The sequence below is a fragment of the Ammospiza nelsoni genome, chromosome 15, assembly GCF_027579445.1.
Source record: "Ammospiza nelsoni isolate bAmmNel1 chromosome 15, bAmmNel1.pri, whole genome shotgun sequence".
NCBI lineage: Eukaryota > Metazoa > Chordata > Aves > Passeriformes > Passerellidae > Ammospiza > Ammospiza nelsoni.
Window position 1 is genome coordinate 18,150,118 of NC_080647.1, and position 566,846 is coordinate 18,716,963.

Genomic DNA, 566,846 nt, shown 5'->3' on the forward strand with positions numbered 1-566,846 from the left:
TGAGATGATGGGGAGAATCAAAGGGACACTGTCTCCCAAAACTAAAATGTCTGCAAATGAGCTCTCAGCCAGCACAGGGCCAAAAGAAATGTTTCTTCCATGGACTTATTTATTTTTGAGATCTGAAAGGAAGCAGTTGCTGAGGACAAGTGGACATTGTGCTGAAGGTTTGAGAAATGAGGCATGGTGGCACAAAGAGCCTGATAGTGGAGCAGCCATCACTGATCTGCATTGTCCTCTCCAAGAGGGACTGAATAAAAGCTTGAACTGGAGCCAGTGGGAGTGAATAGAAGGGAATGGGGAGATTCCCACTGCCCTTAATGAGTTTTGGCTCTGAACCTACATGAAGAAACATCACCAGCAGCGAATAAACTGGATTCTAAAAATCCTTTGACAGGACAGGCTGGAATTAGTGAAGTGCCAGAGGGAATCTGTTTATGGTGCAGTTTTCCCCAAAGGTGGCTGTGTCCCACTGCAATGGAAAGGCTGAGCTGGGAGTGCTGTCCTTGCAGGGGTCAGCAGCTGCAGCCACCAGGCTGGAACCTCAAAGCAGGAATCCCAAATGTGTCCTGGCTCCATCACCTTTGCCTTCTTTGTTCCCCTCCCACCAAGGCCAGCTCTCTAACCTGGAGTCAGGTGTCACATTGGGAAGAGCAGCTGTGAACAGCTCTGGATAGAAACATAAAGTGCTTCAGGAAAATCACTTCCAGGCTGTGGTGATTCCTCTTGCTGGAAGGACTTGGTGCAGCCCAAGACATTGACACAGTTAGTTGGAAAATTTAGGAGGAAATGCAAGGAGAGCTTAGAGGATGACAGCAGGGTTCATTTGTCTGTCCAGTTCCTGCTCACCCCAGGCTTTGGGTGTTGAAGGAAAGCAGAAGTATTCTATATTTGTTAATCATCCATGCTTTGAGTGGAATCCAATCTGAGGAGACCATGATGGCTTTTGCAGGCAGGCAGGGCTGGATTTGAGAGCCTTTCCCAGTAAGGTCAGCGATGAGTCAGTGCAGGGCCAGGAATAGTGCTCAGGAGCAGCCTGGTGTGGGGCTGGAGACAACAGGCCCTCCTTTGTCCCCTGGGGTCCCCAGCCCTGCTCAGGCCCTTGCTGCAGCCCATGAATTCCAGGGATAAAGCACACATTTCTTGGATGTTCTTTCCCAAGAAAAAAGCTGGTGAGACCATGCTGTTCTCAGCGAGTGCATTCTGCTGCTTGGGCTGTAAATAAATCAGATATGTTCTTCCCATTCCTTCTCCAGGTTTCTCCCTCAGCAGACTCAGACTCAGTGGGATGTCAGAGGGGGTGTCTTGGTTTGGAAAGCCAGGAGTCTGCTAAGGAAGGCAGGAGCCTCCCCTGGAATGGAAAATGTAAACCCCCTCCCTCCAAATTGCTATAAATTTTAAATTAAGGGGCTCTCAGGCAAAAAATATGGGAGCAGGAAATAACAGTTCTTTAATAGGGAAGAAAATAAAAGGATAAAATAAACAATGCAGTACACTAGAACAACACTGCCAGAGTCAGAACCCAACCTGACACCCTGTGGGTCAGGGTGTTGGTGGCAGTGCCATTGGAATTGTGGCTCAGCCCTCCTGCAGTGTCAGGGGTGGTTCTGCTGGAGCAGGATCCTGTAGAGAAGGATGGATTCTTCCTCTGAAGATCCAGTGGAAGGAGAGGCAGCTGCTGTTCCTCTGGGGAATCCAGTGGAGAAGCCGTGCTGGTGTCTCAAAACCTCTGGATTATATCTGGGTAGGAATGCTTGGCTCCTCCCTCTGGGCTCACATCTCCCAGTGGGATGCTGTAGTTCTTATCAGCCATGCAGTGACATTCAATAGCTGTTATCAGCAGATGTCTCCCTGAGGGAGGAGTAGGTGTGGGGGAGGTAAGGAAAACTGCCCACTGAACAGAAGACAACTTCCATACAGATGACAAGTAGATACAATTTGCTTGACAATCCAGGACAGGTGGGATGGGAGGAACCATCTCCCTTTCAGGGCATTCTGATTCAATGGTGGGACCCAAACTGCTCCACAGCTCACCTGTGTGCTCCTGGGGTCTCCATGTCCTGCTCCTCCTCTGCACATCTGGGTGAGGATTCACCCTCATTCCCACCAGAGCTGTGCTCCAGATCTGCAGTGACACAGGGGCTGAGATCATCCTGAACAAGGAGCCTCAGCCTGGCAGGTCCCACATTTGCCAGCAAGGAGGGAATGTTCTGGGAATGTGGGATGAAACAGGAGAAGGGTGGCACTGCAGCCTCCCCCCTGGCATGGGGCTGAGCCCTGGAGGCTGAACTGGAGCTGCAGCCCAGTAAAACCTGTGCCCATGGCTGGGAGTGCTGCTTCTTCCTAGCAGGTGAAGCTCACAGGTAAAAATAAAACATGCTGCTCCTCTTTCCTCAAAGCCCCCAGATTCTGTGTTCTCTGCAGGCCAGGCACCTGCCATCTCCCAGCCTTTAAGGAACAAACAGTGATTTTATAAAAGCCCTGGTGTCCCTAACAATGCCACAAGGCTCTTCTGCACAGAGGCTCTTTGTCTTCTGGGCACCAGGAAGAAGGAAAATACTGCAGGGATTTCCTACTCTGAATGACAGAGGTGGAATAACAAGGGCTTTCAGTAGGAAAACAAGGACTGAAAAATCAGCAAGGTGGGCTCAGAGGACTGGCTTGTGCATTTCTCCTCTCTGCTTCCTTCTCTTATCATCTCCATGTCCAAGAATTTGCCTCAGTCTCTGCTGCTGTGTTTGGCAGGCAGGGTTGAGATCCACCTTTTGAGCTTGTACTTTTTTCAGATAAGAGTTACATTCACAGCCTGGTTTAAAAATGAAACCACACCATGAAACTGCTGCTTCATCTTTTTTTCCCTGAGCTTTAGACTTGCTGCATTTCTCCAGGCAGTGCTGAGCCCACACTGGCTGCTGGAGGGATTTTCTGCAGCTAAAGGCACATTTCCTCGGGTGCTGTGTGTTACTCAGAGGTTTGTGGCAGCAATTAGTAGGTCACAGAAAGCTTTCTCTTATTCTCCAGAATCCAGGGGCATCCTCTGATTTATTGCCCCTTGCTCTGGCTTCATCCAAGGTGGGAGTGCTGGGTGTGGAAGTGCAGCCTCAGCCTTTCTTCAGGAGGGGCCCAGAGGGGATCTCCACTGGGACTGCTCTGGGTTTGCCTCAGTCCTCACTCAGATTTCAAAAAAAAAAAAAAAAAAAAAGGACCAAACCTCTGAAAAACAGTTGGGCAGGAGGGGAGGACTTGCACTTCTCTGTGTCCACACAGTGTGTCACCCTTACTCCACCCGCAGTGCTCTCCCCTGCCATCCCCACAGCATCAGGGGTGCCTTTCAGAGGAGCAAACTGCCCTGGTTTGCTCTCTGCCCATGGCACTGAGCAGGTGAGATTGCCCTGGGGACAGCCTCAGCCTGCAGAGGATGGAGCTGGCAGCTCCTCCTGAGGCTGCAGAGCCACCGAGAGTGGGATGAGGCTGTTCCAAGGCCAGGATCTGCCTCTTCCTTCCCAGCATTCTCCCAGAGCACTGAGGAAATCAGCTGCCCTTTGAGCCTTTCCTTCAGGAAAGTTTCCCATTTCCACCTGCTGGAGCCAACCCCAGCACTGCCAGAGCCTCTGCAGGAGATGGGACTGGTCTGTACTGGCAGCAGCATCCCTCCCTTTCCTTGGTGAGTGTGGAAAAGGCAAGGTGCAAGATCTGAAAATTGCCACAAGTCTCCTTTCCAAGGAGACAGATGACTGCTGGAGGTGTGCAATGCTGGGGTGCAATTTAGCTCATCTCTTAGCAATAAATCCAGCCCAGTTCCCCACCTGGGCTGGGTTTAGTGCTCCAGCTCTGCAGGGTTTGGTGCTCTGTCAGAGGCACACAGAAGTGCTCCCACCACTTTCATGGGACTGTTTCAGGAGTGAGGCACTCTTCAAAATGCAGAAGGTAGCAGATAATACCTCTTCAAGGTAGCAGAATCTGGCAGGCAGAGACTGACACTGAGATGTAATAAGGAGCATTTCACAAGGTAATTTCTGCCAATTTTATCTGCTGTATTAAAATTTAATAGGCATGAAAGCACCCAGGTGCTGTAGAAAAATCCAATGCTGTTCTACAAAAATGGTTTTAAAAATCGAGCATTTTCTGTGTTTTCCATTAGTGCAGATTGGCACAATCAGAAGTTGTTCTGCTGTACATGTCTGTGCCATAAAATTGAGAGACAGAGGAGTTGTCTGTCGTGGGCTGCTGGTGCCAAATTGTGGGCTAAAGTTATTCTCAGTGTTTTAGCACACTGAAGTTCTCAGTGTGATAAAACACTGAGAATTCTCCTAGAGGAGTTTTTCTGTTTGCTCCAGGAGCATCAAAGTGCTAGAGCTTCATGGCTGAATAATCACAGAATCAGAGATTCACTGAATGATTGTGGTTGGAAAAGCCCTCAGAGACTACAGAGTCCAACATTCCCCAGCACTTCCCCGTGTCCCCAGTGCCACATCCCTGTGACTCCAAATCCCTCCAGGGATGGGCACTCACCACTGCTCTGGGCAGCTGTGCCAGGCTGGACAGCCCTGTCCAGTCAGGAATTTCCCCAAATATCCAACCTGAGCCTCTTCTGGAACAATCTGAGGCCGTTCCCTCTCCTCCTGTCCCTGTTCCCTGGGATAAGATCCCAAATCCCCCCCGGCTGTCCCCTCCTGTCAGGAGCTGTGCAGAGCCACAAGGTCCCCCCTGAGCCTCCCTTGCTCCAGGCTGAGCCCCTTCCCAGCTCCCTCAGCCTCTCCTGGTGTGCTCCAGCCCCTTCCCAGCTCCATTCCCTTCCCTTCACTCCAGCCCCAAAATGCCATTCCTGAACTGCCCCCAGCACTGGATGTGTGCCATCAATCACTTCCCTGCTGCCCACACTGTTGCTGAGACAAATTCATGTAATAAAATGATATCATCCTTAACAAAACAATAGCATCCTTCAGACCTCTTCTCCTCACCCTGAAAACCCAGGCTGGATTTTAGAGGTCCCTTTGACAAGTGACATCATGGCATCCTCACATGGTATCAGCTCAGTTCTCTGTGATTTGTCTGCTCTTCATCCTCTTCCTTGAATCAAGAAAGCAATGCCTCTGGACGACAAGGGAAATATTCCAGAGTCAGCTGCTAATTTTTGCTTTTTGCCATCCAGTTTGGCAGTAGCTTATTACAAGTGTTGGCCTGCACAGCAATTGCAGAGATTCTGCAATGTTGTGGTGAGAAAGAATTATTTACTGCTTCAATCTCACAGCAGTGCTGATGTCACTCCTCCATCCCCACCAAACACAAAAACAAGGCAGGAAAAATGGTTTGAAGAAGGAGGGAAAGCCTGGATCTCACTTTAATAGTGACTGAACATTCCCTTGTGTGATGGAGTTCACAGGGGTCTGAGGATGAGGGAAGAGATGAGGATCTGACTCCATGTTTCAGAAGGCTGATTTATTATTTTATGATATATATTATATTAAAACTATACTAAAAGAATAGAAGAAAGTATTTCATCAGAAGGCTAGCTAAGAATAGAATGATAATAAAGGTTTGTGACTGACCAGAGAGTCCGAGCCAGCTGACTGTGATTGGCCATTAATTAGGAACAACCACCTGAGACCAATCCCAGATGCACCTGTTGCATTCCACAGCAGCAGATAACCATTGTTTACATTTTGTTCCTGAGGCCTCCCAGCTTCTCAGGAAGAAAAATCTTAAAGAAAAGATTTTTCATAAGAGATGTCTGTGACACCCTAGCCTGGATGAAACTCCTTTCCAAGGGCCACATCGCTCTGGCAGCTGTAGCAGATGAAAAGTCCTGTTATTCAGCTGCACTCCTACCTTATTTTAATGCAGTTTAACAGCTGGAAATCAGGAGGAGAGCCAGGAGCAGCCAGCTCCAGTGTGCCTGCACAGCCCTGGCTGCAGGGATGGAGCTGCTCCCAGCAGAAAGGCACCAAATCCTCCCTTTGGCTCCCACTGTCCTCCTGCTTTCTGCACAGGCAGGTTTAAAACTTTGCCTTTGGGTGCTTGTGGAGAAGCAGAAAATATCCAAGGATAGAAGGAAATATTTAAGGATAGAAGGAAACATCTAGGGATAGCAGGAAATATCTAAGGATAGTAGGGAATATTTAAGGATAGCAGGAAATAAAGGCTCAGCTGGGAAAGGAACTCAGGAATGGGAGAGGGAGAGGCAGCTTCCAGTGATGTCCCCACTCAGCATAGAAACATTTATCAACATAAGATCACCCACAGTGGCTCTTGTCAGAGATTCATCCACTCCACCACCCTTGTCCTGTATTCCAGGGGCTCAGGCTGGAGCCTTTGAGGGCACTGAGGAAATTGTCTTTTCCAGGGTTGGTTTCCCAGCCAAACTCCCAGAGAGGTGCTGTTTTTTGGCTTAATAATCCTGATTTCTTTGCTGTGACCTTCCCCATGCTCCTCTGGAGGGCATTTGATGCTTTTAGCACCCACAGCAATGTTTTCCAGAACAAGGTGCACACAGGAACCTCTCCTTTGCCTTCTTCCCAGCACATCACCTGCTGCTTCCATCTGCTGCTCCTCAAGGCTCTCAGTGCAGCTCTTGCTGCCTCTTCACCCTCCTTGAATTTAAAGACCTACATCATTCCCATCCAGTTTCCTTAGCCATTGCTGGTATTGAGGCTGTTCCAGCTCACCTTACTACTTTTTTTCTTTACTTTTTCCAATGGAGTTTCTAACTTGATGCTGATAAATGAAGCAATTACTTCCTCTGCACCCGTGGAACAAAAAGCCCAAGGAGTGGTGGAGCTGGCCAGGATGTTGATGTGGAAAAGGTTTTAACCCTCATAAACCCATAATATATTCTAAGAGAACTGCAGGGAGCTTCCCATCAGCCAAGAAAATGAGAGGCAGAGCAGAAAGGACTCTTGAAGCTGTCTGGGAGAGGTTCTGAGACAAATTTCCCACATGCCTGGGTCTGTTTATTCCTGTGCTGAGCTCTGTTTTCACCCAGGCTCACACTCGGTGCAGGACAGCCCCAGGCAGAGACCTGAACCCCTCATCCAGAAATTCCATCTACACAGCCCTGCAGAATTCCATTCTCTCTCCTTTCCCCTCCATCAGCTGAGCTGTGCAACTTCCCACCCCTGGCAGCAATTTTGGGGTCCCTCCATGCTCTGAAGCTCAGCCTGAGGTGCCTCAGAGATCAGTTAAATAGAAAGAACCTGTTTATCTCCTTCTCATTCTTTTAAACACTCCCAAGGTGAGCTCAGAGGTAAATCCCAGGCACAGGCTGTGGGATGAGCCCACAGTTCTGCATGGAAATCCCAATGGACACCTGATATAGCACCTGGCTGGGCTCTCACTCCCATCAGAGTGGAAAAGCCCCTCAGGTTTTATCCTGGCCATGTTCCCAAGGGCTGCCTTGCCCTCTGTTCCTGCATGCAGGACAGTGAAAAGCAGTGCTACACATGATTAGATCATTTCTCTCCTCAGCTGCCCGTGGTCTTTGGCCACATGCTGTCCCCAAGAGCCATTATATAGGAAACTCCAGGGAAAATGGGAAAGCTGCTTATTTTTCTTGGCATCTGAATGATTGTTCTGGCCAGGCTGAGTCCAGCTCTGTGTGTGTTTATGTCACACTTTATTATTTGCATGGCCAGCCCTGGTAAGGGTTTCAGGGCTGGTGGTTTTGTAATTTGTACAGCCCTTGCTCTCTCTGCCTTTGCTGCTCTCCACTGGAGCTGTGGCTGTTTCCTTTTTATGGCCACTTCCTCCTGAGGGAGCAGTAATTTATGGTCAGAGGTTAACCTCATTTGCTGAAGTATCCAGCTCCCATGCCAATAGATCTATAAAAATGGAGAGCAGGGATGAAAAGATGGGAAATAAATAAACCAGATCTTCTTCAAATGACACACAGAGCCCTTCTTGTGGAGACACAGAAACAAAGGAATTCTTGCAGGGGCTGAGATCAGGATCAAAGCCAGTGTTCTGCCTTTGTTGGAGCCCAGGGACACACAGGGGGCAGAAGGGATGTGATGGCCATCCCCAAGTGATGGACACCTTGAGGCAGAACACTCCCAGGTTTTTATGGAGTTCTGTGCAACCCTGGGCCCTCCCCTGCTGTGAGCAGCCCTGCCAAGCTCCTCACTGGGATGAGATTTTGGGGTAACATTGTTCCACAGATTGGCTGGCATTGAGGTTCTTCCTTTCCTTTCTCCTTTCTCCTTTCTCCTTTCTCCTTTCCTTTTTCCTTCCCTTCCCTTCCCTTCCCTTCCCTTCCCTTCCCTTCCCTTCCCTTCCCTTCCCTTCCCTTCCCTTCCCTTCCCTTCCCTTCCCTTCCCTTCCCTTCGTGCTGCTCCCCAGGATGAGGGGAAGGACAGGGCTGGGTTTGTGCTCCCAGAGCTGGAATCTCCCAGGTTTTTGTGGGGAGCTCCCACCAGGGTGTGAGATCTGAGCTGACTCCTCTGCTGGTGGCTCTGGCTCTTGGCATTCCATGGAGGTGCCAGGTGCTGGTGTCAGGCTTTGGGGTTTGTTTCAAGGTAGATTCCAGCTTTTGCATGTCTGTGTGTCTGGCTGAGCTGGGAAATGGGATCCCTTTTCCTTCCAAGATGTACCAGAACTTTATCACTACCATGGAAGAAGGAAACAGAATAAACACTGAATTCTTCAGGCTGGGACAGCAGCCACAGACCTTCTGGCCTTCCTCCAGTGAGGTTTTGGGCTGCTGTGCACAGGGCTCTGTCTCCTGGTTCCAGAGGGGCTTCTCCAAAGCCTGGCCCCTGTGCAGGGTCTGGAACTGGCTGAGACCCCTCAGGGCTGTACCAGCTTTAGGGCTGGGCCTGCAAACTGCAGAACATCTCTCGAGGCCTGGGATGCACTTTATCTATTTAATATTTAGTATTTTTGTATATTTCTGTGTCATGTTTCCATGACATTTCTGTAGTACATCCTCTTGTTTGTTTGTTTCTAGACAAGGATCGTGTCTGTAAAGCTCACAGGATTTCTAAGGCCTGTATTGAGCTAAAAACACCACAGTATTTATTTCCACTTACACGTTCCATCCTCCCCTTCCTGCCCCACAGTGGCTTTTCCTGGCATTCCACATTAACCATAAAGCAATTATCCAAGAGCTCATCCTGGTTCTAGGGCAGGATCTGCAGGTTCATTGACAGCTGTCAGGAATGGCCTGTTCTGGGGGATCCCCCACATCACAGCTCACCCACCAACCTCTGCTCTGTCTGATCCCTCATGGAGATATCTTTGATCCCTCATAGAGATCTCCTTAATCCCTCATGGAGATCTCTTGAATCCCTCATGGAGAACTGTCTGACCCCTCACAGAGAGCTGTGTGATCCCTCATGGAGATATCTTTAATCCCTCACAAAGATCTCTTTAATCCCTCATGGAGAGCTGTTTGATCCTCATGGGGATCTCTTTAACCCCTCACAGAGAGCTGTCTGGTCCCTCATGGAGATTTCATTAATCCCTCATGGAGAGCTGTGTGATCCCTCATGGAAATCTCCTTAATCCCTCATGAAGATCTCCTTAATCCTTCATGGAGAGCTGTGTGATCCCTCATGGAGAGCTCTTTGATCCTCATGGAGATGTCTTTAATCCCTCACAGAGAGCTGTCTGATCCCTCACAGAGAGCTCTTTCCTCCTGTCCATTGGCACTGTCTCTCCCCCAGTGTCCGCTGGTGGTTCCCCAGCAGCCCCAAGAGCAGGTGCTCACCATCCCTGGTGCTGTTTATTGATTAGTAGATCAATTCCTGGGATTAACCACGCCTCAGGTGCACTAAAGCACCAGAAGGCTGTTCAGACAGTGAGCAGAGCTGGAATAACCCAACTCCTTGCAGAGCTGTGGGACCTGGATCTCTCCCTTCCCTTTTCCCTGGGTGGGGGTTCCTGGCACAAGCTGGGTGTCCCTGTGTGTCAGCCAGGCCAGCCCTCAGCTCCTGGGGGTGATGAAGCCACTGCTGCTCCCTGGGTGCCTGATTTTGGCCTGGGGAGCAGATGATCCTGTTAGTCCTGAGCAGCTCCTCAGCCTTGGCTGGCTCTGCAGAGCAGAAATCACTCAGTGTTCCTCACTGTGTCCCCAGAAATGGGCTCCATGTGGCCAGGCAGTCACTTCAGGCTGCAGGAGTCACGTTTGGCTAAGATGAGCTGGCATCTTCCCCGACATGGAAAGAAAATATTGGAATGTAATAAGGAGCACTATAAAGCCAGGCATTAAATAAATATTAGGCTTTGACACCAACTGGAAGAAGCCAAATTTCCAGCTGCCCAGGAATGTCATCTGAGGTATTTGGCTCACTTCATCTCCACAATTTAAAAATCATTTGGGCTGAAAAAGCCCCAGAGTGCTGTCCATCAAAGTGATTTTGAGGATGGGTTAGGATTGTGCAGAACAATCCTCCAAGGCTGCAGCCCAGCCTGTTTTCTGTTCCTTGCTGTGGGATTCCCCCACCCCAGCACCTTCTCCCTCCTGCTCCAAACACTGCCCTGCCTCTGGGGGCTCTGCAGAACCTGTAACAGAGGGGTGACAGCAGAGCCTGGCCCCCAGCCCTGTGCACAATTCCCATGAAAAGCCTGGTTTGAGGTCACTCCTGGCTGTGGCTGCTTTTTGGCAGGCCCTGTTTGGTGAACTGCCCTGAGTTCTGTGTTTACTGATGGGAACAGGGTGGAGATGCTGCTGTGATTATAAATACATCCCACATCCTTCCAGCCACAGATAAAGCAACTCCCCTGCTCTGAACCAAGAGGCTCCAGGTCAGCTTTGGGAGCACCCAAGCTGTGTGATCCATGGGCTGCAAGATTCCCTGGTGGCAGACAGAACATCCTGGAAAAAACCCCAAAGCCTAAACAAAGCAGCCTCCAGCAAGCTAAACACAGGGATACACAGGAAAAGCTCTTAATCTTGGAGAGACAGTCATAATTGTCTTCCTCCCTCTGAGGAAAAACCAGAATCCCATAAAACATCTTCCTGCCCAAGATGCTGTCTGATAATGGGAGAGGGGACGTGAGAGAGGAGGCAGCATCTTGTGAAGAATGAAATCCTGGGCTGGGATGGAGGACATTAATACAGAGCACACCTCCTGCTCACAGAAAAACAGCCACAATCCCTCCAGGAGGATTGCAGATGAGCAGCATCGATGTTGCATTTAATTTTCTTTCCTCTGTCATGGGCAGTTATTTTCCTCAGGATCAATAAACACTTTAATGCTGGAAATCCCACCAGGAGAACAATGAACTGCATTAAAAATGTAAATCCCACTGAAATAAATTCACTGAGAAACACCAGGTCAGCTCTACAGAGATCAGAGGGGGAGATCTGGGGCTCGTGTCCATGTGGAAATTGTGCTCAGATTATCTCTGGGGCATTCAGAAGAGGTTGGGTTCTTTTTCCATATCTTATTATAATCTTTTCCCCTTGTTAAATGCCTCCAGAGCAGCTTCAGCAAGACTCTGTGCTGTCCTAGGACTTGCAATGGATGTCTGTGTGATTCTTGCTCTTGAGTGTCAGGGTCTTGATTTAACCATACAAGATTTCACTTCATTTCATTTCATTTCATTTCATTTCATTTCATTTCATTTCATTTCATTTCATTTCATACTGAGGTTAAAATCTGGATTTTGGGGTTGCTTCTCTCAGCCTCCTCCAGCTCTTCCAGCTTCCTCCAGTTAGGAATTCCAACCAGCTGTTCCAAGGGTGTTTTGTGCACACAAGTCAAGGTCTCATGCCCAGATCCTGACCTCAGCAGCACCCACACATCCCTAAATGAATTTCTAGCAGCAGCAGCAATGCCTTGTTCTAAGACAAATGCAGGCAGATGTGGCTGAGGCTGAAGGGGAGCATTAAATGTTCCTTTTCCAGCAAGGCTGGGCACGGTGGAGCAGCCAAGCACCCTGTGAAAGTTGTTCCTGTGAGCTCTGCTCCGGTGTCCAAGATCTGAATTCCACCCCCTGAGCCTCCGGACTCCATTCTCAGCATCACCCTTCCCTCCTGAACAGCTTTATGGTGGAATAATTTCAGCTGTACAAGGAAAAAGAGAAAGCAAAACAAAACCTTGAGTCAGACCCTCACCTGAGGCAGCCTTGAGAGGAACCAGAGCTGCCCCAGCCCTGTGTGTGCTTCTCACCAAGGCAGGAGCTGCTCTCAAGGTGTGAAATCCTCTCCCAGCAGAGACAGGCAGCTGCTGTTCTGTCAACTCCATTACTTCTTCATCCTAAATAGGTGTAGCATGTTCAGGACACTCCTCACACTGCAATCTGAAGGCAGAGCTTGAACCTTTCAAAGCTTCAGGAGAGATTTCAGCTTTCCCTTGGTTTCCTATTTTACCTCTTGTTATGTGTTCCAGCAGGAACAACGCATTGTCCTTCTGCAGGGCCTTTCATTTAATGACTTCAAAATGCTTTGAAACCATTTGACTTTATAATAAGAACTGGGTCAGTTCTGCCTTCCTCATTTTGGAGATGAGGACAAACAGGTAAAGAGGTTAAATGGTTTGCCCTGCAAAAAGGAAATGTATGTGTAGCACACTTTGGAGGAGGGCTTAAAACTTTTGGCTCTGTTGCCTCTGTACTCACCACAGGAATGAATTTCCTCCTTCTGTGACCATTCTTTCCTATGTGATTTCTGGCAGGGAGGCTGCCAGCCAGAAAATTGCAATTAAAGGGATCCCAAAGAAGATCAACACTGCAAAGCTGAGTCTATCTCTACAACACATGGGAAGGATGATTTAGGGGAGCTTTTGGAAGAGAATGGGGATCAATGGGGCTTCTTTTGGAAGAGAATGGGTTCACTGATAAACTGCAAAAGGTGTCAGGGCCCTCCAAAGCAGCCTTGTCCCTGCTGGCAACAGCACAGGGCAGAGCTGCAGCAAGATCCCAAACTAGAGGGGATTTACCCCATCTAAAGCTTGTAGGAAACTGCAGAGCCAGTGATGAACCTCATAGGGGTTTCTCCTCTCCATTTCTACTTTTTTTTCATGGCTGTCCTGGGCTGTAAGATATGGTTTGGGGCTGTGAGTTCTGTCCCCATCTGTCAGAGCTGGGGCAGTTCTCTGCTGTCCATGGGCAGTTTTTCCTTTCTCTCTCCCACACCAACCCTCCCTGCAGGAGATCTCTGCTGTCCATGGCCACTGAGTGTCCCTGCAGGGCTGATCCAATGCCAGCATCCCATGGGGAGCTGCTCCGCCCAGGGGAGGAGCCAAGCATTCCTACCTGGGCACAATCTGAGCCTGGCACAGCACAGCAGCCTTTGCCCCCTGCATTGCCAGAGGAGCAGCTTTCTGCTGCCCTGCATGGCCAGAGGGAGCCCAGGCCCATCTGCAGCAGCCCTGGAGCTGCAGAGGAAAACTCCCCCCTTGTGCAGGATCCCTGCTGCAGCAGAGCCACAGCTGGCACTGCAGGAGGGCTGAGCCCCCATGGCATGGGGCTGGGACACCGCCCTGGCACACAGGGGAGAGGGCATATTGTTGTTTTCTATTATTGCATTTTTAATTTTTTTTCCCTAATAAAGAGTGTTATTCCTACTCCCGTATCTTTGCCTGAGAGCCCCTTAATTTCAAAATTATAATAATTCAGAGGGAGAGGATTTACATTTCCCATTTAAGGAGAAGCTCCTGCCTTCCTCAGCAGACACCTGGCTGTTCAAACCAAGACAATGGCTCATCACACCCTGAGTGTGGCACTCATGGGAAGAACATTGCTTTGGGCATCTCTTAGTGCGGGGTCTCATGGTCATTCCTGTTTGCCTGGGGTGTGCCCTGCGCACAGGAGGGTGTGCCAGAGGCTCTCTTTCCATGGGACAGGGAAGTTTGCATCCATCCAAGCTGAGTGGGAATCCCAGGTGAGAGCTCCCAAATCCCCTGTGTTGGTTTTCCCTCACAAAGGAGTCACAGGAGGCTGCTCTGTGTGTCAGATTCACCCCCAGCTCCTGTGGCAGTGCAGTGACAGCAGGTCAGGTGTAACTCAACAACATTTCAATAAAGCCTCCACAAATCTCTCAGGAAGCTTAAAACAGAGAAAAACAAATCTGTGGGTTTGCTAAAAGATCTTAGAATTTAAAGAATAATCTGCATTGATTTACTTTCTTTCCAAAGCTGATGCAAACTACAATGCCCTTGACACCACAGGGCTGAGTCACAGAATACCGGAGGAGTTCCTGAGAAGAAAAGTTACTTATTAAAAATTACCCCATGACAGTTCCTTGACATCTGCCTGTATTTGGCCTTTACCTTGGGCTTGACTTCTGCTTCTGTTTATCTCCAGTTGGGCCTGCATCACATCTGCTCTCAATGATCAGGTCTTGAATTATAAAGGGAAATTCCCCAATCCAGTGGGATCCTCTCACTGCCACCCCAAGCAGCATGCAGTGCTTCTGACAGCAGTGCAAACCCTTGGAGGAGAATCCTCTGGCAGAAAGGGACTCTCAAACTGAGGATGGGCAAATCCACAGCCCAAATTTTGTTTTGGGTCTGTTCCTGCAGTTTTTCTTCTTGCATATCTGAGCAGTGGGATGATGCAGGCTGGGCTGGGTAAAGGAGAGATGAGCAGGAACAAAGGGCTCAGGCACCACTGCTGGTCCTGGAGACCCCAAACCTGGCCCAGGTGGGACCTCCAGTGAGGGGCTCTCCCTGCTGTGACTGCATCCCCACACCCCTGTGCAAATGAGTTTGCAGAAAAAGTTTAGAAAAGTTTTTTTATATATTTTAGGCTTAAAGTAATTTTTTAGTATTTGTTTAGCAATTGGTTAACTGTAAGGTACTTTTTTTTTTTTTTTAATATTTAATTTTTATAGATGATTAGCTTTAAGGCATTTGCAGTATATTATATCTATAGCAAAAGCTGATAGGCCAAGAAACACTTATAGTGTATTGTAATTAAGAAAGAACTAACTTATAATTGTAATAATGTAAATTATAACATCTGTAGTGCCTCACCCTTCACATGAGACTAAAATAAAATAAAAGTTTTTGAAACACCTCTCAGTTGTCTCATCTCTAATTCAGAAAAGGACTTAATATGACACAGCCCAGAGCCCCTGGTGCTGCTCAAATGCAGCCCCTGCTCCTCTGGTGGGGAACATGCACCAGATGATGGTCTGTGCTCTCCTGCAGGGCACAAAAACCTCTGCAGAGCCAGCTCCAGGCTCTTATCTGAAATTTGAAGAGCAACACTCACATGAGCAAACCCCAGTTTTATTATCCTAACAATTTCCCTGCCCTCTGGGTGGGTCCTGGCAGAATAAGGAAGAAGATGAGGGATCTAAAGACATGACAGGTTTTCCTTCCTTTGGAAAAAATCCATCTTTCCCAGCCAGGCACCCACAGCCAAAAGTGGGATTTCTCATCCTAAAATTGAGAATGTCCAATCCCAAAAGTGGGATTTCTCATCCTATAATTGAGAATGTCCAGTCCCAAAAGTGGGATTTCTCACCCTAAAATTGAAGTTGTCCAAGGAAGGACGTTCCATCCAGCAGGAACAGCAGCGTCTTCTTATCTGGACACTGGACAGGGAATGGTGGCAAATCCATCTGGGACTATTGTGGAGCAAATATTTAACAAATGTCACCATTTGCACGTTGTTTATTGCAGATTGTCCTCCTGCAGGCTGAAGGGCAAAAATAAAATAAAAAGAAGGATTCTTTCCCCTGTGACAGTTTACCTGCTGTCCCTGCTGTGGTACCAGGACAGGATCAGGGCCTGCCCAGCAGCTCCAGGCGGATTCAGTTCCCAAAATTCCCTAATTCCCAAATGTCCATTTAGGGAGTGGATTCACTCCCTAAATGCCTCCTGGAGCTTTGTCTAGTGCCAGATGATCATTTAAGGGCAATAACAGTGTTTATTTTGAACCACTGCATCTCAAACAGCAGCAAAAAAGAAAATAGATGATATCTTTAAAATCCAACCTGGACAAAATTATTGAATTTGAATTAGCTCAATATGTGTCAACAAGACAGAGCTCATTGATTCTTCCACACTTTTCCTGTTCCCAGACACGAGACAGAGGAGACAGAGGGGATTTTTAGGTGGGATGATTGAGCAGCAATTTAGGTCTGGAATGTTCAACCCCTCCTCAGGACCAGACCAGCTCCAGCTGAAAAATCATTGCTGTTATAGAAATTTGGCAATTACTCAAAATCTGTCCCTGCACATCACCCGTTATGTATTTTCTCCCTTCTATTTGTGAACAAACAAAAGATTTTTTTCCTGGTTCAAAATGTGGAGGGAGAGGAGGAGGAAAGCAGGAAATCTGCAGAGCAGAGAGAGAAGGGGGAAGGCCACCAGCATACAAGTTATTACCAGGGCTCAGGATGCGTTATTTTACTTGCAATAACCAAAGAAACCAGCTAATAAAGGAAAATTATGTTTTAAAGGCAGATGAAAGGTAGTCAAGGAAACACAATATCTTCCCTTCTCTCCTGTCTAGCCTCAGGAAAAACACATCTCTGATCCTGATGCCATCATGATAAAATCAGAGTTTAGGAATATCTCTGCCTGTGCTGCTGGTAGATTATTAAAAGGATGAGAGCTGTTCCCACTTGTGTGGCAATTTCCATCCCTGCCCACCAGGGCCAGCCTTGTCTCAGGGAATTGGGCGCTCAAGGGTTTCATTTACAGGGCAGAAAATTATCTGAAGAATGAGCTGGGGATAAATTGCCATGTCTGTGCTGCTTTCAGAGGGGAAAACTGCATTAAAACTGGTATGTGGCTGCAGCTGAGAGAGAGGAGGAGTAAGGGCACAAACAGGAGCCTGGTGTGGGCTTTCTGCAGCCCTGGTGCTCCTGCTCCTGGCAGGGATGGGGAATGGACCTGGCACTCCATGTGGGGATGGAATGGGGTGGGGATACAGCCAGGAGCTGCCAGCAAGGCACTGCCCTCCCCTCTGTGCACAGGATCTGGGCAGGGATTTAGGATCTAGGGATGGATTTGGGATCCAGGGATGGATTTAGGATCCAGGGATGGATTTGGGATCCAGGGATGGATTTGGGATCCAGGGATGATGTGTGGCAGCACTCTCTGGCCACAGACAGCAAACCACAACTTTCCCAGGCATTGTCCTGGGGAAGGCTGTGAGATCAGAGAAAAGCATGAGAAATTCTTATCTTGCTGCACCTGGTGTTGGGAACATGTGGAATGTGTAACAGAGATTTGTTCACCAAAGGGTGGTTTCTTAATTGGCCACCTAATTGGTGTTTAGATTCAAGGACCAATTGGGTCCACCTGTGTTATGACTGTCTGGAAGCAATGGGTTTCTCAATAAGTAAAATAAAATAAAATAAAATAAAATAAAATAAAATAAAATAAAATAAAATAAAATAAAATAAAATAAAATAAAATAAAATAAAATAAAATAAAATAAAATAAAATAAAATAATTGATCAGCCTCCTGAAAAGCATGTAGTCAATGCTAATTATTACCCAGCTGGGGGCCTGTGGCAACGGGGATGAATTTAGGATCTAGGGTTGAATTGAAGATCTAGGGATGAACTGAAGATGAAGGGATGAATTTAGGATTTAGGGATGAACTGAAGATCTAGGGCTGAATTTAGGATCTAGGGGTGAATTGAAGACCTAGCTCACTTTTGTTTCACCACCCAACATTCCCCCTGTTCCTTCCTGGCTGGATAAGTCTCTGGGCAGGGATTTTTTGTTATCCTTGTGCTTTTCACTCAGCTTTGCCTTGTTGTGGAAAATGCCCCTTTTTGGTGGCTGACAGTCCCAAAACACCTCGGGGCTGACTTGGAGGAGGAGAGGGTGGTCCCTGGTGTGGGAACTGCCTTGGGGTCACATTAGAAAGGAAACATTTCCAGGTTTGGGGCTGATAAAGCTCCATTGTGACGCTGCCAGTTTCCTTCCAGGGCTGCCAGCACGGCTCCAGCGTGACAGGAAATGGGGACAGGGTGGGGACTGCCCAAAACATCCATGGAATATTTGACAGATGAGCTGAGGAGAATCCACGGGGAAGCAGGGAGGGAAGGGCAGGGCTGGGGTAACTGGGCAGGGAGTGGGGGCTGAGATAGCTGTGAAGGAGTTTCTGACTCTTAAATAGGAGCAGAAAGGTGATCACTGCCCTCCCCTGAGGTGGCACTGCTCCTCCATGCCCTGCTGGCTGTGCCTGTCCATGCAGGGAGCCCCAGCCAGGGAAAAATGTGCTCTGGATCCATGATTCCAGCAGGCTGAACCAATGCTTTATTGAGCTATATCATATTACAGTAATACTATACTATATTAAAGAGATACTAAAGAAAAACCCATGGTTGTCCCAGACAGTCACAACACAGCTTTGACCTAATTGTCCCATCAATCCAAACAACCATCAGCAGAGTCCAATTAACAAATCCCTCTGGGTAGACAATCCCCATAACACATTCCACATGTGCCAAACAACAGGGGCAGCAAGCAGAGAGATAAGAATTGTTTTCCTTCTTCTTTCTCTGAGCTTCTCGCTGTCTTCCCCAGGAACAATCCTGGGAGAGAGAATGATGTCTGTCTCTGTTCAGAGAATGTGAATGGCACATGTGCCCTCCTGCCCAGCACCATCTCCTCCCCTGGCCAGAGCCACCAGTGGGGCTGAAGGGCACCAGAGGAGATCCTGAGGGCCAAGGACTGACAACACATTCACGTTTCCACTGCTAACACACTCAGGCAGCACCAGAGGCCTCCATGCAGCTTTGGCATTCTTTTCATTACATTTATTAATGATTTCCTCCCGTTTGAAGAGCACCCAGCATTTTCACCCAGACAATGGTGACAATAATGTGGGGGCTGGCAGTGAGACAGCCACAGTGAGTAATTCTCAGGGTAAATTGTTCACCCCAGTTCTCCAGCCAGAGTGGTTCCCAGCCCAGGTGGTTCCCTGCACTTGCAGGATCGCCCCTGTTTCTGTGGTGCCTTGCTGGGACTACCAAAAAACAGAGGCCAGACCAAATTAAGGATTAAAAAAGTGATTTTATTCATTGAAGGGCCTTCAGGTACATTTCAGACACATGAAGCCCCCAGGGGCTATACCCAAAATGGACAATGGGTCATGGGTTTCCACACGTTTTTTTGTCTGTTTGCATATTTGGGTTAATTTTCCAACTCCAGCTTCAGCTAATGAAGTTATTAACCCCCAGTTTGCTCCCCCATAACTCACTTTTGTTTCCATCTCTCAGGGTCTGTGACGGTGAGGTGTCCTTGACTCCCGGGCCTGGAGAGGAATTGTTGTGTCTGACCAAAATGAGAAGACAGCAGCTCACACTGTGTATGGAGTTTAGAGCTATACACTAAGGAATTTCAGGATTACAAATATGTGGAAGATATAAAAGCTCAAATCCTGAGGCATCAGTGCCAGGGATTGATCACTTCCCTGTAGCTGACACAGAAATTCTCTGCTGGGGAGGACACACATCATTGGCAAACTGCTCTGAGCTCCTCTTTTACTCCTCTGGCTTTTGCTCCTCACAGGCTGGAGAGGGGCTGGCAACACAAACCCTGAGAGGAGCCCCTGAGGGAGCTGGGGGTGCTCAGCCTGCAGAAAAGGAGACTCAGGGGTGCCCCCATCGCTCTGCACAGCTCCTGAAAGGTGCCTGTGCTCAGCTGGGGCTGGGCTCTGTCTGCAGGAACTGACACAGCCAGAGCACACAGCCCCGAGCTGTGCCAAGGGAAATGCAGGCTGGATAGCAGGAAAAGGTTTTTACAGAAAGGTGATAAAGTTGTGGAATGGCTGCCTGGGGAGGTGGTGGAGTCCCCATCCCTGGGTGTGTTTAACAAGGCCTGGATGTGGCACTGGGTGCCAGGGGTTGGGGCTGGGATGGACTCGATGGTCTCGAAGGTCTTTTCCAACCCAGTGATTCTGTGAATTCTGTGAATTTGTGAATTCTGTGATTCCTCAGCACCTTCCCTGCTTGCCCCTCACTGATGCTGGGACTGAGAGTCCATCAGGACGCCCCAGAAGTGCCCCAGCCAGCAGGACCAGGTGCATCCCAGCTATCCCAGCCAGCTGGGAGACCCCACAGGCCTGGAGCCTTCTGTGCCCCAGAACTGCCACCCCCAGGGCAGAACCCCTGGAAATGCTGCAGGGAATGAGAGCTTTGCAGAGCACCTGGAGCAGCTGCTGAGTAAATGCCAAAGCTCCCAGTGCCAGGTGGGTCCCCAGAGCAGCTGGTCCCACCTGCAGAGCTGAGAGGAGCCCAGCAGGCTGGGGAATCGCTCTCTCAGGGTGAGAAATGGGCACTGCTGGCCTGGCCCCCTGGCACTGCAGGAAAACCATCCCTCCTGAGCAGCACAGGGACAGGGGGAGGGAAAATTGCACTTTAAAAATGAGCTGCTGCAGGCAAGTCCCCAGCATTCTTCTTGGGTTCATTTTTCCAACTTAAACAAACATGTAAAAAATAGATTAATAGGGGAAACATTTGGTTTTGTTAAAATTCCATGTGCTTAGACGATTAATCAAATCAAGCTTGATCATGAGCCATGTGACACCGAATAAGTGACACAGAAATATCCCCAGTAACCAGGTGGGCAGGTTACAGTGAGGGTTTTAAATGACATAGGGATTTTAATATATAATTTACGTATTAATATATTAAATATTTGACCATATATTAATATACATACTTAATATATATTTATGTATATTAATATATGTTCATAAGATATCAGTAAATATTTAATTATTTAATTATTTAAATGAAAATAATTGCCATAATAATATTATATTATATTTAAACATTTGATTAATTGTGCTATTTAATATTATATTTAATATTTACTATTACATAAAATTATATATTTAATATCAATATACAATAGGAAAATATATTGTATAATTAATTTTATTGAATATATTTAATATATTTTGATATTTGTCCCATCCCTGGACGTGCTGTAGAGCAGGGTGGGCTCTGAGCAGCTCAGTCCAGGGAAGATGCCCTGGCCTTGGCAGAGTTTCCAGGAGGATCTGCTCCGTGCTCTTGCCAGGCACAGGTGAGCCTGACTGGCCTGGAGTTCCCAGCTCCTCCTCTTCTCCCCTCTTTAACCACGGCCTCCTGTTCCCCTTTTCCAGGCAGGGGGATTTCACTGCATTGCCACAAATTTCTGGCTGTGATGGGAGGTGGCTGAGCTGCCCCAGCTCCCTCAGAAGCCAGGGGTGCATCTCAGACTCCTCCTGGATTTGTGACCTTCAGCTTCCTTGGATGTTCCAACCTCAGATTTTCCTCCCTGTCCCCAGCCCTGATTGCCTGCAGGGTGTGCCTGGGGCACCGAGTGTCCCTCTGCTGGGATGTGCCACTCCTGGAGCAGCTGATCCTTGGAGACCATCCCAGCCCCTCTTCCCCGAGGGCTTTGTGCCAGCAGAGCCCCAGACGGGCCAGATCTGCTCTCCTGAAATCAGGATAAACTGCTCACTGCCCCAAGGATCCCAGCTCCACCATTTCCTGCACTGCAAACCAGAGTGGGAATAGAAAATTGATGTGATAAAAGGTTGGTGAGATGGACATTTCTGATGTGCCACGCAGAAATACTCTGCACTTCATTAAATTATTCCTTCACTTCAAGGAACAACATTTAAACTCAGTAAGATTAGGAATTTAAATGACTTCAAGAGAGCTTCATTTCTCAGAAAGCACATTCAGGCACACGGTGACATTTAATTTCTTAGCAGGCTGCAGAGCGAAGCTACAAAATTGGCCACAATTAACATTTCCTTAAAACCTGGCTCCAGCATTGCAGGGATTCAAACAATGGAACCTCAGTCAAAGGAATAGTTTCCTCACTGACTTTGCCTCTTCATTTCTGCTCACAAAAGTTTTCTGAGCAGCTCCCAAACAGCTGCCAGTTCTGTGCAACACCCCCATTCTTCCCTGGGAGGTACCAGGTAGGCATCAGATAAGTTTTATGAGTAATTCTCAGTCTTTCCTTGCTCAGCTCTATATTTAGAGTTTCTGCTGCAGTGGCTAATCTTGAGGGGAGGCTTAGGTCACCCATTGCTATTTCCATTCTCTGGCTGAGTGCAAACACACAATTCTGAGCTCAGACTCCAAACGCCCTCTAATTCCTGCTCATCTCCTCGTCCTCTTCAGCACTGGGCAGAAAGGAATTGAAAAGGAAAGTGTACAAATATTAATTGACCTCAGCACCATTCTGGGCTGCTGGGGCAGATATTTGATGTACTACATTCCCAGTGCTGATTTTAAAACCAGAGGATACAAAAAGCTAAAGTGACATTTAGAGGGGGTGGTTGGAAACTGCCTCTCAGCTTAGAACTTTGCTTTGCCTTTGGAGAGCAAGCTTAGATGTCCAGCTTAGATTGAAAATATTTTCTTTTTAGACATCCATATCTGCATGAAATGAGTCCTGTTTGAAGTAGAAGAAATCCCCCAAAAATCTCAGACAGCATTTTGTTGAAGGAAGTTTCCTATAAGAAAAAAATATAATTTTAGCAGACACATTTCAGCCTCTGGAATCTATTTTTGCATTGCTGCAAATACATCCAAACCCTCTATATTTTGCCTGGGCTCAGTTCTACAATTTTGCTTAGATTTGCTCCCATTCCTTCTCTCTCAGCACGGATCACACTGGCAGGCACAAAAATCCATTTACATCCCAATGGTCCCAGATTCCAGACCCTCTGTGGCTCCTGAAGAGCCCCACTGCAGCATCAGCCGGACTTTAGGGGATAAACTCCACCTGAAATGGAGACATTGCAGCTCAGGAGGTTTCCCTGCTGGTATTCAGGGCTCCTCATGGAATGCCAGCTCCATTCCCACTGCCTGGAAATGTCAGGGGCCGTGTGTCTCCACAGGGGCTCCCCAAATCCTCACTCCCTGTTCCCAAATCCTCGCTCCCTGTTCCCAAAATCCTCACTCCCTGTTCCCAAATCCTCGCTCCCTGCACCCCATTTTAGATGCCGAACATTTCAAGCTGCAGCACTTGACTCAAAAGTCAACAACTAACCAGCATTTAGGTGCTGCTCCACACAGCTTTAGGAGAGAAATTCTCCTTTGAGCTGTGAAAAACAAAGTGTTGGACAATTTTAGCTTGAATTCCACCCCTGAGGGGAGGTTTGGGAAGGAGCTGGGCTGGGCTGGGGCTGCTGAGGGGCTGGGACCTGAGAGGTCACAGCACATCTTGGAGGGGATCTGTGGGCCACACTGATGCCTTGGGAGCTCCTGGAGCAGAGGCTGGGCAGTTAAAGGAATCAAGTGGGGATTTATTAAAAGGCCTTCACAGGATTCACCTTGGGCAGCACAAGAGCCCAGCCAGGGCTACACCCAAGCTGGATGAGGGCCATGAGTTCTCACACTTTTATCAGTTTTGGTCCATTTCCATGTTGGGGTTTATTGTCCAATTCCAGCTCCAGGTGATGCAGTCCCATCCTCCCAGTTTGCTCTCCTCAGTTCTCTGCTGTTTGCACTTTCTGGGCCTGGAGCTGGTGTGGTGTCCTTGGTTCTGGGGCTGGAAAAGGAATGTTCTGTGTGACTGAGCTGTGAGGAGAGCTGCTAACACTTTATATGGAGTTCAGGGTTATACACCAATGCAGTACAGAATCTGGAAAACATGAAAAATAAAACTGAAGGCATCAAGAGGAAATGGGTTTGGAGGCCCATGGGAGGAACCACAGCCATCCTGAGGGACCCAAGGGTTCTCCTTCCAAGCCTCCCCTCCAGAACAGCCCCAGGCAGCCCCTTGGGGGGTGAGGGACTGGGGGATGTGTGTGACACTGGGGTGGACACAAATCCAGGCTGGGAATCCAAATAACTCCAGTGCTGGTGGTGATCTGTGCCCTGCCATGGGCCAGAGTGGTGCAGGGATGCTGCAATTCCTGCAGGAGCAGCTCCCAGAGCCTTTGGCTGTTTTCCTGCAATGGCTGTGAGCAGACACGTGGTTCTGGTTGTTTTAATGGGGGTCACATCCTCCCATGTTCACACAAAGCACTCAGGCACCTGAGGGAGCTGGGCCCGTGCAAATCATGATGGAATTCCTTGAGGGACGAGAGCTCTGCTGGCTGAGCCCCTCCTCAATGGCAGCTCAGGGTGCATTCATCCTTTATTGAGGGCTTTACTAACCTGCAGTAGCTGGTTTTGTCTGGGCTCTGACACATTTTTCTAAAAACTTGCAGGATTTGAGACTCATGGTCAGCTCCTTGCTGGGGCAGTTTGCCCTAGGCCCCTCTGGAGGGTTTGTGCTGAGCTCTTCAGCTACACTGCCCTTGCTGTCCCCCTGTCTGTCTGTCTGTCCTCTTTTTTCCATGGCTTCCTCCAGCAGATAAAATGAGACTTATGCAAAAACTGTTTAGAAATGGCTCAGCTGTGTCTAAGTAAAAAAACCCTGTGCAGGTGTCCCTGCAAAACAGTGGGTTCAGCTTGAGGGGCTGCCTGGCTGCTCAGTTTGGGCTTTAGGTGTTTTTTTTGGGGTTTTGTTTTTGTTTTTGTTTTGGTTTTTGGTTTTTTTCTTCATTTGTTTTTGGTGGTTTTGGGGTTTTTGGTTTTTTTGTTTTTGTTGTTTTTGTGGTTGTTGTTTGTTTGGTGGGTTTTTTGGGGCCTTTTTGGTTTTTTTGCTGTGTTCAAGGAAGTTTCTGGAATCCCTGCTAGAAAAAAAGACATGGAATTGCTAACCAATATCAGAGTCTAGTGCTCTGTAAGTTGAAATCCTCTGAACCATCTATTTTTATTGTGCTTATACGCTGGAAATTGCAGCCCAAACCATGGTGATGAGCTGGAGAATTTTTTCCAAGAAATCTCCTTTGGTAAAGATGGGGTGAGGTGAGTTCAGCACAGAGCCAGCAGCTCTCAGATTAATGGATTTGTTTAGAGGGTGAGGAGGAGGATGGGTGGCTGTGACTCACTGGCCAGGCCTGTTTGCAGAGAACTTCCGAAGCCAAGATGTGCAAAAGGGAAGGGGGTTGGTACCCAGCTCTGCCCAGTGCAGACAGGTCAGGATCCCACAGGATCCCACAGGGAGCTCAGCAGGAGCTGAACCTGGCTGCTGCTGCTGCTGCTCCCACCCTTCTGCACAACCCAGAGCCTGGCCCATCGTTGTTTCCAAGCTTTTTGGAAAAAAAATCAAGGGATGGTGACAAATTGAGCAGCACAGAGTGTGGTGCTGCTTCTCAAGGGTGGATCAGAGCAGAGGGCAGGGAGACAAAACCCCAAATCCTTTCTTTCCTCTGCCCTGCCTATCCTTAAACAGCAGAGGCAGGGCAGGTGGGGAAGCTGGGGTGGTTTGGAGGGAGGAAGCTGCAGCCCTGCCCTGAAACGCCCATTGCCCTGAAACGCCCATTTGTCACAGACCTGTTTCTGAAAAATCCTTTCCTTAGGATTTTTTCTCCTGAGAAGCTGGGAGGCCTCAGGAACAAAATGTAACCAATGGCTATCTGCTGCTGTGGAATGCAACAGGTGCATCTGGGATTGGTCTCATGTGGGTGTTTCTAATTAATGGCCAATCACAGTCAGCTGGCTCGGACAGAGAGTCCGAGCCACAAATCTTTATCATTCCTTCTTATTCTATTCTTAGCTAACCTTCTGATGAAAACCTTTCTTCTATTATTTTAGTATAGTTTTAATATAATATATATTATAAAATAATAAATCAGCCTTCTGAAATATAGAGTCAGATCCTCATCTCTTCCCTCATCCTGGGACCCCTGTGAACACCACCACACCCATTGCTCTGAAATGCCCATTGCCATGCAATGCCCATTTCCCTGCAATGCCCATGACCCTGAGATGCCCCTGCTCTGCAACGCCCGTTTTCCAGCAATGCCCATTGCCATGAATGCCCATTGCTCTGAATGCCTATTGCCTTGCAATGCTCATTTCCCTGAAATGTCAATTGCCATGAAATCCCATTTCCTTGAAATGCCCATTGCCATGAAATGCCAACTTTCTTGAATGCCCATTTCCCTGAATGCCCATTTCCCTGTAATGCCCACTGCCTTGCAATGCCCATTTCCCTGCAATGCCCATTGCCCTGAATGCCCATTTCCCTCAATGCCCTCTGCTCTGAATGCCCATTGCCCTGAATGCCCATTCTCTGCAATGCCCATTTTCCTGCAATGCCCGTTCTCTGCAATGCCCATTGCCCTGAATGCCCATTGCCCTGCAGATGGCACCAGGGCTGCCCCACTGATGCCAGGGCATGGATGGGTGAGGCCATCCCTGCTGATGCCAGTGCAGTGACTGTCACCCCTCCCTGAGCAAAACAACCAGCCTCTCCCACAGCATCAGGACAGCTTTGTCCCTGTTTTACAGGGAAAATTGAGAGGGGGAGGGAGGCCATGATGAAGATGGAAAGACCTGCCGTGATTCTGAGTCATATTTTAAGCTAATCCACAAAAGAGGGAAATATTAAAAAAAAATGGGGACAATGGTAAAAAAATTCAGTCTGTTGCTCTAAATAAAGTGCAGAGTGGACCTTGGATAAACATAGACAAGCAGCATGTGATCCAAGAATATTATTAATTAAAGGGGAGATTTCCTCACTCAGGTGTTCCCGGAAGAATGCAGCATTGCCATTTAAATCCACCAGTTTCTGCACATAATTAAAATACTGTAAGTCAGAAATCACCTTGCAGCACTGTGGGTGCTCTTGGCTTGCTTAGCTCAGCACAGAATTTCATGGAGGGACAGGAGGGAGCTCAGCTTTTTATCCTGCAAAATGACCACTGGCACACAAAATTCCAAGAGTTGCTTTCCACCAGCAGTGGTTTCAGATTTTCAGATCAGAGTTAAGAATTTCTTCCAGCAAACTGGGTGTTTATCAGTCAGTTTGGAAATAAAAGAAAAGTTATTCTGTTTACCAGTCCATGAGCGAGTTTCCCAAAGTCCTTGTGCCCTGTTCTGGGAAATAAAGTGAGATGAGAACTCAAGAATTCCCAAGGCAACAGGCAAGACATGCCTATGGAAAGGAAGGAATTGGAATAAGCTGAGGAAGCCTTTGTAAGCTGAGAGTGGATGTGGATAAAACAAAAGTGTTTAGGTGGAAAGAAAGGGTTTGTTAGGAGCACAATGATATGTTTCTCTTTGGGGCTGTTCCCTTTAGCAATTGTAGGGAAAACTGACCTTAGAACTTTGCAGAATAAAGAGCTTTGATTTTTCTTTTTTTCCCCTCTCACTGCTTTTGAGCCCTACATTTGTGTTTGCTGCAGGAGGTTCATTGTTTCCAGGGCTGATTTATACAATCAGCTGTTCTGGAGGGCAGCCAAGGATGAAGGAATAGTTAAAAGTGCAGTTTTAATGGAGAGTGGACTTTGATGGTGTGTGGCAGAGCCTGAGGATTTTGGGTTTTAATGCAGTGCTGTCCACCCAGAGCTTCCCCAGCCCAGCTGCTCACTGCTTGCTCCTCTCCAAAACAATGATAATAATTGATTTTAAAATTATTATAAAAAACACAGATCTCCTCACTGGCAGGGCAATGAGTGAGGGGCTGCCCCAAAACCTTCTCCACAGCCTTGTTCCTCCAGAACAGATCCCTGCAGGGCCAGGACAGGACAGGGGGCACCTGAGCCCCCTTTGCTGCCAGGCTAAGAGCGCTGCCCTTAGGGACCCACCAGGGCTGGCTCCCTGCCGCCACTGACAGCTGCTTTAGGAAACTCCATGGGCAGCTGCTTTAGAAATCTTCCTGCTCTGGCCCCCAGCCTGGGTTGTGCCCAGTGCTGCTTGCTGGATGAGTCCGGCCAGGTGCATTGTGGCTGCTCAGGCATTCTGTGTTCCAGAAGTTAGCTCAGCTTCCCTCAGAAACTCTCTGGGGCCAGTCTCCAGGCAAGGCTCAGCATTTCAGTCTAATTCAGAACCCTTTTGTCCTTTTCCCATCCTTCTTTATTTACTTCCCCCCCTCCTCCTCTTTTTGTTTTTTCCCTTTTCCTGCCTTTGGTAGTGATTGAATGATTTTCAGATTCAGTTGAATCAGTGATTGAATCTGACTTTCAGATTCAGTTGAATCAGTGATTGAACTTGATTTTCAGATTTGTGGCAGGTGGTGGAGAACCAACCAAATTGAAGCCCTGATCATTTTCCTCCTTTGCCACGAGAGCTTTTCAGTGCTTTACACAAGTGATCAAACTCTTGTCACCTCTTGCTTCCCTGTGTGTGACTCCTCTTGCAATCCCTGGGCTGCTCTCCACTTTGGCACAAACTGTGTGGCACAGCTCTCCTTTAAGGTTTGGAAGCTTTTTGGGGTGACTGGGGAGGATTGGAGCATCCTCATTGCCCTGGAAATCCACCCAGGCGGGTGGGGAACCTCCCAGGAGGGTTTTCCCAAAGAGGGGCACAGAGGTGGCTCAGGTGGCACCTGGCTGTCCCCAGAGCAAGGCTGGGGATGCCCTGGGTGATCCCTGTAGTTCCCATGCTCAGGGATCCCAGGGGATCACACACTGCTGCTCTCCCAGACACTTTTGGGAACCCCTTGGCCACTTCCATGGGTCAGGGCAGCGGTGGCCACAAATCCCTTCAGCCACATCTGCAGCTGCTCATTGTGCTGAAGGAAAAGTGAGCAAACTCTGCAATGCATTAACCTTTGTCCCAGTGATGGGAATCTCTTGAGCTGTCCCTGATTCCTGGAAAGCAGCTCTGGTACATTACAGAATTAATTCAGCATCTCCTGTTTTCATCACTGAGTGTCTTTTCCTTGTATGATGTTCTGCTTCTTTTCTCTAGTGCATACACTGCCTGGTTTTATATTTTCTCAGTACTTAAGAGTGGAAAAAATTGAAGATCTTTCTTCAGAGAAGTTCTGCTAGAGATGCTCTTGAGATCCATCCTGCTCTGTCTCATGGCTGACATGCACCAGGAGTAATTGAGGAAATTTTTCTGCATCAATGGCAGTAAATAATCAGTGTCTGTTTTCTCCCACAGAAAATGATTCCTGGGCTTGTTTCAGAAACTGAAGTGACTCTTGTTTCCTTGAAAGGAATTATATTAAATGGCTGATATATTTCCACCACTGCTGTTGTCAGAATCACATTCGAGGACAGGATATGGGGATTTAAAAAATAATTTAATAACACAGAATTGTTTGGCTTTGATCCTCAATAAGAATTGTGTGAACTGCTCTGCTGCACACTCGGTCCCAAATAAGATGGCTCAGGGAAACTCAATGGTCTTCAGCAAATTTATTTCATTTGCAGCCACTCCTGATCCTTCTCCCAGTCATTCCCATTTCCTTTGACTCACAGGCTCATCCTGTGTCAGGATGTGGTGTGGGCTCAGCCTCCATCCCACCTCCCCACTGCCCTGGGGATAAATAAAGATTTATTTCTTTATAAAAATAAATTTTTATTTAAGGGAAATCTCAGACCCAGGGCTGAGAGCTGCCTGGAGCAGCTGGGGACCCTGAGGTGCTGCTGGGGCTGGGTGGGACAGGGGGTCCTGCTCTGTCAGGAGCCCTGGCTCTGCACCCCTCATTTTCCAGGTATTTTGTTTCAGCATCTCCAAAGGACAGGGATGTGCAGCCTTTGCAAGCCTGGCTCTGGGGCTGCATCCTTCATTTTCCAGATATTTTGTTACAACATCTCCAAAATACAGGGGTGCAGTGCTCCAAGCCTGGGTCTGGGGCTGCACCCCTCACTTTCCAGATATTTTGTTACAGCATCTCCTAAGGACAGGGGTGCAGCCCCAGAGCCAGGCCTGGAGCACTGCACCCCTCGTTTCCCAGACATTCAGCTATGACATCTCCAAAGGACAGAGGTGCAGCCCTTCCATCTCCCTCTGATGGTGGGAACACTTCATCCCACAGAGGGCAGGAGGAGCACACAAACTGCTTGGAAACAGCATTCCAGAATCCCTGGTGTGACCATTACGGCAGAGCAGGAAAATCAGATGAATATAGAACAAGAACAGCATTCTGATGTTGGATTTTCTGACCCAGGGTTGGGGCAACTGAGAGGAGTTTTAAAAACTTCTATTCCATTTTCAGTGTCATGAGAAGGGTGAGACAATACAGATGTTATAAGTCACACCATCACAATCAAAAGCCAAGTATTTCCTAATTACAAAATACTATAAGTGTTTCTTGGCCTATCAGCTTTTGCCACACCATGCCGTAAATGCCTTAAAACTAAAAATCTAAAATGATGCCTCATGGGTCCCTACAATATACCTTTCATAGTTCTATTTCTCTGAAGTATCCAGTCTTATTTACAAAACCATCCTTTGAAACTGGTTTCCAGCTCCATTTCTCTCTCAGCAATGTCTGTCCTGTTCCATGGCATTTCTAAGTCAGCATTTCTTATCTCAAAGTTTGCAGATTCACACTATATGAGCCTTCGGCCAGGCTTTGAGAATCCCCTATAAATTCATTTCCCACATTCTGAAATAGCAAAAGATGGAGTTTTTAAGAAGTTTCTCTCCAGGTAACTGAGGGCTCTCAGGTTGGAAGGGGCCTCTGAAGCTTCACCTGCTCAAAGCAGGACCAACTTCAGCCATGGATTTGGGCACCAAGCCACTACCTGTCATGGTCCCCACTGCTCCCAGCTGCTTGGAGCAGATCCAGCTGGTGGGAAATTGTAGGTGGATGAGTCGAAGATGAATTGCATTTTTTGTGTCATAAATGCTTCTCCCACTTGGGTTCTTTGAGGAAATTCTTCTTGTGGGCACATTTTAAAGTGACAAAATTAAGGCATCTGCTACTTCTCCACTGTCTGTTATGCCTTTGTATTTTGAAATTCACTTCCTGTGGTCAGTCAAAATACCAGATTATTAGATTTTGGTTCAATTTCTTCCTGTCCATGTTCCCCATCAGACTCCTCAGTGGCTCCCTGCAAACTGTGAGGCTTTATCCCTGCCTGAGGGATCAATCACCTGGTTTTGGTGCTGCCATCAAAAGTTTGCGGTTTGCTTATGAAATCTTATGTGCTGCAATGCTCCTTTTTGGCCAAACCTTAAATATTCCCAGCATGCATAAAGGAATTTCCTCTGCATGGCAGCTCACCCCTTAAAGGCCTGGAAATTCCCAGGGGGGAGGTTGAGGGGTGGCTGTGGGTTCTTCCAACACAGTGATCCTTCCTCAGAGAGCTGCAAGGATCTGTGGAAATTCTGCATTTCAGAGGGTGCAAAGTCAAGTTTCTAAGAAGAAAGTGGGAGCCCAACTGAGCTTGAGGTGTGCAGAGCAGCACAGGGACAGCAGGGGTGCCGTGCCCAGACCTGTGTGTGCTCCAGGGCCAGAGGAGGATTTCCAGTGGCTGTGGGGTTTGATATCCCCAAATCTGAGCTCCCTGGTACTGCCCAGCAGGGTGTCTTGGTTTGGGAAGCCAGGAGTCTGCTAAGGAAGGCAGGAGCCTCCCCTGAAATGGAGAATGTAAACCCTCCCCACCCCTCCCAACTGCTATAAATTTTAAATTAAGGGGCTCTCAGGCAAAAAATATGGGAGCAGCAATAACAGTTCTTTAATAGGGAAGAAAAAAAAAAAAGGATAAAATAAACAATGCAGTACTAGAACAACACTGGCAGAGTCAGAACCCAACCTGACACCCTGTGGGTCAGGGTGTTGGTGGCAGTCCCATTGGAATTGTGGCTCAGCCCTCCTGCAGTGTCAGGGGTGGTTCTGCTGGAGCAGGATCCTGTAGAGAAGGATGGATTCTTCCTCTGAAGATCCAGTGGAAGGAGAGGCAGCTGCTGTTCCTCTGGGGAATCCCGTGGAGAAGCCGTGCTGGTGTCTCAAAACCTCTGGATTATATCTGGGTAGGAATGCTTGGCTCCTCCCTCTGGGCTCACATCTCCCAGTGGGATGCTGTAGTTCTTATCAGCCGTGCAGGGACATTCAATAGCTGTTATCAGCAATGTCCCCTCCCCAGGGAGGTGTGAATGTGGTCACTCAAAGAGAGAGATAAGGCAAACTGCCCACTTGACAAAAGATAATCTGCCATACAGATGGTAATAGAAAACATCTGGCAGTGCAATCTGGAACGCAGGGCTGGTGCTGAGGAGAGCAGCAGGAGATGAAGGAGGCAGAGCAGAGGAGCAGAGCAGCAGCTCCAGGGCTGGGTACATCTCTAAATGTTAAGGGAGAGGCTGGGCACACACAAAAGGTCAGCACTGCCCAGGCTGGCAGTGAAACAAAGGCCAACTATTTTTAACTTCAAGTGGGAAGCCTAGAGCCATGAGCTGGCCTGATTGCAGAAGGCCTTGGCTATGGTACTAATCAGAGCTGATGCATAATGAGATCCGTGGCTGCTGACCCAACCCCACAAACTGCATCCCAAACCTGCCCTGGCCCCAGGGTTGCCTCACACCTGGGGATGCTGCAGGTGGGGCCCAGCGTCCTGCGGTCCTGCAAGCACTGCCCAAAAATCCCTCCTTGTCTTGGAGGGTTGCAGTGAGAGACACTGAGTTTGTGACCCGAAGTGGGGGTTAAAGGACACAGATAATTTGCTTTACTTAGCAGTGCCCCCACCTGCAGCTGGGCACTGCCAGGGGGTGAAAACCCAAGAGGGATGGCTGGGAAAATGGGACAGGTGCCATAAGATCCACAGGAAAGGGATCTCCTGTTCTGCTTGCAGAATCCAGGATTCCTTGGATGTGTCCTCTGCAGGGCGCAAAGCTTTGACTCCAAGAATATTTTCAAAAATCAAAGTAGGTGTTTTCCTTTGCAGACAGATCTGCAGGGACCCTGTAATGGACCTGCCAGCAGGAATATCAGCACTGGCAGGACAAGGTCTGCACCAAGTTCTGGTCTGGGATCATTTCCTAACTTTTCTTGATGCTGCTTTAGAAACTGGGCTGCACTTGCAGGTCTCTGTTCATTTCTTGTTTCTGGTATTAACAAAATCTTCTGAGACTTCTTGGTGAACCCTCAGGGTCTGAACCTACTCTTGGAAGGGTAAGCAGTGCCGAAGCTGAACCACACTTCTGATAGTTCAGCTTTCCTGCTCTTGTGTCAAGAAGAAAAAAGGAAAAGGCAAGACTGGAGCAGCCTTATTCTCCCTGATCAGTACTTGCAGCAGGGCTTTTCTCAAACTGATAGTGGAAATATGGAATATTTGCCTGGTTTCTGATTTATCTGGCAGTGCTCAGCAAGGTTTCCCACTGCAGCAATAAGAGCCCACAGCTGATTTTCTGTGCAGCTGTGGAATGGGATCACTTCCTGATTTTGTCACTCCAGAGGAATGAGAAGATTTTCCTGAGAATCAGCTTGTAAAGCTCTGTTTGTTTCCTTGAGATTGCTGAGGGCTGGGGACACAGGGTGGCTCCGGAGATCCTGAGCCCATCCTTCCCCTGGGATTCAGCCTTTCCCTGGATGTGCCCTGTGTGGGTTGGAGTGCTCTGGGAGGTGCCTGCCTGCAGCAGGGCTGAGCTGGGAAGGGATTGTGGCCAAATCCATCAGTGTCCCCACAGCCCTGCTGGGATAGGAGGTGTCACAGTGAAGGGGTGGCAGCGCCCAAAGTGACCCCAGGGGATCCTGCAGCTCCCACCCTCAGCTGCTGAGCCAGCCCTGCCCCCTGCCATGCAGGTGATCCCATAACTCAGGTGACCCCACAGCTCAGGTGACCCCATGTCTCAGGTGAGCCCAAAGCTCAGCTCCAGGCCAGCCCATTCCAAGGGGAATTCTGGTGTTCCTGTGGTGGCTCCATTCAGATCTGTCCTGCAGGGAGCCTGCACAGCTGCTGCTGCTGTGTCCAGATATTGTGACACCCCCACCTGTTCCCCTTGTAAGAGCCTAAATGGGGGATGTGGGACTCCAGGGGCTCTCCAAAATGCAGTTTATTGCATCCAAGAGGGTCCAGCACCCAGGGTGGTGGGTGACAGAGCTGTGCCCACAGCTGTCAGCTCCAGCTGCAGGCAGGCCTGGAGACCCTTTGTTTTGGTTACACTGCATTATATACTTTTCTTTGCTGAGCATCTTAATACAGTAAAACCAATCTATACCTTAATTATTATCTATAGCCTATCATAATTACCAGAATTACCATATTCATGTTGCTATTCTCCAATCACTAAAAGTCAGTATATTACAGTTCAAGCTAGAAGGTGCTTTTCAGTTTTCTTGCAGTGGAAAATTCTGAGATCTTTTTTCTACTTGCCACATTGGCAGACTTGTTTGCCTGTGCTCTCTTCCTGCTTGGTAAAAACCTCTTCTTGTTTGGGGTGGGTTTATCCTTTGCTCTAAGTCATAAAAATCCCTTCTAACTAACACATCCTTTGCCTCCTTGGTTAGCCAGTAAGACTGGCTCAGCAATTCTTTTCTTCTGTATCAAAACTTGCTTCCATCTCTATTCCTTCATCAGACTCTACAATTAAAATCTTTCTGTTAAGCACACATATCTGTGAGACTTTCTTGTCAAACTTTCATCCTTCCCAACATCTTTTTCACAGAATGGTTTCCCAAAGCTCTGTGGCATCTTTGGGACCGAGCTCAGCCACCCCCATCCCTCAGGATCTAAGGAGTGCCCTGAGCTCCTGAACACTCCCAGCACAGCTCTCTCTCTCTCTAATTCTCTGCATTGCCACGTGTTTGTGAGGAAATCAGCCTGTTCCCAGGTTGTCAGAGCACACTGAGGGCATGGACACATCTTATTTGCAGGATTTCTCTGGCCCCAGCCATCTCACACACTCTGAGCACTTTGGGATCCCAAACTCCATCCCAATGGAGGTGCTGCCCTCATTTTCCCATCAGGGGCAGAGATGTTCTGTCATTTGTTGGGCTCATGGAATCACAGAATGTGCCCCCATCAGGATCACCCAGTCCAGCTCCTGGCCCTGCAATGGGGGAAATGAATTTGTAGGGAAATGAATTTGTAGGGAATTCTCCAAGCCTGGCAAAAGGCTCACATAGAGTGCACCTGTATGCAAACCTTGAGATAAGAAACGCTGACTTAGAAATGCCATGGAATAGGACAGACATTGTTGAGAGAGATATGGAGCTAGAAACAAGTTTCAAAGTGTCCTGGTTTGAAAAGCCAGGTGTCTGTTGAGGAAGGCAGGAGCCTCCCCAGAAATGGAAAATGGAAAATGGAAAACCCCTCCCTCTGAATTATTATAACTTTGAAATTAAGGGGCTCTCAGTCAAAGATATGGGAGTAGGAATAACAGTTCTTTATTAGGAAAATTAAAAAGTACAAATCACAGAATGATGAGGTTGGGAGAGACCTCTAAGATCATCAAGCCCAACCTGTGCTCTAACACCTCAACCAGACTATAGCACCCAGTGCCATGTCCAGTCTTTTTTAAAACACATCCACAGATGGTGATTCCACCACCTCCCTGGGAAGAGCATTCCAGTGCTTTATTATTCTTTTGGTGAAAAACTTCTTCCTAATATCCAACCTATAACTTCCTTGACATAGCTTGAGTACTAGCAATAGTACAAACCAAAAAAAAACCCCAAAAAACCACCCCACTGCCAGAGTGAGAGCAGTCCCTGCCCCCTGTGTGCCAGGGCGGTGTCCCAGCCCCATGCCATGGGGGCTCAGCCCTCCTGCAGTGCCAGCTGTGGCTCTGCTGCAGCAGGGATCCTGCACAAGGGGGGAGTTTTCCTCTGCAGCTCCAGGGCTGCTGCAGATGGGCCTGGGCTCCCTCTGGCCACGCAGGGCAGCAGAAAGCTGCTCCTCTGGCAATGCAGGGGGCAAAGGCTGCTGTGCTGTGCCAGGCTCAGATTGTGCCCAGGCAGGAATGCTTGGCTCCTCCCCTGGGCGGAGCAGCTCCCCATGGGATGCTGGCATTGGATCAGCCCTGCAGGGACACTCAGTGGCCATGGACAGCAGAGATCTCCTGCAGGGAGGGTTGGTGTGGGAGAGAGAAAGGAAAAACTGCCCATGGACAGCAGAGAACTGCCCCAGCTCTGACAGATGGCAATATAACACACACATTTTACTGTCCACGACACAAACAATGGCCTTACAAATAAGACTGGATACTTCAGAGAAATAGAACTATGAAAGGTGCATTGTAATAGGACCCACGAGGGGTAATTTTAGATTTTTGGCTTTAAGGCATTTACAGCAGGGTGTGGCTAAAGCTGATAGGCCAAGAAGCACTTATAGTGCTTGTAATTAGCAATTAATTGGATTCTGATTGTGTTGGTGTGAAGTATAACATCTGTATTGTTTCACCCTTCTCATGAGACTGAAAATGGAATAAAAGTTTCTAAAATCCTCTCAGCTGCCCCACCCTGGGTCAGAAAAGGGTTTCATCTGACACTGCACAAGCATCCCAAAAATCCCACCCTGTGCATCCCTGAGAGCTCTCAGCTTGGGATGTTCCTGATTTCACTCTTCCAGGTCTTACCCTGGCTCTGCCCTTGCGTGGAGCTTTCCTGTCCTTCAGAAATCCCCACACGTGGGGGTTGCACCTAAACCCCCCTGTGCTCTTGGGGAAGAGAACCTCCAAACCAGGTCCAAGCTGCATCTCCAGCGTGTCCTGCAGTGTCCCCTCACCCCTGGGCACCCCCAGTGCAATTAGCAGCAATTAAGAGCAGCAGGGGGAGGTGCCTGTCTCCATTTCTCTCCCAGCCCTCGCAGATTGCAGCTCCAGATCCCAGCAGGGAGGGGATGCCACGGGGAAGGAGCGCTGGTTAAAACAGCCCTGGCTGCTTCCCAGAGAGCTGAAGGATTAATTAGGGCCGTGGACAGCCTAATTCAGCCCTTAATGAGCCCTGGGAGATACCAAAAGCTGGGAAGGAGCAGCCCTGGAGCAACTGGGAGGGAATTGTGGAGCCTGTGGAGTCTGGGCTGTGGGGGCAGAGCCCCTTTAAATGCAGATTTCACCTGCTACAAAACAAGGTTTGAGGTGTCTGCAGTGGAAGCTGCAAAGCCAGGTTGTTGGGTTGGGGCTGGAAAGAGAAATTGAACCTCTCCAAAGGTGAGATCAGAGTGTTCATCTTGTTTGGGGGAATCTGGATTGGAGTTTAAATTTCTTCTCTGGGCAGTGATTTTGGGCCTGTGATCTGCCCTTGTTCCCCTGTGTGGGAGCTGGGCTGACACCCAACAAAGGAGCCTCTGAGAGAGAAAGGCAAAAAAAAAGAGAAAAAAATTAAAAACCCTTAGAGCTGATCCTGCAACCTTCTCCCAGAGAATCCCCTGCACCTTTTTGTCCCTTCAGTGAGCAGAGCCTGGGGCACCTGGAGCCCCTGGGGCCCTTTCCAGCACAGCCTCCCTCTCTGGGAGATTTGCTAACCGAATATTTAACTGAATATGCTAATTGAAGAATTATTATTATTATTATTATTATTATTTACTACATGCTAACTGAATATTTATTATTCTATGTAATAATATATATTATTACTATATGCTAACTGAATGCTTAACTGAATTATTCTGAACTCCAAGGTGAGATTTCCTTTTTGGGGGTGTCCTGGCAAAGCTGGGGCTGCTGAACCCAGGGGAACATTCCCAGCTGCTCCTGCTGTGCCTGTGTGGGGAAGGAATTCCTGCCCAATTCCTGCCCCATTCTCCTCCTGGCCCTGACTCACAGGCTGCAGAATCAATGGTCTGCTTTGAGCCTGATGGAAATTTGGTTTTCTCCTGGTTTTTTGGGTGAGAGCTGTGATGTCATGCAGATTTTCCAATCCAAACTCCCCCAAATTCCGAAATTTGGTTTTCTCCCTGTTATTTTGGGTGAGAGCTGTGATGTCATGCAGGTGTTCCAATCCAAATTCCCCCATGGCATTTCTTCTGAGCCAGCAATGTTTAGGAAGCAGCTCCTGCAGTCTCATCTCCCCCATTCCCAGCTTCCAAACCATTCCAAAGAAGTGCAGCCAAAACTGGGAGACTCCAAATCAGAGCTGAAGGAATGGAGCACCACTGACCTGCACTCACCCCACACATTTTTCTGCTCCAGCTCTCCCACAGCTCTTCAGCTCCTGGGCCTGGCACTGGGAAAAAGGGGAATCCTGGATGGAGAAGGGAATTCAGACCCTTCTCTGCCTGTGCCTATTCTGATCCTCAGCCCTGGGCTGGCAAGTTGCTGCACAGGTTGTGAAAAATGCGTTTTTTATGATTGGCTTTTCGCAAATATTCAAATGAATATTATATGTGTTGTGTTAGAAAGTTATGCTGTATTAATTCTCTTAGTAGTGTGGTAAATATAGTTTTAGGTTACAAAAATTGTTAAAATAGAAACTGTGCTATGTAGGATACTTTTTTTAAAGAAAGGACTTGCAGCGAGACAGCAGCCACAGGACACCTGAATCTTTCAGAGAAAGAGAATTTATTGCCCCATTATCAGAAGAAATGAACTTCTTCCCGCCTCAAAGGTGCTGTTTGGATTCAGAGGAAGAACTTGACCGTGACCAGACAGAATCCTGTGTTTGAATGGAATTTTTGCATCATTTATGAAGTGTATGAATATGCAACAGGCTGTTGTTTTTAAGGGTTAATCCTTTGTTTACTTGTGTCCTTTTTCAGGCTTGTGCTGCCCAGAGGCACCCGGACGTCCATAGCTCTTTGTCACTATTGTCTCATATTGTCCTAATTCAAATTGTCCAAATTATCATTACTCTAATTGTATTATTATTTTTAAAACCATTTTATTACTATTAAACTTTTAAAATTTTAAAAACAAGTGATTGGCGTTTTTCACACAGGTGTTTGTCCTCAACCAGTGACTCTTGGAATGGTCTCCTCCCAGCCAGTAGGGGATGATCCCTCTCTGTGCAATGAATGTGATGGGAGGGGATGATCCCTCTCTGTGTGATGTGTGTGTCCACTGAAAGGAAGATAATGCTGCCCTGTGAAATCCCTCTGGATCCTCTGCATCTTCCTTCCAGCTGAGTGACATTTGTGGATGCTCTGCTGGGTGGGTTTGATCAGGGCAGCAGGATGGAAACAACACTCTTCTAAGCTCTGGAAGAGTTTTTTATTCAATTATTTCAAATTAAAAACATGGGAAGGCAAATCCCCCTTCTCCCTCAGCAACCTCGAGCCCCCAGGTCTGTAAGAAGCACAAGGAAATATTTTATTTGTGAATTTGGCTCCCTGCTCCCCCCAGACAGGGAAATACCTGCGGAGAGGCTGTGGAGCCAGGAGGGAAAGGAAAGGAAAGGAAAGGAAAGGAAAGGAAAGGAAAGGAAAGGAAAGGAAAGGAAAGGAGAAAGGGAAAGGAAAAAGGAAGAAAAAGTTGCAGCTTTGTCATGAGAAAACTGAGAGCTGGGTTTGGGTCAGGAATTCCTGATGCCAATGATGTATTAGGGGATATTTTCCTTTTTCCTCCCCTCCTGCTCCTCCGCTGCTTTCTCCAGCACCTCTCTGCTCTCACATTTTGGGAGTACCAAGGCCCTGAAGGGCTGTGGTTTATTGATTTCCCTCTGGGATTCCTTTTCCCTGGATTTTCTCAAGTGTTTTTCCTGTGGGGAATAAACCCTGCCTGGTACTTTCCTCCTCACCAGGGTTTGATGGCATTTCCTGGGACAGAAATGCAGGAAAACATAATTAGCAAAGCTCCCAGCAATAACAAACTATGCAAATCTTTGCCCTCCAATTCCACTGTTTGGCATTATCAGGGAGAAGAAATGTGAAAGTGGTAACACTCTTTAATTCATTAACGTGCTAATTGATTTCACAAAATTAGTTTGCAGGCACTAAAAGCAGTTTTTCTTATCTGCTTTTCCTGAGCTGCCAGTACAAAGCAGAAGCAGAAGTAGGGAAGACACTTGCACAAATAAATGGAAATAGTGATACAAAAAACGTTGCCTGAAAGCAAAAATCAAATTCTTCCCTGTTCTGCTGAATTTGGCATGCATCAAAAATACAAATTTTCTGCATTTCCAGCACTCTGGAGAACAAAAGGGCCAATCTTTTAACCCCCATTAGCAACAAGCACCTAAGGGGCAGTCAGAACCCAGGGACAGGGAGCAGCCCAACTCCCTGGATTTATTTAATTGTCAGAAACCCCCTCACCGCTGTTTGTCAGAGATTCCAGCTAGGGAGAGAATGGGGACAGAGAAATGAAATGGAGTTGTTGTCTCCTCTTGCAGTGGTGTTGATTTTTGGTGTTGGTTTCCAGCTCAGGCCCTCTCTGGATGCTTCCTTGGGGAACTTTCTCCAGGTGTTTTTTTGGGCACAGATGGACAGTGGGGAAATCAAACCAGCAATGCAGCAGCAAGGGCAATGATTTCAGAGCTCCCCTGGAATGGTTGGGGTTTGCCATCACTTTCTCAGCAGCTTTGCTTGGATTCCTTAAGCCAAAGGCTCTGCTGCTCTTGGGGATAACAGACTTCTTCCCCTGCTCTCCCCCTGACCCACAGCCAGAGGGTAAAAATGGTGCCCTTGGAAAGAGGAAAATAAAAGTGCAGATTGCTCATTTGGAAAGAAAACATTTTATTTTTTTCTCCCGTTTTAAGTGAAGATGGGCTTTAGTAGAAAGGAAGGGAAGGGATTTGTCCTCCCATTGCTGATGGAAGCAGAGGTGGCTGGGCAGGCACTGCCAGGCAATGGGTGCTGCCCTCACTGAAATGAATCTCAATTTGCCTTTCATGGCTCTTCTCAGGTATTTTTTGCTGGACATTTTTCAACAATCCAACCAGTCTGGGTCATCTCCATGTCACCTTTGATTTTGGGAGGTACTTTGGGGCTGCCATGGGGCTGCATTGAGGGTTTCTGAGCTCACAGGAAAAGTCAATCCTGGCCCTTGCACCAGGAGGGTTTGCTCCTATGGTTTTCCAGCCTGGGAACAATCTGTCCTGCTGGGAATGTGGAGCTGAACCTTGGGATTGTGGCTACCATGGAGCTTCCAACTGTTTGGGGTTTAGGAGAAGTTCAACCATCTGAAAGTGCATCATCTGAACATTTGGCAGGATGAAAATCTGGAGGAGAGAGTATTGAAAATTTACTTTTCATTAACAGGAGCTAATTAAACCGTGCAGCCAGCACTCTCCGTACCCAGAGCAGGCAGCCACGTCTATTTTGAGCTTTCCCTTCTCCTGCCAAGCCCAAGTCTCCAGACCAGCTTTATTTTTCAGTGGGAACTGAGGACTTTGGGACAATGTCAAGCATCACGCTCTGGATCTGCTAATTTGTGGCTGGGTTGTGCAATTCTTGCCCAGCTAATTTTAGCTGTGCCTCGCAGGGTGAGAGTGGGACAGCCTTGGTAAAGAACAGGCCACAGGAGCAGCCCCCAGCTCCAAGATTAATTGTGCAAGAAGCAGCAGAACCATGGGTAAGGCTCATGTGATGGAGCCTTTCTTTAATTCTGCCTTGTTAATGTGAGCTCTGCTGCACTCCAGCTTTCCTGAGGATATCATTTATAACACACTTGCTGCCCAACAACATTTTCCTTCTCAGCAGCAGAACCAAACCCCTCCTGTGGTTTCAGCACAAAGTCTGGGGAAAGGGAAAAGGGAAAAGGGAAGAGGGAAAGGGAAAAGGGGAGAGGGAAAAGGGAAAGGGAAAAGGGAAGAGGGACAATGGAAGAGGGAAAAGGGAAGAGGGAAAGGGAGAAGGGAAAAGGGAAGAGGGAAAAGGGAAGAGGAAAAGGGAAGAGGGAAAAGGGAAAGAAAAAAGGAAAGAGGGAAAGGGAAAAGGCAAAAGGGAAAGGGAAAAGGGAGAAGGGAAGAGTGAAAACGGACTTTCTCCTGGCTTGTTGTGCCATCATCTCTTTGCCATCATCCCCTCTCATCTTTGTTGGATGTGGGCTTTGTTTTCCTTGAATAAATTTATTTTTAGCTCATCAAAGTGCCCTTGAGATCCCCTCCTTCCCTGGCAGCCTTGTTCCTCCTGCAGCATTTAGGGGAGGGGGGATTTGAAGCTGCACTGAAACCCTTGTGGTGCCTGGATTGGAGCTTTGTTTCCTGGGAAGGGCTGAAATCCTGGAAGCCCAGAGTGAAACCCTGAGAAGTGAGGATAAAGGGGGAGTAGCCAACAAAACCAGGATTGAAACTGGGGATCTGTGGGTGTCCAGCAGGAGCAAACCTGACCCAGCTCCTCAACCAAAGCCCCTCTGCTCCTGCTCCTGTCCCTCTGCTCAGCTGTGGATGGACCCAGGGGTGAGAGCTGCTCCAGCCCCTGCATGCCCAGGGTGCCTTTCCAGGGGCTGGAGAGCCTGTGGAGCCAGCTCTGTGTCCATTCCAGCTCTGTGTCCACCCCTGCTCTGTGTCCATTCCAGCTCTGTGTCCACCCCTGCTCTGTGTCCATTCCAGCTCTGTGTCCATTCCAGCTCTGTGTCCACCCCTGCTCTGTGTCCATTCCTGCTCTGTGTCCATTCCAGCTCTGTGTCCATTCCAGCTCTGTGTCCACCCCTGCTCTGTGTCCATTCCTGCTCTGTGTCCATCCCTGCTCTGTGTCCACCCCTGCTCTGTGTCCATCCCTGCAGGACCATGACACCAGAAATGCCTCAGAGGGGCTGTGCTGGCACAAATGCCCAGCTTGGGGCAGCCCTTGGTGACACTCAGCCAGGTGGGAAGGAGGCACCAAGGGGCTCTGAGCTGTGCTGTGTCCCCAGGTGTGCCCTGCACAGCACTGGGATCTCTGCCTTTGGTCACAGCTGGTTTGGGAGCCCCCAGCCCTCTGTGTCTGGCCCCAGCCCTGCAGTGATGTCCCTGAGGCCACCCCTGCCCAGCCCTCCCCAGCTCCAGCACTGCAGCCAAACAGAAATGAGGATTTTCCAGAGCAGCTTTAATTCATTACGAGCCACAAGTCAAGGGGAACATTTTTTAAAAAATTCCATATATTTTACCTAGACAAGTGTTCCCATGCCATTCATTCTGCCTTTGCTGCTGAGGCTTTTTCCAGCCCCTCACTCCAAGCACAGCTGGACAGAGCTGCTGGTGGCTCTGCTGGCAGCTTCTCCATGCTCAGTTCCACCTGAAGGATCCCTCCACAAGGTTTGGATAGAAACCCTCCCATGGTTATTTATTGGAACCATCTGTTTGCCCTGGCACAGGAGGAGCCCAGCACAGCATTTCTGTTGGTTTCCAGACTCTTTGCACCCCTGCAGACCCCAGTGAGCAGCCCCTGTGTTCACATGGTGTGGTTTGGTGCAGGGATGGATAATCCTGGCACTGAGGGCAGAGCCCTTTCCCTGCTGCCCTTTCGGAATTTCTCCTGGGAACGGGGTTATAATGGGGTGGGGCATGGAATTCAGACATTCAAACTGGCATTTCTGCAGCAGTTTGGATCAGCCTTTGTTTGTGTTTGCTGCAGGAAGAGTGTGGCCTTTACCCCCCTTCACCTGTCACCAATGTGCCTTTTTATGAAAAGCCAGGAGAATCACAGAGGCAGGACAAAGCCCAGTGCTGAGCAGGTTTCCCCCCTCTCAGAGCTGTTATCTCTGGATTTTTGGGCATTCCCTGAGTGCCACCCATCTGTTCCCTGTTTCCACCCCTCCCTCCCAGGGCTCTGTGTGGGGAGTGGGATGAGCTCTGGGGTCAATGTGGGCTCTGCTGGAGCAGCCTCTGTGAATGGGCTCTGATTTCTTCTGCAGGAGATGCCAGAGCTCAGCCCCTGCCAGCCCAGCCTGGCTTCCCTGGGCTGGGAATCCACAGTCAGCATGTCCCAGATGGAAATCCAAGCACCCATTTCTCTTTGCCAGGGAAGTGTTGTCACCCCCCTGCTCCACAAACCCAGCTGGGACCCCCACCCAGCCAGGGATGTGTTTGATGGAGCCCTGTGGAGGCTGAAAGCACTCAGCTGTGAGCAGGCAGCACAATCCAACTCTTTAATGGTGCATCCACACAGGAGGAACGGGGGAACACCAGCCTGGGCCAACATTTCTGCTTCTCTCCATCCTTCTCCCTCTGCCCCAGCTGGTCAGCAGGCTGGGCATGGCACAGCCAGGGAGGGGCTGGGTACAAACCTGGGGTGCCACAGTCACCAGGATCCAAACCTGGGGTGCCATAGTCACCAGGGCACAAACCGGGAGTGCCACAGTCACCAGGACACACATCTGGGGTGCCACAGTCACCTGTCCCAGCAGCAGCAGAAGGAGATGCAGCAGAGCTGGGGCTTGGGGAGCTGCTCAGTCTTTGGCAAGGGCAGCAATCCCTGCTGGGCACAGCCAGAGCCCGTGGCCCCCCTGGCTCCCAGCAGTTATGGGTATTTATTGTATGAGCTCCTATTCTCCTTTCCTGGTCCAAAGATTCGGGATTTCCTCTGAATTGCGTGAAACCACCGCAGCAGCAGGGCTGGCCAGGCACTCCTCTCGTGCTGCCCTGGATCTGTGGGGGAGTGAAACTTTGAGGAAAGCAGAGTGATGGTCACATACTCCCTGAAAAAGCTGTGGGACAAGGCTGGGTTAAGGCAGGAGGGCACAGCTCCCCTTGGACCTGTGGTCTTTACCCCCCTTTACCTGTCACCAGTGTGCCTTCTAATGAAAAGCCAGGAGAAACACAGAGTCGGGACACAGCCCAGTGCTGAGCAGGGAAAAACCAACAATCCCTCCCTGTTCCCTGTGCAGACGGCCCCACCCTGTCCCACCTGTGGGGATGGGAGGGCTCCTGGGCACTGTCCCAGGCGTTTGTGTCACCTGGGTGTCCCCAGAGCCCTCTGCAGCTGGCCATGGACACCAGCACAGCAGAGCTGGGCTCCAACCAGGCCAAAAAATAAATCACAAATTAACTAAAATAAATCACAGAACACAAACAGTCTGGTTTAGGACAGATAAGGCAGCAAGTGACAGAGATTTTGACAATTGCACTATCAGTGCAATTTGCTTGTCTTGTCCTTTGCTGATTTAGGGCCGTGTAAAAACCAGGCTCTGTAAAAAGCACCCACTTTCTGTCACCTGAGCTCTGTGCTGTCAGGCTGCTCTTTGTTTGGCACAGAAAAAGCACAGTTTGGCTGCTGAGGAGTTAAACCAGAGCAAATGGCCCTTTGCTCTATCCAACATCCAAACTGAGCACAGAGGACTTGTGTGATGGCTCAAATGTGTGGAAAGCAATTCCACTCCAAGACGTGCTGCCATTCCTCAGACTCAAATCTCCCTGCACAGGAGTGACTGATGAAGGAAAAGCCATCAAATGTCCAGGTCAGCAGCACCAGACTGAAATGAAACCAGGCTGGGCAGTGCAGCTCTGCCAGACCATTCATCTGGAGAGGCCAGGCTGCAGGAACAGCAGTGACAAAGGACTCTGTGACACAGCAGCAGGGACTGACTCCTGTAAATGACTTCTTTGTTCAAACCTGCTGCTCCCCTCACATTTCTGCAGTGCTCAGGGTGTCAACCCAGCCTCTGTCAAACCAGACTTAAAGACGGCTGCTGTCTTTGGGATGAGGCTCCTCTTAAGTCCCAAACCATTTCCACCCAGGGCAGACCACACTGTGGGCAAGGGCCAGCTGCTTTTTGATCTCCTGTGACCTTGCAGAGGTTTGAATGCACATCCACACCCTCTGAGGGTTTACTGAATAAAAGCTGAACAGCTTTTGTAAAGGTGAGCTAAGAAGAGAAGCAAATACACCAATAGATCCTGTAATTGCTTCTCCAGATGAAAAACAGAGAAGGAAACTTCTCTTCTGAAGTTAGCTCCACTGGCCATGAGGGCAGCCCTGAGTGTCTTGGAGATGATTCTCAGAGGTTATTTATAAGTGAATTTAGTGCCAGGATTTGTGGTGGAAAACCAGATCCTGGCAAAAATGTGTGTCTGTTCCAGCTGTGAAAGAGGAACAAGGCCAGAGGAGCTCTAGGTGTGTGTTATGGGTTTGGGTGTGTGCAGAGCTCTGTAGGTGTGAGCAGCATCTGCTTGTGAACAGAGCTCTGGGTGTGCAGAGCTTTGTGTGTCCAGAGCTCTGATTGTCCAGGACCTGTGTCCAGTCCTGTCTGTGTCCCCAGCTCTGTGTCCATCCTCTTGTGTGTCCCCAGCTGTGTCCAGCCCTGTGTGTGTTCCCAGCTGTGTGTTCCCCCTCCTGTCCCCCCAGTGTCATTCCCAGCTCCCCCCCAGCAGTGTCACATCTGACAGGTGCCCCAGACCAGGCACTGATGATTTCTTTATGAGACACATGTTCCTGCAAGGGTGGCACCTTTAACACGCTCTCCTGAATGGAAAATAAATCCTCCCCAGTGTTCCCTGTCTCATCTGGTTGGTATCAGGAGAAGAGGAAAGTGCTCTGTGTCCTCAGACAACACACAGGCCACCCTGGTATTGGACAGGGAGGGGCTGGAAGGAAATTTGGGGATGTGCCTTGAGGGGCTCCTGAAACAGGGAAAGCTTCTGAGCCATTTCCAGCCTGGGAAAGGGCTGAGCACAGAGATCTGTCAAACCTCCAAGAGGTGACAAACTCCTGTGGCTCTGACAGGAGAAGGTGCAAATCTTCACCAGGATGAATTTTGCCTGGAGAGAGCTGGAAGAAAAAAGGATGTGAACATTAAAAGCATTTCAGAAATACCTTCTGTCTCTTTCCCGTAGCAAAGGTGGGAGGTGCAGACAAATAAAGACAGTTTTACAATTTGTACCTGCAGCTTTGGGGATTATATTTGTATTTAACAGCTCCTGTCCTTCCTTAGCAGCTGACTGTGGAACCTGTGGTGGACAGAGCTTGGAAATACTCTGAAAATGCCAATTATTCCCATTCCATCTCCCAGCACATGCAATTTCAGTCATTCCTTATAAACCAGCACAGATGGTGCATTACATGCTTTGGGATGCTGCCCTGCTGCTGCACTTAGTGCAGAACCTGGTGCTGCTTCTTAGCTCCAGAGTAATAAGAAAATGGATTGTTTGGGGTGGATTGGGATGTGTAATCCCTGCAGCATCACTCAGACTGAAAATCTTATTCCTTAAAAAGCAAAAGCTGCTCTGTAACACCACGGACACACACAGGGATAACCCAGAGCTGGCTTTGCCATAGAGCCCTTCCCAAACACTGCTGCCTTTCACAAACACATCCCTCACTCCAGGAGGAGCCAGGCCCACCCTGCCCATGGCTGTTTCCAGCTCTACACGGGTTCCTGTGCTCCAGGTGAGGCACAGACACACCTGGGCTGTCACCCTGGAACACCCCCAGCCTCCCCACAAGAGAAGGGGGTTGAAGTGGGTTTCTTTGGTTTTGCTTTTTGTTTTATGCAAGCAAGGTTCGGAGTAGCTGAATGCCGGCTGGCTGGAAAAGCTGAAACCAAACAGATCTCACGGGAGGCAGAATTTGGCCATCGGCTACAGGCAGCAGCAGCGTTCCTGGCCATGGAGGGCTGGAAAAGCTGAGGGGGAAGCAAACAGGGCTAGGAAGGGCTGCAGGGCAGGGAAGGGCTCCTCTGGAGCCTCGGCGGTGCTGCTGTCCCAGAGCACACCCAGAGCTGGGTGCCTGCGCTCCTGCTCTGGGCCCATCCATCCCCAGCGGGTCCTGTGCTCTCCCGTCCTTCCCCACAGCTCCTTCTGCAAACCCAGGGAGAGCAGAACGTGGAAGGCTCTGCTGGCCTGCACAGACAGCGGGGTGGCAGCACAGGAGCTCTCCGAGGGCAGGCTGGAGCCGCAGTTCGGGTGTGCGGGCCCTGCTGTTCCCTGCTCCCCTCAGGGACACCCTGAGGGAAACAGCAGCGCTGGGAGAGGGGGCCCCAGCACAGCCCCAGCGGCCTCTCCACTGCAAGCAAGGCAAGCAAGAGATAAAGCTGGGCTGGGGGCGCTGCTGAAGCAGGAGGCAGATGGGAAGCTGCGATGTTTGAGGCTGCTCCTGAAGCTGCTCAAGGCGCGGCCCCGCAGGAGCCTTGGCGCCGCTTTGCCTCTCCTCCCTCATCCTCTCAGAGTTCCTTGGCCTTTGTGGGTTTTTACTGCCCTGACTGCTTCCCTCACCTGTGCAGGATGTGTCACAGAACCCTGGTCACTCCTCACCCCGACAGGAGCCCGGGGAAAAGAGGAAAGCCCTCCCTGAAGAAGGAGCAATCCTGCCGGGATTATTTCCATCACCCGGCTCCTGTGCCTGAAGGACATCGAGCACCGCTCCCAACCCCCTCCTCCTGGTCATAATGGCATTTTTAGGCTGTCTAGAAATACACAGCTCACCTGCCTTACCTGGGAAATGCCACTGGGGTTGGAGAGAGCACCTGGCTTTTCAGGGATAAACCCCTCTCTGCAGAAGGGCCGGGTGTGGCCGGGCTCCCTCCCCTCAGAACCCACCCTGCTCTGTTCTACAGGCTCCGAGCTGCTCCTGGGCTGCTCACAGCACACCAGGGATGCTCAGAGCACACCAGGGACGTTCACGGCACACCCGGGCTGCTCACAGCACACCTGGGATGCTCACAGCACACCTGGGATGCTCACAGCACACCTGGGATGCTCATGGCACACCTGGGATGCTCATGGCACACCTGGGATGCTCACAGCACACCTGGGCTGCTCACGGCACACCTGGGATGCTCACAGCACACCAGCACACGTGGGCTGCTGACAGCACTCCTGGGATGCTCACAGCACACCTGGGATGCTGAGAGCTGCTCACAGCACCCCTGAGATGGTCACAGCACCCCTGGGATGTCTGTCTGTCTGTCCCCTGGGGGCTGGGAGCCCGGCAAAGCAGGGACAGAACAAATTTAACCCCGTGTTTGATCCGAGCGGCACTCGGAGCAGCCCCTGCCAGGGGTTCTGTCCTCATCAATTCCTCAGTTCAGAGGAGGGCACACAGCAAGGGCAGGGGGATTTTGCCAGGACAATGCTACTTTTTGGTGACACAGACTGTCTCAGTGGCCATGGGAGCTCAGCCCACCCATGCTCAGCCTTGGGAGAAGGGTGACCCCGCTCTGAGGAAAATGATGTAAAATGCCTTCAGATGCCTTTTCACTTCTTTTTATTTAATTCCATAAATATTTTCATAAGGCTCAGTGTCTTTACAACACTTTTTTAAACACTTTTTTTGTTTTATACACACAACTTTGACACTTGTTTGACAGGGTCAAACAGTCCAATATAAACAAAATAATAAAACTGGCAAGTGCGGATCAGCTGGGTTACCAAAATCCTTTTTTTCTTTTTTTTTTTTTTTCTTTTTTTGCTCTTACTGTTAAAACCCCAAAAGCACTAAAATATCAGTATTTGGCTTCAAACTAGAATTTTAAAAACCTTTTTTTTTTTTTTTTAAATTCTCTGCTACAAGTCCCTGTCGTCATAGTGCCTTTAAGCTCCTACAGACTCTTCTTTTCTTCTTAAGGAAAAATAAGCTTGGTGATGCCATGCAGAACTTACAATAGCTACTAAATATACATGTTCCCTGAAATGTAGCTGCAATGAAAAGATGACAGAGCATAAAGAGAACAAAACCAGAAACCCAAAGCACCACAGTGTACTATCAATAACATTGCAATGGACGGCTGGTGCCCATCCAGAAACTGAAACAAATTTCAAATATATTTCTCTATGTAGTATTTTCTATTTACAACTGTTAGATGCACCTAGGTTGGTTCTTGTTTGACTTTTTGGAGAGGGTGGGGAGGCGAAAGTCTTGAATTTAGATCCTCTGTTCTAGTGTCTAGGTTAAGAGTAATGCATGTCATTTACCTAGGGAAGAGGGTTTCTTTTTATTTTATATATATATATATATATATATAGATTCAGCCAGAGAAATACCGTAAACAGTTAAGTTTGTTACAACTCTCTTGTTTCTGCATATGGAATGGGAAGTGGGTTCCTCCTGTCTGGCATTGGAATGAAAAGTCTGTACCAGATGCTCAGTCAAGTCACCCCCGTCTGCATGGGCGCTGCTCCCAGCGCTGTCACACTCACGCTCCAGCCCTGCTCCCTGCTGGGACAGCCACAGCAGGGGCTCAAGTGGGACCCAGCGCTGGTTCTTCTCTGTGCCAATGCTCCATCTCCTGCAGCACCTTGGCAATTTATGGAGGGGAAGAGCTTTCTTGAAGGCCCGAGAGCCAAGCCCCTCGTCCCTGCGGCCGCTGTGCCAGCGCCAGCGCGAGCGGCGCTGCCTGGGCAGGCTGCCCACTTAACAAAGAAGCTGCGAGTCCAACAAGTGGCCTTGTCAGATCTTGATTTATGATGCAAATAATGGTGTGGCGGTGGTGTTTCTTTTTTCCTAGTGCTGAATATTTAGGAAGCATCTTCTCATAAAAATTATGGATGTCTCATTCTCACTCTCTGAGGCACAAAACAGTAAATGAACAGGCTTAACTAATGTGCTTGTTACTTGGTTGTTTTTTTTTTTCCCTAAGCAATTAAAAAGGCAAAAGGAGTAAGTGAAATTTTCATCAAGTTGACAACATTTTGGAATCTCTCTCTTTCTCTCTCTCTCTCTCTGCCTCTCTCCAGCCATTCAGAAATAGCAAAACATTTCAGTTAACTGACGAGAACCCATCTCATGCACTGCTTTAAATACCCACTCTGTTAAAGAAACAAAACAATATTTGCTATGTATCCCACATTAAAATCTAGCCATAAAAATGCAAAGATACAAAAGAGCATAAAAATAATTTCAGATATAAAATGGGGTTGCTTCCTATTTGGGATTCCTGGTGTTCGCTTGCTGCCTGTCACAGAGGGGCCACTTCTCCTCTCCAAAACACTAATCTGGCTTTGCTGGATATTGATAGTTTCTAGATTATTCAAAAGTATAAGAGAGATTATTTTTGGATTTAAATAAAGTAATGCTGCCTTTGTGACATGCCCTGAAATAAAACAGGCTCCATGGAAACAATGAAATCACACTCTCTGATCTTCCCATTCACTTGGATTTCTTGGGGGCAAAAAAAATAAAGCCAACAAAACAAAAAAAAAGTATCTCCATGCTCTTTGTCCTGGGGTGCTTATGTGGTGGATCAGATTCCAAAGAAAATGGCAAATACCCTGATCAATCACTTCGTCCCATATTTTCAAAGGAGCTTGTAGAATAGCTCTGCAAAGATTTCAAGTTCATCTTCTAAATCTGGTTAAACAGTCTCATTTGCCCTAGGAAAAAAAAAATCCTCCTTCTGACAATGGTCTGTTTTACAAGCTTAACCATAAGCTCCTGCGCTTGCAAACAAATGTACTTAAGGCTGAAATTGTAGGAAGGGTCTTTAAAAATAGAGCTGTGAATCTCCAGAGGGAGAAAAAGAGAGAGAAAGAGACCTGGAGGGTTGGGCTGGTCCATCAGCCCAGGCCCACTGCCAGTGACACCTCCAGGGGACACAGAGGGGCCTGGACTGGACCAGCACCAGCTGGGACTGGGCACAGAAGCACAGCCACGCTGCCCAGTCACACCCACAGCTGCTGCCAGGAGCTCTCAGCTCCTCTGCAGCTCAGGTTCAACCTCAGGTGGGCTCTCCAGGGCTGGGGCGAGGATCCTTCCACTAATGGGGCAGAGCTTGGGGGAACCCAGCGTGGGGTGGGCACTGAGAGCAGCCACTTTGGGGCTCACTTTTGGGGCTCACTTTTGGGGTCACTGCTGCTGCAAATGGCAATGAGTGCTTCTTTAGGTGCTGCTGTGCAGGCTGAGTGTGGCCAAAGGATGGGACCTTAGTTCCTGAAGACAGAAAACTGGCCGCTTGTCGGAGCCCCGGAGCCAATTTTCCTCTCTGCAATGGAGGCATGAAGCCATTGGGTTTTAAGCTTTTATCTTTGCATGGAAAACAAAGATAGGAGTGGGCTTTTCAAGTGTCTCAGCTTGAAAAGAAAAGAAATCAAAGTTAAGCCCACAGAAACAAAGCAAAAAGAAGAAAAGCCCCTGATTCTCTTTTCTCCGTCTTACTCCGAGTGTGAACAAATCACACCGAATTGAGAAAAAGACAAATGCTTAAAAAAACGCAAAAGATGAACTGAGCAAAACCCATCCCTCACTTCCTAAATAGCTGCTTGCCCTTCTGCTGGGTTTCACCTGCCCACGAGAGAACAGTTAAAGCCAGAGAAATACTGCGCAGCGGAGCGGGAGCACAGGGAGCACATCCAGACAGGCACGAGTCAGACGGGGATGCAGGACGGGGACAGCACCCGGGCTGGGGACCAGGGACAGCCAGGGAGGGACAGAGAGGGAGGGACAGGGAGCAGAGACCTCCCAGCACTCCAAAAAACAAACAACACCCCCCATAAATAAAATCAAAGGAAATATACACCAACGTAGTCCATGAGGAAGTTCCATGACGGAGTCACACAAGCGAGAAAGCATTCTGGGATGCCAATGACGATTCGGATGGGAATGAAGGAAAACAGGAAAAAAAAAATCCCAACAAAAAGAGATGTCCAACCAATGGAGTAAAATAAAATAAAACAGGTCACATGGTTAGAAATCATTGGTGCTTCCTAGTATCTAGTAGCAGATTACTTCCCAAAAACAACAAAAAAAGTTTTTGGTCCTTCTATATATATACATATATGTATATATATTATTATTTTTAAAATGTTTGTATACATATATATATGTATATATATTTAGTTGCAACAGTGCTTCTCCGAAAAAAGGTCCATCTATAAATATAATTTTATTTATTTTTATTTTTTAAATTTTAGTTCTTTTAAGTTAAAATTCTCCATCTCTCTAGGTATTATTTTTTGAATGGTGTTAACCTGCTGAAGTTTTGCCAGAATGGTGCCTGGCTGCGTCTGGGTTCGGTGAACTCGAAGACCTGGGACTGGGATATGCCATCTGTCACCATGTATTGTCCCTGATTTAATGGATCCTGGGGTGGTGGGTAGGCTGGAGGAACCGACTTGGAGTAGCTCACACCTGCATCGATGATTGGGGGGAAAAAGAAACAGATCAGTCAAAGAGCAATCGGGTCAATAGTCGTTCTTCGTCATGCTACTGCTCCTTATCACTCCTTATCACTCCTTATTGCTCCTTATCACTCCTTAACCAGTCCCACACGCCAGGACATGCCAGACCTGGCCAATCTCCAATCTCAGTGCCTGCCTGACCTCTCGGCTCTGAGGCTGCCTCCCTAAGCCAAAGCTCCAAGGCTGGGACAGGATCCATTACTTTTGCTGGGCAGAGCTCTGCCCGCCCTCATGGAAAAGTCCTGTGTGAGGCAAGAGCGCCGGGACAGGCCCTGCCCCGCGAGGCCAACTCATCCTGCTCCCATTTAACAACTCCTGTTCCAAGCTCCTGCTCACCCTCCCTCCCAGCTCTCCCTGGAGAACGGCCTTGCCCCAGCATGCCCCACTGACCAGCCCCGAGCACGACCCCGAGCACCACCTGCTCCGGTTCCCGCACAGAACGGAGCAGAGCTGCTGTGGAGGAAGCCCTACCCTGCAGGGATGCGCCTACACAGAGGGCAGCTCATTCTTTAGAACAGTTTAGGACTTTTCCATAGGGTTTGTTCTCAATTCACCAGTCCGGTTTCAGCCCAAAAGCGGCCGCACACAATGCAGAAAAGGCTGAGTCTGCTCAATCCAAACTGGGAGCAATGGATGGACTGGCAAGGCTACGCTTTTAGGGCTGAGATGTTCAATTCCCACACAGGTGAGGCACAGCTCCTGTGCAGGAACTGGGAGAGGGGATGCTGCCCTTACAGCTTTCCCACGGAATGAGGGGGCTTCAGCATGCTGCTGTAGAGGATGGTGAGTAAAGGGTGACTGAAGTGGAACAGAAGGGATATGTGTCACCACCAAAGCGCAGCCTATGGGGCACAGTGACAGTCTGGATGTCCTTCCCCACAAAGACAACCCCTCCTTCAGCCTCGGGGCAGCGGGGGCCAGCTGGAAACCATGACTCCAGGAAGGAGAGAGGAGCAGGGCTGTGGAGCAGCTTGCTGTAAGCTCTGGCCATCTCTGGATCATGCAGAACTGCTCTTCCTTCTGCAGGAGGGGGCCGTCGCCTCCCCGGGCTTTAACCACAGCAGCGAGGCCACTGTCCCCAAGCAGCTCAGTGTCCTCATCTGGACAGCGGGATGGCATCCCCCACCTACCTCACAGGAGGGTTGTGAAGCTAAATTAATTAATGTTTGTAAAACACTTTGAGATCCTCGGCTGGGAAGGTGCTGGAGAAGGCAAAATACGGTGATTAGCGCCCAGGAACCAGAGCAAGGTGTGCACAGCAATGCGGCTCCTACCACACACAGACACACCAGCGCTGGCCGGGCAGGACGGCGGCACACGACGGGCACTGACACACAGGGAAAGCCTCACGAGGGCACCCACAGAGCTCACCCACCACACAGCTGGGCCAGGTGCTGCTGGGCAGGCAGGGCCTCTTTGGGGTAGGAGCTAAGGCGTGTCTTTGGGGAAGAGAATTGATTCGCTTCTCCCTGCTATGGAATTTACCAATGGAGAGTGAAAATGCTCAAAGGGTTCAGACCAGATAGAGATGTCTTGAGTACATCTAACTGATTTCTCCTTCTTTCCTGTATTTTGTGCAGCTCTCTGTCCACTGTAGAGAATAACCAAGATCATTCCTCACAGTGGGCAAAAACCGCTCTGTGATTCACACTCATTAACCTTTAATGAATTCATCGCAATTAGCAGTTCAAACTTGGAAAGACCAACCTGGAGATGTTCTGCATCTGTACTTGCATGCTGGAATAGTTACTCATGAAGGACTTCTCTACTCTGTCTCCCCAATTCCTGTCTGCCACCTGCAGAGCCGAGGGCAGCTCCAGAGCTGTGCTGGGGTCACACCTGGGCAGGGGCAGCTGCAGGAAACCTGACACAAATTCTGCACATTGAAATTCAAACTGTTCCTTGGAGTTCTGTATCCTTGGTACAGAACTCCAAGGAACAGTCTGAATTTCAATCACTATGTGACTGAAACCCACAAGGGCAAGGCACTGAGCTCCTCTCTGCCCACCTCTCCCATCCCATCTCCTGGCACTGTCCTGCTCTGAGCTGCCCATCTCCAGGCTGGCCAGTGTGTGACCAGTGAGACCAACTGCAGGGGACAAACTCCAGCCCTCAGGCCACCCAGGAGTGTCAACCTTCTCTTGGAGGCCAATTTTCCCAGCAGAGACTGGTGAGGGATTTTAGGATCTGTGGGACTGTTAGGATCTGTTAAAGGTCCCTCACACAGCTAGAGTTGGGAAATAAATCTGCTTTGGCTCTCAGACTGACCACAAATTACCTTAAAGGTAAACAGACCTTGTGCCACTAAAATTACTCATGTTCTGCAACAGCAGAGCTTTGAATCTAAAGCTGCTCCTGGGGGGGACACAGAAATTGTTTTTAGCTTTGGAAGTCCTTGAAGCCACCTTGCTTTAGTGACATGGTCCCATGGCTTTGGCATCCTGTGGCTGGGCTCTTTACTGCCTCTAAACCAGTTTGAGGATGGTGAACTAATGTATTTTAATGATGATACAAAATGCTAGGAAGTCTCCTGGATCAGCAAAATGCTGTGCACTTAGAAAGCTGAAGAAGTAGAGAAAGGACAGTCTGGCTGATCTCCACTGACAGTGATAGAGTTACTGCAAGGAATGGAACCCATAGTCTGTCTTCTCCAAAAGGGAAAAGGGCAGACTCCCCTGGCCAGATCACTTCTAAACCCCACTCAGTTCTTTCCCAAAATTCCTGAAAAATGTCTGTCCTTGCTGGAAACACACCCATGCACAGCCTTCCCCCTCCCTCAGGAAAGCAGCTTTTCCCACACGTGTGTGTGTGGCCCTGTGATCTGGGCCACTGGCATCAACATCTGGGCAACTGGCATCAACATCTGGGCTGGAGGAATGCCAAAAGCTCCTGGCTGGTTCTCCTGGCATAAGCAGCTGAAGGTTTCACATTTCTCTTGTTCCTCCAGTGGCCTGAAGGATCAAACGTGTGGATCTCAAGGACATGCACCCTCACCGGTGTGGGACATGCAAATACAACCACTGTGCTCTGGTCATTCCAGAATGCATTTCCTTGTGGAACTGTGGGACAGCACTTTACCATAGGCTCAGGTGCCCCAAGAATGACTTCTCTAGCTTTTTTGGACACACCAGAGATCTGGAGAACAGAAACTGGGAGGGCAAGATTCACCTAATCTGCACATCTTCCAATCCTGAGAAAGGGCAGTTCTGGGAAAGGTCTGGCAGGCAGGTATTTTCTGTTCTGCTCTGAAGTGGTTTGTTCCCTCATCAGAACTCGGGGCCATCGTGCAAAATTGTCTCTTGAGGGATATTTTTTTTAATATGCAAAGCCATAACTCCGCTGCAATTCACCAGAAAGAGATGGGCAAAGCTCTTTTCCAAGGCAATTTTGGGCAGCGTGGCGAGCGGAATTCAAAGCACAAAGGGAAGAATCAATGGGTAAGGAACGATTTCCAGGCACAGCAGCCAACTGCACCCCACGGGCAGAGCTGGAGCTCCTTCTGCTGGTTTGTGCCTCATTCTGCAGTCCGGCTGCAGCTGCACCGAGGGACCGCTCACAGGGCGGGGCTGCGAGAGCTGCTCACGACGAGAACAAGAAAATTCCCAGATTCGTAATTTGGCTAGACAAAACTGGTGAGAGATGCTGCGCTGTCACTTGAAATCATGTCTTTTTATAGCACCAGGCAACGTCACTTGGAGCCTTTTGGATTTCTCAGCTCAGAAGGAAACAATTAAAAAGATTTAAAACTGTCTCGGTTTTCCCTTCTAGTTTGGGGGGATTTTTTTGTGTTTTCGTTTTTTTTGAGTTTTTTCCAAAGTGTCTCTTCTCTTTGGGGTTCCAACACGATTTGAGCAGCACGTGAAGCATGCTGGTAACCCACAGGCAATCCACGGGGACTCGTGCAGACAGATCATCCAGCAGGACAATGCCCCTCCCCGGGCTCACACGACACAGACACGGAGAACACGCACATCTCCTCCACACAACCATGGAAACTGCCTTACAAGCTGCTTACTCAATCCTCCACCTAGGAGATTTTAGCTTGTCCTTTGATCAGCAGCTGTTTGCCAGGCTTTGCCCCCACCCTGCTGTGCAGTCCCTTGGTGCTCATGAGCCAGGGCTGGGGAGGGGACAGTGACATCGCCACCCCTGCTGGCAGTGCTGCCTAAGGACCCTTCCAGCTCCCTCAGAGCTCAACAGCAACTTGCATCTTTCAGGAAATGCTCAAAACCCCCACAAACTCAGTTTCCTCCTGCATACTGTACCCCACACGGGGAAGCCATGGACACACCTCCAGCACTAATTGTTCTATGGTTAATTACTCCTGTCACAGCAACGAGTTTAAGTTAAAGGAAAGAGCAGAACTGGCTGGGCCCTTTGCCCTCTTCAGCACATTTCAACAGAGGATCTCAAAGCACTGCCTGGGCCCCGTGCAGGGCTGGCAAAGCATGATGTGTCTGGGGCTGGCTGTCCCCAAGGTGAGGATGGAGCTGGGGACAGGAGCCCTCTGCCTCCCCAGGCACTCCTGACCAGCTGGATTTCCTCCTTTACACCTCCCTGCTCAATCACACAACTCTCTCTTTGCTGTACTTGCCCAGCTCCAGAGGAATTTCAGTGGTGCCTCAGGCACAGCTCTTCACACAGCCAGGATTTCTCTCCAGGCCCTGCTATTCCCAGGGATGGTGAACATGCCTTAGCTCCCTTTGCTAACGATGAACCTCCCTTCTCTGCTCAGGAGGGAGAGGGCTGGCTGCACTTTGAGAAATGCAGGAGGAAACAGTCATCTCATGTCCTGATGTTCCCCAGACAACCACAACATCTACCTACACACACTGAGCTAACCCGACCTTCTGGAGTCTATTTATCAAGTCTGCTGCTGCAGCCTGATGTCATTATAGCAGCCATTAAGATAATGATTCCTCGTGTGATAAGAAAAGCTAATCGAGGCAAGATGGAATAAATGATACTGGGGCTTTATCCATCAGAGCTGGGTGAAAAGCAATTCTTGCCATCCTGTGTTTGTACAGCCTGCCTCTCCTCCAGGCTGACCACACAGCTCACTCCCTGGGTTTCCTGACAGGAGAGGATCAGTTCACACCTGGAATGCTGTTGCAGCTTCTGGGGAGCAGCTCCTTCCTAAAACCCTCACCAAACTCAAGGTGCAGGAGGATCTGTGCTCACAGACTTATTTCAGTGGGAATTACAACATGTCATTGATGGCACCACCTTGGCTCTTCCCACGAGGGTCATTAACATCTCACCAAAAACTGCCCTGGGGGATTTGCTCAGCAAATGTCACCAGTACCATCCTCAGAGACCCCTGGATAAGGATTTATTCCTGATTTGCCTTAGCTGGTAGATCTGACTGGGTCCTGGGGGAGGCTGAGAATCCCAGGTGGATTCCAGATGCCATCAGTGGGATGATGATTGTGGACCCACTGGTAGGGTCTGGATTTTACAGGAAATAGGGTAAACTCTGAGATTGCCTTGAATCTGTGGGGAAATACCACTGACAACACGATCAGCTCCATTCCTTCACCTCCTGTGCTGCGAAAATAGGGAAGTGCCCCTGATTATCCAAAAATGCAAATGCCCCTCTTTGTTTTCAAGCACTTGGGCTGGGTTGCTCAGGCTCCTGCAATCCCCCGAGGCTGTGCCTACACGTGTGAATCGATGGGGAAGCAAGGCAGGGCCACGTCAATCTCCTCAGCAAGGGAGATGCAATAAAATGGGATTAAACAGCTGAGAGGAGCACGGGAGGGAGCCTGGTCAGCCCTGCCGGGGGAGCAGAAGTGCAGAAATGTGGGAAGTCAGAGAAGCTGTTGCATGTCTGGGTCAGGGTTTTTATGACAGAGTTGGCTGTGAGCTCTAGTGATCAGAAAGGAATAAATTAACAGGAAAATCCAGTGATTCAGAGGTGTTTGGTGACAGGCCAAGGCAGTTCATGCTGGCTGAGGATTTAACTCCTGCTGGGTCTGCAGGGCTGAGTGTTCACGGGCAGCTTTGGGGCAGCATCTCAGGTGATGCTGACTGAATCTCTGCTTCCCTCATCCCAAAGAGCTGTCAGGGCTGAAGGCATCTCCTGGGGGAAGGGAGAGGAGCTGGGTGTACTGTGGGGCTCAAGAGCTCTCCTGAGGTGGGAAACACCCCCAGCTCACATTAAGGTCACTTACTTAAATCTCAGCTGACATTTCCTTTTCCAGAGGTGGGCAATGGTGCTCTAAGAATGGAGTCTCCTTCCTGGAAGAATCTCTCATTCCCTGACATCACTGGCTGGAGGCTGCTAGGAATATGAACCATTATCTCTTCTGTGGACAGGCTGGCCTGAAAGGGGCCAGATGTGGACAGAGGTGAGGATTAGAGAGGGAACTGAGTGTTGCTGCAGGCTGCAAACACCAACCCTTGGAGGGAGGATCACAAGTGGCCAGGGAGCAGAGGCCCCTCATGGAGAGAGGCACTCCACGAGCTTCAAATGCTCAGAAATGGAAAAATGACCCTGGATTAACCTTTGTCTGCATTAGGAAAGGACTGGAGATCCACAAGGGATCCATTCTCCAGGCAGTGACAAGCACGGTGCTGGCACATAGGCCAGTGCCAGCCTTGTGCTGCCCTGTCCCTCAGTGGGAGCCAGGCTCTGCACAGGACCTGCCAAGGGCTGCAGGGAGGGACTTTGGTTGTTGTCTAAGAGAAAACAAATCAATTTCTCCCGTTACTTCACTATTTCTAGGAGACACCAGACTGAATTCTGTTCCCACACTGCCACTGAAGGGCAGAACCAAGAGGCAAAACCTTGAACAATCAATGCAAAAGGCAAACAGCAGCCACCAGCCCTTTTCTCTGTCACTGAGGTGCAGGGCCAGCACCACCCATCCCCTGGGTGTCTAATGGACTTCAAGAAGGCCAAAAATTGGTTTAATGCTGTCTTAAGGCACCTGGTCTAATATTGATTGTTATGTCCTGCCCAATCCAATAAGGAGTGCAAATCCTGGGATGCTGCCCACCATTAAGTGGGTCTGGCAGGGAGCCTGGCCCTGCACACATTGCTGGGAGCCACGAGGGGGCTGCTGCCCCCACAGCACCCTCAGCTGGGCACCAAACACTTCTGGAAATGCTCAGAGAGTGTTCTCACTTAATCACCTGGATAAAGGTCCTGGTAGTTTAAAAAGCAGAGTTTTAAGGTTTCCTCTCAGCTGCTCTCCCCCTCTCCTGCTGCAGCCAGCAGAGGTTTAAATGCCTCCTTCTCAAACACATGCCAGCCATCTCCAGAGCAATACTTCTGGGAGGTGTGGTACAACAGTGCATGAAATAAGCAGCAGTTTATACTATTTGAAAAATGTTTTTCTGCTTCACCTCTAACAAAGTTGATTGCATTTTCCATTTCACCTCCTTCACGGCTTTTCTCTCTTCCTTAAGTGTTCTGTGACAGGGGAATTACCATGGTTTCCCATTTAAGAGGTGCAGGGAACAAGTGAGATAATCTAGGAACAAGTCTGTAATAGTCATCCTGTGACACAGGAGCTGGGCTGGCAGCACCTCGAGCTGTCAAGCCCTGCTGCAGCCACTGAGACCATCCTGCATTTAAATAAATAAATACATCTACTGAATTCAGTGACCTATTCCTCCTTCTGAAAGGCTTCCCTGCTTTTCAGGTATATCTGATGCTCCAAAAGCAGCTCCAAGGCCCTGCAGGAGGGCAGAGACAGCAGCAGCAGCCCCTGGCACAGGCACACCTGCAGCCCCAAGTGCTGCCAAGGTCTTGGCACAATAAAACACTGTCAATATCTGTAAAATGCATAGAGCAAGATTTAAAAAATCAGTCACCAAAAGCCACCTCTCAGGGGTTTCCTCCTACCTCCCTCTTCTGAGCAGTGCCAGCAGCTTCCTGCTCTGGCAGCCTCATGATTTTTAGTTGGGTCTTGGGCACAGGACAAACCCCAGAGTAACAAAACTAAGAGTTCTCAGTGTCAATATTTAATTTAATCAACCTGGGACTGGGCTATGACCACCACAGTGTAGAGCAAAGCTTACAGAGCTACCGTTTTAATTACCCTATTTATTGTTTTTCAGATTTCACATCCTAAAACCAACCACGCTGTGCTTAACTCAGGGCTGGGGTGTGACTGAACTTCTGTCTGGCTCGAGGACTTAATCCCATAAAAAGAACTGCCAGTGCCACAGCCTAGGCTTGTTCTTCACTACAGAAATGCTGACTGCTGGTTTAGGAGCTAATGAATTTCATAGTCCGAGAAGCCCAAGATAACAACCCCTCCTTTTTCATCTCAGAGAGAAAGAGAGAGAAAGACAAAGAGAGCAGACAGAGAGCAATTGCTGTGTAAGACACCAGTCCTGTCAGGCAGATTGTATTTGTCAGGATGCAAGTCCAGTAATTTATGTGGGAATACTGGCAGGCATGCTCAGGCACCTCTCCACTGTGTCACTTACTGGCTGAACAGTACAATTATTAATTAATACCGCTATTAATTAATAATATAATGAACCGAACAGCAGCAATAATTGAACCTGGTTTTGTCATGGCAGTCATGCAAGTCAGGCTCTCTCATGGTGAAGCTCCACGAGCCCTGTGGATGCTCCCGTGCTGAGGGACAGACATGCAGGTGCTGAGGGGCTGTGACAGGGGACACTGTGAGGCACCTGGGCCTGCTCTGGGTGTGCACACTCTGAGCTTAGAACATCTGGCCAGGAGAGTTTTTAGAGAACATCTCAGGAGACAACAGAAGAAGTTAGTAGAGAGGAGAAGACTGATGACAATGGAGAGACACAGCAAACCAAGGAGTTCACAGCTGGCCTGGCAAACCACTCCTGGACCAGCAAAGCCAGTAGACAACACACAGGTGAGGCAGAAAGCAAAGAGCTCCTTCAGCTTCTGCAAACCCCCCAAAACATCTGCACAGAGCGGGGACCAACCTGCCTGCACCTGACCTGAGCCAAGCCTTGAGGAGCTCTCTCAAAACCCACTTGTAGGCCTACTTGTGCTATGGTACTTTGGTAACAAATCAATACATCCAAGACTGTGTGAAGCTTTGGAGAACTTGAGGAATGAGCTCTCTGACCTTCCCTCTGTGTTGAGTATTTCAAAACCTGTAGCTGCAAGAGTTATTGCAAGAGAGAATTAAGCTGGCTTTGGCCAGTTGAGGCTCTGCCTAACACCAGGCAGGGCACTGCTCAGCTGGCTGCAGCCTGCCTGGCTGGGGAAATGAATCTGACATTCCAGAGGTACAGTGTCTTTACTAAAATCCTTTATTTCCTACAGTTGATGCTACTGTGCTGTCTTAAAAAAGTTACAGGCAGCCCCAGGAAAGAAGAGTGTCCCTTTCCTTTCCAGCAGCAGGAAAGGGGTACTCCCTCCCCAGTTCCAGCATTTTAGCAATTTTTTTTCTTTTTTTTTTTTATTTTTTGCTAATGGGAGACTTTGGGAATTAGCAGAACCTCTACACACCTCCGCACTCACTCCCATTTCAGCCTGAGATAAACAACTGAGATAGATTTCTGCCCCAAGGGACAGCTTCTGGACATCAGACTGGAGACACGAGATCAAATTCATCTCTGGTGCAGTTCCACTGGCTTTCAACCACCTTCGACCAGAGATTAATTTGGCCCACAGATACATTAAGGAAGGATACAAAGCACAAACGGTATTTGATATAAAAAGAGAAGGGAGGGGAAGTTGAGGGGATGCTGGATCCCAGCCCAGCAGGATTCAGCCCAGCCCGCTCCACCCTCACATCACCAGGCACAGAGCGTGTTGCCGGTTACCTTTTTGCTTACTGACTTTCTTTACTGTCATTGCCGCTTGCCGCTTTTGATTCTCAGAAATTTCAAAGCCTGCAAAAGGGAACACGGCAAACACAATTCAGAAGGTTGCTCACAAAGCCTCACTTCCTTTTGGGGAGGGGGATGCTCTGCTCCCTTTGCAAACAAGGAATGCTCTGGGTGTTCTACTGAAAAGCAACTCTTGGATGCTCTGCCCTGTTTGCAAACACAGAATGCTCTGGGTGTTCTACTGAAAATCAACTCTTCCTTGGCCTCCTTCTAATCTCACTTGTGCAGGGGCTGGATGAAAAGTAAGATTAGAGCCATTTTTATTTATATAGTGTCATAAATATGCCCAGTGCTTTAGAGCTGAACAACAAACTGAGCTTGGACTGACACTGGTCACAGTCAGTTTAGGGGCTGGTGCAAGGGAAGGGCTGCCACTGACTCTGCTGCCTCCCTCTGCATGAAACATCCCTAACCAGAGCAGGAGGATGCAGCCAGGAGACCCTGAGGTGGATGGCCAAAGACTTCCCTCTCCCACACACCCACAGAGCTCCAGGCTTGAGCTATGGGGAGAATTTGTTTATTGAGGGCCAAAAAGAACAGTAACTGAGCTGGAAAGAGACCTATTTATGACTAGGAGAGCAACCAAGGACATTTCAACAAGGTTAAACTGTAATTCTACCACAAAGAAAATATGGGCTCCTCCACACATTGGGACTAAATGAAACACTACCAACAACCTCCTTCCAGATTCATTTCCACATTCCTCACCTATCTTTTCATCTTCTTTTACCATCTTCCTTTCTTCTCTGAAAGCTCTAAGCCATCGTAACTTCTCCTCCAGTTTCTTGGCAAAGAATAAGTGCATTTCCTCAGTCTCCTTGTTATGCAGTTTGAAGGCATTCTTCATGCTGACATTGAAGTCATCATCTCTCCCATCTTCTATATCCACCACTTCATATTTATCCATGTCTATGCGCCCTTTGTAATACAGGATATCCCTTCGGATCAGATCCTGCACAGGGAAAAGGAGACAGGGATGGGGGTGAGAAATCATGGAGAGCCTGGGCTCAGCAGGGAATTCCTGGGAGAGCTGAGGGAGAGAAAGGAGGGATGGTGAAACCTGGTCAGGTCCTGCAATTCCTGGAAAAGCTGAGGAAAATAAAGAAATTATGGTGAAACCTGGTCAGATCATTCAGTTCCTGGAAAAGCTGAGGGAGAGAAAGAAGTGATGGTGAAACCTGGTCAGGTCCTTCCAGCCTCACCTCTGTGAACACGCCTCTTTTTGGCCAAAGAGGACAGACCATAGGCAGAGAGGAACAAAACACAATCCCTGAGCTGCAAAATTCAGTTTGTAGGCACAAAGAAATGCCTCTGAGTAGGTGCCATGTTCCAGCATTTCCCCATGGGAGGTTCTGCTCCACAGGGTGAGCAATGTGAGGCCCAGGCCTGGCAGGGCCCAGCAGGCTGTGCACACACCTGGAGCCATCACTGCTCTGGCAGCACAGTCCAGATCTGTTTTTCACACACATTCCCACTCCCATTTGGGACTGTAAAACACTTTGAGATCCTCCTTCCTTTTGGAGCCCATCTCCCATTCACACACAGCTCACTGGTGAGAACCTACCCTGATTCCCAGCTCAAAGCACTCCCAACCTACCTCTGGTCTCATCCCACCCTGGATTTAACCTCTCGATCCAGCTTTTCTCTCCTTGGTAGTTATAACCTTTTCAACCAAACCTTTTCATGCTCACCTCCTTTCTCAGTTGGTTATTCCCTGTTTTTCAGCAATAGCTCATTTCTCTGCATTGGGAAGGGAAAAGTAAATTCCCCATTGGCCCCATAGCTCTGTCCCTGTTATCTCAGATAAGATGATCATCAGAAAACAGAATGTTAATTCTCTAGTCATGGCCACACAAGGTGATTCAATTTATTTAAAACCAAATTTAGCAAAACAATTAAGATTTACTTCCTCTAACCACTCTCAAAAGTATCTTAATATTTAGGTATATTAAATCAATTTAACCTAAACAGCTTTGGATTTTTCAAAGTGCCCTAAAGATAAATGCTATGTCAAAGGATTCATTTGAGAGGAAAAATGAAGGCAATATACAACATTTATTTATTGAAATAATATTTAGCAGTGAGGCTTTTTCAAGATAAGCAGTAGGTACTATTTTATACAAATTAATCTTGGAAAATAAACTCCACATCATAATGATTTAGCAAACTTGCTCATGAATCTGCCAGACAGTATTAACTATCACAAGACTGGCCAGAAGCTCACAGGCTTTAAATCCTGACTCCTTCCTCTGGAATGCTCTGGGCAGCAGGGGAGGAATTCCATTAACAAGTATCTTGTACAGAAACCTTCCTCTGGTGTAGCCTGAAATAGTGATAGTCCAAAACATAAGAAAAAGGTATTTCAGGCTGAATAGGCAACAGAAAACAATTTCAGTCTTGTCCTAACTTAGGCAATTGTTTCTTTCCCTCGGTGCTGTGGAAAGGCTGCAAGAGGCACACGGAGCTGATCAATCAGTCAATGCCACACACGGTGTCTAATGGAGGCTGGTGCTTGTTCTCACAGAGAACATTTATCTGCAGCACCTCCTCAAAAACACCTGATGGCAAAGCTCTCAGCAGCAAGGATGAGCTCCTTCCATCGCTGCACAGCAGCTGCTCCCCTTCCCACTGCTGCTGAGAACTCCAGAACCAGCCCCAACAGACCACACTCCAGTGAGGATGGATCCAGTGCCCCTTTCCAGGCAATCTTCATGATTGTGGAGAGATCTGTTCATAAAGTATTCAAGAATCAACAATCACAAGCTCTGAAAATCCCAGGCTCTGTGCACTGCTTGGGCAGGATAATAAACAGGACCAAAGGAACAGAGCCAGCCTGTGAACAAACCTGTGATCAAATCTCTAACCCTAGAGATTAATAATTTCTTCATTTCTCTCATTCTAATTCTCTCATTTATCCCTGGATAAATTGGAACTGTTGGAACCCTGGATGCTGAGAATTTTAGACTTTCTGTGCTGACAGGCACAGACCCCCAAGAGAATACTACATTTGACATGAGGAGAAGGGTTCCAAAATGGAATGATAGCACTCGGATTGTGGGTGTGGAGTTTGAATAGAAATGTGTGATATCACAGGGTGGAAAACTTGGAGTTTAAAGTTTTTGAATATAAATAATAAATAAATAAATAAACAAATAATTAAATAAATAATGTGCATTCTTTCCTTACACACGCTAAACACAATTTCCCCCTCCTATCTCCCCAGTTTTGACTCAGAAAACATTATGAGCTATTTTTAACAGCTACTGCCAAGGGAATGCTCTACCAGCCTTGTGCTTCCAGAGGACAATCCATGGGTTTGGACATTTCTGACTGAGCTGTGATTCTCCATTCATTTCTCCATTTCTCCTCCTGGGATGCAGCAGGAGCTGCCCTGTCTCCAGGGAGGCTCCTGAGCTGCTCAGCACTGGATGTGAAGATAAAGGTGCTGCCCAGGAGCTCCTGAAGGAGCAGTGAGGAGATAATGGAATCCTCCAAGTGCCTCTGGAGATGAGATGGCCCCAGAGGTTATTGCTGGGGAAATGCAGGAGGGGGGAAGCAGCAGCACAGGAGGAAACACCATGGTCTGGCCTTGAGCTGAGCAAGGGAAAGGCAACAGCACAAAGCTCCTGTCTGCCACTTCCACTGTCACTGGAGAAGGAATTCAATAATGACTCCAGAAGAAATGGATCATCTTTCTCCCAGTGCTTTCCTTCAAAAGAAGGACCATTCCTTACTTGTTGGCCACGAACTCCACACTGGTACTCTGAATTTATGAGAGACTTTATTCCCCTCACAAACATCTCATGAGCAGCACATGCCTGGACATGGAGGACTTTGTCCACAGCTGGTTCCAAAAAGTTCAGTCCCCAGATCAACAACTGTAACTGGATAATTTCATTTTTAATGGGCTCAGCATTTCCTATTATCATTCTCCCTTCTTCCTGCCAACATTCAGTGAATGGATATTATTTCTCAACTGACTAAATTTTAACACCCATAATATGGGAAGCACAATAATTATTTGATCCATGGCTATTTTATCACAGCTTTTAAACAATAAAAGACACTACTCAGCTCCTTAGTGAAGCATGGCCCTCTTCAAACACCTTGCAGTGTAACTGAGCTGAAAAAAATGCAGGTACTCATCAGGCAAACAGCAGACAGCAAACAAGGACAAACCCTTGTTTTAAGGAGCTTTTAATGCACATGGACAAGAGGAAATGGAGAGAGCACAGAGGCCATGAAGGGATGTTGCTGTGTGCTCTGCTAGGGGCAGGAGCAATGCTCAGACAGGAACCTGCTGCTCCTCACACCACTGTGTCCAGCATAGTTCTGTCCTTTTCCCAGCATCTCCGTGGAGCCAAGGAAAAGATGAGATTCAGGAAAGCACTGTGAGGCTGAGGAGGGAAATGGATTGTTCCACCAGCCTGGTGCAAGTACTGCATGGCAGGAGGACAAAGCAGATCCATGCACAAAAATGGAGATTTATCTGCTGTAGAAGGAATGCTGCTCCTGCTCCTGGTTATCTCTTAAGGTCCTCACTTCAATCTTCATACAGGGCACCACCAAATGTTGATTACTTAACTTCTTTTCTGCCTCTGTCAAGGTCGGTATTTGGTGTTCAGACTCAAATATTTATTATTTATCTGCATCACAGTCCTACAACTCATGAGTCCCAAACCATTCTACTAACAAGCTACAAAATGCTTAACTATCTTTCTCTACAAGGTTGGTTAAGGCTAAACTATCCAATTAAGAAATGACACCTAGATTATTTTCACTTTTAACCCAATAACCAATCACTCACGTCCTGCAGTGCAGACTTTTTGATTCAATTGCACAAAACCACCCAAACCCATGGAGAAGGTGAAGAACAACCATCTTGCCTTATATATATTGCTATATTCTAAACCCTTAAACTCTAAGTTTTCCACCCTGTGACATTACATGCTTCTATTCAAACTCCACACCCACAATCCCAGTGCTATCAATCAATTTTGGAAGCTTCTGCACACCCTCAGGTCAATGCAGTGTTCTCCTGGGGGTCTGTGCCTGTCAGCCCAGAAAGTTTGAAATTCTCAGCATCCAGGGTTTGAACAGTTATCCAGGGATAAATGAGAGAATTAGAATGTGAGAAATGTAGAAATTATTAATCTCTAGGATATAGCTTTGTTCACAGGCTGGCTCTGTTCCTTTGGTCCTGTTTATTATCCTGCCCATGGCTCAGCCAGGGTGACCATGGGCTGCTCTGCACTGGCCAGTTCTGAATGTCACACAAGATTATTTCTTGTAGTTAAATCAGGCAAGACCAAGAAAATATAGAACCCCCCCCAAAACCCTCTCAAAACCTTATCAGTGGGGAAAGGCCAAAGAAATGCAGCTGTTTAATGTAGAAAGGCCATAACTAAAGAGGAATGTGCTGTTGGTATTCCAGTATGTGAAAGCTGCTCCTCTTTTAAGGGGGCAGGTGATCAGTTATTCTCCATTTTGATTGTGGCTTGGCTTAATTTACCACAAGGGAGAACAGGGAGAACAAGGGAGAAACTTGGGGGAAAAAAAGTTTTTTATCTAGAAGAGTAGTTAAACCCTAGAACAGACAAAACAGGGAAGTCTTGGGACGGCATTCCTGGGGGATTTTCAAAAGGTTAGACAAACATCCATCAGAGATGATCTGAGTGTGCTTAATCCTGCACAGGGAATAGGGAATAGCTGCTCTCCCGGGCTCCTGCAGCTGGATGGAGTGAGAGGAGCTGCCAGATGGGGCAGGGCTGGGAGCAGTGGGATGAGCAGGACCTGGGGCAGAGTGGGGCCAGCAGCAGAGCAGCAGTGGCACAGACCTGCAGCCTCTGCAGAGCACCCAGCCTGCCTGCCTGCCTCTGAAGGAAATTGATGCATCTGGGTCATTTGCACTTATTTGTCTAAATATGATCTTTTTTTACCCTACAGCTTCTACGATTTCCTTTTCTTCCCCTCGCTGAGGTTAATTAAGCTCTTCTGAATAATGCTCTGCAGTCTGTTCACGTAATCTGTACTGAGGATTCACAGGGAGAAGATGAAGCCAAAAAAAGTGGTTTGACAGGAGCACAAAGCAAAGTTCTGACACGTTACATAAGCCCCCACAGCTCTGCTCTCGGGTGCTGGGTTTTGTGGCCATGCTTGGGGCTGGCCCTGCCTTGGGGCCTGCCTGGGCCACCCCCTCTGTCCCCACCCCACCACTGTCCCCTCCTGGAAGGGGGAAGGTAAATTCATGTAACTGTGCTTAGAAAGAAATAAATCTTTGTGGCCATCAAGAGGAAAGCAAGGCTGAGCTTTATTGGAAAATCTGGACACTGGAAAGGGCTCCCACTGGAGGTGAGGCCCCCCCAGCCCAGGGCAGAGCAGGACAACGGCCCAGGACAGGGATGTCCCTCATGGCTCCAATGCCCTCCCTGGCCCAGGACAGGGATGTTCCTCATGGCTCCAGGGCACTGCTGATGTTGTGTAAAGCTGCTGGGGATGGAGGGATGATCCCTCCAGCAGCACAGAGCACCCAAGGGGGAAATGAGCTCCTGAGGGGACCTGGCCTGGTCCCAGAGCTCCATCCCATGTGTGCAGCATTCCAGGAGTTCCACATTCCCCCATTACCTCCTGACTGTGGGGTGTACAGGGGTGCATGGGGAGGCCTCAGGCATGGGTTTGGATTTAGGATGGTGTCTTTTCTCAGGAGCTGTGGTTTACCCTGTGCTGGGTCACACTCCACTTCTCATGCATAGAACAAATCATCTGTGAAGCACAAATAGGGAAAGAGCCATTTCCAGCCTGAGTCATCAGATCCCTCTTAGGAGCTGACAGGACAGGAGATGCCAGCCCCAGAATCATCCATTACAAGCTCCTCACTGCATATGTGGGTTATTGGTGCTCCTGTTTATCAAACCCTGCATATTCCACTGCCAAAGGAGTCTCACAATGACTCGAGGAGGGATTATGTGCTCTGAGGGCATGGATGCAGCCAGGCTCTGGGAGGGCAGCCCCTGGGGCTCTAGGTGAAATGACATTTCTCCCTCAGCCCTTCCCCATCTCTACCACGGGATAATGATGTTTATTTATTGTACAGATCAATGGGGAGCTCTAAGTAACCAGTGAGACACACTGGAGGGCTCTGGTGGTGGATCTCTAACAGCTCAGAGCTGTGTGGGAACAGCTCAGCATTCCCCATGCCTTGGGATCAGAGCTGCCAGGGCCCAGGGAAGCAGGGGAGGCCTGTGGGCAGCACAGCACAGCCCCTCCAGCCTGAGGGGCACAGAGAGGAGGAGGAACAGGCAGCACGGTGGCTCTTCCAACAGGGATCATCCCTCCATCCTCAGCAGCTTTACACAACATCAGCAGTGCCCCGGAGCCATGAGGGACATCCCTGTCCTGGGCCAGGGAGGGCACTGGAGCCATGAGGGACATCCCTGTCCTGGGCCAGGAGGGGCATTGGAGCCATGAGGGACATCCCTGTCCTGGCCCAGGGAGGGCACTGGAGCCATGAGGGACATCCCTGTCCTGGGCCATTGTCCTGCTCTGCCCTGGCCTGGGGTGGCCTCACCTCCAGTGCTTGGGCAGTTTTGGGCACAACAATATAAAAAAGACATTTAGCCATTGGAGAGAACCCAGAGGAGGCCACGAGGATGGGAAAGGCTCTGGAGGGGCCTGGAGGAGCAGCTGAGGGCCCTTGGATTGTTCAGCTGGAGGAGACTGAGGGGAGACCTCAGTGATGTCTCTGCCATCCTCCCAAGGGGCAGCAGAGGGACAGCTCTGATCTCCTCACTGGTGACCAGGGACAGCACCCAGGGCATGGCCAGAGCTGGGCCAGGGCAGGGTTAGGCTGGAGGTCAGGAAAGGTTCTGTCCCCAGAGGGTGCTGGCACTGCCCAGGGAATGGGCACAGCCCTGAGGCTGCCAGAGCTACAGGAGGGTTTGGACAGCACTGCCAGGGATGCCCAGGGTGGGGCTGTTGGGGGTCTGGGCAGGGACGAAAAGCAGCAACCCCTGCAGATCACCTCAGCAGAGATGAGTGTCCCCTGTGCCCAGGGGACAACAGCCAGCCAAGGATGAGGCTGGCACAGCCCCACCCTGGCCAGCCCTGCCCTGGGAGCAGTTGCCATGGAATGGGTGATGACAGTGAACAGTTGGGGCTGGAATTAGGCAAGGACTAAGCCAGGGCTCCCAGCACCTGCACCCAAATGCCAGCTCAAGCTCTGGGAAAGGCAGAGGCTGGGAAGAGGATGAGTTGCTTTTTCACTGAGTTCAGGGTGGGTCTTAGACCCCTCTCTGTGATTTCCCACTGCTCTGCAGAGCAGAGGAGCAGAGTTATCCAGTGTACTCCTGCAATTTGTCCTGATTTCCCTGCTGGCCTGCTCTGTCTCTGCCCTGTGCCCAGGCTGCCGTGGGCAATGAGAGCATGGCATGCTGCCACTCTGCCATGTCCTGGGTAGCTTTAGTCATGAAGGCTTTCAACCTTCTTTGACTTTTAAAAAAAAGATTCTGAGCCTACATTTTTAAAGTCTAAGTTACCTTACAGAGAGCCTTTGACGAAAGCAGCCTAGCCTGCTCTCCATGAACACCAAGGGGATAATTTTCTGTAGCACTTGTACATTTAATTTAACCCTACAGTGGCTGAGTGCTCAGATGGGACAGTAACAGTGACACATGGTGGAGCTCAGTGCACCACATTGGGCCTTCAGTCCAAATGAGACCCTAAAGCTCAATGAACCCTTTGGAGTGTTTTTTGCCCTAAATATTCTTGATATCAGGAAATAAATCCAAGCTCTGCTAAGAGTCTGGATGCCAGAGCTTTGCTCTGAGCCCTTGGACACAGCATCTAATGGCATCACCAAAAGCCATCAGGGGTTTCAACAGCACAGGGCACCCATGGAGGAAATGAGCTCCTGAGGGGACCTGGCCTGGTCCCAGAGCTCCATCCTATGGGTGCAGCATTCATGAGGGCTCTGATGGTGGATCTCTAACAGCTCAAAGCCCTGTGGGCTGGGCTGAGGGAAATGGGTTCTGCTCAGCCCAGCCAGGAATGAGGTAAAGGATGGATCCTATCGGGGACAGGGGGATGCCACCACCACCTCCCCAAAACCCTCTCAGCCACTCACCTCCCACCCCAAACCTGCCTGGGGAGTTTGGGAGTGTCCCTGGGGAGCTGAGCTGCTGGATCTTGGTAACTCGTCCTGCACAAGGCAGGGGAGGGAGGTTGGCACATCCCTGACCAGCTCTTCAGCACATCCCTGCCCAGTTATTCAGCACTGTCTGGATCCTGAGCAGGAAGGAGACGTTGGACTCATCCTCAGCAGCTCCGTGGAGCTGCACTGTGGGATCCCAGAGTGTCAGTACTCAGGACATCCCTCTGGGTGTCCAGGATGGCCAGGACCCCTGCCAGGGGGCTCAGAGACCCTGGCACACAGCCCAGAACATTTGGGGGTTTGATTATGACCTGTGGAGCAAATTGCCAGCTTTGTATGAAGACCTGAAAGCCACAGAAGTTTAAGTAGTGTAATAATAAAATTATCACTAGGTGAAAAAGTAGATTTTGGGGTTTTTACAATAGGGGTTTTGGGGACAAGATTGAGCGACTTGGGCATGTCCAGCCTTTCTCCTTCTTCTCTACCTCCATCTTCTGCTGTGATGGTGGCACTCACAGATTGGTTTAGAGCAGAAGCTCACTGTCTAACACAGGTGATGGGTATTGGAAAGTAATTGTAAACATTGTACACGTAGTTTTTAGTATAAAGCCATAACACTGCCCTGGGGGCAGGCAGAGTGCCTGGAACTGTCCTGCTGGATGGACCTTGGCAGGACAGGAGAAAAATTTTTATAGATGAGATACAATAAACAACCTTGAGAGCGAGAAATGAAGAGCCCTGACTCCTTCTTCCTTCTTCGAACATGTGGGACAAAACAGAGACTGTTCATGTATCTCAGGGCTGCAATAAACTGCAGAACTGCCGAGACCAGAGGGGAGGGCTGGGGCTCACAGCGTTTGTGGCAATGCTGTTCTCACTCCATGGATTCAGTGGAGCAGCAATGGCATTCTGGTACCTTCTTCCACCCTTGTTCAATCCCTCTGGCTGCAGAGCAGCCCAGTGAGGGCCTTTCCAAAGGACTGATGGCAGGAGGAGATGTGGAGGGATGTGCCCCCTCTTGAAGGAGTGACCAAATTATCCTTTGTCTGCTTAAAAAGGAAAAAAGCCCAGAAGTTTCTCTCCTCAATTGGGTAAAAAGACACCTCATAGGACCTGGGGAACTTCACCTCAAACTTGAGGAGAGCCAATTGGACAAAAGCCAAAAAGCCCTGCCTGGTTAATTTTCTAGAAAAAGAAGAGAACAAAGGAACTAATGGCTTTTGTGAGGTGTTTTACCAGGAGCAAGAACCTCTTGAGCCTGGCTCAGTTTTTCTCTGTAAAGAGCTTTGTTATTTTGCCTTTTATTAAAACTTTTCTGTTTCCAACAGTACTACAGAAGCCATCCTGCTGATTTTATGCCATCTGAGCTATCTCAGGTGTGATACAGATCTCCAGGAGCTTATGAGACCTGGCTGGAGGAGACCATATATCAGAGCTGGGAAACCCTTGTGCAGCCAGGTCACTACTCTGCTGCTCCCAGGGGCTTCACATGGGGCTGATGAAAGGCCACAGCAGCAGCAGGGGTTTTCAGATCTGCAGGTTGGCCTGCGGGCCAAATTTACACCCACTGCCATTCCAGGAGGGGAAAATGAAGCACAGAGCGTTTTGCAGAACATCCTGCCAGTCTGTATGGTCACAGGGGGCTAAAACAAAGACTGGATCTGGCACTCAGTGCCATGGATTAGTGGAGGTGTTAGGGCATGAGTTGGACTAGATGATCTTTAAGGTCTCTTCCAATGCAGTCATTCTGAGAATTCTTTGAATTCTGTGAATTCTGTGAACCTGATCCCTGCCCAGACAACCACAGAGAGGTGGAGAACTCCAAATTCAGCCCTTTCTGGATTTTAGGACCCCTCCTGCTGGCTCCTCCAGTCCCTTTGGATCCTGCTCTTCCCCCTCTGCTCCCCTAGGCAGTGGAAGGGCAGCAGGTTCCAGGTCAGCACTGAGCTCCCTGTGACACTGTGGGACATTGTGTCATGGGCCCCTGTGGCACTGTGACCCAAGGCCATGGGACATTGTCATGGGCCCCTGTGGCACTGCTCAGGCCATGTCACCTGCACAGCCCTGCAAGGGCTCACCCAACAATTCCAGGCTGTGGGACCATTCACAGCAATGTTTTCTTCCCTCAGTATCCCTGCCTGAAAGCTGCAGTGCTGTTTCATATTTGGTTTTAAATGCTGGACTTGCCTTCCTTGGCTGTCTGCTGGCCAAGGGACTGGTGAAGCACCCAAAGTCCCTTCCATGGCCTGTGGTCCCACAGAAACCTCCTGCCTGCAGACAGCCCCAGATGGACAAGAGCACAGGGGTCTGTCAGCAGGGCTGGGGCAGCCCTGCTCTCTGAAAACTTCATTTCACACTTTGTGACCAAGCCACTGTGCGGTTCTCTTTGGTTGTCTCCATGCCCACCTGTCGCACACATTTCTCCACAGAAATCCTTCCTTTCATATTTCTGTGTCTTCGGGAGCCAGAGGCCCCCGAAGAGAAGGTAAACAATTATTATCAGCTGCTGTGGAATGCAATAGGATTCACCTTGATTGGCTCATTTTCTATGTTTATAATTAAGAGCCAATCACCAGTTCAAGCCAGGGGACTGAGTCCTTGGCCACAACTTTGTTGTGGGTTCTTTTCTATCTCTTCTCAGCTTAGCTAGCTGCTCTGCAAACCTCTCTCTATATTCTTTTTAGTATAATTATAATGTATTATATCATATATTAATAAATTCAGCCTTCTGATCAAGATACAAGATTCACCGTCTCTCTCTCACCAACTGCGACCCACACAGGTCGCGGTAATACCCACCCTATGGAATCATGGAATGTCCTGGGCTGGAAGGGACCCCCAAGGATCCTCAGAGCCCAGCTCCTGGCCTTGCACAGGACACCCAGGAATTCCCCCAGCTCCAGCAGCAGGCTCTGCCTGTCAGGTCAGCACTGAGTCTCTCCTGAGCTGCTGCAACCCACCCTGGCCCATTTCCCCACTGCTGCAGGCTGGACCCAGGCCTGCCCCAAAACCTGCATTTTGTGGAGATCTGTGTTACTGGGAGAAAAAGAGAAGAGCTGGGAGGTGCTGATGAAGTCAAAAACCCACTTAAAGTAATAAGAGCTGTCCCAGGGCTGCTGTGTGTTTGCAAACAAGGTTTTTGGCTGCTCCCACAGGCCCTCTTTAGCCTGTAATAAAAGCAGGGCCGTTGTTGTGGTGCAAAATTCACCTCAGAGTTTCCAGCAGCAGCTACATGGGAGCTAAACCCTCTTCCACTGAAAGCACTCAGAAATGTCTCTTTTATCTTCCCATTTGGAAACCTGGACTGCAATGGAGCCTGACAGGATTATTTTATTTACTCCATCTCCTGTAGCACCGCTATTTCTGGCTGCCTGTCTGGCTGCTGCTATTACACTGGTCTCATTTTGCTTCCATCCAACCTGCTCTGCTCAGGCAGCTCAAGGGAAGACAGCAACAGCAATAAACCACAAGCTGGAGCTTGCATTGCCTCCTGATTACAAGAGACACATAAAAAGCACAAATGAAAACTAAATGTGTTTCATGCAGTCACTGATCTTTCTGCACTGTCAGAAAACACTAAAGGGGCCCCATCGAGGACTGCTCAGCTATTGGTGAAAGAAAAGTGGAATTTAGAGCAGTAACTCTGTTAACCCTTCCTACTTCAAACTGCAATTCCCAGCCTCATGCCACGGTGCCCTGGAGCCCATTGGGGGAATTCAAATTATTACCCAGAACAGAAAAAAGAAGATCCTCATCTGCTAAGAACCTCAAGCATCCCCAAGTGATCATAATTAATGCTGTGTGGCACAGGCCTGGATGTTAAGTAGCATGATTTGCAAATCTAAAGCATCTCCATGTCAAACTCTCTCAACTTCAGGGTGATAAGGAAAGTGGACCCTGTGCCTTTAAGGCAACATCTTTTAGTGTTACCATCATCCAGGATTGCCTTCATTTCTTGGTAACTGCGGCCAGCATCCCAGAATAGGCATTTTTGTCCTGATTATGCACATATGGCAAGGCACACTGAGGCACTGCTTGTTCCTGCCCAGCCTATTCCCTTCTGCCTTCCCAAGAGGCAGCTCTGAATTAGGGTCTCCAACCAGAGAAAGGCACCACCTTGTCCTCATGCCCACAGCAGTGTCCCAGCCTCAGGAAACATCCATGGGAGAGTTCCACATTGGTCCAACAGCTAAAAGTTACCTGGCTTTGCAAGGAAAACCTGGATCCTGAGCTTTCCCAGTGCCTGTGGATCAGGACTGGTGTTTCAGCACTCAGTTTGTGGAACCCTGGAACAGCTGACAAGGCCATTTCACCTGATCAATCTCCTCACAGCCTGGCACCAGGACAGCATTCAGTGGTGATGTTAGGAAGTGACCAGTGGCAAAATCTAAGCCAAAGAGACTTATCTGTAAAGCTTGGAAACTATTTTTTTGTGAAAATGATCCCACACAAGTTGCTCTGCAAGGTGTTTGCCAGCAGGGAAAGGTGCCTGCCACACTGTCAGCTTCTCCCTGGAAACCTCAGTGCAGCTTTCCTGCTTGGAACAAAGACTTCAGTACACCCACAGTGGTGGAAATAACATCTGCCAAGCACATCTGAGTCCAGCCCTGGGTAATTCTCATTTCCCAAGCCAGGTCTCTGTCTGAAGGTGTGCTGGTCATGGAAATGCATCCAGGAATTCCCACTCTTGCAGCAGGTGGCAAAAGCAGGCAACAACCAGGTGATAATGTCAGGAATGATCACCCTGAGAGTTATTCCCCCTCACAGAAATGCCCTGGCCAGGCGTCCAGCAAAAAAAAAGCCCTGAAACCTTGAAATATTTCCAGACACCAAGAGAAAGGAGTGGCAAAGCCTCTGGAGAGCAAGGCCCGAGCAGAACAGATGGGATTTGTTGAACATGTGTTACCTGCAGCTGGACACTGGGAACACTGCACCAGCAGTGTCCCTTCCTCAGCCAGGGAACATGGATGGGCCAGCAGGGAGACCCCTCATCCCACCCTGCAGGAACTGTGAGCAGGAACCTGCAGGGTGAGCCCAGGGGGAAAAGGTCTGGGGACAATGGAGCTCACAGGGAGTGCCAGCAGCAGAATTGTCACAGATTGATATCAATTGTCACAGTTTGATATAAACTCTGTCCCAGCAGAACTCCTGTATCACCTCCCCACCCACAGGATCCATCTGAATCACCAGGGGATGCAAACAGGTGAGGAAGGAGATGAGGATGTGCAGGTAACTGCAATGGAGATCTGGAGGAGAGAGGGATCCTGTCTGAAATCTGTGTTTGCCTCCTAAAGCCACTCAGGATATCTCCCATGCCTTCATCAAACTGAAGTCTGTGGCATATTTAAATAAAGAATCAGATCCTTATTTCTATTAAAAATCTCTTTGGGCCAACAAAGAGATAAAAATCACCATAATAATTTTTTTAAAAGTATTTTTTATATAGACTGTGTCATGATGAGGGATATATCACACCTATTAATAATCTCCTTCACCTGAAGAAAACCCACAAATGGAGATTTTCAGAAGATTCACTGAAATGTGCCATCCTAAATGGTTCCAAAGCTGCTCTCAGGGGTGTGTGGATCATATTCCACCCCTCAGTTTTAGAGCAGAGGATAAGGAAGGCTGGCCCCAGGTTGCCAAACCTCGAGGTAAATGGTGCCTCCCTGAGGGGCCCAGCCCTGAAGCAGAGCTGATCCTTACTCTGTCAGGGGATCTGTCAGGGGGTCAAGACAGCACAGACTATACACCACTCACATTTACTTTATACATGGGATGTGTGGTCCCAAAATGGAGCTAAAACTCCTCTTAACTCCAGATTTGGACACTCATTCAGGATAAAGGGAAGCGTGATCAGGATGGAAGAGCCCAGCTGGAGCCTCATCTCCCCTCCCAGCCCAAGGCTGGAAAGCAGCAGCTGCAGTTTGATGCTGGGCACAGACACAGAGTGAGAACTGCAGTGGGGTCTGAGCCTGTGCCCAGGGGTCACCAGAGGAGCTGCCCTGTGCCCTGGCACCCCAGAGCTGGGCACACACAGCACAAGGCCCTGGCACATGGAGCCAGTGGTGTCAGGAAGGGCCAGAGCCCCGCACAACCCACAGGGGTTCCAGGCAGCACCTCCACACTCCCAAAATGCCTTTGCCATGCAGAAGGGAGGAGGACAGCGAACCACTGGCACTGGCTGGACTCTGATGAACCCCCCAGGCCCCCAGCAGCCTGCTGTGAACTGCTGACCACTCTCCACTCCTGCTGATGACCACGGGAATCCCAGCCTGATTTTCCCAGAGTTAAGGGAATGCTCAATACTTCTCTGCAACAGACCCAGTGCAAGGCAGAGCGGATGCTGCCATCTGAATGGGAATTCAGGGTCCCAGGCAAAGAGCAGGAGGGCAGCACTAGGAAGGGAAGCAGCTGTGCCCCCAGGCTCACTGCAGCTCTCCCTGCTGCTCTGTGCCTGTTCCTGCACAGGGCTGGGCCAGGAGGGAAAGGGACAGCAATGAGGGGGGAAACAAGCAGGCATTCCAGAAGGCAGAACTTCAGTCAGCCATGACTCAGGAGAAGCCAGTGCCACCCACTGCAGTGCCCGGGCTGTGGAGGGGCAGCGATGCTGTGCTGAGTCAGGAGCCACCCATGTGCCCACCCACGGTGCCAGGGCCTCCTGGGGGGTGCCAGGCTCAGCCTGCCCTGAGCCCAGGGGCTGGGACAGGAACACAGCCCTGTGCTGCCCCAGGGACACCCCCTGCACAGCTTTGTGTGGCTGCAGGAGTGACAGCACACCCTGACCTGTCACAGCCAGCCCTGAGGAGCTCTGTCCCTTCCTGTCACACAGGGGTGGTGGCAGTGAGCTGGGGTCACCTCAGTGGGACACCAGAGCTGCTGTTGGACAGTTTCTGTGGATCACAGCTCACCTGCTGCTACAAACACCACAGCACAGCATCCTGCATTGCCCTCCCTCCTCCCCCATGGGCTCCTGTAAAATCCCAGCACAGCACAGACAGGAGGATAAGGCTTGAAAAGCCTCTCCCCAAGCACCAGCACAGACACCCAGCACAGCCTGGCTGCTGCTCATTACCATCTCAATGCAGCAATTGGGCTGTCAGCCCCAGTGCCAGGTTTTGTAGTTCATACAGGAATTGCAGGGCTATCTAATCCCAGATCATACACTGCAGCCAAAACCTAAAACGAGAAGGGAGGCAGCGAGCCAAACCAGGGGCACATGAGATAAAGGCATGAAAAGAGCAAGTGGAGGCTGGATTTGCTATGAGCACAAAAATCCCTCTATCACAGAGTGCTCCCCACCCTGAGCATGCAGATTGTCCTTCCTCAGGGCTCTCCACATCCTCCTCTGCACGTGCAGCCAACAGCCACTCTGCACTGGCAAGCCTGCCCACAGCATGCCCTTAGCTGTGTCCTTACCTTCTTGCAGAGAACCATCTGGTGATCAAAGAGAAAGAAAACTCGCTGCTGGTTCCGTCCATAAGGCTGGTAAATCCAGGACATCTCTCCCGTGTAGATCAGCTCCGAGCTGCGGTCCAAGATATCGTCCCCCTGGAGGGCACAGGGAACCAGCCTGAGTAACTGCACTGACAAGTCTGGCTTTGTACAATGGGCAGAAGCAGCAATTTTGTAAGATTTTGGCCCTTCTGCAGCTCTCAAAGGCACCCCATCTGATTTCAGACCAGAAACTGGGATTGGGGATAATTCTGAAGGAAGGGGAATAAATGAAGGAGGTGTGGATGCTTGAAACGGGGTCACTACAGCTCCCACTGCAATGGGGAAAGAGCTGCCCCAGACACTGCCCCCACTCCCCTCTCCAGGTCCCCCCAGACCTTGGATCTTGCTGCAGGTGCTGGTGGCATCAGGAAAACAAAACCCTTTCCTCCTCAAAGCCCACCCCAGAAACACTTTGAATTCAGGACACCAAATTCCCTGCACGCCCTCCTTTAGAAGAGCATCCCAAAGCACTTCCCCTCCTGAAATCTCCAGCCAGCTACAAAAGCCTGGGACACACTGGGGCAGCAGTTCCCCACCTCTGAAGCTGCCAGAACTCAGCCCTCTGGATTGCTGCCTCTCTTCTCACTCATGCAGGCACTGCCAGTCCCTTCTCCCACAGCTCATTAGAGCTCCCCACCTCCAAAATCCTGTCAGGACCACCCTGGTTCCTGTGGCAGCCCCAGCCCCCTGGCTGGCCAGGCCTCCCTGCTGGCTGCCAGAGTGCCCTCACCCTTCCCTGCCTCCGGCTAATGCTTGTTTTCCTCTCCCGAGTTTTTTTTAAGGATTCATGAGCAGATGGTCTTGAAAACACAGTGCTCTCTCTCCCACTCTCTGAGAGAACAAATGCAGTCACCCTCCACTAATTGGAATGAGCTGGACTTTTTAAAAAGTTAATTAAAATCTATTTATTAAAAATGGGTGAATTCACCACCACCTGCCCTGTGGGCATCTCAGCAGAGCACTGTGGAAGGAGGTGGGACGGCTCCAGCTGAAAGGTGAGGCAGCACTCAGGAGCAGCACTCAGCAGCAGCACTCAGGAGCAAGACTGAGAAGAACTCTTTTTTTTTTTCTTTTTGGCTGCAAACTACTGCAGTTCTGGCTTTGATGCCAAGCTGGAACCGATTTCTGGGTCGAGAGCATCCCAAAAATCCCAGCAAACAGCTTGTGGAGGCTCAGCCAGCTATGGGGGGCACCTAGCTAGACACACACTTGTGGTGCTGCTCTCACTTGCAGGTGCCAAGGCAGCCAGGAGTGCCCCCCCTTCCTGGTTCCGTGGTGAGGATTTCAAACTGCTGCTCAGGTAAATGTGTAATTAACCTCTCAGCATTGATTGGGAGCGACCGCCTGTGTCCCCGGGCCCTGTGACAGCAGCAGCTTCATTAAGTCACTGCATCACCAAGCTGCAGCACAGACTCCAAATGGCCTTAGCCAGGGCTTTATGCACCTCCCTGCCTCCCTCCTGTGCCTGTGCTGCCCCAGGGGCTAAGGAGGGATGGACACAGAGGGTCAATGCCCCCAGGGATGGGCTGTGACCACCCAGAGCCTCAGCAGGGTCACACTTCAGCCTGGTCACAGCCTGGGCACCGAGTGCTGCTGCCACAGCTCAGGGGGACACGATCCCTAGAACTCCAGAAACCTCTGCAGGAAACACACCAGCCCCAGAAACTGTGAGATTTCCTGGCTACACATGAGCTTACATGAAGAAGATTCCCACAAGCCTATGGATGGGAGCTTTAGGAGAGGGGGTGAGCTTAGGAGAGGCTGGCTGCTAAAAATAGAAAGTCAGCTTTGTCTTTTACTCCTGTGGTAGCATCTGAAGCCTGAGGACACACAGAGGGCTCTGTAAACACTTCTACTTGATTAGCTGAATCCAAACTGTGTAGTCCCTGCAAGCAACATAACCCAAAAACATCCAGATCCAAAATGATGGGATTTGTATTGCATTTCTTATGTGGGGAAAACAATTTCTATACCCAGTCTCTAGGCCAGAAATAGCTGATTTCCCACTTGGGGTGAGCAAACTGGGAAATACAGATTGCACAGAGTTTGGGACTGGCACGTGGCTGTCAGGAGCAGCGTGTCCAAGGTCCTGCCCTGCTCCTCCAGCCTGGGCTGCTGTGCCAATTCCCACAGAGGAGCTTCAGGGCACGTCCTCTGAGCCTCCACAGGCTTTTCTTGTCCTGACACAGTTGTAGCTCTCTGAAGAGCACAAATTGTCTCCTCCTGGTCCCCACTGAGGGCTCAGGGGGCAGTTGCAGGGTGGGGACAAAGAGGGACACTGGCTGCCCCAGCACGCCTCGATCCCTGCTCCAGACAGACGTCCCCAAACGTCTGTCCCAGTCCCACGCCTCCAAATCTCTACAGAACCAGGAAAAAATTTCCTTTTTCTTCTCCATTTTTTTCCAACTCCTACAGAGGCTGGATCATCCTTCTGCAAGTTAAGACAAACCTGCTGAAAAAGGAAGAGGCTGAACTTTGAGTTGCTCTGAACTGGCATACATTCAGCAGAGCACAGCAGCAGAGTGGCAAAGAGAAGCCCTGACTCCCGACACCTTTTCCAACCTGACTTTTGTCCCATAAGCCTCCAAAAACCCCCTCAGCCCTCCCCAGACACATGCAGGGTTTTCAGAGCACATCCTGCAGCACCCAGAGGGCAGCCAAAGAAAGCTGACTCCCAGAGCCAGGCAGAGCCCCTGTGTGCAGCACTGGGAGCACAAGGCCCCAGCTCTGGGCGGGCTGTGAGCCCCCTGGAGCCCGCAGTGACACACTGAGTCCCCAGGCCACTCCTGGCTGTGACAGCTCAGGGTCAGCTCTGCTGCTGCTGCTGCCTGGAAAGATGTGGATGCTCCCCAGTGCTGCTGCCCTGGCCATGCCCTGTGATGGGCAGCTGGCAGGAACACAGAGCTTGGAGAGTGCCATGAAATAAATGGGAGCAGCAGGGCAGCAAGGCAGGGCTGGCTCTGAGAGCTGTCCCCCTTCCCAGACACCTCCTTGGGCTCAGGAATGCCCAGAGCCCCCCAAGCTGCCCCCTGCCCACCCCAGCCCTGCCCTGCTGGGCACCAGGAGGGATCTGTGCCCTCTCCAGCTCCCAGGGAGCCAGCAGGGCTCTCTCGTGCCTGACACTGCTGTTCTGCAATTAGAGACTGACAGGCTGATTAGCACCCGGGGCTGCACTGAGATCACACAAAGGAACGGCAGTGAAATGTTGTCCTTTTCAACAAGCTCAGTTCTGATACCTTCTGTTGCTGGGGGGAACGAAATAAAAGAAGGAGAAAAAAGAAGGCTCCATTTCAGTCCCTGCCATGGTGCTTTTTTCCCAGGAGGATTTCTCATCAGGCTGCCCTCACTTTGGTGTTCCAGGCAGCTTCTCTTCGTGGCACTCTTGGATCCACTGATGCAGTAGCAGGCTCAGGCCAGTGATTATAGATTACATAATTAAGGGCAGCAAATCTTGATTTAAAGGACCCGTAAATAACAGGAATGGGAAGAAATTTAAAAGGACAATGCTCATTAAATTTCTCAAATATATATATTTCTCCCTTCATGGAAATGTAATACTCTTGGTATATACTCTGCCCTATTGGCAAACCACGAGAATCTCTGGTAGAAGCATATAAATATCTACACAAACCAAAGTGATCTGTTTAAATAGCAAGTTCAAACCAGGCTGATGAGCAAGGCTTTGTCCTCTGCCAAACCTGGTTAACTGTCCCCTGTTGGATCAGGGACTTCCACAGATCTCCTCCCAGGGAATGGGAGCCAATTTTCCTCCCTCCTGTGAGAAAAAAACTGGGCTGAAAGGGAGGAAAATGCTGCTGGAGATCTGGAGATGGAGCCTGAACTGCTGCAGTGATTGCTGCTTCATTTTGTTTTGATGCAGTTCAAGAGCTGTGTGAAAAGGCATAAAATTGAGCAATTCCAGGTGTGCTGAGGCACAGACCTGTTTTCCATCCCCACACCATCCATACAGGGCACTCAGGGAGGCTGTGCTGGGCCCTGCCCATGGGAACAGAGCCCAGATCTGCCCAGGAGCAGTGGCACAGGTGGCACAGAGCTCCTCAGACTCACAGGGGAGCAGGAGAGAGGGACCAGGAGCAGAGGGAAAGGCAGGGATGTATCTCTGAGAGGTGTAAATACAGTCCTGGCTTTGTAGAAATCTCTTTTAATCCTGCTCCGTGTGTGTCTGGTCTTGTATTTGTGGGGTTTTCAGACAAAGGAAGGAATGATGTATTTGATTTTATGGTTTTGAAGGTTAATTTATTATTTTATGATACTATGTTATATTAAAGAATATTATACTAAACTATACTAAAGAATAGAGAAAGGATAATTATAGAAGGTTAGAAAGATAAGAATGAAAACTTGTGACTCTTCCAGAGTCCTGACACAGTTTGACTGTAATTGGTCATTAAGTTAAAACAATTTACATGAAATTAATGAAACAATTACTAGTCGGATAAACAATCTCCAAACACATTCCACATGTGAGCAAAACAAGGAGAAGCCAATGACATAAGAATTTGGTGTTTTTCTTCTCTGAGGCTTCTCAGCTTCCCAGGAGAAAATTCTGGCGAAGGGATTTTTCAGAAAACATGACAGTGACACGTGGAGCTATTCCCACCAAGCTCTGAGGGCTGGAGCTCCCTCAGAGGGCAGGGACAGGGAAGGGAGAGAGCAGCAAAGGCTGCCCAGGATGCTCTGGCTGCCCCCTTTGAAGGCAGCTCTGTGTGGAGATTTAAATGTCACCGCTCTGATCTGAGGGTGTGTCACCCTGAGCAGGGGGACAATGCTGAGCGGGGAAATGGAGCTGGAACATCAGGGAACACTTTCAGACCTGAAAGGCACTGAAAGGGCTCGGTGGGAGGTGGTGGAAGCCCCAAATTCTGAGCCATTACCAGCTCAAAGCACCGCAGGACTGGTGTGGGCAGCACCTCTCCGGGTCTGTTTGTATGCTGGGAATTCAGGTTACAAAATAAATGAGTCACACGTGGCAGCAGACCAAGGCAGGCTTCTCAGGCAAGCCCACATTGCCACAAATTACACAGGAACTCATCTCAGAGTGGGATTATTGCTGACTTACAGCAGCCAGGGAGATCAGAATCTTCCCTTACAATTCTGCTCAGTCATTTCTTGTCCAAAGATGCCAAAGCTGCCAATAATTCCTTAAGATTTCAGGCCTGGCTGTCCCCTGTGCCAGGTCACCCTTTCCTGGTTCCACTGGAAATTTAAACAATCAGATCCTGCTTGCAGGATTTCTTGGGGAGAACCTCTGGCTTTGCTTAACTCAAGGATATTTGTAATTTTCAAATACTCACCCTGAAATTCACCACCATGGGGCCACACATGTGAGAAATTTTTATCCCATGGAGGGATAAAAAGGATTCCTAAAAAATGGGATTTAGTAAACCCCTCTGTTTAAAGCAGCTTGAACACACCCTTACTTCTCCTATTTGTTTTAGGATCAGCATTCCCAACACCACCTCTCTTTGCAAGAAACTGTGCACACATTTTATATACCACAACATTTCAAATATTCCCTCACTAAGTATTTTTTGTTTGGTTGGGAATTTTTCCTTCTTCTTTAAAGAATCTTTTTCCACCATCTCCTGACAAAACATGGGTAAATTTAGAAATGAAAACTTCAGAGCAGAGAATCAGCATCATCAGTCTCAAGATGCTGAGGAAAAACAGACATTCCTCCAAATGAAATATCTCCACATGCTGCAACATTCAGCCACTGAAATCAGTTGTGAAGTGCCAACGTGGTGGGAATTTGGGATTAGCTCTATCTTGTGCCCTGCCTGCATTCTGGGTGGAAAAAGTCTGAACTGGTAATTTTTTATGGCTGGTTCCTCTTTTCTTGGGGTCAATGCTGTTTCCAGGGGGTCTCAGGAAGGCTGGGCTGTGCCTGTGCTCTGGAGCCACTGGGATGGACAGAACAAGTACAGAAAGGTCAGATTAGAGCAGGAGCAGGGCCAGGAAAGCTGGGAATTACAGCTGGGGATCCTATCTCTGCAAACACCAAGTGGGAGCTGATCTCCTCCTCAAAGCAGACCTGTCCCTTCCCCAGAGGCGGGAGAGGCTGGGGACACACACCAGGAGGTCCCTGCTGTACCCAGAACTGCACAGGAGACAAAGCTCTGAGCCTGCAGGGCTGGGTGAGGAGCCAACCCCACTGCTCCATGTCCTGGGAGCATCCCTGGGAGCAATCCCAATTACATCCCTGCAGCCTCCAAGTGGGGTTTGGGGTCTGCAGTGCCACAGGAACACCTGCACACATCTCAGCACATCCAAGCACTTCCCAAAGATCCAATCCTTTAATTTCTCCCACTCTCTTCCTGCATTACACTGTGGCTCACTCCTGGGTATTTTGGGTTTCTGTGCATCCTTCTGCCTGTTCCATGGACAGCTGTGCAGTGGGGGCTGGATCTGGTGATTCAGAGCTGCTTTAGAGGATAGAATCAAGCAGTAAAATCCTCTGCTGGGTCCAACCCTCATCCTGTACTTTCTCATCAAAACTCTGTGACTCTTCTTGATCCAAAATCCGGAATAAAAAGGGCAAGGAAGGTGTTTTTCTTTGACACCTTCCTTGCCCTTTTTATTCTGGATTTTGGCTGTGTTCCCTTGGGATTTCTGAGCAGAGCAGCAGCAGGCTGTGCTATGTTATGAGAAGCTGAAGGATGCTGCTGCAATAATGTGCTCAAAATCTGGAATAGCTGAAAAAAGCCTGGAAGAATAATTTGGCAAGTGCCTGAGGATGGGATGGAGATAAAGAATGGGTACTGCTAAGCAGGAATGAATTATCAAGGACAGGGCTAAATAAAAATGAATTATCAACTGAGCTAATGGAAGAGAAAAAGCAACTGCTATTCCACAGATCCTGTGTGGAGGTCACCTTGGCTTCCCTCTCACACATGAATATTCACTGGCTTGGAATGGATCTGTCCTTAATGGAGATTTATTTACAGTGAGGGGCTGGGAGCTCCTCACAAATGACCCCCATTAGCTCATCCCATGGCACACTCCAGGGCTGAGCACGGAGCTGATGGTGCTGTGCCTCCTGCAGAGCACTTTCCTCATTCTGGAAATGAGTCTGCCTGGCAGTGAGAGATGTTCCTGAGCAGTAAAACAATCAGACACATTGTCTGTGCTCTCTGCTCTCCCAGCCAGCCACAATCCCAGCTCTGATTGCTGCATTTATGTGTTTTATTGTGTGTTTTATCACCAGATCCAGGGTGATAAACCTCCATCCTCCATCACAGCAATGAAACTAGCTCAGCCAAGGAGGACACAGGTGATGCACCTGTATTTCTCTCCCTCTCCTCCCAGCCTTCACAGATCTTTGCCAGAAATAAATTAATTAAATGATGAATGCCTCTTTCCCACACACTCATTTCCACAGTATGATCCCCATGACTGGAATGTGGAGTTATTTCAGACTTCACAAGTGAGGAAGCAGAAAGGCTGCTCCATCACTCTGATTATCTCCTTGCTGAACACATGGGCTGATGACAACAGCGAGAGGATTTACAAAAACGTTTGTCCTCAATCTGCTGCAAAACCCTATTTATGGATTACTTCCATACAATGATTTTTAAAAATCAGGGACGAAAAGAAAGGGAGAACATAATTTTAGTATGGCTTTTCTTCCAAACACATGGCACAAATGTAGAGACTGAAGGCCTGCTGGTGAGGAATCCTTCTGCTGACTCTGCCTTCCCTGTGCCTCTCAGCTCCTTAATTACACCATCACTAGACACAGGGCTGCTTCAGAAATATCTTTAAGTGGGATGTCATTTATAAAATGCAAATAACATCTCTAACTGCAGTTTAACAGTTTGGCTTCCAGTCATAAAGCAACCACCAGAAGGATTTTCTTCATTTTCTTAACCTCTTGCAATTTCCAGAGCTTTTTGCTACATCTTTCCCTCCCTCCTCCCCAGTGACACAGCACAGAGGCAGAATGCACAGGGGGTTGGTTTGCTCCAAGTCTCACCTACTACCAGCACTGCAACCACAAAAGTCACTCCAGGTTGCTAGAGATGAAATTGGAGCAGGATTTTCTTTAGGGCACTGTTAATGTTTAAGCACCACCCCGAAGTCACGACTGCGCCTTCTCCACGCCAGGCTTCATCCCAACCCATGGGAAATGAACTTTAGGGTTTTAGATAACCCAAGAACAGCCTGGAGGTTGCCAGGCTGGCAGGGCAGGGTTACTGTACCTCCCAGTCCAGGACAGAGGCCTGCCACTGAGCAATCTTGTCGATGTTCTCCAGCCTCCGCTTGCGCTCGTTGATCTGCAGGGTGACGTTCCTCATGACGGCGAGGGCAGCGGCCACGTACCTGTAGTCACTGCACACACAGGGAAAGGCCATCAAAGGCACAGCAGGACATGCCCAGCAGTCTGTCACATCTGCCACAACCTCACAGCCCACAGGGACACGGGCAGGGGTGACCCCTCACTGCTACAATGGGATTTTTCCAACAGGATTGTCACGATAGAGCAGCTCAATGGAAAGTGGAGCTGGGAGCCCAGTCTGGCCTCTACCAACCCAGCCCTTTGGGTGAGCCCTCTGCAGCCTCATGGAGCCCAGTGAAGAACATTCTAAAGACAGGCTGAGCTCTTTTACAGCCTCTGTCTCTGGGCCTGGATTTTTCTGGTTTAAAATGAACATTTAGTGAAGGGTTCATTTAGGCAAAGGCCAGAGCACCTTCCAAGCCACTCCCAGAGAAGTCACCCCATGGAATTCAGTCTCACTGCAGATTTCAGGTGAGCAACTCAAGCAACTCTTTTTTCTTTAGCCTGCACAGCCCTGTGAGTGCAGTAACACAGAGTGAAAACAGGCTCCTGCCAGGGCCACTGAGGATGATGATCAGTCTTTTCAAAAAGTGATGCTGAAATCAATGCCATTGATTCCTGCCCTGTGCCTGCTCTTCCATTCCAAGGAGCTGCAACGTTCATTTCCACTGGGGAGACAGGCAAGGCCAGCTGCCACAACACCACCACAATGTATTATTAACTTAAGGGCTGCTATTGATTGCTGACTAATGAGAAAAACTGCCATCTCGGGCAGCTGCAGGGGGAATGGCTTTATTGATTATTGCTAAGGATTGTGCTGGTGACAGCTAAAAGAGGGGTGAATACTGGGAATTAGATCCCCCCTCCATGTGTTCCCAACAGGATAAATACTAAGAAACAAGCACACTGTGATATACAAAAAATATTATTTGCTCAAGGATAAATAAAATATTATTTTCCTTGCTCAGGTGAAATCTTGAGCTGAGTTTTCATATTTTCTTAAATTCTTATGTCAAAATTCTAGGTGTGGTTAAAAGCAATCTCACAAATTCCAGGACAGCAGAAAAGGGCCTTCAGCAAAATAAAGGAAAATAGAGGATGGGCTGCCTGATCTATCCTATCCATCACAGAGAGGTCTGGGTGAGGAAGGACCTTAAAGCCCATCCAGCTGCACCCCCTGCCATGGCAGGGACACCTTCCACTGTCCCAGGTGCTCCAAGCCCCATCCAACCCAGCCTTGGATACTGCCAGGGATGAAAGGGATCGTGCTACACAATGAAGAACTTTTTGTGCCTCCCTTTGTGTGAGCATCTGTGTGAAGGGAGTGTTGGTTGTGTGAGGCAGGAAAGGAGCTGCGCCAGGGGGACATCAGGGTGGCCTGGAGAACATCCATGAGCTCTTCAGGGAAACAGGGAGAATCTGGAGAGGCAGGGAGAGGTGCAGGGTTTGCAGACAGTCACCAATGATCTCCCAGCAGTGATGCTCATGCTCAGAAGGGAGGGCACTCCCTGGCAGAGTCTCCTCATGTAAAATGAGCTGAGTGAACTCATGTTCCTACATTCCCAACTCCAGCTCCCTTCTGCTCTGGGAATGCTCAAAATTCCAGCAAGCTGCACTGAGGACCTTCCTATATTTAATTAATATTAAGCTGGAGTGGATCTTTAAGAGGTGAACAGATGTGGCTTTGTGAAAAATTCAAAGGAACCAGGCTGCAGACAGGAGGGAGGCTCTGAGCTCAGCCCATCCTGCCTCCATGCAGAGTGGGACGGTGCCAGCAGCTCATCCTGGGAATGCTAATTCCCTAATTCCAGGGAGAAAACCCCAGCAATGTTTTCCTGTCATGCTGTAATGAAGAAAAGGCTCAGGACTGAACTTTTTGGGCTCCCAGCCCATGTCTGTGGCAGAGCTGGCAAAAACTTAGAAGAAAAAGACAACGGGAGCAGAGCATTTGGCCATGAGGCAATAATAGGAACCCATTAACCATGAGATGAAGGCAAATAAATGGTTTGTCAACTCTGTTGGGGCTGCAGTGGCCACTTCCCAGTGCTCCATCAGAATCCAAGCCTAGATCCTTGCCAAGCATCACGTGCCATCTCTGGGGAGCCTGCTCTGGATGTTGGATTCAGCATTGTCCTGACCTGCTGCAGGGAAAATCCACAGCTCTGCAGGTGTGGTGGCAGTGAAAAGGAAGGGACAAAAGAAAAAGACGACATGTTCCTCTGTTAGATGAAGCTCACATCCCTGCTTTCCCTGGGATCCTGTGTTTTCCCATGTTCTGTCTCACTCCAGGGCTGGGATATGGCACCACTGTGCAGCCATAGGTTTCCTCCCTGTGCTGTCAGAGCTTCAGGGGTTACTCCTCCCAATGCAAGGTGAGCAAACCTCTCCCTGCCCTCCCTTCCCAGAGCACAGAGGAACAGAGAAATGGAGTGTCCATGGCAATCCAGTGGCACAGAGCCCTCAGGCTGAGTCACTCAAGTGCTGCTCCCAGGGCTCCTCAGAACACAACTCTGTGTGACTCCTTAACAACATGGTGAGTTTAGAACACGCCTAAGGGAACAGGAATGTGCTCCCAAAATAACCCAACCCTGGTGTTATCACACTGCCCATATCCCCTTTGCTGTGGCTCCCAAATAACTCACAGAGGGTCATTTGAAACACCCTCCTGGTGGGAAGCCACATCTGAGCTCCCAGCCAGGGCTGTGGGTGCTCCTGTGGCTGCTGAAGGGGAAACCCAAAACCTGTGGGATCCCAGAGCTGCCTTCTGATACCCTGAGGTTCCCATGAGTCCATTCCAAGTTTGATTTTGTCTTTGGAAAAGCAGGAATTGGATCTGAAGCCAAAGGCTTGTGCAAACTGGTGATTTGGGGCTACCCTGAGTCACTCAGACTTGTGGGTCAGGTCAAAGCAGATCAATGCATCTCTGCTCCCATCACACTTCTGCTCCGGGCCTGGGAAAACAAGCCATCAAACACTTGAAGAAGTTTCTGAAACATCTCTGCTCTTTTCTGTTCTCACTTGCTTTTAAATGGGTTTTGGAAAAAGTAAGAAAATTGGCAGGGCAGGAACAAATCTGCTCTCACAGGGCCTGATTTTTCTTTCACCTTATTTTCACAGCAGTAAATCCCAAGTGGTATCACAGGCACTGCTCCTGATTCACACTGTCAGGCAGCCAGGCTGATTGTCCTCAGCAGCAGCAAAAGAGATGCTGGAAATTTTGGGAAGCAATCAAACTGCAGGTGCTCCTCTGAACCTAAACTCCACAGGAAAACCATGGATGGGACTGGGCTGAGAAGCTGAGCAGGTTTGGAGCTCTCCCCACATCAGGCTCCAGCTGCAGACCCTGGCCCTGTGCTCACTGTGTGCCCAGGGTCTCCCTGGGAGCAGGGAAGGAGCCTCTCAGACCACTGAATGCTAATTAGGTAATTTTTCCAGTGTAACTGGTAGCATCAGAAAGTACATCCAAGGGTAATTAGTTCACATGTCTGATTAGAACAGAGCTGAGTGTGTCTCCATGGAGAATTGCTGCTTGGAGAAGACTGAATTGTCTGCTAACCCTTTGTCCTGCTCCTGTTTATCCAGGATGTCACAGGGACAAGAGCTGGACAGAAAACCCCAAGCCCTGGGGGGACAGAGCACTGGACAGAAAACCCAAGCTCTGTTGGGAAGGAGCACTGGACAGAAACCCCAACCCCTCTGTAGGGAAGCAGCACTGGACAGAAAACCCCAAGCACTGGAGAGAAAACCCCAACTCCTGTGTAGGGAAGGAGCCCTGGGCAGAAAACTCCAAGCTCTGTGTAGGGAAGGAGCACTGGGCATAAAATCCCAAGCCCTGTGTAGGAAAGGAGCACTAGACAGAAAACTCCAACCCTTGGGTGGCAAGGAGCCTTGGACAGAAACCCCAATGCCGGTGTAGGGAAGGAGCCCTAGACAGAAAATGCCAACCCTTGGGTGAGAATGAGCACTAGACAGAAAATCCCAACCCTTGGGTGGTAAGGAGCACTGGAGAGAAAACCCCAAGCCCTGCTGGGAAGGAGCACTGGAGAGAAAACCCCAAGCCCTGTGTAGGAAAGCAGCACTGGAGAGAAAAATCTCAAGCTCTCTTGGGAAGGAGCCCTAGGAAGAAACCTTCAATCCCTTTGTAGGGAAGGAGCACTGGGCAGAAAACCCAAGCCCTGTGTAAGAAAGGAGCACTGGAGAGAAAACCCCAATCCTTGGGTGGGAAGGAGCACTGGACAAAAACTCCCAAGCTCTGTTGGGAAGAAGCACTGGACAGAAACCTCCAAGCCCTGTAGGGAAGAAGCACTGGAGAGAAAACCCCAAGCCCTGCTGGGAAGGAGCACTGGAGAGAAAACCCCAAGCCCTGTGTAAGGAAGGAGCCCTAGACAGCAACCCCCAAACCCTGTAGGGAAGAAGTACTGGACAGAAAAACCCAAGCCCTGGGTGGGAAGGAGCACTGGGCAGAAAACCCAAGCTCTGTGTAGGGATGGAGCCTTGGGCAGAAAACTTCAACCTGTGGGTGGAAAGGAGCACTGGACAGATCCCCCAGCCCTGCAGGACAGCAGCACTGGACAGAAACCCCAACCCTTGGGTGGGAAGGAACCCCGGACAGAAAAACCCAAGCCTTGGGTTGGAAGGAGCACTAGACAGAAACCCCCAGCTCTGCAGGGCACAGCCCTGGACAGATCCCCAGGCCTGGACAGCTCCCCCAGCCGTGCAGGGCACAGCCCTGGCCCCGTGCCCACAGGGTACCTGTGCTCCTGGGCCGTGTACTTGAGCAGCTCTGCCAGCTGCAGGGGGTACTTGCAGATCTTCTGCACGGGGGTGAGCAGGAAGCCGTCGATGGCGATGTCGATCATCTGCTGCAGCAGGCGGCACGCCTCGAAGAAGTGCTGGTACCTGCTGTCCTTCATCAGCTTGGAGAGCTCCATGCACGCGTCCAGGTGGTTGTTACAGTACTCAGAGTAGATCCAGAAGCCATCTTGCTGTGAGGGCAGGAGGAGGAGGACAGGTCAGGCAGAGACCTGGCTGATCCATGCTCCACCAGGGCTGGGAAGGGCAGGGTTCTGTGGGACATGTGGGGCTGGTGGGGCAACAGGGAAAGGAACCACAACTCTTCCCTGGAGGGAGAACCCTTCAGGCCACTCGGGTGAGAAAAAGGACATGCAGATTCAACGTATCCCATTGGCCCTGGTGTTCTGTCCTGCCTCTCAAGATCCCCATATAAACCCCTGCTTTCCCTGCCTCAGTGGCTCCTTTGACACTGAAACCTTCAAGGAAGAAGCTCAATAAAGGCTCTCCTTGGAACCCCACATGAAGTCCCCATCTCTCCTTCTGTGTCTGCTGCATCCCAGAAGAGCTGAAACCACCCAGCATGAGCACAGACATGCCTGTGCCCCCCAGGTGTCTTTTTCCAGACCCCTCTTCAGGGAGGTCACAGCACTCTGAACAACACCCATCACGACAGGGATACTGGGAGAAACTCCTCTGGGAGGTGGGGAGGCCCTGGGATGGAATTCCCAGAGAAGCTGTGGCTGCCCCATCCCTGGAAGTGTTCAAGGATGAGCTTGGAGTCTCATAAGTCTATAAAGGTGTCCTGCCCACAGCAGGGTGTGGAAAAAAATTATCTTCCCAACCCTTCCAACCCAAACCAGTCTGGATTTCCAAGAAAGCACAGACCAAACAGGAGGAAGGACAGATCCTACAGTGCTTCTCCTGTTTGGAAGAGGTGCTGGGAAGGGAGGGACTGCAGAGAGGGACCTGCACTCTGGCACAAGCTCGAGGTCTCTGCAGGTACAGGTGTGTTCATTGAGCCCTGCACAGAGCTGTGCTTGCTCTTAGCTTCAAATCCTGCAGGGAAGGTTTGAAAGGCACAACCCAGCAGAGCTCTGGCTTTTGGTAAGACAAGAGGACAACCTTGTTATTTCTAGAGCTCTTTCCCTGAGCCTGAAGCACCTGACAAGTGTTTGGGGGCTGGGGATGTTTGAAATTCCCTTTACCAATGGGGAACTCAAGGCACTGTGTGGATTTCCCCAGGAACAGCACCCCAGAAAACACTAAAAACAAACAAAAAAACCCACTGACACGTGTGCTCCTCCACCTTTTGGACTGGTCCAACAAGTTTTCTGGTGTCTATTTTGTTGGAATGTCCTTTTTCTGCCTTCACTGACCACAGACTGTCACCTTTAACTTGGGCTTGATTCATCTGGGCCATGCAGACAAGGCAATGAAAGGACAGAGGAAGATTTCCCTGGGCAGGAGAGGGGCACAGCCCAGCACCACAAATTAACTCTGAGACAGCCCAGGTCACAGGCAGGTGTTGCAAACCAGCCAGTTCCACCAAGCTGTGGTCAATGCCTTCTAATAAAAGGACAGATTCTATTTAGCCAAGACATGCCTGCCCAGCAATTGCTTCTCAATCCCTGAGGGTCCAAACAAGCTGCTTCTCTGGGAACAGGGATCCAGTGTCCTTCCCATCCCTACAGCTGACCCAGCCACACACTGACAGCTCTCTCTTCCTGAAGAAAATGAGGAACAAGATGCTTTGGAGATCTCTAAACAGGATCTAAACATCCTCACCCCTCGGTTTCCCAAATGGCTAAGCAGGGACAATTTATCAGGAGTTTATCAGCCAGCTCTCAGCCCCTGTCTGGTGACAGGCAAGTGTCAGATCTTCCTCCAAATCTCAGCAGCAATTCCTGCTATTGTCACTATCAATGAATTGACAGCACAGCCTCAAGTCATGACATCTGAGTTACTGATTCTCAGCAAGATTTCCTACATCTCCCTAGCACAGAGGTGGAATGTGATGCTGCTTTCTGCAGGCTCTGATAAGAACCAGCCATGTTAACACCTCATGCACCTTCTCAGAGGAAACCCCAATGAGAGACCCAGGGATGTTTAAAAGATGCTGTGAAACTCTTTAGGGATGTCCTGCTGAAGTTTCAGGAATGTTTGTCAGGAGTTTCCCTGATAAGCAGTGAACTGCTGCCCTGACACAGCACAGGAGCTGCTCCCCTCTCCCTCCAGGAAAGCCTCCAGCTCCAGGGCTGGCATTTGTTTGACATTTCCTGCCATATTTACAACATTGGCCAATTCATCAGCTCCTGCAGGAGGTGGTTTATGGAACAGTAGGATGGGCCAGGCCAGGTCCTCCAGTATCTTCCAATCCATGTGACTCAGGTGCACTGGGAGTTATCCAACTGCACATCCAAGCTCTCCCTCCTCTGTATCTCCCACAGTACATGGAGCAGCCCCTGATCTGTTACCAGAAGAGGTTCCTGCCTTTGGGGTTTCCCTCCCTCCCAGCCATCCTGGAGGGACAGTGGCAGTGCACTCACGTGTTCCAGGAAGCAGGGCCCAATCTCACTGAGATGGGGGTCCTCGTTGTTGTACTGCTTCTCCAGGTCCCGCACGAAGCCCATCTGAAATCTGTAGATGTCCTCAATGTTCCCAAAGATGATTTTCAGCTGCTCGTCACTGAACATGTCCCTCCTCTTCCGGCACTGCTTTAGGTAACCCTGGGAGAGTGAGAAAGGAGGATTTGCAGGGAGCAGCCACAGTCAGGGCACAGCCCCAAGGAGGGGAGCTCAGTGCCCCTGCAAACCCCACTGCCCCCAACACCTCCTGCTGTTCCAGATTGCAATGCAAGATGTTTTCCATTACCATGGCACATTACCTTTATCAAGTGGGCAGTTTGCCTTATCTCTCTCTTTGTGTGACCACATTCACACCTCCTTGGGAGGGGACATTGCTGATAACAGTTATTGAATGTCCCTGCATGGCTGATAAGAACTACAGCATCCCACTGGGAGATGGGAGCCCAGAGGGAGGAGCCAAGCATTCCTACCCAGATATAATCCAGAGGTTTTGAGACACCAGCACGGCTTCTCCACTGGATTCCCCAGAGGAACAGCAGCTGCCTCTTCTTCCCCTGGATCTTCAGAGGAAGAATCCATCCTTCTCTACAGGATCCCTGCTCCAGCAGAACCACCCCTGACACTGCAGGAGGGCTGAGCCACAATTCCAATGGGACTGCTGCCAACACCCTGACCCACAGGGTGTCAGGTTGGGTTCTGACTCTGCCAGTGTTGTTCTAGTACCGCATTGTTTATTTTATCCTTTTATTTTTTTTCTTTTCCCTATTAAAGAACTGTTATTGCTGCTCCTATATTGTTTGCCTGAGAGCCCCTTAATTTAAAATTTGTAGCAATTGGGAGGGGTGGGGAGGGTTTACATTCTCCATTTCAGGGGAGGCTCCTGCCTTCCTTAGCAGACTCCTGGCTTTCCAAACCAAGGCACCTACCCAGGTCTCCTACAAGCACTGCTGCCTCCCCATCGTTCCAGTGGCTCAGCCTCCACAGAAAGCTGTGAGGGGCTGCTTGAGCCTGCTCTGATTTCTCCTTTCAGCTCAGTAATCAGGATAAGGAAGCTGTTTAGTACCATCAGCAAGTTCTGTTTAGTATCTTTATCAACCACCTGGATAGCTGATGGAGTGCACCCCCAACAAGTTTGCAGCTGATGTGCTGGAGGGTGGGAAGGTTCTGAGCAAATCCCCTCATCCTCCCACACTTCACCTGTCAGGATAATCACCACTGAATCACAGAACTGTTAATGTTTACAAAGACCTTTAGGATCATCAAGTCCAACCAGAATGATTTAGACTAGAAACTTTGCAAGGCCAAATCTCAGATGTTGCAACTGGTCTGGTCTATTTTGCAGCATCCTGACTAGAAAGAAACAACACAGGGGTCATCAGGAGATGACTGTGCTTACTTTGCTTGCCTTTATTACATAGGAAGGGGAAAAAATGAAGGGAAGAAAGCGCCAGCAGCTCCAGTGGAATGGCTAAATTTGGGAACTCGGGATGCTTAGTCACACTGCCAGCTGGTGACATGCAGCTGCTGGGCCACAATGAACACTGGAACCCTGCAATGAACTGTCCTTCAGCTTCACCATGTGGTTCCTGGCAGGGACAACTTCAAACATGAATGGGAAATGCAACTCTGGCCGACCTGGCCTGGACCCAACCTCTGCCATGTGCAGCTCAGCTCGGAGGATGCCGTCACCCTGAATTTCCTGGCTTTTCAGCTGAGAAGTTTGGGTTATGGAACACCTTCTACACTTCCTAATCGAGGTCTCTCTTCCCCCTGGAGCTCCTTGATGACTCATTTCCCTGGGTTTCCCCCTCTGATTTTCCAAGGCCACGAGGAATGGGAGCAGGCTGCTTCCCACACTGCGGGATGGTCACAGGGCAAACCAAAATCCAGAGTGGGGAGAAATGACACTGAGCATCCCTCCAGGCAGATTTTTCTGTTTAACTGATGATCTCAGAACGCCTGGGAAAAAACCCAAGGAAAAAGACAGGAAAAAGCCAGGAAAAAGCCAGGAAAAATCCCTCCCTGTGCCCACGGGGCAGTGTCCCCTCCCTGTGCTCTGTGACATCCCTCCCCTCCTGAACACAGGAATGTCTCCCAGCCCTAGGGCTGCCATTGGCTGCAATTCCCATCCTCACTATTCCCACCCTCCCTGTGCTGCTTCATCATTTCTCTGGAATCACGTGTCTGGAGGAGCTGAAGCAGCACATTTCTGTGCAGGCACCTCTGAAAGCACAGGGAGAATAAAGCAATGTGAGGAGTTCTCAAGCCTCATCCTCTCTGTGTGTTTGAAGGTGGTTTCCAGCACAAGACAGGAAAAGGAGACTGAAGATTCACCCATAACACACAGCAGAGGAGGCTACTGCAGAGTTTTTCCAGTAAATTTACTTCTGTTACATAAAACAATGTCATCTTCCTTCTGCTCATCCCGTCAGGTTTGCTCAGAGAAGGGAGAGCTGACTGATGAGCAGATGTTGGTGAGTGTTTTGCTCAATGATACCTAAAAATAGCTGCCAAACTGTCTGGCTTTAAAGTACTTTTCCATGTAGTCCCTGAAGTATAGGCCAAAGTTGGGCAGGATTTGCAGGAGGTTAAGTGCTAAGTTTTCTTCACCCCACAGTGGGCTTAGAGACAGCCAGGAGAGGTGGTCAGTCCCTCCATCCATCCGTCCATCCATCCATCATCCATCCATCCATCCATCCATCCATCCATCCATCCATCCATCCATCATCCATCCATCCATCCATCATCCATCCATCCATCCATCCATCATCCATCCATCCATCCATCCATCCATCCATCCATCATCCATCCATCATCCATCCATCCATCCATCCATCCATCCATCCATCATCCATCCATCCATCCATCCATCCATCCATCCATCCATCATCCATCCATCCATCCATCCATCCATCCATCCATCCATCCATCCATCCATCCATCATCCATCCATCCATCATCCATCCATCCATCATCCATCCATCCATCCATCCATCCATCCATCCATCCATCCATCCATCCATCCATCCATCCCTCCTGGTGCTGGCCAGCTCCTGAGCTCCCTGCCTGGCCAGACTCATGCCATGGGTGTTGGGAATAGCCACAGGGTTGGCAGTGACACAGGAGCAGGGGCTGGAAATGCATCCTGAAGCAGAGGGGAGCAATGGGAGGGCTCTTCATCACAACCCCCCAGGAACAACCTCACATCCTCAGGTGCCTCCCTGGGGTCAGGATTTGTTATTTGTTATTCACTGCAGCTAAAGACAATAACCACACACAGCTAAACTCAGCACTAAACCAGGCTCAGCCCAGCCAGAGTTGCTCTGCCATCCCCTCTCACACCTCATCCTTCATCCTACACCTAAAACACCCTAAGACAAAGAGCCTGGGAAGAGGGGAATGTGCCACTGTCAGAGCAGCTCACCAGGGGCTGTCTGCTGCCTGCTCGTGCTGTGGCACAAACAGTAGCCCTGCCCACCCCGCCAGGGCATGGGTAGCCCAGTCCAGCCCAGCTCTCCCAGCTCAGCCCAGCTCTCCCAGTCCAGCCCAGCTCTCCCAGTCCAGCCCAGCTCTCCCAGCTCAGCCCAGCTCTCCCAGTCCAGCCCAGCTCCCACCCCGCTGTTCCAGCCCCAGCTGACAGAGCTCAGGGAGCCTTGCCCAGCAGAGGGATTGCTGGGATTTGACTGAGCATACTGAGCCTCTCTCCAGCAAGGCACAGCCCATCGTGGCACAGATGAGAATGCCCATTTTGGCCTCCTCCCTGCTTAGCTGAATCATTTCCTTGTGCTCTACCTGCAGGTAAGATTTATCCCCTCAATCCCAGTCTGCATCACACAGAGCAAGGATCTCTGGATCTCTCCTGTCTGGGACACATCATTAGGGGCAGTAAATCAGTGCTCCCCCACTGCAGCTGAACCTGTCTGCACCTCCTGAGAATCCCAATTGGCAGAAACATGGTGACATGGCTGGAGATGCAAGTCAAGGTTTATTTTTGTTTCTTTTGTTTTTGTTTCCAACAAAAAGTGCAAATGCAGGAAAAGAAACAAAATGTGGAGAAGTGTCTGCAGTCTTCCCTTCTCCAATGCAAAGCTCTCTGACTGAAATAGCACATTGAAATTAAGCTCATTTGTTCCCAAATTGAAATCCCAAGGCTCCTCCATATTTGAAAAGTGTCATAGATGCTTTTTGGATGGCTGCTCTGCCTTGCTGGGAGAAAAGCAGCAAGGATGAAGGGAGGAAGACATTCCTCTAAGCACCATCCCCAGGGGGCTTCACCACATTGACTGGGCACAGGCTCACTAAATCCTAAACATTGCGAGGGATGAGCTGAAAGCCATCCCCAGACTTTGATTTCAGGGCTCACAAACTTCTGCCTCTCAGTGATAAGGACATCTCCACACACAGTGCCCAACTCTGGCACAGCCACGTGTTCCTCTTCCCAAACACCCAGCACCACAGCCTCTGCACCTTGGGCTCAGCTCAAGGCACTAATCCTGAACCTAAGGGGTTGTAGGGGTTAATTGTACCCAAATGAACAAGAACCAGGTTGGGGACTTGTGGGGTCAGTCACTAAAGTCCATTGCTTGCTGGTTCCCCTCTTCATTTCCCAAGGTGGGAACGTTTTGCCCTCAGTCTCGCCATGAAAAAGGCAAATGGGGGCCATCCTGAGCCAGGGGAAATTGTGAACCCAACATGAAAGGCACAGATGACACGGGTAACTGATTGGCTTAATTACAACCTAATTTCCTCAATCACAAGTTCAAAAGTAGATGGCATTGGGTTTTAATTAAGAGGGCTGCTTGAAGGATCTCAACCTCATCATGTTTTAGTCAAAGAGCTATGGAATAAAGGTCAGGAAATTGCACTTTTGGTTAATACAAACTAAAGGAATTATCAGATCCAGCAGGAAATTCTCAGAACTATCAATACATATTGACAGATGCTGCTCCTCCATTAGACACAGTCCTCAGACACTTCAGCTTGTTTCCCAAATCACCCAGGGACAAACCCAAACCCAAATCACCCAGGGACAAACACTGGGCAAGTGTGCCCCAGCTCCAGGTACCTCACAGATGTCCCTGAGGGGTTTGATGTGATGGGGACAGATCCAGGTCAGCCCCCATGTCGTGTTCCCACCCTGGGTACCTCACAGGTGTCCCTGAGGGGTTTGATGTAGTGGGGACAGACCAAGGCTAGCCCTCAGGGGTGCCCCAGCCCAGGTACCTCACAGATGCCCTGAGGGGTTTGGTGTGGTGGGAACAGACCCAGGCCAACCCCCATGTCCTGTTCCCAGCCCCCAGGGGTTCCCCATCCCCAGGTACCTCACGGATGTCCTTGAGATGTTTCATGTAGTGGGGACAGAGCCAGGCCAGCCCCCATGTCCTGTTCCCATCCCAGGTACCTCACAGATGTCCCTGAGGTGTTTGGTGCAGTAGGAACAGCCCCAGGACAGGCCCCAGAGGTTCCCCAGCCCAGGTACCTCACAGATGTCCCTGAGGGATTTGATGCAGTGGGGACAGAGCCAGGGGAGCCTCCATGTCCTGTTCCCAGCCCCCATGTCCTGTTCCCAGCCCCAGGCCCTTCACAGATGTCCCTGAAGTGTTTGATGCACTGGGGACAGAGCCAGGCCCCACGTCCTGCTCCCACTCCAAGCACCTCACAGATGTCTCTGAGGTGTTTGATGCAGTAGGATCAGCTCCAGGCCAGGCCCCATGTCATGTTCCCAACCCCTATGTCCTGTTTCCAGTCCCCATGTCCTGTTCCCACTCCAGGTACCTCACAGATGTCCTGGAGGTGTTTGATGTAATGGGGACAGACCCAGGCCAGCCCCCAGGGGTGCCCCAGCCCCAGGTACCTCACAGATATTCCTGAGGTGTTTGATGCAGTGGGGACAGCCCCAGGCCAGCCCCCATGTCCTGTTCCCAGCCCCAGGTACCTCACAGATGTCCCTGAGGGGTTTTTTGCAGTAGGGACAGAGCCAGGCCCCATGTCCTGTTCCCAGCCCCCAGGGGTGCCCAAGCCCCAGGTACCTTACAGATGTTCCTGAGGTGTTTGATGCAGCAGGATCAGCCCCAGGCCAGCCCCCATGTCCTGTTCCCAGGCCCAAGGGTAGCCCCAGGTACCTTACAGATGTTCCTGAGGTGTTTGATGCAGTAGGAACAGCCCCAGACCAGCCCCCAGAGGTTCCCCAGCCCAGGTACCTCACAGATGTCCTTGAGGTGTTTGATGTAGTGGCGCTCGGTGCTCATGATCTCGTTGATGACGTTGGCTCTCATCTGGTCGCGGTTCTGCACGGTCCTGCCCAGGCACAGGCAGTCGGCGCTGGGGTCCAGGTGCCCATTCTGTACCTCGCTGGTTCCCTCCTCCACGCCATCCTCCTGGTTCACCCATAGCTGGGGACAGAGGCAGGCACAGGCATCACTGCCAGCAACAATAATGCCAGGGCTGCAGGGCCCTGGGAGATGTTGGATCCACCCATGGAGGGTGCACAGAGCTCCCAGCCCACCCTGCCCAGCTCCACACTGGTGCAACCAGCCCCAAACGCTCCCCACACACTCCCCATCTCCTGGGGGTGGCAGTGCTGGCTGCTCTGACCCCAAATGTGAAACCCCCCTGTGACAGGGTAAATAAATGAGTGAATGCTCCAAGAGCTCCCAACTGAGAGGGACATGAGTGAGACAGGGCAGCCTGAGGAAACGGCAGTGCTGGTGGCAAGCACACTGTCCCAGCTCCTGCCACCCCCAGCTGGGTCCCTCTGAACACAGGATCCTCTGGGAGTAGGGCTAAGCCCTTCCCAGGGGACTGATTCCAGGTGGAGATATATCCATATGGATTCCATGGCTATGGAGATATCTGGCTGTCCAGAGATCTGAAGGGCACATCAGCTCTGGGCTGTGTTTCTGGAGCTCTGTGACCTCCCAGGCTCTGAAGGAGCCCTGATTCCATTTCTCAGCAGCTTTCCCCATGAGCTCACAGGGACAGCCCTCCTGGCTCAGGCACATCTCAGCAGCCCAGCACTGGGATCCCCAAACCATGGCACCCCCAAAGAACACAGAATGGACACCCCTGAGCAAGGATCCTAAACCTGGGGGCTGAGGGCAGCTTGGGACAGGTGCACAGGGCACTGAAAATTACAAAAAGCAGTGAAAAATGATCTATGTGTTCTCAGCACACTGAAGCTGCCTTCCAATATCAAATAAAAAGCATCCATAGAAATTGCAAATTCCACCTCTCCCCTGTGTATCTGAACCAGCCTGTGCTCTGCACACACCATACGGATCAAGGGCTCCTTCTGTTACCTTTTCCCACAAAAGCTGCTTCAAATAACTGATTGACTCCAATTGGGCTCAGGGTAGTTTGTAAACAAACATTAAATAAAACTTAGAGCTGACAGAAATACCTCTGTCTTTCACAGACCACCTCAGCTGTGATGGAAATGAGGCAATTTCTCTCCTCAGTGTTTGAAGTCCCCAAATCCTGGGGACTTTCAAACTAAAAATACATTTTCCTGTGAGCAGTGGAACTGTCCACACACAGAGTACAAGCAAACCGGGCAGCATCATTAACCTGATCTTCAGGCTTCCTTTCAATGTTAATAGTGTTTCCTGCTTCCCCATTATTCAGTTTAAACTGGGCTTTGCACAGATTGTAAAGGGCAGTGTTCCTGTAAATGAGGAAAGTAAAAACCTCCAAACCTGCCCCTGCTCCTTCCCTGCATTCCCAACCAGCAGCTGTTCTGCTAAACCACCTCTTGCAGCTCCCACGTTCTGCCCTCCCACAGGGAGTTGTAAAGGACAAGAAAGAATAAAAAACAAACACCAAAAAACCCAAACCCATCTCTTCTTTAGCAGGATGTTAATGATGCTGCAAATCTGGGGGATCAAAAAGGGGTTTTGTAGGATTTCTATCAGCACTGGGAGGCCCTGGGTCACTGTGAGGGAGCTGATCATCCAATCCTACCAAATACAGTGGGATCCAGCATGGAAAACCTCTCCTGGCATGCTGAAACAAATGTCTTTTGTTCAGAAAAACAAAAAATTTCTAGCCCAAAATCTGGCTAGAAAAGTGTCTCTTTCAGCAAACCCACCCTCCTCTGGAAGAGGTTTGGGGTCCACTGAGGCAGAGCAACGCCCCATGAACATGAGCAATGGTTTATGCTGAAAATAAAATAATTAAAATAAAATTTAAATATATAAATGAAACATGTGTTCCTGCTGAGCAATGTCCCTGTTGGGGTAAGGGACAGCAGTGTCACCAATGTGCTGGGAAAACCTGGGGGCACCCTGAGAAGGGAAAATGGGTCCTGGCAAGGCCAGAATGGCACAGGGAGTCCTGCAAGGGACATGTCCTGGTGGCAGCTTCGCTGGCATTCCAACAGATGTGGAAAATCCGGCAGGAGCAGTGTGGGGATTAAACCCTGTTGGTTGAAGTTTAAAATACCTTCCCTCCCTGCTTTTCCTCTCCTACAGAAAGGGATTTTGCAGCCTTCCCAACCCAACAGGAACAGCCTGTTACCAAGTCTGATGACATTCCTGCCAGTTTGGCAGCAGAGCACATTTTTAAATGTGCTCCTCCTGGAGTCAGGTGATCCTGAGAAAAAATTTGATTTTCACTTAAAAAAGAAGCCAGAAAGATCTAATCATTACAAGGCATGTGTCTGTAAGCCTGAGTCATGAATCCTAAAGGCTTTGAAACTCCAAGGCAGATAGCAAACTTACAAACTTCCAGGATTCCTCAAATTCAGGCTGCCTTTTGTGCACAGCAGGAACACTCCCTCCTTCCTCATCTGCAAATCTCAGGAGTCCTGCTTTCTTCTTTAATGAAATTTTTGCTCCTTCCTGCTAGAATCCATGTTCCCAAAAGGAAAAAAAAATTACATTTCTAGTCTAGATGACTTCTGCCTTAGATTAAAAACAAATGCAACAATTTTATCAGCTCCAGAGGAAGCTGAAGGTGCTTCCACCCTGCCCCCTCCAGCCCCTGCTGCTGGGAGGACGAATCCCACAGGGCTGTTCAAACACTCCTGTTTCCATCTAAACCTCTGAAGTTCTCTGAAATTCCAGCAAGGATCCTTCTTCCAGGGCATCATTTGAAGCTGGGACAATGAGTAATAAAAGCTGAGGTACAGCTCAGGCAGCTCTGGCACTGACCTTGGGCCAGTCCCTGCAGCTGGAGGAGGTTTCCTCACCCAAACCCAGGGATAACCATGGAAAATGAAAATATTCCAGGGATAATCATGGAAAATGAAAATATTCCAGGGGTAATAATGGCAAATTATAATATTCCAGGGATAATAATGGAAAAACTGATGGAGGTGTTGAAATATGGGCTGAAATGCATCCCCAGACTCTTGCTCTCACCCAGGAGCAGCACCTGGTGAGACATCCTGGGGCTGGGTTTGCACATCCAGCTCTCAGCACTGGGGGGAACCTGGGCCATGCTGGGCCAAGGGGAGGTGGCACTCCAAGGGTTAACTGTGCCCCCTGTCCCAGTGCCACCAGCCCAGGCTGGATCCCTGGGCCTCAGTGATGGAGTGCAGTGACAGGGAGGTGGCACAGCCACGCTGGGGAGATGCTGGCCTTGCCCAAAACTTCTGCAATGTCACATTGAGTGATTTGGATAAAGCTGCAAATGCTCCTGCTTTAACCCAGCACCTCTGACAGGGTCATCCCTCTGTTCCACACACACGGGGCTACCAAAAATGCCTGAATTTCCCTCCCTCCTGTGGGGAACAGCTGAGTTCACACTCCTGGAAAAGGGTCTGTGTGCTCCCCATCTCTCCAAAGGGACACAAAGGCACAGCTGCCCCTCCCTCTCAGTGCAAGTATCTCCATTCTTAGAAAAGAAACTTCAGAACTCTTGTTTTTCCCAGTTTCATCCCACCTCAGGATGGGTGGCTGCCATCCCTGTGGGGATTTCTAGGGATAAATAATAAATAATAAACAACAATAAAATAAATACAAACAACAATAAATCCAGGGTCTCTTCAACACCTCTGCAATGGAAAACATCAGGGGCTGTAAAATAAAACAGCACTGGGAGGATGTTCCCCAGGCCATGAAAAACACCCAGCAACCAAACCACCAAGCCCTGAGAGCCATTTTGAGCACTTTCTATCAAGAATTAATTAAAAAATCAGTGAAAAAAAATCTAGTTGCTAAATGCTGGTCCTACGTGATGTTCCCATTGACTGGCCCCTCCATGTGGAGAGGAACAGACTTATCATGAGGCTCCAAGTCCTGTTCCAAAATTCAACCCTAATTGGGAAGTCATGACCAGCTCTTGTGTAATGCAAGAACTTGCAGAGGCAGATAAAAGTAAAATAATCACAGAAAAAAGGCCCTTTTCCCTAAGGAGCACTTCTGGGAGCCAGGGAGGGCTGATGGCTGCATTGTGCTAATTCATGCTCTCCATGAGTGACATCCTTTGGAAAGGAAACAAGGGAGAGCCAGGGAGCCCCAGGCCAGGCAGGCTCACCCCAGGGCCCAGCAAGGAGAAGATTCCTGGAAAATCTGTTCAGGCATGTGGAGGGCAAGGAGAGCCTTCCATGGGGAGAGCCACCAGAGCTGCCCTGAGGGCAGAGCGTGCCTGACACATCCAGTGACCTGGGACAGGGTGTGACAGAGCCCAGAGCCCTGCCAGGGCCTGAAGGGGCTCCAGGAGAGCTGCAGAGGGACTGGGGACAAGGATGGAGGGACAGGACACAGGGAATGGCTCCCACTGCCAGAGGGCAGGGATGGATGGGAGATTGGGAATTGGGAATTGTTCCCTGGCAGGGTGGGCAGGCCCTGGCACAGGTGCCCAGAGCAGCTGGGGCAGCCCCTGGATCCCTGGAAATGTCCAAGGTTGGTTGGAGCAGCCTGGGATGGTGGGAGGTGTCCCTGCCCAAGGAATCTTAAAATCCCTTCCTACCCAAACTTGGCTTTAAACTGAAAGGGAGTAGGTTTACATTTGGTATTGGGGAAAAACTGATCCCTGTGAGGGTGCTGAGGCACCCAGGGCAGCTGTGGCTGCCCCTGGATCCCTGGCAGTGCCCAAGGCCAGGCTGGACATTGGGACACCCTGGGACAGTGGGAGGTGTCCCTGCCATGGCAGGGGTGGCACTGGAGGGGATTTAAGGTCCCCCCCAGCCCAAACTAGTCTGTGATTCTATGATATAAAATTTCTATAAATACAATTTATCAGCTTGCAGCTTTACCCAAATGGCACTGGGCCAGCAGCACTGCCCTCAATCATTGCAGATTTACCCTGCTCAGTGCAGGCACTGGATGGAGAGGACTTTTCCCTTCAACAGGCACCAAGGCCTGATCACCTCATAATGAGCACAAACCACAACAAAGCAAACATGTTCGCAGCCAGCTGGATGATTAACCTGCTGCCACTGGATATTCACAAGGACACAACCAGAGATAATGTGCCATGCTGGATTCTCACTCCCAATTAGCTAATGTGGCAGATTAATGACACACACACGTCCTTCAGAGAGCTGCTGCCATCCCAGGGAATCTGGATTGTACAGGACAGGGGTTACAGTGCCAGAGGCTCCAATAACCTGAGAAATCCATGGAAGCACAGAGCCTCAGGACTCTCATCCAGCCTCCACCCTGCCCTGCAGCAGAGCAGCTCCATTCCCACAGGATCTGCTCCTTTTCCTGCCTCCCTGCCTGCTTCCAGGGCTGTGTCCTTGTCTGCAGTCTCGTGCAGTGTCACACCCTGTGCAGTGTCACACCCTATGCAGTGTCACATCCCTGTGCACTGTCACACCCTGTGCAGTGTCACACCCTGTGCAGTGTCACACCCTGTGCAGTGTCACACCCTATGCAGTGTCACATCCCTGTGCACTGTCACACCCTGTGCAGTGTCACACCCTGTGCAGTGTCACACCCTGTGCAGTGTCACACCCTATGCAGTGTCACATCCCTGTGCACTGTCACACCCTGTGCAGTGTCACACCCTGTGCAGTGTCACACCCTATGCAGTGTCACATCCCTGTGCACTGTCACACCCTGTGCAGTGTCACACCCTGTACACTGTCACACCCTGTGCACTGTCACACCCTGTGCAGTGTCACACCCTGTACACTGTCACACCCTGTGCAGTGTCACATCCCCAGCCCTGCTGTACTGCAATAAACAGTTTATTTAGTTGTCTCCCGGGCTGGGAATGTGGATGCAGTTTGCTGGGAAGCACAGAGCATCTTCTGTATCCTCTTCCAGGACAAGGAACAGAACATTTGGCAGCAGAAGGAAAGGCAGCTGAAGCAAGGTGCTTTCTCCTCCCGTGGCCCCACCACTCTTCTCTTCCCCAGCCTGAATTTCTCCCTCAGTAATCTGCCCCCAGCCTCAGTGCCCTCCACACCTTCCAGCCCATGGGCTCTCTTCTCTTTCCTCCCTCCAACTGCCCCCAGCTTTTAGCAAAGCCTCTTAGGTTCTTCCTCTCTAAAATTCTCATTCCCAGCCTCAGAAATTCCCTTTACCCACGGTGAGAAACACCCTTTAGTCATTTCTGGGAAAGGAGAAAGCAGGGGATCCTGTAGGGACAGCTTCAGGCTCTGTATTCCCAAGAGGTGAACAAGAACAGCCCAGAGACCAGGCCCCGTCCTCCCTCCATACTCCCTGTGCTCCCTCTGTGCTCCCTGCAATCCAAATGCACATCCCAGGGGCTGCAGCTCCAGCAGGGACCAAAAGCTGCTTGGACACTGCAGCAAACTGCATGTGCTCCATCAGAACCCCAGGAATCAGGGCTCAGCCCCCATTTCCCACAGCCCCAGCCCTGCTGGCACACAGGAGGGAAGAGCAGCAGCTCAGAGCTCCCTCAGAGCCCTGCCAGGCTGAGGAAGGGCAGGCCAAGGAAGGGGCTCTGCAGGTTTGTGCCTGGAGGGGCTGTGCAGATTCCTGCCTGCTTTGCCTGACTCAAAGAAAGGCCTCAAAACTCTGGGTTTGCCCCTCCAAACTCTGGTTTAGCCCCTCCAAACCAGCCTGTCCAGGGAAGGGCACAGTGTGTGACCCTCTGGGGCCCTGTGTGGGCTGCAGGTGGCACAGGGAGCCCTGGGGTGCTCCTAAGTTGCCTTTAGGAACCCCAAACTCTACAGCTCAGCCTGTCCCCAGCAGTGCTGCCTGTGTGGGCCCTGCCTCCAGCACAGCTATTTGTGAGCTGGATTTGCCACAGGAGAATCAAATCTCCTTTAGAAGGCTCCAACTGCAGCTCCATCCTCTTTCTTTGGGAAATCTGATGGCCCTGGCTCTGAGGGAATGCTAATGCAAGAGCTGCAGGGGGGGGAAAGCAGGTGAGTGATGAGCTCAGTAAGATACAATCAGATTTTACAGGCAAAAAGAAGCAGAAGGGGCAGCAAAATGGAGAATTACACCTGTAACACAGAGCAGGCACAGCTAAAAGCTAAACCCACCTGCCCAGTAAAGGCACTGGGACCAGGCTCTGGGTTCAGTCTCCTTCTCCACAGTGCCTTAAAAGTTCACTCCAATTTATCCAGCACTTCTCCTTTAGCAGCAGAAAATAAAGTGGGTCAAAGGCAGCTTTTCAGCAGGAAAATCAATCTAAAATTACAACACTTGGGGGAACCAAGGCAGTGGTGAGAGAGAACACGGAGCACTGCCACCCCTGCGCTTCTCCACCCCTGCACCTTCTCCTGGAAGAGGAGACCATGAGGGTTTTACAGCCCCTCCTTGCTCCTTGGCAGGACCATTTCTTCCCCTCTTCAGTCACCAGGCACCACAAGAAACTGCAGTAAAAGCTCCTCAGCCCCAGTTTTGCTCTTTACCTTGGCTTAGTAACATAAGGAAGGGAGACTCAGCATTGCTGAGGTGAGAAGAAATATATTCTGCAAGCTCAATCTGGTATCCAAAGAGACCAAGGAGAGCTTTACACAGGAATAAATCCCCCTCTCTGCCCAGGACTGGGGCACTCTGCAATGTCTCTGAGGAGAGATTCCACTGCACAGCATCCATAAGCTTTACTCTTTTTATTTCTCTTGCAGTGGAAATATGTCAGAGCCCAAACATTAAGCCATTTGATTTCTTGTGTTTGGAGTGTCTCACCTGGGCTATTTTGGAGCCTTGATGAGAGGCTCTGCAATCAAAACTTTGCTGTGCTTTCTGAAGGAGACCTCAAGGTACAACAATGGGTCCATGGGCAGCCCTGGACTGTAATTCTAGGCTGTAAATCCCTCCCAACACTGAGCCTGCTTTTCTGAGCCAGTGTCAATGTGCTGGTTATGCAAAAACTCATCTGGAGCCCATGATGTACAGACAGCCCAAGGCTCTGCCATCCACAGAGGGGGGAAAAGTGGCATTTCCACCACCAGAATGTGAAATCTTGTTTGAAACTCCTGCTGTTTTTTCTCAGCTGTACCTTCCAACCTGTCAGAGCACTGGAAGCTGACAGGATGTTCAAAGGCACCGTGCAGCCACCACAGCTGTGCCCTGTGGGTGTCCAGTGTGCTCAGAACAGGCACTAAAATACACCACAGACACCTTCACCTGTCTAAACCCAGCTTGTTGCTGGGTCTTAAATTTAGTTATGGAGTTCTCATCCACCTTTCTGACTTAGGGGTGTTCATGACCTTCTCCCTGGTTGCAGCAGCTCCCTGCAGAAACCCTTCACCATTCCCTGCTGGCTCCAAATTTTACTTCTCCTGTGCTGTGCTTTCTCTTCTCCCAGATAAACATTGCTTTATCCATTCAGTTTCTCCTTGAAAGTTCCTGAGCTCCCAACCCTCTGTGGTTTCCTCTCCCCACTTTCTTTCTACCCAAGCCCCAAGCTACTAAGAGGATTAGTGCAGGTGTGAGCAGGGAGACAACAATTGCTGTGTGTGCAGGGAATTCAGGAGCCTTTTGGTTTGCCACCCCTGGCTGTCATGTAAAGGAGGCCAAGGGAATCAGCAGGTTCCTGTTTTCCTCTCCACTTGCAAATGTGAAGTTCCCTGCTATGAGATTTTGTGAGTGCCAAATGCTTTGCCAAAGGTTTTCAGATGATCTGGCTGGAGAGCAAGAAGCGTCAGACAGCTCATTGCAAACTGGGTTCCCAGCCCAGTTTTGTCCTCAGAAGTGATTCAAAGGACTTTGAGAGGAGCCCAACTGTGCAGTGATCTTCTCCTGCACTCCTGTTAGTACTTACAAGAGGCCTGAAGTCTGAAATATCCTGAAATTAATCCTATTTGGCTTTATACCTGTCTGCTCTGTCTGACATCTCTCACTTGAATACTATTCATATTCTATGCAACATATTGTTCCCTTTTCCTTCTGTGCTTGCAGAAGAGAAATACAGATAGAAAGAAAGGCAATTATTTTGCAAGTAAAACTAGAACCACCCAGGCTAAATCAGGCAGTTTTCTGGCATCATCTTAAAAAAGCAGGGCTCAAAGTACAACAGAGAAAAACGCAGCCTGCTCATGATGTGAGTGATCATCTGCTCTTCTCGCAGTTCTTTCATTCCTTATTCAGCTGCTTTGGAAACCTGAGGGGCAAATCTTTCTCCCCAGCCTCCCTTCAAGACCTGCAGACAAAATGGGCCAGAACTGTTGTTTTTAAATATTAATTCTCACTAAGGCAGCAGAGGCAGGCACTGCTCCCCTCTGGGAGGGGAAAGGGCAGTGTCTGGTCCCTGCTGCCCTCAACAAGTGATTCCCAGATGGAAGAGCCAAGCCAGCCTCCTGCAGAGCTGATGGAGGATTGCTCTCATTGGGGTACTGGACAGAACAGGCAAGAATCCTGCCTGGTCAGGCTGTTCTGACCCTCAGCACCAAGGATGAGGATCCAGGATTTGTTCCAGACATTTGTCTGAAATTCACTGATTCCTCTCTCCTTTATTCCCCAGTGGTGGTTTCTAAAACCACCTTCCCAGGCTTTGGAAAGTGTAGGGAGAGATGGGGAGTTCAGCCAAGACCATGATCCATGGGTTGTGGCCCTAAAGACACTGGTTCATTTGTTTTTCTGGTGTGTTCTTAAAAAAAACAGAACAGTGTTTTCCAGACTATTCTTAAACCTCCTGCAGACTGTTTGTTTGTGACACCACACCAAAGAGCTGTTAAATCTTTTCCCCAGAATCACAATGAAATCAGCACTGGTCTGTGCACTGAGAGGTTAAACTGGCCCAGAATATTTCAGTGTTTAAATTAAGCAAACAAAATGAGATTGTTCTGTTCAGCCTTTCCAGCTGCAGCACGGTGTCAGTGACACAGGTGAGAGTGTTTCTGCAAGAAGGTTTTCACCTCAATCACACTTGACACAAATCCATTTTCCAGACTTGTTGCCACCATTGGCTCCAGGGTCAGACTTAAAATACCAAACACAATTTGTTATCCCAAAATCCCAAACACAATCTGTATACCCAAAATACCAAACACAATTTGTTATCCCGGGCCATAATAACAGCATGGACTTTTTTGGGCGGCCCAGCTCCAGTTCCAGTCATGGATCTCTCCCTCTTGGCACTGGCCATCAGAGGGGAAACAATTGTGTGCTGGGGAGGCAGCAGCAAGCAGAAACCTTCTTTGCTGCCCATGTTTTGGACAGAAAGCAGGCAAAGAAGTGGCAATCAGCATCAGCGAGAACAAACACCATAAAAACAGAGTGAGAGCTCAGTTCTTGATGTCCTGAGCATGGGCAGGGATTCCTTAGGGAGTAAAAAGCAGAAAATCACTCACCCTCACGAAGCTGGCGGGAAACCATCCTTCCTCATCGTCGATCTGACCCCACCACCAGTCCTTGTTGGAAGCATCCAGGACCTTGATGACGTCTCCTGCTTTAAACGCCAACTCCCGGTTGGCCATGGTGACGTGATCCCATACTGCCTCAGCACTGACAATGGAACCACCACTGATCAGCTTGGGGAGAGAAAGGCACAGTCAGGGAACGGCTGCAGCCCCAGCCCCTCACATGCACAGCAGCACAGCTCGCAGCCAAACCACATCTCCATGGCAGCCCCACCCTGCCCTGCCCTCATCCTGCTGCCAGCCATGCCAGGCAAGCTCCAGGTGCTGTGTCCGTGTCCCCCAAGCCTGGCACCTCCCCTCCCACTCCATACAGGCACATCTGTCAGGGACAATTCCACTGACACAATGTGCAATGCCCAAAAACAAGCAATGGTGTCCTGCAGAGGAATTTTCACTTTGGTTGAAATGTCAGAGGCTTTCCATGCAGATCCAAGCAAGGTTAGTGCACGTATTTAGAAGGGTTTGTTCAAAGTTAGTGCACATATTTAGAAGGGTTTTTTGAAAGTTAATGCACATATTTAAAAGGGTTTTTTGATAGTTAGTGCATGTATTTAGAGGGTTTTTTTTGAAACTGGAGGCTGCCTGTTTTAGTGCTGGTGATGTACTGACACCCCTCACTTGTGACACACTGCTGACCTGCCTCAGCCCAGCCGGCAGCACAGCCCAGGGCAACCCTGCTGCTCCTGGCTGTGGGGACAGGCTGCATGGAGCGGGTCATGGGCCCTGGACACTGGATGAGGCCAGCCTGGTGTGTGACAGGACCTCAGGAGCATCTCTGTGGAGCTCATGGAGCCTTAGAGGAGCACCAGCACAGCCCAGGTCCCCTCTGTGACAGCCATGGAACTCCTGCTCCGTGCTGGCAGGAGGGAACATCCCAGCACTGGTGCCTTCCACACCATCAGCCATGCCCAGGACGGCCCCTGTCCCTCTGAGTGACAGCTGTGTGCTTTTAACAGAGCAATAAATTGTGTTTATGTGTTGCCCACTGCAGGCACTCTGTGCTGAGCACAGAGGCTGCCCCAGCAAACACAGATTGTCCCCATGTGCTAATCAGAGCCATCCTGGGCTCATTAGCTCTGCCACTGAGACACCCTGACCATGGACTTGGGCTGCCTCCAGGTCCCAGCTTGAGCTGACAGGGGCAAAGCTCAACCCTGTGGCCATTCCAGACCTTGCTGTGGTGAGGCTCTGGAGTCCCCTCAGCTGGGGGAGGAACACAGACACACAGACAATAACCCCTCACTGTGGGTGTGCAAGTGGAGAAACTCCTAATGCAAGTCTGGCATCCCCAAACCCCTGATAATCACTGCCTGCACAGTGAGAGCCTCAAGGAAACCTTTCAGCATAGCTACAGGTCCTCAGCATCAACAGAGAACACTGAAGGCATCCAGACAATCCAGTCAACAGATTAAAGGGCCTGATTTACCATTTGCCTTGGGCTGGCTCTCCTTTACAACTCTGATCTTGGCTTTGGGACAGCTGGAGCTGCAGTCCCAGCCCTGCAGTTGTGGAGTCAGCAACACAAAGCAGCAAGACCTACAAGGCTTAACCTGGCAGTGCCTTTCATCCTCCAAACCCACACAGATCCAGTGGGCAGCAAAGCAAAGCTGTGTTCCTCCCACCTCCACTTTCACAAATTGTCCCTTCTAATTCAAAATCAGCTGCAGAAGAAATCTTTGTCCCCTTTGTGCGTCATACAGGGGATTGTCCACACCAGCCTCACAAGGTCCTGGACCAGGCACAGAAGAAGCCCTGAGGGGATGGCTGAACTCCTGGCTGAGGGCACCTCCTGCTTCACTGAGGGGCCATCCCACATCTGGGCTTTTGAGACACACTGGAGGCAGCTGGGCACCACAGGGTCCCCCCAAACCAGCAGCAGCTGCAGTCAGATGGTGATGGACGCCCAGATCAACCCAGAGCTGGCTCAGCAAAGCAGGGGAGCCACATCTGGAGAAGTTACAGAGACTGACTGTGACCCCAGAGCAACAGCTGGATGCTCAGAGGTGTTTCAGTGCCTCCTCCCAACCCCTTGCTCTGCTCCCAGTCAGGGTTCCTGGATGGTCTCATAAATAAAGATCAGTTTAAAGCACAGAGACCCCCAGGACAGATCTGGAGGGGATGAGACTTCAGAGCTGAAGAAACCCCACATTTGAGACCAGGTACCATTTATCTGTTCTTGTGCCTGGACTGAGCTCTTCTCCTTCCCCAGGCCTTCCCCTCTGCCATATTTATGGACACTGTCCAGGTGTGGTTTCCCAGGTAAGGAAGTTCTGCCCTTTTCCTTCCCCCAGGCACTTCACCAGCCCTTTCAGCCTTCCACATTCCCTGCCTGCATTTTTCTGGAACACAGATGACCAGAATTGCAAATACTATTCACAAAGGGACCTTACCAGAGATTTGTGGAACAGCATGAAATATTTATTGCATTGTCACAGTGATCTCCCAGTAATGCCTCACATGTCCCCCTTTCCCCACGGCCACCTCCCACCCGTGGCTCACAGGGATCCTGCACTCAGCTCCTCTCAGTAAATGCTGTAGAGTACGTTCTCTTTGGCTGGAAAATCAGTTTTCTTGTCAAAAAATGAACGGGGTTGGCCTGACACTTGTTCCTTTTGTTAATGCCATTGGGTATTTCAGTCCCTTCTGCACTGATGAGGAACCAGGAACAGAGCTATTACGCAGGAGCCGTGTTCCTGCTGCTTCTGCTTCAGCTGACAGAGGCTCTGCTGTCACTTCACACACAGCCAGTTCTGGGCACAAACTGCCACAGAAACGTCACTGAGCCCAAACTTCAGAGGGACTGTGCTTCAAACCCTCCCAGCCTACTTTGCAAAAATCCATTGCCGAGCCCGAGGCACACAAATCCCAGCTCTGAGGAGACACACAGGGACAGGGGGTCACACCTCAGACCTTTTGTGCTGAGGCCTGGAAGGTGCTTTCAGGGCATGTCAGGAGCTGGGGGGGCTTTGCAAGGTGTTCTTGATCTCAAGGAGAAAGGCTCCAAGTCCCTGGTTCCCACTGATCAGTGCCAGCAGGGCCCTGCCCAGCCCTGGCCCTTGCTCTCAGCTCAGGGAAGGGATCCACATCCCAGGAATCCTGCTAGCTAGCCTTGCCCTTTTGGAACACAAACCCAGCTCAGCCTGTACCAAAAGGACAGCGAGAACTGGAGCTCCAGCCATGCCACGTGCTGAGCCCATTGAGAGAATGTCAGGGCCTCAAATGAAAAGATCCAGTTTAATTTATCTCGCAAGACATCTTGCTGCATCCATGGAGCCATCCAGCCCTCTCAGGGCAGGGTTATGGAGACAGAACCTGACATCTGCAGCAGCAGGAGATGGCAAACTGGAGAAAGGTCAGCATGAAATATTATTTTTTCAGAGAATTCAACACAGGAGCTCTTCACTGCACAAAGTTCACGTCTCTTGGCTTCAAGGCTGAGCTTAGTGCTGTGGTCAGAGATATTCAGCCAAAGAAATCCTTGGAAAGAACTTCTCTGCCATAAAGTCAGGTTCTCCCACACTGCAGCTGAGGGAGTCATCTGGACTCCCTGATAGCCAGTGAAGAGAAAGAAACACATCTGGAGTGTGATTCATGCTGGCTATTTCAGCAACCTACCTTCCAGCCAGGTGAATCATGCCCTACAATTCACTCTGTGTTTAACTGGCTGAGGCAGAAGTTTGCATTTCCCACATCTTAATCTTCATCCCATCTACGATTTGGCCATTGCCAAAACCAAAGAATGGAATTAAAGAATAATGATCACTATAGGAATAGTGAAATATTAAAGCACGCTGTCCCAGACAGAACAAATTTCTGAAGGGTGAAGGTTGATGGAAATAGTTATGTTCTCTGAAGAATTCACAAAATCTTAGCCTTGTAAATTTACAAAAATTGGAACTTAGGTATTTGGGAAAGTGTCCTACCCACAGGAAAAGAGAAGCAGTGAGAAGAAATGCAGCAGGTGACAAGGACATTTAGTGTGACATCCCCTGAACACTGCCTGTCTGCCAGGTGGAAGTTCTACTTCCTCTTAAAATCAATTATTCTTGTCAGTTGCTTGTTCAAAGTAAAGAGCCCAAAGAGAAAATCCCTCAATGGTTTCACCTGCTAACACGAGTGCAGCAATGCCCAGGAGCATTTGGGAACTACAGAGCTGAGAATAATGATTGCTGCTGTGCAGGAGCCTGCAGAGCACTTTGTGGGGTGCAGGAAAAACCTTCTCAGTGGGGAGAAGATGAACTCCTGGGATGTTGTGTGGGGTGGGCACCAGGCACTGCCCAACAAACACAGGGCACAGAGAGGAGGAGCCACTTCTACAGCCCAATGAATTTAATGAGGAAAAGAAAAAGGGCAAAAAGACCAGGCTCTGTCTGACTCCATGCACAGCTTAAGCACCCTGAGAACAGGGGGGATGATCCCTGAACCAGCAGCACCAGCTCAGCCTTCCCAGGCATTTCCCCCAGAGGTTTCAGTGACAAACCCTCTCTCTAGAGATGCTCCTTCACTGCCAGCACCCCAGCACAACAGGTGAGAGCTTTACAACAGCAAAGCCAGAGGAAAGGAAGGAAACCATTGCTGCTGAAGGGCTGGGAGAGTTTTGCTTTCTCTTCCTGTCTGGTGGCATTTCCAGGATGGAATGTGGCCACTGAAAATCCAGAATTACATTAGAGGTGCTGCCAAAATAAAGTGACAACAACAACAAAGAGTAAAAAAGGTTTCAGGGGGCTCTGCAAGGCCCCAGCTCTGCCAGCTCGTGCCTGGGATGCTGAACTCAGTCCTTACCAAGGCTGGGAGAGCTCAGAAAGGTCCATCTGGCCAAAGATCCCCACTGCCTCACTCTCCCCTTGCACTTTGCAAAGCCAAAGGACTTTAAGGTGTCATTAATGCCACACAGGAGCTTTCAAGGAATAAAAAGGGGGTGCTCAAAAGTGGGAGTTTGACTCCAGATTTTACAACTTTCTCTTCTGGCCATGCCTTTGTGCCACCTTTATCAAGATAAGATAAATGTCCCCATCAAAGTAAGCAGGAAAATAAAGAATAAAAGGAGTAACAGGAGCAGGTCCCTGTTACAGGAGCTGGTGGGATCTGTCTGACCCTGCTACTGGAGCAAATCCACACGAGCCAAAGGAAAGGAAGGGAAGGGGAATGCCTCTCCCAGCTGTATCCACAGCACATCCTGATGAAAAAAGCCCAGGAACACCACCTAGGATGGCTTCCCAAAGCACGTTTACAGAGCCAGGGGTTACAACTCCTCCCAGGCCACTGCAAGGTTTAAATCCCTGAGCCATGACCCAGCTGTGCCCCTGCAGAGGGACTTTGCTCCTGCTCCACATGACAGAACCAACTGGAAAATGATTCTGGGGAATGGGTGAGCCTCTGCCTCCAATCTGGTGCATTTTCCCTGGCTCTGCTCACTTCCCAAGCCAGGATGCACAATTGGACAAGAACATCTGCTCCACCTCAGCCCCTGCCTTCAGTGAGGCAGTCGAGGATTAAACATCTTTGAGTGAAATCAGCCACTACTGCAACGTTTTGCTAAAAATTCTAAACACATCAACACTTGCTGGCTTCTTATGGGCCAGCCTGAAGAAGAAATTGGGGGCTTAGTGGTCCATGGAGACTGAAATGTGCACAAAAGGGCCATTCAAACCACTCTCACCTGTCCATTCCTCTTTCAGGGATAAATAATCACTGCAAGCCCACAAGATTCCAAGATCCTTTTCAGCAGAGAGCTTCTCAAGAATCCAAAATGCACTTTATGAAGAGCCACATTCACAAAAAAAAAAACCCTAAATAAATCTATCATCATTCACCATCTCCTTAGAAAACTTCAAGGACCTCAAAGTTTCCAGCACTGTGGTCTCTGGAATATGAATAATCTTTAAGGCAGGAAAGTGTTTCTCTATTAGATCATTTATTACTGCATCAGTAGAGTTGTAACAGTAAAAAATGAGAGCTCTGAGTAGTTCCCTTTCAAATCTGTGTTACATAAACTGTGTCCTCCTCCACGGGAGCAGGATGCAGGAATAGGAGCAGGCTGTGAGGGGAGGAGGCAGAAATGTGGTGAGTGGATGCCATTTGCTCAAATTGTTCTTGTACAGAGCTGCCCTTTGTCCAGACAACATCAAAGCCCTGTAAAACCACAATAGCATTTCCCACACTGTGCTCACCGGCCCTTCCACAGTGGAGGCAGCCAAAACAGCTTCAAAGAAGGATACTCAGAGGGTGTTCAGAGGAATCACTGCTGGGGGGAAGGACAGGGCCCAGCAGGGCTGCACAGAGCCCAAACAAGGGAGAGCAGGGTGATCCTGGAGGGGAGGCACTCACACTGTCAGTGCCACTAACACTGCACAGCCTGATGGGGCTGGGACATCCCAGTGCCATCCATTCCCAGCACAGCCATGCCCACCGAGTGAGGAGGGGAGCAGGGCATGCCCGGTGCCAGCCCCACACCCTGCAGCTCCTCCCTGCCAGGCCAGGGCTGCCCAGCTGACGGAGCAGAGCACAGGAGAACAGCCCCCAGCCCATCCTGCTGCACTCTGCTCTTGCATAATCTCCCCAGAGTCCCTTTGATGGTGTGTTTATTTTTAAACCTCTCGTCAGGAATTATACAAAGTGAATAATGCCCAATCTCGGTGAATGGCCCCACGGCTCATTCACAAACACAGGGGAGGGCAGCTCCACTTGATTTGCTCATTCTCTCAAGAGGTGCAATCACCCAAAGGTTAAGCACAAGTCAAAGAATTTCCCTTTCTGCTTTCAAACCCCTTGATGAATTTAACTAATGACTGGATTTCAGCTGAAAGAGGCTGATTGGAGTGAGAGTCTCCCATATCCCACATTCTGGGAAGGCAGCCACACTCAGTTGGAAGCTTTATCTATCTTTCATTTATCTGTATGTTATGTGAAGAGTCAGTACAGACAGAAAGGTTCCTAAGGACTGGCTTGTTCTGTTATTCATTGATTTCCATTTTCTTGAGAAGATCTCACCTGGCAGATAGGAAATCACCTGGCCTCAGCCAGGCTGCAGCAGCAGAGCCCAGGGGATGACATTAGTCTCATTTTCCACCTTATTGTGATTATTGCCCATGTCATTCCTATTAATAACAGCAGCCACAAGGCAGGGCCATGGATGGAGAGCTGAGTAAAAGCCTGGCAGCAGTGAGGAGGAGAATGGAAGGTGGTGAGGAGGCAGAGGGGCCCCACTGAAGCACAGCCCACGCAGGTGTGAGGTGTTGGGATGGAGCATATGTCACCCTAATTGCTCCCCAAGCCCTCCTGTGCATGGGGCACATCAACCTCCCCTTGCCTCATGACATATCTCTCCTGTAGAGTAATTACAAATAACCACTTGCCATCATCTTTTAACTCAGATAAATGATGGGACTGGGGCTGGAAGTCCAAGTTTGAACTGCTCCAGGGCAAGCAGCACCTTGAGCAAGCACAGCCAGGGCAGCTGCCAGGGCTGTGGGCAGGGGCTGTCAGCACAGATCCCTCACTGCAGCACTCAGCAGCAAACAATAAACACCCTCCAAGAGCCAAACCTACGATACTCCCACAAATCCCAGCCTCCTGCCCCCAGAAGGGACTCCTGACATTCCCAAGCCAAGGCCACAGCAGCCTCAAAGACCTGGAGACGTTCTGAAATCCCTCCTGAGCTGGGGGCTGGAGCTCTGATTTACACCCAGCCCAGCCTCAGTGGATGCTGCCTGGGGGTGGGGAGCAGTCAGGATTCAATCCCAAGGTGTGCTCCCAGTCCCACAAAGCCCTGTTGGAACTCAGGGCTTCCCTCTGGGTGCCCTGGAGGGCTCAAGCCCCTGGCTGGGGGCTCAGAGACCTTGGAACAGAGTCAAAAACACCTGAGCCTTTCATTTTAACCCATGGAGAAAATTATCAATTTTGTGTGAAGATTTACAAGGCAGAGAGTTTAAGTAGAATGATAGTTAGCTTGTCACAAGGTAGAAAAGTAGAATTTTGGGGATTTTAGAACAGGGGTTCAGAAGCCAACATGGAGGGATTTGGGTGTGCCTTGTCTTTCTTCTTTCTTCTCCGTAGCCTCCATCTTCTGGGTGAAGGTGGCACTTTTGGATTGGTTTAGAGTAGAGACAGACTGTCTAACATAGGTGATAGATATTGGAAAATTATTGTAAATAAAGTACATGGAGTTTTAAGTATAAAAAGATAACACCACCTCTGGGGCAGTCAGTGTGCCACAGACAGACCTCAGAGGGTCAGAAAAAGAATGTTATAGATAACAGAGAATAAACAACAGCCAAAGAATCCTGACTCCTTCTTCAATCTCAGGGCTGGGAAAAAGAGACTTTCCAACACTCGGGGTCGCCTCGAGCACAGAGACCCCAGGACCAGCCCAGCAAGGACTGGGCCCAGTAACACTGAGGCACCATGAACAACCAGGAGGGACCTGGCACTCTCTCTGTCACCCAAGGGGCAGAGTAAGGCAGATAAGCAAACAGAATATTATTAAATAAATATATTACTAAATAGCTCTAAATTCAGCTCTGGGAATGTACAGAGAAGGACAAGATGCTGCTGGGGAATGCTGAGCACAGGGCTGAGGGACACAGCATGGACAAATAGCACAGACACCATCCTGAGCACCCCTATGCCCGTGGTGCAGCCAATCCACAGACTCAAAACCCCTCCAGGGATGACCAAGACTTGACTGGAAGTGTCAGGAATGCCAAATCCAGGCTCATTTTACCCCAAAAGCCTGTACTCATTCAAACTGGAAAGCAAACAACTTCCCTGCCATGGAGCACACTGTGGGAAAACCGAGTTCATCTGACCAAATGGTGTTTGAAAGGAGAGGAGATAAAATTGTCATTGCTCTGAGGAAAGCAAGAGTAACCCTCCTTTGAAAGGATATTTAAGTTAAAATGAACATCACCTGTTACTCTGGACATGGAATTTTCCAAAGCAGAAAGGAACTAAGGAGAAAATCACACAAATGACTCCCAGGGGATTGAATTATTTAACACAGCTCCCCACAAAGGGAACAACACATGGATCTGCTCATCCCAGACGTGGGATCTGTGTCCCAGCTCCCAGGCAAAGCTGGTGACACACAGCTAAGCCAGGAGAGATGGCACAGAGACACCAGGGGCACCAGAGCAGCCACTTCCCTCACCCAGAGCCAGCAGCTCCCAGGGAAATAAAGGGGCAGGAGCAGAACCCACTAAACTCTGTGTGGATACTCTGTCCTCTAAAAGCTGACACAGCTGGCCAGGTTTAAAAATCATGGGAGGAGATGAATTCAAATGCAGGACTAGGAATACAAACCAGGAACATCTCTCCTGGATGGCCAGGAACAGGGAAGCAGCTGCAAGAGCCCCTTTGTGACTGAGTCACTGCCATGTGCTCTAAAACCCCATTTGATAATGAAGCAGAGGCCTGGACTGTGTCATTTGGACCACAATGTATGAAACACATCCCCAGGAATCCTCAATAATGCATATATTGGTATTGCAGTAAGAGGCCAACATGGTAATATTAAAAAAAAGGATATTTTTAGTACTGAGGACTTGGAACTTAAAAAGTAGTGGCTGTTATTAGTGCAAATCTATGCCCAGGCTGGATTAAAGTCCAGATGAATGTATTACACTGATTAAATTCACCACCTGGGCTCCTTATTTGCTGTTCTCATCTCCTGGCTTCTCAGGGTAAGTCCCAGCAGCTCCCATCTAACAAAGTCCAGGGGGGGATTGTTGGCAGAGGAGGGCAATGACATCTACAAACGTTTCACCAACCCTGAGCTCACAGAAATTTAATTAAAGGAAGCACAAAAGGAGCAATGGCTGGAGAAGCAACACCTGGCCCCAGGAATCAGTACTTTTGGGTGACTGCAGGGGCAGTGAGAGCCTTTCCTCCCAAGCCAGGGGGAAGCAGAGCCCATTCAGCAAACCAAAGCCACCCAGTGAAAAATCCCATTAATTCCTCTTCCAGTAGCAAAAGGAAAAACCAGGATGAGCACCCAGAATGAGAAATGGCCAGACAAAGCTTTTTGCCACCAAAATGATGATATTCATGAGAATTATTCCAACAAAACCACAAGTCATCCTCAGATTTCGAGGATTCCAGCACGTGGACCAAAAAGCAGCCATGGGCATCCTGAGGGAGCACAGGGATGAGCAGTAAGGGCACAGCAAACCCAGCCAGGCACAGCTCAGGTCCTCACACCAACATCTCTCCCTCCATCCCCAGCTCTGAGAGGGCAAACAGGCAGGACTTGAGCAAAGCAGCTTCTCCCTTGAGCCGCTTGTTGAGCCAAAGCCTGTGGCATCCTCTGGCTCTCCCAGGACACTCTGGCCCATGTCCTGCCTCACCCAGAGCTGGAGAGCCCTGAGCACTCCCAGAGCAAACCCTGCCCTCCTGCTGGGGCACCTGGGGCAATGGAGAGCACAGGGGTGGCACTGCAAGGCCATTGAAAACATGGAGCCAAATTTTCGTTTCTCACCTCGTCCTGGGGACCTCACACACCACAGTAATGACTGGGTGCTCATTACAGGCACGGGATTGTCCTGCAGATTGCCATGGGATCATCTGAGCCTCTTACAGGGACACCTGGGGCAATGGAGAGCACAGGGGTGGCACTGCAGGGCTCTGTCACACCCCACCTTTGTCCCTGGCTTCCAACAGTGACAATCCAGCTGACACCACGCTCTTATTCCCATCACTATTGCCTCCTCAAAGCTGAGGGGACAGTGCTGGCTGGGAAGGCTGTCGTTACAGGAAGGGAATTGTCACTGTGATATTTTATGAAAAATCCTTTTGCCAGGATTTCTACTCCTGGGAAGCTGGGAAGCTTCAGCTTCTCCCTGTTTTGTTGTTTTGGAATGTGATTTGGAGAAGTGTTTATCTAATGTGTGAGTTGTTTTAATTTAATTACTATCTCAGTCCAGCTGTGTCAGGACTCTGGTCAGTCACGGGTTTTTTATTATTTTTTCTTTTATAGCCTTCTAATGTATTTTTTTTCTTTAGAGTAGTTTTAGAATATAATATAGTATGATATTATATAATACAGTATGATATGATATAATAATATATCAGCCTTCTGAGAACATGGAGTCCAATTTTCATTTCTCTCCTCGTCCTGGGGATCTCACCACATCACAGTAATGACTGGGTGCTCGTTAGAGGCATGGGATTGTTCTGAGCCTCTTACAGGGACTGGCCAGATTAGCACAGGGATGGATGTGCAGCCTTCCACCTCTAAGCTGCTTTGCTCAGCTCAGCCTGGCCATGAATGGAATCATGGCTGATGGCTTCTCACTTTTCATGGACAACTGCCATGGCCAAGATGTCCCTTCAGTGGGAGTAACTCAAGGCAGCCACTGGCTACAGCCTCCTCCCTCAGCTGGGCTTGGATGGCACTGCCACAGGATGGAAAGCTCAGATCAGGGGTTTTTCCAAGCCATCACCACATTCTGACCCAGGAGTTCCCCCCCAGCCCCCTGGGCTGCTCAGGAGCCAGCAGCAATGCAGGCACAGTGAGAACAGCCACGAGCATTCCCATCTGACAGCCCCACAGCTGCTGCACAGCCCCACACCCTGAGAGAGGTTGGGATGGCCAGGGACTCCACCAGGACACATCAGTGTCACCTCATCCTGTAGGGGGACACAGTATGGGTGAATGAAGGTGGTATAGAATGTAATCTTATCCCCTAAAGAGTTGCAGCTGAACCAATTACTAAAGATTAGGAGCAGGCCTGATGTTAACAGGCCACACCTGCAGCCGATAAGAACAGTGTTATAAAAGAGTGGATTGGTGGCATCTGGAGTGAGATGGCTGTTGCAAGGACCAGGAAGAGTCAGTGCTTAGAGGAAGTACAAAACTCTGGTGTTATGGAATCCTTGCACTGTAATGATAATAGAACTCTTGAAATATAAGACAACATCATCCACTGTGTAATTGTCCCCTTCCCCTCTCTCCAGGTCATGCTGCACAGGACACAAGCAAGAGCTGTCCCTTCCCTGTCCCACTTCACCTCATCAGGGGCCACATTTGCTGCCTGCTGCACCTGGATGGTGCTGGAGAGATCAGCTCTGCACCAAGATAATTCTATTCAAAGTCTAGAGGGCAGAGCTGTCACAGATGAAGTATGTCTGTGTATTATCTGTTGGCAAACACGGGATGTAATGGCAGCCACTCAACTTAATGGCTCAAATTCCAGCTCCTCCAAAGGAGCCCATTGCCCTGCATGTAATCACAGAATGTATTTAAAAGTATAATTTTCATCCAAAAGGACCAGAGCTGGAGCAATATGACTCATGCAGCTCCCTGTGCATTGGGAAACATGTCAGGAAGCCTGGGAATTTGTGAGCCCATTGCCATCTGTGTAGAAACTGGGCTGTGGACACAATTCCTCAAACCATTCCTGTGGCATCCCTGGGAGCCTGGAGGCTGCTGGGCCCCCACACTGGGCCTTTGCCTCTGCACCCAAGGGAGCAGAAACACTCTGAAGCACAGGGATACAATTACTAAAGAGAAAGGCTATGGAATTATAAGGCATCTCTCCCCATGTACCTATTCCAGCACTCCAGAGCTCCACAGTTACAGCTGCAAACTCAGCTCCATTTCTGCCATAACAAAATCATCTCCACAGCATAATTAGTGTGCTCGTGTTAAAATGGTACAAATGCAGGGGAAGAGGCATCCAAATATGATTTGTTTTTCAAGACAACATGATGTTTTCCCTGGCTAATAGATTGGATTCATTAAGGAATAACAAGAGCCAAGCACCACTTGCAGCAAACCTTGCTGCTTTTAGCAGTGAATTATCCATCCCCAGATTGGTTTGCACACTATGCTTTTTTACCTGCTATGACTTGACAACCTTTTTTAGTCTAACCTGCCTACACATGGCTTGCAAAATATCTCTTCTGTAACTACTGCTTAAAATCCTGCTTTTTCCTAATTTCCTTAATGGCTCAATTAAGTCCCCAGCACTGTTCTGCTCTGGGACTGGATGACTTCCACATTCACAAGCAATTTTCAAGGTACTTGGACAATTTGTGTGAGCAGGTATTTGCACTAGGATTTGCAACACTCTCTCGGGGCAAACATCTGAGTTGTCTGAAGGGGTTTTGAATGAATAATTTCCTGTGTTATCCACCTTCCTCTAGAAATAACGCTCCATCTGTTCATGGAACAGTTCCCTTCTCTTACCCAGGCAGGAGGAAGGTCACGCAAGGGAAAGAAAAATTTGCTCATCCCCAACGCCCTCCAACAAAACACAAGGCACGTACCTGGCCAAGGTCATTAAGCAGTCAGGGGAAGAAATACAGCTGTCAGGTTAAGGGGAGTGAGTAATCACCCAGTGCATCATTGCTGCGACAAGCACCTCGGGACACGGGCTGGAGTCACAACATGTCCTGTGCAATTAATCACTAATCACAACCTGCTACAGAGAAGGCAAATGGCAACTCCAGAGGTGAACCAAAATGTTACCTTCAAAACACCTAAGCTTAAAAAAACCCCAAATCTGAAAAAACTCAACTGTCCAAGCTGAGGGAAAGGCAAATGGAGTGTGTATAAAATGCCCAGCAGCCTCTGGGTGGGAAGCAGCTCCTCTGGGCCGTGATTCACCCCAGAAGAACTGGCAGCAGCAGAGCCCATGTGGAGCTCATCCCTGGCTGTGCTGTTGTGGAAGATCTGTCCTTTCCCTGGCCTGTCCCACTGCCTGCTCTACAGAACCTGCACTGGTTTCCATGAGAACAGCAGGGCTCTGCTCATCCTCCCTGGCTCCCTGTGCAGAGCTCTGCCTGCCCTGGGCTCTCTCCTCCTGCATGTCTGGGATAACCACTGGCAGTAAACTGGTCACTCACAGCAGCTGGATAGCCCTGGACCCAGGAGCACTCAGTCACAGAGTTGCCAAATCATTAAGGCTGGAAAACAACTCCAAGGTCATCAAACCCAACCTTTGACCAGATGCCACCACACCATGGGGTGCCAGAAAGGAGCAGGGTAAATGCAAGTGCTGCTCTGGCTTCAGCTCAGAAATTATCCAGGAGCCTCAGGGACAGCTGGGCTCCTATTCTGAAGAAATGCAACCAACTTCCCTCTCAGTCACCTCCAAAGCCTCTGGTGGAAATGAGCCTCCAGGAGAAGCTCTTGGATGGAGGTGATGCATTCCTGGGCTGGAGCATCTGATCCATCCCCCAGACTGCCCAAATTGCAAGAGGTTCTTGCTGTTCCCTGCTTGGACAGGGCAGGGAGAGGCTGGGATTTCCCTCCTGCACCCAGATGAGCACAGCCAGCCTCGTGTGAGGCTTTGTCCTTACTGGGGAGTGACACCAAAGTCCATGGGAGCTCCTGGGAGCCCATGTCCATCAAACACCTCAGGCTCTTCCCTCAAGGAACACCCAACCCTGGTGGCTGATGGACAATTTCAGTCTGCTTTCCATTCCTACAGCAAAACTGGAGTAAAGCATGAATGGCAATCCAGGAGGTTGGCACACACAGGTACAGAGAGATGTGAGAGCACACAGAGCTTGGGTCTGCATTGAAACGTGCCCAAATGGAGCTGTCAAGGCTGAGTCCAAGGAATTCCCATCCAAGGATCCACTCAGGCTCAGCCTCAGCTGTTCCATATATTATCTGCCTGGCAAGCAGTCTACACTCAATTATATCCAGTCTATAATTATTATTCCTTTCAGACACCGGTTTTCCCACTGCAGAACATTGGGAAAGGATGCCTTAAAGGATTGGTACTTCTAGGACAGGAATACCCACAGAAGAGACCAAATAACAAAGGTGGGAGATTCTGACCTAATGGGAAATCTCCAGCTCTTCTCAGTGTGATTTTTTTTTTAAGTTAATAGCAGAAGCTGAGTGTGTGAGCTTCCCTCAGATGTTCCATGGGGTGTCCAGGTCATACCAATCACACCATGGACGGGACAAGCATGGCAAAGGGATCCACCCAGGGAATTCACAGGGATTTTGCAATGCAGTGCCACAGGAGATTACATTAACTGATAGTGAAATATACCCAGATCTCTGAAATAAAACTTTAGCTGGAGTTATTTTGACTAATTGCTGAAAATCAGAGCATGTACCCTCACTGCTCTGCAGCCCATTTCACTCCTCTCTCTATCACTGGAGCAATTTCCAAATATTCCCAAGGCTATGCCAAGTCCTGCCTCACTCTCAAATGTACCATCATTAAGAACTGATTCTGCTCTTTGAAAGCATCCAAGATGTTCTCTCCAGGAAAGTGCTTGCTAAGTACCCTCCTGAAGACATCTGTAAGGAATTTTTACTACTGGCCTAGATATTTACTTCACCTGGAAGAATTAAGTGGCTCTAAGGAGCTTTTAGTAGAAGTAAATCCTCATTTAAACAAGCCCCAGGAAAGTGGACAGGGAGTTCCAATTGCCTCATTTGCTTTTGTTTTATGACCCACTCAGAAGAAAAGAAACAGGGAAGATGGAATGTGATCTGTGTCTCCCAGGTTTCTGTTGCTATTCCACACCACACTCCTCAGTGCTCTTCTCTCCTCCAGCACTGCCATGGAAACAATAAATTCTCCTACTCTCACAAATTTGCACAATCATTTTTTATGGTCAGTGCTGCTCAAGAAAGGAGCTGCCTCCCTGGAACTGCACAGCTGGGGCAGCCAGGGTGTGCATCTGAAGGAAGAACTTTGGAAAAGAGAAACTGGAGATGTGGCCAGTGGCAACAGGGTGGGATGGGCAATGGGGCCAGTGCCTGCACTGGCGTGATGGACAAACCCCTTCTCCTTCCTGTTTCATCTGTAATAGCTGGAGTCAGGCAGAACCTGGACATCCCAAAAGCATGGAGAGGTTCTTCCTTGGGTTTATTTGGGTTGGTTTCCTGGCTCACATCCTGTGTTTCCTGGAGCTGGCACAGGTGGGAGAGGCTGTCCCAAGTCTGCTGTTACCCCACAGGAGATGGCATGGTTTCCACACCAACATGATGGAAAAAAAGGATAATTTCCCCTCCAGTTCAGCTGCAGTCTTTGATAACCTGGATCACAGCCTGAGTCTGCTGTCACACAGGTTTAGGATCCTGTGATGCAGCACAAAGCAATAAAAAACAAGTGCAGAAACCAAAGCCAACATTTGCTGTGGTCTTTGATAGCTTTCCATGTCCAGGGCAGTGTGGAAGAGGTGATGCTCTCCCTGACATTCTCTGCTGATATCAAACAGGCAAACCTTGGGAATGCATCTGAGAGCTGAGAAACAGCTGATAAACAGGAAGGAAACTCATTCCAACCCCAAATTCAATGGGAGAGATGCTCCCAGGGCCAGGAATCACAGGAGCAGCAGAGACAGGGAGTCAGAGAGGAGCTGGGAATGCACTGAAATGAGAGCAAGATCCATGGGAGGCTGCAACATTCCCTCCTCCATGGCTTGTTCTGCACCAAGCAACTCATTCCAGACAGATATCGACAGCGTGGGAGGCATTCAGAGAAAAAGCAACAAATTTTATCAGAGGTTCTGCAAGGATTAATACCCAGGAAAAGATTAAACCCGTTAAAAGCTCAGCTAAACTCCCATTTCAGAGCCTGCTAACAGAGCTTCAATGGTTCCAGAGAGGTATTAGTTATGTATAATGGGGAGAGCTGGGAGTCTGAAATGGAGAAAGGCTCCATTTTAACCATCTGAAAGGAAAACACCAACAAAGGATTTCAAACAGAGGATCATCAAGGTGAGAAATATAAAATCAATTAAGGAATTTTCCCAAAGCAGTCCAGGAGGGCTGGAGGGAGCAGAGCCAGGGGAGAGCCCCTCTCTGCATCAGGAACCAGAACTCTCTGAGCCATGAGAGCTCTGGATCCACCTACCCCAGCAGCCCCAGCCTCCCTCCTGGAAGGAGCACAGTGCTGCCAAAAACTTGTGGCAATTCCTTCAAATCCTCCCTTCTTTTTGTGCCTGTGGCTTTTTGGGTGTTCAACCTCACCTTTTCCCACCCTTCTTGGAATTCACTTGTCCCAAAAAGTACCCAAGTACTTGGACACATCCTCTTTGTCTCCTTAAAAAGGCAAAAATAATCCCATCCCTGTTATTTATTACACTCCTTGGAAATGTAGCTCCTCAAACAACTTTTAACTCAAATTACCAGCCAGTAAATCCAGAGGACATTTGTCAATGTTTCAAAGCACTTTCGTGCCCAAAATAGCCTTAATTAAGTAAGACTAGATATAAATACCAGAGGATATTGCAATAAAGGTGTCTACATTATCACCAGTGCCAGCTTAGAACACTGTTGCACTGGACAAAGCCCCTGGGGTCACTCAGAGGAAGAACTGGGAATAATTTTCGCACTTAGAGCTGGAGGAATTGAAATCCAGATTAGGTGCTGAATCTGCTGAATGAAGGCTTTGGCACAGGTGTGCTCAGGGAGCAGCAGCCACCCAGGGGAAAGGAAAGTTTTCCTGGATTCAGCATTCCTGTTTCACAAGGGGATGGAAAGAGAAAATAAAAGCACCTGCTTTTCTGTGAGCTCTGGACACTGGGAACACATTTTCCAGGAGCTCCTGAGTCCATCCAAAGCTGCTGTCTCAGGTGTGCACAGGCTGGGGGCACCTGTGGCTACCCAAGGGGACCTGTGCACGCTGTCACCTGGCACAGGACCTAAGGACACACTTCCCTGGGGGGCACAGGTCTGGCACAAGGAAAGGCACAAGCTTGCAGTGCCCAGAGACTAGGAGAGGATGAAGTCTCATGGGAGAACCTCCTTTACCTTCAGTCCTTTTCCTGTAAGTTCTGCTGCACATGCGGGGAAAGGAGGATTCCTCAGAGCTTCTGGGGATGGCAGCACTGTCCCCACTCAGTCCCCACTCTCCAGCCAAGGACATGCACCAGAGCAGCCAAACCCATAACCAATCAGCCAAAACCAAAGCTGTTCCTGCTGATGGCACCTTGAATTCTCCTGCAGCAGCCCCAGTGTAACCCACTCCATCCTGGAGCCACAGCCCCAGGGAAAAACCCTCAGTTCCCCACCTGCCAATGTCTGACCCCCTCCAAGTGCCAACAGCTGAGACTCCAAGACCTCTTGGTGCTGAAGGCAGCAGAGAGTTTGGAAATCTCATTAAGAGCCCTGAAGCACAGTCATTATTTCCCAGGGCTCCTTTTGGCTGCAGGTAATTGCTGCAGGCACACGGGACCAAGGCAGGCAGCTGTGGATCACAAGTCTCACCAAGGTTTGTCAGGTCGTGGCCATCACCACGCAGGAGCTGGTGAGCCACAGCTCCAGCTCATTAAAACTGCAGGAGCAGAGCATTCAGCAGGTCTGAGCACAATTACCCAAGGGAGAATTTTGCCAGGACACTGTGACTTAGCCCAGTGCTTTGTGCACAATGCACTGAAGGAGTTTAATTGTCACCGCTGATGGGAGCCCAGTCTGTGACTCATCCCCAGCACACAGGGGCTGCTTTCCCACTCCTGATTCACTTCCAAGGCCACCATTCTACCACCAGGACCATGCTGGGAAGGGGAAATGTCCTCTGCATCTCAGGACACCAGGCTGGATCCATGGTTTCCCTTTGGGTCCATCTCCAACAGCTACCAGGGCAACTGGAGCCAGAGCCAGCAGTGGGGGCTGGAATTTGGGAGGAGTCCTCAGGAATTGGAGGTTTTTTCCTGACATAAAATAATGTAGTCTTTATATGTGCATCTTCTGATTCTTTCAAGCATTTAACTTCTAAAATTGACTTGGGCTTTATTTAATCTTTTAAACACCAAAAAAACCCCGAGTTAAAAATGTCATAACAAGGGGAAAAAAAAGGAACAAAAAAGCGTAACTGCTTGAGTTATGCTCTTAGACATTTGTCAGCATAATTTTACTCCTTCCAAAACACAATCCCTTTCCAAATGGTGAGCAAGGTTTCAGTCTGAAAGCTGCAAGGTCAGAGTAACACAGGTTTGTGTTATGTGAATGAGCTCCCTCCCCACACACACCTTTGGAGTGGCCATTCCCAACTCTTCCCCCCAGATCAATCCTGTCAAATTAATTCATCAGCAAGGACAGATTTTTTTTTCCCTGGCTACTGTGCGTTAATTAGCGCAAGGGTTGCCATGGGAACCCAGCAACACTCGTTAGCACCACAGAGCTCCCCATGCTGGAGTGAACGTGGGCAAGAGCAGCAATAGCCAGAGCTGGGGACGTGCTGCAGCCAGATTGGCTCTGATGGAGGCTCTGACGTCCCTGTGCTCAGTGCAAGTTGGGAAAACTTCTAAAAACGTGGATATTGCAAGGATCTGTGGTGGTGGGACAAGGGGAAATGGCTTTAAGCTGAAGGAGAGTGGATTTAAAGGGAATATTGAGAAGAAATTCTTCCCTGTGAGAGTGGGCAGGTCCTGGCACAGGTGCCCAGAGCAGCTGTGGCTGCCCCTGGATCCCTGGCAGTGCCCAAGGCCAGGCTGGACACTGGGACTGGGAGCAGCCTGGGACAGTGGGAGGTGTCCCTGCTATGGCAGGGATGAGATGGGACGAGCTCTAAGGTCCCTTCCAACCCAAATCCTTCTGGGATTCTGTGACATCAGGACCAGTTACTGTGAGGGTCAGAGCCTGTGGAGCACAAGCTCCATTTTCCTGATGTTTTAACAAACACAATTTAGGACTCTGGCAGGAATCAAAGTGAAGCAAAACAGGTTAAGCTGAGAGTGTATGAAAAAAGCTCAGGCATGTGCCCAGCCCCAGGCACTCACTGCAAATAGTTATCAATAATTATCAATAAACCTTGCCCAGCTGAAAGCCTGTGGCACAAACTGCTGTCAGCAGCAGGCTGAGCCATGGCAGTGACCAGGCTGCTCTGGAGGGTCCCAAACACCCCCTCCCTGGAGGGATCCCCACTCCCAAGCCTCTGTTCCTCTGGACCAGACACTCCTCCTAAGAGCCTGGATGGTGCTGGGATCATCCCACAGCTGCTGGTTCCTTGCCCTGAAACAGTTCTGCTCAGCAGCTCTGTCCTCAGAGCACTCACAGAGCAGCTCCTGCTCCACCAGCACCCAGCCAAGGCTCTCTGTGCTCACCTGCACAGACACACCCTTCATTGCCCTGTCCTTGTCCCTGTGGAATTCCACTCCTGTGCAATGCTGCCCATCAGTCTGCCCAGTCCTGTCCCCATGACATTTTCTGAAAAATCCCTTTGCCAGGATTTTTTCTCCTGAGAAAGCCTCAGAAAAGAAATGTAAATGATATTATCTGATCACTTCTCTCTGTGTTTTGCTGCTTTGGAATGTGGCAGGTGCATCTTTGATTGGTTCCATGTGAATTGTTCTTAATTAATGACCAATTCCAGTCCAGCTGTGTTGGACTCTCTGGTCAGTCATGGGTTTTTATTATTCATTCCTGTTTTAGCCTTCTGATGGATCCTTTATCTTTCTTTAGTATAGTTTTAGAATATGATTGATATGATTAATATAATATAATATAATATAATATAATATAATATAATATAATATAATATAATATAATATAATATAATATAATATAATATAATATAATATAATATAATATAATATAATATAATATAATATAATATAATATATCAGCCTTCTGAGAACTTGGAGTCAATTCTCATCTCTCACCTCATCCTGGGGACCCTCACAAACACCACAACACAGTCCCACTGAGGCTGCCCCACTGTTTGCCACAGGGCATTCATCTCTCCTGGAAATCTGTTTCCTAATCCGTCCTTGAATCACACCTTGCTTTTTCCTGGCTCCTGCCAGCCTTTGACCCCCTGTAGGGGCCAGGCTGTGTCCTGGGCATGGCTGGAGCTGCAGCAGCCTCCCCCTGCTGCCCTGCGCTGCCAGGGACCTCCTCAGCCCTGCTGCCTGCTCAGCTGGAACCCTGGGAATGTTCCACATCCTCCTCTGCAGGAACGTTTAAGGCTTCAACCACCTCTCTAAATAGTCCACTTTCACCATCTGGGTAAAATTAAACCCAAATCTCAGCACAGTAATGAGGAAGGTATTTCAGAAGCAGAACAAGATCCCAGCTTCCTCCAGCCAACAAGACCTGAAATAAAGCAGGATTTGCCTGCACTTTGCTGAGCCAGCTCCTGAGGAAGGCAAGGCCAGGTGCTCACCAGGTCAAGGCACATTCTCCTCGCCTCCACTTACTGGGAGAGAAAGAATTTTGGCTTTTCCATCATGTGAAATAGCAGAGCCCACCCTGCTGAGGGCAACCACCTCCCCTGCACCTACAAACACTTCACTGGGAAGGAGGAGCCAGATATGACATTTTTAACCCTTTTCCTTTTCTCTGAATAAGGATGCACATGGCTTGTGTCAAATCCTGAAGAAGGGCCAGCCCTGAGCATGTCCCTGCAGAAGTGTGGTGGCTTCCCAAATAATCCCCCCTCCAAACACCTCCTCCCACTCCAGGACTGTTTCCCACTCTGCAGATCCTCCTCTCTCACAGCACAGCACAGCCATGCCACAGCTCAGCACAGCTGTGGAGGGAGAATCAACCCACACACCTCTGGATTCTAAGGGAAAGAAAGGGAGGTTCAGGTTCACCAGAGCAAGTTATGTGGGCAAGCTCATCTTCTCCAGGAGTATCCACATTAAGAAAATTGAATTTCATCAAGCCATTAAAGCAATCAAGCTGAAAAAGATCCCCATTGCCAAGTTTCTCCAGCCCTTCAGATAATTTTCTAGCAATCCACCCGCAGGAGTTTTTCTCATCTTGAATAAACAGTCATTTTTGCACCTAAGGGAAGATAAAAACATTTTCTATACTTTCAAACCTTCTCTGGCATCTCCATCAAGCTCAAATCCCTCCTTCAAAATACCCTCCAAACTCTGGAGAAAAACATTTGTGCCTTGTGCTAAAAGCTCCAGAAAGTTTCCTTCACAGGCTGATGTTTGTGCAGTGACTCGCTCTCCCCTTACATAAACCAAGGGCCCAAAAAAGACACAAACAGTGAGGAACAGAAATGCTAAACCAAGGCTGGTCTCCAAAGCCCAACTGAATGGGAAACCTACAACAAGAGAGACTCAGCCTCTGGAAAAACAGCTTTTTGACAGCACAGAGCATCTGCCATGCCCCCGTGCCCGCTGCTCCACCTCAGGTCGGAGGGACCCAGAGCTTTCATGTCACACAGTCCAAGTGCACAGAGCCCTCCTCAAACCAAGGGCACTAATTGTATTAATGAAGGCTTAAGGTCAGTACATCCCCATCAAGCCCAAATTGCTGTTGCCTGAATTAACAGTTCTCTGTCCAGTTTCAGGCAGATGGGAATCCAGAAAGCACCAGTGGAGCTGGGAAATCATTGCCAATATGTTACATGCAGTAGATTTAATTGTTGGGTTTTAGGAGAGTGAATGAGATCGGGATTGGGTCTTCTTGTGCCAGGGTAGGATTGGGTTACCTACTCCTGCAGGATGCCTGGTAAAGGGAAGAATAACAAGGGAGGTCAAGAATTAAGGGGAACGAAGAAAGTAGACATGTCATCCAAATTTGCAACAAGATATGACTATACTTGGATAATTCCCAGGCATTTTGTGAGTATCCAAGCCAAAAAAATTCCAGGAAATATAATAAACATGCACAGAGTCCCAAGGGCCAGAGCCATGCACTACCAGCCCTGTACATGCAGAGGTGCAGGTACAGCCCACACACAATGCCATGATCTGATTCCAGCTGCTTCAGGCCATAATTCCTTATACAAAGTGGGACTTATGGACTTTCTATGCCTTTATCACAGAGAGAACCCAAAAACTCCTGTGAACTGCTCAGTGGGTGTGGGTGTGCAGTTCTGCCTGCCAGAGCCAAGCCTGCATGAGCCCAGGGGCATTAGCACCCTGCTCTGGCCTCTCCCCTGCCACCCTTGGAGCCAGAGCCGTGTCTCACCCCCAGAGCTCTCAGCCCAGATGGAGCTGCTGCGAGCGAGGCCAGGAGCTGCCCAGGGAAGGCTGGGGCCAGGCAGGCAGAGGTTAAAGCAGAGGAACACCATGTGAGGAGCTGCAGGCGCCGTCAGTGGCCTCAGCAGCGCTCAGATCCAGTGACCTGACACAGCACAGCTGCTCTGGGTCCCCAGCACAGATCTGAGGATCTGCCTCCTGAGAGAATCCCTTCCCTCCTGGAACCCACTGGAGTGCTGCTGTGCCCAGGCTCCTGCAGCTCTGGAACACCTGGAAATATGGGAAGCTCTAGGCCTGCCAGTCTCCAGGAATGACTCTTGCTCTGGTGTCTAACCTGGGAACACTGAATGCCACCAAAACAGAGCTCAAGGAGACAAGGGACATGCTTGGGGAGAGAGCACTGAGAAGCAGCACAGCAAAACCAGCCACATGCCCACAGCCCTTCCCTGCAGCTCCTCAGCTCTGCCTCAACCATTACTGCTGCTCCAGTGCCTCTCAGAGCTACCAAACATGTCTGTCAGCCTCCACTGCAAACCTCCTGGGTAAGAGATGGAACACCCCCTGATCCTTCCCTCCAGGAGTTAATGCCTTTCATTTGGCCAGATTGGATGCTCTGCCCCCCTCTAAGCCCCCTGTGTTGGGCGGACACAGTGTGAGCCCCCCAAGCTGGGGCTGCAGCTCCGTGTGTGCTGCCAGCTCAGCTCTCCCCTCATCTCCCCTCACTGCTGTTCCTAGGTGCTCTCTCCAGCAGCTTTGATCTGAGCATTGTCCTGCACTGGGAGCTGCAGTGCTCTTGTGTCAGAGCTTTCCTGGCAAGGCAGATTTATCCTGGTGCATGCAAATGATGCCAGCATGCAGGAACTTGCTTCGGACAGAACCGGGAGTTTGCAGTGCGAGGCTGCTCTGGAAATGTCACTGTGCAGGATCCGAAGGGGCCTCCACCACCTCCTCATTGCCAAGGCCATCAAGGTGTGTGCAATGCTTCCTCCACCTGGGTGAAAACACTCACAGAGTCATCCATCCATCCATCCATCCATCCATCCATCCATCCATCCATCGGTCCACCCATCCATCCATCCATCATCCATCCATCCATCCATCCATCCATCCATCCATCCATCCATCATACATCCATCCATCCATCCATCCATCCATCCATCCATCCATCCACCATCCATCCATCCATCCATCCATCCATCCATCCATCCATCCATCCATTTATCCATCCATTTATCCATCCATTTATCCATCCATCCATCCATCCATCCATCCATCCATCCATCCATCCATCCATCCATCCATCCCTCCCTCAGATTTTCCAGGCTCACAGAGAACATCCCAGCCATGAGGCAGCAGCCTTGTGCCTGTGTCTGGCCTCCCTCAGGGCTGCAAAGCATCACTTGGCATTACTTAGCTACAATTCCATCCCCAAAATCCACCAAATTTCTCCAAAAGAAGAGACATACAGCACACAGTACTGTACAGAAGACAAGTACAGTACACAGCTCAGCAGGTCACAGATACATGAGCTGCTACCCACCCTGCATTTTCAGCTTCTGAGCACTTCACATCATCTCATCCTAAATTCCTTGCTTCAACCAGCACAGAAAGTCCTCCAGCACCTCGAATGTTTAACAGAAATTAAGCTCAACACAACACAACATTCTCCCATACCCTCCTAAACTTGTTTTTTTTCCCCACTGCAAACCCTGACAAGCACAGAGTGAGCCTAAGAATTCTAAAGAAAAATGAAACTGAGAACTGGGTTCCCCCAGCTGGACAACAAGGAAAGCACCTGGTGTCCATGGGAAAGCTGTCATGGCCCTGCAATTCCCTCCCTGCAGTGCCCCAGGCAGTACCAGGAGTTTTTAAATCACTGTTACCTCAACCATCCTCTTTTTATTTGGGCCTTGCAGAAGGGAGACTTCTCTCTGTTATTTTTAAACTGGAGCCCTTACAGATGCCAACCTTTGCAGCCCAGCTGGCAGCTGGGATGGTGCCCATGGGAAGGCACCGGAGCCATGCCTGGAGCTGTGGGGATGCTCAGCCTCCTGTGGCACAGCTCTGGATGAAAAGGAGCTTTCCCTGCTTTCCTCCACTCCCCATGCTCAGTGCTGGAAAGAATTCCAGACTCAGGACCCAAGGGACATTCTGCAGAGAAAACCGTGGGCAGCTGATACATCAGGGTAATTCTGGAACTGAAAGCTGGAGGGACTTTCCTTTATTTTGGCTTTTTTGAGTGTCTTTTTAATGTCCTGAGTAAAATTCTGTTTTTTTTCAGAGGTGCCTCTGGAAAATTAGCAACAGAGATTTGCTCTGAGCTTGTGAGCTCCTGTCTGCAGTAGTTTGCAAACACTGATAGAAGAATTTTTGTGTCTCTGTGTGTGCCTTGGTTCTGAAGGACAATGAGTGGGATGAAGGTCCCACAACAGCAATTCCTCACTCAGCCTCCATTCACTGCTTGAGAGTTTGGCACAGAATCCACTGAGGGCCCAAAGAAAGGGTGCACACACCTCCAAAAGCTCTGTGCCATCCAGACCTACCCTCTCAGAGCTGTGCTGCTGACACATTGCCTCTCCCTGCAGCAGCCACAGACATCAGCCACAAGCCTGGAGAGGAGCAGAGCAGCCTCACAAATTATTAAACTGAGAGGAAACCGTGCTCAAATCCAGCTGGGAGACAGAAGGCCAAGGAGATGTGCAGGTGGATGGTAAACCAGCCAAAATGTTGGTGTTGTGGTGAGCACCAGCCAGGCTTGGAGGGCACATCTTCCACCAGGGAGGAACAGCAGCCTGGCCAGGGCTCCCTGCAACCTTGGATTGATCTTTCCCATTTTCCATCATACAGGATCTCACAGGGTGCAGCATTCCACACAGTGGAAGAACATTTCACCCCAGAGCAGCTCACCATGCTCAGCCCCCTCTCCCCCACACAACCTGGTCACAGGTTTTCCTTGGCTGGTCAATTTGAATAGACACCATTCAATCAATCCCTGCTTCCAAACAAAGCTCAGCTCCCTGGGCCAAGCTGGGAGTGCCACCCCAGAGCATGTGGATGATCCCACAGCCCCCATGAGTTAACAATTGAAAAGGAAGATCCTGGGGTGTGCAGCAGCATCCATCCCTCCCCATGCTGGCAGAGCCCCTCCTCCCAGGAAAGCCTCTCTGCCCCCACGGGCTTCAGCCCAGGCACTCCTTTGATGCTTCCTCCCAAACCCTGACACCAGGATTGTGGATGTCAGGAGAGGATGGGATCTTAACTGAGAGATAAGGTGAGCACTTTCTGCATTTCCATTGCAGTTTCCATTGCATTTCCTACTTGTGTCCTTCTGTGGGCAGCCCTGTGGCATTCCTGGAACAGCTCTGGGATAACACAGCCAGACCTGAGTGAAATCACTCTCCCTTCTCACATCTTCCTCCTCATTTCTGTGTTCTAAACACACACCAGCCCTGAGCAGCCACTACTAGAGGGTGAAGGCTGCTCACTCTCTGCCTCTGCAAGGGACCAGCCTCAGGGATGGAGGGTTTGGAGTGATGCCTCAGGTTTTAACTTTTCTATTTTTCACATTCTGTGCTGCTTTAGTGTGTGGGTCTGGGCTTCATATGAGCGGATGGTGAGCTCTGTGCACAGAGCAGGAGACAAAACAATTCCTGCTCCAGCTGGGCACCAAGGACAAATGATCCAAATCTCAGCCCAAGAGCACAAACAAGAGAAAAACAAGAAGGATGGGACTTGATAACCTAAAGCTGGAATTGGACAATGAACTCCAACATGCAAATGGAGCAGAACTGATCAAAGTGAGAGATCCCATGACTGGTTGGGGATTTTGTGACCATTTTGGGTTGTGCTGCCCAAGCTGGATCTATTGAAGCCTCTTAATAAATCCCTACTTTATTCTTTAGCTCTGTCCAGCCTCAGCTCTAGGTCAAGCTTTGCAGGGCATCAGGAGGAAAAAAGTCTTGGAGCAAAAAATTCTCAGCTCAGACTCCTCACAAAGCAACACTGGAAAAGGGGAGGTGCTATGGGATCCCTAAAAAACCTCACATCTTCATGGAACAGCAACAAATTATTCATCAATCAGAGGAAGGTTAAAGACCCAAAGCTCCTGTGGCAATGTCCTGCAGCCTCTGAGAGCTCATGTGAGCTTCCTGCAGGAGAAATGCAGCCACATGCTTGTGCCACCTCAGGGAATTTGGTGTGTGAAGAAAACACAGGAATATTTATTCTGCCTGCTCTTCCCAAGGGCCACAGACAGCTACATAGAAGGGATGCTGCTCACCCTGTAAACACACAGAGATTTGGGAGCAGAATTCCAGGAAAGACTGCAGGGCACAGAGCATCCCACCTGCAGAGAGCACAGCACCAACATCCTCTGCCTGCTGCAGCAAGCTGGGCAAAGTTCATTCAGGAATGAAGAAAAAAGGAGATAAAAGACAAGCCTGGCATCCCAGAGGAAGAAACATCCCAGTGCCACAGAATTCTGATGTTTAAACCATTAGGGGTTTTGGATTTTCAGACACAGAGTAAAATTCCAGCTACAGAAAACCATCCCTGCTGCTGCATTTTGGGACTTCTCTCTAGGTCTGGTACAAATTCTGCCACCCCCCAGACATCAGGAAACATCAGCTGTAAACAGCTGCAGGTCTCCTCTTTATCCACAGAGGTTTGTATTCCCTCAAACTCCCAAATAACAATATATTTTGTTACACTGGCCAAAAATAACCTTGAAAATATGCAAAGAGTTTTGATTTCTGACCTTCAAAATATTGTACTTGTGACATTTCACTTTGTTATTCCAGCCACGGACAAATGGTTCTGCTAAAATATCTGTCACAAAGCAGTCCCCTATGCCCAGACCACAATAATCTTTTTAGCAACTAAAAAGGTTCTGCTAAACCATTATGAACTTAACTCCAGGCAGGAAAGAAATGGAAGAGCTGGAGCACCAAGGCAGCAGCAATTCTTGTTAAATTGGTCTCAATTTTTCAAGGATCCTGTTGAACATTATAGAGGTCACAGCCTGCACCACTGTGAAAACCTAAGAAGTCTCTAAAACCCACCGAGTTTAATAAGGAATGCCATATTCCCAAATTGCCTCAAATGTTTTACAGGGTATTATGACTTCCAGTTTTATAGGTCCAAAACACTAACCAGATAAAAAGTCTATTTCCTCCAGATTTTCAAGGTTCAATTTTTAAAAGGCCAGAGGCACAAACTGTTCCTGTGAGCCAGGGAAGCCTCAGCCATCAGCTTCCCTCACAGACCCAGCTGTCCTTCCCAGCTCCCAGGGCTTGTCCTCCCAGTGCCCAGGAGCTGGTTCCCATGCTATCCTGGTGCCATTTACATTTCCCAGTGCCCAGGAGCTGGTTGCCATGCTATCCTGGTGCTATTTGTTTTTCCCAGTGCCCAGAAGTTGGTTCCCAAGCTAACCTGGTGCCATTTACATTTCCCAGTGTCCAGGAGTTGGTTCCCATGCTATCCTGGTGCTATTTGTTTTTCCCAGTGCCCAGGAGCTGGTTCCCATGCTAACCTGGTGCCATTTACCTTTCCCAGTGCCCAGGAGTTGGTTCCCATGCTAACCTAGTGCCATTTGCTTTTCTCAGTGCCCAGGAGTTGGTTCCCATGCTAACCTGGTGCCCAGGAGTGGTTCCCATGCTAACCTGGTGCCATTTGCTTTTCCCAGTGCCCAGGAGTTGGTTCCCAAGCTAACCTGGTGCCATTTACCTTTCCCAGTGTCCAGGAGTTGGTTCCCATGCTAACCTGGTGCCATTTACCTTTCCCAGTTTTCCTCCTCACAGAATGATGGAATAGTGTGGCAGCACCCAGCTGGTCTGTGTCACCAAAGGAAGGAGGGTTGCAAAGAATGGTTTGGCTTGAAAGGGACCTTAATGCTCATCTTCCTCACGCCATGGGCAGGGACACTTTCCACAAGCACCCAGGGTGCTCCAACCTGGTCTTGGACATCCCCAGGGATCCAGGGACAGCCACAGCCTCTCTGGGCAACAATGTTCCCAATGTCTAAAGCTCTTTTTGTATTTTTGAGATAAAACTTCACCTAAAAATCTGGAATCACCTGCCATGGGACCCTTCAGGCTGAACAGCATCAGATGATGAACCTCAGGATCCCAGGGAATCATGGTGCCCACTTTCCTGGGCTGTACAGTTTCCCTAAATCTCCTCCATGGAGGTCCCTATTTCCCACGAATGGACTACAGTGGTTTATTGTTTTCTCCCTCCTGCTGCCCTCAGGCCACGCTGCTCTTCCCTGGCAGCCTGAAGCCCTGCCCAAGGCTGTGCCACCAATCTGCTGATGGATGCCACAGGCAATCCCTGGGCTGAAGGCAGCTCCATTGACAAGGATCCTTGACCAGGACCTGCACACAGGGTGGGACAGGAGCTGTGGCAGGGATGGTGCTGCTGGTGCCTGTCCAGCTGGACTGAAGCTGTGACATTCCCTGGGGTCAAACAGGGCCTTTCCAGGCACCACCAGTGGATTTACACTTTTCATCTGCTCAATGCCTAGGCTGTAAAATTTCATCTTTCTTCCTGTGCTGCCCTTCCCTCCCAGATTAATTTCATTAATAGCTTTTTTTATGGACACTGTAAAGCACCATTCCACATCTGGGCACTGTTTAAGGGAACAAATTTCTACAGGGACCTTCTGGGATCTGAGGGTGACTCTCCAAGCACATTCCTGGTTTTCCTCACTGGATCAGAGTCTCTTTGTCCCCTTCAAAGGAAGTCTGACCTGTGAAACAGCCATCAGGTACTGAAATATTGCAGCTGCTTTCTCTAGGGTGCAGATATTGAACATCATCACCCCCAAAGTGCACACAAGAATGCTCAGGACCCATGGCCTTCAGGTCAGCTCAAATCAGCTGCTGGAAAACCTCTGTAAATGCTGTTTCCTTGGGATTTCTACTTGACTTTCCCCCCTCAGGTTTCCCAAATAAAACCCAATGTCTCATTTCCCACTGACTGACAGCTCTGCGGTTCAGCAAATTAACAAACCCATGCACGACTGTGCCTTGATTACTCCCTCTCTTTTTTTATGAAAGAAAATGTCAAATCCTTTCATTTGACTCTTTGAGGAGCCTTGAGCAGTTTTGGAGCAGTTTCTCACCTCGAAAAGGAGCTCACAGGGGCTGCTCCACACAGCCCAGATGCCACAGCTGATCCCAGCAGAGCTCAATCCAAATCCTGCCAGGCTGACTCCCAGCTGGGAGGCCAAATCTCTGCTGCCTGGCACTGAAATTCTTATCAGATATGGAGACTTTAGGCCAGATTTTCATCTTGATGCTGAGCTGCAAGCAGGAGCTCTGGGTAAGCCGAGCTCTGCAGACACCCATCCAGCTCAGGGGCCATCACTGCCATCGTGCCCCTTCAGATTAAGATGTCACCACCCTAAGGCCAGCCCTAAGCACCTGCCTCCCACCAGGGTTACATCCCCTCACATTTTTCACTCTCTCTGATGTAGCCTCATCCACCCTGTCCCCGTGCTGGTGCTCCCAGCAGCCGTGTGGCTCCAGCTCAACATATTAATGAACTTTTGATGGAGCACTCAGCTCCTGCCAAGTCCCAGGGGATGTTTTGCAGGGAGCAAGTGAGCCCACGCTGGGGGCTGGGGGCAGCCCAGCCCTGATGCCCAGCCTGCCAAGAAAGCAGAGCCAGCAGCACAGTCCTGGAATATCACTGCTTCCATCCATCCCTCACCATGGAGAAACACCCTCTGTGATCCTTGCAGAGGATAAAATGCTGCTCCACTCACTTTCAGGGCTGTTGGGAATGCTGCAGGTTTGCTCCAACCACAGCCATGCTCACTGCTAAATGCTGAGTGTCTCGCTCCCTCCTCCTCTCCCTCGGAATTTTTCCTCCCCTGTTCCAGCCAATCATGCAGGAGAAAATTCCAGCCTGAGCTTCATTAGTGTAAGATATAAAAATAGAAGTGCATTATCTTCTGTAGTTCTCTCAGTTGATTCAGCAGCAGCGTGAAGGTAAAATAATTAAATGTTTGTCTGGTGATAAAAACAAGCCCAACAGGAGGGATTGGGCTGGGCTTTTCTGGAAGCTGAGCATGGAGATCTGGGGGCTCTTGTGCTCCACAGACTTTGCCCTCCCCACTCTCCATAGCTACCAAAAGGATGATGATGCCTCCCTCCCTCCTTCCCTCCTCCTCAGCTCCAAAATAAACACAGGATGGAGGCTTCAGGAGAAGCTGGCAAATGCCTCTGCTGCAAAGCACAGACCTCCTGCAAGAACTTCTGCTGCCATCTCCCCAGCCCCTGCCTGGCAATTCCCTCAGCGCCTCCAGAAGCTCTCCAGGAGCCAGGAGAGCTGCAGGAGTGGGGGGGTGTCTGTGTGGACCAAGGTCAACACAGGAGATGTTCAAAAAACATTAGTGAGTTGACTTGATCCTTCATCAAAATACTTTCTGCTCTTCCTTCCTAACACTTCACTGCCCACGACGTGGCAGGCTGAGCCGATGTGACAAACTGTCGAAACACATTTTTTTGAACAGAAAAAAAAAATTAAACCTAGACTTTAAAGGTAAAACTGGCCCCTTTGAGTCCCTCTATCATATGTGACATTCCTGCTGGAAAAAAAGGGCTCTGAGAGCAACTTGCTGGGAAAAGGCTCCAATGAGCTGGTAAGAGCTCCAGTCCACAGGGAGCTCCTGGGCCTCACCTTGTCTTTTAAGCTCCCATTAGTTAATAAAAGCAAGCAGAGAGGTAAAAAAGCACCTGAGCATTTGTCAATCCCCAGACACAAACCTACAATAAGATGCTGTTCATTGATTCCATAAAGTAACCAGCAAAAATTCCCTAAATCATTCTGCTGGCACCAGCAAAAATACCTGCTACCAAAGGGAAAGGACCATCATTTCTCTGTCTCCAAATTGCCCCTCTGTGCTTTATTCCTGCTGTTGTGTTGGTAATGACCTATTTACCACCAGGCTGTGGAGGGTGGCAAATCCCACCCACCTCCGAGTTCCCTGCTGGAGCTGAGATTGCTATTGATGAGCTCTGTGCTTTGATGGGAAGGAAATGAGTTGAGTTTAAGGGCTGCTGGCACTCTCTCTGGAGAAATGCCAGGGAATTTTTAGACAGTCTTCAACCCAACAATGAAATGCCATGGATGTGAGTCAGAGTGGATGTGAGCATCTCCCCGGGAATCTGGGAGCAGCCAGCTCAGTCTGGATGTGCAGCATCCCTGCCCAAAGGAGCCACCTGAGAGCCCAGGTGCCCAAATCCCCTGATTTGGGTCTCTGGAGCTGCACACAGCTCAACACTCCCTGCATGCCCAGAGGGTCACCTTTACTGCCCTGGCATCCCCAGCACCTGGGCAGGTCATTTCTGATGTGTGGGGCTGCAAATCAAATTTGCAATCAATGCAAATCAGCAAAAATCAATGTTGTGCTCACACAACATTGTGAGTGTCTGCAACATGTAACAGCCTATAGAATTTTTATATTCTTAGCTTATAAATATATCAGGTAGTAAAAATCAGCCTTTTCTTGGGGTGGATGGGTAGTGAGTGTGTGTAGAAAGCAGCTTACAAATGCCTGGCCATATTCATTAATACAGACTCTAAAGAAACTAAACCTTTATGTGTGTCTCCACAAACTGCTTACATATTTACTTTTATTTCAAAAGGATTCTCCTGGAAGTGGCATGGTTTAAATTATTTGTATGTTATGTCAATGCAGGACAGTGTGGGTCTGTTAATTTTAATTTTTTATTTTTAAAAAAATTAAAACCTGATAGCTGAAAAAAATCTTGTGACTTCCTAACACATTGGAAACCTCTGAAATTTAGCTAACCAAGAATCTGGTTCATGATTTTAAAGGTCTTGGGCTCATGGCCAAACTCCCAGAATGTCCCCTGTGTGCTCCACTTTTAGGTCCATCAGGATGAGCAAGATCCCTGGAGTTCCAGCTCACAGATTTAAAATGGCTGGAGCTACTGCAGGGAGAGAAAATGGGGGGAAAAATCTGTTCTGCATTTATGCACTAACACCAGGTGGGGAGAGGCTCTGGATAAGTAGCACAGGATACAACTGAATTATCTACAAATTAAGGCCTATTTTATGTTAGAAGAAGAGCCCAGTGCTCTTGGTAATAAATACATGAGGCATTTTAAAAATCAGACCTTGAAGCTGCTGGACACAGATAAGGCTCTGTGGCCTTGTCTCTGCAGCACCCCAGCTCCCCCAGCACTGCCTGTGCTTCCTAAGGTCATGCATAAATCCAGAGCCCTTCTGGCCACACCACAACACCAGCAAGGCTTGGGGCAGGCTGCTGAACTGCCAAGATAAATCCTGCTCCTGCAGCCAACCCACCTCCATCCATCTTCTCAAAAGCAATAATCCAAACACTCATTCGCAGGATCTCACTTACTTGTGTCTCCTTCTCTAGGACCAGTGCCAAATCCAAGACTTATGTGCAGCTCCTGGCACCTCTGACCATGGTCTGCACCAAACCACCACCAAAGCAAACCCTGAGCTTCCAGTAGAGCAGGTCCCCAAAGCACTGCTGAGACATGGGACACTGCAGCCAGGATGGATGGATGGATGGATGGATGGATGGATGGATGGATGGATGGATGATGGATGGATGATGGATGGATGGATGGATGATGGATGGATGGATGGATGGATGATGGATGGATGGATGGATGGATGGATGGATGGATGGATGATGGATGGATGGATGGATGGATGATGGATGGATGGATGGATGGATGGATGGATGATGGATGGATGGATGGATGGATGGATGGATGGATGGATGGATGGATGGATGGACGGATGGATGGATGGATGGATGGATGGATGGATGGATGGATGGATGGATGGATGGCTCCACTGCCAAGCTTTCCAGCACAGCCAAACTGGCAAATCCTCCCATCCATTAAAGGCTTGGATCCGGTCCAGGTAATAACAATAAAACACTGCCTTCCCCTGCCTGAGCTCACCCAGGGCCCATTTCCAGAACCCTTCTGCTCCTGGGGAAATTTGCTGCCCCTCTTCACAATTACCATCAGAATAAACTCTATTTTGAGCACATTCTGCTGCTGCTGCCCCTCCATGAAGCTGTGCTGCCAGAGATGTATGCAGGAAAAGCGGTGCCTCTCAGAATTCAAGGGGCTCTGGGCTCCAAAAACCAGACTTGAATCCTCTGTTCTGCTCACAGGCCAAAGGAAGACTGTCTCTTTGAGAACCTGTTCTGATATTTTCTCTAATCCCATGAGAACTGCCCCACGTGAAGGTACTTCAGTTATTTTCCAGAAGTACAAATCCATGGCCTAGTGGAGTACATTTTCTGCATGTTCTAATTTGTCCTGACCTCCAGCCCCAGATTTCCCTTTATAACACACTCCTCTATTCTTAGTTTTACCTCCGGCTTTGTATCCTTCCCCTCTTCCAGCTGCACTCTCTCAATTTGGAAAAGCCTGAATGTTCTATTTCCCTGCCTCCTTCCCAGACTGAGGATGGTTCCTTTGCATGCAATCTCTTCAGATTCATCCCTCAGACTCATCCTAATCTGCTGCAAACTCTGTTCCCATTTCTCTCTGCTGCTCCAAGCCAGTATTCTAAACACAAACACATTTAAGACCCTGCAGTGAGAGTGACACGGTGAGGGGGACACGCTTGGAAGCCAGGAGGGAGGTGAAGGTGAATTCCTTACCTGGAGCCCACTGGGTTTGGGCCATTCTGTGGGGAATGTGAGTGTCTGGCTGCCAGGAAGCCCAGCTGCTCTCTGGATTGCTGTCTCAGAGCCTCACCTGGCTGTGAAGCTGCTGTGGGATCTCTGAGGGGCCTGGCTGCCTCCTGGGGAGCTCTGTCCTTGCCTCACCGCCTGACTCCATCTCCAGATGGGACAAAGGGACACTCCAAAGGCCATGGCAGCACAGCCTCCCTCCCTCCAGGAGCACAGGCATCCTTCTGCTGCCCGAGCTCTGCCCAGACCCATCTCTGGGCAGCCTCCACAAGGCCCTTGCCAAAACTGGATTCAAAGCAAGGCACCCTCAGCAGCCCCCAACACTGAGGAGGGACCAGAAACAAGGCAAAACCTCCCTCACAAATGCCACCAAATCCAAGAGAAATGTCATGTTGGCCTTTCAGGAGACTGCTGGGAATGGCATGGATGACATCTGTGAAAATCAGGACTTAATTCTGCTGGATTACCAGAAGCCTTGAACACTGATGGACCTCCACCAGTCTCTTAAGCTGGGAAAATCCATTCAGTGAAAGGAACTTCCAGAGATGAGGCAGCTGCCATGCCTGTGCTACACCACCTCATCCCATGGATTTAAAGGAGCTGATCAGAGAGAAGAGCACAGGACAGCCCCAGCTCCACCACTCACACAGAATTCCTGCCCAGGGAAACTCCCTGTGAGGGAAAACAGCCTGGCCTGACCCCTCAGCCATGCCTGGGAGATCTGGGGTGATCCTACAGAAACCCCAGGGCTCCCACATTCCAACACCCCATACCCAGCACCGAAACCACTCCAGGGTGTTCCTCAAGACACAACAAGAGGCAAATTCAGAGCAGAAAGCCCCAGGACAGCCCCCACTGCCCACCTGCCACACATCAGGGGGACATCTTTCTCTGGCCATTGCCAGGAAGGAGGAACTCAAATTGTGGGAGGAAGCTGAAAATAAAACAATCCAGAAAGCTGCAAACATCTGTAATGCCAATGCTTTGCTCTACAATTCTGCATTGATTTCTTGCCTCAAATAGATTTCTAGATGGATTGCAATTAAAATGAGTTACACAATGCTGGAAAAACATCACTCATTTCCGATTCTGATTTTATTTTTGCATCTTTGCTTTCTAGATCCATTTGCGTTTCAACAGCCACTCCTTGGATCTTAACTTTTTTTTTCTTTCCACTCTTCTTCTGGCCAAATTGCTCTGCATCCATTTTTACCTTTTATTCCAGCAAGGATGCTGCTGGTGGTGGCTCACACAGCCCTGGAACAATTCCCTGGGCAGTGGTAAAAATCCCCACTGTGAGCCCTGACTGCAGCTGCTGAGCAAACCCACAGAAACCTCTGAGCATTTATCAGAGGCAATTCTTCTGTGAGCTGCCCTGAGCCCTCATGATCCCCTTGTCACATGCCTCCAGGACATCAATTTCCATCTATTGTCCTGATTCCTGCTCAGAAGCCACAGGGAGGGAGGAAAACGGTGAGGAAGGCTGGGCTGAAGGAAAAGAGATTTACTTTGCTGAAATCCTTGTAAAGGCAGCCCAGCTCCCCTGAAAAGGGCAGAGCTGCCACTACCCCTGCTCCAGCCCTTTGCTGGCCATTCCTGCACTGGGATGGACGAGGTGCAGAGCCCTTTTCTGGTTTTCTCTAATTTTCTCTTATTTTCAAACAAGATGACAGAATGTGGGATTTCCATCCAGGCAGCAGCAGCAGCAATGTCAGTCAGCAAGCCCAGCTCTCCTGAGTTTCACAGAGTAGCTGGGACAGATTAACTAGAGACCAATGAGAGAGAGCAGGTTTAGAGGGGATATTGAGGAGAAATCCTAAATCCTTCCCTGTGAGGGTGGGCAGGCCCTGGCACAGGATGCCCAGAGAAGCTGTGGCTGCCCCTGGATCCCTGGAACTGCTCCCTGGATGGGACTTGGAGCAACCTGGGATAGCAGGAGGTGTCCCTGCCCATGGCAGGGGTGGAATGAGATGAGCTTTAAAGTCCTTCCAACCCAAACAATTCCATAATTCCACTATTGCATCATTATGAGCACAGCAGTCCCTTTGCGCTTTGCCAACACAACCTCAGTCTGGAGCTGCTGTGAATAATATAGAGAGCTGCTGGTATTCCCAAGGCTTTGATCTTCATTTGACTTTTGAGGGTTTTCAGGCACCATTTTCATTTAAAAATAGAAGAAGTACTCAAGTATTTATACAGCACAAAGGCTTTAAAGGCTTTAAAACTTCAGAAAAGATTTTTAAGATGCTGGGATGAAGAATGTCAAGTATTATTATCGTTTGAATTTCAACCTGAGTTGGAAAAACCCTGCAAAGGTAAAACTGTCTGCAGGAGAAACAGAGGCAAAAAGGGCAGCAAAACCCACTGCAGTGATGGGGAGATGTTTCCAGCTGTGGGAGACCTGTTCAAAAGAGGAGCAGAAGTCTTCCTTGACCAGCTGAGAAAATCACTACGGACATGTCCTGCCTGTCCTGACAGAACAGGAGGGAACGTGCCCCAGGGAACAATCCTCCTTTTGGGGAGAGGATGGCCAAACACAGAAGCTCAAAAAGGAAACATTTGGGAATTAAGATGTGAGCTCATGCCACTCAGTCAGAGACAGCACATCCAGAGCATGGCTGGGCTGCCTTGGGTGCCTTTTGTGCCATTCCATTGTGCACCATGAGCCTCCCCTGGCTCTTTTTGCAGGCTTTGGGGTGGGAATTGTGGATACCCTGGGTGGTTCTGCCCCAGAGCTCAGGCCACAAGAGGCTCAACAGCTACTCCAAAGCTCCTGGTTTTACTGAGGTATTTCTACTTAATGCAGATTAATTTCTCGACAGCACAGAAATACTACAAAAGGCTTAGAGAAACAAAAAAGCCTCATTTAGATGAATTAATAACAGAGAGCAAGTGTATTATTATTGAAGGCTCTGAAGAGGTGCAGAGCTCTTCTCCAGCTGCAAAAACAGAAGGCTGAGCTCTGACGCTGCATATGCAAAATATCTGAGGCCAAATGAATCTTTGGTGGAGCCCTGCTGACATCACTGTTGGGATCTCGGGTGGAATTCAAGATGCTGCTTTAAATGAAATCAGGGAGCTCCTGGGTGGGAGCTCTGCTCTGCCAGGGGCCCCCGCAAAGCCCCAGAGGGTGAGAGGCATTTTTCATCCATCTGCTCCAATCCCACCTGCCTCCAACACAGCGCTTCTCATCCTCACTTGCCAAACCCTTGAACAGGAAAGGGCAATTTCCTTCTCTACATTTTACAGAAAGAGAAACAAAGATGTAGAAAGATGAAACAGCCCCTGCAGCATCACCCGGGCAGCAAGAGGTGGGGAAGGGGGGGCAGTTCCCCCAGACCCCGGCCCTTGGAGGGCCCCATCATTCCCCACTTGCTCCAAACACTGGGCAGACACAGCTCAAACCAGGCTTTTCAATAAAATATGGAGAGCCCTGACGGATGGTGGACAGAAAAGCCCATCCCCTCTGCTCAGCTCATTAGAATTTCTGGTTGTAACAGAGACTTTTGGATTTAAAAATATAGATTTAAATTCTCTTGTCTCCAAACACCAGAAACTCGAGAGCTAATGGAGGTGAAGACAGAGTGCTCCGGATAAACACGTTATCCTGTCACCACCGATTGTTGTGTCTCTCTCAGTGCGCTCTGCAGCCCTTGGCTCAGACACTGTCCCAGCCAGGGCACAGAGCTGCCTGCACTCCTGCTCTCAGCCAGCGAGGCAATTTCAGCCTCCTTGGGAAGGCTTTGATATTGGAAAAGCACAACTGAGCTTTCTCTGTGCTTGAAAGGCACCCACGGGCTCAGCCACTGCGAAAGCGTTTGCACTGCCCTGAGAGATCAAAGCTGCTCAAAACCTTTCGCTTTCATCGGGCAAATTAAAAACAAGCAAGGCCTTTCCTTCCTTTGCTTTCGCTCTGCTAACGCCCATTCCCCTCCTAGGCTTTCCAGGCGTCCTGCAGGATACAGGGATTCCATGAGCAGCCTGGAATTAAGGCTGGCGTTGGAGATGGAGGAGCAGAGCTGCAGCACCATGGAGAGCTGAGAGCACCCGCCCGCCGTGCAGGGCTCTGTGCCTCCTGCTCCCATCCCTGCCGTGCCAACGCTCACAAGTGTGCCCAGGATTCAAACCCCTGGCATCCCTGCTGTCTGACTCCTTTGGATTTTTGTTTGTGCTCCTCTGTGTGTCCATAATTCCTGCTGCTCCCCCCTCACTGCCCGGCCAGCACGGAGCAAACTGCGCATCCCTCGGATCCCTGATGCTCCAGCACAGATCCCAACGGGACCAGCCAAGTGCTCATCCAGCTGCAGGAGCCTTAAAACGGTGATGAAGCCCTTCTGAATCCTGTGTGGGCAGGGCACGCACGGCAAGAGAGAGGGGGAGAGCCGAGGAGCAGCAGCCCGGGGCTAAAAGCGGCTCTTGACTTCACTCTCCCATTTGGGAGTAGGTGGAGGAGGTGGGTGGCCGTGAGCAGAGGGGAGGCGGAGGGGGCAGCAGCTATTTCCAGCTGCACTCATGTGCCATTTCTCTCAGTGCTGAGATTTGAGAGAAAACAGCAGGAGGTGGGGAGTGGGGGGAACCAAAAAGGAAAATCACAGACTCTGTGCAGGAGAACATGTTAAGGAACAAGAGAGAAGTCGTTACCAACAGCACAGCCCTGAGATTCTACCAGTACTGGGGGGTTTAAAAATATAACAAAACCCAAGGCTGCTGGGACTGTTTCCCTGCACTGCACACAAGAGGATATGATGGAAATGAGGCCACTGACTGAGGGGCCCAGGCCAATGTGTGGCCCCAAAATGATGGTAAAAGCTGCTGCTTGCAGAAAGCCTCGCTCCTAATACACTGCGAGGTTTTCTTGGCTCCCAGAGATTATGTAATATGTTCTTGCCTGCTGCTGCTGCTGCTGCTGCTGACTCATATTTTCCAAAATATATTTGGGAAGGAAAACATAAGCACATGTGTTTTAATGCATAGGTTTCCCTGGCCATGTCCAGAGTGACCCACAGGGAGGTGCAGCACTGCCTGCACATGTGTGTACATGTGTGTGTCCTGGCATGTGTGGGGAGGAGGGACAGGGACAGCCTGGCAGCTGCTGGAAAACAGAGATTAAAGCAGCACTGCTTTCTGGGGCAAAGCACACAACTCTATCACAGTGCAGGAGGGAGCAGGGGACAGGGAAGCCAGGGAGGGAGACAGCAAAGGGAGAAGCAGGGAGCACACACTGCCAACAACCTCCAGACAAACCTGGTCTCTGGGGACCAGACACAGACTCGTACTGAGCTTCAAATCAGCTGGGAAAATGGGCTTTGTGGCAGCTGGGGCCACGGTGACAATCTGCAAATGGCACTGGGCTGAGAGGGACATCGGGGCTGGCCTCAGCACGTGGCTCAGCAGCACCCACCCCTGCAGAGGGGTGCTGGGGCAGCAGGGCCAGTGCTCCCTTAATTCCATAAATCTACAGTCTGCCTCCTGTTAATGCCTGGGAACACACTTCCCAGGCTCTGGGTGTGCACTGAAGAAGCCAGGCTTCTCCTGGATGAACATTTCTAGTTCTAAGGCAGCCCGTTAGTCTTAAGCAAATTTGTTCCCAGCCTGCAGGTTTGGGAGGTTTAGCTCCTCTGCTCCATGCCTGGGTGCACTTCTAATTCCTTAGAAAAGACTTTTTGACAATTCTGCAAAACTCTCAATATCCAGGAGCTTGGATCGATCTGCTGCTGGGCATTGGAACAGAAATCCATCTCCCCTGGACCAGAGGAGACTGAAAATCTATGCAGATGTCAGCCCCTGATCACCACATCACGGCAGAAGCCTCGCACCGATGACAGCCTGGTTTCTTGCACTGCCTGCTCCTTGTGCCTGTGTGCTTGGGCAAAATCAGGGGACAATTCCCCACACAGGGACAGGTGACAGTGCCCTGCCCCTTCTCACCTTACACACACCTCTGGAGAGGGAACAGGCCTTCTCCTTCAGCCCTGCATCATCCTCATGCCCATACAAGGCTCTGTTGATATTCCCTGCCTTACGCAGCCAGCGCCAGAGTTAAGACAATTCTATTTTAACACCTGAAACTTCATCAGAGCCAACTGCTCTTTCTTGTTCTAGAGCAACTTTAAAATATTTCATCTGGATTCAAAACTGTTTCTATAATTGCTACTTTTTAACTTAATTCTCCTAGAACTTCACAAAAGAGCAAACATCCAGCGTGCCTAAAAGGCTTTGGAATAAACCTTAAAAACAAACATTAAAGATTGATCACGCTTTCTCAAGATTATACTAAAACTGACTGAAGCTCAACTAGATAAGGAAAGAGAGTTGCATTAAATTAATCAGCACCTTATCAAGCCAGGAAGAAAGAACTGTAGATAACAAGCCTTCCCTAAATTTGGTATCAGAACAGAAACTTCAGTGCACGACGTACTGAGAGAACCTTGTCAGATTTACTGAGCACAATACAGGGGAGTGGAGCAGCAGAAATAGCAGGGGAATGAGGTCCACAGAAATGCTTTGAAAAAACCCTGTTTTCTGGTAATGCCAGCAAGAGCTGATGCTTTTGTCAAATGGAACAATTTAATTTGACAAAACTTTTCCCCAGATATGACCAGCAAATTAACCCGCTCCTATTGGGGTAGAAGACGGATCCTTAGGGGTTTGCTGTGCACTCCTGTTCGTGTAGCTGAGGCCAGACTGCATTTGCCCGATGACAAGGGAACAATTCGTACACAATTCTGTCCCTTTTGCTTTCCAGGCCCTCGGAGCTGGGCTGATTCCTCTCCCAGCATCTCCCGATGTGAGCTGCAGCCACTCTCACAGCTCTGAGCTCCCGTGCAGGGGCTCAGAACCCCCAAAACTGGCACCAGCGGCAGCTTAACCCTTTGGAAACTTTGGGGCAAACATCCCGAGTCCCGGGAGTGAACAAACCCAGCCAGCAGCACCCAGGGATTTTGCGGGATGCCTGGAGGGGCTGCGGGCTCTCTGCGGCACAGAGCAGGCAGGGCATCCCTGAAAACCAGACACTGTCCTCAGCATTCCAGGCGGGACAGGAGGGGAGCAGGGCTGGGGACAGAGCCCTGGCAGGGAGCAGGACAGCCAGGCTCGCTGCTTGCCCAAGCAGGAGCAGCGGGAAGGACATTCGAGCCTCAGCCCCCGGCACAGCGCAGAGCCCCGGGCGCGCCGGGCAGCGACAGCCTCGCTCCAGAAGGACAGGAGGACACCGGGGCACACACGGCTCATGTCACCACTGTGACCAGCCTAGAAATCCACTTGGGGCTTTAGCCAGGGACAAGCAACTGGGGCTTTATCCAGGGACAAAAAGGGGAAACAAAGAGCAGGGCTGCTTTAAGCGGGGTGAGCCTGCCCTGCCTCCCTGGCACCGAGGGCACGCTGCCGGCTGTCCCCAGCAGCCACGGGGGTCAGTGCCTGCCCTGCCCATCCCGGACAGGTCCTGGAGCAGGGCAAGGGGCAGGGAACAGCTCATCCCGGGAGAACAGGGATTCATCCATCCCTGGGAACAGCTCATCCCCGGAGACGGAGCCCAGCCCGGCGAGCAGGGCAGGCTCAGCGCGATGCAGCCGAAAATAGCCCCACGCCGGCTGCCAGCAGCCCATACGTTGTGTTATATATGTCTCAGCTGATGCAAAGGAAGGGGCAGGCGCTGAGCCACATGGCCCTTCACATGGGCACGGCCACACTCGGCTGCTCTCGGCTCCAAAATCCCCCAAACGCAGCCTCAGCCAAAATGCCCAGCACCAGCCTGGCCCTGACACTGCCCCACGGCAAGGGCTGCAGGAAAATTCACAAACCAGACCCCAAACACGGTGCCAAACAGCCTCCCCCACTGGTGAGCCCCGCATCCTGCTCCAGATGCCAGCCCCACTAACCCCATCCCAAAATGTGCCACTCTGCAAACACCCCGTGCCTCAGTTTCCCCAGTTCTGTGACAGCACAAGGGGTAGCTGCCCAAAGCAGCACACTCCTATGAAATTATATCCCCTTTGAGAGCCAGACCTAATTCTTTAAATCCCTGCATACACGCACTCCCTTCATCCCCCAAAATTCTCTTTAATTCGGGTGGTGAGGCTTTCAGGCTGGCCAGCACAGCTCTGGGGGCTCCCTGCCCACCATCAAGGTGGTGTTTCTGACAATGCCAGAGTAATTCCCAGGAAAAGCAGGAATAAGGAGCAGATGCCACATGGCCCTTTGCTGGTTAGAGCCACTCCAGCCGTCTGTCGTGCTCGCAGATTAAGGCTCATTTCCACCCAGGAAAGAAATTCAACCACAACTAATAAAATAAAGACAATAAATCACAGTTCCTCCAGCAGCTCTTCCTCCAGGAGCATCTATTTTTAGTGGGAAGCATCAATCACCACAGCTCCTGCTGTCTACAAGAGCTCCAACGGGCACAACCCAGGTAGGCAGAGCTGGGTCAACATGGGCACACACATGTTCCCCACCTGCACAGCCAGAAAGGGCACACAAAGGACAAGATCATGGCTACACCTCAGTGCTGTGTGATATTCCTCTATCCCAGATGGAAAAGAGAAGCCACAAGGCAACAAAGAACAAAGGAACGCGCCCAAGGCCATACAGTAAATCCGTGGCAAAGCCAGCAGCTGGCAGAACTATCCTCTGCCAGCCCTGGAACCCCTGCACAAGCACCCTCCTCAAACAGGACAATTCTTACACAATTATCAACATTTGGGAGTTCTCCTCGAGCTTCCCAACTTCTCCTCATTGGAGCCTCCACAGCTCCGAGACAAATCCTTGAGTTTTACCCAAATATCCCTCCCAAGGTTTCACTGGGAGAGACACACTGAGCACATTGTCACACCCAGCTGAGAAAATGCACAGAGGAATTGGAACACACAGGGAGAGATCACCATTCCAACACGGAGCACACGGACACACATGCAGGCAAGCACGGCACACAGACAAACCCAGCTGAACACACAAACCAAGCACCACAACAAAATGAAATGACAACACAGACAAGGGTTTCTAGTCACAAATTGAAACTAAAGCAACCAAAAAAACCAAAAAACCCAAAACCAACAAAACAACTAAAAAAAAAAAAAAAAAACCCCAACCAAAAAACTTACATGGATTTTTGGCAATTTTCCTTCAGACATTATACACAGCAGCTGGGCTGTGTACTGAATACCTGATCCAAAAAGAAATATAACCACATTATGCAAACAGATGGGGGCAGGAGTCAGGTGAACATGCAGCTCTTAATAACAGTCATCTACGGGCTGAGAAAGCACCTCTGCATTCCCACAGAAGGGCTGGCATCGGGGCAGATCTTCACTCCCTCCCCAGCAAACGCCAGGGCTGTGCTGCTGCCATCCCGGGGGAAAAGCCAAATGGCAGGACAGGGCAGAGCCACCGCGTCACCGAGCTCGGAGCTGTCCCATCCCCTCCAACTTGTCATGTGAGGTTTTAAACAGAGGTGGGAAATAGCCAGGGTGGGGGAGGAAGCCTTTCGAAACCCGAAGGGAAAGCACTTTATCTGCCTTAAAGACAGAGCATTAGGAGCGCCGTGCAGGCAGGACAAGCCGGGATCATCCCCACGCTTAAGCTCTCAGGGAAGCACCCGGAGAGGGGCACATCCCCCTTTCCCTGCCGAGGAGGTGCCTGAATCTTTAAGACGGCGGATTGCTGCTCGGGAGAAATGGACTTTTTATGGACTGTGGGAAACGGGGTTGCTATGATACAGGCAGAGGCATTTTCATGAATCCTGTGGCAAATAACATTGAATCCTGCTTAAGCAGACAACAGCAAGGCAGGTCTCCCATCACCCAGCCTCAGCAAACACAGCAGAAGCACGGAAAGAGATTATATGAATCACAAATACGCTTTCTGCAGACAAATTTGTATTTTTTTTTCCTTTGGGGCCATATTTTTCAGAGGGTCAGCATTTTGATTCCTTTAAAGGAATGATCCTTCTGCCTCATCCCTGGATCTGAGCATCCCCACAAAGGTGAAGAAACCTGGGGGAGTCACGGGGCCAAAGCATTCCCAAGGACCCGAGCGTGACCCCAATGGTCCCACAGAGCTCTGGGACACGTTTAGCTCCAATCCCAGGGAATTTCACAGCAGGCAAATGCCACCCAAAGCACTGCAGGCACAGTCCCTTGGGGGCACAGGGATCTAGTGGGGACTGGCAGCGCTGTCACCCCAGAGAGCTCCCAGTGCTCACCGTGGGCTGAGCCGCTGTGCCCAGCTGGGCAGAACACAGGGGCTCCTGCACCCTTGGAAATGCCAAACTGCAGCTGCCAAAATACAAAACTGGGGCTGGGGCAGGGCTGGACAGGTGGACACTGAGGCCTGGGCTGGGAGACGGAGACCAAGCTAAACAAGCAGCCAGCCCAGCCCTCGCTCACTCTTTCACCTCTCGCTTCCTCTCTTTTGCCCCAAAATTCCATCAGGAAGCCCGAGATAACGAGAACAGTGCTGCTACAATAACAAAGTTTGCTGCTGCCAACTTTCCTATTGCTCTACATTAACTTTCCTTCTTTAACTCTACCAGCCTTCAGGAGGAATAAAAGGCAAAAAGTTGTAATAAAATCACAGGAATTCTCCCAAGCAAGCACGTTCCGCGACGGGAAGAACTCGGCTCCCGGCGCTCCCTCCCAGCAGCTGAGCGTGCACAACCCCTCATCCTCCCCATGCAGCCCCAGCACAGCCCCAGCACAGCCCACAGGGATGGAACCACAGGGGAGAATGCAGAAGGACCATGGGGCATGGCAGGAACATCCAGCACCCAACACACACCATTCCCAAATATATCCCCAGGAGTACGAGCTCTGGATCAAGGAATGCGCCCAGGAAACCGCGGCAGGTGCTGGGCATTCCTTGTAGAAATCATATTGAAAGGTAAACCTTAGTGCCAGAGAGCCCTGAGAAAATAAACATTCAGGCACAGCCACGGCCCATTGTAACTCGCTGGTCAGTTTTGGGGTTGGGTTTTTGCTCATTTTTCCAGCCTTTCTCCTCCAAATCCCTTTGTCGCTCAAGGCTGTTCCCCTGAAAGGATGATTTTGGCTGCTGTTTGATCAATTCCCTCTCCATGGTGATCTCAGCTCATTTATTACCTTTCCAGGAGATTCTGCAACCTATAAAACTAATGACACAGAATGGCCAACAGGCAAATAGAGCAAATTTGAGCCGTTTAACAACCCAAACCATCGTCAGCATCAATTTTATTCACTCGGTTTTTTTAGGGAAGAAGATTGACTCAGTCTGCTGTGGAGTGAAGCAGGTACCTCCTGCAGATAGCTACAAGTGCAGAGGGTGAACGGAGCCAGCAGGCACCACAGCATCTTCCTGGGCTTGGATCCCTGGCTCTCCCTTTCCTCCCCACTAAAACAGGCTCCTGCCCCACAACACTTTTGGGGATCATTGTTCCTACCCTGGCACTCAGGAAAAAAAAAATTCTCTTTTATTTAGTGCTAAAAGCACTTTGAAAGTGCCAAATTTGCAGGATTTAACCCCGTTTCCAGTCATGCCACCATGGAAAAGCCATCGGCTCCCGAGCCCTGCTCAGCATTTAACTCCCAGCACACAAACCTCCATTGGGAAATAACTCCATGTCTCCATCTGTAACCTCCAGCTCTGTCTTTATCTATCAGTTACATTATTATTTTTTTCCCAGAGGACATCAAATAAATAATAGACAGCTGGAATAAGCATGAACTAATTAAATTATCAAGGCAATAAAATTCCAGTGACCATCAGCAATGATAAAAAACATTTTCAAACTGATACTTTTGTTTGTTTTAAGCAATTCTGATTTTTCTGGAGGGTGAAATAATATATTTTAAAAATCCTGAAGACCTCTAACAGAAGCACAGAACAGAGATATATTTTCCAGAGGAAAAGGCATTACTCTTTCCAGACATTCCCTTCGTATTCTCTCCAAACTTCTCGTGCTGCCACTGGAGCCCCCAGCCAGCCCTGCTCCCAAGCTGTAAACATTGCAATTTCGGGCTAAAAGCACCTCTAACCGCTGGACACCTTTCCAGCAAGCCCATAATGCACAACTTAGCACTTCATTTTCCAGAAAATCAATGTAAATAAAGTCACGCGAAGCAACCCATCTCAAAAGCTCGTTATCCTTGAGGTGAGCAAAGATTTTTCTTAGATACATTCCCCAAAATTTTATAAATACACACACACATGAAAAAAAGAAAAGCAAGCCAAAATCAGATCTCTAGAAAATCAAAGCAAAACCCAACCCCTCCGTATCTGTTGCTTTAGCAAAGAAAAACAAAGCTTGTATTTCCCTTTCTCCCTTTGATCTTTCCTTCCCAATTTGCAGAGACAGAAACCACGTACAACCAGAATAAAAACCCAGCAGGTTATGTTTTGGTGCCTCTCACATCTCTAAAGAAAGGAGCTGGGTTACATCAGTGTGGACATAGAATTTGGAGGCTTTTGGGGCTGAATCTTCAGAAATCAAATCAGATCATCAAAGCAACACAGATAAATACAGTAAGTAGAATTTTTCTCTTTTTTTTTCTTTTTTGTGGCTGAATGTTATTTTAGCAAAGATTTAATCCTTTAATAGGATTTCTCAAACACCACCCTCCCCCCCCCAAAAAATGCCCACAGCTCGATTCCGTTGCACACAGCAGCACCTCTCACCTGGCACCTACACGGTTACTCTCACAGACACTGCACATTAACTGCTTGCTAGAAATCGCACACAAAATGACTTATTATTAACTTGAGCCTCTATTTCAAAGGAAAGCAAAACAACACAGCCAGTGCTCACCACAGACAGACCATTTCCACTCTGCTGCTGCCTAAAGAAGCACAGCTCTGTCTCGCTAGCACAGAACCACGGAGCACTGGATCGCTATTATTATTATTTATCACATTTAAAACCCCGGCAAAAGCAGCTACACTTACAGGCATACTTAAAAGACAAGACATGACAAAAGATTTAGGGAGAGATAATAATACCAACGTCATACATATCACAGCGAGGCCATGTTGAAGCTCAACGCGTTTCCCCCCTCAGTAAGAAATCTCTCTCTCTCTTTCTCTCTCTCTCTCGCCTTTCTCTCTCTCTCTCTCCCGCTCGTGCTCTCTTGTTGAATTGCTAGTGGTAGTAGTAGCCCCCAACAGCTCAGGAGAAAAAATCCATTTAACGAGTGCCCAGGAAGAACATGAGTATGACATTCACAAGCAATAGCACCACAATCACTGCAAAAACGACCACCGTTTGAACATCCAAGGTCATGGTGCAATGCAGAACACTGTAGTGTTCGAGGTGTGGGGCTGGCAGATTTGGAGAAGTCAACCTCTGCTCTGTAAGACTGTCCATACATCCACCATGCTAGAATAGAGGAGAAAACTGTTCCTGGTTTTGGGTTGGTTCGTAATGCTTTGTGCTCTGCCTTTAGTTTCTCCCCTATCTGCTGTCTCTAGCTCATTCTGAGCCCGCTAAGTGAAGCATCATCACAACCAGTGAGCACTCGGGATGCAAAATCCTTCCTTTAGGAAAAGAGCGAGCGCTGTCTGCAAGCTTCTCTCTCTGTCTCGTCCCCCCTCTCTCTCCGGGTCTCTCTCGCTGGCTGGCTCGCTTTTTAATTCGTCAAGCCAGTGCAGATACGGAGCCCGTGTGAGTGTGACAGCTCTGCAAGCTGCTGCGGCTGCATCCCTCGGAGCGAGGCGGACCCTGGCGCATACTAATCAGCTCCAGTGACCAGGCAGCGACGGCATCCTGGCTGTCACTCAAACGCAGAAGGAAGCGCTGGCTCCATAAATACGCGAGGCTTCCGCCCGCCGTGACAGCGAGCGCCACGCAGCCGCGGCTCTGCCCCGCGCTCCCGGCGCGCCGCTCCCGGATGCTCCGGCCCGGCGGCTCCGAGGCGGCTCCGAGGCGGCTCCGAGGCGGCTCCGAGGCGGCTCCGAGGCGGCTCCGAGGCGGCTCCCAGCGCTCCGAGCGGCGCACATCCCGCTCCGCACCGCCCCGGGATGCGGCTGCCCTGGAAGCGCCCTGGAAAACGCAGCCCCGAGCCCGCTCGGAACGGGGAGGGGAGCGGCAGCAAAGCGGCCAAAATAACAAAAAGGCAACTCGTGGTAACCTGGGAATTGGCTGTGAGACTGAAATGTGGGAGTGGGGCAGGGGGAATCACAGGTTTAGCTCTGTGCAGTCGTTCTCACATCACGAGTCCTATAATATCTCCCCTCAGCACTGTGCTGGTTGTCTCCAGCTAAGAGTTAAACTGAATTCTGACTCTACAGACAGAGATCTATAAAAGGGGGGTAGGACAGATGGAGGACCTTTATTCCTTCTGCAGCAGCCAGAAATGCTCATTCCTACATTAAAATCACACACACACACTCAGGGTTTATGATCCAGGTGCCAGGTGCTATATCCCAAACCCCAATCTCAGCTCCCAGAACCAGCAGGTACCTCAGAGAGGCATCACAACGCACACAGACCAGATACGCTCAGCTGGAAAAAGCAAATGATTTTCCAGACAAAAACAAATATAGAAATGCTGCCAATGCATATGCATAATGCACTAAAATGTGCATCCGGGGGCTGAGCACGGCACCTTCCAGGAAAGCTGCGCCTCTGAACGCTCCCACACAGACACGAGGCCAACAGGCACCACACAGCACCTGGTCTGTTCTCCTGCAGCAAACGGGGAGAGCTGGGCAGCATTTCATGTCTAAACCTGGGCAGCCTCATGCTTTAACCCCACCACCAAGGGCAGCCTGTCCTGCAGCGTTCCCCCTGGGGAAGGGCAGGGCCAGGGGGTGATGCTCCTGCCCCATCCTCCAAAAATTGGAGAGATCCCAGGGGAATGCCCCATGACCTCTCCCTTTATTCCAATAAAGCCAGAATGGACTCCTCTGTCTCCTTTTTGGACATAAACCTCTGGTGTTTGTGGATTAATTTTTGTAACAACCCCACCACAAACCCAGCTGTTCAATGCAAGGCTTGCTTCATTTTCTTTCTTTGCCAAGAGAGCTCCCTCAAAAACAGGAGCGTCCTGTATCCACCCCAAACCATGTCAGGACTGTCCCCTCTTCACAAGGTCTCCCTCAATGGTCTCCACTCAGACCCACTGGTTTGTGCCAGACCAGCACTCAGCCAGCACCATCCTGCTCATTTCTGACCAGCTCTGGAGCATGTGCAGGCTGTGATGTGTTTGCAGATGCAGAGGCTGGGTGGTGTTGAGTAGCATTAGAAACAAGAGCAGTTTGGGTTCCTTATGAGGTTTATTTTGGGTGATAAGTGCCAGCCAGAGGCTCCCTCCTGCTCTGTCCAAGCAGGGAGCTTCTCATTCAGGAGGGCAGTGAAAAGCCCTTTTTCACCTGTAAAATCACAGGAGGCTCCTTTAAAGCTGCCCCAGGCTGCCCTGTTAGCACACAGGCCAGGCTGGATCCAGGTGATGGATCTGCCTCACCCTCAGCTTCCAAACCTGCATTTCTTATAAAGGATCCATTTTTAGGATAGCCAATCTGTCTGATGTAATTTTAGACTAATCAGAATAGCAAACATAGAATGATTTGGGTTGGAAGGGACCTCGGAGATCGTTTTGTTCCAACACGTAATAGATGTGGAATATTTATTATTATTGCTACCATCCTTTCCCAAAACAACACAGGCAAATTTCCAAACCATAAACCTGAACTTACAAAAACAGCCAGGAAATTCCAGTTTAAATCTCAGAAGCAGCAACGACTTCCCCACAACATACAACCAGCCTGAATTCAGAGGGGTTTTATGGCCACTTTATCTTTTCCTCTAAACTGCAGTGAGCACAGAGGGAGCCTGGGTGTGGAGCCCAGAGGAAATGTTAGAAGCAGCCCGGTGGGGATGTTCTGCTGGTCCCCACTTCCCCAGGGCCTGGGGACCTCAGCAGGCACAGCCCATCCCTGGCTCTGCCTCCTGGAGGTGCCAGCGAGGTTTCAAGGCAGAAGCCCTGCAGGGAGCCCGGGGAGCCAAAGCAGGGCAGGGGGAGCAGCAGAGGCTGGGAACCCTCCAGAACAAAGGTGCACACCTCACACATGCTCACTGAGCACTTCCGGAGCCCAACGGGAGGGTTCACTGCCAGCACCGAGCCTGGCAGCGCTGGGCTGGCATTCTGCGAGAGCCGAGCCACTCAGAGCGCGGGGGAGGGTACGGATCACAAACAGAGCCATAGAACCACAGAGCCAGCCCCGCCTGGGCTGCCGGCCCCAAACCCCACCACGGGAGGCTGTGGGGACCCCACTGCTGTGCTGCCTGCCCTGGGGAACCGGGGGGATGCTGCACCCGGGGGATGCTGCACCCGGGAGGCTCAGCCACAGCATCCCCTTCCCCAGGTCCAACACCCCCTAAAAGACCAGGCAGGAAAGCCCCGGGTGCCTCCCCTCACCCAGGGACAGTTTGGGGCTCCAAAGGAGGGTCTGTGTGTGCAACAAGAGCACAAACAGATTTACTGCAGAGAAGCTTCTATTTAAATGATATTCGCAGAATTCCCAACAGTACTTGCTGCTTTATATAATTTCCCATGCCTTCTCCGTGCACTAAATGTTAATTTTACTACGAAAATGGATGGTACCTTCTCTTAGAAGCCTTCCTGATAAAGTACACCTACACAGCAGGGGTTTATATAAAACCACGGTGAAGTTGAACTTCATAGAATTCTTTGTGGGAAGTTTGGTCTAAGGTTCTGTATAGAGCGAAAGAAGGAAGGGGAAGATTTGTATCAGTTACATAAACAACACATCCCTCAGTGCACAGAACACGCTACAGGAGCTTTGGGAACACGGTTTGTGATGCAGGACCAGCCAGGGCTTGTGCTGGACCAGAAGGGAGGGTGGAATTTCAGCACGTCTGCGAGGGACAGCAGCGGGGAAGGAGCCGGGGCTCGCTCACATCACACCCATCCCGCTTTGTACCCGCACCCAAAGGATGCACACGGGTACAGGGCAGGCAGTTCTGGACACCCGAGTAAAAACACAGGGGCCCTACACTGGCATTAATTACAATACAGAAATTCTGCAAGCCAAGGAAGCGGATGATGCCAAATCCTCCCGTGCGGAACGCGCTGGGCTCAGCCTTGTGACCACGTCTCCCTCCAATGGATGTCTCCAGTAATCAGCACATCCCTCTCCTTGCAGCTCGGCAAACACAGCAGCCAGGGTCTGGGGCTGCAGTGCTGACAGATCCTGCACTCCCCGAGCAAGGGCAGCCCCCAGGTCCCCACACCATGAGGGGCCAGGACAGTGCAGGGGCTGGGGCTGTGCACAGTGTCAGCCCCAATTCCCTGTCCTGATGTCAGCTCCAATTCCCTGTTCTGCTGTCAATCCCTGCACAGAGTAACACCCTCCACTCTGGGACAGGCCCAGTGGAGTAACTTATTTTAGATGCCTCACCTTGGAACAGGAAACTCAGGCTAAAGATTGTGTCATAATTACAAAGGAAGATCATGTTTTCATTATGTTGTTTCCTACTGTTAAAACTAACTGAAGCCTGACATGAAGAAATGTAAAACCACGCACACAAAATAAATCAGATGGACTCCTCAGAGGCAGTCTGGAGAGTTAGATGTTCCTGTGGCAGGGGCTTGTACCCTGCTGGGTTTCCTTTAGACTGGCTAGGGCTCTAGTCCATCATGAACAATTCCAATTGAATGTGAGGAGCAGAGTTCTGTCCCAACACATCAGCTCCACCTTCTATTAACTGAGAAAATGAGCTACTAAACTCTTAGCCTTAATTAACCACAGAATTCTGGCCATGCTAGTGTAGGAAGCAGTGTGGCAGGGCCCTGGGATGGTACAGGAGGAGCCCAAATCTGCTGCCCTTTGACCAAAGGAGCTAGGTCTCAGTGAACTGGGGGAAATTTCACACGAAACAGTGTGGCTCATGATTCTGAGCGGGAATAAAACTGGTCTGGATGGATGAAATCCATGGCCAAGGGGAAACCACTGCTGGTGACTGTCAGCCCCAAACTGCTTCAGCTCCTTTGTACTCCCACCTGGAGCACAAGCTCTGACCCAGAGCTTTGTGGCACCATGAGGGAAGTTTAAACTTCCCAGCTGAATTAATCCTGCCCCCGAGAAGAAACAGGAAGCTGTGGTACCCAGGGACACGGGAGTACCTTCTCCTCCATTCCCAGGGGTGTGGGAGCACCTGCTCCTCCATTCCCAGGGATGTGGAGCATGTTCTCCTCCATTCCCAGGGATGTGGAGCACCTTCTCCTCCATTCCCAGGGATGTGGAGCACCTGCTCCTCCATTCCCAGGGATGTGGGGGCACCTTCTCCTCCATTCCCAGGGATGTGGGGGCACCTTCTCCTCCATTCCCAGGGATGTGGAGCATGTTCTCCTCCATTCCCAGGGATGTGGAGCACCTGCTCCTCCATTCCCAGGGATGTGGGAGCACCTGGTCCTCCATTCCCAGGGATGTGGAGCACCTGCTCCTCCATTCCCAGGGATGTGGAGCACCTTCTCCTCCATTCCCCGTGTCCCACATGGGTGCTCCCAAACGCTGCTGTGACACTGGACACCAGGGGGTGACTCACAGACTCCAGCAGAGATTATAAGAAAACCATTAAATTTTTTTTTTTTCCTAAATCTAGGCAGGAATTAAGCTCAGGGTTTCAGAGATTAAAGGCCAGTGAGATTAGGATTTGCTGTTTCCAAAAAGGAGGATTTCCTTAAGCTGGGAGTTGCCTCTTTTTCCTTTCTCTTCCCAGAATGCCTGACAGAGCCCTCTTTCCATCCTGGGCCAGATGGGAGGCACCAGCCTGAGAGCTGCAGAGCTGCTGCAAAGGCAGATTTTTTTCCTCAGGAATCTCCATAATCTTTTATGCTTATGAAATAGCTTCATGGGAAGCTTTAAAAATCCTCAAACGCCTGAAAGTCCTTACCCAAACTGCAAAATGGAGGAATACTTGTAGAGACTTGGACTTGGGCCTGATTTTGGCTGTGAAAAATCAACTTTCCAATCACCCACAGTTCCTTGCCTGCCCACTCCATCCCTCAAATGGAAAATTTCCTCACTGTCCACATGAACTTGGCACTTTTTTCCAGTAATTTCCTCTTCCTAAAGGACTGCAGAAGTTGAGAGACAGCAAAGCAGCAAAGTGGGAGAGAAGGTGGATGTGGGAGAGAGCAGGGAAGGACCACATGAAGCAAGATGCCTGGAGTGCTGGAAAGAGAAGAAATTCAGTTCCTAAACCCACTTCTGCAATGTTTAGAGCACACAGGGCCCTGCTGGAGGTTGAATTCAGCTGCACCTGCATGACCACCTGGCCAAGAGCTGCACAAAGCTCAGAGGCAATGAGGAGGGAAATCACTGCTCGAAACATTCCATGGAAAAAAACCCACAAGAATTCCACCCAAAGATGGGCAGCAGCTGAGCCACAGCAGCAGTGGCCCCATGGAATCAGTGCCACAGCCTGGGACACTACCCAGACCATGCTGAAATGGCACAGAGAGCCTGTCAGGGGGGGCTGAGTCCATTGTGCTCCTCTGGATTGCACTGAGAACAACAAGTCTTCTATTTTTAAGTTGACTTGAACTTAAAGCATTGAGACAGGCTAAAATCTCCTGCCCCTGGCAATGGTGGTGGAGTGCTTTCTGCTCTCTTTGCATCTACTGCATACTCCAGCCTGCACTCCAGAAGCATCTTCACATTCCCAGTGGTGAAAAAGAAAATAAAACCCCCTCAAATCCTGCAGAAATCAGATGTGGTAACACCAATTACCCTGGTCACAGAGAAAGACTTCAGGGGCTGAGCAAGTTCTGTTTAAAAGGACCCATCTAATTCTGATGCTCAACCTTATGTAAGCTCTCCTTGTCTGAAAAAAACCTAAGTCTCTGGCCTAAAGGAACACAGAGACCTTTATTCCTTAATTTCATTTCTCAACTTTTGGGTTCACTGTTGAGCCTGGAAAAAGGTGAAGAAAGCAAAGCCCAAAGTGCAGAAAAATGCAAGCCAGGTCCTTTCCTTGGGGGAAGACAAGTGCTCCCTCCAGGCACTCTGACATTAAATTGCAGAATCTTCACATCAGCACCTGTCTGGGCAAAGTGCTGTGTGAAAAATAAATTATTACATGCTACAAACTAAATTCTGAATTCTGAATTAAGGGTCAGTATCACCCAGAGAAATTCAGCTGCAGAGGCACAGGGAAACTCTTTGGCATGAAAATCAAAGGGTGCATTTCAGCACCTGCAAGGGAACGAGGAGGAAAAGGAGTCGGCCAGAGCTCCCTGCAGCCTCCTCACCCCCCTCCTGTGACACTTGGCTCTGGCTTCCCTGGGCTTCTCCTCGTCAAGACACTGAGAAAAGGAAAAACCATCTCATTAAGAAGCTGACCCATGGGTCTCATGTTCTTCACACAAATTAACCCAGAGAATTGGATGTGTTTCATAGAAATCCTTTTCTCCCCCTCTCTCTGCCTCCCAAAAAAAGGAGAGGGAACAGCCTATTGAATCTGGCACTCTTTTAATGAAGAAAACACTGCAAGCCAACCTAATGAAGTAGGAATTCCAGATGGATGGCAGTAGGTGTATGAATAGAACATAGTGCACTCATTTTTATCAGCAATATCAGCATTAAAAAAGAACTTTAGAGCCTTTCTCTACTTTTTTTTTTCCTTTCTCCCAGCAAGGCAGGTGAATGCCAGGAGGCTCCATTCCCTCTCCCAGCTCAGTGGGATTCCTTGAAGTGACAGTGAGCACAGGCTGCTGCCTTCCAGGAACGGGCAGCACTGCCCTCCTGCAGTTTGTGACAATGTGTGACGGCCCAGGGGACAGTGGCTGTGCCAGAGGGACCCTGGCTGTGAGGGATCACAGGGACAATGCCCCTGTGTGGGACACAGGAAGGCACCTGGTGCTGTGCTGGCACAAGCAGCACACTGGCAGTTCTGTGTGGGGATCAGCAGCACCAAAAGGAAAATCCAGGGGGATGGAGCTGAGGTTTGTTTTCTGCCTGGAACAGGGCCCTGCAGGAGTGGTGAGTGCTTCAGGTGCTGCTGAAACAACCTGGCAGAGCAGGTGTGGTGCAATTCACTGCCCAGCGTTATCCTGGGTCACACCCAAGGAATTCTGCAGCATGGCAGAACGGGAGGAAGGGGCTGGGATCCCCTCTGAACACACTTCTGTACAAGAGCACTCCTTGGCTTCACTGGGAGTCACCTGAGCTCCAAACAAGGAATTCTTTGCTTCTCATCCACACTAAGCTGGAGATGGCCCAGCCTGAGCCTGCACTCCTGCCTTTCCCAGACACAGCACTCGGCCAGTCCCTACCAACACCTCTCCTCTCCCTGCCCATATTACATAATAAGCATCTTTATTTCTTTTTTCATAAGTTGTCTTTTCATAACAATAGAAACTATTGGAGCCCAAGATAACTTGATGAATTTTTCCTATTATCTAAGAGCTTAGTCACTCAGGGAATTAGTCATGTTCAAAATAACAGCCAGGCTCAAAGAGATTCAGAGCAACCATTCCAGAGCAGAAGCAGCTAATGTCATAAATACATTAAGATGTCAGCTTGAAGCATTTCAGAGATTTTTCAAGAAGTGTTCAAAAAAGAAAAACTCTTTGATGAGATACAAGGAAATCAGGTTCTCAGCAGTTAAAAACCGTTGTGGTTTGCAAAGGCTGCGGTGCTCAAACACAAACCCTGAGCAGGAGGGACAGATGGACATGGTGACCACATGGGGTGTGTGGCTTCCCAGCAAGCACAGCCTGCTCTGAGCTCCACAAAATCCTGCTTCCTATGCCTATGGCACCCTCCCAGGGTTTTCCAGACATCCCTGATGTATGTCAAGAGACACAGGAGTTACTGGTGTGTCCCTTATCCAGCAGGTGGGAACCCCGTGGAAATGGAGCCAGGCCTCCTCCCAGCCCCTCCTGGGACTGACACAAGGACAATCATCAGCATGGAGCAAGGATTTATCAAACATTTTTATTTACCACAGCATCAGCTCCTTCTTAACCTGGATATTTGGCAGAGCAGCACTAGCAGGAGGCTGGAACTGAAAGGTTAAAGCAGCCCCAAATTGGGAGAGAAATGGAAAAGCAAACAGCAACTATGTAAGAAAAATCCCACAAAGAAATGCATTGGGGGGATGGACCTGGGGCTTTGGGGGCTCCATGGCCCTGCAGCATCCACGGAATTCTCCACTGCATGCAGAGCTCAGGCAAGCCAAGCAGCAACCTCCAGTGACAGGAGACCTGCATGAACAGGAACAAACTTCCAAATGTCCCACTCTGCTGGAAAATCCCTCCCTGCTGAGGCCACAGGGCATGGAGAGCAGGCAGCATCCTCTGCAGGACACCCACAGCACTCAGGAGCTTGCTGGGACTGCTCCAGCAGCAGCCAGCCCTCCCTGCTCCCTTTGATCTCTGCAGGAAAACTGCTCTGGGCCTCTTCAGTCCCATTTTTCCCCAAGGCCTGGATATCACAAGCTCCTCTTTCCACCCGGCCCTGGCCTGGCAGCTCTCCACCAGCTGCTTTTGCTTATCCAAACTTTCAAAACTGAAAGTCAAACCCAAACTGCTTTTTTCTACTTCTCTTTTCCAGACTTCACATTGAGATTTTTAGGATTGTGGAGTGCAAGGAGTACTTTGTGCTTCCAACACCCTGTGATTTTCAGACTGATAAGTGAGGAAAAATGCTGCTGACCTGCCCCACTCAGGGGCATCTCCACCACTTGCAGCTTTTGGCCCTTTGATTCACTGAATTAATTTTCACCATATTTTAGGCTGTGATGATTTACAAGAGTTTACTTTTTTCTTATGAAAGAAATGGAAAATATTGACAGCAGCTTGATTTTAAGTATTTCAACAACAGGCAGTGTAAAAATATCACTATTTATGGCTGTGAAAGAAAAAAGCTGGGACTGCACCTATTGCAGGTGATGGCTGCACTCACCTGGACTGTCACAGGCACAACATTAAACCCAAAAGAGACCCTTTGTGAGGAAATACCATGGAAGATTCACACTTGTGTTACTTGCATTACAGTCAAAGACTAGGGAAAAACCTCTGCCCTTGTCAGGTAAAAAACTATTCCAGAAGAGGCTGAATTTTGTCCTGATTTAATCCAACTCATTTGATTACCATGCTGGATCAATACTCTCTGAAGAATGCCAGACCAAATAATCATTGCACTCACACACTGCTCAGATGTGCAGATTGATTCTCATCACTACCAATGACAATTAGCTGCATTTTTCTAGATTAGGAACAGATACTAGAGAGTTTAGCAACGTGGTACCAGTGAAGCATGGAAAACACCCCCGTGGGATGCCAGCATAATTGGCAAAAGATTAATTGTTTAAAAAATGGGAAGCAGCACATGCAAAGGAGGGAAAAAAGAAGCTCCAACAGCTTAATATTATGGAATAACAGCAAGGGTTTAGGGGCTGATTTAGAAAAAAAACACCTGCCACAAGAACAAAAGGTACTATCACTTGTAAAGCATGAGTGACATGCTTCTTAAAGATTAGTAACTCTGAGTCTTGAACCCAAGCTGAGAACAATAGAAAACAGCATTTTGAATAAATCAGTGCTGTGCAGAATTTGGGAGAAACTAGGCTAAAATCCAGATTTTGACCAATGTGCCTGAGCAGAACAAAGTCCAGGGGTGCTGCCAGAATAAATGTGTATCGCTGGTCTTCAGCAGCACAGTGAAAATAATACGGGAGTTAAAAAGACAGCTGGAAAACCATACCAGAGACTCAGTGCCCATGGAAATGGGTCCAGTGATGCTCAGGATGAAAGGTTGAGGTTCTGCACTGCATGGGAGGCTGTGTGAACAGAGCAGCCAACCTTCACTCAGGGGCAGAGCTGGCTGATAGTTCCACAGCACATTTTAGCCAGCAGACTGAGGTGATAATATTCCCACTGATTACTGAAATGCAGCTACTCCTGGTGTGGAGTAACTCACTTGTTTAGCACAGGCCACCAAATGATCAACATCTGAAGTACTAAAATTTCAAATAACTTACCAGTGGGGACAGCAAGGAAAATGTGCATTGGAGGGAATACTGCTATCCACACTAGCACTTGGCCAGGACATCTGGACTGACACACCTTGTCTTGCTAAAGGAGCAGAACTTGTAGGGTCCAAGTGTTGGCAGGACCTTGGCTTTAGGTGCTCCCAGCATCCCTGTGCCCCAAGGGCCGGAGCCCCTGACCCCTCGGGCCAGCCATGCCCAGGGACACAGACTCCTCACCACCAGGGACTGCAAACACCTTCACTGGATTTATCTTACTTGGTTCAGTTTCACTTTGCTGCTTTGAAATAATTTTTTATTTTCAGATATCTGGAGATATGTGGAGTATCTCCAAACACTGCTGAGGCTGCTGAACTGCTGTATGAAATACAGAAACCACAGCTCTCTCTTTTATTTCTCCCTTGTTAGAGGGAGCAATATTGGGGAATTCCTGCTACAAAATCAACTAATGGAGTTTTACTTTCCCAAAAAAATATCTTCTATTACACCCTACAGTAACCACTGTAATTTCTCTCGAAAAGAAAGCAAAGATTAGACTAATGAGAACAGAATAACACAGCCGGCAGCACGGAAGGGACCTGGGAAGATGAGAGGGCAATAAGGCGTCAAGTCCTGTGCTGGGGCAATTAGGAAAGCACTTTGTCCTGCAGCAAGCCAGTCCCTCCCCAGCGGAGCTCAGCAGCCACCGGGGAGAAGGGGGAAATGGAGGCGAGAGCCCCATCCGGCTTCACTTTTACCCCTGACACGGGGCGGGACAAGGAGGACATAGGAAAGATTCCCATCCCTCCGGGTGCTCCGAGGGTGGAAGGCGGCAGCAAACCCCCCGAGGTGCTGCTGGGTGCCAGACAAGCCTTAACCAGGACCCCAAACAAGCGCGTTGTGCTGCAGGCTGCTGCCTACACCGCACAGGGCACTGCCAGCACCGGCGGAGCCCTGAGGGAGCACAAACCCCCGGGCCGTGTGTGTGTGTGAGGAGCGGGAAGGGCATGGAAGGAACGGGCAGCGATCCCTCCCCAAGGCTCCCCGCAGGCAGCAGCATCTGCCCGTGCCCCCGGAGCCGGAACGCGGGGGCTGAGCCGGGTGACGCCAGCTTGGCCTGAGCCCTGAGCCCTGAGCCCTGAGCCCTGAGCCCTGTGCCCGAGCCGGACCAGCCCTCAGGGATGGCCGAGCGGGAGCAGCCCTCAGGGATGCGGGAGCCGGACCAGCCCTCAGGGATGCGGGAGCCGGACCAGCCCTCAGGGATGGCCGGAGCTGGGAGCAGCCCTCAGGGATGGCCGAGCGGGACCAGCCCTCAGGGATGGCCGAGGCGGGAGCAGCACCGAGAGAGCCGAGAAGGGCAAATCCAGCAGCACCTGCAAAGAGCCGTGCGGGAAATGCCAGTGCAAGGCGGGCTGGGGCGGGAGGAGCATCTCCAAACACCCGCATCGCTTCCCGGGGAAGTTTCTCACTGGGCTGGGGGAACTTCCCCGCTTTCCCCCGGCCATGCAGCCCTCGGAGCCGGCTGGGCTCGGCTGGGCTCGGCTGGCAGGGCGGCAGGAGATGCCTTGGCGGCTGTGCCGAGCCGGAGGAGTGTCTGTGTCTGCCAGGCTGCTGCAGGCGCGCCCAGGCTCGGCACGCCGGGCTCCCCCCGCACCGCAACTCATCATCGGGCGGAGGGGCACGGTGACAGGTCCCGGCTGCCCCGGGCACAGCCAGCCCTGTGCCGGCACTCCTCTCCTCCAGTGCTCTCCCACCGCACACCCCACACGCCGGGGAACCGGGCAAACCCTGTGCTCCCCCCCACGAACCCACCGGCTCGCCCTTCGGAACCCCCTCCCACGCCCCGAGGCATGCCCACCCTGCGTCCTTCCTTTCAATTCCTTCTTTTGCTCAGCAGTTTGGGAATGCAGAGTCTATAAAATGGCTACAGAGTGATCAATGGTTTCAAGGACAGGGAGTAAAGGAGGAGTCAGAAGATAGGACGGAGGTTCATTTCCCTGTCAAAGTACTGCAATAAGAGGAAAAGAGAAAGACATAGCTACCTGAACTCACCATTCCTGTTCCATCCCTTAGCCACTGCATCTTGCTTCTGATGATGTCCTTATTATCAGAGAGGGGAAGGAAAAAAAAATCCCTACTGCCTGGCGAGAGCTGGCAGGAAAAAAAAGAAGCCCCCCACCCCCACCCTAGCCTGGAGCTTTCAGTCAGCCATCCCTCAGCCCGGCAATCCCGTGCCTGTCAGGAGCACGTTATTAGCAGCCTCCTCACTACCTGGGATTTGTGCTTATTTATTTCAGTCACGGACCGAGGGATTTGAGGGGAGGGGGATGTCCTTTTTCTTTCTTTTTTTTTTTTTTTTTTTCCCCTGCCGTGCTTTGAAACTCTGCAGGAGGGGAGGGGAGTGGAAGGGAGGGGAGGGAGTGGGGAGCGATGCGAACTTGGGGAGGGTCCCCGCGGGCACCCCGTGCCCTCCTGCCGGGGCCGGTCACCCTCGCCCCCAGCGCTGCAGGACGCCGGCTCTGCAGAGCCAGCACATGCTCCACGCTCAGCAAGGGCTGGGGATTTTGCTGACGTTCGAAGGGCAGCAGGTTCTCATTCTGCTCTGCACATGAACAAGGATGAGTCCCCTTCCCACTGACAGCAAAGCTCCCGGCCCAGCCCAGCGCTGCACCTGCCCGGGGTGATCCTCCCCCAGCACCGGCGCCCTGCTCCCCTCTCCGCCTATTCATCCCCCGCCTGCTGCCCCGGATTTCCCCCACTTTCTGGCCACAGCTGCACACTTAAGAAAGCAAACACACTCGCTAAGCGTTGCTCATCGATCCGGCCACCCACCACGTCGAGGGAGAGGAGCTGGCGGTGTCTGGCGCTGGTTAGAAGAGGCGGCGGCAGCATATGGGATGTGTAGAGCCAACTGGGAACGGGGCTGAATCCTGGCGGATCCTCCAGCCGGGACACGCACGTCGACATGGTCCTGCCCATGCTGGGACAGCATACGGGGCTCCGGCACCTGGCCAAGGCCGCTCACGGCGCCGGCGGCGCAGCCCCCGCCGCCATCCCGGGGCTCGGTGCCCACAGGAAGGGGCAGCCCGCAGAAGGACTGACACACCCCTGAGGACAGGAAAATGCCCCACCAATATTCCCAAAATCCCCTCTTTGGCAGCTGAGTCCGCAGGGATAGGACAGGGCAGGTAGGAACCCTGGAGACAACGTGGGGAATGGCCGGCAGCGTGCTCTGGGCACAGGCAGGACACTGGGGACACTGGACAGGCTGGATCCACGCACAGGATATGCTGTAAAATCTGTGCAGGAGCTCCAATCTCCTCACTTACAGCTGCAGAGGATTTAGGGTTGTGTTTGTAAGGGTTTTTTTCTCCACGTGTCAAGGGCAGAAGGGCATTTGGATCTCCCGCTCCTGGCCTCTGGAGGAGTCAACATTTTTCCTGCAGCTGGAGATTTTGAGTCAGGGAACAACACGCAGCTCCTCGTGACTGCCACTTTCTGCTGGTCCTGTGCCACTCAGCAGGATCAGGGCTTAGGTGTCTTCACTTATTTATTGAAATGGGACAGACCAGAAGTGCAGGCAGGACTGAAGGATGCTGCCCAGCATCTCTGCACTGCTGAGACCCCACACAGCCTGCTCCAGTTCCATCAAGCCATATCCCATCACCTTTTGCACAGGCACTGACAGCCATCATTATTCCCAGAGATGGCTGACAAAAGAAGGAGTCAGGAGGCAAATGCTTATAGCTGTCCAAACTTTGGAATTCTGCCTAAGTTTCCAGTGACAGAAACACCAGGCAAGTCATTTACATCCACGGGAGGGCTCTGGTTGGAAAATCCCACCTCTGACAGCCACTCTGGAGTGTGTTGTGAATCCTCTCCTCTCTGGGGAGGGCCCCATCTCCTGCAGCAGGTGATGGCCACGGCTTTGTGCAGCCCTGGAATTCAGATCTCACAGGTACCTCACCTGTTCAGGGTGTCAGACACAGCCAGCACAGCCTCACCAACTGATTCAAAACCTGCAGGGCCTGGGAGAGCTGGGACAGCAGAACAGACAGACAGACATCCTGAGTGGACACTGCTTCCCTCAGAAACTTGCACTCAAAGCACAGCAATGATCAGGTTGTCTCTAAGTGAAAGGTAAATGTTTTTCTACCAGGAAATGTTAAATGAGATCTGCCCTGTTGTCACCACACACACAGAGAATACAACAGTGACCATCTTAAGCACAACATCAGCTTTAAACCATGCACTGCATCATCCCAGTAACTCCACTGACTTAGGCCAAAGTTGCACCTGGCAGTGCCAAGGGAAGGGGATCTGTCTGGCACATCCCACCCTGCTGCTCTGCCTGGGAGTGTGGATCTGGAGGAGGAGGAGGGCAATTTCTGTGGAGGATTGTTATACATGAACAGAATGATCCCAGTTTCTCTCCTCCTGCCAGCTGTTGACCAGGCCTGTTAATAAGGCTCATATTCCACTGTTTCACTGCCTATGCCTTGTTTACACCAAGCTGATTTGAGAAGCAAACCAAGAGTTGCCAGGTTAGTTCTTGCTCCCTGCAAAAGGCAAGAATCCCCCAAGATCAGCCAAATCTCTGAATGGGCAGCAGGCTGCACACAATCCCATCCTGCCCAGAGCGCTGGGGCAGCTGTTCTCCCTGGCACAGGGAACCTCAGAGAGAACCCAGCTGCATTTCCCTGCCAAGAAAATGCACCTCTGCTGCCTCATTGTCAATGCAAAGTGCTCTGCAGGCAGCCAGCGGGCAGGGGACCAAGCCCCGAGTCCCTGCCAGAGCAGGGGGAGCAGGGAAAGCCACTTGTGAGCTTCTTCTGGGTCCTGTGCAGGGCCAGGAGCTGGGCTCTGATGATCCCTGTGGGCTCCTTCCAGCCCAGAATATTCAGTGACTCTCTGTTTTTCCATTTCTCCACAATGGAATAAAGCATCTTCCAGGGAAGGGCAGCATGTGCTGGCTCCTGTGCCAGGTGTGCCAGGGGATGCTGCAGCCCAGCACAGCTGAGGGCACAGTGAGCTCTGTGCCCACCCAGCACACCCCAGACACAGAATATTAGCAGGCACACCCTGAGCTGGGTGTGAGTCACAGAGCAGTGTGGGATTGTGCCACGGGCACTGCTCTGCTAGGAAAACCCACAGTGCCCACAGGGAGACAGAGGCAGCTTTCAGTGTGTGCTGCTTGGGCACTGCAGGCTCCTGCCCTGGCATTTAGCCTGCAAACAAATGGGATTTCTACCACCTGTGTGAGCACATCCCACTGGGGAGGCAGGACCAGGCTTTGCTCAGGTGGTTTGTCTGGGGGATCACTCCAGAGGAAACCCCCAGGAAGAGCTCCAGGATTGCTCATCAATAACACAATGTCCCAGTCAGTCTCAGCAGAGCTGTGGTCTGGTCACAGCCTCCAAAAATTTCTCTCTCTCTCTCCAGAATAAGGACCAAAATCAGCTGGTGTGCCCCAGTCCAGTCTGGAGTCTCCTTGTGACTGCCAATGACACCAATAATGGGCAGGAACCTCCCAGGGGAGCAGAGGAGGGAAGGCAGGGAAGGAAGGGACAGTGAATACTTCTGCAGTAGGAGGGACAGCCTAAATTATCAGATTAATGCCACTTTTCCACATGGAATTTATTTTCTCCTCATTCCCTGCAGCTGGAGAGCCACTCAAAAGCCAAGCTGGGTATGAGCAGGAGGACACAGAATCACATTACAGTGAAACAGCAAAATAACCTCCTCCTTGTGCCTCATCCAGCACATCTAGAGTCATGGAAATGGCACACAGGGGACTTTACCAATATTCCCACTGCAATCCAATCTCCAATCCAATCCTTCCAGAAGCCACCCTGCTCTCCCACCATTTACAGTATTGCAGGGCAGTTCTGGGAGCAGAGCCCTGATTTGAGACACCCAGAACACAGCCCTGGGATCCCAAACATGAAGGTTCCTTTTCCTGCAGCCTGTGAGAGCAGCGCTGTAGGATTTCACCTGCCTCTCCTCTTTTCTTCCTGCTATTGTGTTACCACATCACCACTGAAATCTCCTTCAGATCTTCAAGGCCTCCCTTCCTTAATCCCACTGGAGGAGTTTTGCTCTAAACCACTCCCTGGATGTGGGAACTTTTCCCAAAATGTTTTTTCCTCCACCCTTCTGCTGTTTTCATGAGGGGATTTCCCTTCTTTTGCTTTTCACCCTCTGCCTTCCCTCCCCAGCTACAATGCTGAATGGGACAACATCCCCCAGCCAGCAGCTCCCCATTGAAATTTCAGCTGGAATTTCCTCTCTGAGACAGCAGAGGCTGGCAGTGCCCTTTGGAGAGCCCTGCCACACGCTGGTATTTCACTGCTGCAGAAGGCAGATGTTCTTCATTCCATATCAGAGAGCACAAATATGTTCCTGCAGTCATTGTCTCTATTGAACTGCAAAGAACAAGCACCAAATCCTACAGGTTAATTAATGAGAAAGGAGGGGAATTTGTCTAACCTCTACTAGGAATTATCCAGCCTGGCTTTATAAACCAATCAGCCACACTACAGAGCTATGAAACACATACCTTCCTGCAGGAAAAAAAGCCCAAACCCCATGGAATACTCTCATAATGGCCCAGTGCCTCCCTGATTAGCACAGCAATAACACAGTGCTTCGGGCTCTTGCAAAGTATTATTATTATTTATGGTACATTACAAGGGACTTTGTTTGTTCTTTAATAGGAGATGACATATTCAGAAGCCCAGATCCGAGTGTCCTCCTGAACTAACTCTGACACAAAGATAGTTTCAGTCATAAATTATAGAATCATAGAACCACAGGACTGGAACAAGTGCCTGGAATGCTTTGCTCTGATGGATGTGATTGGGATCTGGCTGTTTACCACAGCAAGGAGAGACAGCATTACCTGAGAGAGAACCAGGGGCTTCCCCTGCCCTGCCAGGGGGACACAGTGGCCACTGGCAGGGACAGACAGGGCAGCCCAAAGCTGCCTCCCCCTGCTCCAAACCCCTTCTCCAGTCTGATCAGCTGCATGCACACTCTGTATGCAGAGTACAAACTTGAGTTATTTCTAATTTAATGATGTGCATTGGGCATTATTAATTAATTGCAGTATTTATATTTAGCAGTCACAGTGCAAACAGCCCCCATCTGGCTGCAGGCAGAGGTGTGTGGCACACACAGCCTGCTCCATGGGGAAGGAGGGAGGGCATGGATTGGGCATGGCCACGCTCCCACAGACCCCTCTCCAAGGGCTTTTTGTGGGATTTTACCAACAATATGCCAGCTTCAGTTTTGGAGAGGATCAAAACAAACTGGAACTTTTACAAAAGCTCTAGTGGGAAACCACAGTTTGGAATCCTGTTTGTAAAAAACACATTTTTTATTAAGTAACCTCTTCAGTTCACTGCCCACAGCCTGCCAGACACACAGAGGTTCCTCCCAGCCCTCTCCAGTCCACTCAGCCCTTAGGAAGGCAGGAAAACAGGCAAATCCTGGATGTGCCTCCTTCCAAAACATCTCCTCCAACATGGGCTGCATGTTGTTTACTATTCCTTCTCCTGTCACCCCCGCCTGACTGACAAGACTCCTCATGCCTCAACCCATTTGATTTGCTAATATCTCTCAACTTTTTCCATTTGCAAACCTCCCACCTCTGCTTTAATGAACCCAAGGAGTCTGTTGCCAAGGGACGCTCTCTGTTGCCATGCCCTCTGCTTTAGAGGTGAAAATTAACAGCCTGCAGACAAATTAAACTCCTTGGGTGATGAGGAAAGCACCCCAGTTCAGATCCCCAAGCCCAGTAAAGTCTCTCCAATGCATCCAAGTCTTCTTTATATCCATCTGTCACTAGCACTGCCCTAGTTCTGCTTATTTAGGGAAAATCCTATGGAGATTAAAAAAAGGAATAAAACTAAATTTGAAACTGAAAGGGCTTTACAAGCAGCACAATGCTCATGTATAAATTCATTTCATTTGTCTACTAAGAGATCTGCAGCCAAAATATATATTTTTTTTTTTAAAGAAAACTAGAGCTTAGCATTGCTGTTGTGAGAAGATTGATGGGGAAACAATAAATGCTGCCCTGGGTCATGCATTTTGAGGTCACAAGGGACTGGGAAATCCATAAACCCTGAGGCTGTGCTCCTCCCTAGTGCCTGGAGGGACAGTCCATGCAGGAGCAGAGGATGGAGCTTCAGGGCCCTCAGCATGGCCCTGTCTCATGGCCTGGGGCTCTCAGAGCCCTGCCCTCTTCCAAAACCAACAGCCAGACTCACACTGAGCTCCTGCCTGTCCAAAACCAACAGCCAGACACACACTGAGCTCCTGCCTGTCCCAAACCAACAGCCAGACCCACACTGAGTTCCTGCCTGTCCCAAACCAACAGCCAGACCCACACTGAGCTCCTGCCTGTCCCAGACTCACACTGAGCTCCTGCCTGTCCCCTCTCCCCACCCACAGCCCATGGGGATCTCACTGGAGTTCAGTGCTTTGGAGGAGGCAGCCCAGCCTGGTCCTACACCCACACAAACACACAAAGCCCTGGACAGAACTGGTTTTCCTGCCATGGAAAGCACAGCAGTGAACTGGCACAGCCTGATCCAGGCATGGCACAGCTCCCCCTCAAACCCACGGGATTCCTGCCTCCAAACCAACTCTACAGCTTGGCTCTCCAGCAGCAAAGCACAAGGCAAGGAGGAGGTTGGTCCCCCAGGAACTCTCCTCTCCAGCAGGCAGGTGAGGGTTTAACAAGCAGCTGGGATTTGTGGCCACAGTTGATTGGAATGCACGGAGCCATCGGAGGAGCCTCTCACATTCACCCAGCCCTCCTCTTGCTCTGTTATTTAATTCAAGCTGTGACCCCTGCCCTGGATGCTGAGCTGCAGCAGCTCAGCTCCCAGCCCTGTTTTCATGGCCTCAGTCAGTCTGAGCTACCAGGACGTGTTGGGAGCCCCAGGGGTGCAGGGAGCAGCACACAGCAGAGCAGGGAGGGCTCCTGGAGCAGCCCAGCCTCAGCTCTCCAAGTGGGGGCTGTCCAGTGATGGACACCCAGGACAATGAGGACTGTTTTGACCAGGATGAGGTACATTCAGTCCCTACATGTCCATTTTTCCAGCGTGCCTGGGTCAGGTCAATCTCAAGGTTTCTCCTGCACATTTGTCTCCCTGCTCCCCTGTGCCTGCCCTCAGCTGTGCCAGCCAGGGTACATCTGGGCAAGACAAACAGGAGGGGAAAGGAGCAGCTGAGACCAGCCCCTGCCTCACCAGGAGAACTTCTTGAGCTGGGGCATCATCTGCATGGATGCTCCATCAGCCTAAGGAAACCTCTTTGCTGAGCCTCTCCATTAACTGGAACAATTCACTTTTAGGGCCAGGAACATTTCCCAAAGAAATGGTCTCTTTCAATACTTCAGGCTGCTAAAGCATTGAGAGGCTTCCCTTCTGAGAGCCTTGCCTTGAGTCACCCTCTGGAATCAAAAGCAAAGCAAAACAAAGAGATTTTCTCTTCCCCACTCACCACGTGAGGGATGTGAGTTCCCCTGATACACTGCAGACCCAGGGCTGTGGCTCTCCAAACCACTCAATGGGCTGCTTTCACTCCCAGCTACTTTTCCAGACCCCTCCAAATCCCACCACAGTCCCCTCCTCAGATTTCCACAGGTCCTCCCCACTGGGCTCAATCTGCAAAGGAAAGTTTCAGTCTTGCCTCCCTTTTAAAAGAGTATAAAATTCACTTTCTAACATTGCCTTCTTAAGCTCCCACCCCTCTCCCTCCCTTCAGCCCACAACTCCTTGCTGGTGTCCTTTGAAATTGGTACAACTCATCTGCCTACAACAATTACTGCCTGGATGTTTTCATTCCAAAGGAAACCAGCTGCCTCTTGGGCCTGTTGGATTCCAGCAGAGGTGTCATGGTTTGACATCTTGTATCTCCCAAAAAAACTCACTTCCTTTTCAAACCAGGACAAGAGAGAATAGGCCATGGGCTCCAGGAGTCAAGAGATTCCAGCAGAGGGAACAGGCCATGGGCTCCAGGAGTCAAGAGATTCCAGCAGAGGGAACAGGCCATGGGCTCCAGGAGTCAGGAGATTCCAGCAGAGGGAACAGGCCATGGGCTCCAGGAGTCAGGAGATTCCAGCAGAGGGAACAGGCCATGGGCTCCAGGAGTCAGGAGATTCCAGCAGAGGGAACAGGCCATGGGCTCCAGGAGTCAAGAGATTCCAGCAGGGGGAACAGGCCATGGGCTCCAGGAGTGTGGAGATTCCAGCAGAGGAAACAGGCCATGGGCTCCAGGAAACTGGAGATTCCAGCAGAGGGAACAGGCCATGGGCTCCAGGAGTGTGGAGATTCCAGCAGGGGGAACAGGCCATGGGCTCCAGGAGGCTGAGGCCTGCTGGCTGAGGGGAAGGGCTTTGGTGTGCTCAGTGTGCTGTGGCTAACTTGAGCAGACAGGCACACCCAGCAGCAGCCAAAGGTGTCCCCAGGAAGCCATCCCACAGCAGGGAAGCCATCCCACAGCAGGGATACTCGACACAAAGTACAGGGTGTAAAACACGGGCAGGGATCACCCAACAGGTTCCAGAGTGTTTCAATCTCAGGCTGTGCACCAGTTGAGGTCTCCAGATGTAAGAAAGGCATTTTGTGCTGTTCCTGTGAGCCAGTGAAGGCTTCCTAAAGATAAGGAAAACCCTATATATCTCTCGAGGAGGACACCCTATGACAACATGATGGAAGAGAGAAAGTTCAAAGGTACAGACTCTAGCTGGCTCACAGATGACATGGCTCCTTGTTTATCTATTGAGAACTTTGTTTCTTTCTTATAACCAATGGGCAGTGAATGTGTCTGTCAAGTAAATGTAAATCTCTTGAAAAACTATAAAGGCAACATGTTGCTATAATAAATCTGTCTTTTGCACCTTTTGATGGAGTCATGGTGCTCTGCACTGTGTCACACTCTATAGTGACATCCAGGAGCAGTCAGATCTCAGGAGCAGTTCTAAAACCACCCCGGAGACATGAAGGGGTTAAACCCAGCGTTGGGACTGCCTGGCAAGCCGTGGTGAACTCCTTCATTAAACACATCCCCAGCGCAAACGAAGCCATAAATATGTGGCATTCTCTCTCCCTCTAGTGGCTGGCGGCTTGGAAATGAGGGGGATGGAACCTGCCCCTGCAATCTGCGGGAACCAAGGGGGCTGTCCCGGGCTGCCTGTCCCCCAGGGCCAGCCCAGAAAAGGGGTCACACCCTCTGCCACTGTCACCCCCCAGCACTGCGAGGGGCTGAAGCTCCCCCTGCTATCAGCAGGCACCTGTGGGTGACTGCCCCAGCCACTGCCCTGCCTGTCTGCATTCCCTGCAGCGTCCCCACCTCACCAGGCGGCTCCTTGCTCATGCCCCACTGCCAGAACACACAAGAGCTACTCGGAATTACTGTCACCATGTCACTGTGTCACCCCACAGCAGCCAGGCTGCCAGCTCTGCTCACTCCTTACAACTCTGAGCTTGTAGGAAAGCATGAGACACAAAAAGGCACCCAGAGAGACACAGAGACATCAGTGAGACAAAGCAGGGAGTAACTCAGTATGACACACGAGGAACAGCTCCCCAGTAAACTGCTTCTGAAGGATTTTAAACAAACACCAAACTGCACCACACCTGAGGTTCCCAGATTTGGTGATGAGGTTACTCCAGTTATGGGAGAGCTGGGGCTTGTTCCCACATAAGCCTTCCTCTAAGGACAGCTAGCAGGGCCCAGGACCTTAATTTGCAATAATGAGTGCTGTTTTTAGGAGGACAGCATCCTTGCAAGGAAGAAAACAACATCAAAACTAGTTCAACATGGCTCTTTTCCACTAACTGCAATACAGTTCTACCATTTCATGTATTTTAGCTAAAAATCCCAAGGCTCTCTGTTAATAATGCACCATTACATCACCACAGAATTTGTGTGTGGGTATGAATGTGGATGAATATCCTCAACAACAGCAGAAACCTCACAAATGGCCAGGAAGAAGGGAAGAAAGAGGAGATGGATGCTATCCAAGCAAGGTGGTGGGTTTGATTCAAAGATAACATTTGCAAATATTCTCTGCAGCTTTTCCAGACTGGCATGGCAGACAGAAACACACCTGAGTGTTTTCAGCAGCCTCAGGAAAAGAGGGGGAGTTTGAAGTGGGAAGGCCTCAAGCTTGACACAAAGAGGAAAAAAATTCCAGAAGGAAAATACATCCAGAACGAAAAAAATCATCTAGAAGGAAAATCTGTTCTGATCTCACGTGGGAAAGGTTACCAGAGCTTCCCACAACCCCTGTGGTTCTCTGGCCATGGTTTCAGGCACTGCTCTCCCACTACCCCAGGGGAACGTGCTGGGACAAGCCTGCCAGGGGCCTCTCTGAAATCACATCCCCAGTTTGACCACAGGCACTCCAGTGTGACTTTTGAAGTGGATGCAAACCAGGATACATCCACCCAAACAGTGCCTGCACGAACCAGAGAGGCAGGCAGGCATTCAAAGCCACAATTACACCCAAATCCCATTAAACCACATTTAATCCAAATCCCATTAAACTGTGTCGGCCTTTCCTGCCTCTCCTTCCCTGCTACTCATCATCCATGAGTCAGGATGCCTCTGGTTTCTGCCTTCCAAAACTGTCCTTCACCATTTGGTGCTTGGATTGGCAGTGGAGCTTGTAATTAGGTCCCAAATGTGGCACCACATCAGTGCTGACTACAAGGGATTACACAGAGGTAAAGACTTTAAGAGCTCGTGTGATGTGAAGTCTGAACACCATCCATCGCCTTCTGGAGTGCTAAATATACCCATATTTTACTATTTACTTGTCTGCTTAGCTATCTCAGGAGCAGTCTGTGGCAGTCCCTAAAGAAGGCACTTTTCTATCTATATATAATGTGCTTAGCAATTTTTGCCACTGCAGTTGCACAGATATATTCCACACAGAGCTTTTCATCCTTAGAAACTTCATCATGGGAAAAATCCAGGCTGCACTAATCTTGCCAGGTTCTTAGAAAGGATGCTGGCAGGCAGGATGAGTGCCCTACCACCCCCAAGCCTGCAATTCCTGTCAACTGCCAGTTTGAACCATCTTAAGAAAAAATATGGCATGAGAAATAAGTGATGCAGGCAGCCATTGGAAATTTCCCTACCTTCCACCTACAAGAATAGATTTTGTGGTTTACCCCCAATTTGCACAAAATACCTTTAAAATAATATAAATATAATATAACATAAATATATAATACATACTACATATAATAAATATATAATATATATCATAAATATATATAATAAAATATAATATAATAACAAAATATCTCCTCTTTCTTCCATATAATATATATTATATATTATATATTATATATTATATATTATATATTATATATTATATATTATATATTATATATTATATATTATATATTATTATATATTATATAAACTAAATATATATAATAATATAATTATAATGTAATAACAAAATATCTCCTCTTTCTTCCCTTCTTCCTGGCCTTTTGTAAGAAGGTTTCTGCTGTTGTTGAGGATATTCAACCACATTCACACCCACACACAAATTCTGTGGTGATGTAATGGTGCATTATTGACAGAGAGCCTTGGGATTTTTAGCTAAAATACATGAAATGGTAGAGGGATGCACAGTCACTCAACAAAGAAATCAAGATTTTTTTGCATAAGCCAGGTAAGGCTGCAAGATCAGGTGTTGAGATTTTCCCCCAAAGCTCAAGCTGCTGGAAACACAAGCAGCTCACGTGGCTAAAGACAATCCCTGAGACTCCTTCAAGTCTCAGCTGTGAAAAACCAAGCCAGAATCCAAGAGGTGCTGAGATAAATGATGGCAGCGTGGCCCTTGCCTGCTTGCACTCTGCCAGATGGGCCCTGTAATGGCATTTGAAATCCATGAAAAGCACAACACGAGCTGTGCCCGAGGCTGGAAATGCAGCCAGCAAATTCCCCTGCCTGGTGCTGATCCAAGCACTCCACTGCCATCTCCCACCTGCATCTGCTGGGGTGGGGTTATTTTGGAAAGGAGTGGGTTTGAAATGTACAGAATTGTTGCTAAAACACCATTTTTCTTAACTAAGCTGTGTTGTAAGGAGATAAAAATAACCTGTTGGGGAGAGCAGACTATCTGTGGAGGCATCCCAAAAATATCCTGTGTGCAGGGAAAGGTGTGAATGCATGTTCTCAAAAAGGAATGTGTGGCTTATGCTTTACTCTGCTTCCACTACACAGCCATATGTTGGCTGCTGGGTTCTATTAATAACCTTGGTTATTTATATTAATATCCCACTTGGTGTCTGGCTGAGCACAACTCTGGGTTCAGCAATCCTTAATGTTGGTACCTCCAATTTATAGGAACGCTCAGGTGTCAGCTGTGCCAGAAAGGGAATTTGATGGAGTCTCCTGCATTAAGAACACACTGATCCTGATGCCTCAGGGTTTAGTTTTTCTATTTTTCACATTCTGTGCTGCTTTAGTGGGTGGGTCTGGGCTTCATATGAGGGGATTGTGAGCTCTGTGCACAGAGCAGGGAGACAACAATTCCTGCTCCAGCTGGGGACCAAGGACAAATGATCCAAATCTCAGCCCATGAGCACAAACACCGTGGGCTGGAGAGAGAAAAACAAACAGGATGGGATTGCATGGGCTAAAGCTGGAATGGGACAATGAACTGCAACATGGAAATGGAGAACTGATAGAAGTGAGAGACCCTGGGACCAGTCAGGGATTTTTGTGACCATTTTGGTTCATCTTGGGTGCAGCTCTGGCTGGGCTCTTGTGCTGCCCAAGGTGGATCCATTGAGGAGATTCTTTCAATAAATCTCTGCTTTATTCTGTAACTCCATCTAGTCTCTGTTCTAGGTCAGCCTTCACAAGGCATCAATCCCAATAAGTTCATGGAGAGGAAGGAGGGAGGGGTGTCCTCTGTGCCTCTAAATGACTCTAATCCCTCACTAATACACGGCCATTTTTGTCATAAAGGCAGAGAAAACTCATACAGACCCTCCAGCTGGCCCTGTACACCTCACATTCAGAACAGCAAGCTGGATTTGATGTTTAGGCTCAACGCTTGTGGCCTGCCAGTTGTTGTTCCATTCACAGCCACATTCTTTCATTCCTTACTGGATGCCCAGCCTCTGTTTCCTGCTGATACATAAACTTCCCAGAATATTTTGGACTTGATGGCTACAAAAGAAACCAAATGCATGGAGAGGGAAAATGGCTCACTATGAGCTCTCCCCCCAGAAGGAGTTTTTTCCTTTTTCTGTGCTCCCCTTCACTTTTCTTGTATTTCAGTGTTATTTTTAACTCCATTAACAGCTCTGCTCCCCCACCCCTGATGGGGCCAACCCCTGGGACACCCCAGGAGTTCTCTGCCCATTAACTCTGAGCCCACACAAACCAGCCCAGGCACAGGGGCTGAGATTTAATGCTCTTCAAGCATTCACTTCTTTGTAATAATTTTACTGTTCAATCCTGTAAGAGATTTTGCACTCCAGTCATTTTCCACTCATTTGTAGGAATTACAATATCCCCTTTCTCTTTCAGTGAAACAGAGCTGGCTGTTGAGGGCTGCCATTCATGGCAGCCCACAGAAAACCCTACAATAGATTAAGCCCCGAAGTAAAGAGCTCTCAAACATCCATTGTGCCCCAGCCAGCACAGAGCTGATCACTAAATTGTGGCTTTTGCACAAAACACTCACATACATTAAAGCTGCCTTTGTTTGTGGAGGGTTTATTTTGTTTATTTTTTTAAATGAGCTTTCTAAAGAAAATTTTCACCTGAAAGCAAAGTGTGGAGACTTGACACAGTTCAGAGACTTAAAACTTTCTGATTTTTCTATTTGAGCTTTCACTCTCAAAAAGAAGGGAGAAACTTCCAGATAGCAGAATGAAAACAAAAATTTGTTGTAAATCTGGCTTTCTGACTAGAAACTACAATGGAAAATCTCCAAACAGCCCTTAAGGAAACCATTCAGCAAAAGCCTGGATGACCATTGGTCTGTTCCTGCAGGGTAATGATGAATAAAGAGAAGAAAATGGGCAGATGTCCTGTTGGACACTGTGGTGCCACTGCCTCCAGCAGGAGTTTCACATTTGGATTTACTGCAAAGGCCCCAAATGCTGCATTCCTTGTCAAAGACATCTTTTCATGAAAAAGCCTTTCCTTTGGATTTTTCCTCCTGAGAAGCTGGGAGGCCTCAGGAACAAAATGATTATCTGCTGCTGTGGAATGCAACAGGTGCATCTGGGATTGGTCTCATGGGGTTGTTTCTAATTAATGGCCAATCACAGTCAGCTGATGTGGTTGTTTCTAATTAATGGCCAATCACAGTCAGCTGGATTGGACTCTCTATCCGAGCCACAAACCTTTGTTATCATTCCCTTTTTTTCTTAGCCAGCCTTCTAATGAAGTCCTTTCTTCTATTCTTTTAGTATAGTTTTAATGTAATATATATCATAAAATAATAAATCAGCCTTTTGAAACATGGAGTCAGATCTTTGTCTCTTCCCTCATTCCAAGAAACCCTGTGAGCACAGTCACAATTGCTCACCCAGTAGCTCTGGGTTCAGCAACCCAGGATGGGCAGTGGTGCCAGCAGGGACATTCCCCAGGGAATAGCTCCAGCAGGACTCCCAAATGCCTGGCAGTGCCAGTGCCAGAGGTTCATAGTTCTGACCCACCAAGGTGCCTGCACAGCTCCCTGAGGATCAGCTCTGGGACTGGAGCTGCTCTGAGCACTCTGGAAGTAACAACAGGGCCATTTATCCTTCAGAAAATTCCCATTTCTTTTTTTGCCCACCTGCTTTATCTGCTCCCTGAAGGAGGTTCGTGCTTTCTGGAGTTCAGGAGGATTACTGAACCCTGCAAACCCAGGCTATGTGAAGCTTGCTGGGAAAGCACCTCTGCGATATCCATACAGTCCACTGAAACATAGGCTGGCAGCACATTAAATTGCTTCTCCCACTGAGTCTGCTAATTGTCTGTGCTTTTAAAAGTTACCAGTGAATTCAGAGTTGGCTAGAGATGCTCATTTAATCAGCCCCAGCCTCCAAAGCAGATACTGGATAAGCAGCCCCAGCAGAAGTTTCCCGGCACTCTGCACTGATAAGGGCTGTGAGGGACCAACCCCCATGAGCAGCAAAGCCCGGCCAGGCCATCAGAACCCCTGACACTGCCCTCAGAGCCCCAGCCACCCCTCCTGAGGGCAAACCCCTCCTCAGGGACCCAGCCCAGCCCCTGCAGTGCTGCTGGACAGGCAGATGTGCCCTCAGAGCTCTCCAGCCCTACCTGGGCACAGAAATTGCCACTGGGGCATCTGCTCAGGAGGCACCAGCACTGCCATCACAGAGAGGCTGCCATCTGTACCCCTGTGCCACCCCCAGTGAGGTTCCCCACAATAAACCACTGCTTCTTCACCCTTTTAGCAGCATTTTTCCTTAGCACACCCCATTCCCCCTGCCCAGCCCAGAGGCACCAGCTGGGAGCTGCTGCTCCTGTTGTGTTGGGCAGAGGGAAGAGCTGACTGTGAATCCTCACCCAGAGCCTCTGCTCTGTCCCCAAGAGCTCAGCATTTAGTGTCAACCCTCAATGTTCAACTTCCAGGCTGAAAACACATCCCACAATCCAAACTCTGAATCCCAAAGCATCTCTGGGCTCTCTGTGCCTCTCCCACTCTGGTCTGTTCTTCTGGAGCTGCTCTTCCAGAGCTGAGGGATGCCTTTAACAAGGCACATCCTAACAAAGCAACAAATCCTTCTCCTTCCACAAGGCTTTTGCTCCTATTCCCAGATGTGCATTCATGTGCATCTCCTGCCTGCTTTGGAAATCCCAGCTGGAACTGCATGCCAGAACAGTTAGAAGATTCATAAACTGATATGGTGCGAGGGAAAAAAGCTTTATTTGTCCATGAAAGCTGCTTGAATGTCTCTGAGACAATGAAACAGCAGGGCAAATACCTCAAATGCAAGCATTTCTCCAGTTTCAAAAAACTGGAGTCTTCAAAAAACAGGTTGGACTGGATGACCTTAAAGGTCTTTCCAAGCTCTGCAGTTCTATAATTTTGTGATTCCACTGATTCTATCCACACCCTGTGCCCCCTCCACATTCCAACAAACTAAGGCACTGATACATCCTTGCACAGAAAGGAAAGCAGGTAAACAAAGGAATTTATGCAGCATTTCCCCCGCCAGTCATGTCTTTCATCTGCCCACCCTGAGCCAAGTTCAACACCTTCTTTTTTAATAGCAAATAATTAATCCAACCACACTGAGCAGAAATTAAAATGACACATAAAACATGAAAGCCATAAAATGCTTTCCAAATATCCTTTTGCCCTCTCATTTTGCATTTCATTTAGAGGCTGGTGTATTGACTGAGCCCATCTCTCTGTGCTCACTACTGAAATCACACTGGCAGCTCCTCACAGCAAGCACGGGGCATTTTGCAGCAGCCATTTAGCCAGCTGGCTCTGCTATTCACAGCAGTATGACCAATCCACTAAAGCAGACTTCAAAGTATTCAACACTTAAAATCAAACAGAGGCTTTAGGAGTGTTGGGTTTGGGGCCTGGGTGGTAAATGTAACACAAAAGCTGACAATTCACTTCAATTACTGCTATGTGATGCTAAATTGCCAACATCAAGAGAAGCAGTGCCAGCACAAGTGCAAGGAAATAATTAGCGTTTAATATTTCATCAAAACGTTGAATTTTTAAACATTGGAGTTGTCAGGGATTTTTTTTCCTTATTATTATTATTAGTTTTAATTATTTAGCTGGTTTTACAGAGTCCTTCAGAATGGATGCCAATGCCTCAGGTGGTCTGATGCCAACTGCTCACCAAGGGATGCCACACACGGTGCTTTTCAAGGTGCCAGCTCTCAGGGAGCTGTTTAATTAAAACCTCTGCTCCTGACTGCCTCTCATGAGGAGAAGCACCTTCCCTTGGCAGCCCACGCACCCCTGGGAGAAGCCCAAGCCCAGCCTTTCTTCAGGCAGCAAGGATGGCTCTGTCCCACACCTGCCTTGGGTTTGGTGCTCTCTGCTTGCAGGGGGTTCCATGAATATTCCCTGGGCATTCCAGCACTGCTGCCAGCACAGCCACATCCTGATGGAGCCCACAGCCAGCCCAGGGGCACAGACATGGCCAGGCTGTGCTGCTGCTGCAGTCCCAGCAGTCCCTCTGCACCCCCCAGTCACAACCCTTCAGCTCTGGGGAAGGGAAATCTCACATCAGCCCTCACTTTCCTTCCCTCACCCCAGGACAACACATCCCCCCTTCCACACGGAGTCCTTCCCACCTCCCAAGAGCCAGAGGGATGCAGAGGCACTGTACTGCTCACTGCCCTCTCTCCCCAGCAACATCACAGCTCTGGGAGCACAGAGAGAAAAACAAGGATGGAACTTCATGGGCTGGAGCTGTAATTGGACAGCAGAGTTCACCCTGACCTGGCTCTGCCTGACAAAAAGGCTTTTTATAACTGTGACGTGCACATGCAGCAGGAGCACACACACCTGCCAGGGCCAGTGAGCAGGGACAGGACCATCCCTTCCCTGCAATCAGAGCCTGGATTGCACTCAGGGAACAAACTCCAACCTCTGCAAGCCATTCCCACCCTCACTTCCCTGTCTCTGATCTGCCCTTTAGCATCCCAACACAACGGCACAGGAGCAACATGACAACACAAGCTAGCAAATCCTGCATAAATACCCTGCCAGAACTCTGACTTTTAGCACCAAGCCTTGGCTAAAAGCATCTCAGGACCTGCTTGTGTGCAGCAGAACAAAGCCAGCGTGTTCCATGACTCTCTGTACCTGGCTGGGGCTGGCATGAGATGTGGCTCCCAAACAGCATTGCCAGGATTAAACACAGTGCTCAATAATTTTAATCCTTCTCCTGCTGCCACTTCCACAAGCACAGATTTCAATGGCTCCCCACACCAAGAGCTTGTGAGGGTTTTCAGAGCCCACTGCACCAAGCAGTCAGCAGTTCACCTGGAAACCAGGACATGCAATCGGATTCTTGTTTTCCCAGCTTCTAAGAAATAGATGGGGGAGCTAATATTAGCTCTTCCAGGAATAGTTAGGTGGCTAAAAAGAGAACAAAGGTGATAAAACAGCCTGTCTGTGCAGCTGCAGGTTTTATTCCTCCAGCCTGTCTGTTGTTGGCTTCAAGAGCCTTTGGCTGGCCCTTGCTGGAGGGCCTGGGCAGAGCCTTTGGGTCAGCCTGTGACACCCACAGCAGTGATGCACATCAGCCAAAGCTGATACACTGCTAGCTTTGGGCCTTCTCCAAATTAGATGAGGAAGGAAGAACCTCTGGCCAGCTCCAGTGGCTCTTCCTAACTCACCTCCTTCCTGACCACACAGCACTGCAGGCCCAGGTGAGGGCAGTGGGGTGGAACTCTCTGTGTTCCCTCACTGCAAACCCTCAGAGGGTTCAGGAACTGAATGTGCATTTGCAGATTTTCTGCTGCCCAAGGAGACAAAGGTGGGTTTGAGCCAGAGCCCAGCAGCCCCCAGAGCTGCAGTGGGACCCTGAGCTCCAGGGTCATCTCTGGGCTACCAGGTGGGTTTGGCTCCTGCCATACCCTTTCCTCATTTCTGCTCCCACCACACAGTCCTGAACATGGGACCCCTGGGATGAAATTACTGCTACCCTTTCTGTACAGCCATTTCTTTAATTTTTAAACTATAAATCACCTGATGGTTCAGTGTTCACTCTTGGTTCACCTTGGCCAGGAGAGGGAAAGACCCAAACTCCACAACAAATGGAAATGAAGTGGGTCAACTCCTGCTATGCAAACCCCTGCTACAACTAGGTTAGAACATCAAAAACCACGAGTTGAATTTCCTCCTGGATGCTTCATTTTCAAGAAGCTGGATAACAGTAGGGAACTGCATAATTGCATAATTTGGTTCCATTTTCATGACTGCATTCTGCCTTTTTGGGCTGCCACCAGGCCTGGCTTTAATGCTTTGCAAATTACACAGAAATAGTCATAAAGTGTACTGAACTACTAAAGGACTTTATTTCCCTTTTTCTCAGAAACAAAAGTTGGACTTGATGAACCTGGAGGCTTTTTCTAACCTGAATGATTCCATGAAAGGCTTGACACATTGTGGCCCTATTAAGCCCATCTTGAATGTGCCTGCTTGGATGACTGTAATTACAGGAATTTAGGAGGGTGCTTTGTTTCACCAGCTAAAAAAAACAGGGAGCTAGAGGAAATGGAAAATGAAAGACCACTAGACACAAAGAAGTTTTCCAGGAACCACATGAGGGAGTGTGAGGAACTGCTGTTTGTGGAAAGGGATGATGTTAACAATGACAAAAACAGTCATTAACCAAAGGACATCCAAGGGGCACAAGGAAGATTTGGGGATCCCATTAGATGGGAGGTGTGCTCTTGGCTTGGCACCCAGGCAGGATCTGTCCCCTTGTCTGCAGAGCCCAGCTCTACCCTGTATCCATGGCCATATCCTATATCCATGACTATATCCTATATCCACAGCCATAACCTGTATCCATGGCCATATCCTGTATCCATAGCCATACCCTATATCCATGGCTATATCCTATATCCATAGCCATACCCTATATCCATGGCTATATCCTATACCCATGGTCACATGTTATATCCATGGCCCTGCTCCATCTTATACCCATGGCCATATCCTATATGCATGGCCATGCTCCATCCTATATCCATGGCCATATCCTATATCCATGGCCATATCCCATATCCATGGCCCTGCTCCATCCTATACCCATAGCCATACCCTATATCCATAGCTATATCCTATATCCATGGCCATATCCTGTATCCATGGCCACAGCCTATATCCATGACTATATCCTATATCCATGGCCATACCCTATATCCTTAGCCTATATCCTTAACCTATATCCTATAGCCATATTCTGTATCCATGGCCCTGCTCTATCCTATATCCATGGCCACATCCTGTATCCATGGCCATATCCTGTATCCATGGCCATATCCTATATCCATAGCCATACCCTATATCCATGGCTATATCCTATACCCATGGTCACATGTTATATCCATGGCCCTACTCCATCTTATACCCATGGCCATATCCTATATGCATGGCCATGCTCTGTCCTATATCCATGGCCATAACCTATATCCTATAGCCATATTCTGTATCCATGGCCCTGCTCTATCCTATATCCATGGCCACAGCCTATATCCATGGCCATATCCTATATCCATGGCCATGCTCCATCCTATATCCATGGCCATATGCTGTATTCATGGCCCTGCTCTATCCTATATCCATGGCCCTGCTCCATCCTATATCCATGGCCATACCCTATATCCATAGCCATATCCTATATCCATGGCAATATCCTATATCCATGGCCACGCACTATCCTATATCCATGCACAGGGAGCCAGGAGAGGAAGTTCTACCACACTGTGAGCAAGGTGGGCTCACTCCACAGCACATTCTGAATTTGTCAGTGCTGTGCCCCTCATTCTCCCAAAAGTGGCCAAGGAAGGCAACACCCTGGAGGAGAATGTGGATATCACCCCCCAAAACCCCCCCAGGAAGCACAGCAGCAGCTCCCAGTGCTTCAGGGTTTGTTTATGGAGAGTAACAGCACACCAGCTCTGGGATGCTGCCCTGAGCTCATCCCCAGGAACAGCAGAGGCTGCACAGGCAATGCTGGCATTTAGGGAAAAGCAGCACAAGCCTGGTTTCACTCATTTCTGTACCCTTGCAAACTGCACCATTCTGCAGTGGAAGGATGTGGATTTTCCCAGATGGGCCCCAAAACTCAAAATCCACCCCCTGGCCCAATTCCTGCATAACCCTCCCATGCAGACAGAGAGCATCTGCCTGCACAGGTCTGGGAGCTAATCACTATTACACAAGAAAGGAGCTTTTGGGGAGGATTTTTCCCTTGCTGATTTGGACAGCTGAGAGCAATAACAGCTTGTCACTGCTGCAGTCTGCCTGCAATGGGAGCAGGCCTGGGAATCCCACAAGAGATGCGTGGATGTGATCCTGTGATGAGTGTCTGATTTGGATCAGCAATCAGCGAGGTACCTCCGTGCCCTGGTGCACATCACTCCTCCCAACAACTCTCTGCATCTATCAGCAGCATCTGCTGCTAATAAATAAGGAGAAGCCAAGCTATCAGCTCGCTGCTATTTTTGGATGAGAAGCTTGTTTTGAAAGCAGAGGAAATTTCCAGCCTTCACAAAGGCCTTTCACCTTCTTTATGTGGGAAACTACCTGCTGCACATTCCCACCAGGCATGCACTCACATACAGAGTCTTTAAATTACCTGAAATGTTATTAGCTTCATTTCCAAATCAGAAGCTGCCAGAGAGAGAAAAGAGGTTCTAAATTAACATTAGCCACAAGTGGGACATAAACCCCACTCAGTGCTGCCAAGCTGGTGAGAGACAGATGAGCCATCAGCTGCTGGTGCAGAAGGGCACTGAGCAGGGAAGGAAAATCCCTTTTCCCATGCCACTGGAGCTGGGGGAGTGAAGCCACACACTCTGGGATGTGGGCAACAAGAGTCTGCCCACCCCCTGCCCTGCCAGTCCTGTGGAAACCCTGAGCTCAGATAACAAGCAGCACTAAGGGTCAAAAAATCTGATATCTGCTGTCTTTATGGACAGATTTGCAAGAAAATAGGGAGCTCTCTCACCCCTGCAAGGTGCTCCACAGCCCAATGCCAAACCAGCATTCTGCTACACTCCTTGGGGTTAAAAAATAATAGTGGCACACTTCTTGGGGTCCAAAAATAATAGTGGCTGCAGACTGGAGCTGAAGGCAGGCAGAGGGATCTCTCCTGTGATGAACACAGCACCTTGCCTTGTGGTACATCTAGTCCTGACACTTTTGTCTGACTAATCCATAAAAGATATCAAGGGCCTCAAGCAAACCCACAGATCTTCAGTAATTCTCTGCCTCGCAATCGAAATCTCAGTCTGGTTATTTGAGTCTTTCACCAGCACAGGGTGTTCCCAGCAGAGCTCTGCCAGCACCTGACTCTGCCTGGGGGTCTCAGGGTATGACAGGTTTTGAAGCCTGGCTCAAGTCATGGATCGCCCTAAAACTCCTGTATTTCCCAAGTGCTAATTTTTAATTCCTTTCTCCCAACTGCCACCAGCCTGCATGAACCAGATGTGAACAAACCCGAGGCAGGGAAGCACAGGACTGAGACACGTGAGCCAAACCAGCACAACAACTCCAGCCCAAAGGCCACTGTGGAGAAAGAACCCCAAACTAACATATTCCTTTTATTTCCACTCCAAACAAAGATGCAATTTTCCCCCTCAGTGTTATAATTTGGGGTAGGTGCTGAGGGCTGACTCAGGACTTGTGAATGCTCCAGGCTGGCAGTGCTGCAGGGATGGGGAAACCACCATGAAATGTCCTTTTCCTCAACTCTGCAGAGTATTCCAGCAACCAGAGAACTGCAGAGCAGCAAAGGACCACCCCACAGGGGTCTCCAGTGACATTTTGCTGCTCCCCCTCACCCAAACTCTCTCCCACCCACCCCAGTGTCCCCCTTTCCCTCCCTCCTGCTGCCTTTGCCGCAGGGAGCACAATCCGGAGCTGTGAATATCCACCCTGAATATCCACCCTGAATATTCACCCTATTGCAAAGCCGTGCAGGCTGTGATTAGGGACTGAAGCCTGCGTCACTGGATCTGCACATCAAAGCCCTGGCAGCAACAGCATCCGCGGGGATGGGGAGGGAAGGAGCACAGCAGAGGTGACACCGGCTCTGCTTTGGCGTAGGGGGAGCTCCCCACTGAGAATTTTGTCAGACTGTATTTAAAGATCTGGGATGCTGCAGTTCCTCCAAGCTTCCAGAATTCCTGCTCAGCACAAAACTGGCTCCAGCAGCCCTCCTCCCTCTCCCTGCTCAGTATCCAAAGTGTCAGCCTGAGACTGATGTCAGGCTGAAATCTGCTGGCAGAAGTGGCTGTTTTTGCAGTTTTGTTTTTCCACTTAAGTTTGTGTTATCCACAGCAACGTGAATATTCCAATAGCTCAGATAACAGGAAGGGATGCCTCCAGTCTGTGCTGAAAGGGGACTGTCAGAAAAGAGAAGCCCAGCTCTTTCAAATGCCCTGAGATACTCAGATCTTCTCTGGTTTTCCTCAACAGCCAAGTGACTTTTCCCCTGGCCCTGCTTGCCACTCCTTTGATATGATCACCAAAATAAATAAATAACTTGGTCTTTGGGTACTAATTTCACCAGCAGACACTCTCTGAACAACCCTTGCAGTCACTTTATGCAGAAAAGGTGCTGGAGTTGTCCCTTCCCTGATCCAGCTCCCATTGCCAGAGGTGTGCAGCTGTTAGTTTCATTTTCTCCAGATCTTTCCAGCTGCTGGACTGCTCCACAATGGCCATGGCTGAGCAGGCAGCTCAATTCCAGGTGCCTCACCTCATGCTATCCAGCCAAATTAGCTTGTAGAGCCCTAACAAATTTCCACGGAGAGAAGCACAGGGCAACAGATCACTCCAAGATGTATTTAAGCTGCCCATTATTTAGACTCAGTTCTCTTGGTTATTGTTTAGAGACCCCTCCAAGGCAGCACTGAGAGCACAGTTCATCAACCAGAGCCTGAAATGATTCACCTGAGGCACCAATTCCTGGAGCCTGGCAGATTTCCAGGGCTTGAAGGCTGCCCAGCAAACCTCAGCTTCAGGAGAGAGAGGGAGGGAATGCTGGGGTGACAGAGAAGGGTAAAGTTTTAGGCTGTGACCCCTCTTTGAGCCAATACCCCAAGTGCCAAGTCTGTTATCTTCTCATTGTCAGCTCGGTTATCCAGGAGTGCCCTGAATCCCTGGGTGAAGAACCCCCTATCCAGGTATCCATGAGGAGCCCATCTTCCTTCTGTGCAAATACTGAGGTGCTGCAACTGCATGCTGAACAACCCGTCCCACCTTCCTCAGAGCCCTGCAGGACCATCTCACCACCCATCCTGCTGGATTTGGTGCCATGTGGAGCTGCAGCAGCCCTGCAGAGGTGATGGGGCTGCCCTGCCCTGCCTGAGCTGCCAGGAGCACAATTCCAGCCCCCAAATTCCACTGAAAGCCTTCCCAGGGTGTGCTGACCATTGGATTCCTTACATAAGCAAGCAGCACAGTGTGAGCTGCAGTTAATGCTGCCTAAACCAAGGGCCAGATTTCCCTTTGGGAGAATCCTCCTGCTCCAGGGACTGAGATTTGTTCTTTAATGAACACACAACTCCAGGTATTCATGTGGACACAGAATCAGGGATCAGAGGAGGAGTGTGCACATACCTTAATCAGCACTTCAGTCTGTTTTTTTAATATTTTGTAGATTTTTCCAATCCTTTTCACAGCTCCAACAAAGAATAACCCATTAGCTGAACTCAAAAATAAATCCCAACAGCTTCAAGCTATAAATAACCAAGTCAGACATGCAGGATTTTGTAAACTCCTATTTTCACCCTCCAAGAAAACAGGAAAGGCAAGGAGAAAGGGTGGAGTTACAGCCTTTTTTTTTAACAGCATATTGCTGTAACAACAGATAAGAGATCTACACAAATCCTGTGCAGGGTCAGGATCCCAAACCCCACATTGGGAAAGCCTGGAATGGTGTCTGACACAGGAAGGTTGGAACTCCAGGCTGGCAGCAGGAAAGCCACAGCACACAGATTTCATCAAGCATCTTTTCCAGGCCTGGAAGGAGCTGTGGAAGTGCAGAGTGCTGTGAGTGGAGCAATGGCAGAGAGGGGAATAAAGAGAAGAAATTCAAGGAAATCCAGCACTGCAACACTGCCATGATCACCCGGCTCCCCACTTTGCCAAACCTGCAGAAATAGGGGATTATTTCCCCACCTGAACAATTCCCTCATTCCCACCACACTGGCACGGCCCAGCAGGCAGTGACTGAAGCCAGACCACTCCAGCCCCTCAGGAAGAGGCCATGGAGTCCCTGGAGGATGTTTGGGGACCCTCCTCACAGGAAAACATCTCCATGAACATCTCAGGTTGGAAATGGCTGTGTGTATCCTATTCCTATCTGATGGGGCAGTTTTTCCTTTCTCTCTCCCACACCAACCCTCCCTGCAGGAGATCTCTGCTGTCCATGGCCACTGAGTGTCCCTGCAGGGCTGAGCCAATGCCAGCATCCCATGGGGAGCTGCTCCGCCCAGGGGAGGAGCCAAGCATTCCTACCTGGGCACAATCTGAGCCTGGCACAGCACGGCAGCCTCTGCCCCCTGCATTGCCAGAGGAGCAGCTTTCTGCTGCCCTGCATGGCCAGAGGGAGCCCAGGCCCATCTGCAGCAGCCCTGGAGCTGCAGAGGAAAACTCCCCCCTTGTGCAGGATCCCTGCTGCAGCAGAGCCACAGCTGGCACTGCAGGAGGGCTGAGCCCCCATGGCATGGGGCTGGGACACCGCCCTGGCACACAGGGGGCAGGGACTGCTCTCACTCTGGCAGTGGGGTTTTGTATTACTGATTTTTATTTTCTTCCCTAATAAAGAATGTATCTTTATATCTTTGCCTGAGAGCCCCTTAATTTCAAAATTATAATAATTTGTAGGGAGAGGATTTACATTTTGCATTTCCGGGGAGGCTCCTGCCTTCCTGAGAAGACACCTGGCTTTTCAAACCAAGACAATGGACCCATCTGGAGGGCTGGAATTTGCTCATCCTCAGCTCCATGAGGCTGCAGGGGATGCTCACACCTCTCCTAACCAAAAAGGCTGCAGAATTCCTGGCCTGGCCCTATGCAGGTCTCCATGATCAGTATATTGTAGGATATCTTAAACACCTCAGCATCTTCCTCCCAATCCACTCCTATCCCTGTTTCTTAATTACAGCTTGCAAACCTAATTTTAAAAATTATGGTTCTCATCACATTCAGGCATAACAGTTTTTGTTTACAAATGGAGCAAAGAAATGGTATAAATTATGCTCAAGAAAACCCTTTGGCATTTTAACAGGCATTGGAAAGAACCAATTTCAGAACAGTGTCTCATAATGGGTGTCTCCATGGATACCTCTTTGTCAGTACCTCATTAGATAAGAGCTGAGATACCTAAGAGTTCTTCTCCTGCATTTCAGAAGGTACCTCAAAAACACTAATTATGCAAATCTCCATCCTCCTAACTGATGGATACTTGGAAGTTCAGCTGACAGAGTGGATCAGCTGAGTCCTGGCAGGAAAGGAAACACATTTCATTTAGACTCCTCTTCTTTATGATTGCTGAGGCTTCAACAATTACTGGGGCCACAAAACTGTGTCCCCCACGCTTCTCCTTTTCCTCTTAAAAGCAAGAAAAAAGAAAGGAGGAGACAAATGGAGATTCCAGGAGCAGCAAGAGGAACACCTGTGGTGTTTGAAGCGGGACAGGCTGTGTGGCAGACCCAGCAGGACTCCATGACTTTTGACTGAGCAGTGACTGCACTCACATTGAGTAAATCAAATATTTCTGCTTCATGTCAGCAAACACCAGTGGATTTAATTATACCAAAATTGGCTCCCTTGTGACCCATCTTTGTTATTAGTCCTTTACCTGAGGCTGTGTGAGCAGAAATATTTTGAGTTTTTCTAATGACAGTTCCTTGTGTTTCCATACTGGCATGCCAAAGAATCCCTCAGAACTGTGAAAAGCTTTATTTATTTATTTATTTATCCCTGAATTTATTTATTTATCCCTTTATTTATTTATCCCTGAACTGCAGCCACATCAGCAGTACAAGGTGCCAGCTCTAACACAACACAGTGACCTGGGCATGAGAGGAGGGAAGTTTTCCAATCAGTGATCAGAAGGCAAAAGAAAAAACTTCCTACAGCTTGTTTTAGCTTGTTTTTCATCCCTGAGACCTTCAGCACAGTTCCCCCCAGCCCAGGCAGTGCCTTTGGGACGCTGCCATGCAGACACAGGGGTGGCTCTTCACAATCACAGAAAACACAGAAGCTTTCGTGCTCTGAATGTGCTGAAAACAGATTTTTTTTTTTTTTTTTCGGACCTTGAGGCTGGAGCCACAGAGTCAGGGACCCTAAAGTAAACACTGATGTCCTGCAGCTTGGGGAATGCTCAGAGGAGGTGCAGGCACTGCTCAAACACAGGAAGGAAACACTGCAATTTTCAGAGAGCACTTGGGAGTCTCCAACACTGCTCATTCCTTAAAGGGCAGACTTATGCAAACCTTCAATTTCGAGCATTTTTTCTCCCAGAAAAAATAATTTTTTTCTGAGACCACAGCCTTGTTGTGCATGAGAAAGGAGATGCATCCACTCCTGAAAATCTTCAGCATGTAAGGAAGATTCTCTCAGAGATTGTGGGCTCCCAGCTGTGCTCCCCTCTGCCAAGAGCAGCAAACCAGGGCTCCCAGCTCAGCCAAGCACTGGACTGTGGCTCCCTGAAGGTTCAGTGGCACAATCACACTGTGGGAGCTGTTTGCAGCTGAGCAGCTCCCTCTCAGCAGGTGTGAGGGAGGTGAGTGGCTGGGGTTAACCAGAGCCAGGTTCTCCAGATTTGAATGTGACCTCAGAAATGCCAAGGCTTGAATAAAAAGGCTCATAACCTCCAGAGAGGGCAGGAGTGGAGAGCAGGTAATTCATTTCCTCCAATTCATTTCCACCATGACCTGGAGGAATCCATCAGGCTTTTCTGAGTTTCATTTGCCTCTTGAGCCTCCCAGGAAGGATGGCTCAGAGTCACTGGGGTGAAAGCTCTGTGAGAGCAGCCGTGCCAGGCCCCCTCTGTGGCTCCTTCTGGGAGGTGACATCCTTTCTGTCACAGCACTGCTTCTTATTCTCCATGAATTTCCTCAATGACTGCAGCTTTCAGAATATATTTCTTAAGACAAAGACCTGCTTGAATATTAATGCTATCAAAAAATAATGGCAGTTGAAAGGATGTCCTTGATCATGTCTAGACAGGACCAGCTATAATGGATTTCTAGGATCAGGGTAGTAGATATAAATAGATTAATATTACTCAAAGACCTGCAATGTCTCTATGCATTATCCAGAGAGGTGTGATCCTATAGCCCTTCATGAATATCCTCTGGCTTATGAAGAGTGAAGGAATTGTTCCCTGTGAAGGTGGAGAGGTGCTGGGACAGAACTCCCAGAGCAGCTGGGGCTGCCCCTGGATCCCTGAAGTGTCCCAGGCCAGGTTGGACATTGAAGCTTGGAGCACCTGGGACAGTGGGAGGTGTCCCTGCCCAGGGCACAGAGTGAAATCTTTAAGGTCCCTTCCAACCCAAACCATGCTGGGATTCTATGGAAATATCTGGGAGAAAAAACTCAGGGGGTGCTGGGAATTGCTCAGAGTCCACTCCTGCTCTGGTAAAAGCAGTGACAAACACCATGAGAACAAAAAGAACTGAAGCTCAGTAAACTTTAAAGATGAGGAAATGGCATCCAAAGAATGGAGTCAAAGAGCCCTTCCACCCTATGAGTCAGAGAGGAACCTCAGTGCTCAAGTCAAATCAGTGGCCAAGCAAACCAGATGTGAGGTCAGACCTGGGTGTGATGCCCATGGCTGTGCTACAGAACCCCCACAGGCAGCAGCAGGTGAATTCCTGACTCTGAACTCCAAAGAATTCTTCTTCCCATCGTGTGACAGCCCAGCCAAGGCATGAGCTGAGCTCCTCCAGCATCTCCCCCAGTGCCAGTGCAGGCTGCTGTGCCCAGAGCCCCTGGGAATGCCCACTGTAAGTCCATGGGCAGCACAGAGCCAAAGGGATTCAGCTCCAGCTGCATCCAAACTAGTGAGGGCAGGAACAGCATCCAAACTTTGTGTGATTGCTGTTCCTTGTGCTGTCTCCCAGGCAGATTTGACTGAGGGTCTCACACAGTGTGGCTGCAATGTTGTCCCTGCAGGCCAGCCCTCCTTCCCTTGGGAAGGGAGAATGTGACCCCCATGAATGGGCCCCAAACTTTCCTCACCAGTGCTCAGAGTGACCCCTGCATCAAGCTCAGAGTGCTAACTCTCCAAATTCCTCTTTCACTGACAAAAAGCCTCCATCAGGAACTGGCAGATCTTTTTGGGAAGGTTTAGCTGGCTTTGAGCCATGGGCCAAAGCAGCACTTGCTCCCTACCAAGGCTTGAGCATCCCAAATGTTCACTGAGCAGCACCAAAACCAGGGAATGTCACCCAGACCAGGCTGCTGAGCAATAAAACCAGGGAATCTCACCCAGATCTGTCTGCACAAAACCAGAGAAACTCACCCAGGCCTGGCTGCTGAGCACCAAAACCAGGGAATGTCACCCAGACCAGGCTGCTGAGCACCAAAACCAGGGAATCTCACCCAGATCTGGCTGCTGAGCAATAAAACCAGGGAATCTCACCCAGATCTGGCTGCTGAGCACCAAAAACAGGTAATGTCACCCAGACCTGGCTGCTGAGCACCAAAACCAGTGAATCTCACCCAGATCTGTCTGCACAAAACCAGGTAATGTCACCCAGACCTGGCTGCTGAGCAGCAAAACCACTCAGGAGCCCAGGATCCCTTCCTGTGCTTCAGGAGCCCCCATTCCCACCACTCACATCCACAGGTTTGTCTCCCCTAGAGCAGCACAGAAATGCCCATCTGGACCCAAGACTGGCCAGTAAAAGCAGCAGTGTTGGTTCAAGAAGCATTCCCACTTAGCCAGCATTCAGCAACATGAAGACCACAGCTGGCAAGAAAGAGGAAAAAATGAGAAAGGAAGGAAAAAAAAATGAAAGAACAGGAGCAGGTTCATCGATGAGTTAAGGCTGTTTTAGGTATAAGCCTGGGGGAATTAGTTTAACACTCCATTTCAGCTTCTTTTTCCCATTTTCTTTTGCACCAACTTGCATCTCTCTCCTGTCAGACTTTGATGGCTTTATGTAACTGTTTAAAAATTGAACAAGCTTCTTAACTTAGGTTTAGAAGAACACACTTTTCTGCTTCTCTGTCTCGAATGCACATTAAGAATAAAGATTTCTGGAGAAAACAAGACCTTTTCCATGCTCTGACATCAGCCACTGGAGTACACAAAGCCAAGTCCTTGAGGAGTGGATATTTTGTACATTCTGTTCCAGCACAAGCCTGTGCATCTGCAGCCCCAGTGGGTTTTAAAACTGGAGAGGAAAACTCATGCCAGAGAAAATGCACAGGTTCCCCATCCTAGCAGCACCCTGCAGTGGGGCAGAATCCTAGAAAGCAGGAAGGAGGGAATAAACCCAAAATCTTGGCAAGGAAGCACAGCAGCCACAGCCCTGAGTGGCACAAGGGCTTCGCCCCTTTGAGAAACTGATGCTATTGTGAGAATCATTTTTCTTTTTTTATTAATAACCTTAATACAAGTTGAAAATATTTCTGCTCTATGTGACTGATGTAAAAGCTTGAGAAGAACCTCCCTCAAGGGCCAAAAAGCAGAGGTAAATAGCCCCCACCCTTTTCTGTGTGTTTGCAGTTCCTAATTACAGTTATCTCTAAGCCAGAACTGTATTTGTTGATGCTTCAGCTTGGCAATGCTGATGGAAGAGGCTTTGAGGAAAGCCAGTAAAAATATTCAACATCAAGATTTGTAATTAAAACTCTTTTTTTTTCTCATGTTTTGTCTGTTAGAAAGTGTTTGTGTTTGCAGTGTGGGCTCTTGAGGGCAAATGCTGCTACTTGCTGTTTGCACAAGCTCAAAATTACTGAGTGGTGCCACAAGCTCTGCCCAAGCCAACACACAGCATGGACACCTCTGCAGCAAAACCATGGGCCAGGCCTGCAAAAGGCACCAGCATGGAACCAGCCCAGCTCCAGCTATGGGGACAATGGCAAAGTGCTCCTGGTTTGGGGATCTCAGTGTGGGTCAGGCTGGAGGGACCAGAGAGAGCTCTGATCCCACTCCCTGCTCCAGCAGGGCCATCCCAGAGCACAGCATTGCACTGGAATATCCCAGGGAGGGAAACTCCAGCAGGGTCATCCCAAACTCCAGCAGGGCTATCCTAGAGCACAGCACTGCACTGGAATATCCCAGGGAGGGAAACTCCAGCAGGGCCATCCCAGAGCCTCTGGAATATCCCCATCAGGGCCATCCCAGAGCACAGCACAGCTCAGGAACGTCCCAGGGAGGGAAACTCCAGCAGGGTCATCCCAAACTCCAGCAGGGCCATCCCAGAGCCTCTGGAATATCCCCATCAGGGCCATCCCTGAGCACAGCACTGCTCTGGAACATCCCCAGGGAGGGAAACTCTCTGTGCAATCAGGCTCTGCACAGGGATGAATTTCTTCCTCATGTCCAGGTGGAACTCGCTGGGATCAGTCCCTGCCCATTCCTCTGGTGCCATTGCTGGGCCTTGCTCTGAGCCCTCCCTGCACACAGGGACAGACTGACAAAATCCCCTTCTCTTGCCTCTTCCCGACGCCAGTTCTGCTCCTGGCCATCCTCTGCTCCCAGAGCATCCTGCAGCAGCCTCTTCCTGCTCCTGGAGCATTCCTGGGCTGGGTGATCCCAGCCAGCAGGGCCAGAGTTCACCTCCCAGCAGTGCTGGGCTTCCCTCAAGTCACCCAAAATTCCCCAAAACCAAAACCATCTTGTACCCAGCAACTCTCAGTGAGAGGACCTGGGATGGGTGGAGACCGTGCTGTGCTGCCCCTGCCAGAGATGGCAATGCCCAAGTGCAGCCAAAGTTGGAGTTTTCCTGTGTGCCACAGTGAGTCAGCAAAATGACATTAAAAACCAGCCCCATTTGCTGTGACCGTGCTGTTTGTGGGGCTCCAACCCAGCCCTGCCCACACCCAGCCTGCTGCAGGGTGGGCTGGCAAACACCAGAAATGAGCAGCTGAAGAGTGACAGAGTCTGTCAGACACCAGCATTGTGCTGCTTCCCCTCTGCTGCTTTCCTGCCACCTCCCACACCAAGCTCCCACATCCCCTCAAGGATGCTCGGCCCTGACAGGACCCTGCTCCCCTGGGCAAACCCCTGACAGGACCCCAGTTCCTCTGGGTTCATCCCTACCAGGACCCTGCTTCCCTGGGCTAATCTCTGACAGGACTCTGTTCCCCAGGGCTCACCCCTGCCAGGACCCTGCTTTCCTGGGCCCATCCCAACAGGACCCCCAGGGTTTACCCCTGACAGGACCCTGCTTCTCTGGGCTCATTACTAACAAGACCCTGCTTCCCTGAGCTCATTCCTGACAGGACCGTGCTCCTCAAGGCTGATCCCTGCCAGGACCCTGCTTCCCTGGGCTCATCCCTGCCAGGATTCTGCTCCCATGGGCTCATTATTAACAAGACCCTGCTCCCCAGGACTCATCCCTGCCAGGACCCTGCTCCCCACCTGGGCACAGGCAGCTGCAAACTGGAGCAAAACATTCCCCATTCCAGATCAGAGTTGAAAACTGCAAAATTCTGCCCCCAGCTCCCACTCCTTACCCATCCCACACATCCCCTGAGGGATCAGCACCCTGGCAGAGCTGCCCACACCTGCAGGACACTCCAGAGCCATTGGGGCAGCTCCTGTGGCACCCCAGCACTCCCTGGGCACCCCATGAGCAGCAGCCTCCAGCAGCTCTGCTCTCTGCTCCGTGCCAAGGCAGAGTTACCCAACTTCTGACCTACTTCTGCCTTGTGCTTCTCCCCTCCCCGCTCCTGCCCTCAGTCCCCAATTAAATCTGTGTGAGATTTCCTCAATTATCCCCTTCCTGCTAATAGATGTGGAAAGAGGATGCCATAACAATGTATTCCCCTGGCACTGGTTCAAAATACATCTCTGAATTAATGTTGAGGAGTGCAGGATGCAGGAGCACTTTAATTAAACAGAAGTGTATAGGAACCAGCAGCTAGGTTGAAGAAAGCTGATCTTTTGCTGCCACCACAACACTTCATGCAGTGAGAATCCTTGTGCTCCTCTTTAATTGACAGGCCAATAAATCAGCACTAATCTCCCCTCTCTGTGTAGCTGTGCATGCTGATGTTCAGCTATTTTGGAATTCACTGGCACAACCTAAGCAGTAACATGCACAGGAACCCTGCATGGAAAACACTCCAGGCAAACCTTGAAACCTGTAACAAAACTTGGAGGGGGACCTGAGCAATAAAAACCTGTGTTTGGGAATTGTGGCAGGTGTAAAGCTGTATATACACCTTTGGAAAGAGGAGGAGCAGGAACAGAGAATCCCAGCTGAAGCCATTCAGATGTTCTGATAGGCATTTACAGTTCTGAATGAATACAGAGATAATTTGAACACCATTTCTAATTGAGACAAAAACTGTGTGTGAAGAATAGGGAATGAGCCTGGGAATCACTCTGCCCATTACAGAAGGCATCAAGCCTCTGCTCAACTTTACAGCCCCCTTCTGCCTCATCCCACAAAAGTATTGGGAGATAAGAAATTGCAAGTCTTCATAAAAAGGAGGCTTTAATCCAATGGAAGCTACATCTGCACACCTCCAGCTGCATTTTCCATAGCCAAGTTCCTGCTTTATCTCCTCTCCTGGCCCAAAACCATCTCCTAACAGCTTGATAACAAACTGCAATTAACCACATCACTGCAAAGGGAGCTGGGGGTACAGAAGGAAAACACAAGGTTATTTTAAGCCTGGTGGAGAGGAACTTGCAGCACTTTAAAGGAAGCCAGACCCCAGCCCTGCTGCAAACACCCAGAAAACTCCCAGACAGCAAATCCCTGTACACAGCAAACAGCCACTGGGGTGATCTCGGAATTATTTAGGGCACTGCAGTGCTGGAAGAGGCTGAAATGAGAGGAGATGAAGACTCAAGCCCAGGCAGCATCTCTGCATGAGATGTGAAGCAGCCCCCAGAGCTCTCTCAGAATCCCAGGGGAACACAGCAGGGACCAGGTTTTCCTCATGCTGGAGATGCTGAACATAGGAAGGAAACATTTTTTAACTTTCAGTATTTCTTCATGCTGTGCCTGGGACCTGGATGTTAAAATTACCAACACCTCTGGGACCAGAGTGCCATCTCTCAAATCCTCAGTCCCCTTCATCTGTAAGAAGGAAATAACTCCCATCCCACTGGCATTACAAGCAGCAACACTCTGGAAAACACACTTTGCTCTAAACATGAGAGGCTCTGAACAAAAAGCTGCAGCTTCCCCTCTTGGCTCCCTCCCTGTTTGCTCTGTGTACACCAAAGGCCTTCATTTCCACCTTACTGCACATGTACTGAAGCTATTTTTGGTCAAGAGTGACGTGGCTTTGTTTGCATAACTGGGTTCCCACCTCATGATCTGCCGCTCTAATAGTTTGCAAAATAATAGCTGGAAAATGTCTGACTCCAAATAAGTGCCTGCAAAGTTCAGTTTGCCTTTATCTTAAGTCCAAAATAAAGGAAAATAAACAAAAAACCAAAAAAAACACAAAAACACAAAACAGGAAACAAGCCTTCCTGCAGCATCACTTATAAAATGCTTCAGCAAGATGTAATACAAATTATTTAGTGATGACCAGCTGGGATGTGGGGATTTAATTCTGCTCCTGATTTGGATGAGGGTAGGAAACCAGAAAAGACAAGCCCAAAGTTACACAGGAAGAAAACCATTTTACACAGTGGGGCCTTAACAATTCACGTCAACCCAAAATATCATCTGCAGGAAATGCAAACTTATCACTGATGGCTAAAAACAAAAGCACAGCTGAAAATAGCAGCATTTCAGATGAGGCAAGTACGTTGGTTGGACTATTCTCAACTGTCAGAACTGAGCTGCAATCACACATCTCTCTTGAGGAATATTTGGTATTTGTCCAGTATTAAAAATAAAATGTGAGATATCTTAGAAAAGAAAGAGATGGCTCCAATAAAGAATGGATAGAAATAAATCCTGCATACAGAAGGATCCAACTGCTGGTTCTTCTTGTCCAAGTCCCAACTCCTGGCAAAAGAGGGACAAAATCCATTTCTACAAGAACTTTGTCACTGCAAAACACTGTGAAGTTGGGATGAACACTGTCCTAGTTTGCAGAGCCAACTGAGCCAGGGGAATTGGCCATTTTTGTTTTAGCACAGGATGTTTTGGATGTACCAGGTTCTTCCTTCACTGCCAGAATGGTGCTGCCCAAGCAAGAACTCCACATTTGGACAGGATTATTGCTCAGGTCCACTTGGGACATCTCCCTTCACTGTCCCCCCCTCATCCCTCAGCCTCAGCCACCCTCCATCCAGCATGAACAGGGCTTGAGGCATTTCCCTTCCCACTTCCCAAACTCCAGGCATTTCCCTTCCCACTTCCCCTCCAGGGAAGCCCCAGAGCAATGAAGGTGTGGAGTCCCAAGTGTGGTTATTAATTATTGTGGTGTTGTGAAGGTCTCAGGATGAGGTGATAGCTGAGAATTGACTCTAAGTTCTTAGAAGGCTGATATATATATTATATTATATTATATTATATTATATTATATTATATTATATTATATTATATTATATTATATTATATTATATTATATTATATTATATTATATTATATTATATTATATTATATCTAGTATATTATAGTATGTTATATTATAATTATATACTAAAATTACACTAAAGAAAGAGAAAGGAGACATCAGAAGGCTTGAAAAGAAAGATTAATAAAAAACTCGTGACTGACCAGTCTTGACACAGCTGGACTGGGATTGGTCATTAAGTAAAAACAATTCACATGGTGGGCTAACAATTTTTCAAATCACATTCTAGAGTAGCAAAACATGGAGAAGCTTAAGCTTCTCAGCTTTTCAGGAGAAACAATCCTGGCAAAGGGATTTGTCAGACAATATGTCAGTGACATCCAAGGTCATGGTTCATGAGGGAAGTCACAGGAGCAGCTGAGCCCCTGCAGAGCCCAGCCACAGTGAAGTGCAGGGACAGAGGCTGTGAGCTCTCCCTCCTCATTTCCAGGCAGGAATTTCTCACCTGCACAAACCCCTGAGCTGCCAGGGATGGGAGGAGAGTCCAGGAACATCTTTCTTAGCCTGCTCTGGAAGGACAGCATTGTGCTGTGCTGTATTCCAGCAGGAATCACAGCGCAAGCACCAGGCAAACACCTGACAGCGCACGGTGCAGCAGCTCTGATGGCAACAAAATGCCAAACAAATGTGCACAGAGCTCTGCTTTGGTGTCTCAGCCTTCCATGGGGTCAGTGTGGGGTGGAAGCCCCCAGTGCCAAGCCCAGGGCTGTCATGGGCGATCCCCAGAGCTGCTGGAGCCGGCAGTGGCACACACAGCTCCTGCTCCCAAGGCAAAGGCAATCCCAGCACAGCTGCTGCCAGCACTGCCTGGGCCACTGATGCCTCAGGTTTCACCTTTTCTATTTTTCAGCGTCTGTGCTGCTTTAGTGTGTGGGTCTGGCCTTCACATTAGGGGATGGAGAGCTCTGTGCACCGAGCAGGGAGACAAAACAATTCCTGCTCTAACTAGAGACCCAAAGACAGCCAATCCAAATCTCAAGCCCAAAACCACAAACAGTAGACCAAAGAAAGAAAAACAAGATAAAACTTTATGAGCTAGAGTTGTAATTAGACAATTACCTCCAATATACTCATGGACCAAAACTCATCCATGTGAGAGACCCCGTGTTTGGTTGTCCATTTTGTGACCATTTTGGGTTCACCTGGAGTGTAGCCCTGGCTGGGCTCTTGTGCTACCCAAAGTAGATCTATTGAAGCCTCCTGATAAATCCCTACTTTATTCTTTAACTCTGTCTAGTCTCTGTTCTAGGTCAGTCCTCAGAAGCCATAACCAGTCCAGAGCAAACAACATGGCCAGGGCATCCCATGGCATCACAGCCACCAGAAGGCTCCAAACAATTCCATTTACCTTTGTCTCGTTGTTTTCCTGCTTGCTGGAGGATTTCTCCTGCCTGCAGCCTGTTCAGGTGCCTGGCAGACACCTGCAGCAAGGCAGGCCTGGCCCTGCTTGCACTGTGCTGCTCACTGCTCAACTCAGTCCCCTCCCAGCACCGTGGTGAACTGGTTTGACACAGCCACTGCCACACCTGAGCAGCTCAGACACAGCCAGTGCCCCCACAGCACAGCAAGTCCCCTCTAAAAGACAGCCAAATCCCTTCCTGACTGCAGTGGGATTCTCCAGGCAAGGTTAAACCCACCTCAAAATTTGTGTCAAAAGGTAGAGCTAAGGAGCAGCCATCATACACAGCACTGGAGTTACTCCTGCTTGTAGTGAAGTCCTTGCACAAGGAGGGGTGGAAAGGGACTCATCCCTCCTGGAGCTGCTCCCTGGGCATCCCACTCCAGCTGCAGCTTGCAGCAATTGTTCTGCTTCCCTGTCTCCCCCAGCTGACACACAGCACCACTGGGGACAGCCCTGCAGGGGACACCAGCACAAGGAGTGCCAGCAAGGTGGGACAAACACAGCACTGGCTGAGCTCAGAGATGTGCAGCAAAAACAGCTTCACCTGGGAAGCAACCTGTGCCCAAGCAGCTCCACACACTCAGAGGTTAAACCCATTGCTGAGGGCAAGAGTGCTCCAACGCCAGTGATAAAAGCCCCCAAAAGTCCCCACTGGCCACAACCTCTGTGCTGTGACCCTGCTGCTGCTGCTTCCCAGAGCTGCAATCCCTGCAGCCTTCCCTCCCCAGAGGACGTTCCCTGCAGGAGCTGCTGCACAGCCTGGCTTGGTCCTGGGTGGGAAATGGGATTTCACACTGGGAACAGCAGCACTGGGTGGGAAATGGGATTTCACACTAGGAACAGCAGCACTGGGTGGGAAATGGGATTTCCCACTGGGAACAGCAGCACTGGGTGGGAAATGGGATTTCCCACTGGGAACAGCAGCAGTGCAGCCAGCTGGTATTGCCTGTCCTTTCCAGTGCAATCCCTGAACCTAGCACAGCAGAGCTGCCATGAAATGTCTGCTCTTGTGCAGAAAAGACTGATCTCTCAAGGTTTTTGGACAACCCTAGATATTAGAGACTGAAAGAGATTTATTAGGGGAATAATTCTGTGGATTCTGTGCAGTCCATGAGGAGATGAAGCTTTCCCTGCCCCACTGAGGAGCTCACTGCAGGCCAGGTGACTGCACTGATATAATACCCAAGTCCCCTCTGCAGCCTCTCATCCTGCTCATTTCATACTCCTCCAAGTACAAGCACAGTGTTGGGTCAATATCCCAGTTCAATTCACGTGTGAAGCCCTCCATAAATCTGCAGGACAAAACCAGCGACAAAATTAGACCCTTTATTCCTACCTTTGGTACTAGGGACAGCTTGTTACCAAATCCACTTCAGCTTCTTGAATGCCAAGGGCAGAGCAAAAGTCAGAGCAGCTGCAGTTTCCCTGTGAGCCCAAATTTTCAGGTGCCAGCACCTCAGCAGTGCGTGCAGGTGCCCTGGATTGGGGGTTTATGAACACACCCCCTCCAAAGTGCATGAGCAGCTGGGGTGAACAGCAAAGGGGACAGTCCCAGATGTTCCTTCCAGGTCATCAACAGAGCCAAACCAGTGCTCTGGACACTGTGGGATCACAGAGCTGCTCACAGGAGCAGGATGGTGCTCCTGCCTCTCCAGGATCCCAAGGGAATTGCCCTGGGCCATGCCAGGCTGTGAAGCACCCAGAGCTCACCTCAGAGTCCAGAGAGCCACACACAACCACTCCCACCATCCCCTGGTGACCTTCTGGGTGTACCCACCCACCCTGCAGCTTCAGCAGCACTTCTGGGATGCATCTCAAACCAAATGCAGTAGCTCAGAAGACATTTTGGAGCTCTGACCTGTGCTTTTACCTGTCCTTCCCAAATTTAGCTCCTTTTCAGCTACACACAGGTGACACTAGGGTGGCCTGGAATCAGGAGCACAGCCAGGGCTTAGGAAGCACTACAAAAGCATTTGTTCCAATATTTACTCAGGGATTTTTCATGCTACACCTACCACAGCCTTTAGTTTATTGGGAACACAGTGCACAGGGGAAGGGCAAACCACAGAGTCTATATTGCTGCCAAGCAAAATGTCATTAAGGTTTTAGCAATGCAACACAAATTGAGTTTACATTAAAGCTTCTTTTGTATAAACCATATCCCAGAGTGAAACACGGTGACAGAGCTGAGTAATGACTTGGAGCAGAGCAATCAAGGTGGAACTACAGAGCAATAGGAAAAAGGAGCCGTTCCAAAGTGCTATTTAAAGTTAGGCTGAGAGCTCCATTTGAAGTACAGAAGTGATTATGTACAGTCACCACTGCACACAGCTAATGCCATGTAGGATGCAGTACCTATCACCTGCAGCTGCACAGAGACACCCTGAGGTTCAATGGCACTATAAAAACCATCACCAAGGAGGCTGAGATTCTTCTTAATATAGACCTATACATAACTGCTGAAGGGCTGAGCAGTCTGGAACTTCAAATCTCTCTTGTGCTGCCCAGCACATAAACCCACAACTCAAAGGTGACCATTTGCCATTTCAAACCTCTCCTTCCTGCAGGATTCAGAGTCCCTGAAGGCCCCCAGCCCGGCTCTGCACAAAACCACAGCACTGCTGAACGATTTTCTAAATCCCCAGCAGGCCTGCCTATTATTAGTATAGAGATAATACTAATATTATACTATATTATAGTATTTTATATATATATATAAATATACATATTATAGTGTATATAATATTATAGTGTATATTATAATATAGTATATATTATATTGTATTATATATATTATAATATTATACTATATATATTAGTATGTCAAAGAAGCTCCTCTCATGCAAAGTTTCCAGTCTAGCTAATTAACAGTGGCTTCCTCCAGCATAGAAATTTGGGCTTTAGTCCCTTGTACACAAGTGTGGTGGTGTTCACAGGGGTCCCAGGATGAGGGAAGGGATGAGAATCTTGACTCCAGCCTCCTTCAGAAGGATGATTTATTATTTTATTATATACATTATATTAAAAGAAAATTATATATTAACACTATACTAAAAGAATAGAGAGAAAAGGATTTAATCAGGAGGCTAGAAAAGAAAGGAATGGAATGATAATAAAATTTTGTGACTGCTCACAGCCTCGACACAGGTGGCTGTCACTGGTCATCAAGTAAAAACAATTCCACATGCTGGGTAATAATCCTCCAAACCACATTCCAAAGCAGCAAAACATGGAGAAATTGAAACTTCCCAGCTTGTCAGGAGAAAAGATTGTGGCAAAAGGATTTTTCAGAAAATATGTGTGTGACACGCAAGTACACAGGGCAGGAAGGGAGGGAAGGAGCAGAGGACAGCAATGGCTGCAGTCATCTTTAAAGGCTGCAAATTAAAGACAGAATGAACACACATGGAGAGGAGGCTTGCAGGGCATGGCAAGGTTGGAAACAGCTCTCATTTCCAGTTGCTGCTGTGTGCTTTGCACTGCCCCCCGTGCATCCCTGGGGAGGGGCCCAGGGCAGGCCCGTTCAGGCGAGAGGATGCCAATGGGCTCGGGGCTGACCTGCAGCTCACACTCAGCTCTGCCTGCCCGGCCCAGCGGCCAGACCCAGCACATCACACACAGCTCAGGTGCTGAAAAGGCTGCACTGCTGCAGCCAGGGGGGCAGGGACCCTGCCTGGGCACTCCTCATGCACACAGATGGGGCTGGACCACAGCACTGCAATACTCTGAAGCTCAATCCCTGTTTCCCCCTCAAAAGAGCAAGCCAATTTTGATTTGAGTTTTTCAGAACTTGCAAAAAATTTATAAATGGCTAAATGTATTTAAAAAAAAAACTCCATAAAGACTTCAGAGCACTGCTAAGTAGAGCAGCTGAATAGGTTTATCAAGATATAAAGCAGCCCTCCCCAAAATATATGGCTCAGACATACCCTGCCAGCAGAAATACTCTGTTTAAGATGAGGGCAGAGAGATTCAATGAGGATTTGTTTCCCTGGCAGCCCTCCATACGTGCACATAAACCTCTTGTAGCACCACACTGATATTTAAACTAATTAGCACCAGGAAAGCCTCAGGACTGTGCTTTTCTCCCAGCCTGTTCCCAGGGACACAGGGGCTCCAAAATCTGGCTGTGATCACATCCCACTCACAGCCCAGGAGCCCCAGCACAGCCGCCTTCCTGCCCAAGTACACAGGAACACAGGGCAGGACACTTGGCAAAGGGAAAAAAATCCCCCCTCTGCCCAAAGTGCCCACTCAGCACTATGTGAGAGGATAAAAATAGCAGGCAGGAGAGCTGGCCCTGAATAGCAAGCAGCATTCCTACCCAAATCAACTTCCCCTTCACTCTGTTCTCCTGCAGGCTGCACGTTGCCTGAATTTCCTATTCCTCATAAACACAGCCATGGGGATTTAGCTCTGGGGAGCTGCAGACTGGCACATCCACCATCATTGCTCTGGCAACCCCCCTCCAGGCTCAGGAAAGAGCTCCTGACTTCCAGAGGAGAAGGGACAGGCTGGGGGGTGGGTTTTGTGAATATTCAACACCTCTGCACAGCAGGCCTGCCTATTATTAGTGTAGGGGATGTCAAAGAAGCTCCTCTCATGCAAAGTTTCCAGTCTAGCTAATTAACAGTGGCTTCCTCCAGCATATAAATTTGGGCTTTAGTCCCTTGTACACAAGTACACAGGGCAGGAAGGGAGGGAAGGAGCAGAGGACAGGAATGGCTGCAGTCATCTTTAAAGGCTGCAAATTAAAACTCTCAGGTAAGAGAGGGAATTAATACACAGCCTCCTGAGAGGAGGCTTCCTGTTTCAGGAAGGGCTGAATATCTCTTCTTTCAAAAAAAAAAAAAACTGGATGTGGCACTCAGTGCCATGGTTTAGTTGAGGTGGGGTTCGGGCACGGGTTGGACTCAATGATCTTAAAGGATTTTCCAACCTGGAGGTTCTGTGATTCCTCCTGGAGCACATCCCCAGCGCACCATTTGGAAAAGGCTGGGATGATTTTGACTGGGCAGCAAACAAGAAGCAAAGATTCCCTCACAAGGGCAGCAGAGGCAGAGATTTGGGTCAGGATGGGACTGTCACCCTCTGCCATCCAGACCATCACACATCTCCCAGCACTGCTCTGGGGCTGCAGAAGGGAACTCACTGCTGCCCTTGCTCCAAGGATCAGCCCCATCCCAGGTGGCAGAACCTGCCTGAGGGTAAATCAGAGGCAGGAGAGATGCATGGGTCCTGTCAGGGCAGCCTTTCAGGGCACTGTCATCTCTGCTGCAGCAAAGCCTGCACTTCAGGGCACCTTCAGTCTCCTGCAAGTTGGTCCTGACTGTGCCAAACAAAGGCTCTAAGGAACCTAAGTGCTAAACCAAAATGCTCTGCACATAAACTGCTTCAATACAGAGTTTTCTCCAGGCTGAAGAGTGTATTCTGGAAAAAATAAAGACTGAAAACTTTTGGAAGTCTGACCTTATTTATTTTTACCTGCTTCCTAAATTAGGAGAGAAATAAAAAAAAAATATTGTATGGCTCCACATGTACCACCCTCCAGTGGTTCAGTTTCTTACTCCCACCTCCAAAGTGGAACAATAACCTTATCTACTCCATAAAAAACTTCTCCAGCTTGTGCCCAGATTTCAGACACACTTTCTTGGAAGGATAAATCCCTGCTTTCTGCACTGCTCTGCCACCTCACTGGGGTCAGCTGTCAATGACAGCACCTCACCAGAGACACCCAGGCCCACAAATCTCACTCCAAATTTATACATTTGCCAGAGCAGAACTTCTTTCTGGCCAAGAGGTGATGAGCAGCCCTGTGGATCTTCATTGAGCTTGGGGCAGAGGTGACAGCTGAGTTTTCCAGCACTGCTGTTGTGAGCCACATTTGTGTATTCTGCTCCTGCAGCACCTGCACAGCACCTCTGATTTATAAACCAAAGTTTTCAGAGCTTCCTGCTTGCCATGATTTAAAAACAAGCTGAACAGACCTCCCCAAAGCCAATTTTCTGCCTCAGGGGGGCACATGGCATGGCCATGTCTGAGCCAAACAGCACCCACAGATCTCTGGGGCCATGAGGTGCTCACTTCCCTTTCCAGCTCCACATCCCTCCCACCACCACCACAGGAGAAGCAGTTTCTTTGCCAACCTTTCCCAAACTTCAGCAGAGTGTTTGTTTGCTGAGGTTTCAGTTTTCCACAGCTTCTCTAAGGGCCTCTGATGAAATCTGGACTCTGTTTGCAATCTGAAACAGGCCTGGCTTTAGGATGCTCAAGGCACAGATAATTCAGGAACAATTTTGTGTCAAAACAGCACCTTGGCTTCTAGGAGGGCCTCCAGGACAGCCATGAAAGCTGTAAGGCTCCTCTTAAAGGATTAATAAAATGATTAATTAAGGTGCAATGAAGTGATTAATTAAGGACCAAATCCATCCATGCACTGGTCAGTACCAGACCCTGAACAGGGACACAGCTCATGGGTAACACACCTGAGACACTCCAAGACAGGGCTTGCACACTGCACAACAGGATACTGCACTGCTCTGCAGCCACCTGCCTTTATCCTGGCCCCAAGGACAAACAGCTTTATTGGACAGGGATCATTTCATCTTCCAGGAAAACTTTGTTCAAAGCTTTAGATGTTCAGCTTGTCTGAAAGCAGAACAGCTTTCCTGAGTTGAAAGGAGCAGTTCATGTCTCGGCAGCGAGGTAGGACCCAAAGGGAAGGAAGAGAAAAAGAAGAGATGAACTCCTTGTCTGTCTCTCCTCTGCCTTTGTACCTCAGCCCACAAAAACTCAGCAAAGAAAACAGAAGTGATGCAAGATGGAATTCCAGAAAGTCACAAGTGACAAAAAATCCAGCAGTTCATCCCTGCACGTGTTCCCTGGAAAGCAACACCCAACACAAGGAGGGTGGAGAAGTCAGCATCACTCACTGCCAACTTCCTGTGATGGAAAAGCACACACAGAGGCCAAGGACCCCTGGCAATCACATTTCAGGAAGGCAGCTCATCAAATATCAAAGGGGAAAGGAATACAAGAAAGGTCTGGTAAGGAAGGACAGCAGTAGGGAGGGAAAGAGCCACAGAGACACAACAGAAGGTCAGTTCCCCTTTCCACTCCAGCAGGGAAATTCCTGGCTCCCAGTCCATCCTTTGTTCCTGTGCCCTAGAGGAACAACAAGGGCTGAACCTCTTCTGCCATAGTCAGTAGAAAACTCTGCCTGCATCACAGGGCAGGCTGGGAAATCTGCTGGGTTTGGGACAATGTGGATCTGTTGGGTACCAGTGAACCCAGACTCATGAGCACTGCAAATCCAAAACAAGACCATGAAATAACCAAAGCCTCCAGACTTCAAACACAGGGCACAAAAAAAAAAAAAAAAAAAAAAAACAAACAAAAAAAAAAAAAAAAAAAAAAAAAAAACAAAAAAAAAAAAAACCAAAAACACAAAACCCCTGCCCAAGCAAGGAAACAGATCAGACAAATTATACCATTTTTGCCATCTTTTCTGAATTTTTCCCAGAGAAAAACATGAACGTCCTCGGGCCCACAACAGCTTCTACTTCCCCCACCAGAAGCATCATTCACAAAAAAAGAACCAAGTGGATGGATTGTGCCTATATTTGCAAAACACTTTGGGAAAGAAGCAGTGACATGAATTTGTCACCGAGATGGTGCTGGGAGCAGCACCAAACCCAAAGGACACAGGGCTAAAAAAGGAAGGAGAAAAAATAAACCCATCAAAACCAGGGAGCACATCTGAAGGCGATGGGAAACGTCACAGTTCCCTCCACCTGCAAGGAGCACTCAGCCACAGGCACAGGAGGCCCAGTGACAGCCCAACAGCCTGTGCCACGCATTGAAGGGACACTGATTTGGGGAAAAGACAACACACCTGAGCTTTTATTGCTACAAAACAACACCAAACCAAAACCCTATCTGTGGCTGAAGGACCCAGGCACTGAGGAAGCTGTTAGTCAGGCACATTGTTCTAAACACAAAGCCCAAAGCAGGCAGGGGCACGTTGCACACAGCTCCTTACCCGACTGATCTGCAGCTTCTCAGCTCCAGGCTTGAAGAGGTTCCATCGACGGCCGCCGTTCCTGCAGTTCCTGCGCACCTTCAGGGTCTTTGAAGCCTGCTCGTTCTCAGCTGCCAGGAGAAAATCCACAGGAACAAAAAAATAAAAAAGGAATGACAAAAGATAAACGCTGTGCTTTAGCTCAGGCTGGGGGCGGAGGCTGTTCTTTTAAATGAAAGAAACAAAATTGTTTGCAAGAGACTCATTCAACCTCTCCTTTAGAAAAAGAGAGCACAGAGTATATTTAGGTGCTTTATTCAGTGCTCTTGGGATGCAAGGGAAATAGTGCAGCTTGGATACTACAAAAAGGCAGAGCCAGGAGCCACATCCCAGTGTGGGGTCAGCCCAGCTGGGTGTGGAGCCAGGATGCTCTGCCAGCAGCTGCAGGAGCAGGAGACCCTCAGCAGCCTGTCCCAGTGTGCCCAGCAGCTCCCTGGGTCCCCAGCAGCAGCACCTGCAGCAATCCCAGCTGCACACTCACCATGGTCCATAGGTGGGTGCATTTTGGACCCTTCCAGGCCTTGGAAAATAAACAGTTCCTCCAATTTACACACAAAGCAGAAATGGGTAAGGCCATAAAAGCTGCTTTTTAAGGAAACTGGGCTGGTTCTCACCCCCAGCATTTCAGACCAAGCCCTCAGTGATGCAGTTCTGCTCTAGCTTTTATATTTTTCAGATTCTCACACCAGACCCCAGACTGGCCTTGCAGATGGCACTACCCAGGCACACAGCAGCTTGTGAAAAAGAGGCAAATGAGCTCTACTTTTCCAATCAACCAAAATTTTCAGCTCCACATCCTATCTCTTTCTTTTTGGGGTGAAGCTGCCATTATGTATGAGACCAGAGTTTTCCCTCCCACATTTGGCAAGCTTAAATTTTAATCCCTTCTTCCATCAGGTTTTTTACAGCCCCTGGCCTAGAGGGAAGGAAACAGAACTGAGCACCAGTGGTGTCCCCAGAGCAGCTGCTAGCACAGGTACATGTGATCCAGGCAGTGCTCATATGTGATACATGCATCCTCACAGGTGTTTCCAGCACCTGGAGCTCCTCACCCCAGCCATGGAGCAAGGATCTACAGAAAATAGCCATAGATCTCTGGGGTCATGAGCAGCTCATTTCCCTTTCCTGCTCCACATCCTTCCCAGCTATCACCACACAAGCAGCAGCTCTGGAATTCTTCCCTAAAAGATGCACAATGCTCAATTTCTATCTCCTGACGTACCTCTCACCTGGCAGAGTTTTCAGACTGTGTCAGTCCTGAGGGGTTTGAGACCAGAATAAATGGTTCCAGGCTTTGGAAGAGAGGAGACCCCCAAACCAAACAGGTGGGGGCTCTGCCCTGCCCAGGCTGGAGCACAGCAGGGCTGGGATGCTGCTGCGGGCTGCCTGAGCAGCCATCCTGGTTTTCCTCCAGCATTGTTGGGAGAGAGATTGCACTGAGACCTATTTCCTCAATGCTGATGCAGGCAGCCTGCTGCTATTTTTAGCAGCCCACGTTTCACTTTGGAGACTCTTGGAGAGCCAGGCTGCAGCACGGTGCCGGCTCCAGCAGGAGGAGGCGATGGATGGAGCAGCGCGCAAGCAGGAAATGTTCACTCTGAGGGGCTGTGTGACCCCCCTGGGCTGGAACCACTGCACCCCAGCAGCAGAGCCATCAATTAACAGCACAGGCAGCTAATTGGCCTTGTCCTCCCCAGCTCTTCTGAACCCTGACGTGCTGCCACCATCCATCAGCTGCCTGGATCCCCGGAGTGCTCCTGAGCGATGCCAGCACAGCCTGGCAGCGCTTCCCTGCTCACCCATCACTAAATCACAAGATCCTTCATGCCAGCAGTGGCCCTTCAGGAAATCATTTCCTTTCTCTCATTATCAATCTTTTTAATTAGGAGGTTCAGAAGATGATGTCATCTGTTCAGCCATCAGCCAATTCACGTGCCAGCATGAGACACTGCCAGCAAATACATTCCAGGGTGCTCTCTCTGGTGTCACTGAGCAGGACAAATGCAGAGAGGTCATCCCAGTCTTTGGCTCATGAGACTCTCTCCTTCATCATGAAAAGTACCCAAGCACAGGAGGAAAACACCCTTCACTTCTTGTGTTTCCACACAAACATCAGATTTGAGTTATGATCTCAGTATCCATCACTCACCACCTCCAAACAGTGAGTACTCAGTGAGTACTCACACAGAGGATTCTTAGAGGACAGAAATTCAAGAGAAAACCACCAAATATAATCTCACACAGCAGCTGCTGAACAGCTTTTACACCTCACGTGCCTACTCCTGTTCATCCTCTCATAACCAGATTATGGGGACTGTGTTCAGAGACATCAGAGAGAGAAAACAGCCTTATTTCACAAACACACTGTACACAAGCAAATCCTATTAGCCAGCAAGAAACTCCTCAGCATGCGGCTCTCAGAGCTCCCTCACCTGGTGTCAGGGATGTAACCAGCATGGATGCAAACCACATTCCTGACTTTTCCACCCCTGCCAGCCAAGGGCTGCATGGGTGACACCCAAAAAAGCAAAGGTGGCAGAGAAGAGGCACTCACCACAGCTCTAGAGCATGGGTGCCACCAAAAAGCAAAGGTGGCAGAGAAGAGGCACTCACCACAGCTCTAGAGCATGGGTGCCACCAAAAAGCAAAGGTGGCAGAGAAGAGGCACTCACCACAGCTCTAGAGCATGGGTGACAACAAAAAGCAAAGCTGGGAGAGGGGAGGGAATTCACCATGGCTCTAGAGCATGGGTGACACCAAAAAGCAAAGCTGGCAAAGAAGAGGCACACACCATGTCTCTGGAGCATGGGTGACACCCAAAAAGCAAAGCTGGGAGAGAAAAGGCACTCGCTCATTACAGCTCTGGAGCATGGGTGACACCAAAAAGCAAAGCTGGGAGAGGAGAGGCACTCACCACGTCTGTGGAGTATGGGTGACACCCAAAAAAGCAAACTGGCAGAGAAGAGGGACTCACCACTGCTCTGCAGCATGGGTGCCACCAAAAGCAAAGGTGGCAGAGAAGGGGCACTCTTTTTAGAAGGGGAATGTTCTTTTTAAAAACATCACGGCTCTAGAGCATGGGTGACACCGAAGAGAAGAGGAGAACACTCACCGCGCCTGCGGAGCAGGTGCTGCATGCGCCCTCCCAGCTGGTCCAGCCCCATGGGGGTGCTCTGTGACAGCGGCTCCGAGCGGCAGCGCTCCACCAGCGCCTTGAAGGGCTCTGCCTGCGGGGACGGCTGAGCAGGGGGAGACGTCGGCTGCAGAGAGAAGGGGCACAGGATATTTTACCAACAGCACTCAAATCTCGGGCCAAGCAAACGCACGACATACAATAATACACAGAATTACCACGGCACTGCTACCTGCACTCTGCACCCGGTGCATTTCTGACCTGCTGGCCCTGGTGTGCAGCCCCCAGTGTGTGGGAACCCAGGACATCCCTCTGCTGCCCAGGATGGCCAGGACCCCTGCCAGGGGGCTCAGAGACCCCGGCACAGAGCCCAAAACACCTGTGGGTTTGATTATGACCCGTGGAGCAAATTACCAACCTTAGATGAAGGTCAGCCAGCCACAACAGTTTAGGTAGAATAATAGTGAAGTTATCACAGGGTGGAAAAGTAGATTTTGGGGTTTTTGGTATGGGGGCAAGATGGAGGGAACTGGTGCATCCAGCCTTTCTCCTTCTTCTTCTTGGCCTCCATCTTCTGCTGTGATGGTGGCACTCACAGATTGGTTTAGAGTAGAAGCTCACTGTCTAACACAGGTGATGGGTATTGGAAAGTAACTGTAAACATTGTACACGTGGTTTTTAGTATAAAGACATAACACTGCCCTGGGGGCAGGCAGAGTGCCTGGAACTGTCCTGCTGGACAGACCTCAGCAGGGCAGGAGAAAATTTATTATAGATAAGATACAATAAACAACCTTGAGACCAGAAATGAAGAGCCCTGACTCCTTCTTCAACTGCTGGGCTGGGAAAAGACTTTGGAACTTTTCTCAGGGTCACTCTGAGCAGCTAAAGATTCCAACACCAGTGCAGGGGGCTCAGACCTTGTACACCTTTGAGCCCAACACTTCCAGTGGCACTGAGTGTCCCAGAACTTCTGGGAGTGACCCTGATGGAGACCCCCTTGCTGCTCTGCATTTTGGGGGTGAGGCTGCTCTCCCATTCCCAAGCCCCAGCAGGAGCAGACACAGGGAGGAATCAGCTGGTGCTGAGGACCCCGTACCAGCAAGGGCTGGCTGCTTCCAAGGAAGAGCAAAGAGCAGCCAAATGGGTTGGCAGCTCACTGAGGGCAACTGCTAACCAGACACGTCCTTGCATCTATAGCCTACGAAATATTTACTCAAATAAAATAGTTGCAATTGATTGAAGCACCCATAAAATGGTCAAATACCTCAGTTATACCTTAATGCTTGGTAACACTAGTGCAAAGAGTTGGCATTTACAGCTAAGTGGGGAAAAATGTTGGTGTTTTCCTTACTCCAACTTTTATTATTCTATTCCAGGAGGAAAAGTTCCTGAAAATGACAACTGTACCATGACATTTTGCAGAATGGAATGTTCTTTTTAAAAACATCACAATTCAAACTCCTACTTTTCATTTTATTCTCTGTGACATGTGACACCATGGAAGTCTTGCCTATATATTCTTAGAGTCAAAAAATCAGAAGAAAAAATCATTTGACAAAGGTCAAGGGAAGCAAACAGGAGGTGTTCCTCTCTAAGAGGTTTCTAGGCTCAATCACAAACACATCTGTCACACTTCCAGGAGCCTGCTAATAACTGGGGCCTGGGATGGTTTGGTGGATCCATCCTCAAGCCTCCAGCAGCTCATTTTCCAATGTGCTGTTATTTTCATTTACAGATGAAGAACAAAGCAGACAGGCTGTAATTACCCCAGAAGAAAGCTGTGGATGAATTAAGGCTCCATCTCCCAGCACCAGCATCATCTCCAGTGAGCCAGTACACCTCTCTTGGCTGGAAAGCAGCTGGGAGGAGGTAAAAGCCAAAGAAAACCTTCCATCCAGGGATTTTTTAACACAGAGTCCCTTTAGCATAAGGCCAGCAAGGCCCAGAGGTGCCCCTTCCCACCCCTACTCTGATGCCCTGGTTTCACTTTTGAGGCTGGGAATGGGATAAAGGAAAGACACAGCATGTGTTTAAAGAAAACATGTGGAAATTTGAATTATCCATGTGTTACATAGCTGGTTCTGTACACATGCAAAGCCTGTCAGCTTTGCAAACTGAACCTGCCTTTCCCTGACAATGTTAGAAACATGTTTCCCAAAAAACTCTACCCCACTATAGATAGCACTAAATATAGGCTTTAATTCAAGATTTTGCTAGCACCTCCTGGTTATTATGAATACAAGAATCTGCACAGCTTGAAGATAGGCTTTAGAGGTTTTGTCTCCTCTAAAAATAAAATGATTGTCAGACACAACCATATTAAAAGCCATAAATACCCAAAATCTTCATTCTGCAAGTAAATTGCACCTCACTGCAGACAGGGATACAGCACTCTTTTGGCAACAGCAGGATTTAGAAAGTGAAGTACTAATTCTTAATTTGGAAGAACTATAAAGTCTTTTGTTACAGCAGGCTGAGACACAACCCAGAAGCTGAATAACCAGGAGATGAAGAAAGCTCTGAAGATCAACTCTCCCCAAAACTATTTCCTGGTCAGTGCCATTCAGCAGTGGGAGGAAAGGGATAAATCCACCCAGCAATCCCATCTCTACAGCTGCTCCCACAATAAACCAATCTCAAGCTAAAAGTCACTATGGGCATCACCTGCAATTTCTCCACAAACACAGATAAAAAAGGAAATTTTGCTGGATCTTCCTCTTGTGAAAAGGCACTTGGAGCTGCACTAAAGCCAAACCCCAAAGCTGTGGGAGGATCTGAGCTCTGCCCCAGCTATCAGGCAGCAGATCTGCAAACCCATCCCCTGGCATGTGCACACTCAGGCAAATCAGCAATGCTGCACTTCCAGTCAGACCCACCGCAGCGAGAGGCTCCTGCTTTCCCACACACAGCACCTATGGAACCCCAAAAACCTCCTAAGGCCCTGATAGCACCCATATCCATGGGGCCACTGGGAGCAGCAGAACACCCTGCACCAGGGACAGCCTTTGTGGCACTGGGACAGTTTGGATCTGAGGCCAGGACTCGGAGGAACAACCTCAACACCTGCTCTGGGGAACATCTGCAGTGATGCAGGAGTTTGAGCACACAGAACCCTGAAACCAAACCCAGCACCCCCATCTTGTGGGACACACAGCTTTTGCAAGGCTGACAAGCCTGTAGAAATCTCCTTTGCACACTTCTGGCAATCCTAATTCCCCCAGAGAACAGCCTCACAAACGCAACTGGGGCTGGTGCAGAACAGCCAGAAGCAAGCTGCAGCCTGCAAATCCCCTGGAGATAAAATTCTCAACCCCAAGGAAAAGATTTGGCTTTTGATCCATCAGAATAACCTCTTACTTCCCAAGCAAGCCAGCAGAGGGCACAGAAAGACTGCAGTGAAAGCCTCTGCTGTCACTGCGAGGGTGACACGAGCCCAGAGATGCTCCTGGTCCCGGCTCTGGGACAAGCAGGGACCTCTGCCAGAAATACACCTGACATTTATTTCTGGGTCCTAAAAACCCCAAACTAATACCTGAAATATGAATTCAGATGCCTATTTTGTAACCTCTCCTCGTGTCACCCCAAAGGAGGTATCAAATCATCCACAAACCCCGTCCATGGACACACCAGCCAGCCTGGAACCCTGATGGAAGGCTGGAATTGCAAAATATATGGTATCAAAGCTGCTTTCCATGTAAACATCATCTCAAGCTACTGGAAATGCTCAAAGACAACTCCTGGGGCTATGCCTGACTTCATGCAGCAGCACTTTCCCTGTTGGGATGCTGTGGTGTTGTTGGAGGAGGATAATTCACTTCAGCAGAGTTGTGGAAAATGAAACACTGTCCAAAACCCAGTGAAACCTCCATGTCATGCTTTACTCCATGTCTCATGTCTCAGAATAATGATGGTACTGTGACTCCAGAGCTGCAGCAGTGTGAATGGAGTAATGCATTTCCCACTGACCATTTGTTTTGACCTTTATTGTTCTTCCAATTCTTCAAAACATTTTATCTCCACTGTTTCACAAGTTCCCAGAACACATGAGAATTTGGGATGGGGACTGAAAGCAACTAGCAGGGATGTGCTTTGCTACTTTTCTGTATCTGCTTTTACTAAATGCTGCTGCAATGCTATTTCCTTTAAAGCACCAGGATCAAACCCTACCAAACTACTTGCCCATATCATCACTCAGCTCCTGCCCAAAGACATTAGAATTTTAAAAGGCAAGACCAGGAAAGCAAAAATCAGGTGCATTAGTTGCAGATATAACTAAACAGATTTACTTACTGACAGAACCACTGTACAGATCATCCCCTAAATCCCATCCAGCATCCCTTGTGCTACACCAGCCTCAGTTTCTCACACCATCTCCCCACAGGAGCCTCTGTGGGAACAGGCACTTTTATGCTTTTCTTGGGGTAATGTTTAAGTTGTTTGGGAAATGCTGTCTGCCCCACTCTGCTCACACACTGTAAAACTGCTGGGAACTTGTTCAGAGCAGCTGGCCTGGCCAAGCCACCCCATCCTGGCAGCACCTTCTCCTGCCTGTGGTTGAGCACTTCCCTTGAAATACAAATCCTACAGTTAATCAGAGCAGCATGGAGTGGAGGCAGCAGGGCCAGTGGCTGTCCTGAGAAACAGGTGCCAGCAGAGAGATGGACTGAGCCCTAAAACAATAAGAGGCTGGAGTGTGCTGCTACTGTCACGCTCAGGCTGAAGTTACTGCTCTCCCATGTTTATTTTTGGTAAAGAGTTTCCGAGTGCCGCTCCCTGATGGGAGATAGGCCAGCAAATCCCTGGGGTATCTCAGGTCATTTGTTGCTGGAGCTGCTGGCAGACTCTCCAGGGCTGCTCCTGCCCAGGAGATCCCTCCTGCAGCCTCCCTCTGCTCTGGGTTTGGTGCCACCACTCCATCACTGTGCACTGCCAGACCTGCAGCAGGAGCTCCTGGGGTGCAGGAGGTGTCCAGAACCCAGGGGGGGCTGTGTGCTTTCCCAGCCCCTGCCCAGGAGGCAGCCAGCCCCTCCTGCCACAGGAAGCCTCAGCAGCCCGGAGGCCGTGTGCTATCGCCACGCTTCACGGGAACTCAGGGGAGGTTTCCTGCCCAGTTATCTCAAGCACCATATTTAAATTTCTTGGTCATGTTAGTAAGCTGCAACAGCTGAGCTGGGACTTAGGGCATCTCCTGTTCACACAGCTGAGCTGGGAGAGCACTGGGATTGTGCCCTGAGAGCTCTGGGACCAGACAGGCAGGCCCTGCTCTCCCAGCAGGGATGTGGCTGCTCCAGGAGAACAGTACTGGTATTTCCCTCTGCTCCACTCCATCCTTTCATGCCTCTCTCATCTTTCAGCTTGGTCCCTGTGAAGGGATATCACACCACAGCTCTCCCAAGCTCCTCCTAAAAATGTTTCTTCCAGAAACCCCAAGAAGTAACCAACCACTACTCACTCCTCTGGAGTGCCCGGGATTACACAGAGAGCTTCTGTAACTCTTTGTATTACACAGAAACAGCAGAAAAACAAAACCAGGAATAACTAACAATACTGCTGCCTGTTTTAGCTGCGAGTCAGAAGTTCAGATTTTTCCCCCAGCATTTCTAATCTGCTGCCAATTTTCAAACACTTCCCCTCTTGGCTCGGAAGTTACTGCAACCCCTCTTCCAACAGGCAACAGTGTCACCACCTCTGCAATATCTCTTGTCCCTCCAAACCCAATAGGAAAAAGAGAAAGTTTCTTCACAAATCAACCTTATTTTTCTACCTGGCACCTTGAAAAAAGAAAAAGTCCTCATTCCAGCCTCAGCTAACCAGCAGGTACTCAAAAGAACCCTAAAGCTGGGCTTCACACTGGCTCCACAGGACTTCTGAAGTCTCATAGCAATAATCTGGACAAGACAGATTTGTAACACCCAATCAAAATTGAGCCTAATCAAAAATGCAATGTCCACTTACATGTTCTGAGGATCTTAAGGGCTTTGAAAGACTTGCTTGTACCAGACAGGAATGTCCTGCCATGACTGAAAGCACTAGCATTGCCTCTCATTCATCACCCACCCCATCACTCCTACAGCTATTCAAGGTAAAGAATCACACAGGTCAACACACAATTGCTGAATTCTGTTTGCCCACAGCACACTTAAAAACTCTCAGTTTGCTAAAACCCCTCTTCTTAGAAGCTTCTACTTCATATGAACCTAAATGCAGAGAGAAAAAAACTAAAGCTAGTGTCTAGGAACACATAAACTGCTACACACTCTTCAAGAGACAGTGAAACACACGAAGGGTCTTAGGAGAAGCAGCTCTGGAGGTTTAAGAGCTCACACTCAGACTGATCTAAGAGCTGTGTCTGCTGCCACTATTCACAGAACAACCTCCTTAGCTGCAAATCCCAATGAGGGACGTACAAAAATGCTTTCAAGTGTAAATAAGCTTTTTGAGATGGAAAACAACATGATCTTACTGCAAACCTTACAAAGCTGCTCCTACCTTTCCATTTTTGAGGCGTCCAGAAGAGACAATCCTGGAGACGTGCACCTGGAAGGGCCTGCACTCCGTGCTGCAGTCAAACTCTTCCACTCTGTCCATGACCTCCACAGAGTTTTGTTCCACAAACGAAGCGGTTCCCCGCTTTTTAATGCGGCCACCAGGCTGTTCCAAACCCTGCCTTTTCACTGTGGAACACTTCAAAAAAGTCACTACAGAAAAGTCCATGTCGGCAACTGCGGAACAGCCCATGTCCGCAGCATCCAGAATATCCTCGGGAATGTCCTGAGAAGGTGGCAGGTTCCTGCCTGTGACCTGACTCTTCTCCAGAGTACTGACAGTGTCTTGGTTCTCTTCAGTCACAGCTGCCTGGGGCAGGTGGATCAGAGCCTCAGGTGCTGCAGAGAAGTCACCATCGTCAGCTGAGGAATGGTCCAAGTCCACAGCACCCAGCTCATTCACAGGAAGATCAGGAGAAGGTGGCACATCCCTGCCCACAGCCTGTGATGTCTCTGGAGTACTGCCCAGGTCCTGAATCTCCAGATCACCTCCCAACAAGTCTTGCAAAGGCAGCTCAGGGTTTCTCAAGTCCTGATTATCCAGTTCTGTCCTTGAAATTTCCTGAGCCGCAGCTGGAGATTGATCCATGTCTTTAGCAATCGCCGGGGCACAAGCCACGTCCTCAGTATCAAGTTCAGTCACTGATGTCTGTGCAAGGTGGGCCTTAGCCTCAGACACTGCAGGAAAGGCACCATCAGCAGCTGAAGAGCAGCCCAGGCCTGCAGCATCCAGATTACTGACAGGAAGATCAGGAGAAGGTGCCACGTCCCTGCCCACGACCCTCTCCAGGGTACTGCCAGTGTCCTGGAACTCCAGCTCACTTCCAGACAAGTTCTGCAAAGGCAGCTCAGGATTTCTCAAGTCCTGATTATCCAGTTCTGTCTCTGAAAACTCCTGAGCTACTGTTGGAGATGAAGCCATGTCTTTAGCAACCACTGGGGCACAAGCCACATCTCCAGAATCCAATTTAGTTGGTGATGCCTGTGGAAGGTGAATCTGCACTTCAGTTTCTGCAGAAAAGTCCTCACTGGCAGCTGGAGAACAGGCCAGGTCCACAGTATCCACACTATTCACAGAAAGATCATGAGAAGGTGACAGGTCCCTGGCCATGACCTGGGTCTTCTCTGGATTAGTGCCTAAGTCCTCAATCGGTTCAGCCAGAGTCATCTGTGCAAGTGCAACCAGATCCTCAGAGGGATCTTTGCTGTTCAGCTCAGTGAAAGAGCCGTCTGCAAGCTCTGCCAGGTGGGACATGGATGGCTCTGGCCCAAAAGGAGAAGGTGAGGTTTCATTAAGCCTGTCATTGCCACTGTCCAGGCCAGAGGAACCAAGGCCTTTCAGCCCATCTGTGGTTTTGCAGTGCTGCAGGGGCTCCTTCCCCCCCAGACTCTCAAAGCTCAGGTTCTCCCAGGTGCCCGAATCCGGGGACTGCAGGCAGGCTCCCACCGTGCAGAAGGCCTTGGCGCTCTCGTTCTCGATAACCAGGCCCTCTCTGGGAGAGGCCACGTCCTGCCTGCGGCCCCGGAAACTGCGCTGAGGCCTCCTCTCATCGGGGGAGAACGCCCTGGAGGAGCCTCGCAGCCGCCGGGCCGCCTCGGCCACGCTGCTCAGGAACCTCACAACACCCCCAAAGTGAGTGGCTTTGGCAGCACCGTTTGATTTTTTTCGCTGGCTGAGATTTTCCTCACATCTTGTATCAAAGTCAAAGTAAGAAGCGGAATGATCAGTTGTATTTTCTAAGTTCTGGAAATTGGTTTCAGCCCTTTGATCTGGGAGCTTTGAATTATCTTTGCTAGCTAATGAAATTCCTTTCAGATAGCTCCAGACATCAGAGCTCCTTCCTCTCCTGCTCTCCTGTGGGAGCACAGCACACCTCTTTTGATTGTCCCCTTCTATAATTGCAGGACTCTTAACGTGTTCAAAATTCAAAGACTCGCTCTTCCTGGCTGCTATTCTGTGGCAGTTACCATCATTATCCTCACCGTGTAATCTGCCACTGATATCCCTGAGACATTTACTTTCAGTGGCATCGAGTTCAGGAATGCTGATGTTCAGCTCTATGTCCTCAAAAGAAGAGTCCAAATCCTCGATGAACCCTGCGTAGGAATGGCGGGAGGGCCTCCGGCCATCACCCAGCTTCCTCACCCTGTAGACAGCCCTCTGCCCACTGCCAGGAGGCTCCTCCTCAGGGTCACACACGTCCTGCACTCTGGATGCTCTCAAATCCACGTTCTTGGGTGTCCTGGAGGATCTTCCCTTTTTTGACGAGCGTACCCTGTCCATGAAGGATGGCTTTTTCAATTCTGGTGCCTCAGAGGCAACTCCCAGCAGAATCATGGACTGGGGCCTGTCTTTATTTGTAGAGAGTCCTTTCCTTCGTCTGACAAAATTCCAGATCCGGCTGCCCTTGGTTGTCTTCTTATACCTGTGTGCTTCCTCCTGCTCACCGGGGACTGCGTCGCCAGAGGCACGGTGCTCAGCACCACAGGCCTCCAAGGCATCAGTGCTCCCTCCATCCATGTTTCCTTGGGAAATCCTGTGGGCACATCCATTGGGAATGCTCACAGAAGCAGTACGCTGGAGGCCCTCGAGAACTTCCATCGCCCTGGCTCATAGGCTGGTTCCAGGAGTCACGGATGCATGGTCCTCAGATTGCTTTCTTCACAAGACTTTAAGGGAAAAGAACAAAGGAATGCAATTAGAGCAGAAAACTTTTAGAAGACACATTTCATAAAGCATCACAAGTCAAACCTTATCCCAGCGGTGGTGGTGGTTTTGCTCATTGATTCCAGGGAGGCTGAAATTTTGCTTCCAAACCATATAAATTTTAAAGCTACTTAAATCTGCTTTAAATGACTGAACACTCAGTGACCACAAATAAACTTCCTGCACTAATAAAGTTACCACAAAGTATGCTCAGAATCCCATGAATCACATCTTCACTGTGCAAGTCGTGGAGACTCAAAATGCATCAGAGTTCATGGCAGAGAGGAGAGAGGAAATGCCTGCACATGCCCCTGCACATGTCACTGTCATCTCCACCATCCCCATCTGCCAGGAACTGGCACCATGCTCCCAATAGCTCCGTCTCTCCAGGCAGCCATTCAAAGAAAAGTCAGGATGAGCCTTTTCCTGGAAGCAATGCAACTCTAAAATACTGAAACATCAGAAAACTCGTTGAATATCCAAGCCAGGTTTTTCATACAGTAGTGATGGCACCAGCATGGGAATCCCTCCTGGCACTGCTCTGCTCAATGAAAGCTGCTTGGCCACCAACCAACATTACAAAAAATGTGTTCCCCTCAAGTGAGTTCCAGTGGACAGGATTAAAATCCAGTTCCCCCATCCAGAGCAGCAATGGAAATCACTCTGAAGCAGCTGTGGGAATACAGCTGAACTCCTGCTCAGCTCCTAAAGCTTCCCTTCCCCTGGAACACATCTGCCCTGTCTTGATATTACAGCTTCATGGGGCTGGATCTGCTGGTCCTGGGTTTGCTGCCTAGAAAGCAGAACTACATGCTAGGCACTCAATGGGGTTAAATTCCCTCAACTTCCAATCCTAATCTTAGGAAGAAGAAGAAAGAAATAGTGAGCCCCCAAGATATGTGTTTGACAATGGAGAAACTCTCCACTTTCCCCCAAGCAGCAGGAGAGCCACACTAGCACTGTGAACAGGCCCCAGATCGACTAAAAACATTTAAACTTGCTATTTCTGGTAAAACTAAGGTTATTAATGGAGCAGCTACTCCCTGGGCATCCCATGACCCTTGCATTCAGTCAAATAAGTCTGTTTCTACCTTGCCACCATGTCTGCCTCCAACAAGGGACAACCCATGAAACCCCCAGGGATGGCAGAGGCACCACGGAAGCAGAGCACAGCCAAGAGAAACAACCAGCATCCCTCTTTTTTATGGACAACAGTCATCTGGCTTTCCATGAGCCCTGCCACAGCGCTTGTGCCAAGCATTTCTGGCACCAGCTGTGCTTAGGGTAGCAGAAATGAGTGCTTGCTGCTGTGGTGGGCTGCCAGATGTCCACTCACTGTGCTGCCCACCCCAGGCAAGGGGGGAATAAGAGGAAAAAGCTGATGGGCTGCTATAAAAATATAGTGACCCCTTCCCAATCCCTGGCAATTCGATTTATCACCAACCGATGCGGATAACGAGAAACAAAGATAAAGCTAACACAATGTCTTACCCCCACCCACCACGGCTCAAGTTCCCCATTTCTGAGGGGATCTACCTCCCCTCGAGGGGTGCAGAAGGATTGGGAACTGGGACAGGTATGATTGGGACATGATAGCTGTCCTTCCTTCTCACACTTATCCCAGGCTCCTGTGGGGCCTTCGCAGGCCACGGCTCCTGTCGGGGGAGCTGCTCCTGTGTGGGGCCTCCACTCGTTACAATTTCTGCCAGGAATCAGCTCCACAGGATACAATTCCTACCAGGAACATCCCCCTCCTCCTGTGTGGAGCCTCCAGAGGTCCTGTTCCTGCCATGTGGAGCCATCACAGGTCCCGCTCCCGTCAGGCGAAGCTGCTCCTGTGTGGGGCCTGCACAGGCCACAACTGCTGCCAGGGACCAACCCCTGTTCAGCCCCTCATCCTCACCATCTTCACCAGCCTCAGTGCTCCCAGAGCTGCTTCTCACCTTTCTGTATCTCCCCTCCACTCCTCTGGGCCATTTTTGCCCTTTATTAAAGGGCAAAAAAGCACCTCACTATGTGAGGCGCTGCTGGCTCTGCTCTGGGCTGTGGGGGAGACACTGGTGGCACTGCCTGTGCCCAACACACCCCACAGTGGCACACCCTAAATGGGCACTGCCAGATACACCCCACGGTGACACAGCCTAAATTTACACTGCCAAATACACCCCACAGTTACACATCCTAAATGGGCACTGCCAAATACACCCCACAGTTACATTTCCTGATTGAATACAGCCAAGTTCACCCCACAATTTCACAACCTGATAGTATAGAGTCAGATACACCCCACACTCACACAACCTAAATGTGCACTGCCAAATACATCCCAGACCTATACAATATCACTGGATACAGCCAAAAACACTCCACAGTTACACATCCTGATGGAATACTACCAAATACACCCCACACTGACACAGCCTAAAAGTGCAGCACCAAATACACCCCACACTAAAACAGCCTAAATGTACCCTACCAAATATACCCCACTGAGTTACACATCCTGAAGGAATACAGCCAAATACACCCCACAGTGACAGCCTAAATGAGCGCTACCAAATACATCCCACAGCTGCACAGCATCGCTGGATACAGCCAAACACACTTCACAACTGCACACCCTGAATGCCCTGTGGGGTCTATCCCACTGCCAGACCCCACAGCTCCCCAGCCCAACCACACACACCCCATGCAGTCCCCTAGCTCAGTGGGTGCCTGCAGTCACACCTGAGAATTGCCCAGTCCAAGCTGATGCTCTGTTCTAGCTGTCTCTTTACTCAGCCTCCTGTACCCACCACCATGGAGGTTTTAAGAGAGAACCTCCTTCCCCAGACACTTCTGGGCCTCAGCACCACCTGCCTCCATTTAAACCCTGCAGCAGAAATCCATGCTGGAGCTGTGCTGCCATGGGTCCCTGCAGAGACCACAGAAGCTTTTGTTCCCAAAAACCAAGGGTTGAGCAGGACAGTTCCTCCATCTGGTGCCTGAGGAGGAGACCAGCTCCTCATTTCTCAGACTGTCACTTTGGGATGTGAGTTATTCCTGCTGCAACTTAAAGACTAACACATTGGAATTGGTTGGAAGGAGTGGTGGGGGAAAAAAAAAAGAGCACTTCAGTCGTTTCAAGTCGTGCAGCCAACTGGCAGCAAAAGACAGAAATCACAAATGGCCCTGGTTTTTTGTTTGTTTTCTCTTTCCAGTTTTATGTTTTATTGTTTTTGGCTGGGTGGATCCTCCATGAGGAAAGAAGATTCAAAGGGAAGAGGCTTGCCTGTGAAGTCTTCGGAGGGATGCTAGCACAGAGGAGACAGGCTGTTCCTCATGTGGCAGGCAAAAGAGAGCCCATAACAAGGCACAGATCCTGCACAGCCTTCCCCAGAGAAGCAACAGAATCCAGAATCACAGGGCACATGGGTGGCTTTAAAATTAAATAAGGAGGGTTTGTATTATTTTTTTTAAGCAGCTTTAAAGCAGATGGAAATTAGAGCTGCCACCCTGAAGCCAGACCCGAGCACTCTAAGCAGAGAGGAGAACCACTCTGTGACCAGTGTTTGGTTCCTCCTCTCCACCTCCCCTTCCACCACAGCCTCACCTGAACCTCTCCTCATCTTCAAAACCACCTTTTTGGTGTTTGAATTCCCCTAGTCACACCTGCAAGACTGCACACACTGAAACTGATGCCTTGAGAGGCTCCTGGAGCAGAGGCTGGGCAGAGTTGAAGGAATCAAGTGGGGATTTATTAAAAGGCCTTCACAGGATTCACCTTGGGCAGAACAAGAGCCCAGCCAGGGCTACACCCAAGCTGGATGAGGGCCATGAGTTCTCACACTTTTATATGTTTTGGTCCATTTCCATATTGGGATTAATTGTCCAATTCCAGCTGCAGGTGATGCAGTCCCATCCTCCCACACTGCTCTCCTCAGTTCTCTGCTGTTTGCACTTTCTGGGCCTGAAGCTGCAGTGGTGTCCTTGGTTCTGGGGCTGGAAAAGGATTGTTCTGTGTGACTGAGCTGTGAGGAGAGCTGCTAACACTTTATATGGAGTTCAGAGTTATATCCTAATGCAGTACAGAATCTGGAAAATATGAAAACTAAAACTGAAGGCATCAAAACCAGAGGCTGACCTTGGCAGGAGCCAACCCCCAGCACAGCCTCCTCAGTGCCCCCAGCCCAGCACTGCCCCTGAGCCAGCTCCAGCCCCAGGACTGGCACTGCCCCACCCAGAACAAACTTCCCACCCCCGAGGCAAATTTCAGCCACCTTCCTTCAGTGTTCCCTGAGCAGGAGCCCAAATCTGCTCTGCTGCAGTGCCTGCAGCGGCTGCTGAACACAGCACCCACTGCTCTGCAAACACCTGCAGCAGCTGCCTGGGGCAACCTGTGCTTCCCCAGCCAAGCAGGGCAAAGGTGGCTTTACCAACCAAACCACAGGGCCCTGGGGGCATTTGGGCCCATCATGACAAAATACAATTTGAATATGGAGGAACGCAGCCCTGAGAGTGTCTGATGAACCACTGCTCACCTTTCTGGGGTGCAGGGGAAAGAGGTTTTGAAGAAACGCTGTGGGAACAGCTATTAGTCAGAAAACAACACCACTTGTCAACCACATGTTTATTTTTGCCCTCCTTGAGCTGCAGTTGCAGATGTCAAGTCGTAGCGAGTCACCACCCAGCAGCTGAGCTGGGACTACCATCACTTAAAGCAGGGTTTTAACCACAGAAAACACAATTACCTTCCACCTCTTCCACTGCCCACAGATTACCTGAGCCTAAGGAGGGTGGCTCAGTCAGGTCTGGAGACCAAAGGCTCGTGGGTTTGCTCTCCAAAACACACAGAATCTCACCTGTATGGGAAGGTACTTACATAAAACTCCAGCTATCAAGCAAACACTGCCAAGAGCTCCAATGTACATGAGCTGTGTCGGTCCCTGCCTTGCCCTGCTCTTCCCAAAGCAGCCCTTCATCCTGAAAATTCACTTTCCTTTTCCAGGTCACTGAGGGGGATGAATAAACTGAGGTTAATAAAATCCCCAGCCATGGGCACCAGGTGTGTTACACAAACATCTGTATTTGCAGCCATGACTCCCCCTCCAAATTCTTTCCATATTTTTTGTGTTATCCCAATCTCTAAGAAAGAAATAGGTGTCTGTATCTCACTCGTGGTTGCACAACATTCCCTTGGCAACAGGCTCTTCCTGCACAATACAGGTGGGAGTAAGAGCAATTTTGCTCCTTTTCAGTGTGATTTAGCAGACAGCCAGCAGAAAAAAACAGAACAGGCCCAGGGAACACCCACTAAAGTTGACAGTTCTCATAGATTTAAAGCACACTGAATCAGGCCCATGCAATCAGGGCTGTCACAAGCCACCCCTCAGGGAGTGACACTTCCCATGGGCAATCTCCTGCTGCTGAGCTGCCCTACACAAGTTATCCACAAACAGAGCAAAACCAGGCTGTTTACCAGGCTAAACCACAACACCAGGTCCAAAGGCAGCAGGGTAGCAAGAGCTACTAGAAAGGAAGCATCAGTGAGGAAATTAGGATTAGTCTGATCCAGGCTGAGTTTTCTCAAGAGACCCTAATGATGGAAACTGCTCATTTAACAGCACACAGTTCAGGCTGTTTGCCAGGCAGGCACCACACAATCCCTGAAATCTTCTTCAGATCTCAGCAGGTTTTGGGCAACAAGCAGAAGTAACTTTTAAGAAATATATATTTAGTGCTCTGAAGGACTAGAAGGGCACTGGAACAGGGTGCCCAGAGAAGCTGTGGCTGCCCCTGGATCCCTGGCAGTGTCCAAGGCCAAGCTGGACTGGGCTTGGAGCAGCCTGGGATAGAGGAAGGTGTCCCTGCCCATGGCACGGGTGGAACAAGATGGTTTCAAAGGTTCCCTCCAACCCAAACCATTCTGTGCTTCCAGGATCCCTTGGTGCTGTGGGATATTCCAGGTTCTAGGCAAATGGTAAATCCCTTCTATCAAGTGACCTGAAAGAACTATTTTGTCTGGGGCCCTGAGAAACAACAAACCTTTGAAGGGAACAAAGAGGAAATTGGTGGTGGGGTTGCCCTTGGGGCAGCCTAGACAGGATCACATGCCAGACACTGTGCTCTCCTCCACAAAGCACCTGGAGAGACCCAAGGTCATCCTGGAGATTTTGGAGGCAGAGAGGGTCTGAGGCTCAGTGTCCCCCATGTGCAAAGGAGAAGCTGGGGGTTCAAACCATGTCAGAACAGTTGGCAGAAATGCCGAGCTCCTCCTGGCACTGTGACAACCTGCGCTGTGCTGGATGTTCAAGGACAGGATCTGCACTCACTGTGGAGCAGTGACTCCAGACATCCCTTCAAGGCTCTCCATCCCTCTCCCCTCACCCCTCAGCATTGCTAAATTCATTTCCAAGCCCAGTGTCCCCCCCCAGAAGCACAGGGCAGGAGCGAAAGGCGCCGACAGCCTCGGCGGGCGCTGCCAGAGCTGGAATGCAGCGAGGGCCCCTGGGGACACGATCTTCCACTCGGTTCTTCCTCTGCAGGATCCAAAATAACAAACAAGAAGGAGCCTTTGGCCATTGTTTCTCGGGGAAGGGGGGTGACAGGGAGAGGGCACGCGGCGCAGCCTGCCAGAGGCATGGCTGAGCTAAGGAAGTCCTGCCCGGGCTTCGCTGTATCCGCTCCTCTCCAGGAGGGGCGGGGGGAGGCAGGAAGGAGAGAAAATAGAGAACAAATGATCATATAACCCTTGAGAGAAACCTGTCTGCTCTCCGAGAGCGTATTTAGCCCAAGCATGCAGCGCCTCTTGCTATACAAAAGAAAAAGAGGAAAGAAAACCCCGCCAGTTCTTCCGTTACCATGTTCTACCACTGAAAAAAAATGGGAGGAAACAGATGTTAAGCTCTCCAGCGTCAGGAAATTATCTCTTTCATGGGGGTACAGTTACTTCAATGTATTTAGGTCAAACAAATAGGGAGAGAATCGTGACTTCTCCCCCTTTCTGTTTATGTCTCCACAGACATTTCAGACTTGCTGGGTGCTGCATCCAAGGACCAAGGGCAGAGCTGTGTTTGCCCACAGAGCACACCCTGAGGATGCTGCCTGATGAGCAAGTCCCTGCCCACCTGGCAGATACCCACCCCATAAACCACTGCAGCCCCTACAAAAATCCAGCATCCTCTGTTTCTGGGTCAAGGAGGACGGTTTGCTGCTGGGCCCCAGCCAGGCGCGGCAGCACTGCAGCTTGATTGCTCATTTATTTCAATCGAGGTGGAAGGAGAGACCTGGGTGAAACATCTGCAAAAGGGATCTCCAGCCCATCAGCGAGCGCAGTTACGACTTTCCGGCACCGGGGTCCCCAAGGAGCGCGGGGCCCGTGCCCATAGGAAGGAACCAGAGAATTGAACCAGCATTTCACATGCTCTGCAAAATCCCTTCCACAGGAAGCTAAACCCCTCCATTAGGAGCAGGAGACAGACAGAGGAGCAGTCCGAATCCCTTCCCAGTCAGGAATGGACAGACATTATCAAAACACTGAGTTTTAGAATCACAGAATCATTAAGGTTGATAAAACCTCCAAGATCAATTCCAACCATCAATCCATCACCACCACCCACCACTAATCAATGTCAAGTGTCACATCCACACACTTAATATTTCCAGGGATGGTGACTTCACCATTTGCCAGTGGCAGAAGGGACCCTGCAGCAATGGTCTGCTCCATCACTGAGGGCAGACTAGCAGACAAGATAACCCCAGGCAAACAGGACACGCTCCCTGTGGCTGCAGCATCTGCCCCACATGGTTTGCACTAGTTTAAGCCAAAGCTTTTACAGTCCTGGATCTGCATTTGTGCTCCTGCTAATTCAATGTCCACCAGGCAGACGGATGGATGCACAGACTGAGAGCTCCAGCCCTGTATTTATAAGGACGGAACTCAAAACTTCAGGCTGAGTAAATCAGTTCACTCATGTATAATTTAAACATTACTTCCTTCCCATTTCAGGGAGCTTTAGAGTTTGTGAGATGGCCAAACACAATGAAATTAGAGCAGGAGACTCATTTTGCCTGCAGCCACGGGAGAGCAAAGAGCTGCTCCACTGCATCTGTCAGACAAACTGGGCTGGTGCTGGTGCTGCCAGGCAGGGAGCAGCTCACTGCAAACACCACAGCTCCACACTGGCGATGGGCTGGCACTGCAGGGGCTGCCAGGCAGCTGAACAGGGCACCAGCCCTGGCCTCTGCAGCACACAGAGCACTAAAACCTTACACCAAGCCAGGATCAGCTTCACACACACTGGGAAGGAGAGAGCCAGCACCCAGCTCCTTGTGCAAAGCTGAGCAGAAGCTCCAGATAAAAACACAGAGATTAAAATCCCTGGAATACAACTGGAATGAAATAATGAACATAATAGATCAGTTCTTGCTGAAGGTGGATTTCAGACCAAGCTTCTCACAAAGCCCACACACCTCTGGCACTGCACCTGTGCTAAATGTTCCTCCAGATGCACACTGCTGATCCAGGAACTGCAGGTGTAGATTCACCCTCTGCCCACTGAGCCACAGCAGCAGCACCCTACACATCTCCCCTTTTTTGCAATTCTACAGAATTGCTCTACAGAAAATAAACCTGACGTGAGTCCTGAAGGGATCCAACAGGATCCCTCTGGTTCTGGCAGCCAGGATGGACAGGGACCCCCAGGAAAAGGAGGGAGCCTGAAGGAGGAGTCATCTGCCAGCACAACGTTGTTTTGATGCACAATAGCTGTTTCCCCAACCTCTCCAGCTATTTGGCACCAACTGTCACCATTCTAATACCAAAATATCTGCCATTACATGTAGATTATTTAAGCTGTTCAGCAGTCAGTTGAAAGTAGTTAATTATATGTGAGAACATTTAATTACTATCCAGTAGCAGCTGCAGGTACTTTAATACCATAGTGATGAGCCAAAACACAATGGAACAGGCAGATTCAGGGGTCTACACCCATCCACACCCCATTAATGTCAGCTGAACAACACTGAACCACTGGCTGCCAACCTCTGGGAAGCAACAACTTCGTGGTGCTTGTGACATTGCTCTGCCTTCCCAATTAGTCAGTTTGGTAGAGATGCCTCAGGAACTTCACAGCTGGGACATTTCTTTAAAATCCTTGCCTTCTCCACGAATCTCTAAGTAAGAAAGCACGGTCTGAACATCAGAGCAGAAATCAGTAGCCAGCGTTTAATTGTTTATATCTTGAGACAAAGATAGTGTCTGAATAATTGTCTATTGTATCCCAGAGACAGCACAGGAAAGCTCTTCCCCTCGCTGGGAGCCTGCAGGTCACACATGCTTCTGCCATAACATTTGCTATAAATAATCCTCGCTGAGCCCAGCTAGGTACAGACCAAGGCAGCACTGTGCTCCTATCGTTTTCAGCCATTACCCCTCCCCAGAGAGTGCATATCCTACCCTATTGTTCCTGCTCCAATGTTTGAAAGAATTATTTTTTCCTTGCTCCTTTTGTTTGGGGAGTTTATTTATATTTCCTCTTTGACATAGAATTACTACGAGAAGAAAGGAGTGCCACCTTCCATGGCACCCGCCGGTGCTAGCGCTGAGATGAGCAGCCGAGGGTCACATTTGGAGGACACTGCCATAGCTACAGACCTCCCAGTCTGGCATTCTGTGCTAATGTAGGTTCAGCACATTCAGATCAGGATTAGAAACAAAGAGCTGGATGCCAGCGCCAGCCCCAAATTCACAAGCAGAGACTCAGAGCACAGGCAGCAACCCGTTCTGCTCCAACATTTTCAGGGATTATTTCAGCAGGTTACTCAGCAACTCCCTGATGTGGCCCTGGTGATGTCAAAGAACACCTTACCTCTAATCCATTGTCTCATTTCCAGCCCTATTTCTACCTCCAAACAGATCCCAAGTGACCTGTTCTCTCAGGCAGCTGCATGGGTGGAATTTACCCTTGTCCTCCTTTCCCCTTTTCCTCAGAGCAGTTGAACACAACCATACAAACAGAGGGCTTGGCTCTCAGCTCCCCAGGCACCTCATTGTGGAAAACCCACCTCATCCAGCACAGCCTTTTGAGTACAAGGTGAGATATCTCCCTGCCCTGCTTTGAAATTGGTGACAAGTGTCACTTTAGAGCCCCAGGTATAAAGCGTACAAGTGTCTTTGCCCTCAACAGCAAACAATTCCTTGAAGAGTCTTCTGCACTGTTTTCCATAAAATAATCCAGTTTCTGGCTGTTGGAAGGTGTGATGTCCCGAACAGGCCAGTGATACCTGCTGTGCCTCTGTCCATCACAGCACTCCAGGATATCCAGCTCAGGAAGGCCAGTGCCCACGCACTAAATTGCCTTTAGGCACATGATAAAACTGCTCTGGTATTTCTAGAAAACCACAGTGACTGCCACGTGCCTGGCCTGCTCTCAGGCTGGGGCTTTTCACCCCAGAAAGGCACTTTTAGGGGTCCAGCAGAGAACTTTTGGTAGTTTGACATCTGCCTGCACCTTACTTTCCCCTCACAAGGTTGGTGCAGAACACTCCAAAGTCACAAGGTGCCTCCTAGACAGGCTGACACTTTTCTGCTGCTTTCCTCCCTAACAGCAACAACCAAAACTCACTCTTATCTGCATCCAGAGCCCCGGCACAGCAGGCAGCAGCACACACTGAGCCCAGGCTGGCACACAGTGATGCCCTGCAGGAACTGGGGGTGGCTGGATGGGTGATGCCTTGGTGGGAATGCTGCTGTCACTGAATTATCCTCCATTTGTGCAGCTCAGCTGCTCCTCATCTCCTAACCCAAGGCTTCAAATCCACAGCTGACCAAGGCCAGCCTGCCAGGATGATCCCACAGGGACACTAAAGCAGCTGAGGGGAGGGATGGGAGCACAGCCCCTGCTGGCCATGCCCATGTGCCCAGTGCGGCTGTGCCCTGACAAAGGCTGGCAGCTCCCACTGCTCCAGGGCCTGCTCCAGCTAGCAATGCAAGGAGCCAACACTGCACCCAATTAGCATCACTGCTGATGAGCTTCTCCCCTCCTGCCCCAGGGATGGGGCTGAGCAGGTACAGGTGGCCACACAGCTCTGTTTCCCCTGCCTGCCCACCCTGCTCTCCCCAAGGCTGCTCACTCCTTTTTATCAGGGATCAAAACTCAGCAGAGCAGGAGCAGCTAAAGGTTCCCTTTGTCCCAGTTTATGGACCAAACCCTGAATCTTTCTACAAGGAGCTGGGGGTTGAGTTCTGAGTATTAGGCACCTTTCTATTTCACCCTTTTCTGTAGTCTGTATATTCTGTAGTCTCTCCAATGAGTCCTTTTCAACAGGAAACAAATTTATTGCCATGTGTGGCAAAGGTCTGTACAAAAGCCACAAGCAGGGGAGGACAGGACCAGTCACCCTGAAAGTGCCCATCCCCTGTGAGGTGCAGATCCAAGGAGGAGCCCAGCACACCTGCAGCTTCAGCCAGGCTTTCAAACACAAATAGTCTGGAACACGTGCAGGCAATATCTAGTTTCTGCAGGAAATTGCACAGCGTGGATATCCAAACATTGCCACCAAGCAAAAACAACATCTTGGTTTGCCAGCTCATGTCACACAAACCTAAATTCCTTATAGGAGACACTGTTCAGCCAATGCTGAGCAGCAGTGATACTCTTCCAAAGCTCTGGAAAGCCCTGGGGCTCCACAGCAGCCAGGCATGAGGCTGCAAATCCTTAGCAAAGACAAGGATATGAGTTCTGCAAGGATGTGGACCCTGTGGAGGGGCAGTGAGCCAGGGCACCCCAGACTGCGTTTCAGCGCTGGTTTCAAGCCCTGCTCAGCTGCTGCAGGAACTCCCACGCAGGCTCCACGTGCCTGCACAGGCAGGGCAGCACCAGCCCCAGCTCCCTGCAGCTCCCCAGCCCTGCCAGCATCCCCAGAACCTGCTCAGCTCCCTGCATGCCCCTCCAGAGCTGTGCCTTCCTTGTGGCTGCAGCACCAGGGCAGAACCCCCTTGGCTTCCAGGCCATGTGCTGGATCTTTGCTACGTGCTGACACATTTCCTTCCTGTAGTAAAATCACCTCCCATCCATAGGCTACAGCACTGCCTGCTAACCCAAAGCTTCAAGGAGCCAATCCTTCCTGCCCATCCCCCTGGAGAAGCAGCAGAAGTGCATTCTGAGCTGTGGTCATACCCAGCCCTTTGGCACATGGGCTGCAGAATGCCTCAGGACATCAGGGTGAAGGCAGCAAATATTCTGACAGGTGACTGGTCCCAGTGACAGCACCTTCCCAAAACTACTGTGATTCACAGCTCCAGCTCACGTCAGCAGGGTGGAAAAAGTGACCCTTTCCTCCTTCAGAGGAAACAACAGACATGCTTCAACAACAACAAAAAAAAAAAAAAAAAAAAAAAAAAAAAAAAAAAAAAAAAAAAAAAAAAAATTAAAGAATAAGGGCTTGTCCAGCAGAAAACCTGAGCAAAACTCAATTCCCACAGAAGAAGCAGAGGGATCTTCCATTGACTGTAATCCCTCTTTTTCTTGTCTGTCCTTAATTCCCTCTCCCTCCTCCCCACAGGAGCAGGCAAACAAGTGCCAGCCCAGCAGTGGCACTTGCAGAACAGCTGCTGTTTCACAACTACCTGCAGCAAGAAAATCAAGAAACCTGACAGAGCGTGCCAGAAATAATCTCCCTGAAAGACAGAGCAGCTGGGAAGGGCTGCAAAGAGCCATCCCTGGCACAGGGCAGGTGGGTGCCTGTGGACACAGGGCAGGCAGTGACCCTCTGCCCCACAGCCCCCAGGGGTGACAGGACAGGTCCAGCAGGACAGGAAGGAGGCAGGAATAAAGTCCCCAGTGAAAATCAGCGAAACCCACTGAAATCTCTGTGACCCTCACATCCAAGGCATTGCCCTTGTTTCATTTGTTCCAGCCCTGGCAGAAGCCTGTGCTAAACTCCCCTCCCAAGCTGCCCCTCCACTGGGGGTACAAAAGCAGAGAAGGAGCAAAGGAAGAGAGAAATTAATCCAGCCCCTCATCTGGGAGCTGCATTATTTGGTGATTTTGAGGGCTGTCTTGTGCAGGGTCAGGAGTGATCCTTGTGGGTCCCCTCCAACTCAGGAACACAAAGTTCTGACCCCAATGCAGCTCCACAGCCACCAGACCAAACCAACTGTTATTTATCCAGCTTAAAATGAGCTGTCCCCACACCTCCACTATTAGAAATCCCAATTTAAGCCATGTGAGGCTGAACCCCAACCCTCTACCACCAGCAAAAGAGCAGATTAACAGCAGGCTCTGAAGGCTGCTTGGCTGGACTCTGCAGAAGATCCTGTCCCAGATTTTTGCTTCTCTAGAAACCCTCCTGCACACTCAGGAAATGCTCCCAGACACCCCTGATGCAGCCCCTGCCAGTGATGCCTTGTGAAGGCTGATTTAGAGCAGAGGTTGGTCAGAGCTAAAGAATAAAGCAGGGATTTATTAAAAGGATCTCCTCAATGGATCCAACTTGGGCAGCACCAGAGCCCAGCCAGGGCTGCACCCAAGATGAACCAAAATGTTCACAAAATGGTCATGGGCTCTCTCACTTTGATCAGTTCTGCTCCATTTCCATATTGCAGTTCATTGTCCAGTTCCAGCTTTAGCCCATGAAGTCCCATCCTTGTTTTTCTCTCTCAGCCCAGGGTGTTTGTGCTCTTGGGCTGAGATTTGGATCATTTGTCCTTGGTCCCCAGCTGAAGCAGGAATTGTTTTGTCTCCCTGCTCTGTGCACAGAGCTCAGCATCCCCTAGTATGAAGCCCAGACCCGCACACTAAAGCAGCACAGAATGTGAAAAATAGAAAAGCTAAACCCTGAGGCATCACCAGAGGGAAAGTTGTACCTTTAGCACCAAAATCAGATTTCCCACTGTTACATGCCAACATGTATTTAGGTGCCTACATTGAACTCAAATTAGGGATCTCAGTATTCCTCCTTGCCATGTGTTATCCTCTTTCAGCAGAGGGGACAGAAAGAACCAGGGAAGGTCCTCCAACACCACCTAAATCCACATCTCCTTCCTGCTTCCAGCCAAAGCTGCACCTCCTTTTGTGTGTTTGAGGGAGGATGGGCAATGCTTGGGACCTTCTGAGCAGTGCCTCAAGGAGCATCCAGCAATCAATCCACGTTAAATGGAGCTGTCCTGCAGCACTCAGCAGTAAAGCTCTTCCCCAAAGAAAAAAAAAATTCTTCTTTTTTTGACTGTTTTAATTAACACATGCTGTAGTTGTAAATAAAGGCGATACCCTCCAGGAATCAAAGCAAGGTGCCTGGAAAGATTACAGAGCAATTATCACACACAACATTCCAGCCTGAAATCACAGGAATGGACTCCCTGTATTTCTTACAGATCTTTTTGGTGGCATTGTCCTGATCCTTTATGGTTGCAGAACCCACTGATCAGAGGGGAGCTTTGAGGAGTACAAACATGCCAGCCTGGATCATAAAACTTCCAAATAACCTGCTGCTTCCTCCTGTGCTCTGGACAAGGGCAAACCCTTCAGAGCAAAGAGGCATGAACTTCATTAAGGAGCAATTATGGAATAATCTGTGTCTTGGAGAAAACTGCTTCTAGCTGTGTCAAACACAAGCTGGGTTAGATAATTTATTTACTTCCATTTTATACAAATATTTCTACCTAATGCAACTCATTATCTTTACAAAAGTTTATTTAAATAGTTGGCTTTAATTATTATGTCAAGAAGTCACGGAGACTAGAGAGAGGCCACAGAGGAGTTCCTGCCCTTGGAGCATTTCTCCAAGGCATGCTGCTGCATCCCAGAGCAAGAAAATATCAACTCCAAAAGAGTCAGAAGCAAAGATTTGGCTCTGGCTGCAGCAGACCCCTTCTGCAGCATCCCTGTTTGCAAGCACCAACTCATTTACACAGTTCCCAGCCTCAGACCTGGCCAGAGGCTCCTGGACAGCTCAGCTGAAGAGTTCAGCTCTGGCAGAATCCTCATGGCTCAATGTTTGCATTCACAAGGGACTTTGTGGCCCCCATTTCCCTCACCCTGCACACCTGAGGTGCTGGCACAGCCCTGCCACCCTGTAGCACCTCACCCCATGACTAACTGCCTTTTTTCCTGTTTTTCCCTCCTCCAGCAGCCTCTCTCTCTCAGGAACAGGAGTGCAGCCTGCTCAGCCCCGATTGTTCAGCGGCAGCTAGAGCCCTCCCAGCTCTGTTTGCCACTGGGAAACCTGGAATTATTCCTTTATCTTGGGTCAGCACAGCTGATCCAGCACTGCCTGGCACAGGCCCACGCTGCAGCCCTCCAAACCTTCCAGAGGAAGGTGTTCCTGCCCAGCCAGGGCCTGGAACAAGATGTTCTTTAAGGTCCCTTCCAACCCAAACCATTCAAGGATTCTGTATTTCTAGTGGCTCTGCTTTATATTCAGTTTGTTCACCCAAAACAAATTAAAAGCCAAGAAGAAGGGGGTTTAAGATCCACCCCCATTCCCACTGGAACATTTAAGATCTTAGAAATCTGCCTTTGCAGGAATGGAAACAAAATGGTGTCACAAGAGGAGCCATCAGCTGAAGGCATCAGGGCTGAGACCTGGGATGGTCCCACAGCTCCAGTCCAGATCCAAACACAGCCTCACATTGTCTCAGCTCTCACTTTAACACAAGCCTTGTCTCCAAGGTCTTTGTCCTTCATTAACCACCTCCAAGGGCAACTGAAGAGATAATTCATAGGAAAAATCACCCAAAATGAACCAGATCCATCTGGCTGTGGAGAGACCCTACACAGACTATACTGTGACATTCCTTAGATCTTTTAACTAAATCTAGCTCTGAAATTTATCTGAAGGACTGAGGAAAAGTCACCCTGGAAACTCCTGCTCAAAGCTCCCAGCTCAGAGCAGCAGAGCCCCTGGGAGAAACCAGGTCCTTGTAAAAGGTTCTTATCACTTCTCTAAAACTGGAGCAGCAATAACAGGAAGAAATTGTTTTGGCAGGACTTACACCACATAAAGTCAACTCATCAGCCAGTGGTGTGTGAAATCTCCCTGGAAAACACAGAGGGAGAGAAAGAGCACAGGGTGCAGAGAGCATCCCCCAGGCTCAGCTGGGCTCCCAGACACCCATCCCAGCCATGCTGAGCATTCCCACACCAAGGGGTCTCACCCACAGCATGGGGCAGCACCGACTCTGCTGGCACCACCCAGACCATGGGGCAACACTGATACTGCTGCCATCACCCTCACCATGGCGTTGTGCTCGCCCTGATGCCACCACCTACACCATGGGGCACCCTCACCCTGCTGCCATCACCCACACCATGGGGACATGCTCACCGTGGTGCCACCACTCACACTATGGGCAACATCCTCACCGTGCTGCCACCACACACACCATGGAGTCACCCTCACCATGGGGCCACACTGACCCTGCTGCCATCTCCCATGCCATGGTGCCATGCTCACCCTGCTGCCATCACCCACACCATGGTGCCATGCTCACCCTGCTGCCATCACCCATACCATGGTGCCATGCTCACCCTGCTGCCATCACCCACACCATGCAGCACAGGGCACTCTGTGGAATGCCAGGACATCACCCTGAGCCCTGCTGCTTGTCCCAGCTTTCCCCGTTATCCCTCAGTGGATGCTCCCAGTGTGACAGCAGAGGGACACGGGGTGTGCTGCTCTCCTGCTCTCACAGCTGCCAGAGCCTTTCCAGCTCCAGTACCCAGGCTGCAAACCCAGTTTAGGACATGCTCTGCGCCCAGGAACATTGTCCCTACAGTGCAAGGGAGGGATGGGAAGGTGGTAACAGCCCCTGGGGTTGCCTGATGGGGTTTCACCCTTCCAGTGCAAACCCAACGCCTCTCACTGCTCAAAGATGTGGGGAATGCTCTCCTCCTCCTCCTCCCACTCTCAGCTGCAGAGCCAAGCTCAGACAGGACCCTGGTGCCAACCCCTGCCCCAGCCTGCTCAAAGGAGGCCAGAGGGTGCTGTGGTGGAGCCCAGCTGCCCAGCCAAAGCTCCTCTCTGGAGTTCTGCAGCCACCACGGGCCAGCAGGACGTGTGACCTCCCCCTGCAGTGACACAGCTCCCGGGCTGGGGACGGGCACTCACATAGTGCTGGTGTTCCCTCACACAATGGGCACTCCTCCCAGCCACGAGTGACACGGGGCAGCTTTCAACTGATTAATGGTTCTCTCAAACAAGCCCTGAGTGTGCAGGAGGCCCTGGCAGACAATGCCAGCCCAGTGGCAGCAGGACGGCATCAGCTGGTGCCCTGTGCCAGCGCGAGCGCAGCAGCAGCAGATGAGCTACGGGCACTGCCAGCGTGGCTGGTGCAGCTGAGGGACACAGGACAGACAGCTGCTGCCAGGCTCCCGGTCCCTCTGCCAGGCACGTGGCAGCACGGGCACGGCACTGAGGCTGCTTGGGTCCCTTTGTGTGCCAGCCCAGCCACCCTGCTCCACAAAGCCAGCACAGCCTCCCTGCACAGCCTGCAGGGCTCTGCTGGGGCAGGAGAAGCTCAGGAAAAAGCCCTGGGAAAGTTCCAAGCTGAATTCTGCCCTGGTGTGCAGCAATGTCATGCATCAGTTTCTCTGGGTCTGGATTGAAGGCACTTGAGCAGGTAGCTCACGTTCAGACTCAGATATTTTTTATCAGGAAAACAGCCTCACAACCATGAGTTCAGCAGCTTTTCATTAGAAGGCACAAAATAGCTAACTATCTCTTGTTACAAGGTCTTTTAAGACTAAACTATCCAATTAAGAACTGACACCTGGATTATTTCCCCTTTTAACCCAATAACTGATCCCTGGAAGCCCACAATGGGACTTTCCTGCCCAATTACAAAATGCCACCCAAACCCATTAAAAAGGAGGAAGAAGAAGCATGAAGAAGAAACCCATGACAACACCCTGTGCCCTCCATCTTGCTTCTATTCACAACACACTAAAAATCCCAAATCCTAAATTTCTCACTAAGTGATACACCTATACTGCTCTCTATAATCTATTTCACACTTTAGTGGATTCTAGTCTATCTTGAAGTCTGGGAAACTTTCTCCATGAATGAGGGTCAGAGTCAGTGCTGTCCTGGGGGTCAGGGCACCCCAGAGCAGATACAGAAATAGTCCCTGTGGTGCCCTGGATTGCACAGTCACACGTGCAGCTTTGCTCTTTACACCCGCCCTGGTTTGGTGCCTTCCCCCTTTGGGATGGCAGCCAAAAGGGAATGAAAAACCCGAGGAGGGTGAGCAGCCAACAACAAAGCTTTGGGATCCTCCTGCTCCTGCCGGCAGCCAAAACATCCCAGGCAGCCTGAGAGGAGCTGTGGCTCACACGGGTGAGTGAGGAGCAGCCTGTGCAGAGCCCAGCCTGGGAAAGGCAGCAATCAAAGCCAACCATCTAAGCCACAGGATTAGTGCAGGGGGAAAGGCAAAGTGAAAGCACACACAGGCAGAGCAGCTCACTCCAACACCCCATAAGAACTGAGGCACAGCCAGGTGAACAGGCCCTGGTCATGCCACGAGGCTGTGGCAGGTGAGAACAGAGCTGCCACATGCTCTGCCTGCCTGCACACACCCTGAGAGCCAGGCCACATGTGCTGCCATCTCCAGCAGTGCTCAGTGGGTTCTGTACCCCACAAACCCTGATTCTGCACCCCTCAGGGTGCACCTGCTCCACCCCCCTGGCTACCCAAGGTGCCCACCACACACCAGCCACAGACAGGAGCGGGCTGAGCAGCAAAACACTGCCAACTGCAACAAAGGACTGTGCCCTGCTCAATCCTCACTCCAAGTTTTCCTTAACCCCGAGGTTTCCCATGGAAAACCAGAGGGGCGGGTTTGGTCAGAAACGCAGGGATCTGGGCTAAGCATGAACCCTGCACAAACCCAGCTTGGAGCTTTGTGCTCCTCCTGCAGCCCTGGCTACCCCACCACATCCTTTCAGCACAGTGAGACACTGGAGGATGTGAGCAAGCCCGAATCCTGCCCTTGCCCCAAACAATAGGCTCTGCAATAATGGTGCAACCAGAATTTCCTGCGCGGCGGCGCGCGCCAGCTCCGGGGAGAAAACACCCTGGGAAAGCTCTGCCACGGGAACACAGCACCAGGGCAGCTCCTCTGGGCTCCTGTCCCTGCTGGGATGCTCCTCTGGCAACAGGGAAAGCACCACACTGAGCCCAGGCTGGGAAGAAGGGAAAAAACCACACCGGTGGCTTGGAACAGGAGCCATCCAGGCTGGGGATAATCCATTACTGCAGCAGCCTCTTGCAACATCTGGACCTGGCTTTTCTCTCACAGATGTTTCATATCCTGCAGTGCTTGGGAAAGCAGCACAGAGCAGGCTGGAGCTTGGGAGGCTCATGGAAATCTCTCCATCTCTCCTGGAAAGATGGCACAGGTGCAGCAAGGACAGAGCTGCTGATGGCATCGGGCACCAGAGGCTGCAAAATGCTCCAGTGTTGGAGCTTCTGTCTGGAACAAGGATCAGCACAGCCCCAAACCCTGAGAAAAGCCAAGGACAAGCTCCTATAGCTAAGCAGGAATGGAGGATGATCCCAGGCTGGAGCAGGGGAGGAGTGCAAGGAGTGCCCTGAGAAGGAAGAAGGGGCAGAGCTGAGGTGTGATGGATGAATTGATCACAGCCACCACTCTCCATCACCCTGCACCACCAAGGGAGAGAAAGGGAAGAAACTGGGAGAGAAGTCAAGCCTGGGAAGGAGGGAGGAGTAGCATGAAGGTGTTTTTAAGATTTGGTTTTATTTCTGCACACCTTCCCCATCAGCCCAGGAAGCCCATTACTCTGGATGTGCAGAGAGGTCAGCATTTACTGCAGGAGGAAAAAGCTCAGGAAATGGGTGATGGCACCTGAGCCTGGCTTAGCAGGATCCTGAACGACTGGGGATGCTCCAGCACCTCCATGAGACCTCCTGGAATGAACACAAGTGCCCAAACCCACTCCCTTCCCGCTGGATTTAGCACACAAACTGTAAGCCAGCAGCTGGCACATCAAAGAGGGAACCAGGGAAACAGAAACAAGGTTTTCACCCCATTTCTTCCATCAGCTCCCCTAATTTTGCCTCTGCCTTGTTTTCCTCAGGCCTGAAGAGAGGACAAGGATCCCACCCATGCAGCAGCTCCCACCAGCCCAGGCTGTGGGCACGAGGGCAGGGCTGACCCCTGGAGCCCTTAAAATCCCCCTGCACCTGCAGCAGGTAAATGCTGAAGGGCAGAGAAAGCCAAGCCTTGATGCCAGGATTAAGGAGGGCTCTGGGTTTGGGATGGGGACAGAAGAGGTGAGGACAGGGCTGGTGAGGCCCCAAATCCAACACACACTCCTTGCAAAAAACCAACCCCAGAGCCCAGCACAGCTCCTGGTGTGCCCCAGAGAAGGACTGGCTTTACTGGGCAGGACTGGGCAGGATGAGCAGCTCAGCACCACCTTCCAACAGAGTGAAGACAGAGCTGTGCGCTCCACACCCTCCTTCCAGAGAGGAACAGCAAAGAAACCTCATGCAAGAACACCAGAGCTCTCAGAGCTCAACCTACAGCAAGAAATAATTACTGGGAGATAACTGGAAAAACATTTTTAAAGAGTTTCCTCAGAGAAAAAAAAATCCAAGGCTACTCCACAGTTTCTTATTTTACCAACTACTGGGAGCCAGCAGGCTGCAGTGGGACTGGGAGCTGGCCTCCTTGCACTCAGCCCTAAATGACCCAAAATTCATTTGTTAGAGTTTATTTGCACAAGAATTTCCCCCAAAACTCCGCGGTTCCCAGACAAGCATCGCTGCCTAATCCTCCAGCCGGGCTCACCCTGCTCATCTCCCCACCACAAAAATCCTTTGTGATGTTTGCAAAATGCCCCCTTCTGGCAAATTCCAACTCAGGTTTTCAGGTCAGACCGTGCAGATGAAGAAAACTCCAATAAATCTGTCATTTAACGGAAAATTAATACAGTGTCCTAATGTCAGCACCAAGCCAGGAATAACCTCCTTCCCACAGCTATTGCGGGCTGGCTGCAAGAAGGCCAAATGCAACAAACTTTTCATAAAAAAACACCCCACAAAAAGCCAAGCTGGTGATGTTCATGCCCTGAAACAAGGCTGGCAGGGGGCCACAGGCAGCACACGTGGTGACATCCCTGGCTCCTGGTGCCAGCAGGAACCTGGCCCATGGAGGGGTGGGGATGAAGCAGCTCCCACCCATCCTGAGGCAGAGGAATTTTATTAAATCAGCTCATATTCAAAAATTGGGGAAGTCTTTGGGATCACCAGACACAAATACAGCAGCAGGAATACAAGCAGAAGTAACTGCTCCAAGTGTCACTGGGCTCCAGTAATTAACTGTGGGGTTTTCAGCTCCCCAGCTCAGATCTGGGATGTCCCAGACTATTGCTGAGGCTTACTAAAGTAAATTGAAAAGCAAACCCATTCTTGAACTTCACCTGGAAGTTCCAGAGGAGCCTGCAAGCTGGAGAGAACAAAACCCCACTGAGCAGGATGGCTGAGAGCAATCGGCACTCAGGAAACGGAGCAGTAACAGCAGGCAGGAACCTCTGGAGCTTGGGAACCAGGATGGGAAAAAATAACCTTTAAAACAGGCGTGGGATGAACCAAAAATGGAGCAAAGGACTGAAATCAACTCGTTGCACCTGTGGCTTTCAGTTCATCTTTCCAAAGCAGACCATTCTGTTTTACTTCCAGCTGTACTTCATCAGGAGGGTCCCCCAAGGAGGGGATGCATTTTCCCTCCCCATGTGATGATGCACCTGCCTCTCCTTCCTTCCCACCAGCAGCTTCTTCCCTTGGACCATCCCTTTGCACCTGTGCCAGTGATGGCACCACCCAGAGCTCCTGGAGTCCCACCTGGACAAGCTCCTGAGCTCTGGGACAGCTCCTGGGGCAGCAGGAGAGCAAGGCAGAGAGGCCACTGTCACCTCTGAAAGACAGAGCCCTCCCTGAGGCCACAGTGGGCACCTCAGTGTCACATAGGGGGACTCAGGGGACTTTGAGTCTGTAACTTCCCTGGATTCCAAGGAGGAGTGGCAGCACAGTGTTCCCTCTCCACCCAACACTAACACCCGGCCAGCCTTCCAGCAATGCACAGAAATCAGATTAATTCTAGGAAAACGAGACGGCACAGCAGAAATTCAGCACTCCCAGTCCCTGACGGGTCAATGAGGCACCAAAAGTCACTGGAATGAGCCGTCCTGCCAGCACTGGAGCAGGGCACCCAAACCCTCTGGGCAGGAGCTCCAGCAAAGCATCCACCTGCTCCAGCATTTACTGTAACAGACCTAAATTTGGCAATTTTACTTTCCACAAAGCCAATCAGAGACGATACCGGGCAGGGAGTGAGCAGCATTCCATAAATACTTGATTTGAACAGTTCCAGCAGTTTGGACCCGGCAGGGCGAGGGTTTAATCGGCTGTAAGGATCCAGCCCGTGGGCTCGGGGCTGTCCCGGCACCGCAGCCCGGTCCTGCTGCCGGGATCTGTCGTCACTCGGGCAGGATTCGTGCCTTGTTTTATAACAAAACCCGAGGGAGGAGCAGGGAGGTGATATCAGCCATTAATCCCCGCGTTTTGAAATTCCTCATCTCATAAATGTTCAGGTGTAAAACCAACGCATGAAGGTGGAGGTGGGAACAGGGACCCTCCAGCCAGGCTCTGTGAACACCCGAGTGAGACTTTCTCTCCGTCAGCTTCCCCAAAACCACTAAAACCACTAACTGAACGCTCCCAAGCACAGAACTCTCACCAGAGCCCACAGAAATGTTCCCCTGGGCTCAAACGCGCCCTGAATCACCGTGGGCGAGCAGTGACCCCGTTCTCGGGAGCTCACACGGGTGTAAACCCGGCTCAAACCGCTCAATTCCCACACACGCGGCGGAAAATAAACCCAGACCCGGGCACGGCAGGAACTGCCCCGCTCAGCTTCGGGCTGGTGCTTCCTCAGCAGCTCCAACACAGCCAAAAACCCCAACAAAGAAAAGATTCCCACATGATGTTCTATCAAAAAGGGAGGTTTTGCGAAACTAATCCGAACTTCGCGGCTTTGTGACCGCTCTGGTGAACAGGAGGGTTTGTCCGGCAGGTACCTGCGCGGGGGTGACACGGATTTATGGGGTCAGAGAAGTGATGCGAGGCTTCACTCTCATTGAAGCCGCGGCCCCGGGGGCAGCCCCAGCCCGGGCCGGGGCTCGGGGGTCCCGGTGCCAGCCCCGCTCTTACCTCGCTCACCGCATGGCCTCGGCGCCGCACGCTCACGCGGTCCCGGCGATCAGGGCAAAACTCTGCGCTGGCGTCGGAAAGTTGAAATGTTTTTTTAAAACAAAAATCTTAAAAAATAAAAAAAAGTTTTAAATCACCAAAAAGAATAACAAAATAAAAAATTTAAAAGCGCCCAAAGGTGCGAGCTCCTGAGAGGGAGTTGAAAAGCACGAGCAGAGAGCAGCCCCGCTCCGGGAGCCGCTCCCGCCGCCCTCCCGGCTGCGCCGGGCGCTCCCCGCCGGCCCCGGCCCGGGAGCCCCGGCAGGGCCGGCGGAGCGCTCAGGGGGCGGCGGCGCGGCCCCCCCCGAGCCGGGCTCGGGCCGTCCCCGGCGCCCGCCCGCGGGCAGCGGGGTTCGGGGGGCGGCCGCCGGGGCCCGCCGCGGGCCGCGCTGCTCCGCGCATCCCCCGCAGCCCCGTCCCGTCGGGGCCCGCCCGGCGCCGCCGCCGCTGCGCGCACACGGCACCGACGGCGAGCGAGGCGAGACGAGGCAAAGCGGCCGCTCCGTGCGGTGCCGGCCGCGCTGCGAGGCGTGGGGACCGCTGCGGGATCTCTGAGGGATCGCTGCGGGATCGCCGAGCGCCCGCCCGCCGGGCCCGGCCCCCCCGCCCGCCCGGCGCCGCCCCGGCCCGGCCGCGCTGTCCCGCCGGAGCTGCTCGGGGCTGGGGGCGATGCCCGCACGCAGCTCTCGGGGGTCGCTGTCCCCGCTGTGTCCCCGCTGTGTCCCTGTCGTGTCCCCGCCCCGCTCCGGCGAGCAGAACAATCGGAGGAAGCGCGGCCGCGGCCCCGGCCCGGCCCACGCAGCCCCGGCACCCCCGGCCCCGCAGGCCGAGCCCCAGGCCGGGCTCTGAGGGGCCCGCGCTCTGTCCCCCACAAGGGCCCGGGGCTGGAGCCGCATCATCCCCAATGTCCCTTCCACAGTGACGAGAGGACACCTTGCTCTGGCACACTCAGAGCACCCAACACCAGCTCTTCCATCACTACTGAGCCACCCTCATGGCGGGAATTAAATTTACCTCGATTTTATCCAGGGTTCTGGTTCCCAAATGGAGTTACTCTAACTCCGTTATCTTCTTTCAAGCTTCTCTGTTCCCTCTCTCAGGGAGGGAGATTCCTTCTTTCACCTGCTTCTACCCCTGCGTAGAAGGAGAGGAGACCTTCTGCCTAGCCACAAACCCACCTGGGCAAGCCCAGCTCATTTGGGCCTGACCAGGTGCTTCAGATCGCTGCTTGGAACCAGAAACACCTGGACAACATCACCAGCCCGTTCCTCACAGAACCATGGAGTCATGAAGGCTGGAAAAGCCATCTCGACCATCAAGTGCAACATTCCCCCAGCACTGTCAAGGCCACCACTGACCCGTGTCCCCAAATGCCACATCCACACAATTTTTGAATACTGAAAGCTTAAAATGAGAGTTTTCCCACCCTAACCATGCATCCTCCTCTCCATAAATCCCTGCAAACCCAGGCCTGCTCTCCACCCATGTTCCCACATGGATGAATAGGAGATCACACAAATAAAAGAATTGCTTTGAAGAAACTGCCTTTATAATATTAAAAATAGTACAGGGAAATGAAATAATTATTTGAAGGCTTAGTGGATTTAATTGCTGCTTTTCCATCACATGTAATTGGTGTTTTAAGTGATGTTAAGAGTGTTTCCCGTGGAGAGGCAGGTGTGTGCCACAGAACGAGGCTGTTGTTAATAGGATAACCACAATTAAGTGTAATTGGGAGCGTCATATCAATCACTCCTTGCAGCAGCACGCATGCAGAGTTTTTCCCATGCTTTTCCCATGCTTTCAATGATGCATCAAAACCAAAGAAAATACTTGAAATTCACCAGGGGTAGCAAGAAACTCCTTAACTTTCTGTGCCATTGGCCCATTGATGGGGAGTTAATCTGAGGGGCAAAATTCCATCCCAGTTCCTGCCAGGACCCAACATCTGATGGAGCAGCGCTGTGGCAGGGCAGTGTTTGAGGCTGAGCTGTGTTCCAAGGAGAGGGGACTGACACAGGGGTCACATCCAGTCCCCTGCCCACCCCACAAACACCTGGCACCACAGGGAGCACTCACAGAGCTGCTGTCCTGGGCATCAGACACCTGGGGCTGGGGAAATGGGGCTCTGCTCCAAACTGGGCTTAATATTCCCACCAGAAACATCATTAAGTGCTGTCATCTCCTGTTTTCCTCCTCAGGGGAAGCAGCTAAAAGTTCCCTTTTCTAGGAAAGCTGAGAATCCAAGGGGTCACACAGCTGCCTAAGCCAGGCTTGAAGAAAACCTTAAAAAAATGTTGTTTTGGTTTTTTTTTTAATTAAGAAAAAGAAAAATTACAATTAGCACAAAATCCAGGGGCAGCAACACTGACGTGCCCAAATGGCTGAGGGTAACACCTCACAACCCCCAGCCCTTTTTTTCCCCCTAAACCCCAGCTTTGATGATGTATCAAAGGTGAAATTTTAAACATGACCCAGCCCTCGGGGTGGCATCCCCAGTCACTGTCCCTGCCTCCCTCCTCACCTCTCCCCCAGCAGACATTTTGCTTCCAGAGCCATCCAAGGACATAACCCCCCCCAGGGCCATCCAAACATGGCTCCTGAAACATCTCTGAAGTACAAAAAACACAAAACAAGAGTGATAAAGAATTAGCAGCCTCTTGGAAAACCCAAACAACGTTTCTGCGGTGATGGAGGAGTCAGAAAATGTGATTAAAGTGATTAAGTCACCCGCAGCACTCCCTGCTGGGGTGCCTGGCAGGAGCTCAGCCCTACAGAGCTGCAGCTGCCTTGGCCAGGAGACCTCAGCCTTCTGCAGGGGCTCAGATTCGCACCTGGGTGGGGTCAGGAGTGGGTCACAAACACCAGGTTGATAAAAATGGGTCTTGATAAGCTTGTCCTGGTGGGTACCACAGTGTCACTCCATCCCATAAGCTGCAGTCCCTGCCACTCTTAACTGGCTCTCACACCTCTCCATAGATGATGTGTGCCCTGAAATCCATGAAAACACAAGCTCAGGGACTCCTTAATCCTCATTTTTAATTCAGACGAGGTGCTGCAGCTCCTTTCCCTGCCCAGAAGGCCTCAGCACTTCCATACTCCCAATATATTCCTCAGCTTTCACCTTCATTAGGTCCCAGCACTTCCTTGTCTCCTTTCCTTTTCTATTACATTCAGTTCAAATGTTTCAGCTGATGAGGACACCTGGGCCCAGCACCAGCCTGGTGCCCACCTGGGAGCTCAGATTTGATGCCCAGCACCACCCACCTCAGCTGGGCATCAAATCCGAGCTCCCAGGTAGGCACAGGCTGAGTTTTGCTGGGATACCATGCTCTGATCCAGGCAGGGAATCACCTCCTAAACCCAGGCAATTTCCCACCCTGCTGTGGTTCCGTGCTCCCCCTGGCTCTCAGGATGTACAAATGCCTGTACCTGGGCAGGGGATGTTTTAAATATGCCCTTAAATTCAGGTGCTCGTGGTGAGTGAGCTCAAAGGAGGCAGGCATGGGGTGGCTTAGCCCAACACCCAGCTTCAGAGCTCCCAATTAATTCATTAATTGGCCCTGGGCTGGGTGTGGTGGCCCTGTTAAGCTCAGGGACAGCTTTAGGCACCAGGGGTGTGATGCCAGGTGAGGGGCAGTGAGTTGCACACACACCCCAGGGCCCAGCACAGATTTAATCCACGTTTTAGATAAAGCTCAGCCCTTTGGCTCCAGCCCCATGGGGAGGGGGTGCAGTGGGAGGTGCCCCCAGCCCGGGCAGGGGATGGTGCCCTCACCCAGCATTGGCACCATCACCCAGGGCTTGGTTTCCCAAAGATGAGATGAGATATGGCAAGGCAGGCCCACCCACAGCAAGAGACAGAGACGGGTTTTTCCTCCCTATAACGTTTTAGTGGCTGCAGGATGGGGCAGAGAAAGGCTCAGCTCATTACCAAACCCTGCTCATTAATGGGTGCTGTAATGAGGGCTCATTGTGCTCCTGCATCCAGCCTGGCTTAATCCAGTGGTGACTCCTGGCCTTGCCCTGGGCTTTGCTTCTTCCTCCTCTGCAAGGGGAATTGTTTAGGGAGGGGAAGAGCCTGGGAACACATCCCTGGACCAGCAGGAGCTGCTCAGCATCGCCCACACCGCAAACCACAGCAGGAAATCAGCGAGGGAAACCTGGAGGAAAGGGAGAGCCCTCGAGGTGAGAGCTGAGCGTGGGGCACATCCCTGGAGCTGCTCTGCTTCCAGGAGATCCTCCCTGCTGCAACTCCTGCCTGGTTCTCCATAACTCAGCAGAGACTTTGCAGGATGTGTTTCTTGGTGTCACTGTTTCTCATGCCTGGCTTTGCAGGACTGATGTGCTGCTCCATCTGTGGAAGTTTCTTCATGTGTGCACCCACTGCAGGGGTCTCCTTCCATCCCAGAGCGTGTCCTGGGCTCCAGCTCCATCCTCTGGCTCTGCTCCATTCAGGAACACGCTGAGGAGGATCCTGTCCTAACGAGAAACCAACAGCAGAGGAGCGAACATCAAACAGCGTCAGGAGTTTGCACATCCCCAAATCCACCCCACGCCCAGGAGAGGCTGAGCTGGGCTCTGCCGCATCACAGGATTTATGGGAGAAACTGCTCCTTGCTGAGGTGATGCCTCGAGGTGTGATTGGGGTCAGAGCTGGGGTTACAGCCCCGAGCTCATGGGACAGCATCCCCGGGAACAGCGGCATCCCCCAGGGCCAGCATCCCCCGGTGTCTTGGTTTGGGAAGCCAGGAGTCTGCTAAGGAAGGCAGGAGCCTCCCCTGAAATGGAGAATGTAAACCCTCCCCACCCCTCTGAATTGCTGTAAATTTTAAATTAAGGGGCTCTCAGGCGAAAAATATGGGAGCAGCAATAACAGTTCTTTAATAGGGAAGAAAAAAAAATAAAAGGATAAAATAAATAATGCAGTACACTAGAACAACACTGACAGAGTCAGAACCCAACCTGACACCCTGTGGGTCAGGATGTTGGTGGCAGTCCCATTGGAATTGTGGCTCAGCCCTCCTGCAGTGTCAGGGGTGGTTCTGTTGGAGCAGGGGTCCTGTAGAGAAGGATGGATTCTTCCTCTGAAGATCCAGTGGAAGGAGAGGCAGCTGCTGTTCCTCTGGGGAATCCCGTGAAGAAGCCGTGCTGGTGTCTCAAAACCTCTGGATTATATCTGGGTAGGAATGCTTGGCTCCTCCCTCTGGGCTCCCATCTCCCAATGGGATGCTGTAGTTCTTATCAGCCATGCAGGGACATTCAATAGCTGTTATCAGCAATGTCCCCTCCCAGGGAGGTGTGAATGTGGTCACTCAAAGAGAGAGATAAGGCAAACTGCCCACTTGACAAAGAATAATCTGCCATACAGATGGAAGTAGAATACATCTTGCATTGCAATCTGGAACACCCAGGAAACCATCCCCGGGGACAGCAGCATATCCCGGGACACCATTACCGGGATAGGAGCATTCCCGGGACATCCTGCAGCCGGAGGAGGGCAGGAATAACCCGAGATGTGGGAGGGTTCTGGGGGTTTATCCCGGGCGGAGCAGGCCCAGCCCGTGCCGGTGGAGCAGGAAGGGACTTGCCGGCGTGGGAAGGGCGGCAGGGCTGAGTCACGGAGCACGGCCCGGCCCCGCACAGCCTGATCTCCTCCTCCAGCTCCACATCCCGCACAGCACCGGCCCCAAATCCACCAGGAAAGGCGCCGTTTCCTCCTTCACCCCAAGGAACAGCCCTCTCCCTGTTTCTAAGCAGCTCCAACCCACCTAAACTCCTTTTCCCTCCTGTATCTCAGAATCCCCGTTCAACACTGCTTCCCCAGCTGGGCTCTCTCAGAAGCAGCGCCCAGACCCTGAGCCCAGGCACAGCCCGGGCTGGATGGGAGTGACAGGGAGCAACAGGCCAGCCCCGAGCAGCAAGTGGGAAAACAAGGAAACATTTCCATGTATTTACTTAATTTCCTCCCTCTCCTCCGGCCTGGCAGCCTCACAGGGGGTTATAAATAGCACGGAGTGGATGCGAGCTGGGGCTGCAGGAGCCCAGGGCCTGCCCTGACACCCCTCTGTGCCCAGGAGGGGATGGCCCTGGTGGGATCCAGTCCCTGAACTCACAGCACACCACTCTGTGTGAGATCCACTCTGAACCACATCCCTGCAGCTGCCCTGCAAACACCCCTCAGGAGAACAGCCCTGAGGGAAGGACAGGGACAGCCAGGCTCTCCCTGCTCCCCCAGCCTGGGGTTCTAGGAATGGCACTTTTAACATCAAACCTCCTGCAATCCCACTGATTTCTCTCTGGGGAGGAGGAAGCTGTGCTCTCCTGTGTTTGCAAAGCAAATGGTGCTGGCACCCAGCAGGGCAGCGGGGGGGCAGAGAGGGGGCAGCCAGAGTCACCCCACCGTGACACGAGGGGACACAAAGCCCCATTTCCCCACCTGGAGGGAACCCAAATCCCCCTTTCCCCACCTGGAGGGGACCCAAATCCCCATTTCCGCACCTGGACGGACCCAAATCCCCATTTCCCCACCTCGAGGGGACCCAAACCCCCATTTCCCCACCTGGACAGACCCAAATTCCATTTCCCCACCTCGAGGGGACCCCATGCCCCATTTCCCCACCTTGAGGGGACCCAAAGTCCCATTCCCCAGCTCGGTGTCCCTCTTTGCTGCCCTCCCTGTGAGGACACGTTTCTCCAGGGACACCCTCCTGCCACCGCTCACCCCAAAGCCTGCAGGCACAGGGGATGCGTTTGTGGGACACCCCCCTGGGCTGGGCTGGGATCAGAGCTGGATCGGGGGGGATCCCGAGCAGGAGCCCCCGGGCTCTGCCCAGCCCCGCTCCCCCGAGCCGGGGGTGCCAAAGCATCGCCCCAGCCCTGCCCGGGCCAGTCCCGGCGCGCTCGCTGCGATGGGCACGGCCTCCAAAGGCAGAGCCGCCAGAGCCCCGGGCACATTTCTGCAGCCTGAATCACACTGTGCCTCTGCAGCAGCGCCCGGACCGGGCAGAGCCCCCGGGACAGCTCCAGGGAGGCTGCACAGAGGGGGCAAACACACTGGAGTGCTGGCAAAGAGCCCTTTCATCTCCAGATCCCCCAGAAATATCCCCCAAGGATCCATCTCCTCCATGGGCTTGGCAGTGGTGCAGCTCCAGCAGGGAAAAGAGGGTCCCTGAAAAATATTGCAGCTGGTTTTAAACATGAAAGAAATAATTTTATTTATCTAGCCTATTCTGAAATGGAGGTTCACCTACTGCTGCCCTGGAGATGGTGCTGGAGGTAAAACCCACAATGCAGAAAACACCTAATTTGAAATAAAAGCCTTCAGAGCAATGAGGAGTCTCCCACCCACCTTGAAAAGCACCCTGAGCTGGCAGAATCCCTCTGCAAATCCTGCACCTCGTGTCTGGGGAGGTCCCTGCCCTGCCGCTTCCAGCCTTGGCTCTCCCCTGAGCAAACTCTCAAACACCACAGCAGCAGCACGACCACTCCCAGCCAGACCTTGAAGGGTTTCCTGGAGTCCTGGAGTCCTACAGCTCCTCCTGCAATGGGAAATGGAGCCACAATCCCCAGGAAAGCCTTGTGGAGGGAGGGAATTGCTGAGCTGCTCCAGGAGCATCCAGGGTGGCTGCAGGTGATGGATGGAGCTCCCTCACCCAGCAGGATGGTCATCCCATCCCATCCCATCCCATCCCATCCCATGCCATCCCATCCCATCCCATGCCATCCCATCCCATCCCATCCCATCCCATCCCATCCCATCCCATCCCATCCCATCCCATCCCATCCCATCCCATCCCCACCCCTGTGACAGTGTTCACAGGGGTCTGAGGATGAGGGAAAAGATGAGGATCTGACTCCATGTTTCAGAAGGCTGATTTGTTATTTTATGATATATTATATTAAAACTATACTAAAAGAATAGAAGAAAGGATTTCATCAGAAGGCTGGCTAAGCATAGAAAAAGAAAGAATGATAACAAAAGCTTGTGTCTGGGACAGAGGGTCTGAGCCAGCTGGGCTGTGATTGGCCATTAATTACAAACATCCAACATGAGACCAATCCCAGATGCACCTGTTGCATTCCACAGCAGCAGATAACCATTGGTTACATTTTGTTCCTGAGGCCTCCCAGCTTCTCAGGAGGAAAAATCCTAAGGAAAGGATTTTTCAGAAAAGATGTCTGGGACACATCCCCATCCCATCCTATACACAGAATTCACAGAATCACAGAATCACAGAATCACTGGGTTGGAAGAGACGTCCAAGATCACTGAGTCCATCCCAGCCCCAACCCCTCACCCAACCCCCGGCACCCAGTGCCACATCCAGGCCTTGTTAAACACACCCAGGGATGGGGACTGCACCACCTCCCTGGGCAGCCATTCCACAACTTTATCACCTTTCTGTAAAAAACCTTTTCCTGCTATCCAGCCTGCATTTCCCTTGGCACAGCTCGGGGCTGTGTGCTCTGGCTGTGTCAGTTCCTGCAGACAGAGCCCAGCCCCAGCTGAGCACAGGCACCTTTCAGGAGCTGTGCAGAGCGATGGGGGCACCCCTGAGTCTCCTTTTCTGCAGGCTGAGCACCCCCAGCTCCCTCAGGGGCTCCTCTCAGGAACCATCCCCATCCCTCCAGGTCCCTCTCATCCCACCCCCCCAGTGTGGAGCTGTGGTGGGTGACACTCCCCTGAGGCACAAATAACACCCCTGGGAACCTTGGCTTCACAATTCCCTGCTGTGGTGTCATGTCCATAAATCAGCCCAGTCTCTGGTCACAGCCTGTGTTCTGTGTTCACTGCAGCTCTCCTGCTCACTGAGTGTCACTGTCGTGTATTCTGAAAAATCCTCTTGCCCAGGATTTCTCTCCTGGGAAGCTGAGAAGCCTCAGAGAAAAAGGAAAACAATATTATCTCATTTGCTTCTCCTTTGTTTTGCTGCTTTGGAATGTGGTTTGGAGATTGTTTGCCCAGAGGTGACTGTTCATTGGTTTCATGTGAACTGTTTTTACTTATTGGCCAATTACAGCCCAGCTGTGTCAGAGCTCTGGAGAAACAAGTTTTCATTATTATCTTTTAGCCTTCTGTAAGTATCCATTTTCTATTCTTTAGTATAGTTTAGTATAGTATTCTTTTATATAATATAAATCATAAAAGAATAAATAAATAATAAATAATAAATAAATCAATAGTTTTCTAAGAACATGGAGTCAAATCCATCACTTCCTCCCTACGACAGAGGACCCCAAAAACACCGCAACAGAGTTCAGTGTCCCCCTAAAATGATCAGAAAATGGTAGGGCAGTTTTTGTTCAGTGGAGATCCCAGAAAATGGTGGGGCAGTTTCTGTTCAGTGGCAAAGCAGAGTTGAACCTCCCCCTGGATGAACCAGCGTTCCAGGTCCGTTCCAGGTCTCACTGCCTCCCCTTCCCCCAGGGCACAGCTGTCTCAGCAGCCTCAGAACTCCCAAAACAAGGAGCTGAGGCTGCTGGGTGAAAGCAAAAAATATTCCCAGGGCAGCCAGGGGTGTAAGAGGATTCAGGAGGAGGAGGATGGGCGAGGCAGAGGGGCTCACAGTGAGGCGTGCCAGTAAAACACCCGGGGCACCCTGCCCTGATCCCAAACCCATCCCTGCTCCAGGGAAGGGCCCTGCAGAGCTGCAGCTTGCTCCAGCCTTCAGAAACGCCTGAGCTGATGCTGCTTTGGGTCAGAACTGGGGGATTTTCTCAAATGGAGCTCAGCAAAGTGCAACAGCCCCATGCCAGAGCTGGGCCAGGTGGGAGCCCAGGGAAGCCGAGCTGTGCCATCCTCCCCAGGGCACCTGAGCAGGGAAACACTCACAAAACCAACACCCCACGAGGCAGGAGACACATTTGGGATGTGGAACAGGAGCAGCAGAGCCCAGCTTTGCTCCAGGCACTCCAACATTGGCACTGCCAGCTCCAAGTGTCACCTTGATGAAAATCTACAGGCACACACTGGGAGTTTTCTGTTTTAGACTGGCTCTTGGGGCTGTTCTGGAGAAACAGCAACAGAGAGCAGCACTCCTCCTTCCCTGGACCTGGCTCACTTCCAGATTTCACTTTTTCCCCTTGGTTTCACACCAAGAGGCACCTTATTATCATAAACAAATAGTTTATCCAAAAGGAGATGGGAGATAACAGCACATCCTTGGCACATGGAATAACTTCCCTGGCTTGCACAAAAGCTCAGGGAAAGCTGCAGCGGAGTGTGGGGGGAGGAATCAGATCAAACAGCTCAGATCAAACAGAACAAACCTCCAGATCAAAGCTAGAACAGCCTCACACGTCACTGTCCCACAGCAGAGACCCGGAGCAGCAGGAGGAGGAGGAGGAGGAGGAGGAGGAGGAAGGTCCTCAGACGTGCTGGAAACACGTGTGGGAGCTGCCACAGGAGTTGTGCCCCAATGTCACCTGGGTTTGTGGGAGGAAGCAGCCACTCTTCCCAGCACTGAGCCCTCAGCATGGACACCCAGTGGGGTTGGTCCCAATGGGATCTGTCCCAGGGGATCTGTCCCACTGGATCTGTCCCAATGGGATCTGTCCCAATGGGATCTGTCCCAGCAGGGTCTGTTCCAGTGGATCTGTCCCAATGGGATCTGTCCCAATGGGATCTGTCCCAGTGGATCTGTCCCAGTGAGATCTGTCCCAGCAGGGTCTGTCCCAGTGGATCTGTCCCAGCAGGGTCTGTCCCAATGGGATCAATCCCAATGGGATCTGTCCCAGCTCCCAGAGGGGCTGCAGGGGCTCCCAGCACAGCTCCAGAGGGAGCAGCTCCCAAAGCCCCTCTGTGGTGGGTGGGGTATTCCCAAGGAAAAAACAAAAAATCAGAGCAGAGCCAAACTTGTGGAAAGGGACTGAAGGAGAAATCCCACAGGGAGCAGAGGGGAACAGGGAAAGGGTGGTGGGAAATCCCTGCCCACCTTTGGGAGGTGCCGGGTAATGCCCAGGAATGTTCCCAAAGGATGGGGAACAGGAGGGAGCCCCTCCTCAGCCAGGAGCCAGGACTGGGGAAGGGTTGGGGCATCCCTGGCACCCTCCTGCCCTTGTGACATCCCTGCTCCAGCCTGGCCTGGCCCCAGGACACCCTCAGGGGCTTTTGGGGACATCCGAGGGCAGCAGGGGTGACACAAGGGACACTGGAGGGCAGCAGGGGTGACACCAGGGGACACCAAGGGCAGCAGGGGTGGCACCAAGGGACACCAAGGGCAGCAGGGGTGGCACCCCCAGCACGGGCCCCACTGAGCAGGACAAGGGAGGTGGCCCAGGCCCAGCAGGGCACGGCAGTGAGGATGGGCAGGTTCACAGCAGGCTGGGAATGAACCTGGGCTGGGAATGAGCTCAGGCTCGGGGGTCTGGAGCCCCGGGAGGGCCGGGCTGGGCTGGGCTGGGCTGGGCTGGGCTGGGCTGGGCTGGGCTGGGCTGGGCTGGGCTGGGCTGGGCTCCTCCTCCTGGGTGAGGCTGCTCAGGGCCGCCCGTGCCCCAGGGCTGCTCTGCTGGCTCCAAAGGCATCCTGGGGAAGGAGGAAGAGAGAGATGTCCCAAAGAAAGGATTAACTGATGGAAGCTGGGGCTCAGGGAGAGCCTGGCCACTCCTGGGGTCACTGTGGCTCTCAGCAGCCCTCACAGGGGTCCAAGCCCTTTCCAGGGCTGACCCTGCAGGGAAGTCCCTCTGTTTATCCTGTAGGAATTCTTTCTTCTAGTCCTGTTTTTCAGACTCAGCCCTGATCACTTTTTAATCAGATTTGAGTCTCCTTTGCCTTTGGCATTCCTTAATCTCGGAGATGCTTCCCATAAATCACTGCCAGGGCTCCCACAGGAGGCTCCAGGTCCCATCCAGACAATCCCGACCTTCACACCAGCGACTTTCCCAGCCCAGGGAGATTTCCATCACTGCTTCCTGCTCTGGAACCGGTGCTTGAAACCCCAAATCCCTCTGCAGCTCTCCTGGAGCCCCTGCAGGCTCTCTGAGCTCTCCCTGGAGCTTCTCCTGTCCAGGTGAGCACCCCCAGCTCTCCCAGCCCGGCTCCAGAGGGGCTCCATGGCCTCCTCCAGCAGATCCTTGGGGAACTCAGCTCCTCATTTATTGGCGTGGGGTTTTGGGGGGTGAAATTTCTGCTTGGAACCATCCCTCATTAACCACGGGCAGTGCTCGGAGATCAAATCCCGGTTCTGCTTTCCCAGCCCCTCGGAGCTCCCTCTCACCCGCGCCGAGCCCGCCCCGCCTCGGGCACTCCGTGTCCCAGCCCGCCCTCCTTCGGAAAACAGGAATTTCTATTTTACTGCAGCGAACACACAGAGAGAGCCTGGCACGGGCAGCTCTGTCCTGTCCCATCCCGGCTCTGTCCTGTCCCCATCCCGGCTCTGTCCCGCTCCCATCCCGGCTCTGTCCTGTCCCCATCCCGGCTCTGTCCCGCTCCCATCCCGGCTCTGTCCTGTCCCATCCCGGCTCTGTCCCGTCCCCATCCCGGCTCTGTCCCGCTCCCATCCCGGCTCTGTCCCGCTCCCATCCCGGCTCTGTCCTGTCCCCATCCCGGCTCTGTCCCGTCCCCATCCCGGCTCTGTCCCGCTCCCATCCCGGCTCTGTCCCGCTCCCATCCCGGCTCTGTCCCGCTCCCATCCCGGCTCTGTCCCGCTCCCATCCCGGCTCTGTCCTGTCCCATCCCGGCTCTGTCCTGTCCCCATCCCGGCTCTGTCCCGTCCCCATCCCGGCTCTGTCCCGCTCCCATCCCGGCTCTGTCCTGTCCCATCCCGGCTCTGTCCCGGGGCTGTCCCGGGGATCCCAGATTTTCCTTCCCTGCCTTGGGCTTTGCACGGTCCCAGCTCCGGACGGGGCTGGCAGGAGTGGGGGGACAGGAGTGTGCCCTTTGTTGATAAAACTGTCCTTTGTCCCCTCAAAAAGGAAATAAGCCCACAAGTTTCTCTCCTCCATTAGGTGAAAAAGCCACTCCTAGGCCTGGGGGACTTCACCTCAAACTTAAGGATGGCCAATTGGACAGAATCCAAAAAGTCCCGCCTGGGCAATTCACTAGAAAAAGAAGTGAACAAAGAAACTGATGGCTTTTGTGGGGTGTTCTACCAGGAGCAAGAATTTCTGGCATCTAGCTCGGTTTTTTCCTGTTTGTTATTTTGCCTTTTATTAAATCTTTTTGTTTCCAACACTGTCACAGAAGCCATCCTGCTGATTGTTATGCCTCTAAGGGTAGCTGAGCTATCTTGGGTGTGTTATAGCCCTGCAAGATGAGACCTGGCTGGAAGAGGCTCCTGTAACAGAGGGGGGCTCAGTGGGGCTGTGGTGCCCACCCTGGGGCTTTGGGATGACATTGCCCCATCCCAGCATGAGCTGCCACAGCTCTGCATCAGAACCCAACCTTCAGCAGGCTCCAGAGGAGATGAAACCACAATAAACATAAAACCATCCCAAAGAGCACAAACCAGCTGTGCTGGGGGACAGCAGTGGGGACAGCAGTGTGGGTGTGGCACAGCACAGGGGTGCAGCTCTGCCCCATTGTGCCCTCCCTGGGGCACACACGCTGGGCTCAGGGTGCCCCTGGAGCCTGGCACCTGCAGTGCTGGCTGTGCCTGCCTGGCTCCCAGACCCTGGGCAGTCACAAAGATTTGAGGGTCCCCTCATGGTATGGGACCCCAAAAACCCCCAGCACCTGCAGTGCCCTCACACCCAGGTGCCAATTCAGGTGGCACCAAAGCCACCAAACCCCTCCAGGGTCACAGAATGACTGATTTGGGTTGGGAGGACCTCAAAGCCCACACAGTGCCACCCCTGCCATGGAGGGACACCTCCCACTGTCCCAGGGTGTCCCAGTGTCCAGCCTGGCCTTGGGCACTGCCAGGGATGCAGGGGCAGCCACAGCTGCTCTGGGCACCTGTGCCAGGGCCTGCCCACCCTCACAGGGAGGAATTCCATCCCAATATCCCATCCATCCCTGCCCTCTGGCAGCTCCAGTCCTCCCAGTGTGTCCCCAGGGTGTCACCGACCCCTCACCCTGGGTGTGACTCGGAGCTGTTGATGCTGAAGGCTCGGGGCACTGAGGGAATGTGAAGCTCTGGATCATCTCCGAGTTTTCCCCATCATGTCCCCAAAAATGCTCCAGGGCCTCGGGCTGCCCCAGGGGAATTTTGGGGAGACCCAGCTCAGCATTGGACATAATAATAGAACAAAGGGGAGCAGTTTTAAACTAAAAGAGGAGAGATTTAGATGGGATATTGGGTGGGAATTATTCCCTGTGAGGGTGGGCAGGCCCTGGCACAGGTGCCCAGAGCAGCTGGGGCTGCCCCTGGATCCCTGGCAGTGCCCAAGGCCAGGCTGGACCCTGGGGCTGGAGCAGCCTGGGATGGTGGGAGGTGTCCCTGCCCTTGGAAGGGCTTTCAGGTCGCTCTCATCCGAGCCCCTCTGAGATCCTGGATTCCATGAGCTGCAATGTGGGAGCTCTCCCTTAGAGGTCAGCCCAGCACCAAACCTGGCTCCAATTCCCGGCATGGAGGCGATCCCTGCCCAGAGCCGGGATTTGGTCACCAGGGCCCTCCGGGGTGGGCAGGGCACGGTCCCCAGCGCCTGCAGGAATATCCCCAAGGATATTGTTGGGGAAGATGAAACAGGAAAGCCTTATAAATATGATTGTCTGGCAAAAGATTTTGAGAATATGGAAGCTATTAGCGAGATTGAAATGAAAGCAAGCTTTGAGATCCCTCAGTTACTGAACAACTGGAAAACAACGGTGTGGCCAGACTGAAGGTGATCCCCTTTTGATGGAACAACACCCTCTGCTTGCAGACAGGCCCAAGGGGCAGAGCAGACCCTACAGCTTGGCAGAAGGGGCCCAAAGAAGAGTTTTTAGGGCTTAAAATGTAACCCAGCATGGTGATGTAGTGATTCTTACAGGCTGCATGTAAATGCTATAGGATTTGTATAGGGTACTAGATGGGTTAGTGAGAATCAGAATATTCAACACAGAAGAAGATTTATTGTATTGTAATGAGAACCTCACGCTCTTACCCCGTTTATTCTTTTACCCTTTTTACTCTCCCCCCATCTCATCGTCTCTCCCCCTCTCTTCTCTCTTTGCTGCTCCAGCTGTGTTTGGCAGCTCCCAGCAGGGCCCTGCACCCAGGCCCTCTGCAATAAACCCCAAGTTCCAGACCTGGCTGCAGAGATCTCTCGTCTCCATCCGTCCCAACCGTGCTGCCCCCCAACACTCCTACAGATATTCCCAGGAGCTGAGCTCTCCCAGCTCCTCTCCTGCTCCTTTGCATGCGTGGAACAGAGAGCTCTGAGCTCTGTGTCTGCCCCACCTGGGGATCCCCTGCCTGGGGAAGTCCTGGCCAGCTCCAGATTTTGGGGAGCAGGATGACCTGGTCCTGCTGCTGTGACATTTTCCATGCCCACAACAGCCAGGACAACCCCTCAGAGCTTTTCCTTAAGGCTCAATTCTTCCTTCCCTCCTCCCTTCTGACAGACAAATAAAACTCAGCAAAGAGACACCCTCCCAAAAAACAAAATAAAAACCCCAAAAAACCCCTTCACTGACAACTCCTGCATCCGAAAGAAAATTACTCTTCTTCCCTTGTTGTTTGTCTTTTTCTTTCCCAAATCCCCCCAGCATTAAACAGATTTCAGCATTGTTCTAAAAATAGAGGGATTACAAATAATCCCCCATCATGGAGCGACTGTGGGGATGTGGCACTGGGGGCTGGACCTTGGGGCTGAGCTGGGGGGACCCAGGAACCCCAAAAACGGTGAGGAGGGGACATTGCTGTGTCCCCAGGACAGGTGTCCCTGACAAGGTGTCCCAGGGCTGTGCTGAGCCAGTGGGAGGCACCAGATGGGAACTGAGCCCAGAAAATGGGGATGGGATGGGATGGGATGGGATGGGATGGGATGGGATGGGAACTGGGATGGGGATGGGATGGGGATTGGCATGGGATGGGATGGGATTGGAATGGGGATGGGATGGGGATGTGATGAACAAGCTCCACTCGGTCCATGGAAATAGGGAAGGAACTAAAGCAGTTGTCCCAGGTGTGACAGGTGACACAAAGGTCACCAGGCCCTGGCAGCCTCTGGGCACAGGAGCCTGAGGACCCTGGCAGTGCCACAAACCCCTGGTGTTCCCTCAGAGAGCACAGCTGTTGTGTCACAGAGTTGTTGTGTCAGAGTTGTTGTGTCGGTGCTTTTCAAATCACTTTGGAGAAAAAAAGAGGGGGAAAAAAAAGGAACACTTCAAAGTGTGAGATGCATTCCTGTGATGACAAGCGGCTTCCAGGAGGTTTTGTCTGCAGGAATTTGTTTGCAGCAAACGAGTCAATTTGTGTTTACAAGGAGGCAATTAGAGCTGAGGGTTTGAAGCGTTCCCAGCGGGATGGGCCATCCCAGGAGCTGATCCCGCTGTCCTCATCATCATCAGCGCTCCTCTGCCACGGGCTGGGGGAGGAGAAACAACCCAGGGATAGATGGAATCCATCTCCTGCATCCCCTGCATGCATCCCTGCCTGAGCTGGGGGTGCAGCCAAGGGGGGGATATTCCCCTGGCACCAGGGAAAACAGGGCACAAACCAGGACCCCCTGGATAAGCCCAGCCCTGGCAGGGAATCCCAGCTTTGCCATCACCTCGGGGAAAATGCCCCTGCAGCTGCTGCAGGCTCAGAGCTCAGAGCGGGATGTGCAAAGGGAACCCCGGGGCTGTGGGGAATGTTTTCAGCCAGGAAGGCTTTGGGGTGCAGGGAGGGTGCCTGGAATGACACCCAGCGGGCTGCAGGGAGGCTGGATGGGAGCACAGCTCCAGAGGGGGACTTTGAACCCTGAATTTTGAGCTCCTGACCCAGGAACCCCCAGGCACACCACGCTCACCCCTGCCCAGCCTTTCCACAGTTTTTGTGGCTCCTCTGGCAGAGTTCTCCAGCCCAGGCAGTGCTGACCCAGCCCCACGTGCCATTTTCCCGGATTGCCTTCCAGGCTCTTCCCACGTTTAAAAGGAAGGAGAATCAGCAGAGCTCCTTCATCTCCTGCCCTCTGTCCCTGCCTGGGCAGCTTTTCCCTCCCTAAATTCAGCCAGGGGTTTGCAGGAGCTCCATCCCCACAGGAGCTGCTGCCCCTGTCCCTCGCTGTCCCCAGAGGCTCCGTGGGAGGGGACCTTGGGGACACAGCAGGGATGGCGCTGCCCCAGGGACCCTGCCCTGCCCTGCTGGGGTGAAAGCCACCAGAGCTGTGACAAACACGAGTGGCACAGTCGGGGCTGCTCCTGGGCCACACCAACCTCATTTAACCCCAAAGGAGAAGCCAAACCCAGAGCTCTGGGAGCTGCTGGAGGCTTTTCCAGCGGGATGAGGGGGGTTATTCCCAGCTGAAATGCAGCAGAAAACAATACAGTGAAATAAACATTAAAATTTACTTAAAAGCATACATATTGAACTATTTAAATATTTTAAAGTATATATATATATATATAAAAACATGTAGTTTTATATAATTATATATATTATATATTTATTATGTATAAATAAATATTATATATTAGAAATAGTATTATTTATAAATATTATATGTATACTATTGTATATTATTATAAATATATATTAAATATCAATATACTGTGATTATATATTTATCTTAAATATGACTATATTATAAATATTGTTTATAGTATTTCTATTAAATATTATAAACAATATTTATAATATAGATAATATTTATAATATAATTGATATATTTATTTAGAAATATTATAGATAGATATATATTGATTATATTATATATTTATTATATTATATATAGCATTGGTTATATTATGTATTTAATGAATAATATGGAGAATATGAATAATGATGGAGAATTTCCAGGGCTCATTTGATGAGGGTTTGAGGAGCTTTACCCTGTTCCAAAGGATCTCTGTTGCCTTCTTCCATGGAAAATTCAACCTCACTGGCAGATAACCAACAGACAAAGAGGAAGGGGAAGAAAAACATTAAATCAAGGATAAAATAAGCACAAAAACACCAAAGCACCAGTGAAATCCAATGTTCTCTAAAAATCTGCGGTTTATTCATTAGAATTCAGTGAAAGGAACATTCATTTTTAAAACACAATCAATACATTAAAAACTTGAAAGGACTAGTAGCATTGAGACTGGGGAGGAAACAAAAAACCCAAATTCAGCCAGGTTGGTCACCTGGGAGGAGCTGCCAGCCGGGCAGCAGGGAGGGGCAGCTGAGGACAAGGGCTAATTCATTACTCCCTTACAGCTGAGAGGCTTCTTGGGATCTGAATTTCTCACTTCACCCAAATGGAGCTTTGGGGTGGCTCAGGGTGGGTGAGAAGAGCAGGAGGCCCCAGCTGGAGAGGAGGGAGCCCAGAATTCCAGGCCAGAGGGAATGTGGAAAGTGGGTCTGAGTGCCCCAGGAATGTTCAATGAGAAACCTTCCCACCCATCCCTGTGGGGAATGGGGCAAACCCAAACCAGAGAAACTTTTAAAAGCACCATCAGGTGTGAAGTTATTAATTAGAAGATAAAAAAAAATCTCTGCAGAGCCAAATCAGTGACAACTCCCACCTCTGCTGGGGGGAAAAAGAGGGGAAAATCTGCTTTGGGCTGGATTTGAGCATTCCAGAAGCTCTGCTCTCCTCTGATGCTGAAGTTGAAGGCAGTGTCATTGCAGGGAGATGTTTGGTGAGGCAGAGCACAGGCTGGAGCTCCCTGGAGAGGGAGGGAGGGGAAGGTGGGGAGCCCTGCTAATCCCAGGATTATTTAAGGAGCAATCCTCAGGCACCAGGGTGAAATCCCAGCCTGGCCAGGGGAGAGGAAACCTGTCCAAGAGCACTTCCATGCACCAACAGCATCTCCTGCACAAGGATTGAAAAGCCCAAATTTGAGATAAAATAACATCAGCAGACAGCAGGAAAAGCCTCAGCTGGAACCTGTGGGCATTTTATAACATTTGGAGGGAGAAATGACCAAAATCCAGAGATTCAGATTAAAAACAACACTGGAAAGCAAAGAAGGGACAGCTGAGTGTGACAGAGGAGGGTTAAGGACATCTCAAGTGTGTGCAAAGTGTGTTTGTGAGGCCTGGGGGCACATTCCCAGGGAGCAGGTGGGATCTGGGCACAGCAGCAGCAGGAATGGCCTTTTATCCACGGGAAAAGCAAACCACAGCACTTGGAAAGACAAAGACACACGAGTAAAAGAACAGTCTGTAAAATTTCCCCATGATTATAAAATGCAAAACTATACAAAAATAGAGAAAATTGACCGTTTTCTTATGTGTATAAAAACAAACAAACAAAAGAAAACCCCCAAGTCCCCAGAATGCAACACAACCTCTGGGCAGTGCTTCCATCCCAGCTCCACAGCCCCAGTCCCTCACTTCCCTGCAAGGAACAGGTGAATTCCTCACGTTTTTTCCTAAATATCCTGGCAGGACCTTCTCTGCTCCTGACTTTGTGACTGGTTTCTGCTTGGGAAGCCCTTTTGCATCAGAAGCCTCAGTGGCCACCCCAGCTGGGAGCTCCTGGGGTAAGGCAGTGTTGGGCTGACCCAGCTCCAGCCCAGCTTTGTTCCCATCGATGCCAAGTGGGGATTTTTGGGAAGAGTGGCTCAGCAGGCAGTGAAATCCAATCCCTACTGCAGTCATCATTGCCAGGCTGAATTACTGCACTAGAAATTCCAATTTCTTTGGGTTAATGGGGCAGAATCTGCCAATAATCCAGCAAATTAGTGACTAAACTGCATTAGGAAAACTCATTTGAATTCCAGAGATATTTGCCTCATTGAATTCCCATCGAATTAAGAGGAGAAACCTTTGGTATCAAGTCAGATGGCCAAGCCTTGGCTGCGAAGCTCCCCAGGATCCCAGAACACCCTGGAACATTCATGTAGCACCCAGACATTGCCAGCCCCCCAGGGACACCCTGGAACATTCATGTAGCACCCAGACATTGCCAGCCCCCCAGGGACACCCTGGAACATTCATGTAGCACCCAGACATTGCCAGCCCCCCAGGGACACCCTGGAACATTCATGCAGCACCCGGACATTGCCAGCCCCCAGCAGGACTTTGGCTGAACAAAGCTCCAGAGCCTGGAACCCCCCCAGATGCCTTTGGTGAGATGCTGAAAGGAAATAAAGCAGGGATTGACCCCAGGCAGGGTGTGAGGGGGTGACAGTGGCCCTGTGGTGTCCCCAGCAGGGTGTGCCCATGGTTTGGGGTGGGATGGGCACAGAGCTGGCCCTGCCCTTGCTCCAGGGAGGGATATCCCACGTTCATTAGCAGCTGTGCTAACGAGGGGAGACACCCCCACAGCGAGGGCACTTTCACCATTGTCCCCCAGGGGTGGCAGTGGCACCAACACCCAGGTGTGTCCCAGGAAACCCTCCCTGGTGTCCCAGAGGGGTGAGGGAACAGAACCATGGCCCAGCAGCTGCCAGGAAAACATGGAAAAATCCAGGTGCGAGCCCCTGGATGCACGGGTGGATCTGCTCTGCCTCAGCAGGACAAGCACAGCACACACAGAGGCTGAACCCAGCCCTGCCCTGCCCTCCCTGCTCCTTCCCACACACCCAAGGGCAGGGCAGAGGAATCTTTTCTCAAAAGGAATATCAAAACCTCGTTTTGCTTGGCGGGGAAAAAACCCATCAAACCCAAAGCAGCTCCTTGTGCTTTGGGGGATGGCAGCTGATGGAGCCACATCCATGTGGAGCAGGAGCAGCACGAGGGTGACCCAGCAGGGCAGCACTCAGCAGGAAAATGGAGTCTGGCCCAAGCAGAGCCATCCCTCACTCCACACACGTGGTAAAACTCCAGCGTTCCCACTTTGGGATTATTTATTTTGAATGCTACAAACTCTGCTGCAAAGAAAAATAGAGAAAGGGCAATGAGGTGGGGGAAATAAAAATCACTGGTAATGGAATTGAATCAGAACACAGAGCTTGGACAGGACAGGGAAGCAGCTTTGTGTCATGGATTGGGTTTGGGATCACAGAGGGGACCAGGAGCCTGGAACAGATGCCACAGGAGCTCACAGCACAGTCTGTCCCCTCAGTTGTGTCCCTCCTCCACATTCCCTCAAAGAGGCAAAAAATCCCAACCCTCCAGCAGCTTCCAGGCTTTTTGTTCCCTCCAGACAGGAGAGAAGCCCAATGCAGCTGTGGCCCATCCCAAATTCCAAGGAACACAAAACTTCCCTCCTGTGGGTTTATGCAAAGAAAACAATCTTAAAATAATAAAATAAAATTAAAAAGCCACAAAGCTTCCTTTTGAGAAAGTAACATCATCTGCCACTTCACAGCTACAGGCATGATGCAAATGTAGCTTATTTCAAAGGCCTCAGCCCTGTCCCCATGGCCCTGGAAAGGCCAGGAGCCCAGGACAAGGCCCAGGAAAGGATTCCACCAGGAATTCTGCACCGTCAGGACAGACCACAACAAAGAAGGGACCAACACTTTGTTCTTCAAAGGGACACCATGGACAGCACATCTTTCTGAGCAAATTGAAACTAGACCTGGAGAATGTTATCAGCACACACACAAAAGCTCCTGCTTTCCTTTGGGGCAAGGATAAATCAAATAAATAAAAACATTGCTGCAAAGTTCCCCTTTCCAGCTGCCTTGCCCCATCCTCACTCTGGAACAAGCAGCACGTTCCTCCCTGTTCCCCACACTGAGCCTGGGCTGGAAGACATTCAAAGTGAGTGTGAACCAAAACATTTCACCCACATGAGGAAAACAGCCCCATTTCCCTCAAAACTCTGCCCAAGGCCTGTTTCCCCAGCCCTGCACAAACCCCAACCTGCCACACCAGTAGCAGGTCCATCCCCAGCTCCTGCCAGGGGCCGCTGCTGCTGCACTTGGTGCTGGAGAGGGCTGGAAAACCACAAAGTGCCTCAGTGGTGATGCAGGAATCCTGGAGGCAGCTCCAAGCTGCTTCCAGAGCATCCACAGGGGCAAGGCCACGGATGTTTGCAGGAGAGGAGCATCAGCCCAGCTCAACTCAAGTCCTCCCCAAACTGCTCCCAGTTTTTTCCCTCCCTTTGCACCCCTTCACTCCTGCCCAGAGCGGCCTCAGCGGGGTGAGTGACACGGTGACATTCCTGCAGCCTTTTGGCTTGGTGACAGTGACATTCTTGCAGACACTCAGCCTGGGTGACACGGTGACATTCCTGCAGCCCCTCAGCTGGGTGACAGGGTGATGTTCCTGCAGCCCCTCAGCTGGGTGACACGGTGACATTGCTGCAGACACTCAGCTGGGTGACAGGGTGATGTTCCTGCAGCTACTCAGCCTGGGTGACACTGCACACGGTGCCCCGGCAGGGGCCATGCCCCGGGGTGGCCCTGCCCTTGAGGGGCTCGGTGCAGCGCTCCGGGCTCTCCGTGTCCCCGCTGCCATTCCCGGGATGCTGTGGCACGCCCTGGGCAATGCCCACAGGTTTGCCCCTGGCACGGTGCTCCGGGGAGCAGGCAAAGCCAAAGCTCGGGGGCAGCTCTGCCTCTCCCAGGGGTAGCAGGCGGGACAGCTTGGGGACATCGCCGGGGTAGCGGAAGGACCCGGCGGCCTCCCGGGCCCGCCTGGGCTCGGCCTGCAGGGGGAGGTTGGAGGGCCGGAGCGGGAGCCGGCTCAGCTCCGCCTCCTGCGGCCGCCGCTCCGGAGCCTCCCCGACGGCACCGCACTGGGACAGAGGCAGGAACGGGGACACGGTGTCCGGCGGCTCCGAGGGCTCCCACACGCTCTCCACAGCGCCAGCCGGGGCCAAGTCCCAGAGCTCCATCCCGCCGGGAGCCGCCTCGGGGCCGCGCTGGAGGTGCCGCAGGCCCGGCCAGCTCAGGCCACCCTCGGGAGCCAGCAGCTCGCCCTCCTCCTTGCTCCTGCTCCTCCTGGCTCCGGCAGAGTCCTTCCTGGCCCAGAGCCGGCAGGGCTGGGGGGCGCTGCGGGCCCCGGGCGGCTCGGCCAGCTCGAACTCCAGGCTCTCGGTGTCCAGCGAGCGGCTCCGCCGGTCCACGGAGAGCGGCGCGGGCATGGAGGGGCTGAGGCCGTGCAGGCGCAGGTGGCGGGGCAGGCTGGCCACGCCCCAGTTGCAGCTCTGGAAGGAGCCCGGGGAGAAGGCCAGGGACATTCTCTCGTCACATTCAGCCAAGGACTCTTTCTGTCCGTAGCCATCGTCAAAGGCCTCGGCGATGTCCTCGCCCGCCGTCAGCTCCGGGTGCTGCTCACACTCCCCTTCCCCATCCTGCTCCACGTCCACCACGTCGAAGGTGACCATGGTGGGGAGGGCAGGGAGGTTCTGGGTGAAGGATGAGCTGGAGGCCGAGCTCCCCAGGCTCTCAGAGAGGCTGGAGAAGAGGGTCCCGCTGCTGGCAAACTCCACCAGAGCCTGGGAGAAGTTCACAGCGTGCTCGGGCTCGCTGCCCACCTGGGGCTCACCAGGACCGGGCTCTGCTCCACCACCGTGCTCCTGCTCGGGCAGCCTGAACACAGGGAACATCCCTGCCTTGCTGCCATGGATGGGGTCCCCAAACATCCCACAGTCCGGGTCTGCATCGAACCCCGGGTTGTTCTTTGTGAGCTGAATAAGGCAACTTCCAGGGGCTTTTTGGCTGTTGTAACAGTTTTCCAGACACCGAGTCCCTGGAAAATCCCTCCACTCTGCATTTTCAGCCCTAGCCACTGCAACCCCACCATTGACAGCCCGGCCTGGGGTGTGTGAGGCCACCTGCTCACTCCCAAGGCCACTCTGGCTCTTGCCAGTGGAGCTGGCTGCTCTGGTTTTACATTCAATGCACTGCTTCTCCCGGGGACACTTCTCCTTGCTGGAGACATCCAGGCGTTTCAGGACCGGCTCCCTCTGCAGCTCCCAGTACAGCAGCTCCTTCTGAATGGCTGCAAGCCCCTCCTCTTCACTTTCCATCAGCCCTCTTTTCTGATCCATCATCTGCTGGATCAGGCTCTTCTCTGCAGGGAGGCAGAAGTCCATGAAGTAGCTGAAGATGCCCTGGCGTGGGACTTTGCCCTCGAACAGGGATTCCTCCCCGTGACAGGGGCTCATCAGGGTGTCAAACTCATAAAGTGCATCGCCACTGTAGCTGTCCCGGGGCAGCCGGTCCTTCTTGAGCTCCTCTCCAGCCTCATCCTCTGGCCCTGGCGTGGTGGAGTCGTAATACCCCTCATCACTGTTTGGGGCAGACTCCTGCTGGTCGCTCTGGGGCGTCAGGAGGTCAACGCCATTCATGGCATCCCCCACGTAGGGGTTGGCATCGGCCTCGTGAGAGGCGTGCGTCTCCAGGCTGCTGCTGGACACCTGGGCCCCGTGGCTCCTGTCCCCCGGCACGCCGCCGTCCCACACCTGCTGCAGGTACTCCTCAGCCTCCTCAGGGATGGCCATCTCCTCGCCACCGCCCTGGTAGGTGACGAGGCAGGAGCTGCGCTTGGCGGCGTCGCGGCTGCGCTCCACAGAGATGCTGCTCTCGGCGATGTCGGGCTCGGCGATGTCGTCCCCGCAGCCCGTCAGCGAGTCAAAGCTCTTCAGGGAGGTGACGTCCCCCAGCATGAGGCTCAGCAGGTCCCCGGAGTGCAGGCAGGGAGGCTCGCTGTCCATGAAGTCAGGGTGGAAGGCCAGCAGCAAACTCTCACGGTCAAACTCAGCGCAGGCAGCAGCCTCGGGCTCTGATTTTGTATCCGGAACGTCCCCGTTCCCTGGCACGGCCACCGTGTCACCCTCGGGGGTGCCTCCATCAGCTGCGGGGCCCGTGGGCTCGGTGGCCTCCCCACAGCTGGAGTCGCCCCCCGAGTCCCCTGGGCCGGCCGTGGCCTCAGGGCCCGGCCCTGCTCCCCTGCTCTCCACGGCCCCTCGGCTCTCTGCTCCCATCCCAGGGGCATTCCCGGCCTCCTCGGTGTCCCCGTTCCACTCGGGGAGCTCCGCCTTCTCACTCTCGGCTGCCTTGCTCTTCCGGTGCCGCCGGATGCTGTTAAAAAACCCTTTCAGCCCTTTCTTGGGTCTGGGGCACGAGGATTTCTCCCCGTTGGGCTTTTTGTCACAGCCCTCGATGCTGCCGGGGGGAGAGCCGTCCTGCTGGCCCGCCTCCGCCCTGCCGCCGCTGTCCGGGGCCAGCTGGGCGCTGCGGGAGCCGGGCAGGGGCCCGGGCTGCCCGTCCCTGCCGCCCTCCGCGGGGCTGCCCGGCCGCGCCGCACCGCCCTTGTCACAGGCGGCGCCGCTCAGCCCGTCGTGGGTCTTGCACTTGCTGAGCCCCTTCTTGCCGCGGCCGCCGAAGAAGCTGGGCAGGGTGCAGATGCTGCGCTTGCCCCCGAACAGCTTGAAGGCCGTTTTCCTCAGCTTGCCGGGGGGCGGCTGCTGCGGCTCGGCCGCCAGCACGGAGCCGTCGGCGCTGTCGGGAGGGCCGTCCCCGCCCTCCTGCCGCCGCCGGTCCGCTCCGTCCCGCTCCTCCGGGCTGCCCGTTTCCATGGCAGCGGGCGGGCCTGGCTCTAGCTGCAAGCGGCGGCGCGGGGAGCGCGGAGCTCGGGGCGCAGGGATGGACACATCACCGCCGACCTGAGGCACAGGAGAGGGCACACGTGAGGGAGGACAGGCAGCGGAAGGGGCAGAGCTGAAGGCACCGGGGTCTCCATCGCCGGCTGGAGGAGCCTCCAAGCTTTGCCTCCACTTCCAAAATCCAGGCACCAAAATGTCGCCTAAATGTAGCAGCTCACCAGAGCAGGAAAACCACACATTCCCCCTTGGGTAAATCCCTGGGGACACGCAGGTCTGACCCCTGCACCTCCTCGCTCCAAGCCCTGCAGCTTCCCAGATTTTCTGTCTCCAGGGTGATCAGGTTTGGCCACCTTAAAGTGAGAGCAAGCAGCTTCCAAACCCTCTCCCAGCTCTGCCAGGCCTCATGCCAGGCTCCAAAGAGCATCCTGAGGGAGGCCAAACCAGGACACAGCCCCCCCTACGCACGTGTCCGGGGAAAAATCACTCTGGTTACTACCCTGGCTTTTTTTAATAGAAGATTTCAGTTGTTTTTAAAATAATCTGTGCAGCCAGAGAGAATCGCCTTAAAAACACCCACTGTGAACCCCCTGATCAGATTATCCCAGAAGCAGAGAGGTAGGTTTGAAATCTGACCCTGGACTGCTGTTAGGAACAGCAGAAATAAAACAATTATAATCATGTTTCTTTTACAGAGGTGAGGGTGGAGAAATTAAATGCAATAAAATCCTAATGTGCTCCCAAGCTGTAAGTGCCCCAGGCTGAGCTCTGACTGACAGGAGGCCAAGCAAACCTTCCCAAGGTGTTTAGCCAGAGATCCCAAATTAAAAATACATCCAAACGATGCTCCTGGACCCCACACCAAACCTGCAATTCCAGGTGATTTTTATTCCTAGGTTATTCTGCCTCTATATTGATCTGGCATCGGCTGGAACTGGACGGGCTTTCAGGTCCCTCCCAACCCAGCCCATTCCGAGGTTCTGGAATTCTGGGATTGCTGATAACCCCTCACGTTCACCTGTCCCGCTGGAAGCAGCAGCTGGGGCGTAGCCGGCTGGCACAGCCGCCTCCCCAGCGGCAAACTGGGCTTGTCCAGCTCCACCAGAGCCCACCACGAGTCCCAGGAGCCTCCAAAGCCTCTGGAGAGAGCTGGAGAGGGGGGCCTGGGAGAAATGCTCGCACCTGGCCGGGAGCGGGGCTGCTGGAAAAGGGGGGAAATGAGCCTAAAGCTGCACCTGGACAGGGGCGGCTGGAGAACAGCCGGGGAAGGGCACGAGACAGAGCCAGCATTACAAAAATTCCTTTTGGGAATCGTTCCTCTCCAGCTCCACGTCAGCACCGCGGCACGGCTGCGGAGGGGAGGCTGGGGTAGGATAAAAAATGAAATAAATAAAAATGAAAGAAAGGGAAATAAAGGGCACCGAGGGCAAAGAGCCACCACCAAGAGAACGTGGAAAATAAGGTTTAAAAGCCAACAAAAAGCAGCACGGTAACAATGAAATGCAGCGATTCACCCGCAGAGGGGACCCTCGGGACCCCCGGCCCGCCCAGCCCCGCACGGGGCCGCTCCCCCAGGCCGGCCCTCCCCGCTCCCCCCGCCGCGCTCCCAAACTTTCGGGAGGATCCGTGAAACCGCGAGGGGCGGGGGGGGGAAGGGGGGGGTCGGTCCGGGCCCGGGGAGCGGCGGCGCGGGGAGCGCGGCCCCGGGCCCGGCCCGTGCCCAGCACTTACCACGGGCGGGCGGCGGCGGCACCGCGGCACCCCCGGGACCGCGGCCCCGGCCCAGCCCTCAGGCCGCGCGAGGGGCGCGGGGCCGCGGGTCCGCCCGGCGCGGCCGGCAGGGGCGGCGCCGCGTGACGACCGGGGCGGGGCCTCCTGACGGGGGGCGGAGGGGGCGGGGCCTGACGGGCGGGGCGCGGTGATTGACGGGGCGCGGCGGCGGGGGGCGGGGCCTGTGCGCGAGGGAGGGCGCGGTCTCCGCATTGGGCCCAATGGAACGGGGCGGGGTCACGGTGACGGGGCGGGGCCGCTGGGCGCGGTCCCCACGGTGTCCCCACGGTGTCCCCCCATGACCGTCCCACGGTGTCACCCCCGGTGGCCCGGGGCGGCCACAGCCGGGGGCGTCCCGGTGGCGGGGTGGGCGTGGCCTCAGGGCTGGTCCCCGTGCTGGGGGCGCGGCCTCGTTAGCGGGAATGATTGACAAGGGGGCGTGGTCTGTGAACGGGGCGTGGCCTTAGGGCGACACCCGCGGACCACGCTGGGTCACGGACACGGAGGGATGTCCTGTTCTGTCCTGGAGCGTGACACTGTGGGGTCAGGGATGGACACTGTGTGACACCGGGGGGTGAAGGATGTGACAGTGTGTGTGACACCGGGATGACACGGCGTGTGTGCCGTGGGACACCTCCCTGGATGTGCTGTGTACCCCACAGGCGTGTCACCCGTGCCACGGCACTGCCAGCCCCCCACTGCTGCACACCCACAGTCCCACGGGCACTGAGCAGCCCGGCAGGGAAGAGCCCTCCCCATTTTTGGGACTCCCAAACCCCTCCCCATTTTTGGGACCCCCAACTCCCAAAAGCCCCTCGGATCTCCACGTGAGGATGACAGCAAGGATGCCACGAGTGGGAATCACAGCAGGGCATGGCAATGTCCCCACAGGACAGCCTCTCCCAGCTCCGGGTGTGCTCCTGCAGGTGGCTGGGAGGGGACAGAAGTGGCAGCAGCAGTGTCATCATTCCCTATGGAGCCTTGTCCAGGCTGCTTCCAAGCCCTAATGCTCCCCTTGGGAGAGGCCCAGAGCCTAATTAATAGATGCTGATTAATTGATCCCCCAGCCCCTGACACAGGCCCATAAATCCTGCGGGGAGGTGCCTGTGTTAGGCCCAGAGCCACCCTTGGAGCTTTGAGGCCTGGGAGCACTTCCCTTTGGGATGGCACAGGGCAGGAGGGAATGAAGGGAATGAAGCATGGGACACTTCTGCTGCTTCCCAAAAGCCTGCAGAACATCCAGAGCACACGGCTGTGTGGGCACTGAGCTGCCAGGGAGCAGCAAGATTGATCCATCAGCTCCCATCACGCTGTGGGAAGAGCCAGGAGGGCACCTCCAGCCCCACTGGTGAGGGCAATCCCCGTGCCCAGGGCAGGAGGGATGGAGGGACACAACGGCAGTGCTGGGATGGCCCCCTCCAGCCTGGCATTCCCTGTGTGCAGCCATTCCCTGATTCCTGCCCAGCCATCCTGGCAGGGCTGCCCAGCCTGGGGAGCTTCACCAGACAGGGCACAGCAGCTTCATACCAAGAACAGAACACTTTAATCCAAACCCCAGCCCTGCCCAACCACGGGAGACCCTCAGCCCCAACAGGAAGCACTTTTGGGCTGAGAAGATGATGTTTAGGGTCAAATCTGGGACTCTCCCAGCCTCTCCTGTGCTGCCAGCTGGGAGTGCTGGGCTCTGCCCCTGCTGGGGTGGGCACACACGGCCAGGGCCAGCCCAAATCCTGCCCCTCCCAACTGGTGGAGGCACTTGGGAACTTCTCTGGGAATCCTGGAATCAGGAGGGACATCAAAGCCCACCCAGCGCCACCCCAGCCATGGCAGGGACACCTCCCACTGTCCCAGGCTGCTCCAAGCCCCAGTGTCCAGCCTGGCCTTGGGCACTGCCAGGGATCCAGGGGCAGCCACCTGTGCCAGGGCCTGCCCACCCTGCCAGGGAACAATTCTCATCCTCACAGCCAAGAATTCCTCCACACTCTTTCCCAGCCCCTTCTCCAACCAAAATCAGCTAAAGGTGTAAAATCACTCAGTACAGACAGTCTGAAACAAACCTAGAGGAACAGAGATCCTGCTCTATCCTTGCTCTGCAGCAAACCAGAGCTGAGACCTCCTCTTCTCTCTCCTCCTTCTCTTCCCTTCCCACCTCTCCACATGGGCACAGCCTTCTGGAGACACCTGGAAGCAAAAATGAACCTGTGACCCCAAATTCCCAGAGGTTCCACAGATCTCAGGGATTCACTACCAGGGTGGAGCAGGTTTTCACTGGGGTGCTCAGTGATGTCCCTGGGCAGGCTGGCATCACGGCTGGTGCTGCAGGTACTTGGCCAGGGCTGTGGGGATCTCCAGCTCTCCGAGGGCGGCCGAGCGGCCAGGCTGCTTCAGGAGGCGCCTCATGGCCAGCCGGGACTGGGACAGCAGGGATTTGGGATGAGCTGTGGAAGGAAAATCACATGGTCACCTTCAGAACACACAGCCCTGCTGCCCTCCAACGCAGCATTGCCCTAAGGAAAGGGACATGGGCTGAGCAAACCAACAGCATTGGGACAAAATTATCTTTGGGTCCCTTCCAACCCAAACCATTCCATAATTCTATAAAAATTCCATGATCCTATGAAAACTCAACCTCTGATTAATAGATCCCACAGATCAACCTCTGTGCTGGGGCTATGGACTCCGGCACAAGCTCCCACAGAAGATGGGCATAGAGAAGAAATCTCCCATACCCACATGGAAATAGGTGCAAGATTTGAAACTTGGGCAGTACAGGAGAGCCCAAGCTGAGCAGCAGAAAGGAGAGCAAGGGTGAAAAGCAGGGGGTAACCCCACAAGTGAGGGGAAACCCAGGCTGTGGGAATCATGGAACCACAGGAGGGCTTAGGTTGGGAACTTAAGCTCATCTCATTCCATGGGCAGGGACACCTTCCCCTATCCCAGGTTGATTCAGCCCCACTTCACACTCCACTGCACAAACCTGCCCTGACTGGCTTGGCTCCAAACAGGGAATTGGGCTGGAGGCCTCCATGTATCCCTTCCAAACCACAGAGCCCATGGATGATTTGGTTTTGAAGGACCTCATAGATCACTGACTTCCCATCCCAAATCTGGAACTCCGAACCCCTTTGGGTTCACTCAGTGAATTCCCTGGATCCAGGGGCAGCCCCACACCCGAACAGCGCAGTGACGCCGCGAGGGGACCGAGGCTGAAGGAACCCCGGGTGTGGCTGTCGGGAAGGGGGAATCGGAGCCGAGCTGTGTCCATCCCAGCCCCGGGCACCGACTGCGGTACCTCTGGCGTGCAGCAGCAGCTCCAGCCCCTCGCTGCGCGGGCCGGGCCGGTCGCTGTGAGGCACGCCGGGCAGGTACACGTTGGCCCCGAAGTCGATGAGCAGGCGGATGAAGTCGGGGCGGCAGCCATGCCTCAGGCACGTCTCCAGCAGCGTCTTGGGCTCGCGGATCTGCGCCAGCACGGCCGGCTCGGTGCAGTTGTAGTCGGGGTCGGCGCCGTGCAGCAGCAGCAGGCGGAAGCACTCCAGGTGCCCGTAGGCGGCCGCCAGATAGAGCGGGCCCGAGCAGGCCGCGGTGTTGGCCGCCCACTCGGGCAGGCGGGCCCGCGCGTTGGGCTCGGCGCCGTGCTCCAGCAGCAGCCGCACGATGCCCGCCCGGCCGTCGCGGGCCGCCAGCAGCAGCGGCGAGCAGTTGTTGTAGGCGCTGCCCGCGGGGCTGGCGCCCGCCTCCAGCAGCAGCCGCACGCACTCGCCGTGCCCGTTGCTGACCGCCACGAAGAGCGGGGTCTGCGCCTTCACGTCCAGGCTGTCCACGAGCGCTCCGTGCTGCAGCAGCAGCCGCAGGCTCCGCTCGCTGCCCCGAGCCGCCGCCAGGCGCAGCGGGGTGCTGGGCACGCCCCAGCCGCTCCGCCGGTTGATCAGCCTCCGGTACCGGTCCTGCGACAGGAGCCGGGCCAGCGCCTCGTGGTCATCCTGGCACACCGCCCGGCTCAGCTCCTCGCTCTCCCCGCTGGCCTCCTCGTCATCCCCGGGCTGCAGCAGCGAGAACATCTTGTTGATGTCCATCAGGGTCATCTTGTCGGGGCTGGGCTCCGTGTGCCGCTCTCATGGTAAAGGATGAAGCCAAAGATCTACGGGATGGCAGAATCGGCATCAAACCCGGGTTAGAACCAGTCCCTGACACCCACAGCTGCATTTTAGTGCAAGTTTGTACTCAACAAAAGGAAGATTCGCAAAAAAAATTGACAAAATTGGATGAGGATGCTGCTGATGTGCCCTGGCACCACATGAGGAAATCCACATGGGTGAAAGGCTGAGGGAACAACGGAGCTCAGTGCTGTTGTGGGTATGTGGGTCAGGATCCCATAAAATCATGGAATGGTTTGGGTGGGAAGAACCTTAAAGCCCACCCAGTGCCATGGCCGGGACACCTTCTACTGTCCCAGGCTGCTCCAGCCCCAGTGTCCAGCCTGGCCTTGGGCACTGCCAGGGATCCAGGGGCAGCCACAGCTGCTCTGGGCACCTGTGCCAGGGCCTGCCCACCCTCACAGGGAACAATTCCCAATTCCCAATATCCCATCCAGCCCTGCCCTCTGGCAGTGGGAGCCATTCCCTGTGTCCTGTGTCCCCAATCCTGAGGGATGAGGTGAACGTGAAGCAGTCAGTTTGATTAGGGATCAAACATCTCCCAGCATCTCCCTTCCCAAACAATGCCAGCGTTACAATCCCACTGTTTTCCTCCCTCCTCCTGCTGGAGCCCCCTGATCACGGCTGCAGAAGGGTCTGGGATGTTTCTGCTCAGGGATTTGGGGCAGGAAGGGTGGAAGTGCTGAGCTGATCACACCAGTGGCACTGAACCCTGGGGCTTCCCTGGGCTCTGCACCCGGGATGTGGCCTCAGGACAGTGGGGACAGGGATGGGATGTCCCACAGGGATGGGATGTCCCACAGGGATGGGATGTCCCGGCTGGCACCTGGGCAGCTGGAAACACTCGGGGTGGGCACAGGAATGTCTCATAGCCCGGGACAGCTCGGGCTCCCTTGGAAGAGGCAGAGCCGGGGCTGGGCTGGCCTGGGAGAGGCCAAGGAGCTGCATGGGGCAATTAATTAGTAAAGGAGGCGTAACAAACAGTTAATTATCTGATAATCAGAAGGAGCAATTAGCCCCGTTGTCCAGGGCAGTCATGGGGACCCGTCCCACATCACCCATGGGGACGCAGCCACCAGCTCAGGGGGACCCCAGCCAGGCCACCAGCACAGCTGGGGACACTGGGACAAGTCTGATGGCACCAAAGCTCTGCCGGGCTGCCACCCATTAGCCCAATTTATACACAAATGTGGGAAATTCCAACACTGCTGCTCCTCATTGGACACACCAGGGATGAGCTCTGGAGCTTTGGGATCACCCACCCTCATGGAGAATGGGCTGGGGGTTCCTGCGGGTTTGAGTCAAAAAGACAGTAGAGTTCCCAGTTAGAGCCCCCAGGGAAATGGTGTGGGAAAGGAAAAGAGCAGCTGTGACATCTCCTGAACAAACAGACAGCATCTCCAAAGGGAGGCTCCTTGGGCTGAGGGAGGCTCCTCAACCAGGAGAGCCCAAACCAGGGTTCATAGAATCACAAAATGGTGAAAGTTCTTTTGAATAGAACTTTAAAAAATGGTTTGGTTTTGAAAAAAAGTTAAAAGTTCGTCTCATCCCACCCCTGCCATGGCAGGGACACCTCCCACCGTCCCAGGCTGCTCCAGCCCCAGTGTCCAGCCTGGCCTTGGGCACTGCCAGGGATCCAGGGGCAGCCACAGCTGCTCTGGGCACCCTGTGCCAGGGCCTGCCCACCCTCACAGTTCTGTCACCCCCTGAGCACCTGCGGACCCCAAAGTGAGGTTGTGACAGAGCACACAGGGCCCACATTTGTCCCTCTGTGTCCCAGTGCCCCCTGACCCCAGCAGGTCCCGGTGCCACCTTACCTGGGTGTGGGGGATGCTCAGAGCCCCCGGGGCCAGGGGGGTCCCATGGGGGTCCTGCCGTGGTTTGAGCCCCTCAGGGCAGAGCAGGAGAGGCTCTGGCAGGGCCGGGGCTGTGCACTCACTCACAGCTGAAATGCCACGGCAGCACCGGCCCGGGGCACTGAGGCTAATTTTAGCCCCTCTGGGGTTTTATCTTACCACTTCCATTCTTGGAAAGCTCCCCCTGGGTAAATATAGAGAGGGCAGCGGGGTGGGGGGAGGCTGGGACAGGTGCTGGAGGCTGCTCGACCCCTCTGAGCACACCCAAAGCTTTTTCTCTGCTGTTTCCCTGCAGGAATCGCAGGGAATGGGGAGGTTTGGGGTCCCTGCCAGGGCAGCACCAGCCTCTACCTCACCTTGGCTGCTGCCAGGCACTCAAATTCCCTCTCAACCCCCTTCCAGCCCTCCCTTCCCCTCTTCAGAGTGATACAAATGGCCATTTGCAACCTCCAAAATGATTTATTAGACACCAGGATGACAAAAGGTACTGAAGATGGTCCAGATTTCCCACCTGAGCTGCATCTGCCAGAAGGAACCACAGCCAGGGTTCCTGAGGCTGCACAGGACCCAGGAAGGCAGGAAAAACCTCCCAGGGCAAACAAAGGGAGTGGGGAGCAGCACTGGGGCTCTTATCAAAAGCTGTCAGCTGGGAATTGCAATCCTATTTTATCCAGCTCCCTTTAAACCCTCCCCAAACTCCTCAGCACTGGAGCAGGAATGGGCTGGGGGTTTGGGGCAGCCTTATCATGGCAGGAGATAAGAGAGAGACCCAAATTACCCAGCAGGAAAATCCCCACTGTGCAAGGAGTGAAATCAGGGTGCTCTGTGAAGTGTGTGATCTGTGCCACCACCACATTCCTGCTTTGGAGCCTGGAATGCAGGAAAATGGTCAACATTGGTTTGGTTTGGGCTTTTGGTTTTCTTCTGCAAATTCACTCAAAAACAGATTATTTCTTCACAAAGGTCAATTCCCCAAAGCCAGCACAGGAATGGGATTATGGAGTGGGATGTGGATGAACCCTGGAGCAGGAGAGGGAGGTCTGGGGTGGTTTTTCCTGAGTGTCAGGAAGATGCAACCACAACAGGAATGCTGCAGCCACAAAAGCCAAGCCTGGCTGGAAACCCCTTCCACAAACCACAGAAATCAAAGCAGCCATTAAAAAGACACTGTTTTAAAGGGGAAAAAAAGGGAGTGCAGACAACAGAAGTGCTAGAAAATGTGAAATGTAGGAAACTTAAAGATGAAAGGAAAATCCTTGAAAGGCAAATTAATGATAAACCTCTTGTTCTTTTGTTGTCGCTGCTGCTGTTTAGTTGTTAACCAAGAGAGATCTTAGGAACAAGGAGCAGATTAAACCCACTTCTAATGAGGCAAACCCCCCCAGCCCAGCTGGAATCCCACCCAGCCAGGAGCAGGAACATTTCCATCCATCCCAGGGGATGTTCCAGCAGCAGGGGCAGCCCCAGCCTGCAGGAGCCCAGGCAGGGGTGACACTCCAGCCTGAGCCATTGGGGATGAGCTTCCCATGCTCCAGTCTCCAGGGAAGGACAAGGAGCTGGGAAAAGCTTCCTGAGCTGGCCTCTGCTCCTCAAGCTTGATCAGCTCCCTGGTAATTGGGGAAGAATTGGAGGGCAGAAGGGTACTGAGTGCCAGTCATGGGTTTTTGGGAAGGTAAATCCTGTCCAGAGTTGCTCCCATTAAAGAGATTATCGTTATTAACGCAGCTGAAGAGAGCTAATGAGCTTGTGGATTTAGCAGGGCTCAGCAGTTACAAGTTTAGAGCTAAACAGTCCCAAATAAATGATTTTGCAGGGATTAGGGATTTACTAACAGTGCTCAAGGTTGGGAGAGCAGAGCTGGGGATGGGGCTGCTGTGTCTCCTGCCTCTGGGCTGGGAGTCACTGCCAGAGCACAGCTCTGGAATCTGGGATCTCCCTCTGTGCCCTCAGCTCTGCTCCACATCCCAAACCTCAGCCCTGGGCTTCTCCCAGCTGGGAGTGGCCCCAGCAGCACCTGGAATAATAATTCCTATCCAGGAATCACCCAGGTGTTACCCAGGAATTACCCATGTATTTGTTGTCCAGGAATCACCCAGGTGTCTGTTATCCAGGAATTACCCAGGGATAATACCTTGGCTGCTGCCAGGCACTCAAATTCCCTCTTAACCCCCCTCCAGCCCTCCCTCCCCCTCTTCAGAGCGATACAAATGGCCATTTGCAACCTCCAAAATGATTTATTAGACACCAGGATGACAAAAGGTACTGAAGATGTATTACCAGGGATTACCCAGGAGTTACCCAGGTGTTTGTTATCCAGGAGTTACCCAGGTGTTTGTTATCCAGGAATTACCCAGGTGTTATCCAGGTGTTTGTTATCCAGGAATTACCCAGGTGTTACCCAGGAATTACCCAAGTGTTTGTTACCCAGGTGCTACCCAGGTATCCAGGAATCATCCAGGAATTACCCAGGAGTTTCCCAGGAATTACCCAGCAGTCTGTTATCCAGAAATTACCCAGGTGTTTTCCAGGAATCACCCAGGAATTACCCAGGTATTTGTTATCCAGGAATTACCCAGGTGTTACCCAGGTGTTTGTTATCCAGGTGTTACCCAGGTATTTATTATCCAGCAGTTACCCAGGTGTTATCCAGGAGTTATCCAGGTGTTTGTTACCCAGGAATCACCCAGGAATTTCCCAGGTATTTGTTATCCAGGAATTACCCAGGTGTTACCCAGGAATTACCCAGGTGTTTGTTATCCAGGAGTTACCCAGGAATTACCCAGATGTTTCTTATCCAGGTGTTATCCAGGTGTTACCCAGGAATTACCCAGATGTTTGTTATCCAGGTGTTATCCAGGTGTTACCCAGGAATTACCCAGGTGTTTGTTACCCAGGAATTACCCAGATGTTTGTTATCCAGGTGTTACTCAGGTGTTTTCCAGGAATTACCCAGGAGTTATCCAGGAATCACCCAGGAGAGGGCAGGGACAGCAGCCCAGCATCCCCTGCCTGCACTGCACATCCCTGCCAGGGCCCTGCTGGTGGAAATTCCTGATTTATTTGGTGCATCCACACACAAAATACAGAGTTAGAAAGGAATGGTGAATCCAGCCATGCTGCTGCTCCTCCATGAGTCATTTCTTGAGGAATTCTGGCAGCCCCAAGGGTTCATCTCTTTCCTTCCACTGCACCTTCCCTTTTGGAAAACAGGATAAAAGGATGGTTTGGGTGGAGAGGAACCTTAAAATCCATCCCATTCCAGCCCTGCCATGGCAGGGACACCTCCCACTGTCCCAGGGTGTCCCAGTGTCCAGCCTGGCCTTGGGCACTGCCAGGGATCCAGGGGCAGCCACAGCTGCCCAGCCCAGAGCCCCCTGCTCCATCCATGGGAGGTTTTGATTATTTATAGGTTTTTATTGATTCATTTTTATTGATTCCCATTCACACTGGATCCCTTCCCTCTCTCCCACAGCTCCAAGACCTGTTGTTGAAAGAGAGGTTTGTATTCCCCTCTCATACCCTCCACAGAAAAGGAAAATAAAATTCCAGGAGAACACTGGAATCCATGAGCTGTTTGCAGCCCAAAGCAGCTCCAATTATCACACCTTTTGTCCAAATTTTGCCCAAATTAAATTGCAGCTTTAGCAATTCTAGCCAGTATTAATGCTAATAATCCAATTAAATGCAAAGTGAGTCTAATTAAGGTAAATGAAGGATTTCACTGGCAGCATTAAGAACATTTAAAATTAGCAAGAAGTGAAAAAGCCTGAGAAACACCCAGGGACTGAGTGTACTCCAGTGCCAGGCCCTTAAAACATAGAAAATTCCCATTTTTAAGGTGTAAATTATTCATCAGGAGCTGGCTGATGGGTCTGGAGTCTGTTCCAGGGCTCCCAGGGAAGTTTTGTACCTGGAATCTCCCTCTTGAGCATCTTCTCATCTCAGCTGAATTTGTCTGCACTCAAATCTCTAACACCTCACTACCCATGACTAAAAAGAATGGGATAAAAGAGGATTTTTCCAGCAGCTGGGCTGTGGGTTCCTCACTCTGAAGCCATCAGAAAACATCTCTTCACTGGCCCATGAACTGGGAGTCAGCTCCTTCCAGCAGCTCTGGCTGCTCCTCAGAAAGCTGGGGAAGTCAGCCTGGACACACCTGTGGCCAGGGGAGTGAGGGACAGAGCTCTCCAGGAGCAAGGGAACACTGAGGAGACACTTGGGTTTAACATAGAAAGGAAAATTTAAATTTAAAAAAAGACCCAGAATAGCGCAATTTGCAGAAGACGCCAAGATTTGTACAGTGCCATTGGTTATTTTCCCTTTTTCCCATTAGTTATGTTCCTTTTTGGGTTGTTTTTAACACCCTGCACTCCCCAAACCAGGGGGATCACCCCATTTCTGTTCTGTAGAGGGGACGTAGCTCCACACTCACTTTATTAATTAACATCCTTTAAGTGACTACACCTTTCCAAGGTGGGGTTCTGAGTTAGCACCCAATAACCAGAGCAGCCACTTCCTTTAAAAAGGCCAAGTGTTTATTTTTGTAGGGAATAAAAATACCTGTAATCCAAGAGAGACTCCATGGGACAAACAGAAAAGACACAATTCTCCTCTAGACAAGATCAGCTTCAAGCAGTGCAGGAACTGAAATGCCCCACAGAGACCCATTTGGGGCTCATTCCCCCCACAAATGTCCCCCAGCAGTGACACAGACACAAACAGCCACAGGGACACTCCCAGCCAGCACCAGACACAGTTTTAGGGACATTCCTACAAGGATCAGGTTGGGGATGCCAAGGAAAATCCAGCCAGAGGATCCAGTGCTGAGTTACTCCAGTAGTTTCTGCTACAATAAATAGATGGAAATACAGAAATGATATAAAAACAAGCCCTTGGTCCTGCCCTGCTTCTGCAGCTCCCAGGGGGTCACATTAATTAAAGTCATTAGCAAACCTGCCCTAATGAATGGCCCACCTGGCTGCCTGGTGCCAAGCACAGCCTTTATCACCCCCTGCTTCCTTAGCTAATTAATCAAGTGCTGGGTGATAATTAAACACAAATAGGACATGCACAGCAGGTTCCTCCCCCAGGGAATGGTTGGGTGTGCATGAGGGAAGGATGGAAACCAGAACAGCTGGGAGAGGTCCCTATAAAAACAAGCCCAGCCCAGAGCAGAGGGGTGAGAGGAGAGGAGAACCCTTCTGGAATGTTCCTGGTCACTCCTGGGTACCCAGCACTGCATCCTGCCAGCAAATTCCTCTGAGTGCCCAAGGCCAGGAGCTGAAGGAGCCTCAACAGGAGCTCTTCCCTTTCCAAGGCTGTTCCTGGGGCTGCCTCAGCTTTGGGGGCACCTCTGAGGGCTCTCTGCTCCCAGAGGTGATGGAAACAACACCCCAGGGCTGCTCCACACCAACATTCCCACCTGGAGATCCTGTGGGGCTCTGGGCACCTTCAGCTCCTGCCAAATCCCACTCTGCAGGGCTGGGGAAACTCCTGAAGGTCCCCAGCTCCCTCCAAGCCCAGCCAGGATGGCTCTGGATCAGAGCAGGTGGATTTTTACTCCAAGGAATTCACTTGGAAAGGCAATCACTAAGCACAAGAACAGACCTAAAAGCTTTTACAAACTGCTTTTCCTCACCCCTAAAGAGGCCATGGAGAACTAAAACTATGGACAACCCAATCATTCCCCCTTTTTCCCTGCAGAGCAAACAGCACCAATTGGATTTTCTCTCCCACAGGTGACAACAGCAAAAGAAAACCCCAATTTAAGAATCCACAGAACAAAGTTCACATTGAAGACGTTTCAAATGAAGCTCCACGAGTCCCTCTTGTGCTTCAGAGTAGGAGTTTTAACACAGAGCATGACAGGCCACTACAAGGTTACACCTGGTTGTAGCACAGGAGACACTGGGAAAAGGCAGGAAGGCATGGAATGTCCTGGAGAAACCATGGAATGTCCTGGAGAAACCATGGAAGGTCCTGGTGAGGCCATGGAATGTCCTGGAGAAACCATGGAATGTCTTGGTGAGGCCATGGAATGTCCTGGTGAGGCAGGAGCAGCTCCAGAAAAGGGAGAGTTTTCCACAAACTGCAGCAAATCTGATCCCTCTTCCCTCCCAGTTCTCCCAGTGTCAGGAATCCAAATGGAAAGAACTGCACAGCTCCAAATCAAAGCAGGATTTCTGCCCTCACAAAGCACAGCTGCTCCCTAGGAATCAATCAGTGAAAGGAACTTTCCCCAGCAGCAGCAGCAGATTCCCAACAGCAGTAACAGCTCCTCCACTGCTCCCACACTTCCAGGGAGCAGAGGATGCTCCAGGATGCTCCAGGGGCAGGGAACACACATTTCCTGGGCAGCAGATCCCAGCTGAGCTCAGGACACTGCAGAGCTCTGAGCAGCTGCTCACTTCTGCTCTTCAAACAGCCCAGAGCTGCCACCAAACCCAAAAAGCTTCTCCTTCATTGGTTTTCAAACCATGGGCTTGTGGAAAAAGAGGAAACCCTGGAATCTTTTCCAGCCCCTAAATTCCAGCTCCAGCATGAAAGGCTTTTAATACACTGCAGCCTCTGCCTCACACTCCACACATGAAATCCAAGAGGTTTGAAAGACATAAATTTTTGGGTTTGGCTCTGTTGTGCCAAACCCAAAAATTAAAAGCAACAGATTACTCCAAGCTTACAACACTGAGTAACCTGGTGGTGGTTGTACACACTTGTAGTAACACTGGAGTTTTGTGGAGACAACTTTTTTAGGAACAAGGAAAGATTATTAAACTCCTACAATGGCAATTCCAAAGGCAAAGCACCATACAAACATTTCCAGGAGCTTTCTACAAGATGGATTTGTACAGTAATTAACCAATGGCACCTTTAAGTCCTTCAGTAGTCAATCAAAACCCTCTCCAGTTTTAGATCTCTCATGAAAATGAGAGAATTTATTAAAGATATTCAAAGAACTGATGATCCATAGAATAACTGGTCCTAATTAGTGCCTGTCTTGGCTTATGCCCCATTTTCTCTCAGATTTGGGGATGGATGTTGCCCATTGCCCCTGGAAAGAAAAGACAGGGCTGATCCATCACTCACACCTGGGTATCTCCAGTGTTCCATTTTTAATCAATCACTCTTGCAGCTCCCACTTCTTCTTTAACAACTTTATTTAAGTGTGACAAACCCTCAATACTAAAAATCTTCCTCTTTGCCATTCCAGGCAGTGGCAAAACTCTGTGCTCTCTTTTTCCCCAGATCTTTCATGTGCTTTATAAAATGGGTATTTTCTTACCCAGAACAGCCACTCAGGGAGGTTTGGGCTGGGTTTTGGACACTGGATCCACCCAGTGATTTCACCAAGGGTTAAAAGCGCACGAGCAGAGTTATTGCACTTTCTGCTGTTACAATGGAATGTTTCTGCTTTCACTGGAGATTGGGAAGGCTCAAATATTTTCACTTGGCTTCCAAACTTTTTATAAAAGAGCAAATCTGATTTGAAAACTTAATGGCAGCACCTAACTGAAACAACAGCTTGAGAAGAGGAAAGAGCAGCATCCTGAACAGAGCTGCACAGGGGGATTCAGTGCAATCCAGCACAGAACAAGGACAGTGGCACAGCTTTCCTGGGGAGGGGAACCCTCCAGGCTCCCAAGGCCTCACCACCATCTCAGAAATGTCCTCAGGCCTTGACCTTGATAAGCAGCAGCACCCTGAGCTTATCAGGAACACTGGCTGCTCCCAGGGCTGGAGTACAAACTCCTGGGTTTAGCCACCAGCCCTGCAATCTGATTTTTCTTGCCTGAATAACAAGGCAAGTGGAACATTTTTGTTACTGACCTTTCAAAGGAAGGTATTGACCCAAATTGCAGCCAGGCTGGGAAGTGACTCTGATAAAAGCAGCTCTCTATAAACAGGGAACTGAATTTTCCCCAGGGATACACCTGGACCTGGTCCTTGGGGCTGTGCCAGAGCCAAAGCACTGGCAATGCTGCTCTCCTGGACTATGGAGTACTTTGGATTTGTGAGTTCAGCCTCTAAGGGAGCTCCTGTTGTGCTTACAGGGAATTCCACATAAACCCCTTGTTCAATTCCTTACCTGCTGATTCACTGCTGTTGAGTTCAAGTGCTGCTAGTGATTCTCTGATTCCAGGAAACCTTTAGGCCTGAACTGCTGATAATTCCAGGGCTCAGTCTGGGAGGATGCTCCACTCTGAACCCTGTGACTCAACAGGAGAATCTCCCTCATTTTATTTCATTCCATTTCATCCTGACCCTTTTCCATCCCCAGCCTCCATGCTGGTTGATTGTAGTTTTAGATTGCCTGATTTTCTATTTTAGTTTTTTCTCTGTGTGCTTTAACCATTTAATAAGTTACAGAGTGAAACTTGCTAATGAATTTGGTCACACTTTTTTATATCAAACCTGCTTTTGCTGATGCCTCTCCCAAGGATTCTTTGGGTGACCTTCAAGCACTCATTTGTGACCCCCAATCCCTGGGAGAGAAGTCCTTGCTTCTGTTTCTTCCCAAGTTCACTGCCATGAGAGATACTGTTCATGAGACAGACAAAACATCCCTAAAGTTGCTGGAATCTGAACATTCCCTAGAATCACTCAGCAAGTGATTTTATCATTTCAGGCCCCATTTCAATACCAGAACACAGCCCCATCTGTAACTGCTGTCTCATCAATGATTCCACCTTGGAACAGAGTTACTCTCTTGCTTCAGTTTAACCAAGATCATAAAATAAGAGAGAAAAATTCCACATAAATGTTCTGCTGCCTTTCCTCATTTCCAATCCTCCCTCTTATCACAAATCCATGTGTTATGGGCTGGCCCTGCACTCCCATCAATAAAGGAGCTCCATAAAAGCTGCTGAACTCAGAAGAACAGCAAAAACCCCGGAGAAACTGCAGCAGAAGAAAACCTCTCACAAACACTGACTACAGACAGGACCAAGAGCACACTGCAAACTCCAGCACCAAACCTGCAGTGGCCTGGCTGGACATGGACACAGTCTCAGAGAAGGCACAGGGGGTTTGGTTTTGTGTAACAAATATGCATAGGAAACAAAACATGAATCAGCTCTGCTACAAGGCAAGGGTCCATGCAGAGATTCATTCACAGCTAAGAAAGGTTGGGGGGTTTTATCATTTGAAGACAGACTGAAATTTTTTCTTGTTTTAAGATGACCTTGGACCACCACTGAGAACAGAGGGATTTGCATCCTTCCTCCTGCAGTTACTGCCCAGCTCCTCATGGAATTGGCAAGATTTCTTCCAGCCTCAAACAGCAGAGCTGGCAGGCAGCCCTAACCCTCAGAAAAGCCAAGTTCCCAGGGATGCCAGGCAGGCTCCTGGCAGCTCTGCATCACCTGAGCTGCAGGAGGTGTCCCCCAGCAGCTGCTCCCCAGCCCTGCACACCCCTACTCACACTCAGCTGCAAATGGGGGCTGCAGCAGCTCCCCAGAGCTTCTCCCAGCAGCTCCCAGAGCTCATTCCTGGTGCTGAGCCTGCCCATCCTCCCTGCAGGCTCCGGGATCCTGGGGCTGGGCTGGGCTCTCCTTGAGCTTCTGCTGCCCCAGGGAGGGGCCATTGCTCAGCACAGGGGCTGCTCCCTCTGCACAGTCCTGAGGAGGAGTTGGGGCTTTGGCAGCAGCAGCTCCTGCCTTGGGTGAGGTGCAGCCTTTGCTGGCCAAGGGGCTGTCCAGGATAGGGAGTTTCTGCACAAATAAAAAGGCACAAAAACAAATAATTAATACCTAGATGCCAGAGAGGGACAAAAACCAGGTGTCAATATAACAACAGCCCTGTGGCAGTGCCTCTTTTCCAGGTCTGAAGTAGCTGGACACAAATCCTCAAATGCCTGACACAAACATCAGGATCTGTGTCCAGATATTCCTGCCATGTCTTACACAAACATCAGTGTTTAACCAATAAAGCTGAATAAAGCTGAACATTTCAGTATTCACATCACCCCAGCAAAGGGCACTGATGTTCTTCTCACTGGTGTATTTTAAAAACTGTATTTTGATTTGTTTGGGGGTGTTTTGGGGATTTTATCACACAGAGGTTTTCACTGAACCCTCATTTCCACCCAGCTGGGGTTTGATTCCTGTGCCATTTCCACTGGCCTGGTGTCAGCATCTCCTGCCCTCAGCCCAAGGATTCTGCAGTGCCCTGGAGAACAGGCAGAGAACAAAGCTCCAGGAGCCTGAAACAGCACAAGCATCACTCATTGTCATGGAGCTCTCAATAACAGACAAGGCACAGGGAGTACCCATGTTGGGAGCCAAGTAAGGAAGGCATTACTCTGAAATGATCTGACTTGGATCCTGGCCCCACAACAGTGCATGGCAAAAAAACCCACAACAAAACGACTCCACTCACATTTTTAAACTAAAATTTTAACAGGATTCTTTTTCCTAGCAGAGATATGAAGAGATGTCTTTGGTTACATTATTTTAAGACCTGTTTAATAAATTTGCATGAATTTGCAGTATATTTATCTGATTTGATTTTATGTGATGGGAAATGGGGAAATAAATGCCAATATTTAAATATTTACATTTTATCTACAAGTCTAATTTCATACAATATATATATGTTTATAATATATAGCATATTTAATGGCCAAGACTTATATATTTATATTGCATTATTACAGTATATATATATTTATACAATATCTTTATATATTTCTAGCATATATGTATAATTGATATATTTAATGGCCAATATTTATAAATTTATATTATATATTATACATACATGTAAAAATTTTTAGCATAGATTTATATTATATATTTCTATCATATATGTATAATGTATAATTTATATATCTGATGGCAAATACTTATATATTTATATTTATATGTATAATTTTATAATATATATTTATATTATATATGTATAATACATATTTATATAATACATGTGTAATTTATACATTTAATGGCCAGTATTTATATATTTGTATATTTGTATATTTATATAATATGCTTTATACAATACATTCATAATATATAATATAAATATATAATTAAAATATATTTATATATAATACATGTACAATTTAGCTATTTAATGGCCAATATTTATATATTTATGTTATATATATCGTTTTACACAGTATATTTATTTAATATACTTTCATTCTATAGTTATATTATATATATATTATAATACATGTACAATTTAGCTATTTAATGGCCAACATTTATATATTTATATTATATATAGTTTTATACAGTATATTTATTTAATATACTTTCATTCAATATTTACATTATATATATTTATGTATAATATATATTTATATATTACATGTACAATTTATTTAATGGCTAATGTTTCTATATTTATATTATATATAGTTTTATACAGTATATTTATTTAATATACTTTCATTCTATAGTTATATTATATATAAAATGTATTTATATAATACATGTACAATTTATCTATTTAATGGCCAATGTTTCTATATTTATATTATATATAGTTTTATACAGTATATTTATTTAATATACTTTCACTCTATTTTTATATTATATATATTCACGTATAATATGTATTTATATATTACATGTACAATTTCTATATTTAATGGCCAATATTTATATATTTATGTAATATATATCATTTTATACAGTATATTTATTTAATATACTTTCATTCTATATTTATATTATATATATAATACATGTACAATTTAGCTATTTAATGGCCAATGTTTCTATATTTATATTATATATAGTTTTATACAGTATATTTATTTAATATACTTTCACTCTATTTTTATATTATATATTTATGTATAATATATATTTATATATTACATGTACAATTTATCTATTTAATGGCCAATATTTCTACATTTATGTTATATATATCGTTTTATACAGTATATTTATTTAATATACTTTCATTCTATAGTTATATTATATATATATTATAATACATGTACAATTTAGCTATTTAATGGCCAAAATTTGTCTATTTATATTACATAAAATATGTATATGTATAATTTTATACCATATATTTAATATATTTTCATTACATATGTATATGACATATATTCATATATCATATATATAATATATTTATATAATACATGTACAATTTATCTGTTTAATGGCCAACATTTATATATTTATATTATAGTTTTATACAGTATATTTATTTAATATACTTTCATTCAATATTTACATTATATATATTTATGTATAATATATATATTATAATACATGTACAATTTAGCTATTTAATGGCCAATATTTGTCTATTTATATTACATAAAATATGTATATGTATAATTTTATACCGTATATTTATTTAATATATTTTCATTACATATGTATATGATATATATTCATATATCATATATATAATATATTTATATAATACATGTACCATATTTATATAATACATGTACAATTTATCTATTTAATGGCCAATATTTCTACATTAATATTATATATACTTTTATCCACTATATTTATTTAATATACTTCCGCTCTATATTTATATTACATATATCTATGTATAATATATCTTTATATATTACATGTACAATTTCTCTAATGAACGGCCCATATTTCTATATTTCCATTACAATATTTCCATGCTAAGGCCAACACCACTCCCAGTTCACCCTTTCAGCGCCGGCTGTGCCCCCTTGGCTCACGCTCTCCAGCTGCGCCGCGCTCTCCTCCAGGCTGACGCTGTGCCTCAGGCAGCTCAGCAGCTGCTCCAGCACGCTCTGCTTGGGCTGCATGCCCTTGTCAAAGCGGTTGTACATCCCACACCAGAACCTAAAACCAGCCAGAAACAGCACTTAGGGGCTCAGCTGGGCATCGCTGCCAACAAACAGATGCTGGGTATTATTTATAACAAATCAAGATTAGGAATTCATTTGAAAACCTGCCACGGCATTGGATTATTAAATTCGGTAGCAATGGGCAACTTTTCTTCAAGTTAAAAAATCTGGCAGTAAATATTAGAATAGGATGAAAATGCTTTTATTTTAATAGCAGATTTATTGGAAGCTTGGGCATCTTATCTTCCACTCCCTAGTTTGCCCTGATGCCTCAGGGTTTAGCTTTTCTATTTTTCACATTCTGTGCTGCTTTGGTGTGAGGGTCTGGGCTTCATATTAAGGGATGGTGAGCTCTGTGCACAGAGCAGGGAGCATTCCTGCATTCCTGCTCCAGCTGGGGACCAAGGACAAATGATCCAAATCTCAGCCCAAGAGCACAAACACCCTGGGCTGAGAGAGAAAAACAAGCAGGATGGGACTGCATGGGCTAAAGCTGGAATGGGACAGTGAACTGCAATATGGAAATGGAGCAGAACTGATCACAGTGAGAGACCCTGTGACCAGTTGTGCATTTTGTGACCATTTTGGTTCATCTTGGGTGCAGCCCTGGCTGGGCTCTTGTGCTGCCCAAGGTGGATCCATTGAGGCCTTTTAATAAATCCCTGCTTTATTCTGTGCTCTGTGTAGTCTCTGTTCTAGGCCAGCCTTCACAAGGCATCAGCCCAACCTCCCAACTTTCATTTGCACACGCAGCACTTAAAATCTCATTTTCATCTCCCTCTCTCTCAGCAGGGCCCAGGAGTGAGGCAGAAACAAAGCCTGGGAAAAATCCTGAACTGGGCACCAAAATTCTTGCTTGAAAGACTTCCTTAATATACATTAAAAAGGAGGAAAAGAGGAACTGTTTCACACTTCAGTGTGACAGAGCAAGCAGTCAGGGGGTGCATGTGGTTCTGTCTGAAGTTCTGCTTTTCTTTGCCTTTCCCCACCCTCTTTTCTCAACACCAAATTACAAGTATTATTTTAAATTACAGCATCTGGATTTATTTTACCTTTGCACTGCTCCTCTTAGCTTATGCCTGAGGAATGGAGGGGAAAGGTAAAACAAACCAAGCTAATCAGGGCAAATTTATTTGATTTACCATGACTTCTTAATGAAAGAAATGTCCCCCTCCTTCCCCTTCTTAGCTCAGCCACTTACTGGAAACTGAAAGGTAGAGTGTTTGGTTGAAGCTCTTTGTAAGCTGTAAATCCTCTGTACAAAGGATTTCTCAACTCCTGCTTCCTCTGCAAGAGGAAAGGCCACAGGGAATGGGTCTTCTCAAAGATTCTGGCAAGTACAAAGAACATCTGATCACTAAAAAAAGCAGCAAGTGGATTAATAATTGCAACTGTTGGGAGCAGAATTAGATTAAGGGAGCTAAGAATTGTTTTTATGCTGGATCTGATTGATTTCATAAACACAGGATATTAAAATGGACACTCAGGGATATCTGCAAGTTTTTGTTGTGCTCCAAAGCAAAACACCTTTTTAGGGATATAATTTTTTTTTTTCTCCCATAGGTTAAGGGTAACACTGCCTTGATAAATGGTTATGATCCACAATCTCCAATCCATAAAGCACACCCCTCTGCAGCCATTCCAGGGGATGTGTGGCCTCCAGGAGCCCCCAGCTCACCTGAGCTCCTCCCTGTCCCTGTGGCAGGTGCCCAGGAAGTTGCCAAACTGGCAGGAATAGACGTGGTCATGGATCTCCAGCAGGAAGCGCTCGCTGAACTCGAAGGAGCAGGGGAACTGCTGCATCAGCTGCCACACACACTCCACAAACTGTGTGAACACAGGGGACACCTCCTTGGGGTCCCCATCCAGGTGGCCACACCTACAGAGGTGCAAAAAGCAGAATAAATCTTCTGTCACCCACCACAAAACATCCCCTTGCCATCCTTCTGTCATCCATCCAAATCAACCCCTTTTCTTCCAGGTCAGGTTTATGTTTTGATCTTGGGAAAGTGGCTGGGATGCTCTCCCAGGGATTTACCAGGAGCATTACCAGGTCTGGCTGGAGCACTATGGAGGGGACAGAGTGGGGTGACTGTCCCTAGAAATGCTCAACAGATGTGTGGATGTGGCATGTGGGGACGAGGGTTAGTGCTGGTGCTGGGTGCTGGCTGAACTTCATGATCTTGGAAGTCTTTTCCAGCCTGCATGGTCCTGTGATTCCATGATTAGCACTCCTCAAATAACAGAATTTTGCAGGCAGGAAAACACCCAGAATTCAATCCATGATTTTGTAAAGCAATAAAAACACAGTGATGAAATAACTTAGCAGTTATTATAACTTAGCCTTAGCAGACCCTGGCTCTGTGTCACCATTCCAATATTTTCCCAACATTTTCTCCTTTCAATTTCAATTTTTCATGGGATCCCCTAAACCTGCAGACAGTTTTGGTTTCACTCCCCCATCCCAGAGGAATGTGCCCCTCTCACCTGTGTGAGAACTTGTGGCCCATTGCAATCCACTCCTTTTCTATCAGGACCTGCAGGTTCAAAGCAGGGATTAAGAAAAGAGCATTAATTTGGTTAAAAAAGCAAAATGAAACCTTTGATGTTAAAGCCTAAAAAGCTGACAACCTGCTGACCCTATTGCTATGAATATATCCCCAGAAATCAATGGGAACAGCAATTGTGATTTATAGATTATCCAGTTACCAAGGCAATGGCCCTGCTGGAATCAGAACTCATTTCAAAACTATCATTTTGAGGGAGTTTCTAAGTTGTTAAAATCATAAAATATAAATATATTGAGCTCAAAGAATTAACAGCTTAATATTACACTGTGCTATTTAATTTAGAAAAGAGTGTTGTAATATTCAGCAAAATAAATCAGCAAGTGGAGTTCAACAAATGTTTAACAGACAAAAAGAAATATATGAAATACAGCTGTGTAATGAGGAGTTCAGGATGAAATCAGAACAACTATGTGGCATTTTTTAAATAGATGCCTGTAGTTCTAGAAAATAATAACTGTTATTATCTGTTTTCCTTAAAATAAGATAAAAGAATCTGTTTTCCTTACAGATGTCTCACAAGGAACCACCTGACTAAAGCTGCATCCATCATTACTTTGCTGGATCATATTTAAAGATAATTCCTGCTATCATGATCCAGATTAAGAGGAGGAAGGGAGAAACTCACAACAGAGCTCTTAGAAAACTTCATTTAAATTGCTTTTTGAATTTTTCCATTCCTTGCACTGCTGATGAATTAATTCAGGAATAAGCCCATGTCAGGGGACTTATGCCCACAAACCATGAGGACAGACAGGGATGTGTCTGTGTCACTGCTCAGCTCCTGAGTGAAATCCTGCTCTCAGTTCATGCAGGATTGTTCAGGGACAAAACCCAGGCAGATGTTTCATGTGCTGATGGAATTTAACTGTTAAAAGACTGCAGTATAATCCAGAAATAAAAATAGAAACAATAAAACCAGCCTGGAGTGCAAAGAAACAGTCCTGGCACTGGAAAAGGCAAAATCTGCATTGTTCTGATTTCAGGGATTCCTTCAAGGAGCTCTCCTGAGACAGAGCAGCTCCTCAGGTATTTAACCAGAGATGAATGGAAAGAAACATCACAGACTGCCCTGAATTCAGGCAGGGATGGCTGTAAATTAAGAAAAAGCCTGCACTAGAAGCAAACAGCCAAAAGAAAACTAAATGGCTTTAAAAAAGGTGTGAAATGATGGAGATGTGACTGATGGACAGGGCTGAGTTCACCCAATTTCAAATCCCAGCAGATAAGAGACCTGCAGGACAAACTCCTTCAGCACTTTTTGGTGGATTGCTGCCAGAGCTGCATCCTTTGCTGAGATGTCTCATTAGTGGCTCCCATGTAGACATTGCAGGAAACAAGGATTTGGGAATTGTCAATCAGCTGCTGCCGTGCTGCTCACAGCAATTCCAGCTCATTACAGAACCAAAGCTGCTTCATGTAGGTCACCCATACTTGTCCCAGGAAATGGCCCGAGCCCTTCCCCAGGGCCTGCTGGCTCTGGAACTGCAGCATGTCCTTACCATGAAGCCTTTGAAGGTCCTGTAGAAGGGGTCCAGCAGGAGGCTGGCCAGGGAGCAGACCTGGGCTGTGCGGTCCCAGCCGTCGGAGCAGTGCACCAGCACGCTGGCCCTCTCCTCCCTCACAGCCTGCAGGGACACAGCACAGGGCTCAGGGAAAGGCTGTTCCCCACCTGCACCACCCCAAGTCCCGGGGCAATGGGGGCCATCTCTCCTCTGGCCTGTGGAAATGCACCTGTCCATCAAGAGAAGCCCCACCTACAGCCAAGTGCTGCAGCAGGCTGGTAAAAAACAGCCCCTGTTGTCACAGACACATTTTATGAAAAATCCTTTCTTTAGGATTTTTCATCCTGAGAAGCTGGGAGGCCTCAGGAACAAAATGTAAACAATGATTATCTGCTGCTGTGAAATGCAACAGGTGCATCTGGGATTGGTCTCATGTGGGTGTTTCTGATTAATGGCCAATCACAGTCAGCTGGCTCAGACTCTGTCCCAGACAGAAACCTTTGTTATTCATTGCTTCTTATTCTATTCTTAGCCAGCCTTCTGATGAAATCCTTTCTTCTATTCTTTTAGTATAGTTTTAATATAATATATATAATAAAATAATAAATCAGCCTTCTGAAATATGGAGTCAGATCCTTGTCTCTTCCCTCATCCTCAAACCCCTGCGAACACTGACACACCCTGTGATCTCTGGAAGGCCAAGGATTCCCAGGCTCTTCCCTCTGAGGAAAAAATTTGGTGGACAAGTAAAAAACAGTTGGACACCCAGGGATTAGAACTTCAAGTTAAATTAGAAGAGTTGATGCCAGCTTCCCCCTATCCCATCACCTTCTGCCACTTAGGGCAGGAGAAAAACAAAAGTTTCTTGCTGCTGATGTGGGCAAATTGTGAGATAACCAACATTTACTACTCACTCCTCTCACCACATACTTCCTGCACACCCTGTACTACTCCTGAGTGATTTCCTTCCTTCTGCCTGACCTGCAAAGCCACCAGCTCTGCAGAAATGAGGACTGTGTTGAACAATCAAAATTAGTGTCCACATCAAACCAGGAGAAAACAAATCAGTCAAAACAATCCCTCAATTCAAGCAGAGCAGTGGGTGTATAATGAGCACAGGGTTAGTTGTTTGCACTGCTATATATAAAGGTCTATAAAGGTAATTTATTCACATTTTGTGATCTTATGTTTCACATGAGAGCTAAGAAAGTCCTGACACATGGCACAGGACCTGTATTTGCCCAGCAGCTGCACAACCCAACATTTTTGGAGAGATTAAACCAACCTTAACAACACCTTCTCCTCAGAGCCACCTTCCCAGCCCTGCAGCAGTGCCCAGCAAAGCAGGAGGCATTCTGGAGAGCAGCTTTACCTTGGCCAGGAAGACACCTGCATCCATGACAGCCTTGATGTGCCGTAACCAGCCCGAGTTCTCCAGCCCCGTCAGGAAATCGCTCATGGAGGGAGACTTCATCTCACACACTGGGAGCACACACAGAGTCAGAACAGCATCCCCTGCACTCCTCACCATGCCCCTGAATATTTAAAGTGCTTGCAACAATATCCTGTCTAAAGGACACACTAACTGTTGTGTATCTAAAATTCATAACAAAAAAATCGCTGGTTTTGTGAGAACCGGCGATTCTCACAAATTTGAGGCTCTGCAAATCTCCTCCTGCTCTTTGTTTAAAGGGTAACTCATTATTTATTCAGCTGTGGTTTTTCCAGCAAAGAGCTGTTGCTTCACTCTACATCACCATCACATCTACCACCACTCACTGACTTGCCAAAGATTTGAAGTTATTTCTCTCTAATTTAGAGGCAGAAATAACAAATCTAACCTTGAAGGCAACTCAGCTGCTCTAATGAAACCCAGCAGAAAAAACACTTGGAGTAATAAAGTTCAGAACACTCCACAAGCCCCAGTGAATGAGATTTTATCACTGCTGGAGAAGAACATGGGAGCAAACAAGTTTTTATTCTGCCTCTTCTCCCAGCACACAATAAATCTGTCAGGAAGAGGCAACTGAGGACTCAGAGTTGTGATCAGGCCACTCTTCTGGGGGGGGAACAGCCCCATTTGTGTTCAAGGTCACCATGGATCCTGCAGGGCCACCTGGGAACACCAATTACCCAACTATTTTGGAAAAAAGATGAGCATTATGGTGCTTACTAAAATATTAAACTCCTATTTTGGAGGATTGGAATTGCACAATTGTCCAAAATTCTATCAATGAAACTCTGGGCCTCATTACCCTCTCAATTCCCAATCTCAGGTGACTCTTTTGCTGTGCTTTGCATTCCTCCCTATGATCACAATGAGCTTAATTACTCTGCATTTTCATATATTTATATATTAAAACATTAATTTAATACATTTTAAAGGAGTTTGGTTAAAAGGAATCAGAAATAAATGAAAAGTCAGAATGAAGTATGTATGAGACTCAAGTCTTTGGAAGATCATGCATCTCAACTCAGAAATACTGTCAATAATCCAAATATAGCAAACCCCAAAAAGCATTTCTGAACAACCTCTGTTGGTTTTCCTTCTATAAGTCATGAAGCAGCAATGAGACTGGCTTAGCTGTAAAATGTAACATTTCTTTAACCTTTTTCTATTAATTTAGCACATTCATCAAGGAATGCTTTTAGTGTAAGTTGCTATTTTTGAACCACTATAAAACCAAGTACAAAGAAAATGTCAAGCAGGAAAGCATTTTAGCAGCATTAACACTTTCAGCCACCTGAATGCAGCAAACAAAACAAGATGCTGACTTTGCTTCCATCAGAACAGGTTTGTGCACAGAATATTTGGATGTTTGGCAGGAAGTTCTGTCCAGAGGGGTAAGAAAGACAAAGCCCTCCAGGGCTGTACCCACCTTCCAGCAGTTTCTGCAGGCTGCTCCTCATCACGTGGATGTTCTCTATGCCAATGAATTTAAAACGAATGTTTTCATAATTATCTTCATTCTCATAGCCCTTCCCAGCAGCTCTGTTGGCCATGGCATTCAACTGGCAAATTCAAGGAGCAGAAAAGAAAGAAAATCACAACAAAATTCAGAGAGGCTGTTTTGCAAGTTCTTTTTCTTTTTTTTTAATTTTTTTTTTGTTTAAATCTCCCAGAAAAGTTCTGGACAAAGCTGTTACTCAGCTGTACTTCCCCAACTCCCAGACAGTTCTTTCAGCTGTTTCATTAAAATTACTGCAGTTCATTAGTCAGAGGCTCATTAAAGCCCTGCTTAGGGTAGTATAAACACCCAGTTTCTGCTATCAGAGACACTAAACCTGCCCTGAGTTTATCTAGGGAAATTCAGAGACAGGCACAGGAAAGCAGAACTTGGAAAGCAATTTTTAACATTTTTACAAACATGGTATAGAAATAGCAAGGGAATTCCCAATTTTCAGACATACATGCACAGAGAAAATGAAACCACCTGAGGGAAACACAGAAACACTGAAGTTGAGCAGAAAGAACAGAGCAACTGCAAGACAGAAGCAGAAAGGAAATCAGTTGCTTTAACATTCCCCAAAGCAGCTCAAGAGCTACCAGGACATCTCTGGTGGGGACACAAAACAGAGCAGCTCAACCCCTCCTTATCAATTTGGGCAGCTTTTGGGAGAGAAGAGTCAGACGTGGTACAGACACCTTTAGAACTGTGAAATAACCCCAGTGCCTCAGTTCTGCCAGAGTGGGACAGGATGGCTTACAAGAAGTGCCACCAATTATAAATTCTCCCCTTGTCACCAAATGCTTTAGCACAAATTGCCACCAGGGATGGATTTCAGTGGCACATCCCTGCCACTGGCAGCTGTCTGTCCCAGAAGAAATGCACATATCATGGCAGAACAGGGATCTCCAGGGAATGTCACACTAAAAACCAAAATACACACTGGAGCAAGGCGGGAAACACTCCTTGTTTCCCCAAAAATACACTTTTTTTCTTGCCCTTGCCACAGTTTAACTAATCTTGTAGTTTATATGAAATAACTGCAAGATCTGAACAGTGAAGCAGGTTCTCAGAAAGCTCCATTTTCAAATAATCAGAGCAATTGAAATCTTTGCATTTAAATAACTGTAAGCTATGAAACCCTTGTGTTCTAATTGGCTTCTAACAACACTTCTAATCCATATGTTTACAGGAGAATCATTGCAATTGGTTTCTAAACTCAGTTTCTCAAGATGACAGTCATTAAAATTTTCATTTTGCAAGTATTTCCTTTCAAATAAACCCTCAGCTCTCAAGCTCTAGCCCCAAATCGTGGGGCTGGGTTGTATTAAGCTCCATCGTGAGTCTTATTTTTAAAAGGAAAGAAAAGGGGAGGGATTGCTTTTCACAGCTGCACTTCCTCCCAGATCTGCCAGTAAAAGCACTTCAGCCTTGTGGAACTGAATCCTGAGGCTTCTCTCCAACTCCACTTCCAGTTCTCTCCTTTATCCTTTAGGACTCTGCAGGAGAATGCTTCACTGTCCCAGCCAGGTTCACAACTGCCAGCTCCATCAGGTCATCCTGAACACAAACCTGTCAGGAGCCAGGACATTGCTGTGGCTGCCCTGGAGGATTCCAGATCCTGGCAGGGGCTCAGAGACCTTGGCACAGAGTCAAAGACACCTGTACCTTCGATTTTAGCCCATTACCAACTTTGTGTGAAGAGTTACAAGCCACAAGAGTTTGAGTAGAATGATGGTGAATTTATCACAGAGGGAAAATGTAGAATTTTGGGGTTTTTAGAATGGGGGTTCAGGAAGCAAGATGGAAGAATCTGGGTGTGTCCAGTCTGTCTCCTTCTTCTTCTTGGCCTCCATCTTCTGCTGGGATGGTGGCACTTTTGGATTGGTTTAGAGTAGAGACAGACTGTCTAACACAGGTGATAGGTATTGGAAAATTATTGTAAATAATGTTCAGGTAGTTTTTAGGACAAAAAAATAACACCACCCCAAGGGCAGTCAGTGTCCCTCAACCCAACCTGCCAGACAGACCTCAGAGGATCAGACAGACAATGAATTAGATAAGAGAAAATAAACAGCCTTGGGAACAAGAGCCAAGGAATCCTGTCTTCTTCTTCAGTCTCAGGGCTGGGAAAAAGAGACTTTCTAACACCTTGGGGTCATCTCAACACAAGAGACCTCGTCAAACCTCAAACCCAGGATACTCCCAGAGGCAAAAATCCTCAGGATCAACTTCACATTCCATTTGTACACTCTGGACCAGGAGCCCAATCCCACATTCCTCTGCAGGACTGACTGATCCAGAATGGTGACAGAATGACTGGAAACAGCACTGCACGTTCACACAAGAGATTCAAAAGCAGCCCAGAGCCCGTGGAGGTACCTTTGGCCTCGTGTCTACAACATACATGAAGGGGCAGCCGGGGTTGGCCTCTCGGATGGCCTGGAGCATCTGCTCATCCTCCAGGCAGCGCGCGCTGAACCCGGCCAGGGGCTGGCTGCAGCGGCACAGGGCAGCCTGCAACACACACAGACAGACAGACAGACACACAGACACAGGGTCAGCCTGCTGCCAGTGCCCTGCTCCTGCCCCAGTGCCCCTGGGCTCAGCTTCAGCCTCTCCTCCTGCCCCAGTGCCCCTGGGCTCAGCTTCAGCCTCTGCTCCTGCCCCAGAGCCCCTGGGCTCAGCTTCAGCCTCCCCTCCTGCCCCTGGGCTCAGCTTCAGCCTCCCCTCCTGCCCCTGGGCTCACAGCTTCAACCTCTCCTCCTGCCCCTGGGCTCACAGCTTCAACCTCTCCTCCTGCCCCACAGCCCTCAGAGTCGCGGGACACACACTGGGAGATTCCACAAAGTGACAAATTCAGGGAACTTGCAGTAGTGAGGGTGAGGAGGTTCCACCTGCTCTGCCTGATGGTCACCACCCCAAATGTCAGCAGTTCATGGAATCCCAGAATGATTGGGTGGAAAGGACCTTCAAAATATCTCATTCTGCCCCCTGCCATGGGCAAGGACACCTTCCACTATCCCCAGGTGCTCCAGCCTGGCCTTGGGCACTGCCAGGGATCCAGGGGCAGCCACAGCTGCTCTGGGCACCCTGTGCCAGACCTGCCCACCCTCCCAGGGAACAATTCCTTCCCAATATCCCATCTGACCCTGCCCTCTGGCAATTTAAAACCATTCCCACTTGCCCTGTCACTAGGTTCCCATATAAAAGTCCCTCTCCCTCCTTTCCATGAGCCTCCTGAAAGTACTGGAAGGCAGCAATTTCTCATGTTTTCCATTTGGTTTCTATTCCAAACCATTCTTTGAAGTTTTTGTTATCAGTTGCTGTTGGACATTCAGAGCAGCACAGGGTGTATTTTAAGGAAATTTCATTAGTTTCCAGCACAGCTCCAGGCAGTGCCCAGGTCAAGGCACGCTTCCTCAGGAAAACAACAATTTGGCTGTGACTGAATTTTCCTAAGATCAGCATCTAAAACACTGCTGAGGCAGCAAAGTTACAAATTTACATTCTGGTCTTCAGTGGAAAAAAATAAAAATGAAACCTTCACTTATTCTGAACTAGTGGGGATTTATTTCAGGGTGGTTCCTCCTCTTCAATACTAAGAAAATCCAGCAGAGTCAACATAAAACTTGGTATATTATTCAATATAACTAAAGAGGAGATTAAAAAACCCCACATCAGAAGGAATTGCTGAAAGCTGATTAAGAAAAAATTCCCAACAGGAAGCCTGGAAAGTCTGTGCTTTTGGCAGAGCTCTGGATGCATTCCAAGTGTTTGCCTTCAGCTCATTCTGTGACTCAGAATGAAAGCCATTAAGAGAAGCACAGTTCTCAAAGGCCTCAAATCTAATAATTATCTTATTCTTTCCTTCCATTAGAAGGGAAGTGGACAAAAAGGAGAGCCCTCACTCCCCCCAGGCAGCAGGCAGTGAAGCACTAACATTGTTTTCCTTGTACAAGTAAGAAAGCACCGGAATCCGCCCTCGGCTCCTGAACCTTGAACTTCCCATCACCACGGCCTTGGTGGCAGCTCGAGGCACCACGATCTCAGGAGGGTAGGTGCTGCAAACCTGAGGGAGAACAGAGCAAAAAAAACACATATTGCTCCTGAGCACTTCAAAATTCATGAAAAATTCATCTTTAGCTTATTAGGTGACGAGGTGTTCAGGAAAACAATGCAGGAAACAATCAATGCTGCAGCTGAACCTAAAAACTGGACACAAAGCAGCTTCAAATAAGTTCTTTAAATGCAGAAATGTCATGGAAGTTTCTAAATTAGATTTACAGAATGGGTTGGGTTGGAAGGGACATTAAAGCCATCCCACACCCTGCCATGGACAGCTTCCACTGTGCTCCAAGCCCCATCCAGCCTGGCCTTGGACACTGCCAGAGATCCAGGGGCAGCCACAGCTGCTCTGGGAATTCTATTCCAGAGCCTGCCCACCCTCACAGGCAAGAACTCCTTTCCATTCTTTTTCTAAAAAAGAAATTAACACTATTTAAAAAGTTCTCTCTAAATGTTATGTAACTTGGAAGTCACTTCCAACACTCAGGTGGAATCCCCAGAGAGCAGCTTCATCCTTTCTCCTCAAACAAGCACAGTCTGTGCAGCATGGACTTCAAAGATAAGCTGCTCTCCAAGCCTGGCTTTAAATCAGGCTTGACAACTCCAAAACACAGGCTGGAAACTGTGAGGAAACTCTAAAGCACCTGAGAGTTCCACTGCAGCAAGCAAAGCCTCTGGGTGATTGCTGATTTGAGAGGCCACAGCAGTTCTGGAAAAAGCACCTCTCACATCAGAGCTCAATTCAGGCACTACAGGCACAGGCAGGTAAAACTGGCAGCCACCTCTGACAGCAAAGGCTTGTATTTCTTCAATCCAGAGCTTAAAGTAAAGAAAGTTACCAGGGAAGGAGATTCAGGGTTATGAATATGTTGGTGTCTCCCTTGAAGTTGCTTGCCTTGCTTTTCAACAGCCAGGTCTGACTGCACAGAGCCCCAGAGGAAATAAAAAGGGAAATAATGTGGAGCAGGATTTTGAACAAGCTTGCTGACAAATGCTTTTGTTTCATGTTGTTTAGATCCAAGTTGGCCTTTCAGGGAAAATAACAGCAGCAGGCAGCTCAGACTGAAATGACAGAGGGCCCTTAGGTAGTAGATCCAACTGAGAAAGCAAAAAAGGCTCTGTTTTCCACTGCTGTCTTCCCTTCCTCCCTTCCCTAGTCCCTCTCCACTCTGCCTCATTTCCCACCAATCCCAACTGCTGCCATTTCCTTCTCTCCTCCACATCTGTCACCAGCCAGGTGGGACAGGCTTGGAAATACCAAAAGCAGCTCAGAGTACTTGAGGCTTTGCCTAACAGATGGGCTGACATTTCTGCAGAAAAACAAGGCTCTGCTCCCTTGTCAGGGGGATCAAACACAAGGTGACTCTCCTGGAGCATCAGCTGCAACTCCCCATCAAGATGATGTGCTTGAGAGAGCTCCTTCCTTCCCAGAGGCAGTGCAGGTCTGTCATTAATAACAACAAGGAGCTAGAGCAGGAATGGCTCCTTGGGCAGGAATTACCTCATAGTCCTTGTTAATATCTGTGATCTCCCAGCAGTCGTTGGGGATCCCCATGCGCTGATAATCCAGTTTCAGATCTATCAGCTTCCAGCCCATCTCCCGGCTCTCTTTGGACATTTTGGGGTTGTAAGAGAAAGCATAAAGTTCTTCAGGTTTCACTGGGAAGGGGAAAGAAAAAAATCAACAAGTTAGAGATGCAAAGATATCCAGGGAGGCCAAAACTTCTGGAAATCAACGCCTGAGTGCTACAGAGGAGCATTCAAAGTATTTAAGACTTCTCAAATTTTATAGATTTTTGGTTTGGGATAGTACCAAGTGCTGAAAGTCATCCTGAAATCCTCAGGAATTTCCAATACTCAGTTCCCCAATGCAGGGAGATACATTAATTCTAACAAAGTGTTTTAGCCCAAGGTGGAAGAAGTAATTTTTCCTAAACTAATGATTTCCTCCTGAATTCACTGCAGTAAGCATGTTAGATGGGATTTATATCATCACCATTAAAACCTGGACTAAAAGATCTGTTTTCTGTGGAGAGTTCATACAACAGCCCCTGCACACCTGTAAGATCATTGCTCAGCAACAAATTCAGAGACTGGAAGACATGAGGGGTGTCTGGAATATTGCTGTCTGCCAAACAAAGGCTTCAGGCTGGCTCTGACAAGTGCCCATTTACCATCCCAACCTCCTTCCCTCTCCTCATAAAATGCAAATCCAACCAATAACTCATCCAGGTGATTCCCAAGGCAGCTCCAGAGACAGAGGGAAACCTGTCAGAGGCTGATAAAGCAGCTGGGTACCGAGCAGGTAACCCAGAGCTGTCCATCACATGTGTGCAAATAACCAGCAATGATGTGCTCTGCCAAAAAATCCATGAAGGGAGCACACTCAGACATCTTAAAACAAGAAAAATGTGCTGTTAAGAAACAAGAAGCAGAAGAAAAGAAAGAGCTACAGCATTTACACAGTGAAGTAGAGACCAAAGGAAACTGGTGTGAGCCCCTGCAGTGACACCTCCCACACATCAGGCACTACCCAGACCTCTAATTTTCAAACCTCAAAAACCAGTGACAGCTTTTAAATATAACACCACAAACCTGCCAGCTACAGCATCAGAGGCAGAACTTCAGAACTAAAATAACTCCAAAGAGCACAAGGGTGGTGCTGGGAGTAGACACAACCCTTAATATCAAATTAAAGAACATCTAAACTGGGCAAAGCCCATTTCTCCTACAGGATATTCAGCCCAGCCCTGGTGCCATTAATTCCCCTCCCTCAGCCTGGTGACACCATCACAAATTGCAACTACAAATGACATCCTTGTAATAACACAACTCCAAAATGGGTTCCAGCATCCCAAAAGCAGAGGGTGCCAGAGGCAGAAGCCAGGTAGGAGCTCAGTGGAATGCTGTCCTGCAAGAAAAGCCTGAAGATTCATCCATGCTGGAATAAAAAGCTGGATCCAGAAGAGAGCACAGGGGTTTGAGGGTGTCTGGGTCACACTGCAAGAGTGACTCCAAGTCAGGGCAGGGTGAAGCAGAGGCTTCTCTGAGCAAACACTGCAGAGCAGCCTAACCACACTGCTGAAACACAGCCAAGATGCCAAACTGTGGGATTTGGGAATTCTGTGAATGCCTGGATCAGCTGCAAAGGGCAGAACTGCACACAGCCAACAGCTGGGTGACACAAGGGACTGGCAGTGCCCAGGTCAGGGATATGAACTTTGCACAGTTCTCCAGAAGTTCCTCATGGGAGACCACATCACTCCCACTGCCAGAGAGTGACAAAATCACAGAGTTGCAACAGCCCATCCAGTGCCACCCCTGCAGGGACACCTTCCACTGTCCCAGGCTGTCCAAGCCCCAATGTCCAGCCTGGCCTTGGGCACTGCCAGGGATCCAGGGGCAGCCCCAGCTGCTCAGGGCACCTGTGCCAGGGCCTGCCCACCCCCAGAGGGAAGGATTCCTGCCCAACCCCCCAGCCAACCCTGCTGTGTCAGTGTGAATCCATCCCCCCTTGTCCTGTCACTCCAGGCTCCTGTAAACAATCTCTCTCCATCCTCCTTGGCTCCCAAGACTGTGTTTGGTTTGGAAGCAATGTCTGCTCCACAGAGCTCAGCCCCTGAGCCCTGCCACTGTCCCTGGATGCCGATTCTGACCCCACTCCTCCCTCCCAAAGCAGCAGAGCTTTCCCAGGGCTCAGCTTGGAGCATTGCAGACATTCCCAGCACACATTCCCAAGCTCCCAAGCCCTGCACCTGGCTGGGAGAGCTTGAGCAGGGAGGTGAACACGTCGTGGCAGTCCCTCTCCTGCCCAATGACAAAGTGAGCCACGTGGAAGTTCTTGCAGTGGATGAGCAGGGGGTACCCAGCCGTGGTCAGGGGCAGCTTCTCCACGCTGGAGATGTGGTGGTGCAGGATCTGCAGAAAAGGGAATAAACATCATTTGTCACTGATAAAGCTGTGAGCAGTGCAAGCAGATAGAAAACCTCTGTAATACAATCAGCTGTTTGTGCTTCCTGCAGCTAAGGAGCAGCAGGAAATGGGTTTATTTGTGACATCAAACCTAAACTGCACCCAAAACCCAGGGAACTAAAGCAGGACTGAAAAACCACAGAGTTACATAAATTGCTTTCAGAGACAGATGTGCAGCTCAGTTTACCTGATGCACTTTGCTTTGCTTTCACTTCCACTTGAAATACATTCTGTCATTCCCATTTCACCTCAGAATTAACAAAACAGGCTCATTTCAGGCTAAGTCTGCACTTCTAAAAGCTGCAAATTCACATTTAGTGGTCTTGTATATTGTGTTTTAAACAGGAAATTACAGAAGTTTTCTACATTCCTTGAACTGACACTAATTCCTTAAGTGAACTTTATCAAGTCACGTCACCATTGTGCTCATTTCCTTCCAAACCAGCTGTTCTGGGAAGCATTTGGGATCAAAATGCTCTAAAAGACCGCTATGGCTCTGGAATTCCCAAACTTGCTCATTCTGGAAATGAGCGCATTAAATTCCAGGACAAAGGGGAATGGCTGCCACTGCCAGGGGGCAGGGATGGATGGGATGTTGGGAATTAGGAACTGTTCCCCGGGAGGGTGGGGAGGTGCCCAGAGCAGCTGGGGCTGCCCCTGGATCCCTGGAAGTTCCAAGGCCAGGCTGGACGTTGGGGCTTGGAGCAGCCTGGGATGGTGGGAGGTGTCCCTGCAGGGGGGAAAAGGGACAATCCTTCAATTCTCTCCCCACCAATCCACCCTGTGACCTGAAGCAGCTTTCCCAGGTGTGTTTGCAGGCCAGCATACCCATGTTTCCTTCCTGACTTCAGCAGAGGTATCCACGTAGATGAGGTGTGTGGCTGTCAGGTACAGGGTCCCGCTCGCTGCCTTCCTGCTGGCGTAGCGATCCAGCAGCTTCACGTTTTCCACCTGCAGCAGGAGCACAGCGTGAGAACAACACAGAATCCAGGACTGCTGAGGCTGGAAAAGCCCTCTGGGATCATGGAGCTCAGCCTGTGCCCAATTCCCACCTTGTCACCCAGCACACATCCACTTTTTCCTCAGACACCCCAGGGACTGGGACTCCAAACCTCTCTGGCAGCCCCTTCCAAGGGGAAATTCCTCCAAGTCCAGCTCTGATGGAAGCACTGCCTGAACACCCATTGAGCTCCATTCTTTCAACTTCTAATACACAGCTCATGAAGCAAGACAGAAAAACACAAGGTCTTAAGTCCCCCCTGCAACACCAAGCCAGCCTTGCACCATAAACTCAAATTATTTCTCCATGAATTAAAGCCATGAAGGTTAAGCAAACAGCCGTGGTTCAACACCAGCAAACCCTAACAAGATTACTGGATTTGTAGCCAAGATGATCCCAGTTTGTTACTGCGTGAGGCTGCAGAAATAACAAGCCAAAGAACTGCAAAGGGAAGACTTGCCTGTGCTCAGGGTGATCAACATGTTGCTCTGAAAGGAACAGCCCTCTCCAGTCTGACTTCCCACTGCTCATTCCCTGTTAGTAGCTACTTCTTGTAACTCACTTCCTGGCCTCCAAGTGTATTTCATAAACCACACCAAGCTAATTAATAAAAAACAGCTTTAAAGAACTCAGCACAGACATAATAAAATATGTTACAGCACTGGATTGATTTTCTCCTGGCCTATTTGCCGCCTAATGAACGTAGATGGAATTTTTCTTTCGCCATTAAGCAGAAATAATAGGAAAAAATAATTGGATGGACAATGAAAACAAATGTTTTAGTAGTAAATGATAACTCAGTTCTGGGTATTGAATGTGCAAGCTTCCATATGTCTCAAGTGCAAATGGAAAATCTCAGCAAATAAATTGGAGAGCTGAGGCCTGGGCTCGGTGTCCTATTAGAAGGTTTATTTTTCAGCAGATATAACTATCAAATACAATATTGCCCTTTTCAGGGCAGTACAGACATGCAGCACCAGCAGAGCACCTCAGAGCAGGGGGTGAGGAGCATCCCCAAACTAACGTCCTACAGAATAAAACGAGTAACAATAACCTTAATTGCAGTGAAGGAGAAAATTAAATTATTAACTGCTGCTTGAATAAATGCAATTCCTTTTAGCACAGCATTCCCGGAGCTCATGTTTGACTTAATTCAATGGAAGAAAAAAAAACAAAAAAAAGAAAAGCACCCTTTGGTTCCCTCCTTGGGACTGGGAGGAATCTCCGCGCTTTGACAGAAAGGAAACATTCCCGAATCACCCCCAAACCACCGCAACCAAAGGGGGGCTCTGCCCAGCACTGCAACCCCCTCCCCACAGAGCGCCGGAGCCACCAACACGGGGGACCGCGGCTGTGCCCCCCCACCCGCAGCCCCGAGGGCCGTTCCGCGGCGGGGGGATGAAGGGAGCGGAGGCAGCGGCGGCGGGGAGCGGGCCGGGGCCGCGGGCGGAGGGCGGCGGGGTTACCTTGGGGGTGCTGATGTGCTCCATGGCCGCCCGGCCCCGCCGTGAGGGGCCGCCCCGCCGCCATCAGGGCGCGCGCGCCCCGCCCCGCCCGGCCCCGCCCGCCTCGCGAGAGCCGCGCGCCAGCGCCGCCATCGCGGCTGAGGGCAGCGCTGAGGGCAGAGCCCGCCCGGGGCCGCCGCGGCGTGCCCGGGGAGCGGGGAATGGGCTCGGGGAGCGGGGGATGGACCTGGAGAGCGGGGAGTGGGCCCAGAGAGCACGGGATGCGCCCCGACCTGCTGCCCCGAGTCCTCGGGACGCGGCCGGAGCCCTTAGGATGTGCCCGGAGCCCGGGATGTGCCTGGAACCCAGGATATGCCCAGAGCTCTTACGATGTGCCCAGATCCCCCACGATATGCCTGGAGCTCCCGAGCTGTGCCCGGAGCCCTCGGGATGTGCTTGGAATTCCCGGGATGTGCCCGGAGCTCCCGGGACGTGCCCGGAGCCCTCAGGATTGTGCCCGGAACTCCCAGGATGTGCCCGGAGCCCCCGGGATGTCCCTGGAACTCCCGGGCTGTGCCCAGAGTCCCCAGGATGTGCCTGGAACTCCCGGCATGTGCCCGGAGCCCTCGGCATGTGTCCGGAACTCCCAGAATTTCCCCGGAGCCCCCGGGATGTGCCTGGAACTCCCGAGCTGTGCCCAGAGCCCCCGGGATATGCCTGGAACTCGGGATGTGCCCGGAGCCCCCGGGACCCTCCTCATCCTCCCCTCCATCCTGCTGCAGTCCCACTCTCTCCCCGTGTCTTTTCCCCTCCCAGCACCGGCGATCGCGCAGCTCTCAGGGAATATTTCAGGAAAAAACACCTTTTTCCCCCCCTCAAAGCACGCGGCCATCAGCTGTGCCGTCTGGGTGAGCAGCAGGCTGACAGCTTCCTCCCCTGGAGAAAGGGGTTGGAGGCACATTTGTCACTTTAACACTTGTCACACTTCCCACAGCCAGTGACACCTGTTGGTCCTGTTTGCCGTGTGTTTGAAATTCCAAGCACGGCGCTGTGTCCCGTGGGTGCCCAGCCCGAGGAACTGCTGGAATTGCTGTTCACTGCTGGTGTCTCACAGCCCCGAGGGCAGCAGCTCCCAGGCGTTTGTTCCAAGCCAAACCTTGAATTGCCGAAAAATTCCCTTCAGGAGCCTCAGAATGTACTGGTTTTAAATGTTAGTGACTTTGTAGCGAACCTGAAAATTTACAGGTTTTAATTATTGGTGATCTTGTATCGAGCATGAGAATTGACAGCTTTTAATTACAGCAAAATCAGAATCCCAGACTGGTTTGGGTTGGAAGGGACATTAAAGCTCATCCAGTTCCAATCCCTGCCATGGGCTGGGACACCTTCCATGGGTGTTATTCCATATTGTATAATTTCTACCGCTCGTACAAACCCACACAGCCTGAGATCAAGGCAAGAAGAAACACACGGGCTGTAATTCCCTGTCATTCTCGGTGCGGAGCAGCACAGACTCCTCCTCTGCAATTAGTGGGGGCAGCGCTCGTTAATTAAGGCTTTGTGTTTGTGCTCCACGTGATCCAAAGTCGTTTTTCCTCCCGGTAGCTTCTCCTGGGGTTTGCAGAAGGATGAGCGTGGTTTTTAAAGTTAATAATAAACGGGGTGGGCATCACTTAGGGGACTTTGCAGCACTGCACAAAATGTACCTGTGGAATAGCAATGCAGCTTCCTCCTCTTCCCTAAGCAAAGTGCAAAAACAAGACAAAGATAAAAAATGAGGGAAGAATTAAGGATGTGGAGATGAGGAGAGCTGAAGGAACAGCTGCATTGCTCAGCCAGGCACTGCCACCCTCACAGCTTCTCCCCAAACTTGTGCCACGGGGATCAGTTTGAGTGGGAATCTCAGGGAATAAGGAGAGCTGACTTCTTCCAGAGAGCTTTTCCCAAGTCACAGATGGGTTGTGCCCATCTTCTGTCTGAAATCTGCATTTATGGAGCCTGAAGAGATGAGGCAAAGATGTCAGAAGAAAATAAACAGAGAACTAGGCCACGGTGTGAAGCTTAGAAAATGCACTTTGGGTACATCTGAAGAAGCTGAATGCATAAAAACTCACCCAGATCAGAGATGAATTGGACTTAAAGGGGCAATTCTACCTCTCCTCCAGGGGGAAATTTTGGGAAGGTTTGGGAAGGTTTGGGATGGGATGGGAAGGGAAGGAAAGGGAAAGGGAAAGGGAAAGGGAAAGGGAAAGGGAAAGGGAAAGGAAGACTGGCACAATGCTGGACATGTCCTGTCCAAGGCCACCACGGCAATGTCCCATCCTTGACTGAACTGCTGAGTATTGCCCACAGCATCTTCAGGATACCCATTTTTTAATGTCATTTGAAGTCACATTTATTCCAGAATTTCCCCTGTGCTACAGGAATCTGTAACTCTTTTGGTCTTGCTCTGAGTTCCCTACATTGGCATTGATTCTGCAATTCACTCTCACCCTGCTGGACAGGCTTTGTGCTGTGAAAATTTAGAAAAGTGATTTTCTAAATTTATTTTGCAATTTGCAGATCAGTTTGAAGTTCCTCAGTTTACAGGAACAAGCAAGCTAAATTGTAGGTCTGGTCTGTTCCCCACCAAGCAATTCCTGTAATTTCATTTTTATTACTCACTCCCCACTTAGGAAGTGTTTAACAGGCAGATAAAATCTAACACAATAAATCCCTATCAACAAAACAGCGAAATCTTGTGTGATGCAGATGAAAATGACATTCTGGGGGGAGATGTTTGAGAAAAGAACAACTTCTTGTGCTATTTTTACTGCGAGAAGGTGGGAGGGGGCATTACCAGACACCCCCACTGAGTGGCAGAGGGGCTGTTGCAAAGCCTTGTGTACAAGTGTCATCAAGAGAATGCTGCCAAAAATACCCTGAGAGGATGAGTTTAGATACAATTCCACCCCCAGCACCTGCCCAAACACTGGGTGCTATAATTTGGGAGGCAGAGAGCCCAAAGAATGTGCAGAGGGTGCCAAGGGCAGCTGAAACACTGCAGGAATTCAGCCTTTGGAGTTTGTTTTCCTCACTTGAGGGATAGTCAAGAAAGAGCTCTCTCAAAAAGAGTCTCAGGGAGAACAGATCCTGCCTATGTTTTAGAATTTTGACTGTCACAAATAGGTTGTGAAGTATCTTCCCAGAGAGGAGAAACACACAAGGAGCTTAATCCAGGGAATGTGAGGCTGCTGAGAGGAACAAAGCAGAGCTGGGCAGGGGCTCCTGTGGACTTCAACCCTTGGGACTCTCCTTATCCCCAGGGGATTTTTAAGTGAGTTTTGCTCTCCTGAGCTGGTGTCAGGGTCCTTGTAGGAATTACACATCTCTGTGTAAACTGGGATAGGGAAGGTGTCCCTGCCAGGGAGGGGCTGGATGAGCTTTGAGGTCTCTCCCAGCCCAAACCAGTCTGGGATTCTGGGATTATAATTACAGCCTATGCTGACAGACCTGAAATGGTGCAACTGAAGGTTTTGAAAGTACCTCATGGAAAATAATCTCTGCTGTTCCTTCCACCTTTTCCTGCTGCCATCCCTGGACAGTGATGATGTTAGTGCCACCACTCTGGGGCAGTGCAGTGGTTCTGGGGTTGTATTTCCATGCCATGGGATATCCAGGGACCTGCTGGACTGAACACAATCAGCTCATCCCTTGTGCTGCTGAAGGAGTCCCACAGGTGCTGCCTCTGAGCTGCTCCTGCTGCAGTAACACCAAATCCCAGCCCTGCTCTTCCTTCCAGAGGTTTTCCAGCAGGCAGGGGCTGTGATTGCAGCAGCCTTGGCACTCAGCATGCAGGGCCCATCCCTCTCCTCCCCTCAATTCCCTACAATCAGGTGGAGCAATCAGGTGTCCTGGGGATTTTTAGCCTCCCTGGTTGTGTTGCTGTGCCTTGGATTAATGACCTGCTCCCCACGCTGTGCTGGGGCTCTGGGACAGCCCCCACCCTGCTCCCAGGCAGGAGATGGCATTAATTAAAGCATCACTTGCCGAGATGGAAAATCACTGAGGGGCTCTGAGGGAAGCAAAGGTTAGGTAGAGTTGGGTTTTTTTTCCCTTCACAGTTGCTGTGGCTGGATGGCTTTAATGGAAAGAAGCTAAAATGTCATCTTAGTGGGTGTGATGGAATCACCTGACACTTGTGTCCTCTTCCAGCAGAGTCCAGGAAGGGAAGTGAAGAACACAGAGTTTCACTGTCACTCTTGGGGCTGAACTGGATGTATGAACAAACAGCCCACACAAGGAACTTCCTTCTCTGTTCTAGTGAGCAGCCAGGAGCAGGTGATGATTCTCAGTTTCAAAATTATTCTACAAGAATCTTCTTGTTTATTGTCTTGCAATTTGAGCTGCACTTCTTATTTTCAACAGTCTAATAATTCAGGGGCATGGTTTGCCCTCCTGAGTGGGAACAGCCTCCTGAGCATCCCAAGACACACTCAGAGAAATTCTCCTTGCTCTGAAGCTGAGCAAACAGCCATCAGCCTGCCTTTCTCAAGGAGACAGCTTCCTGAGAACTCCCTGGCATGAGCATCCACAGGCTGGGAGCGGGAGGAGGGCTGGGCAAGGCCAGAGCAGATGTGATTACAGCTCCAGACAAATCTCAGGCAGTGCAGCGTGTCTGTCACTGCTGCACAGCACAGCCCATCATTCTCCACCCTCCTGGATCCCCCAGGACAGAGCTGCTCTCCTCACCCCGCTGCCAGGTGCCAAAGTTGTCTCCTGGAACTCTTCTGTACCAGCTCCCATTGCACACTGGGCTCCCAGCTGGATTTAAGCCCTGCATGGATGGATGAGCCAATGACAGAGCTGGGAATTACTGTCTTCCCCTTGGCACTGTGCTGAATTTGGTGCCTTCTGTCAGCCACTGACACCTCAAAAAACCCCAGATCTTGTTGAACCAGCTCTAGAGCAGAGCAGGTGCCCTGTGAGGGTCTGATCTTCCTCCAGTGCAAGAGCTGATCTACAAACTCAAGTGATTTATTCCCGAGACTGAATGGAATTTCCTCTGCAATCCAAACATGTTCCAGGGTCTTAAACTCTTTGTTCCAGCACACAAAGCTCTGACCCAGTCAAGCTTGTTAGCAGTGGCAAATTTATTCCTAACTGCTTTTCTCTGATGCAATGGAGTTGTTCTGAGGCATCAATCCCTGGTGACAATGGGTGGATTATCTGTCTCCCAGCAGGACACCGAAACCTATCCCAGGGAATTGGGATGTGGGCTCGGGAGAGCTGTGGAAAACATGCCAAGAACTGCATCATCCAGGAAGGAGAGCAGCCGTGGCACTGGAATGCAACATGGTGTGAGGATGTTCATGGCATCTGCAGAGCTGAGCTGGTGTTTGGCAAGTGCCAGAGAGGGGTAGAATTCAGGATTGGAGCCAGACTCCAGTTTTACTTGGCTGCAGACAGAGTCTCCTCTGGGCTTTTCCCCTGTCATCCTTAGGAAATTGTTTTTCCCTTTGTAATGAAGCTCAGATTTCAGGATCTCTGCATGTCTCTGTGTGCAGGATATTTCAGTGAGAAAATTGGCTCGACCTTTTCCTCAGGCCCAGCTTTCATTCCTAGGTAAACAGAGGGGCTTTGGGGCAGAGCTTCTTGTTAGACAGCAAATTAAGGAGAGGTGTCCCTGGGGCTTGCAGTGGGAAAAATACTTGAGGATTCAGGATGCTGTTCTCTCCAAGTGCCTCCTTCTCCATCTTGTGCCAATCTGTGAGTCTGACTCTCTTGTTTAATTACAGTTCTAATCATCTTACTCATGCCTCATTTCTCACTGTAAATAAAAGGAATTATAGGCTGCATTTCCCTTTTTTCTTCCAAGTGGCTGAGTAAATGTGCCCCTTTTTGAGAAGTGACCGATGATTTTATTGTGAAATTGTGCTCAGCCAGTACACATGGCTGGGCTGAGTCAGCCCAGGGGCAGGGGAGCACCAGGGGGACAGAGGGACAAGTGCAGGGTGTGTCACCAGCAGCGTGGGGAGGACTCAGGCTCTGGGTGAGAAAGGACAGCGAGGTGACTTTGTCCTTAGGCAGGAAAACCAAACACACTCTGCTGAAATTTGTGGCTTTATCCACAGGTACAAAGGCAGATTCAAGGGAAGGCAAACTGAACGTGGGTGTTTCTCCTAATCAGCCCACTCACCCCTGATCCCAAGGGTTTCCCTGATCTTTCCAGAGTCAGCTGCCCTGTTCCAGAGGGGCAGAGTGCTTTCTTAGGTTCCATTTCCCATCTGGAATACCATCCCAGAACTTCCATGCTACCTCTGCTCACTGCTGACAGGGTCAATTAATGGAAGTATGATAATTACCTCCATTAAAGGCTGGGAAATGCAGGAGGAAGGAAAGTTGCCACAAGATGAGCTGTGCTTCTGTGCCTCACAGCCCTAAAGCTGACATCCCCTTCAGGAAACCCATTATTGCCTTGAGTGTGAACAATTCCTCACCCTTCTTGTGCTCTCCTATTACACCTTTCTTTTCTAACATGCACATTTGTGGGTTATATTGATTGCTTTTGGCCGTGAGACTCAAACCAGAGCAGTTTTAAAGACAGAGAAGAAGAACATCAAGCCTTAAACAGGCAGCCCAGCCATCCATCAGTGTGTCCTAGAGCCAGTTTAATGTGCCCCAGTGGGAGCTGCCACCCCCTCTCCAAGGCCATCAGCTGGGACAGCAGTGGCTTCACCAAGAACCAAGATTTGATTGCAATTTGGGAGTCAATAAACAAAAAAAGCCTGGCTGGGGAGCTCATGCTAAGCAGTGATTTCTGTCAGTCCCTGTGTGACTCAAACCCCATCCATCACCCCCAGAGCAGGAGCACAGCACCCCGAGGGGCAGGGAGGATGTTCTGCCACATCCCCTTGGTTTGAAGCTATTTATTTTTTTATTATTTATGAGGATTTTATGAGGATTTTTCTTTCTGGAACCAACTCTCCTGTGCCATGGCCAAGGAAAGCTGTGTACAGAGCACCAGCTCCCTGATCCTGGGGCAGCCACATCTCCAGAGGCTGCTGGAGCTGTTGGGGAGGGCATGAGGTGGGGTCAGTCCTTTGTCCCTGTAACAAGTGACAGCACAAGGGGAAACACCCTCAGGTTGCAACAGGGCAGGGTTAGATGGGTCACTGGGGGAAATTCCTTCCTGGAAAGGGCTGCCCTGGGCAGTGTTGGAGTGCCCATCCCTGGAGGATTTAAAAGCTGTGTGGATGTGGCACTGGGGGACCTGGCAGTGCTGGGGGATGTTGGACTTGATGTTCTCAGAGAGCTTTTCCAACCTGAACAATTCTGTGCCTCTCTAAGTTCAGTTCCAGCTCCTGAGTTAAGGAGCAGCTGGCAGAGCCCAGGTTTGCCACAGCTGCTGGGGGTGCCAGGAATGCCACGAGTGGTCCCAGAGCGTGCTCAGGGTTCTCTGTGCCAGGGCAGGGCAGGGACTGCCCACACGGCTCTGCAGACTCACCCAGTGCCAGGGCTCCCAGTGCCTGAGCCAGCATCACCAGCCCTTCCTGGCATCACCCTCCTATGGGGACAGTGCCACTCACTCCAGTGACACTTGTGCAGCTGGGAAATGCCAGCCAGATGAGACTCAGGCTCATTCCTGTATCACATCTGCCTCCCCCCAGCACATGAAGGCTGCCTCATTAGTCCTGCAGTCCTGCCTGTCCCTGTCCCTGTCCCTGTCCCCCAGCCTCTCACTGCTGCAGGTGATTCCTGCCTGACATTGCAGCAGAGCTCAGGGATTGGTTACAGCACCAAAGGGGAGCTCTGTAAAATAAATGGGGAAGTTAAATCCCATCCCAGAGCTCCAGGTCCATTATGTATAAATCCCCATCCCAGCACAGACAGACTCACCCCGTGGATATTTCTCCATGCTCAGCCCTTTGATTAGAATTAAAGATTTCCAGACCAAACACCACCCTTCATTTCAAATGTTCAACCTTGCCACTGTCAGGGGATGTTTCAATGGGAACAGGATCTGAAAACGAGGGAATTTCACTTCTGGGTTTGCAGCTGAAATTCCTGTCACCCACAGGTTGGTATCAGGCAAGGCCAAACAAGCTCCAGCCTGGTGGTTTCTCACCTTGGTCTTTCTAGAGGGCTGGTAGGAGAAAAAGGAGTAAATTTGCCATTGCTGGGACAGGTAAAAATACATGAACAGAGAAGAACGAATTATTTTTATCTTCTCTGTCAAAGAAATGAGAGATTTTAGGCCAAACCTTCAGCTGATCATTTATCAAGTTGAGAAGTTTTATTTCACGTGAGGAACTGCCCTTTCAATTTTCCCTTTACTTAGGGAAAGCAAAGGGGTTTGTTCGGGGCTTGGCAGTGCTGGGGGAACAGACTCCATGGTCTGGGAGGGCTTTTCCAGCCCTGTGGTTCTGGGAAAGCCTTCCAAAGGTCTTGGTGGTGGTTTAGAATGCAGAGAGGTGAGAACACCTGGGGGTGGATCCAGATGGAGAATGGGGCTGGACCTGGCTGTTCCCCTGGAAAACCTTGGTGCCAGTGCTGGGGCTTTGTGTCCAGCCCTCCTGAGCTCTGTCAAGGCTCAACACCTCCCCTTCCAGGAAGGGAGCTGAAAATAAAAGCCGATTTTCTCATCTCTGTGTATTCCCCCGTGCTCAGGAGCGCTGGGAGCTCTGAAATCCGTGTTTCCCAGTGCCTGGCACCCTCTGGTGTCAGAGGGCTCTCAGGGAGCATTTCATTGCTCAGGCAGCAGGGCAGAGCTGGGCTCTTGGAGAGGAGTTTCTTTTAGCACTGAAGGCACTGCCTGAACCTGTCCTGGAGCCCTTGGAATTGTGGTGGGTCTTGGCAAGATCCTGGGACCAGCAAGGGCTGATCTCTGCTGGGAGCATGGCAGAGCCTCCCTGCACTGGTGAAATCAGAGGCAAATCCCAGTGAAAGAGGAGGGTCACAAATTAAAGATCCCAGATCTTCACCTCCCTTTGGCTCTGCTTATTGAAGCTCATCCGTGTTAGTTTTAGCAGATTTAAAGTTTTGGTGATTTAATGATCAATGTAACAACAGGAGCCTGTGAAAAAACTGAACTGGTGCTGGCTAAAAGTGGGCATTCCATCAGGGAACACTTCAATTCCTGGAATGTTCCCTGACACAATTCAGGGATCTGAGCTAACCCCTCAGGTGGCAGGAGAGAGAAAGGCCACAGCCCTGAACGTGGCAGAGACCTCAAAGCCACATTTTAAACCCTCTCCTCCCTTTCTGATTATTCTGCATTCTTATCAGAGACCAGGGGAGGGCTTTGAGCAGGGGAATAAAGAAACACATGAGAACTGCTCAATGACTTCTTCTTTGGGGATTCATTCAGTCCTTATCTCTGAGCCAGCTGGGGAGAATAAAACACTTTTCTTGGCTTTAGATGAAAATTAAAACATCACTTATAGTAGTAATCATCAAGCTGAAAGAGGCTCAGAGGCTGAGGTTTGGCTCTGATTGAGTATCCTTAAATACCAGTGCTCTGAGCCTCTTGGTTAACAGGACAGGAAGGACAATTCAGTTTTGCAACATTTTCTGTTGTTCCCTGGGCATAGGGATACAATGAAATGTGGCCATTTTCCTTCCTTTTCTACTCAAAATCAATCAGATTTTATTTTAATGGCCATGGAGCAAAAATTAAAATACAGTAAAAACACCAAGTGAACGGAACTTTTCTGAATTTTTTAAATATTTGTGGGCACAGTCTGGTGAACTGTTGGCCCTAAATATTTGCCTTCGCCTAAATTCCAGGTGCTCAGTTGTACTGGACATGCCACAGTTTGTGGTTCAGGGACTTCCCAGCTGCTTTTCCTTCCTGAGCTCACTGTTTTGTGTTCACATAGATCTTGCCAGGACATTTGAGATCTCCAGATCCAAATTCATCCCTGGTGAAACTTTGAGGGAAAAGGAGAGAGGGGCACCAGGAAAAGATTTGATCCCTGTGCTATCCCAGGTTTTGTAGCCCATTGAGTCCTGCTTTTATTCCAGCCTGGGTGATGGGGCTGGAGTGTGAAACAACATCCACATTCCCAGGGTTTGCCCAGACTTTGTTTTGGGAGAATTCAGGACAAGCAGCCTGGAGGGAGGGCTCTGCAGCCTCCTCAAGCCCAGTTTCAAGATTTCGTCCCCACAGGCCATTGCACACTGAGTGTTTTATTCAGAATTGCTCTTTGCTGCTTTGTGTATTCTCTGTGTCTGTCCTGCAGCTCTGGGCTCCCAAATCTCCATTTGGGCACCACCTCATTCCTTGTCTAAAAAAAAAAAAAAAGCCATTTAGCAAAGCTTCTCCATTATCCCATCTTCTTTTCTTAACATAACTGTGAAGGATGTGTTCCTGCATGAAATTAGCTGGTAATTTTCTTGTCTTGATTTTCAGTGTTTCAAGTGCTCTTGGGAGCAGCCCTGCCAGACTTCCAGCATATTGTTATGGTTATCACCTTGATAAATATAACCCAGTTCTGTCTGCTCCAACCTCTCTCTGACTCTTCCCTGCTGACATTTTCCTCTCAATAAGTTTCTTTTCTTTATTTCCAGCATCTCCACAGCTTTTTCCTCAACCAGTTTCCAAAACCTTCATGATTGCTCTTCACCTTTTGCTCTGAGGTTGCTCATTGCAGTTCCCTGCCAGCCCACAGAAAGCCTCCAGCTTGTTAAAGCTTCAGTGAAATTGGGTTTTTGTGCACTTTCCACTGCCCTAATTGAGAAAAGGTGCCCAGCTCCTCCTCCAGAGCATCTCTGCTGTGCTGGCAGCTGCATCTCACCCTGAGCTCATCCCCAGCCCCTCTGCTCCATCACGAGCTCCTCAGGAAATCATTCCTGGGTTATTTTCCAGCACCTTGCCCAGCTCTCCTGTCTGGCAGGGAATGCACAGCCAGAAATACAAATTAATTTGCTCTTCCCCAGCCTGCCAGCTGTGCTCTGGAGAGCCCCAGTGGTGCAGAGAGCACAGCTGGAGCTGTCAGGGTCCCCTCAGAGCTGCAAAGCCAAGCTGTGGCAGCAGTGTTCAACTCTCAGCTCAGCAATCCTGCTGCAGGAAAACTCAGCAGAAAATCATCAGAGCCCAGGGGTCAGAGACTCTAAGACAGAGTAAAAATTCTCCAGAATAGAAATCAGTTTTAAAGTAAAAATTACTTTAAGTAAAATGTACATCTTTAAGTCTGTGTAGCCTGACTGCAAAGCCTAAGCTCAAAAGAAACTGCTTCAATGAAAGACAGAGATAAAGAAGACACAAAGTGATAGAGACAGAGAAACTGCTCTAAGAGCAAATCAACCTAACCTAAGAATTCTTTCTGATAAAGAAAAACTAGCAGCAAATGTTACAAGAAATTCGTAAAAATAAACATGTATGAACCTATTGTGAAACTGTATGCATATGTATCTGAGGAAAAGATAAAAAAAGTTCCCAGAAGTACACATGTCATTTTAAAAGAACAATTCCCACATGTGTCCAGTGCTGTAATAAACATACCAGCTTTACAACTTTCACAAAAATTGTAGAGTTTTGATTATCTCCGCAAAACAACTTGGCCAGTTCAGAGCTGGAGATTTTAAGAGCAGGTTTTCCTGGGAGATTTGCAGCATTTCAGGCTTCTAATCCTTTCAGTTCTGGAGGAGCTGCATCTCAGAAAAGGAAACTTACAGCTGCCTAACCTGAGAAATCTGCAGCCCTGTTTGAGATCCAAGGACGTTGAGGCAGCAGAGATTTGGTTCAGCTCTTCCTGGGTTTGATTTTTGGTTCCACCTGCAATGTTCAGCACCACCTGGGCCAGAGCTTTCCATGGATGTTACCAAAATCCTCTGAAAACACAGGAAAAGATGAGCTTCCCTAACTTTCTAGTGTCTTTTTTATTGACTGCAAGTCAGGCATTACTTTATTCTTGGCTAGGATTTGTGTGTGGCTGACAAAGTCCCAGCCTCCTCAGAGACCCTGATGCAAAACTTTTTTATTTATTTCTACATTTCTAACAAAGAAATGAATGTTCATTGGTTCTAAGTCACATAATTCTCTTCATTAATCAGTATTATTAATAACTAACCCTTTGTTGGTTATTGATTTTTTTTCTCTCTTCAAGCTAGGGTGGGCCACATTCTTTAGTCCTTCTGTCATTTTTAGCTCAGACAAGGAATTTCCAACTTTCCAGGCCTTAATTTCTTGTATCTTCTAGTTATTCAAACATCCTTGGAGGGTCATAAATTAAAAATCCCAGATGTCCAACCTTCACCCCCCTTTGGCCCTGCTTATTGAAGCTCATCAGTGTTACATTTAGCAGATTAAAAGTTTTGGTGATTTAATGATCAATGTAACAACAAAAGGCTGTGAAAAAAATGAACTGATGCTTGCTAAAAGTGGGCATGGCTTACCATTAATTAAAACAATTCATTAAAGATTAGTTAATTTCCAGCACAGACAGAGCTCACCTGGTTCTTGCACAGAGTTCCAGCAGCTCCTGCTGCCTCCCAAAGAAGCCACCAGGACTCTGCTCTGGAAAATCAGGTTTATTTTGTCTGAGCAATGATTCAATTTTCACAGGAACACCCAGAGGGGTAAAATCCATGGATCTGAGCACGGGAACATCTAATGGGGTTAAATCCATGGGTTTGGGCACAGGAACACCCAGAGGGGTCAAATCCATGAATGTGAGCACAGCAACACCCAGAGGGGTCAAATCCATGGGTTTGGGCACAGGAACATCCAGAGGGGTTAAATCCATGGATGTGAGCACAGAAACATCTGGAGGGGTTAAATCTATGGATCTGAGCACGGGAACATCTAATGGGGTTAAATTCACGGATTTGATCACAGGAACATCTGATGGGGTTAAATCCATGGGTTTGGACACAGGAACACCTAATGGGGTTAAATCCATGGATCTGAACACAGGAACATCTGATAGGGTTAAATCCATGGATTTGATCACAGGAACACCCAGAGGGGTCAAATCCATGGATCTGGGCACAGGAACATCTGATGGGGTTAAATCCATGGGTTTGGGCACAGGAACACCCAGAGGGGTTAAATCCATGGATGTGAGCACAGGAACCCCCAGAGGGGTCAAATCCATGGATCTGAGCACAGAAACATCTGATACGGTTAAATCCATGGATGTGAGCACAGAAACATCTGATAAGGTTAAATCAGTGGATGTGAGCACAGGAACATCTGGAGGGGTTAAATCCATGGATTTGGACACAGGAACATCTGATGGGGTTAAATCCATGGAACTGAGCACAGGAACATCTGATAGGGTTAAATCCATGGATGTGAGCACACGAACACCCAGAGGGGTTAAATCCATGGATCTGGGCACAGGAACCCCTGGAAGGGTTAAATCCATGGATATGAGCACAGGAACACCCAGAGGGGTTAAATCAATGGATTTCAGCCACCTCTGTCCCCTCTCTTTGCTGAGGATGAGCTCCCACCTCCAGCTCATTTGTTTCCCTGCTCAGTCAGGTCTGATTCTCCACCTTTGAGCCTCTCTCCACTCAATAATTCCCTGGAAAATCCTGATTCCATTCCCTGCTTCTGCAGGGAAGGCAGAGCAGCTGCACATCAGGAAGTTTCCAGTTTGTGCCTGGAGAATAACAGGAATTTTTAATCACCTTCCTGCCTACATCAAATTGACAGGAGGGGAATGAGCATTTCCCTAAATAAGAGAAACAAGCCTCACATGGAAAAAAGGCTTCTCTCCAAGGGCTATTTCCATGGCAACGTGTAAATGCCAAGCTCCAGCTGTTTTGGCTGCAGGAGTACTGGCAAAGGTACCAAGGTTGTTGTTAATTATGAAACCATCACTGTCTTCTCACGCAAATCAGGCTGGATTTGGTTTAAAACCTCCCCAAAGCTGGCAGGGGACAAGCTTGCAAAATTCCACCCTGGCAGCTGCAAGCTAAGAAAGCTGAGAGTGACAGAACAGCAGGAATTGGGGGGAAAATTGGGAAAATTCTTCCTGGTTTCACCTGGTAGTTCACAACCATCATCCCTATATCCATGCAGCCCTTTTGATCCTGGCAGAACCTGGAGGGAGCCCCAAGTCATGTAAGAATACGTGATTTTATACACAATTCTGTGTGATATTATACAATTATACATCTGCCCCTTCAGTGGTTTGATGGACATTTCAGCACACAACAGTCCATGGCAAAATAAAGGTGAAATATTTTGAAATGAGGAAAAAATGCTCCCTGAAGCACACAGAGAAACCTCTCACAAAGCTACCCAAACACACTCTGACCCTGAACAGGAACTCTCCATTCAGTTTCCAGGATTTTATCCCTGCAAAATGAGGCAGGGTAATCCCTTGGAGGGAAAATAATCCACATTGTTGTGCATGCAGAGAGAGGTGATCAGCCAGGGCAGGCAAGAAGTGTTAATGGAATTCACCTCCAAGAATCTCCTGCATTTGAATTTCTGCCTTGGCAGGAGGCTTTGAACTCCTTTAACCTGGAAAATGGGAGGAAATAATTGCATCCAGTTATCTTCACCGAGGTCCATTTTCTTCTGAGCACTTGGAGGAGCCTGACTGAGGCTGCTTTTCCCACAGCAACAAATAATGAAAGCTGGGCTTTGGTCTGGCCTGAGAGAATGTGGGAATGAACCAGGATTTACCTGAAGGCAAAAGGAGCTTTGGACTTGCAGCATCACCTCAGTGATTTGGTAGCTCATCTCTCACCCCTGGCTGCCTGGAAACGCTTCAGGATTTCCTGAATCCTTCCCAGGGATTTGCAGGATTAGTCCCACACGGGCAGCCAACCTTAGAGCAGGGCAAAGGCACATCCCAAAGTGTCCCTGCTTCCAAACATTGAACATCCCTGAATCCAAGGATCTGCCAAAAAGCCAATTAAAAATGATGCACAAGAGGTGATGAGCAATTGATGTCTTAAGCAGGTTAAATTACCACTCAGTTGAACCTACAGCACAGTTAATAAACCAGAAATGCACAAGCTGTTTTCAAATATTAAAACAAAAGCCATCAGAAAGGAGATAATTTGGTGCAAATCTTTTTAAAAGTTGACATCACTGGACAGCTTCCCTTAACAATCAATAGCAACACTCCTAAAAAAATTCCATTCCTGTGGGCCCAGCTTTTGTGTACATTCAATGTTTGAGGTCTTCAAGGAGGCCTCCAGACATGGGCCCTGGGAATCCAGCAGCACTTGGACATGGCAGAGGGCTCTGAAAGACCCAATTTTGGGTTTAATTTTAGTTCAGAGCTGAAAAGGTCACTGGTGTAGAAAGGTAGAGAAATTATAAAGAAAAGCCTTATAAAATCGATGGCTGGCATTCTGAAGCTGGCACTTTGTGAGCTCCCATGTGGAAGCAATCCTGGTGTGAGCAGTTTGTTAGCATAACAAGCTGTTCCTGGGTAAAAAACAACTTACACCTGTACAAAGTGGTTTTACACCGTGACATAGAGAAATGAAAACTGTCTCTCACTAACAACTTTTCCTGCACATCCACCCCAGGGTTGGAGTGACCAATCAATACAGAATTACAACGTGTTAATAACCAATAAAGTGATTGGCAAGAAAGCTCCTGACCAGCTGGAGGTCTGTAGAAGTGGATAAAAAGGAATTGTGTGGATAAAGAAGGGGCTTTTCCACCATGGAGAAAATGGAGTCTGTGTGATTTATTCCCATAGGTCACCACCATTCCTGTGCTGCCAGGGGGTCTTTGGAATATTTTCAGGTTTTCCTGTGTAGATGAAACTTCTGGAGATCTTAAACCAGACATTTTATTCCCTGACCCACAGAGTTTAACTCACGGATTGCACCTTGTGTGGACAAAGCAGAAATGTCAAAGACCTTTTCAGACTTTCAGCCTCCAGTTCTTCAAATATAGAGACAGAAACCAAACCAACTTAAAGTTTTCAAGATTATTTTTTCCTGCCTCTTCAGATGAAAATCCTTATATTTATGCCATAGATTATCCATGTTAACCAGGTAAAAATCACCTTGAGTCAGTTTGAATCAGTTACACCTCAGAGCCCACCAGGAGCTGATTATCCATCCCTGTGTTTTATTCCTGCTCTAGAAATTTGATTTCTAGAGAGGCAAGATGGAGGAATCTGAGTGTGTCCTGTCCTTCTTATCCTTCTTCTTGGCCTCCATCTCCTGCTGTGATGGTGACACTTTTGGATTGGTTTAGAGTAGAGACAGACTGTCTAACATAGGTGGTAGGTATTGGAAAATTATTGTAAATAAAGTACAGGTAGTTCTTAGTATAAAAAGCCAACACCACCCCAAGGGCAGGGGCTGTGCCACAACCCGACCTGCTGGACAGAGCTCAGAGGGTCAGAGAAAGAATGGAACAGATAAGAGAGAACAAACAACCTTGAAAACAGAGCTGAGGAATCTCGATTTCTTCTTCAGTCGCGGGGCTGGGAAAAAGAGATTTTTTAATACCTTGGGAGCCATTTCAACCACAGAAACCAGAGAACAAAAGTCCAACCAGTTCAGTGCCACTTCCAGCAGGACTGGGAGTGGGAATGCAGGAGGGAAATGAGGAACGTGGAGCGGGAGGAGCTGCGAGTGGGTTTCAATCAGCGGCTCCTTTTTTGTTGTTGCAAAGAGGGGATTGGGGCAGGTCCCAGGGCAGGGCATAAAACCTCCTGTCCCTGAGCTTTGGCTCCCAAAATCACCGGGAAAATCCAAAGGGCAGCCGGCGGTGGCCCCCATGGCTGTGCCCTGGCGCTGCTGCTGGCCCTGGGCTGTGCCTGGGCAGGGAGCTCTGCCACGGCTGGGCTGGGGCACTGCCCATGCTAGAGACACCTGTGCCAGGTAAGGGCCTCCAGCCCTGGGCACTGCCAGCTGTGCTCCCGTGTCACAGCCACATTTTATAAAAAGCCTTTCTTTAGGATTTTTCCTCCTGAGAAGCTGAGAGGCCTCAGGAACAAAATGTAAACAATGGTTATCTGCTGCTGTGGGATGCAACAGGTGCATCTGTGATTGGCTCATGTGGGTGTTTTCTAATTAATGGCCAATCACAGTCAGCTGGCTCGGACAGAGAGCTGAGCCACAAACCTTTGTTATCATTCTTTCTTTTTTTCTTCTTAGCCAGCCTTCTGATGATTTCCTTTCTTCTATTCTTTTAGTATAGTTTTAATATAATATATATGACAAAATAATAAATCAGCCTTCTGAAACATGGAGTCAGATCCTCATCTCTTCCCTCACCCTCAAACCCCTGTGAACACGGTCGCACTCCTGGGCATCCCTCCCCTGTGGCACTGCCACCTCCTGCCCTGTCCCACCTGACACAGCCTTTGTTCATGGCCAGAGCTGCTCTGTTCCAGTCTCTGGGAGCAGGGAATAACCTGGGGGGCTCCACTCAGTTTTCTGTCAGTTCTCCTCCTGGAGAAGCCTCGGAGGTGGCCCCAAAGCCAGCTGGGAGTGGCTGTCCCTGGTGAGCACTGGGTGTCCCTGGGTGTCACTGCCCTGCCAACACCTCTGGGCTGAGCTCCAGCTCTGCCCTGCAGCCCCCAAAGCCCGAGCTAGAGGGAAGCCAGCACCAGTTCCAGCCCTAACTGCAAATCTGGGTCAGCAGTCTGAATTTCTAACTGGTGCACAATTAAAGTGTGGCAGCGAGGGCTGGAGTGACCAATCAATACAGAATAACAACCTGTTAATAAGCAAAAAAGTAATTGCCTGCTCTGAGCTCCTGTACTTCAGTTTTTTCAAGGTGCTGCAGCAATTGCCAGCTTTTAACCTCCTTGCTGCAGCAAGAGAAGAGCTGAGAGTAAAACCACCCTAGAGAAGGAGTATGCTAAGGGATGGGGGTGGAACCTGGAACCCCACGAGGATGGGAATAGAATCTGGAGTCTGAACAGGAATAGAACCTGGAACCCCAGGGGGATGGGAATAGAGCCTGGAATGTGAATGGGAATAGAACTTGGAATGGGAATGGGAATAGAACCTGGAAGTCCATGGGGATGGGAGTAAAACCTGGAATCTGAATTGGCAAAGAATCTAGAACCTTATGGGGATGGGGCTAGAATCTAGAACCCCCTGGGGATGGGAATAGAACCTAGAATCTGAATGGGAATAGAACCTGGAATGTGAATGGGAATAAAACCTGGAACACCCCCATGGGGATAGGAATAGAATCTGGAATCTGAACAGGAATAGAACCTGAAATCTGAATGGATATGGGAATAGAACCTGAAACTCCCCCATGGGGATGGGAATAGAACCTGGAATGTGGATGGGCATGGGGATAGAACCTGGAACTCCACAGGGATGGGAACAGAAGCCAAACCCCACAGGAATGCCTGGCTGCTGTCCCTGTGCCCTGCAGTGCCCGGGTTCCTGCCCTCCCTCCCGCAAAGCTCTGTGTTTGTGATGTTTGCTGGCAGTGCCTGCATTGGAATTTGCTGCTGCAAACGCCTCAGATCTGCCTGAGGGGCAGCCAGGTGGACTCAGGGCTGGCCAGATGTGGCTGCTGGAAGCTGATGTGCCCTGTGCCCTGCCCAGCTCCGTGGCAGTGCCCCCAGAGCAGCAGCCCCTGTGTGTCCCTGTCCCCTCCTGTCCCAGGGCTGGCTCCAGACCCTCGGTTCCTCCCCACCTGCTCTGCAGAGCCCTCACACCCCTCCCGTGGTCACCACAGGGTGCCAATGACCACTCTGCCCTTGGGGCCCCTCTTTTCCCCAAAACCCATGGACACAGGGCCTGCACTGTCCCCATCGGGGTGACACTGGCTGACCCTGTACTGTCCCAGCTGTTCATGTCTGAGGGTGCTTCACTCAGCTAGATCCCACCTCATCATTCTAAGGAGTTCTCTGGGACTGAAACAAAAATTTTCAATCTTGAGCAATTTTGTGCCTTGATTTTGGCTTTTTACAGCTCTGAAGGTGCCATTTTAGAACTTACTGTATCTTCTTGGGCTTTTAAACTTGGATTAGGAGAGCCCACATTGTCAACGAGTGGCTCAAGGGTTGGTGTCATCAGCAGAATTTTGGGTTCTTTGATTGCAGGGCAATTTTACAGCACCTGACCTGCTGGAACTGGGTGGGCTCCATCTCTCTGTTAAGGGTAGAAGAATTTTAGCTCATGAACTGGCAGAACTTGTTAAGAGGGCTTTAAACTAGGTTTGAAGGGGTAGGGGATGCAGCTGGGCTGGCTGGAAGCAGGCCCAAGGGGGGTAAGGATGAGTTAGGGGTGAAATCAGCAGCCCAGCTGAGTTCATATACACCAGTGTGTCACCAACATCTTTTCATAAAAATCCTTTCTTTAGGGTTTTTCCTTCTGGGAAGCTGAGGCTTTAGAAAAAGAATGTAACCAATGGTTATCTGCTGCTGTGGAATGCAACAGGTGCACCTGGGATTGGGCCATGTTAGATGTGTACAATTAAGGGCCAATCAAAGACCGAGCTCTCTCTGGGACAGAATCAGAGAGCTCCTTTGTTTAGAATTCCTTTTCTATTCTTAGCTTAGTACGGTTCTGAGAACTTTTCTCTCTATTCCTTTTAGTATAGTCTTAATGTAATATATATAATAAAATAATAAATCAGCCTTCTGAACATGAAGTCAACATTCTCGTCTCTCTCTTCACCCTGGAAGACCCTTGCAAGCCCAGTAACACCAGTGCATGCAGCATGGGTAACAAACAAGAAGAGCTGGAGGCCATGGTCCAACAGCAGAGCTGTGATGTAATTGCCATCAGGGAAACGTGGTGGGATGGCTCACATGGCTGGGGCACTGCACGGGATGGCTACAGGCTCTTCAGGAGAGACAGGAAAGGGAGAAGAGGTGGAGGTGTGCTCCTTTATATTAGGGAGGCTTTGGATGCCATGGGTATTGAAATTAATGATGATGAAGTTGAATTCCTTTGGGCGAGAATTAGGGGGAAGGCAAACAAGGCTGACATCCTGCTGGGAGTCTGTTATCACTCACCAACCAGGAAGAGGATGTGGAGAACTCATTCTATAAACAGCTAGAGAATGTTTCAGGACCATCAGCCCTTGTTCTTGTAGGTGACTTTAACCTGACAGATATTGACTGGGAACTCAATACAGCAGAAAAAAGGCAGTCCAGGAAGTTTTTAGAGTTTGTGGAGGACAACTTTTTGTCACAGCTCGTGGGTGAGCCCACGGGGGAGGAACTAGGTTAGACCTGTTGTTTGCAAGTAGAGATGGGCTGGGGGGAGAAGTGGGTGTTGGAGGCTGCTTGGGGCACAGTGATCATGAAATTATAGAATTCTCAATATTTGGTGAAATGAGGAGGAACATCAATAAGACTTTTACACTGGACTTCTGGAGGGCAGACTTTGGCCTATTCAGGAGACTTATTCAGAGAGTTCCTTGGGAAGCAGCCCTTAAAAACAAAGGAGATCAGGAAGGGTGGGTGTGCTTCAAAGCAGAGATCCTGAGGGCACAGGATCACACTGTCCCTGTGTGCTGAAAGATGAGTTGATGAGGCAAACACCCAGCCTGGATGGGCAAGGAGGTTTTGAAGGAACTTAGGAATAAAAAGAGGATGTATCATCTTTTGAAGGAGGGTCAGGTCTCTCAGGAAATATTTAAGGGTGTTGCTAGGGCATGTAGGGGAAAAATTAGGCCAAAGCTCAGTTCACACTTAATTTGGCAACTTTTGTAAAGGATAATAGAAAATGGTTTTACAAATACATTAATAGGAAAAGGAAGGGAAAGACCAACCTTTGTTCTCTATTGGATGCTGGAGAGAACTTAGTAACTGCAGATGAGGAGAACTCTTATTCCTACTCCCATACCTTTGCCTGAGAGCCCCTTCATTTCAAAATTATAATAATTCAGAGGAGGGGGTTTACATTTCCCATTTCAGGGGAGGCTCCTGCCCTCCTCAGCAAACACCTGGCTTTTCAAACCAGGACACGACACTGAGCTGGGAGCTGTGTCCATCTGTTGAAGGTAGGAGGGCTCTGCAGGGAGACCTGGAATGGTTGGATGGATGGGCAAAGTCCAATAAGATGATGTTTAATAAGTCCAAGTTCCCAGTCCTGCATTTTGGCCACAAGAATGTGCTGTGCCCAGCTCTGGCCCCTCAGCTTGGGAAGGACCTTGGGACACTGAGCACATCCAGAGAGAGGGGCTGGGAACACAAACCCTGAGAGGAGCCCCCGAGGGAGCTGGGTGTGCTCAGCCTGCAGAAAAGGAGACTCAGGGGTGCCCCCATCGCTCTGCACAGCTCCTGAAAGGTGCCTGTGCTCAGCTGGGGCTGGGCTCTGTCTGCAGGAACTGACACAGCCAGAGCACACAGCCCCGAGCTGTGCCAAGGGAAATACAGGCTGGATAGCAGGAAAAGGTTTTTTACAGAAAGGTGATAAAGTTGTGGAATGGCTGCCCAGGGAGGTGGTGCAGTCCCCATCCCTGGATGTGTTTAACAAGGCCTGGATGTGGCACTGGGTGCCAGGGGTTGGGTGAGGGGTTGGGGCTGGGATGGACTCGATGGTCTCGAAGGTCTCTTCCAAGCTGGTCATTCTGTGATTATTTTAATGTGAGATCCTGGTGCCTGCACACCTGCTCAAGGCCTGACTGACGCTGTGAAAACAAGCTCCAGCCTCCCCTGGTCCTTTCAGGCTGCCATGCCACCCTCTGGGGACATTTCAGAGATTTGGGCTCAGTTTCTGTGGCTGTCACTGCTCAGCAGCTCGGGACAGGGCAGTGCCTCTGTGGGGCTTTTAATTGTGGGGTTGTAAAGCACAGCAGGACTGGGCTTAACCCCTCACTTCCATCAGGAAATTGATGGTGAAACTGCCCTGTCCCTCATGGACTCTCAGTGCTCTGATTTCACTGAAATGTAATTCAGTACAGATGCTACACAAATATAATAAACCACAAATGTGTTGCTTCCTCTCTTCCAGTGGCTTGGTGGTGTTTTTTTTTCCTTTTTTCCCATAACTGGACACTGCAAATGCCTGAAGAATTAAAGGGTGAGGGAAGAACAAAGTGAGATTCCAAGCAGTTTTCCTGAGGAGCAGCTCCTGGCTGCAGCCAGGCCCTTCCCAGTGGGATGCTGATGGGAAGGAGTTGTCAAAATCCACAAGTCACTGCTGGAGTGTTTTAGCAGCTCCTGCCAGCTGGGAATCCTCAGGGATTGGCTTGTTAAAAGGACTCCACAGGTGTCACCAGCAGGAGCAGAGCCCTTACAAATCTTATCTCTATAGAAGGAAATGCTGGAGCTTTCCCCCTCCTAGTGCTGCCTATCCAACAGCAGATTGGAAAAATCAAAAGTTTGGAAATGTCTCCTGTAATTCTCTGGCATTCACAGACTCTGGATAAACAAAAGTGACCTTACACTGATTTATTTTACTTCAGAGTGTTGCATCAGAGTTGTGGTGAGCACCAAGTCCCACAGTTACACTCCTATTATATCCAAGTGGCCTCATTTGTAGGGAAAAAGTCATAATTTGATAATTCCTGGCTCTTTCAGGGGGGTGAATCCGGAGTTTCACAGAATCCAGCTGGCCCTACAGAAGGTGGCAGTGAGGGCTGGGGCTGTGGAGAGCAGCAGGATGAGATCAGAGCTGCTCTGCTGCCTGCAGGAGATGGCTCAGCACCTCCTGACACCCCTCTGGGGCTGGAAATCCCCTGGGAGCTGAGCCCTGGCTGCCACAGGAGCTGCTGGGAATGAGCTCAGATACCCAGACACTGCATGGGAATGTCCCTGAGCTGCTGAGGACACCAGAGTGCCACGGAGAGGGTGCTGGGAGGGCTTAAAGGAGACAGAAATCCCTGCCAGAGGAACCCCAGAGTTGGGAAAGGCAGGATGCCCTGATCAATGAGACAATTATTGCAATCAATTATTCAGAGATAAACACAACTACTCAAGTTGCAAACACAAAAGAATTCAGGAGCAAAGACGCCCATCCAGCAACACTGAAGTTTGCCTGAGTGATAACAACAGAACAGGAAATCACATTTACATCAGTATTGGAATTAAATAAACGCATCAGTGCCACAAGCACTACAAATAAAAGCAAGATTCCACAGGTAGGGAAAGTGTTTGTGTCTCCTGGGTTATAAATGATATTTTTCTTTGTCATTGGTGTTCCTGCTTCTTCTGCTGAATAAATAATCCCACCTGATTTCCCTGCTCCACATGATCTGTGCAGGCAAATAATATTTTCATTTCTCTTCCCCTCGCCTAGGAGGAAATCTTTCCTTTCTATTAGGAGATGGCTGCATGGGAATATTGGCCAATGATGCATGAAATGAGGGGAACAGTGAGAGAGGCTGTCTGTAGGTAACTGAGATAGAGATTTATCTAAAATAACTGGATTTTGTTAGATGTTATTTCTGTGGGTTTAGCCCCTCAGTGAGTGGCATTTCACAAACCAGAGGGAACAACATTGTTCTCACCTGATTTTGTGCGTGCTTCAGTTCTTTCTGCTGGAGAGACCCAAACTGTTCCTGTGTGCCACAAATCCTGGGGTGACACAACCTCAGGGAAATGTGTTCCCCATTTCTTGGGAAAGGATCCCCATTTTGGGAAGAAGGAGCCTCTTTTTGCCTCGGGAGGATCTGACTCACTGTCTGGGTTTGAAAAGCCAGGTGTCTGCTAAAGAAGACAGGAGCCTGCATTGAAATGGAAAATATAAATCCTCTCCTTCCAAATAATTATATATAATATAAATATTAAATAATTATCTATATAATATAAATATTACACAATCGACAATATTATATAATATATAATTATAATTATATTGTCATGGACATATTTTCTGAAAAATACCTTTGCTAGGATTTTCCTCCTGAGAATCTGAGAGGCCTCAGAAACAAAATGTAAACAATGATTATCTGCTGCTGTGGAATGCAACAGGCGCATCTGTGATTGCTGTCATGTGAATTGTTTCTACCTGATGACCAATCCCAGTCCAGCTGTGTCAGGACTCTGGTCTGTCATGAGATTTTATTATTCATTCTTTTCTAGCCTTCTGATGTCTCCTTTCTATCTTTCTTTTAGTATAGTTTTAGTATAGCATTTTTTAAATATAATGTATATCATAAAATAATGAATCAGCCTTCTGAAACATGGAGTCGAGATTCTCATCTCTTCCCTCATTCTGGAGACCCTCAAACAGCACATTATATGTATATATATATATATATATATATATATATATATATATATATATAATTTGTAATTATAACATTGTAATTGTTATAATATAATTATTATATTATATAATAATTATATTATTATATGATTATATAATTATTATACTATTATAATTATTATAATAATTATAATTTTGAAATTAAGGGGCTCTCAGGCAAAGACATGGGAATAGGAATAACAGTTATTTATAAGGAAAATTAAAATACAAGTGGAATAGTACAAAACCCCACTGCCAGAGTCAGACCATGCCCTGCCCCCTGTGTGCCAGGGCGGTGTCCCAGCCCCATGCCATGGGGGCTCAGCCCTCCTGCAGTGCCAGCTGTGGCTCTGCTGCAGCAGGGATCCTGCACAAGGGGGGAGTTTTCCTCTGCAGCTCCAGGGCTGCTGCAGATGGGCCTGGGCTCCCTCTGGCCACGCAGGGCAGCAGAAAGCTGCTCCTCTGGCAATGCAGGGGGCAAAGGCTGCTGTGCTGTGCCAGGCTCAGATTGTGCCCAGGCAGGAATGCTTGGCTCCTCCCCTGGGCGGAGCAGCTCCCCATGGGATGCTGGCATTGGATCAGCCCTGCAGGGACACTCAGTGGCCATGGACAGCAGAGATCTCCTGCAGGGAGGGTTGGTGTGGGAGAGAGAAAGGAAAAACTGCCCATGGACAGCAGGGAACTGCCCCAGCTCTGACAGATGGGACAGAACACACACCCCAATAACATCCTGTGCCCTAAGACACCTCAGTGGATGTGCTGCTGGCACTGGGAGTGCCCAGGAAGCCACAAATGTGGTTCAGGGCTGTCCTGAGAGGGGAAAACAGACAGATGTGTTTGGGAAACATCCCAGAGGATGCTGGTACACATCTGGAGCCAGGCTGGCACAGCCCAGGGGGACAGAGCTGGGACAGAGTTGGGCTCAGGGATGGGAACTGGGAAGGCAGGAGAACCACAAAGCCTCCATGAACTCCAGCTGCACTTGGGTATCCCAGCTCCGGCTCTCCCTGGAGGCAGAACCTGGACAGAGGCACTGCAGGAGCTGACTCAGACACCAAGGCAAGCTTTCACCAGAGATCTGCACCTCTTTGCTCCCTTCAGAAGGATATTTCACTATCAGGCACTTGGGGGAAGACAAACCTAAAACCAAAACTTTTCCTCCAGATTTTGTAGCATTTGTGCAGTGCCAAGACTGCTGGGGTCCTGCTCCCTTCCCATCAGGCATTGGGGAATAATTGCTACATATATTAGGCAGAAATTTAAAAATATGAGCAAAATCGACCTATCTGGAGCTCAGCTAAGCCCCAGATGACTGGCAACACCCTTCTTGTTCCAAGGGCTTGAGCTATTTCAGGCATCATCTCTTCCCACAACAAAGGAGCCTGGATGGCAGAGAGTGCAAAACCTGAAACATGAGGGCTGTTCAAAACATCTCTTAGCAACCCAGAGATACCCCAAAGTCACCGCTGCAGGAGAGCACTGGTGCCAGTGCTTGTGGGATTTCTGCTTTCCTTGGATGCTGGTGAAGAATTGATAAGCAGATGCAGGGAACTCGACAGCTTTTATCTTTTTATCTCACCCATTCTTATTCAGGTAATTGTCTAATCCTCATTTGAAGCTCCCCAAGGTCTTTGCCTCAGTAATTGAAGTTTCAGTCGTGCTCTGGGGTTTAAAGAGCAACAGAAATCCAGAGGATGTTCCTTTGTGCTGGAATCCAGGCTGTTCCAGGTGGGGGCTGTGGGGCAGCTGAGAACAGCAGAGATTTCAGCACCTGGGGCAGGGTGGGCATGCAGGGGGGGCAGAGCTCCAGAGGCCACCCCAAATCCTGATGGAATTGCCTGAAGGACACCCAGAGCTCAGCACTGCTTCCCTCCCATACACAGTGTCCCATTTCCCACAGGTCAGCAGGGAGTGCTCTGTCACAGACATCTTTTTGACTAAAGACCCTTTCCTTAGGGTTTTCCCTTCTGGGAAGCTGAGGCTTTAGAAAAAGAATGTAAACAATGGTTATCTGCTGCTGTGGAATGTAACAGGTGGATTTTTGATTGGGCCATCTTGAATGTTTATAATTAATGGCCAATCAAGGACTGAGCCATCTCGGACAGAGTCTGAGAGAGCTGCTTTGTTATCATTCATTCTTATTTTTTTCTATTCTTAGCTTAGCTAGCTTCTGAGGAAACCTTTTCCTTCTATTTCTTTTTAGTATAGTTATAATGCAATATATATATATAATAAAATAATAAATCAAGCCTTCTGAACATGGAGTCAACATTCTCGTGTCTTCCTTCACCTGAAAACCCCTGTGACCACAGTCACAGTGCTCCTCACTCTTCACTGTTGTGTGCAGAAAATGGCTTTGGGTTTTCCTGGGGTAAGGGAGGGAGGGAGGTGCTCAGTGCTGCTCTCCAGAGGTTCATTCCAGATGTGGGGCAGTCACTGAGTGCTCAGGTGGACTCTGCTCTGACAGGCAGAGCTTCCTTCAGACCCCAAAAGGAAAGGGCAAAACACATCCCAGTGAGAAGAGAGGAAAATGGGGAAAATCTGCCAGAGCTTCTGTAAGGGGTAGTGGGGAGAGGGGGAAAACCTTGTGGTAAGAGAGGGGAATCCCATGAGAGGGGAAACCAAACCATGTGATAAAACAAACTATTCAGTGCAATATAAAGACTACTCAGTGTAAATCTCCAATGACTCAGTGTAAAACAACAACTGAACAACCATTTAGTGCCTTACAACAAGCTTCCGCCAAAGAAGGTTTTTTCTGAATGTCCTCCCCACTCAGGTGAGCAGAGATAACCAGCCAGGAAGTTTAACCAAGCCATATTTTAAAGTCAGATAATTTAAAATCCCTTGCTAAGGGCTGCTGCAAGCATTCCAGAGCTAAATGCTCTGTTGGCTTGGTTTGGAAAGCCAGGAGTCTGCTAAGGAAGGCAGGAGCCTCCCCTGAAATGGCAAATGTAAACCCTCCCCATCCCTCCAAATTGCTATAAATTTTAAATTAAGGGGCTCTCAGGGAAAAATATGGGAGCAGGAAATAACAGCTCTTTAATAGGGAAAAGTAAAAAAAAAAAAGGATAAAATAAACAATGCAGTACTAGAACAACACTGGCAGAGTCAGAACCCAACCTGACACCCTGTGGGTCAGGGTGTTGGTGGCAGTCCCATTGGAATTGTGGCTCAGCCCTCCTGCAGTGTCAGGGGTGGTTCTGCTGGAGCAGGGATCCTGTAGAGAAGGATGGATTCTTCCTCTGAAGATCCAGTGGAAGGAGAGGCAGCTGCTGTTCCTCTGGGGAATCCAGTGGAGAAGCCGTGCTGGTGTCTCAAAACCTCTGGATTATATCTGGGTAGGAATGCTTGGCTCCTCCCTCTGGGCTCACATCTCCCAGTGGGATGCTGTAGTTCTTATCAGCCATGCAGTGACATTCAACAGCTGTTATCAGCAATGTCCCCTCCCAGGGAGGTGTGAATGTGGTCACTCAAAGAGAGAGATAAGGCAAACTGCCCACTTGACAAAAGATAACCTGCCATACAGATGGTAATAGAATACATCTTGCATTGCAATCTTCAACATCTGCATTTCCTGGCTGTCTCCACAAGGACATTCCCACCACCCCAGGGTGCTCCAGGCCCTGTCCAGCCTGGCCCCATCACCTCTGAACCAGAGAGGTGTCAAACACCCGAGCTCTGCAGAGAAGGATCCTGTAAGGAAAGGGAAGGGCTGGAAATTTGTTTACTGGATCTCAGTCTGAAGTGAGTTTTAGCTCTCTCATGAGGCTTTAGCCACATAATTGCAAATAGTTATTTTAGCTGAACTTCATAACTCTGGGTTGCAGTGATTAAACTGAAATTGCCATCCCAGACCTGCAGGAAGATGAGTCCTAATAACAACTGTTAAATCTCAATATCACATTCAGCCACCTCAGTAATCTGTTTAAAAAAGCAAACATCTGCAATCTCATTATCAAGCAGCCCAGGGGCTGAAACCTCCCAAGTGGATGTGTTGGGAAAGAGAGAAATGTTGCTTAAAAAGGAAGCTTATCTCATCAGGATGAAAAATCTCAACCAAGGAAAGCAAAATGTGCTGTAAAACTTAACCACAACTTTTTTTGCCTCTCAGTGTCTGAGAAATTAAAATTCTTCCGTCTCTGAAATTCAGGTCCAGCCCATCTTTTAGAACAATGGCTTCAGGTTTATCACAGTCAGCATGGAATTGTTTCTTTGTGACAAGCACAGCTAACACAACAAATATCCTCACATTCTTCAGGGCTGCTGGTAAATAAATAAAACTAATTCCTGCCACCAGCACAGCTCCCATTATTTCAGTGTGATAACAATGCTCTGGAGCATTCCATCCTGCACAGCCCTCATCCATCCCAGGGAGCCAGGACAAGAGAGAGGAACCAAATGTTGAGTCTGATCTTGCTGAATGGTTCTGGGTGGCTGAGCAGAACCCTGGCTGCTGCATTATGGTAAATAATCCCATAAAATAATAAAGAAACCCATAAAATAATCCAGAAACTCAGCTTCACACAGCTCACAGCACTGCTGCTGCTTCAGCTGCTCCTGGAAGACAAAGTTTCTTGGGAAGGAGGACAAAAAATATCATTACATTCATTAACTCCACCCTGTTTCTGTAAATTTGAAGGATTGCAGAGATGTGGACAGAGTTAACCAGCACTGCAAAGCACATTTTGAAGCCCTCCATTTTACATCTTCAGTTCTCTACTGTTGCACTGTGAAATCCAGAATGAGGGGGCTCTACCTCCAGGAAGAATTGAAGCCTTAAATGCACATTTGACTGAGTAAATTACCCAACAACTCCTCTGAGCATCCAGCTGGAGACAGATGAACTCAGGGAGAAGCACAGCAATAGGTTTGATGCTACAGAATTCACCTCTCCTAGTGGGAAGCAGATGCTGAAGGCTTTGGAAGCACTCTGATATCCTTGATTTCCTTCCCAGCAGAAATGCACTGGCTTTAGAAGAGGTGCTTCTAATTAAACTGTTAAATGCATGTTGTTAATGTATTGTGGTTAATAAATAAATGTGGGTTCAAGCCTCAGCATTAAAACTCGAATATTAGAAAATGTCGGTTGTGTAGATCTGGGGATTTATTTTAGCAGGCTGTAAAAGACAGATCAGACCCCATTCTGCCTTTCAAACATTGAATTTCTACCCATGGAAAAAGGATAAATGATGAAGCTGTCCTGTGAGAAGAGGAAAGCTTGAGGAACAGTGGAAATAATATTTTGTTACTGACTTTCCTTGGAATGGGCAAGTTCCCTTCATCCCCCCAGCCAATCCATAGCTGTGCAAACCAGGGCACTGAGGATGTGCTGCTATTCCAGACCTTCACTGGACATTAATCTCCTTATGCTCCTAAATCAGCTGCCTGATTTAGCCCAAGACAGCCTGACATCTCTGCTCCTCCACCAGCTCTGCCTCAGCGTCCCCCTGGGCTGATCAAACCAGGATAAAGAACATTTCACTGACCAGTGTCCAGCCCAGGGCAGCAGCTCTGTCCTTGCCTGGGGCCAGGGACAGCAAAGCAGATTCCAAATGGGAGCACCTGAAGATTTCCCTGCCGGGCTCCCACACCAGGCCATGCTGTTACACAAGATTTAAATTAAAAATCAGAAATTGTTGCAAAAATATTGGTGAAAGGGCCGGCCAGGGAGTGGTTCAATAACTTCTTAAAAACATCATATGCTCCAGCTCACCTCCACTCTGCCATAAGAACAGAAAAGCCAAGTAGGTCATTTTTTAATTACTTTTTTGCCATTAGGACAGTGTCTTTTACCCAGAAGTTGAACACAGATGGCACTCAAGACACCTGTAATTCTTTCTCTTCAGTGATAAACATGCAAAATGAATAATGAAGAGGCACCTGAAGCCATTGGAAGCCCTGTCCACAAGCAACACTTGCTGTGACTCCATAATTTTATTTTCCTTTCTAAATAAAAGATACTAAAATGGGGTTTTTTGTCCCAGTAACACTGAATATATCATTGCAACAAGAGGCCTGGGTGTGATAGTAGAACTGATAAGGTGACCTAGGCCAGGAACGAATTAGGGGGAAGTGTTTTAGATGTGGCTGAAAAGACCCCAAATGGCAGCACCAGCAGCTGTGCCTGTGGAAAACTCAACAAAGCTGAGAATGCCCAGGGAAACCAGGAAAACACAGCCAATCCCACACGGACATCACCCCCAGAGCAGCAGCTGGAACTGCACAAGGAGAAAACCTCCAGGCCATTCTGGGAGAGAATCCCAGGACTCAAAGAAATGAAGAATCTAAATTCTGGCATTATTTCCATGTGTACACCAAGTGAGAAGTGTTCACAGGGACGTGGTGAAAATACCTGGTTTGAACCAGGAAGGGAAGGTGGAATTGGTGCTGGAGGTCACTGAGGAGAGGCAGGAAATTCTGCTTTTGTCTCCAAAGCAGCCCAGGCTGGCAGCAGCTGTGCCAGCCCCTGTCACTGTGACATTTTCTGAAAAATCCCTTCACCAGGATTTCTTCTCCTGGGAAGGTGAGAAGCCTCAGCTTCTCCATGTTCTGGTGCTCTGGAATGTGGTCAGGAGATTGTTTATCCAAACATGTGAATTGTTTTTAATTAATGACCAATCACCATCAACTGTGTCAGACTCTGAGTCAGGGATTTTTATTACTCATTCTTGTTGAATCTTCTAATGTATCCTTTCTCTTTCTTTAGCATAATTTTAGTATAGCAATATAATAAATATAATAAATATAATGTAATATAATATAATGTAATGTAATATAATGTACTATAATATAAATTATATTTTATTATATTATTATATATTATATATAATATAACAATATATATTATTATATAATATATATTATTATAACACATATTATGATGTAATGTAATGTAATAATGTAATATAATGTAATGTAATGTAATGTAATGTAATGTAATAATATAATATAATATAATATAATATAATATAATATAATATAATATAATATAATATAATATAATATAATATAATATAATATAATATAATATAATATAATATCAGCCTTCTGAGAACATGGAGTCAAATTCTCATCTCTCACCTCATTTTTGGGACCCTCACAAACACCACAAGCCCCCACGAGCCAGCCTTGGAGCAGCAGTGGGACAGGACTGAATTTCAGTGGATGGATGAGCCTGGAGGGTTTTCCAGCCAGGATTATTCTGTGGCTGGGACTCAGGTGTGACCCCAAAAACAATCCTGGTGAACAGCAGCATCTCCAGAGCCCCCACGGGACTGGCACCTCAGCCACAGCCAGCACTCCATGGAGCTGCCCTCAGCTGACCCAGCCAGACACAGAGATTTTGTCAATATTCCCTTTATTTAGGGAGAGGAGGGAATAAAGCTGAAACAAGAGCCTGGCTTTTAAGTAATAATAAAACTCCTGCAGCTGCTGGGATTCTCCCAGCTGAGATCAAGTTTGGACTCCTGAGTTTTTAGACAGCAGCCTGGTGTGTGATGCTCTCTGCTGTTGCCAGGGCCCACAGTGACAAGTCCTGCTGTAAGGACAAGCAATTTAATTTTATTTTATTATTTATTATTGGGGTAGAATGCACTGAAGCACCAGAACTGCTGCTGTTCCATGCTGATGGTGGCACAGCCTCACTGGCCCATCCTGCTCTGTCAGCCTGGGGTCTCAGTTATGGTTTTGGTATTTCACTCTCTGCTCTGCCTGGGATTTGTTCTTGGCTGTGTTCTGTTCTTCAGGTTAATCCCTTGCTGGAGGCACTCAGGCTGCTTGTCACAGAGCTCTCAAACAGAAGAGCTCTTCACAAATCCTGTGTGTCTGGGGCTGTGCAGGATGGGAACATGTTCAGGAGCTGTGAACCTTCCAGAACATTTGAGCACAAACTCCTGGCAGAACAGAAATACATCTTCACACTTCATGTTTTAATGAAAACAATCAGCACATCCCAGTGTGTTTTCTCCATTTATGCATTTTCATTCAAAATGCATCTTCATACATTCTTTATAAGTACTTTACTTCAAATATTTAATGAACATCACAGAAAATGCAGCATAGAATCAATTTGGCTTTTCTTTAATAAACTATTTTCCCAAGGCACTACACATATGGCTACACCTTTACACATAAATAAGTGTGCAGAGGATCAGAGTCTGGATTATTATTATTCATAACTAAGAGAGGACTGTGAATGTGTTTTGCTTTTCAAAATTCAGGAATAATCCAGCAGAGGGTTTTGAGTTATCACAGGAGTCAGCAGGTGTTGTGTGAATGAGGAATTGGAGAGCTCAAGGCCTCAGAGCTGTGAGCACTCCTTGGTTTGAAGAATTTAGAAAGGTAAATAGGTGCAAGAAATAATAATGGGAAATTCCATTTAATGCAGGACAAAGGCAGGGGATGTAGAATTACTCTTCCTGAAGGGAGTAAAGCTTGGCAAGGAGCTCAAACCAGGCAAAACCTTCAGAAAACTTTCCCCAGCTGAATCCATCCATGGATTGTACAAATCACAGAGGGGGAAAAGTGAAGATCCCTCATCCCATTCTAATCCAGCTGTGGAGAATGAAATTTTTATAAGTTAAAAAGGAAAATAAAATAATTAAAGCTGCAAGTTTTGATAGCTCTGCAGCTCAGGTGTAATTTTGGACAAAAATTACAGTTTGGTTAACTGAACCAAAACATTCAGTTTTTGGTTCAGGTAACCAAAACTGAATGTTACTTAAATGAAGTTTCACCCATCAGGTCATTAAGACCAGTCCATTTGTTTCCCTTGTTTTTCATTATCTTCTGTGGAGTCATTCTGCTTTTCTACTGGTGTAAACACATCCCATCCCATGCTGTTTAATTTCCTTAAAAATTTTATTTGCCCATTTCTGGTTTCAAGAGGACTTTAACTTGCAGGTGTTTAAATCAGCAAGGAAACAAAAAGATCATCTTAGAAGGAATTGGAGTCAACTCAAACTATATTTTAATTTTATGACTGTTCATTTTCTTACATTGGCAATTCCCAGTCAACAACTCAGGTGAGAGAACATGACATTTTTAACCACTGAAATCCCATAATTTTGAAGTAACTGTGGGCTTCTGGTTGTTATTGCTTAAGATTCAACCGAGGCTGCATCAGAAATGAGCCTGTGAGGAAACCAGGCCTATTATCCCTGCTAGCTGGGGCAATGGCAACCATCATGAAAGGAAAATTACTGCCATTAAATCAAGAAACTAATTAGAATCAGATCATCAAGCTCCTTTTTACTGGAGCCTTGGTCTCCTGGCACGGGATAGGTGATTTACCTCAGAGCACACACCAGGGCTGAGCTGAGCTGTTGGTTTAGTGCTTTTCTGATACTTCCAGAAATTCAATAAACAGCTCAAGAAGGCTCAGTGGCACTTGTGGATGTGGATGTGGGCTGGCAGCTCTCAGGGAGTAAGGCTGGGAAGGCAGAGCTCAGGAAATCTGGCTCAGGATGGAGTCAGAGGGAATCAGCCTCTGCTCCCCCTGCATGGCCTGAGCAGAGCAGGAGCCTTCAGGTGAACTCTCAGACACAAATCCTGGCCTTGATTGCTTCCCTGTCCCAGCAGAGACCAGTGAGATACCAGTGAGATATCAGATGGAAGGACCATGAGCACAGCTGTGCTCAAGCATCTCAGACACACAGGAGGGATCTCTGTGGTCCCCACCAGGAGACCTGGGCTGGCTCTGACAGCGTTGTGTGAAAAACACATTCACTCTCCTGGGAAAATGTAAAAAGTTTAATAAAGAACCATAGGAGACAAGGACCACAGAGCAAAGGTTATTGTGGGATCAGCCAAGAGCACACCTGCTAGTTTGGGAACACCCTTTATATCCCATTTCTATTGCATCAGCCTGTTACATATTCATAAACAATTATGGTAAACTTTCTTCCCAAACTAGCTTACATGTTCCAAGAATTGTTTAGCATGGCTTCTCCTTGATTCCACCCTTTTAGAGCATGCAGATTCCTTGCTTGTGGTTTTAATTCATTCTTATCATCTCCTGTTTTTGGGCCACACTGCCTTCAGGCACTGAGTGCTGATAATTGGAATATCTGCAGCAGGGTCCTCATCCTGTGTTCACTGGATGTTATCCCATCCCAGCAGCATTTTAACACAGGCACACTGATATCAGCTATTTCACTAAGCTTAATTAACAACAGAAATAAAAACTTTATTATAAAGTTACTTGAACACCACACATATAAAATCCATTTTAATATTTGCAAAAAGCCAATATTTTAATATGTATCTATAACATTTGGGAAGCTCTGCACCCTGAAATCCCCTTCATCCCCACACCTGGGAATCTCCTGGGCATGGCAGTGTCTCACCTGCCTGCCCAACTCCCCACCAGCTTCCTCCCACCAACCTTCTCCTGCTGTGGTGCCTCAGCCTCTCAAATGGAGCACAATTATTTCACAAATATCCACCAGTGAGCTCAGGAAACTTGGGGGGAAAGCACAGGACTTGTGAGGGTCTCATACTGAGGATGAGAAAGGTGATTCACTCCCAATGATACCACAAGCAATTAGACAATTAGCAAAGGTTAATAATGAATAACAAGCATCTGTCACAGCCCCAATGAGAATCCAGGCTGCCACTCTGCCCTTACAGGAGCCATTTACTCTTTATGCCTTTGATGTCCCAGCACTCACCCTTATTTTCCCTGTCTTTGGAGAGTAATCAGTGTTTTAAATGTTCTTCAAAATTATATGAGTCAGTACAAATTGTCTTCCCATTTGTACTCTTAATTGGGTTTTAAGGCCATTTTAGGCATCTGCATGCTCCCAAGTCTAACAGGAACTCTTAAAAGCCTGAAATAATTTGGGATTATTGACACCTGAGGGTCATTCTATTAATAGGAGTTGAAGTTACCAGTTTTACAGTTGTTTTGTGTATAACCAAAGGGAAGGACAGGTTTACTCAGTAGCTGCAGCATTACTCAGCACAGAAACCTGAGGAATGTTCCAGAAAGCAGCCAGGAATTTGCCTGGTTCACCAATAAAATCACTATTTAAGATTACAGGGGCTACATTTACTGAGGGCATCTGCATCAGATTAGGACACTGAAGTCCTCAAATATCTACACAAAAAAGTGGCACAAACTGGTTGCCAAACTTCAAATTAATGTTTGTTTTCTGAGTTATCAAACAGTCCCAGAAAATGAAGGGAGAAGTTCTTTCCCAAAAAAATATAATCCCTGAAAACAAGTCACCTCCTTCCCAGAGGGGAAATGCTCAGAGCAGCATTGATGTTCCTGCCCCCAGGACCATGAGACTCCTCAGAAATGAGCAATCTTCTTAAGCTCAGGAGAGATTAGAAAAGTCCTCTGAACTACAAAATCAGTCCAGGCTCTCCAGTAGAAATAGTATTCCACCAGCAAAGGACTGGAAAGGAAAACAGAAAATCCCTTGCTGCTATGACCCACAGGAGGTGTAGGGCACTTCAGTGCTTCAAGAAATTGAAATGAATAAGGAATGAATAAATTCTGTGTTTTTAGGCTAAGCACACAGTCAGTATGAAAAGCTGCCATTTCTAAATTAAAGCATTTGCTGAACTGGCAAAGTAACTCATTGGTTTGAATCCAATCCTGAAAGATTGCCAAAAGAGTCAACCTGTTACCAAAGCAAACTGATCAATAAGTCCAGTATTGATCTGCCAGGAGCAGGGGATGCCTTTGGTGATCCCTTTGGAACCCCTTCCCACTGCCATGCACTGGAATTCAGCAGGATGGGCCACAGGGAAATCACTGGGCAAAAATAATAAAAGGAGAGAAGAAAATGAAGGAACCTCAAGCCTTCACTAGACAGGTTTCTGATTCTCCTCTTTCCTACAAATTAATGTCATGTTCAGGCTGTAATATTCCTTGGAAAAACAAGGAAAAACCACTGCTCTCCAACATCCAGCTATTTTAATCACCTACAATAACTCTGTAAAATAATTCTTGATGCAAACCTGCAGACAAACAACCAAACTGAGCTAGAAACCAACCCCTCTGGGTGTCCCTGGCACAGCAGGACCTGGGCTTTTCCCAGATTCACACCTTGCTGGGGTGAAGCAGCACTGAGTTATTCACACACAAAAGATTTGAGGCCGCTGGGGAAGATGGGAATTAGAAATTCAGTGTCCACTGAGGAGCTGGATGTTTCCATACCCATGGACATCCATCCCTGTGAATGGAGATTTGATAATGCTGCCTCATGAACTTTATTGCATTTTCAGATGTTTTCCCATCGGGTTATTGAAATTCTGTGAGAAGAGAGGACTCAGGAGGAAATCTGCAGGCACAAAGGAGGAAGATAAAATTTGCTGTTTCCCACCTCCTTAGGACAGGGTGAGGAAGGATATTTCTCCAGTTTAAAGCACAAGGAAAATCAGGAAGGCAGGGATGGCCTTGCTGATGGAGTGTTGCTTCCAACACCAATCCCAAAGCACAATTAACAACAGCTGCCTGAAATATGGATTTTCTGTTTTTCCCCTGTCTGAAACTCAGTGGACACGTTCACCATCTCATTGCTATGCAGAGCTCTGATGTGCCAGGGACACCTGCCAGTCTCCAGCAAAGATCAATCCATTTTCTAATTAGGGATGGGAGTTAATGGCAGCTGAAATGACCATTTAAAATACAGCAGGCCCTAAACAATGACTTCTCAGGGTGCTGCCTGCCCCAGAGCCTTTCCTTTGTAATCTTCTCAGCCTCTGCACTCTCCTGGATGATTTATGGTGTCTGGGGGCTCCCTGGCAGCACTTTCTGTGCTGATAAAGAGGAGAACCTTGACTGTATCTTAAATTGTCAACAAATGCTTTCAAATTTCCTAACAGTTCTTGCATTTGTCCTTCATATTTCCAGAGTTAAAAAAATGTTCCAGCCTGGATCTGCCCTTTCCTACAGAGTAATGCCCACGAGCATCTCATTATTGAGCCCCATGAACTTTCCCCACAATCAAAATGTGCTTAATTCCACTGGCCTCACCCCATAATTCCCAACTGGATACCCAACCCTGTGGTGCCAGCCCAATTAATTCTGCTAGCATCATTAATTATTGGAGAAACACACCTGGCAAGAGTGAGTTTCACAGGCTAAAAGGGATATTACAACTTTAATAGAAGGAGACATCAAAAAGCATTTTGCCCACAGCAAGGAATTCAACAATTGTGTTTAAATTTAATATAACAAGTAATAAAGAGTTGAGCTGGAGTCAAAGTCTGTCACTGGCTCTCCCACAATATTATTTATGGCTCTATATAGGCCCAGCTCCATGACTTCAGCAGGCAGAAACCTTAATACCTTGTGACACAACTGAGCTGAGCCATCTAATATCACCCACAAATCCCTGAAAAACAAACACTCCTTCAAATAATTATGCTGTTCCAACATCATAACTTCCCAGGCAGTGATGAAATGTCCTGGTTTAGGGAAGACCACTGAAAAGCCTTGTCTGTATCCTGGGCTTCAAATCAAAAACCTTTAATATTAGGATCACACTCTGCACTGAATAAATGTCAGAGAAATAAACTTGACGGAACAATATATTTTTCATGCCCTAAAATGAATTTTAAAAAGGACCTAGAACAGGAAACTACAAAGTCTTTAACCTCCAAGGGGAAAAAAATCAAATACCACCCAGGTCACTAATAATCTAATGTCAACTGTTTCCATAAAAAATGGGCAATGATAAATAATCAAAGCATTTAGTGGGAGCTGTGGGGATCTGGGTTATTCTCAGTTATTCTGGGTTATTCTCTGTGCATGATGATTAGATTTTTAAAGAAAAGGAAATGTTTCTCCCAGCCCTGTTTCCCTGTGGTTTTTAACTCAGACCATGAAATCTCTCTTTATCTTCTAGATCCTTCCAGCTCCTCACCTCCCTCAGCCTGGCTGCCACATTATCTTCTTGAGAATGAAAACACCTCAGAGCAGCCAGTGCAAGGTGAACTTTGGGCTGGAGAGGTTTAGGACACAAGGCAGGTCTGGCTGATCCAAACTGTACAGAATTCCAGAATTCCACATTCCAGATTCCTGTCTCCACAAGCTCCTGGCATTGAGCTGGCTCCTGCACTGCCCTTCCACTCACACACCCCTCTGATCACTGCTTTCCTTTGGATGGGCGGAAAAGGTACAAGAAATGTTTATCCCACATCAATTATTTTAATTTCTTGCAGCAAACTACAAGAAAAGGGCGAGCCCCAAGCAGCTCACTCAGCAAAGAAGTGAATGTTACACCCTGAACAATGTGCAGAGCTGTTTATTTCACCACTGCATCAATGCATTTATTACACTCCTGCATCCATCTCATGCTGCCCATTCCTTCTTACATGAAATGTAGAGACCAGCACAGAGTTCTCTGTTCCAAGAGACACAAGATCACTTTTGCTGCGCTTCAAATGTGAGAGAAGACAAAATCTCTTGTCCTTTGGCCAGGCAGTCCAAACTCAGCATAAGGATAAAACCCCAGTGACAGCAAACACACTGTGCCATCCCAGGAGTGGAGAATCAGCTTTTCTTGCCAAAAAAAAAGACTTCAATGAAAAAAAAACCTAAAAACAAACAAAAAATCCCCAAAAAACTCAAACAAGAACCAAAAATCTGCAAAAAATCCCAATAAAAACAAACAAACAAAAAAAAAAAACCCAAAACAAAAAACAAACACCCCAAAACAAAACAAAACAGAAAGTGGTATTAGCTAACCTGAAATAGCGATTTTAAAGCAAGATCCCAGAATAGAGAAGAGTTGCTTTCATCATGATATAACCTATAGAAATTGTACCTGAAAACGGAAAGATTTCATACCCTGGAATACTTTTTGCATCTCATTTCCATGAAGTGTCACATCCAAGGCCATCTGCCTTCATCTTCTTGGGTGTAATACACTGTCCTAAAGTTAAAAAAAAAAAAAAAAAAAATTTAAAAATCCCCTAGTGTTTCTCTAGGCTTTTGCGTCCTTGTGGCAGAACTGTAGCTGGCCGTGAGGTGTTTTTACCACAAGCCGCTGCCACAGCTCCGGGCACCTCTTTATCGCTTTTTGTGCAATGTGGGGATCCTGTGGGGATTAAACACACCCAGGGGGGAATAAATACACCCAGGGGGGATCAAACACACCCAGGGGAGGGATAAACACACCCAGGGGGGAATAAAGACCCAGCTCAGCTCCTCCAGCCCTGCTCCCTCACCCTTTGCAAGCCGCCGGACTCGCTCCAGCTCCTCAGAGCCCTCTCCAAATCCGGGGGGAATCGCTGTGGGGCTCAGCTGGGACGGGATGTGCACAACCCCAACCCCACAAACCCGGCACCATTCAACCCCAACTCCATACGTCCGGCACCATTCGACACCGACCCCGCAAGCCCGGCACTATTCAACACCGACCCCACAAGCCCGGCAGGATCTCGGGGCCGGATTTTCCGCCTCAACCGCGGCTGGCCCGGGCTCCACTCCCCGCCCCGCTCCGCCCTCAGCTCCCGGGGCCGCCCCTTCCCGCCCGGGGGAGCGGGGACGGGGTAAGGAGCGACGTTCTGAGGGCTACAGGGGGAAAAAGCCGCGCTTAGAGCCCGTCCAAGAGGGCTGAGAGCAGCGAGGGAAGGGCAGAGCAGCTCCCGGAGCCCGTGAGGGGCGGGCACGGCCCTGGCTGGGGGAGCTGCCGGGCACGGAGCAGCTGCAGCGCTGGAGCCGGGCTGGGAGAGCTGAGGGAGAGAATCCAGGGAGAGCTCAGAGCCCTGCCCGGGCCTGAAGGGGCTCCAGAAGAGCTGCAGAGGGGCTGGGGACAAGGATGGAGGGACAGGACGCAGGGAATGGCTCCCACTGCCAGAGGGCAGGGATGGATGGGATATTGGGAATTAGGAATTATTCCCTGGCAGGGTGGGCAGGCCCTGGCACAGGTGCCCAGAGCAGCTGTGGCTGCCCCTGGATCCCTGGCAGTGCCCAAGGCCAGGCTGGACATTGGGGCTGGAGCAGCCTGGGATGGTGGAAGGTTTTTTCCCACTATCTCATTTAACCATCCTCTTTCCATTTCAGCTCATTCCCCCTTGTTTTGACGCTGCCTGGTGTTGTAAATAGTCTTACCTTTTCTTTCCTGTAAGTTCCTTTAAGATACTAGAAAGGGGAAAATTTGATTTTTTTTTAATGAAAAATTTAATCCAAGCATTACTGTAATCCACTACAGATTTGCAAAGAATGCCGCTCAGATTTCACAGCTATTGTTCAGTGCTAGTTGGTTCTGTACATTTCCCCTGTGGATCTGAGCGTGTGCTGCTCTAATCCATGCTTTGGCTTGGTCACGACTGAGTTGTGATTTTACCCACCTGTTGTGGTGGTTAAATCTGGTGTGATGTGGCTGTAACATCCCAAAGTACCTCCCATGTTGCGGTGAGTAATCCTGTGAAACTGACCTTGTTTTTGTTTTTATTTGCAGTGTTGTCCCATGGCAGCTGCCCCAGCAGAGAGCTCCAGGAGCCATGGGAAGGGGCTGGAGCGGAGCCAAAGTCACAGCAGCTCTGCCTTGGACTATTCAGGAGACACCTTTGAGTCCTTTAGCGAGGAGGAGGAGAGTGAAGCACCTGGATCCTGGTGTTCCACAGAGGATGTGGAGGGGGCAGCTGTGTCAGAGGCTTTGGGAAGCTCAGCATCACTGGCAGGGCAAAGTGCTGCAGGTATGCAGAGCTCTCCCTGCTTGAGGCCTGCCTTCCACAGCTCCTGTCAGTGCACTGGGGACTCAGATCAGTGAAAATAAACATGTGAAAACTGCATGCAGTGTCCTTGCTGTGCAGAGTGCCCACCAGATCCATGCTTCAGACAGCTCCATGGGAAGGACTTGGCCATAGAAATCCTTCCTTAGTAACCTTGTGATGCTGAAATTCTGTTGGCACCTTAAAAAACAGTTCTCCAAGCTACTTTTTACCATGAATGAAAAGTAGCTGGGCCATAAAACAATTTTTCCATGGGATAGTTCCATGATTTAAAATACTGAAGAGGGCTGGGTAGGACCTCAAAGCTGCAGCAGAGGAAGGATAAAGCAGGAGCTGAAATCTGTGGCCTCATCTGTGTATTGCTGTGGCTCAGGGTTTCTCCTCCCTAGCAGGGAGAACTGGCACATTCAAGTGGAGGATTATTTGCCACCCACTTTGCTTTCCTCACAATGTGTGTTCAAAGTTGCCTTTTTTCCTTGCAGAGGAGGAGTCTGAAGCAGTGGATCCTGCAGCTGTGGAAAGAGCTGCCATAGGAAAATGGATTGATGCCCTGGGAAAGTGGATTGATCTGAAAAATAAAGACACTGGGATTAGGCCAGACAAATCTGCCATCACAACTCCTGCTGGTGAGTTGGGTAACTTCAGCAGAGCCTGTAATTGTTTCTTTTGGAAGGAGATGTAAACTTGACTTAAATTTTATACACAGGCGATTAAATCAAGCCAGCTAATTAGCCTGGCTTAATTAGCCAAGTAATTAAGTGCAAAGTTTCTCTTTTATGCTTTCTTGGAGTGCAGCTTGTCTCCCATATCACACATGGCTTTGATGCTCCCCCCATGTAGTGACATTATCCTGGTGAGGCATTACCACAAAATTCAAAAATGTCCCCATGTTTGACATTTAATTGTTTAATTTAATTCAGTTTTTTTTCTCTCCAGCTGTAGAGGAAATTTGGGCATTTTCCCCTCCGAAATAAACATGACTTCAGAATTTATTGTGTGACACAGGTTTTCCCCCTTGTTAACCAACAGTATTGATAATTGAATTATTTGTTTGCCCTGTTCTAGTTCCTTTCCCAAGCTGAGGGAGGCAGTAGGGCTCCAATTTTGGCAGGAACAATGGAGCAGCTTTACCCAAATAACGATGGAGTGCAGGGAGGAGGAGAAGGGAAAGGAGGGAGGAAGGATCCATTTCCATGTACCAGTTATGCAAGGAACTGTGAGAGCAGATGGTGGGATGCAAGCCCTGCTAAAGTCTGTCAAAAAGTGGGTCAGAGATGCTATTTTTAATTAAGAAAAAAGAGCAAAAAAGCTGTAACTGAGCAAAAAATAATGGGAGCAGACGGGGAACCTTCCTCAATCTCCATGTTGATGGGAGGTGAGCACACTTGGAGTTTTGTAGGTCACTGTGGGACAGGGATCCTCCTGCCTGGGCCCTTCATGGTGTGGGATTTGTGCTCCAGCATCCTCAGAGCACCCATCTGCCCTAAGGAAGCAGCACCTGCCAGGCTGGTGAGAGCAGAGCTCCTTCCCCAGTGTCAGTGCTGGGGCTCCTGGCTCATCTCCTGCATTGCTCTGCAGTCAGGGCAGTGTGGAGCAGCTCATCCTGGGCTGCTCCTACAGGAGAATCTTCCCAAAATACACCAGAGCCCTGTGACTGATTCCTGGAGACAGACAACGGGACCTGGTGGGCTCAGAGGCACTGAGGGGAGGATGAGCCACAGCTGAAGGTTGGGATGATTTCCCTTGGAAGTTGCACTCACTCAGAGGATTTTATTCATAGAATCCCTGGCAGATCCCTGCAGTTCCTCACCAGGGAACTTGTGCCTTTGGCTGGTGGGTGCTGAGGGCAGGGGGAGTCAGAGAGAGCACTGAGGCTGGAGCAGCAAATGATCTTGAGGTGAAGGATGCAGAGCTGGCTTGTCCTTGCTGCTCCTGTCACTTGTCCCTGTGGCAGCCTCAGGTACTTTGGTGCTTCCAATGATCCATATGAGCAGCACAAAATATGGTTTCTGCTTTTCTTTGATGCAAGCACAGTACCCAGCCAGGCTATCCCCAAATCAATCATAATCAGCTATCCCCAAATCAATCATAATATTCTGCATTTTTTAATTGCAGAATATTACCACAAAATAGCCACAGCAATTCTTCTGATATCTGTAAATGCTTCTCTTGGACTTAATCCTTCAGCACATGGTAGCCCCCAACTCTTGTATTGTTTTAGCAGCTTGGAGATGTTTTTTTAGTGCAGCAGATGAGCTCACCTGGAAGTGGATTGCTGCACAGTGAGTCCCCTCAGAACACTCAGCTCAGTGAATCACTGAGCACACAGGGTGCTCTGAATTGGGGTTTGTTTTGTTGCCTCAAGACTTTCCTTCTCATCTTACTGCTAATAGGGTTAGATGTGATGGGGGAGCAAAAGGTTCTGCTTTGCCTGTAGGAACACTCTGGAATGTCATTTTTATTTTTCATGGTTTTCTTTGTGGGCTGAAAGAAGGAAAACATGCTGGCCTCAGGTGAAGTGAGGAATTTTCATCAGAGTTCTTTGTCCCTGCACCCCAGTGTGGAAGCACGAGCTGTTATTAGGCAAATGCATCACAACATGAGTGTAAATCCTCAGTTCCACAGAGATTGCTCCATGTTAGTCATCTTTAAAATGTACTCAGGAAAAGGCAATTCTTCAGCTTGGCTGTGTCTGAGAATTCAGGTGGGGCTCTGTAACGCCCTGGCTGGTGCTGTGCTCACCAGCTGCCTCTCCATCAAATGCTTTGCCTGTTTATTTTTCTGCCCTGCTCCTATAATTGTTCCCTGGAGGGTGGGGATGCCCTGGCACAGTTGCCCAGAGGAGCTGGAGCTGCCCCATCCCTGGCAGTGCCCAAGGCTGGGTTGGATGGAGCTTGGAGCACCTGGGACAGTGGGATGTGTCCCAGTGTGGCACTGGATGGGCTTTAAGGTCCTTCCAACCCAGGTTGCTGTGTGACTCTGGGATGATTCACTGTGCTGGAGGAGTTTTACTCATTTGAAATTCCTGTTTGTGATGAACAGCCTGACATTTCAACCTGTTTCTCTGCCCTGTGGTACCTGCAGGGGTCTTTCTTGGTCAGGCTGTCAGCATGTTCATCTGAACTGTAAAATCAATCTAGGGCATTATGAAGATGCAATCTGGAGCTGCAGAGGTAAAACCTTACTGCAGAGCAGTTATTGATTATTGCTTTTCACAGTTATCTCTTTTTACCTTCTTTAAAATAGAGTACTGGTAAGGAATAAAAACAACAAAATGCCTGCCAATTTCCCTGTTAAATCAAAGTTAAACATCAAAGGAAAAGGAAACTCATAAATATTTTCTTCTTTTCCTCCCTCCTGGTGGATTTCAAATGTTTCACTTAAGGCTGGAGTTAAAACCTACGTAGGTCACTGAAAAAACCTACAAAAGCTACACAGGTCACTGAGTTCCCTCAGCAGGGTTTGGGGTGCAGACATGAGGGTTAGCTGGTCTCTCCTGGGCTGCTTCCTGCACTCTGTGGAGCTTTTCTGCCTAAACATTCCACGCTTTGTGACCTTCCTGGGTGAGATGGGGCTGGGGTTGAGCTGTGCTGCTGTCACTTGGGCTGCTTTTGTCCCCTACTCTGCCTTACTGAGAGGAAACACTGGATTTGGAGTAACAAACATGAGAAAATGTGCTTGTGGAGCAGCCATGGGCACTGGCAGGGATTCTGTGCACTGCAGAAGGAACATTGCAGCAGGTCTGGATCACACATGGAAAACAGGGAATCTACATGGAATAAACCCAACCCAAAGCAGGAGCTGAGATCCCCTGGGCAGGTGAACCTCCCACGCCTGGGGGAGATCTGAGTGTGCAAATACTTCAGTTAAAAGACAAACTTTCCTCATCTTTTTTTGGGTTTCTTTCAGAAAAATTCTAGTCCTTGATCCCTAATTTAAATTCTTTCTGAACATCCTGTTAAGTGTGAGTTAATGTGGAGGAATAACTCCAGCACTGAGTCGTGCAGTGAGGTTTAAAAATTGCTGTGTTTGCCAGTGTTTCTTCTGAAGTCTGGAAGTGCAGATGAGCAGATGGGTGGGTGTGTGGCAGCACAGGATTTATGCATTATTAGAAACCAATTCTTAATAAAATTGCACTTGTGGATGTCAGAAGAACCTTAAGTGAGTTATTCAGGCTGGTATTAAACTGTCACTAAATGCTCAGTGGACCTGATGTGTTTTACTTCTCCCTCTGAGTACTCAAATGCTTTTGTTCTAGGTTTTTTCCCCCCTCACAATGGTAACTTTTTAATCTTTTTATTCATTCTGTGTTCAGCATAAATGAACCTGCTTTATTAGTGAGATTAAACCCAGAAGTGGCACATGATTTCCACTTTTTTACACAATTCTTGTAAGGAAAATCACCTGATGACTGAAATGGAGGTTTCCACTCAGATATTTCTGATGCTCCCTCAGAATTTTTTTAAATTAAATTTCCTTTTAAGATGTTGCTGATTCTTGTTTATGTGTCTATAAATTGTCTTTCCTTTTAATCATTTTGATACATCATCTTAGGATTTCCACTTTTTTACACAATTCTTGTAAGGAAAATCACCTGATGACTGAAATGGAGGTTTCCACTCAGATATTTCTGATGCTCCCTCAGAATTTTTTTTAAATTAAATTTCATTTTAAGGTGTTGCTAATTCTCAGTTATATGTCTATAAATTGTCTTTCTTTTTAATAATTTTGAAACATCATCTTCTTAGGAGGAGTAAATTGCTCTGTGGTGCTCAATTCTGAACTTAAACATATTTTCCATGTTGTCCATGAAGCCTGTTTTAGTTTTAATTATGGATTCCCTTATCCTTTAGAAACACTGGATTTCTGAGGAGATGCTCAGTTTCTTTGCAGAATTCCACAACTGTGTCCTGTGCACTCAGGACTAAATAAATCCCAGGGAAGTTTGGGGGAAGTTTTATATTCCAGTTTTTCAGTCTTTTGAGGATTTGTGTTGTGGCACTGGAATGCCAAGTCTGGAAATTGAATTTAATCCTGAAAAGAGAAAATGTGGAGGGGTTGTTCAAATGATAGAACCCAAGCTCCCAGCAGGAATTTGGGTGTGAATCCTTGGGGTTAAACACTTTGGAGTCACCAACTGCCTGATTTTGGGGGAAATCTGCCCATGGAAACCTGGAGAGCCCCATCCTGAGCTGCTGGCCATGAAATACTGCCCTGCTTGTGCTCTGAGCCTCTGGAAAATCTCCCCAAAAGCCCTGAATGAAGTTGTAAATCCATCCTAACCCGCCCAGCTGAAGTCTAATCTCTGTTTTATTTATTTTTATGTGCCACTGGGAAGGATAAGGGAAGATGAAAGAGGGAATGATGTTTTTGAAATAAGATCTTCTAAAGAATTTAGGAAATGATTGTTGAAGCTTTAGATAAGAAGTGTTTTCTAATTGCATTTCCTCCAAAAAAAAATTGCCTTTCTGTAGTTTGTGGAATTTATTGGAGGTGTTTCCAGAGTGCCTTCAGTGGACACTGCCTCTAATTTTTCTTACAAATTGCTCCTTAGAGTTATTGATGAGATCTCTCTTGATATATTAATTCATTTGGGTTTAGCAAGTTGCAGTTTCAGGTGGTGAGGTGCTAAATCTGTATTATTGACAGCCAGTTTATTTAATGTCATAGTGTTTAACTGCTTGCTTTGCTAATCTGTTTATCCTGTGCCATTAACCTTTTGTCTTTTTATTTCCTCCCATCTTTGGAGCTTCTTTTAGAGCCATTTATTGTGCAGGTTCCTACAGCTCCCATCCACATTTGTGTTTAAATTCTGATTTTGGAGCCTCTTTTAGGGTGTTTTATTATGCAAGTTCCTGTAGCTCTCATCCCCATTTGTGTTTAAATTCTGATTTTTGAGTCACTTATTGTTACTGGTTACTGCAACTGCCATCCCCATTTGTGTAAATTCTGATTTTAGAGCAAATTATTGTAAAAGCTCCTACAGCTCCCATCCAGATTTGTGTTTAAAATTCTGATTTTAGAGCCAATTATTGTGCAGGTCCCTACAGCTTCAATCAACATCTGTGTTTAAATTCTGATTTTGGAGCCTGTTTTAGGGCCATTTATTGTGCAAGTTCGTACAGCTCCCATCCACATTTCTGTTTAAATTCTGATTTTAGAACCATTTTTTGTGCAGGTTCCTATAGCTGCCATCCCATTTGTGTTTAAATTCTGATTTTGGAGCCATTTATTGTGCAGGTTCCTAGAGCTCCCATCCACATTTATGTTTAAATTCTGATCTTGGAGCCTGTTTTAGGGCCAGTTATTATGCAAGTTCCTACAGCTCCCTTCCACAATTGTGTTTAAATTCTGATTTTTGAGCCATTTATTATGCAAGTTCTTAGAGCTGCCATCCACATTGTGTTTAAATTCTGATTTTGGAGCCTGTTTTAGAGTTATTTATTGTGCAAATTCCTACACCTCCAATGCACATTTGTGTTTAAAATTCTGATTTTAGAGCCAATTACTGTGCAAGTTCCTACAGCTCCCATCCACATTTGTGTTTAAATTCTGGTTTTGGAGTCATTTATTGTGCAAGTTCCTACAGCTCCCATCCATATCTGTGTTTAAATTCTGATTTTGGAGCCTGTTTTAGGCTCCAAATTTATTGTTCAGGTTCCTGCAGTTGCCATCCCATTTGAGTTTAAATTCTGATTTTGGAGCCTGTTTTAGAGCCTTTCATTATGCAAGTTCCTACAGCTCCCATCCCACCCAGATTTGTGTTTAAATTCTGATTTTGGAGCCATTTATTGTTCAGGTTCCTGCAGCTCCCAACCCCATTTGTGTTTACATTTTGATTTTAGAATTTTAGAGCCATTTATTTTGCTGGTTCCTGCAGCTGCCATCCCCAATTGTGTAAATTCTGATTTTAGAGCCAATTATTGTGCAGGTTCCTGCAGCTCCCGTCCAGATTTGTGATTAAATTCTGATTTTGGAGCCTATTTTAGGGCCTTTTATTGTGCAGGTTCCTACACCTCTCATGCACATTTGTGTTTAAAATTCTGATTTTAGAGCCAATTATTGTGCAAATTCCTACACCTCTCATGCACATTTGTGTTTAAAATTCTGATTTTAGAGCCATTTATTGTTCAAGTTCCTACAGCTCCCATCCCATCCAGATTTGTGTTTAAATTCTGATTTTTGAGCCATTTATTGTGCAGGTTCCTATAGCTCTCATCTCCATTTGTGTAAATTCTGATTTTGGAGCCATTTATTGTGCAAATTCTTACAGCTCCCATCCCCATTTGTGTTTAAATTCTGATTTTGGAGCCTGTTTTAAAGCCATTTATTATGCAGGTTCATACAGCTCCCATGCACATTTGTGTTTAGAATTCTGATTTTAGGGCCATTTATTGTACAGGTTCCTACAGATTCCCTCCCATTTGTGTTTAAATTCTGATTTTGGAGTCTGTTTAGGGCCTTTAATTATGCAAGTTCCTATAGCTCCCATCTACATTTGTGTTTAAAATTCTGATTTTGGAGCCAATTATTGTGCAGGTTCCTAGAGCTCCCATCCACATTTGTGCTTTAATTCTGATTTTGGAACCTCTTTTAGAGCCATTTGTTGTGCAAGTTCGTACAGCTCCCAACTCCATTTGTGTTTAAATTCTGATTTTAGAGCCAACTATTTTGCAGGTTCCTACAGCTGCTGTCCCATTTGTGTTTAAATTCTGATTTTAGAGCCATTTGTTGTGCAGGTTTCTGCAGCTCCCATCCACACTTGTGTTTAAATTCAGATTTTTAAGCCATTTATTGTGCAAGTTCCTACAGCTCCCAACCCCATTTGTGTTTAAATTCTGATTTTGGAGCCTGTTTTAGGGCCATTTATTGTGCAGGTTCCAACAGCTCCTATCCACATTTATGTTTAAATTCTGATTTTGGAGCCTTTTTTAGGGCCTTTTATTGTGCAGGTTGCTACAGCTCCCATCCACATTTGTGTTTAAATTCTGATTTTAGAATTTTAGAGCCATTTATTGTGCAGGTTGCTACAGCTCCCATCCACATTTGTGTTTAAATTCTGATTTTAGAACCATTTATTGTGCAGGTTCCTACAGCTGCCATCCCGTTTGTGTTTAAATTCTGATTTTGGAGCCTGTTTTAGAGACAGTTATTGTGCAGGTTCCTGCAGCTGCCATCCATATTTATGTTTAAATTCTGATTTTGGAGCCATTTATTGTGCAGGTTCCTACAGATTCTATCCCCACTTGTGTAAATTATTATTTTAGAGCCATTTACCGTGCAGATTGCCACAGCTGCCACCCCGTTTGTGTTTAGCCGTGCTCTGCGTTGCTGCAGGCAGGGTTTGGCTCTCCTTTGTGGGATCTCAGCACCTCAGGACTGATGTGCAGAGTGGCTGAGACCACCCTTGGGGGGCTCGGGAGTCCTGGAATGTTGCCAGAAGTGTCTGGTGGCTGGACTTTGATCCTGCACGGGAGACGACACCTGTATGAGGATGGGAGGATTTCACTGGGTGAATGGTGAAGGGATAAGTTAATTGGAGTGTGAAACACAGGGTTTAGGATTTCTGTACAGGGGGGTCTGGAGAAGTAAGATGGAGGAATTGGGGCGTGTCCTGTTCTTCTTCTTCTTCTTCTTGGCCTCCATCTTCTGTGGTGGTGGTGGCACTTTGGGATTGGTTATTACTAAAAGTGCACTGGTCAATAAGGGTGAAAGGTATTGGGGAAAATAGGTAAATATTGTATACATAATTTTGAGTATAAAGATAAGTGACCGCCCCGGGGGCTCGCAGTGTGCTCATGGCTGGCTGCTGTGCAGACCTCTGTCGGGCCAAGAGAAAATCTTTTAGATAAAAAACTAATAAACACTGAAGACCGAGAAAAAACCTGAAGCCTCTTCTCGTCCTTTGGAGCGCGGGCTGCCCAAGGCCACCCCGGGCCTTTCCAGGCCATAAAACAGCCGAGAAACCGACACTCCTTGGCCCACAGGAGCTCACACAGGTGCAGAGCAGCCATTCCTCTGTCCCTGGCACAGCCACTGATGCCTTTCCCTGTTGCTTTCAGGAGTTTCTGGGTTCTCCCAGGCAGAGCTGGGAGCTCTGAGCCGTTTCTGCAGCAGCAGGATCAGCAGCATGCAGCAGCAGCAGGCACGCAGGGGCAGGAGGCTGCACTGGGGAGCCCCAGCAAGGCAGACTGAGCCAGGACAGTCCTGTGCTGTTCCTGCCCAGCTGATGAACAGGATCCTGCTGGAAAACACCAGGGAGGCTCTGAAACAGGTACTGGGGGAGGCAAAGGGAGATTTCCCCTAAATTCTGGAGAACCACTGCAGAAAAAAGCCATAATTAGAGGATCAAGGCAGGCAGACCTTACTGATGCCAGGCTCAGGCCTCTGGAAGAGGTTTTGGGTTGACAGCCCAAGATTTAATCTTCTCATTTCTCAGACATTGTCACAGACACATTAAATGAAAAATCCTTTCCTTAGGATTTTTCCTCCTGAGAAGCTGTGAGGCCTCAGGAACAAAATGCAAACAATGGTTATCTGCTGCTGTGGAATGCAACAGGTGCATCTGGGATTGGTCTCGTGTGGTGGTTTGTAATTAATGGCCAATCACTCTCTGTCCCAGCCACAAGCTTTTGTTATCATTCTTTCTTTTTCTATTCTTAGCCAGCCTTCTGATGAAATCCTTTCTTCTATTCTTTTAGTATGAATATAATATAATATAATATAATATAATATAATATAATATAATATAATATAATATAATATAATATAATATAATATAATATAATATAATATAATATAATATAATATAATATAATATAATATAATATAATATAATATAATATAATATAATATAATATAATATAATATTATATTATATTATATAATATTATATAATATAATATAATATAATATAATATAATATAATATAATATAATATAATATAATATAATATAATATAATATAATATAATATAAATATATTAGCCTTCTGAAACATGGAGTCAGATCCTCATCTCTTCCCTCACCCTCAGACCCCTGTGAACACTGTCACAATACATCACTGTACAACTGTTGGTAGCAAATAATCACCATAAACTATTGTCTGCTGATAAAATCCTAATTTGTGTGATTGAGCAAGGCTGGGGTCATAATTTATTTTGCAAGAAGCCCTGGGCCAGCTAGAGGAAAAAGCCTTTTTCTCTGATTGTGTTTGCTCCTATTATTTATCAAATTATTCTGCATATTATTTGTTGTGAAGTCTTTGGGACTCCAGGATTAGAAGAATTCCAAAAACAAAACCTCCCTGTGTTCCCAGCTTTCTCAGGTATTAGATAATATTGATAAAAACTGTTCCAATAAAATCTTGCTGACCTCAGCCTCTGTCTCATCTTTACCCTATGCAAATATTTTTTTTTTGTCACCAGTCCAGTGGTTTTTTCCCACCACAGGATGGGTTTTATGTCCAGCTCCTCCCCTCAGCCCTGCATCTAAAAACAACACTTTAAAGTCAGTTCTGATGTGATAATTATTTCAGCCTTCCTGTCTTTTAAAACAATTTTGACATTTCAGCCATCTGCTTTTAAAATTTCTGTTAATGTTAATCTACCTTGCAAATTTAGTGGAATTTTTTATTTTATCTTTCTTTGTCTTCCATTGTGGGAATACATTCCCTGAGAAAAGTGACTTCATCTGCTTGGTTCTGTTGTAGTTCCCCACAACATTTTTGTCCAGAGAAATCAGGGAAGAGGAGACAGAGGCCTGGGATGGGACTTCCTTGGGCTGATTCCTCTGTCTTTGTAGCAATTGAATGTGTTTATGGAGCCAGATGGAATCTGAGTCAATTAGATCAGATAAAACCATTGATATTTCATAAAAGCACAAACCCTGGGATTTGTGTAATGCTGTTAAATAAGCCTAAGATTTCATGGTGGATAACCTGACCCAGGAATCACTGGCAGCACTGATTATCTCACAGACAGAGCTGCAGAGTCTGGGCTGGATCCTGGCTCAGAGCTGCATGTTTGAACTAATGGGTCCAGAGTTTATTTGCCTCTTAATTTATTTATAAAATGTATAAATATAATTTATAATCATAACTCCTCTGGTTGCTGCTTAAAGCCTTGCACACAGTCAGCATAGGAGCAGTTATAGATGATGGAATTGTGACTCTGAATTATTTTACCACTGCCTAAAAAGCCAATTTTTGTCTTTAGTGTATTTTTTTTTATTGTTCTTAAAGTTGCCAGGCCAGACATTGCTCATGGCATCAAAGTTTCCTCCTCCAGGTGACAGAAGCTGAAATCCATGAGGTTTCAACCTGTCCTGGCTGCCAGCAGAAGGAAGCAGAGCTGGCCAAGGTTGCCTTTCTCAGGCAAAAAAAGACTCTGCTGGAAGGTGCTTTAATCCAAGAGAAATTGGAAGAACAGTTTTACTCCAGGGTAAGCAACTATTGTTGAAAAAAATTCATGCTACATTTTATAGGTGCTGTAATGAAAGAATCTGTAATTCAGATTCTCCCTGATTTATGGCATTGAGATCAGTGCAAACCAAAATAGAATTTGGGTCCATTTCATTAATAAAGTGCTTGGGACCAACATTCTCCTCAAGTCATTGGAGTTGCTGATTTGTGGAAGCTGAAGGTCATTCCCAGGCTGTCCTGGAATGGGTTTGGGTCCCTTTTGATTGTACCTCCCCAGTTTGTTTTCTGTCCAAGCTGAAATGGCAAATTAAATGATGTGATAGGGGGTGACTGCCCCTACTGGGCTTCCTTGCTCACCCTTTGGGAATCTTGCATTAGGACACTGATGGAGGCTGAGGTTTTTCTGGAATACTGGGATTTTTTCTGGGATACTCTGAGATTTCTGCTTGCAATTCCTGTCTCTGTGCCAGTGTCCCAGAGATGGAAGCTTTGTTGGTAGGAATTGCCTCTGGAGCAGCTGGGGGAGCAGTGAAATGTGCAGAATTCCCTGGGCCTCCCGTGGCTGCTCTTCAGGAGGATCCTTGCAGCCATGGTATTTTCTGAAAAATCTTTTCCTTAGGATTTTTCCCTCTGAGAAGCTGGGAGGCCTCAGGAACAAAATGTAACCAATGGTTATCTGCTGCTGTGGAATGCAACAGGTGCATCTGGGATTGGTCTCATGTGGGTGTTTCTAATTAATGGCCAATCACAGTCAGCTGGCTTGGACTGTCTGGTCAGTCACAAACCTTTGTTATCATTCCATTCTCTGCTTTCTTAGCCAGCCTTCAGATGAAATCCTTTCTTCTATTCTTTTAGTATAGTTTTCATATAATATATATGATAAAACAATAAATCAGCCTTCTGAAACATGGAGTCAGATCCTCATCTCTTCCCTCATCCTCAGACCCCTGTGAACACTGTCACAGATCCTCCTGAAGGAAGAGCTCTTCTCTCCCTCCTTGGGAGGGGGAGCCTGAAGGGAGGAGCCTTCCTGCAGCTCCCAGGTCTCTTCTCATGTTGAACAACCTGGGAGTTTGTGCTGTACCACACATTCCTTTCTTCCCTAGTGTAATTCCAGTTTTCAGCATTTTGACTCTTCCTCACTCCCTACCTAAGATCTGAGAGCTTCAGCCTCAGGTGAGGCTTCACTTTTTCCCATTTTTCCCCCATGCAAGGCCAGCTGCTTTTCCCTGTCCCTCCTCAGGGAAGAAGTCTGCTTTTTGGGCCAGAGTTTTTAATCAGAATCCTTTCAAACCCACCAGTGTGTGGATGAGTGCTGCCCCTCTGGCTGGGCTTGAGGAGCTGGGTGTGTGCTACAGGCCATGAGAAATGGCAGGGATACAGTCCTGAATAATCCCATGTTTGCTTTCTGTTTCAGGACATGCTCACACTTCTAGGAGAAGCACTCAGAAGCTTTCCCAAACCTTCAGAGGATCCCAGGGATTTGTGGCAAAGGCTGAAGGGTCAGGAATGGAAAGACTGAATGGACCATAACTCCAGTGGGTGAAGAACTGGGAGAGCCTCCTGTGGGCAGTCAGCTCCAGAATTCCAATGATTTTGGATCTGAGCTGCTGTGGCAGTGATGGATTGGGTGCAGCTTTAATATTCCTGCAGGTAGAACCAGATCTGCCTGCCTGGGGTGTGAGTCAACCTCTCCTCAATGCAAATGTTGCAGGACATTGTAATCCATCTCCATGGGTTTCTCAAATTCCAGAAGCCAGCAGTTTCCATTATTAATCTGGCGAGGCAGAAGAATTGTTTTTTGGGGGATTGCTGTGGGATTGCAGAGCAGCTCCCAGCTGCCTCCATCCATAAGGAAAATAAATGATTCTGTTTGCCAGGGCAGGGAGGTGTAATTACTGCATCTCAGCTCAGGCTTTGCCCACTGCCTCATGGTAAATTGAAAGTGAGAGCCCCAGGTGGAAGACAAAAAGCAAAGTTAACTATAAAAAGCAGTAAAATGAAATGAAGTATTTATAGAAGGGAATTAATGAGGTTGTAACAGAAATTAATCAGCAGGACTGGGGGTGCCAATGGGATGAGAAATGATAATAAATTAATCATGGAATCTATATAGGATAGAGAAAAACAAGCAACAGATGAAAACTGGGAGAGAAATTGCAAGAAAATACTTTGGAATTTGTTGTAGTTTTTCAAGCTTAGGAAGTCACTGTTGTTCAAAGACTGGATCTGGGGTTCAGTACACATCCAAATAAAATGGAATTACGGTGGGAATCTTTGGGTTAGACAGTGAAATCATCCTCACTGTGGCCTCCAAAGCCTGGTACTGCTCTCTGGGCACCTCTGCAGCCCTTTGTGACCAAAGCTGAGAGCAGGGGCTCAGCCATGGCCTGACTCTCCTCAGCCTCCCATATCCTGACTTCTCTGTATTCCCATCTCTGTGGAAACCTTGGAGGGATATCCCTATCTGTGAACCCACACTGCATTTTTGTGCCAAAGCAGATGGAATCAAATCCCCCTGTTGCATTTTCTTCCCCCATTTTGGGACCAGAGCCCTCACTGCTGCCTTAAGGGGGCTTTGTATTTCATGGGGTTGTTTCCCTCCTCTGCTCTGGATTGTTTATCAGAGTCCTTGAGAGCTGTTTAGCCTCTTGTTCTCCCTTCCCACAAACCATGGAAAACCTGGAGGGAAATGCTGGGATATAAACAGAAGTGTTAGTAAAGTTCTGCCTTCTGCTGCTTAAAAATCTGCTCAGAGTGATTTCCCTGGGAGTGGATCCTGAGTAGGTGAAGCCCAGGTGGGAGCCCAGCCCAGCCCTGAGCTCCTCAGTGCTGCTTGTCCTTGCAAACAGCTTCAATGGTCCATCAAAAATACTGCCCCAACAGCATCCCCTTTGGAATTGTCCTGCAGGGCACTTGGATAATGAATAAACTCTGCTTGTTCCTTCCTGTTGCTCTGGGATCCTTGGAAATGTTTAAACCCTTAAATCTCCTGCTTTCCAATCTCCTCCTGGGTGCCCCACCTCTGTTCCTTGTTTTGCTCTGCACTCCCTGGTTCTCTGAGCCTCTGGAAGTCTCTGCACACACTGGGAGAGGCACCCAGAATTTCAGGTGGGGCCTTGGAAGGGCTGTCAGGTGTACAGGGGGTGATCAGGAACTGAATCCTTGGAAACTGCCATTTTGTAGCACAGATTTCAGCCCTTGCAGACCCACAAAGAGTGACTGCCATGCACATGTTGATATATCTGTTTTTCAGAACACTGAACCTCTCTGGAGCTACTGAAATTCCTTTGCAGCTGCTGTCAGCCTTTCTGTAAATCTGAACTGTGAGTTATCTGGGTTATGTGTCTGACAGTGTTTGTCTGTGGAGCTCACACACAGTGCCTGCACAGCTCCCGTTTGTTTGCATAAATGTTACAAACAGAACTCAGGTAACTCCTCAGCAAAATCAAAGCAGATTTTGCTGATGGCTGTTGGATGCATTTTCCTGCTGCTCACTACAGTTGTTTCATTCTTTTATCAGCAGTGACTCTGAGATCTGAGTGTTTTCTTTATGCCAATGGAATGGATGATCTGATCTCCTAAATAATTTATTTTCTAATCCTGCACTTTTTGAGGCTGGAGATCCAAAACTCTGCCATGTGGGAAAGAGGGTGGGTGACGTATCCTCCTTTTTCCCCTTCCAGGAGCTCCTCCCTCCAGCAGGAGATTTTTCTTTTGATCCAAAGAAACCTCAAAACTCTGGTCAAGGAATATTGGCTCATCTGCTGCCTGGTTTGTGCTTGCTGGGGCATGAAAGGAGCAGGGTGGCTCAAGAGGGATTCCTTGGGAAAAGCGGCTGTGGCTGTGAAACAAATCAATCTGCCTCTTCAAAGTGCTCTGCAGCTTTGCCTTTGTGGCTTTCATGGCACCCAGAGCCTGGATGATTTCATCTTCTGGGTGATTGCTGATGTGGTGGGGTTCATTGCTCTGTGCTCACAGAGAAGGTTTCTCCCATCTCAGTTGTTTCATGCTCTGTGTGTGCTGATATCCACTTTTGGGGTGTTGGATTTTATAACTGAGCCTTTGGAGAAACTTGCATTCCTCACATTATCATTAAAATCAGTTTCCCATGGACTGCAGCACTGTAACTTTCCCTTTCATTTGCTCTAGCTTTATAAAAACCACCCTGCACTCCGGGCTCCCTCATTCCTTGTCCCCTTTCCAGCCATCTCTCCTGCTCTGGGAATTTGTATCTCTAGAAAAACTTCCAGCTCAGTCCCAGCAGCTCTGAGTGGGAATGAGGTTTTAGTGGCATTCACTCCCTGGATCTGAGCTGGCAACACAGCTGAACATTCCCAAATTACCTGTTCTGGTGGAAGGTGGCCCTCACCTTGGCAAGGGTGGCACTGGAGGAGCTTTAAGGTCCCCTCCAACCCAAACCATCCCACAATTCTGGGATATTTAAAGTTGGATTTCCTCAGTAGAGGAAATTCTTTGTGGTCCCAGTGGTCCAGTGTAGGATCAGAGAAGAGTTTGAGTTGGAAGAGACCTTCCAAAGGCCACCTAACCCCCAAAGGCCACCTTACACCTCCCACTATTCCAGGCTGGTCTGACCTGGATTTGGACGTTTTCAGGGGTCCAGGGGCAGCCACAGCTTCTCTGGGAATTTTATTACAGGGCCTGCCCATCCTCAGTGTAAAAACCTTCTTGTATCTGGTCTAAAGGAGCCCTCCTGCAGGTTAACCCACCCTCCCTTGTCCTCAGGGCCTGCTCAGAGCTGTCCCCCACCTTTCCTGTGACCCCCTTCAGGTACAGGAACGTTCCTGGAGCCTTCCCTTCTCCAGCTGAACACTCCCAAAGCTCAGCTTTTCCTCATGGGAGAGGGGCTCCAGCCCTCAGAGCACCTTTGTGGCCTCTTTCCATTAATCCTGAACATTTCCCTGAAGTTCCAGGAATATCTGCAATGCTCCAGGCTCCCCTGGGGTCCCTCAGTGCCTCCTCAGAAATTCCCCTCGCAGGGTTGGGGTGTGGTGAGACTTGGGTGGTTTTTTAATTCTATTTTTTACCACAGCTAATTTGATGAGGTTCCAAGAAAAGGAGCTGAACTCATTTATTCCTGTTGGGAACTTGACAAAAGTTCTCATCTGCTGGCACCAAGGACAAGGGCACCCAGCTCTCAGTGAACCCTGAGCTGAGAGCACTTCAAACCATCCACACATCCTCCAGCAAGGGCTGCAGTGCTCCCAGCTCTGCGTTCTTCAAGCATTTTCCAATCTCCTTGCATTCCTCAAGCTGTGATTTTATTACCACTGGATGTGATTTTCAGAGAGTGACTTTTGATTGTGCCCCTGAGGGAGGCACTGGGAGTGTGCAGATCAGCCCTGCCTGCCCCAGGGCTGCTTTCCTGCCTGCTCTGCCTTCAAATGATGGCAAACCAGATATTAATCCTACCCACTGATATTAATCCTACCCACTGATATTAATCCTATCCACAGATATTAATCCTACCCACTGATATTAATCCTATCCTCAGATATTAATCCTATCCACAGATATTAATCCTACCCACTGATATTAATCCTATCAACATCACATTTGCATTGGTTTCATGCAACTCTTTGTCCATTTCTTTTTCTCCACAACTGATTTTGAAGCTCTTTGGCAGCACTGACAGCACCAGGATGTGGATGGGAGATGAGGGGGAGTGGATTCCTTCTGTCAGGGTCCTCCATTTTCCAGATTACCCAAAGAATTGATCAGGGTACTTAAAAAAAAACAAACAAACCAAACATTTTCCAGCTTCTGGGCATGGATATTCACTGCTTATTTATTCATTTATTTATTCTGTAATAAAATAGTCCTGTTCTCACAGACTAGGCTGTATGATCCATAAATACCCTTGTAAAATAGATTTGTAGCATGTAACAGAATCCCTTAGAATATTCTGTGAAAATTCTTTTTTTGTTGTTGCTGTTGTTGATAGCACTTTCAGAACATTTACATTCTTCATCCTGACATTTTGAAATAGAACATTTTTTCCTACAGAGGTAAGTTTACAGCATCATCACAGTATTATAGCTTGTTTAAAAATACATACAGCAGAACTGGTAATTGCAAGCAAGCTGGAGACTTGAGCAGGGGGCTGGTGGCAACTTCACATGGTTCCTACTTTATAAAACAATGACATTTATTAATATTACATCCATCACTCGGTTAGAAAAGATTACTTAGATGTGCTACTCACAAGAAATCTGTCATTCCTCTGTGACATCACAGGACAGGCTATGGAAATAGAAACACTCTGTGGTATGGGTGGTTTAAAAAGGTGGTTAATTTTAAAAAAGGGGTTTAGGCTGTTTTATCCCTTAGGAATTTCAGTTCCATTAACACTGGATGTCCTTAATCCACTTGGGATGCCACAAGCAGCTCTCAGCACAGCCCTGGTGTGAAGGGAGCACTGAAATGTCACTGAAATGTGGCCCAGGAGCAGCTCTGGGGGAGCGGCCTGGCTGGGAGCCTCTCGCTGCAGCACCCCCAGCACAGCTCAGCCCCCCTGGGTACCCCAAATCTGCCTCTTCACCTTCCAGGGGCTCTGTGAAAGACTGAGAGCAACAGAGTGAAATTTGGAATATTTGAAATACTTAAAATACTGGAAAAATGTACAGAAAATTCTGGTTAAGTTTGAAATGGAGCTAAAAACTCACCCCATTCCAGCCCTGCCATGGCAGGGACACCTCCCACTGTCCCAGGCTGCTCCAGCCTGGCCTTGGGCACTGCCAGGGATCCAGGGAAAGCCACAGCTGCTCTGGGCACCTGTGCCAGGGCCTGCCCACCCTGCCAGGCACTGCCAGTTTGCCCAGCAAGGATTAAAATGACAGAAGAGATTAAAAATACATCATTGCATTGGTTTTACTTTGCACAAATGAGACTAAATGTATAAATATATATATATATATGTATAATAAAGCTGTAGGAAATCTCCAAACTGCTAACAACTCTTAGAAATGAGATAAAACAAGGATGTGTTTGCTTGGAAATCCCAAATTTGCAGTTCTCTCATTATTTTCATTTTCGGTAATTCAAGAGTCCTTCATGGTGGATCCTGGTTTACTCTTTTTATGAAACAAGTTCAGGTGTGCTTTGGCAAATGCTCTTTTCTTGGTCTCTCTGATACTCCTCTTGTGCTTTCTGCAGTCTTCTCCCTCTGAGTTTCCACTTGTGGAAGCAGTAGGTGACGAGGGACGTCATGACCAGGGAGAAGAGGATGACCAGCACCACGATGAGGGCGATGGTGGACGAGAGGGAGCCCTGCAGCTGCTCGCTCTCCGTGTCCCCGGTGGAGTTCACAGCAGCAAAGTTCTCATACTCTGCTGGGGCCACAAGGGCAGCTCCAGGAGCCTCCCTCAGCTTGGGCCTCATTGGGACTCGGGAGTGTTCTCAGGATCCTGGAGAAGCAGATTTAGGAGTGCCCTGTCACATCCAGGAGCCACCTCTGGGTGCTGCAGGCATGGGGGACACTCAGCAGTGGAGAGCAGGAGCTGCAGCCTTCAGCACAGGTCAGCTTTATCTCAGGTGGGTCAGTTTTATCCCAGTTTTATCCCAGGTGGGTCAGCTCTATCCCAACTTTATATCCCAGCTTTCTCCCTGATTTGGGTCAAGAATGTGCTGCTTTCTTCATCAGCTCAGCCAGCTGCCAGTTTGGGAATCCTTGTTTTCTGCAAGAGATAATTGGAGAAAATCCAATCAGTTTTCTGCTGAGGCAGAGCTTGTCCTGGGGCTGAAAGCAAACCAAGTGCTGCAACAAGTGTAACTTTCTATCAGAGGAATTGTTTCAGTGGAAGATTTTTTTTCTTTCCCAAAATGTTCCCAGAAGAGAGGGAAATCAAAGGCCTGTTTTGTACGTTACCCACAGTAACAAAATCAGCTGCAAATGGGAGTTCTGACATTAATGAAGGGGTTTCATTTCCCCTCTTCTATGTATCTGCTCTTGGATTGGGCTGGAGTTTGGGGTTAAATCCTCTGGAGTTTTAGTTATAGTGGGACTGAGGAGGTTTCCACACTGATGGCAAATCTGGGATCAGGAGAAAGGTCCTGGGTGAAAAACCACCCGGATTAGTGGAGAGGTGAGCTCCCCTACAGGCACTGAGCTGTAAACTGAATTTAAGCCCCCCTCCCTTCCACAGTTCTGCTGGAATTTCAGAGACTTTTAAATCATTTGCCTTTGATATGAGCTGTGTGTGACAAATCCTAAAAAATTCACTCATCTGAGCAGTTATGAAGCCCAAAGCTGCTCTGCCCTCCCCATCCCCTCCCTGATCCAAATCCCATTTTGGAGTTAAACCTGAGGAACGAGGCTGCTCTGCTCTGCATTCCCATTTCCAGTCGGGACAGGGGGATTTGCCTCGGGATATTTTCCTCTGAGGAGCTGTAAGCACGTTCAGGGCTATTTATTTCAAGAAACAGCTTGCTCCAAACCCCCTCCACCCTCCTCCCAAATGCTTGGAGGCCAAAATTAGGTTTCAGAGATCTTGGAGCATCATTGTTTGGAGATGCTGTGTTTGATAGGATGCAGTTCATCCTCTTTATAGAAATAAAGTTCATCCCACTCAGGCTCACAGAGAACCGAGGGTCTCTTTTCCTAATTAACAGCACGTTCTGATTAGTAATAACCACTGTTTATATAGCTCAGCATTCTGTTGGTGCTAAAAGATGTAAATAACAGTTCCTGCCAGTTTGGAACAATATGCTCACAGAGTCAGAAATGGGGATTTTCAAGGGAGTTCAGAACTCAGATTTTGCTGAGGGAGAGCTGAAGGAAAGCTCATTTCACAGGAGGGACCCAGAGGCCCACCTTTGATGAATGTCTACAAGGGGCTCTGCTGGCAAGCCATGCATCAGGAGGGGTGACAACAGAACATTGCAGTGCTCCCTGTGTGTTCAACATCTCTCTCAAGCAGAAAGGAACGGCAATAAAAGCACTTGAGGAGCTGAGAAATGCTCTCTGATTTATGGAGCAGCCAAGTTCCCACCTGGCCAGGGAAATCCAGACTGGGGAATGTCTCAGCACAGGGGGAATCTGATCTTGTCACACTTGCCTTGGCCTGGGTCTCATCTCATCTGTGCCCACAGCTCTCGGGTTCCTGGGGAGGAGAGAACAGAACACAAAGTCACCATGGGGCTGGCTCTGTGCTGCTCCAGAGGGGCAGGGTGAGTTTGTCACTGCCCCACCAGGGCAGGAGGTGACATCCAAACCAAACCAGGAAAGCTTTTAAATCCCAGATCTGCAAAGCTCTGCTTGGGCTCGGCTCCATCTGGGGAAGGAAAGGGCAATTCTGGGTAAATCCCTTGGGAACAGCCCCTGAGGGCTCTGCTGGTGCTGTGCTGTGACCTTGGAGTGACAGTGACCAAACCTGGGGCTCACAGCAGGGCCACCTCTGCCCCTGTGGGTGACAGCAGGGCCAGCACAGCCCCTGTGGGTGACACAGCAGTGCCACCTCTGCTCCCATGGGTGACATAGTAATGCCACCTCTGCTCCTGTGGGTCACAGCAGTGCCACCTCTGCTGCCTGAGGGCCAGGAATGCTCCTTGCTGCTGCTCAGGGAAGGATTGGGGACCCAGACTGGAGAGCAATGGTGACAGACCCCAAAAGTGCCATGCATGGCTGGAGGCTGGGCTGGTGTGGACACAGGCAGGAGCAGGGCCCAGGAAGAGGCTCCTCCTGTGGGCAGGGCAGGGGGGTGGCACAGGGCTGGGGGAGCTGCCCCTGGCACAGAGCAGCCTGGCAGGGCCAGCAGAGGGGCTGGGCTCCTCTCCAGAGCACAGGAACACGGTGGGGTTCAGGGGTTCAGCCCTTGGGAACCTCAGCTCAGCTACCATCCCACCCTCTGGAATCTCACTGGCACACCATGGGTAGTCAAATTTCTGAAAAATCTCTTGGCCCAGAATTTGGGAAGCTGGGAGGCCTCAGAGGAAAAGGAAAACAATTCTTGTCTCATTTGCTTCTCCTGTGTTGAGCTCATGTGCAATGTGGTTGGGGATTGTTTACCCACAGGTGATTGTTCCATTGGTTTCGTGTGAGTTGTTTTCACTCTTTGGCCAATCAGGGCCAAGCTGTGTCAGGGCTCTGGAAGGAGTCACAAGTTTTCATTATTATCCTTTGAGCCTTCTGTCTGTATCCTTTCTGTATTCTTTAGTCTAGTTTAGTATAGCATTCTTTAATATAATATAGAATCATAATATAATAAATGAGCCTTCTAAGAACACAGACTCAGATTCATCATTCCTTCCTCCATCTGGGAACCCAGAAATACAAGGGGCAGCACATCCTCAGGAGGCACTTCCCATTTAAATCCCCCAAACCTCCTCCTCTCCCAGGCTTCAGCTGAATTCCAGCAGCAGAGAATAAATAAAGCTGAGATTGTTTGCTTGGCTTTGTGTGAGTCATAAGCCTTCAGTGGCTTTGGCCTGAGCACTGCAAACATTGCAATCAGGAGCTCAGGGCTGGGCACATTTAATTCCCATTAAAATATATTACAAAGATTCAAGTATTGACAAAAATAATGTTATTTTTTTAAATCTGGAAATATGTTAGAATAAACTTCTTGTGCAAGTACATTAGAATATCTGGAAGTTGAATTCATTTTTAAAGCTTTTAATGAACTAATCCTGTTTTACTCTGGGACTTACACAAGCTCAGGCTCTTGGTGTAGCACGTCCTTGCTTTGGGATGGACCTTCCTGCCCTGGCTCATGTTCCCTTGTCTTTTTTAGCAAGTTATAAAGTAAAGTACAACTCAGTACAAGATGGGGAAGACAAAATCTGCTCCTTGATTTGCAATATCCTTAGGACAGGCACTGTCTTCCCTTTGTTCTCCAAGTCTGACCTTTGAGAACCTCAGAGAGAAATAGATTTTTGAGGTTCTTTTACAGTTTTTGAGGGTGGAAAGTAAGAGAGGCTTGGAAGAGATTTGTGTGAGAGGAACAAAGGAAATGACAGTAAAAAAAGGCAGTGTCTCAAGATGAATTCAGGTTATTGGCATCTGTCAAATACTGAATTACTGAAAAGAGATAAGAATGTTCATCAACAGCTTTTTGATTTCCCTGGGAGTCCTCCCTTTCATTAGGGCAAACCTTGCCTCTGTTTGCCAGACATGGCAACAATGATGTTATCAGTGTTGCAGTCAAGACAGAAATGACAATTTGCACTGTGTTCCCCAAAATAAATAAATTTAAAAATCCAAATAATGTGTGGAAGAGCAGACTTAAGTTTTACTGGACACGGTTTGGGGCTTCTATGTAGTTGGAGGAGTCTGGTTTTGATTTCAGTCTGAGTGGCTGAGTTCAGTGAATGTCTGGGAATTTCAGGTTTATTGGAGGGATGAAGGGCAGGAATCCCAGTGAGATCCCAGTGAGCAGCTGCAGCTCCAAAGGGAAAAGCTGATGGCACATCCCTGACCCTGGGATAACTCAGGTTTATTGGAAGGATGAAGGGCAGGAATCCAGTGAGCTGCTGCAGCTGATGGCACATCCCTGACCCTGGGATAACTCACACCTCCTGATGGGGCTGATCAGGACATCAAACCTGGGGAAAAGGAACAGCCCTGCTCTAAAGGAACACAAAAACAGCTTCCAAAGGAGAGGTGAGTGCCCTGAAACCACAAACCCTCCTTGAGAGCTGATAGAAAAAATCTCTTTGACAGCAGGAGAGCCTTGGGTTCTGTCTTTGTTCTCACCTCCTCATCCTCCCCTCACTGTGCTCTTCCCACTGTTGAATTACTCCCTTCATTTATGTAACCCTAAATATATATTGATTTTTGAACATAGTTTCAGGCTTGCTTTCTTCCCTTTTGCCTTCAGCTTCCTTGTAAATCTCCCCCGCAGCCTTTCAAATTGCCTCTTCCATTTTAATTGCATTAGGGAAGAATGCAGCTCCTCTCTCTGCATTTGCATCTTTTTGATGTGAAAACATTGGGATGAAAGGTGTCCCTCATGCTTCAACCTGGGCTGGAAAGGGCCCTTTCTCCTCCTCCCCCTGAGCTGGAGACATCAACTCCAGCACTTGTGCTCAGATAAAAGGGAGTGGGAGCAGTGGGAGGGGAACAAGGAGGAGGAAGGGATGGGAGAAGGCAGAAAACGCTTGGAAAAACACAGGGAGATGTTTCAGCCTTGCTGCATCTTCTATAAACTCATAGGAACAGAAGGCCAGGCTTTGAGAGTGTTTAAAATAGGCCCATAAATATATATGTATTTAATTTTGGATGGTTACATTCTTTTTGAAATCTGCAGGTTTCAAGTGTCCAAAGTGCTGCTGAGTTTAATTCCTGGGGGGTTCTGTGTCCTTTGGGGTGTGTGCTGCTCCCAGGCACTGCATCTGTAGGGTCACCAGGTTTGTGGGTGTTCAACACCACAGATTCCCCTGCAAAGCCCTCACATTAAACCTCTTTGTGCCTCTTTCTTCTGCAGCATTAATCTCCAAAGAGGAACCAAGATCTGGGTTCAGTTTTTCCAAGTGGTCACCCCTAGGATTATTTGCACAATTCCCTTGGGATTGCCCCAGTGCCAGAGCTGGCACCTTAGAGAAGGGCTGGAGCAGGCCAATTAACCTTTTAATTAAGTTAATTAGTAAACTCCAGCCCTGCTTTTACCCCAGTGAACCGAAATCTCTGCTCTCCTTTGCTGTTCAGGTGCTCGGCCTTTGTTATTCCTGAAGAAGAGGAAAAGGCTGGGAGGTTTGGGATCTCTCATTCCAGATCCACGAGCCAGTGGAAAGATGTGTGCCTATAAAAGGATCAGTGTCTGGTGGGATCCTCATTCTCCCTGGGCTGGGAGAACTCTGTGCACAACAAAACCAGGAAATTTCAGAGCAGAACCTGATCCCATCTTCCCTCTGTTTGGAGGATCCTGAGCAAAACCACCCCTGGAGATTTCTGGGATCCAGAGAACTCCATTTTTGGGAGCTGCTGTGGGCAGGGGCTGTGCTAGCAGGGCCATAAATGTAATTTATGGCTGTGCTCAGCAGTACCATCAATGTAAGGTGCTGCTTTCCTGGGGTTTGTTTCACAGAGGACCCACGTGAGTAATTCTGGTTTTCATTTTAGTCCAGTAATCCTTGAAGTGGAGATTAATTAAAGCCACAGGTGTGCCTGGCTTTAGGCTCTCTCTCAAGCTGATCTCCATCCCACTGATTTTACTGGTGACCTCTGATAGTTTAATGTGTTAATTTAGCCTAAGTGTGATCTGATAAACAGCAGCAGCTTTGAGGGTGTGATCACAGCCTCCTTCTCACTGCCTGCCTTGGCAAATCTCAGCTTTGCTCTGTGCAAAGTCCAAATCCCTCTGGAATGGTTCCTGTTCCAGGAGCAAACTGCACCCCAGCCATGGGCAGACTGAACATTTGATGGATTCCCTCCCTAAAGCAGGGAATTATTATTATTATTATTATTATTATTATTATTATTATTATTATTATTATTATTATTATTATTATTATTATTATTATTATTATTATTATTATTTCTCTAGGAAAGGGTTTGGTTTTTCCCCCTTTTAAGCTTGGAGAACAGTGCTGTATCCAGGTGTTTTCTTCCAAAGAGGCTTCACTCCTTTTAAAAGCTCTGCTGGGTTGTTTTTCTCCAAGCACCCCAATTCCTGCTTTTGGAGGGTGGATTTTCCTGCTCAGCTCAAGAGCACACCCTGCAAAATGGGGATTCTTTGTCCCTTTGAGATGATATTTTTTGGTTCACTCACTGCTGATTTGCTTCAGACTCATTTTTTTATGCTGCTGTTCCCCTCCCAAACCAGGGGCAGCTCCATCCTGTGATGGCAGAGGCAGCCTGGGAATTTCCCCTTGGCCCATGATTTAGAATTTATTCTGTGCAAACACAAACCCTGGGGTGAGCAGTCTCCAAACCTGCACTGAGCTTAAATTGCACAGTGATATTTTGTTTCCCATTTGCTGCTTTTAAGCTCAGTTTGCCCCAAAGTTCCAGGATTTTGGAGCCAGGACAAGAAGTGCAGGTAGAGGTGGATGATTAATGGTTGAGTCAGAAGGAAAATGGAAACTAAAGCTGTTTAGAGCTGAACTCAAATGAAAACCCCAAACCCAAGAACCCCCATAAAATACAACCAGGGCCAACAAATCGCCTTTTGTTCAATTCTCATTTTGTGAGAATTCTCATTTGGTGCAGGTGAAGGAGGGATTTCATTCTGGCCTAATTGTGAAGGGATGAACAAATCAGATCTGGGTTTGCATCCCCCTCCCTATTCAATCTCTCCTTTCCCATTTTCTCCTGCCCTACCAGGAGCAAGGAAATCTATTACAGCTGGGACACTGCAGCCTTCCTCTTGGATCTAAAATCTGACTGAAACTCCTGCAGGAATAGATTTCTTTTAAAAAATATTGCAAAAGAGCCAGAGATTGTTTGAACGTTCCAGTTTTTGTCCATCTCCTTTCAAAGGGAAATTCTCCTGCTCTTGATGAACAGGCCCAGTCTGGGACTGCAATAAATTCACTGCTCAGGGAATTTCACCTTTAAATTGTGCAGGGAAAGAAGAAGTTAAAGGGTGTGGGAGGGAGCAGGGGCTGGGAGGGGGAGTGATGAGTGTCAGTTTAGAGGCAGCTACTTTGTCTGTACATTTCTGGAATGAAATCACATTTCTTTTCCCACAGCACAGACTGGGCACAGTTTCTGTGGGATTTGGGAGCTGCAGGTGAGCAGGAGCTGCTGCCCAGCTGTGCCCAGCTGTGTGCCCAGCTGTGTGCCCAGCTGCAGCCCGGGGAGCTGAGCTGGTGAGCAAGGAATGGAGCCTGGAGCATCCCGTGCTGCCAGCACTGCCCCTCCTCTGGGCTGCCAACCCCATTCCAGCCGGGAAAAGCCCCGGTGTGGGCTCAGGAATGGTGGGGATGGCAGCACTGCCAGGCTGGGAGGGCACGGGCACCCCAGGGCACAGCTCGGGGGCGGGAGGAGGGATGGGGGGCTCAGGGATGGAGAGCAGGGCAGGGGTGCCCAGGGGTGCCCGGCACAGCTCTGGGAGCGGGGATGCAGCTCGGGCAGGAGGGGCACCCAGCCCAGAGGGGCACACCTGGGCAGGAGGAGCAGAAGGGGCACACCTGGCACACCTGGGCAGGAGGAGCAGAAGGGTGTCCTAGAGGGGCACACCTGGGCAGGAGCAGGAGGGGCAGACCTGGCACAGGAGCAGGAGCCCGGTGGGGACAGGGAGCAGCCTGGGCTGGGGGCAGCGGGTGGGCAGGGCAGCCCGAGAGCCTGCCAGGGACCGTGCCAGTCGCGGGTACCATGCCGTGCCAGTCTGGCCCCTGGCTGTCCTGGTGCCGCGCCGTGCCAGCCTCACAGCCCAGGTATCACCGTGCCGTGCCAGTCTTGCACGCAGGTACCTCAGTGCCGTGCCAAGCAGGTACCGCGCTGCCCAGTGCCGTGCCATGCCGCGCCAGCCTGCCCCAGTACCGTGCCGTGCCATTCACCGGCACACCGATCCCACGCTGCCCGGTGCTGTGCCGCGCCAACCCAGTGCCAGCCTTGCACACGGGATCACGGTGCCGTGCCAGCCGTGCCAGCCGTGTCCCCGCGGGCTGCGGGGCCGGGATGCAGCGGAGCATCCCCGGGCTGTGCCGCAGGCGCTGCCCGCGCCCCGCGATCGCCGCCGCTCCCCGGGAATCCCCGCATCCCTCCGGGCACGGCACGGGGCCGGGGCTGGGGCTGGTTGGGCATCGCCCCGCGGCCCCTGCCCTCCGTCCCTCCGTCCCTCTGTCCGTCCAGCACAAAGCAGCCGCCGCAGCCGCTCACTCACCTGCTCCGGCCGCGTCCTCCGGCTGCGGGGCTGAGCGCGGCTGCAGCCCGGGCAGGGAGCCCCGAGCTAGGCAGGATTCCCCGGCAGCGAGCAGGGAGCCCCGGATCCCCGGGAGCCCCGATCCCCCCGGTGTCCCCGAGCCGGCGCTGCCGCAGCCGCAGCGAGCCCGGAGCTCCGCACACCCCCTCGGCAGCACCATCTGAGCCCGGCCGAATTTGTCAACTTTATTTAGGGGGAAGAATGGATCACATGGGAGCCTCACCGAGCGGGGAGGAGCGTGCGGTGCGGAATCAGGTCACCGCCAGAGAGCCGAGCCAGCCACGGCCACCGGCACAGAGCCGAGACAAAGGCAGGGAGCAGCCGGGAATTCGGCGGCTTTCTCCCCTTCTCTGCCCATTGAACACGGAAATTTCCCGCTCCTTTCATCAGGTGAGCTTTCCTAATCAAGAAGGAAATAGCAATGTGAAAGGGATGTGTTCAGCTCCCGAGCGCTTTCGAGCACATCCATCCTGTCGGGCATTTCTCAGCCTTTTCTTTGCCCGTTTCTGAGCACATCCATCCTGTCGAGCGTTTCTCAGCCTTTTCTTTGCCCGTTTCTGGCTGCATGGATCCAGCCCCAGAGAAATTGATGCTGCACCCATTCCCGAGCCCCACATCCAACAGCCCAGGTGGAACATCCACCTCTGTCTCAAATCTGCATCTCTCTGTCTTTAATTTGCATCTCCTGCTCAGACAAAGGCTGGAGCTGCTGCTGATCCCTGCTGCCCCACGGGCTGAGGAATCCTTGGGCTCCTCCAGTCCCTTTCCTGCTATTTCTCACTAATTAATGGCCAGCAAATTTGAGCCCTGTGTGACTTTTAATACTTTAATACCATTGTTTATTCCATCAGCACACACTCCCAAAGAGCTGCCATGGGTTTGGGTTATTCAGAGGCCAGAATTCAAGTGTGGATCCCTAAATACACACGGATCTTGTGAAGGAGTGGGCCTGACTTTTATAGGTGCTAAGCAACTGTTCTGGTGCATTTCCATCTGCCTCGAAGTCACATCCCACCCTCTCCACCTTCCTCATGTCCACGCTCTGAGACAGAAATGAGCTGTGCAGAGTAGGCTGGCTCCTTCCTCTGCTGCCAGCAGCTTTCTGCCCAAAGGAAACTCCATCCTGCCCCACAGAAAATCCATCCTGGAGCAGGACACCGATGGAGGGAGCTGGGAACAAGGGGAATTGCCACTGATGTGTCCTGGGAGGGTAAAAACCCAAGGGAGGGCGAATGCTGCAGCCAAAAATGGCTCGAGCAGCCATGGAACAAGTGGCAGCTGCCTACAGAGGGACTTTCCTTCCTCCAGCTTGCAGAAAATGATCCAGCCTTGGCACTTAAAGGCTGGAACAGTCAAAATGTTGATTCTTGGCAACTTCTTAATGAAGCCTCTGGATTAGAGAGGATGTAAATGAGGATGTCACACCAGGAAAACAATCCTCACATCAGAGAGCACCAAAGGCAAAGCTGAGTCCCTCGGTGGGCACTGCAGCCCTGGTTGGAGCAGAACTCCCCATTCCTTGCTTTCCTCTCCCAGAAAAGGGGGAAGCTGACCCAGGCTCTGTTTCCAGAGGCTCCAGGGAGAATTCAGGGAGGGAAAATGCTGGAGGGAGAATTCAGCCCCAGCTGGTTCTTTGGAGGGCAAATAAAGAGTGCAGGGAGCTCTCTGCAGCTTTGCTCCTGCACAGCCCCAGCCTGGGCCTGGCACAGGGAAATTGGGGTGCCTGGGCTTGGAAATGGGGATGTGAGTTCTATTTAAATCTGTCAGAGCTGGGGCAGTTCCCTGCTGTCCATGGGCAGTTTTTCCTTTCTCTCTCCCACACCAACCCTCCCTGCAGGAGATCTCTGCTGTCCATGGCCACTGAGTGTCCCTGCAGGGCTGATCCAATGCCAGCATCCCATGGGGAGCTGCTCCGCCCACGGGAGGAGCCAAGCATTCCTACCTGGGCACAATCTGAGCCTGGCACAGCACAGCAGCCTTTGCCCCCTGCATTGCCAGAGGAGCAGCTTTCTGCTGCCCTGCATGGCCAGAGGGAGCCCAGGCCCATCTGCAGCAGCCCTGGAGCTGCAGAGGAAAACTCCCCCCTTGTGCAGGATCCCTGCTGCAGCAGAGCCACAGCTGGCACTGCAGGAGGGCTGAGCCCCCCTGGCATGGGGCTGGGACACCGCCCTGGCACACAGGGGACAGGGACTGCTCTCACTCTGGCAGTGGTTTTATTATTACTGATTTTTATCTTTATTTTTCCTAATAAAGAACTGTTATTCCTACTCCCATATCTTTGCCTGAGAGCCCCTTAATTTCAAAACAATAACAATTCAAAGGGAGGGGTTTCACAGTTTACATTTCCCATTTCAAGGGAGGCTCCTGCCTTCCTCAGCACACACCTGGCTTCTCAAACAGGGAGATTTCCCTGGGGTTGGGACCTGGGGGCTGAGCTTGGTGTGCAGCTTCCTTTGGCCTGGATTTCAAGGATCCATCCCTGTGCACAGCTGTTCCAGCTGTTTGGGGTTAATTTGTGACAATCTCTCTGCATTGCCAGGCAGGAGGGGACCTGCCAAAGGCTCTCCCAGCCCTGGTCACCCTTTATTTATATCTCATCCCCAAGTTCTTCCTTCCTCACCAACTGAAGTTTTCTGCACTTCATGAAACTTTCCTTTTATATTTTTATACCCTGCTGCTTGCTGAAGTGTCTGATGTCAAGTGAAAATCTATACATAACGTGTGTCTAAATGCATATTTATATAAATTCACCCAAATACATATGCAAAGACCTGGGAATGCAAATTCCTCCCTGTTTGCATTGGTGCAAGGGGAGTTTTTCCTCTGGTTTTATTACATTTCACCCTCCCCAACACTTTGCCAATGAGCTAAGCCCATAAGGAATGTCTGAAAAGATTCTAATATATTTTTATGCTACATTTAAGCTTTTCTTCAAATGCTTGCTCTTAATCCTCTATGACTAATCCACTCACATTCCTCACACTATCAGATCTCCACTTCCTGAATCTCCTCTATTTAAGGCTTGCCACAGGTCAGGAATTGCATCAATAATCTGCAGATTGTGGCTCTCAGGGAGTGTTGGCCAGGGACAGGGACAGGGTTGATATGGCACAGCTCTGCCTCCTCCAAAATTTAAAATTCCCAGAAAATTGGGAAAACCTTGATTTCAGTAAGAGTTGAGGATGGAATTCTGGGCTGTGAGGGTGGGGAGGCCCTGAAATGGAATTCCCAGAGGAGCTGTGGCCGCCCTGGATCCCTGGAAGTGTCCAAGGCCAGGTTAGAGCACCCTGGGACAGTGGAAGTGTCCCTGGGTACAGGTGGGTGGCCCCAGGAGAGGATTCCCAGTTGTTGGTTTCTCTGGGTCTGGATTGAAGGCACTTGAGGAGGTAGTTCATGTTCAGACTCAGGTGTTTATTATCTCTTATAGTTCATGTTCAGATTCAGGTGTTTATTATTTCTTATCAGTAAAACAGCCTCACAACCATGAGTTCAGCAGCTTTTCATTAGAAGGCACAAAATGGCCAACAATCTCTTGTTACAAGGTCTTTTAAGACTAAACTATCCAATTAAGAACTGACACCTGGATTATTTCCCCTTTTAACCCAATAACTGATCCCTGGAAGCCCACAATGAGGACTTTTCTGCCCAATTACAAAATGCCACCCAAACCCATGGAGAAGGAGGAAGAAAAAGCATGAAGAAGAAGCCCAGGATGACACCCTGTGGCCCCCATCTTGCTTCCATCCACAACACACTAAAAATCCCAAAACCTCAATTTCACACCAAGTGATACACCTGCACTGCTCTCTATAATCTATTTCACACTTTAGTGGATTCCAGTCTATCTTGAAGTCTGGGAAACTTTCTCCATGAATGAGGGTCAGAGTCAGTGCTGCCCTGGGGGTCAGGGCACCCCAGAGCAGACACAGAAATAGTCCCTGTGGTGCTCTGGGTTTTCACACCCAGGGAAATGTTGTTTTTCCATGTCCATGCTGCTGTCAAGGTGCTCTTCTCATGCAGAGATTGGAGCAGGTTCCTCACCTTTAATGGTCCCAGCTCCTCTTGGAGCAGAGAGTCAGGAATGTGGCTTTTCCTATTCCCAACTGAGCAGGGAGGCAGTAAAACCAGAATTATTCAAAGCAAAGTTTCCCATCAACACCAGACCATCAAATTCCTCCTCACTGGATGAAGTTATAAATATTGACTGCAGGGGAAGAGCAAAATTTAGAGGCAAACAGAGTGAAATGAAAGCTCATCATGCAGAAAGTTTGAGCGGGGTTGTTGTTCCCTTCCATCCTAGTGGAAGGATTGGCTTTATTAGGAGAGATAAAATTGACTTAATAAAAAAAAAAAAAACAGTTAAGAGCTCATAATGTAAAAGTGGCTTAGCCAGCACTGCTGATCTCTCAGTCTCACTAATTTTAATTGCATTCAGCCTGATCATGAAACGTGGAATGAGGTCTGGGATGTCTGAGGCATTGTTGGAATTCTCAGGCTGCTCCCCCACCCCTGAAACGGCTCCTGAGGAAAACTGACAGCTCCTGAATCCTTCATTCCAGAGAGGAGGCAGAAAAGGGGGTGTGAAATGTAGAAACCTGGGGCAGGAAATCAGCAATTCCTAATTAATCTGCCATTTGGGGAGAGTGAGGAGGAATCCAGAGGAGGCATTGATGATAGAAAGGATGTGAAAGGAAAGATGATATTAATGGACAGGAATGATTGAAGGAATTTAAAGGTATTACAGGTGATATGAATGGACAGGAATGCTGCTGCACAGGCCACAGAATTCCCCCATGGAATTCCTTGCTGCAGATGTGCTCTGGGGCTGGAAGCCCTGAAGGATTCCGGGGAAGGTGCCTTGTGGAGTGGGAGCACCCAGAATGTCAGCAGTGCCTCTGGTTGTGGCTGTAACTCAGCACATGCAAAGAGGAAATTCCCTCTGGGGCAGATCTCCTGCATCCCTTTGGCTCTGGGGGTGCAAAAGCAGTTTCAGAGCAGCTGGGGGTGCCCAGGGTCAGGAGCTGGGGCTGCACAAACAGCCTTGGATCCACCCAACAAACAGCCTGGGATCCACCCAACAAACAGCCCGGGATCCATCCCACAAACAGCCTGGGATCCACCCAACAAACAGCCTGGGATCTATCCCACAAACAGCCTTGGATCCATCCCACAAACAGCCCGGGATCCATCCCACAAACAGCCTGGGATCCACCCCACAAACAGCCTGGGATCCATCCCACAAACAGCCCGGGATCCATCCCATAAACAGCCCTGGATCCATCCCACAAACAGCCCTGGATCCATCCTTGCAGACACTTCTGCTCCCTCTCCATGAACACTCCTGGCTGCTGCAGGAGGAGGAAATTCAGCTTCACAACAGGAAGATAAATCTGGATTTCCCCTGAGGTCCTTCTGTGCACACAAATCCCCAGTGCTGGTGACTGGAGAGCTGAGTTCCCTTTCTTTGCTGGATGAAAAACCTCCTGGAAAAAGCCTGGATCAAAGGATGAATGTTCTGGAAACGTGCCAGGCCCTGTTTGCAGGGCTGGGGTGTGAAGGTCAGGGCTGCTGAGGAGGCCCCTGTGCTCTCTGAGATGACCCTGAGGAACCCCAGGACAATCCCTGCAAGCACCACCCCTGGAATTCCCTTTCAGTCCCTCTTGTCCCATGGCAGGGGGGTCTGGATGGGCTGTAAGGTCCCTTCCCACCTCACCCCACCCATTCTGGGATTCTGTGACACAAAACCCCTGTGGTTTCCACTCCCTGTGCATCCATCTCTGCTCTCATTTCAATCCTAAAGACCTTCAGTTCTTATTCCCAGTGTCCCTCACTCTGTCCTGCTGTCCCCATTCCTGCCAAGGCCAAACTGGAAATCCCAAATTCACCAACCCTTTTACAACACCCTTCCTAACAATTTATTCACCAGTCAGTCGAGATAAAAGTGGGACAATAAGTTAATCAAAAATGCATTTGTGATGTGAACCTTGGAAAAACCAGGGATAAATTAACAATGTGTGCTCAGAGCAGAACGGGAGTTTGGAGAAGTGAAGTGGGTTAAACTGAGCAGGGAGGAAATGATCTTGTTCTGCAATAAAACATTCCAGCAGGGAGGTGCTCAGCTGCTCTGAGTAACCCCTGAGGAGGGGAGGCACCAGAGATGGGCTGCACAAGGAGAGAAAACAGAGATGGAATTGCTGCTCGTTAATTTAGAACCCTCCACTGAGCCAGGCAGGGTCCTGCAGGGAAGGAGAGGAGGTGACAGGAGCTGGCACTGACAGGATGGCACTGGCCATCCCCTCCTGGGCTGGCTGACCCTGGCAATACCCCAAAATTCACCTGAGCACGTTCAGAGGGGTTCTGTGAGCTGCAGCAGTGAGTGTGAGGCACAGCAATGTTGTTTTGGAGTGGAGCTGGGTGGGTTTTCACAGCCCTGCTGCCAGGGAGAGGCAGCTGGTGTGCTAAAACAAGGGATGGACTGTGCAACCTGCAGGGTTAGGGACTGGAGGCAGGCAGTGACACAAATGTCAGCTTTCCTGGAAGGAGTGACACAAATGTCAGCTTTGCTGGCAGGAATGACACAAATGTCAGCTTTCCTGGCTGCTCACTCCTCCCACTGCTCCCCACGCTGTTTTCTGGAGCAAAGTGTAAACATTTCATGGGAGGTGTTTGGTGGCTCTGCTGGCACTCACTCTGTTGCCTCTCCATCTGATGCTCTCCCTAAATACAAATTTGGGGGCTCCAGTTGCCAGCTCTGAGCTCAGTGTGGGGTGAGGGCCAGGCTGGTGGAGCTGGGGAGCAGAACTGGGTGAACTGGGAAGCAGAACTGGGTGAACTGGGCTCTGCCCCCGTGTTTGGGCCAGGACAGAGCCCAGCTCCCACCCTGAGAGCCTTGTGGGGCTGAAAGAAGGCAAAACACCAAATTTGGGTTCATCATTAGCATGGGCAGGTGCAGGGAGCAGGGCTGGTGAATAGGAGCTTGTGGGGTTTCTTTATTGACTTTGAAACAAAGAGGTTTTAATCCATCTCCTTAGTTAAGGAAATTGTTATCTTGGAGTCCTTCTGCTCTGTTTATCCTGAGTGTAAATGAAAAGTGATTCTTTGCTCTAAATCTCCTAAATCTTGACACAAAAGCAAGAGCAATAGGTTCAACCCGCTGAGGAAGGCAGGAGGTGTAACACTGCAGCAAGGCCTGCAAATCAATGATTAATGCTTCAGGGTTTTAATTAATCTCCCTTTTAATAATGGGGGTCAGTGGTCAAGGAGCTTCTCCAGGGCCACTCCTGGCAGTGGGACACAGGCTGAGCAGGGGTGGGAAGGAGGAATGTTTTACCAGAACCCAGCAGGGTTATCTGCCTAAATCCAGGCCCGAGGCCCCTCAGCCTCCTCCCAGCCCCACCTCGTGCTCTGGGGAGGGATTTTCAGGACCAGGGGACATTTCCATCTCCTGTGAGCCACCAGGTGCTCCAGGAACAGCCAGTGATGCTGTTCTTAGTCACAAGGGGTGGCTGAAGGAGACTGCTCCTGTTCCTTTGCTCCATCCACTCTGTTCTTCCCAAAACACCATTTCCTCTGAGCTGCTCTGAAATTGGATTCCAATTGACCAACAGCTCCAGGAGTCACAGAGTCGGGGAATGGTTTGTGTTTTTTGTTGGGTTTTTTGGGGTTTTGGTTTGTTTTTTTTTTTGTTTTTTTTTTTTTTGGAAGGGACCTTAAGGCTCTTCCAACTCCACCTCTGTAATGATAATTTCAGGATTATAAAATTCACAGACTGGTTTGGACTGGGAAGGACCTCAAAGCCCACCCAGTGCCACCCCTGCCATGGCAGGGACACCTCCCACTGTCCCAGGTGCTCCAAACCTGGGACATTGCAGGGATTTGGGACATTGCAGGGATTTGGGACATTCCCACCTCTCTGGGCAGCCCTAAGGAGGCAGAACTGGAAACACAAACCCTGGGTGTTCCTGAGGGACTGATGGGGGTCCTGCACTCCTGATCCCCATGGGAATATCCATGTCCCTCCTGTGGGAGGGAGATGCAGGGGTTGCAGAAGGATTTCTGTGGTCTGTGCTCATTCCCAGTTTTCCCTCACAGCAGCTCCTGTCACCCTCACAACCACAGCCAGCACCAGGAGTTTCTGTGGGATTTTTGGGGTCCCTCGACAAAGGAAGGAAATGATGAATCTGACCCCATGTTTTTAGAAGGCTAATTTATTATGTTACTATATTATATTAAAGAATTCTATACTAACGAATAGAGAAAGGATACTTACAAAAGGCTTAACAAGATATTAACGAAAAACTCGTGACTCTCTCCAGAGCCTTGACAAGTGATTGGTTATTAGGTCAAAACAATTCACATGAAACCAATCAAACAATGACCAGTTGGTAAACAATGTCCAAACCACATTCCAGAGCAGCACAACACAGGAGAAGCAATCAGATAATTATTGTTTTCATTTCTATCTGAGGCTTCTCGGCTTCCCACGAGAAGAAATCCTGGCGAAGGGATTTTTCAGAAAATGTGATGGTGACAAGTTTCTGCTCCTCTCTGCTTTGTTTTTGCTGTGTTTTACTCCTCCTGAAGCTGTTTGGTAACTCTGGTGCTGCTGTTTGGGGATCAAGCTTTAGTTGATTCATTTTTTCATTTCCAAGCACTTGCAGGGAATAAAAATACACTTTCTATCTGCTGGGTGTGCACGTGCCTTGGGCTGTGCATTCTCAGTTCTGGGGGGGAAATGTCACAAATGTCACTTCCCACCCACTGTCACTCTTGAGGAGCCTGTTGGTGGCTTGTGGCTCTCAGTTGTTCCCTCTCCCAGGGTTGTCCCCAGAACTCCCAGCCCCTTTCCCAGTTCTCCTGCCCCTCTTCCCACCCTGGAGCATTCTCTGGGGTTGTTGTGACCCAGCTGCAGGACGTGGCACCATTCACTCCAAGGTGGGATTTCAAATTATTTTTATTTTGCCACTCCAAACCTTTATGCAGCTGCACCTGGGCTGCAAAAATCACTGTTTTTTTACTGGTGTATTTACTTTTTTTTTACTTTTCTGCAGGTGTAGCTACTCAGGAGATCTCTGATAACTCCATTACCAGGAACAGGGAAAGCAGTGTGCTGGCCAAGCCCCTGTGTCAGCAAATCCCAGGTTTTGTGGTGTTTGCTTCCCTCCAGCACAGTTTGATTGGATTTGTCCAAACCAGCTTTCCTTCCCTTGGAGGGAGGCTGAAATAAATCCTGCCTCAGCAAACGGGGCAGGGCTGACCTCAGGAACGTCCCCTCCTGAAAAAAAAACTGGAAAATTAGTTTTACTTGAGAATTCTGCTGACTTTAATATCACTGAGCTGCACAGCTCTGCCAAAAGTGGGATTTGGTGCCAGCAAAAGGAGCCCTTGGACAGCTGGAACTGGGCTGAGATGGCCACAAAAGAGCTGCTGGCACCTCCATGGGATTGTGTGGCTGCTCCTGATCACTGTTAATGTGTAGATATCCCATTATTATTAATTATGAGTTCTACTGATAATAATAATTAAAATACATATTAATATGATAAGACTGGGATAAATCCCTTCCAAAGGCTTTCTCAGGGTGTACCCAGAGAAGGCAAATCTCCTTTTTCAGAGTATTTTTGGGATGAGAAGCCACACTGAGGAATTTCACCCCAATGCAGATCCAGCACTTTGCAGGGAAATCTCATGCAAACAAAAATTAAAGATTAAAATAAAATATTCCTGTCAAAATGGAATATTCTCAGAGGCTGTGCCAGCATTCTGCTGGAGTGGGTGGAGATTCATTAAGAGCTAAGGAGAGGGTGAGGATGTATCAGGAGCTGAGGAAGGCTCCATCCTGACAGAGCAGCACATGCACAGTTCGTGGCCAGCATCTGCTGAGCAATAAATCAGCTCCAAATTCACACCCAGGGCCCCAAACCAGCCCTGCTGAGCAGCTCGGGTGCTGCTTGTACTCTCCAGTGCAGGAGGAAGAAGCCTTGGAGCAGTTCAAAGCTCTGCTCCCTCCTGCCCCTCTCCAAATTAACTGCCTGGACACTAATTGGCATCTCCTCAGTGCCTGGAGCTGCTTCCAAACAAATGAACTCTGAAACAAGGCAGGAGCAGCCCAGGGAGAGCTGGAGACACAGCTGGGAAAACTGAGGTGCAAACAGCTCCTAATAGCTCTGAAAGAGAGAACTGGACTGTGGTGAGAGCAGCCCTGCCATACCCTGGTTATTTAGAGAGAGGGAGGTGCAGCTGCTTGGATTTCACAGGGGAAAACAGAGGGAAAGCCTGGAAGTGGTGTGGGAAGTTTAAAGAAGTTCCAGCCCAAAGCTGAGACAGAACCAGGTGTGTCCGTCTGTCCCTCCTGGGCTCACCAGGACACAGCAAAACTCATTCCTGCTGTTCCTTCCCCAGCAGGTGATGCCTTGGGAGGCTGCCTATAACAGAGTTAAAGGAATAAAGTGGGGATTTATTAAAGGAATCAAGTGGGGATTTATTAAAAGGCCTTCACAGGATCCACCTTGGGCAGAACAAGAGCCCAGCCAGGGCTACACCCAAGCTGGATGAGGGCCATGAGTTCTCACACTTTTATCAGTTTTGGTCCATTTCCATATTGGGGTTAATTGTCCAATTCCAGCTCCAGGTGATGCAGTCCCATCCTCCCACATTGCTCTCCTCAGTTCTCTGCTGTTTGCACTTTCTGTGCCTGAAGCTGCAGTGGTGTCCTTGGTTCTGGGGCTGGAAAAGGAATGTTCTGTGTGACTGAGCTGTGAGGAGAGCTGCTGACACTTTATACTGAAATAGAGATTTTTGGAGTTCGCTTGAGTTAGCAATATGAATTAAGCATTTAAACTTTAGCTTGTAGAATTATGTGTTGAATTTTAACAATATTAAGTTCAGAGTTCTACACCAATGCAGGACACAATCTGGAAAACATGAAAACTAAAACTGAGGGTGACTCAGGGAGCTGGGATTTGGCTGAGGCTGGGCAGAGCCATCCCTTGGAGCTGCTCACCTGGCTGGGTGTTCCAGATTGCAAGGCAAGTTGTTTTCAATTGCCATCTCTGTGGCAGATTATCTTTGTCAAGTGGGCAGTTTGCCTTTGAGTGACCACATTCACACCTCCCTCGGGAGGGGACACCTGCTGATAACAGCTATTGAATGTCCCTGCATGGCTGATAAGAACTACAGCATCCCACTGGGAGATGGGAGCCCAGAGGGAGGAGCCAAGCATTCCTACCCAGATATAATCCAGAGGTTTTGAGACACCAGCACGGCTTCTCCACTGGATTCCCCAGAGGAACAGCAGCTGCCTCTCCTTCCACTGGATCTTCAGAGGAAGAATCCATCCTTCTCTACAGGACCCCTGCTCCAGCAGAACCACCCCTGACACTGCAGGAGGGCTGAGCCACAATTCCAATGGGACTGCTGCCAGCACCCTGACCCACAGGGTGTCAGGTTGGGTTCTGACTCTGTCAGTGTTGTTCTACTGTACTGCATTGTTTATTTTATCCTTTTATTTCTTTTCTCTTCCCTATTAAAGAACTGTTATTTCCTGCTGCCATATTTTTTGCCTGAGAGCCTCTAATTTAAAATTTATAGCAATTGGGAGGGGTGGGGAGGGTTTACATTCTCCATTTCAGGGGAGGCTCCTTAGCAGACTCCTGGCTTTCCAAACCAAGACATTGGGCTAGGCTGGGTTGGGCAGTGCCCACCTGTGCTCCCCAAAGGAGGAGCCAGCCAGTGCCTCCTGTCCTGCACTCCCTGTCACACACATCCCTTTGTTCCTGGGCTCCCTTCCCCATGCCCTGGAAGCATCTCAGCAGCTGCAGTGCTCTCTCCTTCCCCTGTTCCTGCTCCTGTCTCTGCTCCCTCTAGTGTTCCCAGGCTGCCTCTCGTCATCTGAATTTTGCATTTCTCTCCCTGCATTTCACATCAGCTGGGAACACCATCAGCTTTCTGTCCCCCTTGGGAGAGGAACCAGGGCAGGGTCTGCAGCCTACACCTCCCCTCCCTGTGCCAGTACCTGAAGCCAGCTCTGAATCCCTCTGACTTCCAGTTTGGATGATTTCCAAGTCCTTCACTCATTCCCAATTCAGTTGGGGGATTTCTTTTCCAACCATTGAAGTTCCTTTCTAATTCAGGGAGGTGGAGGTTTAATGGGATGTGACACCTGGATTAGAGCCACCAGATTTTGGTGTCATTCCAACAGCATCCATCACACCTGAAAGCCCTGCTTGAATTCACTTTAGACTCAGTCTAAGTTTAATTCAATCTACAAAAGCTTTTGCAGCTGTGACGTGTTGCCTGGAAATCAAAAAATGCAAAAGGGGGCTGGAGATCCATATTGGAATCATGGGATTGCTGCTGCAGAGGGAAGGGGGAGATAAAAACACCTCTCACAGAGACTGTGTCCAGAGTTCTGACTGAAATGTAACTGTTTAATGAGCTCTGAATTGTGTGTTATTTAATATAAATATTCCATTTCCATGAGAATTTCTGGAAAAGGGCTTTGGGGCCATCAAGTCCAGTGATTCACCAGCACCCACAGCACAGTGTCTCAGGTGAAAGGCTGTTATTGGGGTGTGTGTTCTGTCCCATCTGTCAGAGCTGGGGCAGTTCTCTGCTGTCCATGGGCAGTTTTTCCTTTCTCTCTCCCACACCAACCCTCCCTGCAGGAGATCTCTGCTGTCCATGGCCACTGAGTGTCCCTGCAGGGCTGATCCAATGCCAGCATCCCATGGGGAGCTGCTCCGCCCAGGGGAGGAGCCAAGCATTCCTACCTGGGCACAATCTGAGCCTGGCACAGCACAGCAGCCTTTGCCCCCTGCATTGCCAGAGGAGCAGCTTTCTGCTGCCCTGCGTGGCCAGAGGGAGCCCAGGCCCATCTGCAGCAGCCCTGGAGCTGCAGAGGAAAACTCCCCCCTTGTGCAGGATCCCTGCTGCAGCAGAGCCACAGCTGGCACTGCAGGAGGGCTGAGCCCCCATGGCATGGGGCTGGGACACCGCCCTGGCACACAGGGGACAGGGACTGCTCTCACTCTGGCAGTGTTGGTTTGTATCACTGCACTTGTATTTTTATTTTTCTATAATAAATAACTGTTACTCCTATTCCCGTATCTTTGCCTGAGACCCTCTGTTGAAGATTCCAAGGCAAGATGTTTTCCATTACCATCTGTTTGGCAGATTATCTTTGTCAAGTGGGCAGTTTGCCTTATCTCTCTCTTTGAGTGACCACATTCACACCTCCCTGGGAGGGGACATTGCTGATAACAGCTATTGAATGTCCCTGCATGGCTGATAAGAACTACAGCATCCCATTGGGAGATGGGAGCCCAGAGGGAGGAGCCAAGCATTCCTACCCAGATATAATCCAGAGGTTTTGAGACACCAGCACGGCTTCTCCACTGGATTCCCCAGAGGAACAGCAGCTGCCTCTCCTTCCACTGGATCTTCAGAGGAAGAATCCATCCTTCTCTACAGGACCCCTGCTCCAGCAGAACCACCCCTGACACTGCAGGAGGGCTGAGCCACAATTCCAATGGGACTGCTGCCAGCACCGTGACCCACAGGGTGTCAGGCTGGGTTCTGACTCTGTCAGTGTTGTTCTACTGTACTGCATTGTTTATTTTATCCTTTTATTTCTTTTCTCTTCCCTATTAAAGAACTGTTATTTCCTGCTGCCATATTTTTTGCCTGAGAGCCTCTAATTTAAGATTTATAGCAATTGGGAGGGGTGGGGAGGGTTTACATTGCTCATTTCAAGGAAGGCTCCTATCCTCCTCAGCATCTTTTCAAACCAGGACAATGGCCACCACCAACCCTGTCCTCCAGTGCTACATCCACATTTCTGAACCCTCGTGAGCCCTGGTCCCCAGGGCCACCCAGGGACAGGATCCCTGTGATTTGCAGGGGGAGGGAAGTGGTGGCAGAGCCTCCCTCTCCCAGGAATGTATTCCACAGGCTGGGAGTGGGTGAGTGACAGCTGAAGGCTGAGCTCTGCTGAGCAGCACAGCTAATTAGCACCTAATCTAATTAGCACCTCCTCAGCTCACCCCTCCACCTAGCCCTTCCTGAGCTGCCTCTTGGGGTTTTTGGCACCCAGCCTTGGGCTGCAGCACAGCTTTGTCCTCCACAGGACCTGACAGGAAGGGAAAGGAGGATCCTGTGGGATTTGGTTCTCCAGCACATCCCTCCTGCCCTGCCCTCACCTGGTGTCCCCAAGCACAGGGAATGGAGCAGCTCATGTCATCCCCAGTTAATCCTCACGGTTTCTCTCCAGGAACGCTGGGATTGCTGCTCCCAGCTCGTTCCTTGGTGGCAGAAACTTCCTCCCACGCAGGGAAAAGGTGGGAGCCCAAGGCTTTTCCCTAAATCCCAGAATATCCCCCAGCTGGCAGCCAGGAGCTGAGGACACAGCCCTTCCCCTCCTGCCTGGCTCCTGGGCAGCTCCCTGGGGCTGCTCAGGGATTTTTAGTGCTGGGGCTCCTGCAGGAACCCAGGAAAGGGTTTGTGCTCTGTTATCCATGCAGGGAAAAGCAGAAATTCCATGAACTCTGTGGAGATTGCCCTGCAGGAGCACCCTGGGAGGGAGCTGGGGATCCACAGGGGTATTGGTTTCCAATTCATTCTATCAGAAACTCCAGCCCCAATGCCAGGGACCACCCAAACCTTCCAGAAACAAACCTGGAGACATCCCAAGGCCTCCCTGTGCCCTGCTGTGTCACTCCCTGGCGTGCCCCTCTCTGCTTCCCCTCCTGTGGGCCAGAATTGTTCCAGAATGATGAACCTGCAGGGAAATGCTCCCACCTGGCAAAGGCAGGCTGTTTCCACACCACCCTCCTCTTTATTCCAGCAGGAATCTCAACATTTTGGTTTTCTGCTCCAGTCAGGGCCAGAGGAAAGTTTCGGCAGCAAAAAAAAAAAAAAAAAAAAAAAAAAAAAATCCAAAGTAAAATCAGATCTTAAGCCTGGATTTAAATCAGATGACATTAAAAGAACCAAAAAAAAAATCCAGGGAAGAATAAAAAATCCCTGATTCTCCTCCTGATCTCCCTCTGCTGCCTCCCTGTCCTCCCATCCACTCTTCCCATCACCTTCCCTTGCTCTGCTCCAATTATAGATCCCTCCAGGCAGGGACCTGCCAGTGTTTCTGTCAGGGAAGTGCCAAGCCCATCCTCGATGCTTTACAAATAATCACAGGCAACACATTTTTTGTGAAATATTGAAGCTCTTCCTGTTAAAAAAAATGAAATCTCTCTGCCATATCAGACAGGATGAAATGTCAGTGTGCCATCCTTCCTAAATTAACATCCTTCCCTCTGTCACTCCTGCTGTGGCACATGGGAGCCCGGGATCCATCTCCTCCTTCCCACAGGGAAGAATTTGGTGTTAACTCTGAGACACAAACCTGTGTAAAATTGAATGTCTGAGGTGGGTAAGGATGAGGGGAAATCATCTCAAGTCTTTAGCTGGCTTTGTTTGCTGCCCTTTAACTCTTCATTCCCTGAAATCCCTTAAAACACCTGGAGGTGTTTTGGGAGGATGGAGGATGAGGCACCCTGTTAAAGGCTGCAGAGTTCTCCTTGTTCTCCCTCACCTTTTCCTGGCCCTGAGCATGTCAGGACCCTCAAAGCTCATCCCAGTGCTTGACAGCCCTTTCCATAAAGGAATTGTTCCCAATATCCAGCATGAGGACCAGAGAAATCCACTGATGGGCAGAGTGCCATGGGATTGGGAAGTGGGGCAGTTCCAGGAAGGTTCTGGCCCCTGGGATGGGGTGGCATTGGCAATATTTGGGAACAGGGATTGGGCAGGGGCTCCTGAGGTGCCCCAGCTTTCAGGTCTCACTCCAAGAACACTCTGAGTTCATTTCCAGGCTGGAAATGGTGGCAGGAATTTGCATGGCCAACGTGGATCTCGAGGATTTGAGGTGACAGCTGGGAAAGAAATCTGCTGCTAAAGCTGCTCTGGAGCTCTTTCCCTCTCTCTGTCATCTCTCTCAGTTCATTAAGGGCCCAGCCTTCTCCTGGGCTGGAATTGAATTATTTGCTTTCACCTGCAATCTGCCTGAGGTGGAATGAGCTCCACTGGAGCTGGCAAACACAAACAAATCTCCTCCCCACAGGGCTCAAGGGTTAATTATGTTTCTCTCAACCTCTTCTGACCAGAAATTTGGGATTTGTCCCCTCTGTCTGATCCCTCTTTGCTCCTTTCTTGGATTGTTTTGGGGAGCAGAAGGTTCAGGGCTGTGCCCCCAAAGCAGCTCAGGCTGTGTGAACACAGCAACTTTCTGCAAGTGAAATCTGCTTCTATTTCTGTGTTTGAAAAGGAGCTGAAATGCCAGTGGTGATGTAATGTTCATTTACATTTAGAGCCTGTTTCTATTTATTTTTGCTCCTATTAACTGCATCTTTATTCCAACAGTTGGGTTGGGGTTTTTTTAATTCACTGAGGCTCTCTTTGCCATGAACAGCTCATTTTTTACCTAAAGCCTGCCAGATTTGGTGCCTTATTCAGCCCATAAATGAAGAAGAATGACAGGTAGAAGAGGAAATGGATGTTCCTCCCCAAGGGAAGGCTCCTAAATTTGATAGGAGCTATTTCTCCAGGAATTGCTGCCTCTGATCGCCACTGGGATGGCTCTGGAACAAGCTTGGAGAGGATCATTCACCTCAGCTCTGTCCTGGATATGCAGAGCTGGGAGATGCTCCAGGGCTGAGTGTCACAGACATTTTTATAGAAAATCCTTTCCTTAGGATTTTTCCTCCTGAGAAGCTGGGAGGCCTCAGGAACAAAATGTAAACATTAATTATCTGCTGCTGTGGAATGCAACAGGTGCATCTGGGATTGGCCCATGTTGGATGTTTGTAATTAATGGCCAATCACAGTCAGCTGGGTCGGACAGAGAGCTGAGACACAAACCTTTGTTATCATTTTTTGCTATTCTATTCTTAGCTAGCCTTGTGATGAAATCCTTTCTTCTATTCTTTTAGTATAATTTTAATATAATATATACAATAAAATAATAAATCAAGCCTTCTGAAACATGGAGTCAGATCCTCGTCCCTTCCCTCATCCTCAGACCCCTGTGAGTACGGTCACAGCTGAGAGATTTCCCGTGCCACCTTCCATAAACACAAAGAGATGGATTGAAAATGCTGCAGAGCTCTGATGTGCAGCCTGGGGCTCCACTCAAGGGGTTCCTCAGCCTCAGAGCAGGAGAAAAAGGCAGAAAATCCTGGAATCGCAGGGTTTTAATGCTGGAAAAGACCTTTAAGATGATCAGTCACCACCATGGTCACACAATCCACGTCCTCAGGTGCCATGTGTTCATCCCTTGGACTGAGAGCTGGATTATTGCAGGTTTATTTTCCTCCCTGCTCTCATCTCCTTCAGTTCTGGGCTCACTTTTGTTGATTCAACCTTCTGGGGTGCCTCTAATTTCTGCTGTTCAAAGGTTTCAGGGAGCACTGCCTTCCCTAGTGCTTAATTTGTTTTCTAAAGGGATAAATGCTCCAGGGTGGCTTTTTCAGACTGGGCAGAATTGGAGCTGGCACTGGCAGCAAGAATTAAAGCACAAGAGTTCAGCTCTGCCTTCAGAGTGAGCAGGGACTGAAGGGTATTGAAGCATTTCATTGTTTCTATGGCTATAAAATCCTTGGAAAATACAACCCAGCAGCTCTCTGTGCTCTTGCTCAGCAGAACTCCACAGAAATGCCCTCAAACCCTTTATTTACAGGGTTGTTGGACAAGGAGACTGCAAAATTAAAGAGAGGCTCAGGATCCATCCTGGAGCTGCTGTGCCCTCAGCAAATCCTGTATTTCACAGCTCACCAGCCTAAAAATGCCCCAATAAACCCAGACAGAGGTGAGCTCTGACTCATTTTCCCCTCAGGTGGAAGTTTAAGATTGTCCAGGTAAGCCCAGCTCATCAGAAGCTGAGAAAATGTGCAGAGGAACATCCTGAAAATATTCTGTCCTCAAGGCTGGGCCTAACTCTGCTGCCAGGTAAAGCTGGGCTTGGTTTATCCTGAAGGACAGAGCTCAGGTCCTGGACTGAAGATCAGGAGATAGGCCAGGCTTAAATCTGGGAATTATGGCTTAAACCTGGGAATTATGTCTTAAATCTGGGATCTATGGCTTAAATATGGGAATAAATGTGGGAAGGCAGAGCTGGAGCTGCCAGGTGCTGCTGGCAGGGCTGTTCAGTTCCAGCTGTACCCAGAGTGAAAAATGAGTGGGAAATGCAGATGAACACAGGCAGGGCTGGGAGGAGAAGCTGATTTATCTCCCCCTGCTTGAGAACGGATTTATTTCCCTCTGTTTCAGAACTGATTTATTCCCCCCTGAGGTTTCAGTGGGAAAAGAGGGAGGTGAGGGAGCAGGAATGGCCCTGAGCAGGCCCAGGTCCTCTGTGGGTGCAGGAACCTCTGGCTCTGTTCTCTGGCTCCTTTTTTGCCCCACCCTGCCCTGTGGTTCATTTATTCCCTATTTTATAAATGTAATAATCTCTCTTTATCCCCACAGTGGGAGGGAACAGAAGGAATTCAGTGCTGGAACCATCTCAGAATATCTTTACCACATTCCCCTCTTTTGTCAATCGTTCTTTTTCCCCAGTTTCTCATTTCAGAGGTTTGGAACTGAAGCTATTTAGAGCCTTCCTTTTCCATGGCTTCTCTCTAAATATATCTTAGGGCTGCCTGAAGGGTTAAGGAGACACACAGACATCCCCTTATGGGGAAAATGGGGAAGCACACCCCAGCCTCCTGCTTTTCTCTCTCCTCACAGCCACAGCCACACACATTTGGATTTTGTCGTTATTGTCTGTCATATATTCTGTCACTGTGGGGAAACAGAATGAAAACAGGCAAAAGAGAGCAAATCAATATGCTCCAAACGCATTTTTTAAAAATTAGGTTATTTAATATGGCCATGGGAGCTGGCAGTTGTAGGAGAGGAAGGTTTTCATATTATAAATGTGTAAAAAACTGGGAATCTGCTTCCCTTCACACTTCCAGCAGTTCCCTTGGACAATGAAACCTGCAGTTGTATTTATTGCATTTCCTCATTTGTGTCTCATCCAGGGATGAATTTCATCAACAACTGGAGGTTTGCTTTCCTGGCCAACACAGCTAAGGGACTGCAAAAATATAAATATAAATATAAATATAAATATAAATATAAATATAAATATAAATATAAATATAAATATAAATATAAATATAAATATAAATATAAATATAAATATGTATGCACATATACCCATTAATATAAATAGAAATTACCTTTAAATATAAATAGAAATAATAGAAATAATTGCTCCCAGTCTGTGGGTGTCACACGAGGGACTCTCCACTCTGGGGTGCACAAGAGCTGCTGGATTTGGGGTTTCTGGGGGGGTTCCAGCAGGGTCATTCAGGTGAGTGAACTCCAGGGCAGACTGTTCCCACCCCAGTGCTCCCCTCATTCCATGGAAAGGGCAGAACTGAAGGAAGCTCTGCTGGATGCTGATTCCCACTGAACCTTCAGAGTTCTCCCCTGTGGGTATAAAATGTCAGAACCAAGGAATTCTAGCCTGGGTGGGCTTGGAAGGAGCTTAAAGCTGAGCCTGTCCCCTCCACCACCATCCCAGGCTGCTCCAAACCCCGGAGTTCCAGGAGAGTGCAGAGGTTTGGTGAATCCACCTGGGAGCAGAATGAAGGAGCAGATTCAGGTTCCAGAGCCTGAAGGGGCTCCAGGAGAGCTGGAGAGGGGCTGGATGTGGCATTCACATTCTCTGAACTTGATTCCTTCGCCCAGAGCTTTTCTCCTGGGAAGCTGAGAAGCCTCAGAGAAAAGGAAAACAATTCTTATCTCATTTTCTCCTGTGTTGTGCTCCTTTGGAATGTGTTTGGAGATTGTTTACCCACAGGTGATTGTTCCATTGGATTCTGCTGTGAGTTGTTTTCACTCTATGGCCAATCAGGGCCAAGCTGTGTCAGGACTCTGAAAAGAGTCAGGAGTTTTCATTATTATCTTTAACATTCTGTAAGTATCCTTTCTGTATTCTTTAGTATAGTATAGTATTCTTTAACATAATATAGTGTAATAAAGCAATAAATTAGCTTGCTGAGAACATGGAGTCAGATCAATCATTCCTGCCTTTGTTGGTGGCCCTGCATTTACAATAGACTGGGGACAAGGATGGAGGGACAGGACACAGGGAATGGCTCCCACTGCCAGGGGGCAGGGATGGATGGGATATTGGGAATTGGGAATTGTTCCCTGTGAGTGCGGGGAGGGGCTGGGCTGGAACTCCCAGAGCAGCTGGGGCTGCCCCTGGATCCCTGGAAATGTCCAAGGCCAGGCTAGACAGGGCTTAGAGCAGCTTGGGATGGTGGAAAGTGTCCCTGGAAGGTTCTGGAAAGGACACTGGTGGTTTCTTTTGTTCTGGACTTGAGGCGTTTTGTGAACCAGCAAGGAAGGGTTGGACAAATTCCATTGAGCTCAGAATGAACAATAAGAGAATTCTGTAAATGGGAATTCTCTGTCCTGTGAAACACAGGGATTTCAGGGCAGTCACTCCTGCTTTCCACTCAGGAGTCAGAACTGGGCCCAAAGAGCCTGGCAGGAGCTGCTGGAGCCCTGTCCTGAGCAGGGTGGAGCTGTCAGGCTCTGCTCAGGGGGCTGCAGTCACCCCACAGAGCATTCCCTGCACTCTGTGACTCATTCCTCCAGCAAGACCCACTGAATTCATGAGCAATTCACTAAGAAAGAGCTGAATTGCTTGGCAGGATAATGGGGCAAGAAAGAATCTGGCAGGAGGATAAACCTGGCAGGAGGGTGAACCTGGCAGGTGTCGTTGACCAGAAGTGCCCCAAATATAACAAGTGAACCAAAATTCCCTCAAGAACCATGAATAATGAACTGAATGCCTCACTCCAGGCTAATCTGCTCAAGACCTGCTGCTGGTGTGTGTTTGAAAGCCCAGGCTCATCCTCCCAACACCAGAATGGTTTTAGAGCCCCGAGCTGCTGAAGAACACAGAAATAGTCTTGTTATTGGAGTTGTGCTAATTCCATCTTGTGTCATTTACCCTGCTAAATCTGGGGGAAAAAGGATTGTTAAAGGATGGGGTTGTTCTTTAGGGGGAGTGTGTTTGTGTGGGTTTATTGCTGCTGGGTTTTAAACATTACAGATGATGTTGGCAAACTCATAATAAGTGGAAAGTGGTTTTACTTCTGGTTTTACTTCTTCCCCTGCAGCTTTTGCAATTATTAAAATCCAGAGGTTACAATGTAATTTGTTAAAATCTCTTCTGAGGGATGCAGATGGAATTATTCCAAGTGACTCAGACCTGCTGAGAGTGGAGGAGCTTTTCAGAAAGGTTTGGGAGTGTCTGAGTGAATCCAGGAAGGCCCTGCTTAAATAATGAGCTGCTAATTGCAAATTTAGGGATCAGGACCAGGACTTTTGGCCATTTTCTGGAAACTGCCTCCCTCATTCATTCCTGTCTGCCATGGGAGGTGGTTTATCCAGAGGATGGATCTACAAACCCTTGGCTTTTGGGAACCTGAACCAATTTGCCAAGCCAGAAGGTGGTGCTGGGGTGAGGAGGTGAAAATCCATGGGTGTGGAAAGGTTAAAGATCAGTGGGAAGGAGCTGTGGAATTTGGGAATAACAGGAGTCCTTTAGCATCATCACACAATTCTGAAAACCCAGCCCTCCCTGTCCACCCCTAAAAACAAACCAGAGCCTTCCAAGCAGAAATGTTCCTGGAGCTGGTGTGGGAGAGGGTTTCAGGAGGGTGAGGAAACATTATGGGATGTTATAGTGAAAGCAGGGCAATGCCCACGAAGGCAGGAAATGTCAGAGAGGACTCCATAATATCAGCAGGCTAAATAATAACTTTATTATACTATATTATTCTATACTATATTACACTACATCTAAACTGAATTTGCACAAGCACCCAACTCAACTCAGCTGCCCAGAATCTCCTGACTGTCTGCTGATCCACCGTCTGCACATGTGTTTGGCCCTGACAGGCCAAGGAAACAAAACCCCATCACTGGGTGAACAATCTCCATGTTGCATTCTGCTTTGGCACAACACAGGAGCAGCCAATGAGACAAGAAGTGTTGTGATCATTCTTTTCTTTCACTGCTTCTCTCACTGCTTCTCTCAGGTTCAGGGAATGTGAATCCCACAAAGAGGGGCTTTGGGCAGGGGCCTGGTGTTACAGGCCAGGTGTGCATGTGGGCTCTAAGGAAACAGCCACATTCTTTTCCTACATTATACTATTTTATTCTATACTATATTCCATTATATTACACTACATCTAAACTGAATTTGCACAAGTACTCAACTGCCCAGAATCTTCTGACTGTCTGCTGACCCACAGTGTGCACACACTTGGCCCTGACAGGCCAAGGAAACAAAACATCACTGTGGGTGAACAATCTCCATGTTGCATTCTGCTTTGGCACAACACAGGAGCAGCCAATGAGATAGGAATTGCTTTGATCATTAATTTCTATGTTTCTCTCACTGCTTCTCTCAGGTTAAGGGGATTTGAATCCCACAGAGAGGAGCTTTGGGCAGGGGCCTGGTGTGACAGGCCAGCTGTGCATGTGGGCTCTAAGGAAACAGCCACATTCTTTTCCTACATTATACTATACTATTCTATACTGTATTACACTACATCTAAACTGAAACTGCACAAGCACTCAACTCAACAAAATCTTGTGACTGCTGACCCACAGTCTCCATATGTGTTTGGCCCTGACAGGTCAAGGAAAAAAAACCCCATCACTGTGGGTAAACCATCTCCATGTTGCATTCTGATTTGGCACAACACAGGGGCAGCCAATAAGATAAGAATTGTTCTGATCATTGTTTCCTCTGCTTCTCTCAGGCTCAGGGAATGTGAATCCCACAGAGAGGGACTTTGGGCAGGGGCCTGGTGTGACAGGCCAGGTGTGCATGTGGGCTCTAAGGAAACAGCCACATTCTTTTCCTACATTATACTATATTATTCTATATTATATTACACTATATTACACCACATCTAAACTGAAACTGCACAAGCACTCAACTGCCCAGAATCTCCTGACTGTCTGCTGACCCACAGCGTGCACACACTTGGCCCTGACAGGCCAAGGAAACAAAACAACATCACTGTGGGTGAACAATCTCCATGTTGCATTCTGCTTTGGCACAACACAGGAGCAGCCAATGAGATAAGAATTGTTCTGGTCATTAATTTCTCTGCTTTTCTCACTGCTTCTCCCAGGTTCAGAGAATGAATCCCACAGGGTGATTCTCTCTAATTCCTGCTCCCTGCAGGCTCTGGACACAAGGACTCTTGCTCTGTGTGAGCACAAGGACTCCAAAATCCACAGGAGCTTCTGCTTCTCTTTGGGCAGCTCCCACAGCCCCGTGGGCCTGAATGGACATGCAGAGATCAGGGGGGGAGCACTGGGGCGTCCCCACACCCCCTGTCCCTGCAGGACCCAGCTCCTGGCCACCCCTTCACCTCCAGGGAATTTGGGAATGCCCCTAGTGAACCCCTGAATTCATGATTCCATCTCACCCAGGCTGGTTAAGATACAAATGCCCTAAATGTGATTTTAATCCTGATTTATGCAACCCATCCCATTCAGATTTGGGAGTTTGGGTGGTTTTGAGGGAGGGGAAGCACCAGAGGGGGTTTTACCTTGATCAGAGCTGTTCTCACACCCTGGGAAGGCGATCTGGACCTTCACTGGGCACAGCTGCTGACCTAACTGGCTCAGGGGATATTTTACAGGATATTTTACTCCCTGTTCCTGGCAGATTTCCCCATGGGACAGCTCCAGCACTTGAGTGAGAAACTGAATTTTCCAGTAAAATTTTAGGGATTGGTCTGAGAGTTTTGCTCCTCAGCAAAGAGGGTGCAACTTGAACCCTGTGGTTTTTAGAGATAAATGTGAATCAAATGAAGAGATTTGATCTAAAGGGTGTTGGGGAACTTCCTATCCAATAATCAAAGCTTAAATGTGGAATTTACTGCTTCCAAAAAAATTTTGAGTTGTCCATTAAACAGCAAGTGGTGCGCTAAAATATTTTCTTAAGGAAAGAGAAAAATAAGTAGAAAAAGGAAAAAGATGAGAGAGAAAGGGAAAGAAAATGGCAAAGAGAAAGGGAAAGAGAAAGGAAAAAAGATAAAAAGAGAAAGGAAATAAATGGAAAAGAGAAAGGGAAATCAAAGGGAAAGAGAAAGGGAAAGAAAATGGAAAAGAAAGGAAAAGAAAATGGAAAAGAGAAAGGGAAAGAGATGGAAAAGAGAAAGGGAAAGAGATGGAAAAGAGAAAGGAAAAGAAAATGGAAAAGAGAAAGGAAAAGAAAATGGAAAAGAGAAAGGGAAAGAGATGGAAAAGAGAAAGAGAAAGCAAAGGGAAAGAGAAAGGGAAAGATGGAAAAGAGAAAGGGAAAGAAAAAGGAAAAGAGAAAGGGAAAGCAAAGGGAAAGAGAAAGGGAAAGAGATGGAAAAGAGAAAGGGAAAGCAAAGGGAAAGAGAAAGGGAAAGAGATGGAAGAGGGAAAGGGAAAGAGATGGAAAAGAGATGGAAAATTAAATGTAAAAATAAAATTAAAAACAAAAATAAATGTAAAAACAGAAAAAGAAAGTGAAAAAGAGAAAGCAAAATAAAAACAAAGAAAAGAAAGGAGAGAAAAAAGAAAAGATGAAAAGAAAAGGACAAAGTAGTTGGTAAAAACTGATGCTGAAATTTTACAGAATCTCACAGATTATGTTTGCTCTAGAGATGGAACCAAGGATAACAAATGGAGCTAGGTGACATGAGTGGAACAGGATTTTCTGAGTGATCCCTGCTGAAGTGGATAAAATAATGGAGCACAAAGACAGTTTAGGGAACCAGAACCTCCTCCAGAAGGAGGGAAAGTCCAGGCTGAATTCCAGCCACGGGATGTTGTGGGGTGTTCCTGCCTCAGCTCCGTCCCTCTGTTCTGGGCTGTGGGATGGGACAGAGCCAGCCCCAGCACCTGGGCACTCACTGAAAAGGGATTTTTTCACTAAAACCACAAAATGCCCCTTGTGGTGAGGTGCTGGGACACCTCGGAGCCCAGCTGTGGGCAGCAGCACAGGGCAGCTCCTGCACAGCCTCCTCCTTTGCTGCCTGCGCTCATCCCTGCTCTGGGAATCCCTCCCTGGAGCACAGACTGCCCCCAGGCCTGACCCTGGAGACAGGAACGGAAATTGTCCGGCCTTGGGTCACTGCAGTGACAGAAATGTCCCTGTCACCAATGGAAATTGTCCAGCTTTGGGTCATTGCAGTGACAGAAATGTCCCTGTCACCAGCGAGGACACACCCAGCATCACACTGCCTGTAGCACAGGGACACCTGGCTGCCACCCAGCCAATTCCTGCTCTGCCAGGAGAGATGGATGGATGGATGGATGGATGGATGGATGGATGGATGGATGGATGGATGGTGGATGGATGGATGGCTGATGGATGGATGATGGATGGATGGATGATGGATGGATGGATGGATGGATGATGGATGGATGGATGGATGGATGGATGGATGGATGATGGATGGATGGATGGATGGATGATGGATGGATGGATGGATGGATGGATGGATGGATGGATGGATGATGGATGGATGGATGGATGGATGGATGGATGATGGATGGATGATGGATGGATGGATGATGGATGGATGGATGGATGGATGGATGGATGGATGGATGGATGGATGGATGGATGATGGATGGATGGATGGATGAATATATGGATGGATGGATGATGGATGGATGGATGGATGGATGGATGGATGGATGGATGATGGATGGATGGATGGATGGATGGATGATGGATGGATGATGGATGGATGGATGGATGGATGGATGGATGGATGATGGATGGATGGATGATGGATGGATGGATGATGGATGGATGATGGATGGATGGATGGATGATGGATGGATGGATGGATGGATGGATGGATGGATGGATGATGGATGGATGGATGGATGGATGGATGGATGGATGGATGGATGGATGATGGATGGATGGATGGATGGATGATGGATGGATGATGGATGGATGGATGGATGGATGATGGATGGATGGATGGATGGATGATGGATGGATGATGGATGGATGGATGGATGGATGGATGGATGGATGGATGGATGATGGATGGATGGATGGATGATGGATGGATGATGGATGGATGGATGGATGGATGATGGATGGATGATGGATGGATGGATGGATGGATGATGGATGGATGGATGGATGGATGATGGATGGATGATGGATGGATGGATGGATGGATGGATGGATGATGGATGGATGGATGGATGGATGATGGATGGATGATGGATGGATGGATGGATGGATGGATGGATGGATGGATGGATGGGTGGATCCAAGCACTGATCCCTGCACTGACAGCCACACCTGCAGGGTGCAGCCTGCTCCAGCATTTGGACACAGGAGGGATTTGCCTGAGCTTTCCTACCTCTCCCAATTATTCTGTTTTACACGTGCAGGGAGTTAATTTTCTCTCTGTGTCTAATTTTGTATTATAATTTTTCTATTTCTAGAAGCACACATTCTCTGGGCTGGAATTACACATTTCCCTGTCCCTGGGCCAGGCCCAGAAGCTGGGTCATTTTTTCTCAGAATCCTCTGTGGCTTTTCCCAATGCTTTTCCCTTTTCCAGGTTATTCTTTGGGATGGAATTTTGCCTTTGTGCCTCATTTCAGCCCTGCCAGGGTGCTGCTGTGCTGGAGCTGCTGGAAAAGCTGCAGCCAATGGACAGGGTCATTTGGGCAGGGTTGAAAACTGACTGATGGCCAGCCCAGGGAGGGCTGGGAATGGTGGAAAAGGAGCCATGTCCAGCTGGGACTAGTCTTGTGTCCCCCAGGGATCAGCACTGAGCCCAGTTCTGCTCAATATCTTTACTGATGATCTGGATTAGGGGATAATTCACAGGTGGCACGGAGCTGGGTGGGATGTGGATCTGCAGGAGGGCAGGGAGGCTCTGCAGAGGGATCAGGACAGGCTGGATCTGTGGGGTGACAGCAGAACTGTGAGGGTTAACAAGGCCAAGTGCCTGGTCCTGCCCCTGGGTCCCCATAGAATGCTCCAGGCTGGGGGAAGAGGGGCTGGAAAACTGGGAAAGGCCCTGGGGGTGCTGGGGACAGTGGCTGGACAGGAGCCCAGGTGTGCCCAGGTGGGCAAAGCCAAGGGCACCTTGTGCCAGCCATGGTGTGACAGCAGGGCAGTGCCCATCCCCAGAGCTGGCACTGCTGGGCACCTCCAGTGCTGGGAACAGCTCTGGGACAATCCCAGCAAGACCTGGAGGGGCTGGAGCGTGTCCCGGGAAGGGAACGGAGCTGGGAAGGGGCTGAGCCCCAGGAGGGGCTGAGGGAGCTGGAAAGGGGCTCAGCCTGGAGAAAAGGAGACAGCAGTGGCTGTCACCAGCCAGGGGGACACCATCCCTGCCCCAGTGCTCTGTGAGTGTGCAGCACCTGGACAACAACAACCCCCCCATGGAATGCCCCAGCGTGGCACAGCTCTGCAGGAACCCCCAGCACCAGCGTCCCTCCCACAGGGACACACGGGAACCTTTGCTTTGTGCAGTCACCTGGAAAACTCTGCCCGGCCGGGGGCTGGCACCTCCCAGCCCAAAGCACTTCCCAGGCAGGGCCGCAGGGCAGGGCTGAGGGAGCTGGGAAGGAGCTGAGGCTGGAGAGGAGCTGGGAAGGGGCTCAGCCTGGAGCAAAGGAGGCTCAGGGGGCCCTTGTGGCTCTGCACAGCTCCTGACAGGAGGGGACAGCCGGGGGGTCGAGCTGTGCTTCAGGGAACAGGGACAGGAGGAGAGGGAACGGCCTCAGGCTGGACCAGGGAAGCTCAGGGTGGAAATCAGCAGAATTTCCCCATGGGAAGGGCGGTCAGGGATTGGAACTGCCCGGTGCGGTTTGGAGTCCCCATGGCTGGAGGTGGCCAAGGAACGCCTGGCGGTGGCACTCAGGGCTGTGCGCTGGTGACAAGGTGGAGACGGGACACAGGCTGGATTTGCTAACCCAGTATTCGATAATCCCGGATTTGCTAATCCCGGATTCCATGATCCCGGAGCGCTTTTCCAGCCCCAGCGCTCCCTCAGGGACAGGACGGGACGGCCCCGCGCGCTCCCGGCGACTGAGGGGCCCCGATCGTGGCCGCCAGGGGGCGCCAGGAGCAACGCACCTCACGCACGCGCAGCGCTCGCTGCCGTGTCCGCGGCCCCGTCCGCGCTTCCTCAGACACCGCGCGGGAGGCGGAGGGGCCGCACTGCCCGACCAGGGACACCGGGAGCACTGAGGGCACCACGGGCACCGGGAGCGGCGGGAGCACCGGCAGAGGCGGTGCCGAACCCCAGCAACACGGAAACGCCGGTTTAGCCGCGGCAGTGCGCAGGCGCGAGAGTAGAAGCGAATAATCGTAGCCGGCGGCGCGGCGGTGACGTCACAGGGGCTGTGAGGGGGAGCCTCGCTTCGGGAAGCGGCGCCGGAGGAACCGGGAACAGCCCCGGGAGCGGCCCTGGGCTGCGGGAGCGATTCCGGGCTCCGAGAGCGGCTCCGGGGACAGTTCTGGGCTCCGGGAGCGGCCTCGGGCTCCGGGAGCTGGTCCAGGGCGTCCCAGGGGTCACACGGTTTCTTTAGGAAGATCAAAGGGAAGAGTCGCCGGTTGTGGGTGACAGGTCTCGGTTGAGGGACACGCCGTGGAGGAGGCTGGCGCTGTGCTGGTGCCGGGGGAGTTTTCCAGGCTGGGTCTGGTTGAGGCAGCTGCAGCCCTGTTCGTGTCCCAGAGCTGGAGGCAGCAGGAGAAGGGCAGAAACCCGGTCACAAATCCTCTGCAAAGGAAGAGTTGGAGGAGGTCAAGGAGCTGCTCCAGGCTGTGGTTTATCTATGATGAGTTCCCCAAACCCTGTTCTGCTGCTGGCTGGCAGCTGCTGGCATACCCCCCACACTTCCCAGCATGCAGAGGAGGAATCTGCAGCCCTTACCCTGAGCTGGGGTGAATTTTGTGCTGATTTACAGGCGGATGCACCCTGATGGTTAAGGCAGACCCTCTGGTTGGCATTGGATCTGACAGGCTCATTAGCAGCTCTGTACAAGCTGCACTTGCCCCGTGCAATCCTGGCAGCTTTGCAGGAGGATTCTGCAGCCTTGAAAGCAGGAGATGAGACAGGAGTGTGTGATGGTGTTCACAGGGGTCTGAGGATGAGGGAAGCGACGAGGATCTGACTCCATGTTTCAGAAGGCTGATTTATTATTTTATGATATATATTACATTAAAACTATACTAAAAGAATAGAAGAAATTATTTCATCAGAAGGCTGGCTAAGAATAGAATAGTAAAGAGTGATAACAAAGGCAGCTGTCTCAGACTCTCTGTCCAAGCTGGGGTGTGATTGGCCATTAATTAGAAACAACCACATGAGACCAATCCCAGATGCACCTGTTGCATTCCACAGCAGCAGATAACCATTGTTTACATTTTGTTCCTGAGGCCTCTCAGCTTCTCAGGAGAAAAAATCCTAAGGAAAGGATTTTTCATAAAACATGTCTGTGACAGGAGTGTTACAGGAAAGGAGGATGGTTGAGGCTGGGGACACAGCAGAGGCACACACAGCTTTCCAAGCAGAGCTGGAATAGAGGGGAATCTCTGTGTGCTGCTGGAGGCTCCCTCTGACAAGGTGTCTTGGTTTGGAAAGCCAGGAGTCTGCTAAGGAAGGCAGGAGCCTCCCCTGAAATGGAGAATGTAAACACACACCCCCTGCCAAATTGTTAAAAATTTTAAATTAAGGGGCTCTCAGGCATAGTTATGGGAGCAAGAATAACAGTTCTTTAATAGGAAAGAAAATTAAAAGATAAACAATACAGTAAACTAAACCAACACTGGCAGAGTCAGAACCCAACCTGACACCCTGTGGGTCAGGGTGTTGGTGGCAGTCCCATTGGAATTGTGGCTCAGCCCTCCTGCAGTGTCAGGGGTGGTTCTGTTGGAGCAGGGATCCTGTAGAGAAGGATGGATTCTTCCTCTGAAGATCCAGTGGAAGGAGAGGCAGCTGCTGTTCCTCTGGGGAATCCAGTGGAGAAGCCGTGCTGGTGTCTCAAAACCTCTGGATTATATCTGGGTAGGAATGCTTGGCTCCTCCCTCTGGGCTCACATCTCCCAGTGGGATGCTGTAGTTCTTATCAGCCATGCAGGGACATTCAATAGCTGTTATCAGCAGGTGTCTCCCCTGAGGGAGGAGGGGGTGTGGAAGAGATAAGGTCTCGGGGTCTCTGCTGCTCACAGTGACCCTGAGAAGAGTTCGAAAGTCTCTTTTCCCAGCCTGGCACTCAAAGAAGGAGTCAGGGCTCTTCATTTCTCGGTCTCAAGGTTGTTTATTGTATCTTATCTATAAAATTCTTTCTCCTGCCCTGCCGAGGTCCATCCAGCAGGACAGTTCCAGGCACTCTGCCTGCCCCAGGGCAGTGTTATGGCTTTATACTAAAAACTATGTGTACAATGTTTACAGTTACTTTCCAATACCCATCACCTGTGTTAGACAGTGAGCTTCTACTCTAAACCAATCTGTAAGCGCCAACATCACAGCAGAAGATGGAGGCCAAGAAGGAGAAGGAGAAAGGCTGGACATGCCTACATTCCTCCATCTTGCCCCCTGAACCCCATTCTAAAAACCTCAAAAACCTATTTTTCACCCCATGATAAATTCACTATCATTCTCTTAAACTTTCGTGGCTTGTCATTCTTCATACAAGGTTGGTAATTGTTTTTTTCCAAGAGCTAAAATCAAAGGCACAGGGGTCTGGGGCTCTGTGCCAAGGTCTCTGAGCCCCCTGAGCAGGGGTTCAAGTTCTCCAGGGCAGCCAGAGGAATTTCCTGAGTTCCAACAATAAGGAAAACTGCCCACTGAACAGAACACAAATGCCAAGATGGCAAATAGAATAAAATTTGCTTGGCAATCCAGGACACAAAGCACCTGCCTCTGATCATCCCTGCTCCCCTCCTTTCCCTGCACACTCAGAGCTCCTGCAGGGCAGACAGGGACAGCTGGAAGGGGACACAAAGCTTGTGGAGCAGCAGAGCAGCTCTGTGACAGCCACCACAGTGTCCTTAGGGAGTGCCACCCTGGGGCAGTGGGAGGTGTAGAACTGGATGAGCTTTAAGGTGCTTCCAACCCAAACCAGTCTGGGATTCAGTAATTAAAGACTTTGTGCTAATTACCCACAGCAGCACTGACACAAAGACTTCTCACTCAGCCCACCTCACCTCCTTCAGAGGATTTTGCTGATTTTTGGGGCATTGGAGGGACTGAGTGCTGCACACAGGGCACTGCTGCCCTGGATTTGAATAACATTTATTGATCAGGGTGGGCCAAGGAGACAAAGGAAGGCCTGGCTGGTGACTTCTCCTGGTTCAGAATTGCCCAGAGCTCTAAAGGCACCTCATTTCTCTGGAGATGGAGAGGTGGGAGCACTGATAGCCCTTTGTGCCTGTGTGAAACACCTTCCTGCTCATTTTGTGCCTCTCTGTTCCCTAAAACCATGGAAATGTTCAGTGTGTGAAGAAAACCCTCCAGTGAATGCAGGGAGAGCCTTGGAACATTTGCTGAGCCCTGAGTACAGCTTTGATCAGAGCAGCAAACCCCAGGCTGCTTTTTGGGCACATTTTACACAAAATGTTTCAGTCTTTGGGTTTTGACAGCTCAGTTTGGGGTTTTTCTCCTTGACAGTAAGGATTCTGTGGGGTCACTGCTTTATTTCAGAGCACTCCTGAATTAAACAATACCTGCTGCTGAAGCTATTTTTGTCTTGTGGGCTGAATTTATAAATTGGGATATTTTGGGGAGTGAGCACAACTTCCTGCCTGCTTTCCTGTGCTGCTGCTAAAGATGAAGGGCATGCTGGTGCCTTTATCTTTTTATTTCTGTGCCAACAGCCCTAAATCCCAAATCCAGGGCAGTCTGTCAAGGAAGGAGCTGAGCCCCACCTCCTTCAGCTCTTTGTGGCACAAAAGCAGGAGTTTGAAATGCTCAGTGTTGGCTCCTGGAGTGAGGGGTTATCTCTGCACAGCCCCTGAGCTGCACTTTTTACAGCTTTTGGGTTGTTCAGTGAAAACCTGGCCAATAAAACTTCAAAAATTACCAAGTTGAGTGTAGAGGATCTGTGAGCAGAAGGCTCGTGCTGAACAAGGACAGCTCAGAGCAGCTGCTGGCAGCAAGTGAATGTTGTCATTGTGCAGCTTCGTTAGAAACTGAGTTCCAAAATTGGAGACAAGTTGTTCTCCTGCAAGAACATCAGGGAATTAGACAGATTTTATCAGAATATTCTGACTTTGGATCATTTTCTTCAAAAATCTGCTTTAAAAATAGAGGAGAGGTCCAGAAGGAAGGGGGGTGGGAGAGAAAAAAAAACATTTTATTCATTTTATTCTCTTCCCCCTTCACAGCTAATCAAACTTGGAATTTTTTTCTGTTTAATTGGGATATCTGAGAATTCAGCAAGAGGAACAAAGAGGTAAAATGGCTCCAAACTCTCGTGGACCTTGGCACAGTTTTAGGGGACACAAAGTTACTGTCACAGCTTCTCCTGGGAATTGTTTTGCATGAATATAACACGAACACACCCAGAGTCAGACAAATTCTGCAATTTGGGCTTCAGGCTCTGACAAGGATATTTGAAATGTAAATAGAAAACACTTGTTACAATCCAGTGCAAGAAGGAAGGGAAATGTGTTTTCCTGACATTTCCTGGTTTTTAAAGGAGAAATCCAAACCCATTTTTATGTCCATGTTTGCTTTAAAAGCTTTAAGGAATGAGGGGGAAAAAAGCTTCAAAAAGGTTCAAAACCTGGAATCCTGTGGGACCAGCACTGTCTTTCCCACCCATTGAACAGTTCAAGGTGTGCCAGGCTGGAATTTCCTTGGAGCTGCCTGAAACTGCCCGGTGCCAAGGAAGGGACGGGGGCACGGCTCTGAGGGGGGACATGAGGGAGTGATGGCTCTGAGGGGACACACACAGTGATGGCACTGAGGGGACACATGGGGTGATGTCACTGTGGGGACATGCCGGTGATAGCTCTGAGGGTGATGGCACTGAGGGGACACACGGGGTGATGGAACTGAGGGTGATGGCACTGAGGGGATGGCAAGGCTCTGTGCGGACACACAGGGGGATGGCACTGAGGGGACACATGGGGTGATGGCTCAGAGGGGACACAGGGGCATGGCACTGAGGGGATGACAGGGCTCAGAGGGGACACCCAAGGGAGTGATGGCACTGAGGGGACACACAGGGTGATGGCACTGTGGGGATGTGCAGGGTGATGCCACTGAGGGGGATGGCAAGGCTCAGAGGGGACACACAGGGTGATGGTACTGATGGGGTGGCAATGAGGGGACACACAGGGTGATGGCTCTGAGGGAGTGGCACCGAGGGGACATGCAGGGTGATGGCACTGAGGGGACACACAGGGTGAAGGCACCGAGGGGACACACAGGGTGATGGCTCAGAGGGGACATGCAGGGTGATGGCTCAGAGGGGACATGCAGGGTGATGGCACCGAGGGGACACACAGGGTGATGGCTCAGAGGGGACACACAGGGTGATGGCACCGAGGGGACACACAGGGTGATGGCTCAGAGGGGACATGCAGGGTGATGGCACCGAGGGGACACACAGGGTGATGGCTCAGAGGGGACATGCAGGGTGGTGGCTCTGAGAGGGATGACAAGGCTGCGAGGGGACACAGGGTGATGGCAGTGAGGGGACATGCAGGGTGATGAGGCTGGAAGGGGACACCCCAGGTGACTGGTGGCTCTGGGAGGGACAGTGAGGCTCAGAGGGGACACCCAAGGTGACAGGGCTCACGGGGACATGCAAGGGCTCAGGGGACACCCAAGGTGATGGCTCTCAGGGGACATCCGAGGTGACTGATGGCTCTGGGAGGGGACACTGTGAAAAACACCAATCACTTGCTTTTAAAATTTTAAAAGTTTCATAGTAATAAAATAGTTCTAAAAATAGCAATATAATTAGAGTAATAAAAATTTGGATAATTAGGATTTAGGAAAATATGAGACAATCAAAACAAAGAGTTGTGGACAGTCCAAGTACCTCTTTCTGGACAAAATAAGCCTGAAAAAGGACCCACATTAACAGAGGATTAACCCTTAAAAGCAATAACCTGTTGCATATTCCTACACCTCATACATGATGCATAAATTCCATTCAAACCCAGGATTCTGTCTGGGCAGTGTCAACTTCTTCCTCTGAATTCTGTGACTGCATCTTCAGTGCTGAGCAAGGCAGGAAGTTCGTTTCTTTTGATAAGGGAGCAATAAATTCTCTTTCTCTGAAAGATTCAGGTGTCCTGTGGCTGCTATCTCCCTGCGAGTCCTTTCTTTAAAAAAACTATCTTACACAGCACAGTTTCTATTTTAACATTATGTTATAACCTAAAACTATATTTAACACACTACTTAAGAGAATTAATACAGCATCACTTTCTAACATAACACATGTAATATTCACTTGAATATTTGCAAAAAGCCAGTCATAAAATACGCATTTTTCACAGACACCCAAGGTGATGGCTCTCAGGAGACACCCAAGGTGACTGATGGCTCTGGGAGGGGACACCCAAGGTGATGATGGCCCTGGCTCTGTGGCAGCAGCAGCTCCCAGGATCTCTGGAAGCCTGGAAACCCCAGCAGATCTCTCCAGATCTCCAAATCCACACATCTGGGGGAGCTGCCAGGAGTCCCTTCAGCAATAAACATGTATAAATCTATATGTCATATGTGGATTTCTAAATATGTATCTTCAGCACAATCCTATTTGCCTTGAGGAAGTCAGGGTGGTTTAAAACACACCGTGGGACACAAGCAGGAATTTTCTTGCTTGTGTTAGAGAAAAAAAGCCAATTAACAGCATGTTAATTAGCTGGGGCTCTGTGCTCCAATGTACTTGAAGTTTTAAATAGCTGTGAGGCTCAGTTTGCAGAGGCAAAGCGATTCCTACGGCTTCAGGAAGCTCCTGGCGCCGAGAAATTTTGCTGCAGAGGTGCAAAAATCAACTCCCGAAGGAGTTTTGAGGGAGAACGTGCGGAAAAATAAGAAAGGAGGGCAGGGTGTGTACCGATCCGGCAAGACAAAAAGCGAAACTTCCCATACCGGGAGTCGAACCCGGGCCGCCTGGGTGAAAACCAGGAATCCTAACCGCTAGACCATATGGGAGGCGCTGAAATGATCTGCACCCGTGCGCCTCAAAAAGCTACTGCCCACCCCGCTCACTGCCTTGAGAGGTTCCACCGGGCGCCGTTCTGCCGTTCCATGGGAGACACCGGGAGTCACCGGGAATGCCCGGGACTCATCGGGACCCCCCAATAAGCGCCCCCACTGTGCCAGAGAGACGCTGCCCTCACCCAGCATGGCGACCGGAGCTTCGGCTACCCCGCGTCCGCATCACGTGATACCGGGGGCGCGCGCGTGCGCGCTCACGTGACCGGCGGCGGCCGCCGAGCGCTGGGTCCCGTGAGCGGGGCGGGGGGCGGGACGGGGGCGCCGCCACAGGCCCCGGCAGGGCCCCGCACCGGCACAGCCCCGGGCACCGCCTCCGGCCCGCCGAGCCCCGCACCGGGTACCGCCTCCGGCCCGCCGAGCCCCGCAGCCGGCACCGCCACGGCCCCGGGCAGGGCCCCGCACCGGCACAGCCCCGGGCACCGCCACTGCCCCGGACACCGCACCGGGCAGCGCACCCCGCACCGCCACAGCCCCGGCCGCCGCCTGCGGCCCGCCGAGCCCCGCACCGGGCACCGCCACAGGCCCGGGCAGCGCCGAGCACCGCCTGCGGCCCGCCGAGCCCGACCTGCCGGGGCTCACACCGGCATCGTCCCTCAAACCGGCCCCGAGCCGCCCATCGCCGCCGGAGGTACCGAGACGCGGCCCGGCCCGGGGGGCGCGGGCATTGCGGGGAGTCCCGGGGGAATCGCGGGGATGGGGCTGTGGGGAATCCCGAGGAAACGGCAGGACGTGCCGGGAGAAGGGTCTGGGGGAATCCTGAGGAGCGAAGGGGCTGCGGGGATCCTGAGGGAGGGAAGGGGCTGCGGGGATCCTGAGGGAGGGAAGGGGCTGCGGGGATCCTGAGGGAGGGAAGGGGCTGCGGGGATCCTGAGGGAAGGAAGGGGCTGCGGGGATCCTGAGGGAGGGAAGGGGCTGCGGGGATCCTGAGGGAAGCGGCTGCGGAACGTGCCGGGAAGGGGCTGCGGAGGCGCTGCCGGCCCGGCCGCAGCCACCCCAGCCGGGCCGGGCGGTTTCGGGAGCGCCGGAGGTTTCCCGGCAGCAGCGGGAGTTCCCCATGGGCCGGAGCAGGGGGAGGGGAGCCGGGGCTGTGTCAGCGCTTTCCCAGTACCGGGGGTGGGAGCGGCACTGGCATCGGCGTTGGGATCAGCACTGGCATTGGTATTGGCTTTGGGATTGGTGTCGGTTTGGGATTGGCATCGGGATTGGCATTGGGATTGGCATTGGGATTGGCGAGCAGAGCATGTGTGTGTGAAAAGCAGCGATCCAAGGTGGGCTTCTCTCTGCAGGTGTGTGATGCCAAGCACAGCCATGAAGAAAAAGGTAAGGGCGGGCAGGGTGATCCTGTGTTTCCCATCCCCATCCATGAGCACTGTTTGTTGGATCCATCCCTCACCTGGGGCTCCAGTGCCTCTCAGAGTCAGCGCTGCATCCTCTGCTGGAGGTGCCAGGCGTTAAACCCGGTTTTAATCCTGGCCTGGATGGGCTGGGTTGCACCCGGCTTTAATCCTGGCCTGGATGGGCTGGGTTAAACCCGGCTTTACTCCTGGCCTGGATGGGCTGCAGAGCCTTCCCCAGCAGTTGCTGCTCCCCGAGCACTTCTGGGGCTGTTGCAAAACCCTCTGCAAAACCCTGTGCTCAGGGAGGAGGATCTGCTCGTGTCCCTCCCCTGTCCCTGCCACCCTCCCGAGGTGTCCCAGGAGCCTGAATCCCCTCGGGGCTCCAGGAGGATGAAATTTAACACGTGGGGAAGGAGCAGCAGCTCTGGGCATGGCAGGGGTGGGTGTATCCCTGCAGGAGCACGGCCAGAGCTCTTAAAGGAATATCTGGCTGCTGTTCCATGGTGAGGTGGGGTTGTGTTCCCTGCCTGGCTCTACGTGCTGCTGTCTGACCCCTTTGCAAGGCCTCTGCAGCCTAAACTTTGGGAATTGGGGCTGGTTTGGGCCGTGCCTCAGGCTGGGATCAAGTTTCTGCCTGGGATTTTGTGCTGGTGCTGTGAAATAAGAGCTTGGCCGTTCTCTGGGATCAGCTCAGGGGACAGGACAAGACAGGGCAGCATCTGGGGGCCCTCCCCAGCCCTCCTGGGTGTGGAACAGCCGGGAACCCTCCTTGTTGCCAATCCTGGAGCCTGTGGGCAGCTTCCCTGGGGAATTGTGCCTTGCTTTGTGCCCAGCTCCTGCCCTGCTGCCCAGGGTGGGGGTGGCAGCTGGGCAGCACTCCCTGGGCTGCTCTCCTGAAATCCCCCCTGGATGGCACACTGGCAGGGCTGCTGCCAGGAGCTGCATTTGGCTTTGTGACTGGAACTTGTTTAACAGCTGGGTTTTGTGAGCGGGGCTGTGTTGGCTGCCGCTGATGGGTTTGTTTTGTTTAATTTTTATTTTTAGATCACAATGTAAAGCCTTGCCTGGTGTGACTGTCTCTGGTGTGACTGTCTCCCCTCATCCCCACCCCCAGCAGCATTCCCTGCTTTTTGGCTGCCTCTCCTTTCCCCTGAGCTCTGCAGGGATGGGACATCATGGAGCCAAGGGTCTCCTCTGGAGGGGCATCACTGGAGCCATAAAGGGTTGTCTCACCCCTGCTCTGGGGATGCTGATCTGGGTTGTCTCATCTGCTTTTCCCCTTTTTCTGGTCTTCTAGCACCTGAAACTGGGAATGTCCCTGGTATTTAGGGAAAAGAAAACCAGTCATGTTGTGGGAAAAGCAACAGTCATGTTGTGGGAAAAGCAGTATTAGAAGGTTTTTAACCCCTGTCTGGTTAGCACAGAGTGTTTGGGGTGGAAAACCAGGAGCTGAGGGCTTGTTTTTGGTCTGGAGGGGCTGAGACAAAGCTGTTCGTCATCTTTAAAGTCCTTTGGTGCCACCAAAGCCACCAGATGGGAGGGGCTGGGAATGGGGAGGCAGCTCCTGCTTTTCCCAAGTCCTGTCCACGTTTTTGGAGAAAAGTGTTAAAAGTGTTCAGTCTGACCAAGGAGAGCAGTGAGGTGGGGTGACCATGGCCCAGGGACAGCAGGGAGGTGGGATGACATGGCCCAGTCACCACCCAGGAGTGTTTGGGATGTCTGTCCTGCTCCCCACGTGCTCCTCTCTGCCTCTCCTGGTGCATTCCCAGCTGGGCCGTGCCAGTGCTGCGTTCAGTGCCTTTGGCAGTGAGCTGCCAGCCCGAGGGAGCTGGGGGGCACTCGGTGCTCTGTGGGAGCTCATTTTTCCTTCTCTCCCCGTGTGCAGGTGCTGCTGATGGGTAAGAGTGGGTCTGGCAAGACCAGCATGAGATCCATTATCTTTGCCAACTACATCGCCCGGGACACGCGGCGCCTGGGGGCCACGAGTAAGGAACCGCCCCGTCCCACAGCTCCAGCCTCAGCAGAGGGCGGGGCCGCTCCTGCAGCCATCCCCGGGTCCCTTGGGTGTGTCCTGCGGCTGCCGCACCCGCTGGGAGCTTCGGGATCAGCCAGGGACAGGCAGGAAGGGGAGGGAAGGGAAAGGCAGCGCTGGGATCGGCTGGGCTGCTTGATTGTTCAACTTTTATCCTTAACTCCCTGTTTCGGGATCAGGAAGCAGCCTTTGCTGCTTTATTGTTCAACTTTTATCCTTAACTCCCTTCTTTGGGATCAGGAGGCAGCATTTGCTGCTTTATTGTTCAACTTTTATCCTTAACTCCCTTTTTTGGGGAGCAGGAAGCAGCATTTGCTGCTTTATTATTTAAATTTGATCCTTAACTCTTTATTTTTGGGATCAGGAAGCAGCCTTGGTGCAGCTGCACCTGTCAGAGCCTCCTGTGTGTTGGTGGAATGTTCCTGCTCCTGCAGGGATTTCCAGCACAGGGATCCTGCAGTGCCCCCGTGGTTCTGGCAGGATGATGCACTGTGTTTGTTTAATGAATGCCTTTCCTTCTTCCCTTTCCAAAGCCTTTGTTGGGAAAGAGCAAGAAGTGATTCCTCTGGGAGAGGTGGATGAGTGGTTGGGATCTGGTGCTTCTCACTGGGAGGGGCCTGTGTGGATTTCATGTCAGGGATTGGTGTAAATTTCCCCTTTGCCATGAATTTGGCCTCTTCCCGAAGTTTACATTCCCTGTGTTCCTGGTTTGTTTTGTCAGGGATGGCTTCAAGCCCTGCACAGTCATTCCTACAATATCCCAGGGATCAGGGAATGTGGGAGTGAACAGGAACACTCACTGCACTTCTCAGGAGAGCAGGGAGGCCTGAGTTCCTCTGGGAAATGGGATTTTGGTGAGATTTTACAAACTGGGGCTGCTTTGTGAGGAATGCCCATCCCTGGACGTGTCCAGGGCCAGGCTGGATGGGGCTTGGAGCAGCCTGGGGTAGTGGAAGGTGGCAGGGGTTGGAATGAGGGCGTTAATCCCTTCCAGCCCAAACCATTCCATGACTGGGTGCTGATTTCCAGGGTTTCTGGCTGCCCAAGCTCTGCCCTGGCTGTGGTGCACTCAGTGAGCTCCTGCTGTCTCTTTGCAGTTGATGTGGAGCATTCCCATGTCAGATTCCTGGGAAACCTGGTGTTGAACCTGTGGGACTGTGGAGGGTAGGTATTGATTGTTCCTGTCCAGCCTTTGGGGGAGGCTCTGGGGAACCAGGGGTGGAGCAGGGTGGATTCTCCTCCCCCTGGGATGAGGTGGTGCCAAGGGAATGTTCCTTCTGCTGTCCTGAGGTGCTGGAATTGCTCACTCCAGCTCCATCCAGGTGGGATTTGTGCAGAGGCCATGCTGGAGGTGGATCCTGTGGCTCCTGGAAGCAGCTTTTGTCAAGGAATGTGTCCCCTCCTCAGCTCCATGGCCTCTGGACCACCTCAGTCATGTTCAGCCAGAGTTAAGGAGATTTAATCCTGGGATTTAAGGCTGAACTGATGCTTTGGGTCACGTTTCACCTGTCCTGCTGCTGTGGGCTTTCACAAAAGGCTCCTTAAAGCCAGCCTGGGGCCAGAAGCAGCAGCACGTGAGGGAAGCTTTGCTTTCCTGTGGCACTGGGGGGTTGGTGCTCTCCAGGAGCCTCCAGCTTCCCTGGGAATGCCAGGGCACACAGCTCCGGCCTGGCAGCTCCACACCCCAGCCTGGCCCTCCTGCCAGGAGCAGCTTCCCACAAACCCAGGAGCTGCCCTAAGGAGTGTCCTGCTCTGCCCCCCAGGCAGGACACCTTCATGGAGAACTACTTCACCAGCCAGAGGGACAACATCTTCCGCAACGTGGAGGTGCTCATCTACGTGTTCGACGTGGAGAGCAGGGAGCTGGAGAAGGACATGCACTACTACCAGTCCTGCCTGGAGGCCATCCTGCAGAACTCCCCTGATGCCAAGATCTTCTGCCTGGTGCACAAGATGGACTTGGTGCAGGAGGACCAGCGGGATCTGGTGAGGAGCTGGCATTGCCATGGAAATGCATCCCTTGTGTCACACCTCAAAGGCAGCCCCTGGGGCTGTTCCTCAAAGGCTTTCTCAGATCTCCTCAGAGCTTTTCCTGCCTTCTTTTAAAGTGTGTCATCCTAGCATCCACTGGAGAACAGCAGTGCTGGTTTTTAGGGACAGGAAAAGCCTTTCCTGCCTGGTTCCAGAGCTCCCAGCACACCTTGGCTCCTTCCAACCCGAACAATTTTGGGATTCTGCACCAAGACATCCCTGCTGCTCCCTGGGAGGGTTCCTGGCCACTCTCCCCTGCAGCGTCCCAGAGATCCATGTGAAACTCACCCCATAAATCCATAGAGCAGCCACAGCACAGGCAGGAACACTTCACTCAACCCCTCAACTCTCCTTGCCCCCCAGATTTTTAAGGAGCGTGAGGAGGACCTGAAGCGCCTCTCCCGGCCCTTGGAGTGTGTTTGTTTCAGAACTTCCATCTGGGATGAGACCCTTTACAAGGTTGGTGCAGCTTCCTCCCCACATCTGGGAGGATTCTTCCTCATCCCACTGGGAGCAGGGCAGGAGGAGGATCCCTGGAGCTGCTGTTGTGTTCAGCTCTGCAGCTGCTTCTGCAGGGTGTCAGTGAAACCCAAATTAGTCATGGGTTTATTAATTATTTTAAGAAGTCAGGAGTGTGTGGTAAATATTGTTAACTTGGCAGACAGGCATCCAAACATCCCCCTGGCTCTGGGAAGGGTGAGGTTGCCACTGCCCCACACCTGGGTCAGCAGCTGGGCAGGGAGGGGAGGCTGAGCTTGGAAAATCCGAGTGTGGATGAGCACAGATGTTGATCCCAACATCCCCCAGCCCCTCCTGGGCTTGTTCCTGGCCTGTTGGGATAAGGTGGAACTTTGTTTGGGTCAGGGATGAGCTGCCAAGTGTCCATCTGTGTGCTGACCTTGCTCAGGATTAAAAATCTCTGTGAACTTAAATGGGAGAAGGAGACAGAAGCATTCCCAGCTTTAAGCAGGGATGATTTCAGTCTGTTCAGCAGCACTGCAGTTTCTGTGCCTGCTGGAGAAGAACTGGAGCCAGGGAAGGGTCTCCTCAGGTCTGGGCTCCCTCTGGGACCTGAGCATGGAGGGTGGAGAAGCTGCTCAGCCTTGCCCAGGCTGTCAGCAGCCAGAAGTGCCAAAAATCCCTCTGGGAGCACATTTCTCACGAGGGGCTGAGGAGAGGAACTTGTGGGACCTTGGTGTGTCTCTCTGTGCAGGCCTGGTCCAGCATTGTCTATCAGCTGATCCCCAACGTGCAGCAGCTGGAGATGAACCTGAGGAACTTTGCTCAGATCATCGAGGCAGACGAGGTGCTGCTGTTTGAGAGAGCCACGTTCCTGGTGAGTTCCTGGCATGGATCCCCTGGGTGCAGCCTCCCTTTCCCTCCCTCTGCCCTGGAGCTGGGCTGGGAGAGCTGGGGGTGCTCCCCTGGACAGGAGAAGCTCCAGGGAGAGCCCAGAGCCCTGCCAGGGCCTGAAGGAGCTCCAGGAGAGCTGCAGAGGGACTGGGGACAAGGGATGGAGGGACAGGACACAGGGAATGGCTCCCAGTGCCAGAGGGCAGGGATGGATGGGATATTGGGAATTGGGAATTGTTCCCTGGCAGCGTGGGGAGGGGCTGGGATGGAATTCCCAGAGCAGCTGTGGCTGCCCCTGGATCCCTGGCAGTGCCCAAGGCCAGGCTGGAGCTCCTGGGACAGTGGGAGGTGTCAGGTTGGACCTGAATGAGCTTTGAGGCCCTTCCAAGCCAAGCCATTGTGGGATCCCATGGAGGTTGGGAGGTGCCAGCCCCAGAGAGGAGTGCCCTGATCCAGGCCTTGGGACCCTCTAGCCCATGGGGCCATCCCAGAATCCCCCCTGCAGCTGAGCTGAGCTTTGGTTGGGGTTTCCTCTTGCAGGCTCTGGGAGTGTTTCATGTCCCCATTGTGGTGGGACTGCTCTGAGAATCCCCCTCTGCACAGGGCAGGAACCTTTTGGAGCTTCACAACCAAACCTTTTCACTTCCTCCTGCTGGAGCATTTGAGCTGGACCTGATTTCTTTTGGTTTTTGATGTTCTGCAAATCCAGAGCATGGGTGGGGGGCCAGCCATGGGACTGTGGTGCTTTTCCAGGTCCTTGTGCTCCCAATCCCTCTGCAAAGCTGCTGGATAAAACCACTCTTGGTGCTTGGCCATATTCCTGATTGCTGGGCTGGGCTCTTCACACTTTGCACCAAACTCTTGTTGAGCTGAAGGAAATACTTGAATTATTTGGAGTGTTTTCCTTGCTGGTGATTTGGAAATGATGGAGGGAATTTGGGAAAGGAGCCATGACTTTTTTTTCCTCCTTAAACTATCAGAAACAAACACTTGCCATGCCTGGCAAGTTCTGCTTTTTGACCTTTTGGAGATAATGAATAGTTCCACCTTGGGGTGTGTGACAGTGTGATTGTTACAAGGACATTTTTAACTGAAAGAAATTATCTTTGCTTCAAAAATTGTGTGCTTAATTTAAATGCAATGGTGACTTCTTAAAAAACTCCTCCTTTTTTTTCATATACTTAAACATTCTCAGGACTCTCTTCTCTTGATGGGAAATCTTCCTGTGAAAATCTCTTTGGGAAATCTTATTCTGAAATTGTAATTTAAATTGTAGAATTAAATTGTACAATTGTGTTTAAATTGGAGTGGAAAAACCTCGTCTGGGAAGTTTAGGAAGGAAATTGAACACTGGGACCTGCAAGTCTTGAATGTGGCTAAAACCGTGCTTGTGGCAATAATTGGGCAAGTTTAAAAAGTGATGGGCTTAAGGTGGTTAAGGGAAAAAAGAGGAAAAAACCCTAAAAAACCCTGATAAATGTGACTCCCTGAATAGAACAGTCCAGATCCCTGTGCAAGGGCTCCTGACACATCCAGAGAGAGCTGATTTTGGGATTGTGAAGAGTTCAAAGCAGCTGGCCTAAGGCTGTGGAGAGATTGCTGTCAGCTTTGCTGTGGGGATGGAGCTGTGTGGGCAGGAAATGCAGCTCTCACTCCATGTGGCTGAGCAATAAAGGGCTGGGGCCACCAGCTCGGTGGGAATGTTTATGGAGATGTTTTCAGGGGCTCCTGAAGCCCTTCAGACCCTCTTGGTGTTGCCATCCAGACTGGAGTCAGAGAGGAATGGAGAAGGAATTCCCAAGGAAGCAGCTTTGAGCTGTTTTTCTAGGGGAGGAGCAGCTTGATTTGGCTTTGGGATCACTGCCTGTGCAGGATGGGAGGGAAAATCCATCCCAGCCCATTCCTGAGGTGATGGACACATTTTTTACTCTGTTCCCACCTGTTTTGGGAGCAAGATGTAAATTGCTGCTGAGGTGAAGCCCTCAGGGGACAGTGGTGTCACCTGGCAGGTCTGTGCCACAAGAATTTGTGTAAAACTCCCAAGATCAGTCAGCCAAAGGCAGAGGGGATCCCCCCTGCTCCCCAGGCATTCCCAGAGCTGCTGTGGGAGGGCTGGGCTGGAATCCTGACTGCTCTGCCCCTCTCCAGGTGATCTCCCACTACCAGTGCAAGGAGCAGCGGGACGTGCACAGGTTTGAGAAGATCAGCAACATCATCAAACAGTTCAAGCTGAGCTGCAGGTGAGCTGCTCCCATCAGCCCTGGGGACATCAGGGCTGTTCCAGCTCTCTCCAGAGAATCCCAGTTTGACTCCTCAGCAGCTGGAACACAAATAATTTAAATGTTAATTTAACTCCTCCTTTGCTCGTGGTGGGAGAGCTTTGGTGCTGTTTTGTTCCAGGTCTCCTCCTTCTGGATCAATGCAGGGGAATTCTAGGGCTGGAGTGATCAGAAGTGTTTCTCTTGGAACCTGGGAATGGCAGCTGGAGAGCTCTGCTGCAGCCCTGGCCCACTGGGCTGCCTGGGGAGGATGGGGCTTGCAGGCACTGTTTATCCCTGATTTCAGTGGAAAAATGGGAAGTTTGGCTTTGCACAGCCCTCAGGCTCCACTGCCAGGTTAATTGTGAGGGTGTGTGGAGCTGGATAGAATGGAGAAGTTTCTGGAGGGGTTTACAGATGTTCAGATGTCTCCAGATATTCCCATTTTATGCTTATTTCTGCTGCTTATCCAGAGTGTCCAGCTGGGAATGGCTGAGCCCTGGTATCCATGGGGAGCAGGCCTGGTCAGGGGGGTTGTGTCTGGAATTTCCTTCATTCAAGGCACAAGCAGCTGATACTGCCCCATTGCCTCATTTGGCCCCAAACTGAGGAATTTGCCTTTAAAACCAAGCCCAGCCAAAGCCCTGCTGTAACCACACCTTGCCAAGTGGGAATTGCAGCTCCTCCTTGTTCCCAACAGCTCAGATCAGGGATTTTGGCCATGTGGGCACAAAAGCTCTTCATTCACTCTTTATTTCCTTGTTTTTCAGTAAGCTGGCAGCTTCTTTCCAGAGCATGGAGGTCAGGAACTCCAACTTTGCTGCTTTCATTGACATCTTCACATCCAACACCTACGTGATGGTGGTCATGTCAGACCCCTCCATACGTAAGTCAGAGCCAAGAGAAACCTGCTTGGGACAAAAAAAAACCAGAAAAACCTCAAAAAAGGTGGAATTAGTCCAGTTTAAACTGTGTTTCTCTTGAAAATGAGATTTTAATTACAGAACTGATTAAGAGAGAGAGATTGAGTGTGAGCAGGACCCTGCAGAGGTGGTGGTGGCACAGCTAAGCTGCTGCTGCTGTCACAGGGAGCCACCAAACCAGACCTGGCTGAGCAGGTCGTGCCTAAAGCCTATTTTGGGCAGCTGGGAGCTGGCAGCCCCGGTGATTTTTGAGGAGGAAGCAGAGCTGGCTCATGTTTGGGTGTTGCTGGGCTGTCTTGGGTGGACAGGCTCTAATTTTAGCAGCCTCTATTTATCCCAAGGAGGATCTGCAGCAGTGCCAGCCCGCAGCCCCTGGGAGCAGATCCCTGTTTACACAGCTCTTGGAATTGCTGCTGGGAGCTCAGGGGCTCCAGGGACACTGCCCAGGCCTGCTGCTGTGCTTTCCCTGCCTCCTCCTTGGGGAATTAGGGACACTGGGGGATCCCTGGGCATTGCTGGGCTGGGGAGCAGCTCTGGGAGGAGCAGCTCTCCCTGGGAGAGGCTTTTCCTCATGTTCTGCTGGGATCAGCCAACAGCCCTGGCCATCCCACGTTCAATTTACCCAGACCATCCCACACTAAACTTTGCCCAGACCTTCCCACATTAAATTTTGCTCAGACCATTCCATGCTGAATTTTGTCCACACCTTCCCATGCCTTTTTCCCATCCCACATGAAATTTTGCCCAGACCTTCCCACACTAAATTTTGCCCAGACCATTCCATGCTGAATTTTGCCCAGATCTTCCCATGGTTTTTACCCATCCCACATGAAATTTTGCCCAGACCTTCCCATGCTTTTTACCCATCCCACATGAAATTTTGTTCAGACCATTCCATGCTGAATTTTGCCCAAATCTTCCCATGCTTTTTACCAATCCCACATGAAATTTTGCCCAGACCTTCCCATATTCAATTTTGCTCAGACCCTTCCATGCTTAATTTTTATCCATCCCACATGAAATTTTGCTCAGACCATTTTCCATGCTGAATTTTGCCCAGACCTTCCCATGCTTAATTTTTACCCATGCCACATGAAGTTTTGCCCAGACCTTCCCATATTAAATTTTGCTTAGACTATGTCATGCTGAATTTTGCCCAGACCTTCCCATGCTTTTTACCAATCCCACATGAAATTTTGCCCAGACCTTCCCATGCTTGATTTTTACCCATCCCACGTGAAATTTTGCCCAGCCAATCCCAGTTCAAATTTTGCCCAGATATTCCCCCATAGAATTCTACCCAGACCATCCCACCTTAAACCTTGCCCAGCCCTTCCCACCCTAAATTTTTCCCTGCCCAAAATCCCCCTGTGGATTTTGCCTGGCTCGGGAGCAGCAGGATGCACCCAGCCCCTGCAGACAGAGCTGCTGGAGCCAGGCAGCCCTGAGGCCACGGTGACTCTCACCCTTTTTAACTTCTTTTTATCTCCCCTGTCCCTTTTCCGTCGCAGCTTCCGCGGCCACGCTGATCAACATCCGGAACGCCAGGAAACACTTTGAGAAGCTGGAGAGGGTGGATGGACCAAAGCACAGCCTGCTCATGCGCTGATCCCAGGCACCGGCGCTTTGGGGGGAGAAAAAACACACAGGGACTGCTTCTTTTTAGGAGAATCTAACACTGTCCATGTCTTTGTTGGGCTTTGAAATGAGTGTGCTGCTTGTTTTTTCTCCTCATCACGTTGGACACTAGAGCTGGGGGCTGGCCGGATCCGGCGCGGAGCTTCCCGGATTCCCTGGCACGGGAGGTGGGGAAGGAAGGAGGCAGGAGGGTGCTGTGCCCGCAGGGGGTGTGGCTGAGCCCTCCTGGACGCGAGGCTGCCTGCCGGCTGATGGGATATTTACTGTTTCCTTGGATGGTTGCTAGAAAAAGTTTATAAATTTCTCCTCATCTTTGGTCATGGAAATAAATTTTTGCTACCAGGGATTTCAGATCGGAGAGCTTTGCAAAGTGGGTTTGCTTTCTCCCAAATCCCCGGGCAGCTTTGGGAGGCAGGAGCTGTAGGGGCTGGGTGGCTCCTTGTGTGGTTTTGGGGGGATTTGGCTGAAAGCCACTCAGAGTTTCACTGGGAATCACTTTGGCAGCATCTCCCTCCCTTTATTCTCTCTTGCTGCATCAAATTACTGTGTAAAAATGGGTGTGGTGCCTCCGTGCCTGGCTCTTCCCTGCATCCCTGCCCACACACCCGCTGGGAGGGGACAGATCCTCCGGGGCGAGTCCGGGAGTGGCAACGAGGAGAGAAAAGGGACGGAGAACCTGAGTCCAGGAGTGGGAACGAGGAGCTAAAAGGGTTGGAGAACCTCAGTCCAGGAGAGAAATCCATCGGTGCAAGTCCAGGAGTAGGAACGAGGAAATAAAGGGGCCGGAGAACCTGAGTCCAGGAGTGGGAATGAGGAGATAAAAGGGACGGAGAACCTGAGTCCGGGAGGGGGAAGGAGGAGATAAAAGGGCCAGAGAACCTGAGGGCTCCGCACAAGAGCTCGCAGCCCCGCTCCATCCTCCGGGAATTGCTCACCCGCGTCTCGCACCGCCCACCCGGCAGCTGCCGTGCCTCGGGCTGGGGGAGCTCCATGGGAATCGTCCCCGTGGGAGAGGAGCTGCTCCAGGGGAGCCCCTGGAGAGCTGTGAATGGCCGGCCAGGGGCAGAGGTTGTGTTTGTCGGGGTGCAGGTGTGGAATAGCTGGAGTGGGAATCGTGGAACAGCCCCGACACAGCCGCTGTTCCCCCTTGGAGCTGCCCCTGCTGGGAATGTCAGAGCTTCCCAAGAGGATGATGTGGAGCTGTGTTGGAGCCTCTGGGATATGCCATCCCACGGGGAAGGGCTTCAGGAGAGGCCGCGGTTCCAGGGGCTTTGGGCACCTGCTGGGGGCACCTGGTGGGAACGCTGCTCGTTGCCGTGGTGACAGGAGTTGGGTTTCCTTTGGGAACAAACCACAGCGCATGGGAGCGGGATGATGTCAAAGGGGAGTGGGGAGTGAGGGGCAGGTGACACAGAGCTGTGAGGGACAAATGGCCGGAGCTGTCAGGAGCCAAATCCTGGCCGGGCTGGAGCTCCTGGGACAGTGCCCCAGCGCGGTTGGAGTAAAGTTCTGCTTTTCTCCCACCCCAAATCCCTTTTCCTGAAGTGCACGGATCTGGGCGCTCTGTGGGAATGAGCCCGGTCCTTTTGCTGTGGCCGAGGTGCCACTGTGCTCATGGGGTGGCAGCCTGTGACAAACACGGGTGGCTGTGTCGCAGCACCTGCCCTGCCTGCTCCCTGGCACCGAGGCGTGTCCTTTGTCCCTTCCCAAAGCAAATCCCAGGCCTTTTTGGGAGCCTGGGGTCGGTAGCTGCTCTGGCCCCTTCCATTCTGAGCAGGGAGATTTGGGAGATCAGGCTCATCACCCTCATCCCTCTTTCTCTGGCAGCTCCTGCCCTCAGAAAAAAAAAAAATATTGATGCCTGCTCCAGATGTTTCTCCCACAACCATCCCAAACCTGGATGAGGTGGCCGTGATCCAGCCTTTTCCTGCAGCACTTGACCTTGTAATGAGGAGAAACTCGATGCCATGTGTCACTGAGATCCTGAATAAATCCCCCCTTGGCCCAGTTCCTTTCCCTGGGAGCTGCTCTGGGGCCCGGGGTGAGTTCCCAGGACAGGCTGTGCTCCCTGGGGCTGCACTGGAGATAATTCCAGATTTTTTGACCATTTCTTTCTTGCCTTTGACCATGGGTGGCTCCAGTGGGGTCAGCCCCTGGCTGTTTCCCCCAGGATGAGCTGTGCAGGGTCAACAATTCCTGAGGGTCTCCCTGGGGATGGTGCCACTTGTTTTTCCTCTTTAGTGGCACAGGAGGAATTGTCCCCAGGAGCTGCTGGGGGTGGCTGTGGTGGCCACACGCTGCTCTCCAGCTGGAACCAGCTCCTCCAGTCCATCCAGGGGTCACAGAGTCTCCAAAGTCACCCTGGGGTGAACTGTGCCCTTGTGGGCACCTCGTGAGGAGCATCCACACCATTCCTTGCCCCTCCTGCCCAAATCCATCCCTGGGGAGCGGGAGAGGGGCCTTGGGGGGAACCCCTGCCCAGCTCCCCCCTTTCTTCTGCGCTTTTTGGGAGGTCACCTGTGCCTGCTGCTGGTCCTTCAGCTCGGTGACATTGGGCTGGGGGTGCTGTGGGTGCAGGTCCCCAAAAGCTCCCCAGGGGAGGTTGGCTGAGGGAGAGTCCCCACCTGAGCCTGTCCTGGGGCCTCCCTGGTGTTTCCTGAGGAGGGGAAGGGGTTTTTTTTGCCAAAACGAGGTTGGTTTGGTGCTGGTTGTGTATGGTAGAAGTGGGGGGGGGGGGGGTGACGGGGGGCCCCTCCTCACCCTGGATGAGCTCTGTGTGTGCCAAGGTCACCCCCTTGGTGGCCATGACCTGCTCCTGGAGCCACCCCTGGCAGGGACATCGTGGGTAGGGGACACCTGGCTTAGTCCCCATCTGCAGGATTTCCCATCCCTGGGGATGAGCTGGGTCAGGACTGGGGGTGAGAGTCCTGAATTTGGGGGGATTATGGGGTGATTAACCCAGCCTGGCAAACTCAGAGCAGGGTGGGGACATCTCAAGGCTGGGGACACCCAGGGCTGGGGACACAGCACTGGGAGCAGCCAGGTCCCCTTGGGATGAGGGCTGGAAAACCAGTGGGGTTCAGGGAGCGTGGGGATGGATTCCCACCGGCAGTTCCACCCCAGACACCCCCAGGAAGGGACCAGGGGACCCCCAGACCCCCCCATGGCTGCAGGCGCTGGAGAGGCTCCCCCAGCTCTGGCAGGACCCTGCCACCCTGGGAGACCAACCCGGGGTGCTGAGGGGGTGCCCCACATACCTGGGGGCTCACCTGTGCAGGCAGCGCCCCCAGGGCACCCGTGGGTGTTGGGTTTGGGGGTGCTCCAGCGCCTGTGGGTGGAGGTGCACAGAACCCCAAACCCCCAATGTGGGGGGGTCTCTGCTCCCCTTCATAAGCGCCAGGAGCTTCCCCGGGCTCAGCCCTCCAGCACCGCCCCCCCCCCCCCGATTTTGGGGTGCACTCCGTGTGGGAGGGTGGGTCCACCCCCCTCCCCCAAATTCTGCGCGTTCCCATGGCAACGCCGGATGCGAGGGGAGCCGCCCATTGGCTGCCGATGATGTCATCTCAAGGGCGGGGCACCCCCACCCCAAAAAAAAGAGGGTGGGGGAGGGGAGCTCCGCCCCACGCGGCCCCTCCCCGCCCGTGGGGGCCCCACCCCGCCCCACCCGGCACCGCCCCGGGGGCAGCGGCGGCGGCGGCGGCCGGGGATGCGCTCGGAGGAGGCGCGGGGGCCGGTGCGTGGGGCCGGGGGCGCGGGGGGCGCGCGTGGGGGACTGGGGGGCCGGGGGGGGGATGGGAGCGCGGGGTCGGGCGGGGGGAGGGGACACGGAGGGAGGGGAGGGAGGGATGGAGGGGGAGGGCCCCGCCCCCCGCGCCCCTCAGGCCTCCCCTCCCCCCTCGCCCCTCACGCGGGGTCGCGCGTGGGGTGCCCCCCCCCCCGCCCCCCGTGCTCCGCGCGCGCTTCCGGGCAGGGCGCCCCCCCGCGGCCGGGAGGTCACAGCGGCCCCGCCCTGCCCTCCCCTCCCACGCCCTTTGCTCTTAAAGGGACAGGCCCCGCTCGGGCCCCGACCCCCCCCCCCCGTGCCCCCCCGCGCCCCTCACCCCACGGGGGTCCCCGCTCCGTGTCCCCTCCGTGCCCCCCTCCCCCCGTGTCCCCAGCGGCCGCCGGCGGAGGGTGGAGCGCGGAGGAAATTCCACGGGGGGGTGTGGCGGCGGCGGCGGGGTGTGACCCCCCCACGCCCACGGGTGGGGGACACGCAGCGGGGGGAGGGGCTGGGGACACCGAGGGGACAAAGCGGTGGGGGGGGCGTGGAAGGCGCTTTCCCACGCTCACCCCCCCGCCCAAGGTCACCCGAAATGCCTCTTTAAGCTGTTTAGGGCTAAAAACGGGGGGAGCACCAATTTTTTCCTTGGAGTGGGGGCACATAAAGTGCTGGGAGGGGTGCACAGCACCCCCAGATACGTGGGTTTGAGGGGGGGCCCCCCGAGCCCCCACCCCGCACCCCTGGCTGGCTTTGGGGTGCACCGGGCTGAGGACGGAGGAATTCAGTTCACCCAAAAAGGGGGGGAGGGTCAGCAGTGCTGGAATTTGGGGTGCAACGAGCAAGCACCCCCCGCCCACTCCGCTGCCCCATCCCGCACCCCCTACCCCCGCGGGGCTTTGGGGTGCAAGGGACCCCCAAATTTGGGTAAGGGAGGGTCCCCCAGGGGAGGACGGGGTGTCCCTTTTGCACCCCCTTCAATGAACCTGTTTGTGGGGAGCCCCCGGGTGTGAGGGGCCGGTCCTGGGGGCTCTGGGGGGACACTGAGGTCCCCAGGCGCGGGGGGCAGTTGTGTGTCTGTCTGGGGGTGTCCCCTGGTGTGTTTTGGGGGGCTCTGGCTGCAGGGGGTGCTTCGAGGACCTGGGGATGTGTTGCAGGGGGTCCCTAAGTGAGGGGTGTCTGACGGGTGTCTCTCCTTGTTGGGGGGTGTTTTGGGGATCCCGGGGTTTGGGGGGGGTCTGTGGGGGTCCCTACCTGAGAGTGGAGGTTTTTGGGGGCGCTGGTAGTTTGTGAGTGTGCGAGGGGGGTGTTTTGGGGGTCCTTGACTGGTTATGGGGGTGTTTGGTGGGGGTCCCTGGCTGAGTGTTTGTGCTGGGGGGGGTCGCCCCAATATATGGGTCCTGGGGGGGTCTCAGTCTCTGTTTGGGGGTGTTTGGGGATTTATGGTTTATTTGGAGGGGGCACTGAGCGCCAGGGGGTCCCCAGGTGAAGAGGAGGGTTCTGGGGAGAGGGGGATGTGTCTGGCTCTTTTTGGGGTGTATTTGGGGGGCTCCCGGTGTCTCTGGCTCTATTGGGGGTGTGTTTGGGGGGCTCCCGGTGTCTCTGGCTCTTTTTGCGGTGTGTTTGGGGGCTCCCGGCTGTACCTCGGGGTTATTCGTGGGGGGCTCTGTTTGGGGGTTCCGGGACTCTGTGCCTCTGTTGGGGGATCCCTAGCTGGGTGCGGGGTTCGGGGGATCCCTGCCCTGAGTGTGGAGGCGCTTTGGGGGAACCCGGTTTTATGGGGACGGTGAATTCGGGGTTCGCTGTGTGAGCGGGGGCTCCGTGCTGGTGCCGAGGGGATTCAGTGCCGGTGCTCTGGGCTCGGTGCCGGTATCGGGAGGGTTCGGTTCCTTGGGTTCGGTGCCGGTATCGAGAGGGTTCGGTGCCCGTTCCGAGTACCCTGTGCCGGTGCCGGGAGGGTTCGGTGCCGGTGCCGGGGGTTCAGTGCCGGTATCGGCAGGGCTCGGTGCCGGTGCTTTGGGCTCGGTGCCGGTGCCGGGGGCGCGCTGTAGCCGCCGCCCCCCCGGGCGGGGCCGGGCCGTGTGCGCGGGGCGCGGCGCTGGGTGTGGCGGGGCGGGGCCGCCGCGCGAGGCCGGTGCGTGGGGGCTCCGCGGGCGGGGACGGTCCCTGCGTGGGCAGGTACGTGCGGGGGGCCGGGGGCAGCGCCGGGGTGTCCCGGGGCAGCGCGGGGGGTGACGGGGAGCTCGTTGGGCCGGGGGTTCCCCCGTACCGCTCGTCCCCACGCGTGCCCCGGGACTCAGAACGGGGTGAGGTGGGGCCGGGGGTCCCGCTCGTCCCTCGCTCGTGTCGCGGTCCCGCGGGGGCGCAGTGCCGGCCGTGCCGCGGGTGGGGCCGTGCCCGGTGCCTCCCGCGGGGGCCGGGCCGGGCCCTTTAAGAAGCTCCACCCGCGGCCGAGCCCAGGTGGAGCCGCGGGGCCGTTCGCACCTCGGGCGGCGCGGCCCGGGAGATGGTGCCGCGGGCGGCGGGGGGGAGCTGCGGCCGCGGCGGACACGCGTGGGAGCCCCGCGGGTCAGTGCGTGAGTGACCCCGGGCGGGGGCGCGCGGGCCGGGGGGGCGCGGCCCCTTTAAGACGCGGGGGGAAGGAGCGGGGCGGGGCCGCCACCGCCCCGCGCGCGGGACACGCCCCCGCCACGCCCCGCCCGCGGGGGGCGGGCCCGGGCCGGCACAAAGGCGCGGGCGGGGGGGCGGGACCTGCGGTTCCCGCCCTCGGCGCGCGCGGCCGCCGCCGTGAGGGGCCGGGCGGGTCCGTGAGGGACGGGCGGGCCCGGCGGGCCCGGCCCCGCCTCAGGGGACGGGCGGGCCCCGCCATGCCCGGCCCGGCGACCCCCGGGTGGCCCCACGCCCCGCCGGAGCCGCCCCGAGGCGCCGCCCCGGTCGGTTGGTTGGTGAGAGCCCGTTAAAAAAACCCCTTCGCCCCCGCCCCGTGCCTCAGTTTCCCTGGTTCCTCACGGACTGCGGGTCTCTTGCAGGGCCAGGAGAAGGCGACGCCCGCCATGAGCTCGTCGGCGCTGCTGGCTGAGGGCCCCCTCGACCCCCCGGTGCTGCTGGCCGACATCAAGACGGAGCCCCCCGAGGAGCTGCTGGCCAGCGACTGCAGCCAGCCCCAGGCCGAGCCCGTCGATCTCTCCCTCAATAAATCCAAAGTGGCTCCGGCCTCGGCCCCACCGCCACCGCCTACCACCTCGGTCCAGTCTTCCCCCATGCTCGTGGCTCCCCCGGTTCCCGCTCCCAGCACCGTGTCCATCCCGCCCTCCGGTCTCAGCTCCACCTCGGCCATCCCGGCTGTCCTCTCGCCCGGCTCCATCCTGGCCTCCACGCAGGGCAGCGGTGGGCAGCAGATCCTCCACGTCATCCACACCATCCCCTCCGTCAACCTGCCCAGCAAGATGGGCAACCTGCAGACCATCCCCGTGGTGGTGCAGTCCCTCCCCGTCGTCTACACCACCGTGCCCACGGACGGCGTCACCGCCATTACCGTGCCCCTCATCGGGGGGGACGGCAAGAACGCTGGGTCTGGTAAGGGCACCTGGGGGGAATGCTGGAATCTGGGGGGTGGAGGGTGTCTGTCCTGCCTCGTGGAGGGGCAGCCTTGAGGGGGATTAATTTTTCACCATGGAGTGTCCCTGCCACTGCCGTGTGCCACTCTCATACAAAGCCTCTCAGCCCCCAGCCTGTGCCCCCCAGGGGACATGGGGAGGGCAGGGACACACAGGGCATGGCACTGCCTGTTCTCCACCCATCCTGCTGCTGGCAGCCTGCCCTGCCCTTCCCACTGGCTGCCTGCTGCCAGCAGCTCTGGTTTCAGCTCAGCTGCTCTCTGTGCCCCCCACAATCCCCTTTCCTAGGACATTCCCAGCTTCCCACCTTATCCAGGATGGGGGACCTGGATCTGCCCTGCTCTGGGCAGGAGCAGGCAGCCAAAAGTAATGCCCCCAAATTGTTTCCTCCCTTTGGGGGTTCTCCATCAACCCAGTTGGATTTTTATTCTCTGTAGGGACAGGCTGTGCCAGGAGCACTGCAGGAGCAAGGGGAAGGCTGCACCCTGATGTAGGGTGGGTGCTTTGGGGAAGTCTCTGTTCTGTCCTCACCCCTCACCTCTCTGTGCCCTAAAGCTTTTCTTTCCCGGACCCCTCCAGTGAAAATGGACCCTGGCTCTGTGTACCCCATGGACATGAACAGCGACAGCGAGGACAGCGCCTCCGAGAGCGGCCCAGCGCCCTTCCAGGACCTGCCGAGAGAGTGAGTGTCCTCCTGCGTGTGCCTCCCCGCCCTTTATCCCCTGAGCCCCCCTGAGCCCCCGTGGGCGGCAGGGCCGTGGCTCCAGCTCTCCCTGCTCCCGGCAGGCCGGCGGCGCGGGGGCCCAGGGCCGATTCTCCGGACCTGAAGAAGCGGCGCATCCACCAGTGCGACTTCGAGGGCTGCAATAAGGTCTACACCAAAAGCTCCCACCTCAAAGCCCACCGGAGGATACACACAGGTAGGGCTGGGAGTGGTGTCCCTGCATTCCCCGTGGGATGGTGCTGTGGCCCTTTGGGGGTGCTGGGTGGAAGTGCAGAGGGATTCCCCGTTTGGAATCTCTGTGAGGGCTCTGGGAGCCCGTTGTTGTGGCGGCGCTGACCCCTCGGTGCTCCCCTGCACAGGCGAGAAACCCTACAAATGCACGTGGGAAGGCTGCACCTGGAAGTTCGCCCGCTCGGACGAGCTCACCCGGCACTTCCGCAAGCACACGGGCATCAAACCCTTCCGCTGCTCGGACTGCGACCGCAGCTTCTCCCGCTCCGACCACCTGGCCCTGCACCGCCGGCGGCACGTCATGATGTGAGCGGTGCCCGCCGCGCTGGGAGCCGGCAGCGCCTCCCTCCCTCCATCCTCCGCACCCCGCGGCTCCGGAGGGGCGGGGCGGGGACTGCGGAGCGCCGGGGCCGGGCCGTGCCCGCTGCAGGAGCCCCGCCGGCACGGCACGGGACGGCAAACAATGGATCCTGGACTGCTGCCCCTTCTCTCTTGTCCCCAGCTGTTTTTATTCCTGGGTTTGTCCTCGCCTGGAGGCTCCTTGACTCCTCACCTGGAATTCACCCAGCAGCTGCCTCTGGCTCTTCAGCCTCCTGCCCGTTGTTGTCCCCCTCCGTGTGCTCCCTGTCCCCTGCCACTCCCTGGGAGCCGTGGCAAGGACGGGGGCAGGGGTTGATAGGCCCTCGTGGAGGAGCTGATGGCCATTCCTGCTCCATCCCCAGGCTGTCCCAGCAGGAGAAGGGACATCACCTCTCTGTGTGCCCCTCAGCACGTGCTGGGCTTCATGGGAAGTGCTGGGTGTGCAGAGAGCCAGGAGGAAAAGCGGAATCAAGAAAGGGGGAAACAACCCAACAGTGACCCACAAACAAGACCATCAGCACCACACAAACGGAAACTTTGTGGAACATGGAACTTTTCTTTTATGGAATTCTACAAGGGGGTGGGACAGGGTGGGGGGGACGAGGGCCAGCAGCTCTCGGGTTTTTTGGAAGACTCTGGGCCACTTGAAGTGTTTCTAAGTTAAACCAGCGTCTGTGGCCACACGCTTTGCTTTTTAATAATGGTTTTTGAGGAGTGTTTCTTCATCCCCCACCCCAGCCAACCCCCCTGGTTGCTGGGAGGGTGTCAGGATTTGGGGTTGGATGCTCTGAGCTGTTGGGTGGTGGGGACCATGACACCTCCCATGCTCAGCTCCCAGACTCCCTCTGAGCTGGTGCTTTGCCCTGGCTGTGTGGGGACGGGGGAACTGGTGTGAGGAAAGGCTGGGGGGCACTTCAGGGACCTGTGGCCCCTGAAAACAGCTCACAGCTGCTTGGGAAAGTGCTTTTCCTCTTTGCCATCCACCAGCCAGGTGTGGCCTGGGCAGAGCTTGTCCCTGGCCTGAGGTGGTCCCTGATGCCATGGCCTGAGGGAGAGTCTGGCTGGGCACAGGTGAAGTGCTGGGACTGCCCCTGGGCACAGGTGAAGTGCTGGCACTGCCCCTGGGCACAGGTGAAGTGCTGGCACTGCCCCTGGCACAGCCACCCACCCTGCAGGGCTGGGCTGCACAGCTGCCAGCTGGCCAATGCCTGTTCAAACCTACTGATGGCAAGAGGCACTGTAGGAATAGCATGGATTGGCCTGGTTGGGGTGGGGATGTCACCTCCCACAGGGGACAGCGACAAGGCAGAGCTGTTCAAGGCACTCTGTGTGCAGAGGATGGACCAAGGGGGTCCCAGTGTCCTGAGCTGGACGAGCAGGACTGCAGGAATGATCTTGAATGAACTTGTGCAGGATCTCCTGCTCCAGCTGGATCCCTCCATATCCCTTTGGGACCTGGTGGGATTCATCTGAGAATGCTCCAAGAGTTGCTGATGCCATCACAAAGCCTCTCTTGATGATTTTGAATGGTTTGGGACTCCAAGGGGTCCCAGCTGGCTGGAAACTGGGGACTGTTGTCCTGATTTTCCAGAAGGGCAAGAAGGAGGACCCTGGAACCCCCAGGGCTGTCAGTGTCACTTCAGTGCCCAGAAAAATCATGGAAAAGATGATTCTGGGAAGTATTGGAAGAAAACACAGTCATTGGTTCAGCTCCATGAGGGGAAAGTGCTGCTTGTCCAGCCTGATTTCCTGCCACAACAGGGTGTCTGTCCCACCTGGCTGAGCAAGGACAGCCAGGAGATGGAATCTTCTTGGACTCCAGCAAAGCTTTTGATCCTGACTCACCCAGGGTCCTTCTGGACAAAATGTCCAGGCTGCAGATGGATAAACACATGGGATGGGCTCCTGGGTTGGGCACCGAGGATGGCACAGTGGGGTGACACCAGCCTGGCACCTGTCATTACTGGGGTGCCACAGGGCTCCAGCCCCATCCCAGTTCTCTTCATTGTCCTGATGAACAACCCAGATACAGGACTCTAAGGAGTACTAAGGAAAAAATCTCTAAATTCTTCAACTGAAGCTTTTTGGGGATTTTGTATGAAAGATGTCCCCTTCCAGGGAGAAAAATTACAAAGAAAAGATAAAAAATACTCCTTACAGAAATGAAAAAACCCTACTTTTGGAGGATTTGGGAATTCTGTCACCTTTTGAAGAGCCTCGTGGCGCCACCTGGGCTCGGCCGAGGGTGGAGCTTCTGAAAGGGCCCGGCCCGGCCCCACCCACAGCACGGCCAGCGGGACCGAGGGACAGCGGGGGACAAACGGGAACCCCAACCCCACCCGGGACACGCGTGGGGCCCCCGGCATGAGGTGCCACGGGGACCCCCTGCCCAAACCGGCTCCTTGTCACCCCCGGGGCTCCCCTGTGGGCACCCTGGGGGTGTCACTGGGGGTGCTGTGGGCACCCTCAGCCAGAGCCTGGGGGTCCCTTGGGGGCACAGGGTGCTGGCAGTGTGTGTCAGGGTTTCCTCTGGGGGCACGGGGGGGCTCTCGGGAGGTGCCCTTTGGGGGACAGGGTGCTCTTTAGGGGGACAGGGCGCTCTTTGGGGGTGCTGTCACCCTATGTTAAGGTTCAGGGTAGCACTTTGGGACATTAGGCTCTGTGCTCGCCCTTTTTGGGGTGCTGGTAGGCAAAGCCATGCTCGGAGGGACCCTCCTGTCGTTCATTGCCCAGGTTGGTCCTGGGGTGCCCCCCCCCTCCTGAGCACCCCCAGCGCCCCGCAGTCCGTGTGTGGGGCTGGGACCCCGGCGGTGCCTGGGGCTGCTGGGGCTGTCCCGGTGGGCGCTGCTCGCACCCCAAACCCGGCCGGGCGCTGCTGGCACCCGCTGGCAGCGCTCGGGCACCCGGTGGCGCCAGCGGCCCGCGCTGAGCCACGGCCGGAGGAGGAGCCGAGGGATCCCCGTGCTGCGGGAGCTTCCCCGAGCGCCCGGGGCCGCCGTGGCACCGATGAGCCCCCGGTGCTTCCCCGGCACGGGTGAGGAGCCCCAAAAATGCCGTGGGAACGCTGCGCCTCGGAGTTGTGCAAGCACGGGGACATCAAACGCTTCCCGTGCTCGGGCTGCAGCTCCCCCGCTCCGAGCGCCTTGGCAGGGATGCTGGCACAGGGGAATGGGGGACAGCCCCCAGATCCCGGGAGGAGCTGCAGAGGTTTGGGGGTCACAAAGGGACAGCGGTGTGTGGGTCCTGCCACACAAGAGCAGGTGCCACCCACTCTCCAGGGCCTGGCCTTGCCATCCCGGGGGTCCAGGCTGTGCTTCCTCCCAGCTTCCTCTCCTGGGTGAGGCCCTGAGGGATTTTAATTGCTCTGAGCAGCCCCCCTTGAGATCCCCACCCACATCCCTGGGCCCGTTTAAGCTCAGCCTTAACAGGGGCCTCCAGCTGCTCCCTGTGCTGTGCTGGAGCTGTCTGAGCCCTGTTCACAGCCACTTTCCTCCCTGGCTGTCACCTTGACCTGCCTCATCCCTGTCACCTGGGCCTATCCTGCAGCGCATGCCCAGGGCAGGGTGACCCCCAGGGAGGGCTGTGCCACCCCTGTCTGGGCACAGATGGTCCCTGAGCCTCAGCAAAGACCTGTGGCATGAGGGGCACATCCAGCTCCACATTCCCTGGGAATTCTCCAGTGCCTGGGGTTGTGCCTGGTGGGAGCCCAGAAAACCCTCCTGGTCGTTTTCCAGGCTTGGCAAAGGTCCAAGGCTGGGTTTTGGGGGGAAAAAAGGCCAATATCATCTTCCTTGCACTCTGAATTTTTGTCCTGGAAACTCAGCTCAGCCTCAGGCCCTTCTTCCTCACCTCCCTTCTCCTCTCTCAGGAACGCCTGGAGGAGCTGCTCCATCTCCCAGTGCCCCCCACTGCCTGACTGGGGGTACTGGGGGCCTCCCCATCTCCTCTGAGCTCTTTCCCATCCCCTGCCTGCATTTTTCCATGGCTGGCAGAAGAATTTAGCAATCCCCAACTGCTTCCCTGCCGAAGGAGCAGTGACTGGGAGGGCTCTGCAGCCCTCAGGGGGGTCCTGCCGGCTGGTGGCCCCCCGTGTGACAGTGGGGTGGCGGTGCCCTGGCTCTGGGATCCCTGCGGACGGTTCCGTGTCCCTGTCCCTGTCGGGGGTGCCGGGGCCTCTCCGCCCGCCCGCCCAGCACTGCTCAGACTGGTTTAGCAAGTGGATGGGACGGGGCGGCCGCTTTTCCTTTGAAGGGCTCCCGGGAAGCATTTGATGGCTGCAAACCTCCCGAGGAGGAGAAAGGAAAAGACAAAAATAGGTGGTTTTGGGTTTCGCTGGGGGAGCGGGGGAGGCGCGGGGCTGTTCCGGCAGCTCTGCAGAGCTTTGTGTGCCGGCCGTGGGGACAGGAGAGCGGGGCCTGGCCACGGGAGCCCGCGGTGGCCTTGGCCCAGGGAGGCACAGCCAGAGTGGCTTGGGGATGTCCAGCACGGCCCCGACACAGGTGGGTGCTCCGGGGTGCCTGGGGGGGCTCGGGGCACAGCAGGGAGGGAAGAGCTGCTCCAAGAGGGAAAATGGGCCAGGGACCCCCAGGCAGGGCCGGGACCCTTCCCCAGCTCCCCTTCCTGAGTGGGACCTGAGTAGGTCACTCGGGGATCCCTTGGGAGCCAGCCCAGTGCTGAGGTGTGAGGGTGGGACCTGAGTGGGGGCTCTGAGGGGTCCCTGGGAGCCAGCCCAGTGCTGAGGTGTGAGAGTGTGACCTGAATGGGGCTCCCGGGGGTCCCCTGGGATCCAGAGCCCAGTGCTGAGGTGTGAGAGTGGGGGCTCTGAGGGGTCCCTGGGGAGCCAGCCCAGTGCTGAGGTGTGAGGGTGGGACCTGAGTGGGGTACTCGGGGGTCCCCTGGGAGCCAGCCCAGTGCTGAGGTGTGAGGGTGGCTGTGGGGATGCTGGGGACAGGCTGGAGGGGCCTCTGCCTGGGCTCATTTGGGGAGTGGGAGCTGAGGTTTGCTTCCCAGCCTGATCCGGGTTTCCTCAAAATTCGGTGCTTTTCTTGCCTTTTAGCTCAAGTCCCTGTAATCCGGGGCTTCACCTGCCTCCCGATCTCTTGTGAGAGGAGGGAGGGCCTGGCTGTCCTTCCTCTCTATTCCCATGGACCCCGAGTGCCGGGTCCGGGGCTGGCTCCCAGTTCTCCCCTGGGTTGGGACCCCCTCTCAGCTCCATCCCTCCCTGCACAGGATCTCCCTTCCCAAACCCCCTCCAGCCTCTCGGTGTCGGCTTTTCAGAGGGGAATTCTGCGTGCGATGAGGGAGGAAACGTGAGCAAGGTGGGGAGGGAGCGCGTTGGTCACGGGGAGCCGTCCTTATCTCTGCGCCATCGCGGGCGGCACGTGGGGACACAACGGGACCGGCGGCGCCCCGGGCAAAGGGCCGGGGCACAGAGGGACCCAAGGCCGCTCTCCCGGGGCACATAAGGGCTCTGCCTGCCTTGGGCCCGTCCCTGCAAGGAGGGGCAGCTCCGCCTGGGGAAATCGGGGATTGCTCCTGGGCAGGGGCAGCCTGCAGTGAGCCCTGCTCCTGGGATTCACCCGGCTGCGCGTGGGATGGAGAGAAAGGGAACACTTTGGTTTTATAATGGAATCATGGAATGGTTTGGGCTGACAGGACCTTAAAGCTCATCCCATCCCACCCCTCCACAGCAGGGACACCTTCCACTGTCCCACTTAATCTTCTTCGACCAATTTTCAAGCCCATCATTACTAGGAATCCCACTAATCCTCATCTCAATAACATTCCCAGCTCTCTTACCACCCTCCCTAGACAATCGATGAATTACTTACCAACTCTCAACCCTCCAGCTATGATTTATCAACCTAGTCACAAAACAATTAATATTACCCCTAGACAAAAAAAGGACACAAATGAGCCCTAATTTTAACATCCCTCATAATCTTCCTGCTCCAAACCTCAATGTCCAGCCTGGCCTTGGGCGCTGCCAGGGATGCAGGGGCAGCCACAGCTGCTCTGGGCACCCTCATCACCCTCACTACAAACTTCCTCCTGTCCCTGTGTGGTCCTGAAGTGCTGGTGACACATTCCCCTGTCCCTGGGAGCCCTGGTGAGAGTTCCAGCAGCAACACAGCATCCCTGGGAAACAAAACCCTGCAAGGCTGGGGCTGTTCCTGTGTTTGCTCTCCCAAGGGCTCACAAGTTCTGATCTCTGGGATGCTCAGCCTCCCCAGCTGATGGTTTTGGTCCCTGGTGTGGGGTGGCAGCTGTGACACCAAACCTCTGCTGTGGGTCCTGCTCTGAGCGGTCACAGGTCCCTTGTGAGGGCCCTGGAGTGGCAGGAACGCCATGGATCAGGCACTGCCCTGCCCTGGCAGCACTGCAGCTGCTCTCCCTTTGCCCAGGGGGGCAGAGCAGCCTCGCCCCCCCCAGTTCCTTCCCTGCTCCTGTGGTCCCCTGGAGCTGCTGGGGTGTCCCCAAGGTGGTGACAGCAACATCCCTGCCTGGGTGGGATCCTGCCTGGGACACACAGGGGAATCTGGGGCTGATTTGGGATGGGTGAACACAGAGAGGGGAGGATCCAGGCTCTTCCTTGGGGAGGGGCTCAGGACCATCAGAGCTGGATTATCTGGAGCAGAATGGCTTTTTTTTTTTTTTTTTTTTTTTTTTTTTTTTTTTTTTTTTTTTCTCCCAGTTCTTTGCCAGAAAGGTAATTTCTATTCCCTTTATCTCTGGATCTTTACTCTCCTTCCTTTCCAGAAGTGAAACCCAAACACAGTTGCCCGGTGTCTCCATAGAACCCTGTGCCCTCCTACCTGTCTGTGCTTTTCCAACTGTTGCTTTTATTTTCCTTCAGGGTTTGTCCCTTTTATTTTTGAACCTTCCCCTTTATTTTTGATCCTTCACTTTTTCTCCCTGGGAATGAGAAGTGTGAGCAAACAGGATTATCCTCTCAAAAGTAGTTTTGATGAAAAATTGACCCATTCATGCAAAAATGGCATTTTCTCATTGAAAAGTACCCATGTCTGTAAAAAACTGGAATATCCCCCTTGTTTCAGTGCAGGGGACTCAGTTTGGGGACAATGGCCCAGCTGGGGGTGTTCCAAGCCTTGGGGTTGGGGCTGATCCCTTCATCCTGGTGGTGCTGGAGCTGGCTGGGGCCTGTGGCTGATGAGACCCTGGAAGGGCTCAGGGATTGGGTTTGGGATTGAATCCTGAAGTCCTGGAACTTCCTGGGCTCTCTGTGGGAGCAGGGCTGGTGCCAGAGTTTGGGATTGGGGATCCAATCCTGGGGTGTGGGATCGTCCTGAGCTCCGTCTTGGGATCATGGCTGGTGACAAAGCTCCTGGCCACCCACTTGCAGCTGGGATTGAATCCTGGGGTATGGGATTGTCCTGAGCTCCCTGTCAGAGCCCGGCTGGTGACAGAGCTTGAGGTTTGAGTCCTGGTGTGCTGTAGCTTCCCAAGCACGTTGTGGGGTCACGGCTGGTGACAGAGCTCCCGGCCACCCGTTCAGGGTTAGGATCGGGACTGAATCCCGGGGTGTGGGATCTTCCTGAGCTCTGTGTGGTGTCACGGCTGGTGACAGAGCTCCCGGCCACTCGTTCAGGGTTAGGATCGGGACTGAATCCCGGTGTGTGGGATCTTCCTGAGCTCCCTGCCGGAGCCCACCCGGTGCCAGAACTCCTGGGCTGTGTTCGGGGTGCTGCAGCTGCCCGGGCTCGCTGCCGGGGCTCCCTCGCCCTTTTATGAGCGCTGTCCCGGCGGGGCCGGCGCCGGGAGCCTGATTGGCTCCGCATCACCGCCCGCTCCGGGGCCGCTTCCTCCTCCCGCGGCCAGGTAGAGCCTTCCCGCGGCCAGGTACAGCCTTCCCGGCCTCCCACCCGCGCAGCTCGCTCCGCCTCGCCTCAGGGGGTTCTTTCCCTTCCCCTCCCTTGTTTCTCCCCCTTTTTTCCCCCTTTCCCCGTTTCCCGGGCCTGGTTCCCTGTCCCGTGCGGGGCGCGGGGGGATGAGCAGCGGGCTGGTGGACGCGGCGGTGTTGGCACCGCTCAAACCCGTCAGCATGTCCGGGGAGCCCAGCGAGGACACCCCGGTCTTCGAGGACATCAAAGGCCCCTCACGGCCCCTGGAGACCCCTCCCGAGCTGGCGCAGGTAAGCGCTGGGAGGGAAGGGGCCGCTCCCGCCCGCTTAGGTGCCGCCGGCTTTGGGCTCAATTCTGCTTTGTTTCTCCCGTCGTGGCTGCGACACCTCCGTGCCTCTGTGGGCTCCCGCTTCCCCCTGCGCTGGCTTTTCTCCTGGGCGTGTTGCTTTTCGTTCGGGAATTTTGGTTTGGGTTTTTTTGCCTTCAAAACTCCCCGGCAAAGTCCGTGTGGGCTTTGCTCCCGCTCCAGGGTTCAGTCCCTGTGCCCTGGGCTTGGCAGGCCAGGGGTGTCCAGGAGCTCTCCCACCCGGAAAGGTTTTGGGATCGGGATTGCTGTGCCTGCGTGTGCCGGACGGGACACGGGACCTTATTTTCGATTTTATTTGATTCTCTGTACTTTTCCACCTCCGCCGTGGGGAAGGAATGCTCCTCGAAATTCCCTGGCAGCATTCCCCCCAGATAAAGGCCGGGATGAGGCTTTGGGGTGTTCCCGCAGGCCCACCCCTCTCCTGGGCCCTGCTGCCCACCCCATGTGGGGGACCGGGCTCCGTGTGCTACCCCCAGAGCTCCGGCCTCCCTTCCTGCTGCAGGGCGGGTGCGGCAGGCCGGGCCCCACCCTGGAGCCGAGGTTTCCCCTTTTCCTGCTCCGTGGGGCGCGGGGTGCCCGGGGTAATGATTAACCCCAACCCCACGGCCCCAGCGCCATTTTGAGCGGGGCGGGGGCGCTCCGGGCCCGGCTCCGGGGCCACGCAGGGTCCCCCAACCCGCTGCTGCTCCTGCAGAGACCCCCGGGAGGCCACCCCAGCCTGGGTGGCACCAGGCAGGCTCGGGGCCATGTCCCCAGTGCCCCTGCTCTGCTCCCCACGTCACCGGAGTGCCCAGGGCCATTTTGGGGCTGTGTCCCGCACAGGGAGGTGAAGGCCGTGGCTCCATCCCTGGATTTCCTGGAGCTCTGGGATCCACAGGGGCTGTCAGTGGTGCTTGTGGGTGTGGGGTCAAACGGGGAGCCATTCCTCCCTCCCCTGTGGGGTTTGGGGATCATCTGGATCAGAGCCGGGTGGTGGCTCTTGGAAAACTGGGATTGTGCCCAGGGCCTGTCCTGGGGGTAAAAGCTGACAGCTCCCTCCAAACCCCCTCAAAATGGGTTTTGAGAGGGTGAGCTTGGCTTCTTGCCTTTTTCTGTCTGGGTGGGATGAGGCAGTGTGACTATGGCTGGCCATGAGCCACCTCTTGTTCCCCTCATGGGGCCACCCATGGCTGGGGACACCTTCACTCTACGCTATCCCTGCTGTGCTTCCAGCGGAAAGGTGAAATTTCGCCTCCCAGTTTGGTCCCAGATTGCTCTGGGGCAGTGGCAGCTCAGGGGTGGCCTTGGAGGTGTCACCCTTTGCCACTGACCCTCCTGTGTCCCTCTTGGGCAGTGGGATCCTGGCACAGCAGCTGTGGAGCTGGGCAGGTCCCATGGATGCCATGGATCCCCAAAGCCACGCAGGGAGCAGAGCTGTGCTGGGACACCCCGAGAGCCCCAGGCTGGACCCCACAGCCCCAGGCAGGAGATTCCGGGGCCTGGTCCCTTTCTCCCAGAGGCTGTGGTGCTGTGGGAGCCCTGCCTGGAGGCAGGAGGAGCTGGAAGCCGCAGGGCTGGGGAGCCTTTGCTCCAGAGGGTTTTTATCAGCTTGACAAGGCAGGTGCCAAAGGCTGTGACCTGTCAGGCTCCAGCTCGGGGCAGTTCCCGTGCTCTGGCTGCCTGAGCTTGGGAAGAGGCAGGAGCAAATTATCCCTGTGATTTCAAAGTTCCATTGCCATATATCCCCCTCAAATTGCTTTACAGGTGAGAGCTCTTTGCTGTCGAAAATTTTATTGGATCGGTCTTAGGTGGAAACAGATACTTTGTGGAATTTCCAATCAAATTTTCCTTTTCATTGGTTTTTCAAAAAAAAACAAAAAAAAAAAACAAAAAAAAAAAAACAGAGAAAAGAGGAAGGAAAAGGGCTAGTGAGAGTAAAGGATTGTTCATTCCTGATTTGGGTCACATCAGCCAGAAAAAGCATTTTCTTCTTTAAATCTCCAGTGGCTGATGCTGGAGGGAATAATAACAATAATTAATAATAAAAGTAAGGATAATAATAATAATAATAATAATAATAATAATAATAATAATAATAATAATAATAGTAAAGCAAAAGTGATGTCCAGGGAACATTTCAGGAGAGGACGAGCTCATCCCTTTGTGTGGCTATTGGGTGCCCTGGATGAGTGAGGGTCTTGGGGGATTTATCCTTGCTCCCACCTGGCTGCCACAGTATTCCTGGGCCCCTGGGGCTGCAGAAGCATCCCGGGATCACCCAGGACAGGAATTGACTCCTCCAGGCTCCCCTGTGGCTGTGGGGAGGTGGCTCTGCCACCCGCTGTCCTTGAGGGTTTGGGAAGGCAGTCCCTGTGTCCCTGGCTCCAGCTGGGAATTCTGCTGTTGGAGGATCCAGAGCTGTTGAGAGAGGGCAGGATCTGCTGGGAAGAGACAGAAGGACAAACCCCTGACCCTGTCCCTCGGTTTAACCCCTTCCTGCCTGTGCCAGGCCCCAGGGCAATTGTGCTGGGGCTGGTGAGCTCCCGGTGGGGTTGAGGCTGTGGTGGGAAACAAGGAAGATGCTGAGGAGTGTGGAAAGGGATTTTCCTTGGCTGCAGGCTGAGGAACAGCAGCAAAGGGCTCCCTTTGTGTGCCCTGATCCCAGTTCCTGCCCCATAGCACTTCCCCACCCTGTCCTTGGCTCTCTCTGGGCTGGGGGGGGGCTCAGGAGGAATAAAACATCTCCAGCATCTGGGGGTGCTTGGACACATGAGATGGGATGAGGAAAGTGCTGTTCCCAGAGCTTTTGCTGGCACTTCACCTCCTCAGTGCTGGGATGGCACTGCCAGACCCTTCCAGCAGCGTGGATCAACTGTGGAACAGGGTGCCAGTGCTGTGCTGCTCCTCTGGCTTCATCTTGGCAGGGATTTTGCTCCTGGATCACAGGAGAAGCTGGATCCAGCATTTTTAGGAATGTTCCAGCTTTCAGGAGCTGTTTTAATCCTGCCCTGTCCCTGTGTCCCTGTCCCTTGTCGTGAGTGTGGCTGTGGTGGCTTGAGGGTGGCTGTCCCTTGGAGCACGGGTGGCTTTTCCAGTGCCTGGGAACCAGGGTGGTGGGTCCTGGTCAGAGCCAGGAGAGTCCTGCCTCCCATAAATAAAGCTCCTTTACTTTTTAGGAGAGATGTTGGAGTGCCCAGCACAGCTCCCAGGGGATGATTCATTGCCTTGGAATCTCAGGAGCTGCAGGCAGGGAATAAATTTGGCTTTTCTGCAGGGAAAGGGGAGATGGCTGCTTTGGAATTTTGCTGTGGACCTGGAATGAGATGCCTGGGGGGAATTCCCTCCCTTGGGGATCCTCCTGGCTTTGGAGAAGAGTTCAGAAATTCCATGCAAAATCCATTTCCAAAAGGTGCTGGCTCCAGGGAGTGCAGGAATGGAGTGGGAGAGATGGGAAGGTAAATCTTGCCAAGGAGGAATGGGAACACCTGATCCCTGTGGCACGAGGATAGGTTTGGGAGCTGGTGGAGCCTTGCATGAGGGATCTCCAGAGGGAGAGATCCTTCCCTCTGTTTTGCTTCGGGATCAGCTGATCCCAATGTTTTTGGGACCAGCCCATGGATTTGCAAGTCTGCTTGGCTTTGTGCCTGGCAGGTGTCTGCAGGGCCACAGGGAACTGGGACAGATTCCCAGAAATGATCCATTTATCCCTCTGATTTTGCTGGAAGACCCTCAGGAGAATCCCCAGCCCAGGGTGTGCCAGGGGTTGGTCTCATGGCAGAGCAGCTCTGCAGGAAGCCCTGGGTAAAACCAGTGAGCCCAAACCCAGCACATGCCTGGGCTTCATCCACAGTGTTCATTACTGGAGTTCTTTGGAGGCCCCAGACCCCTCTGAGCTCCCTGGGCAGGGGCAGGAGGGAGAGGGGGGCAGGATGGAAGGAACAGGATGGAAAGAGGGGCAGGAGGAGCACCAGGATGGAGGGAGCAGGATGGAAGGAAGGGAAGGATGGAGGGAGGAGCAGGAGAGGAGGGGCAGGATGGAAGGAGAAGAAGGATGGAAAGGGCAGCGGGATGGAAGGAACAGGATGGAAGGAGGGGCAGGATGGAAGGAGCAGCAGTGTGGGATCTCAGCACCTCAGGACTGATGTGCAGAGTGGCCGAGACCACCCTTGGGGGGCTCAGGAGTCCTGGAATGTTGCCAAAAGTGTCTGGTGGCTGGACTTTGATCCTGCACGGGAGACAACACCTGTATGAGGATGGGAGGATTTCACTGGGATAAATGGTGAAGGGATAAGTTAATTGGAGTGTGAAACACAGGGTTTAGAATTTCTGTACAGGGGGGTCTAAAGAAGTAAGATGGAGGAATTGGGGCGTGTCCTGTTCGTCTTCTTCTTCTTCTTGGCCTCCATCTTCTGTGGTGATGTTGGCACTTTGGGATTGGTTATTACTAAAAGTGCACTGGTTAATAAGGGTAAAAGGCATTGGGGAAAATTGATAAATATTGTATACGTAACTTTGAGTATAAAGATAGGTGACCGCCCCGGGGGCTCGCAGTGTGCCCATGGCTGGCTGCTGTGCAGACCTCTGTCGGGCCAAGAGAAAATCTTTTAGATAAACAATTAATAAACACCGAGACCGAGACAAGATCTGAAGCCTCTTCTCGTCCTTTGAAGCGCGGGCTGCCCAAGGCCACCCCGGGCCTTTCCAGGTCACCTAAACAGCCGAGAAACCGACACAGCAGGATGGAGGAACAGGATGGAAGGAGGGGAAGGATGGAAGGAGCAGCAGGATGGAAGGAACAGGATGGAAGGAGCGGCTCCACGGAGCAGCTGAGCCCAACTCTGAGCCGCGGAGCTGCGGCTCTGTCCCGGTGGGACAAAGGCTGAGTGTTCTGCTTGGGAGGGGGATGAGGATTCCAGGTTCGTCCTCCTCCCTGCAACCTGCCATTCGCTCCGATTAGCAGGGAAAGCGCCTGGTGGTTGGTGTTTTGTCATTTTTGGAAAGCTGGGAAAGGAGGGAAGGAGCGGGGCGCTCCGGATTTCCCTCCAGCTCCTCCTGAGCGTTGTGCGGGAGGCAAATCCCGTCAGCCGAACCCGCTGCCCGGCTCTGGGGAATGCATTTCTGGCCCGTGCATCACCGCCCGGGAGCTTTCCCCCTCTCAAACCTGTTCGGTCACCTCCCGGCGCTGTTTTGTTCTCCTTCCCTGCTCCAGTGAGTTCTTTTATCCAACCCATCCACTGCAAATAATCGCACTTACGAGCGTCTTGCGAGCTCGATTACAGTGTTTGCTTTGCTCGTGCTCCATTGGCGAATTCCCGCAGTCACAGGGCCCGGCCGGGCTCCGGGGATTGGAGAGCTCGTGTTTACAATTCAGATGTTCTCAGAACTTGAGCTAGCATGAAAACCCTCCAAAAAAACCCCCGTGGGCTGTTTACCACATCAAAGAGCTTCAGCCCCGTTCAAGCTCGGCTTGAAACTCAAACAAAGATTCTTTCATTGAGTTCAGAAATGCTGCGAGAATTCTTGGAAAATTATTGTTTTCTCAGCGTGATGGGGAGGGACCTTAAGTTCCCACCCAGAGCAGGATTTGTGAGTATTAAAATGCATTTCAGGACCTCGCTCCTGGTAGGATTTTCAGTGCAAGCAGGAGAAGGGAACGGCAAGGAATTCATTGCAGTGTAGCTGCTCTAAAAACACAGGTTTATCCCAAAAAGCAGGGTTTTATGCCAAAAAGCAGGGTTTTATCCATCCCTTATCAGATCCCTCACACCTGAGGTGATTTATCTCATGGATCTGAACCCATCGTGGAGAGGCCAGGGGATATGGATGTTCTCCAGCCCATCCAGCCATGGGGTTTTTTGTTGTGTATTTATTTACCCCAAATATTTTGATGTTGTCTCTACAAAATTGTAATTTTGCTGCTCCTCAGGGACATTTCAGGGAGCTAAACACAGGAATGGCTGGATATATTACAATTCCCCACAATGAGCAGGTTTGATCTTCTCTAAACTGTGGAAAAGCCCCAAATTTGTTGGGAAAATTAGGGTGACTCCCCAGCTGCTCATCCAAAACATTTCTGAATGCTTTGTTCTGGGCAGCTTCCAATATTTGGGGTTTTTGTGGTTCTGCGGTGTGGGAGGAGCTCAGCTCCATTAATTTGGGGTTTGCCATCCCCTCAGTCCTTGTGTTTCCCAGGGCTAGCAGTGCCCAGGCTCCCAAATGCTCCCACTGGGGTTTCTCCAGGGCTCAGAGCTTCCCCTGGGAGCTGTTACTGGCCTGTGCCATAATGAGCTTCCCTTAATTAACAGCAACTGGGGATTCCTTTATACAGAGAAAGTGTGGAAAGGGAGAGTTTGGGTGGAGTGCCCTGGATCTGGAGGAAACTCCAGATTTCTGCTGCCAGCACCACACCAGAAGCACAGAGGGCCCTGCTCATGGCAGGAGGTCAGTGAGGTGATGGTTGAGGTCCCTTCCAAGCAAAACCATTCCATGATTCCATGAAATACTCAGCACAGGGCACGTGGCAGGAGTGGATGTGCTCCAGTGTCCCCTCAGTCCCTGTTCTGGCAGATCTTGGCTTGGAGGAAGGGTTGGCCCAACCCAAGGCAGCCTCGGGCTCTGTTTTGTTTTCCCAACTGCTCTGGGAGGAAGTTGGGGCTGCAGGGATGGGGGGGATTTGCTGTCTGCACGTGAAACCTGACCTTGCCTGGGGTCTGCCCCGTGGTTTGCCTGGGAAGAACAGGATTTGTGGCCTCTTTGATGGGATCTGGGTGCCAGGAGGGCTCCACAAGCCCCAGCAAGCAGCCAGTGACTCATTCCATTGTCAGCCCCTGGGAGCTGCCTCAGGGGCTGGGACAGGCAGAGTCAACCCCACCAGTTGGGGATGATCCTGGAGCCCCAAACCTCTCCCACAGCACCTTCAGGACCCGGGGCAGGGATGTGGAACTGGGGGCACTGGAAGGTCAAAGACAAACCCAGTGTCCTGTGTGCAGGAACAGGTGGATAAATCTGCCCAGGTAATCCTGGGGGTTGTGGCCTCCAGGAGTCGGGGAGAGGCAGTTCTGGGATGGACCTGAGTCCAGAAGGAGCAGCAGAGCTGCGGGGGGCCCCTGCTCCTGGCTAATTCCAAATCCAGAGCTGATTTGTGCCTGTGTAGCCCAGGGTTCCTTGAGTGTTTTGGCTGAGGCTGGAGCAGCTCCAAGCCTCTCGATCTTCCAGGAGTTGAAATGACATTAAATCATTTCATTTTTCCCAAAAACCCCTCCAAGGGGCTGTAGCAGCTCACACCAGGAATCAGCCCAGAGTGACCTCCAGGAGCTTTGATGGAAAACCTCCATTGCCTTCAGGGGCTTCACCTCAGCCTTTGCTGAGCAGGAGCAGCTCAGAAATCATGGAATGGGAATATCCTGAAAGCTGTGGAGGTCCAGCTCCCTTAAACCCTCATGTCCTCCCCTCCCACCCTTTGAGAGTTGTCCTCACACCGTGTACAGCAATGGGAGAGGGAGAGGCCATCCCTGATTCCCACCTCCCTTCCAGCTCCATCCAGGGCTGAGGTGGCTTTGGTGGTCCTGCAGAAGTGGGATCTACCCCAAAAATGTGGATCCACCCCAAAGTCACCATGGGACCCCCATGGAACCCCCTCCACCCTCACATCTGGAGATGCTCCTGTTTCATTCCCTGCCCACTCCCTGTCTCCAAGGGTTTGTTATTTTTCACTCCATTTATGGCTCTGTTTTTGGGAAGGTTTCTGCTTGCTGCTGGAGCCTGGCTGTTCCCAGCTGCTCCTCCTGCAGCCCCTTGACCTTGGAGTTGGATGAGGCTGTTTTCCCTGGCTCCCTTGGCCTTTGGGATTGTGGCATGATCCCGGTGATAAATTCCTGAGCTGGATTGTCTTTGAGGGAGCCTTTATCAGCTGCTGGAGGGAAGGAACTGCAAACACAGCCAGCAGCTCTGGGAGTGAGGCTGTCTGCATGGAGATTCCCAGCTTCCCTGGCTCTGGGAACTCATCATCTGCTCAGGGAGTTCCAACACGAGGGCAGGAAAGAGCACTGGGATAACCCTGCCCATCTCCTGGGCCAGCCATGGGCACAAACCTGGAGAATGCATGAAATTCCATGAATGGTTTGGGAGCAGCACCTCATCAGGAGTGTTCTGAACACCCAGCTTGGGGCAGGATGGGGTCTGACATCTTTGTCTGGCAGGGACAGGAAGAGGGGGAATGTTTGGGGTGGATGATGTCAACCTTGGGCTTGGTCACCTTGGAGGTGTTTTCCAACCCAAATAATCCACAAATGCCTCGAGGGCAGCCCCTCACCCTGGAGCGCTCAGAGCCCATCCAGGGCCTCCCTGGGCCCAGCACATTCCCATGGGAGCTCAAATTCCATCTGGGACAGGCTTTGTTGTTTACAGCAGCCAAACGTTGGGCACTTGAAAGGAAGAGTCCCGGGGCTTTCTTTGCTAATCCCGTTTTACAGAGAGTTCCAGGAGACGTGAGGAACAAACAGAAAATAACGTCGATGCAGGTCGGTATCAAACCCAAATGATCAGAGGATCAAATATTTACCCAGGTCAATATTTAACCAGGAGACAATAAATGCTGATATTGAACCAAATCTGGATATAAATACAGGCTATTTATAAAGTGAGCCTGCAAAGGGGCACTGCCAGGGCCGTGCCAGGGGGTTGATTGATGATTATCCTGCCCATTGTTTGCTGATTCCCTTGGAGGCTGCAGTTTCGTGCAGGTGCACGGAGAGAAGGAGCCGGGGCTGGGTGGTGGCACCACGGCCGTTGTGCCACACCTGTGCCCAGGTCCCTCATGCTGGGACAGCCCCCCTTCCTGCAGGAGCCACCTCCTGCTGCTCCCCCATTCCTGGAACCCCCACGTCAGGGAATCATCCAGTCAGGGACTGGTTTGTGCTGGGGGACATTGGAGATCACCCAGCCCGACACCTCCCACTGCCCCAGGCTGCTCCAAATCCCAGTGCCCAGCCTGGCCTTGGGCACTGCCAGGGATCCAGGGGCAGCCACAGCTGCTCTGGGCACCTGTGCCAGGGCCTGCCCACCCTGCCAGGGAACAATTCCCAATTCCCAATATCCCATCCATCCCTGCCCTGTGGCAGTGGGAGCCATTCCCTGTGTCCTGTCCCTCCATCCCTTGTCCCCAGTCCCTCCCCAGCTCTCCTGGAGCCCCTTCAGGCCCTGCCAGGGCTCTGAGCTCTCCCTGGAGCTGCTGCTCTCCAGGTGAGCACCCCCAGCTCTCCCAGCCCGGCTCCAGAGGGGCTCCAGCCCTGCAGCAGCTCCTTGGCCTCCTCTGGATTTCCTCCAGCAGTTCCACATCCCTGTGATGCTGGGCCTCAGGGCTGGATGCTGTTGCCTGCCCAGCATGGACACAGGTGACATTTACCTTTTCCCTGTCCCCAGAGCTCTTTGCAGCCCCCACGCTGGGGTCTGGCTGTGAGCAGGAGCCTGGATCCAGCTGAGAGGGAATCTCCCACCTGGGAGAAGGGCTGGGAGCTGTGCCCAGGCAGGAGTGGGCGCAGGGCTGTGAAACACCCCCATGTCCCCCCTGTGCCACCCTCAGAGCTCTGGTGCCTGTTTAGCAAACACCGATTCCCCCCCTGGTCCCCTGGCGCTGCCGGGAGGTGACAACACCTGATGTTCCTCCCGGGGCCGTTTGTCATTTATCACCTGCAGATTAGGAGGTGTTTGATCAGGGGACAGCCTGTCCCACCCCAGCCCCAGCCCAGCTCTCCGTGCGTGCTCGTGGTTAATCCGGGTTTATCTGGGGCCTGCCAAGAAGTGTTTGTGTTGGACTCTGCTTGAATCGATCTCTGTGCTGATAACAGCTCCCCCAGGCTGGGACACCTGATCCAGGGATAAATCCCAGGCTCCTGCAGGATTTATGGGAACTGCCAGGGCTGGAGGGGCTCATGTCCACCCCTGTGAACCACTGGAAAATCCCCTCTGGAGAGGTGGGATGGCACTGCTCTCTTCACTGAGCCACTGGTGTTACTGGGGCTGGGGGATTCACACCCTGCAGCTCTCCCAGGGGTAACCCTGAGGTTATCCCATCCTCCAGGGAATTTTGGTCTCCAGGTTTGGGTGTGCTGAGTGTAACACTGCTGGTCCAGAGACACAGACTTTCTGTGTGGACAGAGTGCTGCTTTGCGCCTTTCTGGTGTGGACGAAGTGCTGCTTTGCACCTTCTCCTCATTTTTATTTCGGTTTTCTTTCTCTGCCAAGTTGAGGAGATGCTTCTCCAGGGTCAAACTTGGGTGACTTTGGGGGGAAAATCCCCCTGGAATTCAGTGCTTTGGCTGTGAGAAGAGTTTCTTGTTGGCTTTGCCTTCCTGAACAGCTGCAAATCAAAGAGGGTGGGTTTAGGTGGGGTTTTGGGAAGGAATTCCTGGCTGGGAGGGTGGGCAGGCCCTGGATCCCTGGCAGTGCCCAAGGCCAGGCTGGACAGGGCTTGGAGCAGCCTGGGACAGTGGAATGGGACGAGCCTTGAGGTCCCTTCCAGGTCAAGCCATTGTGGGGCTCTGTGATGGATCCCAGTCCCTCTGGCCTCCCAGAAGGTTTGTTGGTGTTTCCCCTTTCCCTGAGCTGCGAGTCCCTGACTCGTGGTGCTGCTGGAGCTGTGGCCATGCAGTCAGGGCTGTCTGGTGCCTCCTGCCCTCATCCTGGTCCCCAGGGATGGCCATGACTGTGAGGGACACTGGGCCCGTGACCCCACTGAGAACCTGCTGGCTCTTTATCTGCAAGGCTCTGAGGCCTTTCCCCATGAGCCCACATCACTCTTGGGATGAGCTGAGCACCCTGTGTGTGGGATAAATTCAATCCTGCCCAAAAAGAGCCAGGAAATGGCTCCTTCCTGCAGGGGGGCTGGGCTGAGCATCCCAGGTCACTGCTGTCCATAGGAGGGGACAGGCACAGGAGGTGGGGGCTCCAGCTCTGAGATCTGGAACTCTCCTGACAGTGAGCAGGAAAATGGTGTAGGATGAGAAGGAGCCCACAGAAGCCTGGCAAATACTGGTTTGGGATTTGGAGGAATCCCAGATCTCTTCCCCTCTTCTTGGTGCTGGAGGGCTGTGGCCTGTTTGGGACACTGACCTTGGAGAAAGGATCTGGGTCTGAGGGATCTGGGAGAGGCAGAGGCAGGAGAAGGGAGAGGTGCAGGACATTTGTGAACTCACTGTCATCTGAGTGGGGGTGATAAAGGGATCTAAGTGCCGTGCCTCAGTCTCCTTGGAGAGCTTGGTACTTCCCATTTGTCTCTTCTTTCCAAAGAGTCTTCCCTGTTCCTCCTTGGACAGGCTCCAACCATGGTGGGTAAACATCAACACATGGTGGGCAACCACCAGCTGCTTCCATGGTGTGGGATGTGGGGTGGGAGGAGACACCATTGGCATGGGGGATACCTGGAGACCTGGGGGGCTCTGGGAGGCTCTGGGGGGTGCTGGCCTCCTTGGCCAGGGGATTTGGGGGGTCTTTGGGGTGGCCAAGGGAAGGAGGACACCCCACTAACCCAGCCCTGCCTCCCACAGCTGCACCCCATGAGGATGGACCAGCGGATGCCACCGCTCATCCTGGAGGTGAGCAGCACCTTCCCTCATCCCTTCCCCTGCATCCTCCTGCTCCTGCTGGGAAGAGCAATCACAGGAGTCCCCAAGAGACTGAGCTGGGACATTCCCCACTCCCTGTTCCCACTCCCTCCTTCCATCCCCACTTCCAGCTGGGACACATCCCTCCCTCTCTGCCAGTCCCCTGTGTGTGTGTCACTGTCATCTGCATGGGCTGTGGGACACAGGAATGACAGCCAGGAGCACCTGAGTGCTTGAGTGGCACTTGGTCACCTCAGTTGTGCTGGTCTGAGCTGAGGACTTTGTAGGATCATGGAATTGTTTTATTTGGAGAAGCCCTCTCAGACCATCAGCTCCAACCATTCCCCAGCACTGCCAAGGCCACCACTGACCCATGTCCCCAGGTGTCACATCCACATGGCTGTTAAATCCCTCCAGCAATGGGGACTCCTGCCAGGGCTGGACAGCCTTTCTGAGGGAAGATTTTCCCAATATCCACCCTGCCCTCCCCTGGCCCAGCCTGAGGCTGTTCCCTCTCCTGTCCCTGTTCCCTGGAGCACAGCCCGACCCCCCGGCTGTGCCCTCCTGTCAGGAGCTGTGCAGAGCCACAAGGGCCCCCTGAGCCTCCTTTGCTCCAGGCTCAGCCCCTTCCCAGCTCCTCTCCAGCCTCAGCTCCTTCCCAGCTCCCTCAGCCCTGCCCTGCGGCCCTGCCTGGGAAGTGCTTTGGGCTGGGAGGTGCCAGCCCCCGGCCGGGCAGAGTTTTCCAGGTGACTGCACAAAGCAAAGGTTCCCGTGTGTCCCTGTGGGAGGGACGCTGGTGCTGGGGGTTCCTGCAGAGCTGTGCCACGCTGGGGCATTCCATGGGGGGGTTGTTGTTGTCCAGATGCTGCACACTCACAGAGCACTGGGGCAGGGATGGTGTCCCCCTGGCTGGTGACAACCACTGCTGTCCCTTACCACCCCTTTCTCCGGAGCCTGAAAGTAAATTGCAGTGGTTTTTTGAATGGAAAGACCAGGAAATGACAGTTCTCTGCAGGGAGGGGTGGTTCTGGAGGAAGAGAGGTTGGGTGACACCACACAAGGGCCCTTCCAATTCAGGCCCTTGATGCCTGGTGAAGGCTGCCCTAGAACAGAGGCTAGGAGGACCTAAAGAATAAAGCAGGGATTTATAAAAAGGCCTCAATGGATCCACCTTGGGCAGCACAAGAGACCAGCCAGGGCTGCACCCAAGATGAACCAAAATGGTCACAAAAATCCCTGACTGCTCACGGGGTCTCTCACTTTGATCAGTTCTGCTCCATTTGCACATTGGAGTTCATTGTCCCATTCCAGCTTTAGCCCCTGCAGTCCCATCCTTGTTTTTCTCTCTCAGCCCACGGTGTTTGTGCTCTTGGGCTGAGATTTGGATCATTTGTCCTTGGTCCCCAGCTGAAGCAGGAATTGTTTTGTCTCCCTGCTCTGTGCACAGAGCTCACCATCCCCTCGTGTGAAGCCCTGATCCACACTATAAAGCAGCACAGAATCTGAAAAATAGAAAAGCTAAACCCTGAGGCATCACCCTCCATGGAAATTCGGCCCCTCCTTTAGTTTGGAAAGACCTTTTGAGCTCCACACTTTTCCCCATTTCTCTCCTGCCTGGTCACCTGGGCAGAAGGACCTTCCCTTGGGAACTGGAGGTGAGTAAGTGAAATGCCAGAGATAAGGGAAGTGTGAAGGAAATGGCAGCCAGCACTCAGCCTGCCCTGCTCCTGCCAAGTGGGGCCGTTCATGGCTCAGGAATGTGTGGCATCCCGAGCTGCCCCGGGCGAGCTGATTCCCAAGGGAACCTGGCCCGTGCCAGCCCGAGTGCCAGGAGTGCCCAGGGCTGGGCTCCAGGGCTGGGCCGTGGTTCTACTGTGGGAGGAACCCGCCCAGCCCCAGCAGGGAGGGGTTGGAGCTCTCCATTGGTATGGAGTGGAGCTGCAGCTCTCCCAGTCCCTTCCCTTCCCTTCCCTTCCCTTCCCTTCCCTTCCCTTCCCTTCCCTTCCCTTCCCTTCCCTTCCCTTCCCTTCCCTTCCCTTCCCTTCCCTTCCCTTCCCTTCCCTTCCCTTCCCTTCCCTTCCCTTCCCTTCCCTTCCCTTCCCTTCCCTTCCCTTCCCTTCCCTTCCCTTCCCTTCCCTTCCCTTCCCTTCCCTTCCCTTCCCTTCCCTTCCCTTCCCTTCCCTTCCCTTCCCTTCCCTTCCCTTCCCATGCCTCAGGGTAAAGAGAGAGGGCAGGCACCAGGGTCAGGGCCCAGGGAATGGCTAGAGCTGAGCCAGGTGGATATCAGGGAAAGGTTCCTTATCCAGAGGGTGCTGGACACTGACCAGGCTCCCCAGGGAATGGAGCTCCTGGAATGTTTGGTCAATCAGGGTGAGGTTGTTGGGGTGCCCTATGCAGGACCAGGGGCTGGACTGGATGATCCTTGTGGTCCCCTTCCAACTTGGGATGTCCCATGAGTCCACAAGCAGCTTTAGGGTTCCTTCTCCAGAGGGGCTTTGGAGATTCCTTTAACCAGGACAGGAACTTGCAGCACCTCCATGTTTGATGAGGACAGCCATGTCATGGTTGATGCCCTTAGAGGTGTTTTCCACACGTGACAATTCCCTGGTCCTGCAGGATTCCCAGCAGGCTGTGTACACACAGCACCCTGCCCTGCCCTGCCCGGCCTCCCCGAGTGCCCAGGGTGCATTGGTGGCTGTCCCTGCCTGGGTGACAGCCAACTCAGCCATGTGCTGCCAGCAGGGCTCCCAGAGGTGCAAAGGCTCTGACTGAGCTCTTTCCCTGCAAAGGGCCAGGAAATCTCTTGGCTCCCACCCAGCTTTGTTAAGAGCCCTGAGGTGGCAGCAGGGCTGACTTTGGCCCATGGCACCGTGGTGACACAGTTCAGGGCTGGAAGTGGCTCAGGGCGTGGGCTGAGCTCAGCTCCCGCTCCTGGAGTGCACTCTGGGCTCTGCCAGGGAAACCTGGTCCTTTTCCAGCTGCTCTCCATGGGAATGAGGGCTGTGTCACTTGGGAACCACGCAGTGAAGGGCTGGAGATCTGCACAAGAGCCTTAGTGCTGGGCTCTGCAGCCATAGCGGGCAGAACCCGAGTCACCCAGTGCCAGAGGATGGATTTCCTTGAGGATTGCTCCATCAGGGTCCTGGGTTGTTGGGCCTGGATCCAGTGGGATGCCCCAGCAGGCAGGAACCAGGAGGGGAAGGAGCCCAGAGGTTCTGGTAGCTTGGAGGAGCCAGGCTTGTAAAAACAGCTCTGTAAAACCAGAACTAACACAAAGGTTAGGCCATGGCTGAGTCACTGCCCAAGTGAGGCAGGAAGGCAGGAACTGTTCCCGTCTCAGGCTCAGAACATGCTGAATTAGTGGCAACATCACTTAGATTTCTAAGCCTGAATTATTCCCAATTAATTAAAGGTATTGTCCTAGAATTCCTCAGTTCATTAGAGAGACTGCCCCCAAAATAAAACACTCCTCAGGCTGCTGAGTTTAAAGGAGACCAGAGCCAGCATGTCCAGGCTGGGCTGCAGATCCAACATGCCTGAGGTGTGATCCTGGCTTCATCCCATTCCTAGTGTTCGCTCCTGCTGCTTGCGTGGCCAAAGCTTTGTACCCAAAGCTCGCTTCCCTTTATCAGGTTTGATCTCTGTCCTACCTGCATCCTCTCCCGGCTGCCCGGTGTTATCAGGGAGATAGGGAGGGGGGAAGTGGGGCAGAGGACGCTGATTCAGCCCTGGGGAGTCTGGCTGAGTCAGACCCGGAGCTAAATCACCTCAGCTTGGGTTCCTGGGCTGCTCCCTCCATTTCCTGCTGGCTCAAACCCCCTCGGGACGTTTCCTCCTCCCCACTGGCTGTCAGGGTCTGTGTTCCCAGCTTTCCCAGCCCCGTGTTGGTGTTTTTGCCGCAGGCACGCTCGGAGATGGACAAGTACCTGTCCAGCGAGGTGCCGCCCGTGCCCATGCTCCCGGACAAGAAGTATCGCCGGGAGAGCGCCTCGGTGGTGGACGAGTTCTTCTCCACAGAGAAACCCAGCTCAGCTCCCTACAGCGTGAACATCAACGTCATCCTGCCCGACACCACCCACCTGCGCACGGGGCTCTACCGGCCCCCCAAGCCCGTGGCCCCCTTCCCACAGATCAAATCCGAGCCCGGCACTGCCTTCTCCCAGCCCTGCTCGTCCTCCTCCGGCCCCACGCAGACCCTGCCCGACTTCACCAGCGTGTTCAGCATGCCCCAGTCGGTGGCGGTCAACAACATCTTCATCAAGCAGGAGATGCCTGCTGAGATCCCGCTGTCGGCCCACCCGCAGCAACCCCAGCTCTTCCAGCTGCCCCTGGGTGCTGCCAATGCTGACATTCCCACCCTGGCCTCCTCCTCCAGCAGCACCACGGCCATCAGCTGCCTCAGCGGGGTCACCATGTCCACGGGCTCGGTGGCCAGCGTGGCGCACAGGCCCGTGCAGCCAGCGGGGCCCCTCAAGCAGTACCCGCACGTGGCCCAGGGACAGGGCAGCTTTGGGAACATCTCCGGGCAGTTCTACCCTGCCCCGGGGGTGACTCTGCCGCCCTCGCCCCCCAACTCGCAGCCTGGCAGCCCTGAGAACCAGCCCGAGCTCATCAACACCATCTCTCCGCCGCCCTCCTACGAGGCCACCTTCGGACTGAAGCTGGTGCAGTCGGCCCCGATGCCCCCAGGGCCCAACGGCGTCGGGGGCCTCTCCCAGGGCCACGTGGTGATGCAGCCCCCCAAGTACAACCGGCGCAACAACCCCGAGCTGGAGAAGAGGAGGATCCACCACTGTGACTACCCAGGTGTGCTCACGGGGCCTCTGGGGGCTCTGGGCACCCCAAGGATGGGTGGGAGCCTCCAGGGAGGATAATCTGAGATCCTTTTGGGGTGAAGCTGGGGATGGAGCCCCAAGGAATTGGGAGGGAGTAGAAGAGGTTGATCCCACCAGCACGGTGTGGTTCCTGTTGTGTCCCCTTCCCTCTCCCTTTACACTCAGGCAAATGTGATTCAGCAAAGCTCCTAAGGCAGGGATGCTCCTGGGAATCTGCACTTGGGAATCTGGATTTGGGAGAATGCTCCTGGGAATCTGCAGTTGGGAATCTGTTCCTGAGCTGTTGCTTCTCTCTGGTCCTTCCCAACCCCGAGCAGCCACTGAAGCCACTCTGCCATTCCCATTCCCCCTTCCTCTCCCTCTCTCTAACAGTGGGTGGAAAACCAGCAAGGAATTCCCACCAGGAGCTATGCTGGACTCTCTGAGAGTTCTGATCTTGCAAAGAGGCAATGAACTGAACATCCCTGTGCCTTCCTTCCATGGCTCCACGTGATGCAGCAGGAGCTGTGCAAGGGCATTCATGGAGTGCTTTGGGTTGGAAGGGATGTTTAAAGGCCATGTCATCCTATCATGGACAGGGACACCTTCCTGTCCCAGTTTGCTCCAAGCCCTCCAGCTGGGGATCAGCCCAGAGCAGCTGTGGCTGCCCCTGGATCCCTGGAAGTGTCCCAGGCCAGGCTGGACAGGGCTTGGAGCACCCTGGGACAGTGGGAGGTGTCCCTGCCCAGGGCAGGGGGTGGAACTTGGGTGAGCTTTCCTTCCAACCCAAGCCAGTCTGGGATTCCATGGCACACACCAGGGAAGCAAATCCCATTGAGAGCCACTCCCGGGGCCAGGAGACACCTCCCATTTCCTGGGCTGATCCCCAGGGCTGAGCAGCTGTGGATTAGCAAACAGCTTTCCCGTGGGGGTGTGTGAATGAGGAAAGTCACTTCCTAACTGCCTCAGGGAGATTTACTGACCCTTTCCCTGGCATGGGAGTGGCTGAGGCAGCCCAGAGGCTTTGCCTGCTCCAGATCCCATCTCCAGCCACGGTGCCAGGAGCTGCATAGGAACAGGAGAGGTTGAGAGAGATCTTTCTGTGCTTACACCTTCCCACTCTCTGTGCTTACACCTTCCCACTCTCTGGCACCCTGTGGATCAGGGACTTTCTGAGCCACAAGCTGCCAGTGGTTGATGGTTTGTGCTGAATTTTTTATCTTCTGCTGGTATCAGACACACTCCTCGTGTCTGACTGCTCAGAGTTCATCCTGCAGGATTTGCACCAAGGCAAAGCTGCTTTTAGCAGGATTTTGGTCTGTGGTGCCAGAAAAAAAAAAAAATACCCCAATCTATGCTGAATAAATCCTGGGTCTGTACATGCAGAGATGGAGCAGAGATCCATGTGATCCCTCCCGCAAAGGTTCAGCTGGAGGTGACTCCAGTCAGGAAAAATGGTGAGGGATTCTCACCAACCTGGCCTCTGTGAGGAATGAGGGGGGCTTGGAGACTTCACACCTGGTACCAGATGGATGTGGGAGAGCTGTTGGTCAAGCCCCATCCAGAACCTTCCAGGGCCTGAAGGGCTCCAGGAGAGCTGGGGAGGGACTGGGGACAAGGATGGAGGGACAGGACACAGGGAATGGCTCCCACTGCCACAGGGCAGGGCTGGATGGGATATTGGGAATTGGGAATTGTTCCCTGTGAGGGCGGGCAGGCCCTGGCACAGGGTGCCCACCCTGGATCCCTGGCAGTGCCCAACGCCAGGCTGGACACTGGGGCTGGAGCAGCTTGGGATGGTGGGAGGTGTCCACACCCATGGAATGGGAAAAGCTTTGAGCTCCCTTCCAACCCAAACCATTCCTTCATTCCTTGATCTCTCTACCAAATGTGAGGGGCTGCCAAAGCTTCAGAGCCCCAGAAACAAACTGAATGGGGTCACCACCCTGTGTCCCTCCTGCCAAGGAGGAGAAAAGCAGCTCCTGGCCCACCTGAGCAGGACAGGACCAGGGGCTCATCCTGAGCAGGAGGCTCCTCTGGGCTGGGTGGAAACCCTGGGATGAAAAATATCCCTGTGCTGCTTGTGCAGGTCATAAAAATGCAAATTCATATTTGAATGTCCTCATCAAAACACAAAGCAGCAGGGTCAGAAAAGGCAGCAGAGGCTTCCTTAAGCTTTTTCCATCTTAAACATCAGAGGAGTTAAACTGACTCCTTTTGAGATACCTGCTGTTGGAACTGTTCCCCAGTCATGGTGTTTCTGTTAAACACTGTCTTGATGAAACCTGTTCATGCTGGTCTTGTGAAAACACTTTCCCCTGGCTCTGCTCTGGGACCTGGAAGCCAAGCTGTGCCTGTCCCTGGCTGTTTCCTGCTTCCTGGAACATTGATACCACGTCTGCTGGGCCAGGACTGTTACAAAACCCGGCCCTGCACAGTCCTGTCAGCTCTGAGTGGGGCCCAGAGAGACAGGGCAGCACAGAGCCAGGAGCGTGGGGGAATCAGGGCTTTTCATCCTGGTGCTGGAAGGGGGGTTTGAACCTCTGTGCTTGGCTGTGCCCCCCTAATTCCCAGCACAATTCCCTTGGGAGAAGGTGTTAAAGTCTCTCTGCCTAAGAGAAAACGCTCCTTAGTTAGTGCTGAGCCCCAGCCAGGCTTGTTTGCATGGCCCAGCTCTGTCCCTCCCCTCAAATATCAGTTTGTTTGAGCAAGAGCCCCTTTCTCACAGGGGAATTGTGCTTTTTTCTGTCCTTGCAGGTTGCTCAAAGGTTTACACCAAGAGCTCCCACCTGAAGGCACATCAGAGGACTCACACAGGTAAGAGCAGCTCCAGGAAATGTTGCCAGCCTCAGGTACCAAAGCCCCCTAAAAGGGCAAGGTTAGGTGGGATATTGGGAATTAGGAATTCCTGGCTGGGAGGATGGGCAGGCCCTGGCACAGGGTGCCCAGAGCAGCTGTGGCTGCCCCTGGATGCCTGGCAGTGCCCAAGGCCAGGCTGGACACTGGGGCTTGGAGCAGCCTGGGATGGTGGAAGTTACCATGGTGCAAGATGGGCTCTAAGGTCCCTCCCAACCTGATCTGTTCTTTGAATCTTTGATTTTTTTTTCTCACTCTGAGCTCTTCCCCTGAGATGTCCCAAATCCTACCCGGGGCTGATGCTGCTGATCCTACAGGAAGGCTCCATAAGGCTTGTGCTGCACCTTTAGGATCTCTGAGGAGACCAGGGCATCTCTTCTGTCAAACCCCCACCCCAGGGCTCCCAGGGAGAGGGAGGAGCCCCTCGTGTCTCCCTGAGTTCCACTGCCTCTGAACCACCCAGGGAAGGGCTCCCAGTGCACAGGGGATGGGCTGAGGGTGCCCCAGGGAGCCCAGCTGGGAGCAGCTCCCAGCACAGCTCCCTGGGCTGATCCCAGCTCCGTGACACTCTGCATTCAAGCCCTGGTGCCCTCATTAAGGCATTTATTATACCTGAAACATTATCAGATCCCCAGGTACTCCAGGAACCATCAGTGCCCTCATAAATCTCTTTTATAGGAGGGCTGATCTTTACTGAGAGCAATTAAGCCAGGCCCAGAGTTCACTTCTGGTTTTTATGAACAACGACCAAAGCCTGTTCTGTGGCTGGGAATTGCTCCTTGCTCTTGGCTCTGTTCCTTTTCCCCCTTATCAGCCTTTCAAACAAAGAATTTCATCTTGTGCCTGAGCCACGGTGGTTCTTTGGCAGGGGCTGGGCACAAGGGGCTGGAAAACAGCACGGAAAGGCTGGAAAAAAATGAACAGGAAGGATGTTGTCCCAGAGATGGGTGCTGATAGGGGTTTATCACAGTCTGGAATCAGGCCTTTAAAATTAAATGAAATTAAATGTCTCTTGCCCCTTCTCTTGGGAGCTCTGTGCCCAGGACAGGATCCATGAGTTGGGTGCCTCCTTACCTATCACATACAAAGATGTACCCAGGAAAACCTGGGTGGGTTTGAAATCCAGGAAAACTCTGTGGTTTTCCAGGTTTCCCAGTAATCAGGCAGGAAATCCAGGTGGCTTTGCCTCCTTTCCTTCTCCTGCTGTTAGAGGGAAGGCTGGAGAGGTGGGGGAGGGTGTGAGCTGAGGAGTCAGGACCACTGGTGGTGCTATGGGATGAGCAAAAAGCAGGCAATCCAATCCAGAACATCCTACAATCCTGGCCCAGATCTCTGCATCCAATGTTTTTAAGCCTCGTGTTTTGCTTTGGAAGCCCTATCCTTGCTGAGGTGCTCACCGGAGCTGCAAGAGCAAGGCCCACCCCAAATCCTGCCTCAGCTCCACCACCCAAAGGGTTAAAAACGTCCCTTCTCCTATTCCCTGCCTGACAAGCTGGTCTGGGAGCTCTTTCCTTGTGGTTTCCGTTGCCATGGCCAGGCTGTTTTCCTCTGCTGGAGCCACCATTCATTTCCTGGGTGCCATTGTGAGGTTAAACATCAACCCCCGGGGCGGGAATGCCACCCCGGATCCTTTGTTTGAGCCCGCCCTGCCGTGCTGTCCCGGGAGAGGCAGCCAGCTCCGGGGACAATGGGGAGCCTTGGGATTCTGTCCTGGACATCCACCTGGCATTGTTTGAAAGCAAAGGGCTTGACCCAGCCAGGTGACCTGCAGGGGACAAGGTCTGGGCTGCAAGGGACAAATCCTGCCTTGGGGCAAATCCTTCTTTTGGGAAAATCCTGCTTTTGGGAAAATCTTGCCATTTTGGGGCAAATCCTGCTTTTGGGAAAGTCCTGCTTTGGGGAAAATCCTGCCTTTGGAAAATCCTATCTTGGGGCAAATCCTGCGTTTGGGAAAATCCTAACTTTGGGAAAATCCTGCTTTTGAGAAAATCCTGCTTTTGGGCAAATCCTGCTTTTGGGAAAATCCTACCTTGGGGCAAATCCTGCCTTTGGGAAAATCCTGCCATTTTGGGGCAAATCCTAACTTTGGGAAAATCCTGCTTTTGGGAAAATCCTGCTTTTGGGAAAATCCTGCCTTGGGGCAAATCCTGTTTTTGGGAAAATCCTACTTTGGGGCAAATCCTGCCTTTAGAAAATCCTACCTTGGGGCAAATCCTGCCTTTGGGAAAATCCTGCCTTTGGGAAAATCCTGCCATTTTGGGGCAAATCCTAACTTTGGGAAAATCCTGCTTTTGGGAAAATCCTGCTTTTGGGAAAATCCTACCTTGGGGCAAATCCTGCCTTCAGGATAACCCTGCCTTTGGGAAAATTCTGCTATTTTGGGGCAAATCCTGCCTTTGGGCAAATCTTGCCTTTGGGAAAATCTTACCTTTGTCTTGGCATGTCCCAAGTCCCATAAAACCCCCACCAACTCCTTGTAAATCCTCTGCAAATGCTGTGTTTACCTGAGCCATAAAAATCCCTCTCCCTTTCCCGTGGAGCAGCATCCAGGGGTTTTTGGAGGAGCAGGATGTGCTCGTGCTGCTCTGCCTCCTCCAGGTCCATGTATCCATGGTTTTGTGTTTTAGCCACTGCAGGCAGGGCATGGAGACCTTGCTGTGGCTGATTTCACTTCCCTGGCCAAACGTGGCATTCCCAGCCCTGGAATTGTTCAAGGCCAGGTTGGATAGGGCTTGGATGTAGTGGAAGGTGGAACGTGGTCTAGTAGAACCTGGTCTGGGGAAGATGGGCTTTAAGGTCCATTCCAAGACAAGGCATTCCAAGATTCCCTGGCTCTGTGGAGCAGCCTGAGGGAGGAAGAGCTCCCTGGGAGCGTGGAGAGGAAGGAATCCCTAGAAGTTACTGCAGGAATCCCTGGAAGTTGGCGGAACCTGGTCTGGGCAGGGTGGAACACGAAGGGCTTTACGATCCTTCCCAAGCTGAGCTGTTCCAGGATTCCCGGGTTCCATGGAGCAGCCTGTGGGAGGAAGGGCTCCCTGGAAGCACGGGAAGGTCTCCCTGGAAGGCTGGGGAGGCAGGAATCCCTGGAAGCACGGCAGGGCAGGGCACACATGCCCGTGCACGCGTGCTGCGTGCGGACGTGTGCTCCCGCCGCCGCTGCGCCCGGCACTTGGCCCCGGGAAGGGTAAATATTTGAGGTCGGGAATGTCAGCACATTCCCTGAACTCTGCCTGCCTGTTGAGGCTGTTAAGAGCAGCACTAATATTTGAGAGCACCACGCCCTGCGTGGGGACAGGGCTGCAGCCAGGGCTCAGCCCCGTGGCCCGGCTGGAAGCGGCCGCGGCTTTTCCAGCGCAGTTCCCAGCTGGCTGGGAAAAGGTTCGTGCTTGAGTGGATTTCGGTTGGGAATGGGTGTGTTTGGGAGGGAGGGGGAGAGGGCACGGGGATGACATCACCTGAATGTGCTGAGGGAAACACAATGGGTTGTGTACAGAGCTGCTGGCAGGGGAACTCGGAGGTGTGGAGCATTAGGTCATGGAATCCTGGAATGGTTTGGCTTTGGGAGGGGTCTTTAAAGGCTGTCTGATCCTTTAGGGGTGTCTTCCACTAGACCAGGTTGCTCCAAACCCCATCCAACCAGGCCTTGAGCACCTCCAGGGATTGTGCACCCACCAACATTGGATGGCGGTTTCAAAAAATTTAGATTTTTCAGATTGAAATTTAGATTTACAGCCCCGTCTTCCTCCTGGTGCCTCCCACCACTCACAGCTTCCTTAGGATTTTCTGGCTTTTTATTTAAAAAAAAAAAAGACAACCTAATTCACAAGTTATTTTTCGCCAGAAATGCTCCAAAATCCAGCAGGGACTTGAATAGCACCAGAAGGCGAAGTGGGAGGGGGTGAAGAGGGGCAGGACCTGGTTGGTGGTGCTAGTGCAGCCCTGGCAGTGCCAAGGAAATTGGGTGTCCCCCAGGGGCTTGGGGGTGTTTTTGGGAGGCTGGGCAGGGGGTGGAGAGGGACAAGCCCTGTGTGGTGCAGCTCAACCCACGCTCCCTCAGCGGGGCTGTGCACGCTGGGCAGCCCTGGCAGTGCCACTGAAGGGGGATCTCCCGAGGCCGGGGGGGTGTTTGGGGGGCTGGGCACACGTGTGACCTATGGCTGTCCCCGGGCAGGTGAGAAGCCCTACAAGTGCACGTGGGAGGGCTGTGACTGGCGCTTCGCCCGCTCGGACGAGCTCACCCGGCACTACCGCAAGCACACGGGCGCCAAGCCCTTCAAGTGCATGGCGTGCGGCCGCTGCTTCTCCCGCTCCGACCACCTGGCCCTGCACATGAAGAGGCACCAGAATTAGGAGCTGCCTCCCTTCCCACTTCTCCGAGAGCAGCTCCAACTCTTCCCTTCTCCCAGGGAAGGATCTGTACATAGGAACGGCCCCGTGCCGCCATGGCCCGGGCGGCAGCAGAGCCCTGCCAGCCCGGCCCCGACGTGTCTGGCCTTACCAGAGACTGGAACCCCCAGCTCATCTCAAACCAGCCCTGACTGCAGACTGAGCTCCTGATGAGGCTCCTGCTGGCACTGGGGTGCTGGAGCACGGATGCCCAAGGGCTTTTTTCTGGCAGTCCTGCTATCTGCTCATCACTCAGGAGCAACTTCTTGTCTCAAGGCCCTTTGGGATGGGTTTTGCCCCTTTGGTGAGGCCCAGGAGGATGTGACAGCTTGGCTGTGACAGCTTTCACTTGGACTCTCTAGGACTGTCCCATGGCATAGCCATGGATGTGACACTGTGTGACCACGGACGTGGCACCTTGTCCCATGGTGTGACCATGGGTGTGGCACTGGTGCCATGGTGTGGTCATGGATGTGGCATGTGTCCCATGGCATAGCTGTGGATGTGATGCTGTCCCCATGGTGTGACCATGGATATGGCACTGTCCCACATGGTGTGACCAGGGATGTGACACTGTCCCCCATGGTGTGACCATGGATGTGGCACTGATTCTGAGGTGTGACCATGGATGTGGCACCTGTCCCCCATGGTGTGACCATGGATGTGGCACTGGTGCCATTGTGTGACCATGGATGTGACCCTGTCCCCCATGGTGTGACCATGGATGTGGCACCAGAACAGGAGCCGTGCCCAGGACTGTTGGCTGTGACAATCCCAGTCTCTGTGGGGGCACAGAAGAACAGACCTGTGACTAACTCACCCTTCAAACAAGGGGCAGCACAAAAGCAGGTGACAGAAGTGTCACCCGTGTCCCACTGAGCCATTCCTGGCAGCCAGCTTGGGACTGTGAGCACCTGCCCTGCCTGGCCAGGTTTTTGTGGTTGTGTCCTTAGCATTTCTGCTTCCAAGAGGAATTTAAACTTTGGGTGTCTCTGGGAGGACCAGCGTGGGTTTGAAGCCACCCAGGGGACAGCAGCAGAGCCACTGCTGAAGGTCTGGTGTCCCAGAATCCACCAGTGGTGCCCTTCTCCAAAATCTCACAAGGACTTGGTGGCTGCTGGTCCCACCAGGCCTGTGCTGTTGCCATTCCAGCAGATGGGGAAAAAAAAACCAGGGAAAAAAGCATCTTGGAAACAAATTCCAATAAATCCTGCTGTTCAGAGTGGAATCACATGACTACCTCACAGGTTCACCTCCTCTGGCTCCCTAAGCTCCTTCCCCCTTCCCATGGGATGAACATCCCTGTTCTCCAAAGCCTTCCAGGGGTTAAATTTGGGCACAACAAGAGCCAGTTCCAAGACCAACTATGAGCATTGTAAATGAATCAGGACCAAATAATGGGTCTGCTGTGTCCAGCAGAACATTGATTTGTTCCCCACCCTCCTCCTCCTCTCTTGTTTCTCCATGGATAAATTTGGGTGACTCATGGATTGATGTGTGGGATGAGGGCCAGGCTGGACCATGGCATGGAATCAGTTGGAATTGGGAGGCCACTCCATGGCATGGTCAGTTGGAACCTGGAGGTCACTCCATGGCATGGAATCAGCTGGAATTTGGAGGCCACTCCTCTCTGCTGCTGCCAGAGCCACTGCTGGGTTCCTGTCCTGCTTGGCCTTTTCCTTGGCTAAACAGGAGCAATCCCATGGCTCTGTTTGACAGCAGAGGAGGGCAGGAAGGATTTGGGGTCCATGGTGTGTGTTGGCTTTGGGATGGAAGCTGCTCCAGCTCTGTGGTGACTCCTCCCTGTGGCTCCTCAGCCAGGGGGGTGGGAATGCACTGGGGAAAGGCCATGGAATTGCTGGATGGCTTTCCCAACAGTGGGAACAGTTTTCCAGCCCTCAGCACCAACCTCCACACTCCAGGATGGTTTTTTGGGGCATCTCTTGTGGTTGGACCTCTCCAGTGCAGGAGCCAAGCCCCAGGGCACAGGGTCCCCACGTGTGTCAGCCCCTTGTGGCCCTCTCTTCACTCCCTCTGCCTTTGGAGAAGGAAACCTCCTCTTCCCATCCCTAATTCCCCACCTTCCCCACCCTGTGATGCTGATGGAGCCCAAAACCAGTTTGCTAAAACCCAGTACAAAGCCAAACCCACCAACAGGCAGCTTGAAATCCGAGGGGAATTGGACATAATTTTCCTGCTAATCTTGGGAATCTTTTTCCCTACAGCCTCTGCTTGTCCTCCCCTGGACTCTGTGTGTGTAAATATATAAATATATAAATATTATTTTTTTTCTATCTGATGAGGAGCAGAAGTGTTTTAGCACCCACGCACTGCTCTGTATGCAAACTCCTCACATGCAAATGCTTCTCTATGCAACGATTTTTTGTTTTTAAAAATGAAAACCACAGCAAATCCTCAGCTCCTGTTCCTTTATTCTTCTGTGGACAGAGTGGACAGCTCTGGGTTTGTGTGAATGGCCAAGGGCAGCTGTTTTTGGGGAGAAAGCTGGGGAAAGGGAGTGGTGGAGCCACGTGGCTGTGACAAATGAAGATCCCTCCATCCCCAGTCCCCTGGGACATTTTGGAAATGTCCACCACTTTGCAAGGAGTGGATCAAACGCTGGAATGTGGGTGCCTTATATCTGTTTGATAATGGGGAGAAAATCGCTGTAAATAGGCCAAAAATGCTGTGTGACTTCATGGGTTCTCCCAGGTGATCCTTTATTATCCAAGATGAACACAATGGGGAAGAAATTGGGACCTGGAAAATGTGGGGGGGAAGATTTCTTTTCCTGGGATGCTGTGTTGGTTACAGAACCCCTCTCCCCCACAGAAATCCCCCAGGAATATTGATCCAGTTCCTATTTTGTAATAAAATTTTATCACCTGCAGACCTGGTCTGGCTTCTGGTCCTTCCTGCTCCAAGAGCTTTTCTTGCCTTTCCAGGCATAAGGAAAGGGGGAATAAAGCTTTTTTACTGGGATAATGGGTGTCCAGGCAGGGAAGGGTGTGAGCCTGGAGTTGTCCCTGTCCCAGTGTCATGAGAAGGGACAGGGGGGGCACAACCTTGTGTTTGATCCCCTCACCTTTATGTGCTCCCATTCTTTATCCTGAGGAGGGAAATGGGGCATCCACAGATCCTGGAAGGGGCTGGAGCGGAGCCAGGAGGGGGAGAGGGACAAGCCAGGGACAAGCGAGGGACAAGCGAGGGACAAGCCAGGGACAAGCCAGGGACAAGCCAGGGACAAGGCACCTGAACATTCCGTGACCCCCTCCTGTCCTTACTGTGCCCCAGGCCGTTCCTGGAGAAGTCACCAGGACAGTGAATATCGGGGATGTCAGGGATGTTTAGAGGGTGGCTGATTGCTTGAGAGCCTGAAGGGTCCTCCCAAAGTGGGGAAACCCCAGAGAGGGCCCCATGCAGAGGTGTCACACCTGGCTGAGGTCCCTCTGGGCCAGCTCCTCCCTGGAGCCTCCTCTTTGAGCGGTGCCAAACCTGGGACAGGGCTCAGATGGAAGTTCAGGCTCAGTTTGGGTCTCAGCAGAGCAGGATCCCTAAAATCCCTGCTCCCTTCCCCACCCCATGGCTGTCCCCCAGAGCAGGATCCCTAAAATCCCTGCTCCCTTCCCCACCCCATGGCTGTCCCTGCAGTGTCCCCTATCTCCGTCCCCTTCCCGGCCGTGTTTGTGTGATGGTGCAGCAGGGGCTGTAAGGGCTGGGCTGTGCACAGGCTGTTCCTGCCGGGCTGTTAAAGCTCCAGGAACGCCAAATCCCGCTGGTCAAGGACAGGAAGGGGAGCAGGGATGGGTACAATCCTGGGGGAAGCCTGGAGGAGGCCACACGGGGCACGGCCGGGAGGTGACAGCACCAACGGGAGGCTCCTCCCGGCTTCCTCCTTGGAATGCAGAAGGAATCGATGCTGATGGCACCACACCGTGCCCAGGGCATGGAAAACACAGGGAAGGAGGGTGGGGATGAAAACCCCCTGGGGGAGGCTCTGTCCCTCCTCTGCTCCCCGGTGATCCCAGAGGGAGAAGCTGGAGGATCCAAGGTCCTGCTCAGTGCCACCCTGTCCCCAAGGTCTGCTGGGGGGACAAAACCCAGCTCAGCGGCCCTGGGGAGCTGGAAGGGCCCTGGAAATGCCCCTCCAGCCTGGCCGTGACTTTGAGGGTGGCTTTAATGATGAACTTTGCTGTCCTGACATCTCCCCTGGCAGCTGTGGGCTGTTCTGTTTGATGTGCCCGGGCTGTAAAGTTATTTATTGACTGGAGAAAACACAATTCCAGCGGGAAGGAGCGGCCGGGCGGGTTTCGGCAGAGGATGGTGCTGGTATCGGGACACACCACACCAGCGTGTGGCTGCGGCAAAGCCACCCCCGGCTGCCACCTGCGGGACAAATCCCGGCTCCCAACACCCTCCGGAAAGCCCGGGAGCGCCCCAGCAGGGCGGATTTTGGGGAAGGTGGCACAGAATGTTCCGTGACAGCGGCCACGAGCGCCGCCCTTCAAACCCTGCCCTTATCTCCCGTACCCCAAGGACCATCAACCCTCGAGCCTCCCTCCCGCTGGCTGCAGCCGAGCCATTAAAGTTAACCATTACCCAAAGCGAGTGTTTATTTGGGATAATCCAGCCCCGGGGGAAAGTGAGGGACGGGGGCAGGAAGGCTCTCGGCTCTTTTCTGCCAGATAGAGCCCGTCCTGCGGCGCTCAAGTGGTGCTTGAACAAGATGAATGCTCAAATAACACACGGTAAACAGCGCGGCCGGGAGAGCTCCGGACACCGGGACAGCCGGCATTCCCATTCCATGGGGACAGTCAGCATTCCTGGTCCTTGGGGACACTCGGCATTCCTGTTCCTTGGGGACACCCATCATTCTCAGCCCATGGAGACATTAAGGATTCCCATTTTTTAGGGACACTCAGCATTCCCATTCCATGGGGGCATTGAGCATTCCCATCCCTTGGACACACTCAGCATTCCCATTTTTTGGGGACATTCACCATTCCCATTCCATGGGGACATTCACCATTCCCATTCCTTGGAGACACTCAGCATTCCCATTCCATGGGGACATTGAGCATTCCCATTCTTTGGAGACACTCAGCATTCCCATTTTTTGGGGACACTCATCATTCCAATCCCAAGGGCAGACTCCCTCTGTCATGGGGATTTTCGGTGCCCCCAGCCCTTAGAGGGCTTTGTCTCCTGCCAAAGATCTGTTCAAGCTTTCCCTGTTTTTTTGTTTGTTTGTTTGTTTTTTCTCACCTTTGGGGATAAATCCTCCTTTTCCCGATGACTTTCCCACTCTGTATCTCCAGCCCTGCTGTATCCCCACCCTGCCCTGTTCCTGCTGCATCTGCAGAGGCAGCAGTGGCAGCCAGGACAGAGAATCTCCCCATCCAGACCCTTCCCTGCCTCCTGGAGGGGCCTCACCCACCTGCAGCTCCAGGGCAGAGGGATCCCAAATCCCAGCCCTCCTCCACACTGTCCCACAGTAAAACTCCTTTTTTCTCACTCCCAGAATTTCATTCCTCTCCCTGGAGGTGGGGAAAGGCAGGGACACCCCAAAGCTTTTCAGCACCAGGATCTGAGCCCAAAGGTGCCCCCAGCTCTGGGACAAACCCTTCCCCTCCCGGTGGTGCCTGGTCCCCCCTGGGCTCAGGGCATTCCCAGAGCGGGCCAGGCAGGAATCGAGCCCGGAGCCGTTCCCGGAGCCCCGGATCGCGTGCCGAGGGCTCACCTGAGCCTCACCTGAGCCCTTAATCCCCTAATCCGTCACCAAGGAGACCCAGCCTTACCTGGCCCGTGTGAGCAGAGGGGCCCCGCGAGGGAGAGCTGAATCCCTACCGTGCCAGGTCCCTTTGGGCTCATCTCAGGCCCCTTTTGGCTCATCCCAGGCCCCTTTTGGCTCATCCCAGGCCCCTTTTGGCTCATCCCAGGTCCCTTTGGGCTCATCCCAGCTCCCTTTTGGCTCATCCCGGTGCTCCAGGGCTGCGCAGTGCAGCAGGGAACTCCCTCCTTGACACATTCCTGCCCCAGTTCCCCCAGTTCAGGCATCGGAGACCCCTGGGATTTACCCATCCCTGCTGTGGAGAGTCTGGTTCAAGCATGGCTTAAAGAAAGAGGCCATGAAGGCATACAGTTGAGAGAAAAGTAAAAGGTAGTTGTAAAGCAATTCCCAGGCTTGATTCTATAAACAATTAGGCTCTTTCAAGCACCACTTTATAAACAATAAGATTCTCAGACAGTCTTCCCATAACAGGCAAAACACTCTGTTCTTGGGCTCTCTGGGAAAAGATAGCTGCTCTGGGAACAGATATGGAAGTTTTGGGAACCTTTCATATCACAGTGAGAACGCTGGTCCTGTTTTCAATAAACAATCATAGGTATGGTAAAACAAAAGGAGGGGTTAGAGTTTTCTCTGTTAACCTATCATGAGCTTGGATTTTGCAATATGCATGAAGTTAATTAACACTGTTATATAAAGTGGCTGATTGATCAATAAATCGAAGTCAATGCTGATCAACGACAAGGTGGGTTGGCTTTCCTTCGCTTTCGACACCCTGCTCCCTGGGACTTATCCATCTCTGCCCCTCTGGGATTTACCCATCCCTGCCTCCCCGAGCACCCCCACCCCCGAGGGCACATTTGGGGACAATGGGGACCCCAAACTGCTGCTGGGGGACACTGGGGTGTGGCTGCTCTGCCCCGAGCCCACCGTGCATGGGTTGGAGACATGGGAGGGATGGGCACAAGCAAAGTGGGTAAAATTTCCATGAAAAATTCCCTTTCTGGCAGCAGGGAGAGCATGAGGGCTCTAAGGCAGATGGAGAATTGTCCCAGTGCGGCTCAAATCTGTGCCAGGCCCCACAAAAACGGGGACAAATCCCGAGCTGGGGGGGATCAGAAGGCACAGGACATGGGAGTGGGGGATGTTGGTGTTCCTACAAACACCTGGAGGGGAATGTGGAGACCTGGATGGTCACCGAGGGTCCCTGCGGGGCCGGCAGGGGACAGTCCAAGCACTCGTGTCACCCTGGTCACCCTCTGAGCACAGTGTGAGTGGGAAGGTGAGGAGAGCAAAGGGTTTCTGTGGGAAAGGCTGAATTCCCGCCGGGATCATCCTCCCTGCTCCCTGGAGATCTCCTGGAGCAGAGCTCGGGGCTCTGGGGCGCTTTGGGGGTGTCCGTGGAGGCTCCCATCGCCTCCCAGTGCCCTCTGGTCCGGCCGGGACCGAGTGACTCACGGCTCGGGGGGGTCAATGGGATTTTTCCAGCGCCGCCGCCGATCCGTGTCCGTGTCCGTGTCCGTCCCTCCCGCAGCCCCCGGGAATCGTCCTGCCCACCCCGAGCGTGGCTGGGGACACCGGGAATGCGGGGACATCCCGCTCCGGGGACATCCGTGAGCCGGGGACATCCCCACTTCTGGGACACCCCCGCTTCAGGACAGCCCTCACTCCAGGGACATCTCTGCTCCGTGGACATCTCTGTCCAGGGACATCCTCGGTCAAGGGACACCCCTGCTCCAGGACCATCCCTGCCCCAGGGGCATCCCTGATGCAGGGACATCCCGCTCCAGGGACACCCCTGCTTCAGGACAGCCCCCACTCCAGGGACATCCCCGTTCCAGGACCATTCCTGCTCCAGGACCATCCCCATCCCAGGGCCGTGATCTCTGGGAGCACGGCTGTTCCTGGGGATGTCACCTCCTTCACCTAGGACAGAGGCTCAGAGCACCCCAGTGTAGTGGGACGTGTCCTTGCCCATGGCCTTTTTGAGGTCGCTTCCAACCCTCAAAATCCGGGATTCGTCAAACGATTTTCTCCAAAAAGCGATTCCGTGACTGTCTGATGGCTCAGGGGGAGCTGAAGCATCCGAGGGGGGACAATTCCTCCTTCCCACAGCTCCATCCAGTGCAGGGGTGAGCCAGACCTTCACCCGGATCCTGTGCTGTCCCAGAACTCCTATGGCTCAATCTCATGACTCTCCCAGCCCCATCCCATCCCATCCCATCCCATCCCATCCCATCCCAGCTCCATCTCTGTGACGGTGTTCACAGGGGTCTGAGGATGAGGGAAGAGATGAGGATCTGACTCCATGTTTCAGAAGGCTGATTTATGATTTTATGATCTATATTATATTAAAACTATACTAAAAGAATAGAAGAAAGGATTTCATCAGAAGGCTGGCTAAGAATAGAAAAAGAAAGAATGAATAACAAAGGTTTGTGTCTGGGACAGAGAGTCTGAGCCAGCTGACTGTGATTGGCCATTAATTAGAAACAACCACATGAGCCAATCCCAGATGCACCTGTTGCATTCCACAGCAGCAGATAATCATTGTTTGCATTTTGTTCCTGAGGCCTCCCAGCTTCTCAGGATGAAAAATCCTAAGGAAAGGATTTTTCATAAAAGATGTCTGTGACACCATCCCGTCTTTCCCAGCCCCATCCCATCGCATCCCATCGCATCCCATCCCAGCTGAATTTTGGCTCTCCCCCGCCGTTATCAGGAGTTTATCAGCCCCAGATTCCCGGGAGCTGTCCCGGTTCCCCGCAGTTCGAACATCCCGGGATTGCCGTGCCAGGGCCGCGTGTGGCCGCTGTGGCTCTTCTGGCGCTCGTGGCTCGGGGATTTTGGGCGAGAAGGATTTGTGTGCTCGCTCAGCGCTGGGAGGAGCCTGCCCCGATCCGTGCGGAACAGGGACAGGATCCCTCGGGATGCGCCGTTCCGTGGCGCTGCTCCTCCGGCTGTCCCCGCTGAAAGCAGCACCGCATTCACTGGCACCGAGCCCGGGATAATCCATAATCCGAGCTGGGGCAGCTCTCAGACCTTTCCCCGTTCCCTGGCAGGGGAATGGATCCCGATTTTCCTTGGAGAAGATCTCCGGGGTGAGGAGGGAGGGTTTGTCACCCCCCTGTGCCAGCACCACCATCCCGGATTCAGAGCAGGGATGTGGAACGGGATGATCCTTAATCCCTCCCATCCCAAACCAATCTCTGACCTTCCCAGTTTTTAAGGAAGGAGGAAATTTTGGAGACAGGTTTACAGGTGCCCCTCATCCTTCCCACCCCAAGGACACAAACTCTGCTCCCACCAAGCCATTGTTTTATTCTTGGATGGATAATAAAAAACCCCAATCCCCGGAGTGCAGGGGATGAGCTCCAACAAATTCCCAGTGGCAGGAACTCTCCCCTGCTGGTTTTCACTAACACTGAAATATTAAAGCAATCTGGTTTTTATTTGGGAATTTTTATTGGATTTGTCAGGCTCGGGAAGCCCCAGCGACAAACAAACCTGACAGAATCCTATTAGCCCCATTAATCACCATTAAGTGCTAATATCTGTGTTCTCCCTCCTTGCTGCTATTAATTAGCACAACCAGAGAGGGGCAGAGCTCCAGCCCCGGCTCTGGAGGAGCTCTCAGCATTCCTGGGAAGGGGCTGGGGCTGCTCCAAGCCAGAAAATCTCCCACCAGCACCAGCCTAAAACATTCTCCACTCTGGAAATCCATCGCCAGATTCCAGAGGCAGCACAGCCCCAGTGCTCTCCTTTCCTGCCTCCAAGGGCAGCTCCAGCAGCTGGAACAGAGGCTGCCTCTTCCCAGGATTTGCTCTGCTGCCTGCAAACTCTCTGCAGCCCCCAGGGTGGTTTGGGGTTGGGTTTTTTGGGGTGTAGGGCTGGAATTCCCAGGAAGTTTTTCTCTCAGTGTGAGGACAGAGCTGTCCTGTTCCCACAATTGGCAGGACCCTGGGAACTTAATGAGCATGGATGGGGACATGGTGGCCTTGGCAGAGCTGGAGGAGAGGCTGCACTTGATGATCCCAGAGGCCTTTTCCAGCTTCAGTTGTGCCATGGATTTATGAGGTGCCTGAGAAGCTCTGAGCAGCTCCAGCTTTTCCCAGGAGAGGAGGCCCTGGAGGCTGCAGGGTGAGACATCAAAGCCTTCCCAAACCTTCATCCCTGCAGGAGGGGGAGCAGGGAGGGCACAGGGAGCAGCAGCAGCAGCTGGGGTGACCTTTGCATCCTGGGCAGGGAAATGCCAGCCCCAACAGGAGGGTTTCCATCCCAATTTTCCCTGTGCCAGCCCCACACGAGGGTTTCCATCCCAATTTTCCCTGTGCCAGCCCCACAGGAAGGTTTCCATCCCAGCCTTCCCTGGCTCCTGCTGCTCCCCCAGCCTTGACCTGATCCCACTCTTGCCATGGTTTTCATTTATTTTTGCATTTGTGCAGAGGCAGAGAGCAATAAATAAATAAATAAATAAATAAGCACATCAATCAATCAATAAATCACCTCCCACCCCCAGCTCCTGCCAGCTCCACAGTGGGATGGAAATCAGCTCCATCCTTCCTGCTCCTCCTGCTTCTCCCTCTCCAGCCCATCCATCACTCCCTGCCCAGCCCAGGAGCAGGAGCTGTGGGGGCAGAGCCAGCCCCTCCTTCCTCCTGTCCTGCTGATCCCAGACACCCCTGGGCTGGCTGGGTGGGAGCTCTGGAGATGGAGAGGGATCCACACCCCTGGCAGTGCCCAAGGCCGGCTTGGATGGGGCTTGGAGCAGCCTGGGACAGTGGGAGGGGTCCTGACCATGGCAGGGGGTGGGACTGGATGAGCTTTAAGGTCCCTTCAAACCTAAACCAGTCTGGAATAAAGCATAAAAATTTTATGGAGCTGCTGGAATAAATCCAGGAGAAGCCACAGAGCTGCTGCAGGGCTGGAGCCAGGCTGGGAGAGCTGGGGGTGCTCACCTGGAGAGGAGAAGCTCCAGGGATAGATCAGAGCCCTGCCAGAGCCAGAGGGCAGGGATGGATGGGATATTGGGAATTGGGAATTGTTCCCTGGCAGGGTGGGCAGGCCCTGGCACAGGTGCCCAGAGCAGCTGTGGCTGCCCCTGCATCCCTGGCAGTGCCCAAGGCCAGGCTGGACATTGGGGCTGGGAGCAACCTGGAGTACGAGAAGGTGTCCCTGCCATGGCAGGGGTGGGATGGGATGAGCTTTCCTTCCCTTCCCACACAAACCATTCCAGAATCCAGCCCCAGAGGCTCCTGGCTCCAGCCCAGCCCTGGTGCAGCTCCCCAGAGCATTGGAACCTCCCCTCTCCTGCCACTGAGTCCCAGCCTTGTCACACTCCCCGGGCATTCATCACCCGCAATCTGCAGAGTGCAGGGAAAAAACCGGGAAATGCTCCCCACCCCATGCTGGCTGGAGGGAAGTGGGATGTTGACAATCACAAGGCAAGATATATTCTATTACCATCTGTATGGCAGATTATCTTTTGTCAAGTGGGCAGTTTGCCTTATCTCTCTCTTTGAGTGACCACATTCACACCTCCCTGGGAGGGGACATTGCTGATAACAGCTATTGAATGTCCCTGCATGGCTGATAAGAACTACAGCATCCCACTGGGAGATGTGAGCCCAGAGGGAGGAGCCAAGCATTCCTACCCAGATATAATCCAGAGGTTTTGAGACACCAGCACGGCTTCTCCACTGGATTCCCCAGAGGAACAGCAGCTGCCTCTCCTTCCACTGGATCTTCAGAGGAAGAATCCATCCTTCTCTACAGGATCCCTGCTCCAGCAGAACCAGCCCTGACACTGCAGGAGGGCTGAGCCACAATTCCAATGGGACTGCCACCAACACCCTGACCCACAGGGTGTCAGGTTGGGTTCTGACTCTGGCAGTGTTGTTCTAGTACTGCATTGTTTATTTTATCCTCTTATTTTTCCTTTCCCTATTAAAGAACTGTTATTCCTGCTCCCATATTTTTTGCCTGAGAGCCCCTTAATTTAAAATTTACAGCAATTCAGAGGGGTGGGGAGGGTTTACATTCCCCATTTCAGGGGAGGCTCCTGCCTTCCTTAGCAGACTCCTGGCTTTCCAAACCAAGACACGGGAGTGGGCAGGGAGCACACAGGGAGCAGAGCCTCTGCAGCCCGGGGGTCTCTGTGCCCCTCTGCACTGCAGCTCCGCGGGCATCGCACCAGACACCGCCCTGCCATTATCTGATGGCTCTGGTCTGGAGGTTGCTCACCAACAGGAGCATCTTTGATTGGTTCCATGTGCATTGTTTTGCTTGATGCCCAATCATGGTCCAGGTGTGTTGAGGCTGTGAGCAGCCACAAGATTTTATTATTCATTCCCTTCTTTGGTAGCCTTCTGATGTCTCCTTTCTATTTCTTTAGTGTAGTTTTAGTATATAATTTTCAATATAATATAATGTAAATATGATATGATATAATATGATATATAATATGATATAACTATTAATATAATATAATATAATATAATATAATATAATATAATATAATATAATATAACATAATATCCTTCTAAAACATGGAATCAAGATTCTCATCTCTCACCTCATCCTGGGGACCCTCTAACACTCAAACCCCACCACACCCCTGGCTGTGCCCTCACCCCCGTGGATGGCTCCCGAAGGGAATTTGGGAATTCCCAACCAGCTCTGCTGGGCACAGTGCTGATTTGAGCAGGGTGTGGGAGATAGGATTATGAATTAGAGAAATATTGGCTGTGGGAAAGGTGATCCCGGGATAAATGAGGCAATATTTGCTGAGGGAAAGGCTTGGAATGTGCCCAAAGCTGTCAGAAACCCAGGAGAGGTGTGGGCACAGCCTGGGGTTAATTGGTGTTTCCTGGAGCTGTTAAATCCACAGAAATCCCTGTTGGCAGCTGGCCTGTGATTAGAGCTGTCCATTTTTAGGGGCCAGGGATGTGTCAGGCATTTGTGGACTGATAAATCCCAGAGTTTTCCCTCTGGGTTAAAGGGACCCTGCCCAGATTCCCCCTCAGGATGGAGCCATCCAGGACTGTGGGTGTGAAAGGGAAGGTCCCTGCCCATGGGGGCTTTAGGGGCTCTCCCAGCCTTCACATCCTGGGATTCTGGGATTTTGGGATCACCAGGGTCTGGGGGTGTCCCAGGCTGAAGGACAGGGCAGCCTGAGCCACTTCCTGCAGGAACTCATCCTCATCCTTCAACAAACCCACCCCATTTTCCATCCTCCAAAAAGATCCTCAGAGCCAGACAGAGGGGAAAAAAGTCTGTCAGTGTTTCCACAGCAGAAATTGGGTTTTTGGGACTTTTTGCACATCCAGAACAGGGAGGTTTTACTGTTTTGTGGGATGTCTGGGCACAGTGAGTGCTCCCCACACACAAATCCATCGTTTTGGGGCTCCCAGTGCATTCCTTGGAGCACAGTCCCCTCCCAGGGAAAGAGAGGAGCAGCAGACAGGAGAACATTGGGAAGGGTAAAATGAAGCTCTGGCAGTCAGGGATGCTCCTGATCCAGCTGCAGATGCATTTTGGATGAGCTGCTGGTTTATGGATGGGCTGGGGGGTGCTGGAGCCCTGGAGTGTGGGGAGGAGCAGCTCCAGGATGGATTTGAACATAGATCCCACAGTGTCCAATGGAGCAAATGATTGAATCCATCCCATCAATCTTTCAGTGCCACCATTCCTGCCTGGAAAATCAGAGTCTGCTCCCTCCCAGAGCAGCAGGGAACGATCATCCTGTGCAATCCTGGGATGGCTCCTGCCTGGAGACAGCCAGAGCACGAGGAGCCTCTTTGCTGCCCAGCTGTGGGAGTTCCATCTGGAATTTGGGATGTGCAGGAGGCCACACCTCCCAAAAACTGGGCTCCACCCTGCAGGAGCAGCCAGCTCATTCCCTGCTCACCCCCAGGCTGTGCAGGGAGCTGGGTCTGGGAAAATGGAAACAAATCCCAGTGTGGAAGGAGATGGAGAAGAGCAGAATGTCCCTGATCCCACCTGGAATCAGCGGGGCTGGCTCTGAGCAGGGAGATGGAAATCCCTGCACTTGAGCTCCTTTGTTCACTGACACTTGGCACGGCCCCAGAAAGGAATGTTCCTGTTCCACGATCCCAAAGAAGGTCAGGAACTGTTCCCAGGATGATGCATTCCCTGGGCAGGCAGAGCCCATCCATCAAGGCAGGAGTGTTATCCAGGCTTTGCTCTGCTTGGGAAGCTCCTCTGCACCCAGAACTGCTCCTTGTGCAAAAACCTTTCCAGGAGTGATGGCTCAACACCCAAAAAAGGGAGGGAAAATGATGGGTCTGGATCTGTTAATCTGGGAACAGCAATCACAGGGGCTGGACAGGAGCAGCAGGATTCCATGGGAACACACTCCATCCTCCTGGGGAACATGGAGCTGCTCTCAGCCAGCTCCAGAGGCACTGGGAAATCCCTCCCTGCTCACACACAAACTATTCCAGGTGCCTGACCACTTCTTCCACCAGGATAAAGTGGAAGAGGTGCTGGGAAGGCCCAGGGACCTTGGAGCATCTTCTGGGGTGGATGGAGCTGTGCAGAGTCTGCAGGGATCCCGAGGTCTGAGCTGGACACATCCCCCAGGGAACCCCTCCAGGGAGCCCTGTCCTGCTGCCAGCACTCTCTGGGCCCTCACAGAATCACAGAAATCACAGAACCACCGGGTTGGGAGAGACCTTCAAGATCATCGAGTCCATCCCAGCCCCAACCCCTCACCCAACCCCCGGCACCCAGTGCCACATCCAGGCCTTGTTAAACACACCCAGGGATGGGGACTGCACCACCTCCCTGGGCAGCCATTCCAGAACTTTATCACCTTTCTGTAAAAAACCTTTTCCTGCTATCCAGCCTGTATTTCCCTTGGCACAGCTCGGGGCTGTGTGCTCTGGCTGTGTCAGTTCCTGCAAACAGAGCTCAGCCCCAGCTGAGCACAGGCACCTTTCAGGAGCTGTGCAGAGCGATGGGGGCACCCCTGAGTCTCCTTTTCTGCAGGCTGAGCACCCCCAGCTCCCTCGGGGGCTCCTCTCAGGGGATGGAAAGGGAGGGTTTGGGCAGCCTGGGGACAGCAGAGCTATTCCTGAATACAGCCAGAGCCTCCTCCCGTGGCTGGAATGGGAATTCTGCCTCGGGCACAGCTGTGAGCAGGGAAGCAGGGACAGGATCTCTGGGATGTGGGATTGTGTCAACACTTCATCCCTAACTCGTGTTCATTAGGGAAAGGCAGAGATTCCAGGCTGCTCCCACACCTTCCCCACCCCCCTGCTCAGGGTGCAGAGGAGTCACCCACGCATCTTCTCCCACATCTCCCCATCCGTCAGCACCTGGGGCTCTCTGGGATGGGCAGAGGGTGAGGGACATCCGTGTGCCACCCCTGCTGCCCTGCTCAGCCAGCACGGAGCCGGGAATGCTGCTCAGGAACTCGGGGATGTGCAGCTCCTGTCCCAGCTGCTGCCGGGAGCTGTTTGCGGCTCCGGGAACCGTGAAATCTGAGATGGCAGCTGGACACGGAGCAGCAGGAGAGAATGGCCGCCTTCCCTTCCCTTCCCTTCCCTTCCCTTCCCTTCCCTTCCCTTCCCTTCCCTTCCCTTCCCTTCCCTTCCCTTCCCTTCCCTTCCCTTCCCTTCCCTTCCCTTCCCTTCCCTTCCCTTCCCTTCCCTTCCCTTCCCTTCCCTTCCCTTCCCTTCCCTTCCCTTCCCTTCCCTTCCCTTCCCTTCCCTTCCCTTCCCTTCCCTTCCCTTCCCTTCCCTTCCCCTCCCCTCCCCTCCCCTGAGGCTTTTCAGCTTCCCAGGAGAAGAATCCTGGGGGAAGGGATTATTTCAGAGAATGTGAATGTGGCATCTCCCCTCTTCAAGCCCTCCTTAGGAACAAGGATGCAGAGCAGCAGCCACGGGAGGTTTAGGTTTTTCCCGGGCTGTTGTGGGTTTTTCCTGTAGGTCCCTGGATCCTCCTCTTCTCCAGGCTGAACAATCTCAGCACTCTGGTTCTGTCTCCACAGGACCCCAGAGCCCTGCCAGGGCCTGAAGGGGCTCCAGGAGAGCTGCAGAGGGATTGGGGACAAGGATGGAGGGACAGGACACAGGGAATGGCTCCCACTGCCAGAGGGCAGGGATGGATGGGATATTGGGAATTGGGAATTGTTCCCTGGCAGGGTGGGCAGGCCCTGGCACAGGTGCCCAGAGCAGCTGTGGCTGCCCCGGGATCCCTGGCAGTGCCCAAGGCCAGGCTGGGCACTGGGACAGTGGGAGGTGTCCCTGCCAGGGCAGGGGTGGGAAAGGGATGAGCTCCAAAGCCCCTCCCAGCCCAAACCATTCCCTGACCCCATGACATCCCACCTCTGCCCCATGGGGAGATGGATCCTGTCTTTTGGAGCCCAAATATTCCCAGTGCCCCCTGCAGATCCTTCCACTGTCCCCAATGTGACAAACCAGGGCAGCTCCCAGGGCACAGCAGAGCTCTGGAATACTTGCAGGGAATGCTTCCCATGGATGATGAATGTCCCCGAGGTTTGTCTGCTCTGAAGGGGACCTATGGAGCTGATAAAGGATTTAATAGAGGAATTTTATCTCTCCTGATAAAGTTCCCAGCTGGGCTCAACGTTCTGGCAATTCCTTGTGTCCTTCCCACACTGTGACTTTCCCAAAAACCTTTTGGTGGTGACACTTTTGGCTTTTTCATCCCAAATTCTTGTGCCCTGTCCCACTGCCCTGGATGGTGGCATGGCCCACGCGGCCCCATTGCTGCCCCACACCTCCAGACACCCCAATCCCAAATCCACCCTCCCAGCTGTGCTCCCAAGGGGCTGGGACTCTGTGGTTCCATCTGCCAGGTCCATCCCAATCTCTGGAATATCAGCTTTGTCCCCACCCTGTCAGTTTTGTCTCTGTCTGGGTCGCTCCTGAAATAAACCCCGACCTTTTTTTCTCCTGAAAACCCCCTCTGTGCCTTTTCCCTCCTGCCCAGAGGATTCTCTGTGGGGCTCCTCTCCTGTTCCTGCTCCCACCATCTGCTCTGTGCCCTTGCCAGGGCAGCTTCCTGCTGGATCCTGGCTCTGGATCCTTCCCTGGCACACTCAGGGCTCCTGCTTCAGCACCCCAGCTCAGACATTCCCTGGTCCTACATTTTCCATCAGTGTTTGTTTTGCAAAATGTTAATGTTGGGATATTTCCTCATTTATCTTTAAAAAAAAACCCCAAAACACAAAAAAAACCCAAAAAACAAAACAAAACAAAACAAACCCCAAAAACAAACAAAAAAAAAAAAAAAAAAAAAAACAAACCCCAAAAAACCCAAAACCAAAAAAAAACCCCAATAAAATTATTTTCATTTCCCAGGAGACTGAAATTCCCTCTTTCCTTCCCCTTCGAGTCCCGTGGTTTCAGGGATAATCCAGAGTTTGATGGGATATTTTGGGAGCTGCTCCAGACTCCTGGTCCCAGTTTTCCTGCCAAACAGAGAGTTCTTTATCACTTTTGCCTGGATTTTGATTTTTTTTGGCTTGTGGGATGAGTTTCCTCCTTGGGAGCTTCCCTCTGAGCTGATTTCTGGTGCTGAAAACTTCCTGGCAAGTTTTCCATGGCTGCTCCAGAAATGCTTCCTCATCTTCTGAGCAAGCGTTATTTAATTACTCTGCAGTGGGGCTGTTCCTGCATTTTAATGGCAGCCAGATCCCTCTGCACCTCCTCATCCTGATTTTCCTGGTTTTTTTCCTGTGGGAGATGTGGAATTGCTGCAGAATTACACAGCAATGAGCAGGAAAACAACCAGGTCTAACCAGGATCTGGGGTCTCTGTATTTCCTCTGCAGGGATTTTTCCAGCAAGGAAACCCCTGAGGAGCAGCCCTGGGAAGCTTTGGGATGTGGCTCCAAGGCTGGTGCCCCAGTGAAGCCTTTCCCACGGGGAAATGGGGACAGCAAGGAGCAGGAATGAGGGAAGAGCAGGAAACCCTCTGGGGCAGCAAAGGGAAGCTTTGGCCTTGGCCTGGAGAGGCAAATCCCAGGAAAACAGGGCTGCTGAGCACTAATGAAAAACCTTGGAAAAGCCACCAAAACAGCTTCATTTCCCTGCAGATTTCAGCAGGGAGCTGATGGGGGTTCATTATAGCCCATAATAAGTTTTCCTTATGTAGGCAAAGCCCCAGTGGATTTTCAGGGTGTTAATAAAGCAGGAATGAAGTGATCCAGCCCCTTCCATGCAGACAACAAATCCCTCTCTCCCCTGTCCTGATGAGCTCCATCCATCATTCCCAGGGCTGCTGGAGCCACAGGGACCCTGCTCCTGCTGGGCTTCCCCTCCTGCTGCAGGTGCTGCTGAGAACTTGGGAATATTCTGCAAATTTCTGTTCCCTGTCCATTTCCATGGCCCAGTTTGGGCTCAGTGGGTTCTCCTTCCCCACCTCGGAGCCTTTTCCTGCCCATCTGGATCACATCCAGGTTTCTCCCTTTACCACAAAGTTCTGCCCTGATTTAGAGTTCCCAGAAAAATCCATTGACCCTGATGTTCATCTCCCAGTAATTGGAAAAGAGACATAAATCAAACTAATTGCAGAGGAGTTAAAAATGGCTTTGTTTGCTGTAGCTCAGGCTGCAGCCTCCCTCTGGGAGAGCAATGGGATCAATGAAACCCCCGGATGTGTTAAAGCAGAGCAGGGATCCTTTCCTCCTCCTGGCTGATCCCATTCTCTCTCTGGACATGAGAATAAACAGTTCCAAGGTGCTGGAACATTCCAGGGATTCCCTCCTAAACCATTCCTGCTCTGTGGCTCGGGTGACACCGTGGAGAGGGATCCTGGAATGGAAACAGATCTTAAAATCCATCCCATTCCTCCCCTGCCATGGCAGGGACACCTCCCACTGTCCCAGGGTGTCCCAGTGTCCAGCCTGGCCTTGGGCACTGCCAGGGATCCAGGGTGGGCACCTGTGCCAGGGCCTGCCCACCCTGCCAGGGAACAATTCCCAATTCCCGGAGCCATTCCCTGTGTCCTGTCCCTCCATCCTTGTCCCCAGTCCCTCCCCAGCTCTCCTGGAGCCCCTTCAGGCCCTGCCAGGGCTCTGAGCTCTCCCTGGAGCTGCTCCTGTCCAGGTGAGCACCCCCAGCTCCGCCAGCCTGGACCCAAACAACCCCAATTGTTCCTCTGTCACCTCCATCCCCTCCCACCCTGCTGCCCTGGGCTGATTCCAGGAGCCAGGAAGAAGCATCCCTGAGGAAGAGTCTGAGGGGGGTAAAACGCCCTGAACCCAAAATTGCTCCCCCCAAGCCCCAGCCCCAACTTTTCCTTTCGAGGATGGATTTTCCTGCTGGCAGCTGGAGATTCCTGGAGCCTGGAGAAGGGACAGGAATCCACAGGCAGCCCTAAACCAGAGATAAGAGATAAGAAGCAGGCTGAGGTTTGGCTCTGATGCAGCTGTTTGGAAACAGAGATATTTATCCAGGGGGATCCTTGGGCAAGATCAGAATCCCTTTTCCTATTCCATGTGCCTGTGCCTCCCCTCCCTGGAGCTGCTCCAGCCTTTCCTGCCGGTTTAAAATAAAATCTAATCCATTCCCAATCCCCGCCGCGGGCCATTAGGGCTCCCTGAGCACGGTTATCACCGCGCTTGGCTGGCAGAGCATCCCCAGGGATTTAACCCCTGCCGGGCTGGGCAGGAGCATCCCCAGGGATTTAACCCCTGCCGGGCTGGGCAGGAGCATCCTCAGGGATTTAACCCCTGCCGGGCTGGGCAGGAGCATCCTCAGGGATTTAACCCCTGCCGGGCTGGGCAAGAGCATCCCCAGGGATTTAACCCCTGCCGGGCTGGGCAGGAGCATCCCGGGAACAGCTGTGCCCAGAGCTGAGAGCCCCAAGGATGTCCTGTCCCCTCTCTCAGAGCTGCCATGAGCAAAGAGGCTGCAAATGTGCTGCTTGCAGGGGGTTTTTGTCCTGAAATGCCCGAAAAAGAAGGAAAAATTGGGTTTTATTCCAGTTGGAAACGAAGAGCTCCTAAAGGGAGCAGAGGGGGTTTGGGGGGGGATTTCTCCTAAACCAGCAGATTGGGAAGCTCAAATTCAGATCAGGAAGAAACAAAAAAAATTCCGTTTTCTTGCATGAAAATTCCACCAAATCCAAATACTTCACAGCCAAGTGAGGCAACCGCTTCTCTCCCCATGGAATATCCCAATTCCTTTGTGGGAACCTGTGCCAGGAGCTCTGAGCTGCTGGGACATCACAGCTTGGAATCCACGGGTGATGCCAGAGGGCAGCAGCTGAGGCCATGCTTGGAAAGCAAAACCCCTCCAGCTTTCCTGCAGGGATTTGGTTGGAAGAGTTTTTTTTCCCCCCACAAATCCCAAGGGAAATAAAATCCTTCTTGTTTCCTTTGCTGGACAATTCCTGCTCAGTTTATTTGGGCCATGTTTAAATTATTCTGTCTGCAGCAGCCGATGGCATTTGCTGCGTGCCTTGCAATGTTCCAGGTAATTAATTGGTGTTTAATTAATTAAGGAATAATGACATTCAATTAAGGGAACACTGTCACTGGGTAATTAATGGCTTCCTGCTGCTCCAGGAAAGCCGAGGTGTTTGTGGGGAATCAATCCAGGGGGAAGTGAGGGGTTCACTCCCCTGGGGAGGAGCTGTGTCCTGGGGATCTCCCAGGACCAAATTCATGGAAGGAAGCTCTGAACAGACCTGTCAGGAGCTGCTCCCAACCCTTCAGCAGTGGGAAACACAAAGGGAAATCTCTGGGAAGGAGGAAAAGACACCCATTGTTGCCAGCACCACACACAGCAGCAATTCCAGGGCTGTGCTCAGGGGCAGTCAGGCTCTGCCTAAACTCAGGATTCCTCTCCTGATGTCCAGGATCAAAGCCTGGCGTCAAATGGGGCTCTGTGTCCTCTTGGCTATGGAAGGGAACGCTGGAAAAAAGAGGAATTTCCTGGGATGTGAAGGTAAATGAGAATAAATTCCCCAAATCAGAGGGAACCGAGCCCTGTTCTGAGCGAAGAAGGACAAATATTGAAGGATGAACCTGAAGGATAAACAGGAAGGATAAACAGGAAGGAGTCACTTCCCAGCTGCTCCTGCCTGAGGATGAGCCCTGGATGTGCTGGCTGTGACCATTCCAGGCACGTCTGGCAGCACCCGTAGGGATTGAATGGCACAGGGCCCTGAGGAGAGGCAGCCTGAGGGATCCTGCTGCTCCTGGAGAGCAGAGGATCATCCAAGAAAGATTCCAAACTATTCCACAGCCCCTCTCCAAGTGCCAGTTGTGGTGGCTGGTGCCCAGTTAAGGATTTGTTAATTTAATTTTTGTTGCATTTTTGAGAGTGTGCAGCTCTCAGACGGTAAAATGCTTTTGAGTGCAGCATTTGTCTCCCTCAGGCACCATGGGCACCATCCAGGAAGGAATGAGAAGGAATTCCAGGGCCTTCTGCCAGGAGCATCCTCCTCCTCCATCCCCAAATCCAGCCTGCCCTGCAGAGCTGCCCCTTGCAGCTGGAGGCTGGTGCAGGCAGGGAGAGCCTGGAGCGTGTCCTTGGGTGGGGGAAGCTGCAATTCCCAAATCCTGAGGAGAACAGGGCTGCCTGCAGGTGCCAGATCCAGCTGGGAATGTTTGCCAGCTCCTTCTGGCACCAGCAGTGCCTCTGCAGCTCGTTCTGCTGAGGAGCCTCCAGAGAGCCATGGACAGATTCCAGCTCTGACTGCAGCCCTGGCTCAGCCCTTCCCCTGCTCCCTGAGCTCCTGTCTGCCTGTCTCCCGGGAATTTGGGATCCTGTGCAGGGAATGGTGTGGGATTAGAGCCTTTTCCTGGCTGCCAGCTCTGCCCAGGGTCACCTCACACTGCAGGGCTCTCCATGTCCCTGTGAACACTTCCCTGAAACATTTCCCCAAAATATTTCCCTAAAAACTTCCAAAAACACTTCCCCAAACATTTCTCCAAACACTTCCTTAAACATTTCCCTACACATTTCCCCAAACACTTTACTGACCTGGCTCCACATAAAAGGAATAAAAATGTGGATCTGGTCTCCCCTGTCACAGACACCTTTTATGAAAAATCCTTTCCTTAGGATTTTTCCTCCTGAGAAGCTGGGAACAAAATGTAAACAATGGTTATCTGCTGCTGTGGGATGCAACAGGTGCATCTGTGATTGGTCTCATGTGGTTGTTTCTAATTAATGGCCAATCACAGTCAGCTGGCTCAGACTCTCTGAGAGTCACAAGTTTTTGTTATCATTCTTTTTTTTTGCTATTCTTAGCTAGCTTCCTGATGAAATCCTTTCTTCTATTCTTTTAGTATAGTTTTAATATAATATATATCATAAATTAATAAATCAAGGCTTCTGAAACATTGAGTCAGATCCTCATCTCTTCCCTCATCCTCAGACCCCTGTGAACACCGTCACAGTCTTCCCCTTCCACAGCCCCAAAACCCAAGCAATTCAGGGAACTCAATCTCCCAGCCACTTGCAGGGTTCTGAAGAGCCAAATTCCCACCTCTGCCCCAAAGCCATGAGGAGACTGGAGCTCATTTCGGACACCAAGTGGATTTTATTGTTTGAAATGCCAGGGAAACTCAGTCTCAGAAATGTGGGGATTTCTGCTGGTGCTGAACACCACCCTGGACATCCTTCCTTGTCCTACCCCGTCCAGTTGTGCCTGTGCCCCTGAGGCCGAGGAGCATCCCCTCCATGGCCATGGTGGGGACAGGCCTGAGACCCTTTCAACATCGGCATGGGCTCCACGAGCCACCTCTGCTCCTTGCTTTGGGAGCCACTGCTGGGCCAGCCACCCTCCAGCCTGGAGAGATCATTCCTGGATGGGAGCAGGCTCTGCTCTCACAGCTGGTACTTCCTCAGCAGCTCGCTCTGCCACTGCCGCTTCTTGTTGGGAAAGGCAGCCGGGATCCTGATCCTGCGGAACTCCTCGATGCACTTGCCCAGCTCCGACTGCAGGGCCTGGCGCTCCTCGCTGCTGCCCGTGGTGGTGACAGTGGTGGCCCTGGTGGTGGCCGTGGTGGCTGTGGTGGTGGCAGTGGTGGTGGACATGGAGGTGGCTGTGGTGCTGGCTGTGGTGCTGGCTGTGGTGGTGGCAGTGATGGTGGCAGTGGCGGCCATGTTGGCCATGGTGGTGGCAGTGGCCGTTGTCATGGTGGCCTCCAGGCCGTTGTCCCTGAGCGCGGCCCGGTCACTGCCCCGCCGCTGCTTCAGCTCCTGCAGCCTCCCCAGGGAGCTGCCCAAGTCCAGGGTGCTGGGCCGGGCTGGGCTTTCCTCGGGGGCTCGAGGCCACGGCGGGGACCCGCTGGGGCCGGGCTGGTGTTCCCCGGGCTGGGCGGCCCTGCCGGGGCCGGGCTCGCTCCCCTCAGGCTCGGCGGCCCTGCCCGGGCTGAGCTTCTTCCTCTCAGGCTCGGCGGCCCTACCGCGGCCGGGCTCCTCGGATCCCGCGGCATTCCCGGGCTCAGGCGGCTCCTGCCTCCTCCCGGGGCTCTCCCTCGGCTCCGCAGCGTCCTTGGGGGCTGCGAGGGAAAGCAGAGAGGAGTGTGAGGAGCGAGACATGAGGGACCTGCTGGGAATTCTTCTAAAAATACACCGTGGCAGAGATACAAAACAAGCAATGAACTATTCCTATTTAAAATCCCCCACCCTCTACTTTGACCCCTGCACAGAAGCAGAAAATGTCAAGGATCTTCTTTTTCCTTGAAGACTTTTGTAAGGACAGAGTTGGAATTTTCCCTCCCCTTTTCCTTCCTCTTATTTTTTCCCCCATTTTGACATTTGCTGAGCAGCTCCAGCTCTGCAGTTGCTGGAGGTGGAAGCAGGAATGTCATCTATCAGCGAGCAGAACCCTTGAAGGATGGATTTTCTTTGGCAAATCTCTCCAGGAAGTTATAGGAATGAATCTTTGCCCCAAATTCTTTGAGTGATGGGATGAAGCCTCAAAGCTGCTTTAATCATCTTATCTGTGAACCTGGGAGCTGCTTTTGGGAAACGTGGAGCTGAGGCTGGGGAATTTAAGCACCCAAATTCCCAGGAGGAGCCTCTGGCTGAGCTGGAGAATGAATTCAAATCCATCAGTTCCTCTCCAGCATCTCAGCTCCCAGAGCATCCCATGACTGTGGCTGCTTCAGGATAACATTTATTTTCCAAAGTTTTCCATTTTACATCCCATTATTCCTGTCTGAGGCACTGTTCAGGTCACCAGGCTGAGAGCAAATCCAGGTTTCCAGGGAATGGCTCCTGAATATTCCTCATATCCCACCAGCCTGATGTCCTTTGGGTGGTCTGGCAGGGCTGGTGCCAGGCTACAAACTCACATCCCTGCAGTTTCCCTGCTCCTAATCTCAGAATCCTGGAATTATTTGCGTGGGAGGGGACCTTAACGACCACCCAGTGCCACCCCTGCCCTGGCAGGGACACCTCCCACTGTCCCAGGGTGTCCCAGTGTCCAGCCTGGCCTTGGGCACTGCCAGGGATCCAGGGACAGCCCCAGCTGCTCTGGGCACCCTGTGCCAGGGCCTGCCCACCCTGCCAGGGAACAATTCCCAATTCCTAATATCCCATCCATCCCTGCCCTGTGGCAGTGGGAGCCATTCCCTGTGTCCTGTCCCTCCATCCTTGTCCCCAGTCCCTCCCCAGCTCTCCTGGAGCCCCTTCAGGCCCTGCCAGGGGCTCTGAGCTCTCCCTGGAGCTTCTCCTGTCCAGGTGAGCACCCCCAGCTCTCCCAGCCCGGCTCCAGAGGGGCTCAAGCCCTGCAGCAGCTCCGTGGTCTCCTCTTTCCTGTAGCTTTGAAAATTTCATTTTCCTCCTCTGTTTATCCTTCCTCACATTTGAGCCCCTCTGGCATTAAGGGGGGGTGACCCCTGGGTGAGCCAAGGACACCCCACAACCCTGAGTGTCCCTCCAGCTGCTGGCCTGGGAAAAGGAACCAGCCTGGTTGATCTGTCTGATCTTTTCTCCCACAGGTTTTCCTTCCCCGGTGCCTCTTGTGCTTTAGAGCTCCAATTAAATTCAGCAGCGACACTTCCGAGCAGCCCCGCGGAGCCGCTGGGATCCTGCTGGGGGCAATTACCGGCTCCTGCCGCGGCTCGGGGGGGAGCACACAGCCTGTCCCCACCCCGGGGGGAGCACACAGTGTCCCCACATTGTCCCCACACTGTCCCCACCCCGGGGGGAGCACACAGTGTCCCCACACTGTCCCCACCCCGGGGGGAGCACACAGTGTCCCCACATTGTCCCCACACTGTCCCCACCCCGCAGCTCTGGGACAGAGTTTTGTTATTCCCGAGGCTGCAGCAGGGCCAGGGATGGGCAGCTGCTTTGCTGCTCTCCCACGCTGCCTCCATCCCCAGGGATGTTGGATGGGGGGCATGGATGGAGGGGAATAGGACGTTCCTGGGTGATCCCAAATGAGGGATCTTAAAATTCTCTCCAGCTTCTTAAACTTGGGTGATGTGGGCCAAAAAAAGAGGCATAGGAGTTTCCAAATGAGCTGGAAGAGCAGGTTGGGTTTGGGAAGTGTGGGGAGGGGGTACCAGGGTGCATCCAGAGCATCCCCAGGGTGTACCCTCACCATCCCAGCGCCCAATCCACACCAGCTGCTCCTGTGCCAGCAACTGGATCCTGTCAATCTCAGGGCTTGACTCTGCACAAATTGTTCTGGTTTATGGGATTAATCCAGCTGGGAAGAGCACTGGCAGCTTCCTGTGCAGCTGGGCCAATGTGCTCTGGTACCCAGCCCTGGCACAGTGCCCTAGCAGTGCCAGTGGTGCCAGCTGGATCCCCAGGGAATCCTGATCCATTGGCAGGAGGCACCAAGCTCAGGTGCAGAGAGTTGTTGGAGCCCCAAACTTGTGACACAGGCGGCAGAAAACCCAGCTTGACTCTCGCTGGGTTCTCCTTTTGTAATTCATTCCTGCTGTTGGAAAAGCTCAGCAAGAAGCTGGGAAAAAAAAAAAAAATTCCAAACAGCAAAAGGCACCTCCTGAAAGACCTTGGAGCCCTGGGAAGGAAGGGCCTTCCTGGGAAGGAAAATCTGGAATAATCCAGATTTTTTTCCATCACACAGGAGCTTCCAGGGGGAGGCAAGGTGGGGTCAGGGATTTCAGGGATTTTTCTGAGGGCTGGGGTTCCTTGGAGGGGGAGCTGCAGCTCCCTGGGCTATAGCAGAGCTGGGCACTGGTACCTGCTGGCGTTGGCTCCGTGTGTTCCAGGGATTGTCCACTCCCTGCAGTGTCCCGTGGTGGGCAGGAGCTCTGCTGCCCTGTTCCTCCCAGGTTCTCTGTGAGAAAAGGATTGGGAATTGCATAAATTATGGAGATGTGCTCACAAACATCACCCTGTGGGTATGGAGGAGCTCACAATTCCATCTTTTATAGGAATCTTGGTGGCCTGGAATGATGTGGGTTGGCAGGGACCTTAAAGCTCATCCAATTCCACCCCTGCCATGGCAGGGACACCTCCCACCATCCCAGGCTGCTCCAGCCCCAGTGTCCAGCCTGGCCTTGGGCACTGCCAGGGATCCAGGGGCAGCCCCAGCTGCTCAGGGAATGTGTGCCACTTTTACAGGGATGTTTGACTTTGCAGGATCTCGGTCCATGTAGGGATAATGTGATTGCAGGAAATGCCCTGGAGATCCTTCATCTAAATTAAATCAGTGTTTGCTGAGTGCTTGTGGATATCCACAGGCTGCAGGAACGGCTGGAATGTGGGAATGCCTCCAGCCTGGAATGGAGGCTGCATTGCCTCATCCCTGGCAGTGTCCCAGGCCGGGCTGGACGGGCCTGGAGCAGCCTGGGACAGTGGAAGGGGTCCCTGCCCATGGCAGGGGGGATTAGGTCACCTTTAAAGTCCCTTCCAACCCGAGCCAGTCTGGGATTCTGTTCCATGACTCCTGAGCATGGGATGCTGCACGATTCCGACCCTTTTAGCCTCTAAATCCGCGTGTCTGTCGGGACTGACAGATGGAGATCTAACTCCAGCCACCTTTTGTTATCCAGGATTTCAATCCCTTGGAGCTGGAACAAACCCGTCCAAGGGTTTTGTGCCTTTAATTCCCGGCCAGCTCCCGCCGGGATCTAAATCAGCCCTGGCCACTCCGCCCCCTGAGCGAGCCGATATCCATCAGCACCTAATTACTGTTCCCGTTCATCCCACGGCGCCTTTCATCTCCAATTCCTCCTGATTTTCCCGATTTCCTCCCTCCCTGGAGCTGGCAGGGCCCACACCCAAGAGCTGAGCAGTGGAGCAGTGTTTGGGGCTGGAATTTTGGCTGCCTTCATCACAGTTGATTCCTGCAATTCAATCCATCCCCTGTGCAGCTGTTCTTGCTTCCAAAACATTCCCTTTTTTGTTTTTTTTTTTTTTTTTGGGAGCTCTGCTGTCGGTTTTAGGCGGTTTCCTGTGGATCTGTGCAGTCCAAGTATTTTTTTTCCTGCTTATTTTTGCCCATATATATATAAAATAGACACATTCAGCAGTGGATATTCCCTGTCACTGATTAATTTAACATCTGCTTTAATCTGCTCCAGTTCTGGCATTCCCAGGAAAACAGAGAAAAAGAACAACAAATCCCCCCCTCCAAAGGTCTCCCAAATTCCCTCTCCAAGGGAAGGTGACCACACTGACTACAAGAAATTTTTAGAGGTGTATCTATAAAATTTATCTCCTCTTCAAAGTCCTAAATGCTGTCATGTCTAGAGGTGAACATTCTGAACTGGGCACCCTGCTTGGAGAAGCTGTGGCTGCCCCAGCCCTGGAAGTGTCCAAGGCCAGGTTGGATGGGGCTTGGAGCAGCCTGGGAGAGCATAAAGGTGGAACAGGATGAGTTTCAAGGTCCCTTCCAACCCAAACAATTCTGGGATCTGCAGATTCTCCCAATCCCCTCTCCAAAGGTCTCCCAGCTCTCACCGTCTTCTCCCCATGGGCAGAAGTTTTGCTTTTCCCAGAGCTGGGATGCTGCAGCTCCTTGCCCAATCCTTTGGGATAATGGATGGGATGAGCAGGAGGAGCTGTGGGGCTGCTCTGGAAGTGCAGCCAGCTGAGGGGAGTGAGGAACAGCAGCTGTCCCAGCCAGGGCTTTGTGTGGTTCCCTCACTTTTCCAGGGCAGCCATTCCAGCTTTTTGGCCGGGGTGGGAATTATGAGGGATTCAGACTCCAGAGGTCAAACCCCGGGGATGGGCAGAGCCTGGGCTGGTGGGAGCCAACAGAACCATCCTGCTCTCCATCAGCAAAACATCTGGCTGGGCTGGAGGCCTTGGTACCACGGGCAGCAAAAGCAGCTTTCCCTCCTTGCCAAGCAGGAGAAAAGCAAGGCACAACTTCCCAAGAATATTTCTGAGATTCACATTCTCTGAACCTCAGAGAGAGAAAAAACAATTCTTATCTCATTTACTGCTCCTGTGTTGTTCACAAGTAGAATGCATTGTAAAAGATTTTTTACCTTAAAAAATTAATAATTAAATAACTTATTAATTAAATTAAATTATACTTAAAAATATTTAATTATTAAACTCTAGTGTGAGTGTTTTGATTCATTAGCCAATTCAATCCATGTGTGTGTGTGTCAGGATTGTCAGCTGACAGTCACAAATGCTGTGCAGTTAAAGGCAGCTGAGTGCTTAGCAAATTCAGTTTAAATGGAATATAATATAGAATAATATTGTATAATAAAGTAATTAATTAGCCTTCTGATAAGATGGAGTCAGATGCATCATTCTCTCCCCTGCATTTCCAATACCAAGCCAATTCCTTTGGATAACCCTTTATTCCCCAAAAAGTTTTTCCAGGCCTGGCACAGCTGCCCAGGGCAGGGGTGGAGTCCCCATTCCTGGAGGGATTTAAAATCCCTGGGGATGTGGCATTTGGGGACACTGGGTACTGCCACACTTGGAAATGGCTGGGCTATGGTGTTAGAGGTCTTTTCCCACAGAAATAATTCCATTATTCTAAGACCTGCCAATTTATTTGGATTGGTGATCCATAGTGTGGATGGCAAAGCTTTGCCAAGAATTCTTCCAAGAGGAGCAGCTCCTGGTGACCCTGAACTGTATCCGACCTGGAATTGCTGATCCCCACCTGGAATTGCTGTTCTCACCTGGAATTGCTGATCCTCACCTGGAATTGCTGGTTCCCACCTGGAATTGCTGATCCTCACCTGGAATTGCTGTTCCCACCTGGAATTGCTGATCCTCACCTGGAATTGCTGGTTCCCACCTGGAATTGCTTTTTTCACCTGGAATTGCTGTTCCCACCTGGAATTGCTGGTCCCACCTGGAATTGCTGATCCTCACCTGGAATTGCTGATCCTCACCTGGAATTGCTGATCCTCACCTGGAATTGCTGTTCTCACCTGGAAGTGCTTCTGCTGTGTCTCCCTTGATGTCCAGGATGGGCTCGGAGGAGGACATGGGTTTTTTGGGGTTCTGCTCTGGTTCTGAAGGCTCGGGAACGGGAAGGCTGAGCCAGGAGCTTCCTGAAAATCAACACCCAAAGGAGAAAATCTTAGAAGGGAAATGATGCACAGGGAATGTGGGAAGAGTGGTGGATGGGAATAGAACCCAAAGCACCTCCCAGAGCGCCATGCTGGGTTCCCAAGGTGAGGAATGATCAGGAAAACTCCCATTGCCTCCCAAACCCTTCTTAGAGTCATCTTGAGATTTGGGCAGTGCCTGTAACCACATCCCACATTTTCCACCAGGAATTGCTGTTCCTTACTTTGGTCTCACTCTCCTGCCTTTTCCCTAAACCTTTCTATCTCTGCCTTTCCATTTATTGCCTCATTTCCATGGATTTACAAACAGGGAGGAATGCAAAGTGTTTATCCTACACTGGGATTAGTGCTTCAGCTTTCCATCGTTTTCTTCCCCGACATTTCCACACAGACTCTTCCATTTGCCACCCAGCCTGGATGAGCCTTTGGATCCAGCTGCAGTTCCTGCCCCATCCAAGGGATTTGCCTCTCCATGGCTGAGCGTTGGAGCAGGATCATCCCATTGGCACAGAGAGCAGCAAATCCCTTGGGAGCTCCAGTTCCACAGCTCTTCCCACCAGGCACACAGGGAATCAGGGAATCATCACCCAGAAAGGTCCCCCAGGACACTTCCACTGTCCCAGGCTGCTCCAGCCTGGCCTCGGGCACTTCCACAGCTTCTCTGGGCACCTGTGCCAGGGCCTGCCCACCCTCCCAGCCAGGAATTCCTTCCCAAGATCCCACCTAACCTTGCTCTTCCAGAGGTGGATGAAGACTTTCACCAAGGCCACCCTGATTTGGGATAAAGGCAATCCTGCTCCACCTGGCCATGGGAGGCAGGGGATGGATCTGGGCGCTCCAGCTCCCAAAACTCCCAGAGCTGAGCAGGATTCTGTGTTCAGTGGTTGCCAGAATCCAGGACAGCAAGAATTTGCCCAGAGACAGCCTGGCCAAGCTGGACCCCCAGGATCCCTTATGATCCAGAAGAAGGTGCAGCCTCCAGGAGATGGCAGCAGGACCCCAGCACGCCCTGTGCCCATGGCCTCCCCCATTAATTGTGGTTCCTGAGACAATTCCTGGCATGTCCCAGGACCACCAGCTTCATCCAGAGGCTCTGTGGTCACCCCAGTGCAGCTGGAAATGTTCCATTCCTAATTCCAGTTAATATCCCAGAGTGACTGGTTTTGCACCCAGTTAAGCCCCAAAGTCCAGGAGGAGGGAATCTGAGCTGAGCTCCATTCCAGTGGGGCGTTCCCAAGCCTTTTGGGCAGAACAACACCTAGACAGGACACAGGACATGGCTTGGGATGGAATTCCTGGCATACAAGGGGAAGGGGAAAGATTTTCTGTGGAATAAGAGCAATGCTGAATTTCATTCATTTCATTCATTTCATTTGCACAGCTGAGCTTCTCCAGGTGCTCCCAAACATTCCAGCAGAGCTCCAGGGCTCTGGATTCCCTCTCCCACGTGCTGACCTGCAGCCTGTGCTTATTAAAGATTTAAAAGCCAAGCTGTCAGCGCTGCTCTGGGGATGGACTTTTCCTCTTATAGCTCTATCCCTCTAATTCTAATAGGATTGGGAGGAGGAGGCGGGGGCTGGAGCAGTGCCAGGAGCCGAGGGAGGGTTTGCTCCTTCCACAGGCTTTGCACACCTTGGTGGAGATTTCTGGGAGTTTGTTCCTCTTCCAGCACCTCCCGTTGGCTCTCTGGGATTTTGGGTTAATCCCTGGGAGAGTGGGAGCAGAGGAGCTGCTCTGTCCTGGTTTTCCCTCATCCCAGGGATAACAAAACCCCACCCTGTGCTCTGCTCCACTGGAAAAGCTGCATTAATCCCATTTTATTTCAGATTTCAGATGGGCACTTGCTGCTTCCCAGGGTTTGGGAATATTTCAAATCCACCACTGGAAAGTGCTGGCTCAACTCCACTTCCAGCCTCAAGTCCACGTTGTCCTACAAACACCATGGCTTTGGGGACATTCCATGGATGTGGTGATGAGGTGGAAGCACCAAGGAGCCACCCAGCTCTGGGACCCTCAGGAGTCACAGCCACTGCTGAAACTCAAATGCTTGGGGTTCTTCCTTCCCCCAGTGCCAGGTTTCTCCCAGGACATTTTTTCCATGGATTTACCTGGAAGGCTGCAGTGCCTGGAGAGCTGCCTGGAGAGTTGGCCTCGCACAACAGGACCTGGGAACAAAGGAGAAGGTTTGGATGTGGATCCTGCTCCAAAATCATGGAGTTTTGCTCTTCCACATCCACACTGTCACTGGAGAGGGATGCAAGGAAAATGAGTGCTCTGGTTGTGTCCTATGAAAAATCATTCCCTGGGATTTTCCCCTTGGATGTGCCATGAGCCCAGCCAGGTTTTATTTTCCAAAATATCCAGGCTCCTCCCAACATTTCCTGCCTTTTGGAAGTTGAGAAACCCCTTAATCCATGGGGAAGTTCCGCAGTTCAACCCCATCCCAATTTCAGCAAGAGTTGCCCCTGCACCAGCAAAAACCAGGAGTTGTTGGAAAGGGAATTTTGATCCCAGATGTCCTGTAGGGCCAAAGCAATGTTCTGGTGCATCCCCTTCCCCAGATCAAGCCTGGGCACCAAAACAGCCCAAGGTTTTTCCCCTGGAGAAGAGAAGGAGCCACCCTCGTGCTCCTTGGAATCCTGAGGATTATTCCCTGCTCTCCATCCCGGAAATCCTCAGCTGTGAAATGAGACCAACAACCTGTTTTCTGCTCACAAGGATGAGGGGAAGTCTGGAGTCATTCCCAAATGATTTATTAATTCCATGGCTTTTGTTGGAAGCAAAGGGGGCTGGAATGAGGCAAATCTGCCTGGCTGGAGCTGGTTGCTATTGGAGTTTTTCCTGGAAACCCATTAACATAACGTGGGGAGGGAGGTGAAAATTACCTTTAATACTGAAATATTGTTGGAAAGGGGGAAATTGGGATATTCCATGTGGGAGCTGAAAGAATAAACACATTTTTTTACCCAAAAAAGGGATTTTCTGCACTGTTTTCAGCCCTTCCTGAAAAATTTGCACCTGGTTCTAATTAACCCTAAAGCTTCATTAATGATCAGTTTGGCACCAGCCATAATTAATCCCAAATGTGCATTTTTCCATGGAATAAAAGGTTTACCTGAGCACATTTGCAAATTCCATTTAGAAAATGTGGCTGTGTATTAATTAAACTGAAATCATAATTAAAAGCAGAATTAAAACCCTTCTAATGAACATGGGGGGGGGGAAAAATCCTTTGGTTTTATGCTCAGTCCACAAATTTGTGGCTAATGGAGAGCAGTTATTCCATTTTCCTGAGGGCTCTTGGATACAGGCCATCCAAGAGGCTTTTAAGGAAAATCTGGAGCCAAGGGGGGATTGTTGAACTTCCAGCATGGATTAAAAGCTTATTAAGGGAGAGAAAAGGAGGGATGGAATCAAGAGTTTGCTCCCAATATATAAATAATGGAAAAATGGGATGTTCCCAAGAGGCCAGCTCGGGATGAAGGGCTTCTATTACCCAGGAAAGGGGGAAAAAGGAAACAGCCAAGAGGAAAATGGAATAACGGGGTGGTGGAGGTTGGTGGGAAAGGACCTTGGCATCAGCTCTGATGGAGAATCTTCCAGTGGGATGGACAGAATGACAAACAGGACACAGGAATGTGCCTTGGGAATGTCCCCTGGATGTCTCATAAACCTTGGTGGGGTTTAAGTCAACTTCAGAGACTCAGGAGAGAGCTGGGAACGTTCACCTGGGCAAGGGAAGGAACCAGGGAAAGCAGGGGCAAAGCCAGGAGGGCTTTTAACCTTGTTTGTTTTTGTGGAAGAATTAATCAGGAAATTGCAGCACTCCGGGCTTTAGGGTTGGAGTTAAATCCCTTTAAATCAGTGGCTCCAAGCTCCTCCTATTATTTAAATAATGACTGGGGATTTTTGTTTGATTTGATTTTGGTCTTCGGAATAAAAAGAGACAAAAGAAACCCCAGAAACAAAATAAACTAAGCAGAAGGAACTTCCCTGGATCAGCATGGAAGAGCTGCTCCGAGCACACCCGAGGTGCTCCAGCTGTTCCCAGCCCCCTCCAACGCTTTCATCCGAGATCCAATTAATTATCTGCAGCACACGGAACTGCTGAGCTCATCCACCAGCACCGGAGGTCGCAGTGACCACTCCGAGCCCCAGACACTGGATACTGGGAAGGAATTCCTGGCTGGGAGGGCGGGGAGGGGCTGGGATAGAATTCCCAGAGCAGCTGTGGCTGCCCCTGGATCCCTGGCAGTGCCCATGGCCAGGTTAGAGCAGCCTGGGACAGTGAGAGGTGTCCCTGCCATGGCAGGATTGGGATGGGATGGGGATGGAATGGGGATGGGATGGGCTTCAAGGTCTCTCCCAACCCAAAGCATTCCATAATTCCAGGCTGCTGCTGCTGCTGCAGGATCCAGGGGAACACAAGCAGGGCAGGTGGGACCAGCCCCAGCTGGAAGGGGCAGATCCCGGGGTGGGAAGGAGGGGATGGAGGAAGGTTCCTCTCCCAGGGGGAACCAGGTCCTCCCAGCCAACCTGGGAACAGAGCTGGGAGCAAACCTGAGAATAGAGCTGGGAAAAAACCCAGGAACAAACCTGGGGACGAACCTGGGAATGAACCTGGGAACAGAGCTGGGAATGAACACAGGAAAAGAGCTGGGAACAGAGCTGGGAATAGAGCTGGGAACAAACCTGGGAACAGAGCTGGGAATGAACACAGGAAAAGAGCTGGGAACAGAGCTGGGAATAGAGCTGGGAACAAACCTGGGAACGAACCTGGTAACAAACCTGGGAACAGACTCAGGAATGAACCTGGGAGCAAACCTGGGAACAGAGTTGGGAATGAACCCAGGAACAGAACTGGGAACAGAGCTGGGAAGAGACCTGGGAGCAAACTTGGGAGTAAACTTGGGAACAGAGCTGGGGACAAACCCAAGAATACACCTGGGAACAAACCTGGGAACAAGCACGGGAATAGACGTAGGAACAAACCCGGGAGCAAACCTGGGAAAAAACCTGGGAACAGACCCAGGAACAGACCTGGGAGCACGGGGAGGGTTCCCGGCCCTGCCGAGGCTCGGTGGCAGCAGCCAGGACAGTTTGTCCTTCATTTCCATGAAATGACACGGCTGGATGACCTCAGCTCCGCAGGGAGAGGAACCGCTCACGGTGGAGATCCCCGGTGCCAAACCTCATTCCTCATCCAAATACAAATGAATCCCATTGGAAGGAAGCAGCTGCGCTTTCCAGGGGCTGCGGTTTGCAGGGGCGGGGGGGATTAAAACCACTCCGAAATGTCAGGAATTGGGAGGAGTATTTAACATCAGCACCTTATGGCAGACCCTCAGTGCCTGCTCAGCTTTCCAGCCTGCTGGAAGCGCTTTCCTGGCCCTTTTTGCTGCCTTCGGGAATACCGGGAATCCTTCCAAACCCGGACCTGGAGATTTCAGTTCCCCTGGAGCCAAATTCCCGTTAAAGGCTGCGGCTCGGAGTTAATGGGATTTTTTGTGTTCCCCTGGAGGTTGTGTTAAATCCCCTCCAGGCCCGCAAAGGACAACAATAATTTGGGAATAAAATGGGAAACCTTGGCTGCGCCCTCGCTTCCCTCGGGTTTGGAGCTGCTCCATAGAGGCGCTGAAGTGACAGTGACAGGGATGAGGAGCTGGGAAAGCAGCTGGGCCTTTAAAAGGTGCAAGAGCTGCAGGAAAAATCGGGAATCCCAAACGTCAGGGAGGCTGTGCCTGCTCCAGAATCCCTGCTGGGATCCCTTGGAGCGATGGAAGCCCGTGGGGAACAGCCGGGTCCCCTCCCTGGATAGGGGATTTTTAGGGTGCCAGCTTTGCTGCTGCACTCCCAGACCCCAAGGGGATCCCGTGGGAGCAGAGGCATCCCGGATCCAGGGAAAAACCCCTTTCCTGGGAAGCATTTGGGGTCCGTGGCAGCGGAGAGGAGCAGGGGAAGCTTTGGTGGCGGGAGGTTGCGAAACAATTTCCTGTTTACTTCTCTCTTTTCTCGGTTAAATGCAGACTCCGCTCCTGAAATGTCACTTGTGTCCTGTCCCTGTCGCCTGTCATGCCTTTCCTTCGCCCCCAGACCCTGTAAACATTCCTGCTCAGGATCCCTGCCGCTGGAAAAGGCCGCTCCCGATGGGAGCTCCTCAATGGCATTTAATCCTCGGAGTTGATTAAAGCGCTCCATTAACAGCAAATTAGGGACTAATGGGAATGATGGCTGTGCTCGGGGAGTAATTCCCGGGAGAGGGAACGGCACCGAGCAGCTCTAATCCCTTGTTCTGCCGGAGAGGGGAAGGATTTGGGTTTATCCTGGGGTTTTTTGGTTGGAAGTCTCAGCTCCAAGGAACTGATGCCCAGGTGGGGCCAAGCAGTGAAATTCGGAGGGTATTTTTATCCTGCCGGGTTAAAAACAGCTGGAACGAGCTAGAAAATGTTGGGATAGTGGAGGGGTCCCTGCCCACGGACCTGGATCTGCTCCAAGGTCCTTTCCAGCCCAAACCATTCCATGATTCCAGGAAAATATTCCATGGTTCTCTCAGTGCTTGGGGGTCCAGGTGTGGGCAGGAAGAGCAGAGCAAGGATTTCCCCACATCCCAGAGGAGAGGGAACTCCTGGAATATCCTTTCCATGGCCCCCAGCCCAGCTCTGCTCTCCAGAACAGCCCAACAAGGACCTCAAAGGGCTCATTTCCTGGAGAAACTGAGGCAGGGCAGGCTGGGCGGGGCACAAGCCCCACTTTGAGGTTGTTTTGTTGTCCCTTTGGGTTCTCCAGGTCCCCAAAGCTTCCTGTGCCCTCATCTGACCCCAATAAACACTCCCTGTTCTGGCCAATCCCACAGCACAAGGCTGGAAAACTTGATTTTCCCTTTTTTTTTTTTTTTTTCCCCAGTTTGCTTTATTTATTCTTTTCATCTTTGTGTCTTAAACATTTGGGCTTTGTTTGGGTTTTCGGGGCTGGGCCCTCCCTAGTCCTGGAAAGGGCCCCAAACCAAAGCCAAACAAACCTTGATCCTGAAGGGCTGGACTGGATGAGTCCTGGAATATTCCAGTTTGGAATATTCCAGTTTGGAATATTCCAGTTTGGAATATTCCATGGTTCTAACTGAATGGGAACTCAAAAGTTGAATTTTGAGGGGAAAAATCTGATTTTTCAGGCCGTTTTCCTTGTGAAATGGCCCCAAAATCTGCAGCCCCTCATGCCTGCTCCTGCTGGGAAGGGGCTGTTGTTCCCTGGAGGAATATTCCAGGGATTTCATGTTCAGGGAACAAACTGCTCCCACAGGGATCCTTGGGATGATGGCACAGGACCATGACAAGGCTCCATCTCGCTCCAAAATTCCAGATCATGGAACCCCAGACTGGTTTGTGTGGGAAGGGACCTTAAATTTATTCCTGGTAGGAGTTTTTAGGGGTGTGGGGGTGAAGGAAGGATTCATCCTTTAAGGATGCTGGTGGATTTATCCCACTGGGATTTATCCTGGAGGGGGGAAGGAAGGGACAGCAAACATTTGGGATGCAGAGGGTGTGCTTTGGCTCCAGAGTGATTTATCTGGAATCTGGTTTGTGTTATTTGCAGGGACATCTTTCCCTCAGATCCTGTCCAGCCCTCCTGGAGCAGGGGGGGATAATTCCCAGCCATCCATCGCCTGGAATGAAGGAAAACATTTTGGACTGCCAGAGCCTTTGAAGGAAACCACCTGGACACCCCCAGGCCCAGCCTGCTTAAGCTCAGCACAAACTGTCAGTGCAGGTTGAAGAGATTTATTTGGCAAATTCTCCAGCACATCCAAAAGCTCCCAAAATCTCCAAGGGACCCAAACACTCGTCTGCCTTCCCCCTGCTGCTCCCCACAGCCCTGGGAGGAGGCCCAGAGGTCTCTCTGTGGCCAGAACTCAGCATCTGCAGCTGCTAAACCCAGCCCAAAGCCTTGTTTGGTTAAACCCCTCCTAACAAAGCACTCAGGCTGCAGTTTCTGCGCCAGGAATTGGAAATTCCCTCACTCTCTGGTGATTTTCCTCAGGGCTGGATGCCCATGTTGTTAAAGGGAGGTTTGGGGGTTTATTTTTAATAAGATTTTGGAGGGAGCTTGGAGCAGCCTGGGATGGTGGGAGCTGTTCCTGTTTTTGGCAGGGGTGGGACTGGACTGGATGAGCTTAAAGGTCCTTTCCAAGCCAAACCATTCCCTGGTTAGCTGAGAGAGGAGGAGGCTGGTTCCAGCTTCCAGCTGCTTCTCCCCTCTCCTCCACCACCAAATCCTTTCTATTTCAACATCCCATCAAATCCCTTGGGTTTTTGTGGCAGGATGGGATTTCAGGACTGGGAATGGGATTTTTGTGTCCCTCAGAGGAGCCTCCTTGTCCTTGTCCCCATCCCATGGGACTGAGCTGCTCCATGGGGTAGGGAGAGCTCAGCTTTGGGACTCCTCTGCCCCCAGAGGTGCCCCTGGAGCGGGGCTGGAGCCAGGCCGAGGACACAAAGCACAAAGTGTTTCCAGATGTTCTCCAGGGCTGGCAGAAGGGATCTGGCTTTTCCTTAAGCTCAGTTTTTGTGAGGAGCAACCGGCAATTTGTGGGCAGGTGCCTGCCTGGCAGGGCAGAGCCAGCCCCAGCTCCTGCTCTGTCCAGGGGCTTTATTTTGGGATGAGGCTTCTCCAGGAAGCTGGAAATGAGGGATTGGGTTGTGCTGCCCCTGGGGAAGTGCCCTGGGGAATGTTCTTTGAGGGAACATTCCTGGGTGTGTGTGGGCAGAGACCCACAGGGATCTGCTGCCTGGACACCCCTTGGGACCTCATTGCCTTAAAACCCATCCCAAAGCCATCCCAAACCTGTCCCAAAGCCATCCCAAAGCCACCCCAGCCCTCAGCTCTCACTCCCAGCAGGATGAAGAAGCTGCTGAGTCCTCAGGGCAGGGCAGATTTCAGCAATCCCAGGGATCCCTGCCGGCCCTGGTGTTCCCAGACAAGGTGGATAATCCCCCCTGGAAGGTGCCAGCCCCCCCTGCTCCAGCTGTGCTCTGCCCCTCGGGGTGCCAGCATTCCCAGGCATGAGCTGGGCCATCCCAAACCTCTGCCCAGCCCTGGAAATGCAGTGAAGGGGAGGATATTGGGATGGAGCTGCTGGAAAAGAGCAGGATGTGCCCCCAGCAGCACCTGGAGCTTGGCTTGCACTGCAGGAAGCCGAGGAGCAGGGTCCTGTCCTCTTGGAGGGAAGGGAAAACCAGCCCCAAATCCAAAGGCAGCAGGGAAGGAAGGAGCTGGACAAGGCTGGATTTTCCCTGGGGATGTGGGAGGTGCTCGGGGCAGCACAAAGACAGGACAAGCAGAGCAGCTCTGGGTGGTTGGGACAAGCCCAAGGGATGGCCCAGCAGGAGCCTGGGGTCTGGGGATCACAGAAGTATGGGAATATTCCCAGGAAAACCAGGCAGCATCAGGGAATTGGTTCTCCACTGTCTCCCTGAGAGCTCCCAGCTCACTCCAGCCATTCCCTGCCTGGCTCTTCCCAGCTTGCCAGGATTGTTCAGAGGAGGAGACCTCCCTGAGATGCTTTTCCATGCCACCATTTCCCTGCAAGTTTGATCTTATTTGATCCAAGATATTTCCTGGGGATCAACGAGCCAGGTTTTTCTCCCAGCCATGCCAAGGACACTTTTCTTGTAAATAAATACGTGCAAGGAAAAGAATCAACCCCAAATTGGGTGCATTTTTGTGGAGATGGATCTCAACAAAAGGGTTTTTTCATCAAGTCTCAGTTTCCAGGAAAACCATCGGGTTCTGGAAGGATTCAGGAATAACTCCTGCTCGTGTTTCCTGTGGGGGATCAGCCCTGATCCCAGAACCTGCCACATCAAAACTCCCAGAATGGTGACTGCCATTCTGGTTTCTCCCTCAGGCAAAAATTCCTCCTCCCAGGAGATCAATTTTTCAGCCCAGTTCCAGTGGGGAAAAACATCAAAAGAGCCCCATTTCCCACAAGGCAGCAATTTTCTTTTCCCAATCCTACTTAGGAGAATCTCAAGTTCAAAAAGATAAAGCAAATATGGAACGCAGGTCCCCTCCCCCTTTATTTAAAGGTTTTCTTTGTGTGCACACAGAGCTCAAGTTCCTTTTTCTTGCCTTTTTAAAAGCCTGCTGTCATTTCCTCTTCCAGAGGTTGTTGGAATGAGGAACAGGACCATGAAAAATGTCAAAATACCGTTTTTGCCTTCCCCTTCTTCAGGAGAGAGGGAGAAGAACCTGGTTTGAAACTTCTGCTGGCCCCAGAGCCCTCCTTCCTCTCCAGGAAGGAGCTGCAAACCTTCCTCCCACATGGATCCCAAGCTGGAATAGCCCCTTGGATGCTCTCCAGCCTGGGAGGAGATCCTGCAGCTCCAGGAGCTTCACAGGGGCTGGGGTGGTGCTGGGAGCAGGGATGGAGGGTGGGAACAGGGACAGATGATGGGGACAGGGATGGAGGGTGCAGGATGAGGAATGGAGGGTGGAGGAGCAGGGAGGGAGGGTGGGAACAGGGATGGAGGGTGGAGGAGCAGGAATGGGTGTCAGGAGCAGGGATTGAGTGTAGGAACAGAGATGGAAGATGCAGGAGCAGGAATGGAGGGTGGAGGAGCAGAAATGGAGGGTGGGTGCCGGGATGGATGATGGGTGCCTTGGGTGGATGGTGGATGTCAGGAATGGGTGGTGAGTGCCCTGAAGGGGTGGCAGAGAACCAGAGGACAGCAGAGGCAGCATCAGGGACATCAGGGTCACCTCCCCTGCAGGCTGAGACCGTGTGCCAGAGCTGGGGCTGGGCCTCACCCAGGGTGATGTGCTGCCCTGGGATCCTGCCCAGCAGGCACAGGAGGGGCAGAGCAGGGCACAGAGGCTCCCATAACTTTGTGTTCCTTCCTTCCTTCTCCTGTTGGAGCCCCCCACCAAACCTCCCCTGTGCTGTGCCAGCTGGGCATGGGGGCACACGGCCACTCCGGGCTGTCCCTTTATTCCTCATTGCCTAATAGGGGAGACCAGCAGCAGCTCCAGCCCCAGGAGGGCCTGGAGAGCTGGGATTGGAGACACCTCATGGGGGATCACCCAAATGGCCAAAATTCTCTTTGCTGGGTGAAGCAGTGGCCACCACCGGAGCATTCCAGCCTCATCCCCGTGATTCCCATTGTGCTCCCAGGAAAAAATGAAGGGACTTTTTGTCTGACAAGGCTCCAAGGAGCTTGAGAGCTGTATAAGCATTTTACACCCCCGAGCACATCAAACCTTCCCCGCTCCCTCCCACCTCCCTCACAGAACACCTGCCCCTCCCACCCTCCCCAAAATCCCCCCCAAATCCCTCCCGAGCACCCCGGAGCCGCGGCGATGTCTGAGCTCAGAGCTGCGAGCACAGGGGGAGCCTCTCCCCTTGCCAGGCGCTGCCAGCCTCAGGCTAAGCTGCTTACAGGGCTCCTGCCAATCCAGCCGTGCTGCCAGGCTGCCACTTCCCCACCCCCTCCCCGGCTCTGCTTCCCACCTTTCCCATGTCTTTATCCCAAGGATTCCTCTCCGAGCACCCAGTGAGTGCAGCAGGGTCCTGTGGAGCTGCACAGGACACAGAGCCCAGTCCAGTGTCCAAGCTGCAGGAATGCCAGCCCAGAGCAGTGTCCAGTGTGTCCCACCCCTCCCACCCAGCCCACGTCCACAGCAGTGTCCGAGTCCACACATCCAGGGAGGGTTGGGAGTGACTGCAGAGGTCACGGAGAGGGAGGAAGGTTGGTGGTCAGCAGCTGCTACAAGGAAGAGCCGGGCAGGTTCAACATGGAGCAAGGAGGAGGGAAAAAACCCAAGAACCAACTGAAAAGGAGGCAAAGGGAGGACGCCGGGATTCGGGGATGGATCGATCTCTACCTTCTAGGCCACAGCCAGCACGGGACGGGGAAGGGACAGTCAGCAGCTGGTTGGCGGAGGGTTGGTTTTGTGTCACTCACGATAGAAAACATATTCGGTGTAAGAGGTCCAGATCCTGTCGTCCGTCTGCTCATGGGCGAAGGCACAGGTGCCCGTGGAGTTGCAGGCCACCATGTGGAAGCCGGCATCGGCCAGTTTGTCAAAGGCTTGCTCCAGGAAGGTGAATTTGAGGTAGTACCTGGACGTGTACCTCTCCGGGGGCCTGTCCGGGTCCCTGCTCTCGTTCAAGGTGTCCCCAAAGACCTCCTTGGCCAGCGAGGTCTTGCCGCACACCATGATCCGGGCCACCCTGCGGAACTTGGCGTCCGTCTGGCTGTCCCTGCCCAGCGTGTAGGAGCCGCGGTAGCCGATGGTGATGAACCCTGCCCTGCGGCCCTCGGTGCCCGCGCTGGGCAGAGCGGTGGCAGCGGCCGAGCCCAGGCTGCGCGCGGCCTCCGCGCCCGGGGACGGCTCCTCGGGGTCGCTCTGGCACGGATCGTCCCCCAGCGAGTTCTGCTCGCTGAGCTTGGGCACCAGCAGCTTCGCCAGCTCGGGCAGCATGAAGTACTCGGCCTCGCGCTGCAGGCGGCCGCGCTCCGGGAAGTGCTCGGGCAGCACCAGCTGCTGGTCCCTCATGTAATCCAGGATGTAGCGGAACAGGAACCCGTCCCGGTCCACGAAGAAGCGGCCCTTGCTGTCGCGGGCCAGCGAGCGCGTGCTCTGCTGCGTGAACATCTGCCAGAGGCGCGAGCCGGGCACGCTGAGCAGCGTGGGCAGCCGGGTGATGTACACCTGCCCGCCCACGTTCAGCTCGATGATCTCGGGGAAGGGGCTGCTGTCCTCGCCGCCTTTGGCACAGCTCGCGGGCTCTGCCAGGGCCATGGTGAGCTCCCGCTGCTCCCTCCTGCAGCACAAACCATCAAAACTGTGTCAGAACTGCCAGTAAACACAGCACACAGCCCTGATCCCGGCTGGCTGCAGGGCATCCCAAGCCATTGCCCCAGTCCCAGGTGATTGGAAACGATCCCAAGCCAGATCACACATGGAATCATAGAATTGTTTAGACTGGAAAAGCTCTCTAAGATCATGGAGTCCAACCCGGCACTGCCAAGCCACCGCTAAATGCCTGGTTTGGGTCAGCAGGCAGGGCAGGACCGGATCCTTGTCTCTCCAGGAGTCTGGAAGTCATCTCCCCCAATCCCTGGCTCCTGGAACAAGCAGCATTATCCACAGCCACCTCCCCTACCGTAGCGCACTGCCCGTGCCGTCTCCTCCTGAGCTCTCCAGGCAGCAGAGGGGCTCGGCCTCTGCCCAGGAAGGTGCAGGGACGTGGGGCTGCTGTCCACAACAGGAAAGGCGGGGCTGTCACACCCTGGGGACCCGCCAGCCCCGCATCCTGCAGCTGCCGAGGGAGGAGTTTCCGTGCAGGGGCCCCGCAGAGCCGGGGCTGGAGGGGCTGTGGGGCCACACAGGGAACAGCCCGGAGGTGCTGGGGAACAGCAGCACCAGCTCCCTGAAGGACAGAGGGACAGAGGGACAGAGCCTTTGGCACTCCTGCTCTGTCCTTGCTCCTGGAAAGTGCTCAGCACGGACTCGCAGCCAAGCTGGGAGATGGCAGAACCTCTCCAAGGGGCTGGGACCAAGACAAATCCTGGGCTGCTGCTACAGCAATTGCTCCGTGGCAGATGCCACGGATTTGTACATTTTCCAAAGGCAAGCCGGTTCTTGGATGTCTCTTGACACTGCAAATCAGCAGCTTACATAAACCTGGCTCAGCAGCCGGAGCCTGGATCCATGCCGTGCTCTGTGCAGGCATTTGGGAGAGCACGGAGGGAAGAGGTTCCCTGAGCTGACCTCCAGCTCTGCCCCCTCCCTGGGTGATCTCAGGGCTGCCCTGGGTCTGCTCGGAGGTTGGGACCTCCCAGGACCGGTCCCACACCCAAGGAACAGCCCAAGGGCTCGCCCCGTCCCCATGTCCTGCCGCAAAGATTCCCAGGAGCTGCTCCCAAGGATCCCAACACAAATTCTGGAGCAACTAAAGGACAAAGACAGAACTCTGTGGGCGCTTTCGGGTATGGGGGCAGAGCTGAGCCCGCTTTCCACTGCTCCTCCCGGCTCACAGGGAGAATCGTCTTTGAGCAAGGAGTGACTTGGGCAAGGAGGAGACGGAAGGATGGAAAGAGGATCAGCGCGGTCCCGGCTTCCCGGTCCCCTCCCGCAGTGCCTCTGGCTCCCTTTCCCTGGCCATTCCATGCCCACGGCACAGCCCAGCGGGCAGCAGCCGCCCGTGCCCGGAGCTCGCATCCCTTTGTCAGGCTGGGGGGCTGCCCATGGTGGGCTGGGGGCTCGGGGGGCGCGGGCAGAGCGGCCCCGCTGTCCCCTCTGCCCGCCCCAGGCGCGGACCCGGCGGTGACAGCGGCGGGGACTGAGCGGGGACAGCGGCGGGGAAAGCGGCGGGGACAGCCCGGCTCAGCCCCGCTCAGCCCCGCAGCCGTCCCGGCGCTCCCCGGCCGCGGGACCCCGACGCCGCCGCCCCCGTTACCTCGGCAGGGCGGCCCGGCCGCTCCGCTGCGCTCCCGCCGTGCGCTCCGGCCGCGCCGCTCCCGCCGCTCCTCTCCGCCCGCCCGGCCCCGGCCCCGCCGCTTTATGGCCGGGGAGGCGGCGAGCGCCGTCCCCCGCTGTCCCCGGGACCGCCTTCCCCCGCCTGCCTCCGCCTCCATCCGACCAGCCCCCACCGTCCCCGCGTCCCCTGAGAGCGCATCCCGCTCCCGTGTGAGCCCATCCCGCTCCCGCATCCCCTGTGAGCCCATCCCGCTCCCGTGTGAGCCCATTCCGCTCCCGTGTGAGCCCATCCCGCTCCCGTGTGAGCACATCCCGCTCCCGCATCCCCTGTGAGCCCATCCCGCTCCCGTGTGAGCCCATCCCGCTCCTGTGCGAGCCCATCCCGCTCCTGTGCGAGCCCATCCCGCTCCCGTGTGAGCACATCCCGCTCCCGCATCCCCTGTGAGCCCATCCCGCTCCCGCATCCCCTGTGAGCCCATCCCGCTCCTGTGCGAGCCCATCCCGCTCCCGTGTGAGCCCATCCCGCTCCCGCATCCCCTGTGAGCCCATCCCGCTCCCGTGTGAGCCCATCCCGCTCCCGTGTGAGCACATCCCGTTCCTGCATCCCCTGTGAGCACATCCCGCATCCTCTGAGAGCGCATCCCGCTCCCCTGTGAGCCCGTTCCGCTCCCGTGTGAGCCCATCCCGCTCCCGTGTGAGCACATCCCGCTCCTGCATCCCCTGAGAGCGCATCCCGCTCCCGTGTGAGCCCATCCCACTCCCGCATCCCCTGTGAGCACATCCCGTTCTCCTGTGAGCCCTCCCGCTCCTGTGTGAGCCCATCCCGCTCCCGCATCCCCTGTGAGCACATCCCTCTCCCCTGTGAGCCCATCCCGCTCCCGCATCCCCCCATCATCCCCCGTCCCCGCATCCTCCCCGCTCTGGTACCGGGCGGGACTGACTGGGGAATTCCAGAGGCGCTCTCGCCATCGCCTGGGAATGCAGCAGGGATTGTGAAAAAGGAGGGAGAGGGACGCGGCCAGATGGTGCCAGGGCAAGGGGAACAGTTTTAAACTAAAAGAATGGGGATTTAGGTGGGATATTGGGAAGAAATTCCCCCCTGTGAGGGTGGGCAGGCCCTGGCACAGGGTGCCCAGAGAAGTTGTAGCTGCCCCTGGATCCCTGGGAATGTCCAAGGCCAGGCTGGACACTGGGGCTTGGAGCAATCTGGGATAGTGGAAGGTGTCCCTGCCCATGGCAGGGGGTGGAACTGGATGAGCTTTAAGGTTCCTTCCAACACAAACCATTCAATGATTCCATAATTCCAAACCCAGCCAGCAAAAACCTTACAGCAGCCAAACTCTTGCTACTCCTTGGATGATTTTATATTGTTGAGCTGGAGGGACTGAAATCCCCTTTCCCAAGGTAGGAATGACACAGTGGGATCAGAAGGAGCTTAGGCTGCTGTGGCAGCCTCTTTGTCCAGGCTGGAAAAACCAAGCAAGGAAAGAGTATCCAGCTCTTTTTAATTTACTGGAAAATTCCGGCTTTATGTAAATCCAGGAAAATATGACAACTCCAAACAACATCCCAATATTTACATGTTTCCTGGAAGTCCTATGAAGCTTAAATCCCAACGTTCTTTGACAGCAGAGCTGACCTGAGTTCATCCATGAATTTTTGTCCCTGTTAAATTTTGTAAGAGCAGAAGATGTGATTTTTTCTTCACCTACAAATCAAATCCCTGAGTCTGGGCACTCACATCCAAGAAATTTTTCTGTTTGGGTCTCTCCTTGTTGTTTTCTTGTATACCAGGAATGTTTGATTATTTTCCCATAAATTGCAGACACTGTGTCCCGTAGATATTTTGTGGGATGCATTTATAGATGGGGGAGAGTTATAAACCAGACCAATTTGTAGGATGGATGGATGGATGGATGGAGGGATGGATGGATGGATGGATGGATGGATGGATGGATGGATGGATGGATGATGGATGGATGGATGGATGGATGGATGATGGATGGATGGATGGATGGATGGATGGATGGATGGATGGATGACGGAGATTTGCTCAAAAGGTACTTGAAGCATTTTTTAAATTGGCCTGGAGGAAAATTTACCCACCATGGGCCTGTTTAATTTTTGGGATCGAGATGAAATCCAGAATGGCTTTATCCCACTTTTCTGGAGGTCTGATCCAATGTAACTGCAAGTTCATCAAAGAGTTCCCAGGGAATTTTCAGCTCTCCTGGCTCACAGCTCCCTGTCTCGGGGAGATGCTGTGACCCCAGCCATGGTTACTGCTCCAGCCCAGTGCCTCCACCCTGGGCAGCTGTGCCACAGCTTGGCAATGAAGAAATCTTTCCTAAAATCAAATTTAAACTGATTTATTCTGGAGGCTATGCTGGGAGAGTCAGGATGGGAGCTCAGGACAGGCCCAGTGACAGGAGCAACAATGGCACTTCCCATTATTTTTTCCGTTTCCCTTCCCCTTTCCCCAGCTGCCTCTGTGCTTTTTCCTCACATGCCTGAGGCTCATGGGTGGCAAAAATTGCACCCAAATTGGTGCAAATATTCCCATGAACTGATGAGGAAATCATGGACACCATCCAGGCCAATGCTGATGTGTCCAGAGGCAACTGGGAATGGGATCTCCAGGGAAGGGGAAGATGTTTGGCACCATGGGAGTGACCAGGGGGCCTGGAAACTCAGGAGAAGCTGCCAGGAGGTTTCATAAAGCAGCTTTTACAAGTTCTTCCAAGAAAAGTGGAGCAGGAATTTGGGTCCCTCTCTGCCTTCTGAAGACTTTTATCAGCCACAAGAGTGGCAGAATATCCATCCCCATCCCAAGAGAAGGCAGGGAAGGGTTTATTGAGGGTTCATTTGTGTCCACTCTGGGATTCCACAGTGATTGCAAGGAAGGCCCTGGAGTCACTTCCTGGCTGCTATTCCCATGTTTTCCAAGCTTGGACACAAATCCCTTCACCCCACAGTGCCTCATCCTCCTTATCCCCCTCCAGAGAGTCCTGCCTGCTCCTCAGCACTGCTAAAATCCCCTTGTGCTGCCCCAGAACTCCTCAAAAGCTCCTGATATTTGCATTTTAAAGGACTGAGGAGTGTAAACTGGAAGTGAGACACAAATGTTTCCATTGTCTGATTTTCCTTGGCTAAAAAAGTCCAAAATCCAATAAATTGATTGTGAGCCATGCTGGGATCAGGGTCCCATGACCCTCCACGTTGCAAGGATGCTGTTCCATAGCCCTGATGCTGCTCCATTCATTCCTTGTCCAGAGATAACAAAGGGAATTGCCTGTGGAAGCAGGAATATTTACCAGAGGAAAAAACCCCTAATTCATGGGTGCAGAAGGGTCCACACAGAGGTTCAGATTCCTCAGTGCCACAGCCGTGATTCACGAGCCAGGGCTGGAGACAGGAATCTTTCATCCTTAAACAAAGTGGAGCTAAAAAGTCCTAAAAAGGCAACAGAATCCCTGAGTGCCAGACTCCTGTGGGGCACGGAATTATTTTTAGGACATTTGGGGCACTGCAGTATTTTTATAGGTTTGGGGCACTGAATAATTTTAAAGACATTTGGGGCACTGAATTATTTTTAATCCTTTCAGGGTCTTCTGGCGGCACGTCCATCAGTGGGAAAATCCCCCTTGGCAGCATCCCTGCTCCTCCTGGTGCTCCCAGCTCTGTCTTCCTCTTCCCCATCCTCATTCCCTTCATCCTCTCCCCGTGCAGGGTTTTCCTCTCTGGGTTAATTAAAACCCCACTGTGGGGTTTGGGGTGAGAAGAGCTCAGGCCTGAGGGAGAAACTCAGCCTTAAATCACAGGGCCCATGCAGGCTCCCAGATTCTCAAAATTGTGCAGGAAACTCCCCCCAGCATCCCCAAACTCGGTACTTTTGTCTTTCCCTCCTCCTGGAGCCGCCAGCTCTGACAGAGGCAATAGAGGCGACAGAGGTGACAGAAGTGACAGAGGTGACAATGGTGACAGAGGTGACAGACATGACAGAAGCAATAGAGGTGACAGAGGTGACAGTAGCGACGTTCCTGGTGTGGCTGTGCCCAAGCCACCCCAGTGCCTCCCTGCTCCTCCATGGACCTCCTGGAAGCTGCAGCTGCTGCAGCTACAGGACATTTCTACATTTCTACATTTCTACATTTCTACATTTCTACATTTCTATCTACTGATGAGGATCTTACTCTTCTAGTATATTAATTACAATCGACTTCCAATCCTTAGGATCTGGTTTAAATCCAGAGAAGAGTAATAAACATAATCTTATTCATACTAGCCCTATCACTGACTCTAAGCGTCCTCCTAACTGCACCAAACTTTTGACTCGCCCAAATAACCCCCGACTCATAGAAACTATCCCCATACGAATGCAGATTCGACCCCCTAGGATCTGCTCGACTCCCCTTCTCAATCTGCCTCTTCCTAGCTGCTCTACAAAGGGTTAATCTGCTCCTGCCCGGAGCTCAGGTGCTCGGCAGCCCCGGGGAGCAGCGGCCATCCCCGCTGGCCCCGGCGGGACGGGGCTCCTTCAATAATTCAATAAATTCAATAATTCACGGGCCCGTCTGGTCTGGCGGCTCTCAGCAGCGGCTGCCACCCCGCCCCGCGGTTGTGGCGGCTCTTTGGTGACAGATCGGCTTGGACAGGGCAGGAAAAAGGCTCTGCTCAGCTTTAAGTGGCTCCTCATTAGGGGAGCTCAGCACAGGGAGGTGAGGGCAGGGCTGGGAACTCCTCCCGACAGAGCCGGGGCTTGGGGCATCACTACAGGAGGGTTTTCTGCTGTGCTCTGATGGGACCAGAATTGTCACCACGAGGGTGATGGAAATGCTGTGTCAGAGACCTGCTTCCATCCTGGATTTGCTGAGAGAAACAAAGGAGAGTCCATCCATCCCATCCCATCCCATTGATCCCATCCCATTGATCCCATCCCATCCCATCCCATCCCATCCCATCCCATCCCATCCCATCCCATCCCATCCCATCCCATCCCATCCCATCCCTGGATGGACACTTTGGAACTGCTCGTCCCTAAGGCAGAGATGTCTCACTCAGACCTTTCCTTGTGGACTTTCCAAGCTGGGCAAATAAAATCCTGATTAAGGAGCACAGACACCTCTGGGTTTCAGGCCAGAGCTGCCAGCTGGAGCAGGGTTGGGAATATATTTGAGCCTCAGAGGGGAAGGGGTGAGGAATGGCCTGGCCAGAGCAGGAGCAGCTCCTGAAGAGCAGCATGGAGCCAGAGGAACAAGGGACACCAAGGCCTCCCAGTTTCTCCAGTTTCTCTGCCTTGCACTCCCTGCCAGCATTCTGGAGGACTTTTCCCTCCAAGGGAATTCTCCAGGCTGAATTCTGCTCCCAGAACAGGAGAACCCAGTGAGTCCAGCCTTTTCCTGAAGCAGGTCCTGTGGCCTTTGCCTTCTCACTCCCCTGCGGGTGCTTGGGTCCTCTGCAGGGTCCAGGGGAAGCTCCAGCAAACAAAAATTAATGGGTAAAAAAAACCAAACCAAACCAAAACAAAAACTTGTTAAAAGCCCACGGGATTTCTGGGATGTGGATCATCCCCACGGTGAGCTGGGAACAACCTGGGCCTCCAAACTCCCCCCAAACACTGGATTTCCACGCACAGAGGATTTATTTCGGTGCTGTTCAGAAAGGCCCAGCTGAGATGGGATAAGGAGAAGGGAGGAGGTGGCAGGTGGGTGACAGGAGGGGCCTGGGGGGGCCCGGGGCAGACAGTCTGTTCCTCAGGCTCTGCCAAGGCCCTGCCCTGGCATGCAGGTGCCAGCTGGATGCCAGGGCCAGCCTGGAATGCTGCAGGGACAGGGAACAGGGACAGGGGGATCCGTCTGGGCAGGAAGGAACCCCTGAGAGCAAACCCAGCTGTGCCCTCCCCTGTCTCCTGCAGCTGGGAGGGATTCAGTCCCACACATCTCCAGCTTTCCTGGCTTGGCCCAGACTCAGGAGAGTGCTGAGATCCTTCTCCTCTCCACTCATTTCCTCCCAGGAAGGGCTGCCCAGCACTGGGAAAGTCACCAGGGCAGTGCTGGAGTCCCATCCCTGGAGGGATGTAAAGGCCCTGTGGATGTGGCACTTGGGGACGTGACTCAGAGCTGGAGCAATGGCTGGGTTTGATGGTCCCAGAGGGCTTTTCCAGCCTCAGGGATTCTGTCATCTCCAGCCCAAATGGGCTTGTCCTTCTGTCCTTCCCACTCCTTCCCATGCCACCCTCACCCTTCAGCACAGAGTCCCTGTCCCTTTGTCCCCTGGAGCTGCTTTCCCAGTGTCCCAGTGGGTCAGAGAGACGTCCAGAGCCACGTCCAGGAGGGCCAGCCCAGCCAGGAGAACATTCCCTGTGCTGGGAACATCAACCCCAGCCAGGGGAACATTCCCTGTGCTGGGAACATCAACTCCAGCCCTGCCAGGAGAGCTGTGACGGTGTTCACAGGGGTCTGAGGGTGAGGGAAGAGATGAGGATCTGACTCCATGTTTCAGAAGGCTGATTTATTATTTTGTGATATATATTATATTAAAACTATACTAAAAGAATAGAAGAAAAGATTTCATCAGAAGGATGGCTAAGAATAGAAAAAGAAAGAATGACAACAAAAGTTTGTGGCTTGGCTCTCCGTCTGAGCCAGCTGACTGTGATTGGCCATTAATTAGAAACAACCACATGAGACCAATCACAGATGCACCTGTGGCATTCCACAGCAGCAGATAATCAATGTTTGTATTTTGTTCTTGAAGCTTCTCAGCTTCTCAGGAGGAAAAATCCTAAAGAAAGGATTTTTTATAAAGATGTCTGTGACAGAGAACATTCCCTGTGCTGGGAACATCGGCCCCAGCCCTGCTGGCCGTGCAGCTGCAGCTGGGCAGGGACAGGCCCAGGAGCACCAATGTCCCTGTGCCAGCCAGGGGTGGATTTTGGAAGGCACAGCCCTACCCCAGCACTGTGCCAGGGAAGTTGTTGGCCCATTTCCCTGGCTGTGTGCCCCGTGTGCCTGATGGCTCAGGCAGATCCAGCAGTGCCAGTGCTCCAGGGGCACAGGGCTGGGAATGGAGCATTCCCTGGGCTTGGAGGGGTTTGCAGCACAGCTCCCATCTCCCTGAGCCAGCTCCCCAGATCCCAGCCCAGTTTGGGATAACTCTTCCCCTGAGGGTGGTTTGGAAGGGCAGAGTCCTGCAGGGACTGAGCCTGGCACAGGGACAAAACTCTGGAGCTTCCTGAATGGACAATTTATCCTTTCAAGGCTGAGAGAGGGATCAGAAATCCCCAGATCCTGGATGGGAAGAGACCTTGAAGCCCATCTCATCTCAAGGTCTGCCATGGGCAGTGACTGGGCTGTGCTGCTGTCCCCGAGTGGCTCCAGTGCCAGGAGGGGTCAGGGACCTCAGGGACTTGAGTGACAAAGGGACATTTCTGGGCATTCCCAGGGTGTTCTCTGCCAGTTCCCTGAGTCTGCCTGGCTCCTGGTTCCCCTCTCAGGACCATTTGGAAGTGGGGCAAGGAATCATTTTTGGAGAAATGTCTCCCAGATTCCCTCCCTCCTGCTTCCCTCTGGCCCAGGAGGAGCCTGGCACAAGAGCAGTGCAGGGATTTGGGGTCTTGGTGGCCCTGCTGGATGTTAAACCCTTTCCAAGGGCTTTCACTCCCAACAGAGCTGGGATCTGGCCCTGGGTGAGTTTTCCTGGAGTATCTGCAGCACCTCCCAGGCAGGCTGTGCTCCTCCATCCCAACAGTGACAGGTAATGGCCATGACAAGGGACAGGATGAGAGCAAACAGCCTCAGGTTGAGCCAGAGGAGCTCCAGGTTGGATGTTAGGGAGGATTTCCCCATGGAAAAGCTCATCCAGCCCTGGAGTCCCCATTCCTTCAGGGATTTCCCAGCCCTGTGGCACTTGGGGACAGGCTTGGGGTGGCCTTGGCACAGTCAATGGCTGGAGCTGGAGCCATCATTCCAATTTATCCAAAGAGTCAAGGAGCAAAATCCATGGAATTCCAGCTGATCAGCTCCTGTGGGATGCTCAGATGAGTCCCACTTTTCCCTGTGTCCAATTCTGTCTCCCCTCCCCCCCATATGTAATTAAATACAATTAATCTGATTATCTGTACAGTCTATCAGAAAAAGAAATCTTAATAGCCTGCTCAGTGTGATGAATTAATAGATATTAATTAGAATTCATGACGTTTACCACCATCTCACTGGGCTGGAGCTCTGAAAACATTGGGGGAAAGAAGGAAAATTCTCATTTTTAGGTTTATGTCTGTCACATTCACGTTTTCTGGGAAAATCCTTTCGCCCAGGATTTTTCTCCTCCAAGAAAGCTGAGAAGCCTCAGAGAAAAATCTTGGGCGAAGGGATTTTTCCAGAAAAGGTGAATGTCATATAGCAAACCTTTATCTCATCAAACCTTTATCTCATCTGGACGTGTGTCACACAAAGTTCCAACTCTTGTGACACCCAGGTGGGGACACACACACACACACACCTCAAAAAAGGGCCATAAAAGGCTGTGGGGTCACCTGCAGGTGGTCCAGAGGGGGATGGATATTTTCCAGTTCTGCTGGAGGCTGCTGAGGTGGGAAAGGGATCTCAGTGTGTGCCAGGTCTCGTTGGGTGCTCAGGAGTTCAGGAATATCCCAGTCTGTTATCCTCACTCCTCTGGGGGATTTGGGAATATCCCAGTCTGTGATCCCCATCCCTCTCAGGGATTTGGGAATATCCCAGTCTGTGATCCCCATCCCACCCAGGGATTTGGGAATATCCCAGTCTGTGATCCCCACTCCTTTTGGGGATTTGGGAATATCCCAGTCTGTGATCCCCATCCCTCTCAGGGATTTGGGAATATCCCAGTTGTGATCCCCATCCCTCTCAAGGATTTGGGGATATCCCAGTCTGTGATCCCCATCCCTCACTCAGGGATTTGGGAACATCCCAGTCTGTTATCCTCACTCCTCTGGGGGATTTGGGAATATCCCAGTCTGTGATCCCCATCCCTCTCAGGGATTTGGGAATATCCCAGTCTGTGATCCCCATCCCACCCAGGGATTTGGGAATATCCCAGTCTGTGATCCCCACTCCTTTTGGGGATTTGGGAATATCCCAGTCTGTGATCCCCATCCCTCTCAGGGATTTGGGAATATCCCAGTTGTGATCCCCATCCCTCTCAGGGATTTGGGAATATCCCAGTCTGTGATCCCCACTCCTTTTGGGGATTTGGGAATGTCCCAGTCTGTGATCCCCACTCCTTTTGGGGATTTGGGAATGTCCCAGTCTGTGATCCCAGTCTGTGATCCCCATCCCTCACTCAGGGATTTGGGAATGTCCCAGTCTGTGATCCCAGTCTGTGATCCCCACCTCTCACTCGGGCTCTCTCCATTTGCTGGATGTGTTTACTCGAGGGGAAAAAGGAAAGAAAGAAAAGCGGGGCCATAAAGCTGCGGCAGTTTAAAGCTGTGGCAGCTCTGCCTGTGCGGGACATAAATCAGGAGAGAGGGAAGGGAAGGAGGGGAGGAGGGGAGGGAATGTGGCCGCAGGAGCCGGCAGGGGTGGCCCGGAGCAGGCAGAGCCTTTCCGCGATTCCCAGCACCCTCTAGTGGGATCTCTGCCTCCGGAGCATCCCCAAGAGCCACCGAGCATCCCAAACACCCGGCACATGGGGCAGGGTGGGGGTGTGCAGCCCTGGCACCCACCGGTGGCTCGGGATCCACTCCAGGGCTGCCCAGGCAGAAAGGGGAAGGTCCCTGTGGCATCGGGAGCTTTTCCAGAGGAAGGGAGAGCCCTGGAATTGTCCACACTGCAAAAATCAGGGCCCCAGGGTGCCCCAGGAGCTGAGTCCCTCCTGTTCCCTCCTGTCCCCTCCTGTCCCCTCTGCTCCCTGGGATGGTCAGTGGAGCCAGGGGTCAGATCAGAGCACCCCGGGAATGCCCTGGGATGAAAGAGCCCCCAAAAATCAGGGATGGAGCCAGGGTTGGTTTTCCAGGCAGTACAGGAGATCAGCCCAGGGCTCCAGGGTGGGAGATCCCAAATGCTGCAGCTTCCCTGCATCCCTGGGCGTGCTTCCTTCCTGCTGCAAAGCAGGAAACCTGGGGAATGGGAAATCAGTTTGGGGGGATTTGCCATTAAAGGATATGAGGCAAAACCCATTCCTGCTCATCCCTGAACAAAGCAGTGCCTGCTTGGCCTGATTTCTTTAAAATGGAAAATGGGATTGTGGAATGGTTTGGATGGGAAGGGACTTGTCTTAGGCTGGAAATGCAAGATGTGGCTGGGGGTGTGCATTCTATCTAAATCTGTCAGAGCTGGGGCAGTTCTCTGCTGTCCATGGGCAGTTTTTCCTTTCTCTCTCCCACACCAACCCTCCCTGCAGGAGATCTCTGCTGTCCATGGCCACTGAGTGTCCCTGCAGGGCTGATCCAATGCCAGCATCCCATGGGGAGCTGCTCCGCCCAGGGGAGGAGCCAAGCATTCCTGCCTGGGCACAATCTGAGCCTGGCACAGCACAGCAGCCTTTGCCCCCTGCATTGCCAGAGGAGCAGCTTTCTGCTGCCCTGCGTGGCCAGAGGGAGCCCAGGCCCATCTGCAGCAGCCCTGGAGCTGCAGAGGAAAACTCCCCCCTTGTGCAGGATCCCTGCTGCAGCAGAGCCACAGCTGGCACTGCAGGAGGGCTGAGCCCCCATGGCATGGGGCTGGGACACCGCCCTGGCACACAGGGGGCAGGGCTTGGTCTGACCCTGCCAGGGTTGGTTTGTATTACTGCATTTTTATTTTTATTTTTCCTAATAAAGAACTGTTATTCCTATTCTCATACCTTTACCTGAGAGCTTTCTAATTTCAAAATTATAACAGTTTGTAGGGAGGGGGTTTACGTTTCCCATTTCAAGGGAGGCTCCTGCCTTCCTTAGCAGACACCTGGCTTTTCAAACCAGGACAGACTTTAGAGCTCATCCCACCCCAGCCCTGCCATGGCAGGGACACCTCCCACTGCCCCAGGCTGCTCCAAGCCCCAGTGTCCAGCCTGGCCTTGGGCACTGCCAGGGATGCAGGGGCAGCCACAGCCTGTTTCCCTGACTAGACCTGGATGAGATCTGTTACTGTGATATTTTCTGAAAATCCCTTCACTAGGATTTCTTCTCCTGGGAAGGTGAGAAGCCTCAGCTTCTCCATGTTTTGCTGCTCTGGAATGAGGTCTGGAGATTGTTTATCCAAACATGTGAGTTGGTTTTAATTAATGACCAATAACCATCAGCTGTGCTGGACTCTGAGGAGTCAGTCATGGGTTTTTATTATTAATTCTTGTGAGGCTTTCTGATGTATCCTTTCTTTAGTATAGTTTTAGTATAGAATTTCTTTTAGTATTATATAATATCATAAAATAATAAATCAGCCTTCTGAGAACATGGAGTCAAATTCTCATCTCTCACCTCATCCTGGGGACCCTCACAGCACCACAGAGATCTTGCAGAGCAGAGGCTGCCCTTGCTGGGATCAGCCATTCCAGCCCTCCTGGGTGATCCTTTGTAAGACTCCAATCAGTTTTCCTGAACTGTTGGAGCCATTTTTCCAACCGGAATCCTGAGGCTGTGGCTTCCCCAGGGCAATTCCACGTGACCTGAAAAGCTGCTGTTCTGTGTGTCTTAAAGCTTTGCCTCTTCATTTGCAGAGTGGCTTTTGTCCCCAAGCTCTGAGTTTGGGGACAAACAATGCCTTGGAACTTTATGGGGTATGGAAGAGAACAAATGGCTTCTCCTAAAATATTTTTTGTCCTCCATAAATCTTGATTCTGCTGCTCTATCCTTTCCTAACACGTAGCAGCTCAAAACCCAGGAAAAAAAATTTGATTGGTGAGGTTTTTATAATCCCAGGTGTGATTCCTGTGTGGCAAAGACGAGAGGGCAAAAATTCACTTTTCAGTGTGTGCACATGCAGATCCCACTCGGCTGCTGCTGCCTGCAGCCATCGTCTCCAGGAGAAGGGCTGGGATGGGAGCAAGGCCAGGTCATGCCTCATCCATCTCCTGCCAGGGAGCTGCTTCCTGACCTAATTTCCCATTTCCAGCTGCCTCCAGGCTGTTGCTCCACAGCCTGTGAGGAATCCCCCACCAGTGGCTTCTCCACAGTCCTGCTCCTCATCCAGGCTCTGGAGGGATGGGCAGGAGAGCTGTAAATCTGGGAATGTCTGGGAGCCTCTGCACTACCTCAGTTTGAGCTCTTGGATCTTGTAATCATGGAAAGGTTTGGCTTTGGGAAGGAATATCATCTATTTAATCTGTTTCCACCCTCCCAGCTTTTCAGAGCTGTCTGCAAGTTGGTTTCACGCAGAAGAGCCTGGAAAAGGCAATTTCTGCATCTCCCCATGGGTTTTACCAATTTCTCTCCCAAAAATGAAGCGGGAACACCTCCAATCCCAAACTCTGCTCATTGCCAACGGGGAAGAGGGGAGAAATCAGCTTTCCTGGGATGCAGCTCCAGCACAGGGCCTGGGTTTGTCTCTGTGTGCAAGAAAGAAAATCGAGGGCTGAAGACAAAGAGCCCCCCTTGAATGCAGCGAGGCTCAGAGCACACGAGCAGAGCGAGAGAAATCTTCATGAAAAATGAACGAGGAGCAGGCGGCTGCAGGGAGAGGAAGCGCCCGGAGTTATCTGGGGCATGAAGAAACCCAGCAGGCCAGAAAAATGTGAGCAGGGAGCAGCGGAGGTGAAAAGCGAGGCTTTATGTTTAATTAATCACCCTGTTTGCATTGGAATGGCGGCGTCCTGCTGGGGACAGAGGGACAGAGGGACAGAGGGACAGCAGGGACAGCCAGGCCTGGCTGTGCCACCACTGCCACTGGATCCTGATGTCCTGTTGGAGCCCTGGGTGCTGAGAATTCCAGAGTTTCTGTGCTGCCAGGCACTGACCCCCAAGAGAACTCTGCATTGACCTGAGGCCGTGGAGAGGATTCCAAAATGGAATGATAGAACTCCAAAATGGAATGATAGAACTCCAAAATGGAATGGCAGAGCTGGGATTGTGGGTGTGGGGTTTGGATAGAACTGTGTGACATCACAGGGTGGAAAACTCAGAGTTTAAGGGTTTGGAATATAGCAATATATATAAATAATATAGTAATATTATTTTTAAGGGTTTAGAATATAGTAATATGTATAAATAATATAGTAATATTATTTTAAGGGTTTAGAATATAGTAATATGTATAAATAATATAGTAATATTATTTTAAAGCCTTTAGAATAGAGTAATATATATAAATAATATAGTAATTTTATTTTTCAGGGTTTGGAATATAGTAATATATAAAAGAATATATTATTATTTTTAAGGGTTTAGAATATAGTAATATATATAAATAATATAGTAATATTATTTTTTAAGGGTTTAGAATATAGGAATATATATAAATAATATAGTAATATTATTTTAAAGTGTTTAGAATATAGTAATATATATAGATAATATAGTAATATTATTTTTAAGGTTTAGAATATAGTAATATATATAAATAATATAGTAATATTACTTTTAAGGGTTTAGAATGTAGTAATATATATAAAACAAGATGGAGGTTTTAGGGTGGAGGCTGCTCCTTCTTCTCCTCCTTCTTCTCCACCTTTTTCTCCTTGGGTTTGGGTGGTTTTGTGTAACTGGATAAAAAAATCTGCCTTGCGGGCCATGGGTGGTTGGTTATTGGGTTAAAAGTAAAAATAATTTAGGTGCCATTTCTTAATTGGACATTTTATCTTGAAAGGCCTTGTAGAGAGAGAGACAGGGCTCCATTTTTAGTTTGTTAGAGTGAAGTGCTGTAGAACTCAGGGCTTGCGAAATTATAATTTAGATAAAAACAATAAACATCGGAGTCCAAACAAAAAATACCATCTTGTGCATTTAACCCTAACCCTAGCAAAAGAAACCCCAAAAAATCCACGGTGTCCCATGCAGTTTTCCCTTTTCTGTGATTTTTTGGGCTGATCTAAATCAGTGGAGCCTGTGCTGCACAAACCCTCAGTGCTGAAAAGCCCACGGGATGAGGCAGTGCCAGCGCTGGGAGGGTTGGGACATCTGAGACTTTCCTGCCTTTAAAAGGGAGATAAAGAAAAATAGAAAGAAAAATCCCAACCAAATCCCCCCTGCAGCTGCAGTTCTGTGCTGGTTGGGTGGCAGGTGAGCTCAGATGGAGGAACCATTTCCCTCTGGAAAGACTGACACTTTTAAACCAAGAAATAGGAAATGGAGGCAATTTAACCCTGATCCTGACTCTTTCTAGCCAAGAAATAGTAAATGGAGGTGATTTAATCCCTATTTCACACTTTTTATCAGAGAAATAGGAAATGGAGGTGATTTAACCCTGATTTTGACTGTTTTTAACTAAATGAAGAGGAAATGAAGGAGGATTTAACCCAATTTTGACTCTTTAACCAAACAAAGAGGAAATGAAGGGGGATTTAACCCCAATTTTGACTCTTTAACCAAACAAAGAGGAAACAGGGTGTGATTTCACTGTGTTTTGCTCCTCTCCCTCTGCAGCTCTGATGCTCCTCCGGCACCTGAGGATTTCCTGCCCCGGCCTCAGCTCAGGGCTTCACCCAGGTCCTTCAGGCTTCCTGTTTTGCTCTCGGAGCTTTCATTTCACCCACAAATCATTTCCTGTTCTGAGCTCCCCGTGGCCGATCCCCTCCGTTTCTGCTCCTCTCAGGGTAAATCTTTGCCCTCCCCTCCCTTCCCCAAGGTGTTTCCCTTTTCCCAGGGGTATGGGTGGGTGATGGGGGGAGCTCAGGAGCTTTCCCTGGCATTTTTGGCTCTCTCAGGTTGTCTCTGGATGCTGGGGTGTGCTGGGGCTGTGCTCCTGCTCTGCTGCTGGCAGCTTTTCCATTCCAGCCACGGGAGGTGTGGAGCCTCCCGAATTAACTCATCCAGCAGCACGGAGCCCTCTATTACTCTGCCTTTCCATCATTTCCCTGCAGTTCAAGTGCTGCTGTAAATGAATTAGTGTTGGGAAATGGGTGTGGGGAGGGAGATGCCATTGGAGAGGCTGAAAACCTGACAGGAATGGAGGAGCCAGGGTAGCCCAGAAAGGTTCAAAGGGATGTGGTGCTGACAGAATCATTTTAGCTGCCAATCACATTTTATTTTGAGGGGGGTCACAGGCATGGTAGGAATGTTTAATAATTGGGGATGCGATTCTAAGCTCGTTAAATGTGTGGCTGAGCTGAGGGAGTAACTGGGAGGGAGTTGTTGAGGAGTTCATTGCTTTTAGTTCACTGCAGAGCCACAAATTCAACAACAAATTCCTTCTCCCAAACATTCCCAGTGCCTGTTATTATTATTAATATTATTATTAGTAGTAGTAGTAGTAGTAGTAGTAGTACCCTGCAGTCTGTATTTTTATTTACCCCTGGTTCTCACTCAAATATTTGCAAAACCCGATGTTTCAGTTGTAGCCCCTTGGTTTTTCCCCTCCCCATGCAGCTCAGAGGCTGTCAAAGGTGGTGGGTGCTGGATTAATCCTCCGTCCAAACATTCCTAGTGCCTGTTGTAAATATTATTTTATTTTATTTAATTTATATTTTATTTTATTTTATTTTATTTTATTTTATTTTATTTTATTTTATTTTGTTTTGTTTTATTTTTGTTTTATTTTATTTTGTTTTGTTTTGTTTTATTTTATTTTATTTTATTTTCCGGCAGTCTTTATTTTTATTTACTCCTGGTTCTCTCTCAAATATTTACAAAACCCTGTGTCTCCCCTCCCCATGCAGCTCAGAGGCTGTGAAAGGATGGCTGGTGGTCTCCAGGTGTTTATCCAGGCCTTGGATTGCTGGGAATCCTGATGTTGCTGGGTCTGCTGAGAATGGAGAAGCACCCCAGTAACATCTGGAAAGGTTATATACCCCAATACCCCATGGTAGGGTTTATATACCCCAATGCCCCCATGGCAGGGGTTGTATACCCCAATAGCCCCATGCTAGGGGTTATATACCCCAACACCCCATGGCAGGGGTTATATACCCCAATAGCCCCATGCTAGGGGTTATATACCCCAACACCCCATGGCAGGGGTTATATACCCCAACACCCCCCTGGCAGGGGTTACATACCCCAACACCCCATGGCAGGGGTTATATACCCCAACACCCCATGCTAGGGGTTATATACCCCAACACCCCATGGTAGGGGTTGTATACCCCAACACCCCCTGGCAGGGGTTATATACCCCAATAGCCCCATGCTAGGGGTTATATACCCCAATGCCCCCATGGCAGGGGTTATATACCCCAACACCCCATGGCAGGGGTTATATAACCCAACACCCCATGCTAGGGGTTATATACCCCAACACCCCCATGGCAGGGGTTGTATACCCCAATGCCCCCATGCTAAGGTATATATACCCCAACACCCCATGGCAGGGGTTGTATACCCCAACACCCCCATGGTAGGGGTTATATACCCCAACACCCCATGGCAGGAGTTATATACCCCAATACCCCCATGGTAGGGATGGGAAGGAGAGGATCTTTAGGGTGTCTTCCAACCCATCTCCCTGAGAGCTGGGAGTGCCAGAATTCCAGAGTGGTTTCGGTTGGAAGGGACCTTGCAGCCCATCCCATTCCCCCTGCCATGGGCAGGGAACCTTCCAGAGCCCAGGGTGCTCCAGCGCTCCCAGGGATGGGGCAGCTGGAGCTTGTGTGGATCCTCTCTCCATCCTGGCTGTGTTTGGCAGGGAGATGTCCCCATTTCCCAGATGCTGAGGGGATGCTGAGGGGTTTCCTTCCCTCCTGGATCATCCATCTCTGACTTGGGGAGGCCAGGATGGCCAAAGACCTGACCTGGCCAATACCTGAGCGTGGCTGAGCAGTCACAGTGGCTGGACTTGATTTTGGGGTCCTTTTCCAAGCCTGTTCCATGATTCCCTGGAGGTGCATGGACACAGCTCCCAGGGAAGGCCCAGGAGACTGCAGAGCCCATCTGGCCATGGGGACAGAGCTCCTCAACAGGCAACTCCATCAGGGATTTAAAGATTGGATTTACTGAAGGAGTGATTATGGAGGGCTGGAGTCAGCAGGAATTTGTGCCTTTAGGGTGACATTAAGGTTTTGGGGAAGTGCAGCTTGGATCAGGTTCTCCCTTTCTGCTGCTGGGGCTGGCAGAGCATCGTTAACGTTGGGATAATGAGGGTTTTTATTAATGGGAATGTTCCAGAGGCTTTGGCAACACGCCTGGGGTTTCACAAACATGAAAATAAATGGGAGAAAGAGCAGCTTCCCAGTTTTACATCCAGAGCAAATGAAGTACTGCATGGCTGGCAGGAAAAATCCCAATGCAGATACCAGATATGCAGTGACCCTTCATTATCTCACATTTCCAACACACGGGGAGATCAGGAGCTCCCACCGCACCTGAGAATTCCTTTAGCAGGTGAGTCTGGCTCCTGCAACTGCTTTGGCTCCTCAGGAATTCAGAGTAGGAGATACCTCCTGGATTTTCAGTCGTCTTCCTCTCATTTGACATCTCATGGGATTTTAAATATTGGTGTATTTTTGCCCACCTCCTGGTGGGAGGCAGAGAGAGAACCTGGCTCTCCTTCCTGTGATTCCCAGCCTGCATTCCTGCCCCCATCACTCCCCTTTTGCTGTGATGCCCTTTAGCCCAGAAGCTCTTTGCCTTCCCAGATGTATTTTTAGACTGCAGCCTCCTCTCCTTTCACCTTCCTGCAGGCAGGATGAGCAGGATGAGCAGGGTGACCTCTCCACATCCTCCTCTGCTGCTGCCAGGGCACAGGAATGGCTCCCACTGCCAGAGGGCAGGGATGGATGGGATATTGGGAATTGGGAATTGTTCCCTGAGAGGAAACAATTCAGCTGTGGCTGCCCCTGGATCTCTGGCAGTGCCCAAGGCCAGGCTGGATGGGGCTGAGGGCAGCCTGGATGGTGGAAAGCATTGGAACAAAATGGGCTTTAAGGTGCCTTCCATCCCAAACCATTCCTTGATTCTCTGATTGTCCCTTCCCCTCACCAGGCCTGGAGCCTCCTCCTTGCCCCTTCCTGGCTCCTTGCATGCAGAATTATCCAGAATTATCCCTCTCACCCCTCAGATGGGACCCTCTCAGCAGCTGGAATTCAATCCATGCTTTCCCTGGCACCAGCAAACGCCGACACAGCAGATCCAGCCCTGCTGAAGCTCCAGCTGCCTTGACCAAAACATCATGAATATTCATGAGGCAATTAATTAACGTGTCCCTGCTTTAATAACTCCTCACGAAATTCTGTGCCATCCCAGGGGCTGGCACCCGGCTGGAAGAGTCACTTCAAGGTATTTTGGAACAACCTGGCCAGGGGTGAGCTTGTCTGAGGACTGCAGTGACCCCAATCAGCTCCCCACGGCTGTGAGGGTGATTAGTACCCATAATTAGAAATTCTCCAGGAGGGTCAGGCTGTGATGCAGAGCTGGGATGGTGCAGGGAGGAATTTCCAGCTGTGGGATATTCCAAGTTCAGCAGCCTCCATTGTTCTCTGCACTTACATGAAGCTTAGTGGCAAAACTTCACCTCGTGTGGCTGGAGATGATGGAAACATTTGTATGGATGGAAACAACGTGGGAAATGCCAGGAGTGTTTCCTGCCTGTCCATTTTCCTTCCCTGCCAGGACATGGGATGCTGGGTTACCCAGATTATCCACACTGCCTCCAGAGGGATTTCTGGGCTGGGCTTTGGGAAGCCTTTCTGGGGTTTCTCTGAGCATTCCCAGTCTGGAGTGAGGAGAGCTTTGAGATCCCAGCAGGATGGGGATTGCAGAGGGAATATTTGCACTGGGGGTCTGGTGGGTGCTGGATTTATCCCAAATCCTTACCTCCAATTGCTCACCCTTTCCCACTCAGCATTTCCAGCTCATTCCTGCAGGGTGCTGGAAGTGCCAACGCTCTGAATAATCCCAAAGCCATTAGAGGAGAGCAGGGACAGCAGCTCCTTCAAGGGCTGTTAAACACAGGGCTGTGCATCCAGCCTGCAGCTCCTGGAGCTGCTGGATCATGGGATCCTGGAGCTGCCAGGGAATCCTGAAGGCACCAGAACTCCTGGGTTTGGCACCAGAACTCCAAGGGCTTGCTTTTGATCCCAAGCATCTGCCACTGGCCACTGTCAAAACTCATCCCCCAAAACTGCAGGAAAAGGTGAAGGGGTTCTGTAATGTGGAATTCAATGAGCAGTGCTGCACCAGGACTGGTTGAACATCGTTAATTTATGTGTTAATTACCTGTGGATATCTAGGTAAGCCTGGACTGTGAGCTTCCCTTGGAGAAGTTTTACAAGTGGATCTCCAGCAGCTTGGAGGAGAAGGAGACCTTCCTCAGTGCTTGTGGAAGCTGAACCGGTGCTTTGTGAACGTCCCGTCGGTGGAGTGGAAGGTAATTAATGAATTAATTAATTGATTAATGGCCTTGTCCCACTCAGAGCACTCTGAGCTTTTTGCAGTGTCCCTGTCAGTGAAAGGTGAATAAATTCAGGCAGTGAATGAGGGTGGTGGGACAGGGTGAGGTGGTGTCTGGAGCAGCAGGAGCTGGGTTTGGGTGCCTGGGGCGCAGCCGTCAATTGATCCACTGCTCATGGATACACAGAGCCAGGCTGGGAATAAAAACAATTTATCTCAATTCCATGTGTCTCTGGCCTGGGGAGATGAGGGTTGGTAACACTAGGGCAGGAGCCTGGTGATATCCCCTCATGAAGGAGTAAATACATCTGTGAATATAAAATGTTTTATATATGCATTATTTGTATGTGTATTTAACTCCACAGCAGATGACTTTCAGTCCATTCCATAGAAAAACATGGGTTTTGGTTGGCAGAGACCTTAAGGACCATGGACAGGGACACATCCCACTGTCCCCGGCTGCTCCGAGCCCCAGTGTCCACCCTGGCCTTGGGCACTGCCAGGGATCTGGGATCAGCCACAGTTTCTATGGGAATGTGTGCCAGGGCATCCCCACCCTCATTATCAAACCCTTCTTCCTCACGTCTAATTTAAATCAGAGCAATTTCTAATTTAAATCGAGGAGTTTCTTCACCTTTGGAATTTGTCCCAGCTTTGCGTGACACATCAGGATGGCTCAGCACACAATCCTGGAGACCTGAGCTAGGAAAATCCCAGCCCAGCCCCAGTGTCTGTTTTGTCCCACACCCATCTTTCTCTGCCCCATTCCATGATCTCATTCCACCTGGTGGGCTCCCCCTTTGGCCTCAGAGGGCCCTGATTTGAGCAGGGCTGCTGAAATGGCCTCAGCAAAGGGCTCTGGCCATCCCCACTGCACAGGGATGTATCAGAGTAGAGTGCCCCCAAGCAGGGAATAATGTGCTCTGACTCCATGATTCCAGAAGACCAAACCAATGCTTTATTGAGCTATACTATATTACACTAATACTACACTAAATTGAATACTAAAGAGATACTATACCCTGCTAAAAAGATACTATACTACTAAGGTACTAAAGAAAAACCCGTGACTGTCAGAGACAGGCAGGACACAGTTTTGACCTAACTGGCCAAAGAAGCCAAACACCCCTCACTGGTGTCCAATTAACAAATCCCTTTGGGCAAACAATCTCCATAACACATTCCACATGTGCCAAAGCAACAGGAGCAGCAAGTAGAGATAAGAATTGTTTTCTCTTCTGTCACTGTGATACTTTGTGATAATCCTTTCACTAAGATTTTTCTCCAGAGGAGCTGAGAAGACTCAGAAAAGAAATGTAAACAATAACTATCTGATGACTGTGGGATGTGGTCTGGAGATGGTTTACCAACAGGTGCATCTTTGATTGGTCTCATGTGCTTTGTTTTACTTGATGACCAATGATGGTCCAGCTGTGTCGAGGCTGTGAGTAGTCACAGGTTTTTATTATTCATTCTTTGTCGCAGACATCTTTTATGAAAAATCCTTTCTTTAGGATTTTTTCTCCTGAGAAGCTGTGAGGCCTCAGGAACAAAATGTAAACAATGATTATCTGCTGCTGTGGGATGCAACAGGTGCATCTGTGATTGGTCTCATGTGGTTGTTTCTAATTAATGGCCAATCACAGTTAGCTGGATCAGACAGAGAGTCTGAGTCACAAGCTTTTGTTATCATTCTTTTTTTTTTCTATTCTTAGCTAGCCTTGTGATGAAATCCTTTCTTCTATTCTTTTAGTATAGTTTTAATATAATATATATAATAAAATAATAAATCAAGCCTTCTAAACATGGAGTCAGATCCTCATCTCTTCCCTCATCCTCAGACCCCTGCGAACACCGTCACAATTCTTTGCTAGCCTTCTGATGTCTCTTTTCTCTTTTCTTTAGTATAGTTTTAGTATATAATTTTCTTTTAATATAATATATACAGTAAAATAATAAATCAGCCTTCTGAAACATTCTTCTGAGTCAAGATTCTCATCTCTTTCCTCATCCTGGGGACCCTCAAACACCACCACACACTTTTTCTCTCCGTGCTTCTCACTGGCTTGCCCAGGAAAAACCCTGAGAGAGAGGATTCCTGGTTTGCCCAGGGAAGATCCTGAGAGAGAGCTGTGCCTGCTGCAGTCTGTGAGGAGAGCAGCCCTGAGGATGCATCAGGACAGGCAGGAACGGGCTGAGGATGGGCTGCAGGAGGGGCTGGGCACCTTCCCAGGGCTGAGCCCTGCTGAGGCCGTGGCTGTGCTGGCGCTGCTGGAGGAGCACGAGGAGGCCCTGCTGAGCCACTCCGTGGCCTTTGCCGAGCACCTGGAACGGGAGCTGCGGGAGCTGGAGGAGGTAACGGAGCCATGGAGGTGCCTGGAAGGAGGGGATGAGGCTCTGGGCATCAGCTGCTCTGCCCTTTGCTGGGGGAGAAATGCTGGGAGGAAAGGGAAAGGGAAGGGGAAGTTCTGGGAAGAGAAGTTCTGGGAAGGGAAAGGAGGTTCAGGGAAGGTTCAGGGAAGGGAATGTTCCAGGAAGGTTCAGGGAAGGTTCCGGAAAGCTTCAGGGAAATGAAGGTTCAGGGAAGGTTCAGAGAAGGTTGCAGAAGGGAAGGTTTAGGAAGGTTTGGGAAGGGAAGGTTCCAAGAAGGCTCCAGGAAGGTTCCGGGAAAGGAAGGTTCCAGGAAGGGAAGGTTCCAGGAATGTTCTGGGAAGGTTACAGAAAGGAAGGTTTGGGAAGGTTTAGGGAAGGGAAGTTCAGGGAAGTTCAGAGAAGGGAAGGTTCAGGGAAAGGAAGCTTCCGGGAAGGGAAGGTTCCAGGAACATTCTGGGAAGGTTTGGGAAAGGAAGGTTTGGAAAGGTGTGGGAAGGGAAGGTGTGGGAAGGGAAGGTGTGGGAAGGGAAGGGAAGGGAAGGGAAGGGAAGGGAAGGGAAGGGAAGGGAAGGGAAGGGAAGGGAAGGGAAGGGAAGGGAAGGGAAGGGTCTGACTGTGGGGTGCTCTGGGGCTGCCTGAGGAAGGGAAAGGACAAAAGAGGTCCCTACAGAAGGAACAGCAGGATCCAGGGAGAGTGAAAAGGGGAGAAAAATAAAACAGAGCTGGAAGGGGATTGAAAAGGAAAATATAAACCAGCAGGAAGGGCCAGTGGAAAAGGCACAGGATATTTCCAGAATTTCTTGTGAGGGTGGGCAGGCCCTGGCACAGGTGCCCAGAGAAGCTGGGCTGCCCCTGGATCCCTGGAAATGTCCAAGGCCAGGCTGGATGAGGCTTGGGGCAGCCTGGGATGGTGGAAGGTGTTGGGACAAAATGGGCTTTAAGGTTCCTTCCATCCCAAACCGTTCCAGGATTCTGTGGTTTTCCATGGATTTGGAAGGGAAAGGGAGGAAATGAAACCAAGGAGCTCAAGAGTCCCCTGGAAAAGGATCCTTCAGTATCCCTGGCTCCCATCCCTGGGTGGCTGGAACTGGATGGGCTTTAAGGTCCTTTCCAACCCCAACCATTCCATGGCTTTTGACTACTGAGCTTTACTGACTCCATTGGGGTTGCTGTCATTTATTGCATTTCTGCAGAGGAAATTTCTCCTTTAAGTGCTGGAACAAAAAAACTATGAAAGCTGCTTTGAGCACTTATCTTCTGCTAAAATATCTGGGATTTTATGGTTGGTAGCCAAGGAAAAACAGGGGAAAAATAAGCCAAAGGAAATATCTTAAGTCATACAAGAAACCACAAACCCTAAATCGAACCTCCTTAAGCTGCAGAGTCTGCTGTATTCCCATATATGATTTATTACACTTGGAAGTTAATCTGGAAGCCCAAACTCCTGAGGTTTGTTCCTGCCAGCTCCTGGCAAGGAATTTAGGCACTTTGTGACTGTTCCCAGCTGTAAAACACCCTGGGAGAGCAACAAATACATCTTTATTAAGTTTTTTTGAGATGAAAGGCACCGTTGAATACATTATTTTAATGCCTTCTAATGAATAAATGTGACTTCCCTCTAATACAAATTAATTAATGAGCATTTCCATTTCCGAGCCTTAATCTCCAATATTAAATGTTATTAATCCCAGCAAGTTGGACCAGCACATGCATCTATTTCAATATTTTCCCCACATCCCAGTGATAGCACCTTGGGCTTTCTCTCCCATATTAATCACCCTCCTCTCACCCAGCTGTTCTGGGAGTCACAGAAATCCCTGCACTGGCAGCAAGGAAAAGCTGATTTCTGCAAAGGGAAGGACGGCATGGCCGGGACACCGGGAGGCCAAAGGCTCTGATTTGGACATTGATATTCCTGCAGAATTCCAGGATCCCAGCACATGTGGAGCTGCAGGCAGCTCCCAGCAGCTCTGTGCTGGGGCTGAATGTTATTCCTGTTCCTGGAGCCTCTGGAGAGCCCCTTCCCACAGCCCTGTCCCATCAATGTCACCAGGGATGCTCCTCGGGGTGACAGCCTGAAGGAGTGGCAGGGACAGGCGTGGGGGAGGCTTCTGGCTCTAATTAAAGAGCAATTAATAAATGGGAAGCTCTGGGCAGAGCTGATGGGATGGGATGGGATGGGATGGGATGGGATGGGATGGGATGGGATGGGATGGGATGGGATGAGATGCGATGGGGTCCCTGGGTGTGGCAGGGAAGCAGAATGTGGAGCTGCTGCTTTTGGAGATGAGTGTCCAGGGTTAGAGAGGCTGGGAGAGCTGGGAGTGTCCACCTGGAGAGGAGAGCTCAGAGCCCTGCCAGGACCTGAAAGGGCTCCAGCAGAGCTGGAGAGGGACTGGGGACAAGGATGGAGGGACAGGACACAGGGAATGGCTCCCACTGACACAGGGCAGGGATGGATAGGATATTGGGAATTGGGAATTGTTCCCTGGCAGGGTGGGCAGGCCCTGGCACAGGTGCCCACCCTGGATCCCTGGCAGTGCCCAAGGCCAGGCTGGACACTGGGACACCCTGGGACAGTGGGAGGTGTCCCTGCCATGGGACAGCCACATTAGCAATTTCCTTGGCATTCCATTTACTTACAAAAATTTTCTCTGTGAAAGTGAACCCAGGTGCCAGTCTCCTGGCATTAATAAGGGACAGTATCTGCTCCGCTCAGTGAAGAGATGCCAGACATTGGAGATTGTCACTGGATCACAGAGAGGCTTGTCTTTCCAGGACAGATTAGCTGAACTGACAGCTCCGTCATTTGGGCAATTTGAAATTAAGAATGGGGTTGAATGGGAAGAGCTTTAAGGTCCCTTCCCAGCCTAAACCAGACTGGGATTCTCTGAAATCTCATGGGATGGACACTCAGGTCCTCAGGACACTCCACCACTCGTGGAGGGGAGGGTTGGACACTCCCTCAGTAACACTCCCAGGACACACATCCAGCAGGGCTTGGCGGCCTCTCCAGAACCATGGAGATTTTTGTGCTCATGGCCAGATTTTCCTGGACACTGCCCAGGAATTTGCTTGCTGGGGCAGCTGGAGGTGCCCTGAGGGGACACCTTGCCCAGGGCAGGGCTCTGTGTGCCCTGGGGACACGCAGGTGGCATTTGGCCAGGGTGGGACAGTGGCACTCCCACCAACACCCTGCAGGTTACAGCGACACCATCCCTGCTGTGCCTCAGGAGGGTGAGAGACAGAACAATTGACCCCAGCATGGTGACACATCCCTGCCCAGCTCTGAATCCCTGTGCTCCCATTTCCCACAGGCCAACCTGCAGGCCATCCTCTCCTCGGAGCAGCAGCTGGCGCAGCTGATGGGCGCCCTGGACGAGGCCCTGGCCGAGGTGGGCAGGCTGGAGCAGAGCCTGCAGGTGTGTGAGGAGCTGCTGGGCGCTGTGAGGCACAGGATGGACCACATCCACCAGGAGAGCTCCCTGCTGCAGCGCCCGGCCTCCAACAGGAGCAGGCTGATGGATGAGATCCTGCTCCTCACGGTGCGTGGGCTCGCAGGGACATTAATCTTCAGCCGGTGAATCGGCTGGGAAACACTTCCAGGGAATTTTAAACACTGAGAGCTCTGATTGTCTGCAAGGGCACTGGGAAATGGGGATGGTGCTGCAAGCCCAGAGAAAGGCTGGGATGAGCAGGACCCTCACCATGGCCCAGAGGGGGCTCTGAAAGGCCTTTTCCAGGGCAGGATTGGAATGACAAAGCTGAATAAATAATCCTGACCTGGGAATACAAACCCAACAATTAACAAACTAATTAATTAATTAGAAGCAGAGCTTGCAACACCAGGCCTTCCTCGGCCACCACTGCAGCTGTTCCTGAGCAGAACATTGGTTTTCATGGGGGACTTCCATGGATTTCCTGATGGACACAGGAGCTGCTGCTGAGGGCAGCACTGGGCTGTTCCAGCCAGCAGCATTCCCAGTGGGATGGGATGGGATGGGATGGGATGGTAAGGGAAAGGATGGGAGGGGAAGGGATGAGAAGGGATGGGAGGGGATGCAATGGCAGGGATGAGGGGCTGGCTGTGTTTAGTTGTGTTTAGCTGTGTTTATCTGTGCTCTGGCTGTGTGTGAGCTGTGTTTAGCTGTGTTTAGCTGTGCTCTGGCTGTGTTTAGCTGTGTTTAGCTGTGCTCTGGCTGTGTTTGGCTGTTTAGTTGTGTTTGGCCGTGTTTATCTGTGTTTAGCTGTGTTTGGCTGTGTTTAGCCATGCTCTGGCTGTGTTTGGCTGTGTTTGGCTGTGTTTAGTTGTGTTTAGCTGTGTTTAGCAGTGCTCTCTGGCAGTATGTGAGTTGTGCTCTGTATTTAGCTGTGTTTATCTGTGCTCTGGCTGTGTTTAGTTGTGTTTAGCTGTGTTTATCTGTGCTCTGGCTGTGTGTGAGCTGTGCTCTAGCTGTGTTTATCTGTGCTCTGGCTGTGTTTAGCTGTGTTTGGCTGTGCTCTGGCTGTGTTTGGCTGTTTAGTTGTGTTTGGCCGTGTTTATCTGTGTTTAGCTGTGTTTGGCTGTGTTTAGCCATGCTCTGGCTGTGTTTGGCTGTGTTTGGCTGTGTTTAGCTGTGTTTAGCTGTTTTTAGCTGTGCTCTCTGCCTGTATGTGAGTTGTGCTCTGTGTTTATCTGTACTCTGGCTGTGTTTAGCTGTGTTTGGCTGTGTTTGGCTGCGTTTGGCTGTGTTTATCTGTGTTTAGCCATGCTCTGGCTGTGTTTAGCTGTGTTTGGCTGTGCTCTGGCTGTGTTTATCTGTGTTTAGCCATGCTCTGGCTGTGTTTAGCTGTGCTCTGGCTGTGTTTAGCCATGCTCTGGCTGTGTTTAGCTGTGCTCTGGCTGTGTTTAGCCATGCTCTGGCTGTGTTTAGCTGTGTTTAGCCGTGCTCTGGCTGTGTCTATGTGTGTTTGGCTGTGTTTCAGACCCAGCTGCAGCTGAGCAGGGAGCACTGTGCTGCCCTGAGCAGGGCAGACCTGTCCAGCCCTGCGGCCATTGAGGCCTGCACGGCCGCAGCCCAGGCTCTGTCCTCCTGCATGGAGCTCCCCATCCAGCCCTGTGAGTAGGAGCTGGGATTCCTCCCACGGGATCCCCTGACAGGGGTGGGCACCTCCTGGAGCTGGGGAAGGAGCTGGGGAAGCTGTGGCTGGAAATCCTGGTCAGGGCTGTCTGTGGAAAACAGCAGCTCATTGTGGCAGGATGGGGGAGGTTTGGATCCCTGGAAGTGTGCAGGGACTTGATCCTGGCAGGAAATCCCAGGTTTTCCTTGTGGTGAGACTGGGTGTGTCTCCTTGGCTGAGGCTGGACTCATGGATGATTTTTATTTTTTTAATTTTATTTTCCACTCCTTGTCTGTATTTCCTTGGGTGTCGCAGACATATTTTCATTAAAAAACCTTCCTTAGGATTTTTCCTCCTGAGAAGCTGTGAGGCCTCAGGAACAAAATGCAAACATTGATTATCTGCTGCTGTGGAATGCAACAGGTGCATCTGTGATTGGTCTCATGTGGGTGTTTCTGATTAATGGCCAATCACAGCACAGCTGGCTCAGACTCTCTGTCCAAGCCACAAACCTTTGCTATTCATTCTTTTCTATTCTTAGCCAGCCTTCTGATGAGAACTTTTTCTTCTATTCTTTTAGTATAGTTTTAATGTAATATATATTATAAAATAATAAATCAAGCCTTCTGAAATATGGAGTCAACATTCTCATCTCTTCCCTTATCTGAAAACCCTTGTGAACACCGTCACACTTGGTACCACAGGAAAGCTTTTGCTCCTTCATCAGCTTTCGGGTGGATTTATCTCAAGACTTCTATCTGAGTTCCCAGTTTTCTGAAGGGTGTGGGTCTGCAGCTCCCCCAGATCCCCCCAAATCCCAAAATATCCTTTTTTCCCCCGAGGTTACCGGAAGCTGCAGGCAGTGGCTGAGCAGCTGATCCTGTTTGAAACCCTCAAGCAGAACTTCGAGAGCTCCTTCATCAGCCACATCACCAACATCTTCGAGCTGCAGGTGGGCTCCACTCTTCCCTAAAATCCTGGGAAATTGGAATATTCTGGGGAGGTGGGGCCAGTGGTGCAGGAGATGCTGCTGTGACAGGATTGTCCCAAATTGTCTCTCCAAAGAGATCTCCCCACATACCTTCTCCTTGCCATTGTCCCTCAGTCCTCAGATTAATTTTCCAGGGATGTATGAGCAATCCATGTTCCCAAAATCCCTCTGGTGACATTCCTTAAATCCTCAGGCCTGGGGATTTTTTGTTGGCTTTTCTTATTTTATTCTCAGGCATGTTGATCTGTTTGTAACCTAAAATCCCAAGGTAAACCCCAACCCTGTGATCCTTTGATTAACATCTTCCAGCGCTGATGTGGCAGTTTGAAAGATTTGATGGACAAGATCCCTGTGGGCAGGAATTCCAGAGATTTCCTTCTGTGGAAAGGAGCAATTCCCAAATCCTTACTTCCTCAAATCCTTGGTGTTTGGTTTCAGGCAGTGGTTCTGAGAAGGGAGCTGGGAAGGAGCTGTGGGGTTTCCATCCTTGGAGATTTGCAGGCCTTGGCTGGGCACATCCCTGAGCCAACTTTTCCATCTGGATCTGCTCTGAACCTGCCCCACTCCCACCCCACCTGCACAACCCTGCGGGTGCAGTGTCCCAGCAGGTTTTCCAGGCTGTTTGATGTGAATTTATTCTCTCATTTCTCTCCCTTCAGGGCAATTCCCAGGTCCCTGCTCTTGGTGGCACCGTGGCTGCCCCAGGGCACAGACCCCACCACGAGGAGCTGCTGCCCTTCACCCCCCTGATGGCCTGGCTGAGGAGCTCCAACCCTGCTCTGTTCTGGGACCTCCCCAAGGTAGGGCTGAGACCCTCAGCAGGCACTGCAGACCTTCCCCGGGAGCAGCAGGTCCAGTGGGGAGCTCCTGGTGGGACCTGAGCCGTGAGACACCTGAGATTCCAGAGCTTCTGGGGATGTCTGGCCAGCCTGGGGCTCTGTGCCCAACAGGAACCTGGGGGTGTGATGGTGTGCACAGGGGTCTGAGGGTGAGGGAAGAGATGAGGATCTGACTCCATGTTTCAGAAGGCTTGATTTATTGTTTTATTATATATATTACATTAAAACTATACTAAAAGAATAAAAGAAAGGATTTCATCAGAAGGCTGGCTAAGAATAGAATAGCAAAGAATGATAACAAAGGTTTGTGGCTCAGCTCTCTGTCCGAGCCAGCTGGGCTGTGATTGCCATTAATTAGAAACAACCAACATGGGCCAATCACAGATGCACCTGTTGCATTCCACAGCAGCAGATAACCATTGGTTACATTTTGTTCCTGAGGCCTCATCTTCTCAGGAGAAAAAACCCTAAGGAAAAGGTTTTCCATAAAAGATTTCTGCAACAGAGGGGTGCCAGGATAGTGCTGAAGTGAATGATCTGAAATGCCCAAATCTTCACTTTTTGCTCTTACCTGGCCTTTCCTGCCCATTCCAGGTGTACTCCCAGAACTTTGGCAGGCTCTACGAGCGGGAAATCAGAGCCCTTTTCGAGCAGGCCAAGATCTCCCTGTCAGGAAGAAGAAAAGGAAGTGAGTGGTTCAAAATGTGCCCTCGGTGCTGCTGGGCAGGGTTGGGCACCCAGGGATGGGGACAGTCCCCTCCAGCACAGGTGTCATCCCCAGGTGTGCTCCAGCACTTTGTGTCCTGGCTCTGCAGGTGGCAGTGGGAAAATCCAGCTCTGCTCCACTCCAGGCAGTGCTGGGGAGAGCCTCAGCTCCATGAACTCCCCACTTTTGTTTGGCTGCTCCTCAGAGCTGGAGCTTTTCTGTCCTTCCCTGTGCAGGGCTCAGGAATGACACAGTGGTGGCTGGGATCCTGTTCCAAGCAGCCACGGGAGAGAGAAGGGATGTAGAAAAGCCTGAAAAACAAAACCCAGGCTCTCAAAGATTCCCATTCCACCATTATCTCCTGAAAAAACCCCACCACGTTTTCTCTTCCCTTGCCTGCCCCTGCTCCAAGGGCTGGAGCTCCTCTCCCATGAGGACCTGAGGGGTCTGGGGTTGTTCAGCCTGGAGGAGGCTCCAGGAACACCCTGTAATTCCCCCATCCCTGGAAATGTTCCAGACCATGTCAGACAGGCTTGGAGCAACCTGGGATAGTGAGTGGAAGGTGTTCCTGCCCATAGCACAGATAGCATGAGGTGATTTTCTGGTTACCCCCAGCCCAAAGCATTCCTGGATTTCAGGATTCTCTAAAGCCTGGTCCATCTTTCATGCAGGATTCCCCAGACACTTTCCCCTGCACAGGGAAGCCTGTCCCAGGAGACAGAGGGAATTCACAGCAATATTTATGGAGTGATTTCACAGCGAGCTGACTGCCAGGCCCTGCTGTCCCAAGGTGCTCATTTCCACCCAAATCGCTGGGTCTGACTCAAAATATTCCAGTCAGGTGTTTCTGAAGATAAAAAGAGAAACTGATCTGTCTCCTCTGGAAATATTTTATGGCCCACAAGTCACATTTTCCCTCAGCAAAACAAAGGGCTGTAATGGAAATTTCCAGGCCAGTTTGGCCCAGTTTGAAGGTCAGGCTGGTTTGTTTTGTCCATCAGAGTCAGCACTTCCAGCCCCTTACATGAACATTAAACTGTAAAACAGTATTTTACCAATCTTTAAATCCTACACGAATCTATAAACCCCAGGAGGGATTAAACCCCAGGAGAAAACCCTTGGAAGGCTACAAGGAGTTCCTGCTCCAGTAGAAATCATCCCAAAGTGTCTGCCCAGCGCTGGGGCTGCTCCACGGGCAGGACAGGGTGAATTCTGTTGTCCTGGGATGTCCCTGCTCTGCTCCAGAGGGTGAGGACAGGTCTGGGACAGGCAGGAAGCCCCAGGGGCTGTTCAGCCCATCCTTGATGCGAGCAGAGCGTTGGAACAACCTCACAGTTCGTGAGAAAAGGGGGAGTTTTTAGCAGTTTGTGCCACAGAGGCAGCGGCACCTTCCCTGGGGCAGGCGTTGTCTCTCAGTGCTATCGCTGCAGCAGAGCAGGGGGACAGCAGGGGAAGGTGACCCTGCCCAGCCCCAGGACAGGCCAGAATTCCTGTTCTGGCTCTCAGGGTGCTGCTCACGCTGTCCCAGGGCTGTCCCTGCTCCCAGATCCTCCTGCTGCAGCAGCATTCCTGCAGAGATGGCTGAGCCACCGGGGATGGTTGGCAGGGCAGGAATGGCTCTGCTGAACTTCTGCAGGAACCTCAGCCAAGGGCCTTCCTGCTCATGGATGGAGCCTGGGCTGGGAGGAATCCTGCCCCAAAACATCCCTCATCCCTGCCCCAAAACACCCCTCATCCCTGATGGAAAATATCCCTTATCCCTGCCCCAAAACACCCCTCATCCCTGATGGAAAATATCCCTCATCCTGCTGTCAAAACTCCCTTATCCCTGCCCCAAAACATCCCTCATCCTTGCCCCAAAACATTCTCATCCCTGCCCCAAAACACCCTTCATCCCTACCCCAAAACACCCCTCATCCCTGATGGAAAGATTCCCCATCCCGGCCCCAAAACATCCCTCATTCTTGCTGGAAAATATCCCTCATCCTGCTGTCAAACTTCATTCATCCCTGGCCCAAAACACCCCTCATCCCTGCTGGAAAACACCCCTCATCCTGCTGGAAAATATCCCTTATCCCTGCCCCAAAACTTCGCTCATCCTTGCCCCAAAACTTTCCTCATCCTGCTGTCAAAAATCCCTTATCCCTGCCTCAAAACATCCCTCATCCCTGATGTCAAACACCCCTCATCCCTGCTGGAAAAAAAATCTCTTATCCCTGCCCCAAAACACCCTTTATCCCTGCTGGAAAATATCCCCTATCCCTGCCATCAAAAATCCCTCATCCCTGCCCCAAAACATCCCTCATCCCTGCTGGAAAAAATCGCTCATCCTGCTGTCAAAAATCCCTTATCCCTGCCCCAAAACATGCCACATGCCTGCCCCAAAGCATCCCTCATCCCTGCTGTCAAACTTCCCTCATCCCTGCCCCAAAACTTCTCTCATCCCTGCTGGAAAATATCCCTCACCCTGCTGTCAAACACCCCTCATCCCTGCTGGATAATATTCCAGTCCAGGTCTCCAGGCCATTTTCTTTCTCCTGATTATCCCAGTAAATTTTTTGGGTTGATTCCCTGCCCCCATAAAGGATTCTATTTATGGCACCACCTGCTGATTTCTTGCCTTATGTGATGGGAGAGTGAGTTTAGAAGGCAACCTCGAGCTGTTTATAATTAATTAGGGGCCAGTAATTAAGTCCTTTCTCATTTTGCCATTCCATTTTCTGTAGGCTTGTTAAATTCTTTCCCATTTGCTGTTGGAAGATTTATTTTTTCCCGGTTTTGCCACTTCCCAGCTGGTGAAATTATAATGAAATGGTGAGAAAAAGGCCAGACAGCAGCTCCTTAATTTAGTCCTGGTTTTAGCAAGGCTGAGGTCGTGAGCAGGGCTGGCTCATCCCTCATCCCTGCTGAGCACGGAGCTCACAAATCCTTCCCAAAGGGAAAACCCTTCAGGAGTGGCTCAAATAAAGATATTTGAGATACTATGATTGATGGAGAGGTGACCTGACTGCCCCAGAACCTTTGGAATAAGGGAATGATTCCCATTTCTGGAAATAATTAGGAAATAATCTGGATGTTTCCCCACTGATTCCTTTCAGAGAGTAGAAGAATGTTTTTAAACACATCTTTCAAAGGATTTTTTTCAACTTTTCCACTCAGGGCAAGCCCCCAGTGCTAAAACTGCCAGTGTTGGAGAAATGTATTTATTTCCAGGTGAAATATTTTTATTTTAAAAGGGCATTTTTTGAGAAAAAAGCCATTCCCACCTCCTCTGGATATTTTTTTATGGCAATTTACAATCGAAATTAAGCACCAAACAATTTTCCTGAGGCTTTTGCCGGTTTTTGTGTTGATCTCTTCTCTTATCCCCTGGGATTTTCCACAACCCAGCTGTCAGGAGTGAGCACAAGGCAGCAAAGGGATAAACACCCCAATCAGTGAAATCAAAAGGCAGTTTAATGAAACAAAAACAATGAAAAGGAGGGGGAAACAAGTGAGGAGGCAGGGAAAAAAAAAGGGATTTTTTTCTGAATTCCCCATTTATCTGAACGCAACAGGAAAAGACCAATTTATGAGGTCAGACATAAAAAGAGGCATTTAAGAGTTTGACTCTCCAGGAGTTCAGGCGCTGGAGAATGCCAGAGGGAGGAGGTTTGTGACATCCCACACCCCGTGCAGGTCTGCAGGAGACGTGGCAGAAGCCAGCAGGGAGCAGGCAGCCGTGGTGGAGACTCCCCAGGAGCAGCGACAGCCAGGAGGACGCCCTGGCCAGGGGGAGCATGAGCAGGGTAAGGGGCTCAGGGCTCCTCAGGGGCTCCTCAGGGGCTCCTGTCCCTCTCTGGGCAGGGCTGAGGGGCTCCCTGTGCTCCCCACATCCCCTCAGGTGGGCACAGGGGTGCTCTGGTGTCCCCAGTGAGTCCCAGAGGGCTCCCAGACCAAAGGTGGTTTCTCAGCAGGTGTTGGAGCAGGTGCTGAGCCAGTTGCAGCCCCTCTGCACCTCAGAGCAGCAATTCCTGCAGGAATTCTTCTGCCTCAGCTGTGGCTCCGTGGAGCTGGAGGTGAGGGTGAGCACCGTGCTCTCTCCAGGCCCATTCTCCATTCTCCATTCTCCATTCTCCATTCTCCATTCTCCATTCTCCATTCTCCATTCTCCATGGGGTACCTGGGCTCTCCTGGGCTCCCATCCTCCAGGAACCAGCCGTGGGGAAGCTTCAGAGGAGGACAAAATGGAATTTAATTCACAGCTCCAGGAAAATCAGGGCTCTCCAAGCATTGAACAAGAGGCAGCAGAAATAAATCTGCAGCTCATTTTCCTGGCTGAGGGAGAGCAGATAAATCATTTGGTGGGTTTAGCTGGGATATTGGGGAGGAATTCCTCCCTGTGAGGGGGGAGGTGCTGGGATAGAATTCCCAGAGCAGCTGTGGCTGCTCCATCCCTGGAAGTGTCCCAGACCAGGTTGGACAGAGCTTGGAGCACCTGGGACAGTGGGAGGTGTCCCTGCCCAGGAGTTTGGGGCCCATTCCAAACCACTCTGGGATCCTTTGATGATTTCCACTCTAATCTTTTTTCAGGGATCTGCCACCAAGGCAGGAGAGCCCACAGCAGCTCCAGAGGACCCTCCTTGCTCCAAGAGCCAGAGCCAGTACGTGAGGGATGGGATACAGACAGGACACAGGCTGGAGTGTCCCCTCCCAGCTAATTCCTGACCTTTCCCATGGTTTGGTTTGGTTTTTAAGGGCAGAAGAAGCCACAACTCAACTGCTGAGCGACATCTTCAGCTGCCTGGAGCCGGAGCTGAGGGCATTTCTGGATGTCTGCGGCAAGGCTCAGCCCCTGGGCTGCCTGCAGGTCCTGGTGGCCCTGAGTGACTCCGTGCTGGGCACCCGGGGCCTTTCCTCATCTCCCTCCTCGTCCTTCCTGCACTCCCTCCTGGGCAACGTGCTGCTCCTGGCCAAGAGCAACCTCAACAAATGCATCGTGAGTGTCCGTGGTGGGAGGGAGCCCAACACACCTGAGGGGTGTTTGACTCTTCCAGAACCTTCCAAACACAGCCCTGGAGGCTGGAGAAGACCTCCCCAATCACCGAGTCCAAGCTGTGCCTGATGCCCAGCTTGTCCCCAGCCGGAGCTCTGAGTGCCCATGCAGGTGTTCCTTGGACACCTTGCAGGGATGGGGATCCCAAAGCTCCCTGGGCAATGGCACAGCTCCGTGTCAGCCTCAAACAGGGAGCGTCACACCCCTTGGGGTTGCAGAGGGCATTGTAAATGGCAAAGCCCTCCCAAGTTCCTTGCCTTGTTTCCTGGCCTGTGCTCCTCCAAACAAGGCCAGATCTGAGGGTGCCACCTCTGTGTCATTCTCAGGGGACCTTGTGCAAGGAGATGGAGGAGGCCAAGCCTGCCAGCAGGACCAGAGGGGGGATCCTGCCCTGTGTCAGCCGCTTCCAGGAGCTGGTGGCCCTCTCTGAGGAGATGTTCCAGACGTGCCAGCGCCGGGGGGAGCTCGACAGGGCCCAGCTCAGGCTGGCCAGCAGCGTCCTCAGCAGCAGTGAGTGCCAGGGCTGGGTGTGCTGGGCAGGAAATGTCCCCCTGCAGCTGCAGGAGTGACCAGCTGGGCCACCAGGGCAGGGTGGGAGAGCTGCCTGTCCCTGGCACTGAAATCTCTCTGCACATCCCAGGTGTGGCAGGGTGGGAGCTGCCTGTCCCCTGAGCCTGCTCCTCAAACCCCTTTCCCTGAGCAAGGTCCTGGAGCACTAGGCACATTCTGGGTGCTCTGTCACAGGGGGATGGCCCCAGGGTGACAGGGCTCAGCTTTGGATCCAGTTCCAACATCTCCTGCCCCGCTGTGGAGGGAGAGCTCCTCATGGATCAATCTCATCTTACAAGGTCTTGGGAGCCAGAAAAATTCCAAAATTCCCCCAAAACTACCAAGGGGTGTTGGTAGGGAGAGAGGGGTTGGGAGAGTGGGGTGGGGAGCTTCCAGTACATCCCTGTGTTATCCCAGCTGGAGCCCTCAGCTTCCTGTCAGTGGAAATATCCTGTTTTCCTGCCTGGAGAGGATCTGAGGGGCTGCAGAATTCCCAGCTCTGACCACAGATCAGGAGGTGGTGCAGAGGGGCAGCTCCCACCTGTGGGTGAGCCTGGGGTGACCCACTGATAAATCCATGGAGGTGGACAACAATCCATGGACCATGCCAGGGTTCAGGAATGTTGGCAGGGGAGCAGGTCAGGCAGGGAATCGTGGATTTGTGTTATGATGACTCCTTCTGAAGTCAGAGGGTTCAAATGAGCCATCCCAAGGGCACATCCCTCCTGGGAGCCTTGCAGGGGCTTCTCTCCACCCCTGACTCCCTCCTTCCTTCCCAGTCAGCAGCCTCTCCTCAGCCAACCTGAAGGTGAACACGGATATGGTGATGATGGAAAACTTCCACCACATCCACAACTTCCTGTGCCAAAGGAACATCCCCTGCCTGGAGGGCAAGAAGAGAGAGGCCAAGCAAAGGTGCAGGGAGCACATGGAGAAATACATCTCCACGTACGTGGGCCAGCCCCTAGAGAGGCTCAAGGTGAGCACAGGACCCCAAGGGCTCTTCCCAAAGCTCTGCATTAACTGGTGTGCAAATCTCCCTGCCCTGAATCCAGTCTGGGATTATATTACTTTGTTGTCACAGGATATGAGAGCCCCTGAATTTCATTCTGCTCAGGGGTTCCCAAAATCCTGGCATTGCCTCCTCTAGCTCTGCCAGTCTGAGCACAGACACAAAGGGGTGTGAATAGTGCAGGAGTCCATTCCTGTTCCTTGGAAACAGTCTGTACATTTAGGAACTCTAAATCCTTAGGATTTAGGGTATTTTTCCACAGCCAAATTGCAGCAGAAATAGCCAAACAGATTCTTGGGCTGTATGAAGGGACAGGAGGATGAAGGAAGGGATTATTCCCTTGTTTCACAGCAGATGTGGAATGTCCTCTCCAGTGCTCCCTTCCCTGACCACTGCTGGGTCTGGCTGTGCAGTCCCACCTCAGCAGCACCACAGAATCCCAGGCTGGAAGGGATCCCCAAGGATCACCCAGGGCAAACTTCACTGCTTGGATGAGACTCTGTAGCTCCCTGTCCAGTGCTGGGACTCTATCACATCCCTGGGCAGGTTTGATTTGCCATCCCAGCCTGTTCTCACTGGAAAAAGTTCCTGATATCCAGACAATGTGCTCAGCCCTCCTTTCCTCCAGGGAAGTCTTTCCCAGTCCCTCTTCTGACAATCCAAACCATGTGTGGGTTTTTCCTTCTCCCGCTGCCTTGTCCTTGTGCCCATTTCCAAATGGTGAACCAAGACACGGGGGGCAGAATTCCAAAGCATTGCTGGGGAGCTTGGTCCCAGTTTGCTCCCAATTTGCTCCCAGGTTTGTTCCCAGTTTGCTCCCAGGTTTTTCCCAGTTTGCTCTGTTTGCTCCCGGTTTGCTCCCAGTTTGCTCCCAGTTTGCTCCTAGTTTGCTCCCGGTTTGCTCCCAGTTTGCTCCCAGTTTGCTCCTAGTTTGCTCCCGGTTTGCTCCCAGTTTTCTCCCAGTTTGCTCCCAGTTTGTTCCCAGTTTGCTACCAGTTTGCTCCCGGTTTGCTCCCAGTTTGTTCCCAGTTTGCTCCCAGTTTTCTCCCAGTTTGCTCCCAGTTTGTTCCCAGTTTGCTCCCAGTTTGTTCCCAGTTTGCTCCCAATTTGCTCCCACTTTGTTCCCTGTTTGCTCCCAGTTTGTTCCCAGGTTTTTCCAAGTTTGCTCCCAGTTTGTTCCCAGTTTGGTCCCAGTTTGTTTGCACTTTGTTCCCAGTTTGCTCCCAGTTTTCTCCCAGCTTGCTCCCAGTTTGTTCCCAGTTTGCTCCCAGTTTGCTCCCATCCCCACTCCGGTTGCGTGCCTGCATGTGGCAGATCCCAGCTCTTTTTTCACAGCTGCCTGGGATGATCCATCCAAGCCTTCCCCAGTGGCTGCTTTGTTAACTGAGCTAAGAGCATCTGGCTCTGCTAACTCAAACAGACATTCCCCCCTTCCCGAGGCTGCAGCTCTTCCGCTCCTTCCTCTCCCGAAAATGTCTCGCAGATGGAGCTCAGCTGGAATTATTTATGGGACCTGTTACTTCCAATTTGTTTCCAGTCCTTGCTGTCAAACATTTGTTGGCTTGGCTGGAAAATCAGTTCTGTGTCTTGTGCTACCTGAGCTCTGCTATGGCTTCAAATCCTCCCTTTTCCAAGGGAAAAGATAATTTCATTGCTCACAACAAAGGGGTATGACAGCACTTGAAAATCCTGGCATGGCCTTCTCCAGCTCTCCCAGTTTCTCTTCAGCAAGAGGAGGTGCAAAGAGGTGTAAGTGTGACCGTGTTCACAGGGGTCTGAGGATGAGGGAAGAGATGAGGATCTGACACCATGTTTCAGAAGGCTGATTTATTATTTTATGATATATATTATATTAAAACTATACTGAAAGAATAGAAGAAAGGATTTCATCACAAGGCTAGCTGAGAATAGAAAAAGAATGAAATTATAACAAAAGCTTGTGGCTGGGACAGAGTCCGAGCCAGCTGACTGTGATTAATTAGAAACAACCACACGAGACCAATCCCAGATGCACCTGTTGCATTCCACAGCAGCAGATAACCATTGTTTGCATTTTGTCCCTGAGGCCTCTCAGCTACTCAGGAGGAAAAATCCTAAGGAAAGGATTTTTCATAAAAGATGTCTGTGACAATGTAAGTAATATAGAGGCAAATTCCTGGTTCTTGGAAACAATTCCTACATTTGGGAACTCAAAGTCCTTGGGATTTAGGGTATTTCTTCACAGCCAAATTGCAGCAGGAATAGCCAAACAGATTCTTTGGGTGTATGAAGAGGCAGGAGGATGAAGGAAGGGATTATTCCCTTGTTTCACAGCAGATGTGGAGTTTCCTGTCCAGCTCTGGCAGAGATGTCAGGAGAACTGAGAAAATTCAGGTTTTGCTTTACACCTCTGCAGGTTCTGGGATCCCCTTTCCCCACCTCTGGCTCCAGACCCTCTGTGGGGAGAAAACTGGGGAGAGAACCAAGGAACCGGAGGGATTTTCCAGCAGTCTCATTGCTCCATGGGCCTGCAACCCTTGTTGAGCAGGGAGAGGAGAGAACCGTGAAATTCCCAATGTTCTGCTTTCCTGGAGGATAAAAATCTCCAGCACTCCATTAAACATCCTTAAATTCTTCATTTCAACTGAATTAGACATGGGAACTGAGGGCAGCGCTCAGGTGTCAGCCCTGGTGCAGGAATCCACCTCGGGATGGCTCCTCATGGGATGTCCATGTTCCCTTCCCCTTCCCCTTCCCAAACCTTCCCTTCCCAAACCTTCCTTTCCCTTCCCAGCATTTCTTCGAGGGTGTCAAGGCCCGCCTGGCTCAGGGGGTGAAGGAAGAGGAGCTCAGTTTCCAGCTGGCCTACAGCAAGCAGGAACTGCGGAAAGTCATCGAAAAATATCCTGGCAAGGAAGTCAAAAGGGCCCTGGAGAGCCTCTACAGGACAATGCACAAACATCTGTCCCCTGAGGGAAATCTGCTGCCGGTAACTGGAGTGGGATGGGTGTGACACTGGGATGGTTGGGATTCAGGTTGGGTGGCTGCAGGGGCAGGGGAAGGAGCTGAGGTTTGCTTTTCCAGGTGGTATGGCAGGCCAAGGAGCAGGGGTTTTGCTTTTCCAGGTGATGTGGCAGGCCATGGAGCAGGTTTTTGCTTTTCCAGGTGGTGTGGCAGGCCATGGAGCAGGGATTCATCCGGCAGTACCAAGAGTTTGAGGAGCTCATCCAACAATGCTATGCAGGAGCAGGAATTGCCCTGGATTTCACCATGGAGGACTTGCTGAGCTACTTCAACTCCATCACCATGGCCAACATGTAGAGAAATCCCTCTCTGGATGTCGGGAGCAGCTCAGGAACCCTTGTCTGCAGCCACAACTGCGAGGAGATGAACACAAAACCATTCCCAAGTTGGATATTTGGGTTTCTACTCAGAACTTAATCCCAATTTCCAACCTGTTGGTCCTAGACTAAATCTCTCATGGGGAAGTGGAGGTGTCAGACCCAAACTACAACTTCCCTGCTCCAGGAAACCATTTTGCCACCAGAAAATGACACTCCAAGCCTCAGATTTCCCCCTAAGTGAGCACTAGTGCCACAAATCCTCAGCAAAATGTTCACAATGGAAAAGTGTCTTCTCTCCAGGGACTTTCTCCTTTTCTGTGCTCGAATTTCAGTGAGCCTGAGCTAAACCAGAGGTCAAACCACATGGAAACACTGTGAGTGAGAGGTGTTCCCACATCCAGGTATCCCAACAGGCAGCGCTGCTCCTCGGCTCTGCACTGAAAGTCATCCAGCAGATGAAAGTCCAGAGCTGTAAATATTAATGGATTTATTGCTTTTAGCTCAGATTTACTCACATCTTAAGTGGAGTGGAGAAATGTGCAGTTCTAGAGATCCAAACTGATCCTGCAGGGAATTGCCTGCTTTTAACCCGTTTTTGTAGGAATTTTCCTACAGCAACTCACCAATATATTGTCATTCTGTAAATGTTGTCTCTGTTTCGTGGGGTGATCATGGGACTCACATGTTGTGTGTCACAACCTTCTTCCTAAACAACTGAAGAGTTTGAACTCCTTGATATTTGCCCCACAGGGCAAAGATTATTTTATTTATTTTGCATGTTAGAAAATTATCTTGGAGGCAAGATTCCCTGTGCATTGCCAGAGAGGTGGGAGGCTGCTGTGGCTGCTTGGACAGCCCCTCTTCTCCAGGGATATCCTGGACTCTTCAGTGGGAGCTTTAAGCCAGCACATAAACCCAACTTTCACTTGTAAAGGGAAAAATCTAGATAATTTTTCTGGGGTTTTTCAAGCAGTTGGCCTTTGGGTGAAGGTCCACCTCTGCAGGGAACAATGTTTAGAGCTCCTGTTTCCAACCTCATCCTTCCCTCCCTTTGTCCCGTGATGTGGCTGCTCCCAGCAGGAAGAGGACGGTCACAGGAAACCATTCAGCGCTGCCTTCCCAGCTCCTCGTCCCTCTGCAGGTAACAGGAATTTTGCAGCCCCGTTTCCTTCCAGGTTCTGCCTCAGGGGGCTCCCCTGGGAGGGGAGGGCAGGAGTGGGGGCTGTAGGCTGGGAGATGGAGGTGCTGCAATTTGGGAGCACCTGAGAGGACACCCGGGGTGAAGGGATTCACAGAGGGGTTGAGCCAGATGGCTCCGAGGTTGCTGAGCCCCAAACACAGCCAGGAGGGGCAGGGATCCCTCTGGCTCTGGTGGTGGCTCCCCCATAACCAGTGCAGTCACTGGGCACAGCCATGGAAGGGGATAATGGGATCTTGCTCCAAACAGGGTCCTCTGAAATCCCAGTGAAACTGCACCTGGCTTTACACTGACCCTGCTCCCGTGGCAGTGGGGCTGGAGGATCTCCCCTCACCAACCACTTCCCATGCAGAATCATGGAATCATTTAGGCTGGAAGAGCCCTCTGAGCTCATTGAGTCCAGCCATTCCCCCTGGCCTGCCAACACCCTAACCCGTGCCCCTAAAAGCCAAGGGCAGTTCCAGAGGGTCTGAACCCAACCTAAGCCCCAGGAACCTGTGACCCCAGTCTGGTGAGTCCCCACACTCTGGTGCTGTGTCACCCTGAGCCCCTGGCCTCACCCTCTGCCTGGTGGTGACATCTGGCAGCTCAAAGACAAAGGACAAGAAGCGTTCCCAGATGTTTCCTGCTGCTGTGCCAGGCCCCAGTTTGTCTCCAGTGTCTGGCTTGGCTCCACCTGGATGAGTGTCCACACCTGGGAGGACCCCAGAGGGGGCTGGAGGAAGGATCACACACACGGTCCCATCCTTGGTGCACACGGGGTTTGTGTGTTGGAGCTTGGCATCTCGGTGACATCAGCCCTCGGCGATGTCACCCTGCTGGTCCCCACACCGGGGCCAGCCAGGGGCTCTGAGCCTCGGGTGCCACCAGATGCAGACCAGAGTCCGAGGCTCTTGCAGGGAGGAGGATTTATTGCTTCTGTACTTCTGCCACCTGCAGGACAGAGGAGAACCTGGGCGATCCCTCTCAGCCCTCAGCTCCCTGGACCATTTTCCATTTCCCTGCACAGCTGGGTGCTCCTAACTTCCATATTCTCTGGTTTCCCGTGCCAGTTCCCAGCCCTGAGAGCATGGCTTGGAAGGAAGGGGGCACAAGCCCACCCTCGTGTTTCATCCAGCGCCTGGACCACCTTGTGCTGACTGTGAAGAGCATCGAGGACACTGTGGCCTTTTATTCCAAAGTCCTGGGCATGGAGGTGGTGACTTTCAAGGTAACCCTGACCTGAGTTAGCAGGACCCCACCAGGCCCCCAGGGTGAAATGGGTGCTGAGGGTGTAGGGGTACGTGATATATATTGTATAATTGGTTTTATCAACTGGTGGGATGTCAATGGGGCCAAGTACGAAAAGTCCCACTCGATAATGTTAACAAAATTACAAATACAAAAATTAGAATTATTTCTACTAGACAAAATAACATCATTGCTATAAATTTTTACAGCAGCACAGGCAGTTGTCAGGCACACACACCCTTTTCCAGTATATACGAGCACAGTTTTCTGGTCAGTGTCTGGATGAACTTCGCAGTGGCAAATACTCTGTTCAGTGTCTAGACACATCTTGGGCATTAATAGTATTGCTTTCACAAAGGGTGCAATGGTGGGAGGCCTGGTGGGGTCCTGCTAACTCAGGTCAGGGTTTCACAATGGATGCTGAAGGAATCCAGCCCAGGAGGTCTCCCTGACTCTGCCTTTTCCTCTGGGAGCAGGGCAATCGCAAAGCTTTGCGCTTTGGCCAGCAGAAGTTCAACCTGCACCAGGCTGGGCAGGAGTTTGAGCCCAAGGCTCGGTGCCCCGTGCCCGGCTCTGCGGATTTCTGCCTGATCACAGCAGAGCCCCTGGAGCGGCTGCTGGAGCATCTGCAGGTGAGGCAGGCCCAGAGTGTCCCCAGGGCAGTGTCACCCAGGAGACACACATCCAGGGACTCTAAGTGACCCTTTTCTGGGAATGTTGGGGTTGTCTCATCCAACAGTTCATGTTGTCAAGGCTGGGGGAGGAGGGCACAGTGATGATATGACCATCAAACCCCTGCTCTCCTGTGTCCTCCAGGCCTGTGGGGTGGCCATTGAAGAAGGTCCCGTGGCCAGAACTGGTGCTGTGGGTCCAATAACCTCCATCTACTTCCGAGACCCCGACGAGAACCTGGTTGAGGTATCCAGGTACTGCACAGATGTGGCTGCAGGCACTGAGGGGCAGCCCTGACCACGGCCCATGCTCTGCCTGGGTCCCAGCAGGAGATGGGGGACAGAGGCCATGTTTGGCTGGCCCATTTAAAGGTCCAAGCTTTGTGTAAATCTTGGACAAGCCTCAAATCATACCCGCAAAGTAGGGCTGCAAGGACCTACTTTGGGAGATTTCCCAAGGCAGCCTGCTCTGCTCTGCCCTGCTCTGGGTGTGAATCCTGCTTTTATACATCTCCATCATGGAGATTTCATGGCCTTCTGGGAAGATCTGTCCTGCTGCTGCTGCACTGCAATTGCTGGGACATCTTCCCTAATTCCTGCTTTCCCTTTTGCTACACTGCCCACCTGTCACTCCTCTCCTCTCCAGAGTCACTTTTCCACAGTTGGAAATTTCTGTCTCCCTTCCTCTCATCCTCCTGCTTCTTATCTCACGCTGCCTGGTGCTGGTGGCTCTCCCACCATGCCAGAGGTTTAAATCCAGCTGTGGCTGTCCAAACACATTCCTCTCCTGGGGTTTGGGAATTTGGCCTCGGTGTGACACTCGAACACTCCTGAAACTGAAGATCCAAGTTTCATCCTCAGCTCTGTATCAATAATTGTGGGGTTTCTGTCATTCAGAAATGGAAAAAGCAGGGATGAGGAGCCTACATGAAGGGCAAAGTGTCAGAAGTCCAGGAGTTCACCTGGATTTATGCAGAGATTGAGGATGGTCTGATGCAGAGGAGTCTGACTCTGATGGCTCCTGGTTACTTGTGGGACTGTCCTGAGTTTTCTTCTTCCTTTAATTATTTAAAAAGCCATTTCAAAGTTATCTAAAAAGTATAAAACCATGAAGGACCTGGGGATTCTCAAGCAGAGCAGTTCCGAGGCTGGCCACACTGAGGTAGCATCGGTATCCTCACGGGAACAACGCTGGAAAGGAGCGAGGACTCTTCTGACCTCTACAGTGCAAATCCTCTATAAAATTGAAACAATCTCTGAATCGTACTCATTTTTCCTTTGCTGGAATTTCGTGGGAAATCCAAAATTCTTCATGGTGCGAAAAAAGGCAAGGTCACAAAATATTCAGTGCTTTGGATGATCAGCAGGGATGAGCTGGTTTCCATTGGGTCCTTTGTGGGAATGCCATGAGAGAAAGCCACGGGCATCTCCTCGGATGGAGATCTGGGAAGGGATCCCAGGGAAGGATCCCAGGGAAGGATTCCCGGAGCGGAGTGCCCCCGGCGCCCGCGGAGCCTCCGGCGGTGCTCTCCAGGGTGCTGATGTATCCTGTCCGGATACGGAGGGACCCCTCGGGGCGTCCTGCCCACGGGAGAGGGTCAGAGCCCATGGGGGAGGGTCGGTACCCGTGGGACAGGATTGATTCCCACGGAAAAAGGTCAATCCCTACAGGAGAGGTCAAAGGCCATGGGAGAGGGTTAATCTCCGCAGGACAGGGTCAAAGCCATGGGAAGGGGTTAATCCCCATGGAACAGGGTTGGTTCCCGCAGGAGAGGGTGAAAGGCCATGGGAGAGGGTAAAAGCCCATGGGAGGGGATCCAAGCTCATGGGAGGGGGTCAAAGCCCATGGGAGCAAGTCAAAGACCATGGGAGAGGGTCAAAGACCATGGAAGAGGGTCAAAGCCTATTGGAGGGAGCCAAAGCCCATGGGAGAGGGTCAAAGCCCATGGGAGAGAGTCAAAGCCCATGGGATGAGTCAAAACCCATAGGAGAGGGTCAAAGCCCATGGGAGAGAATTTTGTTCCCTCCACTAGAGCCCATCTTGGTTCTGTCCCACACATCAATCCCTTTAAGGCCTGGAGGACCTGCCTGGTTTCGGGGCTTTCCCGTTCACCGCAGGGTGAAACATGGAATGACACTTTTGGGCATCTCACACCTGACCCAAACCATGGGAAACTCAAAACTTGTAATGGAAATATATCAAGTATTTGGAATGTGCTGCTGATGGAGGAACTTCTCTTGGAGTGATGGTGTTGGAGCACCAGAGGCTTTGCTGGCTGATGGTTGTGGTTATCTCTGGGAGAAAGAACCTGTGGGGCTCAAGGTTTTTCCCTGGAGGAATCACTGGCCACAGGCCAGCATTGCAGTTGTCCCTGTCCCCACCTCTGCTGGGCTCTCCATCTATTGGAAAAGCCTCTGTATTGTGAGTCTTCCAAATAAAACTGATGGTTTACACAACACAGCATTAAATCTTTATGGAGAAAATTTAATTCCATTCTTTATTCAGCAAGATTCATTGTGAATATTGGACAGTGGGAGAGAGTGGGTGAACAGAGGTGGGAAAACAGTTTTCTTCTGGATGGTTCATTCCCTGCACAAACCATGACCAGCAAGAGAAAATAATCTTCCTTCTTGTCTGCTCCCAGCTCATCCCTCTTGAATACTGATTCCCACAGTAGATTCCACAATTTTATCACAATCACATTGGAAAGGAGCTCTTTGGATCAGCAATCCCAGTGTTTAATGTGGAGAAGTGTTGAGTTCTCCATCTCTCTACTCAGGGAGGGCGCGGGGTAAGGAGCCTTTCAGGGCTTTCTGTTTAGGAGCACTGATTCCAGATTTCATCCATTTTCATGGAAAGATGAGTTAAGAGCCAAATCTCAAGGAGCTTCCCCTCCTCTCACAGGAGGGAAACGGGAGTTTCCCAATGGGAGTCACAGTGCATGTGCCCAAGTCACTTCCCAGAGAAGCCCATGGGCCACCTGGTGGGCCAGCTCAGAACAGGTGCCTGGGAAAGCCAGGAGGGATGGTGTGGGACAGCCCTGGGATGGGCAGGGATCACCCTCATGGTGTAGAACTGATGTAGGACTCCTCACCTCTCTCCCCTTCAGAAAAGACACCCAGGTCTCAATGGTCCTCAAACCATCCTTTGTACACAAAGAAGTGGCAAACATTGCCCATGGGCTGGAGAAATGGGAGCCTTTCACTGGGAAGGAAAAGAATCCTGCTCTGCTGGAGAGTTCTGCAGGCAGGGCTGTTTGCAGCAATGATGGATTTCTCCTGTGCCTGTGGGACTGCCTGACCCTGATCCCAAAAGTGCCCAGAGGAGCATTGAGAAAAGCACAGGGGCTCTGCAGCTGAACTTCCTCCTCTTCCCAGCCTGGGCAGTCAGGCATTCTGCACAGGAAAAGTTCAGAATCCAGCTGTAAGAAATGCACAGGCACCATTCCTTCTGGAGAACTGGATGATACCCCAGGATTCTCAGAGATTTCCATGGGAATATTTTTATACTTATGGTGGCCTTTCAGCTCCTCAGCCAGCACCAACGAGGAGTTGAAGTTTACTCCATGTGTTAACCCAGACACCTCCTGCCTCATGGGTTCCTTTGGAATTATCTAGTAGAAGGGGTGGGAACTTGCCTGTCCTTGGGAATCAGTAGGAAAGCACCAATGAAGAAAGGAATTGCAGCTTCCCCAGGACAAGCCCCTCACCAAGCCCCCATGCTGTCCCCTCACAGGCTGCAGGCCAGCTGGGAGCTGTCTGACAGGTTCTCCAGGTTGTCCACCAGAGTGATGATGGCTTCTATTTTTTCTTCTGGAAGCACGTGGGAGGCATTGGATCGAAACTTCTTCAGGAGTGACTCTTTGCTCAGGGGCTTCCTCCAGTGCCCATAGAAAGTGTCACATTTGCCCGTCAGGATGTCCCCGCTGTGCAGGAGCAGGGCCACCTCTCCGTACATCTTGTCAAAGTTGGCCACGTTGTCTTCAGGGTGCTCCACCACCACCTTGTCCAGCAGCTCCCTGAGCTCCTGACGGTGGATGCTGCTCTCAGAGAAGGAGCCCAGGCCCACCTCACCGTCCAGAAGGGCAGCACAGGCATTGAACTGGAAGGAGTGCCTGGCCTGGTGCTCCGAGCTGGGAAAAGGCCGGTTGATGTACTTGGACACCGGGATCTTCAGCAAAATGGTGCGGATCAGGGATGGCGAGAAGGAGCCCGCGTAGTTGATGAAGAGGTTCCGGACAGACAAGGCAGCATCCACCACCCAGTGCATGCCCAGGTGGGCTGGGAATCGCTTGAAGGCAATGTCCTGCTTCTCCAGCAGGAACTCGTGGTGCTCGCCGGGCGCGGACAGCGGCTTGGGCTGGTAGACGCTGTAGAAGGCGCTGAAGCCCGAGCAGCCTGGGATGTCATCCAGGATCAGGGGGTTGGCCTCCATGCCTCGGCCCGCCAGCAGAGCGGCCTCCAGGCCCAGGCGGGTGGCGTTGCCCACGTGCAGAGGCTTGGCCTGGGTGGCGGCGTTGGCCATGGGCGCCCCGGCCAGCGAGGCGGCGATGCCCAGGGCGTGGCAGCACTGCGCCGAGCTCAGGGACAGCAGCTTGGCCGTGGCCGCGGCACTGCCCAGCGTGCCCACCACCGAGGGAGGGTGGAACCTGCAGGGGGACGGCAGGAATGAGCAGCCCTGGCTGCCTGGCACAGGGAACACCACAGGAGCCTTCCCACAGAAAAATTAATGGGAAGTGAGCAGCCCATCAGCCAGCAGAACTCCCTCATGGCTTTGGTGTGGGTGGGATTCACCTGACTCAGAATTTAACCATAAATTTTAGTTAATAAATTATCTTTAAAATCAGTGTTTTACTGTATTTTAGTTTAACTCGAAATTTAGAGTTAATGGACATAAATTTAGTCTAAAAATGGAATTTCTCCTTGAAACCTCCTCAGAAACACCAGGGTGAGCTCAGCATCTCCAAAGAGCAATTTGAACTTTCCCCAGGAGGTGCCATGGTTTGTGTCCACACAGCCAAACTTTCTATCCCTCAGATAAATAATTCAGCCTCAACTACACCCAAGGGAACAGTTCCTGGTTGATTCCATTGCTTGGATCACACCAGGGCACTGCTGGAAACAGAAGTTCGCCATGGGGCTGTACCCACCACCAGAACCATCTGGGATCCTGCCCTGGCTGAGTCAGATGATGGCACTGCAGACTCCCTGTGAGTCCTCCTGAGGGTTATTTTTGAGGCAAAATCCCTAGAAATCACCAAGTAAGTGCATGGTGCAATCACCTTTGGCATTTGGCCCTCAGTAAGGCTTCACCCTGGGGTAAAGCAATATCAAACTGGACTTAAACTTGGCTTAACCTAAATGAACATTTTAAAACCCAGACTTACCAACCCTCTTCATCCTTGGCAAAGAGCAGGAGCTTTACCTTTTGGGAATGTCATGAGCCTCAGTGGAGAAGTGCATGAGCCTCCCTTGCACTTCCAGGCCTACGTTGAAGGCCAGCAGGAAATCCAGGCCATTGGGTTTGGTGTTGGGAGGGAGCATCTGGGAAGCTGCCAGGAGCGCTGGCAGGATGGCCCCGGAGGGGTGAGTGGCAGGGTGCCAGGTGTCATCAAAATCCATGGAATGAGTCTGCCAGAGAAACAGAGATGGGAATGTGCTGGCTGGATGCTGAGGGAATGAGGGCTCCCTGTTGATATTCCTGAGGAAATTCTGCCAAAGCCTCCACTCAGTGTCCCCATGGGGTTGTTCAGCTCGTCTAAGAGCCAGGAGATTCCCAGCTTTTGTCCCCCATCAGTGACCACTCTGTTTCCTGGAATGCTAATTCCTGGCACCACAGATTCCCCTGGGAGAGCCAGGAACACAGATTCCCCCTGGAAAAAGCAGGAGAACAGATTCCCCAGGAAGGGCTGGGAGCACAGATTCCCCTGGAAGGACCTGGAACACAAATCCCCCTTGGAAAAGCCAGGTGCACAAATCCCCCTTGGAAGATCCAGGAGCACAAATTCCCCTTGGAAGATCCAGGAACACAAACCCCCCTTGGAAAAGTCAGGAGCACAGATCCCCCTTGGAAAATCCAGGAGCACAAATCCCCTGGGAAGATCCAGCCTCACCGCCACACCGTTGGTGAAGGCAGCCAGCGTCGGGGACAGCTTCACTCCTGGCTTTCCATAGACTGAGCTCACGGCCACGGAGGAGTACAGCTCCTGTGGGAAGGAGGGAATGTCAGGAGAGCCCTGGAGGTGATGCCTGTGGTTTTAGCTTTTATATTTTTCAGATTCTGCGCTGCTTTAGTGTGCAGGTCTGGGCTTCATACTAGGGGATGGGGAGCTCTGTGCACAGAGCAGGGAGACAAAACAATTCCTGCTCTAGCTGGGGACCAAGGACAAATGATCCAAATTTCAGGCCCAAGAGCATGGACAATGGTAGACTGAAGAGAGAAAAGCAGGAAAGGTGGGACTTCATAGGCTGGGGCTGTAGTTGGGCAATTGACTCCAGTGTGCTGGTGGACCAAGGCTTAGAGATGTGTGGGACTCCTGTGACTGGCTGGGATTTTTGTGACCATTTTGTGTTCACTTGGGTGCAGCCCTGGCTGGGCTCTTGTGCTGCCCAAGGTGGATCCATTGAGGCCTTTTAATAAATTCCTACTTTATTCTTTAGCTCCATCTAATCTCTGTTCTAGGGCAGCCTTCACAAGGCATCAGAGGGAGTGGGGATGGTGCTGGCCACAGCAGCCACCGGGATCAGCCCCAGAGGCAGCAGTGGTGGTGGTGAGGGTGGTGGCAGTGGCAGTGGCACTGGCAGTGGCAATGGCAGAGGCAGTGGCACTGGCAGTGGCAATGGCGGTGGGATTGGCAATGGCATTTGCGGGGCTGTCCCTACCCGGCAGTAGCGCAGGGCGATGTCGAAGACGCGTGTGGTGCTGCCCACGAGCCCCACGCCGATGCTGTCCAGGATCATCCTCTTGCTCCGCTGCCGCACGGTCGGGGACAGGTGCTCGGGCCGCACCGCGCGGATGAACGAGGCGAAGCTGCTGGTCACCGTGTCCTCGGGAGCGCTCCTGGCTGCCACTGCAGTGCCACGACACCAGGAGGGGACAAGGACAGCCGTGAGCCCTGCACTGGTGTCACCAGGCCAGGGAGCTGCACCTGCCCAAGGCAGGTGGGTCAATCTGGGGAGCCTGCAAGGGCAGGGAGCTGGAATTCATCATCCCCATGGCTCCCTTCTCACTTGGGGTATTCTCTGATTCCATGGGTTCTATACATAACATATTCCACAGATGGGGTGGCTTCCAGAAGGTTCAGATGAAGAAACTTCAGAGCTCAGCCCCATCTCCTCACCTTGGGGTTCCAGCAACCATTTTTTGGGAGGGATCAACACAAATGATCGCTTTATCCAGATGAAAGCCTAACACAAATGTACCACAGCAATCCAACACTTCCATAATTTTTTGGAAAGCAGGACTAGACCCAAAGCCTGGATTTATCCAGGTGTTTAATCCTAAAAGACACAGAAGTGTCTTGACTCAGCCACCAAAGCTCTTAAGCCCTATGTACTCCAAAGGATGCTAATCTTTAAAAGTAAGTTAAAAGTCTATGGAAAATACCCAGTTTGTGTCTATTGTATATTTTAATTTCAGTGACAAATTGCCTTGTTTAGATTATATATATATATCTCATTATTTTATACTGTTTATATATATTAATAATTTAAATATTAATTTATAATTTATAAAAATATTCATAATTCTATAATAAGAATACAGAATATTATTAATATAATTATATTTATAACTCATAGAATTAAAATTGATATGGCCCATTACAATTCATACTGTTAATTTGAGAGTGCACAGGAGAGCAGGAAAAATAAAATTCCACCCGGACAACATTTGCAGGATGGCAAATCCATAAATTTACTCATGGGTGGATGAGGGGGCGCACACATTGATGTAGATAAAAGATGAATTAATGCCTAAATTTACTGAATCACAGGTGAGAAAAAAAGCCAAGCTCATCCAGATCGGCAGGTACACAGGAGGCTTTGGTTTTGGAGCAGCAAACATGGCAATTAATGAAATGACCATTCCCCAGTATCGCTTGTTTGGATCCATCCCGAAATGTCACATCAGTGACTCACGGAGCGCTGGCTCATGCTCGGGCTCACCTCGAGCCCAGTCTGAGGCTCCTGTAAACACAGCTGGGAATGCCATCACCGCCTGACTCACCGGGAGAAAGAACATCCCCCTCCCGGCACCGCGTTCCCATAGGAATCCCGGCGTTCCTATAGGAATCCCGGCACTCAGCACCCCGGATCCAGCCCAGCCCGGGTCCCCCCGGAGCATCCCCGGGTCCCCCCGCACCCTCCCGAACCGGGAGCGGTGATGTCAGGGCTTGGAGAGGCTGCAGGAAAATCTGCTCCCATCACCCAGCACCCAGAAAAGCTGGATTGGTTCCTCCCCGGCATCAAATGCTCTTTGTCACCTCAGCAGGCAGCGGGGTGTTTTAACCCTTCAGCTAAAAGCACTCCATGACTCGGGGATTTTCCTTCTGGTATGGCAGGACTTAATAAAAAAAATTAAATTTGATACAAGGTCAAATAAATCTCTGTGGATTATTATTTCTTTTGTCCTCAGGTTTCATTAAGCAACATTCCTTGCATTTATTGTATTAATAACTCATTTTAAAATAAATTGAGACAATAGACTAAGAATATATTTTTAAATGAGTTAATAAACCTAGAATAAAACTTACAATTAACCAAGAGCCCCTTCTAAAAAAAAGGTAATAAACTTATACTAAACCAAGAAAATTTTAGAAAGAAGTTAATAAACATAATAGATCAAAAACATATTTTAAGATCAGTTATTAACTGATAGCCAATCTTAGATCAAGTTAAGAGATAAAATAGACCAAGTGTCTACATGGCCAAGTTGTGGTTAATTTATCAAAGGTGGGCAGTGCTGGAGCCACAGAAGGAGAGCCAGGAATGTCTGCAGGCAATGCCCAGAGCAGGATCAGG

The 566,846-nt window shown here is 50.8% G+C and overlaps 14 protein-coding genes, 1 long non-coding RNA gene and 1 other non-coding gene across 22 annotated transcripts; 6 read left to right on the forward strand and 10 right to left on the reverse strand.

Moving 5' to 3' along the window:
• Positions 1–48,574: 48,574 nt before the first annotated feature.
• On the reverse strand, positions 48,575–252,693 carry ARHGEF9 (Cdc42 guanine nucleotide exchange factor 9). 4 transcript variants are annotated; one of them, XM_059483115.1, is made up of 14 exons: positions 252,473–252,693; positions 226,499–229,224; positions 219,986–220,133; positions 216,835–216,944; positions 111,323–111,502; positions 100,863–101,054; positions 94,624–94,803; positions 92,036–92,268; positions 87,207–87,336; positions 78,907–79,038; positions 63,048–63,291; positions 62,274–62,342; positions 52,290–52,449; positions 48,575–49,889 (listed from the first exon to the last, which is right to left on the reverse strand). In XM_059483115.1, exons 2-14 carry the CDS (start codon positions 229,154–229,156, stop codon positions 49,883–49,885), a joined length of 4,443 nt encoding a protein of 1,480 aa, XP_059339098.1. In that variant the 5' UTR covers positions 229,157–229,224; positions 252,473–252,693; the 3' UTR covers positions 48,575–49,882. The 4 variants fall into 4 exon arrangements, with proteins under 4 accessions (XP_059339098.1, XP_059339097.1, XP_059339099.1 ...); XM_059483114.1 differs by having other exon boundaries at positions 48,575–52,449; XM_059483116.1 differs by lacking the exons at positions 216,835–216,944; positions 219,986–220,133; positions 226,499–229,224; positions 252,473–252,693 and adding an exon at positions 171,979–172,030 and having other exon boundaries at positions 48,575–52,449.
• LOC132080114 (uncharacterized) lies at positions 159,115–159,294 on the reverse strand. The gene has a single exon (XM_059483118.1). The coding sequence runs from the start codon at positions 159,292–159,294 to the stop codon at positions 159,115–159,117; it is 180 nt and encodes a 59-aa protein (XP_059339101.1).
• A 22,055-nt stretch (positions 252,694–274,748) lies between the features above and the next one.
• On the reverse strand, positions 274,749–279,808 carry AMER1 (APC membrane recruitment protein 1). Its single transcript, XM_059482992.1, has 2 exons — positions 279,743–279,808; positions 274,749–278,074 (listed from the first exon to the last, which is right to left on the reverse strand). The coding sequence occupies exon 2, from the start codon at positions 277,985–277,987 to the stop codon at positions 274,805–274,807; it is 3,183 nt and encodes a 1,060-aa protein (XP_059338975.1). The 5' UTR covers positions 277,988–278,074; positions 279,743–279,808; the 3' UTR covers positions 274,749–274,804.
• Positions 279,809–281,301: 1,493 nt separating this feature from the next.
• ASB12 (ankyrin repeat and SOCS box containing 12) lies at positions 281,302–285,872 on the reverse strand. The gene is made up of 3 exons (XM_059482938.1): positions 285,756–285,872; positions 283,074–283,922; positions 281,302–282,219 (listed from the first exon to the last, which is right to left on the reverse strand). Exons 2-3 carry the CDS (start codon positions 283,864–283,866, stop codon positions 282,086–282,088), a joined length of 927 nt encoding a protein of 308 aa, XP_059338921.1. The 5' UTR covers positions 283,867–283,922; positions 285,756–285,872; the 3' UTR covers positions 281,302–282,085.
• Positions 285,873–290,311: 4,439 nt separating this feature from the next.
• On the reverse strand, positions 290,312–316,190 carry MTMR8 (myotubularin related protein 8). The gene is made up of 14 exons (XM_059482880.1): positions 316,132–316,190; positions 314,494–314,616; positions 313,449–313,611; positions 311,195–311,352; positions 309,569–309,697; positions 308,008–308,142; positions 305,557–305,689; positions 304,050–304,159; positions 302,675–302,800; positions 301,093–301,142; positions 300,284–300,484; positions 299,807–299,935; positions 298,474–298,600; positions 290,312–295,504 (listed from the first exon to the last, which is right to left on the reverse strand). The coding sequence occupies exons 1-14, from the start codon at positions 316,153–316,155 to the stop codon at positions 295,277–295,279; spliced, it is 1,836 nt and encodes a 611-aa protein (XP_059338863.1). The 5' UTR covers positions 316,156–316,190; the 3' UTR covers positions 290,312–295,276.
• A 39,280-nt stretch (positions 316,191–355,470) lies between these two features.
• C15H8orf48 (chromosome 15 C8orf48 homolog) lies at positions 355,471–371,066 on the forward strand. The gene is made up of 7 exons (XM_059482881.1): positions 355,471–355,713; positions 356,228–356,287; positions 356,625–356,862; positions 357,381–357,524; positions 365,961–366,172; positions 368,186–368,338; positions 369,737–371,066. Exons 3-7 carry the CDS (start codon positions 356,634–356,636, stop codon positions 369,839–369,841), a joined length of 843 nt encoding a protein of 280 aa, XP_059338864.1. The 5' UTR covers positions 355,471–355,713; positions 356,228–356,287; positions 356,625–356,633; the 3' UTR covers positions 369,842–371,066.
• Positions 371,067–374,092: 3,026 nt separating this feature from the next.
• Positions 374,093–384,308, reverse strand: LOC132080021 (uncharacterized). Its single transcript, XR_009419487.1, has 3 exons — positions 384,105–384,308; positions 377,331–377,441; positions 374,093–376,016 (listed from the first exon to the last, which is right to left on the reverse strand). It is a non-coding gene; the product is annotated as an uncharacterized LOC132080021 (long non-coding RNA).
• Positions 384,309–419,350: 35,042 nt separating this feature from the next.
• TRNAE-UUC (transfer RNA glutamic acid (anticodon UUC)) lies at positions 419,351–419,422 on the reverse strand. The gene has a single exon. It is a non-coding gene; the product is annotated as a tRNA-Glu (tRNA).
• Positions 419,423–419,719: 297 nt separating this feature from the next.
• On the forward strand, positions 419,720–431,418 carry LOC132079914 (ras-related GTP-binding protein A). The gene is made up of 10 exons (XM_059482795.1): positions 419,720–420,116; positions 420,775–420,808; positions 422,711–422,810; positions 423,955–424,021; positions 424,621–424,843; positions 425,252–425,347; positions 426,102–426,224; positions 428,390–428,481; positions 429,270–429,385; positions 430,934–431,418. Exons 2-10 carry the CDS (start codon positions 420,782–420,784, stop codon positions 431,029–431,031), a joined length of 942 nt encoding a protein of 313 aa, XP_059338778.1. The 5' UTR covers positions 419,720–420,116; positions 420,775–420,781; the 3' UTR covers positions 431,032–431,418.
• Positions 431,419–434,750: 3,332 nt separating this feature from the next.
• On the forward strand, positions 434,751–440,603 carry KLF8 (KLF transcription factor 8). Of its 4 annotated transcripts, none has more exons than XM_059482828.1 (5): positions 434,751–434,793; positions 437,850–438,396; positions 438,993–439,119; positions 439,224–439,357; positions 439,521–440,603. In XM_059482828.1, the coding sequence occupies exons 1-5, from the start codon at positions 434,767–434,769 to the stop codon at positions 439,700–439,702; spliced, it is 1,017 nt and encodes a 338-aa protein (XP_059338811.1). In that variant the 5' UTR covers positions 434,751–434,766; the 3' UTR covers positions 439,703–440,603. The 4 variants fall into 4 exon arrangements, with proteins under 4 accessions (XP_059338811.1, XP_059338812.1, XP_059338814.1 ...); XM_059482829.1 differs by having other exon boundaries at positions 439,017–439,119; XM_059482831.1 differs by lacking the exon at positions 434,751–434,793 and adding an exon at positions 436,956–436,998.
• Positions 440,604–447,760: 7,157 nt separating this feature from the next.
• LOC132079931 (Krueppel-like factor 5) lies at positions 447,761–471,758 on the forward strand. The gene is made up of 5 exons (XM_059482827.1): positions 447,761–447,904; positions 459,504–459,551; positions 463,463–464,366; positions 467,132–467,191; positions 471,402–471,758. The coding sequence occupies exons 1-5, from the start codon at positions 447,761–447,763 to the stop codon at positions 471,578–471,580; spliced, it is 1,335 nt and encodes a 444-aa protein (XP_059338810.1). The 3' UTR covers positions 471,581–471,758.
• A 22,437-nt stretch (positions 471,759–494,195) lies between these two features.
• Positions 494,196–498,403, reverse strand: LOC132080220 (spore coat protein SP96-like). The gene is made up of 3 exons (XM_059483246.1): positions 498,239–498,403; positions 497,582–497,677; positions 494,196–494,915 (listed from the first exon to the last, which is right to left on the reverse strand). The coding sequence occupies exons 1-3, from the start codon at positions 498,282–498,284 to the stop codon at positions 494,239–494,241; spliced, it is 819 nt and encodes a 272-aa protein (XP_059339229.1). The 5' UTR covers positions 498,285–498,403; the 3' UTR covers positions 494,196–494,238.
• Positions 498,404–512,283: 13,880 nt separating this feature from the next.
• Positions 512,284–515,413, reverse strand: LOC132080219 (BTB/POZ domain-containing protein KCTD12-like). Its single transcript, XM_059483245.1, has 2 exons — positions 515,347–515,413; positions 512,284–513,708 (listed from the first exon to the last, which is right to left on the reverse strand). The coding sequence occupies exon 2, from the start codon at positions 513,684–513,686 to the stop codon at positions 512,838–512,840; it is 849 nt and encodes a 282-aa protein (XP_059339228.1). The 5' UTR covers positions 513,687–513,708; positions 515,347–515,413; the 3' UTR covers positions 512,284–512,837.
• A 21,554-nt stretch (positions 515,414–536,967) lies between these two features.
• LOC132080103 (exocyst complex component 1-like) lies at positions 536,968–554,703 on the forward strand. Its single transcript, XM_059483101.1, has 14 exons — positions 536,968–537,153; positions 540,489–540,716; positions 542,137–542,269; positions 543,114–543,223; positions 543,922–544,062; positions 544,696–544,789; positions 548,486–548,595; positions 548,764–548,871; positions 549,380–549,450; positions 549,545–549,785; positions 550,169–550,352; positions 551,171–551,370; positions 554,177–554,371; positions 554,548–554,703. Exons 1-14 carry the CDS (start codon positions 536,968–536,970, stop codon positions 554,701–554,703), a joined length of 2,157 nt encoding a protein of 718 aa, XP_059339084.1.
• A 2,028-nt stretch (positions 554,704–556,731) lies between these two features.
• On the forward strand, positions 556,732–558,123 carry GLOD5 (glyoxalase domain containing 5). Its single transcript, XM_059482687.1, has 4 exons — positions 556,732–556,806; positions 556,934–557,134; positions 557,631–557,786; positions 557,971–558,123. The coding sequence occupies exons 1-4, from the start codon at positions 556,732–556,734 to the stop codon at positions 558,121–558,123; spliced, it is 585 nt and encodes a 194-aa protein (XP_059338670.1).
• A 3,432-nt stretch (positions 558,124–561,555) lies between these two features.
• On the reverse strand, positions 561,556–566,037 carry LOC132079858 (cis-aconitate decarboxylase-like). Its single transcript, XM_059482688.1, has 5 exons — positions 565,992–566,037; positions 564,708–564,895; positions 563,939–564,031; positions 563,251–563,456; positions 561,556–562,474 (listed from the first exon to the last, which is right to left on the reverse strand). Exons 1-5 carry the CDS (start codon positions 566,035–566,037, stop codon positions 561,556–561,558), a joined length of 1,452 nt encoding a protein of 483 aa, XP_059338671.1.
• Between the last annotated feature and the right edge of the window lie 809 nt (positions 566,038–566,846).

Coding starts and splice junctions, on each gene's coding strand:
- LOC132080114 (XM_059483118.1), bottom strand. CDS start 159,294: ATGGACAGTCTTACAGAGCAGAGGTTGACTTCTCCAAATCTGCCAGCC.
- ARHGEF9 (XM_059483114.1), bottom strand. CDS start 229,156: ATGGAAGTTCTCGAGGGCCTCCAGCGTACTGCTTCTGTGAGCATTCCC. Junction 101,055..111,322: donor TTCCCGCCAGCTTCGTGAGG/GTGAGTGATTTT, acceptor CTCTGTCCCCAG/CTATGGGTGAACCAGGAGGA. Junction 52,450..62,273: donor GAAAGTCAGTAAGCAAAAAG/GTAACCGGCAAC, acceptor TCATCGATGCAG/GTGTGAGCTACTCCAAGTCG.
- AMER1 (XM_059482992.1), bottom strand. CDS start 277,987: ATGGAAACGGGCAGCCCGGAGGAGCGGGACGGAGCGGACCGGCGGCGG.
- ASB12 (XM_059482938.1), bottom strand. CDS start 283,866: ATGACCCTGATGGACATCAACAAGATGTTCTCGCTGCTGCAGCCCGGG. Junction 282,220..283,073: donor GCTGCTGCTGCACGCCAGAG/GTACCGCAGTCG, acceptor TTCCTTCCACAG/CTCATCCCAAATCCCTGCTG.
- MTMR8 (XM_059482880.1), bottom strand. CDS start 316,155: ATGGAGCACATCAGCACCCCCAAG. Junction 308,143..309,568: donor ACTTGTACAAGGAAAACAAT/GTTAGTGCTTCA, acceptor TGTGTGTTGCAG/GCTGCCCTGTGCCGCTGCAG. Junction 298,601..299,806: donor ACTCTACCTTTCAGTTTCCA/GTAAGTGGCTGA, acceptor GGCTGGTTTTAG/GTTCTGGTGTGGGATGTACA.
- C15H8orf48 (XM_059482881.1), top strand. CDS start 356,634: ATGGCAGCTGCCCCAGCAGAGAGCTCCAGGAGCCATGGGAAGGGGCTG. Junction 356,863..357,380: donor GGCAGGGCAAAGTGCTGCAG/GTATGCAGAGCT, acceptor TTTTCCTTGCAG/AGGAGGAGTCTGAAGCAGTG. Junction 368,339..369,736: donor AAGAACAGTTTTACTCCAGG/GTAAGCAACTAT, acceptor TTTCTGTTTCAG/GACATGCTCACACTTCTAGG.
- LOC132079914 (XM_059482795.1), top strand. CDS start 420,782: ATGCCAAGCACAGCCATGAAGAAAAAG. Junction 420,809..422,710: donor GCACAGCCATGAAGAAAAAG/GTAAGGGCGGGC, acceptor CCCCGTGTGCAG/GTGCTGCTGATGGGTAAGAG. Junction 422,811..423,954: donor GCGGCGCCTGGGGGCCACGA/GTAAGGAACCGC, acceptor GTCTCTTTGCAG/TTGATGTGGAGCATTCCCAT.
- KLF8 (XM_059482828.1), top strand. CDS start 434,767: ATGCGCTCGGAGGAGGCGCGGGGGCCG. Junction 439,120..439,223: donor TTCCAGGACCTGCCGAGAGA/GTGAGTGTCCTC, acceptor TGCTCCCGGCAG/GCCGGCGGCGCGGGGGCCCA. Junction 439,358..439,520: donor CCACCGGAGGATACACACAG/GTAGGGCTGGGA, acceptor TCCCCTGCACAG/GCGAGAAACCCTACAAATGC.
- LOC132079931 (XM_059482827.1), top strand. CDS start 447,761: ATGAGCAGCGGGCTGGTGGACGCGGCGGTGTTGGCACCGCTCAAACCC. Junction 447,905..459,503: donor CCCCTCCCGAGCTGGCGCAG/GTAAGCGCTGGG, acceptor TGCCTCCCACAG/CTGCACCCCATGAGGATGGA. Junction 467,192..471,401: donor ACATCAGAGGACTCACACAG/GTAAGAGCAGCT, acceptor GTCCCCGGGCAG/GTGAGAAGCCCTACAAGTGC.
- LOC132080220 (XM_059483246.1), bottom strand. CDS start 498,284: ATGGAACAGAATCCCAGACTGGCTCGGGTTGGAAGGGACTTTAAAG. Junction 497,678..498,238: donor GGTTGGAAGGGACTTTAAAG/GTGACCTAATCC, acceptor CTTTTCTCACAG/AGAACCTGGGAGGAACAGGG. Junction 494,916..497,581: donor CACGGAGCCAACGCCAGCAG/GTACCAGTGCCC, acceptor TTTCCCTCGCAG/CCCCCAAGGACGCTGCGGAG.
- LOC132080219 (XM_059483245.1), bottom strand. CDS start 513,686: ATGGCCCTGGCAGAGCCCGCGAGCTGTGCCAAAGGCGGCGAGGACAGC.
- LOC132080103 (XM_059483101.1), top strand. CDS start 536,968: ATGCATCAGGACAGGCAGGAACGGGCTGAGGATGGGCTGCAGGAGGGG. Junction 544,063..544,695: donor TGTTCTGGGACCTCCCCAAG/GTAGGGCTGAGA, acceptor TGCCCATTCCAG/GTGTACTCCCAGAACTTTGG. Junction 550,353..551,170: donor CAGCAGCGTCCTCAGCAGCA/GTGAGTGCCAGG, acceptor CTTCCTTCCCAG/TCAGCAGCCTCTCCTCAGCC.
- GLOD5 (XM_059482687.1), top strand. CDS start 556,732: ATGTCACCCTGCTGGTCCCCACACCGGGGCCAGCCAGGGGCTCTGAGC. Junction 556,807..556,933: donor GCCACCAGATGCAGACCAGA/GTCCGAGGCTCT, acceptor TTCCCTGCACAG/CTGGGTGCTCCTAACTTCCA. Junction 557,787..557,970: donor GGCTGCTGGAGCATCTGCAG/GTGAGGCAGGCC, acceptor TGTGTCCTCCAG/GCCTGTGGGGTGGCCATTGA.
- LOC132079858 (XM_059482688.1), bottom strand. CDS start 566,037: ATGGCATTCCCAGCTGTGTTTACAGGAGCCTCAGACTGGGCTCGAG. Junction 564,032..564,707: donor TCGCCCTGCGCTACTGCCGG/GTAGGGACAGCC, acceptor TCCTTCCCACAG/GAGCTGTACTCCTCCGTGGC. Junction 562,475..563,250: donor GCTCATGACATTCCCAAAAG/GTAAAGCTCCTG, acceptor GTCCCCCTGCAG/GTTCCACCCTCCCTCGGTGG.